Source organism: Opisthocomus hoazin, chromosome 15 (assembly GCF_030867145.1).
Source record: "Opisthocomus hoazin isolate bOpiHoa1 chromosome 15, bOpiHoa1.hap1, whole genome shotgun sequence".
NCBI lineage: Eukaryota > Metazoa > Chordata > Aves > Opisthocomiformes > Opisthocomidae > Opisthocomus > Opisthocomus hoazin.
In genome coordinates, this window is record NC_134428.1 from 14,357,791 (window position 1) to 14,920,875 (window position 563,085).

Genomic DNA, 563,085 nt, shown 5'->3' on the forward strand with positions numbered 1-563,085 from the left:
GGATGAACAGAGGAGGACGTTAGGGCTTGCCTGTAACCCACCCAGAGAGGATGGGGATAATACCCCCAAAATGCTAAAGGAGGCTCAGAGGCTGTGAGAGCAAGAAACCACTGCCTGGGGAGACTTCAAGCAGGGAAGTGTCACAGCAAAGCCATCCTAAATGGCTGCATCTGCAGCCCCCAGCTAGAGAACCACAAGAAGAGGCATCCCCTGAGCCATAAGCTGTTATAGTCAAAGGTGAAAAACCTCTGAAGCCTTACCTATCCTACCCAGAAGGAACTACATGAAGTAAAGAAACTGGTTTGAAGAAGTGAAAATCAAATACAGAGGAAAATATGTGCAAACAGCAGGGAGATACCATCTAGCTGGTGTGGATGTGTCCTCATGCAATACCATGGTGAACTTGCAGGAGGATGGTTTAGCAGCAAAGAAAGCTAGTCAAAATACAAATATGTAGTAAAATGAAAATGAATAAAATGAAATAAAAACTCTTCAAAACCTGGTATTTCCTTTTTCAAACCAGGAGAACAGAAAGATGCAAAACGCCTAGCAAGCTAAAAACCACACGCACACAGATGAAAATATATTTTGAGTGTAGTTTGCTTATCACATAAAAATTAACCCCGCTGTATTTTGCAAACCCATAGGAAGCAGGAAGTCTGCTGGAAACCTGCTGTGGCTGGTGAGGGACTGGGCTGGCGCAGGCTCAGGGCACGGCGCACACCCGCAGTGGGACGCAGGCAGCAGGTCCCCGACCTCCCCAGCGCCGGAGAGGGAGGTGGCAAACGCCAGGCTAGTTTTGAGGAAGGGCTCCACAGGGATCTAGGAAACACTAGGATCTTAAACCTGGCTTTGGTACCAGGCAAATTTGCTGAAAGATGGAAGAAAAAATGGCATTAGAACATGTATGAATAAACATGCAATGCTGAGGTAACATTGGGCACGGTTTGGAGGAGGGAAGTCTTGCTAGAATTACACAGAAGATGTAAATAATGGTCAATCAGACAAAGATTTTTGGAAAACTTTGACAAAATCTCACTACGAAAGCTCTTCCAGACATTAAGATGGACTAGCAGTGAGGTTTCCTTGTACACTAGCTGCTTAAAAGTTAGAAGACAAGGGCAGGAATAAACAGACAGGATCTGTGCCAGACTGTGCTAGTCAATACAAGCGTAAAAGAGAGCAGATCTTGCTGATGCTACACAGTGTTTCAGTGGTCAAATAAAAAGCTGACTGTGAAGAGATGCAAAGGGATCGCACGATGTCAAGCGGCTCAGCAGACAGACATCAAATGCAATTCAGTATAATTAAATTCAGGGCAATGTACAAGTCACCCTATGTGTACAGCGTGATGGGCTCTAAATGAGCTTTGTCGTTCAGGAAAGAGATGCTGGAGTCTTTGCGGGTGCTTCGCCTGCACGTTGGTAATCAAGGGAAAAGGGCATTAGGAAGGAATCGGTGGGATTGCTGCGATGTGGGAGCATGGCTAGGGCAGCTCGCAGAGGACAGGGCAGCGAGGAGGGGAAGCAGCCGAGCAGGGAGATGGAGCAGCACCCACAGGGGAGAGACTCAGCACACGCCACAGCCTGGCAGGGCCACAGCAAAGGGACCTGGTAAGGTGTCACTAAGAGGGGAAAAAAGGAAAGAGTATTTTTGTTTCCCACAGCAGAGCAGCAAGGAACACCACAGGGCTGGGTCTGGTTTAAAACAATGGGAAGCACTTTCCAAACTGTGCGTTACCATGTTGTAGGAGATTGCCTCTGCTGCGGAGATCCAGCGTGCAAATGGATTCAAATGGGAACAGGAGAGCGTGCAGAGGGTTGGTTTGCTGGGGCTGAGGCAAGTGCAAGATGCTCCCGGGCCACTCGTGGCTGAAGAGGACACGGACAAGATCCCTGTTGCTTGCTCTGACTCAGCCTTGGAATGGTCCCAGGTCTCCCCACCCTGGTCTTACCCCGCTGTGGGGTGCACACCAGCCCGGTAGCCCTTCCCCAGTGTCCAGAGCCTGGTACCTGCCCCAGGACCAGCTCCAGGCACTCCCCAATTCCTTGCCCGGCTCCTGTGTGCCCCAATAGCCCTTTGGGACACCAGCAGCACCCGAGCAGCTCTGGGCCGGGGGCTCCCGTGCTCACTCGTGGGGGCTTGAGAGTCTAAATGTTCAAACCAGCAAAGCTCGACCTTGGGATCTGCTCCGTCCTGCTCTCCAGAGGCTCTCCAGGAGCCGGTCCCTCTCCGCAGCCCAAAATCCAGGCTGGTTTTCAACGCCCAAGGCAGGAAAGAGGGAGAAAATTCCTGCTGAGCTGAGACCAGGCAGAAGGTGCAATGCTCACGGACACAATCCCCTGCAGCGTAACTGCAGGCACCCAGCTCACCCTGCCACGCTGCTGATGCAAATTACCAGTTATGAAGTGGAGAAAATTGCTATCTATTTCCTCTTTCATCCATTCATTATGGCTTTCTTTTTTATTGCTAATTATTACTTTCCATACACCAGTGAAATAGGGTGGGGGCTTCCCTTCCATGATACCAGCTTGGTGGCTTTTGGAAATAAACCTTAAAGAATTATCCTTTTCCGCCATTTTTTATCCGCCTTTCCCCATCACAGTTTTTTCTCGGAGTTTTTATTGTCTTTATGGGCTTTGACTTTTTAAAGCACCATGTATTTTTGTTTACTGAATGGATTACTCTTTGCCTCAAACTGGGTGTAATCAGGTCGTGATCGTTGTTCCCTAGGCAACCACCAACGAAATTATAGAGCTATGATCATGAATTAACGCTGTTTTAAAAAGTTTTACAAAAATGAAACGGTAACTGCAAGGCTTAATGAATCATTGCTGAAACAAGGCAGTCACAGCTGTGCCACCAGTCGCCATGGAGGGCTTCAGTACAATGATCGATGATCTCAGTTCAAGAACTAGGGGAAGACAAAATACCACACACCAGCTTGTAAAGGTAAATTCAAAACCAGTTTGATGAAGAATGACCAATTCTTTTCTTGTCAAAATTCTGAGGGGGTGCTTCGGTTAACAAAATAATTGTCATCTGCACCTGTACGGGGTGCAGGAATAACTGGAACTGAACAGAAGGTCGTGCGGTGGGGGTGACAAGTGAAGGTAAGCCAATTCAGTGCACCCCTGCTGCCGCCTACAATGCCAGGGAAAAATGAAAAAGAGCGACTGTAGAGTGCGGCGTCCTGACGAACGTGGTAGGGAGGAAGATGAGAATGCGGCCAACCTGCCCTGTCGCTCCCAACAGTGTCCACATGCTTCCAAGAAAAATCCCAGCAACAGGCTTCAAAACCCAATCTGAACACCTGTCAATGCTCCCAGAGCCATTCGGCAGAGTTTTGGTGCTGCTGGGACTCTTCCGTGTGCCTAGTGCAGGTTAGGAACATGCGCTTGGAGGCACTGTGAAGGGGCGACCAGCCTGCAGCAGGATGCGGTCTGTGCGAACACCTTGTCTGGAGACGCCTCCTCCAAGCCCCAGAGCCCTTTGGTGGACTCAGACACGGGGCTGATACCCCACGTGTCATTTTATTCCACGTTCCACCGCTGCTCTCCTCATCAGCCATACACCAAGCTCATTCCTTGTTCCCCACTAAGCTCTTGTGGGAGCAGCTGGTGCTGCTCACCCTTCCCTGTATGGGCTGTCGCCTCCCAGTCCCCCTTTACGCCTGTCCGCGCCCCACGGCTGTGGCGTTCGGGCGTCTCACTGGGACAGGCATCGAAAAGCAAAGCCACTACACCGAGACGCTCTCTGGGGCCAGGAACCCCGCACGCCCGCTGCCCACGCCTCGCCCTGCGGGTCTGGGCCCCTGCCCCGGGCAAACCTCGGGCTCGTCCCTCCCGAAGGGAACGGTCTCAGCCCACCCGCGCCTCTTCCGTGGCAACGCACAGGTGCCTGCTCGAGGCTCACGGGCCTACAGCGTCCGGCGGGGATGGTGCACACACGCACAATGCACACGCGGTCATCCCCCCCGGCCCTGCGCCACTCCCGCGCTCGCTGGGCTGTCAGCAGCTGTCCCACAGTCCCGAGGCCGTTTTTAAGCAGCTCCCTGATGGCGTTTCCTAGGAGCCCAGCGGGAGGCCCCGGGGACACCGCCTGTTCCTGCCTGAGGGGAGCCCTGAGGGGAGCCCCAAAGAGACCCCCGCGGCGGCCGCCGGCCTCCCCCGGGGCGGCTGGCTCCCTGGCCCCGGCCCAGGCTCGCCGATCCCCGCGCCGCCCGCGCCGCTCTCCCCGCCCGCCGGTCCCCGCCGCGCCTCAGCAGCCGCCATGACAGCCGCCACCCCCCCCCCCGCACACCGCGCATGCGTGCGAGCCCGGGGGCGGTGGGTGGTGCGGCGCATGCGCGGTGTGCGCGGCGGCGGGGCGATGTCGCGCCGCGGGCGGCGGGGGCTGCGGCCGGGTCAGCCGGGGCCTGAGGCGGCTGTCGCCTCACCGAGGTGGGCTGGGGGAGCGGGAGCGGGAGTGGGGCGGCCCGGCCCGGCCCGGCCCGGCCCGGCCCGGCCCGGCGCTGACGGCTGTCCCCGCTGTGCCCGCAGGGTGACCCGGTTCTGCCCGCAGTGCGGCGGGGGCGTGGAGCCCGCCTTCCGCTTCTGCCCGGCCTGCGGGGGGAGGCTGCCGCCGCCGCCGCTGCAGAAGGAGGAGACGGAGCGGGCGGCGCCGGCCCCGCCGCGGCAGCAGCCCCGCAGCCCCGCCGCCTCCCCGGCCCGGCCCTCCGTCGCGGCGAGGCCCAGCTCCCGCTCGCCCCGCAAGGCGCGGCCCAGCCCGGCGGTGCCGCTCCCGGTCGAGACGGTGCTGACGGACAGGGGCGGGCGGCGGTGGCGGCTGGTCCGGCTGCTGGAGGAGGGCGGCTGCGGGCTGGTGTACGAAGGTACGGCCGGGCGCTGCCGGCACCGCGGCGGGCTCGGTGTCGGCTGGGTGCGGGCTCGGGGTGCTCAGCCTGGAGCGGGGGCCGGGGGGAGGCCCGGGCTGGGGACTGCCGGGCGCTGTCAGCCTGGCTGCAGGCTGCCAAGCCGCAGGTTCCCATCGTACTCCCTGCTCTTAACTTGGAAATTCTCATCAGGAAGGATTTTCTCCCTTAGTAAGCTTTGCCTGGTGTGTGGCTGTAGTTTCTTTTTAGTAATAATAACAAAGTGTGGGCACCCACCTCTGTCTTTAGAAAGAGGCGATGTTAGAGGGTGCTGTCATAGAAACACCTGTTGGGTGCTGAGCGGCAGATACCCTGTGCGTAGCGCTCGGTGTAAAAGCAGGAGAGGAACTACCCCAAGGCCACGTAATGGGTGCAAATCTCCTCGGAGGAAGGCCACATATAACCCATAACATCGTGCAGAGCAGAAGGGACTTTGGCATCTCTTGCAGACTGGACCAGCCACGAAGTGAGCTGGAGGGAATGCTCAGCAAATGCATTTGGGGGTGCTTTTGGGATTCTACTAATGATTTGTTCCTTACGTACCACCTTCAAAGCACCCCACTACTGTAGCCATGCCTAGATGCTTCTGTGACTTACGCAGAACTGCACTCGAAGCATGTCAGGGGTGCTGTGCTTCAGGAGCAAGGTAAGAATTATTTTGTAGTAATCTGGGAAGATGCTGTCACAGAGGATGCTTTTGCAAAGCCCAAGTGAAAGAAGTAGAGGATAAGTAACAGCCAGCTGCGCAGGCTGTGTTTAACAGCGCGGCTGACACTGCAAGTACCTCTTTACATGCTCTTGTAACCACATCTGTTCCATCCTTCCACAGCACAGGCAGCATCTGGAACCTGTCCTCAGAAGCAAAGACACTCCCTCAAACTTGTGAGTTTTGATCCGTTTGGGTAGGGAATGGTGCGTAGTGTACTGCATCCAGGGCCTGACCCATTTGGCCTGTGTGGCTAAGAGTGTCCCAGGGGTTCAGAGAAAAGAGTCACCGAAGCCCCTTCTAGCCTAGGGTATGGATATAACTTCCTGAGTGTTCACCTTGGATTTCAGTAGCAGTTGGCTTTTCCACTAAAGATGTGAAAAAAAAACCAAACAACCCAACAGATATGAGGGTTAAAAAAAGGAAAAGCCTTCATTCCAGAAAGTTGCCTCTACAATCCACCAAGCTCAGTAATCTCCAAAACTGAATTTAGTGGTGTAAGGTAGAGATCTTGATTCATTAATCAAGATCTCTTTTTTTCCCCGTATGGCAAGTGTGCGCGTACCCTGCTGAAGTCTGGGGAAACTGGAGAGGTTAGAACTCTGTGGCTGTGCTGAAGTAGTGTGATGAACCAGCACTGAGAATCTCTGTCAGGCCAGAGCACATCTCTAAATCAAACGGTAATTAAATTGGAGTTCTGAGCCAGCTTTCACTTGCCAGTAACTTGGGTTCTCTAGAAACTTGCTGTTTCCAGTAGTAGCTGTTCAGCAGTGGAAATTCAGTTCATTGATTTTTAGTAACTCACAAACCAGAGCAGACTTCACAAACCAGAGCACACTGTTTTCTGCGCTGCTGTGGCTCTTGGGGGTCGCTTGTCTGTGGGAAGACCAGTGGTGACTCATGGCTCTGGGGGGGACCTGGTAGTGCCCACTCGTGCAGGTGCTTGAGAACTCACTCTCCCTTTTGTCAGAAGAGACATTTAAGAGGATGGAGAAAGAATCTGATGTTAATGAGAAAAGACAGCTAAATGCCACAAAACTAGAAGGAGTAGGTGGGAAACTGTAATCACTTCTGCATGTGGCACTCCCCCAGCTCCTCTCTTTTGCACTTTTGGCATCTTTTGGCATTTTGCTCGGGAGTCTTCTGACAGTGCAGCCCAGCCCTTGGGATCGCAGAGGACTGTGGAGTATCATGTGGCACACAAGAGCGTTTTGGCTCCCGGGTTTGATGGCTCAGATTGGCTCACTAGGCAAGGTGCAGAATAAAATGTCCTCTGGAACATGGTTGTTCGTGTTGTCTGGAGCCTGCTGATCCCCAGCTACCTTGGCCAGCTGTGGGTCGGGCCTTTGGTATCAAACCTGCCAGGATATAAAACTGCTGCCTCCTCACATGCATGACAGCATGTGTCCTAAGTTAGCTTGCAGTATGCTGAGTATGTATATACATGTGCGTAGGCAGATGCATACATACTGACTGTAAACTACATGCATTTCAGGTCACTTGATAACAGCAGTAGTAAAAGGGCACTTACTGGTTTAAAACGATGGATTCTAAGATTTTAGCACATTACCCAGACACTTGAATGTCACAAATACAGACTTTCTTGTCTCACTTTCTGACAACTAGAATAAAATGTTTCAGCTCTTTGTTGGAACTTGCCTGTTTGCAGAAATAACCTCATCCGTGCTGTGGATGAGAAGGTCACCTCTGGCTCCTTTTAAAATAACAGCCTGGGGACTAGAGCTCGTTCTAGGTTGCCAGATGGTCTGCATTGTCTGTGTGCTTTTAACCCACACACAGCTGTCAGTGGTAGTGCTTGAAATGTCCAACGTGAGACAGCCGCTCCTGTGTTCTGTGCTGATGCCTAGGGTTTATGTGGTTGTTAGGTGCAGCGTTAAATAGTGAACCAAAAGACCTGAGCTCTGTTCTCGGCTCTGCTGCTGATCTGGTATTTGATTGGGGGGGGGGGGGTGTTGCTTTCTTTAAAATGAATAGTGAAGGTCTTGTAGCTATCGTGCCCAAATTTCCCTTTCTAGCAGTGGGTGTGTGGCTTCAGTAATGCTTCTCCTTCCTGTTCCCTTTAGGATGTCAAAGATGGCAAGATCTACAATGAACAGAATTTCTTCCAGCGAGCTGCAAAGGCAGGCACAGGTTGGTGCTGCTGGGAAGGGCAAGGACTAGGCTGCTTGTTAGGAAAACTGACATCCTCCTCTCATCAGTTACGTGAGTCTCTCGGAAGGCCACGCTAGAATAAACTAATGCACTGCTTGGTTAGTGCCAAAGTGCTGAGAAGTTTGGTCAAGAGCCTGCTCTCCCAGGAGTCTCTGTGTATCTTAGGACACCCCAGTATTGGCATTTTGGAGCTTTCCTGCTCTGGCCATGCTTTGTCTTGATCTCACTGGTAGCTGTTCAGCCCTGCAGCCTGACCTGCCTTGGCTTCCTCTCTCTTCTGTGCCCCTTCCATGGGTGTTTCTGTCAGCTGCTGTCTGGTATTTCCTCCATTGACCCAAAAAAATGAGGAAGAGCAACGCTGACCAGTGAACGTGGGCAGGGGTGATGGAGGAATTTGTCAAACCTGCCCTTCTGGGAGGACCATAAAAATACACTTCTCCATCCCTCCCTCTCTCCCTGTTTCTTGTTTTACCTAGCCCTTTGGCAACCACACGCCTTAGCCTGCTCTGCTATTCCCCGCATCCGTTCTGTCTTACTCTTGCTCTGCAGTGCTGTGTGCGTTGACGTGCCAATACCCCAGTGCATTAGGCTGGCATTCTGGGACAGAATCGGTATGAGAGAGGCTTCCCGCTGTCAGCTGCCCAGGGCAGAGCAGGCCTTCGGAGAAGGGGCACCCCTGACTGAGCTCCTTAGCAGCATCTGCCGCACTCTGTCCTCTTCTCTCCCCTTCTAGTGGAGAAGTGGAAGAAGTGGCACTCTGTGCCGTTGCTGGGAATGCCCAACTGCGTTGGCTTTGGATTGCATGCAGATAGCTACAGGTGAGGTGACTCTGCAAAGGGCACGGCCAAGCTCTCTTGTCCACAACTGCCATCTTCCTGGGCTTTCCCACTTCTCTCCTTGCTGTCTACTATTCTTTTTCACATTGTCCCGTGGGCTCCTAACCTTATGCGCTGCTTCTTTCTCATTTATTAACAAACGGTTTGCCTCTCATTATCGTGTTTCCTTCAGTCCTTGGGTTGCTGGTGAAGTCATCGCTGTCACTGCTTCTGCTCCTCGAGCCAGGGGACACCTTATTGCTGACTTAAGCTTAACACAAAGGGGGGACTCGGGCCGTATATCTGCAACACGCAATCAGCGTGTCTCTCCTTTTCAACAAGCTTTCTGTTACCAAAGTTGAAGAAATGTTTGCCCAGGTCAACTTAGAGTTGAAGGGGGGTCTGATCCAGGTGGATCGCTTGACAAGTATCTCTTGCAGATTTCAAATCAGGCCAGTACTGCTACATGCTAAGCCGTTGTCTCTTGTAGGTTTTTGGTGTTCTCTGACTTAGGACGAACTCTTCAGTCTGTCCTCAATGATGGCTTACACGTACTGAGGGAGAAGGCAGCTTTTCAGATTGTAGTCCGGCTGGTATGTAGAGAACCAATACTTTCTAAGAGACATTTTCAAAAAAGACCTATAACTTTCTTCCAGATCTTTCAAAGGTGTTTTAAAGCTGCTCCAGGGGGTTGTCTGGGGTCTCTAAGTAGCGCCTCTCAAACCTGTTGTAAGCTTGAGTGGCATCTTTTGAGTAATGTGTCACCTTCAAGGAATTTGGGGTAAGGAGAATGACAGCAACCTGACTCTTGAAAACTAGAGGCTGTGAGAAGTGGTGCTTTTTGTGCTTCTGCACACTGCTGTGGGGAGCTGGGCAGGGTCCAGCTCAGTGATAGCCAGAATGCTGAAGGAATCTGCATAGTTCTGATTGATAGGCTTGCTTCTTCTGTTTACTCCTAGCTAGACTGCCTGGAGTACATTCATGAAAATGAGTATGTGCATGGGGACATCACAGCTGAGAACATCTATTTGAACCCAGCAGACCTCACACAGGTAGGGAGCAGGAGCAATGCTGTGAGGAAGTGGCAGTGAAGGTGGGCTTGTGAAATGGGGTAGAGCAATGCCAAGGCTCCTGCTGCTGGGCAGGGGAGCAGCGCAGCCTGTGCAGTGCTCGAGAAGGTGCTGTGGTGCAGGGTTGCTGCTACACTGTAGGCAGAACTCGCACCACACACACGCTCAGACATGTGCTCCTTGATGTCTTCTAGGTGACCCTAGCAGGCTATTGCTATGCGTTCCGTTACTGCCCAGGAGGGAAGCACGTGGCTCAGCGCGAAGGCAGCAGGACCCCTCATGAAGGCACGACAGAGTTTATCAGTCTGGACAGCCACAAGGGAGCAGGTGAGTCTCTGTTTCTGACGCAAGCCAGCAAAGCTCAGCTAGAGCTGGTACTGTGGCTGTGCTCTCTGGAGCTAGGGCTCCCTGCTGGCATAGCTGTCACTGCTGCTTTCCAGGCATTCACATGCACCTGGAACCAAGTTCCTATCTGGGCTGTTTGCGCTTGCATATCTCTGGGCTGCTGTGTTGAGACTTGCCAGGTCACTCGATGACTGCAGCAAGAGGTGCAGGGACGTTCCTGCTCCATCTGGAGCCCTGGCGACTGCAGGCGTGCGAGCAATAGAAAACGGGGCCGCTTTGTGCTGGCTTAGCAGGGATCTGTTTCAAGCCAGACTGGATCCTTGCCCAAAACAGATTTGCAGCAGGCTCTGCTCTGACCTTGAAGCAGTGAGAGCTGGAAAGACATTTAAATTAGCCAGTTCCTCTCCTGTTTGGGATGTGATGACTGTTCTCTCTCAGTGTTCAGATTGGGAAGATCTTCCTTCAGAGGCTGGGAGGCAATTCCTCAACTGTGTGGGTTAGCAGGCTTCCGGAAGTGTTGATATCCTAGAGCACATCTTAATGAAGCTCTTGCATTTGCTTACTTCTGCTCTTTAGACTTGTGCCCCTTCATGAGCCTGCCTGTTACACAGAAGGGGCACCTCAGACAGAGACTTCCAAGGTTGTGCAGTGAGTACTGGAGACTGTGGAGGAGAGGTGCTAGCCTGGGCCTCTTCTGGGATGGCTTCCAAACTCTGTTGTTTGTTTGTTTTTTCTCCACACATGAATCTCTCTTCCTTCCCATCAGGACCATCTCGCCGGAGTGACTTGGAATCTCTGGGCTACTGTCTTCTGAAATGGCTCTGTGGCTTCTTGCCTTGGTCTGATGAGCTGGACAAAGTAGAAACTGTGGCGGAGAAGAAGGAAAAGTAGGAGAAATATCTACTCTCTTGGGAAATGCTCAGCAGAAGGCAGTGAGGGAGGTTTTGCAACTGAAATCACTCAGTCATAGTACACTATTGGGATGTGGGTAAATCCCACTGTAAAGGCTGAGCCTGGCCAAAGGGTGTTTGATGAACCCTGGTTTCTGCTTTGTTCAGAATGTGGCCATCTGAATTTAGCCTTTTTTATTTTTGTCTCCGTTGCCAAAGACAGCCTGTTCAGGTGCACGCTCCATTGCTTCTCACCTGACAGCACTCTGATTATTCCAGGTACAAAGGGGATGTGATATGCCTTCTCCAACTGTGCTTCAGGCAGAGATCCATTCCAGGTATGGGCATGCTCTCTGTGACAGTGGGACTTGGGGAAGGAGGACTGACTGCACCTGAAGCTACAACCTTCTATGTGCTGGAGTGCTAGTCCAGAATGGCTTGCGCTGGCAACGGTGACCAAGCATTGCATGGACTGGTTGACAGGCTCCTCCTGTGAACCTTTTCTTCACAGCAAAACAAGGAGGGCTCCTACCCATTATCTGTATTCATGAGCCTTGCTGAAGAGGCAAGGGCTCTGGTGGCTTTAAAAATGCAATGTTTGGGGCTAGATGTCATTTCCCTATCCTGTCTTTGAGTTTCCTGTTAGTGTTTGGTTTTGTTTTCCCTCTCTGCAGCTGGCCAAGGTGGATGGGTAAACTGTCTGTCATAGAATCATGGAATGGTTTGGGCTGGATGTTTAAAGGCCATCTAATCCAAACCCCCTGCAATGAGCAGGGACACCTTCAACCAGATCAGGTTGCTCAGAGCCCCATCCAACCTGGCCTTGAATGTTTCCAGGGATGGAGCATTGACGACCTCTCTGGGCAACCTGTGCCAGTGTTTCACCACCCTCACAGTAAAGACTTTCTTCCTTATATCCAGTCTAAATCTCCCCTCTTTTAGATTAAATCCATTACCCCTTGTCTTTCTTGCAACAGGCCCTGCTAAAAAGTCTGTCCTCACCTTTCTTATAAGCCCTCTCCAAGTACTGAAAGGCTGCAGTAAGGTCTCTCCGGAGCCTTCTCCTCTCCAGGCTGAACAGCCCCAAGTCTCCCAGCCTTTCCTCACAGCAGAGGTTCTCCAGCCCTTGGATCATTGCTGTGGCCTCCTCTGGCCCCGCTACAACAGATCCAGGTCTGTCCTGTGCTGAGGGCTCCAGAGCTGGATGCAGGACTCCCGGTGGGGTCTCAGCAGAGCAGAGGCACAGAATCCCCTCCCTCGCCCTGCTGCCCATGCTGCTGGGGATGCAGCCCAGGGTATGGTTGGTTTGCTGGACTGCAAGCGCACATTGCCGGCTCATGTCCAGCTTTTCATCCCCCAGCACCCCCAAGTCCTTCTTGGCAGGGCTGCTCTCCATCCCTTCATCCCCCAGCCTATATTGATACTGGGGGTTGCCCCGACCCATGTGCAGGACCCTGCACCTGGCCTTGCTGAACCTCATGAGGTTCACATGGACCCATTTGTTGAGCTTGTCCAGGTCCCTCTGGATGCCATCCTGTCCCTCAGGCCACAGGGAGAGCAGTCTGAGAAGGCCATTTGGCAGCTTTATGAAGACAACTGGTGTTGCTGTGCAGCTCCATGCAGTGATGTTCCTTGCTTTGTAGATGCCCTACAGAGCTACCTGCAGCAAGTAATGGCACTAGAGTACGAGGAGAAGCCTGACTATGAGGCCCTGCGGCAGCTCTTCAAGAAGCCACTGGAAAAGATGAAAGCTTCAGCTTATGACTCTGTGGACATCAAAATGGTGCCCTAGGTAAGTGCCAGCAGTTTAATTACAGCAGCACAAAGCACTTATCCCCCTGTACTGCTCTGGGATCACAGGAGCAGCACAGTGCTGCTGACTGGTGCCCTGGGGTGCTGCAAGCAGCAGTCAGGAGCTGAGGACAGAGCAGGCTGGCCTGTGAAATCTCTCCTGGTGAGACAGGGGCTCCTCCTGACATGAGAGAACACTGGCCCTTCAGCATTCCCTACTGAGACCAGTCCAGTGCTACGCAAAGCTAGGCTTAGCCTGTGTTACAGTGTATGTTTCCTCATTTTTTTCTGGAAATACTTGTCCTTGGAGGAATACAATAAGGGTTAATAAAGCAAAGTTTGAACAGTCTGCAGGGGTGTGGAGGTGCTGACAAAATGCAGACTGATGCAATCTGGTCTTTTTAAAAAGGTGAAAAAAGAACAGAGGCTCTGGGCTGTATCTATTGCTTTTCCATTTCAGATAGCAGCTTGTAGTTCTTACTGCCTTGGACCTATGGCAGTAAGTAGTGGCTCCCTAGGCCCAGGTACTCTGTTTTATCCATGAGGCACCTCCAAGACTGGGGCTTGATACAGAGACAGATCTGGTTTTAATCCAGTGGCCTTGGCTGATGCAGCCCTGGATAAAGCAGCAAGCCCCAGGAATGTGGTGCTAGCTCCTCATCACCTTATTTACTCTTCCTGGGAAGGAACTGAATTGATTAATGTTCCCATTTTGTGCCTTTTCTTTCAGATCAAGAAAATTTGCACAGGAAGAGTTCAAAGCTTTCTGCAGTGTGAGGCCTTTCCTGCAGATATTTAACTTTTACCTACCTGTTTTAGAACTGAGAGAGGTTTTTATAAGTGTTTTCTTCCAATTTTAATGTGACCCAATCCTGAATGTTGAGCCACTGTTGTAACAAGTTAATGTGAAGACACTCCTGCATGGCAAGGCAATTGTAAGCAGCAGCTGGAGAACTGCAGTGTTGCCATGAGGAGAAGGGTGAAGCCTGGCACAGAAAAACTAAATTAGGGTTTGTTTGGGTTTTTTTTATCTACAGCAGCAATACATAGTTTTATAGTAAACTTTATGCACAAGCACCCAAGGCTGCTCTGTTGGTTATTTGGCATGTTCAAGGCTTTCTGTAGGCTCTCTCTGGGGCTGCCATAGGGTTTGCTGTGCAGGGTGTTCTCCACACTGCTCATGATATTAATGCAAATAGCCTACAGACCATCCCATCTATCATAAGAACTTGGCTCAGACCTAAACTCTGACTTTGTCCCCAAACATCCCATCAGTTTTCCAAGGCCCAGGTCCGTGACATAGGTGAGTAAGATACCAGCCATTGAAATAAGACAGGGAGCCATCTCAATTAAAAGAAGTTTTACAAAAAAAATTCACTACATTGTATCTGAACTGTTGCCATCTGCCACAGTAACTTCTAAACAAAGGAAGAGTCATGGAGTCCGGTTCCAGTGTTAAATTCAGTGCTGTCTCCTGGAAGTCTTGTACCTTGGTATTTCCATGCTCACTACTGTTTGTGAAGAGAAGACTAGTTTCCTAATGTTCACAGGCTGAAGGAGCTTTAACCCAGGCTTGCTAGGCTGAGGGCAGTGGAGGTGGTTTCTTCAAATGGTTACTGAAGCAGCACAAATTTCATTTTGGTAAGAAAAGGATACACTGCCCTTGCAGATTAGGAGACAGTAGAAAGGCTTAAATGAGGGCTTTCAGCAAGACGAACTGTCTGCCCTTACAGCATTGGTGCCTGTTTCTAGTGTTCAAGTGATTTGTGCTTTCCTTGAGGACACATTAGTGGAAATAGCAAGGAAGACTGCGAGACAGGAAATGAAATCAAGCCATGGGCTGGAGGTGGCAGTTCAGCCACTGTTCCAGCAGAGACAAGCAGTTCACAGATCACATTACTGTAGTACTGGGCAGTGAAGCATTAAGGCACAGAAGGATTTTTTTTTCAGGCAAGGAAAACACAGCAACTAGAGCCAGAGGCAAATGGGGTTTAAAACAATCTGAGAGGGAGGTAAAGAATCTCAGACTTCCAAGTGAGCCTTCATTTACCTCCTGATTGTATCCTTAAAAACCTGGTGTCAGTACAGCAAATGGTATATACATAGAAGAGGGAGGCACCAGTTGAGTGAGACAGTACCTGGCTGGAAGGAAAAGGCAGCATAACCTCAAAAAGGTCTTTCAAGTGGAAAAATTCAAGCATAGTGTTACATCCAGTAACTTGAGAACCAAAGTCAATTTCTTTCTTTTATAGTGCCAGGTCTCACAACGAAGCAAGGGACATGACAAGTTCTTTCCTATCACCAAGGAATAACTGGTGAGGTATGACAAAAATGAGCTATAAAGTTTCATATGTGGAGAAGAATCTTAAGTTGCAGAGAATCGGATAATAAGGAATACTTTAAAAAGACAGCTATCAAGGAAAGAAATGGCCCAAGAGTGAGCTACAGAATTACAAGATAAGACATAGGCAAAGTTGAGGGGAAGGGCTCTTTTTGGAGGTATTGACAATTATTCACTATCATCCCTGTATAACTACAACAGAAATACTGCTTCCAGGAAGCCTAGAAAAGTAAAGAGCATAAAGAAGTCAGAGGCTTAAGGAGCCTAAGTTCAGCCTTTCTTCACTGTGTTCTGCCACATTTTTTCGCTTGACTTGCCTTCTGTCACACTTGCCCTGACTAGGCCTAGCATGGACTGACTGTAAACATGATTCCAGGTAATGAGGCAGGCATGGCTCCTTGTTCGTGGCACTGCCACGAGGCAGTGCTGAGGTAGGTTTGAGAGGTACTCCAAAGCTGCCTTTTACAGAAGATGTAGGACTGGCATTGTTGACAGAAGAGTAGCCTGAGCTCCCTTCCAGCTTTGGATTTCTTGAGGTGAGACATGCTGAAAGGCTGCGAGTGTCATCTGGCAGCTTAGCCTCCCGCACTGGTGCCATGTGCCCAGCCCACTCTACAGCTAGGCTGTCTTCATCGCTGGAGTCTTGACAGCAGTGCTCTGCAGGATCCATGTAGACCACAGTCACGTCCAAGATCCCACTGGGACCTGTCACTGCAGGATGATAAAAAACTTAGTTTTGATTTGGGCAACACCAAGCAGGCATTCAGCACAGAACAAAAGCAGAGAAAACCAAGCAAGAGTGTAAACCTCATGTCTGCTTACACATGGAGGGAAGGGTAGAGCACTAAGTTCACCCTCCTTTAAAACAGTAACTTTTCACCCCTCAGACTGTCTGGATATGTACCAAGAGCTGTTTATAAAAGGAACAGCCAGTCCCAGAGTCAGCAAAACAAAAAGATAATCTAGCATTTCTAATAGTGGGCCATGCATCACATTTGGTCCACTGTCAGTGGTATCCGAAAACAGTCTCACTTTGAAATGCTAAGCTGCTACAAAACACTTCTTCATGTTCTGAAGCAGTAGAGAGAAAGCAGATATATACCTCTAGAATAGTTTAAGAATTCTAACCACTGGGGAAGGGATTTTTCCAACTGGTCTTCAGCTGGAAGTTCAGGCTTCTGTTGCCTGAGAAACAGCTTTAAGCAAAGATGAAAAGACAGTTTTAACTCTCTTGTCTGCTTTTTATAAGGAGAAAAAAACCCCTTACCATCTCCATCTCTCTCGCCTTCGCTTTCCTGATCACCTTCATAACCAGAGCCGGAATCTAAACTCCAGTCTAGGAAGTTATCTAGAAGACTTTCTTCCTGGGTGGATAGCTCTGCTGTGGGTGTAGTCACAAAGCTGCCTCTGTCATCCTGAATGCTGTCTTCCCTCCTCCTGTAGAAAGAAAATCCAGAAGTCACACATTAAAAGTTAAGTCGTCTTTCTCCCAGCTCTTTAAATAGCCATGTCAAGGTAATTACAGAAAAATTGATCATATTTAAGAATGAAACCTCAGGACACCATAGAGGAGAAAAAGCTCATGCTAATCTTCAGAGACATCTAAAGTGATGAGTTATACTAGCCTTTTAGTTCTTTGTCCAGAGGGAGAGCTAAGGAAAGTGTGAATTTCCACCACATTTGTGTGCAACAGACTGGGCTCTGGGTCCTCCTGTTTCACACCCAGCAATGAACAGAGTTGGCTGTAACTCATCATCTACCAAAAAAAAAAAAAAAAAAAATCAAAGAATCAGTAATAATTAGACCGTGAGATTTCCAGAAGTAATAAACAGTCAGAAGGCTATTTATTTTCTAGGAGAAATCTACCCCAGTAATTCTTCCCACATGTACTATAACAGACCAGTTATACTCCCCACAGATCAAGTTTAAAACTGCCACTTTATTTAGATATTATCTCTTCCAAAAGTCTAAAGTTAGAACCCACTTCCCATTATTTGAAGTTTACTACATCCTGCCGTATGGTAGCTTTGCTGTGGGTATCAGACATCAGCAAATGAAGACAAAGACCTCACCCACCTTTTCTTTGCCTATTTCTTCATAACGCTTATCTTCAAATCGTTGTTTCACTGCAGTTAAGGACACCTGCCTATAATCCTTTGGGACATTGTCATGGAAACTGGAAAGAAAGATTAAAGCCCCAATCTTAGAACAGTTTATATGAAATTACGTTAATAAAATCTGTTAATTTAAGTACTTCCCCTCTGCTCGTCTTGGCTCTGTGCTAAGGAAGTTGGTATTTCAGAGCTGCTTGTCAACTAGCCAGGACACTTGGTTTCTAAGCATAAGAGCATCTAATTCCTTTTCTATTCTTTGAGGGAAACAAGATATTTGCCTTGCACTCTTGAAAAAAATGAGCTACTTTTGCTACTGGAACTCCTTCTGAAGCTCATCGGCAAGCCACTTGCAGTCTTCTGAATATAGTGCCATTTGGCAAGCTGAAACCTGTTAGACCTTGAGGTCTGTCAGGATTTCTGTAACCCAGGGCCACTACCAGTTGGGAGAAATCAAATAGCTCTTCCTGAACTGGCCCCTAGGCCTTAGTGGTTTGGGGAGCAAGGCAGTTTCCCAAAGCCACCTCTATCAGGAAGGGTTGACTATAGATGCAGCATGTCTGCAAGAGCTGGAATAGAAGTACTGCTGTGCCCTCCCAAAAGAGTTCAAAAGTATTACCACTTTTGGTGGAGGCTTAGCACACAGGGCAACAGATCTTCAAGAGAGAAACCGGTGCACTCAGCCAGCTGGCTGGTCCAAGGGTGTGCTGGAAAAGAGAATACATATTACCATTTCGTGAAGCTTAGTAGTTCTGTGATAAGTTTTTTTTTTTTAATGGGACAAAGATCATGACCTTTACAAGCTTATGCCTGTACATAGTCTATTTGAGTTCACAGTTAGCTTCAAGGATAGGTTTACATGCCAAACCAATGTTATACTTAACTATAGAAGACTTCAGTCTCATTTAAACACAAAGCTTGCATAGTCTGATGCTAATACTCTTGTTCGTCATAGCTATTAACAGGTCAATTAAACAGACTGAACTCAACTCCTCATTCTGAAGCCGTATACCTGTCCCCCTCTTCTCTACCCCCTCCTCCGGCCAAGTGATTGGGACGTCTTGCCTAAAGACAAAACACCACCAAAAACCCTCAAAAGCTCCCTAAAAAGACAAGGTAGACTGACATACCATGCTGCAGCTGCACTTAAGGTTAGATTCCTTACCTTGCCTGTGTAGTATCTTAGCCAGCAGCAGTGCTGCAGCAGCCAGCCGAGCTGGGGAATACACACAAAGGCTTGTGTTTAAGAGCGACAGTTCACAAATGAAGCTGTAAAGGTGAAGAGTTCTTCTCTCCAATGAGACTAAGTTTGACAACACTTCTTTGTAGTCCACAATGGCAGGTATCTAGCGCAGAACAAAGAACAGAGGTTGGAAATACAAGATGAGCACCAAGTATTTAGAACAGTTGTTTCCAGAGAGATGCTGTGTTCATTACATTAGGGGTTTTGTTTGTTTGTTTTTAACTACTACGCTGCCATTGAAACATTCTCCAGTGAATGAATAAATGGCCTTTTAAAACTTAAGTTTTAATCTCTATGGAAAGGCAGAGGGTTTTGTATCTGCATCCTCTGTGATATGCACGGTGTACACAACTGATTGAGAACTCGCACAAAACCCCAACATCTTCGATAAGGAGAAGTGCCAATTACAACAGCCTGACTTCAATAGCAGTCCAAGGGGTGAAATACTCCATCCACTTTCCAAACTCACCCTTATCTTTCCTTCTAGGGCAGAAATGATCTCACCCATCATTCTCACCAAGTCTTCATATTTGTATGTGTTGTCTGTTAGCCACACAGCTTCCCGTATTGTCAAGATCTCTTTGCTGATGAAACTGCAATATTAAATAATACTAACAGTTAGCCCCAGAACAAAGGGAATTTGTGCACTTGTGCGCAGATAAATGCACCCGAGATGACCAAACAGTCAAACAACTTTATAAGGTACTTAACTTTATAAGGTACTTTCCCAGGTACAGACCAGGAAAGAAAGAACAGTAGCTCTTCATTTATTTAACCTTTAAGCTGCAACCACCTACTAGAACATTCCTAATTCCTCATTTATGAAACCTCTCCTAGGTTAAGATGCAAGATATTAAGGAAGCTAACACAGAATAATAATTTTCCACCACACCATGCAGTTCATCTGAGCCTAACAGACAACACTGCTGCAGTTGCACCACTACATACCAACACCGCTGCAGTTGCTCCTTATGGGGTTGCTCATGGTAACACATCATGAAAGACTTCAGTTGCTGATGGAATGCATTTAGACTAATCCATCACTACAGAGTGTTCTCATATTCAAAAACATGTTCAAGGAATTACGTTTTGTGTCTCATTTGCAGAGTCTGCTTCTATAGGTACACAGTTCAAGGAACAGTCAATGTAGAAGGAAGCCAAAGATTCTTTCCAGTATTATTATTAGCAAGAGGGCAAAAACACCTTGAGCTGCAGTAGTGAATTTGAATGATCACAATAACCACCTCTGTTTGCCAGTCAGAACGCCTACCGTGTGCAAATGACCATGCAGGTTATTCCCAAAAGTTGCAGTTGAGCCCGAGGTACAGGTCTCAGCTTCAAATAACGATCCACACATCCCACTGTCATGTGAAGGCATAAGCTAGAAAAGTCTTTCATGGTAGCCACTTCTACCAGCCAATCAACCAGGATGTACCTAGAGAGGAAAGAGAGAGACATAGTATGTGCAGTTAGAAGCCATTGAAACCTGTGTTGAACACCCTTCCCCACGCCTAATTACCGAGTCCCTTCTCCACTCTAAAGTTCCAAGCCAAGAAATTTCACCAAAAGACTTTTCAGAAAAACGACATGCTGCACGGAGATAAGGACTTTCAACCAGAGGCCTGTTATTCTGAAGGGTCAACAGTCTTCAGTTGTCTTTGAAATGGAATTAGAAACTATTTTGTAATAGGCACTTGCACAAGGAAAGGGTAGGGCATATATCAATTAGGAGGCTAAAGTCCACCTAAGATAACTAGAGTAACTATAGCTCCAACAAGTCAAACAGTGCCTCCAGTTCTTGAAGAACTTGTTAGTCTTGACAAATGCAAGAACTTACAGTACAGAAAAATCCTCACACACCTCATTTCAGTTCTTCAGGGCTTGAAATAAGGGCTCTGACACTTCCTCTGTGAAGTGTCACGTGTTTCTCTGATTGTACATAATGCATCACAGAAGAGTAAAGCAAAAAATGCCATCTTCCAACAGACCTCCTTCTAGATTTGTAGAGGGAAATAGGCAATGGTTTCTGCTGCGTGGCCTGACTCCTGGGTCTGAGTTTTTACCTCATTGTTTCATTCATTCCTTTCTGCACAGTGAAGATGCTTTGCTTGTTGATAGGGAGGGAAGCTTGAAAGATTTTAGACACCATTTCACTGGAAGATTTTGCTTCTAATCCCCGTCGGTTTCCATTCCCACAAGCTTTGGCTAAAGCTATCTGTAGTGGAGAGAATGCAAAAGAAAGGATTTTTTTTTTTTTTTTTACCAAACTAAGCAGCACAGGATGGTCCTGTAATTTTCCTACTGAAAACAGAGAGCAGACATGACAAACTACTTGAATCAGTAGTTTTTAGTTTGGCTTAAGTGTTGAACATACACATTATTTGGGGACAGGCTTTTAAGTCCATCAAAAGATGCATCTTTACTCAGATTGTACCACAGATGTGCAGTATTTTCCAAAAGAGGGGGACCTGCACAGTAAATACACACATGCATATATAGATACTATTCAGCAATTTTGACCTGGCTTCTAAAGGGAAGAGTCTAAACCTACAATGGCAGCATAGAAAAGACTGAATAAAGACTGTTCTCCTGGGAAAAGTCAGTCTTACCTGCGCTTCCCAGCAGCCCTTTGCTGCATAGTCTCGTAGCTTCCTGAGACTTTGGAGGTATCTGCCAGGATCTGACATCTACAGAGATGAAAGTAAACAGATTTCAAAAATTATTACCTTTACACAATGAACAGAAGGATCATAATACTAATATCCAGAGAAAAAAACACTGCCTGTGGGTACATCCATTATTTCAGCAACCAGTCTGCTTCTCATCATGCTGACATCATTGTTTTTAAGAAACACTCTTCAGCTCTTGCCCAAGGTCTCACAGGAAACGAGACAGGTCACTTGGGATTCCAACAGGAGAGCTTTGGCAGATTTGTTCACAACAGTGAAGGCAGTCTCCCCACTCCTGTTCCCAAGTGAGCCATATGATCGCTACCCAGCGGTGCCTATGCCCGTAGCAGAGTTAGCATAAAGCAACTGCTGCTTGCATCTCAGCTACACCTGCTCGTAGACTCACTCACTTTAAACACCACGGCAGATACAAAAGCTCACTTCAGAGAGTTCTTAGCTCTCTTCTTGTTTACAAAGGTAAGCTCTGAGGAACAGCAGTTTCTTTCTATGTATGTTCATTGCACATAACAGAGGTCCAGAAGTTACAATAAAAAAGTTGTTCTGAGACCCAAAAAAAAAATCCTACTTACAGCAGCCTCTCTGTTACTTTCCCACAGGAGGTAGGAGCTGTTTAAACAACCCTGCTTTGAAGATTCTTCAAACATTTCAAGGGATTCTTTTCTTTTTTCTTCATCCTAAGAACAAAAGGCATGATGGTATTTTTGCTGTCCAGCCAACTGAATGCTGGATCTCAGTACTTCAGAAGCTACAAAACAGCTCTGTGCCGAAAGGTACAGAGCAGAATCAACCAATTGCGAGTCCCCTTCAGACTATGAGGGGTGCTCCCACATCCACTCAGTGCTACCATTTGAAGATCCAGGCTCAGGAAGCAGTTAGTGGTTTTCCTCAGCTAGACAAAAGCTTTTTGGCTTGCTTGCCACTGAAGGATGTTTTCCTTTTTTTTTTTTTTTTTTTTTTGATATGCATTATGACCAGAAGGCTTCCTTTGAGACTGGAACACACCACAAGCCCACAATAAAGCCAAAATTAATTTCACTGTTTGTAAAATTCAGTAAACTAAGTTGATAATGTTCTTTTAAACAACCAGTAAATTAAACTAATGAGAACAAAACTTCCTAGGCCACTTGAGGAATAAGAGCATTTGGCCAATATTTTTTTTTTTTTTTTATTTTTTAAATCAAGGCAAACAGCATTAGCATCACCAAAACAAGTACCCAAACACAAAATCTGAAACACTCACCTCAAAGAGACTCAAGACTTTAGCCAAGCAGTGGAGAATAGATCCTTTTTGAGCCTGAAGAAAGCATTAAGATAAAGCATTATTAAACAAAGAATAGCAGCAATTTTTGCTACAATCTTTTTTTCCTTTCAATCATTTCTCCCCCTTGCTTTTCTCAGTGTTTTGTTATCTTTGAGACAGTACTGAATCTCTCAGAAGAGCCAGTACAGGCCTCCGGCACTCATGATATACCAGGTGTAGTTTGGCAATAAATTTGTTAAAATCATTGATCCACAGTCATTTAGGCAACCAGAGCACAGGAGCTCCCTGGGGAAAAAAAAGTATTTTTTCCAAAATAACTAGATGCAGCTACTAGCCTATGTTAAACTCATGGCCAGGAGGAAATCTTACTTTCTGCAACTGACACTCTGCTTTGAGACTCTCGTAGACCACAGCTTTACAACAGCTTCCACTGAAAGACCAGGGAGGACGGATAAAAAGCCAGATAAACGGGGCTGCACACACATTCAGATGCTCTGCCAGACTGAAGAAATAAGACGCCTTTAATCCATTCACTTCCGCACGACCCTCGTCGTAGATGGACACTGAACAAAAGAAAAGCCAGAAATCATTTAGATTTTATTCACAATGCGTGCTCGCCATTTAGTCAGGTCAAGACAGACAACAGGATACAATCTGGAAAAGATAGAACAGTGTCTTCCCTTTAGAGACTTAAAAATAATGGAAATGGTAAAAGAAGAAAAATCCTACTACAATCAGTCTTGAGGAACATGTAACCCTAAGGAGTGGGGGGCACATCCTGCAAATGCCAACTGAAAGCCATGTTAACTCCTGTCAGTGTACAAACAAATCATGTATCGGTATACAAGTCACCCGCCTTGCCAGTACCCTCTGCAAGGAGGCTCCTCCTGTCAGTTGTCAGGCCCTTTTGTTCCATTTATCACACTTAGGTAAGCAGCCAAGTTTGGTCAGAAGTTTACAAAGGGTAACTTCTAAACATGAATTCATAAGCTATCCATTGGCTTCTTTTCTAAAAAAGCTGTGCTCTATACTGTTGTTTAACACCTAGCAATTTAGTGGCCAGTGCTTAAGCTGCACTGAAAGGTAAAACTGAAGAGGCATGACAGTAAATGAGACCTAACCACCTGCTGAGGACAGCAAACTGGCTCTGTGCATCGCTGCTCTAGAACCTGTGTGCAAAAGCATCAGTGTTTGAGATAGAGGAGAAATAGCTCTGTAAGCAGCCAGTAAAAGTGCCAACTTTATGATAAGATAATTAGTCAGATCTGTATCTATAAATAAGCCTTTAGCTCATCTACATTTTATTCTGTCATGGCATCTTCCCCAGAGACCGGAATACAAGCTGCCACACTTACAGCCTTCGTTGTACAGGTACGCTATCCCCAGCTTCATAGCAGCTTCAAAGTTACCCCTTTCAGCAGCCCTGAATGGGAAACAAAGAAGATACTTGAGGTTGAAATCACTAGGTGCTTCCCGGCCCACACCCTCAGCCAAGTTCTTCAGTGGAGGCCAGGCTGTGAATTTGGTGATCACCAACCATGAGCATATGTGCTTTCACTACAGAAGTTAAACGTTAAGTTATGCTGAGGCTTTTCTTGCTGCAACCCTTTTGTATGCCAACATCATGTTTGACAATTCATAGGAGCTGTTTCCTATTCCCATCCAACATCCCCAGCACCAGAATGCATTAACATGTTTTGGCACTTGTACCCTCAAGGACATGCCTCAAGCCCTTGTGCTCCTCCCTTCCAAACTGATGTGCACATAGCAGTCTTCTACATGCATCAAAGAAGCAACAGTCAGAAGCAAACCAATTATCACAACATTTAAACTGATGGCTACCCTTCACATCAGATAGATAAAAAGATGTTCTCCATCCTTCTTAAACAGATTTATCATTACCCTTTCAAACTTGGCTTGTTTTAGTACTGAAATTTACCTATTTTTCCAATACACTTGTTTGCCCAAGAAGTGACCAAGCCAGCTCAGATTTAGAGATACGGTTATGCTCTCGAGCCTCTGATCCCACTTGCGTATTCATATGGAAGCACCAGTAGCTGATTTTAGTTAATGTGCTGTGTTCCAATATGGAATATTAATGCCCTTAAAGAGAAACAACTTTGGTATATGCAATGGGCCCTGCCCCAATTAGAGAGACAGCAGTTATAAGCTGCAGCTTAGACATGAAATCCACAATTCATCACCCTAAGACTTCTACAAAAAGGGAAAGTCAGGTCCCGCACTTACAGGGAGGACTGATTAGAACTGTATATCTGCCTTCAAACATCCTCTTCTACAACGTCAGACAAATTTGATTCTTGAAGCTTACCTTTCAAACATCTTCAGATTGTTTGGAGAAGGCCATATTTCTTGGAAATTTGCACATGCCCAAACACTAGCATGGTTATCCACAAGGTATTTAAGATGCGAGTGCACCTGCAAGGGGGAGTGTAAAATAGTAATTAATTAAACAAAGGGACCAGCAAAAAAATAGCTCTTTGCAATTTCATTTTTGATAGGTAACTAATTAATCAAAAGTTAATCATAACTCGTTACCTGCCTAATCACCATTAAGGCAAGAGATGCCAAACCAAACTAATTTGTTCAGCCACAGTGATCTAGCAGGACAATTCCCACAGAAAATTTACAGAGAGCACTCAAATACTGCTGCTAATCTTCTTAAGCTTGTGTATTGAGAAATGAAACTGCTTCTGGGAGAGCAAAAATCTAATTACTGCATCTGTTCATTGGTTTTCTTCAGGCCTGCTCTGGCATGAGAAGCCAGCCTTTTTCGTGTGCAATCCTGGCTCCTAAAGGCAGAGATACGCCATGGTGCCTGACAGAGGGGAAGCAGTAGCAGACTCACAGCTCTGAGAGAAAGGATGTCCTCAGCTGGAAGGCCTTTCAGAACATGAAAAAGAACATCCTCTGGCAGACTTAACAGTGTCAGGACTCGAGGCCGTTTTCTTATCCTTCGCTTTGACGGGAAAGAAAAACACCTGGAACATCTACAGTGAATCACTGGAAAACAAAAACGTGGGACACCTCAGTTAGTAATGGAACAGCACAAGGAAACAGGCACTACAGAGTATACACATACATAAACACGTTTACTTGAGTACCTATTTACTGCAGCATGGGACACTTCTTCAAACGTATTAATCAGAGAAATTTAGCATGTGTCGCATAACGCCGTAAGACTAAGCCACAAAGCAGTGACTCGTTCAATTTAGTTAATTAAGCTAAGAGGCTCAGAGGATATGGCTCATGCTCAAGTCCTGTTCATTGAGGAGAGTCACTCTGTGCCCTAACTCCATCATTTGACTGTGTTCAGTTAAACTGTCACTGCTACAACTTCATTTACCTCCCCCACGCCCAACTTTTCCTTCTCAATTGATTGCAGTCCTCGGGCCAGAGAGATTAGGAAGTTAAGACCCAGCAAACCAGCTCAAGCCAAAAGTCCAAATTTCAAAGCAGCCAGTGGCTGCCATGGGTGCTCACAAAAGATCCCTAGGACCAGGAAGCCCTATTTTGAAGTTTCAGCACCTTGTAGAATTCATAGACTAAGGCATCGCCTACACCTTCTGCTCCTCATGAAGACAGAGTTTACCCTCACTTCATTTGCCAAGAGAGGAAACCGATCTAACAGACAGAGCAAAACCAAGACGAGCACGCGAGTACTGCTTGCTGGTAGAGACTCATACTCCATGGTAGAAAGCCCAATCCCTGTTCCATCTCTTGGGGACGGTGCAGCATTTGGGCTGCCACCGAAAGCCTGGCCCCTGCCTGCACCCCAGAGCCCCAACACCCATGGCAGTCTGACCAACGAACGGCAGAAACTCCCATTGGTGAAAGGTGCTAGGAGGAAAAAAAGCACATTCCCCACCTCCAGCCCACAAGCTGCAGCGAAGGATCACCCTCGCAGAGCAGCGCTGGGGGAGGAGGCCCCGAATCAACTCCGGTTCACTCTGTACCTGTCAAAGCCCTGCCACGCAGCAGCGGAGACGCCGAGACTGCGCACTTCCATGCCAGCCTCTTGCAGTTCCCGGGAGCAGTCCATACAAGCAACAGAGGCCCACTTCTGAGCGAGAAAAAGGCTCAGCGTTTTATTTGCAGACACAAGGGCTCAGGAAAATAAATTCTGAAGTGAAAGCTCAAGTCCCACAAATTAAAGGACCATGTAAGGGCTTCTGTCTTTATTACAGAAGATTTCTTGGTTGTAGTTTTCAAATCTGGTTTAAGTCTCATATAAAGAGATTGTACTTGGGAAATTTACTGACTTTTTTCTAAAAAAGTTTAATAAAAGATGCAGGCTCCACTAGAGCGCCCCATACTGTGCACTATGCATGTGCTAGCATTACTTACCCTATTTTCACTAGTTCATTATTAGCGGGAATATTTTTTGAAGTAAATGAAAACAGTAGAGTAATAGTCATAGTATAATACATATACCAAACCACCTCATATTATCTATGAAGTAAACCAGGTCAGAGCTATGTAGTCTCACTAGATTCTAGGGTCAAAGGCATAAGCTGAGAGAATAATGCAGCTTCCAAACTCTCTTTTTACAATGAGAGCAGAAGGTGGCTGAAAAGTCAAGGTGAAGACAGAGAATTTTAACGAGGCAAATATTCTTCTCCATTAATATTTTTTCCCCTTCGGCCTGCTCTTCTACTTTAGGTGTTTAGTACGTCCTAACACATGGAAAGCCTTCTGATCTCATACTAGCCTCCAGTCCTTCATGCAGAACTTCAGAGAGAGACAGAGAAGCAACATGTTGCATTTCTCTTGGAGAAGATCAGAGCAACAGCTCCCACCAGCTGCAGATGCAGCGAGTGGAAAAGCATATGGGCTGGCCAGTTACACCCTCACCACTCTCCGAGTCCGCCAGCCCACAGAACCGAGAGGTGTCCAGACTCACAGACTGCACAGCCAATGCGAAGTTTACAGACAACTTGTTCAAAGCAGAGGGCTACGAGGATGATGAGGGGACTGGAGCATCTCTCCTACAAGGAGAGGCTGAGGGAGCTGGGCTTGTTCAGCCTGGAGAAGAGAAGGCTGCGAGGGGACCTAATATATACTTATAAATATCTGAAGGGTGGGTGTCAGGAGGACGGGGCCAGACTCTTTTCAGTGGTGCCCAGCGACAGGACAAGGGGCAATGGGCACAAACTGAGGCACAGGAAGTTCCGTCTGAACATGAGGAAGAACTTCTTCGCTCTGAGGGTGATGGAGCACTGGAACAGGCTGCCCAGGGAGACTGTGGAATCTCCTTCTCTGGAGATATTCAAGACCTGCCTGGACAAGGTCCTGTGCAGCCTGCTGTAGGTGACCCTGCTTCGGCAGGGGGGTTGGACTAGATGACCCACAGAGGTCCCTTCCAACCCCAACCAGTCTGTGATTCTGTGCATCAGACTCAATTACTTCATACAGGTTTTCCAGTTTGCAAAGGGAAGGTTACCTGGGTTTTCAGCAGGATCCTGCAGAGGAGCCTGCAGATTCCTAAGGGGTCCATAAGATGTGGCTACCACTGTGCTCAGGTTTTTCTGTTCATATAGGCTATGAATGTCCTTAGTATTTCAGGTTTAATGAAACAAACCACTGGCCTGATATGAAATAGCATCCCATGCCTCACTAGGAGCATGTACCTTACCTGTCTTTGATTAAAAAATCTATTCCCACGAAAATAAAAACTTTTTGACATGCACAGGGCAGAATATTGCTATCCTCCTCATCCCCTTCCCTTCTCCGGAGAAGCCTTCAGCAGTATTACTGCCACGAAAAAGAAAAGGACTTCCGCACCGGTATGCCGGTTCAGCCCGTAGGAACATCTCAATGACGGCAATTCGGGAAGAGAAAATTCAATTTCAAAAGCCAGGCAGCCGCACGAGGAAACTCTCCGTTTGCTGCTGCCCGAAACCAGAGCGGTTCAGGGGGGAAGAGAGCTCTGGAGGCGGCCCAGCCGGGCGGGCTCCGCCGCCGCAGCCTGCGCAGGGCCGCGTCTCGCCGGGGACGGAGACCCCACACCCGCCCCGGGCAGCCGCTGCCGCCCCCCGCTCTCGGCGCCCGCAGACCGGTTCGCGCCCAACAAACCGCGAGCGGCCCGGTGCGTTACCCGGCGCGCAGCCACCGCTCCTCGGAGCCCGCCCGCCCCCGCCGCGGCCCCGTCAGCGGAGCAGCGGGACGGGGCGGCCCCGGGAGGGCCCCGCCGGGCGGGGGGCGGCGGGCAGCGCTCCGCGGGCCGCTCCCCCCGCCGGCCGTGCCCACCCCACCTCGGAAACCCGAGTTTGAATTCCGCCCCCGTTTGAATTCCGGCGCGCGGCCGTTGTCGTCCGCGGCGGCCCCTCAGGCGCCGGCGCTGCCCGAGCGGGACCCGGCCCTCCCGCCCCCTGAGCCCCCTCACTCGGGGCGCGGCGCGGGGAGAGGCCGCCGCGGAGCCCCCTCGGAGCTGGGGTGCAGGGAAGCGGCACCCCCGGAGCCCGCGGCCGGGTCCGCACTCACCGCCCGCCTTCATCACGGCGCTTCTCTGGGAGCGAGCGCACAGCACCGGCCTCCGCGACCAGACCGGCCCCGAGTGAGGGGAGCCGCGACGGGGCGGGGCCGAGCTGCCCGGCAGCGAGGCGGAGCTTCCCGCGGGAGAATCCGCCCTAGACATCGGCCGCACCCCCTCGGCGCTGAGCTAGGGTCAGGGAAGGCGCAGCCGGCGAGCTCCTCCCGGGCCGCGGCTGCCGAGGCGTCTCCCCGTGCCGGCTGCAGCTCCGCCCAGCCACCAGCCCGCCCGCGATAGGCTCAGCTCTCCCGAGCAACGCCTACCGGCCGCGCGCACTTTTTTTTTAAACACAGCAGACTCCGTGATTGGCCAAGAGAGCCGAGGGGAGGCGGTGTCCGCCCCGCCCCGCGGGCTGCGATTGGACGTCGAGGATGCGAATTCGAATTGGGGCAGTTGGCGGTTTGAGCGTCTCGCGGGCAGGGCGGCTGCGGCGCGTGCGTGCGGGACAAGAACCGCCCCCCGCCCCGCGCGGGGCTGTCACCATGGCAGCTGGCACCGGCTGCGCGCGCGCTCCCGTCAGGGCCGGGCCTGCGTTCCCGCCGGCTCTGTCGCCCAGGGGCCCGGTACCGGAGGTGGGAGCTTCCGGCCGGGGCGCGGCCGACGCCCGGGTACCTCCTGGGCCGTGATTCCCTCCTCCAGACGAGGCCCCAGCCGGCGGCAGCCTTCCCTGCCGCTGCTGTGACACCGGCTCCGGCGCCGAGGCCTCCCCGGCCAAAGGAACTGCGCCAGACAACTGCTGAGGGAACGCTTGGGTCCTATTTCCACCCACTTTATGTCCACCCTGAGCGTCCGGGGCCGAAGGGCGTCAGTGCTGGAACGAGAGCAGCAGGGAGGACGTGGCTGCTGGAGGAGGGAGCAGGGCTGCCCGGGCAGAGTCCGTTTCTGCTGCCCTGAACTGTGGCATCACCTCGTACCTCCACGGCACAGAGCCCTGCTCCTGCCCCTTCGCGGCCCTGGATGTGGGTGAGGGGGAGCTGGGAAGACAAACTGGGAGTCAAAGTCCAAACCTGAGCCAAGGATTCAAAGCAAAGCCCGGGTCATCACAAGGCAAAGAGCTGAAAGAGATAAAGAGGTGCATTGAAAAGGCTGGCAGACAAACAAAGTGATGAAGGGCAAATCAGTTATTGCTTTAGCTCACCTGAAGCCTTTTCTGACCCTTTCAGAAAAGAGCAGCAAGAAGAGGAGCTGTCATTTTGTGGGGCATAAAATGGCCGTGCCACAATTTGTGGTGGCTGGAAACTTTCCCAACAAGTACCTTGAATAAACATCGTCGATCCCAGCGCGGCTCAGGTTTCTTTCCAGTAGCACGTGTATGAGTTTTATCTAATGACAACTCTAGATTTCACAAGCATTTTTCATCAGTGGAACATGAAACTGGCTGCTTCTTTGCGCAGAGTTTGGGATAGCTTTGGAATCTCACCAGTGATCTTGTTTTATGAGCTCGGGCGGCTGGATGGCCCCAGTCCTGTGCAGTCACCATGGGGATGAGCTGCTGTGCACAGGTGTTCTCCCATGCCGATCCACCTCCTCCTCCATCTGTAAAACTGTTCAATATTCCTGGGGAGCACAGCAGCTGCTGGCGTGGAAAAGTGGTACCAGGAACACAGGGAATATTCAGCTGCTTTTAATTGAGAAGTGTTTTGAGTTAAAAAGTTAATCATGCTGTTGGCTTTTGTTCCTTGTTTCTTCTCCCCCTCACAGCTGTTTCTGTCAACTAAAAATAAGTTGAACCAGCAAACAAAACGTGAATAGTCAGCTCCCCACAGAGAGCTGAAATGCCAGCAGGAGATGCTCCTTGAGTCATAGGCGATCCACTGTGCAGAGTCCCCTCAGGTAGATCACATTCTTTCCAGACATTGCAGCAGCAGAGGAAGGCAGGGCATGGGGAAGGTGATATTTCAGGGACAGATTATAGCTGAAAACTGGGTGGGCACAGGGAGATGGGAGTTGAGACTTCCAGAAGCAGTAAACTTTGGCCTGTTTTGTCCTCTCCGGAATGAGATGGCAAAACATCCAGATGGTTTTATCACTGACAGACAGACCAGACCAGCGTGCGGTGGGTTTCATGTCACCCAAACACAGCCATCTGGCAAGATCTTCCAAAGCCTGTGGTGCCTGCAGGCCCTGCCCAGAGCCGGCAGACGGGACGGGAGTGGGACCTGCGCCCTCTCCAAAGGGCAGCTGGACACTGGGTTGGATGTACCGTCCTTCGCGCTTCTGCATCTCCTCCGAAAGGCATTACACAGTTAAGAGTCAGTCCCAACAGAGGAAAAAGGAATATTAGTGCATGTTTTAATCACCGTTGCCAGTTTCTGAGCTGGGTTTCCCTTATGTGTCATGCATTTTTCTCCACTGAAGAGCAGGCAGAAGTTTGTGTTTCTCCTAAATCAGAATGCCTCTTTGCCCCCTTCACATCTGTTGTCTGTGGAATTGAGGGTAAATAAAACAAAGGACTTTTGTTTGCCTCGATTGCTACAATTTAAACAAAACTCAACAAAGGTGTAACACTTACTTACCATGCTGCCCAACCTGTCATTTTTCTGGGGACAAGAGGTGTTGCTACACTAGCTCAAGTTTCAGTCAGGGTGGTGATCTCTTGTATGAAGAAATTCAAGGGTCAGACCATGGCATCTAAGCAATACATCCACAGCCAACAGCAACATTCCCCTGGCAAAACTGGAAATTGCTCAAAATACCTTTTAATCAGGCAAATATCAGCTTGCAGTTTTTCAAGTCCATTTGTGAGAGGAAGAGGATTGGTTGCTACACAGATTATCACTCACTGGTGTCCTGTTTCTCAGCAACTTCAGCCTTTGCAGATGTGCATTTTTGAAAGTCTTTTTAGAGCTAATCTATTTTTGCACCCTAATTTGTACACGGATTGCGATCATATTCAAATGTGCAGATTTTAAGGAAAGAGCAAAGATGAAGAATTTCAGTCAAATAGGACTGGACAGAAAGTGATATAAACAAATATGCATGCAGCTTCCCATCTGATGTCTTCAGCTAGTGAACGGGTTAACAAGCAGCTTAATTTAGACATTCAGAGTGTGTTCAGTCTGGTGAAGAAGCTGCAGACCTAAACACTAAAGGTTGCATTACATGCCATTGCAAAAGTAATTCCATTTAGATTTACAGTAAAATGACATATGTCTACATTGCACGGTGGAGCTGTGTGGTTTTCAGAGGCTCCTTCCCCCCAGACTAGTGCTGTCCAAGATAGTTCCAGAATTGAAAAAGAAATTACTGTGATATTATAGGGCTACGTGGAAGTTAATTAGCTAAGCTGAAACCCAAGAGTAATTAGCTCAGCTGCAGCAAAATCACAGCTGCACTGCCTTCAGGACCTAGCATTTCTGCAGGGTCTGATGCAATGCCATTTCAAATACGGGGATGCCTGAGGCTAGGAAAAAAGCATGCGACAGGGAGTCATTTTGCTACAATTTTTACATAGTCTGTGATTATTCAATCAATAAAGCTGATATAGTTTTATATTGTAAGGTCTGAAGAATGTGTTCAGTCAGTTGTGAAATGGTATCTTTTCCACAGTTCAAAGGGCAAACACAAGCGATATAAGCCATTTACTGGATGAAAGGCTGAAATGCTCTGTGAATTTTCCTGGCAAATCGTTCTCTGCTGTCATAAGGCTAAATTACTGAGAGGGTAGAAGAGCCAATTTTCACTTGAAAGAGCCAATCCTCAATTTGAATAGTGGTACCAGTCTTTGTAACTTCTCCTGTCCCGCTTTTGACAGGGTGAGGTAATGCAGCTCTTTATTACACTCTTCGCACAATGTAAGAACTGCTGGGCTGGAGAAGGAAGCTACTCACCAAGGGAGGAAAGAGCTTCTCCAGATCTGCAAATCTGGCTGCAAATTGGGTGGAAGTGTTTGTCTGAGGTCCTGAGATGATGAGGCAGCTATGGCTAAAGTTGTATGTCAGGACATCTCAACATATTCTCTAATGGCCACGTCCCTGTCCTGTAGGCATTTCCGCGTAACGTTACTGAGTGTAATTTGCAATCCCTGCATTTCAAGTCCTTCCTAAGGTTTATTAACAATGCTGTCTGGAAGCTGCGCTGCAAAGCAGCAGTGAAGGGCAAGGGCAGAGCAGGGCGTCTGTGCTATCTTCATCCTTTCTCCAAACTGTATTTCTGTTTCATAAGGAGCACGTCTGGGAAACAACATCCCAAAAGAGTGAAAACCTTCCCTTGCAACTCAGGACATGAAACTACCACGAGGTGGCATTAAACCCGTATGATGGGGTGTCAAACCTTCGGCTGGCGGGGGCTTTTTTCCAGTTCTGAGGACTTCTCAGTGCAGAAGTCCTGACCCGAGTAGGAGTGCACCGATCTTTTAGAAGCAGAAGCTCTTCGTTGTACAAATCTTCGTCACCGTTAGTACTGCTGTGTGTGATTTCACTGCCTTCCATGAGTGGTAACTACTCCACGGTAGTAAATGAACGTGAATCAGGCTATTTGCATGAAGAAGTCTAGTGCAGTGCTTTCCAAAATCCAGGTCTGTCCCCACCAAGGCAGAGGAAGAGTGAACACAGCTTTTAGCAATAAATTACTTGGCAAAAGAAGCCTGTGATGGATTTTGTTTTCCTGAAAAGTGGGCTGTGATTTCTGCTGGTGCTACCCACCCTCTGCCTCTGAAGTCTCAGTGCACAGGGTGAAACAAGCATCTGACGCACTGGATCAGCTAACAGATGTGTGCCCATGTGTCGGCTCATGGGAGGTCCTCCTTCTGACCAGACGGGTTGTGTGACAGGGTAAAGCCCATGGCACCGTGTGGATGGATGACCTAGGCGGGCTTCTGCAAGCGCTGCAGAAGCCAGGGACCACACTCTGCACAGCACAGAGCCTCTCGGCAGCGATGAGCAGCACGGCGGGGCTCAGCGTGGGAGAGGTGCAGTGATGCTGCAGGAAACCCATGGAAAAGGGAGCAGGAGGAGTGGTGCTTATGTGTCACAGGACCTGACAGCTTTGTGTCCCGTGGTGGTGTGTGTGAAATGAGTGCACTGGCTTAGCCAAGGTCCAGTAACAACCCACCTCCCGTGACGGTCGGACCAGCGCCAGCAGCCCCAGGAAAGGCTGTGGAGCAGTGACGGAGACTCTCATCTCAGGGGGTCCTGGGGGCAGGCTCGCTGTCACCCTGTGCCTTTCCCAACTTCTTCACTCTGGGGGCTTTCAGTGGGGCATCGTCTACTCCCACACCATGCAGATGGAAACTTATCACCTGCCCAGCACAGAACAGGGAACTCGGCCAACCTCTTCCAAGCAATAGCTGATTCCCTTTAAACTCTTGCTAAAAGAGGTGCATTTTAAATACTTGAGGAGTATCACATCTTAAAAACCCACACTTGTGTGGGAGGGAGGTACCTGGAGTGGAGCCAGTGAGCCGGAATTGGGAGAAAAAATTGCACAACGCAGGCCGACAGAGTAGTGCTTTATCTGCCAGACAAGCGCTGGCTGTTTTAGCACAGAGCCAAAGGCTCTTACTGTGGCCAGACTTTCTCCTCCAGAGGCTCTTGCTATGAGACATTCAATTTATAACTTTTTATTTTAAAAAACCCCATGTTTTCAAGATAGTTTATGCAGATCCTCAGCACCCTAGAGGCTGAGGTGCCAGGAAGGGACCGTTGCACTGGGCCCATGATAGCTGAAGCCACCAGCTTCACTGGGCAAGGTGAGCAGTGAGCTGGCTTTTGTCTGTGTGAGCACTTCATTCCCTACAAGTCCCTAAATGACACTGAAGAGGCCTGGACCTTACCACTGCAAGGGCAAATCTTCAGAGTCAAAAGCTCCTGGATACCTCTGTAGCTTCTTTTACACTCTATACTCCTCTCAGAACAAAGTGATTGCTAGCTGGGTCTTCCTTATCTTGCAAGACTAAAAACACAGATCCCCTTCTGTGCGTGAATCCATCCCTGGAAGATTTCTCCCTCCCTTCCTTCCTTGGGAGGCCCTCATTCTCATCCCTCCACCACAGGAGTTAGAGCTACCCCATCTTCCTATTTCCTCTCATCCTCCAAAGGCTAGAGAAAGCTGCCCTCTTTCCCTTCTGTGCATCAGGGAAGGACAATCCAGGCTTCTTCTGGGAGGGCATGGGAACATGGGATGAGGCGGGATGCCTGAATGGCCAAGCTCAGCTCCGCCATGTGTACAGCACCCGTACATGTGGGTTTGCTTCAGGAGAGACGTGAGACCTTTTTCTTCACATCCTGTGGCACTATGGGCCATGAAACAGTCCTCAGTACTCTACTGCATGTTTTACAAGTACAGTCAGAAAAAGAAAAAGAAGAAAGGAAAACACAAGTACCTAACCAGTTGCCAGCCTGGTTCTTGTGGGCCAGACCGCAGCTCAGTGCTTCCCAGCAGCTCTGGGTCCCTGGAAGCCCTGGCCCACCTTCCATGTGAACTCTTGAAATAAAATCATGAATAGCTTCATTATAGCTGAAGCACAATTTGCCATGACTAGCTATGCATATTTCTATCTGTCATGTACTTTGCTGCTCCACACAAATGAATGAAGAAACCACATGGCTCCAGCTGGGCTCCAGATTGCTCGTCAAGCTTGGCTATACACGCTGCTAATCTACGTATAGCCATGCACTAATTCATCGCAGAAGGTGGTGAGTTTCAGAACATGTGAGGGAATCCTGCCCTAGTCCCGTGTGGTTCCTCGCTGATTACACAGGCTCCGCCACTTAATACTGGGTGTAGGGTTGTTTTTATTTCCTGTAAAGAACAGAGTGTTTGGCAAAAGAGGAGAGTGAGAATGACAACTGTGTACACATTTCACATATTTCTAGTATTATTTCTCCTCCGGAGAAGAACAGAGCTGTTATTAATAATCACCTCGCCAAGTTTCTGAATTGATATTTTGAAATGAGCTGGGTGTATAATTTAGGAACCACAGGCGAGGGAGAAAATGTGCTTTCAATTGAATTTGAAATGTGTGGAGAGTTGATGATGCAGAGAGATAAATGAAGGCGATTCTGGAGGCCTAGAGCTGTAGTGAAGAAAGCTATAAAACAGACATTTTCCAGACTTTGTGAAGCCAGAGGCATCGTACGGCTTTGAGAGGCGAAAGGAGGTACAAGAGGGGGAGACACAGGCTGAGTCCCTGCCGGTACAGTCTTCAGCCTGTGACTGAAAAGGCGTTCAGCCAGAGCCGAGCATCACGACATCGTGTCTCTCCGCACAAGCCAGGCGAGGGGTGCTGCAGCCCGGGAGGTCTCGGCTGGCTCAGGGGAAGGAGCCTGCAATAGCAGGGTGAGGAGGGAAGCAGTCCCTAGCAAGACAGAGGCTGGAGCGGAGGTTACACACTGCTGCGGGCGTGTGTGTTGTCTGGCATTCGCTCTCCTCTCTGAGGAGCGCTAACCTGTGCCCAGGCAGCGTTATCCCTTACCCTACCAGATGCATAGGGAAGACACAGATACAGACACTTGGCAAACGTATTGTTATCTGCGTAGCATCAGAGTATGCAAGGCGTTCTGTGGAAGGAGTAAGCCTTTGAGAAACGTGCATTTGGCATGTGAGGGATACAAGGTAAACTGTAGGACTGTAGAAGTACTTGGCAACATTGTCAGTGCTTCCTCTTTTGTAATCTATGATCTCCTACAGAAACTAAGCTGCTATTTGAAGACAGAGGAAAGGAATTAACAGTTTAGCCATTGTAACTGCAGAGTCTAAGGACTGTGGCTCAGTGCCGTGATGTCTGCGTAAGCCTCCCTCCAGTCAACCTGAAACAAGGACTCCAAAAGAGAAATTGTGCGGGATTACTGGTTGCTCTCTGTAACCCCAGCAAAATCTTCTTCCTGCAACAAACAAAATCCTTGCCCACGGCTAATGTTACAGCGGAGGTTTCTCTTCTTGCCTGCATTCCAGTGCAGGCCGGCTCAGCCAACAGGACAAGCATCTGTCCTCTCACAGCAAACCCCTCTCTGCCAGCCTTAAACCCATTAGTGCAAATATTCTTGGTGCGCTTCCTGGCACTGCCTGACAGCTGTCCACAGGCATTGCTCATCAGAGGACAGGCAACAAATGGGTGGCAGAAACACCCTTTCCAGACTGCAACCACTGGCCAGCTGCAGTCACAGGAAAGTTTTCTTATCATAGACCAACCATTTAACAAATGCCCAGACATTTACAAATGTATCATTCACAGCTCAGCAGCCCCCCAGCGCCGAGGGACCCCCGGCCCCCTCAGTGACCGCCTGCAGCCCTGCTGGCCTGAGCTGACCCGTGCCCATAACGCTGGAGCAGCCCCGTGGTGCCTCCCCACCAGGCCTGTGCCCACGGCTTTGCAGAACACACAGGTCGTTTCCCAGCACGCGAATCTCCAAACCCAGCCCTTTGCAGGGCCGGGGAGGCTGGTGGCAGGGCCCTCAGCACAGCCACCTCCCTTCACTGGGGCTCGGCTGCCTGTGGCTGAGGTCAGCTGTGGTACGGGTGTACATGGTACATGTCCCAGACCTGGGAGCAGGGTGCTGTGCAGGACAGAGCAGTGAGAAGCCTTGTGGGGGTCTCCAGAGCTGCCTTTAAGCTCAGGCTCCTGCCCTTGGGGCCACTGCATGATCTATATGCAGCTATGGCCATGCCGGAACATGTCCCTCTCTGGTTCGCACTCTGACCTGCTGACTTGACTTCTTGGCTTGACCTCAGACCAAGACCTATGACATTAAGAGATATTGTGCCCTTCCTTCTCAAACAGGCAACGTTTCCTCTGCGGTAGCATACGTCAATATATAGTTTGGATGGTGATTAGAAGGCTGGAACACAATTTTCTGTGACTTGACTTGGATTAAACACAGCCCAGCCAGTGTGAGCCTTGTAAACACGGCAGCTTCCAAGGAGCTAACAGTGGTGCATCTGCACCTCTTGTGAAATATAAACCTCAAAACCCTGGAAACACAAGGCATAAAAACGTCAGTCACTTTTCAGGCTCAACTTCAGCAAAGAACAAATTTATGCACAGCCACAATGGAAATTAATTTCCCTGAGTTTTCTGGTGCCAGGATTTCATAGTATCTCCCATTACACTTCAGAGGCAATTTTAAAAGGTAGATCTTTAGAGACCTGGATTTTTAATACAAAAAAGAAGTGGAATAAGAAATGCTGAAGAATATCTTTTTAGCTCTCCGCAGATGGAAACTGCTTTCCCTCATGTCTTTTGTCTCCTGCAAATAGATAATGACATGTGTTAAATGCAGGTCCAGATCCCCAAATGTATTTTGCTAACTAACGGCCATCGATTTTCTTTATGGACCTAAGACTTGTTTCTCCATACTGTGCTGGCATTGCCCCCCTTCACAGCAAACTTTGCAGAAGTGTAGGAACGAGTCTGACTGCTGCATCTAATTGCAAGGAGAATGAATCATTAGCACATTTCTAAACAGTTTAACTAGAACAGAAAACAGAATCAAGCTGTAAGACCACCATCTTATTAAGTAGAAGGGCAAGGGTAAGAATTAGGCTGGCAAAAATCTCCCATGTGAATTGTTTTGCAATGGAAAGTTAGCAGTTGTGAAGCAAAATAAAATTGAGCAATTTATGACAAAATTATTTCTCATTGTTCGTTGGCTATTTTTTTTCAATTTGGGACACACAATTTGGTTTGTTCTTTTTTTACATAATAATTTTCAGGCACACCTGGAGAGACCGGGGGAGAAATTGCAGCTCCTCTTGGAGTCCACAAGGCAGGAGGGAGTCTGTGTCACCGCAGGACACAGTCACTTTCTTTGCTTTTAGTTAATTGCAACGTAAAAAGTGACTCCGTTTCTCTTGCCATCCCAATTGCCTTTGTTTCAGTCTGTTTCCCAGAAATTGCCTCTCTGAGTAAGTACGAGCAAAATGTCTGCCTCCTGCAGCGAGAGGCAGCAGCTGCAGGCGCAGCCAGCTCTGTGCAGGTGCAGCCGTGTCTGAAATCTAGTTTAGAAAAAAAGAATTGGTTCCTTACTCAGTTGATATTTCTTAGTCTTCTGATGCAGTGGGTCAGTTTGGGGGCTTCCCACATGGTATATCCAAAACACAACCAATTATGCCCACCTGGGCAAGCTAATAAACGTTTCTCCAGCCTTTGGTAGGGATGGTGATTTCCATGAGGTGAGGAGATGGCTGCAGGGTGATGATTTGTCTGTCTACCACCATCCTCTTCTGGCTTCTGCACCTCCCTAGTAGCCTTTTAGGCTTTTTAGCATTTAAACAGCTGACATGTGTGCTGGAATGACATCTCTTACATTCCACCTGTTTGGTGCCTGCACAGTTGCAGAAGAAGCTCTGGATTTGTCCTGCCTGAATCAACACAGCAGAGCAAACCATGACCAGAAGCAGAGAGCGTGGCACAGTCACCAGCCCCTGTCTGAAACATGCATGATCCCTGTGCAGACAGTGGTTGTGTTGGTGACTTGTACACTTTGCGTGAGCTCCAGCTTCCAGCCATGGTCCCCAGAGAGCTGGGCATCTTCACTGCCCGGTGCAGTGGGATGGGATGGACTGGCAGAGCTCCAAGGGGGAAAGACTTCTTAGCAATCTTTTCCACAACAGCTGTGATCTTTAGGAGCAGATAAACACTCACTGCAAAGGAAAACGCAGCTAGAGGTTCTGGTTGATGCTGTTCAGTCATCGGAGCCAGCTTTGGGTTTTCCAGCCTGTTCACAGGAGTAGCTCACCTGAGGAGCTCAGCTGTGCATGTTGGTATGCAGCTGACGTCACTCACAAACCTGACAAAAGCCCTGAAGCTCCCTGGTCATTTGAAAACTAACCTTGCAAAAGTGTGTTTTCGCTGCACAGCCACACGAAGCTGGTACTGGGAAAGGGGCAGAGCTATGCAGCTGGGATCAGAGTAAGCGAGAAGATGGGCTGTGCAGGGATTGCATGGGCTTGAGCCCCACAGGAGACTTCTTTTGGATAAGGAGCTTCCACTGGAAGTAGTTGTGAATTTCTAAGCAACGAAACTGTCATCTTCCTTGTCTGTACAGGGCTCAGGAAACCAGGCTTTCTGTGTGTTTTCTGTCAAGGTGTCCCATCAGACTGAGGAACATGCCTGATTGAGCCTCACTTTGTCCCACTAGCAGAGCCAGCTATGCCAAGCACCACGTATTAAGATGCCACACCGGCTAGACAAGATATTGGTTTTCACCTCCCACATCCCACTGGGGTAGGAAAATAAAATTTTCACCTTGTTCTGTGATGATCATGATGAAGATGAAGAACTAATACTCATTCAGCCTAAGTTCAGACATTAATCAAATTACCTAACCTAGGTCCTGGTGGCCACTGGTCCTGCTGGAGCCGGCAGCAAAGGGCAGGCATCTCTCGCACGCAAATCAGACGCCATGCAGGTGGTATCACCCTGCAGAGCTCTCCAAGAGATAGACTCCAGTCAATTGGCTCCAGATGCATGAAGTGGGGTAAATTCAGGCATAGGGGACATCCTTGATAATGGAAATTAAATCTGCAGCATACAAGCCACAGGCTAATATATCAGATACTGAACTAGTTTTCCTCTCACTCTGTTGTACGTTAAATTAAAAGACTCTTCATGCAAAATTACATGCATTCTTAATTACTGTTGTTGGCATTACAATACCACTAAGTAGTCCTAGCTGCAGATGAGGACCCTACTGTTTTAGGCTCTGCACAAGCACTGCAGACTGGTTGCTGCCAGAAGTGTGAGCTTACTTGGCACTGCATGGCAATGTGATAAAGCTTTGGTCGAAATCAGAAAAATCGTGTCCTACCCAGGAATGCCAGGTAGTCATACACACCACATTTGGAGGTCACGTTTTCCATTTCTGCTGTAAATTGAGATTTTTTAAACATCCTATGAAATAAAACATATGCAAGGGAGTCCTGGCTTGAGAAAAGGAAGCTGCTGATGTGCTTGCAATTACATTTCTGGCTTTAGGAATTACAAAATTAGAAGAGATTTCTGCAAGTGGGCTGAGGGTGTAACAGAAGAAGCTTGGACAAGCAGAACCAGAGACAAGCATGGGAATGCATTCAAAGAGCCGCCTTAGGCTCAGCCTGCGTAATGTGTTACCGACAGTGGGCCAAGAATACACCAAGCACCCTGCAAGGTCCAGGCCCTGTCCAAGGAATCTGCAACCCAACACCGGCAGACTTGAAGCCAGGACATCATTGGGGGTGGAAGGGCAGTGTGTCTGCAACAGGAAGGAAGAGAAGAGCAATAAACACGGTTACGGAAGCGAAAAGGTTGATGGAGGACTTTGGAAGACAGGGAGTGACTGGCCAAGAGGGGACAGGATGGAGAAGGGGCAGCCTGAAGGACAGCAGAAGAAAGAGGAGACAGGAACAGACTATGGGTGGGAAGGGAGAGAGAAAATAGGTTCAAACTAGATTTTTAATATTACTCATTGTGGACAAAAAAATGGGTTTAAGTGCTTGCTGTAAAAGTCCTGTTGTTGTCCTGCTGCTGTGACACTGCATGCTCATGTGGCCACTCTGCTGAATCCTACAGCCTCATCACCCCACTCTGTGTTTGTGGCACACAACAGCCCCTCTGATCCCGCCTGGGAGAGCCGGGAAAGGCAGAGCGCTCTGCACTGCCTCCAGCCAGCAGTGCCGGAGCAGCACCTCTGTGCGGTCCTGAGCACTTCCAAGCAACGACCCAGACTTCTTCCTGGACCCTGATGGCACCAGGAGGGTGAAGAGTCAGGCCAAAACCTTTGAGTGTGCCTTCCGTGGCATCGCCCCAGTGCTACCAGCAACCCCATGGTTAAACAGTATTACCTTCTTCTGATAGCTGTCTTCAGTAATTACAAAATTTCATTTTCTTTGTGGTGATGCTGTAACTTAGTGAGCTGGAAACATTCCCAGAGAGGAAAGAAAACTGTACTCTGAAGACATTTACGTTAATTGTTTTGTGAGGTACCCATAGAAAATGACACTAAGTTATCTCTAAAGAAGTAACATTAAAGCACAGGAGCTTCTCCTCCAAAGAGGCACCTCATGCTGAATCTCTGACAGGTCCACTTTGCCTCTAATGTGCTTCTTCATGCTGCTCTGTGCTCTTTGCAGCTGATTGATAGGTTTATTTTCTGCCCTGCATCTAAGATGACTGTTAGCTTGGCTTGGACTTCCCCAAACTGAGATAAGAGCAAAGTTGCCAGGAATCCAAGTGATCTCAGCGAAGGGCGCTAAAAGGCCTGGCTCTCCTTGTCACTTGTAGCGATTTAACCTCGGAGAGCTGCTGTCGGGACCATAGGGTGACAAGGGGCGACTGCTCAGAGAGACCCCAATGCCTGCCAGATGTGTGGAGCAACCCACGGCCTGTCTCTGGGTGGCTTTGCACTGTGCCCGGGGAGACAGCTGCCGGCCCGGCACCGTAAACTGGGGCTCAGCCGCTGAGTCCTTGGGTTGTGCCAAAGGTCTTCAGGAGGTAAAGCTTTCTTGATGGGGTTTCAAGATATCAACCTGAAGCTATTTCCAAGATGGAAACTGAAGTGAGAAAAAAGAGCCAGTGGCAGAATAAAAAGTTAAGGTGAAGACAGAAAGGCTTCAAACGCTCTGGAGTGAGCACTTCACTCACATGAGGCTGTGGCAGTAGGTCTCCGAAGCTGTAATTGCAAATGAAATACGATCTTTCAGGGCAGCCTTGGGTTCACGCTAGGTGGAGAAACCAAAGAATAAATTCCAGGGAAGCTGGGTTTGCCAGTGGACGAGCCGGGTGAAGCAGCTGTGGCCTCCTGCAGTGCTCTGGGCTGTGCTGGGGAGCCACAAGCAACTCCATCCCAGGCTGCGAGAGGACAAAACAATCAGCAACGCCACACGAGCCTTCGCTTGTGCATGACACAGCCGCACCCAAGCAACTTCGCTGCAGTAAAGCCGGACCTCGTGTGAAATGCTTCAAAGACTTGTTTTGATACACACAGGGAGCAGTAACTTTATTAACCAGCTTTACCTCACTGAACAGTCTCTCCATAATCACAACCGATACAAATTGCATTCAAAAGAGCGTGTTAAAGTGATTAGCTGAAGATTGGGTGAGGAAGTTATCCATTCCCTAGTGATTATCCAGCAATTTCCTATCCATCAAGGCCCAGCACCGTACTCTATTAGACTTTATGAAACATGCAAGGTGTGTGTATGAAGAGAACACGATAATTGCTTTAATTAAAATTCTTTTGATTAATAATTTTTATTCACCATCAAGAAGGTTGCCTGCTCCGGCATTTGTGGAGAAGAGTTTTCATCCCCTCCTTCCCAGGAACATATTTCACATGAGCAATGGCTCCTCGGATCCCTACCACTCTTCCCTGCAGAAGACCACAAGGTGTTTGTGCGTGTGTGTTTGTAAGATGAGAGCTGTCATGTTTTGGTCCTTTCCAAGCTGCCTGCAATAGTCTGCATCTTCAGAGCCACAGCACAGCTTAATTTTCAGAAGCCAGCAGGCAGACTATTTTTCTCCTGTCTCATCTGTTCTCAGACAGGCTCATTAATGTTGCTGCTGTCTTGCACTTCAGTGCTTTCTGTAATCAGATCATACCTGTCCCAGAGGATATCTGTTTCAATTGCTGGAGCAAACTATTACATTTCCAGAGCTCACATCTGATAGGAAGGATCATCGATGCCATTGAATTAGGGCAGAGGTTGGGACAATGCCGTGTAGCGTGTTAGAAGGGTGCAGGACCTGTGTGGAAGGAGAGTGGCAAAGCCATGGATGGCACTGGGGTGAAGGGGACAGATTTACCTTCCAGGGTTTATTGCCAGATGCTCAGTAAATAATTTGACTTAGGAATGTCCTGGAATGTAGGTTGTAGCACAAGAAGAGCCTAACCAGAGAGGCTGGGGCGAGGTGGCAGTCCCAGTCATGACATGGCATGTGGGAGTCAGGGACCCCAGCAGCTCGCTGTCCCAGGAATGACTGAACAGAGGGAGTTTCTCTTTTCTGAAATCCAACTTTGGTTTCCTCACCTCAAGTCCTCCTTGTTGGCAGGTGTTCCCCAGGATGTCACACCTTGTGTGAGCAAAACTTCGGCACGGGACCTCAGAACCAAGCACAATGGGGGACAGTGGCAAACCTGGACAACCACACTGGAAAGAGAAGAGTGGGGGTGGGTGAGGGGTATGGTGTCTCACTCGCTGCCCTGCCAGCTCTCTGACCAAGACACGTGGGTGTGGAGGGACACTGTGTGGGGACGTGCTTCTGTATGTCTCATGCACATATAGAAAGATCTATCTCAGTCCTTTGGTCACTCAGCTGAGGCACGGGGCCACCAGCATCCTTTGGGTGACCACCTGTGCATGCACCACCACATGGTTAATGGTTCGCAATTTGTCCTCACTGAAAGTTACCCAGTGACATTTTGCTGATGCAAAGATGGAAGGCACTGTGTCTTAATCAAGTGCTCCAGGGGTACAGAAAGAGCAGGATATTAAAAACCTGTGACGTGCCCCAAAGTGGTGATCTGAGAACCCAAGTACCACACTGGGCCATGGTTGGTTGTGCACAGATATTGGTGGATTCGTATCATGTGCAAACACTTGGAATAACTCAGAGTCTTGCCTGTATATCTGTTAGCTGCATCATGAGGCTAGAAAACCCAGGACTTTGGAAAGACTTTATCTCTAGACAAATAAAGGCAAGCTCTTTGTATACATCTTACCTCCAGAGAAGTGTGTCTTACGGGCAGAGAGACACCACACATGACTAAATGATTAGTAGCCATGTAACAAAGTAGATATTGGATTCATATCTAAAAATGTTTCTACTGTAAGATGTGAGAAAAGCTACACAAACAGGGTGTCGGTTCTCTCCCAAGCAGGGAGAGTGCGGTGGCTGTGAAACCCCACACCATGCAGCCAAACCACGGGCTGGTGCGAGAGGACAAGAAGATGAACGTGCTCCCAGCTGCTGGACGGAGAGGGGCTGTCAGACACAGCTTTACCAGTGCACGCCAGTTTCACTTACAGTTCAAGCCAGGGAGCGTAAAGTTGAGGAAAACTCATTCATGAAAAAAGAAAAAGCATTTAATGCAGGTACTAGAGAGAGACAAAAAATTATGTTATTGTAGGAACAAACCAGAGCATTGCCAGGGCTGGACACTGCAGATGCCTGGGGACAGAGCATATGTGACTGCCCAGGCAGAAGGCATCTATGACACTCTCCATTTACAAAACGCATGTAAAATATGGAAAAAGGATGGGAACCCCTGCTGCAGCCAAATAACACTACTGGAACAACCTGCATAGGCAGAGTGTTCACACATTGATTGAAATCAAGCCAGGTCAATGGGATTAACAGCGTCCTCTTGGGAATGTACCAAGGGAACCCCACATGACTGCAAGCAGGCTGAACCTCCTCCATTTTCAGTTTCATCAGCAGAAAGATGGTCTAGCTGGCAGCACAGCGTCCTCCGGCAGAGCCACAGTCATCCCGAGCCGGACTCAAGGTGGAGAGCAGTGCTAGTGGAGCTCTCTGCACTGCCTTTGTCCCCTCAGGCAGTGTCTCATCTAATCTTAGGCCAACATTTGTGCCCTGTTTCAGTATGAGATCTGGAGAGGCAGCCCTCAATTCAGGCAAGTGTGGGGCTCCTGCTACAAGCATTCCAGCTGTTCCAGCTGGAAACCCCAGGATCCAGCACGAACAACTGGCCATCTGTGACCTGAGCACAGGCAGGACCTCAGGCACTCCCAGGAGAACTCGATATATTTTGCATTTTACGTGGGACTGCTATATGCATGCCCTGCTGCCTGGCAAGCCTGAGTTTACTACCACCATAGCACAAAGCAGTTTTTGTTAGGAAACATCTGGCACAAGACTGCAGCTCGTGCCACTGCTGTTGGGGTTGTGCTCTCATCCCTGCTAGGCAGTGGGTGGCAACACTCTCCAGCCCAGCTTTTCAGGGACATTAAAGTGATGGCACAATAAACATTCTCAAGGCTGCATTAAATATCAGCTTGACACCTTTTTCTCAAGCAAGAGTAAAAAACAAGGAAAGAATAGTGACGCTGAGGGTGTCAAAGTGAGATAAATAGAGTTCTGCAGCTCCTGTGATGGCTGGTGGGCTTAGCTTTTCCTCAACAAGGTTCAAGCGCCATTCGAGAGAGTAACACAAAGTCATTCACAGCTCGCCCACCTCTCCTGCTGCACTTTGATCCTCAGAGGCTTAGGTAAACAGATGGGCACTTCAGTCGATCACTCATCCCAGCATCAACACTGGCTCCGCTTAGCCAGGCGCTGTTCGGCACATCAGATGTGCAGTCCAGAGACAGGCGCTGATGGATCTATTTACACTCCACTCCAGATTCAGAGATTTTTGTCTCCGCAACCTGAAGAACTGGAGATTAAGGGTTTTAATTTGGATGTAAACTTGGAGTTTAACAGAGCAAGGTAGCCTCCAGAACAAGAAGTACAGGGCTGAGCTGCTGCTAGTCGACCCTGAAATGAATCACGTGTGCAGTCCCATCCCTTCGCTCTCCCAGAGGAAGGTGTCTCTGACTCCATCAAGCAGACTTCAGATAAAGGCAGGACCCATGGATCCAGTGTCTCCTGATACTGAACTTCTCTGAGGTCTGGGACATCCAGCAAGACACACTCAGGAAAGAAACACTCACAGCTGACCTGTCCTTATTCCATGTGAGGAGCACAATAGGGAAGAGTGATAAAGGAGCAATGGAAAGCTTTTAGAGAGCTGTTTTTAGCCTTTCCCAGCCAATTGAAAAACTTTACAAATTGCAAGTGAGGGTTGTGCCACAAAAGCTTGCTCTGTGTCACACAGGAGAGCATGGGCTGGGAAAGGCAGGAGAGGATGCGTTTCAAAGGACAGCACAGACACTGTGCCAGCTACCAGGCAGAGATGGCTTCCATTTATGATGAATCATCACACTACCTTATCACAGCACTCGAAGGCTATGCTTCAAATCATCATCTTCTGACGCAAGGCACTGCAGTCCCTGCCCTAGAGCTCAGAGTTTCAGCAGGGATCTCAGGATGGAAAGCAATGGCTTTGGACAAGTCACACATGGGATCTAGAGCAAAAATGGGAGCTGGTTCCAGATGTCCAGTTCTGAAGGCAAACATTTGTCTTAAAGCCATCTTTTGCCTCCAACAGAAAAGTTTCATACATTGACTTACGATCATGGAGAAATTGTACCCTTCACAAGCTGGCAGGGAACAGCAGCCTAGTTTCTTAGAGAGAAAAACTTCCAGGTCCTCAGATCTCTCTCTCTTAGCCAAAGGCAGTTTTTCATCTGTTTTTTTCTTGAATATTGCACAAAGCTTAAGCAAGAGGGTGGGAAGATTCCTGTTCTCAGAGAGAAACCAGTGAAAAATCAAGAGGAACATCACTGCAAGTCTAGTATTGAATGTAAATATGCATGAAACCCCAAGGCTGGGTCGTTTCGTCTGAGAAGACGTTAATAAAAATTTACCCTTCAGCTCACAAGCCTGCAAACCAATGAATAATAGCCACATCCTGGTAAACTCTGAAACATTTCATAATAGAAACAGAGGAACCTTCTGGGCACTGGATGCTTTCATTAAAACATGAAGGAAAAAAAATGTTTTTTACTAAGACTAGGAACGTCCTCCTTCTGAGGTATGTCTGTACTGCTCGTGGTCTGCAGAGGAGTGGCAGCCTGGGAGAGCTGCTTCCTCTTGAACCCAGGCCAGGTAGGCTCAACTGCAAAAGGCAATTTCTTCAGCCACAGCACAAAAGTCTGAGGGCACTGGCTGCCTCCCAGGTGTTACCCTGTGTGAGAGAACATGTGCCTGGTGGCAGTTCAGGTCTGGTCACAGCTGAGATTTATGCCTGCGGTTACCGGCAGAAGGAAAGAGCCTTCCTCTACTTGCAGAGGAATGGAAGAAAATTACAGAACAGTGTAACAGGGTCTGAACTGTGGACTGTGATCCCCTCCTGTCCATCAGCAACTTTCTGGTTACAGCTTTGCCCACATTGTAGGCACTGATCTCACTCCTGGAGATGGATGTGCTCCATGTGAGACATGTAATTGGAGGAGAGAGTAAACAAACTTGACGTTGGAGCCAGGGGATGTTCCTTCTTCATCAGCTATCTGACACGCGTAAGGTGGCCTACAGCTTGCAGGGAGCCTCCTGGGCTCCCACACAGCTCTCATAAGAAGTTTTACAGCAGGTCTCAAGGCCCTCACCTAGGCTCCAAGTACAGTGGCACTTCTGGACTTGCATTCCCATGCTGGAGAAAATTTTCAGCAGTCACCTGGTGGTGTCCTTCTTGGAAGCACCTGCAGGGACAGGGACATGAGGATCAGCCCTTGGGAGTCTTGGGTGACTGACCGCAGGAAACCTTCACCAGACTCTGATGTGTGGTCCCTGCAGGACCCCAGAGTTCTGTTTCATATCCAGTGGGACAAACAGCCCTCTTCTCTTCCGGCTTCATGGAAGGTACCTGCTCTCTGCTCCCTGGTAACATGTCGGTGCTCAAGCACCCTGGTGATGACATGGTGTCTGGGTGGATGAAACCAGGCTGCATATGTTAACCAAACACTGCTGGGAGAGAAAATTACCTAGATCCAGTGGTCCTTCAATAGGCTGCAAGGTCCTGCAGTGGACTTGGCAAGACTTTTTCTTGCCATGCGCGAACAAGCTTCAGCCATCTGGTTTTGACAAACACTCGCCAATGTTTTTATTCAGCAGACCCATTTCCAATGCATCACAGCACATACCACCAGTGCCCCAGGAGAGGAGTAAATGGAGCTGCCCTCACGGTTTTACAGCTCCTTGGATTCCCAAGCTTCAAACCGCAGCAGATCCTTTTTCTCACCTGAGCATGTGTCCCCGAAAGCGGGTCTGGGCCGTGCTCAGAGCACAGCTGCCAACAGGAACCCGCCACAGGTGGGTATGTAGCTCCAGTGTACCCACTTTTAAATAACATTTTGATATTTTTCTTGATCTTTTAGTAAGAAGTGAACAGTTTCATGAGTCTTTTGCTTCTTTGCTGATGCTTACAAGAGCCTCTCAGCTAACGAGGTTTTGACATTGACCCCGACTGGCTCAACGCCCACTCTGATGAGTGGTCCCACTGACAGCTGCGTGAATTCCTCCTGTGCCAAAGGCACAAAGGAAGCAAACTGAATAACAGCCACTGCATAGACAGTTGCTTTTACCAAATCCTTACAGCTAATGTTTATAGAGACACTATTTGACAGGGCAGGAATGATTCTGCCCCCAGCCCAGCTCATCCCCACAGTGGGCTGGACCTGGATCCAAAGAGGCTTGTGGAGCTGATGACTCCACAGGCGTGAGCATGGCCCAGGAAGAAGTGGTGAAGAGGTGGAGTGAGACTTGCAGGACGCATTTGCTAATCCCCGTGTCTCTCGGTGCGTGGCGTGACCATGGGCGAATCACATCTTCTCCAGGCCCCACTCTGCCCGCTTGCAGGACAGACTCGACAGTTCTGTTGGGATGCTGGGAAGACGGTGTGCTGATGATGGGAGCTGCTGGGAGCTGCGTGTGTGTGTGTGACCAGGGAATAACAAGAGTTGGTGCTTTCCTTCTCCTGAGAAACCATGTGGCCTCATTTGCTGTGTGCCAAATCTGACTTCACTTGTGCTTGTTTTCATATATTGCGGCACAGCTAGAAGACCCTAAGCTCTTTGGCACAGGGACAACATCTGTCTCATCCAAAACAAAATTACACCTTAGGTGCTATTTTAATAAAAAATAAGACTGATTATTTCTATGCATTTACAGTATATAACTGAAAACTCTTCAACGCTTGAAGCTGCAGGCCAGCACACCAACTGATTTCAAATTTTTCATGGCAGAATTCACACCAGCATTTTGTTTTTACTAAATTATCCTGGGTTCCTTTGTGGGGTTTAGTTGTTAACACATTCTCCCTCCTGCAGAAATTGAACATTAGCTTTTCTCCATCCCAGCGAACTTCAGAGAAACAAAAAGACATAAAACACAGACGCCTCCACGTATGTTAAGGTACTTGAAGAAGAATGAAATTCAAGAGTGCTGGGAGAGGGCAGGGGTTTGTGAGTAGTCCCTGGTGTCAGAAATCCTGTTAAATCCTGTTTACCCAGCAAATACACTAAAGCATCACATCTGACCCGGAGCTCGACTGTGCTGAAAACAAGGCTTGCTCTTGAGTATGCAGAGGAGAGCAGCCTTGCTCTACAGCGATGAGTGCTGGAGAACTGCTTAGAAATATACCTGGTCCATGTCTAAGGGGCAAGCTCAAGCAGCTTGATGTGAGATTGGAGGAAAAAACCTCTTTCCCATTATTTCCGTTGTCACAGTTAAGGCATCTGGTAGCACTTCAGACTGGGGCCTGCTTCTCGAACGTTTGGGGCTTGTCTGAAGCCCCTCTCTGCTTAGCCGATGCCCTGAGGGGAAATAACTGAGCGGAGGTAATAAATCAGAGAGAAACGAGAAGTAAATAAGCGAGTGAAGGTACTTCCCTGAACCTACCCGGGGGTCTGGAAGGGAGACAGGTTAACAAACATCCCTGAGACTCAGCCCGCTTCCTTCGCTGCCTGTTTCCTGCAGGCAGCAGGTCCCTGCGCAGGCAGCGCTGCCTGTGCCTGGTGGCAGGCGCGGCTGGGGCGAGGGCTGTGGTGGGTGCGCAGGCGGGACAGCGAGTCACGGCGAGTCGGAAAGCACGAGGCAGCCCTGGCCAACCTGCGTCAGGAGGAAGTGGAAAACTACAGAACAATCTGAAGAGCTTTCTACAGCCCAAAGGAGGCCGACTAGGCAATCTTTAAAGCCATGTTACTATAGCAGCCCTGACAGTAATTTACCAGTACATCTCCTTTTCTCTTCTTCACGCCCCTTTCACAACAAAAAAATGAGATTAGCCTCATCTTTGCCAATTACCTTGCCATGTTCCCTCGCAGCCTTCGGCTAACAGCTTTCCAGAGAAGCCCCACCACATCGCTGCCACAGTCGAGGGCCCCCTGTTTCTCTCCACCGGCGCAGGGAGGAAAACAGCCTGTGCCAGGAGCACCCTATGGGGACGAGGATGGTGTCGCAGGAGAAGACACGTGGCACTAGCATGACAGGCTCCCACGGCGCAGTGCCTCTGCTGCACTAGCCACAGTTTTGGAAGGAGCTTTTTGCATGAGCGGGAGAGAAGTTTTGCGGGAGGTGTGGGCAGAAAACCCTCATCTGCCTCAAACCCCAGCAATGTGTGGGGATTAGGACTAAAGCTGTAGAGCAGTGACAGATTTCCACTCTCTGGTTTTGCTAGTGATGATCAATGTTAACTTAACTGATTATACTTTCTTCCCTGGAGAGAAAAGTAAGGTTTGAGGTCTGATCCCACCTGGGAGGCTTGGGGAAAGCACAGGATGGGTTTCGGGGTCTGCTCCCACCTGGGGAGGCTCAGAGAATATTTAGTGCTTGTCAGAAAGCCGGTGCTGAGCCCCCCATTCCCCCCGTGGCTGCTGGCACTGCAGGACACTCCACGCTGGCATCCCGCCTGCCTGGTGCCACGCAGGGCAGGGCAGCATGACGGGCAGCCCGGCGCAGGGGTGCCCAGGGCTGGGGGACAGGGAGGGGGTCAATGTCCCAGCAAGGGCAGCAATGCTGCAGCCCCCTTGTCCACCCACTCATGCCAGGAGTGGGGCTTTTCCTCTTGGCACACCTTCATAACTTTTGCAACTGGATTTTTTTCTGTGCTGATGGAGCTATGAGCTATGATCAAAAGCCCTGAGTAAACCATGCAGGAGATCTGGTGCAGGCCAGCCTGCCCCGGGCTAGTCCCACCACTGCACCATCCTGCTCCCACACCTATGCTCCTAGTGTGGACCCAGAGGCTGCCCAAAGCCAGCCCTTTACTTTACGCTTCTCTCCAGTCCCTTCCTATGTTGCAGAGGGCTCCAGAGCCTGCCAGAGATCTCCCCAGCAGAAGCGGTATTCAACAGGCTCTTTCTTCCTCTATACTTTTCCTTAATCCTGCACCGGAGGGGAGACGAGAGTTGTCCCTTCTTTGTCGGTGGTGCCTAAAGAGGGACGACTGCTCCCACTGTGCTTCCTGCACAAATCAACCTAATTCTCTGTTCCAGTGGCAGCTAATGAGCTTAAAGCTTTCATGGCCAGCACCTCCTTCACTCCCTTCAGCCCAGACTGTCCTTAGCTGAGAAGCTTTGACAATGGTGGAGGAACAGGAGGAAAAATATTTGGGGAACAGAGGATCATTGTCAGTGTTGCTGAGGGTGCTGGTGTTAGTCCTGGGCAGGGCTCTCCGTGTGTGCTCAAAGCCCTGCCGTGTCAGCGAGGCTGGATGCTGATGGAAGGGGATTCGGGGTCTCACTGCTGCAGGTGCCTCCTTGCTCCCAGCCCTCCCAGGTGTCCTGCAGCACCGCATGCACATGCAGACCCCTTCCCAGGCTCAGTATCACAGGCGCTTTCCCCATGCTGCATGACATGGTTCGCAGCATGTTTGGGTTGCTGTACAGGGCTGCTGGTAGGTAAAATCCCCATGACGGAGGAAGACACCAGCAGACGCTGCTCATGATGACATCTCTAGGGGTGTGGGGGTCTGGCTGCTTGCTCATGCTGGCTGTCCCTAGACTCACTCTCCTAAGGAAGGACGGCCCATTCCCATCAGCAAACTGCTCCTGGCGCTTGTCCCGCCCATGCCACCTGTGCCCTGAGTCACCCCAGCATGAGCCAGGAACTGAGCTGAGGTCCCTGTCATCTGCAGTGTTATCGCTGATCACCAGCGCAGTCCGTTGCAAGGCTCCTGCAAGGGTTGCACCTGCTATTGTGCTCCCCTTTCAGTACAGCATCTCACCTACTCAGCAAGAATAAATTAACTTACTAGCCCAAGAAGCAAAAGTGTCCACCTCACAGGGCTTTGGCAGGCACTGCTCTTCAGATGCCAGCCAGGACTTCTTGGACTACGCTGCACTTGTCGCAAAGTTTGACATCTTTGCTTTATCGCACCAGCCGTGAAGCCACTTCAGTGCTGCGGCACATATCCATCAGCCAGTGATCACCCGGTGTAAGCGTGACGCTTGCACTGGTGCGAGCAGGTTTCTGGGTTGCTAGGAGCGACTCACACGTGTGCACGGACCATGTCTGTGGAGAGGCACTAATCCGATTTTCTCAAACTATGATTGGTTTCCCAATTTCTAAAAAGCCGTCTGGCAGGCTGGGCCCTCTTCCAAGGTTTCCTGGAAACATGAAGATGTTAAGAAGGTGCTGTTGTCAGAGGCATTGAGTCAAGATGAAGCCCGTCACTCAGTCCAGCGTTGGCTGTGCTGCGAGGCCAGGACTGTGACTTCCTAAAATGAAATCAAACTGATGGCACCAGATCACTCGCACACATGGGGCTGAGGACCTTGTGGCTGAATTCCAGCTTGGCTGGTTTGTCCTACACACCCCAGCCTATTTTCAATCCAACACCAAGTTTACCCTTTGCTTCTGGTCCTGAGCTGTTGTGTAATGTTAATTATTGCATGCTGCCATACTCCTTCCATGTTCACAGATGTATTTTGGGACCGAGCGAGGTGATTTCTGCACACAGAAGAATGGGAAGTGCTTGGACACTTTTGATTTAAGAGATGCCATGTCACTGAAGGACATGGGCAGGAGATAGGGTAACGCTCACAGAAGGTGAGTTAGGGGAGAAGAAGGACGCAAAGAGTTTAAGCGATAGCTTCATGCCATGTCTGTCCCCTGGCTACCTGGCAGATTATTCATTGCCTTTATTAACTCTGTGATAAATCACCCTTCTTTTCCTTTAATTTTTCAAGAGGTTTATTGTTTCATTTTGTCTGGTTTATCTTTAAAAGGGCTTCTTGTAAAAGAAAAGCTTTCAGGAGACGCTAGCGCGACACCCTGCAGAAAGAAAGCATCCATTTATTCCCAGCACAGGCACTGGGCAGTTCTAGAGGAAGAGGTCCCCATTAAACCCAAACACCGAGTCTGGGCGGCCTGGCTGCCCTCTGTGGCTGGCAGACAGCTCTCTGCCTTCGCCGCTGAGCTCCCTGGCAGGGCAGCCAGCACTGCCCAGTTCAGCTGTGAACACTTCCCATTAGGAAATGGCCCAAGATCATCAAATCGGCTCCAGGCTGGCCAGCCAGCAGCCACCTGCCAGGAGATCCCGAAGCTCTTCCCTGCCCGACCATCATCCCCGTGGGAGACTTCACATGATGGCCTGTCCCCTGTGCGGCTGGCTCCGGCCGCCCAGCCGCCTCTGCCCTTCATTTTGTCCATTTCCATTAGGTCTCAATGCACATTTGTGAAGCGCCGGCTGGGCTATCCGGGATGCTCAGCAGGGCAGGGCAAGTGCTCGGGGGGTGCTCTCCCAGCCAGGCCACCCCGAAGCAGCGTCAGCTGCCTGGCAGGGCCTATGGTCAGTGGACATGGATGTATTTGCTCAGTGCACGCTCTTGTATTTGGTGCTGTTGCAGCTTCACGGCTGCGTCAGGCTGACCTGAGTGCAGGCTCCTTCCACGGCAGGGAAGGGTGCTGGCTGCACTGCTCGCCCTGCTTGCACTGCTTGTGCTGCAGCAGCAGCACATGGCCAGTTGGGCACCTAATGCAAGTGAAAGCACATTTTTCTCCTGAGCTCGATTTCAGTGATTAAAAATCAAAAAACTGAAATATGAATCAGAAATGTGAAGGGCTACCCCAGCTAGACCCTCTCCTTACAGACACGCTGGCCTCAATGCACTCTGCCTTGACCAGCTCAGCCAGTGGAAATCAATCTTTTAACAAGTTGTCAGGCCAAAAAATTTCCATTTGTTCTATGGTGAGATGCTGGCTCAGAAGCTGAGGGACCCCCGGGGCCACATGCCCTCATAGCCTCTTCTGGTCGGCTGGGGAGGAGATGCAAATTGCCGCTGGGGCGATGAACCAAGGAAGAGAAAGGGTCCCTCATGCAGGTGAAATCTCTGGCCTTTGAGGTTTTAGAGGAGAACAGATGCCAGTTTACATTTCTGCATGGATTTAGAATCATGGAATCATGGAATGCTTTGGGTTGGAAGGGACCTTTAAAGGTCATCTGGTCCAACCCCCTGCAGTGAGCAGGGACATCTTCAACCAGATCAGAGTGTCTTGCTCAGAGCCCTGTCCAACCTGACCTTGAATGTTCCCAGGGATGGAGCATTGACCACCTCTCTGGGCAACTTGTGCCAGTGTTTCACCACCCTCACAGTAAAGACTTTCTTCCTTATATCCAGTCTAAATCTCCCCTCTTTTAGATTAAATCCATTACCCCTTGTCTTTCTTGCAACAGGCCCTGCTAAAAAGTCTGTCCTCACCTTTCTTATAAGCCTCCTCCAAGTACTGAAAGGCTGCAGTAAGGTCTCCCTGGAGCCTTCTCTTCTCCAGGCTGTACAGACCCAAGTCTCCGAGCCTTTCCTCACAGCAGAGGGGTTCCAGCCCTCAGATCATTGCTGTGGCCTCCTCTGGCCCCGCTCCAACAGGTCCAGGTCTGTCCTGTGCTGAGGGCTCCAGAGCTGGACTCAGGACTCCTGGTGAGGTCTCAGCAGAGCAGAGGGGCAGAATCCTGCTCAGCCTGGTGGCAGAGCTGAAGGAGGAAGTGGAGAGGCTGAGGAGCATCCGGGAGTGTGAGAGGGAGATCGACTGGTGGGGCAGCACCCTGCCCTCCCTGAGGCAGAGGCAGCAGGAGGCGGCTCCACAGAAAGCAGAGAACCCCCTACCCTCTTGCCACCGAGCAGAAAGAGGGGGCCTAAGAGATGGGGGGGAATGGAAACGGATCCCTGCTCAGGGGAGCAAGAGAATCTCCCCCAGGCCTCACTCACCTGCCCAGTTGCCCTTAAGCAACAGATATGGGGCTCTGGAATGTGAGGGACCGGCCACAGAGGATGTGGGTGAAGGTGAGGCTCCATCCAGGGGGTTGCCTAGAACGAGTCAGACAGCCCCACGTATTACAACTGCCTCAACTAAGAAAAAAAGGAGGGTCATTGTCATAGGTGATTCCCTTCTGAGGGGAACAGAGGGCCCGATCTACCGACCAGACCCATCCCACAGGGAAGTCTGCTGCCTCCCTGGGGCCTGGGTTAGGGATGTTGCGAAGAAACTCCCTGGTCTGGTGCGGCCTTCTGATTACTACCCCCTCTTGGTAATGCAGGTTGGCGGGGACGAGATAGCAGAGAGAAGTCCCAAGGCCATCAAAAGGGACTTCAGGGCACTGGGGCGACTGGTTGAGGGATCAGGGGCGCAGGTGGTGTTTTCCTCCATCCCATCAGTGGCAGGGAACAGCACTGAAAGGGGCAGGAAAACTCACCTGGTTAACAGGTGGCTCAGGGACTGGTGCCATCGGTCAAATTTTGGCTTCTTTGATCATGGGGAGGTGTACACAGCACCGGGCCTGCTGGCGACAGGTGGAACTCAGCTGTCTCAAAGGGGAAAAAGGATTCTTGGCCACAAGCTGGCAGGGCTCATTGAGAGGGCTTTAAACTAGGTTCGAAGGGGGAAGGGGATATTGCCCAGCTCACTAGGGATGAGCCTAGGCTTGTCGTGCCAAGGCCAGGGGTGAGATTGACAGCCCAGCTCAAGTGTGTTTACACCAATGCACGTAGTATGGGCAATAAACAGGAGGAGCTGGAAGCCATTATACAGCAGGACAGCTACGACTTGGTCGCCATCACAGAAACGTGGTGGGACAACTCGCATGACTGGCATGCTGTCATAGATGGCTACAGACTCTTTAGGAAAGACAGACCAACAAGGAGAGGTGGGGGAGTTGCTCTATATGTGAGGGAGCAAGTAGAATGCATTGAGCTTGGCCTGGGGGCAAATGAGGAACAAGTTGAAAGCTTGTGGGTTAGAATTAAGGGACAGGCTCATAAGGGTGACAGTACGGTAGGTGTGTACTACAGGCCACCTGACCAGGAGGAGGAGGTTGATTAGGCCTTCTACAGGCAGCTGCAAGCAGCCTCACAGTCACAGGCCCTGGTTCTCATGGGGGACTTCAACCACCCTGACATCAGCTGGGAAGACCATACAGCTAGGCAGGCGCAATCCAGGAGGTTCCTACAGAGCATCGATGATAACTTTCTGATGCAAGTGGTGGAGGAACCAACAAGGAAAGGCGCGCTGCTGGACCTCGTGTTAACAAAAAAGGAGGGACTGGTGGAGGATGTGAAGGTCGGAGGTAGACTCGGCTGCAGTGACCATGAAATGGTTGAGTTCAGGATCCTGCGTGGAGGAAGCAGGGCGATAAGCAGGATCAAAACCCTGGACCTCAGGAGGGCTGACTTTGCCCTCTTCAAGGAGCTACTGGGACGAATCCCGTGGGCCAGGGCTCTCGGAGGCAGGGGGGTCCATGAGTGCTGGTCGCTCTTTAAACAACACTTCTTTCATGCACAGGAGCAATGCATCCCCCTGAGAAAGAAATTGAGCAAAGGAGGCAGGAGACCTGCATGGTTAAACAAGGAGCTTCTAGCAGAGATCAGGCAGAAGAGAAAGGTCCATGGAATGTAGAAAGAGGGGCAGGCCACTTGGGAAGAGTACAGGAACGTGGTGAGAGCGTGCAGGGATGCGACGAGGAAGGCCAGGGCCCACCTGGAATTGAAGCTGGCAAGGGATGTCAGAAACAACAAGAAGGGCTTCTTCAACTACATCAGCAGCAAAAGAAAGGCTAGGGACAATGTGGGGCCGCTGCTGAACGAGACGGGTGTCCTGGTGACGGAGGATGCGGAGAAGGCAGAGCTACTGAATGCCTTCTTTGCTTCAGTCTTCAGTGCTAAGACTGGCCCTCAGGAATCCCAGGCCCTGGAGGTAAGAGAAGAAGCCTACAAAGAGGATGACTTTCCCTTGGTCGAGGAGGACTGTGTGAGGGATCGCTTAAGGGATCTGGACGTCCACAAATCCATGGGCCCCGATGGAATGCACACACGAGTGCTGCGGGAGCTGGCGGATGTCGTTGCTGAGCCACTCTCCATCATCTTTGAGAGGTCCTGGAGGACAGGAGAGGTGCCCGAGGACTGGAGAAAGGCCAATGTCACTCCAATCTTCAAAAAGGGCAAGAAGGAGGACCCAGGGAACTACAGGCCGGTCAGCCTCACCTCCATGCCGGGAAAGGTGATGGAGCAGCTTATCCTGGAGGCCATCAACAAGCAAGTGGAAGAAAAGAAGGTTATCAGGAGTAGTCAGCATGGATTCACCAAGGGGAAATCATGCCTGACCAATCTAATAGCTTTCTACGATGACATGACTGGCTGGGTAGATGAAGGGAGAGCCGTGGATGTTGTCTACCTGGACTTCAGCAAGGCTTTCGACACAGTCTCCCATGATATCCTCCTAGGGAAGTTGAGGAAGTGTGGGCTGGATGAGTGGTCAGTGAAGTGGATAGAGAACTGGCTGAATGGCAGTACTCAGAGGGTTGTCATAGCGGCTCTGAGTCTAGTTGGAGGCTGGTAACAAGTGGTGTCCCCCAGTGGTCAGTACTGGGCCCAGTCTTGTTTAACTTCTTCATCAACGACCTGGATGAAGAGTTAGAGTGTACCCTCAGCAAGTTTGCTGATGACACCAAACTGGGAGGTGTGGTAGACACACCGGAAGGCTGTGCTGCCATTCAGTGTGACCTGGATAGGCTGGAAAGCTGGGCAGAGAGGAACCTGATGAGGTTCAACAAAGGCAAATGCAGGGTCCTGCACCTGGGGAGGAACAACCCCATGCACCAGTACAGGCTTGGGACGGACCTGCTGGAGTGCAGCTCTGCGGAGAGGGACCTGGGTGTCCTGGTGGACGACAGGTTAACCATGAGCCAGCAGTGTGCCCTGGCTGCCAAGAAAGCCAATGGAATCCTGGGGTGCATCAAGAAGAGTGTGGCCAGCAGGACGAGGGAGGTTCTCCTTCCCCTCTACACTGCCCTGGTGAGGCCTCATCTGGAGTACTGTGTCCAGTTCTGGGCTCCCCAGTTCAAGAAAGATGAAGAGCTACTGGAGAGAGTCCAGCGGAGGGCTACAAGGATGATGAGGGGACTGGAACATCTCCCCTACGAGGAGAGGCTGAGGGAGCTGGGCTTGTTCAGCCTGAAGAAGAGAAGGCTGCGAGGGGACCTAATAAATGCTTATAAATATCGGAAGGGTGGGTGCCAGGAGGATGGGGCCAAGCTCTTTTCAGTGGTGCCCAGTGACAGGACAAGGGGCAATGGGCACAAACTGAGGCACAGGAAGTTCCGTCTGAACATGAGGAAGAACTTCTTCGCTCTGAGGGTGACGGAGCCCTGGAACAGGCTGCCCAGGGAGGCTGTGGAGTCTCCTTCTCTGGAGATATTCAAGACCCTCCTGGGCAAGGTCCTATGCAGCCTGCTGTAGGTGACCCTGCTTCAGCAGGAGGGTTGGACTAGATGACCCACAGTGGTCCCTTCCAACCCCTACCATTCTGTGATTCTGTGATTCTGTAATCCCCTCCCTCGACCTGTTGGCCACAGTTAGTTCAGCCTTGAGTCTCTGACACTTTCACAGATCCCTAATTCCTCTCCTTGTCGCACCACAGATACACAGCCACGTGCTGGTTTTCTGTGTGCCAAAATCTTTGAAGGCATCTGGCTCTGCAGTCCTGTCTTCATACCTGCCCACGATCTGCCTCCGCCTGTGCTCCCCCTGCCAACACCGTGCCTGGGTGCCCCATCGTGAAGCGGGGAAGTCTCCAGCACTCTCCTCCGGCCGCAGGTACAGCGAAGCCTCCACAGCTCCTGCAAAGGACACCTGGATCCAGAGGGACCAGCATCGCCCGGCGCCCTTGGAGCAGGGCTGCTGCGTGCAGGTGGCATGGGCAGCCCCCTCTGCCAGAGCGAGGATCTGCCCAGCATCTCCTCGGCGAGGGGGCAGAAGCTGTGAGCCAGAGCGGGCTGCAAAGACGGGCGCTGAAGCCTGGCAGCTGAGCGGCTGGAGCTGTGAGGGCATCTGCTAAAGTCAGCGAAGGAGCATCGGCGCTGCCGGGGAGCGCCGGCCTGGGCGCTGGGCAGCCGGGCACCGGATTTATTGATGAGCCGGGTTATGCTGGTGACTCACAGTCACTGTCTGTACCTGGCAGTGACTCAGCTCTCGCTTCTCTGATGTGACACAAGCTGTAATAAAATCCTGGCTTGTTTGTCGAGAGGTTTTTTTTACCCTGCTTCCCACCCCCACTGCAGGGTTAAGGACATAATTTACCAGTATGACAGCCATCACAACAACAAGGCTACGTACACAATTAAAAGCTTATTGGGAGCTTCCTGTCTGCTGGCCAAGGATCTGGAGGCAAAAAGGCCAAAGATTAGAGTGAGGCATGGTTAAAATGCCTTTAAATGAGAACAAGTCCAGACCCCACTGAGCCTGGGAAAGCCCTGTTCCTCCCTCCGCAGCTCAAATCTGCAGCCGGGTCTGGCTGAAGAATAAGTAATGGGTGCTTGGCCAGAGACAAACCTCTGGATTATCCCTGAGGTTTTGCAGTGGAGAGCATGCTACCTCCTTCACTGAGCACCATCAGCCCCTGAAAAGGGCTCATGTGGTCTCTTCCAGCGGTTTTCCAGGGGATCCTGACTCTAAAAGTTGATATTTCTGCCTTGGGCTTTGGCTTACGCTGTCCCTCTCCCCAGCGCTCTCTGTCATCCCCTGAGCCACTCTTCAGCCTCTCAAGGACACACTCCTCTGGGCTGATGGGCATACTGAGCTTTCCTGCTCTCCCTCCCAGACAGAGCTCCCACCTCTTCGAGGAGGAAATCCATCTTCTCCCACCACTTTCTCCTTCACAGCTCTCCTCTTCCTCACGTCATAACAAGTTTCCACCTTTTCTACCTTGCCTCAGTTTCTCTGACCATGGATGCTGTGTTCTCTGGATGGGATGCTCACAACCATCTTTGACCCAAGGTCCACCCTGGAGCAGAAGATGTTGTCTTGGAGATACTAACTTTGGATACAAAACAAACCAGTGGTTTTTACTGTGTGCTCACAAAACGCTGCTGTGCTGCTCCTGAACAGTGCCTGTGGCTGAAAGCAAGTCATACTTAGAGGATGCAAAGTGTTAATATCCCAGAGAAACTCCTCCAGGGTGTTTGTACCCAACAGAGCAACTCTGAGAAAATCCCACTGTGGAGTACTGAAGGAGAATGGGATTTTTGGCACTGCACAGCCTCTTCCTGCTAATATTCCCATAGGAGAGGGTGTAGATTGTTGTACTTCAAAAATAAATGCTACTGATGTATCCCCTAGGAGCTGTAGGAGTGGGCCCAAGGCATGCTGCACAGCACGCGATACAGCCGTGGAACAGGATGATGGTCCCATCCCAAGGGCTTCCCATCGAAATCCACCACCAGGTACAGCCAATGGACAGAGGGAGTAAAACCAGCAAGGATGCGGTCCTGGTCTGCTCTTGCAGCTTGGCAGCAGCCATCTCCATCTGTGCGCCTCGTAGGTGATACAAGAAAGGCAAATGTTGAGAAAAGAACAATGGGACAGGTTTGTGGATACGTACAGGGACGTTCTTCAGAGAAAGGGGAATACAAAGTCCTGTAATTGTTTCCATCAGTGTACATGTCCCTCACTAGAGCTCCTTGAATGAGCCTCTCTATCCAGAAGCAGTCTGGATACAGAAATGAGAGATCCTGTCACCATGCGCAGTGACAAAAGCTCAGAAATCCCTGAGCCAAGGGGCACCGTGCAGCAGCCCCAGCTCCTCCACCCGACCCAGCTCTTCTGCCCTCACAGGAGTGCCTCTCGGCACGGCCCTCTGTTTAGCACTTGCTATGTCTCCTCCAGAAGGTCAGCCCAAGGCTTTTTTGGACGTGATGTTTTGAAAATAGCCCTCAGATTGATGACATCTCTTTGCCCTATTTTTATCTCCTTTTTATAGGGCCAAGGCTGTTCATTGCTTCATCCTTCTCTGTCCCTCTTCTACACACTTCCTCTTTTGGTGCTTTATTACTCCATTTATAATTAATTTAGCCCATATATTTTGCTCACAAGGGTGGTTGGAGAGTCCAGTCCCTTCTTAACCTTTTCAGTGCTGTTTCCTCTGTAGTTAAGCCCCTGTCGCTTAATATTAAGATTAATGCATCCTTCGAGGATGAGCAGACAACTGTGTGTAACGACGTTAGCACATCTTAAGGTCCTACCCCTCAGTCAAGCAAGGCATTGGAAATGCAGAGAGAAACAGGTTAGCTTTAACTCTGGTGCTGTTTTGCTCCCTGCCAAGCTGCCTGACGTTAATGTTCCTCGGCTGGCTCCCGCGGCGGAGGGCAGCGTGTCCACAGTCAGCAGTGCCTTCATTGCGAGGTACCAGCTTCTTAACGCAGGTTAACTTGATTGGTTGCAATCACCTTTCTGTAGCTTTGGTGAGCTGGTTTTGGTGAAGTGCCTCTCCTTGTCTTGCAGTCACAGGCTCCTCACAAGGTCCCTCTTTAGTTCAGATTGCAAAATTTCCTTTGGTCCTGCTGTGGGGATGCTCTACCCATGCACAGTGGACATGTCTGGGTTTTCCAAATGTCCCACCAGAGCTACCCTGCCAACATTCTCTGGATGCCCAGAAACCCCAGACAAGTGCCACAATGGACCCGATGCCAACAAATTCCCAACTTGAAATAGAGCAGATGCCTGGGCACCTCTGGCTGTGCAACAGCCCAGTGTAAGGGGATGAATTTGGCATGCAGGTATGCTTTTCAGTGGTCGTAGGCTGTGTCTCACAGCAAAATGGATCTGTTGTCATTCTAGATCAAATTTGGAAGAAAAGCAGTTATTCCAGGCTGGCCTTCAAATATGAGGTTCTCCTCCGGAAAAAACATACAGGCTTCATGCTTGTGTATATTCTTTTCTTATCCTTCCCCGGTGAGTCACTCTTTCCAGGTTTCTTGCTGGTGTCTCTTGCCGTGGATGCCAGCCACTTTGGATGGCAAATGCAAGTTGCTGCCTGCACGTAGGTTCAGTCTTCAGTTTGGGGACTCCTTCAGATCCTTTCTGTGCATGACATTACTAGCTTTTTCCTATTCTTCTTGCATTAAATATGAAAAATCCCTTTCACTGTAGCGGCACTATGAAGTTTGGGCTAAACTGATTGGATTTAAGTCTGTGTGATGACCCAGCACTAAGAGGTTTTCACTGGTCAGCTCTAAAAACACTTTAAGAAAAGGCATTCAACTTCTGTATATTCTGCCACTGAAGGCATGTTCCTGCTGCTGTAAAGGTCTGCAAAAAAGGGAGACAACAGAAAGCTGTAGACAACAGAATTGTTGTGAAGAAGATTGCTGTGCTCTGTTGTCTCCTAATGAATGAACAGAAGGGAGATCAGTGAAGCTGGAAGGCACGAAATCTAAAACTGATGAAACCAGTCTCATGACATCCAGCCACGCTCACTCCATTCCCTGCCACGCATTACTGCAGGAGGTAGCATTCAGCAGCAGCGTCCCAAAAAATAAGGCTGAACTTAACATGGAAGAGGTGCAGTGGTGCTGCAGCACTTCCACAGCCAACAGCAAGTTTTAAAACTTCTTCATTTCTTCTTGAGTGCAAAATGCCTCGGAAGAACTCGGGTTATCACAAGAAGAGGGGGAGGCCACTGGGTGGGGAGACACAGGAGAGCAAGCGGCACGGGGGTGAACCACCCGAGTATGCCTCCAGATCTGAGCTTTACTCAGTGGCTGAAACTTTTAAATGCATCTCGAAGTATCAGAAATCGCTGGCAGACATCCTCAGAGGCTGTATTTTAGCTCCTGTGCTTGGTGCCCGTGTCTCGTGGCTGGTTTAATTTGAGAACTTCTCTGTGCTGGCTCGGGAGCACTTGCTGTGAGAGCCATGAACACAATCCACAGCTAAACAGGAACATGTAAACACAGACCGAGCTGGCCGGTCTAGACGGCTGTGACCCTGCCTACACACCGCACCTAACGAGCTTGAGCAGGTTCTGTGCACTAACGAGGAGCAAGTTGGCACCCACGGCACGTCCCAGCATGGAGCCCAAGGCAGAAAGCCAGGAAGCACATCGTGCACTGGGGAGCTGCCACCGCTTCGGTGGCTCTCTGGTCACATCCCCTGATACCGCCACAAGTCTTACACATCTCCTGGGGAGAGGAGCCCCACGAGACCATGCCAACTGGTCTGCAATATCCCTCCCGCTCCTGCTCAGCCCCTCCAGGTTTCCCATCACCTCAGGAGACATCAGGGAGATGGCATAAGCCAGCCCAGTTCAGAGCAGCCCTGCAGCTGCTCTGCGCTGAACCTGCTGCAAGCATGGTGGGGTTTGGTCATGATGGTGAGGCTCATGACTCCTCCTCATGAACCTGCTCCACCTCGATATGGTCTGGTCCAAAAATTAAGTGCCTATTTTTAATAGCTTTAATAAACCTTCAATCACAAGAAAGGCAGCCATGAGTGGACTCAGACAGATCCTTGCTAAAAAATGCCATCCATCAGCAGGTCTCCTGTGCTGTACTGGAGTTGTCTTCATATTGTACAAGGCTGGACATCCATTTTAAGAAATGGTACTGTGCCATTGCTCTCAGCTCCTGCTTTAAGGACACCCACACCTCAGAAAACTTTGAATACCAAACTCACAAAACCAATTTTCACGTTTAATTTCTAACTCTGGAAGTGCCTATGTTCAGAAAAGCCAGACCAAATTTCATGAAGGCAATACAGTGAGGGGTTGTGCTGCTTTGTAGCATTTGGTTATTTTTCTCACAGGTCAGCCAAGTGAGTTGAAAACCCGCCCACAGGAGCAGTGACCGGACTGACAGTGTTCTCCCTGCAGGTCCCCTTGGGTTTGGCGACGAGCACACGGCAGACCTGGCTTGGTGCATCCTACCCGCAGGAGGAGGAGAAGCTGCTTGCCAGAGTAGCTCTGTGTGTTGGTTGTCCTCTGGTCTCAGCTCCCACCGTGGCCTCCTCATGACTTAAATACCCAACTATCACAAGCCAAATTACATAAAAATGCAGCAATGTTGATTTAGAAATGCCAGCTGGGTCCTTTTAGGTTTATGCCATGTGTGCTTCATCTCCCGTCTCCTCTCCAGTCGCTGCGTCCCAGTGGGACCCCATGTGCCATGATGTACCGTAGCTTGTGCGGAGCGTTGGGGCAGATGCAGTCCCACCAGACAGCCCAGGTCTCCGGGAGACGACGGACACGTGACCAGCAGTGATGTGATGTGCTAGTGCTGTGGAATTTCCAATTATTTGTGTTTGTTCACCTACTATACCCCAAAAATTTTGCTCAAACTGAAAATCTCAATGCAAACATTTGGTAAGCTGGAGTATTTTTTAAATGCTGAAAAGTCAGCCCTTTGAGGGAAGAAGAATAGACTTTGCAAGATCTCTTGTCCCCTTTATCACAGCCGGATCCCTGCTCCTAGGTGGGGTAGGCTGTGAACCAACCCAGTTTGGGCTTGGTTGAGGGAATGGCTTAAGAATGTGTAAAACTCTCAACAGCTTCAGATCCATTCTTAGCTCTGGCAAAACATTTCAGCATACGGTCTTGAACACGTGCTTAAAATAAATCCCACAGAAGTGCTTTACCAAGATGGGGAACTATCATGAGCCACTGCCTACAATCTGCAAGGTACGCAAATTCAGCATTCCCTGGGCACTTTTTAAAGTCCCACAGAAGTAGATATTGCAAACAGGCTACTCCAGAGAAAAACCAGGGAGCAAAAGCTGACCCACGTGGCACAAGCTGGAGCCACAGTACCATTAACTGAGATGAGTTTTGCTGGGATCTGGTGTGGCTTATGCTCTTCTTCCTCAGAAGTGCCTCCTGGGTGCCCTGTGAAGAGTAACCATAACAGCTCTGCGTAATGAAAAACCAGAGCAAACATCTCAACCAGTGAGTGCCCCGTGCGCAACCTAATTGCTGAGCCAGCCCCGCAGGATTTCTGCTGGGCAGCTCTGCAAGAAAACGTCCTCAGGACAGAGGGTCCTGAAAAAAACAGTGATTTTGCTGTGAACAGAACAAGGAAAGGATAATGTCCTGAAAATGTCCTCGCTGAGAGACCCACCGCAAAAAGCTGCGGTGGTTTTGCTTTGCAGGGGTGCTGGGTGTAAGCGGTGAGGACAACGTGGCTCTGTGGGGCTGGAAGGGGGACCATGGAGCATCACTGGCCTGCGCTGGGACAGCAGCCACCAAGGGATGCCTCTGAAAGCCTCCGTGACATCTCAGCGGCAAAGGGCAAACTCACTTACAGGTGTCACATTATTTTCTTTTCTAAGTGGAATGCTGCTAAATGGAGATTTAAAATAAAAAAAAAAAACATATCGTAAGAAGTACTTTTAAATATGTACTTGTAAAAAATTTTCTTTAAAGAAGTGTCGCTGCCTTGATCTTCTTCAGTTAGAGGAAATTCACTCTGTGAGAAAGGTGGGAGAGCTCTACAACCCTGGCTATGTTAGCAAATGCCACTTCAGTTTAAACAACACCTCACTGCTCACCTCTTTTTTTCAGCAATCATTATTTTTCCTGACTCCCGCTTATTATCTCCTCTCAGAAGCCTGAAAACAACCTGTGTTTCTCCCCGCTGCCTCCTGCTCAACCAGCTTTCACCGTCCTTCCTCCTGCTGCTCTGCCAGAGGAGCCCACGTGTTCCGTCACCGTCCTACCGAGCGGCAGCCTTCCCAGAGGGATGCCTGCAGCAGCAAGCCCTAGGAAAACCTGTTACTTGCTAACAGGTGCTACAAACCTTCCCGACAGCCCCGTTACCTACAAATCCCACGATTTTAACTGTCTCTGAGCTGGCTACCATTGAATACCTGATTTTTAACATACTTCAGAGCATGCTTGATACTGTGCTATGACTTAGCAGAGATAGGTCAAATTTTTGACCTCATGTACTAGTTCTTTTAAATATGAAAGTGAGATTTTACTCAGTATTTGTAGCTCAGAGTGCGAGAAGATCTCTCTGTAAGTGCGATGGGATGGAGAGACACCGCAGCCGCTTGTACCTCTAATGGAAAACGATTTTAGTCCAGCAGAAAGCCATAACGATGTAATGGTCTCTGGCGTTTTACCTTGATAATGTCATGGTATTTATAGTCTTTTAAATACATTGCATGACATAATGCTCTTTTGTACCTGGTTTTCGCAAGTTCAATAAGAGACAATGATAACTTTTCATCATTTTCTTCCACCTCCACAACTTGTACCTGCACAGATTCAGGAAAAATGCATGTTGCATCTTGCCGGGTGGGAAGCACAGCCTGAGCGCAGCGCAGGGCAGTCATCGTCATCGCAAGGAGCAGAGGGCAGTGGGGAACAGGCAGGTGACCTTTCCTGCTGCATCTCAGCCGTCCTATGTTGGAGCATCTTCTTCCTCCCACCACGCACGAGCACCTCCTCCTCAGCACTGCCCGCTGGGCACCAGCGTCTTTTCATTTTGAGTAAAAAGACAGCAGAACTACATCTTAAAATTAGAAGACAGCATCCCATGGATGATTTAGCTGCATCCTGGATGTCCGAAGCACTGTGCCTTTCAGTCCCCCTCGGTGACTCAACCTGTCTGTCTGTATTTATTAGATGGGCTTTAATGTAATTGCTAATTGTCAGGATTTGCAGCCGTGGGTAGCTTCTCCTGGTCTCAAAGGGCTGTCAGGGCACAGTGGGTGACTGACACACAGCCAGCAAAATGGAAAAAAAAAAGGGAACAGGGGCAGGAAGATCATGGGCAGGAAGATCATGCGAGAGTTTAGAAAAGCTGAAGGAGCCCATGGGTCTCACACTTGGAATGAAAACAGGGTTTTTTTACAACAGGTAGAGTGCTCTGTGGGGCAGCCCATGTCTCACCTGCGGGTCGTGCATCCCACTGGCTCCCCTCGCAGCCGCGAGTCAGCCCGTGCGCAGCGAGGAGGCCTTCTCAGCGATGCCCTGTCCTCCTCCGGGGAGGCCTTTGCAGCATCCCCCTCCTCCTCGGCAGCCAGTCGGGTATAAACCCAAACCAGGCTCAGGCAAGCAGTAGCGAGGGGAGCTGAACCAGCCCTTGGGGGTGAGTGGTGGCCTCACCCCTTGCTCCACCCATCAGTCCCCACTCACAGCCCCATACCTCCCACAGCGGTGACAGGGACCTTGCCAGGGCCGTGGAGACCTTCCTTGGGCTGCTGGAGCACCGCCAAGCACCGAAGCTCTGTTTGCAGCGGGGACCCCAAATTTAAGATGTGGCCTTATTTGAGTCACGGCACTGCGACTCGCTCAGGGTTCCCAGCAGAAGCCATGGCTGGCTGGGACCTCCCTGCAGCACGGAAACGGGGCTGCTGTGGAATGTTCCATGACACTACATCCTCCAAGCACACAGACTTCAGCAGAAACCGCATTTATTTGGAAAAAACCTTCCTGTAAGAGCAAAATGCTCTGTAATTGTCCATTTGAGGCTTCCTAAACCAAAGTTAGAGCAACGCCCCGAGGAGGGGGATGCTGGGTTAGGTGGTCTATTGGTAATTTTCATGTTTCCAAAAGTCTGCTCCCAGTGTCGACTCAGTGCCTGGCATTCAGTCCCTTGTCCTTGCCCTTGTCCTAGGAAGACACACTTTTCCATGCACAGCTAGGGAAAAAGCTGTTAAAATTTCCATTCATGTCCCTGCAAAAAAAAAATAACTGTAAGAAGACTAAATAAATTAGTTTATTAGCCATGAATTCAGCCCAGCTGTCAAGGAGTTACTCATTATTTCGCTGGCTGCTTTGGACTGGAGCCAAGCAGCCGTGCTTGGCCGTCCCCGCGCCTCCCTGCGCACGTGGACTTGTTTTTAAAGTGCAGGGAACGGTGCTGGGCAGCACTCCACTGCATGGTTTTTGGTAGGGATGAACGCCTCAGGCTGTGCGGGTTTCTCTGCTCCTGGCTGGGATAACGAGAGCCTCGCTAGCGCATCAGGCCGGGCTGTGCACTGTGCAGGACCACGACTCTCCCGGACCTCTGCTTCCGAGTGGGAAAGCAGCTTCGCTTCTCGTATGGGCGTTATCTCTGCACCCACCCCAATACCCAAACGTCACGTGAAGGCAGGGCATGTCCCCTTCGCAGGGAAACCTGCGGGCACCTGGCCTCTGCGCTCACTCTGCCACCAGCCGCCTCGCTGGCAAGGCGATGTCTTTAGGGCTTCGTCCCTCCATCAGACGTGCTGGGGTCCTGCAACCGCGGGGAAAAATGGTCTCTCTCCGACTGTCCCTCTGTCACCATGCCTTGGAAGGGCTTGAGACTTCAATCTCCAAAAATGGACTGGGACACAGGAGTTCCCACCATCCCGATGAGGACTGGAGACTGGGTACCCTGGGGCGATCAGCTCAGAGCCCGGGGAGCTTCACCGCCAGCTTGTGCAGCTAAACCCAGGCAGCAGGAGCAGACACATGTCAGCTAAGATAAGAAACTAATGTCAGATTTATTTTAAGGATGCATAGTTTTATTTTTAAGTTTCCCCTTTGTAACTGTTCCCAATCTGGTAGCAATGATTTTTAACCCCTCACTTTGATGCAACAAAATCTGTGCTTTTCCTTTTAAGCCTATTTAGCATTGCAAGGGGGTTTGGGTAGATCTGACAGAAGCAGGGCACATCGCTGTCACAAGCGCTGCATACATTAAAGGGGATGAATTCTTACAGAGAAAGCCTCGGGGAGGCTGTCACTACAGGCAAGTTTAGGGTCCTCAGGGTAACAGAATGTTCCATTACCCTGGAAGAGCAGCCTCTGACAGGGGGTGTTGGCGCAATGCAAGGGGCCGGTCACAGAGGCACGAGTTTGGGAAGCAGGTGCCTCGGCACAGCCTTTGAACCATCCTTCCTCCTCGAATAACGCCTGCCAGGGGAGTGGGCGTCTCTGGCAGGGTGCGAGTCCCCAGCAAGCAGCGCTGTGTGGGAGCAGCATGGCAGGGCCAGGCTGCGGCTCCCGGCGGGCACGGTGCCTGCAAGGGTTGGAAGCAAAGCAGACGAAGACTGCTGTTCGAGTGAGCTTGACAGGTTTATTAATTCTTGGTTCTGTTCACCTAGAAAAGGTAGAGTGTCTCTTAGCCCCAGGTTGCGATAAGACAGCCATGGCCCTGCCTTCCCAGGGCGTTCCCTGCTCCCGGATCCAGCTGCTGAGCCGCAGCTGCGCACCGCAAGCTCCCGCACCGATGCCTCAGCCGCCGGGTTTGGGCAACAAGGCACTCGAGTGAGGCACCATCCCCCTGCCAGCGGCGCTCGGCCTGCACAAGGGCTGGGGCACCCAGAAGAGAGGGTGGCTGCCAGGCACTCACCCCACGAAACGGCTTTGTGGGGTGCAGTGGGGTGCCTGGGAGGGAGGTATGGGTGGGATGCCCGGCTGGGATACGAGAGTTGGATGCCTGGGTGGGATACAAGAGTGGGATGCCTGGGTGGGATATGAGAGCGGGATGCCTGGGTGGGATACGAGAGTGGGATGCCTGTGTGGGATGCCCCCTGGAGCCTTCCCAGTTTGCAAAGGGAGGGGAACAGCTATGGCCAGGAAGCTCCCACGCAGGAGGACGAGGACGAGGGTGTGGTGGCCATGTCGGCTGCCAGCAAACAGCGAGCCATCGGCTCTGTCCTGCCTCTGCCCGAGGAAGAGCAACACGGGGTGGTGCCAGCAGGGTGGCAAATCCTGGATCCCCAGGCGCTCTGCGAGTGAGGACTGACCCTGTGGGTCCTTTTATCTTCTTCCTTTCAGTTTCTTCGCTGAACAGGGCGTAACTTTCCTGGCCATCTATTCCTGCAGCCAAAAAACCCACTCGGTGCTCTTTCAGGAGACGAGTTTCTCTAGGACTTGCCCTTCAGCCAGCGCCTGCAGCAGCCACAGCCCCGCAGGGGAACTCGCTGAAGTTCGTCTGTGGAACTAAAACCCTTGCAGACAGCAGGAGGGATTTTGTGTGTGTGCGTGTCTTACTACAGAAATCAAATCCAGCAAAGCTTTTAACAGAAAATATCAACCCACACAGGACTTTCTAGCCCAGGACTGGGCTGGGTCAGCACTCCAGCTCATCCAGGCTCTCTCCGGGATGGGCTTCCCCTCGCGGGGTAAGGGCTGCCCTGCGAGAGCCGCCCCGAGCAAGCTCTTTGGGAGTGGGAGGACAGAGGCAATGCAGCTCTGGGGAACCAGATTTCAAGATCAAAAAAGGGTGTGACGCAACAGGGCCCAGCGCCAGCGATTTCGGGCTGGCTGCAAGGCTTTCCTCGGGTGCACCCAGACAACCCGCCCCTGCATCCTACTCAAACAGGGCTTTCGTTGCAGTGAGGGGAGAGAAGGGCCGAGCACTTTAAAAGCGAACTAAATTTGGGCAGAATTAGGAGCGGCTTCAGGCCGTGGGGATGAGCAAGGTGAGAGCAGAGGAATTTGCAGGCAGCCGCAAACCTGTTTGCTGCAACACTTCTAGCAAGAAAAAGGAAATAAAAAATAAGACCTGATAATAATAATAAAACTGAGCCAGCCTCTCAAACTTTCAGTAGCTGAGCGCTTTGCTGAGCATCCCCCATGACACACGCCCCTGAGCCCCTGGGGTTGGAACCCCCTGCTTTGCTTACCCTGAGGCAGGCTGAAACCGCGAACTTCAGACACACAAACACCCTGAAGCAACGATCAGGCTTCCGAAGAACAGCCCAGGCTCGATGCCTGCTAAACTCATCACCCGCTGCAGACCTGGGTTGGCCTCGGTAACACCGCCCCGTCGCCGAATTGCTTGTGGAAGTAAAGATTCGGTCAGAGCTGGGGCTGAAAGTGTCTCCAAATCCCCCAAACTCCACGGATATCTGGCAGAACTGCTGGGGCAGAGCTGCTGGGAGGGAGAGTGGCACGGGGCATGGCATGCTCAGAGGGCGCCAGGTCCCAGCTCCCCGTGTGCTCAGTGTGAGCTCAGCTTTGCTCCTGCGTGCCCCCGCTTGCAGCTTTTGGCCTCATTCACTCTCTTCTGCTGCTCGTGGCAAGCCTCCAGCAGCTGAGCAGCCGGGAGCGTGGCTGCTCGCTGTAGCTCTTGGCCCGGCCGCCGATCGCGCAGGAGCCCAGAGGAGGGCTGGTTTCGGGGGGCCCCTCTGGGCGCGGGGCCGGCCCAGTGCCGGGGAGCAGCCGGCTCTGCCACAGCCTGCACGGCTCGGCATGGAGCAGGGCTGCTGCGGTGAAAGCCTCTGGAGACGGACACCAGCACCCACGTCTTGTGCTTATTCTTTGGGGTAAAGAGCTAAAAGCTAAATTCAAAGAATGGGAGCAGGCACTTTGTTTCCAAAAAAGTGGTAAAAACTTATTTGCTCCTTTTTAATGCAACTCCAGCTCCTTCTCAGCAATAGAATTGCTTTCAGACCCACACAGCTGGTGGATGCTGCCGCGAGCTCACAGCATGAGCCCCTTCTCCCCGGGGCACCCCGAGCGGATGGACCCCCCCCAGAGGGGACCAGTCCCCAGGGTGCCATCGGGCTGGCTCACCTGCATGGTGACAGAAAGAGCCCAATTTCCTCATCCGCTTGCCACACCATGCTGCACGACACCACGAACGGCAAACACCCAACAGCTGCAGCGCGGGGGCCACCCAGCCCGAGCCCCTCCACTCCCCGCATCCCCCCAGCCAGCGCTGAGGCCCGCTGCCCCCTGCTCCCGACCTCCCCTTGTCACCCGTGCTGTCCCCGGGGCTCGCGTGCTGGTGACCAGTGCCTCTGGCCAGCCCTCTCCTGCCTGTGCCCCGCGCCGAGCTGGCCCCACATCCCTCTGCACCGAGCGAGTTTCTCTCAACACTCCTTTTGTCCTGAGCCGCAAGGGTCCTCACAACAGGGGAAAACCACGAGAGGACAGAAGTCATGCCGGTTCCGTCGGATGCCGAGCAGGGGCTGCCAAGCGGTCTGGAGCTGCTGCATCCCCTGGCACCGAGCAGTGCCGCGGGCTCGCTGTGGCTGCCAGCTGCGGGGCCGTGCACGCTGGGGCCGGGCAGCAGGGCTGGGCTCTTGGTTCTTGGGCCACTCTCTGGGCTCCTTCCATGCCGGGGCCGGGCAGGCGGGTGAGACAGAGCCTCGCATGTGGCCGGGGGCTGCCCCGACGCCGTGGTGGGAGCAGGGATGGCCGGGTGCTGGCGGTGGCGTGGCTCGGCGGGGCGGAGAATGACGGCAAGCTGACCTCTGGCAGGGTCCGGACCTCCTCAGGTGCGACAAAGCCGGTGCTGTCACCCCCGTACCGTGGGGCGCTGGGCGGAGGGGGGTCTGTAAGCAGGGGCCTCCGGGTGGAGCCGAGCCTCTGCCCCCAGCCCGGGTCATAGGGCTCCCTGCTCTACGGAGACAGGCTCCTGGTGCTGCCGCTTCCGCTGCCTGTCCCGCTTGGCCCGCCAGCACACGTAGGCGGCCACCAGCAGGCCCACCCCGAAGATCAAGGTGGCCACCGAGACCACCTTAGCGATGTCCATTTGTGGGCCATTGATGGTGAAGGTGATGCACGTCGCCGCGATGCCGATGACCACGGAGACGATGCCAAAGGGGAAGATGCAGCGGTACCAGGATTTCTCAGTCCCGCCCGTGGCCAGGGCCAGCTTGTTGAGGGTAGCAGTGGAGTCAGTGGCTGTGGCCAGCGGCAGCCCTGGTTTTCCTCCCTGCAAGCAAGTCAGCGAGTTGGACTTGCAGCTCATCATGTTGGCAAGAAAACCCAGGAATGACCAGCACAAAGCACGGGTGGGCTGGACGCAGGTCACTGTCCCACCTCCGTGCCCGTGATGGAGAGAAGAGTCCGGATCCTACATGGTTGGCTTTGCCCGGCGGTGCAGGGTGCCTCGGCACAGACGGGCTGGGGTCTCGGCGCTGCTCTGCTCTCAGCTTTGGCTCCCGGCTCTTTTGCTGCCAGACCGAGCGAGGATTGGCGGTGGCAGCGGTGATCTCATGTCGGTGGGAGGACCAGCTCGGCCTCGCTGCCTGTTAACTGTTTCAGGCTCTCGGCAGGCAGCTGCCTGCAGCCCAGCTGGGATCGCTCCCGGGTCCCCGGCCAGGCAGCGCTGAGGCAGGGGGGCTGGCCCGGCTGCCCACCACCCCCAGCTTCCCCCAGCCCACGCTGCTGGAAATCCTTCAGGCAGCCCCAAAGGCAGCGAACCCCGAAAGAACGGGCAGCAGGACTTCCAGCCACTGCACAGAGCCCCTTCGCCACCTCCTCGCCCAGCGCTGCAATCGCCTCCTTCCAAGTTGCTCTTTCTCCGTGTGTCACCCCCTACCAGCTTTGTCCCCTGGCACAGGGCCTGGGGGACCCTCCCTGGGAGCCCACGGACTGGCAGTGCTGGTTGGACTGGAGAAGACTCGAGGCTGAGACTCACCAGGGTGGTGGGACACTGACAGGGGTGGCACTGGGGGGGATGCAGGGTGACCAGTCAGGGGATCTGGAAGAGGCTGGAGCTGAGGTGAAGGAGGACTTGGGGCTTGAGATGCTCACTGTTCAGGCAAGGCAGCGGGCAGGGTAAGAGCCAGCAGGGCAGGACTCTGAAAGGCAGCTTGGGGCAGGAGGGGACCAGCAAGAGCCCAGGAAGGAGAACCTGTGTACACTGGCAAGGCTTTGGGAACTGGCACCATACCTGCCAGGGCCCCTCAGGTACAGTGCTCTCTGCTTCCTTTCCCTGCAGCGCCCAAATCTTGAATATCAAGATTAATTCTTTTTTTACACAGCAGTAGCAGGTCACGTCGGCTCTGCAGCCTGCTTCGGTGCAGCATCACACTTGCAACAGCAGCCGCAGTGCGTGGCAAAGCGCAGCAGGGCCCAGCAGTGCCACTCTGGACTCCTGGGCAGGGAGGAGGAGGAAGGGATGGAGACACAAATAACCTGGAGATGGTTGAGCACAAAAGCCTCCTCTCCAGCTCTGACCGCCAGCAGAGACTCATTTTTGTGGGCAAAACCATTTGGTGCCACCTTTCCCATGCGTGGTTCAGGAAGACACTGAGACCGGACCCAGCACAAACAGTTCCTATCTCCACTCACCTCTCCTGTGCTGGTTTTTTTTTAATTGGTTTTCCTGAAGGAGAGGAATGAGCTATTGCAGCAAATGTAAAAGACCTGGAGCCTTTCCCAGGTCAGAGCTTCCTCCCCAGGCTGATGGGGCCCAGCTGCACTTCTGCATCAACTGAGACGAAGCCAAAAATAAGGGAGGAAATCCACATTAGCAGAAAACAGAGCTGTGCAGCAAGAGGGTAGCTCTGCGGGAAGGTGAGAAGATGGAGAAGCAGAGGAGCTGATAGGACCGACTCAGGAAAGCGGAGGTTTGGGCAGGAGTCCTGGACACGGGATGTGTTGTTCTGCCCTTTTTTTGTGGGTACTGCTCTTGCCTACACCATCTTCAGCAAAATCATCCCACCCTGGGGAAGGGGGAGAACAAAGCTGGTTTGAATCAGCCTTTGCCCCTCTCTAGGCTCAGTCTGCAAAGCTGTGTGAGACCTCTCAGCATGAACAGGGAGGTGGCTGGGTCTGCAAGAGCCCTGGGATCTCTCCTTGCCTCCGGTTTCTTAAATAACATCCATAAATAACAGAAGTGGAGGTTCCAGGTATCAGACGAATGCCCAGAGCTCAGGGAGGCTTTGTGCTCCTGCGGTGGTGCCCGATGCAGCCAGCTGCAGGGCCCCAGGAGCACCGAGGCTCTGGCTATGCAGATAAACAGCACTAGGAAAACAACTACAGGTAAGTCAGGTGGGCAGCACACAGTGCTCTGTGAACTCAGAAGTCGTCTTATTTTTTCCTCCTGATTGCTTGTTAGAGGGAAAGAAGAGCAGCACAACCCCACCAGCCACTGCCCTTTGAGCAGTGAGGGCCGAACCCTGCCTTCTTAAGGCCAACACTTCCCCTTACAAGCTCTGTCTGGAGTTTCACAAAACTTTGTCAAACTTGAAACTGCCCAGGCTTAAAATCTTCCTTGCCGAGTATTTACCTTAAGCTGAATCCTTCAAGAAAAGGTCAGTTCAGCTGCTGCCGAGAGCCAGGCCTGCAAGAAAATATCCTGGCGACAAGCGTGGCAACTGGCCACTTTCCAAACCACTTCAAAAAACCGGTGATGCAATGACACCTCTAAATACAGCTCTAGCCCCCTGAGAGGATGTTGCTGCCAACTCAGCCTGCCCTAGCTGGTCCTATCCCCCACAGCATCCCCACGCCTCCACTCCTGGGGTTGGGAAGGACTCTTGGCTTCCACGGAAGCACAACAGTGTTTAGTGGACTGACAGCTGTACAGGTTTTAAGTGGTGCTGAAGAGCAGTGACTGGCCTTGAAAAAGCAGAAGGTGACAAAAACAAGCTCAAACTGGTTAGAAAAAAAATGATGTTTTAACATGTCTCAAGTTCTGATCCATGGTGAAATTGAGTATTTGACTCAACACCACTGATGTGATGCCACTAGAGCAACCCTGTCCATCTCCTGCACTGGTACAAACCATTGCACCTGCTACTGTGTTACTGCTGTATGATTTTAAGCAGCTGCTAAAACGTGTATATATGTACATATACATATGCATTTGCACATGCATATACCAAACTCCTCCATATGCACACCAAGACACAGCTCACCAGCTTCCAAGGAAGCAGCGGGCAGTGCTGCCTGTATGTCTGACTGAGGACCCTCTAATACTCCAGAGACATTTAAAAGAAATTTGTACTTTACATGCTGAAACAGGAGACAGCAGAGGTGCACATCACCAAGCCATGCTGGCTTTGCCTCTGGTTTGAAAGGAAAAGCAAAAAGCCTCAGCAGGACCAGGACAGCCCTGCACAGGTTCTCCTCTGGGAAACTTCTCGCACTCACATGTAGAAAGCAGCTGGACGAACCTGGCCTTCTCCATTCCAAGAGGGCAAATTCAGGCAAATCTTTCTCTGATTTTTGCAACAGGTTTTTATAGAAGTCACAAATGTGCTAAGGGAGAGAGGAAGAGCCTTCAGGTTGGCCTGCACAGTGTGAACCCACTTTTTTGAGGCATTGAACTTCCCCACCTCGGTGGGGCTGACAGGCTCCTCTGCCTGGGCCCTCAGCTCCTTCCCTCCACACTCCTCCTCCTGCGACTAACGTGAAGGGTGTAATTTTCACAGCAGAAATAGAGCCTTGTGTGCGTCCTCCTCCCTCTTCCCACAGGAGGAGAGAAAAGCGCAGCTGGGACTGGATGAGTCACATCACAGGAGCCAAGACGGATGACACCCCCCCACCCCACACTCCCCCCACCCCCCCAGAAGGTGCTGACCTGCCCGGGTGACTGATGGAGCAGCGGGAGCATTCCCAGCAGTGGGGATGCTGCCCAGAGCTTGGCTGCAATGCCCTCAGATGGGGGAAAGGTGCCGGAGCCCGGCTCTCACGACTGCAGCAAAGAGCTGCGGGATGGAAAGACAAACAATCTGGAAACAGAAACTCCTGTTTAAAAGGAACAGAAAAAGAGCAGAGAGGGTTAACAGCTTTGGAGGGCAATAGAAAGCTTGTGTTTTCAGCAAGAAATCCAGATTCCTAGGAGAGAAACAGAGTTTAAGTGAGAAAGGATGAGGCACCCAGGATCCCTCTAAAACAGATTAATTACTCTGTTTTTGAAGTAAGAAAGCCCAGAATCAAATATGATCCTGACCACCACCAGAGAAGCCCAGGAGGAGCAAGGTGCGGGAGGCAATCCACCTCCCCTGGCACTCAGTGCCCAGGCAGGAGGAAGGGGGGTCCATAATTACATAGGTATCCAGAGACCCAAAATAATTTGGAGACCACATGGAAGTGCTAAAATAAAGAACACAGGGCCAGGATGCAGAAATGCCCACACTCTGCTTGCCCTGTGTATGGCTTCACCCGCACAGCCCATCACCTGTGCACACGCCAGCTGCTCAGCACGGGTCCTACTGCACTCAGGATGCCCTACGCCTACGTCCTGGAGCTAATGTGACTGCGTAGAAGAAAGGGTTTGTAGATGAAGGAATTATGCCTTATTTTTTCCAGAAACCAGAAGATAATAGGCCTGGAAACAAGAACAGAAAACAATATATCTCGGAGAAAATAACACCTCTGGGCAAAGATAATCAAAGATAATTTCTGTTATACAATTTATGTATATTCCTGCACTAGTCAAGGAAATAATACTCACACGTGCCCACCTCGTTTCTCATTTTTGGGACACACAGCTCAGTATCCTAGGGTCCAAGCTGTAGAAATCCAGCAAAGGCAGCCCTGAAGTCTGAGAGAAGTATGCTCTGAACAAGCAACCCTTACTTGTTCAAAAACTAAATACCAACAGACTGCACACATTGACTTATCGCACAGAGGAATCATAAAAAAATAAAACCCACAGTAGTTTGTAAGAACTAAGACATTCCCACAAGGTTCTTTTTTTTCCTGTGGTTCTGTGAGGAAATTAATAATCCTGCCTTTAGGTGGCTGGTACAGCACAGTTCATGCAAGAGCCACACACTAGATTAAGACTAGGGCAAGAAATACCGAATAACTATTTATTGCATAACTATTCCCCATGATAAACAAGCTTTGACTGCAATAAAGTGTTGCAGTGAAAAAAAAGCAGGTGAATACAGCAACCAATACCATGTAGCCCATCGCCACAGATGGTCCAAATCGCAGCTGCAAGCTGGGACTGCGGCTTTTTCTGAGCTCACGACCACAACTTTAACAGTTTTAATACAGCCATTGAATATATCCATTCCATGGACGGACAAAAGCTACCTAAATGTAGAAGGGCAACTCCTAAGTGCTAAAAGGTGGCAAAATTGGAGAGAGGGGGGAATTACACAGGGAGTAAATGGTGACATCTAGATTTTCCGGAGGCGGCAGCGGCAGTACCGGGGACGCAGCCGCCTCCCGGCATCGGCCAGGCACATGCTCCGAGCCGAGCCGCAGTGCCTGCACAGTGGCTCAGCGCTTGTCATGATGCCATGGCTGCACCTGGCAGCGGAAACAACCCCGGCAAGTTTTGAGTGGCTCCATTAATTTTAAGATAAAGAGCAGAGAAGAAACTCCTTACGCAGCAGGAAACCTTCATTATGGAAGTGCAGGTGGCCTCTCATAGTCCATTTTAAGTTGCTGCGTGCTCTGTAAAACTGAAAAATAGGCAGCAAAATACATCAGGAGGCACAATCTCAGGTTCTAGTGACCTAAGTAGTATTTTCCAGGTTTATGATTCAGCAAAAGGCAAAAAAAAAAAAAAAATACAGCAGGGGAATAAAGCAGCAATAGCCATCAGGAAGCATGGGTCTGAAAATAGCAGCAAAGCGTCACCTCGATCCACTCCAACAAAGACTTCTGCCACAGTTGACAAGCTGCTAGGTGACATCGCCCTGCTATTTTGGGTCCGTGTCACTGCACCGCGTGGTGAGCCCCACTGGAGCATCTCCCAGCGCCAGCCTGCCAAAGGAACTTCCGAAACAGGGACGGCTTTTGAAATTAGAGATTGACACATCTTACAAGAAGGATGCTTTCCTGTTGATTCAAATATAGCTAGGAGCAGATGGAAAAGAATTCTTGTATCATCCGCCCAGCGGTAGCTACATTCCTCCGCAGCGCTGTGCAACGTTGGTGCAGGCTGAGCACATGCAGACGTCCCTTCGTGCCTTCTGCTGCTCCTCTCCTGTCACCCACCAGCTGACTGCCCCACACTAGACCACAGCAGATACTCAACACAAACAATACTGAGAACCAGGTATGACGCAGAAACAGGAAAAAACCTGCTAACTAGGAGAAGAGCTGATCCGCAGCAACTTTGTTGATGTCCTCTGCCCCTGAAGAAGATGCTCTGGACACTGATGCATGGCCAGCCTTGGGCAGCAGCTGCCCAGAGAGCTGGGCAAGGCACCAGCAGAGCTTAGGCTGACTCACAGGGCATGCACACTAATTTTAAGGCTCATAGACAATAAATACACCCAGCAAATTAGGACAAACTATTTTACTGTAGTGCTTTAAAAAAAGGCCACACACAAAATAATGCCATTTTCATTGTCATAAGCAAAACTCTGAATTACTCTCTGTAAGCGGAGACCATGGCACTTGTGCTGCTAAGAGGAAGGGAGATGTAGTCACGTATGATTCAAATCATTAATGGTTTGTTCATTCAAACAACTCCACTAGATCTGGTGGATTTGCTATTGCAAGGACAACATAATTCCTGCCAAGAGCTTTGTCACCCTCAAGGAGAAGGCTCCAGAACAGTCTAGTGATGTGTCCTGACAGCCACCACCCTTTATTTGGAGACAAAACCAGGTAGTTAAGATTGATAATAGTTGCAAGGATTTTGCCAAACACCTAAAATTTCCTAATGACGCTAAATGTGAGCCTTCCAGGCTCACAGAAACACATGGTTATATTTAAACTTATATGGAGCCAAAACTTGTTAAAATATAAAAAAAATACTACGCCTTGATCATCCCTGCATCCAGTAATTTGAATTCTGTCTCATTACGCAGCCAGCACACAATCGTAATTAAAGCACTGTAGACTATTTATGGTTTCATTAATTTTTTTAAAGGTAGCTTAAAAGTTTTAAAGGTATTTTTTGGGGGTGCTTTTTTTTTAATTATCATTCTTGTGCTCTCTCCTTCTGTGTGTCTGGTTGGTATCAAACGCCCAGTTCCTCCTGAGGGCAGTGAGAACTGCAGATGCCCATCATCTTGCATGACAGCACCAAGCTGCCCAACAATTTCAAATGCAAGATTTACTGCTAACACATCCTGTAAGAGACTTCATCTCAAAAGAGAGAAGCATTGTATATGCCGAAATTTAGAACCCAAAGCGAGGGGGGGGGGGGCCGGGGAAGGCGTGACGTCCTTGGATAACACACTTTTCCAAATTCCAAAGCTGTGCCAGCTGCATCAAGAGATGTAGTGCAATAGTTTTAACAGAGAATAAAGGATGAGGAGGTGCTACAGAGGTGCAGTGCAATAATTTACAACACAACCTTATTTGTGGTGCATAAGGCAATCCTGCTTTGAAGACTCACTGACCTGAACATGCGCATTAAGTCTCCCTTGTTCTCTTCTTCTTAAGCTGGAGATAAAATGAGACTAATAATTTTTTTTTCCCCACTATAATATGCGAGGGCTGAAAAAAAGCCTAACTGGCAGGTGTTAGCACAACTGTGAGTTTGTGTTCTCAGAATCCAGGAGGGAAGATTTCAGACAGGCTTTTCTCTGGGGTCAGTCTCCTCCACCGACTCAGACCTTGCTTCTGTTTGCTTTTTCCTATCCGAACTCCAGATCCACTATTATCTTTCTTGTTCTCTCTAAAAATAAGTCAAACATCTCCGTTTGCTAAATAGCCCACTGCTGTAATTTGTCACCTTCTGAAATTACAGTTCAAAACTCACTTTTAATTTTTTTTCCCTCCCATCATCAGCTCTTTACACCCTGGCATACGTAGCACACTGCTTCCTGCCATCTTCTTTCTAACTAGGCTCAGATTAATTAACAAGAAATAGATTTTTCTGTATTACAATGCTAAAGCCCTTCTTTCTTCACAAATTAAAAACAAGATGATAGATCTCTTCATCTGGATGGTGGTTTTGATATTACAAAAATAGTATTCAATCTGCATGGTGGATAATAGAAATTTTAATAACTATTTAATGAATTGTTTTCACGTCGGACTGAGTCATGATTATGGTTTTTGTTTCATGACGTTATTTTTAATGGACGTGAAGGAGGACTAGGAAGCTTCCACTGAAACCAGATGTCAACTGCGCCAGTCCCAGTGAATATGCTTAAAACCAAAAAAACAATAAGAGGCCTTGCTCCAGAGGGTATAGATGTGGCAAAATCAAGCTAATGAGCAAGTGAAATATCAACTTCCATTTGATAGACAAAAAGTGAAAAGCCCCTGGTGTCAGATCTGTCATCTGCTACAGCCTCTCAGTGACCCCACCTGGTCATAAGACTCAGGACTGGAAATGTGCAGCCATTGACTGCCGCCAAAAATTCACGTTGGCCCCTTCTGCTGGCTTTCACAAGGCTATTAAAGCATTTCCAACTCATAGCTTACAGTATACCAAGAAATAAATGCCCTGGGACAGTCTGGAGGAGCGCAACACATCCTGCGTTACCCACGTTCAGCATCCTCACCGCTGTTTGCACTCACATGTAACGCAACAATATCACTTTCAGATTTGTCAGAAGCAAACAAAATCTCTCAGCAAAGCTTCAGTTGGAAGTCCCAAGCTCATGCTGAATTCTGTAACTTGGAGAGATTGAGTTAAAAAAAAAAAAAGGGGGGGAAATGTGTGAAGAACATATAGCCCCCCCTCAGTACTCTACTACAAATAAGTGTTCTGTCTCAGCATTTTACCACACTGTTGCTCTTTCTAGAAACCGTTGACTGGCACAACAGTGCACACTGCCCAGCAAGTTGCTGATTTAGATTTGACTACATCCAATGTTTTAGTTAAGTAACCTGCTCTCTGGAGCTCACAGAAAGCTCATTTGGAGAATAATGCTGGCAGCAAATCTGTCATCTACAGAGACAGCTGGGGATTTTCCCCCCCTAGTTCAACACTTACCATCTTAAACTGCTCGTTGATGCAATTCCCTTATCCCTCACACAGTTCATATGGTTGTGCCTCTCTAAATCATAACCCTTACTCCTGGCCCGGGCAGCTGGGAGTCCCTCCTGTCCTTGCCCCAGGGGTGAGATCCTGCAGTTTGTGCTGTACATGCAGTCACTTCAGCAGGTCACAGGTTGTCACGCTCCATCATTACTCACACACTGCTAGACCCCCTCAAAAAGGCTGAAAGAGGCAGGACATTCCTCCACACCACTCTTAGCGACATTTGCCTTCTTTCTTACCAAGACTCAAATTCTTTCTGTTTTAGACGGGGAGTATCCCTAAAGCCACACTGCTTAGTCTCTACATGCTGTATCTCCCAAGGAGGGAGGTGCAGCAAGTGCTCGGTGGCATAGCTGAGAACATCTGCAGGATAAAACCCTGGAAGGTCTGAACAGCATGAACATCCAGAACTAACCAACGACAACTAGTGTATGTAAAAATCCTACAACAGGGTCTACTGATCGCAATGTGCACTGACAGCGGCACTGCCTCTTCTCTTTCCACTGGTCAAACATGTTTGCAAAAAACAGCAAGTGAAGAAGGAAGGTGGTGTAAAAGACAACCCATAGCATTTGGAAGTCCTTAAAGTCACAGATTCTGGAAAGAAAAGAAGAAAACCTGCCTCCTCCCAGAGACCCAGCTTCACATTCTTCAGTAGGGAAAAAAAAAATCAAAAAACTTTAAGACTCTACTGTAGGGGACAAAGAAGGAATAAGAGCTGCTAATCCTCCCTGACCCTCACTGTGCTTTGTCTTGGCTCACGTCTGCACACCAATGGTATCATCTATCACTTTCCAAAAACACTGCTCGCTTCCTCTATTTTTGTAATACTATCCCCTGGCATGACAAATACTACCTCTTGTCTTTCTTTTCTCCTCATCTCAATTTGACATACCAGTATAATTTCTTTCTATAACAATGGCACATTTTGTAACAAAAAAGATCCCCCAACCGCTGAGTTAAGTTACTGTTGAATCTTCAGTTCTGCTATAGCACAAGACTCATTTGAAGTGAGTCATTCAAATGATCTAAAGTCTTACACATTTATGAAAATTATAAAATGTCTCTCACATGGTGTAGGAAGAGTAATAAGACCACACTGCACCCAGAGGCACAAAACCACCCAGCTACCTGCCTGTCGTCATACTAGGAGCTGTGCTCCCCTTCTATACCCCTCCTATGGTGTCAGCTTGCCTTTTGAGCTTGTAACAACCCCTGTGAACCCATGTGTGTGGGCTCAGTCTTTTTCACAGTCCTCTCACACCTATGCAGTCCTGGCTGCGGCAGTGAAGTTACTGCCAATTTACACTGGACTGATCTGCACCAAGAAGCAGATGCTCCATGACTCATGCAGTACTTACAAACACAAGTTATGGATAACAGCACGATAATTAACAATACCAAATGTCACCTCAAATTCAAATATGCAGATGTTAATGCCCATGGCATACGACCATGTTAATTTAGGAGGCAGTGTTTGCTCCTGCAAGCAGCCCTTTAGTCAATACCTCACAATCCTCCAGTGCCGTTGACCACAGCATGGTTTCCCTTGTAGACCATGCAGATGTAAACCATGCAGGACTCCTCTGCACGCTGCAGTGGGGAAGAAGGCAACAAACTCCTGCCCTGCAGACTCCATGGGAAATCAAATACCATCTACAAAGAACTGCAGGCAATAAAGAAAAAAAATAAAGTGAAAGTAAAAGCAGCTGATTTTCATCTATCACATGAATAATTTTTAGCTAATTCTCAGTGTCAGAAAGGGCCAAACATTCAGAAGAGAGGAACAACTACCTCCGGCCTTGAAAAAAACAAACAAGAAAAGACAACTGTCAGCACTGCTAAGAGCTAAATCCCCCCAAGCAAACAGTCCTAGTCCAGCTAAGAGACAGAGAGCAAGTCAAACTGTAATCAGCAGTGGTACACAGTGGCCCTTCCTTGAACAGACTTCCAAGTGCTCACAGTCCAAGGTATTCCACATGACTAACACACCGCTTTAACTGTCACATAGAAATGCCAGGGGACTTGGGGATTACAAGCAAAGACCTAAGATGCATGAGGAACCGAAGCTGGAATTTTCCCATAGTGACAAGGTCAGAATTGCCACAGAATGTGTGTTTTCCCTAGCCAGGCGGGATGTCGCATTAGTCCCTGCGGAAGACAGCTCCTGCAGCATCTCCCAGCCAGGCTGGGCAGTAACACCAAGAGCCCAGTGCCATCTACTGGGCTGCTCACCCGCTCCCTCCGCCTGCAGCCAGACTCCCTGACACCGCTCTCAAGTGTGGATACCCCAACCCTTTTTAGACCGCTGCCGCAGCAGTCACCAGATAAAACGATCCAGTAAAAGTACTTCAGTTGTAGGCTAGGTCTAAGTCCTTACAAAAGAGCCTGGCCGGTCGTGAAGCTGCCTGGAGGGGCCCTGAACTGAGCCCAATGAGAAGACACTACTCCAGCTGCACTCTGGTCCATGCACCAGTCCAGCTCAGAGCAGGTACCCGCAAACCAGAGTAGTTCCACAAGAGGCACTACTGCACGTGGCCTGGGCCGCTGTGGGCAAAGATATCAAAACCACTGTTAGTGCATATTAGACAGCGATCACTATAATGCTGGTTATATGCCAGTTGGTGATGAGTAACTGGGAAGCAGTAGCTCAGGTTCTCTGGATTTTCAGATGCTGGAGGTCTGTGCCCCACCCTCCTGTGGCTATCTGATCAATATAAATCATGTTTCATTGCCTGCTACACAATCCACATTCAGGAGCCCAGTGTCACGACTGAGGCAGTCACGAATCTAGAGCTAGCCAGAGACAGACCTTGAAAGAAAAACAAAAACCAGTGTCCATGCAGCCCTGAATGGGCTTCACAAAGCTTTGGAGTTCGCAGGTCATAAGAGTGATATGAAAGACAAAAAAAAAAAAAAAGAAAAAAGACACCTGAAATTTAGTTGGACAAATGGGCAGAGTAAAAATGTTAATAGAAAATATTTATTGCTTAAAACTGTCTCTGGTTACGTGAATGGCAAGTAGGAGGTCCCCACCGGATCAGTCTGCCAGCTCGTCCCTCACCAGCACAGGGAATCGCTTGCCTCCTTCACAGAGCTGCGTGTAAATCGCCCGATACAGCTGAGCCGCAGGGGCCTCCGGGTAGAGCCTGGACTCCAGGACAGGCAGGAGTTCTGCCATCATGACCTGGCCAGGAGCAAAGGAGACATGTCACCAGAGCCAGTGTGCACTTTTAGGATTCCATGAAGTGCAGTGGCTGCATAACAAGTCTAATCTAACCTCAGCAGCATGACTAATAACATGCTAATGGATAGACAGATGCTTTCTTTTGTCATATTTAACAAAGGCAGAGTTGTTCATTCTCTGCTCATGAAGTACACCAGCAGGCACCCAGCGTTTCTAGAGCAGCAAGATAAATGGTAGTGCTTTTCCACTGCTGCAGAGATGGGCCAAAACTGGGACAAGATCAGAATTGCGCAAGAAGCTGAAGCTGATGTTGATTCAGGAGCGGGGTAACCACACAGAGAAGTGCTTACTCACCCAGCAGTAAATTCAGCCCTTCACTTATGACTGTTCCTGTCACATCTCAGTTGGGTCACATTAATCCAAGACAGACGGGCAAGTGACTAACTCCATCCAGCCCAAACAGAACAGTGCTGCATGCCTCCTCGGCAGCACAGGATGTCCAACATTCCCCAACCTGGCCTCCTGTTTATTAAGTCCTCTGGTTTTTTAAGTCTAGCTCATGGTATCAGTCCATGCTCTCAAACAACCCACTGGCCTGTCACAGGATAATTAACAGCACAAAACTCCGGGATTATGACTGTGGTTGACAACTCCAGCACAGATGAACTTCCAATCAAAGGACAAAAGTTAGCCTTTAGTGCCCCACTCTTGAAATAATGCTCAGAAATTTTGCCTAGGATTTTTTTTTTCCTCAGCTGGCATCAGCTAATGAAGTCTGAGCAGTCTGTACATTGAAAACCCACACAGCCCACTGTACACACTGCCTTCCCAGAAGAAAAGTGGACAATCAACTGCATGTGTGAGTCACCTCCCTCAAAGCATTTTTCAGCAGTGGAAATAAAGGAAGATCCAAACAGAACAGAGTACAGGGCACCTGCAGGGGGTTCCCTTTCTTGTTCTCCATGTGTCTCTGCACAGGGACAGGGAAACAGGTCACAGCTGCTAGTCTCGGGGAAGATTTAAGAGCTGCAGACATGAAAGCTACCTAAGGGGAAAGTTGGCACATGAAGGAATGCTACACTGCTCCACTTCCTAAGAGAGAATCCCTTCTCTTTTCCATCTGTCTGGTCTGCTCCTGATCCATAAGAATAGAGCAAATAGGCCTTCACCACCAGACAGGCTAAGAGCTACCAGGACTTTCTACAATTCTTGGCATTTGTCCGTGGAAAGGCAATAGACAGGCTTGGCCCAGAAATATGTATGTCCCTTCCCAGAGTACTTATTTTGTACCAAGTCCATTCACTTCACCTATCCCAAGATTTTCACCTATGTTGCACACTGCACAGAGCTGCTTCAGATACTCCGAGCTCACCCAGCACAAAGCACCTATTTAGATACAGGTGCAGAGGAAATCGAGTCAGTCAATGAAGCATCAGGTGGCAGGCTTGGGTCACTACTTCATTTTGGGCAGATAAAAATCAAACCCCTCGGAACCCATAATTCAGAATTATAGTGCTAAAGTCCCATTTGAAGACAGGTAGAAATCTATCTTCAGCCAGAGGGTGAAGTGTGGCCAGTTATGACTAACTCTTCCCTGACTTACAAAAAAAATGCCTTTTCCTAAGTCTCTATCATTCAGATCAACAACAAAGGCTAGGTCAAAGGAGTACACGTGATTTCACAGATGATCTCTGCCCATTGCTGCTGTTGGTTGAGAAGAACAAATGATCACTGTGCAGCAAGTACTCTGCTCAGGCCGGTGGAGAGACTGACATCCTACCATGTTCTTAATGGGCAGTCTCAGAATGGTAAAGTCAAGATCATCAGCAGAGTGGTTTGAGATTTAAAAGGAAAGGAGCAGACAGCAGAGGAGCTCACTAGCTGAAGGTCACACAGGACTGACAGAATGGGTGCCCTAATGGGACTGTAAGAGGCTACCAGGAGTCTTCAGGCATTACCAACAACATCCTCCACTGTCAAACTCTGAAAGAGTAGCTAAAGACCCAAAATCTTATCAGGAGAGGGCCTGACATATAAAGGCCTCTGCTCTGGCCTTAACAAAAAAAAGTAAGTCCACTCATCTACAAAGTAAGCAAGGCACTGATGGGACCTGGACACGAGACAAACATAGAAACACCACTGGAGAGCTTGCTGTGCTGCTGCTCGCTAGCAAGGCCCTGTATGCCAGCTGTTGCCCCCCAGTTGCCCCTTTCTTGCCCTACTCCAGGAGCACTAACACTTTTAAAGACTCACCTTTTGTAAGGCAATTTCTTGGTGCAGAATTGACACTTTGAGCTTCAAGGCAAACAGGTCGCTCAGCTCCTGGAAACTGGAGTAACAAAGGAGAGGCACAGCCAGCATGCCTGCACTGTCACACGTCTGTCCCCTGGGAGGAACACAGGCTGGAGAGCAGCTTCCTATGTCCCCAGTGCAGTCTGGGCGCAGCCTCACCTGGGACTCCACAGCTGCCAGAGTGGAAGAATTGGCAGGAGGCAGAAATACACAAGTTAAATCTGTACTTGCAGAATAGAATCATGAAATGGTTTGGGTTGGATGGGACCTTTAGAGGTCAGCTAGCCCAAAACCCCCTGCAATGAGCAGGGCCATCTTCAACCAGATCAGGTTCCTCAGAGCCCCAACGAACCTGGCCTTGAACGTTTCCAGGAACTGGGCCTCCACTACCTCTCCGGGCAACCCATTCCAGTGTTTCACCGCCCTAACATACATGATCTACTTACTGTTTTTAGAAATGAATGACTAAAGACATTGTACTAGTCAGGGTAAACTCCTCACACACAGAACAATCAGGCCACCTTAAGCTATGGTATGCATTCTCCCATATGTCTCAATAGCTCCATCACCAGCCCTCCTGAATTGCAGCAGCTAAAAGTCCCAAGCCTCTCTGGAACACAGGTTGGTGGCAAACAGATACCATGGCTTTGCTTGCCACCAAAGAATTTTACATGCCAGATCATAGATAAAGATAACCAGAAGAAAAATTATGTTGGCCCACAGTGTTCTGCACACAGATAGCAAGCTGCTGTTCAAGCATAGCTGGCCACATTCACACCTGACTACAAAATCAGGTACAGGCTCACCTGCTCGCAGAAGCTGCAGCTTATTCAGGCACTGGGAAACCTTGGTTTGCAAACCCTCCAAGGTTAGAAGGCTTTCATACTCTCTTTGTAGAGTGGGATGGTCTAGAAGAGAAGCAGAAGAAACCAGCAGGTATGAGCATACTGAAACCTTCCCCCCACAAACAACAGTTTCTAGAAAGGCCTTGGGTTCACCAGCCCTCATTTTAGGTAGAGAAGGCTCCTGTCCCTCATGTCCAGCACATGCTAAGAGCACAAGACACATGGAACCGGAGCCCACTGAAATCATCCTTACTCCACCTGCTGCCCTCTCCAGTCCCCCTTTTTGTTTTTCCCCCTCCTTACCTGCAGGCTCAGCTTCCACATACTGGCTCAGAAGAGAGGGGACATCCTGCAGGACTTTTAATTCCTCCTCTATCTCTGCAGGACTGAAGGCCGGCATTGGTGAACAAAACTCAAAGAGCAGCAGCTTAAGGAAGGTTTCGCATCACCAGCTCTGTGCCCTACCCTGAGCCCTGGGCCGGGCTAGTCGGGATCAGTGGCACAGGGCAAGCAGCTCGTGAAGCAGCGTTGCCGATGGAAGGCAAGGACAGTACTGCTGTGTATGGCATGCTTGGCTTGTGGCCTTGTCTGTCTGGATCAAAAGTTTTATGACTGCTCAAGAGCTGCACTATGAGAAAAACACTTCCTAGACACCCAGCTTGAACTCCTGTTATTGGAAGCATAACTCTCTCCAGATAGGAGCACGCTGCAGCCTGATTGCACCCGGAGCCTGCCGTACTGCACCACGTGCTCGTGGAAGGGGGTAGTGAGCTGAGAAAGGATACGGTTGACTGGATCCTCTCTATAAAATGGCTCCTTGCAGCTGCTGCATCTGCACTCGTTTGGCAGAGACGACATCTCTCCCATGTCCTGAAAATTCAAAACGGGCAGGAGGTGGAGTTCTGCTCCATTGTAGCAGACAGTGCTCACACCTAGCTGCGACACACCAATATGACATATCAGCACTTAAATACAAACATCTTCCTCACCCCTCTTTCACAAGTTATTTACTAGCCATTCCTCCCACCATTTTTGACAGCTGGTATTAGATCAACAAGGATACCCCGCAGAAAGCATTAGACACTGCAAAACACCTATGTTAATTCTCTTAACTTGTTTTGCGGGGAAGGACTTACAGCCATGATAAGAGAGACAACAGATTTCTATAAGCAGAATGTGAACCTGCAGAACATCATTAATTCTGTCTTATCACCCTACCTATGCGATTCCTTCATATGCCAAGGCTCCTCAGGACTTTTCTTTAATACTGTTTTTTTTTTTTTTTTTGACACCGTGGTATGTTTGGCAAGAAGCATGACAGCAGTGCATCAGTGTCAGGGACACAAAGCACAGAGGTTTAGGACAGTATCATAACTAAGATGGCCAGGACCTTGTATCAGAGTCCAGCCTTCAAAAGAAAGTGTTACAGAAATAGTAATGCTACCAGAGAGGTGCATTTCACTTGTAGAGTTCAACATCCCCACTGAAGCACAGTCCCCATAATAACTTTTAAGTAAAGGATTGCTTTAAAGAGCCAGTGCATCCCAGCCAGTCTCCCAAAACCTGCCGGAATAAGTAACAGCTATCACGAGGAAGCTTAAAATAGTTATGCAGTGCATGACTGTAACCCCAGTATGCATGTTTCTTCTCTCCATCCAAATGGATCGTTTAAATCATGATAGAAACTGCAATTTTCAAAAACACATTATGCAAAGAAATAGCAAGGTTAATGGACCAGAAAAGAACAGAAGTTACCAGGCAAGATGCATTCCCTCTGTAATGGATCTTTAGAGCGAAGGTTATTTTCAGTCTGTCACCGAGTTGAAAGTAATAGTGAGGAGTGTAAAATTACACCAGAGTGATTAGGAGGCTGAAAGGCTCAATTTACAAGTGAATATTAAGGGAATAAAGTGTTTACCACCCGCTGACGGGCAACTAACAAATTAGTGTCTGATAAATGACAGTTCCCAAGAGGAAGAGGAATTATTGAGGGTAGCACAAGCAGCTATAGCTAGATTTAAAATAGGGTTTAAACTTAACATCTGGACAAACCGCATAATGAGAAGTCTGCTGAATTACAGCAAGATTTCTCAAAGGAAATGGTGGGCAACCCTTCCAGAGTACTGGAGAACAGACTAGAGCACCAAGTTCACCAGAAACCCAACCACCTGCACCATCAGTGCAGTAATACTGTAACTGGCTCTATTTAAGAGAGTTCATCAGCAGGAATCAGATTCGTACGCACACAGCCACAGTACCTCCAGGCTAGAGAGGTGCCCCAGCAGTGCAGTTCAGGTCAGCAACCAGTTGGGAAAATCCTTCGTTGTACAGAGTATACAGGCACACCCCCCCACAGGGTTTCCTGTCTTCAACTACTAGTATACAGTATCAGCAGAGACTTCTGCAGCACTGTTAACCCCATGACTAAAGCATTCCAGTACCTATACAACTTGGGGATGAACAGGGATTAGCACTCTGAAAATAAGTGTAACACTAGTGGCTAGAATAACATGAAAACACACATCCTCAGAAACAGCCTTCCAGAGACACTGTATCGAACCACTCCTCCTGCTCGGAGTTCAGGCCCCACACACTGTGGGGTCTGTGTCCCACAAACCAGCCAGGTCTCCCCCACGTGACCCCTCCTCACAGCCCTTAAGCAGAGGGTAGTTGTGGATGGGACAGATCAGGCTGGTCTTACCTGGAGTTCCTGGAATAGGCTTTCCTGTAGGGAAGGGGTAGCTTCAGACGGCACCTACAAAACAAGGGAACCATCAGTCTTGACTTCCAGAGAGTAGCAGATCCTTTTCTTCAGAGAAAACGACGTTTTGTCTAAATTTGAAATTAATTTAGCTGTAACGGAAGGTGTCAGCAACCCTGAAAATTGAATCCACCATTGCCTTCAGCCTGTCCTCAAGGAAGGAGGATCAGTCTGCTTGTTCATTTCCACAAGCATCACTGATCCGACTTGGGAGAGCTCCCGCATCCTGCCACCAGCTGTCAGAGGTTCGTCCAAGGTGAGAAGCTGGGGGCAGAGCCCTGACAAGGCAGACTACAGACATGGAAACAACACGTTTAGGAAAGCTGATCGCTACAGACCTAAGCACAAGCAGATCTCCCTGACTCTGCTGCCATACCCGAGCACGATGAGGCAGCTTTGCTTAGCTGCTTAGCACCACATTGCACTCAAGGAAACAGGAAAGGGACATTTCAGCTTCCATCGGGAATATACATCTTAACTCTGAAGCAGAATAACTCCTAACTTGTTATTGCAAAAACATGTGGGTTGGCAGTTACAGCTAGAGTCACATGCAGACATGAGAACAGAGTTTGGATTTTAAGTAAACAAACATTTGAATCCAGATTCCTGTTCCCCCAGCAACTGTTTGTCAGCATCCTGTGTCTCTTCCAACACCACAAGACCAGTGATAATCTCCTCCCCGCACAAACACAAGTTGGGTTGTGGCAGTTGAGAATGATTTCTTAACGTTTTCCAGGCACAGGCATGCATCAGATCTGAACTTCATAATTTCTTTAAAGCAAAAAGCACATAGAATATAGAATTTTTTTTAAACAAGACAGATTGGCCTGAATGCAAATCCAATCTTCTTTTTCCACAGAGAATCTCAGCAACATTCACTTCATAATTCTTCCTACACCAAACACTTGAAACTACTGCATTCTAGTCAATACTGATTTGTGTAATTACACAGGCAGTATCTTACAGGTTAAAGGGTCTATTGTTAAACCCAGATGCCATCTCTCTAAACAGCATTGGGCATATGCTTTTCTGAGAGAGAGAGAATTCATGCATTACATATTAGCATTATGTAAGGAAGAAAAAAAAAAAAATCAATAAGATGTAATACATAGCGCACTCAGAGGAAAACTAAGATTCAGGAAGGGTCTACAGAGACAACTTTCCAAAACACTCACAAGGGGCTATGAAATATCAAGTGTCTATTTATTAAAACACTTTCAAAGTTCCAGCCATCCAAGAGAAAGCCCTTAAAATGAAAACACTTACTCAATCACAACAAAGGCTTTTAAACTGCAAAGAATCCTTCCTCTTGAGAAGGATCTGAGCAGCGGTGAAACCCAGCTGGGCCCTACAGAGCAATCAAAGAGCAGGCTTCGCAGATGTGCTAGTCTAAATGTCAAGCAGAACAAGACAGAGGTGCCCATCTCTCAGCACTTACCCCTTTTCCTGCAGGGTCACTGTCCGAGGCGAGGTGGTTCTTCTCAACACACCTTCAGTTGTGGTGTCCTGCCTTCTGCTGGGCTCTCCCAGAGAACTACAGCTTTTCTTCTCTGCATCAAGTAGGTGCCTACCAGCAGCTAGAGAGCTCTTTCCCCCAGCTGAATCCCCTATGGAAAAGCTTTGCTGCTCATTCAGGGCAGATCTGGACAAGCCAGGTATCTTTTGGGATTCAGATGCAGCACAGGTCTCTCTGTCACTGGAGCTGATTGCTGTCTTATGACATCCTCCTTGTTTGCAAGCCACCCCTTTTGAGAAGCTCTTCCCAGCTGTCCTTGGACCTTGAGAAGCACATCTGGCTGGGGCTTTTCTTTGCAGTTTTTTCACCTCTGGGTCAGTCCTGTAAGGGGCTCTTAACTGGTATGGAGAGGGTTTCTTCAAAGAGGCAGGCTTTTTGCTCAAAGCTCTCACCTTTGTGCTCTCAGGAACACCCTCAACAGGTGCAGGCACTTGTTGCTCTTCAGCATTCTTGGGAGCAGGTCCCTCACCTGCAGATGTCTCTCTTATAGCTCCCTGGGCCTCTAATGGAGTTTTCAAGATGCTTTTCCTGACTCTCAGTGCCTTCTCTAAGGCCCTGTTCAGCAGTTCCAGCTCCTCCAGCTCCCTGGGTGAAGGCCTGTTCTCTGCAAGAGGAGAAGACATAACAGAAGATCCAAACCTGGATCTTCCCCATTTGCTGCGATACTAACTCACTCTTCCAGGTGTTACAGAAGGAAACCAAACCCACTGAGTGGTGCAGCGGGTTTGGCCACACTCCCACATCGACTATCTGGAGAATGCAAGCAGGCTTTCCACCAGCCCTGAACACCCCAGGACAGACAGGAGACACAGGAGAGGACAGTTCTCCAGAGCTAGCCTCCCGTTTGCCACAAGGGACAGCCACCGCGCTTCAGTCGGGCCCGCGGACACTTCATCGCTGGCCTCGGTTACCGTGGCTAGCAGCAAGGAGGACAGCACGAGGAAAGAGGTAGAGGAGGGTTTTCAAGTCGACGCAGAGCACCAGAAGGCCTTCTGCCACCGGAGCTGGCCCAACCCCGGTGAGGCTGAGGGCCCTGGGGCGCGGGGAGGCACCAGCCCCAGAAGGAAGCGCTCACCATGCCCGCTGCTGGAGCCGGCCTCTGGCTGCGGCCGCTCGTCCTCCTCGCTGTCCCTGGGGGGGGAGAAACACAGCGCCATGGGCCCGCCCTGCCGTGCGCCGACGGGTTCCGCTTCCTCGCGGGACCCCCGACACGGCCGCAGGGACACCAGCGCCCGCCCTGCCGCCGCCGGGGACCGCCCGCAGCGGCAGCCCGGGCTCCGCCGCCTCCCCCCCAGCGCAGGTCCGGGCTGGGGCCGACCGGGGGAGCCCGCGGGCCGGGAATCGGGCCGGGCCCGGCGCCGCACTCACCAGCGCCGCAGGAGGGCCCGGCTCCGCGCCGCCCGCCGCTCCAGCTCCCGCCGCCGCTCCGCGCCTTCGCCGAGCGCCCCCGCCAGCGCCGCCGCCGACCTGCAAGGCCCAGCGCCGTTAGGGGCCCGCCGGGACCGACCCGCCCACCCCCTGCGCCGCCCGCGCGCTCTCACCGCTGGCCGCAGCCCGCAGGCAGCATGGGTCGCGTCGGGTCGGGCCGAGCCGCTCCCCTCCGTCCCGGCTCGGTCCTGCCCGCTGCAGGGGCCCGGTCTGCGCGCCGCTGCGGCGAAACCCGCCAGACGTGGCGCCGGCACTGACGCTCCTTATCGGCCTGCTAGGACCTGCGGGGCGGGGCGGGGCCCGGCGCGCGGCCGGGCGGGCTCTGAGGGGAAGGGCGGGGGGCTCTGAGGAGAAGGGCGGGCAGCGCGGCCAGGGGAGCGACGGGGCTAGGGCTCTGCGGGTCCCTGTGCCCGCCCAGGGGCGGGCGGCCGAGTGCCGGGGATCCCCGGGTCTCAGCAGGGCCGTGTTTTCCTCAGATGGGTTCAGCGCTTCCTGCTCCTCCGTGGCAGCGCCCGGCTGAGGGGAGCCAGCCGGCCGACCTCGGGGCGGGGGGGGGGGAGGGGGCTAAACAAGGGCTGGCAGAGCAGCCCCGTCCCAGCAGCTCCCCGTGCCCGCTCCCTCCCGAGGGGCAGAGCCTAGGTGAGATTTTATTTCCCTCGGCCGCTGAGGGGGAGCCGCCTGAGAAGACGCAGCGCGCAGCCCACCCGTGCCTGCTGCGCCAGGCCCCCGGAGGTCGCAGACGGAAGTTCGGCCCTCGCAGGGCCCGTGCTTCGGTCCGCGCCGTGTCCCGCCCGCGGAGGGGGGTCCTCGTGGGCATCCCCGGGCCCGCTGGGGCAGCGCAGGGGGAGCGAAAGGGCCGCCAGGCCAGCACCCCAGCAGAGACACCGCACTCTGCAAGCTCCTGCCTTTGGCCTGCGTCAGCAAAGAGACAGATTCGTGGGTTCTTGATGGAGAGAGGAATTTGCCTTGTTCTGCGCCTGTGGAAGTTGCCTAGCTGGTAACGCGATCTCTGTCGACAGCTGAGTGCTGCTGGGATGCTGTCAGGAGCACGGCTGCTGCTGCGGAGGGGCACGCGGTGGAGAGCAGCCCTCCAAAGGCACCTGGAGCGGGCACTCAGCGGTGCCGGTTGCAGGCAGCAGAGGAGCAGGAATCCAGTACTCCACCTTGCCCAGCAGGGTGAAAAATAACTAAAATTTAGAAAGTAGGAAACGGTTCTTTGCCTTTGAGGGCTGAATCGTGAGGTTGAGATGTTTGTGATTCCTCTGAGAAGACAGACATCTAGAGTGAAAAAGATGCGAATTTTGTGTGACTTGGGGAGACAGAACTTTAAAACCCCTTATAAAACGTTACAAACATGTCAATAAAATCATGGAATCGATCACACGGCGTATTGTGGGCTTCCACAGCCAGCATCACAACATACTTCCAGGTGTAAATTGCACATTTGGCATGTGCGAAGAATGATTTTTCTTTCTACAGACTTTGCAACAGAATCTGAAAATTAGGCTGGCTCCTTCCTGCCACGTATCTTGCAAATAAGTGTGAATTCACTGTCAAAACACTGCTAACAATTCTGCCTTTGAGGTGTGAGTCAAGACAGAGTCCAGCCTGCTCTTCCGTGGCTAAGTGTGCTCAGCAGGGCTAACAGGAGTATCAAACACTCAGAAAATAGTTTAATCAGCAGAGCCAACAGCTGTAATGCTGTGACCCCCCCTGGGGAGCGCAGCAGTAGGACAAGAAGAGCTCACTTTCAGACAGCTGCTTCGCTAAATCGGCTGCCTTTGGCTTCTGCAAGATTCCCACTGGATTTGCTTTGTTGGAAAAGTAGGGGCTTGACTCAGAATATCCAGGTTTGCTATAATTTGTGCTTTGGAGCAAAAAAAGGGTTTTTGGCTGAATAGATTGCTTCGTCTCGACTCCAAGTGCATGAAGCTTGTTGAGTTTACCTCCTTTTGGCAGAACGATCACTGTAGTTTTCCCCTGACAAGGTCTTAAAGCCCATTTTGGCCAGGGGGTCCAGGAGGGCACAACCTGATGCCGCAGGGTGACTCTGCACGGGGTGGGTTGCTGCCGGCGGGCGATGGCTGCGGAGATGCAGTTGTACTGTACCTCAGCGGAGGGCCGAGTGCTGCCGTGGCTGCCAGCATCTCCCACTGCTCTGGAGGAGCTCAACATGGGCGAGGAGAGAGTCACCAATCTCATTAGGCGCCTGGGTGCTGTTGACATTTAAGTGATTAAAAACAACCAAAAAGTGGATCAGACTGCTGGAATCCAGGAAAGTCACCTGAGGCCTGAAGGCTGCTGGTATAGCACTACTGACACCGCTAGCTTTTGCATCAAGTCTCTGTGGTTTAGAAGTGCTGAAAAACGAAGACCTCCGAAACCCACGAAACATTTTGTATTTGAGATGAACCAGGCATGTGACCCCTCCTGCACCTCTCACTTTGTGCAGGCAGTAACATTCCTACTAATGGACAAGAAAGCTTTAATGCAGGCCCTTTGTCGTTAGCCTGCACTTCGCTGGGAAGAAGAAGGACAGAGGACCCTTTGCACATTGCCACTGAGTCAAGATCAAGGCTAGGAGAGTGCTGCTGCCACTACATAATTAGGAGGGGCAGCACGCCAGGAGGTGGAGAGGGCAAGACTGTAACTGCCCTTTCCAACTGCAGCAAGCACTGTGCTGGTTAAGCTGTGGAGTGAAACCATGGTGCAAGAGGTGGGTGAGGTAGTAATTAGCAGGTGGATAGCAGAAACTTTCTGACCGAAATAAAACCGCCCTGCTGCTGGTGCTTGGGGCTCAAAGCACACCTACATTTGACATAACAGCCCGTAACAGCCTAGCTGCTGCAAGGGCTCCCGCCCTGCAGTGGATAGCCCCTCCACTCCCATGCACACCCCTGCTATGGGCTCCTGCTGCCTCGCCTTCTGTTGGGTCTTGCAACAGGGCAGCTGCTGGGTAAGTCCGTTCATGCCGTCTCTTGAGTGGCTGGCTTTGCAGTGGATCACCTGGCAAACCGAGCTGAGGAAAAGTTCCAAGATATTTGTATCTGATTCTTTTCACTGACAGCAGCTTGTGCTAGAAGGGGTAAATGCAGCAAGGAGCCATATTCTGTACAGGCAGCAATGAGCGCTGACCCAGTACAGACCTGAGCTAGCACAGTTGGCACAGGAGACATTTATGCCAGGGACTGGATTTTAAATTAACAGAGTCTGAACTATGATTCTACTCCATGACATTTCTTGCTGGGAAAATGCTGGGTTCCAGGACATGGCACACATGCTAAGTAACATTTAAACTGGTGCAAATTACTACTTAAAGACTTATTTATAAAAGATATGTAGGTTAAAATACCTGTGCAATGTACAAGTGGCAGCTGCTGGTAGTCACAGCTCTGCCACCAGTTTCTTCCGGTATCTGCAGTGATGAGGCATTTTTCATAGCTGAGATACAAGGGGAAGTTACAGTGTCAGCACTCATTGCTTAGGCTGACAGGTGCCAGGTGATATTCTGCAATCCATATTTCTTCTTCACTGAGACCCCAACTGTCAAATACCTGTAGGGTAATGAAAATAGCTGGCACTATGGCAGGCACTCGGATCTCCTGCTGGGTGTCTAAAGCTCTTTGAGAGCCCTGCCCATAGTCCACCATGGTAGGACTCCCTAGGGTAAAATTCAGGTAAGCATTATACTTCAATGAACACCAAGAAGAAAAAAGAGAAGCAAGAGATAAATTTCATCACTCATAAACTTGCCCACACTTTATTATATTACTGTCCTGGTTTCAGCACAGGTAGATTATTCTCATACTAAATCCAAAACACAGCAGCTATTGGGAAGAAAATTAACTCTATCCCAGCCAAAACCAGGACAATTACATAAGCTATGCTCCTCCTGTGTGCTACCTGTGGAGATCAGTACTGTCTGCTGAGCTGATGTAGGGGAATCTTCTGTGTATATACCAACGTGATGTCCTATACAAACTCTTCAGGTTCTGGGAAGATACCTTAAAGACCAAGGAACTGATTCACACTCTCCTCTGGGTCCCAAACCATACTTGTTTGAGCCAAGGAAGAGGAAAACCTCCCAATATTTCCAGTGTAAGCCTGGGGATGTTGCTATGCTGCTGAAAAAAAGCATAAATTTTATGCATTTTCATGGTTTAGCAGGCATGGTGGTGTTGGGTTGATGGTTGGACTTGGTGATCTTAGAGGTCTTTTCCAACCCTAATAATTCTATGATTCTATGACAAATATCCAGTTCTTGTTGTAATTTCTTTGGAGCAAAGACTTCAGGAAATGAATCTGTGGGAAATACAGGTTATAAATAGATTTGCAGACCCTGTATCTTGCTGCAGCCAAAATCCCTGCAGAATTCACATGGCTATTGGCAAGATGGGGTGGGAAGGGGATGTGACATGTGCTGGAGAGAAGATGTCTGGTGGGACCTTGCAGCTGGAAGTGAAGGGTGCCAGCATGCAGCAGGCAAATTGACCTTTCTGGGGCACCCAGTGGGTGCTGTGTCCAGACAGCCAGTGGGCAGATTCCCAGGCTGCAGGTCACAAGCTACGTGAGTTTATAAAACCAGGACAAGCATCAGCTTTGTAAAACTGGCTGGGTGAAGAATGCTGACAGCAGGGACACTCTTACAGAGAAACACTCTACTCTCTGTCCTCACCCTCTTCCTGAACTGGAGGTTACATTTTATCAGCCCTCATTAAAAAAAAACAGGGAGGATGAAAGTCTTGTATATGTGAAATCATGAAACAGATGGGATGGGAGAAGAGTACAGCTGAGGTGAGAAGATCCAGAAAGAAAAGGGAAGGTCTTTCCAAACGTGGTCTCCTGAGGCATGGGTGTCCATACACCAGCTTGGAGGTTAGGGGAGAACGCAGCGTGGGAAACCCAGGGCTCTGGCAGCTGGATTTCTCTGCCTTGCGTTACGTCGGGCTCCAGCAGCGCTGGCACTGGTTGCGGCCGTGAAGCGGGCTGCAGCTCCCTCACTGGGACCACACTCACACGAGCTGGTGGGATAAGCCTTGCTCCAGAGGCTCTGACTTCAGCGCTGGAGCACAGATCTGGCAGTGGGCAGGGAGGGGAGGATCTGCTGTCCCACGAGACTTCCCGCCAACAGCAGAGGTCGAAGCTCTGGCCCGTGGAGCCGGTGATCTCTGCCCAGTCTGTGCAGATCTGGTGCGGCTCATGAGATCCTGTTTGGCTGTGTGGGTGGAAGGAAGTGAGGTACTGTGGTTTGGGTGGGAAAACAGTGTTTCAGCAAGGAGAACTGTGCTGTGGAGTGAGACTTGGGGACAGGGAAAGCTATGAATCTGGAGATTTGGCCAGGGTGTTTGGAAAACATCTGCAGCAATTCATCACACAGCCCCTGTGAACACCATGTGCCGGAGTGTCCTGCCGCTGGCTGCTGTGTTAGTCTGCCAGTGGTTTTTTTGAGGTGCTGCAGTAGCAACAGGGTCGTTCCTCACACGTCCCTGTAGAAAATGATGCATTTAACACATGCAGGTCCCCATAAAACCAAGCCAGTAGTTTGTATGCCACATGGGAAGCAGCAGATTAATCCCCTGCCTGGGGAGTGAATGTGTTAAGGATCATCACATTAGCACATCTTCAAAATCCTGAACCCAAGCTGAGGTCTTGGTTCACACCAAATGAAAGCAATGTCTCTTGAAGCTGTCAGATAACTAAAGGATCTTGTCACATTGTTTGTAGAGAGTCCCCATATTGCTAAGATATTTATGGTGCTGTTTTGCCCTTGAGGCTTCTCACCAGCTGATTTACAGTCTGGGAAAATGCAGCCAAATGGAAACCTGAGGGGTCCTTCTTTTGTTTCCCAAGCTTCTCACAGCATGGGTTCTTGTGAAAAGGAGGAGATGGGGTTCCTGCCTGACAAAGAGCACCCACCCACAGACCAGGGCTTCTCCTGCTGCAGGCTCATGCATTGGGGCTCAGGATAGTGTTGGGCAGACTTCTGAAACACCTGCAGTAATTCATCAGAGTTCTCACAAATGCCATGCTCATCCACACCTCCCTGCATGTCATTGCCTCTGGGCTGCTTCATTTCTGATGGCAGGAGAGAGTCCCTCCTGCATGAGCACTGCCGCTTGCAAAGCAGACATTTGCTTCTTTACTCAGTGCGTGCTTCTGTGCTGGAAAGCCTTAAACAGTCCCACTAGAGAGGACTGCCGTGAGATTTGCACAGCCACTTGATGCTCTGAGTGTTTGCACACTGGTAGTTAATTCCCTCGAAAGTGTGGCTCCTGGGGATGGCGGGTGAACTCTGGGCCCATCACCACTGGAGGCTGTGGATGCCAAAGGCTGCATGGGTTGAAAGGAAAACCAAGAAGCTATTAGCAAATCTCATGAGAAAAAACATCAATAGGAACTAAATGCAAAGATGTGAGCTCTGGGGAAAGAGGTCTCTCATCCACCATTTGGCAAGGAAATAACACTGTATGTTGTCTGGTTGCATATTGTGTCCTGTGCTTCTGTTTGCTGCAGGTAGAAACAGGGTACTGGGCTTGGTGTAATCCCTAAGGCTAGCGACCCTGAACTCCCTGTCCGTCATGGAGTAGGCAGCGAGCAGCCTCCAGCCCGTGGTGTTGGTCATACGTTTATGAAGCTTGAATAGGGACAAGAAGGCTATGGGTGGTGGGTACATTGGCTGCACTGGCGACTGTGTTTGGATGTGACCCCGAGCCTCTGATGCTGGCGAGCTCAGGCTCTGGCTGATGCTGAGTTTGAGTCTGAGCCCCATGGAGGATGGAAAGGAGCAAGAGCCAAGGACAAATCCTTTCGTATTTCTCTCAGAGTTGATGGTAAATTGTACAACAAATTTATTTTCTCCTCTTCCATTATAATACTCATGGATAAAGGCTAAAATGCTGCTGACTCTTTGCTTATTAGAGGAAGTTCAAACATGGGGCATATGTACTTCGGAGAGACAAGGCTTCCCAGTCAAACACACTTAGGTTTATTCCCAAATATCTTCCGTCCAGTTGAAGAAAGGAACACCAAACCGTTAACTTTGACAGGGCCTATCTTCTCTCATCTCAAGATGTTTTTGGCCAGGACAGTGAGGCTTGTTTTGCCATAATTGTTTGGGAAGTGTCTGTGCAGTGGGATGGAAGAGAGCACAGCTGGGCTCAGCCCAGCCACCCTACTGCCCCACTGTCTCTGCCAGCTCTGAGGGCATTGGGCTATGGAGCACATAAGGAAAGAGCTTACCATGGCTCCATGCCCCCTCTCTGCCCAGAGCCAGCAACTTGTCAAACTGGGTGATACTGCTGTTTGTGGCTACTGCACAGGCGCCAGGCTGACTGCTGCACGAGGCAATGCCTGCTGTGTGGTGAGCAGGGCCTGGTTTAACTGTGCATGCTCTTGGTTGGGGTGGTCCATGCTCCTGTAGTACAGAAGATTAAAACTGGTGAAAGTCCAAAGGTTTGGAAATCAGTGTGATGCCAGGTACAAAAGAGAAGAGACCTGCCATAAGTGTACAAATAAATCTGCTTCAGCGCTTACTGAAATCAAACATGTACTGAGGAAGAACAGCCTCCAGACACTCCTATATCCATATAAACAGGGGTCCATAGAGCCAGAGTCCACTGGGTTGTTCTGGTAGCAAAGAAAGGACAATAAGCCATGGCTTTATGAATTGCTTTTCCTAATTGCTCTTTTATTATTTCCCCTCTTTAGTTAATAATTAGGAGTTACAGGAGAAGGGAAATGCCATTTCGAAGTCTGTGGTGTGGTGACTGATGCTAGAAGGGGTTGCAGTAATATATTTAGATTTTAATAGAGCATTTGATACTGTGTCTTACGTGCAAAACTGAGTAAGACAGGCTATATGTGAAAGCTAATGATAGCAAAGACTGCATCAGGTGGAGGAAGGTATCTAAGTTCCTACAAACGTCACTGTCAGATGAAGATCTGTTCAGACTAACATCAGATTAACATTATCTTCATCTTTGTTGCCAGTCTCAGACAAGATCTTTCATCTCCAGGCCATCACATCATCTATTGCATAGGTAAGAGCACTTGATGAGCTCCATCCCATTCGCAGAAATCACGCTCAGAATCGAGCTTGTTGATTTCCTTTATTCAGTGTCATCTCCCTCTTCTAGAATTCAAAAATTACTGCAAGTCTTCATGCACTGGAAATCTCCTTTTCATTACTCCTAAGCTTGATTTAAGACATCAGACAGAGTTCTTCAAGACACTTTCAGGTAGAAAGACTTCCAAATTCAGCTGTCCATTTTTCATCTTTCTGAGTGCATTCAGCTGAAACTGAGTAAGAATATTTCATATCAAGTGTTTTTGAAATGCTCCAGACATGCAGACACATGCATGTCATCTCTGGAAGGACTTCTGATTTCTATACATATGTCATATTTAGTTTCTTGCTCACATATCTGCTAGGACCGCATCCTTGCGTTCACTGGTGATATCTGTGCTAGAATAACCTTCCACTTCTCATCCTTGTCAGCAAGGTCGGCATGATCAGACAGCTCCAGCTCTCAGATTTATTCACAAAAGTTCCCATCTGCTGTTTTTTGGATGTCAAAGGAATGTAAATTCTGGTCTTGTATCACCATTTTAATGCCTCATCTCTGGAAAAAATATTAGTGGTGGGCACCTGGAACATCTTGGAAGGGTCGTTGTTTCCATACCATGTCATCTGCCCAAAGCAGTAATTCTCCATGTCTTGGACAGCTTCACACTCCTTTAGTATCTCCACTGAGCGCACTGAGAGACAGAAACTCTGGTCATCATTAGAGGTAGTTATTAGTTCTTAGCAGGGAGTCATACCAGTCTGCAGATGGAAAAGTTGCTTCAGTTCTCCTTTGTACTTTGAAGCAAGTACCGATTAAGAGCCATCAGAGGTGCTGTCTTGCAATCAGTGGCTATAGCTTTTACAAGTAAGTTTTTTGAAGATGGGTCAGCCATAGAGACCCTCTCTTTTAGCATTCTAATTTCCCCAGGCAGTTTGATCATGTTCAACACTCTGGAAGACTGTAGCAACTCTGAACAGTTTTTGTACTGATCATATTAAATCAGATACATCATTCCAGTTAGCATCAATGCATGTGTATTGCACCTGGCTGCAAAAACACAAGGTGAATTTCCTGTGAGTTTGGTATTTATCTTTATTAGGGCTGAACCCAGCCTTGACCTGAATCAGGAAGGGTCTGGTCCAGCTCCTGTGAGGGGAGCGCTGGCATCAGTGCAGAGCCGCTAATGGTGTGGCTGAGGAGGTCTCCAAGGCCCTGCTGCCCCCAGTAGATCAGCCTGTACTTCATCACCTCTGTTTTCATTTTTTTTCTCTAGGTTGAGCTGACAAAGTGCTGGCCTTACAGCAGGGAGTCGTTGAATGGCCATGGCCTCCATTCAAATTCAAAAGCCTCAGATAAGGGGCTAATTCTGACTGTGGCGATGTGGTTTGTCTGGGAAGATGTTTCCCTGACAATTAAATCACCTGGGAAAAGACTGTGCTCTCCTGAAAGCTGGGACAGAGTGTGTAAGGACTGGATGAGAGGTATTACAAACTGGAAACCCTCTTTTTGTTTTCTCTATGATGTCAGGTGTAGTCAGCATTAGCAGGAGCTGAAGGCAAAAGGGAATGGGCCCAAAACCGTGGCTCTTCTCCCAAGGCAGGATGACAGATGTGTGGAGTATTGCATTCAGGTACCTGTTATTTTCTCCAGAAGCTGCCCTCTCTCTATCAGTGGTGTGTTCAGAAACTCTTTCCATGGCCTGGGGCCAGGGTCCATTTGTTCACATGGGGTCTGCTTGCTCATTCTAGTCCTCACACGGCTGGAGAGCTGTTAGTCTGAAGAGTACAGCAGGAGGGCTGTGAAGTGGGACTCCAGAAAGGGGGGGATTAAGCATCTGGGTGTTAGGGGGGGGGGTCATAAGTGAACGGGGAGGGGGGGAAGCAACTTGAACATAACCTGAGAGTCTGCGGCCTGGTAGGAAATTCAGAGTATCAGGACCAAACAACTGCCTGGACTCTGTTGTATTCAAGACTTCCAGGGGATTCAGCAGCTCTTATTCCTCTCATTCCTCCTTCCTCTGAGGCAGAAACCCCCCAAACCATTATCACATTATCAGGACTGCCCCCTTTCTTGGAGCGGTCTGGACTTTCCACCTGGCTGCTGTTGATACAAGACCCCTCCATCCCCACCAGCCGAGTGCCAGACCTCTCCTGGAGCAGGGCCAAGGCTGGGCAGTGTCTGTCAGCATGAGAACCTTCAGTACCCACTGCAGTGAACCAGCTCCATGGAGGGATGGTCCCATAGCCCTGCGAGCCCTCCTGGGGCAGCGCCATGGCCCTGCAAGCCCACGTGCCAGGCTCAGTCAGGCAGCAGGCTGCTGGGAAATAAAGAAAAGTACTTCTGCTTGGGCAGGAGGGACACTGTGTTGGGTTTATGCTGTGTCTGTGCTGCAGATCACGAGATAGCTTAACACTCGTGAGCTGTCACACCTGGCATTTTTCATCAACTTGAACTTGATTTTTTAGAAATTATTGTTAATTATGCTCTCCAACCAGAAAGCATGGCTCTTTGATGAGGGCTTCATAAAGCAAGTACCATCCACTCCTGCATCTTGTGTCAGCTCGTTAGGAGTTACCTTAATTACAAACTGTGCTCATCAGCTGTGCCTGAAGTCCTGGACCTGGACGCCTTTGCAGAAGGAGGGGTAAGACAAGGTTTTTATAGCTAGTCTTCAAACCATAGACAGCCAGTTCATATGAAGGAGGCCTTGTAATGAAGGTGCAATCACTGATGAGCAGAAGATAAGGCCCAGTAGCTGTCCCAGAAGTGAAGCAGGTGTATCAAATGGGATCATTTTTTTTTTGTAATCGTCTCATCTGCAACCCCAGGCAGGGGCTGATGGTTTGAAGCATGATAAACAGGAGTGCACATGCACCAGGTTTCTTGGAGCTCTACTGCCAGGGCAGGATTTGGCCTTGTAGGTGCAAAATGTCAGTGTTGAAGTTAGTGTTGTTAGCCTTGTTCACACGCTGTCCGGTGATTTAAAGCATAGCTGGCGTCCTGACCCTGAAAGGGCAGCATACTCCGGAAGACTGTTGTCCATGAAGCTGCCCTGCTATTACAGAATCGTCGCTCTTCATAACCAATATAGAGAACTGGAAAGATAGTCTTTCAGCATTAGTTATAGCTCATTTTTCTGGTAGATCAGTGTTTCACAGCTGATTTAGAGCTGTGTGAAGAGAGGTTAAGAGCCCGTTTGTCTGACTGTGCGTAGAAGCCATCAAAAGCAGGAATAGTGCTATGGGGGAGAAGGATGCTAGTGACACCATGATGTGCCTTTGCAGCAGCCTCTGCTTCCTGCTAAGGCAGAGTGGCCACTGGCAACATTTGATGCAAGAGTCATCACTACTAGAACTCAGTTAAGCCAAAAAGCCCGTTGGCATTTCCTTCTGCTTGTCCTGAGAGCTCTGCATCCGTTGGCTTTCAGGACACCGTGGTTCTGGACCTCCAGACAGGGCAGCTGTGCACTGCTGCCACTCACCTCACGGCCTCCTCCTCGCAGCAACCCCACAGCTGCAGAGAAGCCCGGGGAAGGCTGTTGCCAGAGTCAGTGCAGAAAGGAACGGCGCCTTCTTTACATGCTGTAAGTATTAACTGCGCAAGTGCGGTGTGGCTCAGGACCTGTGCTCCGTGCTGCGTTTGCAGGCTTGGGCTCAGCCTCTCGCAGCACAGCTGCTCAGCCCGAGTCCTCGTGAGGAGCCGCTTTACCCCACAAGCCCTCTCTTGGCTCTGAGGCTTTGCATCAAGGGTGCTCTTGACGGAGAAGGGAAAGCGTTTTTCCTTCCTTATTCAGAGCATGCCTCAAGCATTTTGGCTTGGGAGCTCAGCTCATACCACAGTTCCTCTGCCAGATGTGGGCCTATCATGAGTTTTTTTCTGTTTAATCATACAAAACAAAATGCATTTGCCTTTCTCAGGAGGTATTTTCACTTCAGTATCTCCTTCTTAGTCCTAGAGTATGCTTTTTCCCCTACTGAATTACATAGTTTACTTTGTGTGCTTGTGTTTTGCCAAATGCCAGGTGTGAGGCTGATGCTGTTTTGGAGATGGACTGATGAGGCACTGCTGTTTCCAGCCCAAAGGTTAATGCTGATGCAGCGTTTTGTGGGACACTCCTTGTGTGGTACAGAAGCACCTTTATCTCTGAGTGCTTCTGGGCAGCTTGGCTGGTGAATTACAGAAGTCTTAGTCTCCAAATCACCAGGCAAAGCCTGATGTTAGGGGCATTGCTAATGAAAGGCAGTCACATAAACCTCTGCTGGCAGCAGAGGCTGATTATACAAATCTTCACTGTTTGAGCGTTCTTAGAATTTTTTAACTTGAATTAAATGTTCTGTGGCCCTGCAGCATGGCAGGTGGTTGTACACAAAATACCAATGGGAAGAACACAGGAGATTCAGGCAGTTCCTTGCCTGAATTTAACAGAGATGTATATAGTACGTTCTGGATTTAACACCCATTCGTTTTGTCAAGGAAGGCACTGTGTGTGCACCCACCCTCCCGTGGTTCCCGCCCCACCCTGTGCAGTGCCCGTGCAGCTGGCCCCCATGCTGAGATAGCCCCGTCTGCAGCAGCCGAGGCTCTGCAGGGCACGGAGGGCAACGACTGGGCAGAGCCAGGTGTTGGGCTGACTGGTGAGGCTGCATGGAGAGCGCCTGACCCTGCTTCCACTTGCATCACCGCAGATCGGTCTGGGGTAGCACAGCAGCAGGTGAAAGCCAGCTGCAGCTTGCCATCATGCAGCAACGTGGCACTGCATCCCTGAGCTGCCGGGAAGCGGTGGTGACCAGGGTCTGTCAGCGAGGCGGGCAGCAAAGCTGCTGCACGTGGCGCTGGTGCACGAGGGCTGTGCAGCCCCTCAGCAAGCAGCGCTGCATGAAGCACCCCCAAACCTGCCAGAGCTGTCTGCCCCTCGGGTCCCCCGTGCCTCGGTGCATGCGGTGCCCCCCCGCAGCGCGGCAGGCTGGCTGTGGGTGCCTGCGGGCAGCTGGCAGAGGGGTGCAGAGGCTGGTGGCTGCAGGCTGCAGCTGGGGAGCGTTATCATCAGCTCCAGCTGCATCGCCAGAGAAAAGCAGGGCAAGTAGGGAGGGGAGGGATGATCAGCAGGGACTGAGGGAACATGGGGAAGAGCATCAGCCCTCAAAAAGGAGTTTGCAATGTTGGAGAGGTACTGTGGCTCTGATTCTCTGGCTTCTCTTGGGGTAGCAGGATTCCCCAAGCCATCAGAACTGTGGGGCTGGCATGCTGCCTCGATGCACGTGAGACCTCACACCCAAGCCTGCAGAGCAGCGTGTGCCCTGCCTGCAGTCCACAGCGTCCCGTGTCCGTGTGTTTCTCAGCACAGTGGGTTCCCGTGGTTAGAAAGAAGCATCCAGCTTAGGACAGTGCTTCACTTTTTCCAGCCATCCTGCTCTAGCAGACGGCCCCTGACTTCGAGGTTACAGGCGCAACCACTCCAGAACTAAAAAATGCGGCGGGGAGATTCCTGCCCGGCAGCCTGCCCCGCGGGTGGGGAGTGTGGGGAGCGGGCAGCGCGGGTGGGGGCCACTGGCCCTGCCTGCGGGGGCACCTGCCCGGCTGCGGGGCCCCACAGCCGCTGGCACGCAGGCCGGCAGGCTCCCCTGGCCTCGGAGCGCCGGTGCAGCGCTGTGAGGAGCCGTTTCAGACCGGTTTGGTTAAACCGAGGGGATGAATTGCAACGGAGCAGCGAGTTCCCGACTCAGCTGAGTCACGGTAAGCGCCGCTGCACAGACCCCCCCCCTCCCGGGCGGGCTCGGGGGGCTTCGCCAGGAGCGGGCACCGGCTCTCCCGCCGCTCTCCGCGCCGTCCCCGCGGCGGGCGGGGCTGGCCGGCCGGGTCCCCCCCCGGGCCCTCCCGGCGGCCGAGCATCCCGGGGCGGGGCGGGGCGGGCCGGGGTGGCTCCCGGTGCCGCCGCTCCGCCCGCTTCCTCCGCCGCCTCCCCCGGGCCGCGGCCGCAACCCGCTGCCCTCCGCCGCCGGCGGGAGCGGGGCCGCGCCGGGGCTTCCCGGCTGCATCCCGCGGCGTCTGGGCCGGCTGCGCCGCGGGAAGGGCCCGAGGGACGGCGGAGCAAGTGAGCGGGCTGCGGTGGGGAGCCCCCCCCCTTCTCTCTTTCTCCCCCCTTCTCTCTGTCTCCCCCCTTCCCCGGGGGTTCCCTGCACCTCGCCCGTGGCCGGTGGGAGCGCAGGGCTGTGCTGCAGGAGCCCGGGAGTTACAAAACATCTCTTGGCTTTGCAGCACGCCTTTTTTTTTTTTTCTTTTTTTTTTTTTTTCTTTTCTTTTCCCTCCTTCGCGTTTTCCCCTTACACTTGGAGTAGCTAATTGGATAGGAAAACACTAACTGCAGGGGTGGGATTACTTCATGCTCTTGCAATGCTGTTTTGCTGTTCGATTTCAGTGCTTTGGGCTGGGAAGAGCGGGCCGGGCGGTGCTGCCCAGGGAGCGCGGTGAGGGGCGGGCGCCGGCGCCTTCTTTTCTCACCGGGTCTTCACTTCTGCAGGTGATACCTTTCTCTCGGTGGCTGCCTTGGTTTTGGAGGAGACTTGCTCTTTTGAATGCTGCGTTCAGCGGGTCCTGCAGTAATCCCGGCGCATTGCTGTGAGCCCTGAGGCTTCCTCGTCTGACAGGTTAACTCTATCGCTAGGGCTTTTTTTTCTTATATTTTTGTGGGTGTTTCAGTAGAAAATATGAGATCCAGTGAGGCCACGATGGTAGCAGCACGCTGTTTTCTTCCCAGCCTGCCAGCTGGTGTCCTGGGGAGGGAGTCCTGGCTCCTGCAGCCGTGGGTCATCACAGTGTGGAGCAGCTCTGAGCTCTGCTTTGTCCCCCTGCAGATGATTTTCCTCTTCTGGTTCTGAAAGTTGGATTTCCTCAGGTTTATCTGAGGATGGGGGAACAAGAAAAGGTCTCATACAGGTGGCATTGAAATTCAGCCAGCCAAACCAGCAGAAATAGCTCTCCGAAGAATACAGTATGTCTAGATGTGCTTCTTAAAAAGCTTGTTCTTGAATAAGAGCGAGAAGTTATATGTCTTTTTAAAGAAAACGGGCAGAGGTGGTGAGTGCTGGACATTGATTCCTTTAGGCCAGGAGTGAGCATGATGCTTAAACGTGGGGATGAGTAACCTGGGGCTGGCTGGCCCTTGGGCTGGCTGGATGCATGCTTGCCTTGCTGAGAAGCGTGCAAGTGAAGGACCGGTTTGTGTCCATCTCATGCTCAGCTTTCCTCTCTGTTCCCCTTCAAAAGGGAATGCAGAGTGTGGTGCTTGGAGCAGCTCGCCTATCCTCACTATCTTTTCCCCACGGGTACTTTTTCTTGCTCTCAACTGATAATTATAGCAGTAAAATAGGGAGGGAGCTATTTGTCTTCCTTTATTGTAAATATTTTACCTGTCAAACAGTAACCCTAGAAATAATTAAATCCAAGGAAAGTTGCTTTGTTCATCTGAAACCTGGGCTTCCCCTGATGGTGTCATCCTCTAGAGTGCAGCTGTTTTGCTTTACTTACCTGAATTAATTTTATTGCGGTACTGAGAACTCCCACATAGTCCCTGGAAGTTGTCCTGCATTTTGAGGAGTTTGGAACTTGCCGAGTAGCTGTTTTTCTTCCCTAAAAGGTAGTGCTGTTAGGTGGGAAATTTCTTATCCCCGCCTGTCCCTGGGACCTGAAAGTTGACCTTTGTAGCTTTCACCCCACCAAAGATGGTCTTTGTTGATATATTTTTTTTAAAGTTACTTTTCTTATCTGAAGTTATGAGAACTTGATATTTCTCAGAATAGTTGCATGAATTAGCTTATGTCTTTCCTTCTCCCCTTCTGCTAATCAAAAATCCACACCTATTTTGATGGTAATGACAATTGTTCCCAGTGCTTCCCAGACCCAGAGCACCTACAGTCTGTTTGTGTTTGCACACTGGAGCCATGTCTAGTCTCGGATGGTCTCCAGTGCAGGGACAGGGGGCTGGAGGTGTAGGGGATCCAAATGCTTTTGGTGAGGTTGCTCCACGCTGCAGAAGGGCTAGAGCTTCTGCAAGGAAAGGTGTGTAATCTTGTTGTCTTCCAGGAGAACAGCTTCTTTTGGGCTGCAGCATCTCCTGCCCTGTACAGTGTGAGGAGCTATCATAAATTTCTCAAGTGACATCTGCCGTGATGTTTTTGATTTTGGGGGACTGTTCAGCCTGGAGAAGAGAAGGCTCCGGAAAGACCTTATTGCAGCCTTCTAGTACTTAAAGGGGACTTACAAGAAAGCTGGAGAGGGACTTTTTACAAGGATATGTAGTGATAGGACAAGGGGTAGTGGTTTTAAACTGAAAGAAGGTAGATTTAGAGTAGATACAAGAAAGAAATTCTTCACTATGAGGGTGGTGAGGCATAGGTTGCTCGGAGAAGCTCTGGCTGCTCCATCCCTGGTAGTGTTCAAGGCCGGGTTGGACGGGGCTTTGAGCACACTGGGCTGGTGGAAGGTGTTCTTGTCCATGGCAGGGGGGTTGGAACTGGGTCATCTATAAGGTCCCTTCCAGCCCAAACCATTCTATGATTCTGTGTTAGTGGGGAGCAAGTTGCATTTTGATGTTCATTTAGATGAGAATTCGGTGACGATGTTTTGTGTGTTCCTACAGGATAATTAAATCAGTGGTCAGAAAAGGGCAAGATGTTATGCTCAGTGTGGCAGTCAGTATGGCAATGGGTCTTTTAATTATCAGCCCTTTACCTCAGTTAATTATAAGTTGAGAGCAAACACTCTTTTTGTTAGCTTTATGGATTTAGTTTTTATAAGAGGGCAAACGATTGTCATTTGCACAGAGCTCAACCACAGTGATTCACTTACTGCCCTCCACTTCGCAGCATCGTGATGTTGGGTGTTGCAGGGGGAGCAGTGTGGGGCAGAGGTAGGGGCTGGCAGCCCGCACTGCTCCGCTACCCTCCGAGCGGTGGACGGACTCTGTCTGGAGCCGGTAGCAGCGTGGCGTGGCTGGGGAGACCCGGGCAGCGCTTGGAAATACAACTGCAGGGGATGTCGCTTGTGGCAGGGAGCTGAGCCAAAGCATAACCAAGAGCCCCGTCCACCCTGGCTCCCGGCAGCAGGAGCTGGCGAGGGCACAGGATGCCCTTTGGTGCACCGCTGGCAGTGCCTGGCTGCTTGCTGGCTGCCGCAGTGCTGGGGGCACAGCTGCAGCTGCTGCTTGTGGGGGCTTGTGTCTCTCCCAGAAGCAGAAATGGTGTGTTGGCTGCTTCACCAGCCCTGGGCCAAACTCAGTGTCTGCGGTTGCGAGGGCCAGGGCTGTGCTTGGCTTGGGGTGGAGTTTCTCCTCCTTACAGCCTGCATCCCCTCCAGGCTGTTCTTACCCTTCCCTTCTGACCTGTTTCAAGACTCTCCTTGCTTTTATGTTGAGATGTGAAACGACATCTTTGTGGTCAACTGTGGCAAGTGAGTGATGCTGTATTCTGCTGAGGCTGTGTAAGATGCTACACCCTGTTTGCTGGGGGCTATAGGCCCTAGAGCAGGAAGGGACGAGTGTCAGCCCCTGTGGCTCCTGGCCCTGGGCAGCCCCACGACCCTGCTGCCCTGGGACTGCTGCTTTCCTGCATCCCCATGTCTGTCTGCTCAGCAAATGCTGCTGGACCCTCTCACTATTTTTATGTGGTTGTCTCAAAACCACAGTTATATGTGTCTCGGATCAGAATGAGAGCACATGGGCCAAATCGTGGCCTCCCTCTGAGAGCCAGGGCCCTGCTTGTTTTTCTGGGGATGCAAGAAAGGCCATGTAGCTGGAGGATGAGCACAGAGCTGGGGGACAGCATTGTCTGGGGCAGAGTGACAGGCTGGGCTGGATGCTGTTGATCAGGTGGAACCAGTTACTGTGATCTCTGCTCCTCTTTGGCTCCTGGGTGGCATGGGAGAGGGGCGTCTGTGGCTGGGGCTGTCTGACTTGCTTGCTGCTCCTCTCCCTCCCTGAAGGTAGGGTTGGCAGTGCATGCTGGTGCTCGGATGCCATTCAGGCTGTGCTTTGCTCAGCTACCTGGTGTCACTGAGGGCAGGGGACAGGATGTGATCGGCTGGGATCACCCCGTGGGTGACCTTGCTCCGGGATGGTGCCTGTAGGAAAGACAGAGCAAGAGCACAGGCACCCCCTCTCTGGGGAGTGAGCGTCTGCTCTGCCAAGATCCCCGGCACAGGCAGGGGGGATTGTACCACCCATGGTCTTGTGGTTGGGTCCCCTCTGAAGCGATGGCTGACATTCGGTGGTACCAGACATGGCAGCAGCCGAGTCAGGCTGCAGTGGTGATGCTGAGAGTCGCTCGCAGTCCTGGGTGAATGGGTCTGGCACAGCTTGCTCTAGGTGGAGTGTTCGCACTAGACAGCCCAAGCTTTCAAAAACTTTAATAGGAAGTTACTTTTTGTGATAAATTGATGGCTTCATTTTTTTGACCTTTGAAAGCTTTTTATGCATTAGCTACATGTAGGAAATGTAGTTTTCCGTGCTGAGAAGCAGTGAGTTCTAGCTCTGGAGCAGAATGACTGACATGATCTTTTTTTTTGGATGTCTGGCAGAGCTTATTTAGTGTGGAATAAGGCTTGGGTCCTGGGCTGAGATCCTCTGCTTCAGAGAGTCTGCATCTGCATGAGAGTGGAGTTGAAAAGGGGAACTGGGAGAATTTAGTAGGATTGTTTTATATTGATGGCTGTGAAGCTCATGAAGAGACACCAAGGCACAAGGGCCTTCAGACTTAAAGAAGCATTTTGGTAGTCACCGAGAAGTAGCTTCAGAAGAAAAATGGAATGCTAAAATGATGGAGGCTGGGGTCTGCTTGGTCCTGAGCCCCTTGGTCCCTGGGCTCCTCTGATCTTCCACTGGCAGTGGCGACTGGCTGCTGGGGTCTGGTCCTGCTGTGCTGAACAGCGTGCTGGCAGATGCAGCATTGCTCTTTGTGCATTGATGTAGCTGTCACTGAGCTGTCATCTCTTCCCTTACTGTTCCTTTAGCTTCCTGGGGTTGTAGTGTCTGTGCTGTCCCTGTTCTGGGTGCTTTGGGGTTAGCATTTGTAAGTCCTCTCCCAAATGAGAGGCAGGAACCTGCCTGTCATCCTAAGGACTTGTCCCATTCCTCCTGCAGCTGCTGTGGGTTACAGGGCACCCAGGTGAACACCCTGTGCAAGCAAGTCATTGTGGTGCCAGTATCCAGGCTGATTTTGTGGATGTGTGATGTAATGTACGCAGTGTAAAACCCAGTTTTTGCTCTTTTTTTTTTTTTTTACAGGAGGTATCTGGGGAGAGCATCATCTCCAGTTGCTTAGTGTTTGTGCAGTGCTGCGGACTCAGCTGGGGTAGAGGATGACTCTGCCTCTCAGAGCATCCAAAGTGATGCCAGGAGAGCTGCCCACAAGTGTGACCCTGCAAGTGGTAAGAGTCCGACACGGCAGCTGCCTGTCTTGCATTTAGTGTTTTGTAGAATGCTAAGAATGTACACATATGGACAAGAGACCCCAGAAGTCCCTCAGATGTTAGTTCTGCTGCTTTCCCTTGCAAGTTCCCCTCTACCGTATATTGGTGTTCCATTAAAATGGGAAGAGGGCTGTTGCCCTCTGGCTGTGCTCGAGCTTCTTAGATCGGACCTCTTCTTTTCTCTGCAATTTTACTGCAAACACATCCCTTTCTAACAGTGAAGTACAGAGGGGAAACTGGATTATTAGCTTCCTTAAATGCATTTTTTTGAGTATATCAGTGCTGCTCATTAACCTGTGTGTCAGACTTTGATGGGGACTGCAAGGCTCAGGCACACGAAAAATCCCCTTTGGAGCAGATGCAGGCATGCAGTCTGCCCTACTAGATGCAACCCTGCAATGCCATGTGTGTTTGCAGGTGGCCAGCGATCTGCCTGGAGTCACTGAGCTCCAGACATGCCTGTAGCCTTTGGGGACCACAAACAGTCGTCTCCTTTTGTGCTGGTTTTTCCTCATCTATGAGATGGGGAGAACTGTTTTTCCCAGGTCCCCAGGAGCAGAGCTGTAAGACATTGTTAGTTAGTGATTAGCAAGTGCTGGGAGGCTTTTGGCTGCCGGGCAGAGGGAAAGGTGGTGGATGGTGTGTGTGTGTGTGTTACGTGGCAGCGGTATCTTGAGGTCTTTTTGTCCCTACTGCTGAAAGTGCAGAGGAAAACCTCTACTTGGCCTTGAAGTGCGAGCTGTGTTGTGACTGTGGCATAGGTGGTGGTGTGCGTCCCCGTGAACAGATGACTTGGTGATGCCGGGTGGGTTAAATCAGACACTGGCTGCAGATGATGCTGAGCGAGGAGTGTTTAAACCCCCCCTGTGCCGCAGCCTGCTTCCCAGTCTGCCTGCTGCTACCCACTGGGGTCTCAACCCCTCTCCCCGCTGAGCAGCAGGATTCATGTCCCAACCCTTAGGGTGTCATTCAGCAGAGTCTTCCCTCTGCTTCGTCTTCAATACCTGACAGACTGTATCTTCTCCTTCCCAGGCGTGAGAAGACGTCCTTGCTGGAGTGGCTTGTTCCTCAGGCTCTGAAGCTGGTATGTGCTGAGTGAACGTGGGTGTACCCCTGTTTGGGACTCCTGGCAGTGTCTGCGCATTACGCTGTAGCAGAGGTGAGATTACCATGTTAAATGTGCTAATCCTCCCAAAGAGGAAAACATAATCTGGGGAGGTGGCTCTTCATGGAAGTAATTAGGAAGGATCCTTGCCAGTGTGCCGCTCCCTCATGTAAGAGCGGACTGACTCAAGGGCAGCTGGTAGGTTTACTTTGTGGCTGATGACGCTTAAAAGAGGGGAAGTGTGCGAGAGCTCCAGCAACCTGCTGGTCGCCTCCATGGAGTGTTTCTTGGGGTTAATAACCATGATGTGAAATTTCATAGAATGGCAAAATCTAACTGCTGTGAGGCTTTACAGTGAGTCTGGATGTCCAAAGTTGCTCTCTTCATTCAGAAAGAAGAGATGAGACTTGGAATTGTGACTTAAGGAGGAGGAAACATGCTCTGCAGGTCTGGCAGGGAACTGCCTTGGCTGAGGCGTACCTGTTTGTCCTGGTGCCTGCTTTGAAGAGGCATGGGGGGAGGCTGCTCCACACACCGGCACCTGGGGCTATTGTTTCTGGCCGGGCTGGGTGGTGTTTTTCCATGCTTGCTTACAGCATCGGATGCAGATTGCTTGTCGGGCAAAAGTGCTCTTGGATATGCGGCTGCTGGCTTGAGTTTCCTGCTATGCAAAATGGGTTCACAGGAATGTACTGAGCTCCTTTATAAAACAGCTTGAGATCTAATGAAAAACATCACTGTGTAAGAGAAAAATATTGTTACTGAGTTACATTGTTAACGAGGTCAGATCATTGCCTTGTAATAAAATTAGTTTGTTTTGCTCTAATCAGTTTTAGTAGCTAGCGTGCTCAATAATTACTCATGTCCTTATGAAAGAGATGGGACAGCGTGAATATAGCTGCTGGCAGACTTCTCCAACTCTGAAATGAATTGTGCAGATTATTTTGGGAAGGCATCTTTCCAGATGCGCAGTGCACCTGGAGTGAAGCTGGCGGAACCCAGCTTCAACCAGGAATGATCATGGTCCATAGCATGGCTATTCTGTAAAGAACTGTCCTTAGGAGTGTTCAGAGAAGCATTAGCAGCAGGAACATCTTTGGACTCTGATGCTGTTCTCACTTTTGCGATCCCATTTGACGTGCAGCATGCTAGGTGTCTCTCCGAACTCTTCCGTTTTTAATCTATGTAAATTGTCAAGACCCCAGGGGCTGTCAAATACATCTGCTCTCTAAAACAGAAAATGTCCTCCTAGGTATTTGAGCCTCTAGTATCTTTTCTTTGTGTGTTTGTTCCCTGCCCCCCGGCCCCGATGTCAGCAGTGTGTTCCTGAAAAGGCAGCCTGTGGTGGCCAGGGTGGATGGGCAGGGCTGAGTACAGCGTGAGAGGACTGGGTGCTGAGCGCTGCTGCTGTGGTGCTGACCTGGCTCAGGAGAAATGATTGTCAGCAGGCCGTGCTTTTTCTTACAGGTGTGATGGTGGTGCATGTGCCTTCTGCATATTCAGCTGCTGCACAGCAAGGGAAGAGCTGTGGTGAGGGGCAGCAGCAGGCACCTTTTCCTGTGCCTTGCTCAGGGGAACACGGGGTGGGCTGTGAGACCACAGGACCTACCATGCCCTCAGTCTCCCTCAGTAGATTCATACCTGTAAACAGAGTTGGAGTGTAGCTTCTGATCAAAATTCAGGCCGAAGTTGACTATCCCACATGTATGTGCCGGAGGTGAGTGGTTCTTCTCCAGCATCCGCCTGGCAGCTCCTCTGGAGCAGGGTAGAGGAAGAGCAGAACTGCAGCACCACAGAGTCGGTGTGGGGAATGGCTCTTGCTGGCCCTGTGGTCTCCAGTTCTTTGTGCTCTCCCTTCTACTTGATGAGTCCTCACAAGAACCTGGGTCAGGCTCTTTGAGTGCACGCAGCTCAGCAGCTTGCACTGAAGTTGTCCTTCTCTGTGAGACTTTCTGCTAAACAATGAGTTCGTGCTGGAGCCCCCAGCTTTCCCTCCCCTTAGTCCACTTGCTGACTTCAGCTAAAATATTGTTAATTCTTGCTATACTTTCCATTTCCTTCCTAGTATTTCCTTCTGGCTCTGTTCAGATGTATTTTTTTCCCCTGAAATGGAGGGAATTGATATTGACTAGTGTCTCTCTCTTGGAGAGGTGCCAGGTGTGTTGGAACTGAGGCACTTTGAGGGCTGCAATCAGGTTTGCCTGTCTAACTGGTCATGAACAGTGAAGTATCATTTGTCCAGAGTACACAGGGGGCTTGCTGGGTCTACTGCTCCACCAGTACTCCCCCCCCCACCTGCGTGGGGTGTTGGAGGTGACAATCTAATGGAATTCTCCCTAAATAAGAACCGGTGGGAGGAAATACTTGATTACAAGTTTGTGTAGCTGATGCCATGTCTGTAGGTTGCAAATCTGGCTCTGGAGGTTTGACTGCTGCATGGACCTGCTCCTCTGCTGCTGCTTGGCTGTGTTGGGAAAGCTCCAGACCAACAGACTGAGGCTGTGATTGCTGATCTGTGGTAACCCTCCTGCTTCTTCCCATACCTTTGTTCTGGCTCTCCTCTGGTGAATCAATTCAAGATGCAGAACAGAGAAAAAGCTGCATACTGGTGATGTAAGGTGGTGGTATTGGTGGTCTAGTCCCTGGGCTCAGAAGCACTGGTGTGGGTGCAGGGAAGCGGCAGCTGCAGGACTTGATATTTCTCCTTGATGGGCTTTATGAGATTCCTGCTGGCCCACTTCACCAGCCTGTCAAGAGTCTTCTGAATGGCAGCACAACCCTCTGGGACAGACTGAATGCCTTGCTGTTCCTCCTGGGTCACATGCCCTTGCTCCTGCCCTTTGTGTACTTCTTTTTAATGTCTGAGATAAGTGAGGAGCTCCTTGCTCATCTGTGCAGGCCCCCTGCCACGACTGCTTGATTTCCAGGAAATGGAGATGGATTGTTCTTGAGCTTGGAGAGCATGATCCATGACAATCAGCTGGGTATCCTGGACTGCTGTTCTCTACAGGATTGTGTTCCAGGGGGTTCCTCCACGCAGGTCCCTGAACAGGCCAGTGTCTGCTCTCCTGGAGTCCTGGCTGTGGTCTGCAGGCTTGTTGTCCTATTCATTCTTCTTGGAATCCTGAACTCTACCATCTCATGGCCATTGCAGCCAAGGCTGCTTATGATCTTCACATCCCTAACTAGTTCTTCCTTGTTTGTGCGTACTGGAGTGTCTCTTTTCACTGGCCCCTTGTCTCCTGTGTCAGGAAGCTGCCATCAGTGCTCTCCAGAAATCACCTGGCTTGCTTCAGCCCTGCTGTGGTGTTCCTCCAGCAGATATTGGGGTTGCTCGAGTCTGCTATGAGGGCTGGGATCTGGGAGGCTTCTTCCAGTTGTCTGAAGGTCTCATCTGCTTTGTCCTGATCAGGTGGTCTCTTGCAGACACCCACAACAATGTCACCTGTGTTGATCTGTCCCCCAACCCTGAGACTTAAGCTCTCAACTGGCTCATCAGCTGTCCTAAGGCACAACCCCAGGCACTCCAAGCAACTCCTCCTCCTCACTGTCCCACAGAGCTCATGTCCATCCGTTGCAGCACTTGGTCATCTCAGCTGTTGTGCCACATCCTGTGGTCCTGGTGAGGCTGTAGCCTCAGCCGTGCCCTGGACCTGCCTCCGGGCAGTGGGGGAAGGCCACATCCCCCCACAGCATCCTGGACCATGGGGATTCGAGCCGCCCTCCAGCTGCACCATAGGCCTCCGCTTTAATTGGTTTTGAATTTCCCACGTTTTAATTCAATTGAATGCCCTTAATTCCTGTGTCATAGAACAAGGAGAGCTCTGTACAGAAAAGCTCTGTTAGAGACGTGTATTTTAGCAATTCTAAAAATACACCTCGCTGGCTGAGGCTTGTGCGGGGTAACCATAGCAACGTGGCTCCACGAGCAGGGTTAAAAACAATTGCACCAATTAAGGGAAAATAGAGCTGTTATAGCTTACAAAACCTAACAATGAAAAAAAACAACAAAACAACAAACACTGTGCCTGATGCTGTGGTCTGTGGGCCATCTTGTATTGGGTTGATTGAAACTGTCCCCCTTCCACTCTTAAGGAGCATCCCGAGTGCGTGCCCATTGCCTCGCTGTTGCTGCCGAGCGTCCGGCTCTCGGCGCGCTCAGCCCTGCCTATCTGTCTGTGCCATGCAGCCGTCTGTGCGTACGGCTCCCAAACCAACAGCGGCAAAGCAAGATTCAGCAGCGGGGAGATGTGGGAATGCATCTTCTTGAGTGAAATGTGCCGGCTCAAAGAGCAGCCTGGCTGAAACTTGGGGGACATTTTGAGGATAAAAGCTCTGTCTGAAGAAGAATTTTGGCCTGCAGTGCTGGCCTGTGCGAGGGGGCAGATGTGTGTTAAAATTCATGGACTGAGCCAAAGCCCCTCAAAATCGGTGGTGATGCTTTCATGATGGATTAGCTCTGGGCTGGGAAAGCAGGCCTGGTGAAAGCTACCAGATGAGCCTAAGGGCTAATTTTGTTCAAAATATATTTGCTTTAGTTGTACTTGCTGGGCCCTGGCCAGGGTCAGAGGAAGCCTCAGGAAAGTGCTACCAGCCTGCTTGCTGAGGAATGTGTCTTTTACTAGAAGCTTCTACTGGAGAAAGCTGGGCAATCTGGTCCTTCAAAAAGCTTGAAATAAAATTATTTCAAGCACCTTTTTGCTATGCCTCACTGAAAATTATAATAGAAGCTTTCAGAGTATCTGTTTCCAAAATATTCCAGGGTTTTTGTAGATGTTGCAGGTGTTTTCCTTCCCTAGCTGGCTGTGTGTTGCCACCCCAGCGTGCTGATTCTGTCCCATGTTTGTTGTGTGCTGTGGACAAGGGGGGCTTGGGTGCAAATGTGCCTCTGCCTGATGCGCTGGGAAGTTCCTGATCCTGGAGCAGAGAGTGGTGATGCTGCTGCTGCCCGTCCCTGGGCTTGAGCCTGGGCTGGTGCTGGTGCCTGCCCTGCCTGTTCTTTTTGCTCAGTCCCACCGACGCTGAAGAGCCGCTGGAAACTTCTTGCTGCGTGTGGAAGCACTGGAGAGGAGGACCGCAGGGAGGTGTACTGGTTGCTTACTGGTTTTGTTTGTTCCGAAGCGTGCAGGCATCGCTGTGGAGCCAATATTAGTGGGGGAGAGTTTGAGGTTAAAACTGCCCCAGGCTTGAAGTGGTGGATGCAAACCAGAGGACTGTGGAGAGGAAGGAAGCGGGGGCCGTGCAGCTGGGCTTGGAGGATGCTGCGCCCGCTGGAAAGCAGCAGTAGGGTCTCCCGAGACAATTTAGGTGAAGGAAGCTGTGATGAAGTCACCAGTTTACTTGCTTGGCGGTGGCAGGACGTGCTGTTAGTGGTGCCAGTGGGGATGGGGCAAGTTCAGATTAAAGGTAGTAAGAAGGCAAATGAACATGTCGAGGTTGTGTGTAGGGCACTGACCCTGGGCTTGCAGCCTGCTGTGTGATGGCTGAGCTGTCCTGCGCACGAGATGGTCGGTGTTTAGCAGAGCCATCAGCAGAGAGGGATCTCCATGTCGCTGAGAACCAGTCCTTCCCCTGCACTGGGTGTGAGCGTAACTTCAGCTGTGCCCTGTGAATGCAGGCTGAGCTGGTGGTTTGGGCGTGATTTTGGGTGGGGGCAGCAGGGCCCCTGGTTAGTCCCGGGAAAGGCAGGTGTGGGTGCCCCTGCGGCTCCTGGGGACGCATGCTTTGCTGGACCGGGGGTGACACAGTCCGGGGCAGTGGAAGTGCAGCCCCCTGTGACCCTGCAGCAAAGCCTTCTGCTTGGAGAGGAGCTCTGGGCAGGACGGGGATTGGAGTCTTTAAACTGGCTTAGGGTAATTTAAAAAAAATGTAGGGTGGATGTCTTTAACTTGCTTTGAATTATGGTTTGCATCAATTTGGGTTAATGGAGCTGGAGGCTGCCCTGTAGCATGTTTTTTTGCATAGGTTAAAGCAAAAGTGTGTGTGAGACTGTTTTGGAAACCGGGCCAGGCTGAGGAAGAGGCAGAGCTGATGGCAGGACGTGAGGGAAGGCTCGAGCATGCCTGGTGGCAAAGCTGGTGGTGCACGAAGGCGCCAGGATCCTTCCCAGGCTCCGACTCGGGTCCTTGGCTCCTGGCCGGGGCTGGTTTGGTGGATGAGGACTTAGCGGCAAAGCTGGCTTGGCGGGGATTTAATAGGGACCAGGCAGCCATGTGCTCTGGTAGCGTCAAGCTGCTGAAAGGGTGAATGGCTGATCTGGAAGGATGTGTGTGTAAACAGCTGAGGAGTCACGCTGCGACCGGACCTGGCTGCCCTCGGAGCCACAGGAGCTCCAGTGGATGCAGGTTTGGCTCGAGGCCTCCTCGGGTGGGAGGGAGGAGGGCAGCGAGGCTTCTCCCTGCTCCGCAGGCTGCTGGGGAAAGGCTGTCCCAAGCCTGGTCCTTTCCACATTGTGTCCTCTCTAGCTCGCATCTTGCACACGTGGTGCAACTCCAGCATGGTTCAGCACTAGTTTTCCTGCAGTACTTTGCAGGCAAACCGGGGCACAATGTGCATCTGGTCCGTCAGCTCTCTGCAGCCCTTTCTCCGGCAGCTCTGGCGTCTGGGTTTGCCTCTTGCCCTGAGCAGGAATGCTGCAGCAGTGAAGTCGTGTGCTGCTTCTTTCTGTTGCCACTGTTTCCTCGGCGGCTGTGGTCCCCTGTGAAACGCCTCTGCTCTTCCAGCTGAGGCTGTGAGAGGGGCTGCAGGGAGAGGATGCGTGTGTAGGGAAAGGGGAAGAGGCAGCATAAAGAGCTACTGTTCCCTCCCTGTGAGGTATAATGTCAAGAGGATTTCTTATAAAGTGTGCTTGCCTTATTCCTGCAAAATTAAAATTAGTTCTAATTAAGTGGAGGTTAACCTCCACTGTGCATGCTGCAAATTAATGGAACGTGCGATTAACTTATCTTGCAGCACTAGAGGTTCTTGGAAATTACTTGGAAAGAAATGTAGCCATATAAGTGGTTTGAATTTTTAATTTATGTTAATAGTTCAGGTTTGAATTAATTAATTTTAAATAACAGACCTTTGATCTTTTCTTTTTTAACAACTCTTCCTTCTGCAGCTTAAGTATATCTTTCCAACTCTTCTCCCTTTTTAGTGAAATGAATTGGACAAAAATACATAATATGATAAAAACATGCTAAATGCACCTTGAACCACAACTGTGGTAAAGATCATTTTGTCTCCATGGTGCGGGTGTGCGCTGTGGGGCCGTCTCTGCCGCTGCTGATGCCCCCTGCAAGCGGGGTGCTGTAGCAGGATCCAGAGGCTTAAGAGAATATGGTACATTATCTCATCTTGGCATAAGTTTTGGGGGTAAAACCCATCCTGTGGCTTTTTGCTTTCTTTTGGAAGTGGTAACTTTGGTTTGCAGTCGTGTGTTTTGAACATAGCTTTATCTTTTCTGGACAGTCATCTTTTGCTGTGTGACTTTCCCTGTTGCAATACCCAGGTGAGCACCAGCAGGTCGTGCTCCTGTTTGGTTTACCAAGCCAGAGAGGACTGAAACTCCAATGTGGCCTTTGCACGAAAATGCGCGTTCCCACGTGCAGCAAGTTCCTGCTGTTTGTGTGCCAAAGTCAGGGGAGTGAGGGCCTGGTTTGGGACTTATTTGGGGTGCAGCATGCTAACCTGCCCTTCTGCAGGGGATAGTGTTGGACAAGCCGTTTGAGCCATTCCAGCAACATTTTAAAATTAAAATAGCAGACATAATCTCAGAAGTTTCCCAGTCCCTGCCAGAGCATTGACCTTGCGAGGCTGGCTTCAGCTGAAGCCAAATCTTCCAAGAATGGCTGTTTTCTTCCTCCCAGCTTCCTTTTCTTCCATGCTCCCAAGCCATGGGGACCCACGGGTGTCTCTGGATGCAGATCCAAGCCAGCCCTCCTGGGTCTGTGTCGATGGCCCCCCTGCTCTGCTGCTGGTGGGAAGCTTTGGACACGCTGTTCCCAGCTCCATATCTTGCAGCGCGGGGACTGGCTGGGGCTTCACCGCAGTCGACATCCAGCAGACCAGCGTTTCTGGAGAAGCAGGGGTGAGGTCTGGCTTTTCCCTTCCCTGCTCGAGCCCCTCTGTGTGCTGGCTCTGGTTTGCAGCTCCTCAGGGCTGGTCCTTGAATGCTGGCTGTGGCATCTCCAGCTCGGGGAGGAAATCGCTTGTCCCAAAACAGACTTTCGACTTTGAAGATGAGTGCTGTGCTATTTTGCTTGCGGCTGCCGTTTGCTTTGGCTTGAGGTTGCTCTGTTTTCTGCACCTGTCTGGCAGTTGGGTTGCTTTGGGGTGGTGGGTTTCTATCTGGGAGGAACAAGTTTGTTGGGGGAGAAGAGCAGGCCTGAAGGGTGAGCTTGTTGTTTTCTCAAACCAAGCGACTGGGATTTGGAGGAGGAAGCAAAAGGGTGGGCAGCAGTTCCTAGCAGTGGTCTTGCTCTTTATTTTGTTGCAGTTAATGTCTCTGAGTTAGCAGTCATGGCTGCTGCCTGTGTGGCAGGGGGAGAGCACAGGGGACATCTTGCAGGAGCAGGGAAGAGATGTTGAACTGGGCTGCCATAGCATCTCTTCTTTGGCAGAGTGCCCTAGGTGAGTTGGGCATGTTACCCAGTCCTGGTGCTGGTGTGACGCTGTTGGGCAGTTTTGGGGGCCCCAGTGTGTCCAGGAGAACAGAGAATGCAGTTTGAAACTCTGTAATGGTGATGCTTTGGAGCAGTGGCCATCTCCCAGTGCGGGCTACCCCGTGGAGTGGTGTCACACAGTTTCTGGCCATGGTTTAGCTGGCATTGGCCTTGCCTGCCTGTTTTGGGGCTGGGGCAGGAGGGCGAGGTGGCTGGGTCTGGAGAAAGCACTCTGCTATGCCGAGCCCGCTCCAGCAAGCCAGAGGGGCTTTCCTTTACCCTTGCAGGGTGGGGGACTACCTGAGCTTTAGTGCACACTTGTTTCTGCATTGCTTGCCCTTTTAAAACAGTGGCTGAAAACAGGCTGTAGGGTAGAGGGAGCCAGAGCTAACTGGGATCAGTCATGAGCATTTCTTGGAGAAAAAGAGCATGTAGACGCAGTAGATTTTGCTGTTGGTGATGGATTGCCTGTCTGTGTGGAGATACAGGACTGGCTCTGGGGTGCTGCTGTATAAACTTAACATAAGGGTCACAGCCTGTTGTGTTGCCATTCAGTACAAAGAGCTCAGAAGTGCCCCATGGTCTGGCATCTGGGGAGGCTTTGGAGGAAGCTCTGGAGGTACTTGCTCCAAACCTCACCTCCCAAAAGTGCTAGCACTCACCTCTGGCAGTTGCCTTGCCCGTGCTGGCTCAGTCCTGTGGGGTGGCTTCTGCTGGGCTGCGAGGACAGTCGTCGTTGACGTGGACAAACTGGTGCACATGATCTGAGCATCCATCTCTGGGGCTGGCAAGGGGATGGCAACCAAATGGGCACAGGAGCCTGCTGTGGCACCGAATGTCTGGGTCCCTGTGTGCCTGCTGGTGCTGTGTTTTTCCAATGTGGCAACAGTGCCTCAGTGGTGGTATAGCTGAAGTCGTATGAAATCTCTATATCTTCAGTGTACGTGACCTATTCATCTGTCTTTAGACATTGGGCAAATATGGAGGCATATTGGATAAAACACTACAAATATTTGCAGTTCCCTTAGAGGAGAGGTCTGTGAAACTTGAGGCTTCGTGCTGCTTGTTGTCCTTTCTTGCTCTGCTTTTCAGGTTCAGATTTTGAAGTGCTTGGCAGAGACACAAGGCTGGCCTTTCACAGCCAGGGAATTGAAGGGCTTTGTCGCCTCTGCCAGTCCTGTGCCTCATGCTTGTGGCTGTCTTGCAGTCTGCACGATGCTGGTATCTGCCCGTGGTGCAGGCAGACGCATGCGACTGTCTCTGAACCGCTTGTCCAGGGGCTGATACTGCAGCCACGTGTGGAGTCTAGTAAAATCCCAGCAGCTCGGCCAAGTGCTTTGGGACCTAGTGCAGGGATTTCTGTCCATCTGAACCATCCCTTGGGACAGGACACCTGTAGAACACGGGTTCTGTATACACTGGTAAGAGTGTATACAGAAGTGGTATGTAGAAATACTGAGGAGTTAAGCATGCTTTCGATGTAAAGAGGTGGAGTGACGAGGTGGAGGAGTATGTCTTTCTCAAGGGTAGGGGTGGTGTGAGATATTTGGAAGACAGATTTTCTTCTTGGTCATGGAAAGCATTAGAGAAAGCCCTATGCCTGACGGCAGTCTGTTGGCTGGAGGGGAGGGTGAGGTGCTGGTATGTGGTGGGTGCAAGGGTGCTGCTTCCACTCCCCTTGGAGCACCTTCCTTCTCAGGGGGAGGACGACTCATATTCTTCCCCTGCTCCAGTGTGGGGTTCCTCCTATGGGAGACAGTTCTCCATGAACTGCTTCAGCGTGGATCCTTCCCATAGGCTGCAGTGCTCCATGAACTGCCCCAGGGTGGGTCCTTCCCACCGGGTGCCATCCTTCAGGAACAGGGTCCTCCAGCGTGGGTCCCCTACGGGGCCACAAGCCCTGCCAGCAAACCTGCTCCAGCGTGGGCTCGTCTCTCCACGGGGCCACAAGTCCTGGCAGGAGCCTGCTCCAGTGCAAGCTCCCCATGGGGTCACAGCCTCCTTTGGACATCCCCCTGCTCTGGCGTGGGGTCCTCCCTGGGCTGTGGGTAGAGATCTGCTCCACCGTGGGCCTCCATGGGCTGCAGGGGACAGCCTGCCTCACCATGGTCTGCTCCACGGGCTGCAGGGCAACCTCTGCTCTGGCACCTGGAGCATCTCCTCCCCTCCTGCTGCACTGACCTTGGGGTCTGCAGAGTTGTTTCTGTCATGTATTCTCACTCCTTCCTCCAGCTGCAAATGTCGTTATTGCAGGTCTTTTTTCCTTCTTAAATACGTTATCCCAGAGGCACTACCACTGTTGCTGGTGGGCTCAGCCTTGGCCAGTGGTGGGTCCGTCTGGGAGCCGGCCGGCAGTGGCCCTGTCAGACATGGGGGAAGCTTCCAGCAGCTTCATACAGAAGTCACCGTGTAGGCCCCCCGCCACCAAAACCTTGCTGTGCAAACCCAGTATGTTACACCAAGCAGATGGGGCAAGATGGGACATTTCCAACAGCTGAGGCAAGCTGTGAGGGTTGCTGAGGGATGGCAGCGTGGTGTGCAGTCGTGTGCTGCATCGTTTACAAAATCCAGACATTTAAAAGCAGGAATATGTACAGTTTAAGGACATTGTAAATCTTACCTCCACTCATATTGCAAACATGAAGCATAGCCTTCATACCCAGTACAGGGAAGATTACAGCTTTAAAGGATCATAAAGTTTCCTTTTTGCTGAGACATTAAAATTAAAGCACAACTAGAAATCCTCCTGCAGAAGTGACAACTGTAACAGATCTGGTCCTGGGAAAAGGGCTTACGTGAATAACTTGGCTTGGCATAATCAGAGGGATTACTTGGGGCCAAATCCAGTGACAGCAAAGTTAGGGGGTGGAGGGGATGTCTTGCCAAAGACTTCAGTGGGTTTTGCGAGTAGAGTGGGAGTACGTGCCATGTGTGTACATAGACGAGCTCAGGATGTGCAAAACCAGTAGTCTGTGATCAGCTGAGTGTATCTGAGGACTTGCCTGCTTTCCCTTCCCTTCTGCTGTTCGAGTTGCCTATTCTCAGCTCTCAGCTGAGCCCTGAGCTGTCACTTGTTCCAAGTTCACTGTAAATGATGTGAGATGGATTTGTCGTAACCTCTGAGATGGAGCCCAAGTGTAACAAGGTTTTCCAGCCAAGCTATGCTTACAGAAATGTTCCCAAGAAATGTTTTCTGGGAGGGCTTGGAAATTCACTTGTAAACAGAAATACGTAATTATATTTTTCCTCTGTTTCCCTTGAAATGATGACAGCATTTCCAAGTGACAAAGCACTGCAGCCCTAAGCAAAGCTGGGGGCTGGGTGCAATCCTTGCAGGGTGGCCTTAGTGGCCACCTTCAGAGTGGTGGCTGTGGCCCTGCCTCATGAGGCTTTGCTGAGGTTGTGGGTCTGGCACCATCTAGGGATGCCCTGAGCAGGGTTATGTCAACATCTGCTGATGGATTTGGGAAGAAAACAGATCCTCTGTGTGCATCTTCAATGATCCTGCTCGTCCTGTTGGTTAGAGCCATCCCTACCCATTGGGCTCATGCTGGGGCTCCTCTGTGCTGCTTCAGTGGGCTCTGGGATCATGCAAGTAATGAGTGTTTTCAGCTTTGTTTAGGACAATTTCAAATGTCAGCACTGAAGGCAGCGTTTATGAAACTTCCTGAAACAGGGTTCAGGTAGAAGTTTATACTTGTGCTTCCTCAGTAAGTTTTCAGACATGTCCCTTGACAGGCATGTGTTAAGCTAGGGCCTTTGGCCCTTGTAGCAGCATCTATGCTATGTTTACATCCTCACCCTCGCATGCTTCTCCCTCCTCCTCACTGGAGGTTGCTGATCATTGCGCTGAGATGGATACAAGACTGCCGTTTCGGCAGTTGCTCTTGTCTGGGTTTAAAAAGCAATATGTGCTTTGAGTGGGACCTTCATAAAACTGCAAGGTCTCGCTAGCTCTCAACAATTATCTTTGAAAAATGTCAATATTTTTTTTTTTTTCTTTTTGCTTTGGGTTTCTTCCAAGCTGAGTGCTTTGGGGTTTTGCAAATGTCGAGAAGCAAAGACATAGCTTACTCTGGGATCACAGAGTGTTTAAGCAAAGCCTTCTGGTGAAGCCGCTGCCGTAGTGATACTCCAGCACAATCTGTGGCAAAGTGTTTGTTTTTGTTTGCCACGTGGATCTCGTGTTCGGATGGGTAATGGCAGTTTGCCCGAACTGCGGTTGTGCTGTCTGTCACAGCAGCAGAAGTGTGAGCTGGGACCTTTGCACTGAAGGATGCTGTGCTCTTTGGACAGAAGAATCGAGAGCCTCCGATCTGGCCAGCAGCTGGACACACAGGAGGTACACATGTGTGCATCCCTCCCTCGAGCTCCACCAGCCAGCTTTCTCGTGGAGTGTGGTGTGCGCTGATGGGTCTGGGTGCTGGCTGGGTGGTGGGATCCATCTGGAGAGATGCTCACATTGGCTGGTGGTGCAACACTCTTGAGGGAGCAGCACCCTCAGTCCTGTGTGCTTGGTGCCCCTATCTTAGAATCAGTGCTTTGGGTCAGAAGCGACCTTTAGAGGTCATCTAGCCCAAACCCCTGCAGTGAGCAGAGACATCTTCAACTACACTAGGTTGTTCAAAGCCCTGTCCAACCTGACCTTGAATGTTGAATGAACCTCTGTGTGGTTCAGCTTGACAGTTTCTTATTGATGGTGCTCAGGGACTGGAAGAAGGGTCTTCTAGATATTGGAAAGGAGGTTGCGTGATGGAAGGCAAACGGTAGGCTGCATGGTCACATTTGGATTGTTAAGCATGGAGAAGTCAGTGGTGGGGCCACCTATGGGCTGGTTTGGGGGCTCCATCAGTGATCTGAAAACAGAAATGAACAGTGATCTGATCTAGGCTTACAAAATCATGAAGGTGGTGGGTCAGATGGAGGTGCAACTGTTGCTCACCACGTCTCAATACTAAACCTAGAAGATGGCAGTGAAACTAGCGGGTAGTAAATTGAAAGAAGATGAAAGAAGGCGCCGCTTCACTGAGCAGGTAGCAAATGCCTGGAGCTTGGTGCTGCAGTAGGTTGTGGAGGCAGATGGCTTGTTTGAAAGGCACTGGGCAGATTCTTGGCCAGCAGGTCTATAGATGGATCCAGAAAGGACTTGTCAGGATACACCCACTGACATACCTTGTCCTGTAGTTGTGGATGCTGGGAGAGTCCAAGGAAACGGACCATGGGGTGCCCAGATTCTTGTGTTCTCCCTAAACAGCCTCTTTGGAGAGGGTCGGGGCAGAACAGCAGAAAAGCCAGGTGTGGTCTGCATAGGGTGCAGAAGTCTGCTAGGGGATACCCCAGAGGTCAGGACAAATGTGCTCAGAGCAGGAACTCTCACAGTCTTCCTTGAACTCTGCCCAACTGTAAGATGTGTCTGGGCAGTGCCAGGCTAAGCTTTCTCTACTCAGACTAGGTTTTGCCTCATGTAAGGACTCTTGGTTGTAGGCTGTAGATTGGCTGTCTCTGGTTATTAATGTGCTGGGCTGCAGCAGGTTTCACTCAAGGTGTGCAAAGGTGCTTTGAGAGCCCAAACCCTCCAGAGTGTGACTTCTCTTCCCAAAGCCATGGGGGCTGCTGGTGGTCCTCAGCATGTAGGTCTTTACCTCATGCCAGGACCAGAGTTGGCGAAGCACTGAAGTGCAGCAGAGGGAGGAGGTCAGGGCTACAGAAGGAGATTTTCCGGCCTAGGAGGAATGATGCTGTTTACACTGGTTTTGTTTCAAGCCAATGATTTGTTGCCAGCTTTAATGGTAGCAAAGCATATTTACTCAGCTTGTTTGGATAGATAACAACTGCTGGATAAGAAACTGTCAGATGGGAATCAATTAGAGGCTTCAGCTCTTGAGTGAAAGATGTTATTTGACATCTGATGCCCTGTGAAACCGAGTGAGGACAATGCTGCTATTTATGTGGTTCTCTTCTGGTTCCTTCCCTCTTCCCCGTCATCCTCTCTGCTCTAATATTGGAGCTTTGACCCTCTGTGTGTTTCTCCAAAAGCAAGCACTGACACCAACCCTTTCACATGGTTCCTGTGACGAGATCTTTGTGTTTGCGAGGGGGTGTGGGTGGGATGGCGGTGCTGGCGGAGCCTGATGTCTCTTGTCCCTTCTCTCGGGGACGAGGCAGCAATTGCAGAAGGCTGAATTTCTGCCAGGAAGAGCCCAGTGCAGGTACTAGTGTGTGCCCTGGAAGTAGATGGGCTTTGGGTGGTAGCTGGAGCCAGGGCAGCTGTGCAGCAGGGTCAGAGGGGTGGTGCCTGGGGGCTGGATGCTGTTTCAGCTCTGGGTTTGCTCCTTTGGGTGGCATTGCAGCATTTTGCTCCTCCCCACTTGCTTCCTTGGTATGTTGAATGGTCACCCGCTTCTGCTGGGAGCCATTTTTGTCACAAAGCATCTGAAGTCATCTTCCTGTGTGATGATGGCGTGAGGAGGTGGGAGAGGGTGCAGAAGAGCAGAGGGGGGTGACGGATGTTACAAAAAGCCCCTGCTGTCCTGGAGATCCTGCAGGACTCCTGTGTTAGTGAAGAGTCATTGTGAGGCTGTGTCACCATGACATCTCCTTGCCTACGACTCAGCCAACTGCTGCCCAAGTTGCCAGTGAATGAGTCAGCAGGCAGTGACTCAGTAAGGTCACCGGACCGTGTTTACCCTCCAGGCAGAGTGATTCCTGGATGCATTTATAATAAACTTGCTTAAAAGACTCTTCCCTAAGCAGTGACGCTTACACTCTTGCCCGGGGCCTCTGGGCTTGGGTGCTGGCAGGCTGCTGCTGGGGAGCCCGTGTTCCACAGGGTCCCAGGGACTGCCGCTCTCAAAGAAAAACGTGTGTGAACCTGCTTTCTGTCCTGGAGAAACTCTCCATCTTAAATTATGAGCAACCATGCAGAAACATGATGCCATGGAGGAAAGGTTTGTGATGGGCTTGCCTTTTTGTCTTTTTTTTTTTCTTCCAACCTCCCCCAGTACTACACTAACTGCATTGAAGACCATTTCCCTTGAATGTACCCAGTCCTGAACACAAACGCTCATGTCATGAGTAAAGGAAAAGCTTTTTAGTGAGGTAAAATAATTAATTTGCTCTTCTTACCTCGGGACTTAATTTTGAGGCTGGCTTGAGGCTCACAGAACATGCTCTTGGTGTTATCTTGGCTTCTTTATCTCCTTTTCCTTCCTTTAATGATCCGAAAAAGGTTTTCAACTTCTTTTGACTGTTGGCTTTCTAGGTATGCTTCAGTGGTGGTGTGAAATCTAGTAGGAACTCCTTAGATAGGTGGGTTGTTCTGAAATGTGTTTGGAGCTGTGGTGTTGTGCCTTGTACATCCCTTCGAAACAGCTTTTAGATTTGAAGGGTAAAGACCCTGCAAGCTGAAACCTCTTCTTCTATCAGGGATGTGCTGTTAAGTTTGCAGAACTGGGGATGTCAAAGCCAGCCCTGCCCGCTCCATGCCTGCAAGCTGGCTCTGCATCCCCTGAGTGCCAGTGAGGTCTGTGATCCTGGAGCTGTCTGCCCTGCTGCTGGCACGTCGTTGGGCAGCGTGTCCTCCCTGCTGAGCTGGGCATCAGCCTCGGTGCCCAGCATGGCACTTGTGCAGCTTGGCTCTGCAACACACTGATGTGGGCTTCAAAGAGAAGAGGAGCAGGTGAGTGCCCTTCAGAAAAGGTGAAGGCTGTGCTGGGAGAAATGAGCTGTTGTTGGCAAAGAAAGCCTGGAAGCACTAGGGCTCAAAACCAGCAGACTGGTCTGGCCTCTCCACAGTATGGCTGGAGCTGGTGACCCTCTATGGATAGGGCATCTGAGAGAGGCAGGATGCCCTTGCTTGACTGGGCAGATCATGTCACCCCTCTGTGCCCTGCTTCCCCTCAGGGCAGGAGACCTGCCCTGCCCTTGGTGGGGCTGGGATGAGCTGGGTCTGCTGGGCATGCTGCTTGTGGGTCAGCAAGTATAAAAGTGCTTGTACCACTTTTGCCTCCTTCCCTGAATTTGAACAAGGCTATCCCTGTACAGAAATGTAGATAGCTAGCTGGGTAATAATTAACTGGGACAGGTATCCTAGTAATTACCCCTCCTGGGTGCTATTACACTGCCTACATGTAGCTTAATGTGTGTGCAGGAGGGGCGAGGGCTGGGTTTTACCCTCCCCTCCATTTTCCAGGGAACGCGGAGCGTGTCCTGGCAGTGCAGGGTGGGTGTGCACTGCCTTTGTGTACGGTGGTTCGGGAGGCAGCTGCTCTGCTCACCTTCGCGGTCTGTGGAGAGCAGCCAGTGCTCTTGGAAGGGATGTCTGCTGTGGGGTGATGGGCATCCCATGGGAGTGCTGGCTGTTCTTGCTCCCTTGGCTCATCGTGGTGAGCTGGGCGAGGAGCAGAGGGGTAGAAGGCAGCTAAGGGGGAACATGGCCTCATTCCATGGTGTGGTTGTGAAGCTTTCCTGCTCCAGATGTACGTGTGCACCCTGAAGTGGAGCAGTACCTGGGGGCTTTTGGAGGTTGTACCTTCCTAGGGAGAAGCTGCAGCATTGGAGGGTGATGGAGGCTGCGAGTGGGTGGGATGCGACTGCCTTGGCAGCACTGCCAGCACCCGGCCCTGCCCCGGGGTGCTCCCCCTGCCTCCCACGGCTTCTGGCAGCTGCTGGGAGCCGTGGTGGTGCTGATAGCTTTGGCAAGTTTACACTGTTGATTTTTGCCTCTAATGCCAACATCAGGAAGCATGCTGAAATAAAGTAAGACGACAACTGGAGGAAAGCCAAAGCCTTTCCATGGCTCCTGCTGGAGCTGCTCCCACCAGAGTGCTTGAACTGTGAAGTGTCCCTCTGTGCCTCGGTCGGCTCTGGGCTGCAAGTCGGACTGAGACGGGCACTAACAAGCATCCCTGGGTTCCCAGGGGATATGCCTTCATTAAATCAATCCATACACCTGTAAAATTGTAATTGCACAACTTAATAATGCATTGCAACTTATCCTGGTACAACTGTGAGATAAGATTGTTGTAAAAGTTTACAGCTGTAATAAATGGGTCCTCCTGTAAGGACAATGTTTTTCTCTCACACTGTTGCTGGTCAGTTTTTAACTGGCATGTTAAAAATCGTAGGTTTGCTTTAGCAAAGATCAGTTTGCTGTAAAGCTTCTGGTTAACAGCATCTCTGCTCCTGCCAGCTCTTAGCCTGGCTCTGGCTGCCAGCGTGTCCCGTCCTGGCTGGCAGTGCTCCCAGAAGCACAGGCATGGCCAGGTCACGTCCTTGTGTAGGTCCCCCTGTGCCACAGCTGCTGTTCGGTCTGGCCCCGGCTCTGCTTCTCAGACTCCGGGATTTCTGTAGTGAGCTGTGTGCAGGGCTGGGGATGAGCAGAGGTGAAAGTTGGCTGTCTGGGTGCCTCTGGGCTTGTGGCTTGCCTGGATTTCACCCTCTGCTCAGCCCTGGACGGGTCCTGTAGCTTGCCTTGCTGCAGGGCAGGATGCTGGATGCTCGTTAGTGAAACAGCATTCTGTCTGTTTTGCCTGCAAATTTTATTGGTGTGGCTTGGCTTTCTGGCTTATAGGTGAACTAATGAGCAGCAAAGCTATTTTCTGTCTTTTCTGGGTGTGTGTAGAATTGCTTCATGGATTTGATTGTGGTGTGAAATAGTGATAGGTCACCAGTGCTGATACACAGCCTCTGAGAGCCACTGAAAGAGGAGGTGGTTGGATGGCTGAGGAAAATGAGCCATCCTGCATTAGACCCAGCTGTTAGGGTAAAGAAACGCTGAAAGAGACTGGGGGAAGGCTGCACAGTGCTACATCCTCCCTCCGTAATGAAGAGCGTGTTGTCTGAAGCAGCAGGTGACAGAGAGCCCGGCTGCAGCCCCCAGGCAGGGAGAGCGAGGAGGATGGTGCTAGCCTGGGCTGGGGCAGTCAGTGGCTTGCTCCCCGTGGAGCCCCCAGGGTCACCACCTGGCGCATGCACGCACGTGATGTGTTTGATGACTATTGTTTCATACTCCAGTACTCATAAATTGTTACATCTGTGGTTGTGGAGTCCTGCTGGGCTTTTGGGGGGCTGAGATGTGTTTGGAGAAGGGAAACCCCCCCTTTGCCCAACTGTGCTGAGCCATAGGAGCATCGTGCAGTGCCCTGGTTGCTCTGAAGACTGCATCCAGTCTCAGGTCACTGTCATTGCTCTGGGGGGAAATAAATACCCCAAGCGAACGCATTATGTGTGACTTGGTAGCCAGGGAGTGAATGCTTTGGGGGTTAATGGCATTTTTATCAGCAGGCTTTGCTGTGTGAATTCGCATGCTGGCTTATTGCAGAGCTGTGTTGATTTGCTCATCCACAACTGGTTATTGCACTTCATTACTATCCGGGGGTGATCAGGCCTTGGGGAGGATGTTCGCAATGACAAACCCTTTCCCTTTGCTTTCTGCTTTTTTTTTTTTTTTTCTTGGAGATGCTGTGGTGGAACTGGGGCTCTGTCAAACCCGTTACCTTTCAATGCATCCATCTCCAGGCAGGGTGGAGGGTAGGGTCCTGTCCCGTGCACCGGCAGGCAGCGGAGCACGTAGCTGGGGACTCTGTCACCGAGGGAGGCTGGCAGCTGTAGCTTCCTGTGTGTTGTCCCCTCCTGGCCCCCCCAAGCTGCCCCTTGCCCTTGGGGTGGAGAGCTCCTGTCTCCCCGGAGCCCAGCTGCTCACTGCATGTGCTCCTCCCTAGGGGCGAGGTGGCCTCAGCAGCCTGGTGAAATGTCCCGTGCTGCTTTCCTCGGACAGTCAGTTAGAGCCAGTTAGAGCACTCAGATGGGGAAACCAAATGTGTCCTTCCCCCCCCCCCCCCCCCCCCAATCTATTTTTTGGAGCTGGCAGATTAAAGAAACGATGCTGATGAGGGTATAGAGGAAGAGCTTTGCTCTGGGTAGTGGGGCTGGTCCCTGCAGGGCTTTGCTTAGATAAGCAACTTGATAGGGAGGACACCTGAAGCTTTGGGCTGTTAATGCTGGATTTACTCCTAATGTAGGTCAAAAAGAAGATAATTGTGTTTGTGTCTCATTACCCAGCAGTTTTGTCCAGTGGCTCCATAGTAAAGGAAGAGCCTGAACAAACAAGTGGCAAAGCAGTGAAATGCTTAGATTGTGGCGGCTGCCTGGTGAGGAAGTGTGTGCTTGCTTTTAATCAGTGATGTTGGCTGTGTGGGGCTGTTCGGGGCTCAAGCCTGGCCTTGTCAGCCAGCTAATGCTGCCTGCTGCTGGGCTGGTCAGGAAGCAAGATTTGGAAGCAAAAAAGTGAGAGATACATATGCATATCTCAATCTTTTTTAATAGGTATTTTATGTGTTAAAAAGGCCACTGCCCTGGCTTTCCTCATGCTCTGGCACTTCGTTAAGGGGAGTGATGTGGCTTAGACCGAGGCTTCCTGGGCTTTGGGTGATGCCCCTCTTCTCTGACCTTTAGCAGACGGGAAAGGACATTAGCCTGGCGTGGGTGGGAACCCAGGGCAGGTAATCATCACTGTTGGCATCACCACCAGCTGCGGGGTGGAGGGAAGAGAGGGCATCCCTCCTTGCCTGCTGGTCCCCAGGACACCCACTGCTTCTTCGGGACTGCTCTGGTCTCGGGGGAAGCTCCCACAGGTTTGGGAAGAGGTCCCACAACTTGTTCCTACCACAGAAATCTCTCTGACCCAGCAGAAATAAAAACAAAGAACTCTTCTTTACTGTTTACTTTTATTTTTAGAAGACAATAAGCAAGCGGATTGAGCTGCAGGCGGAAATGGTGTCTCTGAAGTCCAGGCTCACCCTCCACCCTCATCAGGAAGTGCATGCTGCACGTGTGGCCGGCTGGGATGTTTGTAGACAAAGAGTTTCTTGATGCTTTTTTTCTCTCCCCCCTACAGTTCCCTTGCCCATAGGCAAAGAGGATTTGCTTGCTGACATGCTGGAGTCTTGCAGAGCTGGGCTCTGTGTGCTGGGGGAGCCCAGCTGTGCCAAGCTGCTTCTATTAGCAGCCATTTGCCTTTGGGGGAGGAAGCTCCCTGATTTTTCTTTTTTCTTGGATCGGGGACTTAAATCATCGCTGACGTGCTGGTGGTGGTGGTGAGAACGGGGGGCTGAGGTGGCTCACCGGTCCCTCCATCGGGCTGTCCTTCCTCTGTGCGACTGACTTGGACGGAGCTTGTGCTTCCCGGCTCTGCTGCAGCCTGGCTCGACAGCCCGCGGGTCCCCCGGTGCAGGATGAGTACGTAGCTCTGTTTCTTTTGCTCCTTTGCTGTGTGCCCCTTGGCGTGCTGGGATGTCCCCGTGAGCTGCAGGGCTGTGCCACAGTGTGTCGTGGCGGTGGGCGTTGGTGTGTGGCTCATTTGTACCTGCTCTGGCCAGAAATCACTGCCTGCTGCTACCCCTTTTCTGCTTTCACCAGAAAGGAATCCTGTAACACACCAAGATGAAAACCAAGGCGTTTTCTTCTCCTGGTTGAGCCAGCAAAAGGGACTGTGGTTGGACGTGGGTTTGTGCTTGTCGCCAGGCAAAGAGCCCAGCCGGCTCTGCCAGGACCATGTGCTCCGTTGGTGAGCTGTGCTCTGCCCTGGGACAGGGCTTCCTGGGTGCCTTGTTCAGGGCTGTGAGTTACCGTGCTTGCTTTCCTTGGAGGTTGTAGTTTTCTCTGTCTGGGGTGTCTCTTCTGTTTCTTTGGCAAAGGAACCCAATTAGAAGCAAACCCCAGGCTGTGGGCAGGTTTGCGATGCCAGATGCCCCTTGCAGCAGCTGTGACCGAGCACAGGGGCCGTGTCCTGACGTGGTGCTGGGGACAGGGCTGTTGCCAGGGCCATGGCCAGGAAGTGGACAGAGAGAATTCCTGTTTGTGCACAAAACAGCATGCAAAGGCTCTTTCATACAGTCCGTGACTGTCGTAGTGTGGCACGGTCCCTGCTCTTCCATGCTCCAGTCCCCCTGCAGACTGCTGGAGCCGGCAGTCGAAAGGAAAGGGCTGTCTGCCTTTGTGAGGGGCAGGTGGGCATCACTGCCAGCTGGGAACAAAATGGAATTGCTGCTGCTGTTTTGGGGAGGCGGTGATGCAGCCCAGCCTGCCTGCATCTGCCCGGGGTGCAACCGACAGCACAGCTCCCCATCCCAACAGGATGCTGGATGCTCGGGATGGCCCGCTCCTTCCCTGCCCTGTGTGGGGAGCAACTGTATCTTGCTTTTAATGAGTTTCCTCCTGTCTCCTCGAGTTGGCAAGGAAGGGAGTAGCTTGTCCCTGAGCGCTTGCCAATCCTAATAGAGTGTTTTGCATGGACTTTGTGGCAATCCCAGCTCCTGCTGGGTGACAGCGTGGAGGGGAGACTGGAGAAGAGCAGGGCTGTGTCCTCCCTGTCATGGCAGGGCTGGAGGGTGCCAGGAAGCCTTTGCCTGCTGCAGACCCTGACTACCAGCTCCTGCCTCTGAGCTCCCCAAAATGCCTTTGCCTGTGACGAAAGTGGGGTTAATTCCTCTTCTTGTTCTGTGGTCCCGTGAATAGTTGTCTGTGTCCCTCCCTACGGACAAGTGCATCTCTGCTTCCTCTCTGGGCTGGGGGAGACTACATAACTGGCAGCAGTCCTCATCTGCCAGGTCCTTACCTTGAGCTGGCCTGTGGCTGTGGTTAGAGTTTATAGCATTGCTCTTAATCCATGTGACGTGCTCGTCCAAAAGTTTCTCCTTACTTTGCTTTCATCCTTGTCTTTCCCAGCTGCCTGCTATTGGAAAGGGTAAGGGGATGTGGCAGTTTGGGCAGCCCCTTCAAGGGCTGCAGGGCTGTGCAGTGCATGGGACATCAGCGCTGTCCCGGCCCGGGGACATGGGAGCACCCCTGGCTCTGTAGCATGGGGGACAGGCTTTTCCCTCGTGCCTGTTGTGGTGTGAACCTTTCCCTGCTTACGTGGCATCCATGCACCAGCAAAGGGGCGGCTGGGGGGTGGGCGGGGAGAACTTGGCCAGTGTGCTGCTGGGGATGGAAAGTCCTGCCCTGTGCCAGCTCCTGCCAGCTGGTCCAGGGCAGGCTGGCTGCAGAGCTTGGCATGGCTGTTTCTTCCTTTGAGAGTCGGCATGCAACTGCCGTAGCAGTGAATGCATAGCTCCCGCTTCCTCCTCATTAAGGTGCCAGGTTCGTGGCAAATTCAATAGTTAAGAGCACAAAACTCTTTCAGTGACTATGAATTAAAAGCAAGAGCAGACAAACAAAACCAAGCCAAGCTCCCAGGAATTCCTGAATGGTCTGTGTTTGTCCTTGGCAAAAGGGGATTTTCCTTCCTTTTCTTTGAAGGAACCTCCTGAAGCTGTTTATTTCCGCACTCTTCTTGACTGTGACCACTTTCTGTAAAGAAGTCAAAATCATTAGTGTAAAAATTGGCGGTTGCCAGGTCAATGATCCTCACTCTGCAAATATCGCACAAGATTTGACTAAAAATGTGTTGACTTGGATCTCTCTGAGCTAAACTCTATTTTGAGAAAAGTGTGACTGTTTCTGTAAGGGGTTGTGTGTGGGCTGCTGGGTGGGTTTGTGTCCCTGGTCATTGGTGCTAACATCCTGGTGTAGGAAATAAATTCCCTTCTGAGAAGCAGCTGCTGCAAGACCACCAGACCAAACCTGCAGTGAGCGTCGTTTTGCTCCTGTGTGTGCCTGGAATGTTTTACCTTGTCTGATCAAACGATTTCCCAGCTCCTGTGACAGCATTGGGAAAGTGGAAAGGGTAATCCAGATTTTGTTGTACTGGAGTTTCACGGCTGTTTGGCTCTTTCCCACAGTGGCAGTGGACTGGCAGCAAAAGGGAGCATTTCCCAAGGTCAGTTTGTGCTCAAGCACCCTCTATGTGGAGGGGAGAAGCCAGCTGGCTCTCGGGAGTCGGAAGTGTGAGGGCTCATAATTCCTGGGATGCACACTTCATGCTTGTGGAGGAAGAGAAGGGTTGTCTCTTGGCCTCAGGGACCACAGCTGCTCACCGGGCTGTGCCTGAAGGAGCTCCTGAGAGCAAACCCACAGCCAGAGGTGCTGAAGCACACTCTTAGCAGAATGAGAAGCAGCATCCCACCATGAGCTCCTTCTGGGTCTGGCCATAAAGGGGAAATGAGCTTTTTCTTTCCGTTCAGTGAGAATTTCAATTGCATTGTCCTGGCAGTGGAGGAGATGTGTTGCCGTGATAAAACCTGGCTTTGCATGGGCTGGGGAGGAGGGCCGGGAACCTCTCCTTCCAGCCCCTGGGCGATGTGTGCTACAGTTCCCTATCCACAGCCATACGTTGGTTTTGAAGCATTCAGCGCCCACAGAAGCCTGGTACGTAGGTGTGGTGTCAGCTCCTCGCGCTGTGGCAGTGAGCTGTGTTGGCATGTGTGGGGCAATAAGAAGGGTTTTATCCTCGGACACATGCTTCTTGGAGTGCCCAGGGACAGAACAGTGGTAATGGGCGCAAATTAAAACACAGGGAATTGCACTTAAACAGCAGAAAAGCTCTTCTACTGTGAGGATGTTTGAACACTGGACTAGACTGCCCAGAGAGGTGATGGAGATTCCAGCCTTGGAGGTAGTCAGAACTCCAGTAGACACCATCCTGGGCAGCCTGCTGTTTCTGGCCCTGCTTGAGCAGGGAATTGGACTGGGTGATCTCCAGAGGTCCCTGTCACCCTCAGCTGTACAGTGATCTTCATTCCTGAAACACTAGATGGATGCTGGTTTCTTTGGCTGCTGCTGTTTAAGGAACGTCTCCAGCTGCATCTGCTCTTCTTTGCCTTTTGCTCTTCATTCATTGCCAAAGGTGGGAAGGAGATGAAGTGAGGCTGTAATGGCTCAGCAGCCAAGGTCCTGCATGTCTGCTGTAGTTGGTGCATGGGGCAGAGGCGGTGATGTGGTGGGAAACCTTCCTCTGTTGTGAGCTGGTGGCTAGACAAAGCACTGCCTGGAGGAGCCCGGAAATGGAAGGGACTCTCATGGGGTGGCCAGTTCCCCTTCAGTGTTGCCCTCTGCCTGCAGCAAACCTCCCTCCCTGGCTGTAAGAGCAGCACAGATGGAAGAGCGGAGCAGCTAGGAGAGTAGTAATGAATAATCTCTTTGGTTGTCCTCAGGATGCCTTTAACAGCACTGGGAGTTACATGAGTACTCTCATCCTATTTGCTGCACTCTTTGCCTACATTTTCCCTTTTAGATTCTCTTTGCAATTTGCTTGGCTTCAGTACACAGAAGCTTTCTTCCAGACCTCCTCCTTTGTCAAAAAATTGCTGCTTCTCCTCTACCTCTCAAGCCTGAGGATGTCCCAGCTTTGCTTTAGCTTTCCAGGCAAACCAGGGAAGAGTATACCTTGGCTGAGAGGTGTTAGTTTAGAAAGCGAGGAGGAGAAAAACAGTTTTGTAATTAAATGCCTAACACAGTCCTGCATTCTGCAGGTTAATCATAGTGCTGCTGTATTGTGAGGATGACCGGGAGGGGCACGTGTAACATTTTCTTCCTTTAGTAGGTCATTTTAAGGTAAATCAAAGAGCTACTCTGCAGGCTTGACTTTCCAGTACCTAATTTGTCCAAGTGAATCTTAACGTTGGGTAATGAGCTGGAAGATTTGTCCAGTGCTTAAGGGCAAACCCCATTAGCTGTGTCATAAGTAAAATTTCCCTGGCATCTTTCTCCATGTCAGACACAGTGATTAGAGCCTTAACTGCTTGGCTGAGGTTGCAGTCTCCAATTTACAAGCAGAAAAATATTTCTAGCTGGAACTGGGATTTCCAGGCTTCCACCTGACAATTGTTGTGGATTTTGCAAGATTTTCTGAGGGTAAATAACTTTTGGCCAAATGCTTTCTGCTGCTTTAGCAGCCACAGCTGGAACAGGAGCAAGGGAAAGCAGTTCCCTTGGTTGTGTGCCTTAATGCAAATTCAGAGGCGCAGTCCTGGCTCAGTGAGAGCAGGTTTCCTGATTAGGAGGTGTGACTGAGGATGTGGTTCAAGTGTTTCTTTTGCATCCATGTCCAGCTCTAGTGAAGCAAAATAATGATTTGCAAATAATGTTTTGTTGTGGTTTTTTCCCCCCAACAAATTTGCCTTGAATATAAATGCTGAAGCAGGCAGCAGTTACACAGTGGAGACTGAATCCAGGCAGATATTTGTCTGAATTTCAGTAATGCTGAAGACTGGCAGCCGCCTTTTTCTGTCTGTCACAGGGTAAATCTGCAACAGGCAGCTTGGTGATATGTGCATTAGGGTTTGGAGGCTAAAAGCAAAGGCGCTCTGAGCTGAAACAGATGAAAATGAAGCAGTGTTGTGATACGGCAGAAAAAGCACCGAGATGCCTCTTTTTAGTGAGGGAGTTTTTCCTCTATTATTGCTAGTGGAGGAAGACTTCATGCTGAAGCTTTTTTTCCTGATAGCTTTTTGCACATCCCTGTCCTCCCTGTTTCGCTATCAGTATGGCTGTGGACAGCAGCAGTGAGTGTCCTCCCAGGCCTGGTGGGTGCTGGGCTTGTAGCCTGCGTCGTGCCATGAGAGAGGCTGAGGGCTGTGCTGCGGGAGGGGGTCGTGGCTCGTGTGTGCCGTGGGTCCCCTTGGACAGCAAAGGCTTCACCCAACAATGGTGACTGCTGATGGTCTTACTCCATTTTCCTTCCCATCTCCATGTTCTTCTCTGTAGTGGCAGGTTAGCCCAGAGCCAGGAGAGCCTATATGTGTGGTGGTGGGTTTTTACCCCACAGAGTGACTGATCCACACCAGTTCACTGCTCCGGGTGGAGGGTTTCTCTTTCCCACTTCTGCTCTGGCTTCTGAATGGGGCATCTCATCTCTCTTACCATACTCAGCTGCAGGCTAATGAGAATGTGTCCATGTAGTAATAAATGAATGTCAGTGTGGCAGTGGGTGAATGCATTGTGCGTTCTTGCCAAGCGATGCATATTTACCAAGGTCAGTAGAAAGCACTGATATATTTTGGCTGCTAGTGCCAAATAGAGGGGAAGGAAGGATATATGAAAGTAAAAGCCTGTAGTTCTTGCTCACCCATCTACATTTTACTACTGAATAAGAAATTTATGTAATCCATTAGCTGATGTAATCCATTATCAATCTAGCAACAGATAATCATCTAGAAAGAGGACAGCACATCCCAGTTTAATGTCAGAGGTACCAAGCAAATGGACGGTTTGCATCCTCACAGAGAGTGTGCTCTTACACCAGTGTGCCCAGGCTCATGGCTGTGGGGATCCCTTAAACTGAGCTCATTTCTCGGGCCTGAGGGCTGGGATGAGCCAAAGCCACTGGCTGGGACTGTGCTGGACCAGATCCCTTGTCGGTTCTTGGCTACATTTGGGTGGGAAGCGTGTCCCCTCTGGGCGTGTGGTTGTCCTCCTCTGCAGGGCTCAAGGCCTCGCTTAGTCTCGATTATGTGCTGACGATGTGCTGGGCCCCATCTGCCTCACTAACGGGCAGGGTCTCCATCTCTCTCTCCCTTCCAGCAGCACAGGGTGGCTAGCGATGGTGGAGCACAGAGGTCTGCACTGTGGCGCACAATCTCTCGGCCACCGGGAGCTCGGGAGGAGCTGCTGTGGACCCTGAGGCGAGGGGCGGGATGGACCTTGTCAAAGGGTGAGTCGGGGCTGTGCCATGCTCCGTGTCTTTCACTCGCTGATCGTTTGTAGAGGAAGAGGCGTGCTGGTGTTAGTGGAAGCCGAGCCGATGCCTGGCCCTCCAACGTAAGCGTTCAGCATGCATAATGCCTTTGTTTCATTTTCATATTGCAAAGCAAGCCTCTGCCCACAAGGGAGAGGTTGTGTCTTGCCACATGGATGAGCAGTAAATGCCACAACTGAGGGCTTGCAGCATTTTTCCACCTTTCACCATTTTCATACAGCCTGACAAATACCGACCGGTACCACAGCCGGGCACACCACTCGCGTGTGGCGGTGGCAGCTGTGGGCAGTGCTGGGCAAGTGTTTTATTTTTGAACTGGGGTAATGCAACATGAACTAGCTGTGACTGAGGAAGGTGTGAATGACAGGCTTTGTACCAGCAGTGAAAACCTGGTATGTACTGTCAAACCTGGTGGTTTCACTGCAGCAGTGTTTAAATACATATATTTAATCTCAGTCCATTATGTTGGCTTTCCAGAGTGAATGCTGTGTAAAGAAAAAAATTCTTCCTGATTCCATTTGTATCTGGTCTTGTTTTTCTGATTAAGTTGTGGGGAGGATTTGCCTTTTCAGGGAGGTTCCCCTGGGAAGAGTGTGCTGGGCTGGGCTGTCCTGGCTGTCCAGAAGCGGTTAGTGGCCACTGTTAAATGCTTCCCACCTGAGAGTGATTGCGCGGCTATGGAGTTAAGCACAGCGCACGTGCTGGTCTGTGCTGCAGGCAGGAGTGAGGATAGGCGGGCGCTGGCTCGCTGCAGGCAGAAGGGCTGCTCTCGTCCTGGACCTGGGGAAGGGAGGAAATGGAAGAAAACCTGTTGTCCCTGGGGGTTTGTTTTTCTGCATATGGAAATCATTGCTGGCATGGACATGAAGTTCAAGCACTGGGAAGGGACAGGATGGGCCAGGTCCGAGGGCGGAAGTGCAGACCCTGCTTGGCTTACCCCTGGGAGGGAATGCTTTTGAGCCCCCAGCGCTCTGCTGGTCAGGAGGCAAAAGGAGAACGCGGGTGATAAATGGATTTAAGCTGGGACGGGTCAAACCCCTCTTGGCTCAGTCTTCCTGTTGCTTCAAGTGTGTTTGTTGACTGGTGCTGTGCGCTGAAGGTCCTTGCACGAGGGAGGATCTGTGGTGGGACCACCAGCTCATCTCGTGAGTGGGACAGACAAGAGAAAGGGAGTGCAGGAGACTTCTGCCGTCATCTGCACGTGGATTAGAAACCTCCAAGTGAAAAGCAGCCAAAGCACAGACTCCAGTCATTGAGCTATCTAGTCATTTCCCCAAAGCTAACTTTGCCGTCACAGATACAAAGGCCAGTTTGTCTCCCCCGCCTTGGCAGGGCTCGCCACTGGCTAATGTTGTCTTTGTCCGCCACAGGCTCCCGGAGCCGCAGATGGGCTTGGGTGAGCGGCTTCTCAATGCTGGGATTGTTCGCGGCCGCCCCCTCCTCTCTCTGGGGGACAGGCAGGGTGTGCTTGCCATGTACTGTCCTGTCCCCCCCCGCCTTGCTGCTGCCTCGGGCTGCGCTGGGTCCCCAGCATCCCCATGAGCCGAGCAATGCTACAGAGCTGTTGTGCCGAGTCCTCCAGTCCTGCTGCCCGTCTGTCCCCAGTGGTCCCCTTGCTCCCACAGGAGGCGGTCTCCTGAGTGTCCACCTTCTCAGAGCAGGGAGGAGGATTCATCCAAAGGGCACGTGGTCCTGGTTGGATGGAGATGGACTAGCTTCAGTCTTTGCCATGTGAGTGAGAGAAAGGGGTGCTGGATATCCCCACCCCAGGAAGGCCTTGGTGCTCTTGCCATGGGACAGAGGGATGGAGCCCCTCGGGGGATGTGTAGTCCACCAGGTGGAGGGACCAACCCTGCGCACTGCTGCTCCCTAACTCCCTGGCCTTCTGTGGGCTCCATTTGTCTATGTCTGTCTTAAAGCGCAGAAGAAGTAGTTGGGAAAAACAACCTGTGAGGAGTGAAGGAATGAGCTGGAGGTGCCAAAGCTGGGATGGGAGCTCAGTGGTGGACGTTATAACTGTGTACATTCTGTCCTCCGAGTGCAAGTATGGGCTGCAGGGTGCCTAGCAGGTTAAACCGAAGGGAGAAAGAAGGTATGATGTTAGGAAGAGCTGCTGAGCAGGCTGCCTGTGGAGCATGTGGTCTTGTTACTGGTGCAAGAAGAGTTCGCACAAAGCAGTGGAGTAGGAGGTGGGTGCAGCATGAGCTGTTTTCCCTGTCAGGTTCCTGCAACCCTCCCTCTCTGGTCTGCTTGTGAACACCTCCCTGGGGCTGGACCTGTTGCCCAGAGGTTGCAGTAATGGTGGTCAGGGTTGTTTTAACATGTGTGAGCAAAGGGGAGGACAGGATTCTGTGGGGTCCCTCCACCCCAGGCTCTTGGTAGGAGTCTGGTCCCTCTATGTTTCCCTCCTGAGCATCCCAGCTGCATGGGGATGGCTGAAGGCAGTCTGGTAGCCATCACTAGAGTCATCTGCCCCCTCTCCCATGCTCCCACAATGGAATTTCTGGCTGAACCTTTTCAATGAGAGGTGGGAAACTGCAAGCGCTGACCCTGTCTCTGATCCCACACACGGCCTCCCTTGCTTCCCAGGTGGGGAGGAAAGGAGGGCGATGTGGTGGGGAATAGCCGGAGCGGGAGGCTGGGGCTGTTGCCAGGGTGGGTCCCTGCAGGACTGTGGGTAGAGTCAGGTGGGCGCAGGAGGACCATGTTTGAGAGGGCAGCCCAGCACCGCATGGCTCCGTCACCTGCAGGAGTGGGGTGCGCAGCCGGACCCCCCACCTGTGCCGCTCGACCTTCCCACCCTGTCCTTGCACCCCAGCTCTGTGTGCTCTTCACACAGTCCAAGATCTTTTTGGGTGGCCAAATACCTACATTAATCTTGGGGAAGATCAATCTTAAGCAAATGATTACATACTCATTTTCACAAGGGTTGTCTGCCTGGGAGGACAGACCTAGTGCTTTTTGAGCATCGGATGCAGCTGTCGCCCGGCGCCTTGCGGTTGCTGCTGCTGCCTCTTGGCAGGGCACCGCAGCTGGAAACCTGCCTGCCCCTGGTGCTGTCGGCACAGCCGTGGGTGGTACCGCATGAGGGGGCTGAGAGGGGCTTCATGGGGGGCTGCTCTTGCTCACTGGTGCTGTGAAATATGATGCTCCTGGGGCTTCTGCACACTTCACCCCTGGCTTACAGCTTTGGGAAGAGGGGAAAAAAACCCTCTGCAGAAGATGGTGGTTAAGACATCAAAGGCATTAAAGTGGGAGGGAGACAGCAAATATAACTGTCATAAGATGCTTTCCTTTCTGCTTTGGAAAATAAACTATGTGAGATGGAGAGAGATGCCTTGCACAAAAATTTGCTCCTTGGCGATGTCAGAAGGCAGCTGTGGTGTCAGCCCTCGTCAGGATGACAAGGTGTGATTCTCATCGGAGCTCTTGCTTCGGAGGTGCTGGCCCTGGCTGGGCAAGGCAGAGCAGGGTGCTAATCCCTTGGAAGTGAGCAGGAGACAGAGCCCTAAGGCTCTTTTTTCTTTCATTGTTCCCCTCGACACCCTCCTCTTAGTTCTGACCTAGAAATTCCTCACTCCATTTGCTGAGCTGGCGTAGTTAAAGACTTGACTAATTTCTGGAGGATTAATTATTCAGCGAGTGCAGGGAGGGAGGGTAATGCCTGCTTCTGACTCTGCAGGCAAGCTGGGTGCTGGCCCTTCCCCAGGGACACCCTGCCGCAGTGCTTACCCTGGGCTGGGCACGTCTGCTGCGCAGGTACGTATCAGGCAGCACGTTGTGGTGTTTCTGTGTGTCCTTTTCTTGTTTTCACTCTGTTAAAGCAGGAAATAAAATTCTGGCCTTGTGGTCTTCAGTGACACTTTTTCAGCCCGTGCTACTGTTCTTCCTCCCTGGAAGTCCCTGTGACTGATGTCCCCGAGGCCCTGCATCCGCCGCACCGTTGCTCAGCCTCCCTGCTCAGGGTGTGTACCTCCCCCTCGGCCAGGGCTTGCACAGAGGGCCTTGGCCACAGGGGTCTTCGGGGTCCCCCGGAGCAGGGCTGTCAGCAGCAGAGCTGCAGAGATCTGGTGATAGTGCTGGGGCTTGGGGGATCCTCGGCCTCTGTCCATGTGGGGCTGATGCTGCTGGCCCTCCCTGCAGCCGTGCCTGCATCTCGCTCACTGGCCTGTCTGGGGCCATTTCAGAGGGAGCGTGCAACAAGCTGCAGTTTGGGTAGTACTTGTTCCTTTAAAGACATGCTGTGGTGCTCAGGATAGTTCCTCAGATGTGCAGTGACAGCAACTATTTTTCAGGTTGCAAATAGCTATGTGCCCTGGGGAGTGTATAAGGGAATGTATTTCCTTGATCTCCACAGGCTCTTGATGTACTGATGAAAGCGGATTCCTTGTTTAACAGCAAAGTAAGGGCAGGTTGGCAGTTTCTTTCCTTCATGTGCTCCTCTGCTTTCCTTATGATGTTTTGGGAGGAAACACGCTTAAGAGGCTGTCAGCAGCAGCAGTGCGTGTGTGTGAGACAGTGCGGTTGGTGTTTTGGAGCCAAACTGCATCGCAGTGGGTGTTTACTTGGATGCTTGGCCCATCGTTGCATTCGTGGGAAGGTGGGGGTGCAACTCCCAACCTTACTGGGTCGGCTGCAGCTCTACCATAAAGCACCTGGAGTGAATGTGTTTTCCTCGGGAGAGGGCTTATGCGGAGTGGTTTTGCTGCTGTATGTTCCTCTGCATGAGGGTTTTTGGCAGGAGGCAGCATTTGTCCTGGACACCTTCGTACCTGTGACAGGCACAGCTGTGCCAGGAGGAGTTTGGGCTGCCGACAGGGTCCTGTAAACCCGATTTTTAGAAGGCAAGACCTGAAACTTTTGTTTTCCTGACCTGTTGTGAACTGGCAGGTTTGCTGGTAGTGACTGTAATGCTTTTTGCTAGTGTTTTGGCAGAATCATTGCAATAAACAGTAAATTACTTCATTAATAACCTGTAAATAGCTGCTCACCAGCTGAGCCGTGGGATCTGTCTGTGCGCTCGCTCCTAGACTGAAGCGAGCTGCCAAAAAGCTCCAATGTTGAAATACCGTGGGCAGAACAGAAGCGTGCAGCTGCTGGCGCTGGCTTGCTGGGCTTCAGTGACCCGGCTGCTGAAACTCACCCCCAATATCATCTGTTTTCGTGGGGCGTGTGGGCAGAATGTTGCACCGTGGGGCAAGCACCATGGCTTTGGAGAGGGAGTTTCTCTGCTGGAACCGTGGCTGGTGCTCGTAGCAGAAAAAACACGAGAGCTAAGGAGTGCTTTGCCTGCAGCAGCCCCCTGTGAACTTTGCAGGAGCTGGGTGGGGAAACCATGGGATGTTGGTAAGCCACTGCTGTCACCCTGCTCCTGAAAAGGTCCAGCTCAAGTGCGGTGCCACGCGGTCTGCCCGTGTCTCCTGCACGGACTGCAAGAGTTGGCGTTTCACACAATCGTAGAATGGTAGGGGTTGGAAGGGACCTCTGGGGATCTTCTAGTCCAACCCCCCTGCCAAAACAGGGTCACCCAGAGTAGGCTGCACAGGACCTTGTCCAGGTGGCTCTTGAATATCTCCAGAGAAGGAGACTCCACAACCTCCCTGGGCAGCCTGTTCTAGTGTTCTGCCACCCTCAAAGTGAAGAAGTTCTTCATGTTCAGATGGAACTTTCTGTGCTTCAGTTTGTGCCCATTGCCCCTTGTCGTGTTGCTGGGCAGCACTGGAAAGAGTCTGGCCCCATCCTCTTGACACCCACCCTTAAGATCTTTATAGGCATTTCTAAGGTCCCCTCTCAGCCTTCTCTTCTCCAGGCTAAACAAGCCCAGCTCCGTCAGCCTTTCCTCATGGGAGAGATGCTCCAGTCCCCCAGTCATCTTTGTAGCCCTCCACTGGACTCTCTCCAGTAGTTCCTTGCCTTTCTTGAGCTGGGGAGCCCAGAACTGGACACAGTACTGCAGATGGGGCCTCACTAGGGCAGAGTAGAGGGGGAGGAGAACCTCCCTCGACCTGCTGGCCACACTCCTCTTAATACATCCCAGGATCCCATTGGCCTTCTTGGCAACCAGGGCCTGCTGCTGGTTCGTGGTCAACTTGTTGTCCACCCGGACTCCCAGGTGCTCTTCCACAGAGCTGCTTTCCAGCAGGTCAATCCTGAGCATGTGCTGGTTATGGGCTGCATGGGGTCATTCCTTCCCAAGTGCAGGACCCTGCACTTGCCATTGTTGAACTTCATCAGGCTTCAAACCAAGATGTCTTCTCAGGTGATCCACAGGCATATCTGTTTTCCAATTCGTCTAGCTTTTCTCACCATTGGAGTTTGGAAATCTGTAGGCATCCTTGCTTTGATCAGAGCAACTATGAATTTTAGCTTTTGTTTCCTTCTGTAAGTCCACCTTCAGCTGGGCTCTGCAGGAGCTTCTATACAAGGTCCTGAGCAGTGAGGGGCTTAAAGGCGATGAGGAAGGGTTGGGAGAGCGTGTGTGGGGCTCAGCTTTACCCTGCAATGGGATGCTGGGAAGACCTGGAGCAGGACAGCGGGGGGAAAATGAGTGAAGGACAGTCTATGGAGCAGGGTCGTATTGGTGCAACCCCTCTGTTCTAGGTCAGCACACAGAACTGTCATGGAGACTTTTCTGATTTAATGCACAGTTGTGTCTAATTTATAATGCATGTGCCAGGCTGCTGGGCTGTGTTCATGGAATTGAGCCCAGCCCCATGGCAGACAACGGGGACTGGCACTGCAGAGTTGCGCTTGGCTACATGGGATGTTCCCAGAGCCAGGCTGATGCTGTTGAATGACCTCTCCAGAGAGCGAGGCACCATGGCGGTGAAGGTGCTGGGGACAGTTGCTTCAAGGAGCTTTCTTTGGGATGCAGGCATGGCAAGCAAACTCCACCAAAGAGGTGTTATCCCATGTGTGTCCGTGCTTGCTGGGAGGAGGGTGGGGGAGCCCTGCAGAGACATGCCGGTCGCCTGTCCTGTGTTTGTGAAGGCGCCTGGATCTCTGCGGCGTGGAGCCTGGCACAGCATCCAAACCAACGGGTTCCCTCAGAAAGGCAGCGGTGAGTCTGGAGAGCAGCGCAGCAGTGCCAGGCGTGCAGGTGGCTGCCCTTTCATGGCTAACGCTGTGGGTTATGCTCAGGACCTGGGAACTCTCCGTGCATCTGTGGTCCATGCTGAACGAGTTCCAGGGTCTCAGCTCAGGTTCCCTGGGAATATTATCTCCAGGTGCATCTTGCTGCGTGGATGGTTTTGCTATACAAAAGGGCTTTGTGCATGCTAATGCGAGTTCTTTCCCTGTGTCTGTTTCCTTTGGTCAAGTCTAATGTTTTACTGACCAGGCTTTGCTGTGGTGAAGCTGCTGAACTTTCTGAGGGGATGTCGGAGCTGAATTTAGTGTACCCAGTGCTGCTGTCTGCAGCACAACACTGCTGCTTAGAAGGAAGGCGCTTGCTGTACACTCAATAATGCTATATTGAACTGCGGCTATCCCCAAAAGTAGTAAGATGCTTTAGCATATGGTGTTCCTGTTGGTGTGGCAGCCAGTGCTCCTCCAGTCCCGTTGGCCCTGGGTGAGGGAGCCAGGGTTTATTCCTGCTTGTGTACTAGGAGAAGTACTAGCTAATACTTTGGATTCCCAAAGTGCCAAGGTGCTGCCACCTCGAGGGGGACTGACATGTCCCTTGCTCTCTTCTGGAAAGCCCATGAGGTGTCAAAAGGTCTCCTGCTTCTCCCAGCCCTGGGCTGTTTGCCCTGCTCCAGCAGCCTTGCGAGCCCCTGGATGCTGGTGGGAAATGGTGAGTGATTGCTGCTGAGTGTTGTTTTACTTCTTCCCTTGGAAGCAGGGACCGTCTTGCTCTCTGCAGGCACGGTATGGTTGTGTCTGCACGTTTGCTTTACTGCTAATAGAGCTGCTGCTTTACCCATTGGTTCCTCTATCCAGAAGGGGCTTACGAGAGCAACTGCAGCTTTCCCTTTGCTCTACAGAGCCTATTTAGTTTGCACGTATTGCTGCAATGATTGCTGGATTTCATCAGATGAGAGGCGCATCTTTCTTAATAGCCTGTGTAATTTCTTCCAGAGGGACACATTGCATTAAATCTTTAATCCAGCAAGCTGCTAAGGGAGCACGCTCAGGCTCTGTGCGTTTGCTATTGATCTCTTACACAGCCCTAATGCTACCCCGGAGGCTTTACCCTTCGGAGTGGCTGGAGCTGGCGCAGTCAAAGCCTTTGGAGGGGAGCCGGGGTGGCAAAGGGCTACGTTCCTCCTCTGCTTCCTCCCTGTCCTTTGCTGTAATGTCACATCTGTTGTGTGCCAGGGAAGGCAGGATCTTCTCCGTGCTGTGTGTGTTCGGGTCACATCAGCTGGGGTCTGTGCAGCGTGAAATAAACTGTGTAGGCATTGAAAAGTGGTGTTTCAGGATTGCTGTGAACAGCCCTGTTCTGGCAGGTCACTTCTGCCTTCGATTTCTTTTCTTCCCATCCTCAAAATCCCTGCTTGCCCCATTTTTTTGAGAGTTTCAGGGTAGCTGACTGTCTTTTTGGATAGCTTTTTTTAATAAAAGGCCTTTTGAAAACCAGCTGGTGCGTTGTTGAGCCTGATGCTGCCTGCACTGCTCCCTGGGCAGAGCCTAGCCGTGCTGGGGCAGGGGAGGGAGAGGGCTGCACCAGTCCAGCTCACACTGCCCCATCCTACTTTTGCTGAATTGACTTTTGTGTTGCTTTCTGCTGCATGCCATTGCTTGCTCTGACTTTTTCTTCCTTCTCCTCCCCTGCTTTCTGTCCTCACAGCCCTCTCTGCAAGGCAAGAGTAATTTGGGAGGAAAGCCTCGTTCATTTTTCATGCTCAACCACCGGTGCAGCTGTTGACTGTGCTGACAATTTGCCTTTGATACACAATTTACAGAGACAGTGACCTGTAAAAGAGTAAATCAAAGACTTGAAGCTAGTGCCTGGGGTGTACCTTAATATGGTATAATGTCCCCTTCTATTCCTCTGCAGACAGCAGGCAGATAACAAAGACACATCTGTAGATCGGGCAGAGTTCAGCCACGGAATGCAGCTTACCTGGCAAGAGCTGGCTGAGGATGGCTGGGACATCTGCGGACTTGGGAGGCTGGAAGAAGATATGTTAAGCCTGGACTAGCACAGCTTAGCTCCTGTAGTTCTCTATGAGGCCTATCTGTTGATGGAGAAGATGGTTTGCATCTTTGTTTTATATAGTTGGGTTTTTTTGTTTCAATTTTTGTTACCTACCTTTGTTTACATCTTAGTGCCTTGAAAAGGTCTTAGATCTCAGCATCTCTGTGTGTTTTTGTGGCTGGGCTCTTGGAATGCCAGGACCTAGTCTGAGGCCAGAAGGCCCCTGTCCCTTGTCCCGCTCCAGGGCTGAACTCGCTGCGCACTTCTCAAGGTGATTCAGAGAGATCTGGGCCATGACCATATCTCACAAACAGTGGTACCCAGTGCAGCAGATCCGCCCCATCGGTGATACTTGGTGTAGACGTTGACACTCCAGCCCTCTGAGCTGATGAAGTGACTGTAACGTGAAAGCTGCTCAAATTGCTGGAGCTGCCCTATTATCAGTTAATCTTATTCCTGAGCCCTGTGGGGCTTATTGTGCTGTTCCAAGTGCATTCATCCATGAGGCTTTCACAGGTCTGGCTGCTCTGATCGCAGCTCACATCTCCTGTATCTTGGCCAATATTGGCCTGCCAGCGGATGTGTGCGGTGAAAATGTGGCCTATTTGATGTCCTCTGGTGTTTACCACCTTCACTGCTTGTTTCAGACTTTTCCTGCTCCATGTACTAGATTCAGCATGATGTTTTAAAATGTGTTTTCCTGGATGTATGTAAGGATCTTGCCTGATTTTTTTTTTTTCCTTCCTAAAAGCATATGTGGAGTGCCTGCTCTGTATCCCTAGGGGTGGCAGGAGAGATGCCAAGCCATTTGCAGCGTGCTGGGGAGGGCATGGGTCACACAGACTTGGTGATTCTCCCTCCTGCAGGGCGAGAGGATCCTTCCCTGGTGCATCATTCCTGCTTTAACCTGTTGGCGTGAGGACCAGGAGGATGGCCCCACTCAGCAGAATTGCTGCCTGGTCACCCCATGGGCTGTATGCAGCATCACCAAAACCTGCCCAGGCAGGCAGGGAGATCTTTCGCAGCAGCTGCTGCAAGAACCAAGCAAAAAATCAGCCCTTGACCTCTTCTGCCCCATCCCACTCTGTCTGTGACCAAATCTCTCTGCCAGCAAGGAGGCCCAGGGCATGGCTTGCCACACACCACCGCCTGGTCCTGCCGTGGCCCCTGTAGCAGAGGGAAGCATGTATTTCACTGCAGATGGAGGAAAAACTTCGCTATGTTTGGAAAATGAATGGCTGCAAAGACACAGCTTAGTTCAATACATCACCCAGCTTGGGCAGAGCCTGGGGGTATTAGAGTGAAATAGTAGCAGTTTGTTTCTTGCAGCTTGAATGCTACGGAGCAACACGGTGTGGCCTGTGGCCACTGTGGGTGCTGGTCACCCGTGCTGCATGGCCCTCCTCTGCTTATGCTCTGCAGCAGCTGATGGAAAGAAACCCCATGGGTTTGCTGAGCATCCCGAAACTGCTGTGTCAGGCGTCCCATGGGGATGCTGCCCGGACCTGAGCAGAGCTGTTGTGGGACCAGTGGAGATGAGCCACGTCAGGCCATGCTGCGCTAGGGAAACTCAGCAACGTTTGCTTTTAAACTGTTCTACCCAAGTCCAATTTTTGCTTTTTATGTGTTGGCAAAGGGCTGCCATGGTTAGACTCCAGGTGCTTTAGGAAGACTCTGAAGAAAATGATGAGGGCTCCTGGTTTTGGTGGAGTCATGATTTCTTTTTCCAGAAAAAGACTTTCTTTTTCTTTTGGGGGATTTTGGGAGTGAGGTGTTTTGCCTGCGTGCCCCAGGCACCAGCTGACATGTTTGTGGACAGCAGGCTGGGGGCTCACAGAGGTGCTTGCTCCTTCCACCGGAAGTGGAGGCTGAGGTGGGTTTGAGGGTCTGACAGCAGATGTGACGGTGCTGTGACAAAAGGATTGGTTCAGAGGCCAGAGAGCTGCTGCCAGTGAGCTGGGAAACAAAGCAGAGACATCCAGCACAGGGACGGCATGGAAAAGGATACAATCTTCCTTTCTTTTTCTTGTTTTCCTTCTTTTCTCGATGAGGTGTCACAGCTGGGGAAACCTCTCCTGTGCCCCCAAAGCAGGGACAGCCTGCCATGCAGGTGGGGAGCAGCCCTTTGTGAGGGGAGCTCCTGGGGCCTAGCTTAACCGTGCAGAAGAGAAATAGCCTAAAAGACCTTCTTAATCCCCTTCTGGGAGGGAGAGCAGCACCCTGAGTTCTGCCTCCAGGCCTATGGGAGGGGGTGTATCCCACTTTTAATCGTTTGGGGATTGCACAATGGTGAGCTGCACCACTGAGCTCTGCCTGCCTCCCGCTGCCCGGCAGTGATGACGTCTGAGGCAATTCCCTAGGGCCGAGGGACTGGTCTCTGCCCCAGGTAGTTCATCTGCAGTTCTGTGCCGTCTGAGGCTGGGGGACATTCACCTGAGAAGGAAACATGGAGCTTGGGTCTGCCGTTGTGCTATCGCGATGCTTGCTGTGACTCCCACCTATTGCTTTCACAAACGTCGGGCGATGAGAGACCCTGTGGCCGTGCTCAGGGTGAAGCAGACACGTCAGCTGGGGTCGTCAGTGTTTGGGAGGCCATGACGGGGCTCGCCGACCTGCTGGAGGTACCAGCAGAGGCTTCCTGGCTGCTGCCAGTTGCTGCATGGGATGGTGAAGCTGTCCAGCCCTGCAGGTAACGTGCTGCTGTGTCCTGCCCTCTGCGCTGAGAGACGTGGCTGAGGTGTGACGGTGCTGGTGGCATCTCTGCTTGTGCGGAGGTGCACATCATGGCTGGGATAAGGTTCACAGAAATGTGATGAACAGACCTCTGTGTGGTGTGTTTCAAACTTTTTTGCTCTCTTTGGGGTGCGAAGGGATGTGCTGCTCTGAGTGCTGCTTGGTGTTTTAGTTTATGACAACCTGTGTCTGTGCGTGTGTAGATGCGCAGCAGTACTACATGTAGGTGTACTAAGTAGCCTGTTCTGTCGGACACCTTTATGATGCTGGCTTTAGGTATTTGACATGAAGAACCATTGACTTCAGTGCCTTGTGCCCCACCATCTCCTCTCCCATGGTGACAGGTAACTGGTGAAGAAGTTTCGATTTCCAAATTGCTTTATCTTTTAAGTGAAAGGTCTATTTCCTACCTGCTGGTTGTTTCCCAGCAGGGGCTGTGCGGAGCAATTGCTGTGAGTTATTTTTCTTACCATGTTGGTGTCATGGGGCTTTGCTGCTGCGAAGCATGGCTGCGGTGCTGGACCTTCTGCCTCCACGCCGCAAGCAGCCTGCTCTGCTCACCAGCTTCCCCGTGTGCTACCTCTGTGGTGAAACACAGCTGGACAGACCCCGGTGGGGTGTTCATAAAAAGGTGTTGCTTTACAGTCTCTATGGGGAGGATGTTCAATTATGGCAGAAATCCAGTGGATCCCTGACCCTGACTGTTTGGCAGAAACACCCTTGGCTGAACCTTGAGGCCAATTAGCCCTTAAATGTGTGGGTTTTTTTGACATGCTTCGTTATCCAGCCATCCTGGATACACAGTAGTTATGCTGCCTTTCCTCTTGGGGTCCAGGCTCTGGCAGGATCCTAGGACGCTTTGCAGGGGCTGGCGTGGTGTCCCCCCACAGCTTGTCAGGGCACAGCTTCACACTGCACGTCATCTCCCTCGGACCCCCGTGCCCCCGGGCCGAGCCACCTCCCTCCGCCGCCCTTGTGTTGGGCCCAGCAGCAGTGTGGCCCTGGGATGAGTCAGCTCACTCCAGCACTGAGTGCCCAGGTAGTGTGGGTGGACTGGGCTGTTTTTTGGTTTGTGCCAGACCAGCTCAACTGACTCATCCCAGGGCCACATGGCACCTTTCTGCTGATCGTGTTTGGAGTGTTCTGCTCCAAAGGTTACAATTCCTGTTCCCAGGTGAGTGACTGTCCAGACACCTTCCCAGGGCTTCGTTTACCTCTGCCAGCAGCATGGCAGCAGCAGCAAGGTGAAGGTAGGAACAGGGCGTCAGCTGGGAAGAGCTGATGTGGGCAGAGCATGTGGGATGCCAGCAGGGTCTCCCTCCCTCTTTTCCTCGTTTTTACGCAGCATTAGAAATCTTGGTCACACCATGCAAGGCTGCAGTGTTGGATTTGGACTATGTATTCACAGAATGAGCATAACTTGTGTGAAAGAGAGGTCTGGAAGCAGTGAGGTTCCTCAGGGCTCGTGCAGGCTGACCTGCAGTGCAGTGGCTTGTGCTGCAAGACCAGGGGACTTCCTGGGAGCCTGGTGTGCAGCTGCCCCATGAGGCCACAGCTAATCCCACCAACTTCCAGGGACTGCAGGTACTATCGAGGTCCCAGGGCTTGAAGAGCTGATGTGTGTTCCCTAAGCAGCCCTTTGATTTGGAGGGCTTTCATGACTAACTATATGCTGAGGATCTGAGCAGGGGAAGCAAGGACTTGGAGCTGTCTGGCAGTGGAGATCATCTCAGGTGAGGAGTCTCGGTATGCAACTTCTCATTTTGGTGGCGTTGACCATCTGTGTAATTGTCTTTGTTCTGCCCGATGGGGGCTTTAAATATTTTTTCTTATATTGTGAAGGGTACGGTGTGATCTGGTTTGGCAGTCTTTTTATTTTACTGAAATAAGTTGAAGTATTTGTTTTCCCTTGGGTGTTATTTGGGTCTGTACTCTGTTTGGCAGTCCTAGAGGTTTTAATTTTACAACTAGCATTTTGGAAGTTTTAGAGGTTTGTTTTTACTTTGTTTTAATTAAATTGCTATAACCTGGGGGAAATCTTTCGACTTAATTTAAACGGAAAGCCTTATGCTGAGTAAATCCAACATCCCTGTCTGTCTGATGATTGTGCTGTTCAGAGTTTTGACATGAAAAGTTAAAATTTGACTCCAGGCTTGAAAGTTTGCAACTGACTGCAACAGGCATGGCCAGCTCTGTGTCGTAAGAGGATTACGTTAATCTATTGTTGGGGAAAGAAGCTGAGATTTTAATAGACTCTGTTTTGACGCAGAAATGAGATGATTACTGGGTGAGAGGAGAGAAGAAAAAGGTTGGCAACAGCAATGTCCTTCCCTGGTGCATGTGGGTGTCTGTCATTGGACCCTCGGGCTGTGCTGCTCAGGATGACTGTGCCCCCCAGGGGCAAGCACCTGGCCTCGGTGGCCCCATGCTCCCCTGAGGGTGCAGCATTTATCTGGGGAGTAGAGAGGGTGCAAATTCCGCTGGGACCTGAGCCCTGGGTCCTCCTGGGCAGCGCTGGGGCTGGGCAGCTTCTCCACCACGCAGACCCCCGCGTGCCAGGCTGGGTCTGCTGCTGGTTCCCAAGGGTCCAGGCCCGTTTGGGTCATGAAGACCTGAGAAGGCAAGCTGCTTGGGACCGTGCTGCCGTGTCTCTAGGATCAGCGGAAGGACTTCATACAAGTCGGAGGGAAGCTTGAGGTCATGGATGAGTAATTTCCCAAAGGCGTTGTTGCATTTATCCGTAATTCACTTCAAAGCAGGCCACGCAGAGTGCTTGAAGGGAGCAGGTTGGAGGCTCATCTGGCTTATTCTAGTGTGTATGAAGGTGACCTCCCTTGCTTGGCAGTTAATTGCATTTTGGCCAGCTCCCTCTCCAGCCCATGGCTGCTGCGTGCTACCTGCTCACCTCAGCGAGCCCCGGGAGGGCTCACCCTGCAGCCTGGCTTTGACTCGGGCAGTATCCATCAGTCACAGACATTTTAGGAAGCTGCAAGCAGGGTGGCCGGGGTGAAGGAAGCAGCAGCGGTATGCTGAGCAGCCACCCTGGTGTATACGGGGTCAGGAGTGGGGAGAGTACGACACGAAGTGAAAGCCGCGCAGCCGGGCTGTCTTTGCACCATGGGCTGGCAGCTGGGCACAACCTTTCCACCCCTTTTCTGCCTCTTCTGGGCTCTCTTACTCTGACCAGACCACTGCAAGTCCTCGTACCTTTTGGGAAGGGAAAAGGAGATGGGGTGCCTTGGGGGTTGCGTGCTCGCTAAGGAAACACTTGTAACAACACCCGTAAGTCTGACGGCGGGGAGAGTGACTGCTTGTGGGGAGTCGGGCATGGGAGGGGGCTGCTCTGTATCAGAGATGCAGATAGGCACAAATAGCTGTTTATGAAAGCCGGCAGCAGTATTGATTGTAGTCCTGTGACTCTCCCAGCCTGGAGACTGCTTGCTCCATATTGATTATTATGTTTTCTAAAGGCCGACGAAGTTTGCTGGGTTGTAATTGCAAGAATTATTCTCCTTTTCATATTCTGAAGCTCTTGATCATGTTAATGCATTTTCCAGTTTTTGCTTAGGGTTTTGCTGGTGCTGGTTTTTAGGGGAGGAAAAGAACAACTGATGCGTGCTGAGCTGTGTCTGTTCACAGGCTGGCTGAGGATGTGGGGATGGGGACGGCACATGCCCTGTTTGTCCCACTTGGGAGACAAAAGTCTGGGGTTTTGCCTGAAAGAATCGAGCGAGTTTTGGGTGGATCTGCAGCAGCGGTGGGGACAGAGCCAAGGTGCCCGTGCATGGGCATGGTATGGCAGAGGCAGCACCCCTTGCCCGTGAGATAGCCCCACCAGCTCCAAATGTCCTCGGATTATTCTGCCTTTTGTTTCTCCTTTTGCTGTGTTTCCTCCTGTCATGTCACTGTTGATATTTCATACTTTCTTCAGTCCTTTTGAACTCAATGAACTATTTTTTTAGGAGGGACTAACCAATTTTCTCTCTCTATTTTTTTTCCTCTTAGCAAACCCTCTGACACCTTCAGCTGGCTGTGCTTTTTCCTGCCCTTATCTTTCCCTGCAAGCATGAGCCAGGTTTTTATGCTGCCATGAAGAAGCAGGCACTGGGGATGCCCCTGCTTTGGGAGGTGATAGTCCCTGTGTGTGCTGTGATTTAACTGCACAGTGTTGCATGCAGGGAGAACCTTTTGAAGTGGGATGAAATAACTTGGCAATTCCCATCAATCTGGGGAGTTAAAAAGGGAACTGGAGTTCAGGAGCGCGCAGGTCCCATGCTGCTTGAAGAAGGGACAGATGCTGATGAGCCGCTGCAGGCAGGTGACTGGATCAGCCTCAGCGGCTCTGTGGTGTGGGCTGCGGCTACCTCCGCGCTGCTGAACCGACGGGCTTTTGGTGGTGGTTACATCTCTGCTTCCCGGGTGCTTCTCTGTGAAGGCGAATTTTGAGCCAAACTCACATAAATACTGACTTGCACCAGAGTGCTTTGAACCCTACGTGCCCCACCCTGTGGTGCCAGAAGTTGGGTGCTGATATCCCTGCTTTTTCAGGACAGAGGGAGGGATTTTGGCAGGCTGGAAGCAGGGTGCCACCAGCCAGGCTCCAGCACCCAGGGCTTTATTTAGATGTTCGATACTAGTGTGCAACTTAACTCTTTAATGTGGGTAATGCCTGCCCTTCTCTGTGTTTGTGCACAGGAGAGTGTCCCAGATTACAAAAAGAATGTGCCTTTGAAGTCTCTCTCTAAGTAATTCAATGCTGTTGCCAAGAATGAGGATATTTCAACTGTAACTTGGGCAGCACATCTGGATTTGCTGCTGGAATTAGAGTAATTGTGCTAAATGAGTTCTAATGCAGCGATACGCCAGGCAAATTGGTAAAATGATGTGACTGGTTTATGCTAGGTATCAGCACTGAAATTTCTGTGTAATGCAATATAACTGGTAATTCAAGCAAAGTGCCTAGTTGGACTGAAATTATAGAGCCTCTCCTGTACTCTTCTTTTTGTTACGGCTGTATTAAAATGTCGCACTTCCATGGGGTCTCACAGCTCTGCCAGTGAGTGGGTGTTAGTCCCAGGGCCGCACTGTTTCAAGGAGCTGGCCTCCAGAAGTCAGGCTGTGTTTCTCCAGGGCTGCGGGCAACAGCAAGGACCTGCCGTTTGCTGTGCCACTGCGGGCTCGCCCTTGCACATAGCACAGGTATATTCGTTTGACTCGTGCTTCAGGGGTGGTGCAAAAGCAAATCAGTCTGACATTTGCAAGTATTAGTCATCTTGAAAAGTTCTCTGCCCCAAAACTGGTTTTAGCAGAGATATGTGTGTGTGTGTGTGTGTCTTCTGTTTGACGCTCTTCTCTTCCCTCCATTCCCTGAGGCTCTTTGGTGTGGCTGTGCACACTGAGATTGGCTGTGAGGATGCTCTGGGTGGCTGAGCTCCGGGGAAGCTGAGGAGGGACTCGTAGCGTGCCCTGGCCAGGGTCCCTGCAGGCAGAGCAGGGATGGGCTTGCCAGCTCTCGTGCTGCATCCCGTTATTTAGCTGGGATAGGTTTGAGGCTTCGCCAGCACCCAAGAAGCCAAGTGCAAGTGCTGTGCAACCAACGTGTAGCACGAGGAGGGGAGCACAGTGCCACGCACCTGAGCGTGGGCCACCTGAGCTGTCACTGCACTTGTGTCAAGGGCTGCCAGTGCCCGGGAGGGACCGTAGCACCCGGGTGTGCTGCTGCCGTGGCTGCTTCCAGGAGGGGGGCTGCCTCCGCACCGTGCAGCTTCACCAGAATGCATACAGTAGTGCTGGGCAAGCTTCCCGAGAGGTGACTCCAGGCTCAAGTTTGTTTTTCAGTAAGTACAGCAGCTCTGCGGCTGCATCTCTGCGTGACCCCCTTAGCCCAAGGGCTGCAGGTGCAGGGTGCTGCAGCGGGGCTGGGAGTGGAGGAGAGGGGCTGAGCTGGGGGAGCATCTCTGGAGGGGACGGAGGGAGCAGCTGGAGTGGGGGAAGCATCCTGCCCGTGCTTAGCCTGTACCCGGGCGCTGCGGTGGCTGCATTGGGCTGGATCCGAGGCAGAGGTGGCCTGACACCCCTTGCTCCCACTGCACGTTTCTTAAATGGAAGCTTTTGGGTAGGGAGTGCCTTGCACAGCGGTGTGCTGGTTTCTGTGCCTTTGTCCCTTGAAAAAGGGGTCACTGATGGGGTTTTATATTTTCATTTTACGTGATCTCTGCTTGATGCCCAATGTCGCACTGATACTGTCTGCTGGTCCAGCTACATATAGGATGCTTGCAGAATTATTTGAACCTCCTAATGACTTGGGACCTTGTAACTCTTGTATAACTTTGCAATGCAATGTTTTAATAGGGGGGGTGCGTGTGCCTTTTTTTGGCCTTTTGGGACATTGAAAAGTTGCTGGTATTCTCTTGTGCATCTGTTTCTTAAATCAGTTCATACTTGCATTTAACATGTTTCTTTGTGTGCACATGGTGATAATTGGCTTTGCTCATCCTGTGAAATAATGTATTCCAATTTTATTTTTATAACTATCCTGCAATATTTGATGGCACTCTGGTACACTGGGTTATCTGATTGTGAAAAATGGGGGCTCAGTCAGGTGTATTTAAAAACAGACTGGAAGAATTTTGTTTGCTAAACCTCAAGAGCTAATGCTCGGAATTTACCTTGCCCTCCAAAAAAATGGTGATTATCAAAATTCTTCGTTATTGGCTCCGTGCATTCATGTGAGGCCTGATAGGGAGCTGATGTCTGATGTCAGTGACCAATTTTCAGCAGTTTGGAAAATTCTTGCCAAAAAAATCCTTTGAAGTTCCCATGGTGCTTTCAGCTGACTTCCCATGTAACTTGGAGAAGCGGGTTCCTCCCCAGCTGGCACTAAAAGAAGGCTCATGAGAAATCGTCTCCAACCTGACCTGAAAGCACAGCTGTTTCCTGGGGGATTAGGAAGCTTCCCCTCACTCAGTTTTTGGGATCTCAGCAGATGTTTTTTCCCCTCTGTGGGAGGGGAGCTCTGACCACAACAGATGGGAACTGAGGTACCTGGACCCACACAGTCTTCCCCCCGGCCCCGAGCAGTGGCTTTAGGAAAGCTTGCCCTTTGACCACGGGACATCTTGGGATGAGCAGGCAGAGGTGCCTCCTGCTCCAGGCTCTGTCCCTGATCAGCTGCTCAGGCTTTGGCTCTACCTTTGGCTTTTCTAGACTGTTCTGCAGTTGTCACTGCTTTAACTTCAAACCTGCTGTTTGGGGGTCCACTTATGCATCCTGCTGGACTCCATCCTCCACGTTGCTTGAGGACCTCAAAAGAAGCAGCAGTTGCTGCTCTCCAGGTATCAGCCAGACTGGGAAAGAGCCACATGGAAAAGGAGCCTTCAAACAGCCAAGGTTTTGTCATTTTTGTAGAAAGGGGGTGGCTACTCCCAATATGGCTTAAGTCTGTCTTACCTGCTTCCCCTGGACACTGGGAGGTCAGGTGCTTGTGAGCATCACCTGTGCTGTCCTGGGGGGAGGGATGAGCTGCTAAAAGCAATGCTGAAGGAAGAGCAGCACTAGGCTCTGCATCAGCTGATGAGTGGCTCCTAGGGATGCAGCTCCCTAGAGGAGCCAGGGGCTGGGAGAGTGGCTGTGTTTAACTTGCATTGAGTGGTCTTGGCGTGGAGGAGTGAAACTGAAACCCTGGAGAAACAGGGCTGGAGTCCTCCGGCACTGTAGGAATGGACAGAGAAGCTGTCAGCTCTGAAGACCACCATTTTCCTCCTTCCCTGCTTCTGTCTAGCCACACTTGAGAAGTGTAATCAGAATAAAAGCTGCCTGGGAAAGTCACAAAGATGCAACACAATACAGTGTGCTCACCCAGGGCTCAGGAGAGGTGGCTGGAGCTGCGAGGAGTCTCCCAGGGATGGTGCAAGGGCCACTTTCCAGTGCTGTCCAGCTTGTCTCGACATGCTGGCTGGGCAGGGGACCTGGCAGAGAAGCTTTCCAGTCTGCTACTCTTGGGTAGCCCTAGGACTTATGGTGTTTGAGGTTACTGTGAGGTAGCTGTTATGATTTCTGCCTGAAAAAGTGTTGTGGGTGGTTGTGAACTCAGACTAGTGCTGGTTCCCATGGCTGCGATGGCTTCACTGTATTTGGAGAGTTTTGAAATGGGAAATGCTGGTCTCTATGGCCCAAACAAGCATACATACAGGAATGTGTGAGATGGACCTAGACAGCCACATAGTTGTGTTTATGGCTTGGGTTTTTGCCTCCAAAATGTCTGCAGACAAAGGTGTGAGATGCTTGTACAAATGTCTTGGTGATGGTTGCGCAGGGGTGGCGATGTGTGTGACAGTGCTCTGCGTTACCCCAACACAGAAAGTCCCAGTGCTGTGTGAATTTTGATTTCTTTACCAGTCTCCTCCACAGCTCCGCTTAAACATCAGTTTGTCTCTTGCAAATTAAACTATCGTTTCACTTGTAAAGTGTTTTGTTCTACTATGAAGTGAATGTAGGAAGCTGACTTTCGCATCACTGAGTCCATGGCTGCAAACCCCAGCACAGCAGATTGTTAATGTGAAATTAGAGATATTTCAGCAATATCTCAACAGATTGCTGCTTAATGAACTCTTCTGGGAGAGAGACTCCTGTGACAGTCTGATCTTGAAGGGCTGACCACATCATTCCTTAAGCAAGGGAGGGCCTGAGGGCTGTTCCTTTGCCTTGGAGGAAAGGAGACAACCTTTCCCTTGCTCCACGTCACCAGAGGACAACCAGAGACTACAATACAGAGGAGAAACATGGGAGCTTGTGTTGCTTCTGCCCCAGCACTGGTTGTGCTTCCAGCCAGATGGGTGCCTGGTGAGCCTGGTCCAGGGGACTGGGATGCACTGGGAAGGCTGTGGGGCAGCAGTCTTCTCTGGAATATCACTTTTTGATCACAGATGGAGGTGTTTATAGAATTGTCTGAGCTTTTGGGCATTGCACCTGGAATCCCACTGTCACTAGCTACCCAGACATGGGGTTTCATAGAGGCACAGGCTCCTCCCGCTTGTTTTCCCGGCGCCGACACTGTTGGGCTCACAGAGTAGGCTTTGCAGCCTTGCAGGAGGCCTGACTCTCCCGCAACGAGCTGTGGCTCCTGCCTAACTGCCTAGAAGGGGATTCCTGGCCATAGCAGTGTTCCCCCGGAGTGGGGGGTGCTGGGGAAGGCTGGCTTGCTCCGTGGAGTGTGTCCATCAGTCTGTCTAATCCTCCGGCTGCTTTGTCTGCAGTCTTCCAAATTGCCCTGTTGTCCCCAGACAATGCTGCTTTGCAAATGCCAAAGGAGGACCCTGGGGCAGCACTGCTGTTCCTCTGCCCTCCCGTCAGGTGGTTTGGAGGAGAAGAGAGGGATTCAAATTAACCCTGCTCGTCCTCTCCACTCCTGCTGCCCAGCTGCTCTCCTGTTGCCTTTATGTAGCCCGGGAGCAGATAACATCGTCTCTGCCAGGTAACCGCTGCTGTCCTCCTCTGAAGGCATGTGGGTGCCTTCACCCAGCTGCCTCTGAAGGAGCCGGCGTTACACCTGTCCTCTGCAGCGGGGAACCAAGAGTTGTCTCCTCCTGCCTCCCGCTTGCCTGGTATCCCCCTCGGCTGCTTTTCTGGTGCCTCCCGGCACCCCCTCCGCTCTGCTCCGGCTCCCTGACCTCCTTTGCCGCGTTGCGTTTCACCGCTGCTGGTTAACGTGGAGCCGATAGCGATAAGAGGGGTGACAGTGTTACCTGCTCACGCTGCGCCCAACAGCCAGCGAGCGGGCACGCTGCCTCCGCCCGCTGCCCGCAAACCAGCCCGTCTTGGGAAGCGCCCCGGACCCCTCCCCGGCAGCGTTGGAGCCCATCGGAGGGAGAAGGTGGGAGACAGAGCGGGCAGCGGTGCGGAGCAGCGGGTAGACAGCTTTATTTTTTCCTTGGCTTAGGAGGGAAGCGAGCTCCAGCTCTCCCCTCCCCATGTATGAACAGGAGGGAGAAGCTGCTTGGAGGACTGTGTACCTGCCCGGCAGAGGGGCTGGCAGGGTCCCCCATGGCCACTGCCCCCCCCCCCCCCCTCGTGCATCACCAGCCCCCCCGCTTTGTGCGCAGGTTTGCGCCGTTCTGCTGGGATGAATGTCAGCGCCCGGAGCGAGGGGCAGGGAGCGGGGATGGCTCGAGCGAATTAAAATCCTCCCAAAGAACGGCAGGCAGGGACGGGGACGGTCACGCTGGGAGTCACGAGCAGCTGGCGGGAGTGAGCCCGGGTGACTGTGGGCTGTGGGGCTTGTGCTCCGTGGGGTGTACCTGGCTGCTTCGGGCGTTTGATTCGGAGCGGAACGCCGAACCAGAGCCTGCAGGAGAAGGAGGAAAATCGGGGAGGAGGCAAGAGGGGCTCGGCAAGGCACACAGCAGGTTTTCTGCGGCGGATGGTCGTCCCTTGTTGCGAGCAGGCTGCTTGCAGTGGATGGTTCTAAGCAGGGAAATAGGAACGAATAGGTTTTTGTTTATTTTTTAACATGGCATCCACAACGGAGGGATCAAAAGGACGTGAAACTAGCTTGCTGGTCTGCCAGTTGAGTTAACGCTGTTTTTCTTTGCTGTTTCCTCGAGGGTCTTTTGGCACGGCTGTGAGTTGCTGTCAGACACCCTTTCCCCTGGAAATGCTTCGCTGACTTAATCTGGCTTTGCTCCACGGGGCTGTAGCGAGTTTTTTTTTTGAAGCCCTTGTTTATCCTCCGCCCAGCTGGTGTCAGGCACTGAGGATGCGGAGACAAGCGTTCCTGGGTAGGGGAGGTTTGGCGATAGGATTTCCCTCCAGGTTAGCAGCATGCCTTTTTCTGCTGCCTGCTGTCGAGAGGCTTTGTGCTGGAGCTTGGAGAGCAGAGCCTGCAGGTGACCTCTGACTGGATCAAGCTTGCTTGCTTTAAATGTCCGTCCCTCTCCTTGCGCTCAGGTGTTCGGTGACAGACTGGAAGATCATGTTAGGTAGGTGCTGCTGGAGGCTAAGGGGTGCCTTCTCCTTTGGAAAACAGAGAGGGAGGAAAACTGGTGAACTCTGAACAGCCGCAAGAAGAGCAAGCGGGGATGCTCTCCACCTACTGTGCTGGTCTCCGTGTGCTGTAAGAACAGACCCTTTGGAATTACATCTGAAGAGCCAATTCCTTGGTGTTTCTCATCACTTTCTGATCCGGACGGCATCCCCTCGCCTGGCTGAGGGCCACCACAGCTGCCCTGAGCCACCTGCCCAGATGCCTGCCGAGCGGCTGCTCGCCGTGGAGGCTTGCAGACGTGTGCCATCGTTACTGAGGGATCATTTCCAGCAGGCATTATTATTTTTTCCACCCTCCTCCTTAATTCAGCTCTGCAGCATCGCAATAAATGAGCGTGCAGACACCAGCCGCTCTCGTGCAGCCCGGCGCCTGCGGTTGGTTTGGGGAGGCAGGGCTTCCTACCCTTGAAATCTGAGGGATCGCCGTGGAGCGCACTGTGGACTGTCCAACAAGTAATTCCCGGCTAAACTCCTCCTGTCTCGTGCTGCCTGTCTCTCTCTGACTCGCAGCGCTCCCTTCCCGGTCCCGTGGGCTGATGGAGCGCGCGAGGTGGTGAGTGCCACCGGGCTGTAGCATGCCTGAGCGTGTGGTGGGACCGGCGCCCAGGGACACAGGCGGGCATACGCTCGGACGCTGCGGGGGCCATGGCTTCGTTCGGGAAGCTGACGGAGTACTTCAGCCTGAGGAAGTCGAGGACAGAGCTGCGCTCTGGGCGGCGGGGCCGGCGGAGCGGGAGCTATTGCTGTAGTGTCACCGAGTGCAGGTATGGGGTAGCAGTGGCCCTTCTGTTCTGGTGCCTCCGTGTGTGCCTGAGGGGCTGCAGGGTGGGAGATGCAGTCCTTGGTGTTTTGCTTGCCCTTTCCATCTCCTGGGTCTGGGGAGGGAGCTGGGAGCCAGCCAAGAGCTCTGGAAGCATCACCTCAGTCCTCTCTGGGGCTCCTGGTCAGCTCGTTGCCACGGGATGTCTCTGGCAGGCTCCGTGCCCCGGCATCTGTATCCCGTCCCAGGTGTCGGCGGTGCGTCTCGGGTGTCTGCTGGGTGTCTGTGTGCACGTGTACCTGCTTGCCTCTGCCTTTTGCTTTGTGTTGTGCCGCTGCACCGTCTCCTCGTTGCGATGGTGAGGTGGTTGTATCGCGACTGCCCTTCCCTGCCTCTGCCCCTCGCCCTGCTGCCTGCAGAATTCCCCGACTGCACAGGCAGCAAGAAGTGGCTTTGCAGGGGGAGTTGGAAGCGCGGGTGAACACGGTGCTGATGGAGCTTCCGGCACGCAGTAGCTGGGGAGGGGTGGGGGCCTCTCGGCTGTGCTCTGGGACAGGGTGTGGTGGCGAGGGGGCTGCTCTGGGCGGACAGACGCACGGTTCATCGTCAGCTTGTTTGAGGTGCGGATTGGTGAGAACGCGCTGGGGACAGGGAGAGGTGGCATTGGGCAGACTGGAAATCGCCTGGGAGCATGCTGCCGTCGGGGTGCGCAGGGTCACGGTGGGAGGCAGCAAGGCCAGCCGCAGCTGTAGGGTGCAACGTCCTTATTTTGCGTGTAAATACAGTGATTGCAAGTATGGAAATTATTCTGTGTCTGGGTGGCTTATCTCTCCCTGGATATTACGAGCAGCTTGTAGGACGTGGCTAGCACTTGATGCTGGTCTGGGCTTTTCCCCGGTGTGAGAGCTCATGGCAGGGCAGAGGGTTACCAGCCTGAGCAGTGCATGTCCCCAAATCCTCCTGCTGACCTGCACATGGTGCCTCCCCACTTCTGGAGGGGTATGGGTCCATGTGGGGACAGATGGGGGGGAAAAATAGCACCAAGATATCCAGTCACCTTCTTCCCTGCGTGTTGAGCATCTCCTACACTGTAAAGGTTATTAAAGTATCTGTGCAGATCAAAAAGAAGTTGGAGGTCTGTTGCTTGGGCCCCTCCTGCTGCTTTCCATGTTGCTGCTGAGACATGACGTGCTGTTGCTGTCTCCCCTCTTCACCCAGCCGTTACAAGAGACAGTTGCTTCTTCCCCACTTGCTCAAAGCACGATGTGGTTTCTCCAGAAACGCAGAAACATTCATGGCTGAGCCAAGAGCTTTATTCTGCTCTTTCTCGGTATTGTGGGCAGAAAGGTTTCTGCCCTCAGGTTTTTGCTGTGCTGGCGCAGAGCTGGGTATGAGGAAGGTCAGTTCTTCGGGTGCTGCCAAGCATGGCGCGTCCCTGAGGGTTGCTGGTGTGCAGCCGAGCCCCACGTGGAGAGCGAGTGTGTGCCACGTCTTGGCCTCTCCCTGGCACAGGGGAGGTGAGGAGATGCTCCTGCGGCTCTGCACCTTATTGATACCCCATGCGCAGGGTGCTACAGTCCCGGACCTTGTGTTTTGAGGGGTGATGGGTGGTTTCCCATGTGAAGCTGTCATGGTGCCTTCCCAACTCTGTGGCTTTAGCTGCGAAAGTGATGTTGCTGCTGTGTAGCTCATGTACCAGATTTTTTTGGGGGATGCTGGGTATGGACATGTTTGAGTGCTTCCCTCACTCAGGAGTGTGGCTCGCCATGTGTCAGTCACAGCCATTGGGGCTGCTGCCGGTTGAAGCTCTGCTCTGTGTGGGGCTGTGGGATGTGGTTCCCCCAAGCAGAAGTTTCTCCACACACCTGGATGGTACCAGCACGGCCGAGCTCAAGATGCTGGGAGCCGTGCTCTCCCAGCTCCTTCACATGTCTCGCATCTGTAGGGCAGCTTCTCTGGGCGGGCTCCGAGCATGTCGGCGGTGTTCCTGGTGCCCCCGACTGCCCCAGCGACTTGAGTGCGTCTGTAGATGCCAAGCCCGTTCCCTTGATTGCACGCGGTTGATTATGGAAGTAAAAATAAGCGTTGATTGAAGCATGGGATGCTTTTGAAATCAGGGTCACTTTTCACCCAAGCTACTTGAGATTTCGGCTGTTTCCTCCTGCAATGTCTGCACATTGAGAAGCCCCATTTGAGACCCCTGACCCAAGCTGAACTGGCTGCTGGCATCCAGAAGGCCAAACACTTCATGGCTGGTTTTATTTCATTTCTTCATGCTAATGTGGGCAAATTAAACAAGGAAATAAGATGCTCAGACCCCACATTTCCATGTGCGTGGAGGTACCGGAGACCCTGCATCCCAGGTTCTGTGGTGTGATGTCTAACAGACCCCACTGGAGCCCTGCCCTGGCCTTTGCGTGGCTCCGGGCAGCTGGGCTGCCACTGCACTTGCCGAAGCTGTGTAGTCCCCTGGGACCACGGAAAACAAACGTAGGCAGGCCTGCAGTAAAGAGGGTGCACTAGCTGGAATTATTAAATTCTAAATACAGCAGTCCCACGCATTCTCATAGGACCTAACAGATATTAGCAGGGTTGTAGTTATGGTCTTAAGTAATATGCCTGCATTTTTAAACTACGCCTCCAGATAAAGCAATGTGTATGCGGTGGGTTGAGTAAGTCTGCTGGATTTGGGAATCTCTGAGCTCAGACTTGTGCGCAGAAGAGGAGCCCAGCCATAGCATCATCTCTCCCTGTGTTCAGGTGCTGTTGAGCAAATGTGCTGCTTACAGGAGCTCTTCAGACTCCTGCGCGACCTGTGGCGCAGAGCTGTGTCATGATTTACACCTTCGCTGTTACGTCACCTGGAGGTTTTTCCAACCTGAGACCGGCTGGTTGTGCTCAGCAGGACGATGCATGCTATGCTGCGGTGCTGTGGCATAGTTGCCCCATGTTATTAAATCAGTGGGACAGTCAGATCTCCAGGGACTGAGAGGCTCCAGGTCTGACAAGCTGGGGATTAGTGTGTCCCCAGCATGCATCTTGTACTGGTGTAACAACTGAGCATAAACACACCAGCCAGAGCCGATTGCAGGAAGGTGTGTGATTTATTTGCAGTAACTTTTTTCAATTTGCAGTAACTTTTTTCAATCTAGCAGAAGCATTGATGGATGAACCAAATGCTCAACTTGACTGGTTTTGGAGCTGTACCGCTTTGTGCAGGATGAAGGCCTGGATCATCGCAGGGGCTGATTTCTCTGCAGCTCAGAGGCTGCAACACTGGATGCAGGTGCCTGTGGGCAAAAGACAGGAGGGGCTGGGGACGCTTGCTGAGGTTTGGGGATTTTGTTCATCGTGTTATCTTATGGTGCCAGCCTCGAGGTGCTCGTGCCCAGCTCTTTGTGTGTTGGCAGGATGGGCAGAGAGGATCTGGTTCTGGCATGGAGGAGCAACGAAAGGAAAAGACAGGTTATACAAAGTAGCTCATCTATTTAGTTAGCTATTTTTAAGCTGAAAGGGATGGACCACTAATTTTGGGTTCCTGCAGCTTTTGAAAATGCATCAGAAAACAGAGAGGTCTATTGTCTTGTAACCGGGCTGAGAAAATGGCCTTGCTCCATGGTGTGTGCCGAGGGAAGGCATGGCGGGCAGGCTCCAGGGCAAGCTGAAGTTTTTGGAAGCAGGCTGGCACCTTTCCAGGCTGCTGGTTGCAGTCAAGGCTGCTTAGCAGCACACTAGCCTGGCAGAGCCCTGGGCTGAGATCCTGGGCGCTTGCAGCAGTTCTGGGAGGATGAGGATCCGGCATCATCTGATGGAGTTAACTGCTTTTTGGAGAATTTTTCAAGGAGACTTTTGGAGTTGATCTTGGCCTGAATGCAATGCTGGCAAGCAGACATTCCCCCCCCCCCCCAAGAGTGCCAGTCCTTCTGTAAGAACTGTGACTTGCAGCAGTATCAAATGTCACTGTTAAAAATCCCCAATACTGTCCAGGGGAGGTGTTTGGGAGGCATTTCATCCCCTAGGCACAAACTTGGAGGCTGTTTGATTTAGTGGCTGCCTCTCTTGGCCCGGTACTCTTTTTGGCTAGATCTGCTCACTTGGGTTCAGGAGGCTGACGACATGTTCCCACTTTGACAGCTGTCACCTCTCCCCTGCTCCATGGTCTCCTGAGCCTCATACGGTCCCCACAGAGGGGCTTTGACATACTGACCTGGAGATCACTCACCTGGTTGTGGAAAAGGAGATCTTCATGATGGGGGAAGAGGGAGGGGAGAGTTGTGCCTTGTTTTAGATCTGGCATCCCCTTCTGGGGAGACCTGTGGCCTTGGAGGCAGCAGAACTGAAGACCTCTGAAAACTTAAGGGCTGAAGAGCCTGTGTCCTTGGTGGGGTCCAGCAGAGGAACTTTATCCTGGCTTGAGGGGGGCAGTGGTGTGACCTGTGGTGAAAACCAGGGAAGCTGAGCTTGGGAAATGGGGAAGAGAAGTGCTTGACTTGTGCTGAGCCAGGGAGAGGGCAGGCAGGGTGTTTGCTTTCAGATTTCAGTGCATTTTTTTCTTGGTACCTGAATTGGTGATTGGAAGTTGGTGTTAATTAACAATGAATTAAATTATGTAAGAATTAAATTACATAAAAATTACAGCTTGTCCAGCCTGTTTTGCACATGTAATTAGAAAATCTCCAGCTGAAGAAACGGTGCTCCTGGTGATGCTCCAGCTTTGCACTCACAAGGGGAGCAGAGGTGGGTCTGGCTGTCCCTGCTGCTCTGTTGGAGTTGGAGGCCATCCTGGGCCTTATGGGAGGCTGGACTGAGGAACTGCTCAGGGAGCTGTTACCTCTCCTCCTTTGGGGGGATTTTCCACACTGATATCCTGGTCCATGTTCCTTGCTTTGTAGCTTGATGGGCTTTGAGGTGGGTGAGTGGGGAGGGGTAGTGGGCAATGTTTTGCTAGCAGGATTGTGCTTAGTTGCTTTTGGATGTTTAAAAATATCTCTTCAGCTCTGGCAGCCTGTCTATGTTCAAGCAAGCGGTCGTGATGGGAAAGAGGAGGAACTGGCAAGTCTTGGGGCTGGAAAACTGCACTGAAGCAACAAATCCTCTGTTAGCTGCACACAGCGTGAGAGGGATAAAAATGGCGGCGGGTCTTCCAGCTCTGGCTTACAGTGCAGCCTTGCAAGAGTCCCCAGCACTGTAGCATGACTGCCTTGTGCATCGTCCTGGGGTGTATTGCAGTGGCACCGTGTTAGAATCATGGAATGGTTTGGGTCGGAAGGGACCTTTAAAGATCATCTGGTCCAACCCCCCTGCAGTGACCAGGGACATCTTCCACTAGATCGGATTGCCCAGAGCCCCGTCCAACCTGACCTTGAATGTTTCCAGGCATGGGGTATCTGCCACCTTTCTGGGCAACCTGTGCCAGTGTTTTAGCACCCTCAGTGTAAAAAATGTTTTATCATAGAATGCTTTGGGTCTTAAAGGCCTTAAAGGCCATCTAGCCCAAACCCCTTGCAGTGAGTAGGGACATCTTCAAGTACACCAGGTCGCTAAGAGCCCTGTCCAACTTGGCCTTGAATGTTTCCAGGGATTGGGCATCGACCACTCCTCTGGGCAACCTGTGCCAGTGTTTCGCCACCTTTATTGTAAAAAATTTCTTCCTTATATCCAGTCTAAATCTACTCTCCCTAAGTTTAAAACCATTACTCCTTGTCCTGTCACAACAGGCCTTGTTAAAATGATTTTCCCCATCTTTCCTATAGGCCCTCTTTAAGTACTGAAAGGCTGTAACAAGGTCTCCCCACAGCCTTCTCTTCTCCAGGCTGAACACCCTGAACAGCTCTTCCTTATATTTAGCCTGAATCTACCCTGTTTTGGTTTAAAACCATTACCCCTGCTAAAAAGGCTGTCCCCATCTTTCTTAAAAACTCCCTTTAAGTACTGAAAGGCCACAGTAAGGTCTCCCTGGAGCCTTCTCTTCTTCATGCTGAACAGCCCCAACTCTCTCAGCCTTTCCTCACAGCAGAGGGGTTCCAGCCCTCTGACCATCTTCATGGCCTCCTCTGGCCTCGCTCCAACAGGTCCAGGTCTGTCCTGTGCTGAGGGCTCCAGAGCTAGATGCAGGACTCCTCGTGGTGTCTCAGCAGAGTGGAGCAGAGGGGCAGATTTCCCTCCCCGCTGCCCACACTGCTGGGGATGCAGCCCAGGACATGGTTGGTTTTCTGGGCTGCACGTGCACATTCATGTCCAGCTTTTCATCCCCCAGCACCCCCAAGTCCTTCTCGGCAGGGCTGCTCTCTGTCCCTGTATGCCCCAGCCTGTATTGATACTGGGGATTGCCCCAACCCATGTGCAGGACCCTGCACTTGCCCTTGATGAACCTCATGAGGTTCACATGGGCCCACTTGTTGAGCTTGTCCAGGTTCCTCTAGATGGCGTCTTGTCCCTCGGGCGTGTCGACTGCACCACTCGGCTTGGTGTCATCTGCAGACTTGTGGAAAGTGCAATTGATCCTGCTGTCCGTGTCATTGATGAAGATATTAAACAGTACTGGTCCCAGTATGGACCCCTGGGGGACACCACTTGTCACTGATCTCCATCTGGACATTGAACTGTTGACTGCTACTCTCTGGATGCAAACATCCAAGCAATTTCTCATCCACTGAACAGTCCACCCATCAAATTCATATATCTCAGTTTAGAGAGGAGGATGTTGTGGGGAACCATGTCCAAGGCCTTATGGAAGTCCAGATGGACGACATCCATAGCTCTTCCCTTGTCCACTGATGCAGTCACTCCATCATAGAAGGTCAGGATGTGCAGAGCAGTGGGGCAGTGCCCAGAACTCCAGGGGAACCTCCAGCTCCATCAGCCTCGATGGATTCTTGGGCATGTGTTGTGCACCCACCTGCAGCATCTAGTGTTTGAAACGTGCGTGGACCATTTTTCTCAAGTACTGTATCCTGCAGCTTGAGCTGGGTAAGAGGATTTTAACACATGGTAAAACTTTCCCCCAAAGAGGCATCTCTAAGGGGCACTGAGGATCTCTCATGCATGGCTGATAGTTGAACTGACTTTTGCCCCTTTTGTTTTTGACATATTTTGAACAAAACTTTTCTGCTTCCAAATGACATGTCAATATGGAAAGATACCTGCATTTCAAAAGAGAAAGCAGGTAAGGATCTTGGAAGTGTTTCAGGTTAAGTGAGAAGTTTCTACCTGAAATTAGTCAATAATGTGTTGGTAACACTTGTATTTCAAACTTCCCAGCTCTGACACCTTCCTTGTCTGCTGGGAGGCCAGCATGAAAATGTGTGTGGGTGCTTGGGTTTGTATTTTTGCTGTAACAGATCATTGTAACCTATTTAAAAAAAAAAATTAAAAAATTGATGTCCATAGCTACTCTGTGGAAGTGCTTTGTGCTGGTGCCTAACCAGGCTGAGCTGGAAATAGTCTTAAATCCAGTGTTGGTGACTCAGACCGTGGCCTGCTTTGCAGAAGTGCTGAGTGCCCATTAATCCTGTTAACTGTAACAAGCAGCAGACGCTCAGCATCTTTACAACTTAGCTGGTATCGTTTGTGGGGCTGTGCAAGAAATGTAAGAAGGAGCTCTAGGAGTTGGAGCTGAAAACTTCAGCCTCTTTCAGATGGAGAGATGCTTGGTCAGGGAGCTCGGTGCTGGGTCACAGGGTGCTCTCGGGTGGCACAGCTGGATGGATCCGCTGCCCTCAAGTGCAGCTTTGTGTGATTTTGGGTGAGTCTTGTTTGATATCGTGAGTGCTGCCACTGCTTTTTCCCCACCTGGTCTGGCAGCGCAGCATGCTTGCGGCTGTTGGGGTGACTGCAGCCCTTCAGCTCTTGCATTTCGCAGCTGCCTCCGTCGCCCTCTGTGCTGGTGGCACGCGGTGAGGTGAAGGAACAAGTCTTCCTCCCCTCTCCTCTGCGTCAGCTTTTCCCCAGGCTGTGTGAGTGCTGCATCCCTGGTGTCTCACGACGATGACAAGCCGACAGACGTAAACGGTTCTGTTTTGTGAGCAGAGTGGCAGTACCACAGGAGGAAAAGACATTTAGCTTTTGTTGCTTGATTGAGCTGCCTGGGCTTTGCATATTAAACCTAAAGAGGCTTTTTAGCTTAGCTCTCCCCTGTTGTTTGCATCACTGTGGCTGTGGTCTAGCAGGAAGGGACTTGGGGAGTAGCACGAACAAGAAATATCTCTGCCCATCAAACCTGTCCTTGCAAGGGGCCTTTCCACCAGAACCTGACATATCCTGCTTCTCCATGGAGGTTTCTGTGCACTGGGGGACACCTGGGTGCCTTTCCAGTTCCAGCACCCGGTAACCTGGCTACAGCTCTGCAGTGCTCCTGGTCTCGGAGACGCTGGCTCCCTCCTCTCCCGCACTGTTGTGGTCCTGGGCACCAGCGTGTTAACAGAGGGAAGCGGTGTGGACAGAGCCAGGCATGCATTGCTTCTCTGGTCTGCTCTGCCTCTTGATGCTCCTCAAAAACCTGCTCTTGTGGCTGTAGGTAGAGGTGTGTTTAAGATCTTTCCCACGAAAGCACAAGTGGGCCTGGGAGCTGGCTGGGAAATTCAAGCTTTCTGGATCTGACAGGCTGGAAAAGCATGCCTGAGCCCTTGGTGTCATCTTTTGGGTCTGGGGGCCATGTGTCTAAAGCCAAGTGATGTGGTTTGCACCTGGTGTTCTTCCTTTATGCCTAGCTTCTGGCCTCCTTTGAAAGTCAATCTTTGGGACAGGAGATGAGGTTGGGAGCTGACTTTTCTGCGCAAGCTGAAGCTAATCTTTGCCTGGATTAGAAAAAAGTGGATAGTCATCCTTTATTTTGGAATGGTAGTTGGATGGGGTAGTGGGAGGAAGGGGAAGTTATACTGGTATTAAGGGGAATTACATGTGTAGCATGACTACAGAAAGCCTTGGCCTGTGAGTCATGGTTGCTAGAAAGACTGTTTGATTCCTAATTCACCCACTGTTTTGGCACTGAGTCACAACTGGGTGGGTGTGCAGGTAGGAAACAGAAGCACCAGCAATACACACCGGGACTTGCGCACGGAGAAGGAAGTGATTTCAGCCAGTGGATGTGAATTTTAACAGCTTCTGATAAAAGTGGTGGCTGGCAAGGGGAAGATTTCTGAATGGAGGTTGTCCCCGTTTGCCCTTCCCAGCCTGCTCCTGCCTGTGCAGGGCAGCCCCTGGGGTGTGTGTGGACGGCGCTGCCAGATAGCCCAGATCCTGGCTTGTGTGGCACGGGGGGTTTTCTCATTCCACTCGTGGAGCAAATGCCGCTCTCCAGCTGGGAGGGGGTTTTGAGGGGGGCCCTGCCGGGTGCAGGGGGGCTGTTGGGGTGTTGGCTGCACTGCCAACAGCTGGCATGATATCTAGCTGCATTGGCACTGCTTGCCTTTGGAGGTGAAGGGAAGGGGCTCTGTGCGCTTGCGTACCCCAAGGAGACGTTGAGCTGAATGGCATGCGGGAAGCCTGTGAGGATGGTGGTGTCGGAGCCCCTGGGGGCAGTGGGCAGAGCCTTGAGGGGCTGGGGGAAATGCCGTTGTGATTTAGAGGGGTCTGAGCACTATCATCCATCCATTGCCCCTGGTGCAGGAGGCTGAGCAGGGGAGGACCTGTCCTGCGAACAGCTGCCTGTCTTTGGATGTTGAGGGGTCTCTTAAGTGACCAGCCCTGACCTGGCCCCCACATGGGGGTAGAAATCAGAGACAGAGCAGCAACATGCCCAGCACGGCACCCTCCTGCGGGGAAGTTTGCTGAGGGCCTTATCTCCTTCAGACCCCTTGCTGGGGGAACAGCCACCCCAGGACGAGAGGGCTGCTCCAGAGAGAGCATCCAGCTGATGCTCTCCTGCAGGAGGTGGGCTGGGACACAGTGCTCCTGATGAGTTGGAGAGCAAGGGGATTGGGGGGTTGGGTTGACAAAGGAGACTTTTTCTGGAGCCAGTAAGAAACATTTCAAAGAGGAAAGAAAAAAAGGAGACTTCTGTTTAGGATATTTCAGATGGGAAGACTGGAATACTTTCTTTAATAATTAAAAAGTTGTTTGGTTTTTTTTTCCAAAATTCTATGTTTTCTCCTGTAGGAATAGTTGGCAATTATACAAATTTATGCAAAGTATTTTTAGTTTGCATTTTTTAATGGTAAAGAACACAGTTGGGAATAAGCAGCTCCTTCTGATTAGCTGGCTATGGCAGCCAATTTGGCGTGGGGTGGGGCAGAGCACAGCTCCAACCCTTGCCCCCTGCCCGAGGCAGCCCCCTGAGTGTGGGCACTGTGGTCCCGAGCACCCCTGTGCTTTGTGGGTGTTTGGTGCCCAGAAGGCACTGGAGCTGGTGCTTGTGCCAAGTGGCTGCTGCTGCCTGCCTTTTGCGCAGAATTCAGGTGACCACCTCTGTTACACCTTCTTTTGGCTGCAAATCTGTGTTTGTGAAAAACTGGAAAGCATTTTTCTATTGCTTTAAAGACAAATAGCTAAAAAGTAGATAACTGGACTCTGTCCTGGTACATGTTACAGAAGTCTCCAGAGGTACTCCCGCAGCTGGCACCCCCGAGGCTGCAAGGGGTTGCCACCTGGAGCAATAGAAATTCATGGGTTATTTATTCCTACCACCCTGATGACCTTCCAAAGGCATAAGAACTATATCACATTTATATTCATGAGGAACAGAGGCCATTTTTGTTTTGGGAAGGTTTGCTGCTGAGGAAGTTCCCAGTCTGCTGTTGGTTGGGCTGGACTGGGGTTGCTGGGGTTTCATCCTCCCGCGGTCTCCAGTACAGATAGCTGCAGCCTGCTCCTGCACAAACCACCCAGCAGACGGTAGGAGAATATTATTGGGCAACGCGTGGAGAAAACCCGTCCTGTGACCGAAGCATAAAAGCGGTTCTCACTAATGGTGCTATTAACCACTTATGGTGCTGTTGGATTAGGTACAAGTGGCTGTGTGCAGGGGCGGAGAGCGGAGCCGCGGCGCTGGGCTGCCGAGAGCGCAGAGATCGCTGCAGAGAGCCGGGGCACCAGAGAAGTGGGCTTCAGCAGATGTGTGTTGATTCATCCCCCTGGCATGTGTGCGTTGGGAGGGTCTGAAGCAAGCAGCTGCACTGGCTTTTAGTGTTTGTCTTTTTTAGAAAGGTGGGAAGAACGAGAGCTTATTCGAACTTGTGGTTTTAGGGGCTGTTTTTCTTCCCGAGGGGCAGCAGCAGGTATGTACCTCCCCTGGCAGAACCCGTCTCCGCCTTCCTCTGCGGATGCTGACCTGAAATTGCTCACAGCCAACCTGGCAGCTAAAGCTGTGCCCAGGCTCTTGCTTAGAAACGGGATGCTCTCAGGCTTTGCTACCCTTGCATCCCGTGGGCTGAACCTGCAGCCCAGCCCTGTGAGTCAGTTTCTTGCTCTCGGTGCTGGTGGCACTGTGCAGCGAGGCCCTGGGGCTGGCCGGGATCAAGACCTGAGCCCGCCCTGAGGGAAACCTGGACCTGAGTGCTCCTGCCTGGCCCCCGCGCTCCCACAGCTGCTCTGCTGAGCCTGGCAGCTGATCAGCTCCCTGCTGCGAAGACCAGGGGGTGGGCTTCCTTTCTGCTGTTTTGGGGCTGTTTTCTCCTCGCTCTTTCCCTTGCCAAACAGATAAAACCCATTAGCCCCCAGCCCAGGAGGGCAGAGGTGAGTGCCCGCCGTGAGCAGCTGTTGCCGGGGGCCCTGCCCTTGCCAAAAGCTCTGCTCCCAGCTCCTCGCAGCATCCGTTACTCCCTCATTGAAAGCCATTTTTTTTAGGGTTGTTACTGTGACACGTTGGAAGCAGAAAATCTGTCTTGCTGAACAGGCTTGTTGTCTGTCTGATCATGGTGGTGACCTGCCTCTCGTGCTTCTGATGCTTCAGAGGAAAATAAAAACCAGCCTAAGGCTCTGGGTGAAAGGTGATGCCCAGGAGGGTTTAGAACAACATTATGCTATCCAAGCCTAAGATTATAAATGTATTTCTGACCAAATCATATGAAATAATTATTTTTGCCAGGTGTTAGTAGTCAGAGATAGGCTAGCTTTGTCATTGTTAGCCTCAAGTGCTGGAAAACTTTGCCATGCTGCAGAAATTATAGGATTTAAAACAAACTGAGCATCCCTGACAGATCTCGAGTGTCTTTATTCTGTTGTGCTGGAGCACATAGAGTTCATGCCTGAAGCGTCTCCCCCGTGGTTGCCAGGAGCAAGCAGTGTCCTTTCCAAGATGATCTCAGCGGCTTTTTGTCTCCTCCGTTGTGTGACTTGGATTTTGAAGCAACAGGGGAGACCAGCCCTGTGTCATGAGACTGGGAACGGGACCAGGAGTTTGGCTGTGCAGCTGGTGGGCATCCCTGGCAGGGGCTGTGCTGTGCTGGGGGGCAGCAGTGAATGAGCATCACGGCTCCGGTACGGCCTCGGTGATTTTGTGCTGGCGCAGGGTCAGTCAGAGGAGCTGGTGGATGCCGGAGTTGGCTGCGGTGCTGGGCATCATGCTGGACACCCTTTGCGTCCTCCCTGAAAGGTGTTTATAAATATAAAGGAGGCAGTTGTGTATTTATCTTGCACATTAACCAACCTTTTAAAATTTGAGCCAGGATGCTTGTCTTCCATGCTGCTTGCGCTTCATTAGCTTTTGTCTCTGAAATTTTTCAAGGGCAAATAGGAGACGAGTAATCATTGCAAAAGAAAAGCCAGGAGCCACGGCACAGCGTCTGTGGTGCAGTTTCTTGTGACCCTGGGAAGTGGGAGGTTTTTGCTCTGTCCCATCTCTGCTTTCCCCCATCTTTGAACGTCAGTATATGGTTAATAATGGTGTGGCACTGAAAGCTTTGTCATTTAAAGCAAGGAATTGTATTAATGTCTGCATTGCTCTTCTCTGGGCCAGTTTCTGTCCCCTAACTTAATGTGGCTGTTGCGCGGTGGCTGTGTGCCAAACACACTTTGCTGTCCCTCGCCTGCCTCGGGGCTGGCCATGTTTCTGAGTCACTGCTGCATCCCTGGGGGTTGCATCCTGCTTGTGAGCTGACTTTCTGTGCAGGACCTTTGGTGAACTTTGTAATTCATCTAAAATACCCTTCTTAAGGTGCGGAGTGCAGCCTCAGCCCTCTCTTCTGAAGAGCAGTCCATGAGCCTTCTATGTTCCCTGCAGAGCATCCCAGATGCCTTCGACTATCCTGTCTGCTTTGCAGGTGCCTGGGCGGCAGAGCCTGGCTACAGGCACGGAAACCCTGGGGCGCTCGTGACGCTGGTCCCTGAGGATGCAGATCACACGCTCGAGCTGCCGGGAGGGAGGATGCTCGCCTGCTCTGCCGTTGTGCTGGGATTCATGCTTTCACCTTCATCTGCCCTCTCTCCCCATTTATCAGAGAGAACTCCGTGAGCAGGATAAATGTTCAGACTCCATAAGTGTTTCTGCTTCTGTCGCTGGCCTTGGGGACTTTCTGTCTTTGGATTTTGTTTTTGTTGAGGAGGAGCAACTCCAGCATGTCTGGGCATCTCTGCCAGAGCCCTCCTGAGAGCCCGGTGCCTGCTTTGCCTCTGTTAGTGGTGTGCTGGTCAGCGTAGCAGGTGGGCAAGATGGGTGTGCAGGGATGCTCTCCGCTGCAGGGCGTGGAGGGGGTGGTCTGGTGGCATCGCAGGGACAGAGCATTGCTGTGCGCTGGATTCTGGTCAGGCAGGGTGACCGCTGGTGAGGGCCACCAGAGCTGCACCTGAGCTGGGGAAAGCCCTGGGGGGACTGGAGAGAGCTCCCTGCTGGCTGGGGGTTTGGCTCGCTGGCTGCAGTGGAGCCAGAAAAAAGGTTCTTTTAGCAAAGAAACTGACTTACCTTGAATGAATGAACGGCAGTGTCTGGCCCCAAAGTATTTCCTTTTGCCTTTTTTAACAGTTACATTTAAGTAGAAATTGAAATGGAAGCATTGCTATAAAACACAGCCACGGTGCTTAGGTTCAGAACTACTGGTGTGAAATGTTTGGTAATTTTTTTACCTTGTTTCCCTGCAGCAGTGTGTGAGGCTGGCCGGGGTTGGCTTTGCCTTTGGCCAGCTTGGACTGGCGGGATGGTGTCGGTGTGCTGGGGGCTGACTGCCAGCAGAGTGGCAGTGGGTCTTTAGCACCGAGTAGATGCCTGGTGGGCGAGGGGCTGTTGGTAGCGTCGGCAGTCGCTGGGTATGATGCCGGCTGTCACACACCGGAGCGCTCGGGGCTCGCCAGGCAGCTGTCACAGAAAGGACTTTTGGCCTTTTTCTGGGCAGTTTGGTAATTGGTCCCTAGCCCAGCAGGATGGGTGCTGGGCATAGGGCTGGGTCTGGGGCACGGCTGGACTCGCAGGGGGGCCATGGGTGCTGAATGCTTCTCCTCCTCTAAGCAGCTCTTCTGCAACGTTTCCCTGAGGCTGTCTCTGTGCTTGCTGGCACATGGGGTGTGCGACCTCCTCTCCTGCACCTGCCAGCAGCCTCGGAAGCCTGTCTCTCCGCTCCGGACTGAAACGCGGTTTTGCAGGGCCGGGAGCAATTATTCCCCTGATGGCGGGTGGTGTTTTGTTCAGTGCTTGGGCGGTGGCCCCTGCTGCAGAGATGCACTTCAAGCCGGAGAGATGGCAGGAGAGGAAGCTTTTGCAAACCAGCTGGTGGAAATCATGGTATTTACCAGCTCACAGCTGAGCTTGGGAAGGTATTTTTATAGCTTCACATGGTGGTTTTTTTTTTTTTTCATTTTCTGAACTTGCACACTGAATGCTGTTTTGGTTTTTGTTTTGCTTTGAAACTGTTTCACAGCCAGATAAAAGATGCTCTGTTTTCAGCTATCAACCTCTGCTCTTCAGCCCCTGTTACCTTTTATCAGCATGAACACAGTTTTGTAGAAGCTTGGCTTGAATTTGAACGAGAAAGATCGTGTGGCTGAACCTGTCCTGCACAGAGACACCAGCTGTGCTCTGCGCAGGCAGCAGAAGGGTTTGCTGCTGCCTCCTCTCTGGTCCCAAACGGTTAAAAGAAGTAACTGAGCATGGCTGTGCAGTCCCCAGTGCAGCACTAGCACTGTCTGAACTTCTTGTGCTCCAGGGATGTTCTGGGGAACAGGGGGAGGACGTGGCAGCAGCACCTTACAGGTGATGGAGAGGAGCCGTCCGCCAGCTGTGCAGCATGGGGACAGGACTGCGCAGGGCTCGGCTGGCCCGTACAGTGACGCTCATGCTTCTCTGTTAGAATGGTTGCCTCCCTCAGCGGAGTCAGCTGCTTCTCCCTCCTGGTAAAAACATGGCTCTGCCTGGTGGGGGTCCTGCTGCAAGGAACGGTGGATTGTCGCTGCTTGCTGCCCATGACATGAGAACCTGTGCGGGTCTGCTGCTTCTGTGTTGGCTGCTGCATAGTTAGCTCAGATACATATACTGGGCAGTGAGGAAATAAGATTTTCTGTTTGGGTGCTTTTTGAATGCAAAGGGAAGATTTCTCAGTGATTTTTCTCTGGCTTTGCAATTCACAGGGTCACTGGAAAAGTACCAGTGACTCATGGGTTTGCTAACCGTTTGATGTTTTCAGAGCAAACTATGGTGATTCGAACGCAGGTGGATGCCCTGTAAAGGCTACGCTCTTCCTAAATCCTTGGGCTCTGCTTTTCGAGGCCATCCTGTATTTTACTCAGTTGCATTGCTTCCTCTGGGACTCCTCCTCTAGGCTTCCCCGCTGCTGTGTGATCCCCCTAAACTTCACTTCCTGCTCTCCATGGGGCCCTGCCACTGCTTTGAGCTTTGCGCCACGCAGACCTGTGTCCCGAAGCTGCTGCTGCTGTCGCCTTGTGCTTCTGTCCAGAAACGGCTTCTCAGGCGCTTGCAGCCTCCTCTGCTCCACCTCTCCTCCTGCTGCTTGCTTTTCCTGCGAAGCCCCTCTGCAGAAACCAGCTGCAGGTAGATGTTTTCATGTCATCTCCTGCCGTCTGGATGGGGTTGGAGGAGAGCATTGCACAAGCTGCTGCTCATCTCCTCTCTCCCGTGACACACAGCCTCCCCGCAGCTGGTGAGGGCTGTGCCCAGCTGTGCCCGGCTTTGGGCTCTGGGCTGGTGGGGTGTCCAAGGTCCTGCTCTGCTCCTGGCTACTTCCCGCAGGAGGGGCCCAGACAGAAAGTGGGGTGAGGCACCACGGGGATGGCCGTAAAAGATGAACCCTGCCCCGTGGAGCTGAGCACCGCTGGGAACCTCCTTCTGCCCTGGCTTCTCCCACCCTCCCCCCCCCCCCCCCCCCTTTTTTTTTTTTGAATCCTTGTTTGCCTTTTGGGCCGTGAGCTCTTCAGCAGATGTGTTGTCCCCCGTGCCCCCTTACACTAAGCTGGGTCTCTGAAAGCTGTTTCAGGGAATGGATGTGGGTGTCTTGTTTATTTTTTTCAGATTTGCAGCCATTGCTTGTGGTAAGAGGCTGTGCGGTTCGGGCTGTGGAGGAGGTGCACGCTGCCTTCGCCCTCCTCCCTGAGTAGAGGCACATCTGCTCATGACCCCGTACTAAAAGAGGGTTGTGGTGGGTAATTGCTCCTCCTGGCTAGTAGCATCTCATTTTCCTGAATCCAGCTGAAACCTTTGCCGAGTTTTTTAAGGTCAGGTTGCTAAGTTACTCCTCCTTGGAGGAGCAGGCTGAGCAGCGGTACAGGCAGGAGCAGCCACTGGCTGGGAAGATCAGGGAGCAGTGTCTCTTTGCAATAACTGGGCTCTCCTGGCCCCGCTCCCTGCCGTCCTCCGTCAGTCTAGGGCTGATCTCAGTACCTCATTTAACTGATCTTCCCCAAACCTTCAGCTTTATAAGCTTCCTTTGCTTGGCAGATTTATTACCTGTGAAATGCTGTGTGGTCCTGCAGGAGGATGAGCAGCCATTTGGCTTCTCCTTTTTTTTATTTACAACCTTATTTGCCTTTTGGAGCTTGAACAACACGTATTGTCCCCCTTGGAGCTTGGAATTGGTCTCACATGTTGGGGCGTATGGCTGTCGCCAAGCCATAGGGCTGGAGCAGGCAGGCAAAGTCCAGAGCAGCTGGTGCCCTGTTCCTCTGCCTCTCTCCCTCTTTAGCCTTGCCAACTTCTCTCCTTCCCATTTTCCGCGAGCAGCCTGGCGCTGGGAAGACTGGAGTGAGCGGGGTTAGCACAGTGCGTGCTTGGGTTTGTCTGAGAGCTGCTGGGGCTGGGCGCTGTGGCAGGGTGAGGGCTTCGCCCTTGCCAGGAACAGGGCATCTCTGGAGAGTCACTGTCCTCAGGCATTTCGGTGACGTGAGTGGGAGGTTTTCTCACTCACTTTCCTGGGAAATTGTGTAAATCAGCGAAGCTTATCGGGGTCCTTTTTGGATTGTGTGGGTAGTGGATTTAGGGTTACTGTTCCCTCCTGCTTGCTATCTCTGTTGTGTCGCTGGCTTTCTGCTGTGGCTGGCGTGGTGACTCCTCCATCCTTCCTCTCAGTAAGGTGGATGCTCGCTCCTCGCTCTTTCGAAATGAGATGAAAACGAGCCTTCAGGCTGGGCTGGGAAGTGTGCTCTGGAGAGCAACTTCTCCCGTGTGGAAGTAACGGGGAGGGCAGTCTGGGGGATGCATGCAGTTGCTTGCAGGAGTGATGCAGGATCTGGCATTCCCTGGGTTAACTTGCATTAACCTTTTCTCTATCCTTCCTTTCCCCTTATCTCTGCTCAGCCCTGCCCCTCTCCTTCCCTGGGGTGATGGAGAAGCCATCCAGTAAGGGCATCACCACAGGGAAGGCGCTGGACAAAGTGTGTCCTTTGAGATGTGCTCTGCTTCTTTTTATTTTTTTTTGCCTTTCTTTTGTCACAGTGGGGTTTTTTTTGTTAGTCTGTCTGCTTTCAATAAAAGCCTGGGGAAGCAGCATCCGTGTACCCCGGGTGTACCCCGGGTGTCGCAGGCTGTGGCTTGGGTGGGGGTTGCTGGAGCAGTCTGCTGTGCTTGCACCCTGCCTGGCGCAACCGGCTTGTGCCCTGCGGCTGTCCCCAGGGCTGGTGGCAGGGGACCCGGCACTGCAACTGTCCGCACATTTCCCCATCTGGTTGCGGACTGGGAGTGATGGAGCCGTAACTGGGCTGCTGCCTGAGCTCTCGCACGCAGCCAGAAGGATTTTTCCACCCTTGTCAAGACTTGATTATGTGCTCTCCTTTCTACTAAAATGCCAAATAGCAGTTAAATATAGGCTGCAACAGTGTTGATTATGGCTTTTCTAATTGAGCTTTACATTCCATCGGGGATCTTCACTAATGGGATGTGGCATCCTTGATCACGTCTAGCCGTGGAGCCTGCTTGGGAAGCATACGTAGATGCAGTGTGACTTCCAGGTGGCAGGCATCGAGTCATGGCTGACAGTTGCTGCTGAGGCCTCTGGAGTTGTACACGAGATGGTAGAGCCACAGAGCCAAAGTTTGCTTGGGAATTCAAGTTCAGATTTCAGTTAGAAACAGGTTTCTAGCTGCTTTGCTCTTTCTGATATAAATCATTGTCTGCAGCTACACAACTTAAGAATTGCTCCTCTAAGGGTGTGAATTCTTCCCTTTTACCCCTGTGTGAGTTGTGTTAGGGGCACTGTAGGTGTAGGCACAAAGGGATGTTAGCACTGAAAATGCTAATGCTGTTCTGCAGGTGCTGGAGCTATACGCAGGTGCATTTAAAAGCACTGAGACTTCCATGCAAGAAAAAAGGAATGTTTTGAACTCTGGCAGAGCCTGGGACTCATTTATGCAGCACAGCGATGTGTTAAGTTACATCCATGGTGTCTTGTGACAGTGAAATGGGTTACAACGAGAGGTACATACATTTTACTGAAATAGAAACAACTCAGGATGCTAATTCTGGCTTTGTATCTCCTGGCATAGCTTGTTTTCACATCGGTGCAAGTGAAGCGTGGGGCTTGGAGTGGGCAGGATGGTGCTGTGCTCCTGGTGCGGCTGCGGCAGTGCCTTGCCGGGGCAGTGCTATCCCTGCAGCCATCCCTGTCCCCAGAGTGCTCAGCGGCAGCTCTGGAGCAGAGCAGCATCACCTGGGAATCAAAGGTGAACGCAATTAATGCAGAGATTAATAAATTTCTGAACGTAGATGTCAAAATGTGCTCCCCATCCCTGCTCCAACGGACGCATCCTGTAGAGTGTGGGTAGATGCTCCAGCAGCAAGTGCAGGGGCTGCCTGGCTCCCGGTGGCTGCAGCTCCTGCCCTCTACACAGCGCTGCCCGTCTCCGTGGCTGGGTGCCGGCTGCGTTCCTGTCCCACGGGACGTAGCTGCATGGCGCTGTCACTCTGCCCCGGCTCCCCTGTTGCTGCTCGCCCATGAATTACATCAGATGCTGACACCACTTGGGAGCTGCTGTCAGATTCGTAAAGGGAGTGAAAAATGATCATAATAAACGTAGCGGTGACAGGCAGCCACCGAGGGTCAGGAGCTTTTGCATGATAGACTCTCCCTGCATGACCTTGGAGACCGGCTTAGTGGAAATAAGATAAAATTTAGTGCTGTTACGTGTGGGGAGGCAGAGTGTTTGCCCTGCCGTCTGCTCCGGGAGCTCAGCTCTGTGTGATGCTCTGGGATGGGTGGAGGATGCCAGGTCCGAGCTGGAGGGATCACAAGCGAGGGGTGTGGGAACAACCATGGGGAATGAAAGCTCATTTTGTGAGAGAAGGCTGAAAGAACTTGGCTTAATCAGCCTAGAAAAATGCAGGCTGAAAGGAGCTGTGACTGTGGTGTAGTGGAAATTAATCATGGGAGCAAACACCGGAGAAGGGGAATAATTGTTTAAGCTAAGGGTTAATATTGGCACAAGAACAAATGAGCATAAACCAGCTAAGAATTGAATTTTGGATGGAACTTTGAAGGTTAGGTACTGTTCTGTATGAGATTTGGGAAAAGCCTTGTGAGGAGGGGCCCTTTGCTAAGTCCCCTCAAGAGTGTGCTCGGAAGCTCGGTCAGGCTCGTGTGGGCTCTGTGACAGCAGGGTACAGGGGATAGTCTTGGAGTGACCCCAGCCTGCAGCCCTCAGCACAGGGTGATCCCCCCATGTCTCCTCACACCATGAGGGTGCCGGGCATCCGTTCCTTTTTATCACATTTCTGGGATCTTTGAAACATGGCCTTGGGCCAGTGTTGTCCTCTGAGGGCATCACCTAAGGACCATCCCTTGAGGGAGGCTACAGGGTGAAGCAGGAGAAGAGAGGCCTGCTCCCATGCCCCACTGTGAGGCTTGGTGTACTCTGGGATTCTGGAGGAGGAGGAGGCTTATGGTAGCACTGCTAGCACGTTGCTGTGCATCTTGGTCACCCTGGCAGCTTTTGAGCCCCGTCATCAGGCTCGGTTGGGTTTTGACCCCATAGAGACCTGGAAATTCTGTTTCTACATGTTGCATGACAGCTTCATGACCTCTGTAGTGCCTGCTGTGTGAGTCTGTCTTGATATAGTCTGGACCTTCCCTATAGTGCATGTCCCTGGGACCCCTGAGTGACCTGGTTTCCACCACAAAAAGCATTCTGCTGTCTCAGACGATGCTCAGTGCTAAGTGGGGTTTTTAACTCTCTCGAAGGGAATTTGTATCATTTCAGTCTTGAACCCTGTAGTTTGTTTGTTTGCTTAATTCTGATTATCTGTGAGTTTTGAGGTGGGGGCGGATGCTAGAATGCTTGATGTGCTGTTTATGCTGATTGTGGCTTGCAGCTCCTGATGCAAATCCTGATTAAAATACACTGGCGAAGGGAGAAGGCTTTACTGAAATAGCAGCAGCTTTGCAAGCGAAGGGTGCACTTTGGTGTTGGGAAGGACTGTATGTTCTTAGTCCAGTGGCAGCATTGTGTGTTACAGAAGGGTCCCGCCTTGAAAAAGCCATCCCACCTACTCAACAGAGTATGCCCCCCTGTGTTTTCTCCCCTCAAGGTCTCTGGACAGAAAGCTGCAGCGACCGCTCCTGGGGAAGTCCCGGACGCTGCCCAGCATCCCACAGTCCCCGGTCCTGAGCAGGCTTCCCCTCCTCGACTCCACGGCGTACAGGGAGGAGATGCCGGAGCAGAAGCCCTACAAGAAGCACTCTGCCTCCGACCACCAGAAAGGCTGCACGGTCCCTTCTGCCGGTGAGTGCTGCAGGGCTGGGTGAGCTTCCACCTCTTTCTGCCAGGGGGCCTGCAAAATCCAAGCAAATCCTTCCTGATTCTCCAGGGGCACAAATAACAATATAAATCCAACCCCAGTCTGTGTAGGGTTTATCCTGCTTCAAAACTAGTCCTTCTTGATGAGGTTGGTTTTTTTCCACCCCTCTCTGAGCCCTGCTTTGAGCCTGTTACTCAAACCTCCCCATCTTTCGTACTATGCTGATGAAAATATGCCGTCAGCTCGTGAAAGCCACCCGATATGGGGAGGTTGTGCTCAGAGCCTTCTGCCTCTATTTGAGCTGCTCTCCAGCCATGCTGGGGCGAGCTGCTGACTCAGTAGCTCTCTGGCCTTCGCAACAGGCCAAAGTGTCTCTTTTCTATGGCGCAAAGTGGCTTCAGGGCACTCGTGGCTGGTCTCTGTTGGGAGCAGCGGCAGAAAGCGGCACCACTGTGCTCTTCCCACGCTCCTGGCCTGGGATGGGAATTTGCTTAGAAAATGCTCCCCAACCTGGTAGTGTCTGTTGGCCTTCAGGTCAGCTGAGAGTTTTTTATCGTGGTGTTCTACTCTTGTGCTGATCCTAATGAAATACTAATACGGCTGGGCCAGCTGCTCGGAATGAGTTTATTGGCAAAACTGTTGATGGCCAAAGTGTTTCAGTGCTTTGGGTGCCAGCAGAATTGTGCCAGGGCCATAAAAATGATGCAGAAAGGGATTATTAGCACTGAAACAAAGATAAGACCTGCAAGCCAGGGCTGACAATCCAGCACTAAGTAAAATCCTAATAAAACAGCTCCCTTCAAACAGCATCCTTGGATGTTTTTATTTTTATGTTTTTAAATCTAACCCACTCAGTCACATCACTGTGAGCTACCCATCGCAGCAGCTGTCCAAACCCTGGATTAATTTTGATGCTCTGCAGGCTGCATTTCATTTCCTGGTGCTACTAATTCTCCCAAAAGTCGTGCACAGAGAGGATCTTGGCACATCGCTGAGCCTGTCCTGCTGCGTTTGTTGCAGCGGTGCTCCTAGCACTGCTGCAGCACCCAAGTGACTGCTCTCCGCTGTGTGTGGGACTCGTGGTCTTCCTTTCAGCCCGTCAAATTGTTAGAGCAGGTCTCGGTGTGGGGGAAGCTTGTGTAGCTGACTCCTCGGGACGTGGGGTATTGGGACACTTGTGAGTAGGTAGGTAATTGCAGGCAACTCCATTGCTTGGAATCGAAGATGGTTTGTGGAGTTCTGTGAGCTCTCAGGATTTCCTGGGTCATGGTTTGCAAGGACAGATCTGAGTATGTGGTGGAGGTCTGCCTCTTGGTAGAGGGCAAAACAAAGTGCTTTGCAGGACTTGTGCCTGAGAGAGCACCCACCGTGAAGGACTCGGCATCCAGAACACCCTTCGACACCCGGCAGGTCCCTGGTTGGTGTGCTGGTCCTTCCAGAGGCTATGCTGGAGGTGGAGGGAGTGAGTGGGTGGCTGGTGTGAGACTGTGGGATGAAGTCCCAGTGTGAGTCAGACCCACTGCAAACCTCATCACCTGCTGCAAACTCCTCCTCGCGTGTCAGTGCGGACGTGCTTGTGCACTGTGGAACAACCACCCTGGAGCAAACCCCGCACAGTGCGAGGGAGAGCCCTGGTTGTGTGTGGCATGTGCTTGGGCTGTTCCTTTATTCGTGTCTGGGAGGTGCCGAGGATGCCAAGAAGAGGAGGAGTACGAACACCCTCGCAGGTTGGAAGGCTCCCTTCACAGCCAGAGCCTCGGAGGAATGAACGAGATGTTGTTTTCTGTCCAGATCCTCCCAGGTTTTTTTCCTTGCTCCTTGGTACTCAGTTCAGAACTGTTAATTAGCTACTCATTAAGGCTATCAACCTGCTATTGGGGAAGGGGGAGCTTTTCTCAGTGTTGCCTGGTTATTGTAGCAGTCTCTCGCAGCCCGGGTCACGCGTTTGGCAGTGTTTACCAGTAATACACGGCACTAAATTTGTCTGAGCCCTGGGCCAACAAGCAGTGGCCCCTGTCAGTGCAGAAGGTCTGGCCTCGCTTGCAGGGACGCAGCAGTCCTTGAGCTGCTGGGATGGCACATCTGGACAGCAGGACAGGAGCAGAGCAGCGTGTGGCACGGGAGGTTAACGAGCCCTGGTGTGCTGACAAGGAAAGCGGGATTCCCACAAGTAGTGATGAATGAGAGCTGGGATGCAGGGTTTCGGGAGGGTGAGAAGATCCTTTCCTTAAAAAACTTGTGAATTTGCTTTGCGCAGGTGCCACCGCTCCTTGTTCGATGGGGGGATGACGCACAAGGCCAAAGCCACCTTGGGATGAAGCTTGCTGGCAGGGGTGCAAGGCTTTGGCAGGAGCAGGGCTGTTTGTGGGAAAGGTGCGAAGCTCCTCTTCAGGGAGAGGTCACCACTCTGTGGGGAGTAAACCGGGCTCTGGGTCACTGCTGTCCATGGGGCAGCAAGCAGAGGAGTCACCAAGCAAGGCGGGAGAAGCGATCTTCTCCTGCGTGGATGAGATGTGACATCCTCATGTGACCCCCAGGACGTGTTCCCCAGCCTTTATGCTTTGTATCCCTCGGTTCCCGTGTGACAGCACTGGAGGAGCGGAGTGTTCTGTCACTCTGTGGGAGGTCACAGGAGATTGTCCTGCTGTGGCACCATGGCTTCTGCATAGGTCCTTGTGTGCCCGATGGTGCTCTGGGGGCCTGAGGATGGCCAGAAGAGCTGAGCTTGTGGCTGATGATCCTGCCAAACTTCTCAAAACCAACCATCCTTCTCATTTAGCGAGCCGGGTAGCTGGCTGGGCTGGTGAACAGGTCTGGGTTTCCTGTTGGTCTGGTTTTGTTGTTCCCCTTCAGGTTACCTGCAATAAGTGGTGGTGTGGTCAGCTGGGACAGGCTCCAAGCTCTCCATCCTTCACCCCCGTGCCTGAAGCAGTGCTCCTGGATTAATGCAAAACTCCTGGATTAATGCAAAACTCCTGATGGCCGTGAGGCCAGGACGTAGCGAGAGGGAGGCAAGAGCAAGTGGGACTTGGTCAAACAGGGGCAATGTGTGCATCATCTGTTTGGTGTCACGTTTTGCAGTGTGCTAAGAGATTTCATGCTTGCTGGCAGCACAAAGAAACGAGCTGCCTGACGCTTGTCCTTCCTTCTGTGCCCCTGTGAAGTTTTAGGGGTGGCACCGAGAAACACTTTTCGTTGTTCTCTCTCCTCCTCCCTCTGCAGGCAGAGGCTTCTTACCAGCCCTTGGCTGTGTGCAGCTCTTCCCTGCCAGCCCACACAGGGAGGTCGCTGCCTGTGTTTTGCAGGCCTGACCCCTTGCAGTTCCCTCTGCCTCCCACCTGGAAGGAGCAGACCATGCTCTAGCTCTTCACCTCCCGCCTGTCTCCCTTGTCTGTCGTGCAACATTCTGAGCCCTTCAGAAACTGGCTCCGTGCCCCAGTGTGAGGCTGGGGAGAAGCGAACTGGTAGCACAGTTGGTGTGAGCTTGTTAGGAATTGTGCCCGTGGGAGGAAAAGTAAGAAGCTGAAAGGAGGTGGTTCTATTTGACCTAGACCAGGACTCTGGAATTAATTTGCCTAATACTCAGGGGGATGTTTTGCATGGCCTTCAACAGTGTCTGGATGAGCGTCAGTCTTGCATCTCTGTTGAGCTTAGCATGGATGTACGGCCCCCTCCTGAAACAGCTTTGCTTGCACAGATGCCCATCCTGTGCTTTCAGCTGGGTGGTGGTGCTGGTTCCTGTCCTCTTCTCCCTGGTGCCGTGCTGTTTAATGAGAGGAAGACTCCTGGCTCTGAGGCTTCAACCTGGTACCTGGGCCATGTCCCCCCCCCCCCCCCCCCCGCCCAGAGGAACAGAAGAGCCTTTTTACACCAGCCGGTGCACTGGTGCTGAGGAAAACCTTCTGTGTTGCTCGCAGCACCTGAGGGATCAGCCTGTCTGTGCTGGGAGAGGAATTATTGGAGAGGCACCAGGTCTCTGTCCTTGCTGCTCCCTCCATCCTTTGGTGCATGTCCTCAACCATTCAAATACGGAAAGAAGAAAGGCTTTGCTGCAATTGTTATTGCTAAGCCCAAGAAGATGGTTAATCTCCTAGAGCTGCCAATGTTGCTGGGCATAGCTCTGGGTGGCAGAGAGGTCAGCAGCTTCAAGGCAGAAGAGCGTAAGGATTGTTGATCTCTAGCTTGTGGGCTTTCCTCTCCAGGGACTTCGTGATCTTCCCCTTCTGACCATTCTGGGCTTGATCGTTGATTTACTTGTTTGGTAGAGATAAGGAACAAGCTCCTTCAGCATGTGGAAAAATTTTTTGGGGTAGACAAGGTCCTGGCTCCCTCTGCAGTCACTCCCCATGCCCAGAGAAGAGGGTCCATAGTCCTTCTGCCCAAGCAGGGGAGAGATTTGGAGGGGATCACCTCTCGGGCAGGCCATGGAACAGCTCTGCTGCTGGTCCTGCTCCAGGACTGCACTGGAGGATGCAGCTGCCTGTAGCTCCTTGGAGAGAGATGAGACCAGGAATGGCAAAATCCATGGGAAACTGAGATCAGTGAGATCAGATGTGACTCAGTTGGTCTGTGGGGCTTGAAACCCAGCTCCTCATCCTTGGGAGAGGTGTCCTGCATGGATGGATGGGTACGGCAGGTGGCTGTGCCTTGGTAACTGGGCTACGTGCAGCACGCAGCCTTGGCTCTCCCTCACCCAGGGCAGCAGAGCAGTGGTGGCTGCGTCTGGGCACGCCGTGGGGCTGGGGAGGGACAGCCTTGGGGACAGAGGGGTGCAGGTGGTGGCTGAGCCGCTGCAGATGAGCAGGGGGCACTGGGGCCGGTTCCTCCTTCCGTGTGCTGTTTTCCTGTGCGTTGGGTGGGTCTGCTCCCGGGCTCGGTGCCTGTGCCGCGGCGTTTCCTGCTGCGTCCCCGGGGCAATGCTATCTCACAGCGCAGTCTGAAGCTGGGCTCCGATTGACGTGTTTGCACGTTGAATAATCACAGCTTTCAAACAGCAGTTCCTGTGTTGTGTGAGTTGACATTTGGAGAGGAGCAGCAGCAGCTTATTAAATTGAAAGTAGGGGAGGGGAAAAAAAAAAAAAAGATGCGATGCTCTGTAGTGCTCTGCTTCAGGTTGCCTCTTTGTTCACATTTTTAAGCTCTCTGGCTTACTCTTCTCTCTTGTCCTCTCGGTTCTGCTGGTTTCAATTCGGTGCCTTCAGATTCGCTGGCAAGCGATGAACTGTCTTCGCACCTTGAAAAGCTTGGGGAGCTTTGGGAAGAGATGTATTTGTTTGAGATGCAGAAGAGGGAGCGGCCGGTCGCTGCTCTGAGGCCACAGTGGCTTGTGCTCCAGGCTGACTCGCAGCATCTTCCCTGTAAAACCTGCAGCCTTGCTGGGTAAACTATGGACTTTGCTCACTCACTTGTGGCTGGTTTGTACCTTAGGGCCTGTATCTGCTTTAAACTCTGGAATATTTTGCTCCTCAGCCCTGGGTAGCAGGGCTATGGTCATTTGTGCCTGAAGATACTGGGTTTTTCAGAAACCAGAGGCAAGTCATCTTGCATTGGGAAGAAGCTGCAGGAGGAGAGTCTCTGAAGACAATCATGTGAGGTGCCCCTTTGGACTGCGATGGCTAATAATTGATCATTTTTACCAGAATTGAGCCAGGGGGTTTTATTGCTCATTTGTTATGGCTGTTGAGAAGTGGTTTTGGCTGGGGGCTGGGAGGCAGGGCACACTCCAGATGTAAAGACGAGATTGGCAACAGAAAGCATGCGGCATCCAAGCTGCTCGGAAAAGAGCAGAGCGGTGATATTATGGAGACATTTCCTATTGTGTTTTGTTATTCTTCCCTTTTGTTGCAATGAAATATGGTCAGTCCTACCCCGGGAGCAACAGCTCTGTGTGATGCCAACTGTCCTCTTCCACTGCCGCTTTCTCGGCGTCAGTGAGGTTTTGTCTCTGGACGCTCCAGCCCTGCAGCGCTGCGTCGGATGCTGCTGCTGGCGATGGGCTGCGTAGAGCTCGAGGAGACCAGAGGTCTGGTTTCTGTCCTTGGTTTGGCTGTTGATTTGCTCTTGGCCGTGCCATAAAGAGTTTTCTGGAGAAGGACGTGGCAGTAAATCCTCTTGTAATTTGCAGCATTTGTGGTGCCTCAGTTTTCCCGTTCACAAAACAAGATTTATTATTGTTACCAAGTGCAGAGCATGTGGATACCTGCAGGAGCAAGGTCTGAAACAGATGCATAGTTTTAATGCCAGCAGCAAGAACTCTGTGTGGTTTGGATTGTAAGATTTTTATGCCTTTAAAAAAAAACAACAACCCAAAACATTTTCTTTTAATGTGGAATGTTTTATTGGACTTGGGATGATGAAGAATAAGTGAATTTTTTTATTTCTTTATAAATGACCCTTTTAAATGGGATAACCCTATTAGAGTTAAATAGCAGGAAGTTTTCAAGTATTAGGATTTTAGTCTGCTGCTTATTCTGAGTAATAATATTTGTATTGCAGTAGTGCCTGGGGACCCTGACTCTGGCCAAGTCTTTGTTGTACTCAACTGTGTTAGTCTGATTCTTGCCGGGAAGATGCTGTGGGTGCATGAGGCTGGACAGGGTGGGAGCAGGGGCTGTTGCCTGGGGCAGGTGGGGGCCAAGGGGCATACAGGGGGTTGTGACAGGGATGTGCTCTCTGACCCTCTCCAGGGAGTGAGTTCTGCAGGAGCCGTACCCCATGGCGTGCTGGTAGGTGTGCAATGGGGAGAAGGGGTCTGGGATGTCCACTGGCCATCCCCGCTGGTGGGCTGGAGGGACAGGATGTGGCTCTGATGGGTGGCATATCCTTCTGCTCCCCAGGAGAGGCATGGCGACTGGAGGATGACTGCGCAGACCCCCCCAGGGACCCCCAGCTTGGCACGGCGGTGGAGGACGCCCCATTCAGCTACTTCCGCACCCGCTCCTTCTACATGAGGAAGAGCCTGTCGGTCGACAACCACCTGGGCTCCCTCGGCTATGCCGTCCACCCGGCAGAGACGAAGGCCGAGCGCGTCAAGACCAAGCTGCGGCGGCAATTTGTGAGTATCAGGGCGTCTGCCCGCCCTGCGTTCACACACGCATGGCTTCCCAAAAACACCGATATGCCTGAGAGCTATTTTTATGCGCAGCATTACCAAAACAACAGAAAAACAGGCCGCTCCAGCCTGGCGGAGCAGATGGCAGCAGCAGCTCGAGTTTGCCCACATCACGGCAGAGCCCCTGCTTGCCTCTCCTGGCAGGGTTTCTGGCTCCCTGCTTCCCCCCGGGCAGTCACTGGCTCGGAGGTGGCTGTGGCTCAGCCAGACAGCGCGGGGCGAGCACCGTGTCTCCGGGCGCTGCAGTCCAAAGTATGAAATAAGGCTGGAAGTAGGAAATGAGTTTTCCTGTCCTCTGCCTCACGCGCATGGGCAGCTGCGTCTTTTCGAGGGTTTCCAGACAGGTGCAGCGAGGTGCTGGGGTGAGCAATGAGCCAGCGCTGAGACCCTGGGCACAGCTCAGCCCTTTCTGGCCCTGCAGAGCATCCTGGTGGCAGCATGGCCTGGACACGTCAGGGCTGCGCCGCAACTGCGGGAGACCGTGATCAATGTTTAATGGGCTTTGCCTCCTCTCTTTCCCAGAGACACCCGATACAGGGATTCGTATGGCCTTTCTCCTGCCTTGTTATTGGCCTCAGGGTTGTAATGAGGGCTCGGGTGTCCCCATGCTGAAAAGCACTCGGTGTTGGTTGGAAATGGGTGAGAGCATCAGCACAATGGGATCGGAGCGGGGAGTGGGTGCCTGTGCACCCCAAAGTGCTGCCGAGAGCTGCCGGCTGAGGCAGCGGTGCTCACCCTGCCAGAGGCTTCAGACAGATCCATCGTTTGAAGACCCCCTGTCCCTGAAGTCGCTGACTTTCCTCTAGTCCAGAGGAGGGGCTGATCCCCGTGCTGGGTCGCACAGACTGGTGCTGCCTCTGGTGTCCTCTGGGCTGCATCACTGCTGTACAGTGTGGCTTTGGGGGCTCGTGATCTCTGCTTGTGCTCATACCCTCGAATGTAGCTGCCCCATCTCCCCAGGAGGACAGTTCCGACCTCGGCAACGTGTTGACGATTTTCTGTGTGCAGCAGCAGCAGATGCCTTGGGGGTGAGTCTGGGGGAGCTGGTCACGACCCTGAAACTGCCAGTGACACCCGTGAACTGTCTCTGTGGGAGCTGCTGCCTAGGGCTCGGGAAGCAGGGGAAAGCCTCAGGGATGGAGACAAGCAGAAGCAGGATAGTGTGTCCGGTGAGCAGCTGAAAGACATTGGAGGTGTTCAGATGAGGCGGTCCTGCTGTGGGGTAAGGCATGGACGGCCACTTCTTCTGTCTTTCAGCCTGGATCTGCAGCCCCAAGCTGCACCCAGGAGAGCGGGAGGGAGAGGAGGTCGCTGGGATGTTGGGGACTGTTCCTCTTTCGGAGATGGTGTTTCAGTACCTCTGGGGGACCTGTCACCCACAGCATCCCTTCTGCAGCGGAGGTGGGTGCAAAAGGCGTGGAAGGACTTGAGCTCTCAGCACAGCCAGCGTCCTGGTGCCTGCAGAGAGGTGGGTTCTGCGCTTCCCCATGGGGCAGCCCTCTGCCCCAGCCCGTGGGCAGCCCAGTGCCGTGCTGGCAGCTTGCTGTGCTGTCTGCAGCTGGTTTGCTTTGGCCTTTGACTTTATGAAGTTTTGGGGACTTTTAGCTTTCCATGGTGTGCCCACGGAACTGATTTGTGTCCCTCAAGGAACGGGGCATGATTTTTGTGCGGGGGATTTCTCACCCCTCCCCCCCCCCCCCCCCGCCTATGTCTCTTCTGGTTTTTTTTAACAGCTAAAAGATGTTGTTGCTGTAGGCTCAGCCATGGGCTGTGACATTGTGAGACCTGCTGAGAAAAGCAGACTCATCCTACCTGGAAAGGGCATCAGCAGAGCCCTTGAACGGAGGCTCGGGGCAGTGAGTGTGCAGGAAGCTGAGCTGGCAGCTCGTTAGCTGAGGCTTGGGCTGGTATGGGACCAGTATTCCCCATGCAGCTAGAGAGCCTCATTTTTAACTTCAAAGTAAAGGTCCTGCCAACCTGGGGAAGCTATTTCCAAGAACAGGTAGCTACTGCTGGGCTATATGTCCTCCCAAGGTTGGGTAATTACTTTCCATCTCTGTGCTGGAGGCATTGCCGTTTCCCCTGGGTTTGTGTTGTGCCCTGGCCTGCTGCGTGATGCCTACTTTGCCTGGCCCCGGCTCTCTGAGCATGGCTGGTGGAGGAATTGGTGCCAGGTGAGAGCTGCTCTCCTTGTGCGCGGCAGAGCATTCACAGGAGAGAATATGATTTGCCTCTTCTGCAGTGGTTCATCTGGGACCTTTTAGGAAAGTCCATATTTAAAGCTTGATTCATTTTTCCGGGCTGTTGCACTTATCCAGCTCATAACGTTTGATTTCTGGCTTTGCTCTTTCTGTGCTGACAGTCTGAGCTGCCTTTGTCTTGCGACGCAGCTGCTTGGCTTTCTATTTTGGGAATTGCTGAGTCAGGGGAGAGGCTTCTGATGGGGGACGGGGGTGGCCAGGACCCCAACCTGGCAGGATGGATGAAGATGGGGCAGAGCTATTGCCCGTGTGCATCCTGTGCCGTGCAGCTGTCTTGCATCCATTTGATTAGACTGCCTAACGAAGGCTTTGTGTTGGTCATGGGCATCTAAGCTTCTCCAAGGGAGACTTTGTTGTAGCTCGTCTGGAAACATGTGAGGCTTGCCTCCCTGCGCCCCTGGGGTGCGGCATGCTGGAGTGCTGCCGGTGTTGCTGAGGCATCTTTCCGCTTCCCTGCCAGTGCGGAGGGAGCACCGGCAGATCCTGCTCCGGCCCCGGTCCCCAGGAGCGGCCGCCCTTCCCGTGTCTGCTGGAGGTAAGCACGCCTGCCTTTCCAAGCGTGGTGGAGTGCGGATTTCCCTCAGCCACATAGCTGGTGACATGTGTCTGCGGCCCCACTGCTGGCGTGTGATGGATCTGCACGTACAGATTACTTGAATTTGCATAATTTGAATTTTAAATGAATTCCAATTTTTGTGATTGTCAGAACGAGTTTTCTTTCTAATAAGCCTTTCCTTTTAACTCCTCTAAGGCTTGTAATGTTGGCGACATTTCCGCCTTTGAGAAAGAGGAGCATTTGATTGCTTTTGACGTCTGTCTCTCTCCCACGGCTCCCCTGCCTTGCCCCAGTGGGTGAAGCGCATCCATGCTGTGACAATGGCAGCAGCCATGGCCAGGGCTGGGGCTGTGCTCTGCGACCTTGCGTGTGTTGTTGTGGGTCACTCCGTGATGGGCAAGGGACTGTTTTGGGTTTCATGCCCAGCTAGATCTGCGCTGCCTCTGAGACGGTCAGCGAGGAGCAGGGATGGGACCTTCTGCTGTGTCCCTTGCTTGGGGGGAGGGGGAGAGCGACCCAGCCCACTGCTGCGTTCAGGCTGTGGTGAAACATCTTCCTGTATTCACAGGAGCCCTGGTCATTAAAGGCAGAACTAACCCTGTTAAACTCAGTATTAGCCTTATGGAGCATGAAGGGAGGTCACCCACGACTGAGTCACTGTCTGTGATGACTGCTAGGACAGTGCGGATTACAGCAGGGCTCTGAGTGAATTTGTACTTTTTCCCCTTGGGATTTTGAAGTACTCTGTATCTAGGCCAGTCGTTCTGGTGTTGCCCATTGATGTTGTGATGCTATAAGGAAACTTATTAAACTGACAGCACAGATCCCGCTGCTCCCTGAAGAGGAAGAGCTGGCAGTACCCAGCATGATGGCCGACGGGTCATTAGCTTGGTTTGCAGCAGGTCTCTATCCTGACTCTCCGGCTTCTCTGACATGAAACGCTGTGCTTTGTGCATCATGGAAGAGTTAGCCGGTTTGTGCAGGTGAGATGGAGGAGAGCGGCGGATGGCATTGCCGTGCCACAGCCGTTGGTCCAGCTTGGCCGTCCCTGGTGCTGCCCCAGCTGGCCTGATGCTTCTGCTTGCTCTAGTTCGTGCGTGTTTCAAGTAGGTGAGACTCAGGGCAGTTTTGCTTACCTGGCTGTCTTCTCATGCATGAATTTATTTTATTTTTTAATTATTGTTATTTTTTTATAAGGTATTTTTTGCAGGCAGTCATTCTGTTATGAAATGTCTGTGCCCTCCAGGAAAGACTGAGAGCCCTGTTTGTCTTGGGAGCTCTACAGATGAGTTGAGCAGAGGTAATCCTTGCCTTACAAAACCTGTAATGAAGGAGAAGAGGCAAAAGGGAAGGGGAGGCAGTGAGGAGACAAACTTACTTTGTGGCAGAAACCTGATGAAATCTGGTGCTCGCTGAGGTTACTGACAGTGCCTGGGCTGCAGAGGAGGCAGGCATGTACGCATCCAGGTTTTCCTGTTCCCATGGATGCTGGATATCAGTCCAGAAACTCCTCATGTTCCTGATGGATGCTGCAGTGATGCTGGGGAACTGGAACTCACTGGTCTGTGCAGAAGCCACCTCACCCCAGGGCAGTACCAGTCCATTTAATATGAATATCCTGGCCTGGGCTGTTGGTGTGCTGGGCAGAGCCCGGAACAGAGCGGTTTCTGCTTAGTGGGACTATTCCTGTGTTGTCCTGATGGTTTGGTCTTGTTCCTAAGTGCGCGGGGTCTCACCTATGTTGCCGGTGCTGCAGGTTCTGGTGCGATGCTTACAGTGACAGCAAAGCCAAGCTCAGCCCTGCTGTAATCCCACCGATGCCAGTGAAATCCCACTGGTGGTAACGCTCTCCTGCTTGCTTTATTTTATTTGTTTGTGTTCTGATGCTGCTACAAAACTGCTTGCTCTCTCACCTGATTTCAGAAAATGTTAGGAAACAGCCAGTCAACGCTTGTTTGTGACCTGTAGTTCAGTGTAACAAAAAAACAAAAACCAAAAAAAAAAAAAGAAATAAAATCAGAGCCTGGAGCTATACAAGAGGCAGGTCAACTGTGTTTCAGGAAGAGGTGGAGTAGAGTGACGAGTGACTGCATTTACGCACAATCTGCCCTCAGTTTCTCAAAGCACAATTGCAGTGCCTGTCTTAAGCAGGCAAAGGCAGATGAAGGATGCACACTGTGTATCATCTAATTGTGCCCAACCCCACCTTGGCAAATTGCTCACTTACTGACTCTTGTTCATTGATGAGTGTTTAAAAAAAATACAAACCTGATAAATAATGTGAGACTTGAGCCGGATAGCAGCTTATTCACTGGAGAGCAGGCAGCAGAGCAGTCCCTGGGAGAGGCCACCTGTGAATCACTCAGCTTCACAAATTAGTGCGGGAGTGAGCCGACACAGTAATACTTGAAACCTGAATGCATGCAACTTATTGCTTTGGTGAGCGTGTTTTTGCTTGCAGTAGTAGCTTGTAGGTGCCTGTAGTAAAAGCAGAGACAGCTTGGGAAGAGGAGAGCGTGCTGTGGGTCCGCTCTAGGCATCCCCACACAAAGGGAAACGTCTCCTGTGGGGAGGAATGAGAGGGGCAGCTTTGTGGGGACCACTCAAAGCTGGGCTGGTACAGAGGGGGTTCCTGGTGGTGTGTGTCGACAGTGTGATACTTTTTTAAAAAGTATCCAATTTTTTTAAAGCCGAACCAGGAACAGGTATCTGTGATAAACAGTGTAAACCGAGCGAGCTGGGGCAGATACGCCCGCGGCTGCTCTTTGGGATCGAGGACGTGCAGTGCATGCTTTGCACTCACGATACAGTGAAGTGGCCCTGAGATGCTGAGCAGGTTCAGTGCTGGCAGAAGTGATCTCATGTGCTGTTCGCTGTAGGGAGATGCTGCTGCTTTGCTTAATGGGTGTGGAGGGTCTTGTCAGGTGCGAGAGCATCTTCTGAGGAGTCGTCTTGCTCAGCTAAGTTTGAGTTTTCGCCAGCCCTGCCGGCTGCCCTCCGTGCTGGAGAAGGTCTCTAGCACCCATCTCCCATCCTGGGGTCGGCAGGTCTCGGAGCTGCGAGGCATGAGCAGGGCAGCGGAATCCTGGAGCAGCAGTGGTTATTTTTCTCAGACTCTGGGTTAGACTGGAGTGTTATACCCCTCCTGTTCACCTCCACCATGGGCTGTTTCGCGCTCAGCTGTGTCTCTGCCATTAGGATGGGGGAGAATCCCCCAGCGCCGTCTAGGAATTTATTCTGCAACTTGGGCATTTAATATCAAATTTTGATTACTCTGATTCTTATGAATGCAAATACCTTGGAGAGCTTGGCTGAGACAGGCACAAGATGGGCAAATAATTATCTTTTATTCCTGCCTCTGCTGCTTCTGCAGAGCGTGCTGGCTCTCCGTGCAGTGAAACCTCCTCCCAGGGCTTTCTGTGCATGTTGGGCAACCTCAGCCAAATCTAGGCAAGGGTTGGGCATCTTGGAAGTGTTGCTACAGCGCACCGGGAGGATGGCTGTGTGGTGAAGGGATGGAGAGATGCAGCCTCCATCAGTGTTCACCCCAAACCTCCCTCCTGGCACCGCACTCTGTGTTCAAAAATGGATCTGGGCACGTTGCCGTGGTTTAGTGTATGTCAGACATCTCTGGAGATGCGGCGCTGAGTGCAGAGGTGCCCTGCAGTGCCAAAGGGCTTCGGAGCCCCTGCTCCCATACGGATGACTCTGATGGCTGAGGGGTTGGCTTCATGTCAGCCAGCGGGCCGTGCTGGTTGTCTGCTTGTGAGGGAATCTGGAGGTGGGTTTTGATGCGGTGTGTGCAGGTGTATTTTGTCTATTGTAAATGTCCTCAATGCAGGTCATTCGAAGTCTTGTTTTTCTGGAGTGAGGTCTGTCTGTGTGAACATCAGAGTAATGTTGCAAATATTCCCAAACCGTGCCCAGCTGCTGCTTTGTGCTGACCTTTCTAACCTCCTTGTCCTTTCTGCCATCAGTGGGGAACTTGTCTGTGAGAATAAGAAAAAGAAAATTAAATCCAAACACCACATAAAGCCAGATGGCCAGAAGCGCTGAAAACCTGTTAGGACAGCGCTGGGCTGTGGTGCTTGCAGAATTGATTCCCCAGAGCTCTCCGAACTTGTGTAGCTCCTGACCCTGCCCCAGCTTTGCGTGGTTTCCTCTGTTTCCCTTTGGGGACTGTATGTTTGTGGCTGCATTTCCCAGCACGCTGCCACTGCTGAGTGTGTACCCACAGTGGGTAGCTGGGATGGGGCTGCGGTGTTTGCCCGGCTCAGCTCTGCCCTGCCTTCAGCTCCATGTGAGGGTGGGTCTGTGTGGCTCAGTTGCCCACCTGCCTCTGCAATGGGGATGGGAAGAGGTTCACAGGCTTACAGGGTGAGGAAGGCACTAGGGACTGGACACCCAGCATGCTGGGGCGCTTTACAGCCCCGTGGGAGAGCGCTGCGAGCCAGTGTGATGTTTCACAGCAAGCTGCGAGCAGGTGAGAGACAATATTTCTTTTTCCTTTCCGAAAATACTGGCTCAGCCAGAAGTTCTTCTGCCATTGCAGAGGTTGGGTGAGCAGGGCACAGCCTGGGAGCTGCCTGTGCCATGTTTCAGCTGTCGGGGCAGGGCGTCTCTGTGGTGCTCTCAGCTGTCCTGGTGGTGCCTGTGCTGGCCTGCTGGGTGGGACAGCTGAAGAAGCCTGTGTGTGCAGTCAGGGTGTGTTTGCGGCTGAAGCCAGGGTGTTGGTGCGGAAAGGTTACGAGCTCCAACAACAGCGCTGGCAATAGCAAAGAAGATCCCAGGTGAGAGCAGCAGGTAACTGTGCAGCGCTCCATCAGTGGAGGTTTAATGGCTTTGCAAAGGGGCAGCTGGTAGCACCTGAATAGCTTGCCTCCATCGTGCGTGGTGTTTTGTCAGTGCTGACAAGTGACATGCAGCAGGTTCCTGAAAGCTTGCAAGCGCTTGGTCTCCGGCCCCACAGCAGCCTTCCTCTGCCTGCAGCTAAAAAGCTGGGTGTATCCCTGGGGATGGCAACCAGCTGTATAAATCATTCACAGCCCGGTGGGGTACACCAGCCCCCACCAGCAAATCTCTTCTGGTCCTGAGGACCTGCGGGCAGAACCAGAGCATGTGCTCACTTTTGCTCAGGTGGAAGGAGCAGGAATTCTGGTGTTAGATTTTCCAGTGCTCTGAAAGGAAATTACTCAGCAATTTCATAGAATCGTAGAATCATTAAAGTTGGAAAAGACCTCTAAGATCATCAAGTCCAACCATCAACCCAGTGCCACCATGCCTGCTAAACCATGTCCTGAAGTGCAATATCTACACATTTTTTGAACACCTCCAGGGATCGTGACTCCACCACTTCCCTGGGCAGCCTGTTCCAATGCTTGACCTCTCTTTCAGTAAAGAAGTTTTTCCTAATATCCAATCTAAACCTCCCCCTGTCTATAAAACCTATTCATTGATATGTATTTAATGTTTAATAGAGGGCAAATCACATTGCATTTGTGAATCACCTGTCGGAAGCCTCTCCTGTTTGTTGTAAGCAATTAGAGCCCTGCTAATGGGTAGTCTTGCAGGGGCTTGAGCATACAGTTCTGACAGGGCTTTAAAATAGACAGTAGATGTGTGCCCCTGTGCTTGAATCTGGAAGGTGTTTATTGCCAAGGGACAGACTTTGGTTTTGGTTTGAGTACTGCCATTTTGCAGGCTGGATATTAGTGCAACCTCTATATCCTTTTCCAAGGGCTCTTACAGGAGAGGATGCAGGTTGACTTTGCTCCTGCCTTGAGCCTGTCCAAATAACTTAAGCAAACTACTAGGAAATAGCCTCTAGATTCAAAATATAGTAATCACAATTAAAACCAACCGTGATTTCCCCGCAAGCCCGCAGTGTTTGCTCCCTCTGCTGGCTTTGCTTTGGGAAGGAGCAGCCTGGGTGATGCTGATGGAGGGCAGGGCTGGCTGGGAGGTGGTGGAGGGACCATCCGATGCATTGGCAGAGAGAAAAGCAGCAACCTTCCAGCTTCTGATGTGTTAGTATTTTGCTTCTGGGCAAGAAGCATCAAATGCACTGAAAGCTGCGGGGCTGAGGAGGAGGAAGGCAGAGTCCTTCGCCAACTTCTAATTTTATTCTGCTTCTCCAGGCTAGACTTTCTAAAAATGTGCACTGTGTCCTTTAGTATTTAAAGTTTGTATGAAAGAAGAAAACAACTACAGTGCTTTGAAAGAAGCAAGACGTCATTTCGTGAGCTGGAGTATTCCTCCTCTGCGGCAGTACTGGTGCCTCACAATGTGAAACTTAAACGAGTTTTCTGGTTGGTGCTGCAGCTTGGGCTGGGGTCTCAGTGATGTGGGATGTGCTGGGGATGCTTTGGGCTGCAGCCAGCACTAGTCCAGCTGTGTGCAAAAGAAAACACTTTTGGATGGTTCGATCTTGCTGGGCATACGAAGGCTTGTGCTGGCAGGGCCCAGAGCAGTTTCTGGTCGGGGTGAGGAGCTGCATCTCTGTGGCACAGCTTCTCACCCTGCCTTTGGCTGGCTGTCCCCTCCCAACAGCTGGGTGTGATGGTGACTGGCCACAAGTCTGCTGCTCAGCTCCTTCCTGGCCTCTGCATCCAGCCAGAGAGGTCCTGGCTGCCAGTGTTATACCTGTTAGTCCCAAAGCACGCAGTCTGGTGGGTTTTGTCATCCTGATTTCTTTTTCTTCTCACTTCTGGGCTCTGTGGTTTGCCAGCAAGAATGGCTTCATGATTGTAGGTTTGTGCATCCCAGCCTGGTCGCTGCTCAGACCAGGCGTAGTAGATCACATCCTCTGCTGATTGCAGGGATGGTCTCTTTGTCCACCTGTGGACCTTTTTTTGTGTTTCACTTGGTAGATCTGCTCCTCTGATCTTCCTCTTGAGCTCTGTTGCTGTTGCTTTCCAGATAGCAGACAGCAAATCTGGTTGCTGTAGTCTGTCCTCTTACGACTCAGGAGTTCACAGTCTGCAGGTCGTTGGGTGGTCTTGATCTGAGGAAGGCAGGTGCCCCAGGCTCATGAGCAGATGGTGCAGCTCTTTGCAGGTGAAATGCTTGCCATTAGCTATTGAAGAGTGCCAGTGAAGAAAGTATTTGGCAGTCTGAGATTGAAATGCTTAAGACTACTTTCCCTGCCTGAAAATTCATGCAAGGGAGGTGCTTTTGCCTGAATTAAGACCCTTTTGGATGTCATTGTGGCTTCATATAGACTTAAGGATCTGGTAAGTGGATTCAGCTGCAGAACTGGGAGCAATTTAGCATTGTGGCTGTCTGTAGGTGGCACTTCCGCTGTGCTGGATGCCATCAACTGGATGCTGCGAAGCCTCCCTAGGTGCAACCTGCCTGGGGATTCACAGGAGAAATCACCAGTGTGCTGCAAAGCGGCTCTTCTGTTAGAAACCGTGCGGGTCCGAGAGATGCTCCTTGGTATTAGAGCATGGGTGCAGTAGCAGTTGTGTGCTGCAAGAGGTCTCTGCAGCACTGTGCTTCAACGCACTGGTACCCACCGCAGAGCAGCAGCTCTTTGGGCTGCTGGGACATCTCTTCCCCCATCTCTGGAAGAAGCGCTTCGTTCTACCTCTCCCTTCCCTCACTGGAGATGTCTGAGCTCGCCTCAGCCTCCGAATCCTCACGGTCTCCCGACTCCTTGCACCTGGGAGCCTGGGGAAAACTGCCAGAGCTCCCCAAAGCTTTGGGTGGGTTGCCATGTCCCAGCATGGCTGTCATGCCTGACCGTTCATCGTTAATGAGCGCTGTCGGGGCTCTGCGCTCTCCCCTGCAGCTGCACCTGGAGCTGAGGCTTGGCTCTGTGCTGCTGTCTGCTTCCCAGCGTGAGCCGTGCTGGTGGGGAGAGTGCCGGGACGTGGCCCTGGTGCTACCCAGGGCGTTCTCGACCCACTGCAGGCACTCAGGGTCCCAGCTCCTGGTGTAGGGTTTGCTGCCTGCTTACCTTTGCTGAACCTCAACTAAGGTGAACCTAAGAGTAAGTGTCTTCGGCGGACATTGTTACAGACTGGAAACTGTATTGGAGTAGAGCTTTTTCTCGCACAAAGTCTGCCTCACCTGCCCCTCTTTCATCTGCAGCTTCTGTGGGGGCTCAGCAGTGGCAGAGCCGATCTTCAGCCCCGCACTTCCCTGTGGGAGCAGCTTCCCCGGCAGTGCCATGTGGCAGGATGGCCGTCACCCTGCTTCACCAGACACTGGCATATCTGGGGAAGAGGTGATGTGTCTAACTTGTGTTGCGGTGTGTCTCCTTTCCCTCCCTGTGCACATGCACCGGTGCCCACCCCAGCACGTGGGAACACACTGGGCACCATGAGGTCTCTCTGGGCATTGACTGGGGCTGGTTAGCTCTTTGGGCACAGGTGAGAGTGAAAGGCAGAAGGTCTGGTGGGGATGGGTCTCCAGCCTGCTGTGGAGGGGCTGGGGCTGGGGAGAGCTCTCTGCCATCACCAGAGTCCTTGGCAGGCTCTCTGCGGGCTCTCTCACTTGCTGAGAGGCTTGTGGTGACGTCTGAAACCTCCCAAGGAGCACAGTGAAGCGAAGGTTCGGAAAAGGAGCTGGCAATGACCTCAAAGGGGACGTCGGAGGATGAAGATTAAGCGGAGCGTTTCCGGTGGGAAATAAGATGATGTCTGGGGTCGGGTGTCACCTCACTTTGACGGCAACAGCAGCCTGACCGCTGTTGGGAAGGATGGAAAAAGAAAGGATCCTGAAACCTAAGAGCTGTTTTGCTATTTACTTTGGTTCTGTTTTTACTCCAAGAATAGAAACAAAAGACGATGGATTTGCATCACCAGGAGCAACTTGAGGAGGGAGGAGGAAGCGGTGGGGCCTCATTAGTGGCAGGAATGTGCTGGCAAGAGGAGGGCCCCGGTGACGGGGGAGGCGGTTTGACCTGGGGGTTCCTGTTAGCATTTTGTTCATCTCACTTCTCCCCCCTTGTGTTTTATGTTTTTAATGACTAGTTTGCAAGCTTCAGAAAGCTGAGCCTTATCTCTTGCAAGAGAGCGTTTGTAGAGGCAGAAATAGCCCAGGCTTCAATGGAGAGTAAGGTGCCTTTGGAGGCTGCCCCACTTGCATAGTTGGATCTTGATCTCCTGCAAAGAAAAAGAGATGGATCTCTTTCTGCCCTGACTATTTAGAGGTCTTTGCCTGTCACATGTAGAAAGCTGTTTTTCCTCCCTGCGGCTGTTGCAGTCACATCTCCAGTCAGAGCCTGATCACACCAGAGGACTAAGAATAGCTGCAGAAGGGGTGACGATGGGGTGGCTGTATGGCCCACAGCTGTGAGACCTTCAGCCTTGCCCTGGAGGAGGAGGGCTGGGTTGAAGAGCGGTGGGATGGGTGCTTTGGCTGTGGAGCTCTTGATGCCTCGTTCCATGGCAAGGGGTGTGCTTGCTGCCAGCCTGCTGAAACTGTCCTTGCTGAAGCTTTCAAGCAGCCCAGCAGAAGGTTGAACTGGGACCCAGGGCTGACTGATGGTGGAGTAGAAAGGCAGAGTTATGCTTCTGCAGGTGTGAGATCTTCCTTCTGTTTTCTTTGGCTATCACAGAAGTGGCTTTCTGAGGTAGAGAGAATAGCTTTGCGAGATGTCCAGTTACCGGCATGGCAACATTAAACTTCTGGATCTCCCTGACAGCAGAAATGCCCTGCCTTGTGAAAAGTTTCAGCACTTCTGGAGGCTTTGAGGAAAGCAGTATGAAACTGGTGTCCTGGAATGACCCTGTGTGCGCCCAGTTTCCCTGTGGGGTCTTGTCACTCTTGCCTGTGCCCCTATTATCTCCTGGGGATGAGGGGGAGGAAAGTGATTGCTGGAGGAAGCAAGGTATGGCCCTTCACATAAGGAAACTCCTAGGAACATTGGTAGGTCAATGCTGGATCTGGGTCCTTGTTCAACTCCTCCTGCATTCAACTATGGTGATAACTCCATTGTATGGTGAGGAGACAACACGTGCATGATCTACGGTACGCTAGACAGGGCCTGGAGGGGAGCAAATGCCGAGTCTGGTTTTGGTGCATACTGCTTCCTCTCTGACTGGGATCTTTCCTTTTCAGTAGCTGGCCTCTGCATTTTTATGGGTGGGTTCCTCTTTCAGGCTTGAAAGTCAACATCAAATCCAGCCCATAGCTCAGCTGTTTCATCCAGGTGTTGTTCAAATGATCATTCACTGTTCCTTGTGGCCATTTAAGGGACCTCTGGCAAGCATCTGTGGCGTTGACTCTGGAGCAATAGGGCGTGCAGTGGCTGCTTGGGTGGTAGGACAGGGCACTGGCTACCCAAAAAGTAGGGAAAATAGAGTCCTAGTGCCTGATGCTGGCTTGAGAGGGGATTTGTTTTGGCTTGCAGACCTTTGCTTGGGGTGAAAAGGCACCAGCTTCTCTGCACTGGAATTAAGCCTTGTGATGCTCCTGGAGGAACACACAAACCATACAGCTTCCCCAGGACACTTTCTGTTCCTGACCCGCTTTTGTCCATGGGGAGGATGTAAAGCAGGAAGCAGGAGGTGTGCTGGAGACTTCTGGCAGGGCTTCAGGTGAATCCAGCCTTTCCCCTAGACCTCTGGCTGGCCGTCTGTGGGGGATATTTGGTTCTGGTGTGCTGGTACCTCAGGGTGACAATATTGGTAGTCTGATACAATGTTCCCAACCTATCTGCATCAAGCCTGTGAGGAGACATCTTCTCGGGTAGGTGCAGACCTTTCTATCATCCTTCCGTCTTCTTCCTGAGGGATGGCATTGGCACCAAAGAGCCATTTGATGTGATTATGCATTGCCTGGTAAACCAGCAAGCTGCTTTGTCATCTGAGAAGCCAAGTGAGACACTGCAAGTCTTCAACTTGAGTGTTGCTGATGAGTGGATTAAATAATTGGAGCATCTTTGGACATTGCTTGCTTCAAGTCCACCTCACGCCTGTTTGATAGAACATAATACAGCTTGAAGCTGGCTGCAGCTAAGCACTACGCTGATGGGATCTTTGTTAGTCAGGCGTGTTCTCCTGAGGCTTATACACTCATTTAACACCTGCAGGGTAAAACAAACTGTTTTTAGTTCCTGACACGTACAGCAGATCAAAATGTTTTTCTTTCCTACACGTGGCCATAGGCATCCGCAGATGGTATAACTGAGCTTAACAGTCAGCGGTGCCTGACCTGCCTCCGTGGAGATGCCTGTCCAGCCGTGCATATGTGCCAGGGTCCCTCTTTTGGGTACCCTGTTATTGCTTATATGTGGTGACTGGGAATGCTGAGCTCTGGCCATCTGTCTGTTTGGGCTAGATTTTCATGGGAATCCTTCGAAACTGTGAAGTGGTGAAATAGATACGCCCCAGCACATATGCCCACGGGGTATTGACAGACCCGTTCCTTTTCGGTGGCTGCTTTCAGTTTTACAAGGGCAAGCCTGCTCTTTTCAGGCCCACGGTGATAGACGTGGCTTGGTCTGGTGTTGGGCTGTGTCCCGCGCCCTGGGAGCGGCCCTGGGCTCCGCCGGTGAGCGGTGCACGTCGGGGTGGGCAGCGTCTGGCCTGTGCAGAGCCCCTCCGGTGCCGCTCCTCCCGCAGGTGCGATTGCAGTTGGGTTCGGTTCGTGCTCTTTGTTTTCTGTGGGTGCTGTCACAGGGCTTGTGTGTCTGAGGAGGACAAAAGCACAGCAGCCTCCCTTGTAAGAGCCTGGGGAAGTTGCAAGGGCAAGTGGGAACTTAAGCGTGCTGCAAACACGTTATTGGAGACATTAATGACCATGCTAAGAAAAGGCAGATTTTTCATCCTGGGAAGGAAATAAATGAGTAAGTTACTGTCGCAGAGTGGTGGGCAGACCTCAGTAAAGGGGCCCGGGAGTTTCCCAAGGCAGAAGGAAGCCCAGGAGAGAGGAGAGGATGGGATCCAGCTCTTTTCATTGCATGGGAGACCCAGCCTGTGGAGCCATAAGCTGGGACGTGCCTCCTTCCTCCCCAGCTGGTGCGGGAATGAAGTCAACCCCTCCCTGTCCATCCTCCCGGCCACCCCACCTGTAAGCCCGGGCTGGCAGTGATGGAGAGCCTGGCAGAGAGTGGAGGAGTTGAAGCTCCAGTTTATTTTAAAACATGGGCGGTCAAGGTCCTTGGCTGCTGCGAGTCAGCATGGGGCCGTGGGAGGCCGTAAGGATGGTGAGGCTCAAAGCCTGGACTAAATATTTTTAATTACTTTGCATTTGGAGACCTTTTGTAAACAAACCAGCGACAAGCCACCTCTTTTTCTGTTGCCAAGGCCTGTGCAGAAAATATTTAGATGAGCAGCAAAGGCAAATAATCTTGGTCTAGGGACGTGAGGGGTTTTATTTTGCAGGTTCTTTTTTGCGTAGGCTAGATCTTTATGTATTCTTGGTTTTTTGTTTAGCAGTTCCTGTCATACATAAACTCAGACCCTGTTAAGGCACAGACGTGTCTCCTTTCTCCAGGACCATCCAACACCCCCACGAGCATCGCTCCCCCTTCCGAAAAAGTTATTGTTCCTAGAAAGCAGAGCAGCGCCACTGGAATGTTAATTGGGGGAAGTGAATAACCACTGCTACCCTCTGCCTAACCTTCCCCAGCCCCCTCTTAATGAGCAAATTGAATTTATTTAGGCATTGAAGGTCCTGTCTCTCCCTCCCCTGGGCAGACTGAAGTGTCCATTGTGCAGCTCCGCGTTGGGATTTGCTGCCATTTGTTCAAGGATTTTTTTTTTTTTAAAGGCAATTTCTGAGGGGGGGGTACCCTTTCTTTCTTGCTGTAAGGAAAGGAGATGAGTTGTGGCGTGCAGAGGCGGGCAGGGGAGTGGGTTTGTCACCGTTGCCATTCCCAGAGTGACTTGGGCTCTGCACATGGGAGGGGATGCGTGTATTTTCCTGTTTCTTCTTGTCAAGCCCATGGAGGAGACGTGGAACGCGAAGTCCAGCCTGTGTCTGTAGCAGGAAGTAAAGCCCACTGCATGTCTCAGTGGGCACGCAAGGTGCTGCTCCCTGCCAGCTCAGCGCCTGTCCTGGGGCCTCATGTCCCCATCCCACCTCCTGCGCAGCCCAGCGGGTGCAGCACCAGGCTGGGGTGGGGCCGTGTCCCATCCCGTGCCGGTGGGAAGAGGTTTTGCTGGTGAGGGAAGGGCTTTGAGGCTGTCTGGGAAAACCTGCTAATGCTGCCGCAGCTGGCACGAGGGGACTGCGGTTTTGCATCTGCATTTCTGAGTTGCGAGTACTTCATGGAGCACTGCTCTGATGCCCTGTCCCAGCCCCAAGCTGCGGTTTTATGGCCGAGATTATGGTTCCCACAGATGTGCCCAGCTGGCTGGGAAGCCCTAGCCCTGCTTGCACGGCTGGGCTCTGGGCTGGGGTGGGGGGCAGCCCCCCTCATCGGAGCCTGGACAGCCCCATGGTGTAAAGGCTGCAGGTTTGAAAGGTTCAGGTTTGCCTGCACGCTTGAAGGAAGGTGGGTTTGTCCATGCAAACATTGATATTTTTGTTTTCCTGGTCACCATTCTTTGGATTTACCAGTTGAACCACTGGATGGGTTTTGTTGGTGACTGTGGAGATGTGGGCGTCCTGGGAGCTCCGAGTGTCCCAGGCATCAGAGCCAGCTGAGCTTGGGCTTCTCGCCCTTCGCTGTGTCAGACTACTGGCAGTGCAAACGCTTTGCTTGGATTAAAACCCAGAAGTTTAGGTAGAAAAGAGATTGGCTTATAGAGTATCTCTGGTGCCATTTATTTTGATGTTGAATTTGTTGTACAAGGTCTTCACACTGTTAGTTCCTGTCTCTCAGCAGGCTGCTATTGCTTGCCTGGCTGGTCATCAGCTGCAGGTATGGGGCTCGCTGGGGAGGGTTGCATGGCCAAGAGGGATGGCCTGCCATTTCCATAAGGTGCTTCTGCCTAGAGGACCGGGCCTGATGCGCTTGTAAAATCGTGGAGGCTTCAGAGCTGGTGGTAGTGGAGGGGAGAGGTTATGCCTGTCTGCTTCCTTGGGGAACTGGATGTTTTTCTTATGTACGCTGATTTTTATTGTCACTGTTCTGCATTTGGTCTTGTTTGGTCTTCCCAGGATTGACCTGGGAGGTGACCTAGTGTTTGTAGGGAGCCTTGTCTGATGGTCTTGGGTTGGAGGTGGAGGCAAGGTGATGGGGTATCAGTGGTGGGCTGGACCTGGGGTGTGAGTGCTGCTTCCCAGGGCTGGGCTCAAGTGTGTCACTCTGTTGGGTCTTGATAATCTCAAAGCTCAAATATCTGCCATGGTCCCTCCTCTTCATGGCATGTTTTACGAGGGAGTCTGCGGAAAGGAAGGAGGGTGATGCAGAAAGTTTGCAAGTTTGAGGGCTCAGCTGAACCCGCTAAAACACCTCTCTTCCTCCACGTGCAAGCCTGTTTGGGGACAGAAAGGCTGTGGACAGCTGGCAGGGCCACCTTGCCTGTGTGCCGACTCCTTCCCTGGTGCAAGGAGCTCTCTCCCCTCCTCATCCCTGTATTTTTCTCTCCGTATCTGCTTTGTCAGGACAGCCGGGGAAACCTCACTCCTCTCAGTGGGGAGGACTGCAGGGGAAGGTTTATTTTCATTACTCCACAACCCAGGTGTCTTTTTCCAAGCAAAGTATTGAACTGACTCACCTTGTGCAAGAGGAGAGGACGGATCCCTTCACAGCATGGGGCAGCTGGAGCACTGGGACACTTCCTTCTGGAGCAGGAGGGATGTAGATGCTGTGTTTGGGTGCCAGGGACTGCACTTCAGCAAGGGGAAAGGGCAAGGAAATGGGATGCAACTCTCCCTCTGCGTGAGGATGGTTTTGGCTTCAAAGCCTGATGGGAAGAAGCAGTTTCTTTAGCACAGGAAGGTGTCACTGGGTATGACTGCTGGAGCCATGGCTTGCACAGAAATTAGTCTCCAGGCTGCTAGGGTCCATCCTCCTGCTGCATGCCACCGCAAGGGCCCACCCGCAGCCCTGGGTGCAGCGTGGCACCTCAGCGGAGAGGCTGCTCCCACCCCAGGGGTGACTTCAGGAGGCACAAAACCCACTTTTGTTCTCATCTGGTTTGATTTTTTTTCTAAAGCTTGCGTTTCAGAAGCACATTGTCTCCGTCTCCTATCACTTCCAGACAAACAATAACACAGATCCAATTGCGTTTAATGAATCTGCAGTGGTTAGAGTAAAAGAAGATATTTCTGCAGAGATAGCATTGGGGTGAGATGGGAGGGCTTGGTCTTTGGCCATCGCTGGGTGGTCAGCTGTCTGCTGTGATGTTCTGCAGGGTCTCAGGCCCATGGAAAGCAAATTCCTGTTGTGTTGTGTGCTGAGTTGAGGCAAGCAGGCCTGGAAGGTGAGGAGTGGTGCAGCAGCTCCTGGCAGCAAGAGGGAGGTGGTTTGCGACTGGGCTGATGCTCAGCCCTGCCTCGCGCCCAGTTCCTGCCCTTTTCATAGGAGAAATGAAATAATCTGTTCTGCAAAGCAGTCCTCTGGCAAGCTCTGGGTAGCTCCTGCTTCCTCTCCCAACTCTCTCTTCCAAGTGACTTGCAGTGCTTTGCATGGATGGGTATCGGCTGCTGCCTGCCCCATCTTCTGTTGCACACCAGCTTTGTAGTGCCTCAATGTGCGTGTTCATGACAGGGCAGAAAACACTCAAGACGCAGCAGAAGGCAGGTGCTGGATGTCTGGGAAGGGGCCTCCGGCCTCCTTGGCAGCAGCAGCCTCTGTAGGACCTCCCCATGGTTGGTGTGGTGTTTGATGTTAAGTGTATCGGTATTAGTGCCTGCTTCCTTCACTTGGTGTGCGAGGTATTCACGGGGGAAACCCTTCTGTGAACCCCTGGCTACCGGTGTTACCCCTGTGCTTTGCCCTGGCCAAGGCTCAGACAGAAGTGAGCAATTTCCCATCACTTGGTGCATTTGTTTTGCATATATTAAAACCTTTGTGCTTCCTTCCTGGCTACCTACTCGAGTTGTCTGTGCTGCTCCATCTGCTCTCAGTCCCCAGCCTCTCATTTCCACTGGCCCTTGCCTCTGCCCTCCCTCCCTCTCTTCTCCACTTTGCTGTCCTCTGTGCAGCTGGTGCCTCCCGCTCGGTGGTGGGGAGGCTTTGCCGGAGGAAGGAGAGGTACAGGCTGGTGTTCCCATCTCTGGGAGTAAACGGAAGAAGCACTGCTGGGCTGCCTGGATGCCTGGTGGCAGGAGGGGGTGGCAAGTCCTGGCTTTACCCATCCTGTCCTTCATTTCAGTGCAAAGGAGGGAGAGCGGCAGCCAAACCAGCCTGAATTCTGGGTCTCCCCATGTTGTGTTTGGAGACTCTTTTTGTTGTTCATTTGTTGCTGATTTGTATATTCATGATTAAACCCGCAGCTGTCCAGTGCCTGGAGGATTTGGCATGAATTAGAATGACGAGAGACATGGTCTTTACAAATAAAGTAATCATTTTTCCCTGCACTTAGCATTCATCCTCTTTCAGAGGTTCTCTGTGTGACGCAGATTTGCTGCACTTTCATGCCGGGACTGCGGGGAGGTGTCTGCATCTTGCAGTCCTCTTTATTTCTGTGGCAGACGTGGATGTGATGACATGGGAGGAAGGGGCAGTGTGTTAAATGCTCTGATAGTTTTTAATGGTGTCAAAGTCTGCCATTTAAATTGGGACTTTTATGCTAGAGAAGAATTGAAAGGGGAAGATGGGCGTGAAAATCGATGCTGTGGGCCTCCATTCCTCTGCCGCGTCCCTGTCGCAGCACTTGTTGATCAACCTCCCTCCCCCGGTCCTGCTTTCCCTCCTGCTGGAGCTTAATCCTCTGCTGATGGCATCCCTGCGTTGCCATGGAAATTGCTGTCCGGCTGGTCGGGCACTTCACCTCTGCCTGGCATGGAGAGCTGGATCTGGATCTGCTGGTGGTGAGCCTGGCTGGGGAAGTGGCACCGTTCCTGCTGAGTCGGTGTCGACACTGTGGTGGCCAGGGTCTGGGACGTGGGTGGCATCAGCAGTCTCCCTGCATAGCATGTTACAGTTGTGGCTTTGACTTTTTATTGTGTGTCTGAAGTATCGGCTGTTGGAAGTCGTGGCCTGTGCTGCAGATGGGAGCGTGGGCAGTCAGTGACCCTGAAGGTCTCTCCCTGGCTGCTGGGGGCCTGGCTTCCACAACCAAGCCATCCTTGCAGCTTGTGTTCCTGGGCGTTGTACCCTGCATCCATGCTACTGTTGCCCTAGTGTGCGTTTCTTTTGGTAAATGATCCCACAACTCATCATTAGGCTTCCTGAAGTGACTGCAACTTTTGCTTCTCACATTCGTGGATTCCGAGAGACCAGTGTGAGATATTTGCCTGTCAGACTCCTTGGGTGCTGTGCTGGTACCTTGCTGAGGATATCGATGAGAATGGCTGCTCGGCTCTCCTGGCATGGCAAGAAGGGCATTGGTGGGAGTTGCGTCAGAGGATAGGCGTAACTCAGGATGGGCCATGGCCCGAGGCTGTCTGAGAACCATGTCCCCAAGGCTGTGGGACATGCCTGGCTAAGGAGTGATGGAAGAGGGAAGGAGAGGAGTGGGGCTGAGGTGGGCTCACGCTTAACAGAAGGGGCAATGAGCAAAGCCATAAGTATTTAAACTGGGCATTCCCTTGAGCTGAGGCTTATGTGAGTGACGGCTGTCCTCTGGTCCAGAAAACAGGCATGGACTAATTGGAGATCAGGCCGTGGCAAGGACCATGGTGAGCAGCAGCTGTGTGCCCTCAGGAAGGTTGGAGGGGTGTCTGGGCAGAGAGGAGGAGGAGCTGTCTGTACCAGCTGCAAGCGTTAGTCCTCATGACATGGCTGAGGGTAGGCAAGCTGCTGTTGGATCCTCAGAAGGTTGGTGGGTTGCTATGACCCCCTTGGATGTTTTTTGTAAGTTCCACCAAGGAGCTTTGAACTGCCACATAACTCCGTTGTGAGAGGAAGACTTGATGGGTGGTGGTGGGGGTTTCTGTGGGTCCTGCTTTTTAGGGATCGCAGTGTCCTGGGAGCTCTTCAGGATGACACCTAACCCTCCAGTGCTGCGCAGTGGTGGCAGGGAGTTCTTGGGCACATCTTGCGGGAGATTGGTGCTGAAGCCCAGAGGTCACGTTTCTGGGTGAGGACAGCTCCTCTGTAAATGACACTTACAAAGGACACTGTTACGGCACTGGCAGGTGACAGGTGCATGGTGCAGCCGTGTCCTCGGGGGTTCAGGGCTGGGTGGAAGGAGATCCAGTGAATCATGGTCCTGCTAGAGGAGCTGCTCGGTGGCACGCAGGGCACCAAAGCTGCTCGTGCAGCACTGGGGAGACACCAAAGGCAGGGCAGAAAAATCGGTCACAATTGAAAATACTGCGTGGGAGAGTCCTCACTGGAACGTGAGAGAAGTGCTTATTCCTCAGACACTTGTTTAATCATGTTGTTCAAAACCCCCTTTCATTACGTGAATCATTACATATTTGAAGGTGGCTGCTCAGCTCTGGGTGAAAGCTGAGGGTGCCACACCACCAGCCAGCTGTGCATCAGATGGCATTTTCTATTAAATTCAATATTTGGGTATACCGATTGGAGGCTTCAAACCATGCTGATAAGTCTTAAATGTCTTCTGATACTTGATACGTCTCAAAAAAACTCTCTGACTGGTCAGACCTTGGTCTAGGACACAGTGGCAGCAGGCTGTTGGGTGGGATGTACGCTGATGCCACATTGTGTCGCTGGCCTCAGCTTTACCCGTTGGCTTTCTGGGCCTGACTCTGCTCGCACCGGCCTTGTGTGCGGTGGGATGGGAGGCAGCCGCGTCATAAGTAATGCTGCGTCTCGAGAAACAGGTCGGTGGCTTCCATGATTCATTTCCTATAGGAAAATCCCCTCCGTTTGCCTGATTTGATTATAAAGCAAAAATGGGCTGTGCTGTATGGAGAAGCTGGAAGTTGCGTAGTAGGTAGGACAACCTGGGAAGTGGGTTTATTTATGTGTCTTGTAATTGAAAAGCCAAACAGATGATGGTTTTGCATTCATCCACCTGATTTAAATGAAGCCATAAAACATCAACATTTGCCAATAAAAAACTGTTGACAAAGTAGCTGCTAAGCTCCCAGAAGTAAAAATACTCTTTGAATTAAATACAGTGCATGCATTTTGGCAAACGCAGGCTCAGTAAGCCTCCAAGCTAATATTTTTTTTTTCCCTCCCCTTTAAATAGCATGTTTGGAAGATAAAGAAGCAGAAGAAATGTTCTTTGATAGTAGGTCTGTTTCTGGCAGGGGAAACACATGGAGGGCGCGTGGTTGTTTGCTGTGCCTGGGGTGTTGTGTACGTGTCGGAGAGACGCGTGGCTGGGAGGGCTGACGCGTTGGTGTGGGCTGGGCGGTGGTGAGTCTCTCCATTCCCTTTTTTAGGAAGCACGTGCATTGTCGTTGGAGGCTGGCTGGGTAAGCTGCAAACAGAGCAAAGTTTTGCTTAATTGCCAATCCAGATGAGATAAAATCGTGTTATGGAGATTTATGGGGATAATAATCTGTTCGGGGAAACATGACATGTCTAGCTGCAATCAGTGAACCTTTAAAAGTTTTATTGGCCAAGGATATTGTCTGTCACGGACAAGTCCTGTGTGGTGTTGGGTCAGTTGGACTTCTTGTGCTGTTGGCTTACAGTATTTTGGCTTAAGCCATTTATTTGCTAGCTGATGCCTCTTCGCAGGGGCTCCACATAAATGAACCCTAAGACTGCACACTGTGCACAGGGAGAGGAACGGTGGTCAGTCACCTCCTAACTTCCGTCCAAACAAGAGGGAGAAGAAGCTGAGGGAGATCAGCTGCAGGAACCCACTGCAGAGCACCATGTGCAGTACAAGGCTGGGATGTCTTCTGGTGTTTGTGAGCTTAAAATTGGGATGAACTGAATTTATGTGCCCAAGCCATTGACTTCAGGGTTTCTGATTGTCCAGATGTGTGCATGTCTTCCTGCCAGCAACTGAACAATACCATAAATAAAATCCTGCCTGTCCTGGGAAAAAAGGAAAGGGGTGCAAAATTTGGAGGTTGTCTGAGGAAAGGTGAGCATCATTATGGGACAGACCCTGAAGTGAGTGTTGTCATCTGTGTCCAGGGAGGGCAGATGTAATGGGCAAGCTTGGATTCTCTGTGTAGGGACCTGGACCCGCATTGCACAATTTGTAAGAGACCTGAGAATGAAAGATGGAATATCATTTACTTTAACAAATAGATGACTAATGTGCTTGTCTGTGGGAGAAATCTGAAGTCCCCTATTACTTTTGGAAAAGTGTCACCTAGATATGAAGACTTTGCATAGACTTAGTCTAATAAATGGTCTCGGAAATCTTAAGGCAAAAGCAGGCTGCTCTGGGGTTTTAGGCAGGTTGTGGGTAGAAGAAACTGCTTTACAGTTAAGTTAAATGACCACAGAAAATACTGAAACCTCATGTTTGTAAACAGCATCGCTACTTCACTAACTCTAAAGTGTGTTTTTCCTTGTAGGTAGCCTCTTCCAAAGACTTAAAAATGCAAGCTAATACTTTTTTTTTTTTTTTTTTTTTTTTTTTTTATAATATCCATATGGTGTGTCCAGTTATGGCCAGAAAGCCCAGGAAGCGTGTGAGGAGAAGGACAGAGCTGCCTGGGCTTTCAGCAGGAAGCCAAGTGATGTGGAACACCACGTGTTCTGTCCAGCCCCCCGTGTCCCCTGGGTGTGGGTCCCATGAGCTCCTGGGAAAGCAGTGCGGGAGCCCGAGGGTGCCTCTGTTGCTGCGGGGACAGATCCTGCACCCACTCGCTCATTGTGCTGCCCTGGGCTGGGGGCAGCACGGGGAGCAGCCGGGTGGTGCGGGATGCACAGGGCACTGGGACGGGCAGTGCTGCCCATCCTCGCTACACCCTCAGCCCTTTGCAGTGTTGGTTGAAAAGCCAAGTAAATAACTTGTCTCCTTTGCCCTCGTTAGCTGTGGTCAGGGGCAACCATGCAAATAGGAAAGGCAGTTCCTTCTTCCCCAGCCATAGCTAAGTTTTACCCTCCGTCACCCCAAGCAGTGTTCAGGGTGGCTGGGTTGTCTGGAGCGGTGGCTGTGGGATCGCTTCTGCGCCCAGAGGTTGTCCCAGCTCACTGCTGGTGCTCCACCAGTGCAGTCCAGGTGGGACCTGTGGGCTCTGCTGGAGCCTGGCCGTGTAAACTTTCGCCTTCCTTGTCAATGTTTCATACCTCAGCGAGCATTAAGTGTAATTGCATTGGTCTGCAGCTGGAGAAGTTTACAGGGAGTTGTGTTCCTTCCCATCTTTTGCTGTTGAGCTGTGTGGAGCAGAAGAGATGTGAAAAGAGGGGAGGCCAGCGTGGGAGCTATGCTGTTTCCCTAGTCGTTGAGCTCAGCATTTGGGTAGTTACCCAAATGCAGAGTGGGTCCATAAGTCATGGAGATGGGCTTAATTTCCAGTTCTGTTCACAGTCCTCTAACGCACGTGTGTGCTCTCCAGGTCTCTCTACACCGTTTCAGCTAACTTTTCTTTACATACGTGCTTAGTGTCTCAGGAAACCTTTTTCTTTCTCTCCTGGACTTTTCAAGCAACTGAAAGCAAGGGAAAGCTGGAGCTTCATACCCTGATGTCCCCAAATTGGGGCAGTAATTTTACATGATGTTGTCATTTCTGCTAGGGGGGATTTGTGTGGATGGGTCTGTCCCTCTTGCATCTGCTGCCCACCTAGGGCTTAGCTCGCCGCCCGGCAGCAATAGCCTGCTTAATGTTGGCTTCCCACCGCCTCTTGCTTGGAGTCTGCTCTGCTCTGACACCGTGCTGCTGTTTGCTTGCACATTTGTAGCTGTGCAAAATCCCTGGTACCTGCTCCAGAATGGATGACTATTTTTGCTTTTCAAAGTGAATAAGATATCTTTAGTCTTCTTCTCTACCAGGCAAGCACAAAATCGATTTACATGAGAAATTTTCTCCTGTAGCTTTGTGAGCCTGATCTCGATTGGTGGTCTGAAAACTGCCTGGAGGTGGAAGCGACGCTCGTACGAAGGCAGTTTGGCAGTGCAGGGCGCTGCGATGGAGCCGTATCCTCCGTGGCAGGCAGGGCTGGGACAGGATGCTCTGCTCCAGAGGACGGTCCAGTGTGCCACTGGGACTCGGGCACCAGGCAAGGGAGGTGCGGGAGCTGAAGGAGCTGACTGGAAAGATGCTGGGGCCAGCAAGTCTGATTCTGACTTTGGTTTTTGGTGTTTTTTTTCAGTTGTGTGTGGTGTTTTTTTTTTTTTTTTTTTTAGTGAACTTGGCTTGTTAAGAGGATTTTCTCTCTTTGCAATAAACAAGGATTGTATTAAATGCCTCATATCTGGTGGTCTCTGCAGAGGGTTCAGTGTGTGCCTCGTAAGGAAATGTGGTGGTGGTTTGCTTTTCTTGTGTTGTCACGTCTTTCTTCAATTATGGGATAAATATTAATACCACAACCACCCACTAAACAGGCGCTGCCTGCCATGTCTTATCGTCTCGTCCCTGGGCTGTTGGAACAACTTTACAACACCCTTAAGTTTAAAACAAACACACGCAAAAACCAGTCCCTCTGGATATATTAGAGCTGACCAGCAAATGTGCATTTCATTACCTAAAATATGCTGGTAGACCCAGAAGTGTGAGTGAGCTGAGGGGAAGTGGACCTGCAAAAGGATTTGGTACTAGATAAAATAGGAAAAGTATCTTTTTTCCACCCCTCCCCTTTCTCCTCTTGATTTCTCCTGCTATGAATTCCTGGGTAAAGACTTGCATATCTGAGGGAAACCCGGGCGCCAAGCTGGAATATGCATTGTGCAGCGCAGGCACATAAATATGGGCAGGAGTGAACCGGCTCAGTTAGAAGAACGTCATGTGTTTTATTTGTATTTATTTTTTTTCTTAAAGGCATCACTGCTTGCATCTGAGCATCTGGAGTGGATAGCTGCTTGGTGTCATCCCTCTACATGGTTCAGAGCCCGGTCAAGGTGCTGCACTGGGAGCAGAGCATTTCCTAGGGGATGTGGACAAGGTGTTCCTTCTCCAGGTCCCGACATGAGCAGCTGGTGAGGAGGAGGAGGAGGGCTAACGGCACCATAGCTCCTGGAAAAATGGGAAAGCACCTGGTGGTGGGGTGGGGTGGGGCAGTCCGTGCAGAAGGGCAGGGCTGGGGGGGTTGTGTGGACCCTGCACAGATGGGGACCTTGGAGCTTGGCACTGCCTGGGTCCAGCTCATCTGCATCCAGGAATCCACTGTTGCCACCTCCATATGCACGTGATTGGCAGAAACAGCTTCAAGGTCAGCCCCGTCCATGCAGACGTATCTCAGATGAGGGCTGGTAACACCCAACACTTGGTTTATACTGCTCAGTACACATTACAGACGTCAGGGCTCCGCTTTCATCCCTTCTTGGTGGGCTTGGCAGGAGAAGTGCTTGCCTTTTCCAGTGGGATTTTGAAGGTGTCCGTTAGTTTGCAGTGTTGATGATACCTTCTGGTGCTTGGAAGGATTTTGTCATCCAAGGCCAAGCTGTGCAGTACAAGGTTTCTATGCTGGCCCTGATGTGAAGGGGAGGCTGGGGCAGAGCTGATTTCCACGGGCTTCGAAGAGCTGCACAGCTGAGAGGTGTGTAAAGAGTTATCTCTTCTATTTGAGAAATGTTTTGCTGTTGGATGACTGGCTCGTTGTTAATGTGGAGCAATGATTTTTATTCAGCAGTGTCCACACATACCACTGCTTCACCTCCAAGAAAAACACAGTGAGCTGTCTCACCGGTTCCACCAGACTGGTCTCACAGAGCAAAACCCGTCTGGTGGCTCCATGCAGGGAGTGTTATTGCATGTGAGAAGATGAGTCACCATTGGTTGCTTGGTCAATAGCAACTGTGTGCATTTTCTCTGTTTTTGGACAGTTTAAAAGAGGCACATCGACTCTACCCCCTCTTTTAGATGAAAAAATTGGTGAGGAACCCATACTTGGTCAAATTAAAGAAAATTCCGCCATTCCAGGTAATAGTAAAGAATGGTAGCTGCTGCTCTTGTAGGCTCCAAAGTCAGTTCTTCATCAATCACTCGATGGACATCTCTCTGCCCTCTGTCTTCAGTTCCTGGGGTTCTCTGTTGTCAGCACTGCAGTGTCCACATCAGATACTTCACGCTTCGTATTAAGATACCCTTGTAGAATTTTATCTCCCAGGCTAAAAAGGAGTAGTGTAAGCTGGATGTTAGCCTTAAAGAAAAATGTTTTTGCTCGGTTTCTAGCCGTGGTGAAGTGCTTGTACCACAGGCTGGGGAAGCAGCAGCTCCCTCGCTTCATCCCCCCCTTCACCGGGATTTGCAGTGATGTCAGCAGCCTGAAGTGAAGTTGATGGTTGGGTTTTCATCTTCTTTTACCAAAGGGCAAACTCTTTGCAGGGGCAAAGAACCTGCTGAGCTGAGTAGCCGGGTCCCTGCAGACAGGATGTTCTCTGTGTAGCAGGGAAAGGTGTGTTTTGGTCGTGATTAGGGAAAAACTGCAGATGAGAGTGGTGATGGGGGAAGCACCTTGCGAGGGCTTCAGGAGAGGCAAAGCAAAAGCCCTCGCCCCCCCATCCCTTCTCTGTGCTACCTGCTGCATGGTGATGGCCATGGAGAGGACCTCCTGTCCCCCGTGCTTGTGGCCAGGGCTTTCTGTATGCACTGGGGCTTCATGTTTTAAGGTAAGGGTATCTGGGGCTTTGTCCACGGTGATTAATGCTTCTCACGGTGACTATCTGGATTAATTTGTGCCTGGCTTTCCTGGGACCAGGGAGAACATGGGCTTGTCCCAGCCACCCTCCGTGAGCTCGCAGGGCTGCCTTAGCTCCCTGCTGCTTTGCTGGCCAAGTGGTTCCCCTCGTTAGGGTGTGGGGTGAGCTGGGGGGGGCTCACTCTGCCCCCGAGGCCCTCGTTGCTGTGGAGCCAGGCTGCTGGGCTGCCTGGACAGTTAATGTGATGGGGGGTGGCATCTCTATATTGTCATGTCCTAAAGTCTATGAGGTGATCTGCTTGATGACTGGAGAAACGCAGAAATTGGGCTGATGGGTCGATTCCTGTTCAAGGCAAAAATGTTTGACAGCTCCAATTAGTCCTCATTCTTCCTCTCTTGCAACTGGCTGATGCTGTGACACTGTAGCCAGGCCACGCACAGGTACTCTGTGTGTATTGGCCCCCCACCAGGGCATGGCCGTGGGATTCTGGGGCCAGGGAGGGCCGCAGGGATGGAGGTCACGCATCCCTTCTTCCCCCTTTTTCTCTTAATTTCCCTGTGGCCTTTTCCAGCGCCATCGGGTCACTGCCAGGCTCAGCTGGGTGTGATGCTGGGGGTCTCAAGATGTGCTCGGGGTCTGAACTTTGCTCCCCTCTCTCAACTGCCAGTGCCTGGTCTGTGAAAGGCTGGTGGCCATGCAGTCCTGATTAGCAGGAGATGGTGAGTCTTTGTCTGGGGTAGAACAGCAGTCTAGTCCCAACTCAGGGGCCCTGGAAAAATAGCTAATGTCAGTCTCCAAACTGCTGATGGAGCAGCCCAATTCTCAGCCCTTTCTTGGTGTGGAGAGATGGCATCGCAGCATCCTTGCATGGCCTTTGCAGTCAGTGACAAATTAGTGGTGCTGGCTCTGAAGCACGTGTGTTGCTTTCACTGCCCGTGAGGTGGGGATCCTGGTGCCTTTCCATTGTTAGGATCTCCAGGAAATTTAGGGATGCAACCCAAGACAAAATGTTTTGCCACACTGTTCGCTGCAGGCTGAATAAGGTGAAGGGAGGAGCAGGTTTCAGAGGGGGAGTGGGTAGCAGACTTCTTAAGTAGCAGAAGCCAAGATAAAACTTTCCCCTGGGCAGGTTATCCTGTAAATGCTACTTCAGGGCTGCTCGGACCATATGTGTGAAACAGCCAGTGCTTTTGGCCACCACGTGGAGACGTTGAACTGGGTGGGTGGGCATCCTGTGTCATTCTGTCCTGGGGATTTTGGATTTCTCCCTTTCTGGGGAGGCATTTGCTTTTGCTTTGAAAATCTGGTAGGATAAATTGCATCCCCACTGCTCCATCCACATATGAAGTGTGTGTGCCCTTGCTGCTGATCACCATGAGAACAGGCATCGGCGTGTGCCCCTTTTGCTGGCCACTGAGACCCTGTTGCTTGGGACAGCTAAGGGACAGGCACATGGGGAGGTCCAACAGTCTTGGGTTTTTTGCCTTTGCAGGGGGTATTTCTCCTCCCTGCATCATCTTGGTGTCTGGCAGCCAGCAGTGCAAGGAACAGGAGAAGGGGCTATGCTCCGTCTTAATGTGTTGCCCCAAGCTCACTGTGCACTCCAAGGTCACTGATGTGCCTGGTCACACCCCAGCTGGTGCTTCCATCACCATTCTCCCGTGCTTTTGCACTCGGGGCATGGCCAAAGCTCCCCCAGGTCACAGTGATAAGAACTGGGATTTTTTTGGCTTTCCCCTTTGCTCTGGGGGTGAAGGAGATGCTGAGCAGCACCAAGGCACAACAGCCCATCCCTGTTATGAGAGTAAGCCTGGTTTTCTTACAGAGGATGATGAATCTTTGGAGAGAGACCGGCCAGTTGAAGCTATGAGCTTCCCTTGCTGTGGAGTTGGCATAGAGCACAAACAGCATGGGCAATGATCTACATCAGCATCTGCGGGATGCCTGGTGGTGTGGGCTTGTGGGAGAAGACTTGCTGAGCAGAGGACTTGCTGGATCTTTTCTTGAGGTCCTGCATGGCTGCTGCAAGTGGTCCAACCTGAACACCAATAGCTGTGTGTGAAAAACATGCCAGTATGTTTTCAGTTGTGTGAGTGGGATGCATTTAATTTGCACTATTTTTATTTGTCAGGGTTTGGGCAAGCACAGTGCTTATCTGTGCTGAAGCTGCCTGGCGCAGCTGCGCTGGCTGAGAACCGGACCACTGTTGTGGGGCACATATAAACCTGTGTATCAGCAATAAATTGTTGTTTCACAGCAGGCTGCAAAGGGTCTTTGTGTTGTTAAAATGAATGAGTCTAATCCAGGACGCAAAATTCTTGACAAACCGCTTTTTCATGTTTGCCTGCAGGATGCGATACGGTGGTGATCTGCACATGTTAGCAGTTTTCTTTATTCAAAATGAATGAATTTGACTGATAATACATGTCTCAGAACGTACCTCAATGTAAAACCTCCAGACTTCCTAATTTAGTGATGTGTAAATAGGTGCAAGTATCAATGCTGACCGAGCTGTTGGTTGTGGGTGGCCCCACATGCGTCTTGCTGTGGCTCGCTCTGGCTTGGCTGGTTGCAGAGCCTCACCGGGGCTTTGCCGGTGTCAGCAGGAGGTGCTGTGCTCTTTCTTTTGCTTTTAGAATTTTAAGATTTCAAGTGTGGGGGTGTTCAGAAGCAGAATTTATGGTTATTTTTTTGCTGTCTGTGGAGTAGTGGAGTAGTTGTGCCAAAATGTATTGGATAGAAGTGGGAGGAAAATGGAGACTGGGTTACTTCCCTGAGTTAACACCTGGGTGGACGGCAGAGCCTGGGGATGGAGGATGCCCTGTGCCCTCCTCTGTAGTGGAGCAAAGGAGCTTTGAATAGAAGCTGAGAAGGGACTGAGAAAGAGAAGTCATCAAATGGCCTGTGGGGCTCAGCGAGGGTCCCCAGCCAGTGCTCGGGGCTGCGGGCACTGGTGCCTGGCTCTAGGACCAGCTACCGCATCGATGCTGTTGCCAGAGGTTTTTGGAATGTCTTGTGCTGCAGTGATGGGAAGAGATTCTGCTAGCCCCAGCTTGCCAGTGGAAGCCCTTACAATGACATGGGATACATCATACCTGTTTTTTCCCTTGCCGTCTTCACTCCAGTTGTGCTGGGATCAACCTGCACTGCATTGATCCTCAGGTGTGCTCTCATCAGCTGGATTTTCTATGGCCTTTTACTCTCTTCTTGCATGCACTGATAGAAAGGGGAAGGTTTAACCCACTAAACCAGCCCGTGCAACAAATGGTCCTTCTTTCTTCTTGTTCTCTCTTTTCGTATCCTTCAGCTGCCCAGAAGTACTTTATGTCTACCAGCCCAATTCAGGATGCTGGGCTGGTCCCTGTGCTGGGAGGAAGACTCCTGTGTTGAAGGAACAATGCTGTTTTCTGTTCTGCAGTCCTGCCGCAGCTGGTCTGATTAGTGCAAGGCACCACAAGTTGGTGTAGATCGACTGGGCTAACATTGGGCTTGGGCTGGTAATCTGGCCACTCGTGTCAGCATCCCCCAGATGCTGCTCTTTGTGCTGGAAAGGTGTTTTAAAAGGAGCACAGACTGCCCCTGCGCTGGTGCACTGACCTCATCTTTCCCAAAGGGATGGAATAGCAAAGGCTTAGACCGTGCTGGGGCCAAAGGCCCTCTCCTGCTTGAGCCAGTGGTCTCAGCAGCGCAGCTGTGGGGCTCGTGTGCCGCCTTGTCTTACCCTGCCTAGCAGCAGGGCTGTGACGTGTCGCTTAGTGCGTTTTACCCGAGGACCTCGTGATAATTGTGTCTCATGGTGTCCAAGCCAGGTAGGTCACTGCTAATATTATTCATTAGATGAAATCCAGAAAGATGAACTTTTCTTATTTTGTACCCAGATAGTGACAGATAGGGTGCAAAATAATAAAAGTTCAGCAGTTTTTTAATGCTGTGACTCTCGGAACAACTGTTTTCATTCACTGCCTGTCCACACCCAGAAAGCAGCCTAGCCCCTGGGCTTGGGGAGGGCTCCTGCAGCCCAGGAGACACAGTAGAAGTGATACTGAAATATGTGTGTGCACTTAAACCCAATCCCAAAGCTGGTACCAAGAGGCTTTTTGGAGAAGAGGGTTGGGCAGGGGATCAGGCTCAGGACACCAGTCCCATGGACCCTGCGTGGCTGTAGCCCTGGTCTGCACCATACCCTGCAGGTGTGTTCTGCCTGCAGCCTCCCCGTTGTCTTCTCCCCAATCCCACCAAATTTTAGCTATTTCCTATAAGGAATAAAATGCCCTACTTTAGAGCCTTCTCAAATATTTTCTGTGGGCTGAACCACAAAATCTGTCCCTGTGCAATGTGATGTCTCAGCAATCCCTCCCTGGGTCTCTCTTCCCAAACGCCACCCCTTCTAGTGTTTTAATGCTTTTGCTTCCCATCTGCATCTCCTGCTATCTGCTCCTCTTTGCTCTGAGGGGAGAAGATGAACCTGTAGGTGCTACCACAACAAGGAAAGGTGGAGGTCCTGTGGTCTGGCCTGTTGTTTGGGGCTTTCCCCAAGCAAATACACAGCATGCCCTGCTGCAGTTGCACAAGCTGGGGCAGAACAGAGAAGGGTTTTCTTCAAGGGATAGCTGTGGCAAAGACCAGTCTGGAGCCGCCGTCCCCTGGGCTGTGCTGCCCAGATGTTGTCATCCCTCATGAGCTCAGTATCTTGCCTGAGACCAAGTGTACAGAGAGACCAGACTCGAAGTCTCCAGGTGCTCCAGATCCAAGTTTGACTCACCAGTCTGTGCTGCCTGGGGATAGTTCCCTCTGCGGATGTATAGTGGTTTTAATCATCCTCCTGTAGAACCGTGTGTGTAGCTGCTTGTGTTAGCAAGCCAAGCATGTGAGCAGGGTAGCTGTGTCTCTGTGGGTGTGTTATCCTACATAAATATCTTTCTATAAATAAATAAACAGATAAAGGGATTGCTGCTGCGGGATGTCCCTGCAAATGAGCTCTCGATATGTCTGCAAGCCCTCTCATATAAATAGCCCTGTATTTGTTGAATGACGTTAAGTGGCCCATCTGGGGATGAGTGTGCTGTGCCTTTGAAAGGAGGCTGGGGATGGTGAAGGCAGGCGGGTTCCTCCGGCGCCTGCAGTCGGGCGTTGAGCCTCTCTCCTCACCCTGGGCACACTGGCACAGATGGAGGGTTTATCTGTGGCTGCGTTGGGCTCCAGTGGTGGCCCTGCCTCTGGTGGCACGATGGCTCAGGCGGATCAGAGCAGGCGTGTGACAGCACGGAGTAGGGAGAAAGGGCTTCTGGTGTTCTGCTTTGCTGGAGAAGGAGCTGGTTTGTTGGGTTTGCTGCTCCTGCTCTCAAAGGATGCAGCAGCGGCTGTGACTCAGGGCTGCCAGCAAGTTCCCAGCTGAGGTCTGGATGGGGAGCCCAGTGCCGGGGCTGCCTGGGGGCACTCGGGTGGCTCTGCTCCTGACTGCGATCGTGGCTGGTGGATCAGGAGAGAGCCAGCTTGCAGTCCCCAAAGGGAAATCCGGTGTGGCTTTGAGAAGCAGAGCTGAGTTTGAAGAGATGACAGTATGGGGTTGCTTCAGGAAGGTGTGAGGATACCTGCTTCTGGAGACAGCCAGGCTGCTTCTGCGTTTCCTCCTGCAGGTGTTTCTGTTACTGCAAGAAGGAAATGACACCCGAGGCAGAGCCTGGACACTGGTGTGGGACAGCTGCTTCCCAGCCCTGAGCCCGGAGGGCTGTCATCTCCTGGTGGCACCAAATGAGCTGGGAGAGGTCAGGCAGACCCTGAAAACACTCCTGAAGGGGCTGAAGATCGCCAAGTGGAAGCCAACCAGCTTATTTAACAACAAAAAAGGCTATGTAGGACAGGGCCTGCCATGGATGGGTCTCGGCTTCACGGGGGAAAGCTGGAATATGCTGGTGATGGAGTCAGGGAGAGGATTCGCATGAGGAAAGGTGGAAAGAGAACCGGGAAAAGGAGGAAGTGGTGTGAGAGAGCAGAGTCCTGGTGCAGAATCCCAGGGCAGGAGCAGAGAGAGGCTGAGGGCGAGCAGGAGGACCTTCCTATGTGGACTCACATCACTTCTCTGGTGTTGGGAGCTTGCAGCTCCGAACTGCTCCATCCCCTCCCAGCCTGATTTGGTCTCTGCTCAGTGAGAGGGGCTGCTGCAGCAGCCCGGCCGCTCTTCCATTCACAGGGGCACAGCTGGGACCTCTCGCAGCTTGAAGCTCCCTGCAGAGTCGTTTACACCTCTGCTGTACGTGCGCTGGGGAGCACTCTTGCCTCTCCACACACATCCCATGGCAGAGGCTTGGAGCATGTGTGCTGTGCAGCACGCCTGGGAGTCATGGCGAGACCTTCCCATCAGTGGTCCAGCTTTCCTCCTGCTATTCACCGACTCGGTTAGAAGCCATTTTGTGGTCAAGCTGCGATTTCAGTTTGTAACCATGATTTATCAATGGCACCGCAGGCCGGAGATGCTCCATCAAATGCTTTCCCTGGCTGAGTGTTTTTGTTTTGAGGCAGAGGGAAGAGCTGACATTAAGGTAGGATGTGAGCTGTGCAGCTAGATGCTTGTAGGATGTTTTGAAGATATCTTACCCAGAGCAACTGTTTCATTTCAAGACTCCATGTGCTCAGTGTCAGCAGATGAAGAGTTGCTTTGACTCCACTGCTTGTTGTGGGTGAAGCTTTCAGCAACAAAAATGCCCCTTTTTCTTTCTCCCCCCTCAAGAGGGAGAGGAAGGAAGGAAGGAGGGTTGAGATGACCACTGGTGTGCTCAAGTGGTTGTGGAGCAAAAGCACCCCTTTGGAAGAGTTTGTGGATTTGTTCTCATTGCTGGAGCTGCAGAGCTTCCCTGTGAGCCTGACAGCACTCGGGTGCCTCGACACAGCAATGCTGTCGCTTGTTTTAACACCTGCCCCTTCCTGAGCTGCCTCCCAGGGCCCTGTATCAGAGGTGGCTGTCTTCACCCTGTGGCAAGTCTGGATGTGTGGCAGGTTTTGGCTGGCATGGACCACCCTGGCGTTTGCCCTGGCTGGCAAAAGGAAGGCGCTGGGCTGCTTCTGGCCAAGGAGGATGCTCAGGACTTGTTTTTCTTCCGTAAGTGTACTTTTCAGTCTGAAAAAAGAGGCAGTGAAGGTAGACATGTGAAGTTAAAACTGCCCATGGTCTGTGGCTGATTGGTTTGACTTTGCCTAGGCTTAGCAGAGGAGTGCTACTCGAGCCGGGTGTGGGTGGGTCCAGGGGACAGTGACCACGGGCATTGCCACCTCTGCTGTGCCTGAGTGGGCCTCTGGCAGCTGGCTCTACCCCAGTTAGAATAAAGGCATGGGATTAAAAGGGTTCTGACCTGCTGGTTGGTGAGCTAGGATGAAAGCAGTGGTCTCGAGCCAACAGCGGAGATTATGGTTATCACCGACCGAAAAATGTTTCCTTGGAGCTCTGGGAGAGCAAGCGGGGAGGGTCAACTTGCTCTTTTTAGTATGTTTCTAAGCACACGCAGGGGATGCCAGCTTGTGCACTCTTCAGGCAGTGGGGAGAAGGAAGTAGGATGTTTTTTCTTCTGCCAGTGCCATTTGTGGCAGGAAGGATGAGCTTCTGAGCCCATCCGCTAGTGCTGGTGATGTGGAGCAGCCAAGTGGTTTGTGCTGTCCTGAGCTGGGTGCGGGAGTCTAGGAACCTGGTGCTCTCCATTCCTGCAGTTTTCGGAATGCCGTTCAGCTTTCGTTTGTTACGCTGGGTACTTTTTGAAGAAGGTCAGCAAACAGAGCATGTGTGGCCATGTCTAAAACTAATACACAGAACGTGGTCTCTGGTGCAGCAGCACGGTAGAGCCCGTGCATAGCAGCAAGTACGAAAGTAGGTTGGTTGCGGCTGAGGAGATGAGAATCCTCCCTGGTATCGGCACGTCTGCTTGGGTGCTCGCAGAGGAGCAGTGATGGGCTGGGAGAGGGCTTCTCGGGAGAGGGCTTGGATCTCCTGTGCCTCCTGAGATCTTGCAGCCCTTTCTCTTACCACAGCATTCACTAATTGCTTCATTTGATACTTGTTATTATTCAGGCCTCACATTTTGGGGAAAATTCAATGACAGAGGTCCTTGGTGGTACCAGAGGCTGAGGGCAGGCGGCAATCCGAGGGTCTCGGTGAAATGCTGAGCATGGATGTATGGGGCACAAAGCTTGCTGGAAGCCCTGGAGAGCTCTCACTGCAGTATTTGGAGCTGTCATAAGCTAATTAAAACCAGATTATATCTGCATTCATCAGATATCTTAATGGGCCCTTCTCACTTCTTGGGACGTTATTACAAGGCTGTGACTGCCACATCCTTGTCTGATCCAGAAGGAGGTAGCTCTGAGCCAAGAGGAGTAAGAAGTGGGAGTGAACGGCCGTGGGGAAAAGCGCTGGTGGTCCCGTTCAGCGCTGCTGCTCAGAGGTGTTTCCAGCGGCCCGAGGGAGCGGCGCGGTGTTAAATATCATTTTAATGTGGACAGCGTCCCCCTAAATGAAGCAGAACGCAATATGAGATGAATCAAAACTGTGCTAATGGTGGAAAATGTACATGGCTTTTAAAAACTAATATTACTGTGGGACTCAGTCTGTGTGTCACAGGAGACCTTGAAAGGTTGGCCCTTTGCTCAGCTGAAGAAGACAGAGAAAAATTCCCGGCTGCTGAAATGTCCCCTGGTGAACTTACGGTGGTGGAGTAGAAGAGGGGGGCAGAAGGAGAGGGTTGCCTAAGGGGTACTCAACCCATGCTACCCTCTGATCGGCAGCGATGGAGGAAAAGGAAGGGGGGGAGAGAGGAGGGAGAAATCTTTTATTGCCATCGTTGTGTGGGATAAAGGGAAAGTCAGACTTTCCCCCTCCTTTAGAGTACCCCCATCCCATGGATTTAAACACTGGCTTTAAAAGGAGAATAAAAAATAACGAGGACGTGGATAGATGGTTTCTTTTTATCTCCACAGCTGAAGAGATAAATGTGACATTAATTATGTGACACAGCTTTGGAAATCATTATATATCTCTTTTTTTTTTTTTTTAGAGATGGTTTCAGATTTCTGTCTGGGATTAATAAAGAGGGACAATTTTTAAAAAAACTTTAAAGATGATCTGCAGGGAAAGAGTTTGCTGTCTTAATTTTCTCTTCTGTAGTTGAAGCTTGTTCAGCTCTCCTGTCTCTTGCATAGAGTGAGTGTGTGTGTGTTTGAAAGAGATGCTGAGAGGGGGAAAACCCGGGCGGCTTGTGAAGTTTAATAGGAGAATATGGGCTTTCAGATGGGTGGGGAGTGAGATAAGGCTGCGGGAGGGGGAAGCATTGAACTCTGCACCCCTCTGTCCCAAGGAGAGAGGAAATTAGAATGGTTAGCATCACTGAGTAAGCAGTTTGCATGTTTTTCTCGAGGTCTGCAGGCGTCTGCCTCCTGAGCTTGGTTGCGGTAGAGCGGGCAGAGCGTCAGGACGGGTGAGGTTGGTGACGGCGGCTGAAGCGGCGCATGAATTGCCATCCCCATTCCGTCTGCAGGCTGGGTGCCTCTACCGACCCTGCTGACCAGAGGAGACAGAGGTTTTGCTTTGTGCGAAGCCTCGGTGTGCAGGTCGGTGGGGGCCAGTTTCTCCTCGAGAGTAGGCAGTCCTGTGTGAGTGCAGTGGTGGTCGGTGGGTTGAAGGGGACACAAATTCGTGCTGCCCAAAGTCACAAGCTGCTCATAGCAGTCTGTTGGTGAGTATAAAATGATGTGGCACTAGGACAGCTGGGGGAGTTCACTTGGGATAGAGGGAAGAGGTTAAAAATCGTGATATCGATCCATATCTATGGTCAGTTCCTTGTCCCAGAGCCAAACTGGGGCCAGGGCTGTGCGGGGAGAGCAGGCAGTGGTAGGGTCTTGGGCACCCTCTGGAAAGAAATCATGATCCACAGACAAAGAAACTGGTTCTAAACAAATGTTTAAATAAAATTGGACTCCTTCAATGGGGATTTCCGGCAGATCACTTGGAAGATACCATGGCATGGTGTTGGTGACTTTTGGTGTTACGTAAAGTTGCAGTCCTGCAAGTGAGAGAGGAGCAACACCTGTATGTTCGCTCTCGTTTGCAGAAATGCAGCAGTTCTCCTGCTTCTTGGGTATTTGGGGTGCTAACCCAGGCAGGGTGTATACAGCAGGGTTTTCAAAGAAGTAATATGTTTCTTTTGTACCAAGAATTGATTGGAAATCCATGAGCGTTAGGCTTCAAGCTGCTGTTAGTGCTGCGAGGAAGCCCAGGCAGCCTGGTGCTTTCCTGGCCTCTGCCTCGGTGTTTGGCAGCTGGCTCAGGGGTCTTTTGGCAGCGGCCACAGGCGAGGGGCTGCCTGCAGCAGAGACGAGCTCCAGGGTTGTAAACACGACCCGCTTGAAAGCGGAAAACCATGCAATTTGCCAATGCCTGAGTCACTGGCGCAGCAGTCGTAACCTCAGTTTGCGGTGTGGCAGACGGTAGCGGTGCTAAGTAACATTTCATTAGTGAGAACAAAACTGTATGGCCAGATGAAAGCTGTGGTGGCTGGAGCTTTCGTAGTCAATTTGGGCTTTAGATGCATCTCTGTTTATCCTGCGTGTTTCTCTGGAGTGGCTTTGTGGAAGGTTGCAGCAGTGGCTAGTTAGTTGTAGGAAATAGCAGGTCCGTGTAGCTCCACTGCGAATTGGTGCCTGTGTCTCGGGAGGGCTCCAGCCTTGCCGTCTGCGCTGGATCTGCGTGGTGCTGGGGATGCATGCTCTGGGACTTGGCTCACTTCGTGTGCTGGAGGCCGGGATCTGTAAGCTGCGTATCTGCAGGGCTCAAGCTTGCATGGCATGATGCTGCTTAAAAATGAGCTTGCTGCACGGTACCCCAAAACTTTATTGGGGTTGAGCTTGATTCCTGCTCTGTGTTCTGCCCCCACCACCTGAACAGCAGCCGGCAGAGAGGGAATTGCCATTTTGAAGGGCAAAGCTTTCCAAAGTTTGTTACCAGCTTGGTCTCTCGCTTGCTGCTGCTGTTTTGGTGAGGAACCTGCTGCTCTGTGCTTTGCGTGCGGGGCTGTGGCCGGGGGAGCCATGGGGCACCGCAAGTCCTGCTCCGCTGCTGGGGCTGGCAGGGTCTGGGGGAGTTCTGACTTTCTCCCACCCAGGGACCTGCCAGGCATCCATGGCTGTGCACGGCGACTCATCTGCGCAGGCGGAGTGGCTTTCCTGCTTGGTGTGAGCTCTGCCTTGAACGTGTCGCCTGGCAAGAGCTCCCTTTCCTCTTTCTCAGTCTCTCCATCCAGTGGGCATTTCTCCCAGGCAATGGATGCCTGGGGTGTGGGGCAGAAGAGGCTCTCGGGTCACTGCTGCTGTGCCCGTGAAAGCCCATGGGCTGTCTCGGCTGGTGGCATAAGGGATATCACGCTTTGCAGTCACCATCAGGCATGGGCAGGGAGAGATGGGGAGCACAGAGCTGTGGCGATGAGGAGGACGGCACGGCAGTGATGGCCAGTACATGGAAAGGCAATAGGGAAACATCCTCATGAGGAAGTGGGGAGGAGGGATGTTCCTGCTGGTATCAGTGCCCTCCCCCTCCCTCCGGCACAAAATAAATTTTGGGAAGACATCCAGAGAAACGCACTGCTGAGTATGGGTTGGTTGGGTGTCTAGAGTACATGGTGGCTTTGTGATTTTTATAATGTTCATCTGCACACTTGCTGATGAAAGGCTAATAACTCCCGTATGGGATCTCTCGAAGGGATTGCATCTTGCTACCAGAGACGGGCTGCAGGGAAAAGCCAGGCGGCTCAGACCCCTTCTGCGGCGGCGATTTTTCTCCTGCCTCATGCAGGATGACCGGGAGTCTGATGCAGCCCTTGCCAGCCAGAGCCTGTTGCATCTTGGTGTCTTCCCAAGGCAAGATGATGCCATGGTCATCCTCCTCCTCCTCCTCCACCCTGAAGGAGGGTGGCCGGGCAGGCTGACGGACCTGCTGGTGGCAAAGCAGGATTAGGTCACCCTCTGCGGTGGCGCCCGCTGTGTGGTGGCTGCGTTTGGCAGCGGTGGCCCTGTGGAACCTCTACCGCAGGTCCTGCTAATATTTGCTTTATGACATATCTTTGATAAAGTTTCGTGTGTGCTTAGCGAGGCTCTATAACTCAGCAGTGCTGTTCCAGCCAGCATAATTTTAGACCAACAATAACAAAAATAAATCACTCCACACTTTCTGCTGAGTATATATTTAGACATTACTGTACATGAACCACCAAGAGAAAAAGATGTGTTTATTGGGGGCAGCCTTGCACCTCCCAGCGCATGCCCCCATGCTGCTGCTGCCTGCATCCACCGATGCTCGGTCACACTGGGATGCAGACCCCAGGGTCAGCCCTCCGGGTGCCTGTCAGCATCTCAGTAAATCGTGGAGATCCCCGTGCCCTCGCCCAGCGTGGGCTTGAACCCCCGTGAACACAGGGGCTCAGTTGAAACCAGCAGAGCCCACCCAGAAGGTTTAGGTGAGGGGAAGGGGGGAGGCACAGAGATGGCCCCTGCCCGGGGCTCCCCCTTCCCGGCAGCGCGGCTGAACACAGGCTCTCATTTACAGTCGAGAGCGGCGTCCCTTCTCCTGCCGCTGCCTCCCTGGCCTCCTCCCAGCTGTTATTTTAAACACACCAGCCTCAGCGACCACCTTTAAGCTCCAAAGTTTTCTGAGAAAATATAAGTGTGTGAGCCTTACAGGGTCATTCTTCCCTGCTGCTCTCGGGGAGGCTGTGGGCTGCCCTTCGCTGCTGCTTCCAGCTCGTGGAGCTTGCGGCAGTACCTGCTGTTGAGCTTACTAACCTCAGACGCGGCCCTTGTCGGCTGCTCTTGCGGCGGGAGGATCCAGGGAGTGGCTCCTGCCACAAAGGGAGATGCTGTCTGGTTTGCAGCATCGTAGGCAGGCCGTGTGTAAATGAACGTGGAAACGGGTACGCTCACCGCTCTTCAGTGTGGCCAACCTGGCTTTTTTTTAAAGGATCTGGTTGTGGGTTTTTTTTTCTGTAGTAGACCTGGGCATGTGTGGGAGGTGATGGGACCCCTTGAAGTATGGAAACACGGGTGCCCAATATCTTCTGTTGCTTTGGGACACATGGATGGGGGAGTCTGGGGGAGGAGGTAAGGCATGGCCATCCTCACCGGCAGCAGCTCCGCAGGGAAAGGCTCTTGGCTCTCCTAGGGCAGAGTGCTTGTCTGTGGTAGTGCTTGGGGCTGCAGGGATGGAACCTTTCCAAATAGTACCCTTCTTTTGTGATTGTTGTTCCTCCATGTGTCAGGATACAGACAAAGCTGTCGTTTAGTCTCTCTCACATGCATGGGTCTAGTCCCAGTGCTGATACCATGTCTCTCCTACCTCCAGCCCTCTGCCTTTGGGTTCATGGTGCCTAAAGTGTTTATTATGGAATAGTCTCTAGGTGGTTGCAACCCCCTGGCACGCGTGGCTGTGCTCTCCATGGCACACCATGCTGCACCCCCTTCCTGCGTGGTCAGAGGCTGAAGCATTAATTCCAGACTGAGCTCTGCTTCTCCGACTCCTGTGAGCTGCCGTGAGCCTGGGGGGACGCAACAGGCCTTTTTGGTCTCCATCTCCCCCCTGCCTTCCCTGCTGGGCCGAGGAGGGGGAAGCCCCAGCCCTGATAGTGCTCTCAAGCGACCGTTGTTGCTCAGTGATGCCTGAAGACAGGACGTGTCCGTTTGTCATTTCCAGCTGTTTATGGATTAACCCCTGCATATCTGGAGGGAATTCCCACCGGCTTCCAGCCCAGCAGCAGCAAGGGTGAGTGGGGAGAGCCAGGCCTCGGGCTCCTTTCTTGACGCTGTTCCTTGCGGCAGGCTGCGGCACAGCTGAGCAGGGCACAGCCACACACAGCTCCGTGTGCATGCTCCTCCCTGAGCCCCTTTGCACGTTGCTGGTGCTTGCAGGGTCAGCCAGGGTTTGGCTGGGGTCTGCTTCACCCTGCTGCCATCCTCCAAGCATCTTGGGGTTGCCCTCCCACCCTGTAAAAGCATGGGGGGCTGAGAACACCCTGGGAGGGAATGGTGACAGCGTCTGGAGTGTTGTAGTCTAAACTTCTGCCTCCAACAGCAGCACAGTCCTGGGGTGCGTGCGTGCATGGAGGAGGCAGCAGGCCGGTGCTCTGGAGGAGACGTGGTCTTGGCTCAGCCCAGCTTTGCTGGTGGCCTTGGGCAGCTGCTTGGCTTGTGTTCTGGAGAGCCCTGTCTCCGTGCTCAGATGCCAAGCTCATGCGAACTGCCTGGCTTTCCTCATGTATGCATCCAGCTCTAGAGCTGCTCTGCGCTTTGCTTGGGTGGAGCAGTGCTGGAGCATGAATAATAATCCAAACCAAACTAGAGCTTGGCTCTTCTGCCTGCAGCCAGTCTTTGACCTGATCTTGCTTTGCCCTGTGCAAAGTCTCTTTTCTACCAGGACACCCACCAGAAGAGAACACAGGAGCAGTTCTCACCGTTTTTAAGCCCAGTATGGTGTTAGAACTGGGATTAGATATTGCAAAACTCTTGAGGATGCTTTCCCCTCCCCACAGTGCCTTGAACTACCCCGGCAGCCCTGCTGCTTTTGTACCACGTGAGGATGCAGTGGTGATAAGAGCTGCCAAAGCTGCAGATCTTTTGAGTCAGAGTTGTTGTCCTGCTGCATTGCTTCTTTGTGGTGGGGGTTGTCACCTGCCGTTGTTGGCCCCAATGGGACCTCGTTTTAAAATCTCCTGGGGGTCCATCGCAACAGAGAATGGGGATGGAGAGGGCAGGATGCGCCTGGGGCAGCGGGAGGGTGGTGGCTTGCTTGTGGGCAGCTGCCACGAGGCAGCCTGAGTGCTGCCTGGACGTCAGACCTCCCTGGGCGAGCATCCTTGTGCTGAGTGACCAGCACAAGGAGGAGAACAAATGTACGCAAAGGAGGATTTGCCTGTGGGAGCATCTTGCTCTGAGGTCAGGGCAGAGGTTGCTGCAGGAGCTCAGTGGCAGAGGAAGTGGCTGTGGCCTCCAGAGCACTCGAGAGCCATGTGTGGGGTTGCTTTTGAAAGCGGCTGACTCTTGTTTCCATTGGGTGCTGGCTGGGACACCCCCAGACGTCGTCTGGAGCTAGGCGGCATGTCTGGTCCTGCAGGATTCACCCAGAAGTAAGACTACATATGTGATGGGTTTTTCAGGTATCTCCCCTTCTAGACAGCTCAGTCTGGAAGCATGCTGAGGGCTGGCCTTGCCCTGCTAGTTGTAGGGATCATCCGTCTTTGCTTCAAGGCCTTGACAAGGTGGGCAGAGGTTTTTCACAGTAGCCCATGAAAGCCAATGTCAAGGTTTCTTTTGGCATCAGTGGATTTCAGATAAGAACTGTAATTGCTGCTCAGCGCTGTAAACCTTTGTAATCTCTTTGCTCCTGAGCCTGAACTTGGCTGTCTTGGACTATAAATGATGCACAGCAGTAAAGCACATGCGCGTCGTGTTTGCTTCAGGGCTGTTCCTGGGCATTTGCAATCAAATATCATTAATTCAGCACAGTTCATCACCTACCATCAGTGAAGCTGGTCAGGTTTGGAAGTAGACTGTGCTGTGGGATCCGGCTGTGCAACTTCCTATATTCAGTAAATGCTGCACTGAGCGAGTCTTTTCACCTCAGCATCCCTAGCTGGATAGAGCTGATGCCTAGCAGCAGGAGTCTGGGTTGCACACGTGGCCTCAGCCACATAGGAGCGTTGTGCTGGAGAAGTGTTGGCCATGCAGGAATGGCAGCACTCAGCAGAAGACCTGTGGTCTCTGCATCTGGCAGGAAAAGTAGCCCCTGCCATGGTGTAGAGTTATCCTGAGATGTCCACTGGTCTCAGAGATGTCCGTGGAGGCAACCCATGCTGCTGCCTTGTTGGCTGGGGGCATGGATGATGCTGCATGGATCTGTGTGGCACCACTGTAGGAGAGCTGGTGTCTGCCCTGCCCAGCCATGGAGCCTCTGTCTCCATCTCCAGATCATGGGCTGATTCCCAGAGTGCCCCTAGCCTCATCTCTGTGGACCTGCCCAGTGAGCACCGGGCCTGATCCTGACCCTGATTGTGGATTGACATCCCAGTGCGACCTCAGACCTGCCTCATCATGACCAGCTTGCTGGTGATCTGGACTCTTGGTTCAACTTGGCCGTGTTCTCCAGGTCTGCCTTGCTCCTCTCTGGGTACCGTGGAATGGTTCTGCCCTGCTGGCCATGGGGTCAGTCCAGCTTCTGGCCCTCACCGCACCCCAGCAGTTCCCACCGAGACTTGGGAGCAAGTTGCAAATGTTGCTTGGGGCTGGCAGCAGCCTCCCCAGCATCTGCTACGACAGGAAAGCTGTGTAATCACAGGGCTTTGCAGAGATCACCTTCAAAACACTTCCAGATGCCTCCAGTGTCATGAGAGAGGAGATTCTCATGCTGGGTCATGGCAAAGTCTTCCCATCCAGAGGATGATGTTGCAGGTTTGCTGCAGTTCTTTTCACCCCGCATGGAGCTGTGCTGGTCCCAGAGCCGGGTCCTGCTGTGATGGAGCTTGGTCACAGCTGCCCAGAGGGCAGCGCGGAGAAGCAGCTGGAGCAGGGTGTTCTCCACGCCAGCAGCAGTCCCACCACCTCGAGGTGCAAGAAGGTGCCAGGCTACCTGCGGAAATGCGTGAGGACCTAAAGGCCGCGTGGAGCAGGCTGGCCCCCGGGTACCTGCTGCCTGCTGGATCCTGCTGGTCTCCTCGGAGAAGAGCTACCCTTGAAAGAGGTGCCCATGCTGGAGCAGGACTGCTACTGGAGAGGCAGGGGCTTGTGCTGCTGGATACAGACCTTGAGTCTTCTGGCTGCTCAAGGTTTTGCAGCTGACAGAGCATCCCGTCCGAGCGCAGCCAAGCTATCGGCAGGAGTTGCCATCTGCAGACCCAAGCTGAGCTCTCACAGCTGCTCGCCTTTGGCCGAGAGCTTGGGAGCAAGAAGCGAAGAGCTGGGGGTCCAAAGAGAAGCAAACGCTACTGAACAGGCAGTGCTGTGGTGGCTTTATGGAAAGGAGTGTGCCCTTGGCGGGGGGCACAGGGGCAGGCAGGGTGCTACGCTGCCCAGTGCCCAGGGCATGGCAGCCCCATAGCCAGGTAGTTGCCCTTGGGAAGGAGCCAGCACTGGTGCTGCAGTACAGAGGTCTCTCTTTGGGTGTTTGGGGCACGTGGAGAGGAAGAGTTTGTTCCCCACTGTGACGAAGGACCACACCTTCCAGCTCCCTTCCCACCTGCCAAGCCCAGGGCAGAGGGAGCTGGTCAATCCTCCATGGCCAGCACCTCTTGTAAGAGCCAACACTGAGTGTGCAAACCCAGGGCAGCCTGGTGTCTGGTCTGTTTTATAAATAACCCTTGTTGAGCTCTGTTCCCATATGCTTTCTGGGAGAAGAGTTTATTACTGATGTGCCTGTAAAATTAGTTGAGCGCTTTTTCTTCCCCCCCTTATTAGTATGCATGTGGCAATGACAAGCGGGAAGGTTTGCCTCCCTTGGGAGGAGAGATCTCACAGGCATCCTCAGCGAGTCTTTCAGATGGTATGAGTGCTGATCAAGGAGCAGGGGAGAAATAAATTGCTGTAATTCTGCCGCTGTAGGAGGAACTAAATGAATTTCTGCTTCTGACATGACAACGTAAACCTCAAACCTCCAGAGACACCCTTGTGCTGCTGCCCCTCCACATGCACCGCAGCAGAGGGCTGCGTTTTAGTAGAAGTAGATCATGAAGCTGGGTGCAGAGGGTGGCAGTACATGTGTGTTGGTGCATGTATATGTGCATGCACTCACTTTTTACCTTAGAAGCATGAATTTTTGTCTTTTCTAGCAGGATTCTCCTCAATGACTGAGAAAGAGCCAGAGGATTCTTTTATTTTTTCAATTCTACGTTTAAAGAATGTAAATTCTTAATTTTTGAAAGTCTCTTTCTTCCTAAGACTGCCTTCTTTGAGCCTTTAAGCAAAGTAAAACCAAAGGATCAGGCTTTCCCTCCTGTTCAGCAGTTCATTCCTTTTGGGATATCACATCTGTTGGTTCTTAGGAATCTTTGTGTTTTCTAAAGCATAGATGGTGCTTGAATTTCTGCTGTAGGAGGACAAGCAAGTGGAAGATGAAGAGTTTGGAAGTGAAAAAACCCCTCATGTGTGTTATGCCTTAGAATGTGCTCTATTGCCCTAGATTAAGCCAAGAGATAAGGTAGTGGTGAAGAGAAACAGCTCGTCTGTGGGGAGTTTCCACGGGTGGGTTGTCTTTCAGCCAGGCAGTGACTGTCACATTCACCTGTATTTCCTGCTCCCGGGCTTTCACCGGAGACCTGGAAAGCTGTGGGGTTTGGTTGCCAAAGCCACAGAAGACAGGCTTCCCCCTCGAGCCGCCTCCGTTGGGGCAGGACGCAGCAAGCCCGTGGTCGGCAGTGCACGCCAGTGCTCCCGCGTTCCTGGAGCATACGGGCACAGCCTGGGGCTGACCCCAGCGCGTTTACCTTTGCTGTCATTCTGCTTTCCACGGCCTGCTTAGCAAGATGTGCACCGGGTTTGGGTTTGTGGGGTATTTTGAGGCCCGGAGGCTGTTACCTGAGGAGAGGTGGCCTTTCAAGCCTTCTTTGCTCGTTCAAAGATTGCTAGGGGCAGCAGGCAGAGGTATCCTCCCTTGGACGGAGGAGAAGTGTCTTGCCTGACTGTTGTATTGACCAACCCAAAGATGGGCTGATCTGTTCATCCCAGGGACGCGCAGCCCGGGTCTCTCTGGTACAGGTTTTCTGTGGCTGTTCTCGGGCACTGCAGCCCTTCTGCAGAGTGCCGGTGTGCTGCTGGCTGGGACGGACCGTCGCTCCCGTCTGCCTGTGCTGCCTGGTCTGTGCGCAAGTCCTGTCTGCTGGGTTCATGTCTGTATTTATGTCTTTGGCAGCTGCTCAGCCCTGTAGTTATTCTGGCATTTTCATGCTGGGCTTTGTGGCCTTTAGCTGCTCTGTTGGAGGAAGCTCCTATTATCTTTTCTCAGCACAGCACAGATGCTTGCTGCCTCCTCCCTTCCAGCTAAGAGGCATCACCAGACGGCTTTTGCCAGGAAAAGATGCCTCTCTCTCAACCCTGGTGGACTTTCATACCCTTATTTCATTCTCAGGTGCGTGTCGCTGCAAACAGGGTCTGTTTTGCCCAGCTGGCTCCATGCCTGACAAGCATGGGGCGGTTACTCCTGTGCCCTCCTGCCCCGCATGCTCGCAGGTCAGTAGCTGCCTGTGTGGGCTGGGCTGTGGCTCCTTGTGCCTGCTGGTTGCATGCTGGAGCTGCAAACCTAAAGGATCTTTCTGCTTTCGTACCCTTTTGAACCTCGAATTTGAGTCTGCATTGTATGACGTATGTCGTATACCTAGAACTCGAAATTGGAAGCTATTCCTCTGTATATTTCTAGCAGAAGGAAGAGGGCTACTTTAAAGGAAAAGCATGACAGAAAATAAGGTGGTTCTTCCCTGCATTTCTGCCCTGGAAGAGCTCTGTATCATCAACATGCTGATGTAGAGCTGAGAGGGGAGAGAGCTTAGAGATGTTTTTTTCGTTTACTGTTTTAAATTTCAAGTCGAAAAAAGTGTTTAGAAGGCATTTTCCTATGTAACGCTTGCATTTTGGAACTGCATTTTGGGAATGAAACCGTGTGCTGCAGGCTCTGTGCTTGAGACGGCTCTTTCCTGGTGGGCCATGAGGTCTGCTCAGGGTGCGGCTGCTCCGTAGCATCCTTTCTGCATCCTGGGGGTTTTTTGCGTTGGTTTTGGAGTTGTCAAGGCGCATGGGGCATTCTGGCTGTTAACCAGAGTTAACTGTGTTGGGCAGGAGCGGTGTGTTGGCAGGAGTGGGTGGCCAACCTGAAGATGCCTTGAGAAAGGAAGTGTAGTCCTATGGCTGAGATAAGGTAGCTCAGGCAAGCTGGGACTGACACTTCTGTATGTCTCTTTAGCATTCAGCCTAGTGAGACCCAGATTTAAATTTAGAGCATTTCACCTGGACATCCTCACTGTGTTGAGCCCTGCAGAAAAGGAGGGCAGTCAATTCACCCCTCTCTACTCAGGGGTAACAACTCTTGGTGCGTTGTGTCCTTGTTAGTCATGCAGAAGATTTGTACTGCAATTTTTTTATGTTGCAGTAGCTCTTGTTCTTAATTACAGGGGAAACTTGTAATCAAAGCAGAAAGTGTCATAAGCTTTGTAGTTGCTGTTCTTGTCTACAAAGAGCAGCAATGACAGCAAGTCAGCTTCTGTTTCCACTTTCCTTTGCTGGTCAATGAAAAGTGCAGGGAAGTCCCTTGTCCTCTAGGCTGGCTTGGATCTGGGTCATTGGGACCAGCTGGTAACCAGCCACACACGCTTCCTGGAGTGCTCCTACCTACTGCATTGGCAGGAGCCTACACATCACCGAGGTGAGAAGAAACCAGCATTTCATTGTTAAAAGGAGCTGCAGGACATGCAGCTGACTGGAGATGATACACATCCTGCTGGCACATCCTGCAGCACTTGAAGATTTGGGGTTAGAGTGATTGATGAATTTAATTCAGTCTGGTGTTCCTATCCGGATCTCAGCTGCTGGATTGCTCCATGCTAACCACGATGAGAACTGGTACCCAAAAATGTCTTGCTGTGAAGACGGAGAACCAAATTTCTCCAGACAAAGTCATGCCTGTGAAAGCAATGTGTGCTTTGCTGTGCTCTTCTTGCTGACCGTGGGCAAGCAACCTGCTTTTCCTTTTCCTATGCCTCTGATACGATGGGCGAATGAGAATGAAAATAATTGTTTAGTTATTATTTTTGCACAAACAAAACTTGACTACTGGGTAGCTGCAAGATAATTAGCAAAATTTGGTGGTGGTAGAATGTGCAAACACCTTGCTCTCCTAGATAATGATCCAGAGAGCACCTCCCTGCCTTAGACACTGTTATCTATTCAGGTCAGCTTACGAGGTACAAGACTTATGTTACTTTTCAAACTGATAAGGATGAGTTTCTTAAATCCCTCTGACTTCAAATACATTCATAGTTTGTAGCACTGTAATGCCTTTCATCTGAGGAGCTCCAAGCAGTCAGCAAGAAATGAGGCAGCTGGACTCCCTGCCCTCGCTGGGACAGGAGGCACCTCAGCAGCAGGGCTGGGAGCAGAGGCAGGAGCATGTCTGAAGGGGTTCAGCGGATACAGACAGGGCAGGGGCAGGATGTCTCTCCTCTTTTCCAGTGTATGGTTTAACTATTCAACAGCTCTAACAGGAGGGAGGTGGAGTCAGCAAATAGAGCAGATAATTCCAGATTTGAGTAGAAAGTACGAATGCTGTGCTCTGGGTGTAGGCTTATCCTTGCTGCCCAGAGGTGAAGATGATTGGAAAAAGGCTCTTGAAGATGCTCTGCTTTCTCCCCAGGTGGATTGAGGCTTGGTGGCTGTCACTGGCTGTGGGAAGGCTTGAAGGCAGTCGTTTGTACCTGCTTAAGCTGGCTGCCTCCCTGCTGGGGATGCTGCCTTTGGGTAATTGCATGGAGGTGGATCAGAGGCAGCCCAGCATGGTCTCCCTGCTGCAGTCAATGGATGTTTGGCTCGGAGCAGTTAGTGGTGACTGTTGGGAGACACCCTCATGCTTTCTGCTGCTCTGTGGGTGCCAGCAGAGGCTTCCTCTGCAAAACATCTTCCCATCAGAAACTCGCCCATAGGTTTTTAGAATGACCTCATGCACTAGTCAGAAGTAGGGTTGAGTTTTACATTTGTTTTTCATCTTCACTGAGCGTCTGCTCGGATTCTTCTCCAGGGTTATCAGACTATAACAGCTGCATTCTGCAAAACAGGACCACATCCCTGTCTCGAATGCTGCAGAAAGACTGGTGGTTCCAGCCTGTTCCATCTCAGGCAGCAGCTGCTGGGAGCCCTAAAGTGAAGGAGGACAGGATGACAGAGGACTGGTAATAGAGATGGAGCTCTCCTCCCGTAAATAAGTGCCTTGAAACCTGTTCTGGGTGACCAGGAAATTAGTGATTTCTATTCATTAGCAGTGGTCTTTACAAAAGCAGGTGACGGTTTTGCTCGCTCTGCATGGGATGCCCTTGGCTCTCCCAGCAGCAGCCGTGACAACTAGGTGGCTGGGATGTCCCCACAGCACTGAGATTGGAGCTGTGCAGTGTCTTGCCCCTGCCGTGTCACAGCCTGCCATGGCTATCGCTGTGTGAAGGGTGTTCGCTGGCCGGTGCCCCGTGCTGTGCTGCAAGGGTCTGGCCGGAGTGCAGGGCTCAGGGCTGGGTGGCCGGGCAGCTGCCACCACAGAGGTGCTGTTGGATGTCCGGGGGTGATGGGGCAGGGCAGCCGGCTGCTTCAGCAGTAAAGGCAGGGAAATGAACTGCTCCCCACCAGGCACCCGCCCCTCCTGCCCCAAATACTCCCTGCCCAACTGTGCTGCAAGCTCAGAGCCGTCTGAAAGTGAGCTGGTCCTCAGGGATCAGGGCTGGGATGGAGCAATGCTGCAGGATCCAGACAGGAGCCTGGAGAATTTCAGGCTTATTTTGCATTTCCCAGATACTTTTCAGCCGAGGTTCCCAAAGCATGTTTCAAATAATAGGCAATTTGTCCTTTTACTGCCACTTTCAGGCTTGAAAATGCTGTTTTCGTTTTCCACAGAAGCAAGCCCGTGTGCAGAGAAACTGCTTGGCCTCTGTGGACACGCATCGTGCAGCCAAGGCTGGGAGAGGATTTAAGAGTCGCGGTCCCGAGTTCTCCTTCCTATGCTGTATCTGCTGTGTTAGAGTGTGTGGCTCTCCATGAACAATAGTAAAGGCAAAATAACTGTGGAAATAAATGCTACATGGAAGCACACTGGGTGATGAGTCCCAGCCAAGCTTCAGATCTGCTCCTCCTGGTGTCAGGGTTTATGAATTGCTGTTATTTTGAGAGGTTGCTTTGTACACTTAATAGGTGTGTGATTGATCCTAGTGCCCAGGAGATCGGCTGTTTTCATCAGGTCATTTTTTATTTATAACCTAAAGCAGCTGGAAGTTTCCTTCTGGAGGGAATGGAGGTCCCTGGAGTCGTGCTGGGCCGATGGCAGGGACGGGTCCTTCTGCTGTCTCCAGCCGGCTGCAAGTCAGCATTGGGGTGAGTCCCAAGAGCCGTGGCAGCTTGAGCGGAGGGCTCCCTCATCCCAGCATGGGGACGAAGTGGAGGACAGCCCGGTGCCAGGACCTCTCAGCCTTGTTTGGTTTCTGCAGGAGCAGCTCTGGAGCAGGACCTCCAGCTCCTCCCAGCCCTTGGCTCCTCTTGCAAGGAGGAGAGAGCCAGCACTTGGGATGGAGCCTGCTGTCCCAAAGGGACTCCCCTCCCTCACTCGTCCAGCGCCTTCCCCACCCATCCATCGGTTTAAAAATAGCTCATGGGGGTCTTTTTTTATCTGGAAAGCCTCAGGCTAATGGTAAGGCTTGCTGGGAGAGGGAGGGAGCGGTGTGCCTGAGTGTGCATGCAATTCAATTAACCAGCACAGTGCAAAACACCACCAGGCTCCCTGTCCCCCTCGCCCAGACTCAATCAGCTATCCCTTTAATGAGAGCCTGACTCGTGCCTCGGTCAGCTAATTAAAGAGACCATGCCAGTAAGCCGTGGCACCAGGTTGACGGTGGGGAGCTTTTCTGAGCAGGATGTGAAGGGAAGAGGGATCACGCTGGCAGCAGCTGCTTGGCTGGGGGCCCTGTGAGATCAGCTCACCCCCGCCGAGCTACTGGAAATGGAATATCAGGTTTTAAAAGCCGGTTATAAATAAGAGCACAGGAGCTGATGCAACGCCGGCAGACGAAAGCGAGGTGTTTAGAAATGGGAAACTGCTGGCGGGGAAGACAGAGCTGCCCCGCTCTCCCAGCCCCGAAACCTGAGGCAGGGGGGCTCCCTGCCACCTTCCTGCACTGAGAAGGGACAGCTCTGGGCTTCAATGAGTTAATTAGCCCGTGTAATTAGCAGGCTAGATTCACTCTTCGTTATCCCTTCCTCTAATAAGCGTGGGACTTTCCCGTGTCAGCATTATATTTATATATATGTATACTAATGTGTCTGTGAGCCGTTGTCTAAGCAGCTGGGTGCCTGCTCAGCATGGGTGATGCTTATGGATCGATTTTGTTGGGTCCTGCTTGTTCAGTCCCCAAATGTGCTTGACAGGATCAGCGCTGCCCAGCTCTGCTGCAGGACCAGAGACCAGCTCTGGAAAGGCAATACTTCTCCCAGTAAGGCACAAAACCTGCTGCTCTCCCTCCCCCTGACAAGATGCGAATATTTCCCTTGCTGGAGAACATTTGTTAAGATTTTCCCTGCTTGGAAATGATGGTTTTCAAGGCTGTTGCTGCTCTGCCCATGGGAAAGCACCATTGTTTTTGAGTCTTAGGAAAAACCTGGGGGCATCCAGATTGCCTGTCCTGTGGTGGTCTCCTCTCCTCCTGCAGCAGTTGGGCAGCAGTTTCTGAGGCACTTGGAGCATGTTGGTTCCCTCCTCTGAAAGCTGATCTGCGCCAAGGTGGGGCAGAGAGGGGCTGGATGGAGAGGAGAGAGTTTTGGGGCAGCATGCTGTGTCCCGGCAGCACCCATGGGTGTTTTCTGGCTGAGGGCTAGCGTGAGAGTCCTGTCTGTGGTCAGCTCATTACCTGCAGTGGCTTGGGGTGGAAGTACCCAGACCAGAGCACCTCTGCCCCTGGAGCACACGGCTGCTCCAAAAATCCCGTTACCTTGAATAGAAATAATGTCCTGGTCTGACTGGGGAAAATTGGGGTCTTGGTGGATTTAGATGGGGTGAGGCCCTCACAGTGTAACCTCTCTCAGTTTGTTCAAAGAAATTCCTATAACTTGTTAGGAAGAGATCTTTGTTTGGAATTTAGTTAAAGTTATTTGCACCTGCCAAGGAGTATTTCAGGCTGGTGTAGAAGAAACACAGAAAAGACTCTTGAGAATAATGAACTCCATAGGTTTCAAAGTAATTTGTTGAGCAGCCCATTAGTTTGATACCTGTGAAGTTCCTTGCAGGGCTTTCCCACGCGGCATTTAACAGTGGGCGGAGAAGCACCGGGAAGCAATGCGTTCGATAAGGGAAGAAACAGAAGTGCTCGGGCATGGGGGCTGCTGGCTCTTCGCTCTGTGCCAGAAGCCGGTGTGCACTGCACCTTTCCATCTCACCTATTTTCCTCTTCAGCGTATAGTTCTGTTCCTTTACAGCAGGTACGCCCTGAAACGAGAGCGCGGGACCAGCCCACCAGTCTGTATAAAATAAAATGCAGACCCTGCTGTGGCTCCTGCAGCACAAATGCTGCTCCTTGTGCTTGGCGTGCGTTTGTCTTGCAAAGCGTCTTGTGGCTTTGTCCCTGAACATCTGCTTTGGGATGTTTGGGCCAGGTTTGGTTGTGTCTGTGAAGGGCAGAGCTGCTGTTTTGGGGAGGGCAAAGAGCTGACGAGGAGATGTTGCCAGCCCCTAAACCACGTCTGCTTTGGGGACGTTGTGGTTGCCAGAGCCGCTGTTCTGGGGGCAGCGTCCCTGCATCCCCTGCCCTGTCCACAGGCGCTGCCTGTTCTGGTAGCACTGGCGGCTCGCTGGGCCAGAAAAGGTGTGCTGATGTAGGTGAGGTATGCGCAATCACTCTGGTATTTTAAGCTCAGCATCACCTAAATCTCCTCTGAGTCTGGGTAGGAGCCACAGTGCTTAAACTGCCTGTGCGTGTGTCTGGCACTGGTGCCTACAGCCGGAGGGATCAAGCGGGAGCTGGGATGCGACAGCAAAATCCTCCTCGTGCATCCATGTGCAGAGTCCTTTAGGTGTCGCGCTGGAGCGGAGAGTCCGCCTGTGAGCCCTCGGCCTCCTCCTCCTCCTCACCTCCTGCCTGGCTCTTGGGACTCCAGTAACTCTGTCTCCTGGCGTTGGCTCAGAGCGAGTCACGAGAAGCCACGACTGCCGCATCGCCTGGCTCGCTGCGAGGCCGCCGCCAGCAGCACGTTAGGAAGAGGCTGGGGTGGTTTTAGTCTGTGGGTTGGAAAGAGTTTTGGGATCTGCTGAGCTCACAGGGTCTCCTGGGGTGCTGCTCCCCTACCCCACGGGGTGCTCACGCTGCTCCCCACTCTCCTGGGAAAGGTATAAATCACTTTCCCTTCATTAGCCAGCCGGGTGTCTGGTTACCCTGAGCTCCAAAACATCCTCCTCACGGGGCTGTGTGCCGTCTCTCATGCCGACAGCTTGCTCAGGGCTCTTGGCCGGCTTTGGGGAAAATCTAAGTTTACTGACGGTGACGCGTTGTGGGTAACATTTTTGGGGCAGAGGGCTGGGAACTCCCTGGGGAGAAGAAAGCATCTCCTTTTTCTCGGTGTCCCACACACTGGTGGTCAAGCAGAAACTCAGCTCTGGAGTGGGAAGGATGGCTTGGAAGGGGTCGAAACTAGGGGTTACCCCTACTCTGCATCTGCTCCTAACCCTCTCCCGTGGGATGGACTGCTTGTGTCTTCTGCTGGCTCTGTCCCACCCTTGGTTTTTTGTCCCACTGTTGCTTTACCTTTCAGCTTTCCATTTTCTTGGCTTTATTTTTCATTTTCTTGTTCCTTTTGTGGTTTGAGCTCTGGTCCTTTCTCTTCCCACTGCCAGCTCTTTGTCTGCCCCTGGGTCCCCAGCTGGCCCCCAGGTCATGCTGCCCCACGGGAGGGGAGAGCGCTGGGCTGGAGGAGGAGCCGGGAGATCTCCTTGCAGTGCTCGTGGCGGGGTTTCCGTCAGACCCACAGTCCAATGTGTCGTGCGTTTCAAGCAGAGCTGTCCAGGTGTAAAGCGAACTGTTGCATCTCCAGTCTGCCTTTGGAGCCTGTCCAGCCGGAGCGGGACACATTATGGACCCTGCCTGCACCTTTGTCAAGGCTAAGCTATTTTCGGGCTGGCTCATTTTGTTCCTGCCCTGGCATTTCCAGGGTGAGGACATCAGAGGCTCCGGAGCTGAGCCACTGGAGTGGAGGGATTCACTTGCGGAAAGATTGGATCATTCAGTTCAAAGGTAGAAGATCCCTCTTCTCTGGAGGCAGTTCAAAAAGCCCAGAATTCCTTCCAAAACTTGGATATCTGACCTTGATCATAAATGCTCTGCCCTTCCGCAAGCTCACCCCAGCAGGACCCAGCTGAGTGCCCAGGGCCTGGCCAGGGTGCTGTTGGGCTGAGCTTGGTCCCGAAGCCTTGTCCTCCTAACCTGATGGTGGCCCTTGGAGCTACCTGGTTTGGAGCAGTCCCAATGCCTCCTCCACCCGTGGCTGGTCCAGGTCCTGCTCCTGTGTGGCAGCCCCTGCAGCATGTGTGTTCTGTCATGCAGCTGAGGAGCGTGAGCAACGCGTGTGCAGGTGGATGAGAGCGAGGGGAGGCAGAAGCTGCCTCACCTCCTGGGATGAATTCAGGATATCTCTCCATGAATCCCACCACAGCCATGTCAGCAGGGCATGTGATGGCTGGAGGAGGAAGGCACAGCAGGTCTGGCCCCATCACCCTGAGTCAAGCGCTGTGGCACAGCCATCCCCCTTTGCTGCAGTGAACCAAGTAGGCATACCTGTTGCTTGCAACCTGCCTGCCTTCTGCTGTCCCCCCTCTCCCCGGTGGACACAGGATTTGCTGACCCCTCTCAGAACCAGCAGCCCCATGCCCCCAGTATCTGCAGCTGGAATTCTGGCCTTGCAGGTCTGAGGTCTCCCTCTGGTTGTGGTGGCTTTGCTTCCCTTGGGTCACACCAGAAGATGGATGCAGGACAGCTGCTCAGAAGCACATTCGACTTTCCCTTGTTGGTCTTAGCCGGTCTCTGGAAGAGCCACCATCGGCAGGGGGTGACAAATGTGTCATCTGTGAGCCAGGCTTGCTTCGTGGACCACCTGGATGTCTGCCGTGCAGAGCACAGCTAATCCCCTGACTGTAGGTCGAGTCTCACTCCTGCTCCGTGGGATTTTTACCATCCGCTTCAGCAGATAGCGTGGCCTAGGGCTGATCCGGTTAGGAGAGGGAACAACAGAAGAAGTGAACAATATTTGTGGCTCCTCTGTTGGTCATGGGCTGCTTGGGAGAGCAAAGCTGTTGTGTTGGCGAGCAGGACGGTTCTCAGGGAGAGGGGACCCCTGTGGAGTTCAGCCTCTGTCTGTGAGGCAGACTACAGTGAGAGGGGAAAGCAAAGGGGTGGGGAGAAGCCGCATGGATGCAGTGCTGCGAGGAGTGGTACGACACCTGATGCTGTCTAGCGTGCTCCCAGGGCTGAAGCACGGTCCCTCCCAGTCCCTCCGTGCGCTGCGCTGGGTGCACAAGGCACCACCAGCAGTCGGGACACGGGTGAAACCGAGAAGATGTTCCCGTTCCCAGCAGGCTGGAGGAACACAGAGGAGCAGGTTCGGTGCTAGGGATGTGGGAGTCGGATGCCTCTCCCCTCCTTTCTTTTCCTCCCAATTTTATAGTGTTTTACAGGGTCAAGCAGGTTCCCCAACACCTCTCTGCGACCCTGCAAAGGGAGGCTGCCAGCTTTCCTGCCCCTTGGGACAGGGGGAGGCCGAGTGTGGCTCACTGGGCTTTTGGGACCCGTGCACCCTCCCAGGGTGCAATGCGTGATCCGTGGGAAATGCAGGATGCTGGCGGGTGGGAAGGGGGACGGAGCAGGAGGAGAAGGGTGTCCCCTCCCGCCCCCCTCCCCGGCCTGCCGAGCGTGCGGCAAATTCCTGCCGGCTGGGCTCATGTGAGGGTATTATCCCCGGGATGAGCTCATGTGCGAAGCGCGCGGGGTATTCGTGCGATTCCGGGTGCTGGGGGCACCGGTGGCGGATTCCCCGGAGTTATGCACAGATGCCATTTCCACGCATTCCTGGGTTAACAGCCGATCGGGTTTCGCTGTTCACAGCCCCATTGAGCGCTCAGAGCGATGGCTCCCGACACTGGTGAAGTGGAGCGAAATCCCTCGGCTGTCTGGCTTTTGCTTTCCCAGACCTTGCCTTCCCTCTGCGTCTTCCTTGATCTCCTCTGGACTCTCCCTCCTCTCTCCCGTGGAGTTGAACACGTTGCAGGTTCTCTTGCCCTGCCTTGTTCCTAGTTGAGCTTTAATTTGTGATGCGAGTAGAAATTTGGTTGACGTCATCGCTGCGTTGTGGTGCTCGGAGAAGAGCTCCTGTGCCCTTGTTGGTGTGAGGACCGGGCTGGTGAGGAGCCACTGCACCCGTCAGTGCCCTTGCTCTGCTCTGGTGCAGTGTCCTGCTCGGCACGAGGCAGAAAAGCAGGGGCTGGGACAGGGTGGTTCATCACTGCCCCTTTGTCTTTGTTTTCTCCACTCATGGGAGGACCTCAGGGAAGGTGGACAGCTGAGGAAGGAGACTTGGGTGTGACCTCTCTGTTTATATTTTAGTTTCTAATAGGTCAGTGATGAGACCAGCCCTGTTAGGGTGTCTATGACTAAGTTGGAGGATCAGGTAATCTCAACCACTGCCCTCTCCCAGGCCATGAGAGGGTCTGCCAGTATCTGGGGCATCTGCACGTGGCTGCTATGCCACCCATAGCGAAGGATGCTCTTCAGACCTGGGTTTGCTCAGCTCTTAGCTCTTTTCCCAGTGAGGAAGGGACAGGGGAACCAGCAGGGCCATAACTTGCAGAAAATGAGCTCTTCTGGGGCTGGCGGGTGCCCGTGTGCTGGAGAGGCTCTTGGCTGGCACCAGGCTGGGCTGTGTCCCAGCACACGGCTCCTCTTGCCAGCCAGAGTGATGGCCCCTCTGCCTACACCCAGCTGGACGGCTCCATGGGAGCACTTGGGGACAGCTCGGGTGCATCCCCAAAGGAGTGAAGCCAACGCACGTAGATTGGCATGTGGCTGATTTAGTAGCAAAGTGGCTGGAGTCTGTTCAGTCGCTTTGCAAGGTCATCTTGGTTTTGAGAGGGAGCATCTGCATGGAAACTCTTGGCTACACTGGCATCTGCCCTGCGACTTCAGGGGGTGAATTTTCTGCCAACTCCTAGCACGGGTGACCCTCTGGAGCAGTGGCTTGCTCTGCCAGCTTTGAAGTGACCTTCAAAGCTAATGCTAAGCAGGGGGACCATGGAGGTGTGATGGTGCGGAGATACCACTGCTTATATTTCCCTGATTCCAAGTCAGGGAGTGAGGTGAGTGAGGAAGAAGCCTGATGACCCAAAAGGGGTTTCCACCCTGAATCCAGGGCTCTCCGAGACCTGCAGAGAAAAATCAGCTCATCCCTTGGGGCTGTGCAGGGGAGCGCTTGGAAGGAGAACCATTGGAAGGTTTGACTAGCATGGAGTTTATGTGAATTTCCTGGTCTCCAGAGTATTGAAGGTGTTGGGTGAGCCTCAGGGGGGGTTGGTGGGCAGGTGCTCTGCAAGTGGCAGTGCTGGTGCTGGCTCTCACACATCCAGCCCGGAGCTGCGAGTGCATCCCCTCTCTCCTGCTCACCTCTGCAGGGATGGGAACCCCATCCCAGTACAACGAGGAAGCATTGCTGGTCTGAGTCTGCTTTGGATGCTCGAAGAGCCTTTTTAAAGAAAAATAATGCATGCAAATCATGTTTCTGTGTTGCTGGTGTGTTAGGACGTGAACAAGAGGTGTTTATAACAGCAGCCTTGGAAGGAGTTTGCTGAAATCGTATATGTTGAATGGGGCAGAGGACTAAACTCAGAGACTGATTTTGTTGTTTCTTTATCTTCTCTGCCTTAAAAAGCAAAAGATGGAGCGATGCAAGTAGATAGAAAATGTGATAATGGCACTTCAGAAACATCTCATGGTGAAAAGTGGAAGAACACGCCTGTAACCACGGCAGACGCGTGCGTGCTGCCTTCTGCCTGCGCTGCCGGCAGCTAAACCCTGACTGTTTAGATACAGGTGCTAGCGTGCTGTCCCGCTCTGCTGGCGAGGGGATCACCTGACGCGGTGTTTTATGTATACTAGCTCTGCATTACAGCTGTGTTAACGTTGTTACATGAACCTTTTTAATTTCCTGCCATTCATTTTTTTTCTGTGCAGTGCTGCGAGTGAAGTTTCCTTTGTGCATGTAGGTGTGTGGAGAAAAAGAGGGGGAGGAACGCGGCCGGTAGGCAAGGAGATACTCGGCAAAACTCCCTGGTCATGGAGGGAGACCGGAGGAGACGGGGGTAAGCTGGGCTCCAACACCCGTCCAGAGCGATGGAGGGGAGGAAGGTGGAAAGAAAGCACAGCCTAGGATCAAACACACGAGTGTGTGCTGAGCAGTGCCAGTTCAAAACTTCTCCTTGTTTAGCAGGAGAGAGGTGAAGGGTGTTGACATGTTAAGTGGTCGCAATTAGGCCTGGGAGTTAACACCTTATTAAGCGGGACTCGGGGCAGTTGGCACCTCCACGCCTCTGTGTCTGCAGGCTTGGCCAAGAGAACAGCGCGGAGAGGCTTGTTCCCAGGCTTTGGGGCTGCGCCACTCATTTTTGACATCAATAAAACTCTGCTGGCTGCTCGGCAAGGCAGCAAACCCTGCTGGTGGTGAGCCGTGAGTCCTGCAGCAGTCAGGGGAGGCAAGGGCTGCAGCCCAGCACTGCCTTTGGTGACACCAGGCATCTTCCCCAGCGCTTCCCTCCCTCCGGCCGGCTTTGCCATGGCACAACGACAGCTCCTGGGTTGGGCACTGCCTTTGCGCAGGTTTTCCGTCAGGGTTGCCAGCACCGTTCTCAGCTTCAGACAGAGGGTTTGATCCTGTGCCCACTGAAATCTAGGGCAAAGCTCCTGGGGGCTGGGACACAGGGACCTGGGCAGCGCGACCTTTCCTCACCCTGCGTGACTCCAGCTGGTAACGGAGTGTGCCGGTGCCTTTGCTTGTCCACCCTCAGGTATGATGATGTTGATGTAGAAGCATTGGGCATCAGAAAGCGTATATGGTGTGGGGCTCTTTTTCTCTTCTTGTGCCATGTTTTCTATTTGCAATCAAAGGCCTAGAAAATATGGTTAAAATTAACGTTTTTTAAAAAATGTGAGATGGTCATGGCATAAGAGGGGTGCTGGACCCTGAGCTTTAAGGGGAACTCCAAATAGCGTAAGGCCCACGGCACAACTGTGCGTGCTGGTCAGGCTGCCCGGACTCACTCTGCTCTTTATTTTGTGCATTATTAGTTTGTGTAGGGTTAAACATGTTGTGAGCTGAGCGCACGACGAGTGGAACCGCTTTGAGATGCCCGTGCCTCCACCCCACTGCAGCTGCTGCTCAGCCCGAGCAGAGGAACCGGCTGGGTCTGAGGCTTTTTTTGCACGTTGGATCGTTTCCTATAAAACTTGCTGGGAGGCTGCAACCACCCAGGAGCTGGTCTGCAGCTGGTCAGCCGACCCTGGGCTTGCCGTGGGGGTGACAGCCTGGGGGAAGGGTTCACCCCTGGGTGACTGCACAGGGGAGAGGCCCATGAACATGACTGTTACGTTGCGCTCTTTATTGTGATTATTAGGATGCACGCGTCTCTGTGAGCCTTTCCCAAGACTCAGCCCCTGTTCAAGTGGCTTTAAGTGACCTCGTTTGTCCTGGTCCCTGATTCAGCCCGTTTGGGTTTGAGCTTTGCTGTGAGAAATTCCCAGCATGCTGCTGGACTTCCTTGGGTTGTTGCCCTGTTTGGAGGGTGAAACCCTGGCTGGTCAGAGGGACGGGGATGAGGATTCACCAGTGCAGACCCTTGGTGTGGAGCAGGACGTTGGCCCGTAGGGCTGGGGATATTGCGGAGCTGGACTCTCTTCTGCAGCCCGGCCGCGTGTCTGTCAAAGGGGTGGAGAGGGACGCTGGGGAAGGGTGGGGGTGCTGCAGGGCACCGAGCTGATGCTGCCTTTGTGGCACTGCAGGCTCTGGCCGCACCGCGGGCGGCGAAGGCGGTGGGACGGGGTCTGCAGACCCAGAGGGCTTGGGGGGGCGAGGAGAGGGATGGCAGGGTGAGAATCCTGCCCCATGTCGCATGGGGACTTTTCAGCTTGGACCTGCACCTGGTGGGTCCCTGTGCAGTGCCATGGGCCCACTGCCCGGCCTCTGTCCTGGCTTCCCCCAGTCCCTGCCGTGCCATGGAGGGGACATGGCGGAGCGAGGGCAGCGTGCCCGTGAGCTCCCTGCAGCGAGGAGGTGTGTGATTCTCCCGTGGTGACACAGATCGCAGTCGGTGGAGCCGTGAGGGATGCTGGAGTGTTCCACCTCCAGCCGGTCACGGCCACTTCCATCCTCTGCCCTTTTCCCTGCTTTTGCCCCCGCTTCCCTTGCTTGGAAAAGGGGTAGATTTGCTGGTCTCCATGTGAGGCTGTGACCTCACTGCTGTCACTGTGACAAAACGTGATGTCACAGCGCTGCAAATTCGGAGGAGAAGGAGGAGCCTTCTGACAGGCGTGAACAAGCAGGAGGGGTGGGCTGCAAGGGGGGAACCATTTAACTGAATCAGGACGGAGCAACGTCAAAAACTGAGGCGGCATTGAAGATAAACTGCTGTAAATGTAATGGTTTTCAATGTTTGCTTTTATGTGACAGCTGCTTTTGAAAGCTGGCGGCTCGCCAGGCAGCGAGAGCCGTGGGTTAGCAGAGTGGCTGGTCCTCCGGCAGCGCGGCGTGCCCTTCAGAGAGAGAGGCTCTGCAGTGCGGAGAAGACGCATTTTTGTGGTTCTTGTGGTTCCCTGTGATTTTTGGGAGAAGGGAAAAGGCGACTGGAGCACAGATCTGCGGCTCAAGCGTGCTCCGGGGCAGGCGACCAGCAATGGGAGGGTTTGCGCTGCCCGTCCTGGCAGGGTGCCAGTGGCCTGCCCGATGCGGGTGCTGCTGCCGGGGTCCCTGGGGCAGCCGTGCCCCCTCTCGCCAGCACTGCTGTGGCTGCTGGCTGAGACGAAGGCATGCGCTCCTTAATGTGATGTCGCTCGGCTCCTGCGTTCTCTTGGCTGGCTACCCCATGAAGGATGGGGCAGGAGCGATGGCCCCTTCCCCTGCTCGCTGGGCCGAGGTGCGGAGCCCTGGGCCTGGGGTAGCCCGGGACATCGGGATTTTGCTGTAGCCTGAGGTTTTCATGTCTTCTGCTCTGGCATGGGGCTGCGTGAAGGCATCTTTTACCCTGACAGCAAACCCATGGTGACAGCTACCACGAGGGCTAAGATTAAAACCAGATGCACCCCCCTTTCTCGAATGCCGGCTGAGCCAGAAACAGCCCTCTGGGGATGGATCGTCTGGGAAGGGCTTTGACGCGCTCCTTCGCCCGTGCTCGGGCTCTGAGCACGAAGGCAGAGCTGAGCCCTGCGCGAGGCGATGCCCCGCCAAGCGCTGCCTGCCGCCGGGCAGGAGCAGACAGGGGCGGGCGGCCCGCGGGGCCCTTGCCCGGCAGGCAGCGTCGCCTGGAGCTCGCACGCGGCCCTGGCTAACGAGAAAAGACATCTTTAATTAGAAAAAGGCAGCGCGTAGTATGTGTGGCGCCTGCTTTTAAAGGGCTTTGCGTGTTGTCTTCATTATGGGTGTGAGAATGCAGCTCACTCTCTTTTTCTTTCAGAACAAATTAAGGACACATTTCACGCATCAGGCGATGAAATAAAATACGAGTGGGGAGTGAGCGTGCCTGGCGAGCTCCCTCACCGAGCCCAGCCTCGTCCCCTGTGTCTCCTCCGCCCTGCCTGCGCGGACCCCATGGTGGGCAGGTGCTGCCAGGCTCCCACCTCCCCTGCCCGCCCTCGCAAGGGCCCCGCCACTTTTCCAGTTCTCCGGGGCTGCTTCTGCACAGGGGCTGCACCGGCCAGCCGCGGGCGGGCAGTGGGACACGCTGCAGTTCGGGGCTCCCAGAGGGTTGGCCTGGGTGGACATGTCCATGGCTGGAGCAGCTGGAGGAGCCTGAAGCTGGGAGGCAAGCGCTTCGTGGCAGAGCAAGGTCTGTAACATGGTGGGATTCCCCTCCCTGTCACTGGCTGTAGGGATGAGACCCCTTCATGGACGCCTGCTTTACCACCTGTTTTTCTTTTTTTTTTTAATTTTCCTGCTGCTGGGTTTGAACTCCTCAGAGAAGCACCATCCTAGGGCCCTGAGTGAGGTGTGGGTCAGAGGAAGGGATAGGGAATCAACCTGTTCCTGTGAAGAGTTTCGATGCTGGAGCTCTGTAGCGAGTGGTTGTGCTGTGGCGCAGACAGCTGCCATCCTCGGCTCCGTGAGAACCAGGGCAGTCGGAGCCGGGAGAGGTGTGTTCGTTGGCAGTGCCGGGCTGTGCCATGCCGCTGGGGCTGAGCATGAGAGCAGGGCTGGAGAGAGCCGGCAGGGCGGGCGCTGCGGGGGTCTGGCTGTGGGAGCCCTGACTGGGGGCACAGCCCTGGCAAAGCATCCTCAGGGCAGCCGTGAAGGGGCTCCAGCCCCCGGCACCGCCATCGCGGTCCTCATTTCGACTGCAGAGCATCAGAATTGTTGAAGCCTGAGAAAAAAACCTGGGTGCAGCCATCCCTCCCCCTTCAGTAATCCTTTCTGTGAGCTGGATTTAGGGATTCACTGTGGCATTAAATACGAATAACAAACGAGTTGTTTTTTCACCAACTGGGGGAGGAAAGCAAGTCTGGGAAAGGAGTTTCTGTGCTGTAACGTAACCGTAGCTCGGAGGGGCCCATGTCTCTGCGGTGTGTGTCTCTCTCCGCGTGCCTCTATTTTCCTCTTAATACTCGTGGACTGCTGGCTTGTAATGTGACGACTTTTCAACGTCAATAATGTATTGAATAACAGTGTAAGGAACTGGGGGAGGCATTAACTCTTTCCCTAGTCCGCAGCTTGCTGCGGTAAGCCTTTGGGAGAGAGCTGTGATCCTGTGGTGAGAGCTGGGGATGGTAAAAACCCAGCCCTGGGGGGTCCCTTGCCCTAAGCTTGCTCCCCACGCCCCAGCCGCAGAGGCAAGAACGACGGGCACCTTGTCCCTCCCTGTCTGCTGCTGGGCTGGCTGAGGAGTACGGGGTAGTGCATGGTTTTATCACACAGCGGTTGAATTAGCCAGGAGTTTATCAGTGCAGTCACACTAAATGACAAGGCATTGCTTGCTGTTGAATTTTGGCACATCTCTGTTATTTTTTCCTGTCCTGATGATTGAGGAGCAGCTTTTAGCACTTCCAGAATGGATGTTCCCCACCTGGGAAGTGCCTCTGCCTCTTCTCTGTACCTGCCCAGCTGGGACCACTTTCCGGGTCAGACTGGTGCGTGCTCCTGCCCTGTTCTTGTCGACACCTCCTGCTCACCAGGACAGCGGTTCCTTTTTTGCAGTTCCTTCATGTTGAGTGTAATCTTCTCCCCATCACGGAGACTTCCAGCTGTGGAGCCAGCTCTCTGGCAGTGCTGAGGAATGGCCGATACCAACAAGCAGCAGTTGTGTTTTGTCATTTAGTAAGCACTAACATTGAGGAAAGGGCCATTATAATTGCTAAATCTGTGCTCCTCTAATTCAGGCAGAGAATTTCAGGTCTAGCCTTTGCAGCAGATACGCAGGCTGGAGAGCAGCTCTGCATGGAGCGGTGCCCGGCACCCCGTTTGCACTTGGCTGAAGAACAGCAGTGCCAGGGTTTCCCCTGGGGTGATGAAAGTCGAGTTTCACAGCACTGCCCACTGCGCGTGGATCTGATAGAGACCTGCCGTGGTGGGAGCGCAGTGCCGAGGCCCCAGGCTCACCTTCCTGCTCCTACCGTCCCAAGAGCCCCTCGGCACGATGGGATCGACATGTCTGCCAACCGCATTGCTCGGTGCTTGCTCTGCATGGGAGAACTCAGCTCAGCACCATCCCCTTCACCCTGCCCAAGCTGGTGCTTTGAAACAGTGGCTTATGAAACGGGCTTATGGGTTTTTAGGTCTACTTTGGCAAACCACGCATCTTCCCAAGCCAGCTTTTATTTGTTTGAGATTTGCAAAGCGCGGCCCTGGCGCTGGGGCTGCTGTTGAGGAGGGGGAGCAAGAGGGCAGCTTGGTGGGCATCGGGCAGCCAGACAAGGTCAACAACATCCATGCCCGGTGGCTGGAGCTCCTGGCTGCTCCCTGCCACCTCACCCTGCTTGGGGACAGGGCTGAGCAAGTCCACTTGACCCAGTGTTTTGAAGAGTGAACCTCCTTTCCAGTTCCTCCTGCCCAGCTGCGTTTCAGTGTGCCCCGTAGCATAGCAGGATGGCATGGGATGACGGATTCAGATGTTTGGCGAGAGCAGAGAAGCTGTGCCCCCCTCCTGGCATGCCGTCCCATGGCTACCTGCCCTGCTGTGGGATGGTATCAGTAGCAGGAGCCTTTCTATAAATGCTGTGAAGATGTTGGTAGGTGGTGGATGGGGATGCCAGCAGCAGCGCCCATCTTGGTGACGTGAGCGGGACTCGCTCTGCAGCCTGGGGGTGCGATTTCCTCCTCTATTTTGGACCCCGTTCGCTGTGCTCATGAACACTGTGCTGGGGACGGCTTCTGGTTCATTTTCTGCGTTACTTGGAAAGCCTCACATGTACTCGTGTGCCCGCTGGGTGACGGAACACGACTATGTTATCGCTGGAGTGCCGTTGTCTCTCCTCTCGCTTGCTGTTCTTGGGGAAGTTTCTAAAGCCTAATGAAGACGGAGGCCCCAGCTCCCCACCGATGTAAATCAGTGGTGCTTCTCTGGCTCCGCTCAGAGCGGCATCGCTTGATGTGAGCCAGGAGCAGACAGCTTGTTCTTGTTACGTGCCCTGGCCCCATGGCATCGCCCCACACACCCTGCTTGCCTGGGTGCTGCTGCGGGGAGAAGGCTGCAGGGGACGCAGCTGGGAACGGTGTCAGGAACCAGCTGAGATTAGCTGATTTCCAGCCAGCATGACTTCGACGAAGTACTGTGAGGGACCCCCTCCTCCTGTTTGGCCTCAAGAAGAAGAGGGAATTAAAAAAAAAAAAAAAGGAAAATGCTGGTTTTGTTTTGGCTGGGGAGCTGGAGCCACAAGGAATGTTGGGTAAACCACAGCTCGGGTTACCCTCTTCCAGCGCACGGCGTGACGCTCCGGCTGGGTGGCAGAAGGGGCTTCTCTCTCCTCGCCTCTCTACTACAGAGCACAAAGTAAAGCCCAGCCCTGGCCCGCAGGAGCTCTGTGGAAAGAGGGATTTCTGCTGGGAAGTGGCGGCACACGGGCAGGGGGGAGGCTGCTTGCGCCAGGTGTCAAACGGGGCACACTGGGAGCGGAAACCAGTACAGGTGGCACTGGGAGACCAGCACTCTCCCCACTGTCTGCTGCAACCCACTCCCTAAAATTGCCAGGGCTCAGTTTTGACCCTCAATTTTGAGGGATCTGCTTGTAGGCGAAACCTCCCAAGGAAACCGGAGCTATCGGGGGGAGTGCTCAGGCAGGAGGGACATGTTCTCCAATGGACAGGAATGGGATCTGAACCTCCTGAAGAACAACCCTGGAGTCAGTGGTTCCTGGAGTGAGCTGATGGGTGCGCTTGTGGGGCACCCTGGGCTGGGCAGCCTGTCTGTTGCCAGAGCTTGTACTGGTTGGGACCGCAGGTGGGCACTGGTATCACAGGGGATGGGGGCTTCACCTTTCGATGTTATCCCCCATGGTGCTAGGGACCTCACCAGACCAAATGGGGCCACAAAAATGATCCGAGGGCTGGAGCACCTCTGCTAAGAGGACAGGCTGAAGAGAGGTGGGGTTGTTCAGCCTGGAGAAGAGAAGGCTGTGGGGAGACCTGATTGTGGCCTTTCAGTGTGTATAGGGGGCCTGCAGGAAAGATGGGGAAAATCTTTTTATCAAGACCTGTTGTGACAGGACAAGGAGTAATGGTTTTAATCTCTAAGGGAGGGTAGATTTAGACTGGATATAAGGAAGAAATTTTTTACAATGGGGGTGATGAAACACTGGCACCGGTTGCCCAGAGACGTGGTGTAGGCCCCAGCCCTGGAATTGTTCAAGGTCAGGTTGGACGGGGTTCTGGGCAACCTGATGTGGCTGAAGATGTCCCTGCTCATTGCAGGGGGGTTGGGCTAGATGGCCTTTAAACGTCCCTTCCAACCCGAACCATTCCACGATTCTATGGTTCTATGAAATGCTCAGAGAGCAGCTCCATGTAGGATCGGTGATAACTCATGCAGAGGCTCAGATATCCCACTGAATCTTTTCTGTTGAAGAACCAGTATTTTGGCACAGGACACAAAAAGAAACCTCTTTTCTAGAGCGTGTACTAAATACAAAGATGATGGGGACAGGGGGAGCAGCAGTTTCCCTTGGTGAGAAGCCCTGCGTGTTTGCAGTGCGCAGCATTCAGCTGAGAGGCCGTTTCAGTGCCAGAAGGGTAGAGGAGGATTTTATAATAAATGCTATAGACTTTTTTCATCATGATGACCTTTATTCAGTGTAGGTCATCTATGGCACATCCCTGGGATAGGCAAGGTTATAAGGCCACCGGTGCTGTGCCACCCAGTGCAGGAGAAGCACTAAATCCTTCTCCTGACGTACAGGCACAGTGCGTGTCTGTCCAGGTAGCTGCAGTGTGGAGGGGGATCTCGTGTTGCAGGTACAGCCTGTCTCATACACGATACTTGTCTCTCCATGGTGTGACATGTTGGGTGACAGCAGGGACACGCTGTGGGACAGCTCTGCTACCGTGCAACGCGCTGCTAGAGGGGAATAGGATCTTGTAGAGGGGAGCAGGACCTCATCTGCTGCTGCCCGGTTGAGGGTGAGCAGGCAGGGGGGAAGCAGAAGCATAAGCAGGGTCCGAGGAAGGTCTCCTGATGTGGCAGCTGCCCTGCGGATGCTCGTCCCCCCGTGCCCCTTGGGTGCCACTGGGAGCTCTCGGAGAATGATGGCAGGGACCTGAAAGCCCATTTTCAGCAAATTGTGTTATTCTTTGGTCTCTGAAAGCACTGGTTTCAGAGGGGAAAGCTCAAGAGGAAGGAAGGAAGACTTGAAACCAGAGCAGGAAGTTCCTGAAACGCGAGAGCAGCCTTCATCCCGATGTGCTGAGCCTCTCCTCTCCTCTCCTAACGCTTCTGGCTGAGCACTAAGTGGTGTTAAATCTTAACTGCAAACTCTTTTGAAGTTCAGATCCTCCTTCCTGGTAATAACTTCAGCTGTGGCAGTTCCTGAGCTCCTGATGTGGATCTTCTGAGTTTGCTGTATCCTCCCATATTTGGTTTTGTTCGGCCTCTTCTGATTCTTATTAGTGCAGGGACCCCACGGATCTGCTGGTGAAGGGCACGTCCCCCTGCGGAGGTGGCTGAAGGTGCAGAGCAGGTTAAAAGCACAGAAGCTATGAGCTCCTGGGGGTAGCAGAGGACCCGGGGTGCAGGTCCTGCAGGTTTTGTTGGCTCCTTAGGTGCTGTGGCTGAGCCTGTCCGCATGGCGGGACAGGGGACACAGGCTCCCGCAGCGCCGACCGTCAGCGTGCCAGACACGGGGCGGCAGCTGGAGGCGGCCAGGGAGACAGCGAGGCGGCAGGGCTTAGCGCCGGGAGCCGGGGCTCGCTGCGGCCGGGGCTCAACCTCTGCCGAGCGCTGGGAGGGGAGCGACGTGACTGGGGGCCGCAGGATCTGCCTTGGGATTTCCCCTATGGAGAGAGGGGAGGTCTGGACAAAACCATTCAGCGCAACAGCGGTGAATTGAATTTTCTGGGTGGAGAGGGCAGTGATGAGATGTGCAGTGCCCAGGCCGGAGGACAGGGCTCTGCGGTCATCGCGATGCGGTGTGGTGGGCTGACGGTGCAGGCAGCTCCTGGTCTGCCAGCATCGCTTTATGCCGGCACCGGCAGGGAGGTGGCGTGAGCCGGCTTGCGGCTCCGGAGCTGGCTGGTGCTGTGCAGTGCTTCTTCCAGTTCAAGGGCAGGCAGGTGGGGATGACTTGACGGGGCTGGAGGTTTTGATAAAGATAGCATGTTTTCCAGCCTGATGGATTAGGCTGGGGCTGGACATGCTCAGTGTAAGCGCTCCCAAGCATGCGCCTTTCCCAGTATTTCCCATGGCCGGAGCTACTGTTGAGTGACTGTGGAATTAAAGTATCATTTGCAATTTTCTACATTCCAGAGCGGTGTCAGGTTTTGGTGGAGGGCAGGCTCCATGGGTGTCTGTGTGCTGCGCCTGGCCTTCAAGCCCCTGAATATCTTGGAGGCCACGCACATCACTGTTGTCCTTGCAAACTCCTGCTCGACTGAACTGACAGGGAAGCGTAGAAGAGCCAAACTGAGGGCAGGAGGGAGCCCAGCCTCCTGGCTGGTTGGCATCCAGTTGCCCCCAGTCTAACACTTATTTCCGAAACAAAAATTTCACCCCAGCAATGTATATTCGTTTTCCCAGGATTTTGAATGATGGTAAGATTGGAATCCAAACAAACCCAACTGTCCGTGGTTTTGGACATCTCGCACTCTCCCAGCATCAGGCGGGTGGTTGTCTCCAGAAAGGCTGGCCACAAAACATAACCGAAATCCCAGTCTAAACCCCAGTTAACTCCAGCAAAAAGAAAGAAGGAAGTTGTTTCGCAGCAGCCGATCCATCTGCTACCCTTTGTGGGGCCAGGGCCGGCTACAAGAAGCCAGCGGTGCTGTGGCTTTGGGTGCCTGCCTCCATCTGTGTGGCAGGGTTAAACAAATATCAGCACTGGATTTGTACAGCAGTGGAGGATCTCAAAGCGGTTTGCAGGCTGTAGTGAATTAAGCCTCACTATGTTGCTTTGGTTGGGTTGGGATGGCATCCACAGTCTGTTTTTCTTTTGCAGTGGAGGAAACTGAGGCATGGAAACATGAGGGGTGGGATTTGTCTGTACAAATAGAGACACAGTGGTGTAGATGTACGTATCTGGGCTGGATGTTTGGACTCCCTTCATTAGATGATGGAGAGAAATGGGCATCACCAGAGTGTCACTGGCTTGTGTGAATGGGTGTGCAAAGCAGAGGAGAGGAATAGTGTCTTTGGAGATAGCCCCGTCTTACCATTGACTGGAGCGGATGCCTCCGTTGCAGTCAGGGAAAGGAAGATGTCAAGGCTGTGCCTGGTGATATTTCTCAAGTGACGTAAGGAATCTCCAGCAGAAATGGAAGTGGAATTTGGCTCTGTCGGGATGCCTGTGTATATTTCAGTTGTCTTCTGCAGAAGAGTTGGCTGGCATCACTTCAACTTTGGGCCAAAGAGTGTACTTGCTGTTAGGGAAGTAAACTTGCAAAGGGATCTTCGTGGAGGCTGCTTCAGCCCATCTCTGTTTCCTTATGCCATGTGTCCATGATGCCTGCCTGGGCCCTTTTCCCGTGTTCAGCTATGCAGCTTTCTCCTGGCAACACTTGAACTCAACAGCACATGGCCTGGATCCTCAGCTGAAGATGTGCAAGGGACAGTGTTTCTGTTGGTGGAAAAGGTGGTCCTAACTCATCTTTCATGGGAACCATGGGGTTGCAAGGATGCAGAGAAGAGATCTGAAGCAGACAAACCCTTTTGCTTGTGCTAGAGCAGCTCCTGAGGCCTCCAATACCCCGTAGGAGTCCTTTGTGGATACTAAAATATAGTATTAGGTTGTAGGGCTCTTGTATCCTTATGAAGAGTCAATTGAAAGTGAGATTAACTTGCTTTAAGATGAGCAAAGGTTTCTGTCTGAACAAGGGGAAAGAGGAAAGTCCAGCACTGTCTGGAAGAGATGAGTGCGTAGGGAGCAGGTGTCTCTCTCTTCTCCACCAGACTAGGTTGGCATCTCTAGAGACCTGCTCCTGATTCTTCACATCCACTGACTTCTGAATGAGACAGGACACCTCAGGCATTGAGCTCCTTCCATGGCATTGTGGGGCAGTAGTCAATATTCCAGCAAGGTCTTTAAGGCTCATTTTGAGATCGAGACATCCTTAATCACCATATTCCTCAGACAAACACCTCTGCTATTTACTTAATCGGCTGCATGGCTTTGAAGCAACTCAGATGGTATCTGCTATGGACTGTTTACCATTGTGGTGTGGCTAGTTCATGCAAGGGATGTTGCGAAGACTAAGTAGGTAGTTTGTGTATTTGTATGTATACATATACATACTCAGTAGTGCTTGAAAGAGGAAATAAAAACCAACTGGACTTTCTTCCTGGTGCTCATATTTGGGAGGTGAGAGAGGTTCTTTGGTGACATGGTTACTCCACTAGCGTCTTCCCAAGAGATCCTTCTCATTCATGTCCTCTCCTTGGAGCATCTGTGGAGGCAGCCTCTAACTAGCCTGATCACAAGGCAGAGAGGCAACCGCCCAGGTCTTCTTTGAAACACTTCCCTCTGGTTAAGGTGCTTGGACTCCCAGGGTCTCTTTTGTTTTCAGAAACACTGAAAAATGTAGAGGTTTACCTCCGAAGATGCCTGCCCACTGTGGATGTTTGGAAACCCAGATCATGCATAGTACGGTGCCTTGTCAGACGCTGGGAATGTTTCCGTATCCCTTTGGTATGTCATTCATGGCAGGATGATGATTCACTCTTAGAACATGACTTTGGGGTAGAGCTTTGGTTATCTCCGACCCCATCCAGCTGCCCAGCAGCTCCGTTGTGACGCTTCCTCAGTGTATCTCATTAGACCACCGCAAAACCGAGGCATGATGTGCCAAGGTTCCTCTGAGCGAAGCGATGAGCTCATAACATGGTTGCCACTGGGTTTACCCAGTGCTGAGCGCACGTTCCAAACTCTTGACTCATTTCCCAGTATCGGAGTGTGCAGACCACTGTCTAATCCCGATTTCACCAGCGTGCCTGAGGTTAGGAGGGGAACAATAGAAGGAAAGGACCCTCTGGATTTCCTCTGTTGATATTTTTCTCTGCATTCATATTCATTCTTGCTGTTTCTATTTTTATTTTGTTTTCTTGTGCAGTCTGTGTGGGTATGTGCTGCTATATTTAATACTTTGCTAGTATCAGATTTTGCTTTCAAGGGCTTTCAAAACAAAAACAATCAAAATCAAATCCTCTTGCAGGAGGTCACTGAGGTGGAATGGCTTTTTCTTAATTGCTGACATGGTTTGGACTTCCCCCTGCTCCCTGTTCAAGCTTATTTCTCCCCTGCCAAGAGGCCCTTTTCTCCTGTCAGCCATCCCCATGCCTGGCGATGAAGACGATGTGTGGTGCTCTGGGCACTTGGCTGTGGGTTTCTAGTGCTGGGCAGCTGGGCGACTTCCATTTTGCCTGTCATAGAGGACATGGAGGGTGCTTGCGTGGAGCAGTGCCAGAAGCATCCATCCTTAGTCTGCTGCTCTTGCAGGACTTGTGCTTGTGGGCTATGTGACTTTAGGAACTGATTGGTCCCTTAACCTGAAAATTTCTCCTGGTTTTTAGCTTCAAGGGTTTGGACCATCACAGCAAATCCATCTCCAGCTTCTTCCAGACACTGTTGGTTTCTACTGGAAAAGCTACTAGGTGTGATGAACCACTGAACCGCACCAGTTGGCCGACCCAAGCAGACAGGCAGCCGTTTGCAATCCCCCGGCCCACCACTCCAGAGCTTCTGCATTGAAGCTGGTACAGAGCTGACCTGGAGAGGTCCTGCTGATGTCCTGGCCTGCAGGAACACTCCCTTGGTGCCCAGATCTCTGAGCACAGGAGGACAGTGGTCCCAGCCCCTCTGCGCAGCCATGCAAGTTGCCAGGCAATATCCGGCAGGCATTGTGGAAGCGGCTGTCCTGTATTCTGATTTTTCCAAAGTCGGGTTACGTAGGAACTGAGGCTCCCACTGCTCTGTTTTATTTTTATTAGCCAAACTATTTAACCAGCAGAATTGTTTGCAGAAGCAAAGCACTTTGGTCCCCAAATCGTTGAGCTTCCAGTTTCCATCCGCTCTCAGTAGGACAGCAATCATGTGCTAAATCCCAATTAATCATTAGGAAGATATTTGAGGTTTAGCAGCTGTGTTATAAGATACAGTTTTTACTGGTTTCGACCTCAGTTAAATATGTTTTTAATAGTGGATGGTATTTAATTAAACATAAAATAACAGAGGCTTATTAAATTTAGAGAGACCTTTCTTAGTGATGGATATTGAATGTTAAGTAAATACCAGTTGGTCATTAGAAGCATATTCAGTGTGGTTTCACAGCTATGTAATAGGCAGGTATCTTATTACCCATCTACCCAGTTTCAATGAATGCGCTCTTAATAATCAATTGCCGTTCATTTAATATGTAATAATAACTGTCCTATTAGAGTTGAATTAGATTCTTGTAGGAGAAAATAGGGGTAACCTGGTGCTCGCTGTTTTTTTGAGCGTTTTTTGTTTTGTTTTGAGTTGATGGTTCGTTGAGATTAGCTTTTTCTAGGGTCATTGAAGATTGGATGACACTGGGTTGGATGACGGACAAGTAGGCTTCACATCCTGTTCGTGTTGGGACCTGCCCAGAGCCACCACCGCCAGAGTGGTCAGCCAGGAGCGGGGCGTGGGGTGACAGAGGGGGCTGCCGGCAGCACTCGGGTCTGAGCAGGGGGGGCTGCGATCATCCGTCCGGGGTGCAGGAGGCTGGCACGGCTGCACTGGAGTCTTGGTGCGGTGGGGTGGATGGTTGTGGGGTGACGCTGTGAGTCATGGAGTGTCCTTTGAGTGTTTCTTGGTCTTTCAGGCAGAAATACATGACACTGGGCTGCAAGGAAGGAGATGAAGCACTGCCATGGGGAAATGCTTTTTTATACAGGAGGCATTAACTTGCAGAACTTGCTGCCATGCAGTATCTTCAAAGCCAATTCATTAGCTGGTGTCAAAGGAGGATGAGACTCGTTTGTGGGTGATATGATCAGAAAGAGCCGCTTAGGGCACAGCAGACGTATCTAATTCATGTTCATGTTAAGGACAGACCAGCAGCTGACCCTGTTTCCCAAGCTGTTTCTCATCTCTCTGCTTTGTGAAGTTGGGTTCTAGTCCTCTGTTTCTCAGAGTTTTTACAGCCTTGTCTTGCGTATCAGATAAGTACTTTGCAGTTTGCAAAGCGTGTAGATTGTCAATGAACAAGGGCCCTAAGAGGACTGGAGACACTCCATCCCAACCTTAAAAAGCGGATTGTTGCAGCTGTTTGAGTGCAGGAGTCTTTTGTTTTATTTTGAAGTGAAGTATGATTTATTTTGCAAGGCCCAGCAAGTAGTTGCTGTTCACATTGGTGAGGCATTACTGCATAGCAGGAGCGGGTTTGGGGTGGGAAATGGGGGCTGGCATGCTTGGGAAGAGCAAGCAGGGCTTTCTCCTTACCAGGCAGCTTGGCAGCTGGAGAGGAGCTGCAGGGTTTGGCCCTTGAGAAGGGAGATGGTCCCCTGCCCTGAGACAGAGCTTGCCCCAGGAGTTACTGTTTTCCTCCTCCTCAGCCTTCAAAATCCCATTTGGACTTTTGGAGGAAGCAATAGACCAGGGCTGTGAATTCGGGGGCAGCGGGGAAGGCATGGGCTTGTGTATGTGCAGCATGTGTGGCCCAGTCAGGGTGGGAAATACAACTAGACCACGTCTCATCCAGTAAAGGTTGTACGTTTGAAATGATAAATGCAGAGGTGGCAGCTTTTAAACAGAAAGGAAACTGATGCTGCGAAGCGTGTTGCCCATGCTGCAAGCAGTGACCCTGCCTGTGATGGAGCTTTGAGGGTTTGATTTCTGGTGGGGAGCACATCTGTGGAAAGCTGGAGCACAGGCCGTTGCTTTTCTGGGACTCTGTGGGTAGTCCTATTAGCTTTCTTACAGTAGCACTTTTTTTTAATTTCTCAGTGCTGCTGCATTTCGTAGGCCATAACTTTCATTTCTCCCCTTGTTAACCTGCACAGCGGTACTGACTCAGTGCTGGAACAATACATGAGACAGTCAGGAGAAGCAGTGATTCATGCTGCCTGGTGGATGGGATGAGCCCATCTTCTCTGCTCGCTTATTAATTTCTTCTAGTGCGTGAGTCAGGCTCTCCTCGCCCCCGGGCAGGAAAGCAGCCGTGATGAGTTTTAAATGGGGAGCTGGGAAGGGGGCTGCAGGGAGGCTGGCACGTAGGGGCTTCTGCTGGTGGCTGCCCCGCTCCGCGGGTGCTGCCAGCTCAGAGTCATCCAGCGTGTGCAGAGGGGACGGCACTGTGCTGGCACCTATTGCATCTCCTGCTGGGTCCTGCATAGCAGCGGTCCAAGCGATCCCCTGTCTTGTCAGCTCAGGGGTCTCACTGCCTTCTCAAGGATTCCTCTGGGCACGGGGGTGAAGTTTGCCAGCCCGGCTCGTGGCCAAGCCAGCTGTATGCAATGCGTGCTCTCCTGCTGCTCGGTCACAGGTTTGGAGGCAGAGAGGTGATTCAGCCAGCTTGCCCTGCACATCTCTCGTGGCATGTGGTGTGAAGCTGGGAGCCCTTTTCCCCACCCCAGACCTGTCTGCCAGCCTGCAGACATGTCCTCATGCCGATCCTCCTCTTGGCCAGTGTGTTCAGCAGTGTTACCTGCATGCTTCATCACCTGGCGGAAGCTACGGGAGCAGTAGGCCAGGACTGAGACCGAGCAGGTTCATCACATATGCAGCAGTGGTTACAGAGTGGGCAGCCTTGTGTCCCAGCAGGATCCTGGCCTGGATTGCTGCAGGGTACCTTGTGACCCCCAGGATCAGCCCCAGCACCGGGACTGCCCCAATTACAGCTTTGCTAATTAATGACGGTGTTGGGCCCGTGAAAGCTGTGAGAGCAAAGGTGGGGGAGCACTCACGCTGCTGCCTTTGGCTCGGCTTTGACCAGACAGGCAGCGAAGAAGCTGCGTGGCTGCCTGCAGCCTGTGGCAGGTTGCCCAGTGAGTCACAAGAAACATATCTGGGATCAGGGCAACAGGAAAAGCCAAAGCTTCCCCAAACTTGCCGTCATAAGAGTGGTAAGAGGAATGGTGGGACCGCAGTTTGTGAAGTCCTGGTTAGCTCTGATCTTGGAGGATGCATCTTGAGAATAACCCCATGGCACCTGCATTGTGCCGGAAGCCACTGCTCCAGGCATCCCGGCTGCCTCCGGGGCATCAGAAGGATGGGGAAGTTGTGGGTGCTGCCGGAGTGGCTGTGGCAGGAGGGTTGAGGTCGACCAGCTCCCAGTCTCAGCTGGACTGTGGTGGTGCAGGTGGGCACCTTGCCTGGGCCAGCCTCACTGGAGGCCATGGGGCGTTTGAACTGTGGCTCCTGAGGAGCATTAATAATGCCAGTCCTGGGGGTTTGCCGTCTTCCTGAGCTGTGGCAGCATTGCAAGGGGAGATGCAAGTGAAGGCATTAAGATGGGTTTCTCCCATCTATCTGACACTGTTCTGGCAGAGAAATCTCTTTTTAAAGGACTTCCTCGAAGTTGTGCTGCTTGTCCTCGATGTTGGGGTCCTGTGCAGACCCCTGGAGGATGCAGAGGTCTGTGCTGGATTGTCCCTCCTGAAACGAGGGCAAATCGATTCCCTTCCGCAGGCAAGGAGCCGCTTGGTCACCAGCTTGTCCATGCAGCCAAGAAATTTTCTTGTTTGGAGTCACTCTGGCTGTTGAGTTGCCCTCCCTCATCCAGAAGCTGGGTGCCGGGGCTGCCGTAGTCCTACTGCTGGGGTAGGTTGGGGGCATGCCAGGCAGCTTCACAGTGCAAGCCCTGGGTGAGGGGCATCACGGCCTGACCCCACGGGCGTCTGCTTGGTCTTCCTCTCGTTTTGTTCTCTACCCTTCGCAAACGGCCCTGAGTCTCCACAGCCGCCTTGGCAGGCGTCCCCGTGCATCCTCCACCCCCGGCCAGCCCAGCCAGAAAACCCTCTAATCCAAACAGGCTGGGGCAGAGCAACACCGCTGCCATCAGGACAACTCTGTGTGTGGTTTGCATTTATTGCAGATTTATTTCCTCTGGGTCGCCGTCTCTGTAGTTGCTCACTCCTTGGCTCTGCTTCTTGGGAGCATCCAGCTTTTACCTTCTTGCAGACGGGGGCTTTGGGGGACTGTAACTGCATTGTACATGTCAATTAGGAAAACACCCTCAGGAATTTCCTTTCTGATGCTGCCTGGCTCTACAATAACCTCTGTCTCCATGTCTGCTGGCTCCCCAGAGCCCGTCCCACCACTGCAAACCAAAAGCCAGCCGGGAGCAGGCTCAGCTCCGCAGACTGGTCGAGCTTCTGTGCTAGCTCCCTCCGAGCGCAGAGACCTGTCTCATTTCCACTTCTCCTGTGCTTCTCGCTCGCTCTCCGGGCGCTGGAGTTTGGAGTTGTTTTGGAAACCGCTGCAACTCTGGCATGACGTCACCGCGATTTTGTAGTATCTCTGTCTCCATCCTAGTTAGGCGCTTCCTGCTCTCTGGCTGTCGCTCTGGCTCGTCTGGCGTGTCTGTGCTCTTTCTTCTCCTCCACAATTCCCCAGGGATTTCTTTTAAACTTTTTTTTTTTTTCTTCCTGAATCTCTTACACAGCAGCGTTTTCTTCCCTATTTCTTTTTTTCTTGAATTTCCTCTTCTCCTCCCCTGTCCAGAATGGGCCCTTTTACCCCAAAACTGGCTTTCCCAATTCATTTCCTTCGCAGGCGGCCGAGCCCACTCTGCTGTGGCCGGGAACCCACGGTGCTGGGATGCTGCCGGCCAGCTGGTTTCCAAGGGCGGGGGAGCAGGGGTGCAGGTGACCCCCAGCCGCAGCAGTGCCACCGTGGCCGTCCGCGCGGGTGCGAGGCGGTGGCAGTCGAGCAGAGTCCGGTCTGCAGAGGATGTTTTCTGCTGCCCCGCTCTGTGCCGGCAGTGGGGCTCAGGCTCCACCTTCCCTCTCTTCCACCAGCTCATCTTAGCCCAGCTTTTTTGTTGCACAGCAAAACTTTTGCTTCACCCTGTCAAGCCCTCTGTCCCCACATCCCCAGCCAAGCCTTGTGCTCTGACGTCCCTGTGTTCACCCCTCCTGCCCTGGCAGCGCCTGTCCCGCTCCTCCCATGAGCACCCACATCCCTGTGCCAGCCCACGGCTCCCGTGTCATCCTGGGACCAGCCTGTGATAACCAGCACCACTGTCTCCTGCCCAGGCTTGGGGAAGAGCATATGCAAGGTTTAATCATGACTCTCTAGCGAGTGCTTACTGAGCATGAACAAAATATGATTTATTTCTTTAATTTCTTCCCTCGCAACAGCTAAATGCTGCCTGATTGCAGGCAGACCTCCCCGGGGCCTGCTGAAGGCATGGCTTGCCTTCCTCCTGCTGCCTGTGCATCCCGACCCCAGCCAAGGCAGCAAGGTGCTGTGCTTCTCGTGGGAGCAGTCCTAGAAACTGTGCTTTTAAACAAAACAAAACAAAACATACAAACTTATATATATATGTATGTAGATATATGTCTATGTGCGTGTATATATACATGTGACCTCATGCTGGGTATTGCCATACCTGCCTGTAACGAGTGGGTAAACTGAGGCACATGGTATGAGTGTGTGATCGCACCACTGTTGCGAGACACACTATTAGTTTTCCATCCTTAGCAGTGCCTGTGGCTTGCCAGATAACTTAATCCTTGGAGTATCTTTTCAATGTTATTTGGATTAAAATTGGTTTGGGACAGTGACTGTCTCTTACACGTGAATATGCAGTGTTCCAGTAACGAAGCCCCGGCAAAGATCAGAGGCTTGAATACAAACTCCTTTTAAGGTTTTGGCTGTTGCTGGGATGAAATGGGGTCTGAATGCAGGAGCCTCTTTATCTCAGTTCGGTCGGTTCTTCCTCTGGCTTTCATCTCATCACCCAGCATGGAGATGTATGCATAGATTTATTTCGAAGCGACACTCTCCATCGGAGGATGGTTCTGGGCAGACACCTGTGCTCAGTGATATTTGGGTACTTCTTACTTGCCACAAGCTTGTGCTAGACCAGAGGCTCCTGCATCCTTCCCGAGGTGCCTGGTGTCCATCTGCCTCGTGTCCCTAAAATAAACGGGCAGGACAGCAGCGAGTGACCAGGGTAACTCCTTGCAGGGGTGCTGCTGCTGCCTGCGAGCGGCTGGGCAGCGACTGGGCAGGCCTGGGGTTACTGGCGGCCCCACTCCAGCGGGTGGTTTGTGAGGGCTTTTATGGGACCAACTGTGGGAGCTGGGAAACACGGGACCCTGTTTAGGGCACAAACCCTTCCTCGGGTCAGAGGCTGCCATCTTCAGAGCAGAGGCTAGTCATGGTGAGTTTACACCGAGCATTAATCCGGCAGGGCTGGTGCTGCTGGGCAGGGCTGGGAGTCACAGCGGAGTTAAGGCAAGGCAAGGGATGGTGAGTTCGTTAGCTCCTGTGGGATAGGGAGAACAAGATAAAAAGGTCATTTATTGCTTGTGGAGTATGGAGAAGTTTGTGGGGAGTGGAGCTGTAATCTTGTGATACTCTATAAAAGCAGTTTCTGTCACGAGTGTGATTTTGGTTGTCTGCTGGAGCTATGAATTCCCATCTTTGCCCTTTGAATGGGTTTCTGGGCTTTTGTGGTGATCAAGCCCATGAGGTCAGAGGTGGGGCGAGTGCTTTGTGAGAACCGCGGTGCTGGTGTCCCTGCTGGCATCAAACATGTCCCCCACTGCCAGCAGCCCCTTTGGGTATGGCCGTACCCCAAGCTTAGGTGTACGAGGCTTCTCCTGCAGTCGCTAGCCAGGGCCGTTCCCTGCACTGCCCACCCCAGTGCCCCAGCACCCACATCTTGCCAGGGCCGGACAGCACGGGTGTGCTTGCCAAATATTGTCCTGTGGGTTAGGAGAACCCACCAGCAGCCACTTGGATGTAGCAGTAAAAGTTCACTTCATCTTCGCAAATGCAGGGCTCGTGCAAGCCCTGGGCTGTTTCCAGCCATTACCTTGTTTTTGGGGTGGCTGCCCTGGTCCCATAGACCTGCCCTTGCTGGGAAGGAGCTGGTGGGGCTGGGGACCGGGACCGCTGTGGGTGATTCAGTGTCCTGGGGGAATACCCGTACCCTTGTTTTTGAGGGACAGGTTGAGGTCAGTTTGCTGCCGTGCACTTCAAGCAGTGCAGCGACGCTCTCCGCCTGGTTGTCTCCGGTCGCCGTGCTGCCAGTGTGTGCGGGATGCTCTTCCCCAGGCAGGCGAAAACAGGCGCAGAGGAACCTGTGTCTGAACTGAGACATTTCCATGGAAGTTGCCTCGAGGTTTGTCATTGCCGCTTACCCTGGGACAGCAGCGGAGGCCTGTAATTGCAGGGAGAGGCCGCGGGCAGCTCTATGGGAATCTTGGGACAGGCTGCTGCCCTCCCAGTGGGGAGAGCCTGGCCGCCCCAGGAGGGAGGGCAGGAGGAAGAGGAGGACAAGGAGAAGGAAGAGAAGGAGTAGGATAAGGAAGAAGCGAGGGCCCCAGTGCAGCTCTGAGCATTACGGAGATGGTGAGTGATTGAATACCAGAACTAGGAGGGCACCAAAAAATTTGCTGGGAAAAGGCTAAAATGAATCTAAAAGGCAGCTTTTTTTTTTTTCCATATGGTTCATGAAGACTCTGTGGATCTGGCTGTGATGAAGGCCAGGAGGGTGAATGGGCTCAGTGAGCAGCTTGGGGGGCTGCTGGCTGTGCAGTGCGGAGGCGGCTGGTGCCCAGACCCCTGCGTGTGGGGGGATGCACCGGAGGAGGGACTGTGTTGGAGCAGGGACCGCTCTGGCAGGCATGGTGGCAGCTGGCCCCGAGCCATCGTGGCTTCCCAGTCCGAGCAGCTGCTGCTAGGTGGGCCGTTGGTCTGGCCCAATAAGTTACCCTAGTTTTGAAGGCTTCCCCATGCCCCCTGGTCCGGAGATGGACAGGAGCCGGCAGGATGGGGTGAGCAAGGGCACACGGGCAGGAGCTGCAGGGTGGGGATGAGGGAGTAGGTGCGACAGGGCAGGACCGTGGGTGGTGGAAGGAGGAGCGGCAGAGCGCTGCCCAGCCCTAAAAGCCCCAGCAGCTTTGAGAGATGTTCATTTTGCATGCAGCATGTGTCACCTGCCACCCGAGCGGCTGCTGTGTTTTGGCACAGTCCTTCCAATGTGCATCACCCGCCACGGGAGGATGCCCTGCATGAATGTAAGAGTTGCTTTTTCGTGTGTGTGTCGCCTTGCGCGTGGATGCTGGGCTTGGCTGCCCTCCTGTGTGGCAGCCCAGCTTGGCTGAAGTTGGCGGGAGTTTTACTGGAGACAAAGTGGACTCGGCACATCGCCTTTCTCCCTGGTCTCCATGTCTGTGGGGACATGAGGACTGTCACCACGCTGTCCCTCAAGTGACAGTGTGCTGCCATGAAGGGCCTTACCGGGGCTGGGGCCTCCCTGGGCACTTCCATCACCCCACCCTAAAATTAAGGGATTTCTTAAGCGTGTTTGATTATTCATTAAAACTGCTCCACAGGTCCTGAGTGACGGAGGAGAGGGCGCAGGGTGGGTTTCAAAAGGGGCCAGGCAACAGCGAGGTGTACTGGGTCTTGTGCTGGGTGGCGGAGGGGAGTTTGATTTTGAGCTCTGTGGCGTGGCACCCCAGGGTAGCTTATTTTGAAGATCTGCAAGAGGGGGATGCTGGAGCTGAGAGGCTGTGCAGCGCCCGAGGTTTGACCTACTGCGAGAAAGCACTGTATTTTTGTAAAATACGATGTGGGTATGACATTGTGTTTTTGCAAGGGTTTGCCGAGGCTGTATCCTGTCAGAGACGTGTTTTGCTCTTAGTTTCCCGAAGCTGGTGTTTCAGATGCAAGTCAGATGCGATCTCTGTGGCAGTACGTCTGTTTACAGCTCTGCCGTGCAGCATTTTCCAGGTTGACAGGGTGAAATCTCCTCTGCCTGCGGGCAGCAGATGTGTGGCAGCAGTGTGGGGCACCCCGGGGACCTTGCAGTGCCCTGGGCTCTGCAGCCTCAGCCCTGGGGCTGAGGGGCTGTGGCACCGCGGGGGCTGGGGGTGCCTGCCCCTGCCGTTGCTGTGCACGGCTGCCACCCTCTTGGGGTTTCATGGCACCTTATGTGGTGTGGTACTTGAGTCCTGCCTGGCTCTGAGTCTGGCCCTTGAAAATGCCATTTTCTGGACACCCGAAAAGGAGAAAATAAAAAGTCTGTCACCAGTGACAGCTGCTGGTGCTGTCCCCCACCCTCTGTTTGGGTGTGGGAATTGTTGGGCTCTGCAGCAAGGTGTCGGGCTGCTGCCCCATCGCCTGGGCGTGCTGGGCCTTGCACCTGGGCATGGAGATGCTGCCGTGTCCCTGCTGCGCTTGGGGACTGTGCAGGAGTCACAGGTATTTGAGCAGTGTATTACATTTCAAAGAAATTTGGAAGAGCTTCCAAGCACTGGAGGATTCATCTGTTTTTGTTTCTTGGTCTCACATCTCTGGGTAAAGCTCACGCGTGCCATCACATTGAATCCAGAAAGGGGTGGAAGGTGGATGCTCCCTCATGCACGCTCTTCTGTTCTCTGTGCTGACAGCAGTAATGCCAATAAAATTTTTGTTTTCTGCGTTCATTTGATCTTCTGCAATAACAGAATGTGGAGCTCGTACAGCCCTCCACCTCCCTGGAGCGCTGCGTGAACATGACGTGCGTCTTGTAACCAGTAAATAACATTTGGGGAGTGAAAAGACAAACAGAAAGGTTAGCTTGTTATGCTTTGTGGTGTGTGAAAGAGCTGTCAGCTCCATCCTGAAATCATGAATCCTCGGGTATTCCTGGGACAGGGCAAAGGAATGCATCCTGCAGTATTTTTTCACTTGGAACAACCATTTGGCTCTTATGGGTCTGAAAAGTTTTACTTCGACTGAGTAACAAATTAATGCTGTCTCTTAGTCACTGTCTGGCTTGGATGGAAACACTTAGCTGACCTGGTTTATCTGTGTATCCATCCCGATGGCTTGGACAGGTCTCTGGCTGCTGGCTGCCTTCCAGGCACTCGCTTGCGGGCAGCTTGCCTGCTGCAGTGCCGGCGATGTGCGCGGTGCCGATGGGCGCAGGGGAAGGTCAGACGTGGTGCTGCTGGTACCTGTCGCGGTCTCAGCATAGGAACAGAGGCGGTTTCTTCAGGAGCGATTTTTTTTTTTCTTTTGTGTTAGACTGGTAGAACTGGAGGAAATAAGCAATTTCTTCTTCAGCCTCCTGCTTCAGACCGGTGGCAAGGGGGCTCTGTGCCCCAGCACTTGGCTAGTTTGAAAGCTGCAGGTTTTCTGATAAAAGTTGAGCTCTTGCCCTTGTCCCCATCTCCTCACTGCCGTTGGCAGGGGGGGTCCACGGGACTGGCAGGAGCCAAGTGGAGGTGCGGAACTTTATGTATTGTTTTTTGGTTTAGGCGAGGAATGAGCTCCTTGTGTGATGTCAAATGTGACAGCACGTTCAGCATGCTCGGGAGCGGGCGCTCAGACCACGGGGTCGCATCCTCCTTCCGCGCATGCCACATCGCCTGCGCCTCGCCACAGTGCCTCATCCCACGCCAGCCTCGCGCGCTCTGAGGGCACGGACGGCTGGAGTGGGCTAACAGAATCCGTGTCTCTGATGATGTGTTGCACCCATGAGTGCTGAGGGAGCTGGCGGATGTCGTTGCTGAGCCATTCTCCATCATATTTGAAAGGTCCTGGAGGACAGGAGAGGTGCCCAAGGACTGGAGAAAAGCCGATGTCACTCCAGTCTTCGAAAAGGGCAAGAAGGAGGATCCAGGGAACTACAGGCCGGTCAGCCTCACCTCCATCCCAGGAAAGATGATGGAGCAGCTCATTCTAGAGGTCATCATCAAGCACGTGGAGGAAAAGAAGGTTATCGGGAGTAGTCAGCATGGATTCACCAAGGGGAAATCATGCTTGACCAATCTGATAGCTTTCTACGGTGGCATGACTGGCTGGGTAGATGAAGGGAGAGCCGTGGATGTTGTCTACCTGGACTTCAGCAAGGCTTTCGACACAGTCTCCCATGATATCCTCCTAGGGAAGTTGAGGAAGTGTGGGCTGGATGAGTGGTCAGTGAAGTGGATAGAGAACTGGCTGAATGGCAGTACTCAGAGGGTTGTCATAGCGGCTCTGAGTCTAGTTGGAGGCTGGTAACATGTGGTGTCCCCCAGGGGTCAGTACTGGGCCCAGCCTTGTTCAACTTCTTCATCAATGACCTGGATGAAGAGTTAGAGCATACGCTCAGCAAGTTTGCTGATGACACCAAACTGGGAGGAGTGGTGGATACACCAGAAGGCTGTGCTGCCATTCAGCGAGACCTGGACAGGCTGGAGAGTTGGGCAGAGAGGAACCTGATGAAGTTCAACAAGGGCAAGTGCAGGGTCCTGCACCTGGGGAGGAACAACCCCATGCACCAGTACAGGCTTGGGGCGGACCTGCTGGAGAGCAACTCTGTGGAGAGGGACCTGGGTGTCCTGGTGGATGACAGGTTAACCATGAGCCAGCAGTGTGCCCTGGTTGCCAAGAAAGCCAATGGGATCCTGGGGTGCATCAAGAGGAGTGTGGCCAGCAGGTCGAGGGAAGTTCTCCTTCCCCTCTACGCTGCCCTAGGGAGGCCCCATCTGGAGTACTGTGTCCAGTTCTGGGCTCCCCACTTCAAGAAAGATGAAGAGCTACTGGAGAGTGTCCAGCAGAGGTCTATGAGGATGATGAGGGAACGGGAGCATCTCTCCTATGAGGAAAGGCTGAGAGAGCTGGGCTTGTTTAGCCTGGAGAAGAGAAGGCTGAGAGGGGACCTTATAAATGCTTATAAATATCTGAAGGGTGGGTGTCAGGAGGATGGGGCCAAGCTCTTTTCAGTGGTGCCCAGTGACAGGACAAGGGGCAATGGGCACAAACTGAAGCAGAGGAAGTTCCGTCTGAACATGAGGAAGAACTTCTTCCCTCTGAGGGTGACGGAGCACTGGAACAGGTTGCCCAGGGAGGCTGTGGAGTCTCCTCTGGAGATACTGAAGACCCACCTGGACAAGGTCCTCTACAACCTACTGTAGGTGACCCTGCTTCGGCAGGGGGGTTGGACTGGGTGATCCCCAGAGGTCCCTTCCAGTCCCGAACATTCTCTGATTCTGTGATTCTGTGATCTGCAGAAATCTGTGAAAAGGGAGGATTTTATCCACCTCCGGGTATAATGCAGGGGAAGGGGGAGCTCGGGGCCACCTGTGCATGGGAAGCTGGCACCTGCGTGGTGCAGCACCCGCATCCCCCCTAGTCTGGCACTGGGGCATCCCCCCATGCTTCAGGCTGGGAGCACCCTGCCTGGCTTCAGCCCTTGCACCCCTGAACTATCCCCACTTCTCTGCTGCTCAGGACAGTCCAAGCGAGATGGGCTGGAAAGCCGATCACAAGCAAAGCTGATTTAAAAAACCCCAACGAAGAGCTGTTTTTCTAGCTCTGGCCAAGAAATGTGACACTGAATGAATAGTAGGAAATAAAACAAAAAGTAAAATTCACATTGGGTCTAGAAATGGCCTTTTTAATTTGCAGAATCTATGAAGTCTGCGTGCAGAAATCTTAATTTCAGATCCGGTCCTTCAATGCAAATGTCACTTTAAATAGATATTCCTGTGTGCGCATTCTGGTGCCTTTTGCCATGTCGTTAGTGGATTGCTCGTTCTGTGAGTACATTCTTGTTTCATTTTGTATCCCCATACATTAAATTGATAGTTTGGGGGATTATTGCTCGTTCCAAGATTACATGGGTGGAGTTCCCTTTATATGGCCGTGCTGGTATGTAGTGAATTTGAATTGGCGCAGCAGAAAACTTGAAAATTTGGAACAGATAACTGTCTCCTATCTTTATATGGGAACATCAGAGTTTCTAGCTTTATTCTGGGGTTCTTGCCATTCCAAATATGATTTATTCTTTTATATAACTGTTTTCATATGATACACTCTGAAGAGTGGCTAATGGTTTGCGGAGGAATATAATAATTTTTTTCCCCTCCAAGGCTGTCTTCCCAATTAATGAGATTGAGAACACATTCCAAAAATCTATTTTTCCCCTCCAGGCTTTTTCTGATGTACTCAATTTATTCTGTAGTGTGTCTTGCGCTTCCTTTATGGAGTTTGATGCCTAAATATTTAGTGGTGGTTGGCTGGCTGGAGCCCGTGTAAATACTTTGCGTACTGATGCTGTCTCTTGGCACGCCTGAGCAGCGAGGGCAGGTCTGGCCGTCCCAGTCCCTTTCCATCCAGGCAGGTGGGCTCAGGGACACGGCAGAGTCCCCACCACCACTGCTTGTGCCGACCTGAACCTTGTTGCTGGCTGGGGTTGGCTTTTGGGGGGATGGAGGGGTATCCTTGCCCCCCTTCTCCTTTTCCTTGTCCTGTCTGGCTGAGAAGCGGGTGGCCTGGTGTGAACCGGCACCTCCTTCCCTCAACTTCAGGGTGGCAAGGAAAGGATATTCCTAGAGAAGCATGCAGAGCGCAAGGGGCTTTTTCTACTTAAAGCCTCACCTGTAACATACACAGATAATGTCTTTGTACGTTTTCCTCTGCTTCAACTTTTTTTGGGGGTATATATATTTCTTACAAACCCAGCTAAGTAAGTAGCCCCAGGCTTTCTGCCCTGCTCTGCCCTCCATGGCAGTTGGCGTTGCTTTCCGAAGATGCTTGTTTTCCAGATTTCTCTGGCGGTGCCAGAGGATACAAATCCAGCCTAAAACCCCTGACTGTGCTGAGTGGTTCCAGCATGGGCTTCAGTGCCCTGGGGTTGTTCTCCTGTGGGCTCTCGGGGCACCTGGGCTATCTCAGGGCAGTCTTTGCTCCCTCTTCCTTCCCGTAGCTCTCCTAAACCCGTTTTTGTGCTCCAATGAGAGGGGCCATCTGGCAGAGCTGCCAGCCACCTCAGGGGTGCAGGAGAGGAGGATGAGGCTGAAGAGCAGGGCTGGTGTCCCTAGGGTCTGCAGAGGGATAAGAGCTGCCTGGCAGCAAGGACTGGAGGAGCACGGACGTTAGGGTCTGCTCCCAAAAGCCTTGTGGCATATTCATTTCAAAGAGCCTTGCAGCTCCAAAATGGGCCGGCTGATACGCTTCAAGCCCTGTTTTTAAAAGAACTGCTTTTGGTTTGAGACTAAACATGAATTTTTAGGCCTGAAGGAGTTCTCTTGACTCGGTGACAGTGGGAAAGTGGAGCTCAGCATACCTTTAACTGTTACCTCAGGCACTGAAGTCATGCCCGCTTGCTTTAAGCAGCAGTTTTGCTCCGTACAGTGTCTGTATAAACACAACCTTCTCACTCAGTGTCTCTGCTCCTCCCGAATCACATCTGCTCCCTTTCCTGACTGAAACTGAAGAGCGCATTTTAGCCTCCTGTGCCCCCCAGCCCACCCCGAGCCATCAGGTCCCTGGGGACGAGTGGTGCAGGAGCAGGTTTCCTGGTGCGATGGGCTTGCTGCTGGGGAGGAGTAGGAGGAGGAGGATGAAGAGGCTAGCTGCGAGGAGCATCTTTATTTTGCAGTGGGCATGTTGTTCTGCAAGCGGCTCCGCTCTTCCTCCGAGGTCTCAATTAAGTTAAGAGTGTATTGTGGTCGTGTTTGCATCACACCATGGTTGATGGGCACAGAGCTGGCTGCCGGCAGCAAGGTTCCTAGGAGTGAGGATTCATATTTACGTAGTTTGACTCAGACATTGTATAACCTTGGGGAGCCACGTTCTGGGCCGAAACAACAAGAGACCTGCTCTCCGATGGTGTTCTGCGCTCTGGTTGGATGATGTCTCGTGCAAGGGCTGGGTTTTATGTGGTCCCCTGCTGACAACCCGGTTCATGTTCCGGCAGGTCTTGCATGCACGGGGATTATTAATAGCTCATCGGTGGGTGGGGGACGGGCCAGGCTGGCTGTATCCCTGCTCTGGCCGGCTCCCTTTTCCAGCCGTGTTACCAAAGGAGTGATCTGATGGCAGAGGGCTCTTCCCGAGGGTGCTGCGCTCCAGTGGCCCTGGTTGTGTTCGCTGGGGCAAAGGCATTGCTGCCTGCGCGCTGCCTGGGCAGGGGTCTGCGGTGCCCGGGCTCCCCTGTGCGACAGCAAACCTCAGGCAGCTGTGGCAGGGGACCCCGGTGTGGGGACCCTCGTGCTGTGATCCACTTGCATCTGGTGGCTTGTCCCTACCGAGGGGACGAGGCTGCTGGAGGAGAGGGGGATATACCCACACATTTGAATTTTTCAGAGTGGAGGGGTACACCCCAGACCGAGTACTGGGGGGGCAGGTGAAGGCAGAGGGAGAACGCAAGGGAGGTGCAGAGGTCTGTCCAAGGAGAGGTGGACCCACTGGTCGGAAGGCAGCCGGGCTTCAGATGGGTCTGGCCACACTCGGCTCCTGGGGGGGTCAGGGCCCTTGGACACCACCTGAAGTTCTCTCCTGGAGACCTTCATCCTTGAGGTGCCCCCCAGGTCCCCTGGATGCCTCGGGGGAATGGTCTTTCCCAGCCCAAGCTGCAGTCCCGGGTCCTCCACGTCCCAGGAGACTGCAGCTGACTGAGCGGAGCATGCGACGGGGAGCCCGCCCGTTCGTTTGCTCCCCGCACTATAATTAGCCGGGTTGGCGGGCAGACCTGCTGTCAGGCTGCTGCCACCCAGCCAGGCTGCGGGGCTGGCAATGCAGCGTGCAAAGTACATGCTGGAGGACAGGGTGTAATTAACTGCAGGCCCTTGGAGCTGAGAGCTGACTACTCGGCTCCCAGCCTTTTTTCTTGCCCTTTTTTTTTATTTTCAGTGATGAAATGTATAACTGCACCTACAAACCAGTATAAACATGTATGAGCTGGTATGCCCAAAGATTAAAAAAAATCCAAAATGTTTGAAAATACCAGGCAGTGCATGAATGCAACATCAAGATCAGGCAGCTGACACCCCCTTAAACAAGGCAAAATAAACCCCCCCAGGTTCTAGCGGCAGCACTAACTCAGCTGCGCTGCATCCCCTGCGCGTGCCATGCTCAGGGCTTCACGCTATAAATAGCAGCGTGTTCAGCTACACGTGTCGGCCCTGATTCTGCAAACACTTAAGCCCAAGCACAGCTCTTTCTCGATGTGCTCAAAGTTGCAGTAATAGTTTGCAGGCTGTAATCAAAAAAGAGAAGAAAAAAGAAGGTAGAAAATAGCGCATGCGCAGCATGGTGTTTCTATCAATGAATATACAGCCTGGGTGTCTGCTTCTCCTCCCTTGCAGCTCCTGTGCCCTTACCTACCTAATTAAGGATTTGATTAATGAAAACACGGAAAGAAGGTGCCCACGCCTGTGCGTGCGTGTCACCCTGGATGTTGTTGTTGAGCTGGCGGAGTTTACGAGCTCCGGTGGTTTTGCCAGCGATTTGACAAATTCTTTCATCCGGAGAAGCTCCGACGAGCAGCAAGTGCAGAGCTCGGTCTGTGCCAGCCCTCAGCACGGCTCAGGGAGGTCCTTCCAGAAGGAGAAACTTTTTTAAGAAAGAGGCTGTGCGTGCATGCATGTGTATATATGCATAAATTAATTTTTACAGGCATGCAGCAGTACAATGGAAGTTGAGAAAACAAAGTTTCCTGGATGAGCTCTGGGTAAAGAAATGCTTTGAAGTTTGGGTCTGCCTGAGTGTGGTGTGAGCTGCAAGGGGTCTGTGGGTGAGCAGCCCCCGTTGGTAGGGGGAGTGTGGCCAGGGAAGAGGCTTGGCTGGGGAAAGCAGGGGCGGGAGAAGCTGGGGGAGATGCTGAGAGGGGATGGGGAGGCAAGGGAAGGCACGGAGACAGGGGAATGATGGACTGAGTGCAAATGGACTTGTTTGTTGGGGGGTGCTGGCTCATTAGCAGACTTGCTTTTCCTCCCTGTAGGAAGACAGGCTCAGGGAAGGAGCCTGTCCTCGTTACCCTGGCTGATGAAGAACCCAACCCAGTTGTGTGCATTTAACTGCTGAGTGGAAGGAGACCAATGGAGGAGGGGTGTCACTGGTCACTGCTGGGTGTTGGGGCTGTGCTGGCGTGGCTCGTGGCACTGAGGCTTGGCTCCGTTCCTCCTTGGTCCGATGCGCATGCATGCGCAGAGCTCTGCTGCTCTGTGCTTCGAGGAGGAGGAAGCAGAATTTAATGATGCTGGGGAGTTTGGCACTGCTCTGGCTTGACCTGGCCCTCATGAATACAACCTGTCGGTAGGGCCAGGGTGAGCTGCTGAGATGTGCTCTGGAGCCAGGGGCTAATAACGGGGCTGCTCTTCAGGAGAACCCATCTCATTGCTTTCCTGGGAGTCAGGTATAGGTTGGGTGAAAGATGAAGCCTGTTTTCCAAAGAACCAGGTTTATGTTTGCATTTCGGCCCCTAGGAAAACACCAAGGTCTCCCCTCCTCGGTCCCAGATGGTGGGGGTGGATGAACAACCAGAGAAGAGCATTCAGCCTCTGGTAAGATGAGCCGGTGGAGCGTGGGTGTCCGCCTGCTCGCAGGAGGCTGTCCTGGCGTGGCGAGGTGGTGGGTTCATGCTGGTGTTTCAGCACAAATGCGGTGTCATGATGTGTGGCCAGGGGAGCTGGAGAAACATGGGACTCCTCCTGGTGGGTCTGTGGTGCCTGCAGTGCGGAGAGCTGCTGGGAGGACACCATGAGCTCCTTGGGCTCCTGGGTGTGGGTTGAGCTGCTCTACTGAGGGGTGGCTGCAGGGCTTCGTTTCTGTTCCCTGGATTGCCTCGGAGTACGTCGTGCATACAGCCACATTTCCCTTCTCCTTCCCCCCAGATGGTCCAAAGGCACTTTTCTCTGCTTTCTGGCACATTTTGCACCTTCTGTTGGACTCAAAGCCCAACGTGGATGTGCGTCAGTGCCCTGTGTGCATGCACAGGGTCAGCACTGTTTGCAGGCGAGCGTGACGGCTGGTTCAGGCTCCCACTCCAGAGCTGGCCCGGGATGAGCTTGCCACTGAAGAATGAACACGTTGGAGCTATTGGCGTCCTCCCCTGGCTGGGTTGGGTCTGCGAGGAATTGCCTGGGCCCTCCTCAGAGCCTTTGTAGTTGAGGAGGAGGAGGCAGGGTCGCGACGGCAAGAGGCTGGGGCTGGCACAGGCAGAAACGCTGGCGGCTCACATGCTACCCAGGGTCCACCAGTGCTTCGGCTCCGCCAAAATGCCATCCTCTGAGAGACCAAGGCCATTTTCTGATTCCCAGCAGCATGTGTCTTCCGCCCTCCCTCGAGCCAGCCCCTTCCTTCTCTCCATCTGGGCAGGCAGTGCTGCCGCCTCGGCCTGACAACCAGATTTTGTTCTGCCTTGTGACCCACCTTTTATTAATCACCCCTGTTCTCCGTTCCTTAACCACCCCTGTGCTCTGGCGTGCAGGTGAGGGTCTGCGTTCCAGCAAGGCTTGCCTTTGGAGGTGCAAAGCTGCACCCAGCTGGGTAGCCCGGAGCTCCCTCCTGGGCACGAGCTGCTTTGCAGCACTGCCACATCGAAGGCTGGAGTTATCACTGTGCTTTTCGGCTGAGTGATCTGGTTCATCCAGCCTGAATCTGAGATTTTAGGACTGAGGGTTCATCTGGCTTCAAATCCAGGTTTTGGGGAGGCTCGGGGCTGTATTAGCCCAGTGCCCAGGCAGTGCCGAGGCAGGCCTGCTTCGGGGGGTGCAGTGCTGGGGGCAGGTCGCAGTGGCGGGTGGGATGGGTGCCGGAGCCCACGAAGGGGAGCCGCTGTCTGCAGGGGAGAAGCAGCACTCCCACAGCCCTTTGGTTTCTTGGCCAAGCCCACGGCAGAGGCCGGGGGCTGGAGGGACATGGGGGTGCGTAGTGGGCCAAGCCCCGCGATGCTCCCGGTGGGTCAGCCCTTGCTCAGAGGGATGCTGCTAGCTGGGGTGGGGGGGTGATGCCTCCTTCCTCCTCCTTCCAAACAACTCTCTCATATCCCAGGCTCTGAATTTTATTCCCCTTCCAACAGTCAGGCATCAACTCCGATTACTCATAAATGCAGCATGTTGCAGAGACGCGGTGCTTGACGAACGGCTGTGCCTGGAAGCAGAAGCGCCCAGATCCACGGGTGAGAAGCCGGGATGGCGGGGTATGGGCTCTGCAGCCTCAGTCCGCCCAGCCTGGCTTGGGGACCCGGCTGAGGGACGCTGCGGCTGCTGGGGCAGGAGCGGAGGTCCCCACAGGTGACCAGGCGTGGATTGCAGGTTTGCAGCCTAGATCGCTACTGGCGTTGGCCCACAAGTTTGTTTTGCAGAATCCTCTTGTAGCATGGAAAAATAACTCATCCCTCGGTTTTTATCCCTTTTGTTTCTGTGGGCATTGATTACGCTGGGAGTTACTGAGCCAGATTTTATTGGAATGACTTAGAAAGCTGCCACCTGCAAGCAGCCACTTGTCTTTGGGGATTATTTTGGTATAGTTTGTAAATAATTGCATGAGGCTTCTTCAGCCTTGCTAATAACTTTGTTCTCGAAGGGACACTGCCCAGAAAAAGATGAGCTGAGATTACTCTTGGCAGCATTTAGGAGAGGAAAAAGTACAACAGGATTGATGTGTGTTGGCGTGAATAAATAAATAATACCTCTGCTAGACCCCTCCGTGCGCATCCTTGTTTCCAACCCCGTGTCTGTTAGCTCCCCAGCTTGGCTGCATTTCGGAATTCAGAGCAGTCCTTTAAATCGATCTCATCTTTCTGTCTGCAGCACGTTGTGCTAATTCTTATCGGGAACCAGCAAGGCTGGCTCTGGAGATGAGCTGTCCTAGAGAAGCTTATATACGTTGTGTAACTTGAGCTTGTTAAATATATGATTTAAATAACTTGCAAAATAGTGTAATTAGTGCCTGAAATGCAAAATTAAGAGAATAATCTTATGTTGGCCTGGATTCTCATAGGTTTGCAAAGGCTTTGCGAAAATTGTGGGTCGTATTTTGAATAAAGAGATAAGCCCACAAATGTCTTTGACGTTTTGTAGAAAATCCAATATTTAAAAGGAGCTTGTTTTGCAGTGCCGAAGGGAGCCAGGCCGTTGTGTGTGTGGCCGTGTGATTGGCCTGCCCTGGCGAGGAGGGTTGGGAAGGGCAGCGCTGGGAATGCTGCTGGGAAGGTGAGAGGAGCAGGGTGCCTGGGCTGCACTCTGGTCTGCTGGGTTTGGTGCCACCAGGCAAGCCTTAGCCATGGCCTGGCTGCAGCTGGGTGTTGCTCTGCTACTTTGGGAGGCTGCATTTTTACACTCCTGCAAAGGTTCTTTTAAAGAACCTGGGCATGGGTCCTTATGGCGATTCCTTTATGGCAAATAAACCCACTCTGGCCGCTCAGTTTGTCTTGTTTTAGTGTAAAAGCACCAGGAAAGCTGGTGTCCTGCTGCCTTCTCTTTTCCCTCATAGCATTTCTAAGGTATTTCCTGTGATGTTGCACTTTCAGCGCTGATGTTGCAGAAGAGCTCCGAGCATCACATGGAGATGTCCTCGAATCAAAACTAGGGCAGTGCAAGCCTAGCTCAGGTATGCTTGTACGGGGAGGGGAAGAGAATCGCGGTGGTAGTGACCCCGAGACAACATTTTCTTAATCATATTGGCAGGCTGCATCCTGGCACCCAGGAGCTGTGGGCTCAGCGTCAGCGTCCCCTTCTGCTGCTGCCTCTGCTCCGGTGGTTGTTTGCTCTGCAGAGGGAGGAGGTTGCTAAGGCGGTGCCTGGCTGCATCCCAAAGGACAGGCGCCCGGGGGGAGCAAGGCGCTGGGGACACTGCCAGGCTCTGAGGGACGTCATCGGGGACAGCATCCTGGTGTCCCACCGTCCTCTCCCGGCCTTGCCAGCAGCAGGAGCCTGAACGCTGGAAGGATGGAGCTTGTAGCCTGCTAGCTCTTCAGTAGCTGCCTGACCCAGTGCCGTGTGCTGGGGTGGCAGGGGCTGCTCCTGCCCCTCCAGTGCCCACGTGCTGCCCATCCCTGTGGTTGCTCACCTCCGTGTCCTGGGAGGAAAGGGTGGAGATGAGCACAAGCCTCACTTAAGCATTTGTTTTAAAAATACACACCGATAAAAAGGACTCTCTCCATTATTTCATTAAGGGATTTAAAACGTGCTTCCTAAGCCCTGAGTCACCAATGAAGTGAGCAAGCGAGAAGCAGCACAGCGGGTCCTGCTGGAGGGTGACTCACGCTGCGGGGGGGCTTGGGGCTTGCAGGGGACTCTCTGAAGTGGAGGATGCTCCAGTTCCTTGCTCCCTCCCAGGAAGGCCAGGGTCTCCCCAGCATCCTGAGCAGCAGGAGGAGGTCTCTGGGAGCCTCTGGGGCTCCTGGATATATTTTGGGAGCTGAGCCATTGCGCTGCAGCTGTGACTCTCTGGAGATCCCAGCGATGCCTTGATGCACAGGAGCCACCAGCAGACAACTCTGCTGGAAGCCTGTAGATCAACAGTGCCTGCATGCAGGCTGGCATTTGATTTTTTTCTTTTTTTTTTGTATACCTGCATAGATAAAAGCCTCCAAATCCCATATCAGTTCAGGAGGAATTGATCTTTTCTCCCAGAAGTCAGGGGAAAATACCAGGTCACCCTTTGATCATTTTTGGGAGCTCTCTGCCTCTTTCAGTCACCAGGCACAGACAGAAGAAAAGCTGGTCCCAGCTCCTTATAAGGCCAGAACTGTCCCCTCTGCACGAGTCTCAATGGTTTATCTAGTCAGGTTTTTCAAAGTCTATAGAAGTGCCGCTCTGTTCAAGCTTAGTGCCAGGACGTTTTTCCTAACATGCAGACTGTGTTCCCTTTACCCTGCTCTGCTTCCTTATGTCCTGTCCTTCCCTTGGCCACTTCTCCATCCTCTCCTGCAGACATCGGCTGAGATCATGGTACCCGGTGTGGCGGCACAGGCATGGTGGCTGGTGGCACTGTTGCAGCCCACACTGCTGCCCCTTCATGCACCGCACGACCGCAGGCAGCACCCACGCTCCGTGCTGCCCGCAGCCTCCCGTTGCAGATTCCCTAAGTGCTTTCTAATTAATACCTGTAAGCCATCAGTGAAGGCCAGCTCCCCGGCTTGAGGGCATCTTCCAAGTTTTGTCCTGAGCTCTCTAAGAGCTCCCAGCCAGTTGTGCCAGGATGGTGTCGTGCCCCTGCACTTGGCAAATGCCTTGGGCATTGTTTTCTTAATACAGCTACCTCTTACAGTCAACTGCTGCACAACGTCAGGCCAGGCCCAAGGTGCCCTATGGCCTCTTAGGGCATCACTGCCTTCTCGCCTCCTTCCTTCTGCTGATATCTCTGTGCTGCTTTACTTACAGTTTTCAGAGTGTCGCTTGGTTTATACTCTACCTGGTTTATTAACCTCCTCAGTGGAAGGTCCCTGTCCATGGCTCCTGTTGTGACACCATGTGTGCCTGTGCTCACTTCTTCCACTTTTTCATGAGGATCTCGCTTAGAGGCAGATGAAGGCATGTCCTTGCCTTGGGTCTTGCTGCTGGCCCTGAGCACCTTCTGCCCAGGCATCACCTCCACCGGCCTCCAGCAAGGTCTCCTCCATTTGTTAGTGATTCCTGTGGCCGAGTGTTTTCCAGCTGCTCTCCAGGAGCCCTCTGGATCCACGGCCACCTTAGTTTTGTGTGTGCTTGGGAGAATGAAATGCAGCATGGTGGGACTGACCTGTGTAACTTCAGCTGACTGTTGGCCATGGTCCATGTCTGTTCTGGGAAGAGAGTAAGGAGGCAAAGGGCTGTGTAGGGGCAACGTGGGGAGGTGGAGGCATGAAGAGGGAGGAAAGGGCTCAAGGCCAGAGCTTGGGGTGGTGGTAGAGCCAGGAGCTGATCTGTGGCTCCTGGCCTTGCTCCAGGCCTGGTTCCTTGGACACGTTGCTGGCATTCTGCTTTTCCTCCTTCTTTGCTATTCTCTTAATAAGGTTTAAAATCAACTATTTTAGCTAGTCATTGCTGCAATTGCTCCCTATTTTATTGTTTTGTTTTTCCTCTTCACAAAGTTGGTGCCTCATTGTTTTATTCCAGACATCTAAAACGTTCTCAGCTTTCCATGACTCTTAAAAAATAATTGCTTAATAAGCTCAAGGTAGCCCCTTCTCTTAGCGGGCTTGTGTAGCTCATCCTGCCAGCAGCTTGCAGACTGCACAGGCTTGTGAGCCGTGGGGCATGCAGAGGGGTGGGCAGGCTGCCATGCCCGGTGCCGCTCACCTGCAGCCGTCGCACAGCGCAGGCACAGGGCACACGGCTTCGCTACAGCTTCTCCACCTCCCTTTCTGCAAGAGCCGATCCTTTTTTCCTTCCAAGTTTCCACGTGGTTTTCCCTTGATAAAGATTGATTTCGGAGACCTGCGCCTCCATCCTAGCAAGAGATGAGGGGAGATTAATGCTGATGATACCTGTGACTGTGTGAAGGGGCTACTGCAGATTTTGCCATCTCCTGCACTGCAACAGTAGTAGTCCCCCCAGCATTTCAGAAAGGTAAAAGAGCGTTAGTGTCGGTTCCCTGCTGTTACCAGTTATCAGAAAGGTCAGCGACTGTCTGGACCTGGCTACACAGTTAATGGGAGGTTTTTCCCCTGGACCTCAGCTGCAGCTGGTGGGGGTTTCTGACTGCATGGGGTGCAGGTTTTCCATGCGTCATTTCAAAGCTGTTTGCAAGTCGTTTCTCCTTAAATATCAACAGTTCTCCATGATCCCTGCTAGCACAGATACCAGAAGGAACTGAATTTGTTGTAGCTTGTGACCCTCGTTGCAACTGATCGATAGTTCAGGAACTGGCATCCTGGGTTTTAGGTGTCAATTCAAAATAAGTAAGGAAATATCTCATGGGAATGCTGTGCCCGAGGGAGTGGAGGTGTTTCTGGGTGTGCTTGGAGGACAGGTCCCATCGCTTAGGGCATTCGCTCTGTGCGGTACTGCTGTGCTCATTTCTCTGCTGCTTCAGGGAGGCATGGAGTGGTTGAGGACATCACCCAGTCTAACCCCCTGCTCAAGGCATAGTCACCTACACCTAGTTGTCCTGGATGCCCAGGACTGTGTTCAGTTGGGTTTTGGATGTCTCCAAGGCTGGAGACTCCGCCACATCTCTGGGCAGCCTGTGCAAGCATTTGACCACCCCATTCTGGTGTCTGGCCATCGATCCCATGGGACTTTGCTGTAGCTTCTGTTATGCCAGAGAAGGGGAAGCAGCAGGGAGAGCCAAGAGGTGCTGCTGTCTCTGCCCGGTGGGGATTGCTCAGAGCCCATCAAGCCTTTGCACGCTGACATGGCATTCAGCATGCAGGCAGATGAGATCTCCCCACCCCAAATGGCTGCTCCTTGTGCACTCCAAGCTCTGCCGCAAGTTAGAGCTCAAGTGCGTCCCCAGGCCCCATGAGCACGAGACATGCAAGAGGGTGGCACGCATCCGGCTCCGTGTACCCAGCGCTGCGGGTTTGACTGCAGCCTCCCTGCACTGGTGTCCAGCCAACACCTCTGTGCTGGGGAGAGGGTCAGTCCGTCTGACGGGCTTGGCTGGAGCGCCGTTTTGAGGGGATGTGTTGGTGACAGTGGGTCCCTGCCTGCTTAAAAGCTGGGGCCCTCCTCTCCACTCTTGCTTTTCAGTCCCAGGGTGGGAGCACTCGACAGCTTTGGCCGGCGAGAGGAGTGGCGGGAGAGCTCCTGCACCCCTGATTAGCATTCGGCCCCGCTGCTCCCGCTGCTCCCGCTGCTTTGGCGTTTGCGCTCGCCATTGCCTGGCAACCACGGAGCAAAACTACAACAGCAGCCCCGGAGCCCGAGCGTGCTTCCCGCGAGCGTGCACGCACACCGGCACACGGCTGCTGCCTGCGTGGGGACGGGGACAGGGTGGGTGGCGGGGCCACCCTGCACTGCTGCCCGCTGTCTCCCATCCCGGCAAGTCACAAGGGTGAGGACCATCCCCAAGAGGAGGAGGAGGAGGAGAGGGCTCCGACAGTACGACGGCTTTGCTGGCACCCAGGTTTGGTGGGTCTGTCTGTCTGTCTGCCCCGGCACTGCCCACCAGGAGTGTCCCGCTGTGTCCAGCACAGCCGACCCCTGTGTGTCCCGCGGGTGGTGGGGGCTCTGCCGCGCTCAGCGAGCATGTGCCATGGACTGGGGCCTCCAAGCAGGGCGTGGGGCCAGCCTCTGCCGCAGGTGCCTCTGGGACCAGGCGTGTTCGGGGAGAGACTTGGGCGTATGTGGGTATATAAGGCCCCGTCGGATGGCGGGGCAAGTCACAGCAGTGTGTGCGCGCTCTCTGTGTGTGTCACACGTGCACCCTGACTTGCACCCAAAGCGGGGTCCATGGGGTGCCTGTTGCCCCTGGGCTCCCCACAGGGAGGGTCAGCCTGGCTGGGGTCTCCCAGGGGACCCTGGTGCTCCAGCAGCCTGGGTTGGGATGCTGACAGAATTTTACTAGACCGTGCTGTCGGTGGAGTTGGCAGCGCTTGGGAAAATGCTGGCTCATGGGAACCTGAGTGTGCATCAGGCTGGCTCTGCTTCCCAGGCTGGCACGTGCTTGGGGTCTGATGTCATTTTTCTCAGCAGAACAATTTTGTGCTCCTGTCCTTGGGGAGTGGCTGTGGGCCTCGGGCTCAGTCCCCTGCCTTGCCTGAGGCTTGCTGCAGATGATGATGGCTCAGTCTCGCTGCCAACCCTGCACCGCATCCTCTTTGCAGCTGGGTGGACTCAAGAGGACATGAATCCCCCCCTCCCCCCGCCCTGGAGGCTGGACTAGATGACCCACAGAGGTCCCCAACCCTGAACATTCTGTGATTCTGCCACGCTTCTGCAAGTGAGGGGAGACACAGATGTGCCTGAATACATTGGGTTGGGTTCAGACCTCGTGCATCCCCACACCTCTGCTTGAACTCTTTATTTTTACATCCTTGGCTGCTGTGGGCTCTGCCTATGGTGCGTATGGTGGCTGAGGTCCTGAGCTGCCTGCCCTGTCCAGCCAGCCCACACATACCGCACCAGGCAGCAGAAAGCACAGGCGCATGCCTTTTCCTGCTCACCACGTATCTTCATCAATGATACTTGCTTGGCAAAGGGTTAAAGAAATGCATCTGCCTTTTGTGTCTTGCAGAGCCTGGGGTCAGCGGACAAGAAGGACTTTTACCAGCCAAAGTAAGTGCCAGGAGCTGCGGTGAGTAATTGCGTGGAAATTCCTTGTGGGTCCGTAACACCGAGCAGCTCTGTGGCTTGCTAAGATTAGACATTTGAATGTACAAGAATAGCTGCTGCAATTACACAAGTGAGGATAACAGTGGAAGGGCTGTCAATCATTTTGGCTTCAGGGCATATGCAAATCATTAAATCAGGTCAGAAGGAATGATGACAGCTGGACTGAGCCTGGGGGACAGAGCCGGGACCTGGTGGCCGGGAGCGGGAGGTGCAGGGGTGACCTTTCCCACCTCTGGCTCCCTCTGCTCCGGGTTTGCACAGCTGAGCTGCTTTGGAGAGTTGAAGGGTTTAGTTCTGTGTCACAACAGGCTGATCTTGAAGCACGTCTTCTGCAGCCTGTGCTTTGACGTTGATGTCTGTTGTCTTCCATCCGTTGTGTTTTGTAAAGCACAGTGAGCCGCAGGGGTAAGAGGAAAGGAGGAGGCTCTCTGGAGCCACCATATTCATGTACATGAACAAAGGATCTGCAGATCCCCCCATGATCAGAAGTAGTTGGTTACTTAGTGCGTGGCTTGGCCGTGGCTCTGAGCTGGCTGTCGCAGTCCATAAGCGAGTGAGCGAGAGCGAAGCACTTACAGCTGTCAGCCTCTGAGACCCATATTAAGAGGCAAGCAGGGCTTGCACTCACAGGCCAATTCTGTTGTTGCACCCAGCATTCGCAGAGCCTCGCCACAGCACGGCATCTTCAAGACAAGAAGGTTGTCTCTCTACTGGAAAGATGTGTCTGATACTGTGATTGTTTGGATAAGGGCAAACTGTTAAAAGCCATGCGGAGAGGTTTGGTTCTGGCCCTGACCACTAAGCAGCTGTGCATCATGCTGCTGAGCGTGTTGCATGTGGGACCTTGTGTTGCTCCTGCTCTGTTTGAGGAAGTCAACATCTTTATGTTATCGCCTCTTTTTCTTCTGAAACAAATGCCATAGGGGGTCTTGAAGTTGTGGAACAGTGCTCTGACATGCAGGATTGTCAGAGGAGCGTGGTTTTGGAAGATTCAGAGGGAACTGCGTTGAGGAAGTTTCTCCTCCAAAACTCACTGTCCTTCTGCACTTGCTCTTTCTTTGCTGCTTTCAAAAACATTCCTGCAGAGCTGATTCCCAGCAGTGCCTGAGCACGCTGTGGCACCTTAGTCCAAGTTAACTTAGCATCAGAGGAGGCACCTCCAAGGTGCACTGGGGATGGCACGCTGTGTCACAGAGCGCTTTATGGAGCTGCCTGCTCGCAGTCTGTGATGGGGAGCACAAGCGTCGGGTCTATGTGTGTTCTTCAGTTATCTGCTAGCTCCTCTTTCTTTATGCCACTAAAAGTTTTTAGAACTCTGCACTAGTCCCTTAGGTCCATACTGAAAAGTGGGATTTCAGGGAGCTCCTCTGTCCGCTCACCTCAAGGTAGTGCTCATCATCAGCCTTCCAAGACCACTGGCAGCTAAAGACTTCTGAAAGTACAGCCAGAGCCATTTCCCAGGCTGTTTAATCCCACATGGCTTTGTGGGAGATCAGAGGGATATCCCAGGAGGTTATGGAGTCGTCACAGACTCAACAACAAAATGAACACACATTTGGCAAAGGGCTTATGACTGTGCTTTTGTGACTTCTACCAACAGTTGTACAAAATTTTAGTGCTTCTTATTGTAGCACTGCTGTGTGCTTGTGTAGTGTGTGTTTTGACAAGCAGGCTTAAAAAAGATCGAAGCATCTCTGGTGTCCCTATTCCAGCTGAAGCTTTTGTGAGGCTTTAAGTAAGCAATTTGGAGGAAACAGGTAACGAGCTCTTACTCTTTGGTTTTCCTGCGGGGTGGTTTTGGCGGTAGGTAGCCATAATTATAGTGCTGCTTTAATAGCTCGTTTCATCAGAGAAACGAGAGATGTTTTTCTACCTTAAGAGGGGGAATATGGACTTCCCATCTCACTGAAGCTGAAGAGCTATTGGGTCAGTGGTGGGTGCTGGTGCAAAAGATCTCACGCATACAGGGTGTCTTGTCAGCACTGCCTGGTTCCCCTGTACCACGAGGCTACAGGACCACCATGGTTTGGCCAAGCCTCTTGTGATAACAGCTGTGACATGACTAATCGCAATATTATGACTTTGACTTATACCCATCCTATTTACATTCCTCAGTGGCTGTTTTGGGGTTGCGACTGGTAGGGTTTGTGGCTGTGATGTTGCCTGGTACTACTGCCCCTGTCTGATTTGGCTTTTTCATCCACCGACTGCTGCTGGCACCATTGCTGTTGCGGGCAGACCTGCTCTCGCTGTCACAGCCAGTATGCAAGGCTGGGCCAGGCACCTTATGGAGGCCTTCAGCCTCTGGCACGGCTGGAGCTGGTCTTCCTCAGCAGAGGAAGATGCCTGGCAGCTGCTGGAGGTCTGGTGGACCTGCCGAGGGCTCAGGAGAGCTCAGCACTTCTGCAGCAGCTCTGCGGACACACTCCCCGGGCTCTGGGCAAGATGGCAGGGAGCAGCCAGAGCATGGGAAGCAGCTGGTTCCCGGAGCTGCGCCGAACCCTGGTGGTTTGTGAACACATCTGTGCGGCAAGGCTGGTGATATGAGAGAAGTCTGGCAGCAGATGGGTGGCTCTCCAGCCCCCACGTGACAGAGCAAACTTGACTGTGCCTCTGCTTTTCCTTTTCTGCACTTCAGAGGCAGCATTCACCCTGCTGACCAAACCCTCTGCACTGCAGGAGCGGAGTCAGAGCATCCCGGCTCTCAGGTCAGTGGTATGGGGCTCTTACAGCAGATGTAGGTTGTAGAAAAAGAAAAAGGAAAGATACATATGCTAGAAATCTAGGCAGTGGGTTTTATCACTGCTTGTACCAGGAGCAGATCTTGCTCTGTTCCTGGTATGTTCAGAAGCTTTCCCTGATCAGATGTCTTCCTCCTTTCCGTGCTTTGTTGCCTCTTCCCTTCAGAAATGGAAATGCTGTCATTATGGTCCCTCACCCCATAGTTGCCATTGGTCTATCTCAGCCAGCATTAGGGTGTTTCCTAGGCGCCTGGAATAGTCCAGTGTCATCAAGGGTATGGGGATGTGTCTACATTCACCCACCAGCCTTTGATAGCCTTTACACTAGGCTCTTCCCCTCTGCCCATTCCATCCAAAGGGTTTTATGGTACAGATCTCTTGCTGGGTTGCCCCAAATGTAGTGTGGCAATCACACAGGAAGGTGTAGTGAAGGTGGGCCTCCACTGCAGGAAGTCAGAGGTGCCCAGGATGAAGCCACCAGAGCCGCAATGATGTTGTTGCCCGCTCTGGGAAAGGCACTTTTGCTTCCGAGGGTTTCAGTGAGGGTGCTAATGGCTGTTCCTGCAAGAGTTGGCCCGTGTCAGGAGTTGTGACTCCTGGCTTTTAGCGTGTCTGGGAAGTAATGTTCCCTCTTTCCACATTAAATGGAAGGATATGGCCTGAGTCAAGAAGACTCAAGCATTACTCTTAAAAAAAGCTTGAGAACTGAATGGGCAAGAGACTAGCTTAGGAATAACAGGCACACAAAGAACTCCCATAGCTGGAATACCTGAGAGAGTCCAGCAGTGAGCCAACATCTGCACAGGTTTCCCAGCCTACACCGGCTGCTCCAGCCATCCCGTGCGAAGAGGTACAGATGCCTTCCTGTGTTTCCAAAGCAGGTTGTTCAGATGTCAGAATGATACATCCCAACCTAACAGTTCTCATCTGATGCAGTTTGGGCACGTACCTCCCCCATCGCAACCCTGCCTGCAGCCCTGCTTCGTCTGGGATCTGACCAGTGTTTGTAGGGACCAGGGAGGAAACACCTCATGCGCTGAATCCAGCCCCTGAGTTGCTTGCCCCTGTGTCAGCCCAGTTTTGGAAGCTGCTAATACAGCTGTAGTGTTGTTAGAATATCCAGGCTTCCAGAGGTCCTTCCAAATTTCTGACAGAGGGCCCTTGACTGCTTTGTCAAGGCAGTTTCATGAGCAAGGACCTGCTGGCTTAAGACCCAGGGATGCCATGCTCAGAGACAGGAATAGGCTCTCCTGGGACGGATGCTTTTGCTTAATAACTCTCCTGGCAGGGCTGGTTGGAAGTGTCTTGACAGAAAGCGAGAAAGGCTGGTGTGTTTGCTAATTCCTGGTGGCATATATTTGCTCTTCAGTGTCAGGCACCAACTGGAACTCAGTTTCTTCGAACCCAGAAGGAGATTTCGGTAGCAATGACAATCATAAAATCTCGAGCAAATGTAGACTGAAATACCTGGGTTTAATTAAAGTGTCACTGATTTGCTGCAGGAACTGCTTGCGCTCCCTCCCCGTGCTGTCTCCTCTGCTGAGAGCAATGCTCATCTGTCAAGAGACTTGTCACTTGGGAGCAGTTAATATTTGCCAGGCACTTTGAGGTGTCAAGAGAGACACTGCTGTAACGACACAAAATGCTCTCCATTGATCCGCCCATTCAGTCCCTTGGGATGATGTGGCCATGCTGAAAAGACCTGATGTCTCAGAGCTCATGTCTTGCTCCAGCAGAATCCCACAGCGCTTTTATACAGGCACCTCATGACTCTGTCTCCATTTCAGATTAAAGATTGCCACCCGCCTTCTGTGCTTAAGCCTCAGACGTGTAAACACCAGGAACCTTTGAAACCACCTTACATAAAGCAACAGCTCATGTTTGTTTAGCCTTGCAGTCTTCGTTACGCCAAGATGTCTCTGCATCTAATTCGTTGTCACCCTGCTCTTAAGGCAGAACATTTCATCTGTTAGACTAAAACCTTTCCGTGCCAGCACTTAGATGAAAGTGAGTGTTTCGTTGCTGAATCATTATCTTGTAAAACAGTGGTATTTTTAAGGATCTAGAAATCAGTATTTACATCTTGGAAGCATTAAGGGCCATCATAATAAGCTAGATGTGTTCCTGAGCTGGGTGTTCATTTCATTGCCTCCTTAACTCAGAGATTATTGTTATAGTAATGATAATAATAATGCACATAGGTGCTACATTTGACTTTTTTTTGCAGTGGTTGAAGGCTGTTCAGTTGGGATGCTCTTCAGGTAGCTCAGGTTCACCTGCAAAGTGCCAAGCTGTGGGAACAGGACACATAGGAAAAGGGGAGAGTGAGAGGCGGTGCAGATGATGCAAGGGGAGCGATGGGGTAGGAGAAGCAATGCCAAGGCCACCTTTCTGTACCAAAGCCATGGAATACACAACGCTACAAGAAACTGCCCCAAAACCACTTTCACAGGGTTGGAGAATGCTTCTCCCAGCTTCAGTCGTAGAAGAGGATGAAGTGCCATCACCAGCATCTCTGGTGGCAGCGGGATGGCAGAGCGGGAGTTGGAAGAGAAGTGTTGGAGTCTGTAGGGTGGGTGCCCCTCAGACGGGTGCAGGTTGGCAGCTGAAGGGGAGCAGAGCCCTCCGGAATGGACCATGAGCATGAGCTCCTAGCTTTCAACCCCAAATCCTGGCTATGCCAGTTTTGTTAAGAGTTGGGGAGTCAACTCCTCGACACACAACATAATTAAGTAAAGGAGATTCTGATGCTGGTCAGGGTATCCTAGGAGCTGGGTCTGAGCCACTAAAACTTTGTAGCAAGCTTAAAAAGTACTTCCCCTGGGGTTTGGCCAGTGGATTCGGAGCCTGAGTTCCAGGAAGGTGGAGGGGCTTTAAACCTCTCTGACTGCTGGGAAAGGAAGGGAATCCTGGAAAGGTACTTTGGAGAAATGTCGTGGTTCAACAAATGCCAGTCTGGGGATGGAGAGCAGCGCTGGAGAAGCTGGGGAGATGAGGGTTAGCAGAAACAGTGAGCAGTGGAGGTAGCTCACGGTGTGACAGAGAGTTGCCTTGGACGTTTGCAGCGGCTACAGGAGACTGTTTGGTACTGCAGCATCTGAGCAGTTCTGCAGCCATTCTTCTGGCCGTCAGAAGGTCTCTCTCACCCTGTGGTGTGCTTATCTTTTAAGCTAAGGTGGACCAGCCTCTCCCAGTAATGCCCTGAGCCCAGAAAGCCTTCTGAGGAGGGGGGATTCTGCCCTGGCGGGGCTGGTGCTGCTCCTTGCCCCGATGCTGTTTGGAGGGTGATGGGTGCTGTGGTGTGCCAGACTGGGGCTGTGCAGGCCCTCCAGCCCTGGCAGCTCCCCGAGGGGTGAAAGTGTGCCATGTCAGGGCCTTGCGATGGGGTGGGAGGGTAGTCTACATCTCCAGCCTCTTGGGAATGGTTTTGTCCCCTGAAGACCATTTGCTGTGCTGCTGGGAGTGCCAGCTCCAGCTCCGCTTAGCTCTGTGGCTGCAGAGGGAACGGGACACAGCCTTGATGGGAAGCGGTGCTGGGAGATGTTGGTTGGAAGCTCAGAGATCGAGCAGACAGTCGCCTGGATGATTCGCCCTGTGGCGTCTGGGCTGTCTGCCCTAGCTAATATTGGTATTTGCTTTTGAAGCTGGGAAAGCTTGTGCCAGTCTGTGCCCAGTGAAGTGAGCGGGACCGCATGCTGACGGTCCAGCTGTCCTGCTGCTGCCCCCCTGTCCAGGCAGCCTGGGAGAGCAGCACCGGGTTATGGCCCTGATAGGTCCTGCTGAAGACCACTGTTTTTGTAAAGTATGAATGAATACAACCCTCATTCATTTGCTTTTTTATTGCTTGTTGTGGGACAGTGCTCACCCTGGGTCCCTATGCCTGCTGAGGCTGGAGGACCATGGTGAGGTGCTCTACACCCGGATTTATGAGGATCGAGATGCCCTAGGTGGCACCAGGACCTGCGGTACCCAGAGTTAAACATCTTGGCCCGAGGGGCATCAGGACAAGGAACCACTTGGTTTCCACGGTGCCTTGAGCCCAGGGGACAGGAGGAGGAGTTGCTGGGGCTGGTTGAACCCATGCTGCTCTGGGTGCCCAAGCCAGGCGACCACTGGACGACCTCTTTGCAGCATGCTTGCTTTCTGGCTAGGAACAGCCCTCCTGGAGCTAGTAGCAGAGCAAAGTTTAGTTTTTTGTTGTTTCTGTGCAGCTTTTAATGTGTTAAATGAGGTTGCAGTGTAGGCTCTTGCTGTGCCAGTTGTCATAGAAACTTGAAGGGCTTTTTTCTCTTATCCCCCCAGCCCCTTTCTTTAAACCAAAGCAGGGTTGGGTTCCCCCCCTCCTTGTAATTTCAGTTTCATTCCAATTAAAAACCTGCCTGGCCCTGATTCCCCATCTCCAGCACTGCCACACAAGGACTTGGTGTCTTTATGCTGTGCTTCCTTTTGTCCTAACCAAAGGGGTCAGTTCCCGTGAACTGGGCACTTTCCCGATAGCGCTGGGTGGGCTTCGGTCCCTATGGAGCTCCCACTAGGGTTGGGGCTGGTCCTCAGCCCATGTCACTCTGCGGTGCCTCTGGGTAGGAGCCCACCATGGGGTGCTGCTTCTTCTGAAACTAGGGAGCCCTGCGGACATGGCTGCTTGGCACCCAGTTGCTGGAGGTCCCCAGTCCGTTGGTAGAGGCACGGACATGGCTGTTCCGAACCCGGGGCTGCCTTCCCCTCTCGTGGGATCGGAGGATGCTGCCAGCTCAGAGCTGAGACCAGCACAGAAGCCACCTATGCACCAGCTGCAGCCCTTCTGCATTTGCTATGCTCTGCATTAATCATGAAAAGGGAATCGAGCGTAGGAAGATGGGCATTTTTTAACAAAATAATCAAGGCTGCGTTCTCCCCTAAGCAAGAGAGCGAAGGGTTTGCTGCAGTGAGTCAACACAGAGATGCGTTTGCCATGGGAGGTAACGCTCCCACCCACAGCAACCATTGGTCCCACAGCTGGGTACCAAGAGGGAGAAGTGGGTCAAGATGTTTCCCAAGCTGCTTGGCCAGCACTCTCTGCTGGTGTTTCTCCAAGAGCTGCGAGAGGTCCCTTCCTGCATGCTTTACTCCTGGCACGAGACTTGACAGGGACTCCTCACAGCTAGCAGAACTTGTAGCTCCGAACTCGCCTTTGAGGAGCTAGCACCCGTCTTTGCTGCTCAGTGCCTCCCCAGCTCCCCATTGCTCCAAGGCCTGTGCTGTCTCCTGAGTCATCCATCTTCACCATGGTGTGTGGCAGGGGTTATTCTCGGAGCTCCAGTTTTGCACTGGGATTCCCTTGTGTGGGATTTGGGTATGAAGAGTCTATTAGATCATGCTGTTCGGCCTCCCGTGTGCTGTAGGGATGTAAATTCTGCCCACACACTCTTCTCCATGAGCTGAAGAGGTTGTGATTGCCCTCTGAGAAGTATCTAATCCTCCAAGCATCTCTGAGAGGTATCTAATCCTGACCTGAAACTTGTTTGAACTTGTTGGGCTTCAGTTCCCAGTCCCTGTCTCTGCATATCTCGCTGGATAAGAGCAGTTGGCACTGCTCTCGGGGGGTGGGTTGGCAGAATTTTTGTCGATAAACTCAATATAGCTCATATCTTTTGCAGCAGGATATTTTCTCCAGCCCTCAGATCAATTTTATGACTCATCACTCCAGCCTCTCTGCTTTTTTAGTGTCCCCTTTTAAACGTGGGCATCTTAATTGCGGGAGTGTTTCTGTGTCAGTCTCAGCAGTGCGATGCGTGTAACTCTCCTCTCCCCCAAGAACTGCATCAGCTCTTTTCATCACAGCACCACATTAGAGCCTTGTGTTGGGCTGGTCACCCGTGGTGACCCTTGAGCCTTTCTGGAGGCTCTCTCTTGTCTGGGATACAGTCCCTGTTCATAAATACGGCCTGAATCCTTCTCCGTAGGTGTGTCATTCTACGCTGGCCTGTGTTAACATATACAGTGTTTGAATGGGCTCAGCATTACCAAGCAACCCACATTTCACTCTCTCCACATCAATATTTACCGTTACATCAATCTTCCTGTCATCTGCTAATTTTTTTGAGCAAGGATTTTGTATTTTCTTCTTGATCATCGAAGAAAATATCGACTAGCATGATTCCCGTGGAGCCTCGCTAACGATTCCCCATTGATGACTTCTGCTTGAGACCTGTCAGCTGGCTCTTAATCTATTTAATGTGTTTTATTGATACTGTATAGTACTATCTTCTAAAATCAGAATGTCAAGAAGCACTTAGCACTCTGTCTGCACAGTCGTATCGTACAAGGTACCTTTTTCAGCTCAGCCTGTATTCTCTAAAGAGTGACATCGGGCTCATTTGACAAGATCTCTTATCTACAAAGACACGCCGACTGACTTTAGTTATAACTTACATCCTTTAATTATTTCTTAATTTAATTCCAGATGAGCCCTGGCTTCAGGGTCTTATATCAGGCTGACCATTTAGTAGTTAAGTAGGTCATCTTCACTGCTGGGTGTGAATGTTGCTGTGAAGGAGCCATTTGCCATCCGGACATGCAGCCCAAAGTTTGCTCAAAACAAGCAGCAGAGCCCAGAAAACTCTCCCCAGCTTTGGGTACACGTTACCTGTGCTGGCTGTTTCGTGCTATTTGGCCGCCTTATATATAGGTGAGGATACTAACAGTTCGGGAAAGCATCATCTCTCCTAGGATGTACTTTACTCTTCTTTTTTTCCCAAACACAGAATGTGTATTTATTGACTATATTTGCTTTTTCTGCAACATTCTGAGCAGTCCTCCAGTCTTTGCTTACAAATGGACCTATTGCTAGGATTTGTTTGGCTCCCAGTAGTAGATTTTGCATGTCCAGCCATGCATTTTCTCCTGCTTTCCCCTTCTTTAGTTTCCCTTCTCAGTCTCCTACACATTGTATCTTTTCATTTGTATTGACGTACCCTTTATTCTATATCCCATTTCCACTCTGAGCCTTCATTTAGCAAATGGGTTTTTGAAGTGAGTTGCTCATTTTCCAAACTATGGGACTTTACAGACATTCAGTGAACTCCCTTTAAAGAACTCTTTATTTTTTCTCTCTACTTTTTCAAAGTCTTTCTTGCAGTCAGTTTTACCCCATCTCCCAGGGTGTGAAAATGGCCATTGTGCAGTACTGGGTGTGTGCAGTGCTGCCTGCCCCCGTCTTCTCGTTGGTCTGTGGGGTTTGCTGCCAGCCTGGGCTGCCTCTCCGGGCACCCACCGCCTGCCCCACCTTGTGTCACCTGCTGTGCTTTAGCTTCTGCATTGTAAAGCTGTCAACTACAGTGTTTAGAAATGCACAAAGTATTTTACTGCTGGCTCTGTGAGTCTTCTGGCGTGTTACTCACAAACCTAAATCCTTCATAATCCATTATTTCTTTCTACACATTGAGAACATATATTTAAGGTTGAGCTCCTCGAGTCCTGTGCTGGCTCAGGTATGATGTGCCATGCCTCTTCCCAGTCCCTAGTAAGAAGGTAAATCTGTATTTCTTCAAGCACTGGCTGCTGAAAGATCTGTATTTCTAAAGAAAAAAGTACAATGGCATGTATTGTAAGCATATAGTGCCCTCCTTTTCCTTCCCTGCCACCCCTCCTACGCAGGGACTTCTGATCACGTAAATTATCGTAGCAGGTTTCAGTAGTGTCAAGTGCATTTGATTTCTGCTTGTGAGTGAAAATTTCCCGTTCCTCATGCTCCTTTCCCAACCTCACTGCCTTGCATCATCTCTAGAGCTTGCTGCTTTGCCCATTTGCACAGCACGAGTAGGATCTCTGATCTTCTTTCCTGGAACAACCACAATTTAGTCTGACTTTTTATTCAAATACACAGTCCTGGTGTTTTCTCTCCATGCTTTCACCTGCGATGCCAGATAGACAGCTGGGCCCAGAACCATCAGCAGCTACATCAGCCTGCACTCCTGTCAGAAGCTTGTCCTCACCTAAGACCACCCACACCATGGCCAACCTGGCTAGTGTCCGAGCACTTTGCTGTGTGCCAGCACTGGAGGGTGCCTGGTGCTCACCTGCCAGAGATGCTGTTCTGCAGAAGAGCATTTTGTTGTTTCGAGCCTGCTGGCAGGCCGCATCTCCTGGGAAAGACTGGTGGTTTGCAATGTCCTTCCAAAACGATCCATGCTCTTCCCAACTTCCCGTTGTCTCCTGCCATGCTCCGACAGGGACCATGTCCAAAGCACAGTGTGCGCTACAGGTGGTGGCTCTGCAGCCCTTCTCTGAGCCGCCTGAGCTCCCAAGAGCAAAAATTGCTGCTGGTGGTGGAAATGACAGTATTAGCCTTGAGAGCAATCAGCCAGGTCTCTGTGAGCTGCGGCGTTGGTGTTTCTCCTCTGGCTCTTTGCTCTGGGAGGGATAATCAGGCTGAATACGCTGATGTACTTGGGCTGTGCTGAGCAGACTGTGGGGAGACATGTAGATAGCACTAATTTGCTCAGGGAACAGCGTGTCTAAGGACATTAAAGGAGGAAAATACATTGTCTTTACTGCGTCCTGACAAAGCGGTGTGCACAGAGGTGAGATCTAAGGCTTTGAGCTTTCCTGTAGATTTCTGGCATTAACAAAGATAGGATTCAGAGTAGCACGGTGACTCCCAGGAGATGTGTGGCAGGAAGAGTGTGGGTGCTTGGTTGTCTCTCAGGCTTGGGACATCATGTAAAAGAGCACCACCCCCAACATCACCATCTAATTTATGGGGAAATTAATTCCTCGTCCAGAAGTGCCTCATCTCCCCGTGGACTGCATAGGGAGCCTGGGCAGCTAGCTCGGATCTCTGCCATCAGTCTTGCCACTGATGGCTTTCAACACATCCAGAAGGTGCAGCTGAAGGTAGGATGAGCCTATAATAATTACTGAAGAAACACTGGATAATGGTATTTATACCTAATTAGAGACTTGACTGAATTAAGCTGTGGACAGCATGGGCAGGTTGACTTCGAGGAGAAGTGGGGGCATTTTACTGAGGGGTTGTGGGAGACCTGCTGAACCCCCAGCCACAAGAAGACACCTTCATGTCCCACAGTAAATGGAAATGTGTGCAGTGCACTGCATTGAGGAAATGGGCTGGAGAAGGAGGAAAAAGGAACCCTAGGGCCCACAAAGTCTCATTTTTACATTTAAAAATAGGTAAGTCAAGCCTTCCCAAAAGCTTGAATGCCTCAATAAAACCTCTGGAGCTGACAGTGCTCAAGCAGGGGCTGTTAGAGGTTTTTCTTTGTGATATGAGGTAGGAAGGAAAAAGCACCCAGGGAGGGAGGGCTCAGCTGCATTCATTCTCCCCCTCGGATGTCAGAGAGGCTTTGTTTTCCAGTATTGCTTATTATTCATACAGCTATCTCATTAAACAGCTGAAATACAGCTCCAGCTTGGGGCTCATCATGGCCTGGGCCCTACCGTGGAGCTGTGCAGTGTCACGGCTTTCCACCCCAGGGAAAGTCCCACCGGAGCCGGCAGGATGGTCCTTGGTGCTTGCCTTCGGGCACCAGTGCTGGTGGTAGTTTGGTCGTCTTTTCCCCACTGCGTTCCTCTTTTCTCCCTCTCTCAGTCAAAGGTTCTGTCCTGGATCCCAGGCCGCCATCTAGCAGATGTGTGGCTTAGCATTGCTTGTCCTGAGGGTGCTTCAGCTCTTGGCAGTGGTATTCCCAAAGAAGGTACAGCACAAGAGCTACTATCTCCGGATGTTTCCCTTGTTCCCAGATATTTCCAGTAAGTCCCTCTGCCTGCACACAGTGTCTTGACCGCCTGCGTCAGGGCCAGGTTGCCAAGCGCAGTTGTGCCGGATCTCTGTTCTGCAATGTGGCCGCTCGGCTTTGCCATTTCCAGAACAACTGGACAGCTCTGAGGATGAGGAGGACTCTGCTTCTGGGCTTTTATTGAGCTTCTGTGTCCCCCTACCTTCCTCCAGCAGGTGAGTGTTGCTGGAGGCTCTGGTTTGAACCAGAAACCAGTCTCAGACTTCTGACCAGTTTCTAATCATCTCAGACTGGTTTCTGTCTTGATTTTGCTGCCACAAATTACTGACTTCATGAACGATGAAGCCAATCTCTGAAAGCAGGGGAGGAGGCAGTGTGGCTGCCACTGAAGACGTTGGTTCTGCTTCATTGAGAGTGTCCTGTGGAATCCCTTTCCTTTGGGATCTTGTTGGCTGGCCAGAGCCGGCAGTGCTGTCACCAGCAGGGACCACGTGCATGCCAGCACACTTTGCTGCGGTTGGCAGTGAGCCCAGCATGATGGATCGCACCTCCTCCCACCAGTGCGGAGCGTGGTCCTGGGGGATCTCCTAGCCACGAGACCCTGCTCACCGGAGCAGTGGGGACGCTGGAGGGGGTGTCAGCCACAGTGCATGTGAAACCCTAAATATTTGTACACAAAGGCCACACTGAAATCCCCATCCTGGTCCAGACACCAGAGGTGTCATTTTTGATTTCCCAAACACAGAGAGAGCCCTTTCAGTCCTGGCCTGCTCAGACACTGCAGCTTTAATGTCCAAGCACCCAGCGTGTTTCCACTCCCCTCAAATGCATCAATCAGGTCTCGGTGAGGCTCTGAAAGAGCCAGTTTGTTAAACAAACACACTTAGTGTAAAAAGTTTATTCCAGTTAATTAGGACTTCATTGCAATGGAAACAAATTACCCAGCTGTCATCTGCCAAGGCAAACAGCAGTGGGGGAGAGGTGGTCCTGGCCAGGCGGGAGACAAACAACCATCTCAGACAACCTTATTTATGGCCTTTTTATGTATTTCTGTATTTATTTGGACATTCCTGAGCTGGAGAGCTGGGTTATTGCCGAGCTGCATGCCCCAGCACTTGCACGGTGTAGGCTGTCACTGGCGGCAGGTTATCTGCCCACAGGGCTGCAGGGCAAAGGGCCAGCACCAGCCCGGCGGGTGCTGCCCGTGGGCAACTGGGGACTGGTGTCTGTGTCCCTGGGCTCATCCCTTCGGGCTTGGCCGGGGCTCTTGCTTCAGAGGCAGAGGTGAGGTGCTGGATGCGCAAGCGATGGGCAGGTCAGGGTGAGCTGCTGGTCTCTGCTCGCGGATGGAGGTGGGGGATGTGGGGGTCCCCGCACGGAGCAGTGGGGTAGGGAGGCACTCGGGAAGGCTGGGGGCTGGTGGTCACTGGGAGCTTTGCCCAAGCCAGAGGCTCCCACACTGCTGTGGTTCCCTGCCCTTGCAGCGGGATGCTCTTTGTCTGCGTTGACTCTGGGCATGAGTCCCCAGCCCTGCTGTAGCCTTATTCTCTCCTCCCAGCCCAGGCAATTAACTCTTAGGCAGGAGAGGCGTAAGCAGTGCCTGATGAGGCTCCCACTCATTTCCAGCTCATTTTATTTGAAAAAACACCCAGTCGACACCCTTTTTTCCTCCCTGAACTTTTATTGAAAAAGAGGGAGAAAGGAGGAGCTGGGCTGAGGGAGAGGGAAGCTGGGCAGTACACGGGAGCAGAGCTCGGTGGGAGCTGGAGGCCGTGCGATTCCGGTGGGAATGCTTGGGGAGCTGGGCAGGATGGTGCTGGCTCCCGCAGCCGCCGCGGAAGCGACGGATAAACCCGCGGGATTAGCAGCGTGTATCGTTGCAGGAGAGCAGCATCCCCTTCCTGGAGCATTAGTCACCCGAGCCTGACGCCGGGGCGGGGGAGGCAAGTGCAAGTCATCACATTACCTCCTCCCGCCCGCTCCCCAGTGGCCTGTTCTTGCTTGGTGTCCCTCCAGCTCTGCCCTTCGTAGCCAGAAGGTGGGCTGTGCCAGGGTGGCCATGGCTTGGGTGGGGACAGGCGGAGGATGTTGGCCCCCGGGTTGGATGGGTGCAATCAGCACATCTCTGCTTGCCCGCAGAGGTTGTCCCCCCTGTCATAGCCAGCAGCGGGGTGGGTTGGGGTGGCACAAGCATGGGTGCTTCTCCCGATCACCCTTGGGGATGCGTTCTCCGCTGCAGGCCTTGGGGATGTGGAGGACAAGAGCAGGTTTCTGCTCTTGCACTGGGACCTTCCAGTGGGCTTGGATTTCTCTTACATGCCTGGTGGATAAACCCAGGGGTCTTCCACACTTCTCTTCTACCGCAGTCGTGTCCAGGCCAGATTTTTCTGGTCCTGTGAAATCCTGAAATTTGCATTTGAATTTCACATTGCGAGTGAGTTGCCATCCAGACCCTTTTATACACTTTCCAAGAATGTTTCTGTTGCCTTATAGCCATGAGATCACCATGGCCTATGCTCTGAGGTTTCTGTCTGTGATGGCACACGTTCAGCAGGGTAGAAAGCCTGGATCAGGGCATGCAACCTTGGAGGGGCCTGAAAGGGGGCAAAGAGCAGAGCCGAGCACTGATAGCTACAGAGATGATTCCTGAAACCGGACTGATCTCATCTGAGGGATGTAGGAAAGATGGTGACCAGCACTGGAAAGGACAGATTTGGCTTCGTTTCTGGACTTGGAAAGGAGCAGAGGAGGGACTGGGGAGTTTGGTGCCAGCAGCTTGGTTCCTCAGAGTCAGCTGGGCCATCTTGAGAGGTAATTTGAAATCACAAAGATAAAAAGCAGCAAGGATCCTCAGTGCCACCTTTCCCTGCCCGAGCGCTGGGCTCTGTTGGAGGCAGCCCGCCATTGCTTCAGAGGCAGCGGTGCCCCCTCGGCCTTGCAACGATGGGCATGGGGGTCCCTGTGCTCCCACTCTCCGTGGGAGCCTCAATGGGCAGAGCCGGAGCACGGAGTGCCGGGCATCTCCCTCCTCTGGCTGGCAACCCTCTATTCTTAGGGATTTTAGCTTTCTGTTTCTAGATTGACTTGTTGTCAGTGTTTATTTTTAGTTCCTCCAGTGCCTTGCAGATTCCTCGAGGGATTCTTGCTTTCCCTCTCCCTCCTACAGGTTTGTTTGTAATGTAGTCGCGTTGGTTTGACCATGAGCAGGAGCGTTCAACGCCGGTGGGGGCTGCACTGGTGCTTGCGGAGCAAATTATCTTTGTGGGTTTATCATGGGTTGATGGGTCCATGGGGTGTGGGCACCCTGGGGTAGCCACCCCTGGAGAGACCAGGGTGCTGGGAGGGAGCATCGCTCCCGCCTACAGCCACGGGTGCGGGTGCCTTCTGGTCATCGCTTAAAATCCCTGTTGAAGCATGCAGGGTGGCTGTTGCCCCCCTTGCTCTTCTCAGCACTGCCCTCCCCAAGGTTTCTCTCTGTTCGCTACTCAGGGGGAAAAAAATTCAGATCAGCATCGCTGTACTGGCTGCGAGGAAACAAAACCCAAGGTCCTCCTGCAGCTCCACAGCCAGGTTGGATGGAAATTTTTAAGTGTTTTTTTAAAGCCCTGCATAAAGTAATTGAAAACAAGTTGTGAGTATATTTTGGACTCCGGCAGAGCTGTCGTCGCCTTGCTTTGCCCACTGCCTGTCCCAGACAAGGGCTCACTTTGAGTGTACCCTTCTGCTGAGCAGGGGGGGAATGTTTTCATTTCTAATTTAGAGCATCCGTCCCGCCGGGGTCCAGCCCCCCATCTCCCACCGAGCCCAGCCCAGCGCTGGGAGCCCAAGGACTCCCTGCAGCGAGTTTACCTGTCACCACCAGCTCCAGGAAGCGTGCTAATGTGTTCGTTAGAAAATGTGACTCTCTTTGGACTTAGCCTCCTTCTTCACGCACTGGGTTGACGCTTGGTGGGGGATGTGTGAAGGTACAGTTTGTGCTGTTTTTTCCAGGATTTCTGTTATTTTGTAGAGGAGGGTAAGTCTGCTTATTTTTAAACATCTAAAATTTAGGTTGATATTCAGTGTAGGCTTGCTATTTTTCCTGGGGAGAGACAGCACTGGGAGGTCCCGTTCAGGTATGGCTTTGGTGGTGATAGCTCCATCGCTGTGGCCCTGATCCAGGAAAGTGTGTTTTTCTGAAGCATTGATCTCCACGGGCCACTCTTAACCCTGGAAGATGAATACACGCTGAAGTGTTTTGTTGGACTTCGTCCTATAAAAGCAGTGTACCTTCAGCAGCTGAGGGAACCAAAGCCAACGATTCAAACCAACCTGAAAGCCACTTGCAAGGCCACGAGAGTTTGATCCCCTTGCAGCAGCAAGGCATGAGCATCATGGTGTGGCAGCTCCTCTTCCTCTCCATGAATTAACCAGCTGCAAGGAAGAGCAAGGAGAGCAGGCACTGCGGTCACACATCCCCAGGGAGTGGGTGGTGGGACGTGGTGAAGGAGAAAACAGAGACTGGTGCCTGTAGTGGTGCTCTTGGTGGCTCCTGTTTCGCAAAGCCATCGATCAGCCATCACCTAACGGTGCTCTGTATTGCGATCAGGTTATGGCTGGCTGAAGTCATGCCCAGGATTAGCAGAGGGTCTCGAGGTACCTCTGCAATGATCCTAATGTCAGACTTCGCTGAAGTCAAGTGACCTGGTGCTGGAGGTGAGAGGTTTTGAACATGGTGCCGGGTGCTGCAAGGTGCTGGGGCCATAGTGGACTTTCCCCTCCCTTCTCTCAGCTGTTTTGCTTTGGGGTCTGACTGCAGCTTTTCGAGGGTTGAAGTTGTCATTGAGGCTTTTCTAATCTTGATTATGTTCATTAGCACAGTTCCTATCAAAGAACAGCACGTTCCCTCCCTGTCCTGGTTTTCTCCCTGGTTAATAACCCTTTGCTGCTTTGGCTCATTTGGAAAAAGAGACAGTAGCTTTGGGAACAACTCCTGATATAATAGACAGACGTCAGCATTTTCAGTCGGATCTGAAAAGCGACGTTAATTCAAAGAGAGGGCTCAGTGAAATGACTGCAGAAGGCCCACGTGAACATGTCTGGGGAGGACTGAGCCAACCTGTATCAAAACACGGCACTGTGTGTGTGTGTTCCAAGCTGCTGAGAGATGCTCTGAACCCAGATGGTTGCTTTTCCTTTCAGCAATGGCCTGTAACAGCAGCCTCCTGCTTCTCCCTTCCCTCCCTGAGGCTCTACTTTGGAGGTACCCATTGCCGAGACTCACGGTGCAATGAAAACACTTATAACAGGGTTGAGTGGTGCAGGAGAAGACGTAAGGTGCAAGAGATTGTACAGCAGAGGCTGAGCTGTTGCATTTGCTGCGCGTCTTGGAGGCATGTGCTGGGGAGCCATGTTTTGTCTAGGGTTGAATGGGAGGTGGTTATGGTTTCTGAGCATCTGCTCTGCTTCTGAAGCCCCCACCATCTTCCTCAGCTGGGTTTTATTGGTGCTGAGGAACAGACCAAGGACACCAGACTGAGGTTTAAAGTGAGCAGGGACAATTATCGCAAGACCATGCCCCAAACTTTCTACCTTAAGGAAGGTGGAGCAAGTGCTGCCATTGCATCCGAGATGCTGAACCCATGGCCATTAGCAGCACAGCCCCGTGCCAAGGACCTGTGGGTATTTACTGTAGGGACCCTGCTGCTGGTTTGGGGGGAGTCAGGAGACCACCTGCCTCGTAGGACCGTTGCCTGTGGAGACAAGGTACGTACCAAGCAGGGCTAAGTCAGTTCAGTGCAGGGAAAAGACTGTGTCCATTGTGTGGTTTCAGTAAATCTGAGATTTAGTTCCAGGGGAGATCAGCATCTCTGTGTGAGTTTGGCACTCAAGGAAGCAAGAGGCACCCATGTGATGCTCTAAATCTTGGAGACAAGGTCTCCCATCTTACCTGTTGTGGCCTTGACCATTTCAGGATACCTTTTTCACTGTCTGTGAAAAGCATAGCTGGCCAAGAAACATCTCCAGCCGCTGTTCTCCTCCAGAGCAGAGGGCCCAGCTCTGCCAAAAAGAGGCATCTTTCCACGGAGCCTCCAGAAACTCAACTCTCAGCTGCAGCACCCTGTGGACCTGCTGGCTGGTCGCATCAAATGGCGATTTGCTCCAAGAAGTTGGAAAGCACTCGCTCTGTGACAGCCTGGATGGAGTTGCAGCGAGGTGTGAAGGGTGCTGTGTCCTGGAGGACCTGCCTCCCATGGTGTCCCCACCCCCCAGGCAGCATTTGCCATGTGCCGAGATGTGTTTTCAGCAATGACCTGCGATGTGGGCTGTGCTGGAGAATGGAGGGGGAAGATGAGACACCTGGAAGGCATCCATGCTGCTATTACCAGTGTAAATAATCTACCTCTTGTTGATTCTTCAGGACTACAGGTCTTCTCCAAGGACAAACCATCCAGTGGTTTATTTTTCACTGCTGGCTGTTTGCTTGTCTGAAACCACTTTTGAGGACTTTGGGCTCCCAGCAGCCAGCACCACAGAACACACCGCACTGGGGTTTTAAGTCAGCTAGTGCAAAGTCTTACGTCATGGCTTTGTCGTTGCATTTCTGTATCATGCTTATGTGGGTGGTCAGATGTTGTTCAGTGGCAGAGAGGGCCTTGCACAACCACAGAGTGGTCTCGTGGTCTGACGTGTGAAACCCAAGCCCATGATGAAAGGCAGATAGTGAGAAGGTCACCCACCATGGTTCACGTCTCTAGCATTGGCTTTGCATAGTGGTTGTGGTCTTTGCTTCAGGATTTCTTGGTTGGAAATGAAACTGTCTCGGCTCCTGCATCACTCCATGCTCAGTCCAGGATGAGCTGCGTCCCTCTCACATCTCTGTCCTCCCACCACTGCCCTCAGTGTGGTCATGTATGAAGGACATTTTAGGTGCGGTGCGGGAGCTTTGCTGATAGGCAGTGCCTCATGTGGAGGCCATCAAGTGCCACTGGTTCTCCTGCTGGGAGATGACTCTCTTGCATGAAGAGGCTCCTGTGTTGGAACAGAACACCTTTCACCAGCCTGGATGGCACAGCTGTCCATCATGGGGTCTGAGGAAATGGGCCTGATGGTGATTTAATTATGCTGAGCATGGTGTGGTGTAGACAGCTAGCTTCTGAGGAGCTCAGATCCTTGTGCTCAAACAGCCAGTCCTTGCAGCCCTTGGGGACAGGTGGATAGTAAGACTTAATAGGGAAAATGAGGCACAGAGATTTTAGCTCATCAATGAGGCCATGCAGACCAGACTGGTGTCCTTTGATTTGCATAGTACCAGATGAAAGCCATTGAGCTGGGTTCTCTCACAGGCTGGCCTGGGAGAGGACCCCATCCCCATGCTCAACCCCTTGCTGTGGTCCCTGACCCGGCCAGTCCTCAGCCGGATGCTGCCTGGAGACGTACCCCCCACAGGGACCACATCTCTAACAGATCACAGCGAGGTTCCCGGCACTGGAAATGGCTTTGGCCCATCCTGCTTGGCTCTTGCTGCAGCGCATCGCTCCTCCCAATCCTTGACTCCTGGCTTTTGGGTTGCTCGCATCAGAGCCGAGGCGGTTTGCTCTTCCCTGAGGGCAGCAATTGCCTCTCGCTCTCCCTTGCCTCGTTGCTGGAGTCCCTTGTGCCCCAGGCGCCGAGGAGCTCTTCTCTCACTTGGCTGCAGAAATGGGCTCAGCATCCCAGAAATTCAGGCTTTCATGTGGGAGCCAATAGTCACACAACCTCCGTCCAGAAACCATCATTATCGGCTGCTTGCTTTTTCTTGGTTTCTTTGAACTACAGCTCCCAGGATGCCTGAAGATATGCAGACATCCCGAAGACAGTGGTTTCCCATAAACTTTTGGGGTTTCATGCTTTGCAGGCAGGAATGTTTTTATTGCATCTCAAATCCCTTCAAGTCCCTCAAACCTCCATGGCGCTTTCCCGCTGTGGGGCAGACGCAGTGGCTGGAGACGGCTGCGAGGGAGGCATGCCAAGGGCTTTTCTCGCATGCATTTTTCCCCTTCGTGCAAGAGGGACCTTTGTAAATCCTCATTATGCCTTTTCAAGGGGACTTTTGGACGGGGAGGAAGTTTGGACAAGCTACGGTTTGCCTGAAGGGATGAGTTTCTCCGCTCTCCTTCTCGCCATTAAATAATGGCTGTTAAGCAGCATCCTGCTCCTGTGTGCGTTGCTGGGCAAAGCATGGAGATGCTAGTGGGCGAGTGCCTCAGGCAGGGTGGTAAGGGGTTTTCACTGGGCTGGGAAGAGCTGGGGATGCAGGGAAGCGAAGAAGATGCGGATTCGTGCACCAATGCAAGAGCCTAGCGCGCTGGGTTTTAAATCCTGACATGCTAACAAGAGCTAAGGAAGAAACAGAGGGGGAAATTTTCCTTTAGCATGGAAAGATGGGGTTGTAAGTGTGACCTGGTGCATCCCCATCTCCCAGCCCCCAGCACAGATCCACCCCTGGGCCAGGTGAAACATCAGGGGACACGGTATGTGCTGTCCCACCGGTGTCCCCACACCTCCGCATCTTCATGCTGCCCATGCTGGGACCAGGGGGAGGGTGCTGGGAGCAGAGCGGGGTCCGTGGCATGGACCCGGCTCACCTAATAACCACTTACTTTCTGTAGGAGAGGAAACGCAGAGGGCAGAATAGGGCTGTGTGTAACTCAGTGGCGTTTTATGACATTGTTCTTCTGACCATAAGAATACTTTGATGAGTTTTTCCCATTTGGTGCTGGTGAACACCAGTGTTATAGTCAGACTCGTAGTATTTTGCCTTCCTCCTATTTGCCTTTGGTTGGTTAAAAAAAAAGCCCAGGATCCTCCATGGCTTGGATTTTAATACGTATTTCTTCTATAGGTGCTACTTTACCAGCTTGAGGACCTTTGTGAATGAAACATGGAGGTGCTGGGTGCCCTTTGGGGGCTATCAGCAGCACCAACCACCCGGCTCTTGCAGGAGGCCCACAGGCATGGGTTGGGCTCGGTGTGTCCCCATGGGACATGTCCTGGCCCTGCTCTGCACTGTCCCAGAGCAGCGAGGCCAGCGGGGTGCTGCCGGGGGTCCACTCCTGGGCGAGTGTCCTGGTGCCTGGTGCTCTGGGCTCATTCCCTGCCACCTCTCTCCCGTCCTTCCCTGCAGCCCCCTGCGCAAGCACACCTGCACGCCCAAGCACAGCCGTGTGCCCAAGCACATCTGCGTGCACAAGCACGCCCGCATGCACGCATGGCTGCTGGCACCTGCCCGCCCGTCCCAGCAGCGAGCGATGGTGACAGGCGGTGTGGTCCGCTGGAGAAGGCGGGTGCCAGCCCAGAAAGGAAAACCGTCGAGGCTCTGCGGCTGGCTCGTGTTAACCACATCACTCCTCTCCTGCACTTGGAAAAGCCTGGCCGACTGGCAGCCCAGAATAACAAGCTTTTCCATTCCTGCGCGCAGCGTCGGACGCGGGGCCATTTAAAACAAGAGCCGGCTCCAGCTAGAGTGCAGTGCTCAGACTAAACAACGACGCATCCCCTGCGGCGTGGCTCGTCCCCTGCAAAGGGGGATCGGGCTGAAGTCACAGCTGCCGGGGCAGATCGGTACGGCACGGCGGGGATGCCAGGGTGGCATGGTGGTGCCTCACCATGTGTGGGCTCAGCCTGAGCCGCAGCCGGAGCGGAAATGATAGAGTCCTTAAAAATAAGCAAAGTGATGGAGATTTTACCCAAGGAAAGGAATTTTTGCTCATTTTATTTTGTAGATTTTATTTAGTTGTTGTCTGTAGATGGTTGAACTTTTGTTTTTAAAGTAGATTAAAGTAGATTTTAAAGTAGATTAAAGCCAGTTTTGAGGGCAAAGCATATTGGTGCATGCCATTCATTAAATGGTTCTCATCAATAATACAGTTTATGGTAGGGAGTCAGAAAAAGATCTTTGTTTCCATCTTCTTTTAAGCTGTTTTACAGCACCAAATGGAGATAACAGGATCTTAATGAGACAAAGTGGCAGGCATGGAGATCCTAGCCTAAGTATTGCTTAGAGTCTGCAGAGAAAGGAAACTTCCAGATCATCTCACGTTGTCTTCAGGATCCCACATCTTCTGAAATCCTGCAGCTCCATTCTTGGACCACATTCGTGTCACTGGGTGCGGGGTCTCTCAGCAGCATGTCCCACTGCCTCCTTGCTATACTCACCCATGGGATCCTTCCTGGCTCGGACGCATGTGAGGATGAGTTCACGACAGGATTGTGTGTGCCCATGGATGATGACAATGCCCAGGGAGGGAGATGATCGCAGTGTCACAGAATCACAGAATGGTCGGGGTTGGAGGGGACCTCTGTGGGTCATCTAGTCCAACCCCCCTGCCAAAGCAGGGTCACCCAGAGCAGTCTACACAGGACCACATCCAGGCGGGTCTTGAATATCTCCAGAGAAGGAGACTCCACAGCCCCTCTGGGCAACCTGTTCCGGTGCTCTGTCACCCTCAAAGTGAAGAAGTTCTTCCTCGTGTTCAGCTGGAACTTTCTGTGCTTCAGTTTGTGCCCATTGCGCCTTGTCCTGTTGCTGGGCACCACTGAAAAGAGTCTGGCCCTGTCCTCTTGACCTTAAGATATTTATAAACATTTCTAAGGTCCCCCCTCAGCCTTCTCCAGGCTAAACAAGCCCAGCTCCCTCAGCCTTTCCTCATAGAAGAGATGCTCCAGTCCCCCAGTCATCTTTGTAGCCCTCCGCTGGACTCTCTCCAGTAGCTCCTCATCTTTCTTGAACTGGGGGGCCCAGAATGGGATGCAACTGATCCCATGGCACGGGCATGCCGGGGGGCTGCAGGGCACAGCATGACTCATCAGGCTGTGGGCACGCGTGCCCAGCATCTCTGTTCCTGCGCGGACAGCTGTTGGTCAGAGGGGGGACAGTTGTTATTGTCAAAATGCAAATGAATAAAATCATTGTTTTGGCAGCGAATTTTTAGGGGAAGGACATGCAAATTTACCTTCCGTTCAGAGTGTACATTGGTATTAAAATACAATGTTTGAAAGCCAAAACAAAGGAACATTTTAATTTGGGACTCATCAGATGGTTCCTTCTGCTTGGATTAGCATCAAATTCTTTGCAGCAAATGCTGTAAGTTTGATAAAACTCTGGTTTTCAAAGAAAACAAGAACAAAGTTCTAAAAATGCCATCCATTTCCAGGGGTTGTTGCTGCTTTCATTTGCCTCCGCTGTCGTGAAGCAACTGGCTTGGTACAGAATACTGGACAGGCTGACAGGGGCAGGCTTTGGGAAATGCAAGTAGGACGTGAGGTTGGGCTTCTTCCTGGGTGTTGCTTTAATCTTGCTCTAAATAGCTCAGAAAAGTCAGCCCCAGGGTTCGGCTCAGGGATGCAGGACCCGGGAGGTCTGGTGGGACCTCGGAGCACACCTGAAGGGAGCTGGCAGACCTCGCTGTCAGGGTGAGAGTGAGTGGGCAGCAGGGTCAGGAGCCTGCCCAGATTGCTGACGGAGGCTGCGCTGAAGGGATGTCTTGTGTTTCTTTCCTTGGCCTTCTTTCTAAACACCCTCCAAATCAAACCTGCTTTTCCGCAGTGCTTGGAAACAGCTGTGCTGCTTATTTAAATGCACTCATGAGGTATCTCCGTCCTTCTCCCCCTGCTTCCCTTCTCCTTTCATCCTTGGCTGTACCTACCCACCTTGTGTTGCAGATCAGAAATAGCGACTAGCCACCGACTCGCTAATTGTAATGCAGCCTGATAATGCCAGCTATAATTAGCTGTACATATCAAAGCGGTTTGCTGGCAGAAGTTTTTTTGACCTCGTTGTCATACTTTAAATAGAGGATCCCGTCTGCTCTGCCTGGCTCCTTGCTGCAGAGCCTGGTTCTGCAGAGCCCAGCTTGGTCCTTCACAGGGAAGCCAGCCCAGCGTCAGGCTAGGTGCCTGCATTTGCCAGGCTTGTGAAGAGCCAGGCCTGGCAAAGCAGTGCTGACTGGCAATCTTTAAGCACTGCTTATGCCCCTGACTATGTGGCAAATGTCAGCAACCACTGAGAGATTTTCTGCCACAAAGTCCCTGACCTGAGGCCCTGGCCGCTGCGGCTGGCCAGGTGTGCTGTGCCAGCGACACAGGGCTGTCCTGGGTTGTGGTTATCAGGTTGTGCAGCTCTGACCCATCTCTCCCTTAATGGCTTTAGGGCGCTCATCAACCAAGAGGCATCTGGTGTTGATGTGTGCTGTGGCGCAGGGAGGAACAGTTCAGGGTCTCCAAATACAGCATCTTGTCTTGAGCTGTAGCATCAAGTCCCAGGGCTGTCTCTTTATTCCCTCTTGTCAAGATCTCTAGCTTCTTTCTTTGCCATCTCCTGCAACTCCTGCCACTCTTTCACCGTCTGTAGCATCCCCACTGTCCCTCTCTCTGGCCTCGGGAAGTCTCAGTGCACTGGCCAGCAGTCCTACCCCTGCAGCAATTCCTCGTTGGGTCAAAATGAGCATCACAAGCTTTGCTCAGTCCCAGCAGACTGGCTGGCGTAGCTTGTGAAGACCCATCCCTGGCAGGTGGGTGAGCCAGTGTGCTCACAGAGCTTGTACCCTTAGCAGTGCAAAAGCCTTTGGCTTCTTTGCAGCGTCACCCAGCCTCAGCACATCGCGCAGCTCACAAGCCCGGTCTGATAACGCATGGAGAAGTTTGACTGGGTGGATACGCTCGAATTCATCACCGTGGCTGCCCGCAGCTGCTCTGCTGTGCTGTCTAATCTGTCCTGAGCTCTTCAAGGAGGTAGACGAGCGCCTGTTCCACTGATGTGCTGTTCAGCACTGTAGTGCTCAGCGGGGGAGAGATTTCCTAGTGTAATAGCCTGCAGGCAGACCTTGGGCTGTAATGGCATCAAATCTCACAAACTAATCATGGTTGAGTCAGCAGGAGAAGTGGGACGCTCAAGTCATGAAGGAAACCCAGGGACTTGAAAAACTGTTGATGAGGTCCTTTCCCTGCCCAGAGCTGATGACCTGCCCTTTTGATGACGGACCAAACCTCCTGAGATGCTCTCTGCTGCCCTACCGCACCTCGCTGGTGTTTGGGTTGAATCACAGAATCACAGAATGGTAGGGGTTGGAAGGGACCTCTGTGGGTCATCCAGTCCAACCCCCGTGCCGAAGCAGGGTCACCCAGAGCAGGCTGCACAGGACCTTGTCCAGGCGGGTCTTGAATATCTCCAGAGAAGGAGAATCCACAGCCTCCCTGGGCAGCCTGTGCCAGTGCTCCGTCACCCTCAGAGGGAAGAAGTTCTTCCTCATATTCAGGCGGAACTTCCTGTGCTTCAATTTGTGCTCAGTGCCCCTTGTCCTGTCGCTGGGCACCACTGAAAAGAGTTTGGCCCCATCCTCCTGACACCCACCCTTCAGATATTTGTACGCATTTCTAAGGTCCCCTCTCAGCCTTCTCTTCTCCAGGCTGAACAAGCCCAGCCCCCTCAGCCTCTCCTCATAGGAGAGATGTTCCAGTCCCCTCACCATCCTTGTAGCCCTACTGTTGTGTTCTGGCAGGAGATCACCTGAGCTTCCCATTTCCATCCCCAGGCCGCATCTGGGGAGTGGGGCATGAGCCCCCAGAGGTGTGACAGAAGGGCAGTGTCCTGTACAGATGTGGGGGGTCATCAGCAGAAGCCCTGGGAGGGCAACCTTGGCAGGCAGCGATGGCGATGTGTAGTCAGTGTCTGTCCTCGAGCTAAAGGAACACACTGAGGGCAGGCTCCACTCAAGGGGTCCCCAGCACTTCCCAGCCACCACTCGCCTGGAGCTGAAGTGTGCAGCATCCATCTGGGCTTGGGAAGTCCCTGTGGGCAGTGTCCTGCGCCTGTCACCCAATGACCCAAACCAGTGGTGCAAGAGCTCAGTCCATGGCTTGTGTGTCCTGACCCCAGACATTGCTTATGGATTTAGGAGGTTGAGGAGGAGGAACATGAGGAGAATGGAGTACGTGGCTGTCTGCACCTCACCAGATTCCCTGCGTTGTCACCCATGAACCCATGGAAATTGGAGGCCAGTAGTCAAAACCATTTTCCTCAGTGGTGAGGGCAGGGGCAGGACAGCCTGGCAGCGTCAGTGGGCTCTTGGGGCTTCCTCCTCTGAAGCCCGCCTGGGGGCCTCAGCAGTTGTGATGGGAGTCAGGGCCATTTTCACCTCTGCTTTCTCTCCTTCTGAATAGGAACAGATATCAAAGCAGGGCTGTGCAGGGTGGCAGGGGCTTGCAGCATCCTCTGGGGATGCCGGTGGGGTTTGGTGGCATGTTGTTGTATCAGTGGTACCACAGAAAGCCCAAAGCCAGCAGAGGTGAGCCCAAGGCATTGCTTCCTTCTGCCTGGTGGTCCCTCCGCAGCTGAGCCTGGTCCCTCCTCATCTGAGCACAGTCCCCCCATCTGAGCTTGGTCCCCCCAGCCAAGTCCGGTGCCCCTGGGCAAGCCCAGTCCCCCCAGCCGAGCCCGTGCAGACTCCTGGTTATGTAAAGCCCCGACGAGTGCAACCAGGAGATTCTTCAGTGTCGGAATCTGAGTCACATGGGGCTGTTTTATTTCCCCCTCTGCTAATCTCGTTTCTATAGAAACAAGATTGGGAGGAAAAAAAAAAAAAAGGAAAAGGAAAAAAAGAGCCAAGCACAGAGCGAGCGAGAAACCTGAGGTGATGGGTGAGGGAAGCGGAGGTGGTGGATGAGGAGGTCGGGCGTCGTGGGTGGGAGCAGGGGATCCCGGCCGGGATGGGAGCGTGCTTGTGGTTGCGTGCGTCAGGGGCACGGGGACTCTCCCAAAGACCCGCTCTCGGATGAGCTGCTCCTGCGACGGCGAGCGATCGGCAGAACCCAGAGGGAAAGGAGCAGAGGCTGTGCAGGTGAGTGAGCATCGCTCGCGCTGCTCCCAGACATCTTTCCCCGGCATGGTGTGGCACGGCACAGCATGGCACACCGCAGCTGTGTCTGGCTCCCCGGGGGTCCTGTCCCCAGCTGCTGCTCGGGGGACACGCTTGCGGCTGGAGCCGCGGTCAGTGGGCAGGTGAGTGGGGTTTGCCGGAGCAGCGTTCGTGGTTGACGCTTGCCTGGAGGCTGGCTGTGTGTGCGTGGCCATGTGGCCGTGCATGTTCCCTTTCCGAATCCTGTCTCTCCCGAAAGGCTGCTGCCTGCTCGGGAAGCACTTTTCTAGCTTTGATTATTTTCCCTCTGTTTTATTCTAACTGCACCTGTGCAAGTAAAATGCTCAGAGGAGCCAAACGCCACGGCTGCAGAGAGCGCAGAGAGCTGTGCTGACTCTGAGCCCTACTCACCCCGAGGCAGTGTCCGGCTTCCCAAGGCTGGGCTGCAACTGGGATGCCCGTGGGGAGAAGCCCAGCTCGAAAGCTGGTTTTGCAATGATTGTCCCAAAGGGGCAACCAGCTGAAAATGCTGCTTGTTTGCCTGCTGCCAAGTGTCTGGGCTGTCCACAGCCACCGCATTTCTTGTACCAGGACTGTTGCTTGGCTGTGCTAATTCAAGCGGCTGACGGGTGCCTGTCAGGAGCTGGGTTAGTTCAAAACGATGTACAAGCACGTGCTGGCTCCCGAGTCTCAGGCTAGGGAGTGCAACAAGTGGGAGTTATTCCTGCCTGGGCGAAGTTATCTCCATCTCTGTGGGACGGATGGCTTGTGCATGTGCGGTGGTGAGTGCTTTGGCTGGGCGTGCTGGTGGAGCGTGAGCGTTGCTGGTGCTGCCGGTCCCATGCCGGTGCCTGTGCTGGCGTTGCCTCCTGACCTGGGTCACCTCGCGCCCATGGCACGGTGCAGCTGTGCCCGCACAGACCACGGTCTGCCCTGCAGCTCCAGCTGTGGCATGGCCGGGTCTGGCAGTGCCAGTGGCTGGGTGAGACGCCGCAGGGGCACCCAGGCTTCTGCGGGCACACGCTCACGCTGATGGCTGCAAACTGCTGAAATGCACTGCTTTTTGCAGAGGCAGCCCACGACGTCCCTCCAGGGGCCACCGCAGGGGAGAGGGAGGGCTGAGAGGATGGGGATTTTTCTTGTCTTCGCTTCCCAGTTATGGTGTGGCGTGGGGCACGCGGCGGTGAGGCTTTGCAAACCCCCGGCCGGATTCGTGCCTGTGCACGGCTGTGAAGCCGGAGGGATGAATCGAGTCCCTGTGTGTTTCTCTACTAAGTCAGCTTTGGGAAATGTCATTGCTCATCCACCTGCCCGGCCAGCGAGGGGGTGGAGGGCGGTGCTTCGGACCCTTGTCCTCATCCAAAAGGGCAGCTGAGCGGATTTTTGGGCTGGGATGCTGCACCCTGTGATGGGTCAGCGAGCTGGCTGAGCCACAGGCAGGACTGGGCTGGGCTGCCAGCCCACCGTGTCTCTGCTCTGCCTGCGTTCCCACTGCCTCAGCAAGCTGGGGGCTTCGGCAGTCACCCGTGCTGGGGTCAGACCCCCAGAAAACATGCCTGCTGAAGGGATGGGCATCAGGCTGGTGTTCCATGGCACTTTTGGGCAGCACAGCTGGTGTAGGAGCCATTCCCTGCCCTCAGCCAGTGTCTTCCCCTTTGGCTGGGCTGGGCTGTGCCAGCAGCGAGGGTCCGAGTGCTGCTCTGGGCACCCTCTGCTCATCCTGGTTGAACATCCTGGGGGGCCACCAGCACACACCAGGCTGGGGACAGCTCGGTCTCCATCTCCTTTCAGCAGCAGCATCTCCCTGTGGCTGCCTCTGCCTGCTCAGTGCGTGTGGCGAGGGCTGGGTGCTGCGGCTGATGCCGGGGGGGTGTTTGCCGCACCAGGTCCTGCTGCCACCTGCCCACGAAGTGGTGGTCTGATGGGGAGGGTGCTGCATGCAGGCTTTGCATCCACACACCCCACCGGCAGCAGTGTTCCTGCCTCCCTGGCACTGGCAGATCTGCTCTGCTGGGAGGCTTGGAGGGAAGGGCTGAGGATGGGTATTGCTGCAAGAGTCTCCAGGGCCGATAATTATTTCTGGGGAAAAGATGCTGTGTTCTGACTTAAATGCTGACATGGGACTTCGAACATGTGTAATCTGGCTGACAGATGGCAAGTCATAGAGGTGTGATTTATGATAGAGCACAGTAGCTGAACAACCTTCTCTGGCTGTCAGGAGACAATTCTTCCCAGTGCTGCGGTTGATGTTTCAATTGCTGGTTTTCCCCGCGTGTCCCCTTGGCTCCTCAGCAGCGTGCGGGGACTGCCGAGGAGCCTTGGCAGGTGCCGGTGTGCCAGGCTGGGTCCGCCAAGCCCTGGCAGCGCCGATGCGGAGCTGCTGCAGAGATGCTGCTGCTTATGGTGGGGTGCACAGGTCACCCCAAATCCTGCCCGGGCTGGACCATGCACACTCTTGTACAGCGGGCACGGCTGGGGGAGCGGTGTCCTCTTCCCATGGCTGGGATGAAGCTGGCTCAAGGTGGCAGTGGCTCTCTGGGACTGCCTATTCCCCAGACGCCACTTGTGGCATGGCCTCTCTTTGCCTCAGTTTCCTTGCTTCTACCTTAAGATCCCTAATGCTGATCTTTCTCAAGGGACAGAAGCATCTATTAGTGTTTGGAAAACACTTGGGAAGTAAAAGTGTGGTCCCAGCAGCATCCCCCTCTCCGTGTTACAGGCTCACTGCTGTGGAAGCATCCTGACCCTGGGAGCATCCCGACCCCGGGGGACTGGAGCAGCCCCAGCACGAGGAGCTCAGGAAAGCTGACTCACAAGCAGGGCCTCGGTAGGGCGAGGGGAGTGGGGCAGAGCAGGCTGCCGGCGTCGGGCTGCGTTTGCCTACGTGCAGCCATGGCAGAGCAGGTATGATTCATTCTCTCTTCTGCAGTACAGTTTATGTAAAGCAGCACTGTATAAATAGCCAGATGATACTGTAATGTGCTACTGGCTTTCTAATTAGTGATGCTTCTGCTGGAGTTCTCAGGTCCGGCGGAGGTGAAAGGAGGCCGGTTTGTACCAGGTTGAGAGAAGCTGGGTGAGTTGCTGACAGTTCTTGAGGAGGAGTTGCTGGCACATCAGAGAGGTTGCAGCCACCTCCCTTAACCTGGCTGTGAGCAGCTGGAGGTGGTGGGTGAACTCCTCCACGGCTGAGCAGCTGCTAGGCTGGAAGGTCAGTCTAGAGGGTGAAACCAGCACCCAGCACCTCAAGATTCTTGATTGCCTTCAGGTTTGTGCAATGCGGTGCTAGGGGGGGAGTGACGGCAAGGCCACATGCCCCCGAGGACCAGGTGGCTTCTCCAGCCCCTCTGACACACCTTGTATGGGCCATCTCTCACCCCAGGGACTTATAAGAGTCCTTCACGTCGAGCCCTGTCAGCACATCTGCCTGTTTTCCCTTGCAGCTCTTCTTGGCAGATGCTGTTGGCTCTAGCCAGTGGCTGCTCCTTCCCTGCTTGGGGCGAGTGAGTGCGTCTGGGTAGACCTCCTGGGTGTGTAATTGTCTCGGTGGTGTTGATTGCAACAGGCACGTACCAGCATGGCAGAGGCACTTGTTTGTCGCAGGGCTGGCTGCATCCATGTAGGTGGTTTGGGATTTGCCAACCCCCCCATACCTGCTGGGGACCAGTATGGGATGGGTGGCTGTAATGGTGCAGAGAGCATGGTGAGGATAGGGTGAACATAGCAAACAGGACAGTGTTCTCCAGGCAGTCCCCACATCTGAGGAGACCAACATCCCCAGTGTCCTGGCAGCTGGGGATGGAGCCCTCAGCCCTGGAGGGTAGCAGGAGCCCGTCCTGGGGAGGTGGAAAGCTGGGCAGCTTTAGGACTGTTGCAGTGAGAGCAGCCCAGTGCCGCCGAGGAGGTGATATAGGAAGCCATCAGGACCTCTCCCCGCCACCCAGACCCACCCCTGGGCCAGCACCGAGCCCTGCTTGCCCCGGGGTCCACACTGCGTGGGGGGCTGCTGCAGAACATCAGCGGTCAGTGCCCACACCTCACTAGACTGGGATCTTCTTCCTTGCATCCGAGCTTTGGCACCAGATCAGAGAGGCGAGGTGGCGGGGATGGCGTTATAGTGCGGGGCTCTGGTCGATGGGCGCCTGGGTGGCTCCTCTTCGAACGTCTCTTCCTCCAGCTGCGAGTAGGGGAAAGCTGGGGTTTGAGTTTCTTGTTGCCTTTCTTTCAAGGCAAACCTCATCCTTTACATCAAAGTAGTATTTCTTCTCAAGAATGTAAAGAATGACCCTGGAAGGTCTGAGTGACTCTTTCCCGGCGGCGATCGGAGAGACGAGAGCCTTCTCCAGAAAGCTGTCTCCACCCCGTCCCCAGCAACAGCAATTCATAAGCTGAAAAATAAATCAATAACCAGAGTTAATGAATTGAAGATGTCTGTGTTTAAAATGTATCAGGAAAAAAACTGTTAGCTGGTCGTGGTTGGCTTAATTATTGTGAGGAAAGGCGGGGAGCTCTCGCTTCTGAGAAATACCTCCTTTTTTTCTTTTTTTTTATTGAGGTAATTTGTTTGGTTGAAGCTGGTCAGGACTCGAGAGGAGAGGAGGAATGGCTTTAGCAATGTGTGTACGTTCAAAGTTTGCCCCCAGGTCTGTCCCTCATCCCCTGGGACTTCTGCCAAATTGCTCCTGTCCCCTTCCCTGCCCAGCCCAGCGCCGTCTGAGGTGGGAGCAGACTGTGCCAGCACAGGACCAAAGGAGCAGGAGAGGCAGCGGCTGTGCTGGCATTCATGGCAGGGCTGGCAGACGGCACCAGTGCCACCAGCCTGGTCGTGTGCCCAAGTCGGAGTGTTCCAGCTCCGCAGGCTGCTCCTCCCTGGCTCCCACCTCTGCTCCCGGTGAACTGGCAGCAGGGACAGTTGTGGTACCCTCGGCACAGCAGGCACTGGGGTCACTGCATGCTATGCACTCGGAGATGATGCGGTTGTGCCTCGGGGCAACGGTTCTGTTCTACAGAGAGCCGGCGTGGAGGGGGGTGTGCAGCGTGGCCCCAGAGCCTGGGGATGCTCTTCTCCCTGGTGCCAGGCACTGGGACTGACGCTGGAGCACCCTGCCCAGCGGGAAGGGGCTTTGTCAGTGCAGATGGGTCTTGCAGCTGAACCCGTCTGCTCACACACATTTCTGTTTCCTCCTCCGAAACATCTCCAACGCGGGCTGATTTCCATGTCAACCCTCAACAGGAAAGCCACTCCGATGTTCGAGAGCCCTGGCTGGGAGGCCACGGGAGCTCTGGGGTTTCTCTGGAGGAGCATGCAGCTGTGGCAGAGGTCTGCTTTGCTTCTCTCCGCCAATGCTTCCCTGGCTGCCTGACCGCTCTCAGGCAGGCACTGCAACAAGCAGAAGCAGCCAACGTTTCTCCAGTGCTGACCATCACTGGTTGGCATTTGGGCAGAAGAATACAATGTAGGGAGGTGATTTTGCTGCAGCGGGCAGCAGGACCTGGTGTTAACTCCGCCTGCCAGGCTTGCAGCTTCAGTTTTGCTAACAGCACGCCATGGACCCGTGCTGGTCTTTGCTTGCTGAAGCGATGCTTAATCTGCTGCTGCTTTGTTTCTTCCCTCCAAGGCTGGTGCCGCCCCATCCCGGTGCCGCTGACCTCCGGGAGCTCCCTCCTTTCAGCTCTGAGCATCACCTGGCTTTGTGCCGCGGACCTGCTGCTGGGAGTCGGGGTGCTTCAGTGACATTAACGCCTTTCCTCTCCCCTTCCCCAGGTCGGAAAGCAGCCTCTCTAGGTTTGCCCACCGCTTGTCAGTTAAGCAGAAGCAGGAGAAGAGAAGGAAAGCTGAGTATGCCTCGGCTGAGCTGTCTGCCTTCCGGCCCAGGTCTCTGAGCATTGAATGGTAAGAGCTGCAGAACAGAGCTGGAGGAAAGGATCTCCTGCCTCTCCAGTCGCCCTCCCGTCCCCACTGCTGCCACTCTCTGTCCCTGTCCAAGCAATGTCCCATGGGGCAACACCCCTTCAAACCCCTCCATCTATGCAGAAGGTCCCCCAGGGTGTCAAGCCAAAACATCCCCTGTCGTCCCAGTTCAGGGAGCAGCGGGGAGCCCTGGGCATCTCCTTCCTTGGGGGGCTGAGGGAGATCCCACGAACTGAGCCGTGGGGGTCTTCCGGGGCTCATGTGGGACACAGACGTGAGTGTCTGCTGGGCCAGCGCACGTGAGCGCACAGCTGCGCCTCCCCTCTCCCCTTCCCTTCCCAGCCTGCGCTCCTCATAGGAGCTGCCCAAGGGTGCACCCCGCAGCCTCTCACTGCCCAGTGCACCTCCGTTGGATAGACCAAAGCCAAGTGCCGCGGTGGGACGGCCGCAGCCGAAGCACCGATGCGGGGGCACCGGGAGCCGCAGGGGCTCCCTGCTGATGCTGTGCCCAGCGTGAGTGGTGTGGGGGGACAGGGCTGCCCCAGCACGAGCTGCCCTCCGGGGCAGCCCTGTTTGCCCACCCCGGAGGGATGCAGTGCTCCCTCCTTCCCCGCTGCTGCTGCTGCTGCTGCAGTGCCCGCGGGGCCCCTTGTGCCGAGCACAGGTCTCAAACTGCAGTCCCTGCTCGAGCAGGGAGTAATTTATCCTGGGAGTCTAAGCTCTGATGCAACAGCCTTGGAAGCAGATCACAGTCAACCCTCCCAGCGTTAGAGGTGATCTGCTAAGGATATTTAAAAGAACTGGGAATTGCATTGCATTCTGCTTCCTTAGATGGAGAAGGGAGGGTAAAACTTTTTTTTAAAAAAAAAAAAAAAAAGAAAGAAAGAAATGCTTAGAAACTGCAAGAATGTCGAGTTTGGTTTTCGTTTTCCCTGCTTTTTTTGGAGATCTTTCTGGCATTTATTGTATGTTCTGACACTTCAGTGTGAGGTTGTGGAGTCCTCCTCAAAGGCTTCCTCTATCTGTGAGGTTAGTTAGGCATCAAAGCTAACTAGGTATTAATGAGGCCAGACAAAGAATTTAAGCTATTTGGTGACAGATTGCTTTCTTCTTCAGTTGCACAACTTTCTTCCCTTCGCTGAAACGATGTCATCGGGAAAGATGTTCTGCAATTACTATGAATCTTCCAAATAGACAAACATGTGAATTTGTAATACACTAAACAGGAAAAAAAAAGCAAAGAACTCATTAAAAACAAACAGTTTATCTTTATTCATAATAAACAAGCAAGAGAAGTCAGTAAATCTCTTTTCCCCCTTTAAATGTCTCTTTGAAGCCCCCAGATCCCAATTTAGGCCTGCAGTGTCAAGCTATATTTGTGGTACATTTTCACTCACTCCGTAGCATTTTCCTGGGGGAAGCCATCTGTCTTGTATTAGTTTGCAAAGCACCTTGTGCAGCAGCAACACTGCAGCGGTGGTAGATGATGCTGTTTTGTGGGGTTTTTGCAAGCCAGCTTGGAAACGAGCTCTCGGTGAGGAGGAATAGCCTTTGCCTTTGGTTTGCCACGTGCCATCGCGCTGGAGATCAAGGCTGGAAAGTGTGAGGCCTGAAAGAGGTGACCTGATGTCACCGCTTCCATGGGGACAGAGGCACAGCTGGTCTGGCTCGGGGAGGACAACTGCCCTGCGGCCGTGGGTTGTATCTGTGGCCGGAGACATCTTGAGCCAGGTCAGACATCTGACCTGGCAGCCAGGCTCGGGTGGGCTGCGGTGCTGGGACTTGGATGCTGGGGCTTCGCTGGCACTCAGCACAGGGACACAGCAGAGGGGTGACCCAGGGGGGTCACAGTGATGAGGAGCTGAGTGGGCAGCAGCGGGGTGAGGACGCTGCCCACTGCCTGCTCCCTGACCGTCTCAGTGTGCTTGTTAATGCCCTCCCTGTTGCCGTGGTTGAGCAGACAACCCCGGAGCTGTGCTAGCTGTGCTGCTGCAGTGCAGGAATTCAGTTGGCTTTTAGGTGCGCACAGCCCAGTTTCCAAAGAGCGGCTGGGGGCACCTGCACGCACAGCATGGCGTGCTGCCTCCCCGGCACGATGGGCATGCTGCAGGCAGGTTTTCACCCGTGCCAGCGGTGCAGTGCCTGGTCCACAGTACACACTTGCACTCAGGGAGGCACTTGGAGCCTTTTCCTGTGCAAGCACCAGCATCCTCCTACAGCCACATCCTGCAAAGGTGGCACGTGGCCTTTTCCTTGATGTAAAACATTTCTCTGCAATCCCCTGTGCGTCTTCAGGGATCCGTGATCATTCTAGCAGAATCAGCATCCTCATTTGGTTGCTCCAAACCGTCGTGCCGCACACAGGGGAAGGGCCTTTGGAGCCGCAGGTGTCACTGTCCCTACTCGCCCTGTGCCTTGCACAGGAGCTCCAGGGTTGCAGGCAAGGCTGCCGGGTGCCACAGCTGATGGAAAGCATGGCTTGTGCCCTTGCAAATCTACAGATGCCTATTTTGGCTTCCAGAGCAAATATCTACAAATCTGTATTTATAAGCTTAACCCAAGGTCACCACTGCATTGTTTTACCTGCCTCTGTGCAGGGGGTGAACATCCATGCTGTGTATGATGTGGGGTTCAGCTCCTCCCGTGCAGGTAGGAGGGGGATGGCAAAGCAGTGGACTGTGTTTTCCCAAATCAGCAGCTTCGGAGAATCCTGCCCATCTTAATCCAAAGGCTTGAAGGCGAGGAAGGGCTCCTGGACCTGTTGTTACCTATTGCAAAGGAAGAGGTAGAGATTATAAGCACAAAATCATCAGTGCTCATTGCTTTGAAAAGCTGGGTGACAGTCTAGTGGAGGCATTAATGTTTTCTGCCTAAAATTCCTACCAAAACACCATCAGTCCAAGCCATCATGTCTCTGCCATAGCGGAAAGCATCCTTACTTCTCATCCCCACGCAGGGCAAGCTGAGCCAGTTTTCCAGCATTCCCAGTTGTTCAGGTGCTCAGGTAGGGCTGGATGGAACCAAGGCAAAAGAGAAGGAGCTGTACAGTGTCACAGTGTCTGCCTGACACCATGTCCCCTGTGCTGAGTGCTGCCAGGTAGGAAGGGGACAATAGATCCCTTCATCTCCCCTTGGCCCTTCTGCCTGTCCCTGGGGACACCCCGAAGCCCTGTGGGGAGGGCTGCTGGGTGCTGGCATTTCTCTGGGCCGGGAGCTGCAGTTATTTGCTGCCACAATAAACAGGGTGCTGAATGTCCCACGCTGCCCACCCAAAAGCGCAGGGATCCTCCCATCCGTCGCAGAACATCTCCCCTGCTCGCTGGTGGAGTAGTGCTCGTGGGTCACCTTTCTCCCTGGGCACAAGGCAGGCTTTATTCACATGGCACGTGTTTATGTGCTGCACCGGGCGAGCGGAGCGCGGTCCTGCTCCCGAGCACGCCGTCAGTGAGTGAAGCCTCGTTAGTTCCACTTATTAAAAAAAAATTGCTGGGGGGGAGGGAGAGAAGGCAGGGAAAACGTGAAGTATTGAGAAAAGACTTCTTTCATTCATATGTTGTTTACTGAAATAAATACTTCATTATTAGGCTTTTTTTAGGCTATTTTTTTTTAAAGCCAGCACCACAAAGTCTCCAGTGTTGGGGCCCATGAATGTGCTGTATCACCTCAGCCCATTGCTCCTGCGAGCTGGTGTCTTGCTGCCGGGAGGTGCCTGGAGAGAAGCACCATGGGGAGCAGGGTAGTGCGCGGCTTTCCCAAGCTTGGGGGAGAAATCTGGGAACTGTTCGTGTCCAGTTTTATTTAGGTTTACTGATTCCTTTCTCATCCTCTTTGCTGGACTGCGGCTCACAGGGCACCGAGGAACCTTGAGCTCCAAATGAGGCAAAAACTGGCAGTTGAAGCAAGGAAGGATTCTGGGTCCAATTCATTAAAACTGCTTTCTGCTGGTCTGGTTTAGCTCCGAAGCCTAAATAGGACGAAGGTGTGTGAGGCAAAAGCACTCTTGGTTTGAAGCTCGCCACTTTCTGCTGTTGAAGAAGGCGAAAGCTGGCAGCTCCTGTGGAGCCTTCCCGCTGTCCCTACAGCAACCCCGAAATGCCAGCAATCCCCTTTCTCCCCACTTCGGGTGAACTGAGGCAAAGAGAGCCTCCTCTGCTCTGTGTGTGACACCTGAGAAATGACCCATGTTTATCTTTCCTCTTAAGCAAGTCTTAATCCAATAAAAGAGCTCCGATCTGCTGGTTTACTCTTGCGTGTGCAGAGCCTGGGAGCCTCTGTCCCACTCTCGCATCGTTCCAGCTCTGGTGCTCGTCAGGAGTTCCAGCCCCAGCAGGTTTGTCCTCCTGGCATCCATTTGTTTCTTCCTTTTCCTTGCCTACCTCTCGGTCTGGTTTTCCTTCTTCCTCTGCTTGGCTTCCTGCAACACTCCTTTTCCCATACTCACCACTTGTTCACTCTGATTTTCCTCTGTTTTCTTCTTCTTGATTGTTTACTTCTCCTTGCTGCCTTTTCTATTTGGGCTCCTCAAGTTTTTTATGTCGGACAGCCTCCCTGCAATCCGTGGTCAGAATAGCCTATTCCCGTGGTAGCTCAGGAAAAATGCAGCGCATTCCTCACTTCCCCCATCCCCTTATCTTGGTTGGGCTCGTTGGCTGCCCACCACGAGCTGTTGAAGCAACGCTGGCAGGAGCGTGTCGTCTGGTGGTTAGACACATGAGGAGGCAGACAGCCAGCTCGGGTTCAGTCCTGCCTGTGTCTTGTTTTGCTGCCTGACCCCTGGCACGCTGCTGAAGCTCAGCTTCTCTCTTCCCTCTGCCGAAGAGCGGGATGCGCAGAGACTTTCCTGCCCAACAGCTCCGAGTGCAGACTATGCCTGCCTGGATGGGAAAGTGTGCGGTGGTTTTCCCGTGATATCCCAGCACCGGGACTGCGTGTAACGGCTGGTGGGCATCGCTCTGCGGTGGGACCACGGTGCCATGAGGGCAGGAGCTGCAGCTGCCGGGCTTGGGAACCGTGCTGGCACCATTGGGCTGGCTGAGGCGGCACACGCAACTCTGCTGCCGTGCTCTGCCCCATGTTTCAGCTTTGATTGTAAATCAAAAGGCTTTGAATGGAAGTTTTTTCATTAAAGTTAGTTAAGATTTTATACTGTAGTAGTATTTCCCCTTTGCATTTAAGTGGTCTCCTGTGGTGTGGAAATTCTCCCGAAATTGCGGTGCTGGGGCATGAAATGCGTGCCGTGGAAGTGCCTGGCACTGCTCAGCCTCCCTCCATTGCTGCTGTCAGCTGACATGGGCACGCGGTGTGGACAACCTGTCTCCATCGGCAGGCTTCTGGCACCCGAGTCCCGCGGTCCCATGGGAGGTGCTGAGCTGCCGGCTGATCCGTCTGACTGTTCGCGAGCCAGTGCACTGGAGGGCTGCTACTGCAGAGCTCAACGAGAGCCTTGCGCTGTTGCCATCGCCGCAGGCTACAGCCCTACAGGACTTTCCGCAGGACTCGTTGCTTGACAGTCGTCCGTTTGCCAGGAGGAGCCAGCACAAAGTGAATTGTCAGCAACTTTCTGGCAGGCGGGGAGGAGCCGCACCATGAAGACAGAGGGCTCAGAGCTCCTCCGGGTTTCACAGCCCTACTCGAGCTGGCTTACTCCTAATTTAATCCGCATGTCCAAGAGGAGACTTGGAGCCCCTTCTCTTCCCAGCCAAGGAAGCTCTTAGCCTGAGTGAGGGAAATTAAGCAGGAAAACCAGGCCCTGAGCCTTTGGGTGGAAGTGGAAGAGTGCCAGAACCTGGGGTGTGTGCAGGCACCTGGGAGCAAAGAGATGCTCTGGGCAGGCTGAGCCATGGGCCCCACGTCTGCACCGGCTGTGGTGTGGGGCAGGCAGCCCTGCCGAGAGCTTCGCCTCTCACCTCCCACTGGTCCTGGCCATCGATCCAGGGTGAAACACAGCCGCCCCCAGCTTGGTTGTGCTGAGCGCAGGTCCTGGACAGGCTGGCGCGGTGTTGAAACGAAACGCGAGGCGCTTTGTCTCGACTGGGAGCGTTTTAAGCCCTCGCTCGGGAACAATGGCCAAGCTATGGGGTCATTTGTTCTGGTATTTCAGCAGCTCCTCATGATTTATGGGATGTTTTGTTCTGCTGCTTGTCTTAGCTTCCCCCTCTCCACCCTCCCCGTCTCCATCCCTTCTCCATTTCAGCTCCTCCTCCCCCCGCTCCCAATTCCCCTAATAGCTGTGGAGCCTCTCTGCCTTATGAAGTCGTGGTATCTGTGACTTATTGAATTAGCCGTATGGGAGCTGGATGCCCACACCATGCTGTGGTCTGCTGGGGCATCCCGGCAGCCCAGGGAGCCAGCCGGCAGCAGGGCCCCTAGCCCAAGGGCTCTGGGCAGCCTGAGCTTCCCCCCAGCGTGGCAGATGGACGTTGCCATCAGCAGGCCGCTAGAAAGGCGATTTACGGGCAATAAATGCGGTCGAGAGGAGCTGCAGCCCCAGCGAACAAGGACAGCTCTGTCTGCAGAGACTCTCCTGTAGTGGGGCAGGACAGGGGCTTGGCTGCCTGCTCTGAGTGCTGCCATCCCCCCACCTGCCCAGGACACCCCTCCACGGGCGAGGTGAGCAGCAGTTAGGGGGCCCCGGAGCTTTCGGTGTTGAAGTAGGCGTGGGACGATGTGGTTTAAGAGCTTGGCTTTATCCCTGGCACCCTGAGGATGGCCACGGTCGGTGCTCCTGGGTGTACAGAGGGAGCAGGAGTTCACCCCCCCCACACCCCGAGCTGGTGGGACAATGATTCACCAGTGACTGTGAGGGACTAGCTGATGGGGCTGGGGAGGAGCAAGCCCTCAAAATGTGTCCCTGAAAGTTGTATTTGCCTTTAGGAAAGCATGCCATCCCATGGCAGGGGGGGTGGAACTTGATGATCTTTAAGGTCCCTTCCAACCTGAACCATTGTATGACTGTATGAAAATGAAGAATTTATTTGTGGAAAATCTCCTTTTATCTTTGTTGCCTACGAGCCATCTGCAGACAGCTAGAGGCTCAAGGGTAACTGCTGTTCACAGTGATACTGATGCTCCTGCTGCAGCCAGCGCTTAGCCTCATGGATGTCTGAATCTTAGTGTGAGTCAAGCCCTTCCTGATGGCCCCATGGATCCTCCATGCCAGCTGGTATTGCCATAGTGTCAGTGCACTGGATTTGGAGGGCTTTGCAATGACAGAGATGTCACGGCCCATGCAGGTGCCACCCCATGCTGCCGGCAGGGAGCTGGGAGCACCCTGGCTGAGTGGGGGGGTGGGGGGGGAAGGAGGGCAGCATGCGGGGAGTTCAGTGCCATCCAGATCTGCAGGGTCTGTGTGACGCTTGTGCCTCCCCTCCTGATGCCACAGGCCTCTGTCAGCCCGGGTTTCCTCCGCTCTGTGGAGAGGCAGCTCAGCTTGTGATTACGATGAGGCTGGAGAGGCTGGGAGAAGACCAAGGGCCAAATCCTCTCTCTGTGCAGCATTGTGACCTGCTGCTGCGGGCACTGTCTCCAGCAGGTTCAGTGGTCCTGTCTGCGTTTGTTTCTCCTGTCACTTCAGCGGGAAAAATTGAGCCCTCTGGGAAAGTGACAGAAGGAAAATGTTCAGAGAAGACTGATTCTCAGGTTCTCCCTGTCTGGGACTGGAGCCCTCAGCCAGATGCCTTCCTCACTGCAAGCACAGGAAGCAAATATCATTTATTTAAAAGGCAAATTTAAAATATTGTGTTGGTGTGTTGTTCTGGACGCTTCATTCTGCTAGTAGCTGATACCTCCAAGGCCCGCTAAGATTATTTCTCAGTGCAGCATATCCAATATACTCAGCACGCTTTGATTTCTCTCAAATAGCCCATTTGCCTGATTTTTTCTGTTTTATTCTCATCATCTGTCTGCCATTTCCCATGGCCTGGATCTGCAAAGCAGGATGAATGCCTTGGTCCCTGCTGAGGAGTGTGGAAGATGCTCTTCATCCTGTAGGATCTCCACCAGTTTTTCTCCATGAATATGTCCATGCCCAGAAAGTGCCAGTTGCCTGGATTTGTACAGCAGGCAGCCCAAACCCCATGGTTATGCTGCGGGAAAAGTGCAGAGATGCTGCAGCCCTTGATATGAAGGAGAATCCTCATGGATGTCTGAATCTTAGTGTGAGTCAAGCCCTTCCTGATGGCCCCATGGATCCTCCATGCCAGCTGGTATTGCCATAGTGTAAGTGCACTGGATTTGGAGGGTGTTAGCTCTCCCAGTCCTGTTAGCCAGTACACAAAAAAAGTCTCAATGTATTTCTTTTAGTGGGAATAGCAATAATAGTCCTGATTTCCTATTAGTAGTTGGATCTTCAGACCTGCTGGCTTTGAACCTGGCTTCTCTGTGAGCTGATTTGCACCCACAGAAGGGCAATGCAGATGAGTCATGTGTATGGAGCAGCCCCAGCAAGACAGGCAGTCTGCCCCAGCCCCTGGGGACAGCTTTGCCCTGGGAGCAGAATGGATCACTGGTCTTGCTGGTGCCAGGGGCACTGGGGTGGGGAGGTGCAGAAGTATCAGCACCTGGTGTTTCCAGGTAGTCCTGAGAGCTGCACTTTCGAAGTATTTGAGTACTTTTAGCTATCCCTTGTCCCTTAAACAGCGGTAGTCCCTGTTGTGCAGGGTTTTGCTGCTCTTAGATAGTTTCCTACTGTCTGAGAGACTTCTGCCTGCCAGAGTTTCAAGAAGCTCCTGTTTATCTTCCTGGAGAGCGTCTCTCAGTGCCAGGTCAATATTGGACCTACTGGCTTGGACGCTGGCAGGATGGGCAGCACTCAGCGTGGAGGCCAAACTGGAGGTAGGAGTCAGCCCAAGACACTTGAGACACCAAGGACCAGCTCTTTGGGTGCTTGGGATCTGTCTCCACGTTTGCTTGAGTCTTTCCTGCTGCTTGCACACTCACTCTTTATACCCGTCCCTCTTACCCACCTTTCTTCTCCTACTTGCTTGCTTTTTGGAGATTTGTGAGCCCATGTGAACTCCACATCTGCTGAGCCTCATGCCTGGTGGAGGTCAGGGAGAAGCATTTACGTTCCCCTCTGTTCCTCACTTCCAGATATCCTCTCATTCTCCCCAGCGTTGATATATTTGTCTGTCTACCCCGGTGCATCCTGCAGTAGCTCACTCCCCAGGGAAGTTCCTCTTCCCGTTCCAATTTGCCTCTGTTGCCTTTATTTGTACTGCCAACGGGGAGGATGGGACGGGGTGAAGATCTTCTGTCACGAAGAGCTGTTGGGCAGTGTGGAGGAGGTTCGTGGTTTGCTCTGTCCAAAGCAGAATTGGATGCCTGGCAGCAGCTGCCGGTGTCATCATGAGAAACTGCACATGGTCCTCACTCTGCCCATGGTGCGGGAGTTCGCCTGAGCCCCCTCCAGGTCTGTTCAGACAGAGTCTGGCTTCCACCCAAGAAGTGTCCCAACAGAGCCTGTGAGGACTCACCAGTTAGTAGCTGGGAGGCAAATCTCTCTTGCCTGATGCCAGGGCGGGCTCCTTACTCATGGTCTGCTGTGCAAAGCTGTTGTTTCTGAGCTTGGAAAAGTTAACACATGACATTATATGGTAGCATTTGTTAAGCATGGCCACCAGAGCAGCTGCTGAGCTGAGCAGAACTCCAAGAAACATCTCTTCTTGTATTGACTCTGGCCCACTGCTCCAAGAGGACCCATCATCTCATTCAGTGGGATGCTGTGGCTTGTTGAGTTGATGTTCTCCATGCAAACTCTGTGGGTTTTGAGTGCATGCTTGTTGCAGCCTCTGAGATGGCAGGGACTGCAGGTAGATCTGGCAGTGTGGTTACTTGACTCTTCCCGCAGTCTCTTGTTTCTCCTCTCCACCTCCAGGCTCCCAGTTTAAATGCTAAAGTGGCCAGGACGCAGACTGACCCATCAAAGTTTCTGAGCTTCAGCCATCACAGAGAAAAGTGGCCTGGGCTGAGGGCCAGGGACAAACCACTGGCCTGGGCACAGGCGACCTGGCTTCTCCTGGCCCAATGAGTGGCTGAGGGCAAGATCTGCCCCTCTTTGTGCCTCAGTTTCTCACTCTGAAAGGAGCACAGCAATGCTGACCTCTTTTCTCAGGCACTTTGAGATCTACTGATGAAGCAGTTGGCTGTGGCACCAGGACACTTGGTAACTGGGGTCTTCTGCTGGCAAACCCATTCCCCTAGCCCTAGGGACAACATGTGGGCTGGCTCCGAGCTCAGAGCTTGCAGGTCAAGCTTTACTGTTAGGCTTTGCAAGTTTAGGATTGCAAAGAGGGGGAAGAGGAGGCAGTCATTCTGGCCAGAGGCAGTGGAGGTGGGCAGATGACTTTCCAGGTCTGGGAAGATCTGGGCAGGTATAATCTTAAAGCAAATTCTTTTAAATGTCACTGTGCACCAGGCTCTGGAGTCAGAGGGTGCTCACTCCTGCTCCGTGATGGAGCCTTCAGCCCTTCTGCAAGGCTGGCCTACATCAGAAGACGCAAGCCTTGAAAGAGAGACTCATCAGGGGGTCAGTCCCTGCCACCTTATGCCAGGGAACAGCCTCGAGGGCAGAGACAGCCCGGTGAGACTTGGCTGGGTTTCTGGTGCTGGGAGGGACTTCTCTGTCTCTGGACCTTGTCAGAAAGTGAAGTTGGGTGAAGGCATGGGTTTGCTGGTATGCAAGCAGGTTGTCTGAGGTCTAACATGTACCAAGGCACTGCCAGGGTGCCCTGTCGCTGCCCCCTGTGCTTCGGGGGGCAGCTTGGATCCGAGTCCTGCCATGGCCCATGCCAGGTGGGTGTTTGCGGTTGCGAGAGCTGTGTCAAGTTTCCCTGTGTGCTGAAATCCTGTGAAGCAGCAGGCCACATCCTGGGAAGCAAGAAGGCTGCTTCTGGACACAGATAAGCCGGCATGACGTTTAGCGCATGCTCCTGCTGTCTGAGGGAACCTCAGCTGTGAGTGTGTTCTTGGAGCTCCTTGAGCAAGGAGGTGGATAAGCTGATGGAGCACTTGCTTTCTGTGCACATGGGAGCCTGACACTGCCAGAGGACCCCATCCTTCAAGTCTTCTCCTGGCCCTGCTCTCTGCCCCAGTCACAAGCTCTGAAAGGCTCGTGGCAAGCAGAAAAGCGGTTTTGCTCGTGGAGCAGAGCTCCACTTGGGTGAACTTCACGTGAACTCATGAAGTTTCTTTGGCTGTTTTCTTCCCTGATGATGCAGGCAGGTCAGGAGGAGGATGCTGTGTTGCAAGGGGACCCAAAGTGGCCTTCCTCGTGCACTGGCATGCTCGCCTCATCCTCCTGCTGTGCCATGGACGAGGTATCTGCTGCCTGAGCAGCTGCTCTTCACCCCAGGTAGAAACGCCAGCAGACAGATAGAGCGATCCCTGAGCTACACTGGGACTGTGCTGCCATAATTACTGCTCTCCCTGGTCTTACGGGGGATGGTAGGCACCCCATTGCAGCACCAGGGCTTTAGTGACCTGCTCAAGGTCACCCAAGTGGTCTGTGACAGAGGTGAGAGTTAAATCCCCCACCTTGTCCTGCTCCTACATTTTACCTGGACATCACGCTTGCTAGCTTCCACATCTGTGTTCATACCACATTGTTTGGTCTGTCACCAGAAAAATCAGGGGTAACGGAGGAAGAGAAACCCTCTGGGCTGAGGGCTTGTTGGCACAGTAAATCAGAAGGTGTGATTGTGACCTGAGCCAGCCCGTGTCAATGCAGCGGACAAGGTGTGGCATCCCAGGCCAGCATGCAGCAGGATGCAGTGGGTACCCAGAGGGGCCTTCCAGGTCCATGAGCATCTTGGTCCCAAGGAAGCGATCTCACAGCACACAGCCAGAAGCAGCATGAGGAGCTTGGTGGGATGAGCAGTGCGTCTTAGGAGCATAAGCGTGTCTCCACTGCCCCTCTCTCTGTCCAGGGGATGGACAGCAGCACACACTGTTTGTTGAGGCCACCAGCTCTGTGAGATGTTTCCCACACTCTTGGTGATGGAGGAGCCCAAGCGGTTTAGGTCTGGCTCAAAGCTCCTGCTCAGTGTAACCATGCGAACAGGGATCTCCCAAGCACTTTGAGAGATCTCTGGGGTGCTGTGGTCAGAGTGGTCTCCTTTCACCCCATGCTGTCCCTTCCCATCTCTAGGGCCACCTGTGGCCGTTGGCCCCTGCCACCCTTGTGCTTCTGTGCTGCGATGAAGTCATCCTCATGTGCTGCCATAGAGGGGCGAGGAGGCCATCTCTCGCCCAACATGTTGGTTGTGTACGGAGCCAGCAGACGCCTGTTGGTAAGGCCGTAGAACACTTTCCAGTGGAAGTCTGTTTGCTGATACTTTTGCCAGACTTTAACTGTTTGGGCTGAATTTTTCCGTGCTCACTCTGCCTCAGGCTGAACTTTATCATTTTTTTTTTCTTTTATTTTCACGTTTCAGCAGAAGGTTGGGGAAAAATGGTAGCTTTGCCAATTTTTTTTCTCCCGTCTCTTTGTTTGAGGACTTCTGGTGCCTACACAGTTTGGAAAAGAGATGTGAAATTTGGCAGAGTTCGTGCGTTCCTGATGGAAATCAACACAGATTTGGTCAAATGGTTAGCCTCTGGAAAGCGTGGTTGTGCATGCTTGGAAGAGCTCTTCAGAGGCTAGCTGCTAAAGTCCCCATCTGCAAAGAGACTCTGGCCACTGCACCTGCTGCTCTCCAGCTGCACCGAGCTCCTCCCGTTCCCTTCTCTAGAGGCACCCCCTTGCCCACATGAGTCCAGGTCAGGCGTGGTAACGGCAAGGAGCCCGAGCGGTTGTTTGGTGCTCCTCATTAGTCAAAGCACTTTACAAAAGATGACATTGTCTTTACCTCCATTTCCCATGCGTGGAAACTGAGGCACTGGCTGTGGGCATCACCTGCCTCTTGCCCTCAGTGGTGGAGCAGGGAACAGAGCTCAGGTCAACTTGGGCAGTGTCTTGTCTCTAGGCCAGGAGAAGCTGAGGCAACTCTCAATGAGGAGAGAGCGTTTCCCAGTGCTTCCACATCCTGCGAGGGCTTGGGAAAGGGCGTTTGCACCCCTGCCTCTCCCATGGGTGTGCTTAGCAGCACTGGTCACATCGATGCATGGGTGGGTGAGCGTGTCCTGATGGTCAGAGGTTTGACCTGGTGATTACTGTGGTTTTTAATGTTGCTCTTTTATATTATGGTGGAAATCTTTTCTACTTGCTGTCCTGCGGGCTCTGACAATTCCTCCACAGGCTCTGTTATCCTCACCTTGAGCTTCTCCATCTGATGGTATCTCAAAGCTTTCTGCAGCTAGAAGGAGAATAAAGTGACATATGAGGCGGGAAAGCTCTGCTCTGATGGAGGCAGCAGGCAAACCTCAGCTGGAAGGAGGCCTGGCTGGTGGTGAGGTCTCCCCAGCTAGTGCCAATAAAAGAGCGCTTGAGCACTTGTGGGGTGTTTTCTAGCAAAGTGGCAGAAAAAAGTTGGCTTCTCCTCTTGGACAGTAGCCTTTGGACCCTGACTCCACTGAAGATGCATGGAGGGAAGGTCGGCTCTGGCATACATCAGTGCTTTTGGAGTTGGATGGTAGTGAACAAGCTCCTCTGGCATTGCACTAGGTGGTGCTGGGATGAGGCGGGCACCAGTGCTACACAGTGGGGTTGGTGCCTCCCGGCCATGAGCAGATGCTGGTGTGAAGCTGTGCCGAATGGGGAGCCAGCCTGGGACATGCCACCGGCAATCCAAGGAGATCCCCAACGGGGAGGGTGTCTGTTCTTGGTAGTGGTGCCAGGGACACCCTGTGGGTAGTGGCCAGCATGCCCAGCACTGCTGACTGGGTCCTGCTGGTTGCCTTCCAGCAGGAAAGGGGTTTTCTGACTCCAGTAACATTTACCAGCTGGGCAGCAGCTCTGGAGCCGGGTGTGTGCATTTGTCTGTTCTTCCATTGTGTCTTGGCTGTTGTCTCCTCCTCCCTGCCGAGATCAATGTCTGTGGCCTGCCTTTATAACCCCTTTGGGTGCAACTCTGGAAGTCTTCTTCCAGCAGTGCTGGTTTCCATCGTCCAGCTTCAGCATGCTTGAGCAGCTTGGTCCCCATCTAGCTGGATGGCTTGGGTAGGACGATGGACTGGAGGTGGGTTTCCACCAGAAGAGACATCCCAGCGAAGGGCTGGGGAGGTCCCTGGTAGGGCTGCGAAACGCTGGTGGGATGTAGTTGGCTGGGGATGGAGACCAGCCACAGATATGGGGGAGTGAGCTCAGATGACCTCCAGAAGTCCTTCTTGGGCCAGTTCTCTACAATTTCATGGTTCTGGAGAAGAGGTGGTTTCTGATGAAAGCCGGACCTCACTAGCGTATTCTTCCTGGTGGCACCAGGTGGCGCAGGAGGGTAAAGGATTTGCTGGTCATCCCCACGGGTCTGGGTTCAAATGGATCGCCTCTCACTGCTGTGATGAGTCTGTAGGTCTCAGCCTCCACAACATGGGGCTGTGCCCCCGTGCCGGGGCAAGCTGCAGCCCCAGGGCCAGGCAGAAGGGATGCAGCTCCCGGGAGCCCTGTTTCCAGCAGGGCGAGGAGCGGAGTTTGAACCGTAGCGGGGGGCCTGGGTGCATGGGGGCTGCGGAGCCCCCCCCATCCCAGGAGTGGGGCATGGCGGTGCAGAGGAGCCAGTGTCAGTGGGGAGAGCACTGGTGGGTCTCGGCGACGTGAGGAGGAGGCAGAGTGGGATGCTACCCTGGTGTGCTGGGATGTAGAGCATTTCTTCTGCACACGCGTGAGCCATCATGGGGGAAGACAAGTTAGTGCTTCTTCCTGGCTTCTGGAGGGTCCTGGGCATTTTGCTGGGGTGCAGTACATGGCGGCAGCCCTCAGAGGAGCTGGGGTGATGCTATCCTGGCCCCTGTGGCCCCTTCTCCCATCAGGACACTGCTGAGACACAGCTGCTGGCCTTGCACAAGCTGGGGTTGCCACAGCAGCTTCTCCAGCAGCCTGCCCCGCTCCCTTCACAGAAGTGGGTGTCAGGGCCTGAGCGAGGGGATGGGACCAAGCTTGGATGAGCACGGGCTTGCATCCCGTCTCACTCCTCCCAGCATGGCAGCCAGGCCCCGGCCACACGGCTGAGCATCCCCACACTGAGCATGCACCATCTGCTCTGGCTGGGTCCAAGCTGGCGCCCTGTGACTCCACAGAGATATTCTTTTTTCCCTTCCTTGGACCTTCAGTGATCTTTGAGACCAGGCGTCGTATGACTCAGCTTCTGCATTTGATACCCCCGAGAAGAGTTTGCACACACGCATTTGCGGCACAGAGCAGTGCTCGTTCCTGGCAGGCCAAGCTGGGATAGGATTTCTTCCTGAAAGAGGGGCGGTGAGTCCCCGCTGTTCATCCGCTTTTAATATGCGGAAGTCTGATTTAGCCGGGATGGTGCCAGCGGGTCCAGAGTGTCTTCCAGAGCACTGTTGACCTGCTCCAGCATCCGGGCTTGCGAGACCCTGGAAGGACGGGAGGAAGCATGATTGCAATGCAGAGCAGGTGCTCAGCTGGTCCCTCTGTGCTTTGGAAATCTCTCTGTCCTCCCGTCTCTACCTGCAAAGGTCCAGCTGGTTGCATGTGCCAGAAGCATCGGGCACATTTTGGGTGCTGGGGCTGAACTGCTAGTGCTGGCAGTAAGCGCTGGGCATGGTCAGCAGAAGTTGACACCGAGGTAGATCCTGTGAAGAGCAGTTTGGGTGCTGACCTTTAGGTCCTGTCTGTTTCTGCTGCCTGGTCCCTGCGAGCAGCTCGGGTCTGGAGGCAGCTCCCGACTCGAGCAAGGAGCACCCAGCCAGCCCCCAGGGCCGAGAAGCCCAGGCAGAAGTGCTGAGACCCCTCTCTGGCGTGTTGGGCAAGCACAAAGTCACAGACACTGCAGTGCAGCAGTTTGCAGGGCACGGGGGTTTGCAGGGCACGGGGGTTTGCAGGGCGGGGGGGTTTGCAGCGTGCAGGGGTTTGCAGGGTGGCTGCGAGCCCCAACCAAGCTGGGCCCCAGGGCTGTGTGCTTGGCTCTCGGCACCGAGGACTGGCTCCGTCTGCCTCCTGCCCGGCAGCGGCAGGGATTTCGGGTGGTCACAAGGCTATGGTCACAGCCAGTGCTGGCTGTTGCTGCATGGGTACCTGGCGCCAGAGCAACCGTGCAGGGCTTTCCCATGAGCTTTGGTCACGGCTCGGGGCAGCCCGTCCTGCTCAGTCTCATCTCCATCAGGTTCCAGTTAAAACCAAATGCGTTCTCCAGCCTAAGCTGCACTCCGTTTAAGCCCTTCCAAAAATGAAACAAATACCCACGGACTGCAATTCGAATTGCAGCTCAATTAGAGCTCGTTCCCAGTGCGATCATAAAACCTCCAGTACGAAAACAAACAACCCAACCAAACCACATCCAAGCCTGACAGCATCCTCTGGAATGCCTTTAAAATAACAAGGGGGGCAGAGGAAGATGAAAGCAGCATGGCGGTTGGGAAGAGGGCTCTTGGGCCCCGAGGGGCAGCCTGGAGGTGGGCTGAGCAGGTGGGGGGCAGGGAGCTTCGGGATGGGTACTGGGGTGGAAGTGATGGGTATGATGGCGACGCGATGGGATGGGGACCACTGTGGAGGTGATGGGCATGATGGAGACAGGGCAGCTTGGGGACCATGGAGTAAAGGGTTAGGCTGGGTTCCCTGCAGGATTTAGTGGGGTGAGGAAGAGTAGGATGCATAGGTATCTTGGAGCGTGGTGGTTGTGCTCTGAGCTGCTCTGACGGCGGGCGTTTGAGCAGGATGGGGCTGGGGGGGGGCACGGGGCCAGAACAGGACCACGGCTGCTGGAATGCATGTCCCGCATAACCCTGGCTTGCACTGAGTCCAGCCAGTCTGGTGCCGCAGTTCGGGTTTCACAGCGGACTTTAAACCCGGCCATATTTAGCGTGCGCTTCGCTGGGCTGTCAGGGAGGGGAAGCCACAGCACAACTAATAAAAAAAGCCAAACAAAAACAATGTAATTAAAGAGACTCAGCACTGTGTGTTCCCACAGCAAGAACATTTACCCCAGACTTCCCTGCTCGGATACTTCATGTTAAGCAGCAATTAAAGGCTGGCATTGTGGGGAGCGCAGTGAGGAGGGTTTACCCTGGCTGGGAGGTGGGAGCCCAGGGCTGAGCACGGCTCCCAGCGGCAGATCTGCCATTCCCAGTGTCCATCGTGGTGGGGAGGCATCGGGGGCTTTTGGCACTGGGAGGTGCCCCAGGGACAAGCGGTGCTGGTGAGAAGGATGCTGCACACCAAGCAGCGGCTCCTGAACCCCTCCAGGCAGGGCCACCCTTGATCTGTAATGCACAAACCCGCTTAGCTCGATCCCCACAGAAATTTGGTAGCGCAAAAGCAGAAAAGCAGATTTTCTAGGTGTGAGCCTCCAGGCAGGGCAGGCCAGGAGCTCTGCTGGGGTAAACCCTCGTGAAAACAGTGAAGCCATCAGAGCTGAGCTGGAGTGCAGAGCCGAGGGCCTGACATGAACATTGCTTCTCCCCTCCAGCATCTCCTTCCTGACCCAGGTCCATGGATTGAGCCCGTGCAAGCCTCTGGCATTTTATGTTTCCCCTCCCTCAAGGGATGACTCGGGGTGCCCAGAGCCAGGCAGTACTAGCCAGTGCCTCCTTCAGAGCAGCTGTAGGGCTCTAGAGCCAGCCACTGTGTGTCGTCCCTTAGCACGGTCACCAAGAAGTGTCCTGGTGTCCTGGCAATGCTGCATGTGCAGGCGGGGCAGGAGCTGCCCAGGAGGGACGCGTGTGTGTGGGCATGGCCAGGATGGTGCCACTTTGTGACTATGGCATGCACACGACAGCAGTCCTGACCATGATGGCAGACTGTCATAGGAGACCAAGGAACTGAAAGTCTGATTTCGGTCATATTTTAATGGGGGTTGAGCCACAGGCTCCTTCTGGGCTCATTTAAAACCGTGATCAGGATGCTTAATTAAAAAAAAAAGAATTAAAGAAGCACCAGCATTATTGTGTTGCAGCAGAATTTGCTCAAGCGTCTCTGCTCCCTCTCTCCCCCAAACGCACTACTTGGCCTGCAGAAACGAGGTGTTTTATGCGCGGCCTCTGCAGACTGTCAGCAAGTGATCTACTTGGTTGGCTCCGAAGCTCTCTTGGAGTCCTGAAGTCTCCTCCTCTCCTGGATTCAGAGCCTGTGATTTAGGAGGGAGGTGCGGTGGGGGCGAGCCTTGCAGGCAGGCTCTTCCCTGTTGTGTTGCATCGGAGGACAACACTGGGTCACCAGCTGGCCCCGTGATGTGGGACATCGCGTGTCCAGCCCGTATGCTTCCCTGCTGCCACGGCCCCGCCGGCAGCCCAGCGAGCGCTGGTGCCAGGGGGTCCTCACCGCACGCTGCAGCTGCTGCGCTCCCAGCGCAAGCGTTCCCCAAGGGGTGCAAAAGCCTGCTGATTCGGGGAGCAGCCTGGACGGCGAGGCGTGACACTGGCTCCCGCGGGGGAATCCTCTGCTTCTTCACTGCAGAAGTGCAGGGCACTGAACACTGGTGGGATGTTGCCCAGGATGCGCCCTTCTCCATTCAGATGCCGAGCTGCTGGGAGTCGGCTTTCAAATCCAGGGCCGTGCCATGATGCGGTGGGCTGCATGGCCATGGGTTCCGCTCTCAGCTGCCTTGGGTCGCAAGCTCCTCAAGAAGCACCTACACGCACTGTGTTGCACCCAGTACGGAGACAGCGGAGACACAGAGCAGCTATACCAGCATTGCCAAACCCGTGCCTGATGCTTGGGAGACTCTGCACTGACCTGGGTGCTGTGCCGCATCTCCTGGCCTTGCGGTCATGCTGAGCCAGCGAGTGTTCCTCCAAGCACTGGGCTAATAGCATTGGGCTTCTGGAGCTCAAACAAAAATGTACTGGCAGAAGCAGGATCGATATAAGTTAGTTGTCACTGCTAAACAAAAGAGGCATGCTCATTTCGGCTCCATTCAAAACAAAACCCAGTGGATTTGCCAAGTGGGGATAAAAGAGAAAACTGAAGGAAACAAACAGACAAAGCCTTGGATCTGGTTTGGTGCCTTTCCCTGGACCCAGGTTTCAATAAGCAAGTGCATTTTCCAGACACACAGATGTTTCCATGGAGCAGGAATGTTCAGCTCTGTCTTTGCATGGCCAGGTCACTGCACGATACTTAAACACCTTTGAGATCCATACACCTCAGAATGGGTAACTGCTGTGCAGGCTGCTCCTGTGAGGCCTGCTGCCTTGCAGGGATGGTAAGGACAGTGTTTCGTCCTAGCTTTGAGTGTGCCTGATGGTGGGTTATGAAATCCCACTCTTTTGGAAGGGCTCCCCTACTCATGCTCCATTTTGGATCCCATCTTTATTTCCCCAGTCCTGAAAAATTGCTTACACCCAGGCAGAACGAGTGGAAAATGCGAGTGCCTCAGCAGCTCCTCTTCGTGCTGGACGCTGTGCTTCTGGTTCATGTCCCCAGAGTGGTCTCTGCAGTGGAGTATTTGGTCTCCCAAGTGTTGGTGGGCATAGCATGTGATTCCCTGCATGCACAAGGGCGAGCGTGGCCAAGCATGCTCAAGCGAGGAAAGACCCCTCACGCTCAGATTTCTTTGGAAACAACCCGTATGTTGATCTTGCCAGCTGATCCCTTGATGCAAGCCCCCAGTTTGGGCTGAGGTTGGCTGGGTTGGGTTGGATCTCCCTGATAACTGGTTTTTGGGCTTCTCCTGTCCTCTGCCTGTTCCTTCGTTGTTCCTTCACATGGACTGAACTGGACTGCGGTTGATGAAAGCATCCCTGACAGCCTGTGCTAATGTACCACTGACATCCACAGCGCCACAAGGCTACGACGAGCTCTGCAAGGACCCAGTCCTTCTCCTCCTCCATGCCCCAAGCCTGCTCATCCTTTCACAGCATTAACACCTTTCATCCTCTGTCCTTTGGGCGCCTGTTTTCTCGTGCATGGAGCCCAGTGGCTGCTCTCTCCACTGCATCAGGCTGCAGACGCCAGGGAGCAGCTTCCCGAAGTGACAGCTGCCCACGCCGACACCGAGGTTGGGACCGTGGCCCTGAGCTCATGTCTGCAGCTGCGGGCTGGGGTCTGCCAGCAGGCACCGAGAGCTAATCCCTTTCACGGCCAGCGTGGGGGTGGCAGGGACCTGGCAGCCTCTGGTTTTTGCTGGAAGGCCGTTGCCACCAGTGGCAGCATCACTTTCACATGAATCTTTTCACAGCCTGGACTCCCACTGGTGGGAGGTGGTGTGAGATGGCCACCATGGTCCCCAGCAGCCACATCTCGTGACATGCAGGCAGGGCAGTCTCCTCCTGCCTGTCCCTCCATCCCCTGTCCCCGTGATGATAGCGTGTTGTGGCAAGGAGGTCCCCCTGGGGTTTGCACGTCTGGTGCTGCAGATGCCTGGCATGGGCCATCTCCGTGGGTGCTCAGAGAAGGACGGCTGAGTCCCGCTGGGCTCAGGGCAGGCAGGGCTCCCTCCTGCCAGCCTGGGTCTGGGCTCTGCCGGTGGGACAGGGCGGCCCTGTCTGACATGGACTGGTTCTCTGCGGGATGCTCAGAGAGGCTACACCCTTGAACAAAATGAACTTCAAATCATAAAATTACAACAATTATTAACACTGTTTACTAGGCCAAGATCTGCAGCATTAGAAAGATTAAAATGCAGAATATGCAGAAACTACAGTGTTACAAACTGCCCAGTGGATTTGCTTGTGTTCACTGCAGAAGGAGGGATAAAATGAAGTTGTCTTACTCACATCCATCCTCATGTGCTTTTAAAAAAATTCCTCATTACATTGGTTTTGTGACATGAGTCTGGCCAGCCCTAATGAATCCTTTAGCAGAACCTCAGCCCTTTCCATGGAGTTTGCTGGTTCATAGATTTCTGGCATTGCAGACCTGATGTCCATACCACCTCCTTGACAGTGGCAAACACATCCCACAGCCAGAAAACTGAACTGCTGGGGCAGACAAAGCACCTGTCCCCTGCTGTGGTGTTTGCAGTAGGTAGGTAAATAATTAGCAACAAGAATTGATTGTGGTAGAGGTAAATTTAGTTCAGCTGCACTGAGACTATAAAGGCAGAGGAGGTGGGACTGACCTCCTTCCACTACCTCTGTGCAGGATGGGGCTTTGTCATGGGGGTGAGCTGGTGTTGGCTGGTTGTAACTTGAGGGCACGACATCTGTGGGTGTTGTTTTCAGCTATCAGTTGCTCCACCACAAAGTTTAGCTCTAGATAAATCAAGACTATTTCACTGAGTCCAGATGACTCATAACCACAGGGCAGGAAGCCCTTTTATCTTTGGGGCAGCCGGTTTAATATAGATAGATGTTCACTCCTGAGCTCTGAATAATTTCCATCTCTTTACTTCTCATTAAAACCAAATCAGATGAGGGAAAATTGTGAGAAATTTCTGTGTTGCCTCTGTTTCTACCATCTCTGAGGGAACTTCCTCCAAATTGTGCAGTCTGCCTGCACTGGGTCATTTGCCATATATTTTAATTGGCAGAAAAAAGTGCTTTTGCTCCAAAGCACCACTCTTTTTTTAAACCTTGATTCTGCAGGCATGGATGGAGCTGGGATTGGTTACAACAGGGTCTAACCCAGCTTCCAGAGAGGTACTTTTGGGGTCTTCATTCCTTTCCTGATGTAGGAGAGCATTATTACCTACTTGGATGAAGAGGAATGGCAGAGGAATTGGGCACCTTGCCAACAAACCTGCTAAAAGAGCTGTCTTCACCTCTGAGCAGCAGCTGAGGGTGGAAAGAGAAGAACTTGGGCAGCAGAGTGCTCTTAAACATGAGAGAAAAGGCAAGGTTTTGCTTGAGAGTCTTTCAAGTTGGTTGTTTCTCTTTCCTAAGTATGTCAGATAGCACCTTGCTTCTTGGGCTTGGTCTGTGCGTCAGGACCTGCCTTCCTGGTTGCCTCTTCCTGCCTGCACAGGCACGGGTGGCTTTTCTCTCTTAATTTCTGTCCACCAGTGACAGCAGAACTCTGTGATGCTTTTCTGCTCCTTTGATATCAGGGGTCTTGTATTTGTCATCTGTAGAGGCTTGTATGTGCCCTGTGCAGAGCCCCTTGGCATGAGGAGACTTCAGCAGTGGCCATGCCAGGAGCTGCTCCATGTCCGTGGTGAAACATGATGTGCTCAGGCTGGCACAGCCGTAAGCTGAGGACTCTGTGTCCAGAGCCAGGTAGGTCCCAGTGAGCCCAGGGCTGGTTCTCCAGCACTTCCCTGTGTTTTGCAGGTCTCTCCCCCCATGGTGATGCCCTCCCGGTGCAGCTCCACTTACTCCCCACCAGAGTCAGCGGGATCCTGCTGCGTGGATCTCAGTGACCTCCACGTCATTGCTTAGGGGTGTCTTGCCACCTGAAACTCACGTGGTTGGTGTTCACTATCTGTCAGGTCCATAAAGCCCTACATTCAGATAACACCCACCCCTGGAGGAATCCGGTGCAGCAACTCGACACTGCCGCTTGGGCCACACTCAAGACCTCTAAATCTGTAGGCTGAAGCCAATGAGATGAGTGATTGGCAGGAGCCAACCTCCCCATCATTTTACGCTTTTAAATATCACAGTAATAAAAGCTAAAATCATTAAAGGACTTCTGCAGCCCACTCTGTCTAATCTGAAATGAGGATGAGGAAGAGCACGCAGCGAGGTTGTTATTAATATCATGCATCCTGATGATGGCTTTATAAACATCATCATCACAGGCATGGCTTCGCAGTAGCATTTTGGCAGGACCTTCTAGACAACTGTCATGTTTTCTATCAGGCTTACCCCTTGCTTGATATTTAACCAATCAAGTGATGCAGGGAAGACCTTGCCCCTAAATATCTGATCTTATACAAAAGGATGTGAGGTCAAAACTGAGAGAAACTGTGTTAAGCGTAGTTGTGCTAAAAGCTCTTTAGGCCTGATGCTCCTTGTTTGGGAACTATGCCATGGGCCACGACAAGAACGGGATCAAGTGTTTGACACCAGTGAAAACCCTCAGTGCTGTAAGGGATGACTCATGGGCAAAAGCCCTGTGCAGCGGTGAGGCCACACTTGCACTGAAGCTGGGGTCTTTCCCTGGTGGGGATTAGGTCTTGATGGGGATGTGAGGGTCATGGCTGCAGGGAGAGGGGTAGCTCCCCCTCTGGGAAACCAAGAAAAGATGCCTTTCCTAGTGACTTGTACATATTTACTGTGGTTATTTAAAGTAGATATCAAAATCAGAGTGGAGAAAAGATTTTGTAGCTTAATCAGTGTGGATGGAGAAGGTGAAGAGCAGCTATAGAGCCTGGGTCTGCTTGTGGGCAGGAGACTGGGGGTCGCTGGTCCCCATCAGGACCTGGTGTTGTCTCGGTGCCATTGGAAATGGCCTTTTGGCCATTCCCTGCTCTTGCTTCACTTTCAGAGGTGCCCTTTGCTGGAGTAAAGACCCTGAGGAAAGCCATGTACCAGAGAGGGCTAGGGGATGGCAGTAAGCGCAGAAGATGGGTTCCTGCTAGAAGGATGGATGTGGAGAGGGTGCGCCAGGCAGTCCCAAGCCAACTGCATGGTGGGCAGCACTCATCCAGCACGGGGCTCAGGGGCTGCCAGTCCCTGCAGCCCCCACTGCTGGGGGAGTCTGGATGGCCCCAGATGGGGCAGGCCATGTCTGTGGGAGCTGGATGGTAGAGACTGGGAGTGAGGAGAGGTTTCCTTGGTGTGATGGATGGGAACCGGTTGTGGAGCTGAGCATCCCAGCTCAAGGGCAGTGTGCGGCCAGACCAGCCCTTGGGTCTGGAAGGAAACGTCTCACCTGCAGAGTTCATACAAGCCCCTTGGGACCCCTGCAGGGCCAGCAGCAGGGATGGGGGGGAGGAACGGACTGGCCTCAGGTGATAGCAGATGGAGGAGGGCATTTCTGGCACCAGCATCCGCCTTGCAGCTGCTCGCATCGGTGCTGCCCTGGCACTGCTCTGGCTCTTCTGGGTCATGCCTCAGTTCTGATGCTGCAGATGTGCCTCTGCCTTTCTGGCACATCCTCCATGCCTTGTTTTCCCACACCTCTTTGCCCTTTCCCAGGTCATCCTCCCCTAAAATGACACAGCAGATGCGGGACCTGCAGCTGGCGCAGGCCAGGAAGCCGCCAGGCCCTTCCTCACCGAACGCAGCCAAGAGGCTCTACCGAAACTTGTCGGGGAAATTCCGTGTCAACTACACATCCTTCGATGAGAGCAGCCTGGCGGGACGGGGCGAGAAGGAGAAGCTCCGCAAGTCCTACCTGGTCAGTGCCCGCTGGCTCCATCCAGCGCTGCTGTGGCCGGGAAGACGGGGATGGAGGGTCTGTGTGTGGGTGATACTGTCACCTGGGTGGAAGCCTAAGAATGCGCTGAGTGAAGCTGCCCTGGAGCAAGTTCAGCTGGAGCTGGTCCGGGTGTTTGCTCAGCATCATCCAGTTGTGTCTGCAAAGAGCTGATGCTCCCAAACACCTGGGACCAGGGTAGCCCACCCTTTTTGGGCTTGTGGCATGCTGGTGAGGGGCTAGGGTGTTTGGTGGGGTGGAGGGGGGTGCCCCATGCTCAGCCAACCTGCGTTTCTCCATCCACCCAGTTTCAGAGCAATGCTGCCCTCTTCGAGGCCGTGGAGCTGCAGGACCTAGACAGGGTCCAGGAGCTGCTGAAGCAGTACAGTCCTGAGGAGCTGGACCTCAACACCCCTAACAGTGAGGGACTGCTGCCCCTGGACATCGCCATCATGACCAACAACGCCCCCATCGCTAGGGCCCTGCTGCAGGCAGGAGCCAAGGAGAGCCCACACTGTGAGTAGGTGTGGGGGAGCCATGCCCATCACCTGGGTCTCCAACGTGGTGGAGTGGAGCACCCCAGGTGGCAGTGTCAAGGTGGGGAGGTGGTCACTGGGCTCTGGGAAACTGATGCAGGCTGTAGCAGGGGTTCAAGTGGAGCCATGCACTCGAGTGGAGCCCAAGAGCAGGACATGGAGGGGAGGATGGAGGTCTTACGGTGGGAATTTGATGTCAGCAGAGCCTGGGCTTGCCCTAACCGCCTTCTCTTCCCTCTTCCTGGCTCCCCTCTTGGGACCCATGGCCGTGCCCACCAACCCCACAGTCATGAGCCTGGAGAGCCGCTCACTGCACCTCTCCACGCTGGTGCGGGAAGCGGAGCAGCGTGTCAACGAGCTGACGGCGCAGGTGGTGAACGAGGCGCCCAACACCGACTGCTCTGAGAAAGAGAAGCAGCTCAAGGCCTGGGAGTGGCGATACCGGCTTTACAAGCGCATGAAGGCAGGGTTTGAGCATGCCCGTGAGTGCCCTCAGGAGGGCTTGTCTGGGGGGCAGCCACTGCACTGGGGGAAGGAACAGGACTGTGTGTGGTCCAGGCATGGGGGAGGATCCCTACGCCCTGTAGCCAGGGCTTGCTGTATGGGTGCATGGGGGGTGAGCACTCTGGGAGCATGTCCCTGGGCATGGGGTGAGGCCCAGCAGGGACACTGAGGGGTTCAGAGTGACCGTCCTTGCTGTAGTGGTCACTGTGCTCTCTGTCCCCAGGAGTGCCAGACGCCCCCACCAACGTCCACCTCTCCGTGGCCAGCAGCTCCTCGGTGCAGGTGACCTTTTGGGAGCCTCTAAGCGTCAATTCGGCTGTCGTCACCAAGTACAAAGGTAAGGACCAGGGTCCCCACAGCAGTGCAGCGGACATGCAGCCATGGCAGGTGCCAGCGGCGCGTGTTGGGGTGCTTAGCCCAGGCACACCACGCAGCATTGCTGGGAGTGTGGGCAGTGCTGCCAAGCCCCTGTCAAGCCACCTTTGTGCTCCAGCACAGGAGGAGCCAGGGCTGAATGCTGCTGGACAGCCCAGCCACCACCCAAATGGTCTGAACTGGACCGAACCACTACCCTGCACTGAGGCAGAACTCGGGTTGCCACTTGTTTGCCACCCCCTCAACCTGCACACTAGAGGGGCTTTGCTGTCCTGCTGCTCTTATGCCCCTCACCCACTGAAACCAGATATCTTTGGCTTCTGGGAGAATTTCCCCCATCCTCAACTCCTGACCCCTTGTTTGAGGGTGCTGACCCTGTCTGATGTGGCTTGGTGAGAAGGACTGCAGCTCTACGTGCCATCCCCCCCGTTGTGGCTTCTCCTCTCCCCTGCCTTTGCTCAGCTGCCTCCAGCTCCGGCGCTGCCCGCGGTCCCTCTGCGGCTGCTGGCCCCGACACGCTGCAGCCAGCCCTGGTAGCCTGTCCCGGCTCCGGGGCCACCTTGGGGTCTCTCTCCTTTCAGTGGAGTGGAGCTGCTCCCCAACCTTCTCGCCACCTCTGGGAGAGGCTGTGATCGACAAGCTGAAGAACCTGCACTTCACCATCCACGGGCTGGTGTCGGTGAGCTCTCGGGGTGCCCCACGGGGTTAGAGCCCACAGCCAGGAAAAGCTGCTGGCCATAGTGCAGCCCGTGGGGTCGTTCCCTGCAGCCGACGTGGGAAGGGGATGGAGCATCATTTCAAGCAGGAAGAATAGGATTGTGCCACGGTGCATGGCATGTTCAGCACAGCCTGTGGGCAGAGCGAAGAGTGTGGGGCCGGGAGAGGCGTCTGTCTCTGCACAGCCGCAGCCGCGGTGGCGATGGGGAAACCCCCTGCACAGGGTGCCTGCGGACTCTCGAGTGAAAGGCAGAATGGGCCCATTCACCGACTGCCTGATTTATCCTCTGTCCCCCACTCCGCTCCCATCTCCACCCATGCTCCTCCTGGGCAATAAATCAGTAGCTCGTTCCTCTGCCACCTGCACAGATCGACCCCTGGCACCAGCCCCGTTGCTCATTGGAGAGGGGGGACTAGCCCTGTCTCCATCTCTGGGAGCTTGGCAAGGTCACGGGCTGGTTGGGGCTGGGGCTCCCTGCTGTTTTATCTCCCTGAGAACTGCAGGGGCCATGCTGCCTGTCAGCTGTCCCCTCCCTGGCGGCTGCCATCCTGTCCCCGACATGCATTGGACTGGTGGGAGGGAGATGGGGCTGGATGGGGACTGCAGTGGGATGGAGCTTGGGATGGGAACACGGGCAGATGCTGGGATGAAGGGGGCTGCCCTTACCAGGGAGGTGCAGTGCCAAAGCTCTGGGGCAGGCAGGCAGGCAAGGACCACCAACTCGAGGAGGGGGAAAGCCAAGGCAGCGGTGTTGGAGCCCCAGGGCCACTGTCAGGGGGGAGAGCTGCCCTGGTGCACGGCAGGACAGGGCTCGAGCAGAGCCTGGAGCAGTGCTGCTGCAAGGAGCTGATCTGAGCCCATCAATCATGCTTTCAGAGCTGTTTCGCAGGCTTCTGTCTGCCTTCATGAGCGTCTGGAGGCCTTGCAACATCTGGCAACTTGACTGGGCTTTAATCAGAGGCCTTTAATCACTGTCGCTGTGCCACAAGCCCTCAACAATGTTGGGCCAGCTCCCTGTTTCCAGGGGCTGGATCCTTGCACATCCCAGTGGGAACGCAGCACCCCTGTGGAAGCCCCATGTCTTCAGGGCCAGAGCATCTCCTGACAAGGGGCATTTGCAATGTCCCATCCTTCTCCTGCCTCCTGCCGAAACCACTCACCTGGGCCTTGGGGATTCTCTAGTGTCTGATAACAAGGGCTTTGTACAGCTGGGGGAGGTCAGAGCCAGTGAACCGGGGTGCAAGCTCCCAGTTTAGTACTCCTCGTGGTGGAGTCCTTCCCTCACATGCCAAGCTGGGAGAGGTGCTGGTGTGCTGAGTGTGGCTTCCCCCCTTGCAGGGCACAGCTTACTACGTCCAGGTGTCTGCCTACAACATGAAGGGCTGGGGTCCCCCGCAAGCCTCCGTGCCCCCTTTCGCCATCCCTTCCAGTAAGTACCACTGGGAAGACCTGTGGGAACCAGCAGCGGCTGCTGGGTGGATGGGGGAAGGCAGCAGCTCCTGTGCCATCCGGCGTCCCGCTCACAGCTGGGATGGGGTCTGGTGGACCTGGGAGCAGAGGCAGCATTCGGGGTCTCAGCCCAGGCAGGGAGGCTGTGCCCGCAGGTCCAGGATGCTGCCTCCAGCCAGCAGGAACTTTGCCAAATACTAATTTTTCAACCTGAAATTCTCCTGGCTGCCTGGTAGAGGCCGAGCTGTTTTAGGCTGCCTGTATCAGCTCATCCTAAGGAGAAAGCTAGGAGAGAGGATGTTTTGATTTCTCAGTTAAAAGGAAAGCAATGCAGCCATCTCCTCTGTAGGAAGGAAAGTGGGTTTTTTAGCAGAGAATTGTAATTTAGCACAGGGCAGCTTTTGGGAGGGCTTGATCATTACTGCCTCAATGGCATCTGCCCCAGAGTGGCCAAGCTTGTGCAAACCCACTGTTGGCACATGCTGAGTGGTGATGTGGTGGGATGCCCCAGCTCAGGCCCCGGACGTGCCCCCGGGGCTCACAGTCGTCCTGGTCCTGGGTGGCAGTGGGCCTGGAGCCCTTCAGGTGCCACCGCACGCTCTCCCCCATCCAGCCCAGCCCCAGGGACTGAGCTGCGATGGGGTCACAAGCCCCACCAAAGACCAGCTCTGGGCTGTCAGCACTCACCTCCCCACGCTGGCACCAGGACAGGGAGGGTGGGAAAAACCACCCAGTGTCACACAAGGCACCCCAGGGTGCTGGGGGAGACAGGCCAGGAGGACTGAACTGGAAGGAACAGCCCCAAAGGGTGAAGTTCAGGGCTGAGCAGGCTCCGAGGTGGCCTCTGGTCCCAAGACAGGTCTCCGCTGCATGGCAATCCTGCCAGCTCAGCACTGCTGGATGTGTAAGGAGCGGCCCCATGTGCACCTGGGGAGGCTGAGCCCATGCCAATGAGCAGGGAGCGGGGCGGTGGGCACGCAGCCCCTGCCACCATGCTCGCAGGCAGCAAGGGGACCAGGCACGCTGCTGCCCACGGAGCACGCTGCCTGCACGCAGCAAACACACCGCGTGCAGGTCGAGGTGCAGGTCGCAGGGTGCATGAGCAGCGGTGGGGCCAGAGATGTGCGGGCACCATGCACAGCTCTAGCTGCAGACACCCAAGTGCTGTAGCACCGGTATGGAAAGATGCAAAAATACATTTGCATGTATATGAATGCATATAGCGAGCCTACCCATGCACTGCATTGCCCTGGCTTTACCCTGTCCTGGCATTGGACGTCGGTCGTGTTTGCAGCCACTTCAAAGCTCCTTTGCCATCCTACATGGGTTACATTCCCCGTGCCCGAGATCCACACAGCATTGATACAGAGAGTGGCTGAAGTGAATCAGACATGAGTGGGTTTTATTATTTTTATCTCTATTAATGTTTCTCCCTTTGGTAAAGATCCCTCCCTGGCCCAGCAGAATATAGTCAGGCACCTCCCCGGGTGTTTTTAAAGCTCCTAAAAATAGTGGCAAGGCCCAGCCAAAGTTAACAGAGCTGAACTTTCCATGGAAAACAGCAGCAGGCAGGACACAGAGGGTGTTTAAAGCAATTAATGTAAAGCTAATGTAGAAGCGCCGGCAGGTCCCCAGCCCCGCTCCCGGTCCTGCTGCTGTCTCGCATCGGGTGGAGCTGGCAGGAGAGCTTATTTATGAGTTTGCCCAGCTCTCAGCACTTGCCTGGAGAAAGCTGAAGCTCCGGGGAAGACCTGGAGGAAGACACTGGAAAGAATTTTATTTTTGAAGGCCGGTGAAGTGTGGCAGCAACAGACAGGACCTTGTTCTTTCCCTCTGCTGTGTCCCCGCTGTGCTGTGGGGTGGCCAGTGGCCATGGGGTGCTGTGGAGAGCTGAGATGCTCCTGGGAAGACAGGGACAAAACGGGGGATCTCCCAAAGCCCAGCCCACCCAGAGTTGCCCAGCACCCATGACTGCTGCCGTGCCATGCTGTGCCATTCTGTGCTTGTGGGACACATAGGTGGGGTGCCAGGAGGTGACATGCCATGGGGAGGAGGGGTCAGGAAGACCTTTCTCCCAGGTTGAGGGGTAGATGCTGGGGGCAATGGGCCAGGTGCTGGGGGTGATGCTGGTCGGTCCTCCACAGACTGGCGGGAGTACGACGGCCGGGCTCCACGGCGAAGAGGGCAAGCTGAAGCTCTGGACCATCTGCTGGGCCAGGTGAAGACCGTCCACCAGCACTGTGTTTGCCATGGTGAGTGCACGGTACGGTGCTGTGGGAAGGCTGGGGTTGGGCATCCAGCCAGGCTGGGGTAGCACCAGACGTAGGTCTGTCTTGTGGATGAGCATAGCAGGGAGACAGCTTAGGCAGTGGAGACCTCGGCAGAGCCTTCCCACCGGGTTGGCATGCCATGCCGCAGGCTCCCGGTGCAGCTCTTCATCTCCTGCTGCAGCATCCTCTGCTCTCTGCTCCTCAGAGCCCTGCAAGAACCAGCCCCAGAGCAGGAAGCACTCGGTCTCCAAGAGCCTCAAGCACCTCTTCCATGCTGGCAGCAAGTTTCTCAAGACCCTGAAGCGGTGAGAGGCTGGTGCGCGGGGTGCTGGAGAGCCCCTCTCCCAGTGGGGCACTGGGCATGGCCAGGAGCTGTGCGTGCAATCTGAGAGCTGGGGGTGCTCAGAGCTGAATCCTTGCCTGGAATGAGCTGGTGGTGTCAGTAGAGATGAGTCCCACTGGTCAAAATCAAGCGTTTCTCCTTGGTGTTTCTATTTGGACTGACCAAGCTGTGCCTATGCCCTGATCTCTGCACCATCTCTGAGTATCACCCAACACCCACCCTCCTCTAGACCCACCACCCTCCCACTGCCCTCCTTCATGCTTGGCCTCCAGGCAGCCCTTGCATGGCCTCACCACCCTCCCTTGTGCTGGCCGGGGCACCAGCCATGACATCGACCAGACTCACCTTGCTGGCAGCATTGGGTTCCTGCTCCTGCACACTGGCTGTGTGCCTCTTCTGCCACGGGCTGTTGGAGAGGAGCTGAGACCTGGGGCAGGGCATCTTCTCTGACCTCGGGAGAGAGACTCTGGGAAACGAAGCTGGCAGCTGGGAGTGACACTGAAGTCTGTCTTCTCTCCCGTGCAGGGGCCTCTACCTGACAGCCATCTTCTACAAGGATGACAACATCCTGGTGACCCATGAAGACCAGATCCCCGTGGTGGAGATTGATGACACCTACTCCTGCCTGCTCATGCAAGATTTTCTCTGGTTCACCAAGGTGGGTGGCCTGGGTTCCTGTGCCGTGCACTGGAGCACGGCAGCAGTGTGTTTCCCTGCTGGGCCTTGGCAGCGCAGGCAGCCCACAGCCATGCTGCTCGCCGGGGTTCACTGTGGACTGAGAAACCATCAGGGAACAGCATTTCCACTCAGCCCCTGAATCCCGAGGTTGGGTGATGGACTGGCACCACGCTGGGCAGACTGTGTGCCGTGATGGGTGGGCGCTGCCTCTCCACAGGGATGCCAGTATCTTCTCAGCTGTTTGACTGCTTCACCGCAGCATCCTGCCATGGCAGCTCTGACTGTTGTACGGAGCAGGACTTGCAGGGTGCTGATGCCTGGTCCTCCGCTGTCAGTAGGCTTAGTGAAAGGCTAGGTGGGCAACTCAGGGCCAAAATCTTTTGCTGGAGGGTGCTTATCTACTGAGGGAGAAGCCTGTCTTCTCCCTCTTTCTCTTGGCTACCTGCTACTTAAACTTAAGGTCTCAGTCCTAGATGAAGACAGATATCTGAGTGGACGTGGCATGGTGCTTCCCTCGGGTACAGGCTCTGGTGACATCTCAGGGTGTCTGTGGCATAGGAAATCGCACCCCTACTGAAAGGTGGTTTGTGCAGGTGCACGTTCCTAACCCAGCTCAAACAGAAAGGCAAATGGATTTCCCCAAAGCACGTCGGTGTGACCCTGCTGCAGGCAGCGGTGGCCGGTGGTGACAGCCCTTTGGTGTGCTGCAGGTGTCATGCATGTGGGACGAGATCCTGTGGCTGCGGCAGTGTGTCACCGTATCCCAGTCGTCCTGTTCCTGCATCCTGCAGACACGCTTCAAGATGCTGCTGGCCATCTCGCAAATGCAGGTGAGGGTGGGCCTGGGGTGGGAGCAAATGCTTTTTGGGGGCACTGTGAGCCAGGCTGCTTTGGGAGCAGGATGCAGTTGTGCCACAGCCAGCAAAACCCCAGGCTCTGCCAGTTCTGCCCGCAGCTCGGTGAGCAGCGGGACGAGGTGCCCCTGCTTCATCCACCCTGACAGGACCCCAGTTGTAGGGCAGTGGGGGTCAGGCTTCATGGCAATCTCCTGCAGAGGGGCTGGGGGATATCACTGGGTGTTTTGCCAGGCAGGCTGGTTTCCAGCTCGCAGAGGGGAGACCCCCAGTCATGTCACAGCTACCCAGGCCCACAGAGCACTGTGCTTCAAGGATGTCCCCTGACCCATTGCTTTCTCCTGCCCTTCCATCCTATTACACAGGGGTTGCTTGGCATCCAGGACCTGGGGCAGGTCTTCTTTGAGCCCGTCAAAGACAAACAGGGCAACATCCTCATCGTCACCCTGAAGGAGGTGAAGACCAACCAGACCTTTGAGAGCGTCCGCTGGGTTCCCATCTGCAAGCTGCAGACCACCCGCAAGTCTGTGTCCTCCCCAGAGGAGCCCACCGCTCTGGACACACTGCTGATCTCCGTCCAGGTGCTGCACCGGTGCCATCGCGGCAGGGGATTGCAGTGGGCACCACTGCGGGACCACCACCACTCCCTGCTCCCCCTTGGGCTGGAAAGGCCACAGCAGAGCCTGGACCACCAGGGTTCGGTCCTGGCTGTGGGCGGAGGGGGAACAGAACCCAACCAACCTGAAAATATCCTGTTGCTTCGAGGGGAGGCATCAGGCTGGTGCCGGATTGTACTTACTCTGCCACTTCCCTTCTGCGGGCTGCACTGGCTGAGCTGTGGCACCTGACACGAGGGCAGGAGAGAGCCCCGCTGTGAGGGTTTGCTCAGTCCAGCAGTGCCTTTCTCCTCAGGACAAGCTGGCTTACCACCAGCGGAGCAGCCATGCCCTCTCCTCGGGCCTCTACCTGGGCTACTTGAAGCTCTGCAGCGCCGTGGATCAGATCCGAGTGCTGGTGCCGGAGCAGCTCCCCAACATCCTGTGCCACGTCAAGATTCGCTCCAACCCCAACATCTCCAGGTGGGTCTTGCAGGGCAGCTCACCCGGGGCAGCCATGCTCCTCTGCCTCGTGCAGCCTGAGAGCACCCATCACTTCCCGCTCCGCTCTCGGGCTCCTGGCAGCAGCGTAATATTCCCTCTCAGCCCCGCTGCCTGCCATGCAGGGCAGCCTGGAACTGGAGCAAACGAAAGTTCCCCTCTGCCTCCACACCTCTCACATCTCTCAAGTGCTGCACTGTCTGCGGAGGAACAGCCAAGCAAACACAGCTCTCACAGTGACTGTGCTTTAGGTCCACGCCGAGCTGCTCCCTCCTGCACATGTCTGTCTCTTCCTTCTCCAGGGAGGAGTGGGAATGGCTGCAGAAGATGGCCAGTGTGGAGGAGCCCATTCCTGTGGAGCCAGAGGCTGACACCCCCCGGAACCACTTGTTTCAGGAGCTCCAAGTGGCCATCAAGGAGCTGATGACTCTGGTCAACATCCCGTTGCAAGAGGTACGGACAGGTGCTGATGTCTGGGGAGGGGGAAAGGGAAGAAGCAGTGCAGTACCGTTCTGGTCACCGTAGCATGCAGGGTACCGCAGCCCCTGGCCCCTCTTTGGGGGCTTGAAGCATTGATCACATTTTAGTCCTGTGCAAATAGAAGGCAAGTGATAATCAACCAGCATCTGCAGCATCTGCCTGCCCAGGGACAGTGTCCACAGGAGCTGCTTGTCACTTACCTCTACCTCCAGAGCAAGGATAGTGAATCTGGGTTTGCATTATTGCCTACCGTGTGGTTTGGTCCTGGGTTCAGCCCTTGCAGCTTGAGACCAGCCCAACTCTGCCCCACCACAGCCGGATGATCCCTGGCCATTGGCTGCAGCCCCCTGGGCCAGACTGCATGGAGAGAAATCCCTCCTCCACCATGCCAAATATTTGCTGGGAAGGTTCCCACCAGCCCCGGTGCCAGGCATGTGCTTCTGACCGGGTGGCTGTGAGGGCACCTCTCAGAGCAGGGCTGAGACCATTGCTGGTGGCACTTCTCCTCTGAGACCCTGATGTTGTGACGTTGACTAGCAGTTTAGAGACTTTTAGGAGGCATAAAAGCGAAAGGGAGGTGGGCAGATTATGCCAGAAGCAAGGAGCCTTTAGCTGTGTGCTGAAACAGCACTGTCCCCTGGCTGTAGGTGATCCCTGAGGACTCCTCCGCCGTCATGAGTAGACATGCTTGAAGCCACTTCCCCCAGACACAGCAAAGTTCATGTTGATGTTTGCAGCCATTACCTGCTGTGTCTTCTTACAGGCCAAAGATTTCCGTCTGTACAGTCAAGAGGTGCTGGACTTTGGAGGCCAGGTCTCCTTCCTGCTGCTGCTGCCTCCATCAGATGATGTCTGCACTGCTCCGGGCCAGAACAACCCCTACACCCCTCGCTCTGGCTTCCTCACGCTGCCACTGCAGATCTTTGAGCTTGGTGAGAAGCGGGGATGCCAAAACCCATCTCTGCCAGTCTCCTTGCCCTCTGAGACGTCCCAAGAGCTGGGATGGGCAGTGAGGTGGGCTGGATCTCCCTCATCTTCCTCAGAAGAGGAGGGATGGAGAGGGATGCTGAGGGCTCTCTAGGTGGGCTAGGGGAGAGTGTTGCTTCCTCCCTGCATTGGGTGAGTGCAGAGGAGCCCGTAGGGCATCCACAGCAAGGGACCTGATAATTTTCGTTCCCTTCCCAGTCCACTTCTTCACATATGACCGGGAATTCATCACCCAGTACTGCCAGGTGTCCGCCCTCCTGGAGCTGGAGTCGCTCCTCTCTCAGCAGAGCCTCAGGGAGGCCTTCTCTGATGCTGAGCTCTCCACCGCCAAGCAGAGGCACCAGCAGGTCCAGGACTACATCCAGGTACACGGAGCTGGGAGGGAGCCAGGCTCAACGGTGCCCACAGGAAGTGGCCAGGACAGTCATGCCCTGGACAATCTACAGGAGCATCCCCAGCAGGGCTGTCCTCTCATGTTCCCAGCTGTGACCCCACAGGATTTCCCTGATGTGGCAGACAGGCAGCAGCAGTCTAGCAACTGCTTACTGCAATGATCACATTAAAAGTCCTGATTAGAGAGCTGGAGATTCCTGCTCTGCCAGTCCCCACCTGGCTAGAGAAGGGCCTGGACACGCGAAAGAGCACCCAATGCTACCCCCTTTCCCAGCACCGTTGCCTGCAGCAGGCAGGTCCTGCTGAACCGGCAGCTGCGGGTGGTTGAAGCAGCATCTCCCCCACCTGAGAGGACTTTCTTGGGATTTCCTGACTCAGGGATTCCTGGAAGCTTTTGCCTTTTGGGAAAGGTGTGTGAGGGGAGCCTGTGGGGCTTTTTTGTTGCTGCTGTTTGCTTTTTGAAAGGAATCCTTCGTTTCCTATTTTGGCAGCAAATGGAGGAGATCTGGCGTGAGATGCGCTGGATCATGGATGCCCTGCAACACGCCCGGTACAAGCAGCCCTCCTGCGGCGTGTCTCTCAGCGGCTTCCTCAGCGAGGCTGGCGGTGCAATGAAGGAGAAAACCCAATCCACCTCATCCCACCTCGACTACCTTCCGTCCCCAGCGCCCTCGCCAGAGACCAGCCGTAAGCTTAACTCCGGTAAGGGCCCCGCTTTGCAAAGCTCCTGCCGGGTGGGCTCAGGGTGCAGCCCATGCTCCGGGGGCCCAGGACTGCTGCTCTGGCTGGCTGCACTATGGGGGTGCAGGCAGGGGCCACCATCAGGAGTACAGGCAGGGCAGTTGATCTCGGGCAAGACCTGCTCTACCTGTTCCTTGGTGAGCGCAGCACGGGTGTATGGCAAGGGGGTAAACGCTCAGGGGCTTCCTTGGACTCCGTCTGGTGCGAACCCTCAGCTGGGGTTGCTGATAGCAAGGCTGAGCCCCTCTCTGCTTCTCTTATGTGCCTCTCAGACTTGCATGGGCTGTCGGATGAAGAGGGCTCCTCAGAGGTGTTCCTGGCCACCGACAGCGACTACGACTCCAGCAGGGCCCAGAGCCCAAAGGAGCTTGACCTGGTGTACTCCTCCACGGGGCCCGAGTGCTGCAGCCGGAGAGTCGCCCGCACCCTGCGGGACAGTGCCCCGGATGTCCTGCAGACCCACGAGCTCAAGACCCCACCACTGCCGCCACCACCACCGGAGGAGCCCCGGCCACCCCCCGAGCTCTACGACAGCGACTTCGTCCTGCCCAGCCGACAGATTGAGCTGCTGCGCATCACGGAGAAGCGGCAGGCATACTGTGTTCGAACCAGCAGCCTGGACTTCCCCAAACCGCTCTGCCAGGCGGCCAGAAAGTCCTGCCCCGGCTCCGTCAACAGCTCCCCGACGGAGAGCAGGACCGTGGGCCACTGCAGCCAGCTCAGGCTGGGGACTGGCTCAACGCCCAGCCCCGAGCACGGCTGTGGTGGGCAGGGATCTGAGCCCGTCTTCCGAACACACTCAGCCGAGTGGACTCAGAGCTTCCAGGAGCAGCCGGACCAGCCTGGGAGCTTGGCCGACCGAGGGAAGAAGCCGGGCTCTGTCACCTTGCGGGTCTGCCCTCAGTACGAAACCGGACTCTCCAAAGAGACCAGTGTCAAGGTACTGGAGCCTGCAAAGGGCAGTGCTGCGGCTCTGCTGTGCCTCGACAGAAAGGGCTGGCAGGATGGGGAGGCAGGCAGTGGAGGCTCGTGTGCCCCCCGCCTGGCACTGCCCTTCCCATCCTCCACTGTCCCAGGGCTGAGGTCCCCTGGGGACCTGCAGTGCTCCTGCCCTGCATCCTTTCATCCCTGCAGTAGTGGTGAGGCTCCAGCAGTGCAGGATGGGGCACGTGGCTCTGCAGGAGCGATAGCTGCTCCCAAGGAGGGGGCAAGCCGGGGCCAAGGCTAGGGTGTTTTTGGAGGACGAAGCAGTGCAGCCATGGTTCAGCTCTTGGTCTGTGGTTCAGCAGCTGACAGTAGGTTAGTGCCAGCCAGGGCGAGCAGGGAGTGAGCAAAGGTCACACTGATGGGTTTCCCTCGCCACATCCTGGTGTTCAAACACATCAGCCCCCCAGCTGAAATCCAGCTGTCACCCTGCCGCCCTGTCCCCAATGCTGTTGCACTTCGGGACATGGTTTAGCAGGTATGGTGGTGGTGGGTTGATGGTTGGACTTGATGATCTTAGAGGTCTTTTCCAACCTTAATGATTCTATGATTCTCCCACAGCCTCCCCTCCCCAGGGTCTGCGCTCCCCTGCTTCCAGCCCTGTGTGCCTTTGGGGAAGGGAGAGCAGTAGCCTCTTGTCTCCAGCCCATGAAGGGGAGCAAGCAAAGCTGCCTCCTTGCTAGAAGCATTGGGGTCCACTGGAGCCGCTGTGTGACCTGGTTCCTCTCTGCGAGGGCTTTGCTGCTGAGAGCTGACCCCCGAGCTCTGATCACCCTCACCTACTCCAGGTGGGATCCCCTGTGAAGGAAGTCCCCCAGGGCACATGTCTTGGGCAGGGCCACCTTCTTTGCTCCCAGCCAGGAAGCTCCTTCCCCTGTTGAAATTTCCCCTCCGGCACTGCCGGTGCCCAGAGCCCAGGCTGACGGAGCAGCCTGAGTACAGCCTGCCTATAAAATGGCAGAGGAAGGACAGAGCCAAGGGGCTGCCAGGTTTTACTGCTGGGGAGTTTTGATAGCTGGTTTCTCCTCACCCGGTGGGGACGTTAGAAGCAGAGGGGAATCTGACTTGCAGTATTTATTTTCCATTTGAGAAATTACCATAGATTTCTATGCAACTCAAGCGCAGCCCTCGGGTTCCTGGCGTGCTGCCCACGTGGCTTTTGAAGTTGCAAAGCTCTGGACACGCCTGCTTGAAAGCGTTTTACGATGTTCTTCTCGAAGAAAGCCGAGTTCAAAGGAAAGGCTCCTCGGCTGGCGTAAATCAGCTGAGCCCTGCGATGATTGTTCAGAGCTGGCAGGGTTCACGTGGGCCGAGGGCTTGGACCACCCTGCCGGGACACGGCTTGCGGCGCTCCGCAAGCCCTTACGGATGTGCCAAGGGAAACCGTCGCCTTGCCCAGGCAAGGATGGATGTCCCGCTTTAGGGCCTTTGAAGTCAAGTAGTGGGCTCCTGACAGTCGTTAGCAGCCAGAGCCCAGATGAGCTCGTTTTCTCGGCTGTATTCGAGATTCAGAGGGCAGTCCCCAGAAAGTGGAGAGGGAGAGCGAGGGTAGCTGTTGGTGGGAGAGCCCCGAGCTTGTGAATGGGACCAAACTGAGTGCTGCTTCCCAAAGAGGCTTCAGCTCAACACCACCAGTTTGGCAGAGCCGTTGTGGTTCAGTTGGTCGGATGGTCTGGATCCTGCTTGCAAGAGGGACTTTGCGCAGATACCTTAGTGGTGCCAGAAGCAGGGCTGGGACTAGCCCTGTCCAGCTGCAGGTAATGGGATGGTGGGGCACCCTGAGTGGAGCGGGCGAGCCGTAGGTGACACATGCAAGAGTTGAGCTGTAAGGACACAGATTGTTCAGTGGAGGCAAGGAAGCGGTGCATGAGCTGGGGCCCCAGCCCGTGTGGGCGTTCCTGGGCACAGCGTGCCTGTGGCTCCACGCCAGGCTGCTGCCACTCGCTCGCGGGGCACCATTGGGCCAGCTGTTCCTCCATCCTAATGGTCACCGCTGTAGGACAGGCCGTGTGCTGCCTCTGGCCCTGGTTCCTTCTCATTCCTCCCCCTTACCATCCATCTCTCCCACCTTTCTCTTTCCACAGCTGCATATCACCAGCCAGACGTCTGCCGGGGAGGTGGTGAAGCTGGTGGTGCTGGAGATGAACGATGTCTCCCGTGGCATGCTGGGCGGCTCGGCTGCCTTCTGCTATGGTGAGGAGCAGCTGGAGCACTTCGGACTGGTGTTTGCCTCCGAAGAGAGCGAGCGGTGGCTTCCCGATGACTTCTTGCCTCTGTCCCTCCAAACTACCTGGCCCGAGGGCCGGTTCTACATCCGGATCAAGGAGACATCCCCTCTGGTGCTCCAGTACGGGCCAGCCACCACCGTATGAGAGGAGGAGAGCCGGCAGGGCGGCGTGGGGACCTCAGCTTCCAGAGAGCAGACAGCTCGTCTCTGATGCTTCCTTCTTCCACAGACACCCTCTCATCAGGCGTCCGCGGGGTGGAATGGGATCATACTGGGCTGTGTGTTATTTGTTTGTGTTTTGTTTTTTTTTTTAACCAAAGAGACATCGAGACTCAGTTTTTCTGACTGCAGAAGAGGAGGGTGGAGTGCAGAGACCTCAGAGCTCGGGAGGAATCTCTGCAGGAATGGAATTTTTGAAAGTAAACATTTTTAAGGGGAAAGGGGGGGGGAGAGAGAGGAAAACTATTACAAGAAGAAGCAGCAATACCTTTTTTATTTTCCTTTTTTTCTGAAAAGCCTTGTTTGGGATTCACTGAAGGCAAAGGCACAGAGGATTGCTGGGGAGGGTTGTGGTGTCAATGAGGAGAGGGCACGAGTCACAAGGACAGCACTGAGAAGGGTGTTTTCCTATCATCTGCCCTCCTTTCACTGTACCTGGAGAAACAATTCTTGCACATAGTTCATGGAACAAAATGATATTATTATTTTTTTCATGGAAAAAAATTAATAATAATTGTGCTAGAGACACTGGAGTTGTGTAAGAGGTGAAGACCCTTTGACTTGTTTTAAAGGCAAAAGGAGCCCACACAGCCAGCCCCCCGCACACACAGGTGTGCACACAGCTGTGTGGATACCACCGCTAGAGGTTTGCTATAGGGCAGCCACTGCAACACCCTGTCCACCACCCTAGGATTTCCCTTCCTCCTCGGTTGCCGTTTTGTTCTGGTGATTGTGCTTGGCCTCTCTTGTATGTCCTGTAGCATGACATTTTGTTAGCCAGTAGGTCTCTTGTTAACAAGGTTATTTTTCTGATCTCCTGTGGTCCATAGTAAAGATGACTGCTGCTGACTGCGTATCACTCTTTTCCTTCTTGCGGCTTGATGGGTTGGGCTCATCTTTCATGGGATGCTTTCCACCCAGTGGAGGTTTACGTTAACACGCAAATCGCATGTGTGGGAGTGCAGTGCAAGTTAAGAATGTTTTTCTGGGCTTCGTTGCTCTGTAAGGCAGTTTAAGCTTTGGCATGCAAAGGCAGTCACCTCCACATGGTACTGGAAACCCAATGGTTGTAGGGCCTGAGCATCTGCAGCTGAATGCGTTAATCAGGTCCTGCAGCCTGCAGTGAGGGAAGAACACCCGGAGAAGAGCGTGGAAGGCAGGGAGCGCTCACAGCTGCATTGCAGCTGCTGCACTTGCAAGCTAGCGGCAGCAAGCAAGGTGTGAGGCTGGCAGTCCGTCACAAGGTGAGGCTCCTGTTGCTGATGCCCCCTTCGCAGCTGCCTTGCTCCCCTCCTCTCTGCATGGAGGGGTTTGGCCTGGGCAGCAGACCTCGTCCCTGGGTGCTGGGGTGAAGGCAGGGGCTCTGGGCAGCCGCGCGGGGTCTGCCTGCCGGCTGCCGTTGCTCCTCAGAGGTTTTGTTGTTCCTCGCCTTGCTGTGGAGAGCCAGCAGCATGCTGTGCGGTGCGGGCAGGAATATATCCCAGCACGAGCCCTTCGCCACCCCACGTCAAAGCCACTCTGGAGGGGAGGATTGTGTGCCAGCCCCTCAGCTGGTGCAAATCAACGGCACCGCATTGACGTCAGCACAGCCACCGCCATGGGATGTGGAGGCGAGCGGCAAAGGAACGTTTAAAAAAGCATTTCTCCCATCGTCTTTCCCCTTTGCTCATGTCCCGCCTAGAGTTAAAACCAATCCCGCTTTCCCAGGTCAAGGAAGAAGCAGGTCGGTGAGTATAGAGGTTCCCATGGAGTTTGTCCTTGTTGGGCATCCGTGGGCGTCGACATCCCGAAGAGACGGGACCTGCAGGATAGCCCTTCCCTAGCAAGAGCCTGTTCACATGCGTCACCTACTGATGGTCAGAGCCCGGGGCAGAGGAGAGGGAAGGCACAATTGATGGAAAACTATTAAGTGGCTTTCTGGAAGTCACAGGGTGAATTCAGTATGAGAGCAGGGCTACGTACAGAAAGCTACATCTGTGCTCCTGATGCTCCTGAGCACGGAGGCATGTAACTCTTGCTGCCCTTGTATTTGACCCAAGAGGGGAAAAAGGCCTCCCCTTTTCTGAAGTAGTTGTTCTCCCTTCCTTGAAGCCCTGCTGCATTGAGAGATGGAGCTGTGACCCAAAGCCAGGCACGGACTCCATGACTATGGTGGACATGGGGCAAGCTCTGCAGCCGGACCTGGCTGGGGTCTGGTTACCCCCATTTCTCAGTGCAGAGCCCCTGCCTATGGGAGGATCTCACTGGCTGTGCGGTGCTTTTCTGCAGGAGTTTCTCTGGCGGCATGGCAGGATGTATCACTTGGCTGCAGGGAACAAAAGCCGTACATGGTTTCATGGGAGCTCCTCCCTGTGCCTGGAAGAGGAAGAGGGAAGAGGGAAAGAGCAAGGGCCTGGGTAGCAGCAGAGTTGGATGCAATCAGAGTGGGAAGGGTGCGAGTTGCATAGCAGTGGTGTAGGAACCCCACCTGCCAGGGACACTGGGACACGTGATGTCCTGATAGAGGCTTTACTCCTCCCCAAGCACATCTTCAACCCCATGAGATGGACTTTACAGACACCTCTTCCCTGCACTGGTAAATGATGCATAATATGGTGGGACTACCATGAAAAGCAGAGCAAAGAGGTCCTGGGTGTAGCAGGTGAGATTCTGGGGCAGGGTCTGCTGCACAATGTTTCTTGAAGAATGGCACTTGCAAGGTAGTTGCATCTTTTCATGTTCTCCTTCTCTCCCTAGGTGGCTTCATGGGCACATACCAATGTTTTCTTTCCAAACAGGTCTTGAAGCCTTCAGATGCTCTCCTGCCCTTCCCCACGGCCAAGGAGTAGGAGCAGAAAATGTGTAGGCCCCGTACACGGCAGTCTGTAAGGCTGTAATCTCAGTGCTAAGGGCTGTGGGGAGCCAGTGTGGCTACTTGAACCAGCCTGGAGCCATGAGCTCTTTACATGAAGGTTGGTTTTTAATATTTGAAGGCTATGTCACACGCACTCTGAAGCAGGATGGTGTTACAGTTAAGACTGGGGCTTAGTGGCTCAAGGGTCTAAAGGGTATCAAGGCTCTGGGTTAGTTGGCTCAAGCTTTTCTCTCTCACTTCTTCACCCCACTATGCCTCAGTTGCTCTCTGTTCCCTTCTTTCTCCAACTCCAGGCCATGCCCCCAGCAGCAAGTGGCCTGAGCAAGGCTAGTACGGGGCTGACAACCTCCCACCAGCTTCAGCATCGCTCTCTGGGCAGCCGGCATGGCATGATGAGGTGTCCTGTCAGACGAGGAGGAGCCAGGGCAGTCATTCCCAGCAGCACAAGGACTGACAGCATTTGCCCGGAAGGTCTGCTTGCACTGGCGGCAGAGGTTTGCTGAAGGGGCTTTCTCAGTGAGGACCAGCATGGCATTTGCTCCAGCACCATGGCACAGGCAATGGAGGAAGATTCCCAGAGTGCCTGGCCTCAGCCCTGCTCTCTCCTGGCACAGGGAAGCAGTGGAGGTGGAGTTGAAAGAGGCATAATTTTGCTTGTAGTAATCCCTTTTCTCCAGTATTTTAATGAGCAAAGCAGGCTACAGTGCAGGAGGGGCCCGGGGTGGGGGGAGACTCTGCCTGCGCCGACCTGCATCACCGGGCACAGACATCACCATCCCTACGGTACCCATGTCCCTAGCACTGCCAGCCACAGACACTGCCAATCCCCAGCCCAGACACAGCTGTGCCCGTACGTGCACGCACCCACCCGCGTGCCAAACACCTCCCTGAGCCTAGGCGAGCACCTCCTGTGCGCACTGACCCCTCCGCACCGGCGTGCCACGCAGATGCCCTGCACACACACCCCGTCCCTGCCTGGCTGCTGTACACCTACCTACCCCGGGCAACCCCGCATCCTGGTGAGCGGGGCATCCTGAAAAATCTCTTCTGGGTTAGGGCAGATACGAGCAACGCTTGTATGGGAGGTGGGGCAGAAGCAAAGGTCTGGGAGAATTAGGGAGCAGCCCTTTGTCCACAGACCTGAGCTCGACAGGAAAGTTCAGAATGCCAGCACTGCTCATCTCCTGCTGACCTTCAGCCAGCAGTGAACCAAATGGCTCTGGGGTTTCGCTTCCAGCTGGCAGCATGCAGGGTCTAAGGCCAGAAGTGGGCATTACATGGTATGCATTTCCTACCTTGCCTGGGAGGCGAGGGCCGGTCCCCTCAGCTGTGACACGTGGCCTCCTCTCCCAGGTGCCATGGAGCACCAAAAGATGACGTTGCAGAACAATTTGTACTGCGTGAGGGTTTTTGTTCATCTCTTTGTGAACATCACTTCCATCACTAACATTTAAATGCACATCAGTGTATTAGTTTTTGCTGTTGGCCACAGTCGAAGACAAACATTGACTCACCCAGTCCAGCAACCAGGTCTTCTGCTCCCTCCACTTGGAGGTAGACCCAGGTCCAGAAGCTCAGCAGGAGAACACTGGCACACTGCCATGAAGGTTAATGGGAGTGTGTTAATCTACATCACCAGAAGAGCCATCCCTGCATGGTATTTTGCTCACATTGTATGGATTCATAGAAATAAAGCTGAATTGTGACACTCTGAATTTCCTTCCCAAAATCAGGAGCTCGTTGGCATCAGTTCTAAAGCATCTGCATTTCTTTTCTCCCGTCCAAAGAGAACTGCTTAGTTTATCAGACATGAATCCAGCTTTGTGTTTCCCGAGGTTTGGCACTCTGAGTCTGAGATGGTGGGGGTGGTGTTGGGGATTTTTTGCCTTTTTTTTGCCTTTTTTTTGCCTTTTTCTGCCTTTTCTCCTCCCCTCCCCTCTGTTTTTTCCCCCCCTGGGGTGCTCCTTTCTCATGTTCCTGCTCTGGAATTTCTTTCTTTAGTTCTGGTTATTGGGGAAGGCTGAGGAGCTACCCTTTCTATAAAGCAGCTGCAATGTCCACAGAGGAGAGTTGCTCTGAGCCTGATCTGTTGAAGTCAGTGGAAGCCTTGCCCATCAAACAGGAGGCAAGAGAGTCAGCAAGAGCCATGCCAGCCATCAAAAACACAGTGGAAGTTCCAGGGCTTTTCCGGCACATGCAATTACTAAGTTAATTATTGCGCTATCATCTGTAGGAACTCTGTGCGATTACTGTGCAGTTACATGGACTGTTTACCCACGTAGCTTATAAATAGAGTTGCTGTATAATTGAAATGTGGTGTGATCAGGTTTATGCTGGGTGAACTATGGGGTTGCTGAGCGCCCACACTTTCCATCCCCAGCACAGATACCCACTGAGGATGCAGCTTGGCTGAGCAGCCACTGAGCAGGACGCTGTTGGCCTGAAGCTCGCTGTAAGTAGCCTTTACTCAGACGGCCCAGGTTTCTCTGAGAAACCACACACTGGTCTACTCTGTATGCTGTGGGCAAAGCCACTTCCCATGTGGTACTGGGCTGGACAACGCAGAGTTTAGACCGAGATTGCAATTTCCCAGCCACAAAGACGCTTGGATTGGAGGAGATGAGAATCCTGGTAATGACAGCACCATTGGAAAGCTCCGGCTGACTTAGGTGTGTCTAGGATTTTTTGGTCTGAGGTTCTCCAAACTCACCTATAGACCAGACCAGCTCTTTCCACCCTATGAAAATTCCTGGGACACAGGAAAATCTTCTGTTCCCAAAGCGACCTGAAAAATAAAACATCATGAAAACAGGAACTGAAAATACAAAGGTAAAAATTCATAGAATCATAGAATCACAGAATGTTTTGGGCTGGAAGGAACCTTAAAGCTCATCTAGTTCCAACCCCCATGCCATGGGCAGGGACAGCTTCCCCTAAACAAGGTTGCTCAAAGCCCCATGCAACCTGGCCTTGAACACTGACAGGGATGGAGCAGCCACAGCTTCTCCGGGCAACCTATGCCTCACCACCCTCGTAGTGAAGAATTTCTTCCTTATATCTAATCTAAATCTTCCCTCTTTCAGTTTAAAGCCATTACTCCTTGTCTTATCCCTACAAGGCCTTGTAAAATGTCCCTCTCCAGCTTTCTTGTAGGTCCCCTTCAAGTACTGAAAGGCTGCAATAAGGTGTCCCTGGAGCCTTCTCTTCTCCAGGCTGAACAGCCCCAACTCTCTCAGCCTTTCCTCACAGCAGAGGTTCTCCAGCCCTTGGATCATTGCTGTGGCCTCCTCTGGCCCTGCTCCAGTAGGTCCATGTCTGTCCTGTGCTGAGGGCTCCACAGCTGGATGCAGGACTCCCAGTGGGGTCTCAGCAGAGCAGAGCGGAGCAGAAACCCCTCCCTCACCCTGCTGCCCACGCTGCTGGGGATGCAGCCCAGGGTACAGTTGTCTTTCCGGGCTGTGAGCGCACATTGTCAGGTCATGTGGAGCTTCTCATCAACCAGCACGCCCAAGTCCTTCTCGACAGGGCTGCTCTCCATCCCTTCATCCCCCAACCTGTATTTGTGCTTGGGATTGCCCCGACCCATGTGCGAGACCTTGCACTTGCCCTTGTTTGAACTTCATGAGGTTTGCATGGGCCTAGCTCCCAATTAATGTGGAAGCAATTGTGATTCATTTTATTTTATTTTATTTCATTTTATTTTATTTTATTTTATTTTATTTTAATTTTATTTTATTTTATTTTCCACTTAAAAAAATAAAATTATTTAACCAAACTAATTTTCACTTGAGAAACCAAAACATGGAAACAGGTCAGTGACTATCTACAAGTTTTTCCTAACTCAAGAATTTTGGAGGATGGCATTTGTTAAAACCAACAATCCTTTATACATTTATATTAAGGCTGAAATTGCATTTTTGGTGGGAAGAAAAAAGAAAAACCGAACAGATGATGTGTTAAAACAAAGTTTTTATACGGTTATTCACTCAAGCCCCAGGTTAATCCAATAGATCATAAACCACATGCTTAAAGCTGAGCATGCACTTTGCTGACTCGGGCTTCAAAGAATCTTTAGAGATGCAAACGTGTTTGTCCTGAAGTACTATAATTTGATCTCTAAATTACAAGAACAACAAAAGTATGATTTTGCTTTCCTTCCCTTGACCATTTTTGAGCTGCTGGACCATGTTCCTAGACTTGCCATGCCACTGCCTGAAATGAAGTGGCAGGCAGCAGGAGCTGCAGCCAGTGGCTAAGAGCAGAGCAGTGTTGTGCACAGCCTGCAGCTCCTTGCTGGGGAGTAGCTGGCTGGTACCCACTTTTATCCTGACTCAGCCCCTGGGAAATCCCAGACTGGAGCTGGCTGCCCAGCTTGCAGGAGATCACGGCAGCTTCACCATCAAGGTGCAGTTTGCTGTGGCAGAAAAAACTGCAAGAGCTACTCCTGAGCCAGCCACATTCCTCTCTTCCCCCAAAGCCCCGTGTGGTGCCGGCCACAGCTAAACCACAACAGAGCACTCTGTGGAGATGAATGCCACAGCTGCTTGCAGGGCTCATCACCATAATAGTATCAGCTGACCCGATTCCCAGCATTTTCCCTTAAGACAGTTAACAATGCCTCAAAACTGGAAAGCAAATGCTCTAGGGGCTTCCATCAAGGCCATGGAAACCTGTCCCACCAAACTCCCAACTGAGCTGCCTGGAGAAGGAGTCAGAGAGGGGCGAAGTGTCCCAGAAAGGGTTAGCAGCGTGTGCTGTGGTTGACGGGTGAGTGTTGTGGTGGGGGAGTGTACTGGGAGATGTGATTTCCCCAAGTGTTGTGCTGTTCCCAGACCCAGCGCTGCTCTTCCTGCTCCTTCACGAGCAACACGCTCAGTTAATTGATCTGCATTAAGAACAAACCCAGCCAGTCCCCCACGACGCAGTTCATCAACGCAAAGCTCAGCATGTCGTGGGGTGGAGACTTTCATACAACAGCATGGTGTAGATGAGGGCAGCACTTTTGTGCATGCTGGATTTTTCACTCTGCCCACAGTTTACCCTGTAATGACTCCAGTAAGCTGAAACCAGGCACTAAAGTCTACTAAATTTATTTTAAATGATGCAGGAAATGACCAACTAATTATAGATCCATATATCTTTAAAAAACTTCCCTTGGGTGGCATTTGCTAGAGCAGCCACAAATACCATGTGTGTTTGGGCACAGAAGCAAAGGGAGGGAGAATACAGCAGGGTCCCACTGTTGCACCATGCAGTCAGCGTTGGTAAAACACAAGTGTGGATCACACCACAAGGTTGGAGGGCAAGCCCTGGTCATGCCCGGCTGAAGCCTCTCGCGGGGGCTGCCTGGTCCTGCCACCCTGCCCGTCGTAAGCACTGAGTGAGAAACTATGGTGAGGTGGTGGCACCCAGCACGCTCAAACCAGGAAGGAGGGTGGGAAGAGAAAGGTGGACAGCCTGCCTGCATGGTGGGACGTGGTGCTGTCAGGTCTCACCGAGGGGTTCGGCTTGCTTGGTGTCTAATGAAGGGCCCTGCAAGGGGAAGACCCTGTGATATGGTCTGCAGTTGCTCCGCTCTAGGCTGAGCACCGAGCATGGATTAACAGAGCACCCAAGCTTCCACAGGGGTTTAAATCCCAGGTTTTGTTGTTCTGACTGTGAGTGAAAATGTACCTTTTTGCACCAGGCTAAAGCACAAATATTTGTACAAAGTCTAGGATGTGGGATTGACCAGCCCAGGGCCAGCTGGTGTGACAGGCTCCTGTGGCAAGCAGAGATGGAGCCACGCTAGCAGAAGGCTGTGGCCCCTTGCTCTTCAGGCCTGATCACACAAGGATCTGCACGGTGGTGCAGACAGGAAGCTGGGACGCTGCCAGGGGTTGGGGTTCCTGGATGCCCACAGCTTAAGTAAAATAGAGATAGAAGATATATTGGAGAGTTTCTAGGAAACACCCATCTGGACAATTTTGTGGTGGTGTTTCCTTCCAGATGACTTTCCCAGCCCTCATGCTTTGCTAGGTTAACTCAAGGTCAAGTCTCAATGAAGTCAACTGGAGACTTGCCCTTGGCACCGATGAGACCAGAAATTTGGCCTGGGAGCAGGCTGCTGGGCAAGGGCTGGTGATCTGATGCCACAGGGAGTGCCTCTCCCAGCAAGTGCACATGCAGCAGGTCCCTCATCCCTCACCATGGCTTTGGATCTTGTCTTCTGGTCGAGGCTGTGACAGGGAGCTGAGAAAGGACACTTGCTCCCTCCATTGGCAGTTATCTCCTGTTTCCGTGTTTCTGGCACAGGACAAACCAAGCCCTTTTTGATTTGTCACCAATTGCTGGTGACTTCACGAAGCTGAGCTCTGTTGTGTTGTCATGCTCTGGCTGGAAGCGGCTTTGATCTGGGTGTTTAATGAAGACGTTAATTGATAGCACGTGGGGAGGAATTTGAGCTGCTCTGCACTGTCTCCAAGCCCCTCAGATCACAAAGCCATCATCCCCTTCAAAACTGAACAGAAGAAGAGTTATTACAAAACAAATCATGTTTGTATAGGCGCTTAAAAAAAAGAAAGTCCTCTCCAGCTCTGTTAAGCTCATATTACTGGCAGGGCTGAGCTAGAGAAACCATGTGCACCATTGAACGCCCTCAGCAAATTAAACCAGCATCAACGAGAGGACAAACAAGGCACTGCTGTCCAGATCCTGTCCAGACTGAAGCAAGACGAGACGTGACGTGGGGCGGCCGTGGGTCCTGCTCAGCTTGGCCAGGCACCCGCAGCGTGGCTCTGCTCCTGGAAACACCCGTCCCCAGCAGAAGGGAGACTTCTGCCCGCTGGTATCCCACGCCTTCCAGCCAAGGATCCCTCAGCCCCAGCGCTTCGGGGAGCTGGAGGCTTTTCAGCGCTCATCTTCACACATTCTGGCAGCCATGGCTTGTTGCTGACTCTATCCTCGTCTGCCCAGACATGCGCTAACTGCAGGCAGCGCCAGGCCCTGCGTAGCTGGAGCTCACATCCTTCCGGACATGCATGTTTCTCCTAGCTGATGGTGCACATCCATCTCTGGCCACTGCTGGCAAAGTCCTCTTCCCAATGGGGCTGCAGGTTACCTACTGGCAACCAACTGTGACCTTGTTGCTCTTCTCCGTGACTTTGTGTAGAAGATGCTTCTGTTCCTCGCCTGGTCCAAGTTACCTGAGCTTCAGCTAGCCATCCAGCATACTGCCGGGAGACTTGGGAGGACGCAATATTTTAAGACCTCTCCCCCTCTGTCAGACTGGATTGGAATTGGCTGGTGGACTGAGAAGTTATTAGGAACAGACACCCCCAGACAATGTGATTGCACAAGCTTCATTTCCTTAGAAAACCAGGCCAACAGAGCAGGAGTCTGTCAGTAAACATGTTCATTCCAGGGTCTCTTCTGTGCTGCTTGGAGGAAGGAGTGCACATCGCTGGCACCCTGCCCGCACTACCAAACGCTGCCTTTGACTTAGGGACGTCTGGACGCAGCTCATCTCTCGGAGGATAAGCAGCCTTCAAGCAGAGGATTGCGTTGCCCACGGCTCTTGGCGATTGCCAACAGCCAAAAGTTCTCCCAAGGCAGGCAGGGTGGATGATATGGGGTGAGCCGCTGATTGCTCCCATCGTGCACAGGGTGCAGGGTGGGTGGGCACCGGTGGGCTTGGACTCAGTCCTGCCTGGCAGATGTGTTAGACTCCATGGCTGCCCAGAGGTGGGCTGAGAGCAGGACATCATGATGCTCGTATCCAGAGCCGTCCATCCTCCATACTCAGAAAGGTGCAGAAGGATGAGATCTCCCTGTGGTGTATGGTGCCAGCAGCCCAGCCTCTCTGCTTTCCAGCTTGCCTTCCAACTGGGACTCAGAGCCAGGAATCGTGGGGCATTTTCTCCCTGTCCTTCACCCAGACATTTATCCCTGCACTTTCCAGCCCCTGGAGTTACAGCTTCTCCACGGCCAGGCTGGAGGAAGATCTCTTGCAACACTGGAATGCTCTGCAGTCATTACCTCCCTCCCTAGAGATTTCTGGGGTCAGAGGACATAAGTCTCAGTAATCTTCCAACAACGTCAATGGAGCTCCGTTGATTTACACCAGCTGAGGATCAAACCCCTCCCTTTCCTCTCCCATATTAAGATATTTTCCAGGCTTCAGACGTATACAGAGGAGGGAGCTGATGGCTCCTGGGTTGTTGAAGAGATTCCAGCTTTGGTCCTGGCCTGGAGTACCACGAATATGGTGGCTACACTTGCTCTCCCTCTATGGGCAAAAGCCGCGCTCCTGCGGTTTGCTGGCCGTCGAGCTGGCGGACTGACTGCTACCAGCATTAGCAAGCCCACACACATGCTGAAGGTCTCTTCAGTCTGAGATGTGGCTCCATTACCATTTCCCTCATGGCCAGCAGAAGAACAACCCTGGATATGCCATTGCTGTTCCATAGCATGCTATGGATCCTGCTGCCTTGGTTCTTCATTTTTCCAGTCACAACAAAATCCAAAACCTTGCATGGTCCACCTGAGGGCTCACCATGTCCCTCCTCAAGCCTTTGCCAAGCAGGATGTCACTGCCACACGGCCATTGGAATAGGAGCAGCACTGGCTGAGATTGGCATGCACCCATGGGGGACCAGAAAACCCAGCCACTTAGACCATGGACCTGTCTATCTGCAAGAAAAAAGACACTCATGAGCCTTGAGACAACATTGGTTTCAATACATAACAGTGAAAGTTTATTGTAAGCCCAGTGTTTTGGTCTGGGCTGCTGGGCGAGTCTTGAGGGGAAACGCAGTTAATATTGCTGATAGCTGGATCCAATTTATAAGGCGCTCAGCAGAGACAATCATCAGGGAAGGAGACAAATAATCTTCAGGCAATTAAATTTAATTGTTCCATCTGAAGATTATTTATCTCCTTGCCTGATGAATGTCTCCTCGAAGCGTCTAATAAATTGGATCCAGCTATCACTGATAGTGGCTGCTTTCCCCTGGCAGCGGGGAAGGGTGTGGAGAGCAGAGCAGCGCTCAGCTCTGTGTGTTGCTTAAGATCTATCACCTCGAAACATCTTTTTAGCAGACTTGAAAGCATCCACAGGCTTTATCAACACACTGCTCTTATACAGAGAGCTTGGCAGTCCTGGGCTAGATCATGCAAAAGCTCCCAGACCAAGGTGCGGGGTGGAACGAGATCCCACGTATTAGGTTATAATGTCAGGCACCAGTGAAGATTTGGAAATATCTCTGTCTGTCTGTCTCCACTTCATTAGCTTTTGGCCTGGCAATTTGTGAAAAGGGCCGAGGAGGAGGAAGCCTTGCAGCCTGGAGTTGGCTGAGAGCTGATCTGCCGCAGTACAGGAGTTTGGAGAAGGGTTTCCCGTGGGACTGTGGAGCACGGCACCGCTCCTGGGAACTCCCCCAGGGCTCTCCATCCCTGCCAGTGAACATCTTGAGCCCCAAGTGGGTCAGTTCAGAGCTGGGGCAAGACCCATCTGCTTTAGCACACTTCTCCTCTCATTGCAAATCCTGGGCTGGTCTTTCCAGTTAGCCCTTTTTCATGTGTTTGCTTGTTTGTAGCCTGCGTGGAAATGGGTCTGCACTGGCTGGAGGGCCCAACACATACTCCCAACAGGCAAAGTAGGATTGTACCAGGTGAATTAAAGTGAAGAAAGTCTTGGAAAGCAGCACAGTCAGGAAATCATCCCAGGAAGGGAGAAGAGGCATCAATGAGGAGTTTGTGGAGCTCTTCTGTCAAGAGAAAAAGAGTAATTGAGGAGAAAGTTATGCTCTGGATGGTCTAATTTCCAGGAGACGGGATGTGTAATCTTCGTTTGAGATCATTTAACCACCTGGACAGTGGATTACAGCCATGCTGATGTTCCCAGAGCTCCTGACAGACAGGCCACTTGACCCATGAATACCCTGTCCTGCCTGTCCACAGCCTGTTATCAGAGCTGATTGCAGGCTTGGGACAGCAGTAAAGGCCTTGGGAGTCTGTGGGTGTTCTGACAGACTGTGTGGCTTTCTAAAATTGGGTCTTTATTCACCATCCAACCATTGAATAGTTCAGTAGTATTTAATGAGCATACAATAACTGTCCCATTGAATTTGATGGAATACATAGTTTTGGAATGCTACAGTGCTAGTTTTCTTACAGAAATCCATGTGCCAGAGCTTTATCCATTATTATAGTCTTTAAAATAGGCAGATGTGCCTTTCATGGCCAAATGCATGTTTTATTAATGGGCTAGAACTATCAGATGTATTGTATATCACAGCACATACCCACCAGTCTGGAGCTTCTCTCCTCCAAAGTCCCAAGGCAAGTAAGCTGAGTTGCCTGAACGGCTTGTAACGAAGCATGGGACACATGCTCACTTCCCTGCTGTAAGAGCAGGTTCTCCCAGCCACTGGTAGTCCTCTCTGCCCTGTCACCGCTGCCTCTTCTCCTGACCACATCTGCTCCCCTTTGTCTGCTCTGGAAGGCATGCAAACCTCCAGTTGGCACACAGATACCTTCCCATTTATACACAGATAATAAAATTATCATGGGCTGCTCTGCTCCCCTGACTCCCTCTTTTCCCTCCTGTGGTTCATCTTTCACCTGCCCCTCTCCTCTCCACCCTCTGCCCTCCAAAGTCAAGGGCAGGAGCAGGAGACTTGGGGTGGCTCCAGGTCGCTTCTTCATTCAAGCCCTCACACTTTGCACATGTTGCACACAACTGGGTCCTGTCTCACTCGAGTCAACAGAGCAGCATCTTGCTTCATTTGAATATTCACTAACAACTTAAATGAGCTCTTATGGCGGGATTGAAAATACTGCATGGATGATCACACCATTGGAAATAACCAGGAAGGGCATGGGAGGGACACACCAAAAGTGAAAGCGGACATCAGGCTGAAGATTTTGTTAAAAAGCATTTGGCAAAGACATGCTGCCTGCAGTCAGAGCCCACCCAGCAAGCTCCAAGCATGTGACAGGGCTAGTAAGGGCCATCTGGGACTGCTAGCCTCCATGCAAGCGCCAGGACTGTTCCGAAGGACATCCCAGCCAGAGGGTCAGTTCAGCATTGCTGTCTTCCCAGCAGGACCAAATTTTGGCAGGAGCCTCCTTCCCTCCCTCACGCTCGCCCCAGCACAGGAGCTCCCTTGGGATGCTCCCAGCAGCCGTTCCCCAGCGAGCGGCTCTGCTGCTCTGCACCAGCCAGCATGCTGTGGAAGCACCGGCGGAGTGCCCAGACCCTCTGCTGCAGACAAGCCTGGCAGGTTTTATGCCTGGCTGATGACAGAAATACCCTGTGGCTGCTGACAGGGAGCATAGCCAGTGACCAGGCTCACTAAAGAGGGGTTAGAGCATTTTTGGAGCACATCTGTAGCAAGCACAGGTTAGGTGCAGCACTACACAATAGTGCTTGGGATGATGATGTCTGCAGTGACATCTTATCTGGATGAAGAATGAGTCTGCAGTCTCTGTGGGCTGCTCCTGAAAGGAGACCCCCTGATGCAAAGGGAGGTGTTCTCCATGGCTGGCTTTGTAGAGGCGTGAAGGACCAGCCTTTGGTGCAGGCAGTGGCATGCTCCTGTCTGAAGCAGCATCAATGCACAGGAACAGGGATGGGGGAAAGCCAGAAGGAGACTGTCATGGTTGGAAAGCACTCCAAGATCTGGGAATAGCAGGAGCAGCCGATGGGCAAAGGGAGCCATGGCAGACTGCAGTCAAGGAAGAGAGCAAGGAGGAGGGAGTGCAGGGTTGTACATGACCATCTCCGCTCTGTCCATCTGTAATGATAGCACTGGATGTGAGCGCAATACTAAAATCCTAGATCTGTGCGTAATACTCCACTGGGGACAGATGTCCTCTCTTGTTTTGTACACTGTAAATGCAATATCGGTCCCAAACCCAAATGATTCCCCCCATCCAACACTGTCCCCCCTCCCATCAGCTGCAAATGGCACAGATGGCTGGAAAAAAAGAATAGCTATTTTTAAAAAACAAAAAAAACACCCAACCCTGTTATTTCTGCATTTTTTCTGCGTGAGGACACTTCCTTCCTTCCAGGAGAAATCAATCCAGTACCAAAGTGTTAACCGCTTCCCAGCCGTCTCCTCCATACAAGGTGAAGTTGTGCTGGCCCCTGGCAAACACCTCGCCTCGCTGTGCTCCCCGGCTGCCCCTCGTGGCCCTGTGGCTCGTGAATCATCCCTTGTTCCCTGGGGAGAGGGATGGAGGAGGCTGGCGGCACAGACAAAGTCATGATGAGCCTTCAGGAGCGCCTTGCGGGTTGCTGGAGATGCTGGACAGAGAAGGCTCCAGTCGCAAAGCAGAGCACGAGAGGGTGAAGGAGCTCAGCCCGGCTGTCTGCACTGTTGGCTTCCTGGCGGATCAGGAGCAGGATGAGTCCTTGGCAAGCACAGTCAGCTAGCAGCTCAGAGGGGCTGGACGGTCTTGCCCGCAGACCGCGTCCTCGTGGGACTGCAGTGCGCTGGCAGGACATACCTCCTAGCAGTGCCAGGGACAAGCTGAGCATTACCTGCTCCTGCACGAGGGCTCCTCACATGTCCTTCTCACCCAGCTCAGCAGATGCTGTCGGAGGCTTTGAAGTGCCCCGCTGGAGGTGTTTAGGAGCCTCGGAAGGGAAATGGGGTACAGAGATGCTTTGGATGCTTTGGAGTGCTTGCTGGTGCAAGTCTGCTAGCAAAAGCTGTGTTTCTCACGGTGAGCAAGTTCCTAGCAGAACATGGAGTCCCTGCGTTCATGCCCCAAGCCATTTCCACTCTCTGATAGAGGTTGAATCTACCACCTGGAGAGGAGCCACCAACAAGGAGCTGCCTTCCCCTCGCCTCCAGTGCGTCCAAGCATGGAGGGGAGCCCAGTGGTCCAGACCTGCACTGGATCTTCTGCAGAATCCATCCCGAGGCAGGGAGAGCCACCCAGACACTGTGCAGGAGGTAGAAGCAGAGGCGATGCCAAGAGCAGAAGCAAGACCAAGAGGCAGCCAGGGGTACTTGGCCATTCTGGTGGCTGGGGGAAGAGGGATGCAGAGCAATGTGTGGGCAAGGGCTGGCAGCGCTGTGCTGAGGGGTCTTCTGCACCCACTCAGGAAGGAGCGGGAGGCACCAGTAAAGGTGCGTCAAAACACAAACCAAAGTGTCACATTAAAACTCCTCCATTCACAGAGCAGCCATGAAAAACAAATGCTCCACCAGGCTTTGAGACCTGTCTCGCAATTTAGTGAAGGAAGAGGGGGAATCCCCCTGTGATCTGAGCACTGCAGGTAAGTGGAGAGAGGCTCTCAGGCCCTGAGTCCCCCTTGGACTGCCTATGGCGGGGATGGTGTCCCTCGGCACATGAATGACAAGCGGTTTGTTTCCACAGGACTCTCGAAGTGGACATAAGCTCTGTTTGCTCTCTACAGCAAGGGAGTGGTTTGCGACCCCCCAGCCTGAGCGTTGCCCCCTCCCCCGTGCCCCGAAGCATGCAGTGGTGAGAAACCCGTGTGCGAGAGCAGGGCTGGCCCCACTTGACAGCGATCATGCTCCTCTCACGCATCCTCCAGGCACCCTGTCACAAGAAACTCCAGGAAAAGCCCAAAATACTTGTAATTTGCTGGTGGAAGAACAGTTGGCAGAGGGCTGCTGCCTGCAGAGCTCCTTGGGCCCCTGCCTGCAGGAGGTTGTGCACAGGGACCCCATGATGGCACAGACCGGGGTGGGATGAAACCCTCCTGAGGGTCTGCTAATGCCCGGGGGGAGTCAAGGGATGCTGAGCCGCACACGGAAGGAATAGGGCAGAGGGGGTGGGAGTGAGGAGTGCTGCAGGACCCTCCAGCATGGCTGTTCCGTTTGGGCCATGTGCAGCTCCTCTGTCAAGATCCTCATGCAAGGGGAGCTACCTTACTGAGATCCTCCATCCAAGGAGAACTCTCGGTGGATCCTGCATCCAAAGAGGGCTACCTTACTGGGATCTACCACTGAAGGAGAGGTCCCTTGACAGGACCCTGTCCTGTCACTCCTCAGGATCCAGCTGCCCTTGGAACAATGCCTTGGTGGAAAGGATGCTACTTCTGCCTGGCTGCCCCCATCTTGGGAGGGTGTAGGAGATGGGAGACAACAGGGAGCTTGGGAGGAGCAGCATGGGGGAGGGGACTGATAGGGATCAGGATGGATCAAGCCAGGCTGAGTGGATCACAGAGGTCCCTTCCAACCCCTACTATTCTGTGATTCTGTGATCAGGAGGAGTGGGGTGGAGAGGAGGGGGGGACTGTGTGATTCGGGCCGAGCTGGGGTTCTGGGCCATGGGACAGAGCTGAGGGTGTCAGGAGCTGGACCTGCCAGTGGGATGCATGGGAGCTGGAGGGGACAGACCGAGGTGCGCTCAGGGGCTTTGTGTGCACAGCCCGCACAACAGCTGCCGGCAGTATGGTTGGCTCCAAAACTGGTGTTGACAGTCCTTCACTTTTATGGGAACTAAATTTACCCAGACACACGCAAAATCAAAAAAAAAAGTGCAGGCGGGGGAGAAAAAGATGGGGGGTTGGAATTAAAATAAATTGCAGCAGCACCAGCATCTGCTCCTTTGTGGTGCAGTCTGGGTTACGGAGAGGGGAGGAGAAGTCCCCAAAAGGGAGTAGCACTGGTGTTTGCTGCAGCCCCAAAACATCCCCCGTTTGTGAGCTGAGTGTGTTTTCACCGTGTTGCCTCAGGAATGCTTGACATCCAAGATGCCAAAGAAATGTACCCACTCGGTGGAAAATGAAAGCCCAACCATTTTCCATGGGTTGGTCAGCAGGCATGTTTGATAGCGGATAGGGGCAATAAGGCACTGTGTTGTTAAGCGAGAGAAGATCTGCTGGGAGCAAAGAGGCTCTGGCAGGAGGACATGACACTTGAAGCTTTTACCCCCTTCCTTTTAAGATGCCCTAGAACTTTTGCTTAAAAGCTTGGTTAATTTTTTATTTCTTTTCTCTTCCTTCCCATCCCCCAAGCCAGAGGCAAGAACTGTGGTTACAGTGTTTGCCTTTGGTTGGTTGGTTTCTTGTATTTGGACGCCTTGTCTTCTCCAAGTGTAAGGCAGCAGACCCGAAGCACAGGCACACCCCAGGCATGGCACGCTCATGGCTCCATCAGCAAGCATCACAGCCCTGCCTGAGGGGCTTTAAGTGCCTCTCTGCAACAACACAGCCCAGGCCCAGACTTCCATTCATAAGATTAAAAAATGTCCTTATTTTTAAATATCGCCACCACTTTCATGGACATTTAACACTGTAAACAAACTTTGCAGCCACGGTTTACAGAGAGCCTACTTGTCAGGAGGGTTTGTCTGCTGGCCCCCCCAGCAGCTGGAGATGCTTGCTGTTCCCCGAGCTGTTTGATTAAACTGGTGCCCAAACAGAGGAGCAGAGGAAAAGGTTTTGATGATTTTGTGTGCGCCTAGAGCAGAAGAAAACCAGCACGAGTGGGCACAGTTTTCAGAAGTTCAAGAGATCTCTATTTTTAGCTGCCTGCCATCTGATTTTTCCAGATGACAAGTGTGTCGCTCTTTCTAAAAACTGAATTCTTCTCGGGTGTTTTTGGTTTGATCCCTAATTTTTTAACTAAAAGGAAGATGCTGAAAACAATTAGTCACTTTTAAAAAATTGTAGCAAACAGTTTCTTTTGCTTCATTCAGCTTTGATGTGACTGGGGCCAGAAGTTATGCTCAAGGCGGAGATGGGAAACCAGGGTGGCTGGCACTGATTTGGCATAAATGAGTGAAAATTATACCAATCTGGGAGTTATTCTCCGAATAGTAAGTGCAGGGAAATGCTCCCCTTCCCACCAGGGCCGGACTGGGCTGGGGATGCAGCTTGTGATGCTGCAGCCTCTGCCAAAGTATGTGCATGTTTGAAGCGCGAGGATGGGAGCTCTTCCAGTCCGGCGGTTACTGTTCCTGCTCCGTGCACTCATCTTGCACGCACAAGTGGCTGCTCACGGCTCTTCTGCCCAGCTTTATCAGGCAACACAGCTCACGTCACTGGTTTGTGGCATTGAGAGGTTTGGCCCGGGCTGTCCCACGGGGGTTGCCTGTGTTGTACTTCTTGCAGTATGCAGCTGGAAGAAGCCTGGTGACTCCAGTAATGCCACCAGTGCAGCAACGCTGGCTGAAGCAAGAGCAAGGTGGACGTGGTACAGGGTGATGGGTGCTTCATGCTCCTTCTTTTGTGGATGGTAACTGTTGCTGTGCCCAGCAAAGGAGAAAATCTGATGGCAAATCCAGTCACTAATACGTATAGTCCATAGCATTTAGATAAGCCCGTATCTTTTCTGCTTTATGAGTTGCTGAAGGCTGGTCACACACTGGGCTCGGTTGTGGCAGTGGTGTTGCCAGCATGTGTGGTGTTCATGCTGGTGCTTTCCTATCAAAGGTCCAGCTCCTGGAGTCATGCAATGTGGCAAGGGTTTCCATTTTTGCTGGATAATCTCCCAGGCCTCCCAGTTGTGGAGAAAACTGGTCCGTCAGGAAAGAAATGCAAAGAACCCAAATGTGTTTAATTACCACCTGTAATCGGAGCTCCAGTTCTGGGTGGCTGAGCAAATCCCTGTCACCACTGGTAGCACTGCTGGCTGCAAACCCGGAGCAACTCCTTGAAACCCAGTATGGCCATTGCAGTTAACGTGAGGCTCTGTGAACATCTCTCTGGCCACAGAGAGGCCAGTTTGCTTTCACAGCCCCTGGGAAGGCTGTTACGTTGCCTGAGCAATGAGGGGAGAGCTCACGTGTGAACCGGGCTTCGGCAGGTGTAGGGAACCAAAACTTCCATCCGCTTCCCATCCTGAGACTGCAGCGGATGCTCACGGGCTCCAGCCCTCCCATCCGGCCAGCGCGGGCACCCACCCACCCCTCCGTGCCTGTTCACACACACCCATGGCCCGAGCGCTGGGAGGTACGGGTAGACCAGAGGCAGCAGGCACGCTCCTTCGCGGGACTTCAAAGCGGGCTCCTTTGTGTGCGTGCGTGTCTGTTCCCCTCCCCTCAGTACGTCTGCTCTGATCGATGTGACATCACCTAGAGACAACGCAGGGGGACCAGACCCCGCCATTGTCCCCAGGCTGGGAGGCGATGTCCGTCTCCTAGGAGGTGGGAGCTGGGGCTTGCAGGCATGCTTTCATCTCCCTGACCTGCCCTGCTGGTGAGAAGGCTCTTCCCAAGGCTCCGGCCTGTGGAGAGGCGTCCCCGCTGCACAGCAGAAGGGACACGAGTGAGAGACAGACACGCTCACAATGTTTAAAGACATCATTAAACGCCCCCACCCTGGAAGCCTGCACTTGTCAGCTATACCCATCTGTTGCTTCTCATTAAAGAGACCCTGCTCCTTTCGGAGGTGTGCATGTGTGTGTGTGTGTGTGTGTGTGTGTGTGTGTGTGCTCAGCCCCTCCTCATCACCCCCCCGTCTCTGCAGCCAAGGTGAAGGAGGGTGGGAGGCACCCTGTAGCATCCTGCTTACTGGGAGCTGCTGGGTTGGGGCTGGGAGCCATCCCAGGCACACGAGGACAGCAACGTGGGAGCCCCCGAGTTATCCAAGGGTGGCAGGGAGGAGGCAGCTGTCCTGCAGAAAGCAGACTGGCATCTTCCCAGACTGGGAGAGAGAAGGTGTCCTGAGGCTGGCTGGCAGGAGAGAAAGACTCCGCCTAGGCAGGGGATGGAGGAAGGTGGAGGAACTCCTTTCTGCAAGGGCCAAAGATCTGTAGCAGGTCTTCTTCTAGCTTTACAGGGGCAGGGGACCTGTGGCACACCTTAGGCAGTGGTCAGGGACCTCTGGACTTTCTTGTGCTGTAGCAGGAGTGGAGAGGGCATTGAGGGGCAGTTCGCCACGTAGCCTGGACCCCCTTCCTGCCAACTATGGAGGAAATCCCCCAAATTAGCGGATCAGAGGGGGGTTCCCCTCACCTTCCACCTTCAGAGAGACAGGTGGAGGGGTAGGACTGGGGAGAGAAGAGGGCTTTCTCTTTCAGAAGCTGGCTGGAAGGGGGGAGCAAGCAGCTGCCTGCCCCACAGGCAGGAGGAGAGGATACAGATGTGGTGCTCCTCCCATCTGGGGGGAGCATATGTGGGCAAGCTGGGCAGGACAGCCGGTCTGACCCAGCATCTCCCAGCTGAAAGGAGAGAGTGCCTGGCTTCCCCCAGCATGTACTGGGGCAGGGTCCATCCTCCTCTGGAGGGCAGGGCTCCCAGTGGTAGTAACTAGTCCCAGTTTTGGGTGAAGTGGGTGAGGAGGTGATGGAGCTGGGTTCCCTGGTGCCCTCACAGGCTCCCATCTGGGTCTGGGCTGTGTGCAGCTAGCAGCAGGCTCCCTGCAAAGGTCAAACGCGGCTGAACAGAGGCAGGCAGGCTTGGCCTATCCGCCAGCAGCAGCCAAGAAGGCAGGGATCCCAGTCCATTGTCACAGCCCTTCGCCTCTTCTTCTGTGCTCCAGCTCCAGGGCCACCAGCCCAGCAAGAGGGAATACACTGTCAGGGAAACCAGGGATCCCCCTCTATGCTGGACCCTGGGGCTCTGCACAGCACTTCCCTGGCCCTATAGCGGGAGACACCCCTGTGCCCACACCCTGTCTGATACAATTTTGGAAGGTGTCTCAGGGAAGCCACTTGTCACCTAGGCTGGAGCAGGCACAAGTGACTTGTGCTGTCTGCATCCAGGTGATGCCGGGTGGTGAAGAGTCCCCACTGACAAGGCAGACTGGCAGAGCTGAATGCCCTGCTTGTGCCCACCAAGGCACTGCTAGCTTTGGGGCTACACTGTGGAGGGGAGCATCCCCTAGAAGGAGGCATCCACGCATAGCAGGGTCAGAGGGCTTGGCCCTTGCAGTGCCAGCAGGACAAAGTCCCCATCCACCCAAGGCAAGGAACAGGAGAGGTGGGTTGGGGTCAGGTCTGGGGGAAGTGCCCAGTATACTGTTGATAGGATGGGTGCACGAGAGGGGGTAGATGGAAAGGTGGAGAGGACAGTGGTTTTAAATCTCATTTGTAAAGGGATTCCTGTTCCTGCCATGGTTATCTGGGACCATCCTTAAAGACCTGCTGCCACCGCTGGTACCCTTCCCTGTTACTCCCACCAAGAGCACCACTGACTTGCCACAGAATCTTAACTGCAGGTGGGAAGATGGGGTCTGGGCTTTGACGGTCTGTAAGTCAAAGATACTAGCCATAAACACGTGATGCTCTTAATATAATGACAGGCTTAATGATAATGACTGAGGCCATTTCCTCTGAGCATAAAGGCCTGAGCTGAGGAGACCACTTCACTCTTCCACCCCATGGTCTCTCTCAGAAACCCACACCAAGGACTAGCAGCTGCTGAAAGCAGATGGGTGCATGGCATGGCAGGACTGCTCACGCTCACACCAGAAGTGGGAAGCCCTTCACCATCAGCATGCTCTACCATGTGGGTAGCCTCCTCACGAGGGCTTCCTAAAGCTGCCCCATTTTGCAGTGACTTGGAGGAGTGTGGGTTTGGCCTCACTTGTTGAAGCTGTTTACCTTCAAAGCCATGCAGGGAGAAGGGCTGGGGGCAGGGGAGGTGGACTCTAGCCAAGTGCCTACATCCTCTGCACTCCCTGCATCATGCAGCCCTGCAGCCAGAGTATCTCAGTGCCATACTCTGCCTGATGTGTGATGGTGGAAAGATTGGTGAGATGCCCATACTGAGCAGTAACAGGGCTCTTCCAGGCAGAGTCTGGACATCTGCACCTTGCACAGTGCTGGGGAAGACCTCAGAGTCTGCCGTTCACCACCTCTTGGAGACACAGGGCATCGCTGTCTCACAGCAGGAAGAACATTGGAAAGACAAATTGCTCAGGGACTGGGCTCGCGTCACTCTTCAGGTCTGCAGATGGTATCCAGAACTGGTGTCACTGGGAGGTTCTAGGAGGGGAAGAGTCTCTGGCATGATCCAGGGGAGGAAGGTCTGGAGAGCTAGAGCGAGGTCTCCAACTGTGACAGCTCAGCTCTGGGATGAGGTCAACCTGCAGGGAGGGCTTTTGTCGAGATCTGTAATCGGCAATCCAACACTAGTGTGTTGCACTGCCTGGGACATACCTGGCTGGCAAACAAGCACAAAAATGCCTGTCACTTGCCTCTTGTGCCTTCACAGCATAGCAGTGCTCAGTGCTACATGTGCAGAAGCAGCAGGGCAGCATGGCAGGATCTGGATTGCTCCTCCGGCCAGTCTCTCCCCGTCGATGCATGCTGCCCTAGCAAGCTCAAGGCTGCCCCTTGGAGAGTGGGACACAGTTCGGGGACTCTCTGATCTTCCTTACTGCACCCAGGATCTGCCTTCCTGGACCACCATGATGCACTCGCACTTCACACCCACACGGCGAGCTGGGGCTGTCCCCACACCTACCAGCTTGTGAGGGGTCGCCAGACCCCCAGGGGAGCTTGCGTCTCACCGAGGCATTTTGCACCTTCTCCCCACCCAGCCGGCCCCCGGGGTGCAGTGGGGACTCGTCCACGCTGGAAAGCAGAGAGCTTTTGGGACAGAGCTGTCATGGCCAGCCCTGCATTTACAGACCAAGATAAAGTCAATCTACATTATTTGCTGTTGGGATTAACTGGTAGGGGAAGCTCTTCTTGGAAAGGACTCAACTTAATTATCAGCACATCGTTAGCTAGCAAGCTATCTTCTAAGCTGGGAAGCTCTGAGCTGATGCCATCAGTCACTTCTAAGGAGGTGGGCTGTAGTTTACCTGGAAGATTCACAGTTTCTGATGGGCAGTGCAATTCTCCATGGCATGAAAGAATTGAGCAATTGCTGCTATGTAATGTCATCTGCAGCTGGCAAGAAAGAGAGAGTCAGTGCCTGAACATGGCACTGAAGAGTCTGCTGCACATGCAAAGTGGAGAAGAAGGTGATCTGGGCATAATGTGCATGCTATATAGCCAGAGCACGCTTAGATGAACATCTCACGTCCAGCCTAGTGCTCAAAAGAGTGCGGTGCATGAACATTGTTTTACACTGGTGGCCTCAGCCTGCATGCTGCAGATGTCAGCTGGGGCAGCGCAGACCAGCAATGAGCCCATGTGTGTAGTCATCTTCTGAAAGCATGGCAGGAGTGTCTCAGAAGCTTTGAACCATTGCCCTGGGGTCTGCTGCTGCGCTTCTGTCTGCCTTCCCCAGCTCCGCTCCATCCTGACACGCATGGGATGAGGTCTGCTCCCAGGTACAAGTGCGTGGGACTCAGCCAAACCACTCCCATGCATGCTGGACAACAAAGTTCAGTGCTGGGCTCACTGAGAACAAGGATTTCTCATGAGTCACTTGGAAGAAGGAAGTGTTGTGATATGAAATGTTGTGTGTCCATCCCAGAAGGAAACATTTGGTTATGAAGGTTTAGGAAGCCATGCTTCAGTGATACAAACATGGGAGGAGGGCTGAGTGAGATGGCCTAGGGTTGGACTCTGCTGGTACAGGCATAGGGGAAAGCTGACAGCCTGATTTCCCATAGCAGCAGCAAGCAGCAGACTCTGAAGATCCAGTCTGGAGGGGGCCAGACATGAGCCTAGCAGGCCTGGACAAGCTTGCCTGAGTCAGCATGAGCAGGGCCAGTGTTTTGTAGCTCATCGGACTCCAGAGCAGCAGGTGAGGCAAAATGATACTGTGGGACCATGGGCTCTTCCCTCCTGACCAGCCAAGCAGGGGTCAAACCAGATCTCCCATGATTTACCACCAGACCTGCGCAACTGGCATGGCTATTTCACGTTGCAAAGATGCCAGAATAATGAGCTTTATCCTTATGAGTTTGTCTAGAGCAATTGGTGCTTCTGAGACAGCTGCTGTGACAAAATTACAGTGAATGGCTGATTTGCGGGGATTTTCTTTTCTTGTTTTAAAGCAAGAGAACCTAAGAGAGACTCCGGCTCTGGAGAGCACCTCAGCACCCCGGGACTTGACACCCCAGACACCCAAGCCAGCAGGGTTCTGCAGCATTCACTGCCACTGGGACGTGCTGGGATCTGTCATCCCCCTCTTTGTGTGCAGCGGGAGGACGTTAGCAGGCAGGGATTGGGAAAGGACCCATGTTTTCCTTGGCCTGAAGGAGGAACCCTTGTGGTGAGGGAAATAGGGGCAGTAAAAACAACTGTTTGGGTAGAGAGGGAGGCAGACAGGCCAAAGAGCTGATGTCAAGGCACTGGGGGCCGTTGGAGTCTTCCCCCAGCTTGGCTGGGCTTTGATGGAGGAGGAGACGGGCAGCCGGTGGCCCTGGCAGAGCCCAGGAGACTGCGCTGGCAGCGCTCGAGCTGCTGCCCTTGGAGGCGATGATGGCTCTGGGTTGCGATTCCCAGCAGGATCCGGAGCCCTAGCCCTGGCTGCAGCAGCACGCTCCTCCCCTCCCCTCCCCTCCCCTCCCCTCCCCTCCCCTCCCCTCCCCTCCCCTCCTCTCCTCTCCATCTGGTCTCTCCTGAGCTTCTGTTCTGGACCCTTCTGCGGTTCCGTTCCTCCCCCTGCCCCGCGCTCTGCCCTCCCGGGGCTGGAGCTGCGGGGCAGGCAGCATGCAGGGAGATGGGGGTTAACTGCGGCGCAGCCCTAATGCAATCCAGCGCCGCTATCTAGAGCTCCGGTATTGCTGGCTGCCCTTACCCTGCTAAACTGTATCTGCGCTTCAGGAAAAGAGGGGGGGAAAAAAATATCCCATGCTGTCTCTAGAACTGGCTTTAGAAAGGATTACACATCAATACCCAGGCACCCTGCTCACCCCCACCCTCCACCACCATTGTTCTTTCTAAGGCGCTCCTCTCACTTTGATGATGATCACTGGCAGAGTTTCAAAACGATGTATTATAAAATCTTCAAAAAAAAAAAAAAATCCAGTTGCCGTAACGTAATGCAGATTTTTGTCACCGCTCCATGGCTTCTGCTTTCAATTTCCAGTGAGGGGGAGAGACTTGGTCGCAGTCAGATGGAGACCAGCTCGCATCCCCACTCCGTGGGCCCCCAGGCAAAATCACTGGAATTTGTTCCTTACTGTTTGAAGGCAAAGCTGAGGGAGGAGAGTGCAGAGGGGAGAGAGGGGGGAGAAAAGGAGGTGCCAGCGCAGATGGGCACAAACCCAGGCTGTGGCCCAGATGGAAGTGGCCATGCGTTTCTGGACCTCACCCCGGGCTCAGCACACCTGAGCAGGGATGAGAAAACTCACAGGGGAGCAGTTTTTCATGGAGGGATTGGGGTTATCATCCTGCAAGGTTCTGAGCAGTGATGCAGGGTCTCAGTCTGACTTTAGGCTTTTGATGTAGCCTGTCCATCTGTCTGCTCTGCCTCGAAACAAGCATCCGACCAAAGGGCTGCGGTTTGCTCCCACTGAGCACCTGCCGCTGGGAGCAGCCAAGCATCACCCGGCTGCAGCCCTCCGGGTCGGGGCCTGGGACATCTCCGAAGGCTGGGAAGGCTGCAGCCAGGACAAGATGGGGGGACCCAGTGGAATGTTTTGCCAGGTATCTCATGGGCTGTTATCCTGCTCAGAGCTGCTGTCACAAGGCAAGCAGTCTACGGCTAGGATTAACGCGAAGAGCAATCCAGGTACTCCAGTGTATGGCACTGTGACATTAATTGCCCAGTTCACTCTCTGTCTGCTGTCTCAGAAGAAGGTTTTGCAGCAGCAGAGGTTTGGGAGGGTGCTGGGATAATATTCCTAAGTGTAAAAAGACCTGGGACATTTCTAAAAAAGCAGTGTCACAGGGGCTATAACCCACCCACTGCGATCTCCCTCTAGCAGCTTGAAAATCAGGTGGGCTTTTCCCAGGCTTGCAGCCCAAGTACGAGGTTGCCACATGCTGTCACTGCCATGGTGGGAGGGACGGTATGCAGCTCTCCAAGTGAGGCATGCCTCAAATTTTTGGAGAAAAGGAGCTGTTTCTGAATAGTTGAGCAGTTTCCAGGATTCATATCACAGTACTATGAGAGCAGGGCTTGCTCTGAATCAGGCAGTCAGGGTCAGCCCTTGCCACAGAGCAAAGGGACCTAGTGGCGTCCATGGCTCAGATGCACCCTCTGCCATAGCCAGGGTGGATTTGGAGCCAGTCCATCAGGAGCTTCCTGGGCTACAAAGATTTCCTTGGCATCAAAAGCAATGTCCCACTTCTGGGACTTTTCTTTCCCTGGTGGCACCGTCCACCTGAATGGACTGCACCTGGTAAACAGGAAAATCCCTGAAGTTCAAGGGTGTCCTGAGGGACCCTCACTCCTCCTGCCTCCAGAACAGACCTCAATGGACTTGCAGCTTCCCAAGTGGTAACTGCATCCAGTAACTAGAAAACTCGAGCAGACTGGGGAGAATGGGGGAACATTTTGGCTTCACTCTTTGAGAACACTCATGGGATTTTGCAGAGGCTTTTGTTTTGGAAGGGTTAACCATCTTCCACTGAGAAATGGTGACCCAGCCAGCCTGTAGCACGCGAATGCAGATACAAGTCATCTCCAAGCCCAAAATCTTCATATGTGGAAGCCTTCGACAGGTTTCACTGGGGAAAACAGCACTGCTGTGTCTCAGTGCTCATGAACAGCTTCGGTGCAGGAGACTTGGTCACCCCATGACTGATTAAGCTATGGATAGTTGGTAGGCAGCTGAACACATTTAAAAACATAAAATAGTGCCCTCCATCCATTGCAAGTGTCAAGCAAGTCCTGACTGGAGCTGTCACTGCTCCTCTTGGTCCAGGAGCATCCCTAACTTGTCCTCTATGGCTGGTGGCTGAAATCTCCGCATGGTAGTTATCTGGAAGGTCAGTCTGCACTCTTGTTTCCTGGGTCTCCACCAGGGACCACAGAAAACCATCCAGCCTGGCCATAGCTGCTCTTCTCCCCACACTGGTGCACCTCCATCCCTCAGCGCCTGTGTGTCCTCTAGCTTGCCCTCTCCTCCAGTACTGATCTTGTGTGTGGGTGCAAAGAATATGGCTGGGAGATGACTTGGTGGAAAGCATTGGCATCACAGCGCTAGCTCTTAGAGCCATCCCTACTGTCTGATCCTAAAAGGGAGAGTTTTTTGGAGAGTTATGAGTCTGTGCAAACAGGACTTTATAAGGCAGCATCACTAATATGGAGTGTAACCTTCCTACCCACAAACACCCCGATACCCTTTCTGGTGTGAGTTTGGCTTTGTAAGCCAAGCCAATCAGGAAAATCCTGGGGAAAAACAAACAAGGAGCCCCAGGAGGAGGCTGGAAGTCGCTTTCCAGAGTCAGAGCAGATGTTGTTTAGTAGACAATAATGCCACAGATATGCCTGGGCCGAGTGATCTGTAAGAACACTGCAGCAGCCTGGCCACGGGGCAAAGGGGGCTTTGTCCCCGCGCTCCCAGCTGCCCCAGCCCCACTTCATCCCCTCTTCCCTCAGCAGCCACAGGGACAGGCTTCAGGAGCACCAAGGCGATGGGGAAGCCCTCCATCTCGCCCTAGGTCACCCCTCCTTCCCTATCCCAGGCCATAAGATGGCATTTCAGGGTCAGCTGCTTTTGTCCTGCTGCTGGTGCCAAAGGTTGTAGAAAAGCCTTTTTCCCGGCTCGGCAATGCCCCGCTCCTCCCAGCCACAACGTCTGCAGCTCCACGCAGGGGGGAGAGGCCAAAGCCCCAGGGAAGGGACTCCTTTTTTAAAAATTTTATTTCCCTTCCACTTCTCAGCACTGCCGCAGCCGTGTCCGTCCTGTCCCGTCCTCACCCCCCCCCCCGATAATGAGCTGTTGTCTTGTGCAGCATTGAGAGCTAAGTAAGCATGAAAAATTGGAACAATAAAGAAGTAGTTCTGGGACAGCAAAGCCCCTTGTTTGACAAGGCTAATTCCACACCCCCCAGCCTCATTTTCTTTCAGCCACCTTCCCCCTCCTCGCTCCTCCTTTATTAAATGAACTGGCTTTTATTGGGGTGGAAGCTGGGTTTCCTTTTCCCCTCTTGCATCCCCCTCTGTTCACATGTAATTTGGAGAGTTAATCTCCTCAGGCAGGAAATGTTGTTTCTTTCACTCTTTCTCTCCGGCCAGTTCCATTTGGCTCTTTTAATTGGGGCCCAGACCAAGGAAATGGCCACACCACGGAGCCCGAGCAGGAAGAGGGCTGTTTCTGTTGAGGGGCCCTGAGCATCCCTTCCCATTGCCCCATCTCGCGTGCTCCCTTTCGGCAGATGCACCCTTCAACCAGGGATGGGGGTACCCATCTCCCCTTGGCTGGCTGGACACCCCAGCTGACCTGGGGAAGGTTGGGCTGGAGATGTTGGTTGGCATTTCTGCTTCTTTTCTGAATTCCTCTTCTTGCTTCAGGTTAAGTTACCTGAAGGTTTCAAGAGGTAACATCGCTCAGGACAATCTCCCCCAGCTCTCCAGCAGTATGAAGGCACTTGGCCATTAATATTTTCTGTGGAATCTCTGAAAGACATGACGTCGTAAAACCTCATGGAAGTTCTCCAGATTTTTCTTTATGCTTTCCCCACAGTTTCTTTTAAAGAAAATAATTCAATTTTAATGAAAAATAGAGAGCTGGGTTTCTACCCCCACCCTCTATCTGTCTTGTGTGTTTAGGCTGAAGGAGATTTACAGTGGACCCTGCTGCTGGCTGTGAGTATGTGGGGCACGTGGCCCAGTGTGGATGTTAACTTAGGTGGTGCTGGTGAATACAACTCGTAGTACAAGAAACTATGATAGTACTAGGAGGTCTGATTGCTCAACACTCACTAGATGAGGGCTTCCTTCAGAAAGGACATGTAAATTTGCAGTCGTCACTTCACTTAAAGGCAGGGCAAGACCATGTTGAGCTTTTTTTATTTAATAGAGTACTCCAGGAAGCTACTGGAAACTCATGGGAGAAACACATCCTAGAGCAGAGCAAAGCTGGGCAGGAACAGGCACTCAGAGCCTGTTGCCTACAGCAGCCTCTGAAGATGCTGGCCTGGAGCGCACCAGCATTTACAGGGAAGCGTGAGGAGGCTTGAAAGGCTTGTGATGGGAACAGCCACTGGAGCCCGGTCTGCTGCTCAGAGCAGAGTCCTGCTGCCACCGTGCCCTTCAGATGGCGAGGTGCGCTGGGGACAAGGCTTCAGGCCACCCTCCGTGCCTCCTGCACCAGCCCTTGGCTGCTCACAGCTCCTCTGGGGGCCGGGCCGGGGGATGAAGTGCTGCTGCTCCCGGGCAGGGCTGGGAGAGGCTGGTCAACTGCCAGTGGGCTGGGAAGCTCTGGAGACTCCAGTCTCCTCCTAACCACAGTTTGGCCTGAACGTTCCCGGCTCTCTGGCAGCCAAAATCTTTTGGATCACTCTTTGGCACAGTTCATCACTCCCAACAGGGCAGTGATTCATGCCGGGAGGCTAATTATCCTTGAATTCACTCTTCCCTCTGTAGATAACCTCTGGAGGAGGGGATAGGCTGGGGCTGCACTTTCATCACCTGCCATCACCCATGGGACTCGATGCCAGTGCAGAGGGCACCAGAGTCCTGCCTCAGCGGGGACACAGAGGACCCTGTCTGCACTCTCTGGCTTCAGGCGCTGCCTGGGAAGGAGCGGCTCGGCGGGCAGCACGCAGTCCTGCTGCAAGGAGACGCATCACCCTGCTGCAGCCTGCACCATGCACGGGTTGATGGCCACCGGGTGCCCTGCTTAAGTACTTGCTGAGAAGAATGGGCTGCTGAGTGTACTGCGCACGACAGAGGAGTCTGGGCTCTGAGAAAAGGAACTGGATTTTTGGACTAGATAACCAGATCCTTAGTGTGAATTGGCGCTGTTCTGGAGAGAGCAAAGTTTTGCTGGTCTTTACTGAGTGAGTGTCCAGCTTCTGGAGTGGGAGGCGAGGTGGCTGAGGACAGAGATACCTGGAATGGGGATATCCTCACTCGGACATGAACCCAGACACGTCCAGCAGGAGCTGGAGGGACGGAAGAGAGATGTCACTGCAGGCAGAAGTAGCTGTGATCCACAGGCTATCTGCCATCTCCTCTGTCACCTATTTGGGAACAGTCTTAGTCCAGCGAGGACATCCGCCTCCAGGAAGCTCAGCTCCCACTGAGCACACAAACCACCAGGAAAGACTTTTCTGGAAGACCTTTTTAGGCAGTGTGGGAAATCCTGCTCTTCCCCACACTCTGTGCCTCTGCATGGGGACTTGAGAGGGGTCCCCAGGCTTTGCCTGATGCTGGCTGCAGAGCATGCATGGGCTGTGCATGGCTCACGGCTCATTGACCCGGCCTCAGAGCTGCACGGGAGCTGGCTTTGCAGAGACAGGTTGATCTGTGCATGTAGAAAATGAAAAGCCATATCCTGCCTACAGCAACACTCGTGTAATTGCTCGCACAGGTGCTGAGGAGTGCTACACCTCTCTTTGGGCACCTGAATATCATCTGGGTGAATGTGGTTCCCTTTATTTAAAGCAAAGCAAATTAAATGCCAGCAGCATCCCCTTAGGCTTGTGAAAATTCCTGGCTCTGTTTCCTGTGCAGCCTTGCCCTCCAGCAGCCTCAGCCCTTTGCCTCCACTTCCCTAAAGCTTGACAACTTCGAGCCAGGTAAGAGTGCCTGTGCCAGGCTTGGGCTGTGCTGCAGAAAGCAAGGAAAGGCAACATGCCCTACCTGGGGCCTCCTGTGCTGGACAGGGCAAGCAGGAGCCTCCCCGGGGAAGGGGCAGGCCTGGACTGGATGTGCAGCTGTGCTCCATCCATGGTATTGCAGCATCACATGGGGCTGGACGCTGGGCTGTAGGATCCAGGCACAAGTAGGAAGCTGAGCTATTCAGGCCATCCCCAGCTGTCTCTGGAGGCTGCTCATGGCTCCAGGCTCAGACTAGGAACAGGCAGCAGTGGGCTCACAGACACACCACAGGGACAGAGGAGACACAAGCTGCTCCTCACAGAACCTGGCTGAGATGGAGCCAGCCCTGGGTTGAGGCAGTGCTGCTCAGCAGGAGCCGCAGCACGCAGGGCTGAGCATCACTGCTGTGGGGGTACCCCAGGGCCTTGCCCTGGTGTGTGGGGGACATGGGATGGTGTGTATCACCCAGCTTGCCCTCCCCTGGAGGGCAGGGAGGAGAGGGTTAACCTGCTCCCCCAGGTCCTCAGCTCTCACAAAAGATGATGCCAGCTCTCCAGCTCACCGCCTGTTGCATTCCCCCTCCCTCCCTGCTGCCCGTCAGAGCTTTGAATAGGGAATTAGTTTTGCCTGCGTTTGGACCTCTTAATTAGCTATTCTTTTTGCTAGGCTGGGGAAGAGGAGGGGCGCGAGGAGACCCTCACGCACCCCCAGCTGCGCCCTGGCCCTGCTCCTGGAGCAGCACAAAGGAGCCCAGCAGGCAGAGCCATTGGAGGGCGCTGGGGACGCCAGGATCTGTCAAAGCTTGTTTCCCACCTTCCAGAGCCAACCCTTTCTGTCCCAGCCAGGAGACAGCCTCCCTTAATTGGGCTGAAAATCTAATCATTTGTACCTCCGGGCCTGGGAAGGGGGCAGGGGCGGGTGTGCAGAGCCCGGAGCAGGGCAGGGCGGCTGGGCGAGGGCTGGAAGGATGCAGGAGGTGAGACAGGAGCAAGGACGGTGTGGAAGCCTGTAATGGGGAAAAGCAGGATGGGGATGAGGCAGGAGAGGGGTGAGCAGAGTCCCAGGAAGTGCATAGGCTTGCGGAGGAGCTGAAATGACAGAAGTTTTTTTTTAAGAAGTAAATTAAATGTCATTCCTTTGAAAAGAAAAATAAAACACAAGCAAAAGTGAGCAACTGAAGGGTGGAAGAGAGCAGCAAAATGTTAGCCACTTTCCGTGATATCCATCTGCTCTGATAACTCGAACAAGGCTGCCCTTGTAGTCTTCATGTGTCCCACTGACACCCAGAGCCTGAGATGCTCCTGCACCACAGGCATCGCATCTGCAAGGCCCCGCTCCCATCTCCAGGTCTTCTTCCTTATTACAGCTTTGGCACTGCTCTCCTGCCCCTTGGGTGCTGGAGACTTACCTCATCCACCTCAAAAATAACATGTGCAAGCCTTGCCCAAAAGAGAATAGCAGGGAAAACTATTCTCACGAACGGCCACGTGGCTTCTGCCATTGCTCGTGTTCGTGGGACAACCACTGCTCCAGCAGCTGTGCTCCCACTTTATTTCAGCTAAAGGTTTTCCAAAGCCCAAGCTGCCCATGTTGCCTGTGATACTGGGGTAGGGTGGGGAGGTGACTGCCAGCATGTTAAGCTGTATTCAGCTCAGTCCCCACAGCATTGCTACCTACCTGGCATGTGCAAGTCAGGTTTGCAGAGTGAGGACCAGCCCCAGGTCCCTTGCATCTCGCCAGTGCTGCTCCTCTGCTGACACCACTTACACCCTTCCTGCTTTCAACAGCCTCACACAGTGGCTGGAGGCCTCCCCGTATTCAGGCTGAGTGTTTTCAGGTGGTGTCATAGGGGCAGCAGCGGAGGACAAGCCTGCGAGCAGTGCAAGCACATGCAGGCCATCCAATTTCTCTTGTCTTTTAGGATGGTTTCTTCAGTACTGGATATTTTCACCAGTACTGTTGAACTACCCTTCTTTAACTGCCCTCTGTTTAATGTAAGATCACTTGGTGTCTCCAAAATGATGTACACAAACTAGAGTTCTTCGTGTGCATGGTCCCTCTCCTGAGTAAAGAAACAGTATTTTCTGCATAGTTGCTTCATCAGCTCCTCCAAGGTTTGGGCCTTATTCTTCCAGACAGTGTCTTATTAATTTCTCTTTTTTTTTTTTCTGGTGATCTAGCAAAAAATTAAAACAATCCCCAAAGTCAAAGTCTTTGTCAGAACTTATTCCTTCTCCTTCCAAATGAGATCAAGACCTTTATGTTCATGCAAGGCAGGGGGAGGAAACTCCCCAGTGATGAGGCTGCACGCCATGGCTATGCCCCATCCTGTGCACCACGTGCTCTGCCCAGCCTGCCCATACGCACGGCACCATGGCCAACCCAGCAGCAGGATGGCAGCTGAGTGAACTGGTTTGAGTTGCAAGCACCAGTCCCCTGCAATCTCAAGCAGCAAAGCCCAGTCTGCCCAGTGCCTGATTCCACGCTCCCTGCCCAGCATCCTACACCAGACCAAAGGCAGAATAACAAGTGCCGGACTAGAGGGTGCAACTAGATAAGCAAGAGAGATGGAGGCATTTGAGTAGCTCTGGACCATGGAGCGATGGGTATGCTGACAAGGCATTATTGTCATGGAACTAAATTGCAGACTCCTTGCCAGGGGATGCTGTAGAGACACAGAGTAATAGGGGCCAAGCGCAGAGACTCCAGCCAAAGGAACCCAGGGCAGAGAGAGACTCCTGAAACTGAGCTCACCGTGGTCCAGTGGATAAGAAAAGCCTGCGGGGTGTAGGAAACACAACAGAGTGCTGGGGAAAAAGAGGGATGAGAAAGCCCCAGGGTGAGCAGGGACTGAGCCCTGTGGGGATGGAGGCAAGTAGCAATGTGACCCAGGGCACATGGTGCAGTGTGACGTGGCTGCCTGGTGCTATGACCTCAGCCCCACCATTAGCTCCATGGCACAGCTGGGCTAGCTGCCCTGGGAGCCTGCCAAGCTGGGCAATGGTCTCAGCCCAGGCACTGACAGAGCACCAGGCAGCAGTTCTGCACCAGGAGCACCTTGGAGCTGCTGCTAAGACACCTGCAGAGCTGGAGATTGTATTGCTGAGAATCAGGAAGAGCAGATGCTCAGCAGTACCACCCCTGGCTGGGCAGGCAGAGGCGTCAAGCCGGGGATTTGGCTTGGTGCTCATCTCTGCCAGGACGTCCTCAGTGTGCGAGGAAAGGACAAGCTCAAAGGGTTCATAGGTTTGTGAACAGATACAGGCACAGAGGTCCAGAAACTGCTAACCTTGCATCAGCAGCATCTCTGAGTGGTCAAATGCAGTGAGGAGGGTTTTGAGCCCTGGTTTCAGAGGGCTGGTTTGGGAGAGGCTGCTTGGAGGGCGAGGTGATGCAGGAGAGCACACGGCTGGGAGGGGGCAGGGTGCCAGGGTCCCCAAAACTCCCACTGCTCTGCAGGATGCCATCCCTTGCACAAGGCATCTGTGAACGCAGCTGCACAGAGCAGCAGAGCAAGCTGCAGCGGGTCCGAGGTCAGCTGAGGTAGCGCTGTCCCAGCCAGTAATGACGAGAAATTGCAGGCAGATAGAGGCAGGCGATCTGCCCTTGTGATACCCTTCCATTTTGTAGCAATTCATGCCTTAGTGACTTCCTGAGCCAGGAGTGGTATGCATGCCATCCCATGTAATAGCCACCGCGGAGTCTGCCCTCGGTGAATTTGTCTAATCTCTTTTCAAAGCCGTGTGCATTTTTGGCTTGCGTGGCATCCTGTGGCAATGAAGTCCACAATTTAATTACACGTCGCGTAGGATAGTAATGCCTTTGGTCTGTGTGGAACCCAGGGCCGACTTGTTTCATTCATAACTTCTCCCTGTAACCTCAGCTTCCTGATTCCAGTGGAAATTAGTCAGTGAAACGCTGGGACTCCCATGGCTGGTGTCCTTTTAGCTGGAGGAGTCTTTGGAGGCACGCAGCCAGGGCTGACCTTGGTGGACAGCACAAGGACTTTAAGGCGAGCAGGATGCCCATGGCTGGGTGGAGTGATGTGCCTTGCCAGCCTGCTGCAGCGGGGAGAGGATCTGGGAGACCTGTACGGGGCCAAGGAGAGTGACCTCAAGGGATTCATGGGCACTGGGGTTCCTTGGGCAACTCATGTCCATGGCTGGAGGCATGAAGCTTGGGGCAAGGAGCTGGTGGGTGTGTGACATTGGAGTGAGGTCACGAAGCAAAGCAGGGTCACAAGAAGAGAAGCAGAAGGGCTGCAGCGGTGCTGGAGCCTGCACCAGAGCTGAGCAGAGCTGTAGCGGGAGAAACCTAGAGCATCTAGTATATCTCGTATAACTAATTTTAATCTCTTGTGAGTAAAGGGGGCATGCCAACACAGGAAAAGCACTGCTTGAATAACCAATGTCCAAACCTTTCCAGCCAAGCTCAAGAGTTACATGTCAGACAAGGTGATGAGCTACAGGATAAAATACTTGATTTCAGTAGATTATCCCAGTCAGCATGTCCACAAAGCCTGGCTCCAGTGAGGCTCCAGCACAGCCAGTATCCAGCCAGGTCCCAGTCAGTGTTACTTACCTCCTGGCACAGGTGCAAGAGTCAGGTTTGTGTTGTCTCTTACTTGTGCTACTATTGCTTCTGGCTTTGTGCAGAAGTCAAGAGTGCAAGAACACAGCAGGAGCCCTGGTGGTGACCACAAGGTGATGGGAGAAGGAATGTGGATGTCTGAAGGCACTGAGAAGCACGACTGTAAGTTGACTTGTTGACTTGGATAATTCAAGTTGACTTGAATAATGAAGAACGTCCTTTGGCACAGAAGGTCAATAAATCACTTGCTCACTGGGCAAAAACTGCCAACCCCCTGCTGCAACCTGGAGCAGCTTCAAGTCTGGGCTTCACATCAGTATGGAGGAAAGGGAAGGATGCTCTCACGCAGCAAGTGCTGCCTTCCTCACTCTTCTCCAGCAAGGAGCTCAGGCCCTCTCTGTTCGCACCACCTTGCCTGCAGATGCCTGCCCTGCCAGTGCAAGTCCCAAGATGCAGCGTGTTGTAAGTTATCACCTCTTCGTACCCCTTCCTCACCTCTGCTCTCCAAAACACGCATCTTTCGCACGCAGCTGTGTGCTGGAGCAGGAAGATCTGGGTGGAGCTGAATGAAATTTTTTAGATGCACAGATTATTGCTTTATTTGTTAAATGAAGATTCAGAGCAATCAAGACTTTTCCTTAATTTAGATCAAATTAAGCCAACAGTTTCCTCTGGAGAAAAGGAAAAGTGTGGAAAAGACTCATTCAGAGATCAAAAAATGAAATAATGCCTATGGATGTTTCTGCCCAGCTGCAAAGCAGAGCTGGGCACGTGCAGATGCCGAGGGAAAGCCCAGCTATGAGGGTATAGGGACAGTTGTCCCTTCCCGGTGCACTCCCAGCCTCTTGCAACTGGTGCTTGTGTCCCCTCTCCTGTGGTGTGTGTCCTGGCCCCCACGCCATCGTGCAGCAGCCGGTTCCATGGGCAGGGGCTGCACAAGAGTCACCTCCGCTGCTCACTGAAACACGGGGTGCAGAGCAAGCCCTGCCTGCTGAGGAATGCTGGCAGGAACTGGCAGGGTGCTGGGGCTTCCTCCCCTCCTCTGGCCGCTGCACAGGCAGACGCTGCCCTCCCTGCCTGCTGGCTTCTGTCCCCAAATGACACCCCCAGTTTGGAGGGCTCTGAGGGTGATGATCCAAAGCTTTTGGTTTCTTTAGCAGTGTTTGATGAAGAAATCGCTGCTTCTTCTGATGGAGCCGACAGCCCATGGAAGGCCCAGTCTGGATGGCATTAACAGGAGGGATTTCTCACCTGGGAGAAAAGGCGCTGAAGAGCCTATGGTCGCATTGGAGCGAACATTTAACGGCTTTTCCTGGCTTGATGTTATTTCTTCCCTCTGTTTCTTCTTTGCTGCTACCCCTTGAAATGTCTGTCAGGACAAAGGCCATGTCAAAGTGTCAGCTGTACCAAGAACGTTTCTCTCGCTCCCTTTGTGGTCCCCTCCAGGGCTGATAAAAGGCCCACAAGCTGCTGGATGCGAATCCTAGTTGTGTGGTATCTTTTGCAAGCATTTGCATGGGACGAGCAGGAGCGAAACGCCCCAGGTCAGCGCAGCAGCTCCTTGCACCCACGAAGGGCTGCAGGGGACAGGAGGGCGAGAGGGAGCCAGGCTCAGCTCCGCCGCTCATGAGTTGGAAATTCTTTGCTGCTAACTTTCCAGCCAGAGGGAATGACTGACAGAGACTGATGGTGTCTCTGCCTGTGTGTAATCTTAGAGCCGGCTGGATTTGGGAAATCTCTTTCATTGCTTTAAAAAAATAAGCAAGCGACTAGACTGAAGGGTCCTGATTAACTGGGAAAATCTGGGCAAAATGCAAATGCCTTCTCAGGTTCTCGCCCCGGCAAACCGTGCTCTGCATCCCAGGAGCGGGCAGTGAAGCCCAGCTCAGGCTGCAGCACAGGAGGCACAGCCCGAGCCCCAGGGAGGGACGGATCCTGACCGCGCCACAGCCATGTGAACAGGTCCTGAACACAGAGCCGGATCTGCACTCCAAGCTGTCCAGGTCTGGAGAGGTCTTTGGATGAGGGGTGCTTCGTCAGCACTGGGATGTGCTGCTGGCCCTGCACGCCCTCCCCTGCCTGCTCCTCCCTGCCCTCAGTGGGCCTTGGTCCGGGATGCTCGTGCCCCTCCACTCAGCAACGGCTGCCTTCCTCCCTGGATTCACACTCCTTGCACTCTGAAGGGGGAGATACAACTGTTCAGAGATGACGTTATTACATTGAGTTGTTATTCACAGATGGGCTTTTTCAAACAGGAATTTGGGGAGGATTTGGCGCCTACCCACTGGCTCTGCCTGCTCTCTTCCCACGGGGTCCCTGAGTCACCCGGCCCCGTGTTTATCTTCCTACAGCATCTTGGGGACAAGTAAAGCTGGAACTGAATCAAGAGAAAACAAACACACTGGCAGAAGACAGCTGTGAGGGAAAGCTGCATGGGTGCAATATTAACTCCCCCAGGGGGTCGACCAAAGCCTACGGAAAGCTGTAAAGCTGTAGCTCCTGAAGGTTTTGAACCAGGTAGCAGGCTTTCCAGCCTGCGCCCAGCTGAAGCTGGGATACTGCTGTGCAGCTTGTGTTAGGAAGACCTTTGTCAGACATAGAACTTTGTCGTCCGTGGCTGAAATAAATTGAATTTGCAGACGAATGTGAAGTGCCAGGTGGAGCATCTGCAGCAGCAAATTTCCCGGCTGCCCAGTAATAAGGCTATGGAAGCAAACAGCAGGCAACCGGCTGCACACACTTGGTTGGGAAGCTGCAGCTCAGAGCCAGTGCGACCTCCAGCACTGAGCCACAGAGGATGCTCCGAGCTGGCACCACCCTCCCCCTTAGACTGTGCGTGAAGGGTGCCAGAGTGAAAAGAAATCTATTCCACGAGGAGGATCACCTGGGCACCGGCACCCCTGCTCTGTCCCTCCTGGCTTTGCGACGGGCTGCCTCACAGCGTGAGTGCTGACCACTCCCGGGGCTGAGCTCAGCCCAGGCGCTGGGCTCCCTGGGATTTAGAGGCAAAAGGAACTTGTCCCTCCCGCAGCCGGTGTGGAGCTGACAGTGCTCGTGTGTTGTGGGGCAGGAGGTACAGATCGGAGGGAGAGGTGGGTGGGAGAGCTCCACAGCAAAAGTGTCTTTCTGAGGGTAAGCATGGGGCTATATGCTGACATAGGATCCCATCTGCCGTCCTGTGACAGCCCATGCCTCCTGCTGCCGCCTTCCATTAGCTTCTCTTGGGCAGGGACCTACGTCACTGCAGTGAGAAATGTCCCTCCTGGAGCTACGTGAAACAGGAGGAAGCAAACCCATGGACCTTCTCCCTGACTGACCCTTGCCCTTTGTTGTATGGAAGTATCAGGCTTTGGCAGTACTAAACCTTGCACACACGCTCCTAGAATCGCTCTGGCCTTCACGGACCTCGGCTTGGTGGGCGACGGGCTCCTCAAAGACACTGAGGTTCCTTAACTCCTGCTGACTTAAGTTGAGTGTCTGACCCTCCTTACCGGCTCTCATCTGACACCCATGGCCTGCTAGGGGTGGGCAGTGCTAGCAGGAAGAGATGCCTCTTCTTGGGGGACTCTGTGATATAGCTCTCCAAAGCTGGTGAGCAGATTGGAGTGCCTCTCTAAGAAAGACCCAGCAAAGGCTGTGCAGGTGGGTGAGTTTCGAGCAAGGTGCTCCAAGACCCCACAGTGTGCTGGAGAGAGGGGCACGAGCCACCCACTGTGTCAGCCGGCAAGAGAGAACCTCAGGCAAGGCACCATCACACCATGGCTATGGGAGCAAGTCTCTGCGTCCTGAGGCCACCCGCTGGGGCAACCCTTGCAGATGAAAAAAACAAGATGAAAAAATTTGTCCATGCACGTTGCCTTCAGTGCAACTCCCAAGACACAGCCTCCTTACCAGGGGAGGATGGTGCATGCTGCGGAGAAGAGCTGGGCTTCAGGTGTAGTGTGGCAGGTCACCCAGGTCCCTTGGAACCTCAGCACAGAGGTGTCCCAGGGTAGCAGTGCGTTAGCTGGTGCAGCAGAAATTCAGCCTCTGTGGAGCTGAGCACAGGTGACCGAACCGTCCGAGCACTCCCTGTGTACCCTGGGGGGGTCAGCAGCCAGCACTGAGCCCTGTCCTGGCTGCCACCAAGCTGGAGCTCCCATGGGTATTTGTCCTTTGCACAGCAGTTAGAGCCACAACTTGGTGTCCCTGGGAACGTCATTGCTGTAGAGCTCCCTTTGGCCTCAGGCTCACCGTGGTGGGACATGGGCTTTCACCCAGGCTAGAGCCTGCAGCACTCTGGCTTGGGGAGGGGGCCCAAGGGCAGGCAGGGACTGCTGGGACCTGACCTGCCAGGGCCATACGGGAAGGAGAGCTTGAGCCAGTGCTTGGGGCAGGCTAGAAGAGGCAGCACAAGGAAACTGCTGTGTCCTCCAGCAGCATTTGCTGGGGAGTGGATGTTTGTGAGAAGGGACACATGGGGAGTGGGCTGGGGAAGGGCTGTAGCTGGATCTTTGGTCTGGCCGCATTTGGAGGAGATTCCTCACAACTGCTTTGGACAACGGCTGGGTGCATAGTGCAGAGCCACAGCTTGTCCTGTTCATCCACATGGCAAGAGTTCCCATCACCGGCTGCCAGGTCTCCCTCCATTTCTGAGTGGCACAGGGCAAAAGGCAGGGCTTCTCAGAGTGGAGTGGAAGGAGTGGCAACTTCAGCAGAGTCTTGTGTCACTAGGTTGTCCTGGGGCTGGTCATTTGGGTTTGGTTTACACTGGCAGCAATGCATTCTTCCTGTAGAGTGGCTCGGGAGTCCCTGAGATGGAGCTGCTCCCCGGCATGGCCAGTCTTAGTGGTGGGCCATGTCCCCAAGGCATGCTCTAGTCCTTTTATTTGGGACATTTTCAAAAAATAGCTGCCCTGAGCAGTTCTCTCTGCCTTGGACTAGTGTTGACAGCGACTGCCACATACAACATGACGTGGCAGCATTGCTCTGTGTCAACACATGTGGTGACAGATGTATGCCAAGAGGGTAGAAATCACAGAGCTTGGTGGTGGTGTTGTTTTTGAAATTGGTGACTGTCCAGGGATCATTCCTGGTCTCTTTGCTGAGGAATGTTCCTCTAGGTCCCCTGAGAGCTTGCCCTGGTGAGTTTTCGAGGACTCCATCCTGATATCCCAACTTCTGCCAAGCCCCCAGGCTGTGCAGTGGATGCTTTGGGATGGAGAGGGGGTCAGGAAGATCAAACTGCTCCACCGGGGACTTTACTTCTGGAAACTCCCTTGCCTGAGGATGAGATCTCCTGCCCATGAACGCTGGGCCACAATGACTGATACATGTGCATATTTACAGGGTGAATTACAACAAAACTGCTGATGGCTGCCGTGAAACAACCCTCTTTCTTCCTTCCTGCAATGGCAACACCTGCCCAGAAGGAGCTGTGCAGAGGCCACCAGCCTAGTCGCTACAGTCCATCAGGTGGCAAGTGTTACAGTCACTATGAATGGATTGAGACCAACCAAACCTTTTGCTCAGTGTAGCCTCTCCACCACGCTGAGTATCACCTGTCCCATTTGCTAGGCTTTCGGCCACAGCAAATTGGACATAACCAACCCCAGGCTGTGAGGGAAGACAGAGGAAACCACTCCCCTGGACTTCTTCACGTGTAATGGTGATAGGGTAGGTTTTTCTGAAGCATTTTTAGGACACCTGGCACCACAGGAAATGCGCCAGAATTTGGGCAGACTGTTAACTGGAAGCGGTAGCGCAATTCCTGAGCTCTGAGGGACAGCAGGGAAATGGGGACCTGGAGTGAGTGGTGTCAGGTATGGGAGACCAAGGTGCTGCAGCCAGCACACAGCTTAGGCATCCACAGTGCAAACGTCGAAGGACGCACTCCAGGCAGCTGATGGGGACTGTGAGGTAGAGCTACAGAGAAAACAGGGGGATACAGGGCCAGGCGTACAGCAGGAAATCAGTTTGGATCATAAATGGGGGAGGCAGCAAGGGATGGGGCACAACACCATGATGCCAAGAGGAAGAAAGTCGTGAGGAGCTTGAAAAGCAGAGAAATGCCTCACAGTAATGACAAAAAAGGATGCCAGGAAGCTCAGAATAGCAAAAACACCCTACTTGGTATAGAGAAAATGTACTTCTGAGGCACAAATAATCCCCTCCCTTGAGCTTCAGGGGTGTGTTTTGTTTCCCATCAGCTCCTTGGCACATACGAACGTGGTGCAGGGTCAGTGACAGGGCGGTGCTGAGCTCCCAGGAGCACGGCTATGAGGTCTCACCGGGGCACCACTAGCTGGGCTTCTCAGAGCAGACCTTCGCCAACACTCCTCCACAGCCCCGCTGGGGAAGGCAGCACTGGGCAGCCGAGGGGGTTTTGTCGGGGTTGGTGGCCCGTGGCTGTGGAGGAGGGAGCTGGGGCTCAGCAGGGCAGGTACCAGACCTGCACAGATTTAAGCCCCTAAAGCAGAAGGTGGCTGGGGTCACCATTCCATGTGAGCTGGTGAATAACCTGTGAGCTGGTGAAGAACTTTGTTAATGTCAACACTACTGAACCGCTTACAGAAATTAAACTTTAGTAGATCTGTGATGAAAATGAGAAATTTTGTGTGTGTTTGTGTGTCCCCATATACATACAGTGACATTTTTGCCCCAGGGGAATCCAGCTGACCAGAAACACCTGAGCCCTGCCCTGAGCTCCACCGTGCAGAGGTGTGTGCCGAGTCATAGCCAGCTCTGGGCAGCTGTGTGGGCTTCGCTGTCTCCCTTGCCTTCACCAGGTTTTGGGGCGAGCCAGGCCGCCCTCAGCCTCTGGATTCCTTCTGCTCGCAGCAGACGGCAGGGAACTGCGAGCCGGTGAGCTGCTGCGAGAGGCTGCTCCATGGACCCCTGCCAACCACTTGCTATGGCATACTTTGGGAACCGCTCCTTTAGACACACTGACGAGAGCAGGGTAATGTATTTCTACTGGAAAATAAACATATCTCTAATGAAAACCTGGTGCACCATAGTTTAGTCCTTTTATTTTTTATGTTCCTTAAGTGAAAATTAGGGGTTTTGTCTTGTCAGACCCAAGCCTTTCCCCATACTTGCCATGCCAGCCCATCAGCATTATTTCTCAAGCATAAAGAGAGCCTGGAAAACTTAGGCAAACAGAAAGCAACAGAAAAACCCTGAAGAGACAAAGGACATTTGACTGGGAGTTGGGTTTCTCTCCTCTCCTCTCCTCTCCTCTCCTCTCCTCTCCTCTCCTCTCCTCTCCTCTCCTCTCCTCTCCTCTCCTCTCCTCTCCTCTCCTCTCCTCTCCTCTCCTCTCCTCTCTGCCACTTTTAGGTTTCCAAGCATGGGCTTCCTGCTCTCCCACCTTGGACAAGAGGCTTTTTCATGGTTTAAGGTGTGGATTTGAAGCTTTGTGCATACACTTGAAGAAATAGGAATGACTTTGTAACAAAGATAATTTTGTTCTGTATCTTTACCCTGGCTTTGAGTTAAATTAGTGCTGTCTGAAACAAGCTAAAAGATAAAAAACCTTGTCAGTTGAATAACTGTGTTGCTACGACAGCACCACTGATGTTTTGCTGCTACTAGGAATTTACTTACTTGTGGAGCCTTCCAGTGAAAACAGAGTAGGCACCTCCTAAGTTTCAAATGTGATACAGAAATGCCCTTTCTCTTTTGTCACAAATTTTTTCAGGTCTTCTTTGGATGGCAGAAGGATGCCAGATACGGCAAAGACGCAAAAATATGCAGTTTGCAAACTTTTTATCCTTCGGAAGGTGCCTTTAGCATCACGTCTTTCTTCTTACATGGAATTATTTTGATAAGGCTTTTCTGTATGTGATATGTACCCTTTCCAGCTTTAAATCCTTTAATTAAGGGCTAGATTGTGAGCTGGGCTGTGTGCCCGCAGAGAGCAGTAAGAGGGAAGGTATATGAAGGCATGGAGTTGCTCAGCCTCTTAGTCCACGCACACGGCCACAAATAGGATTTTGCCCCAGTGCCTCTGGTCCCAAGGAGACAAGAAGGGGAAGGGGCTGGAGAAGGAGCCTTTGGCCATCGTGGTGGGCCCCGCAGGCAGAATTAAGCCTTACATTTCCTGCCCAGGGCCTTGTCTTTATTCCCCCCATCCCTTGAAAAGTTCAGAAGAATGCCAAATGAAATGCTTCATGCGGCTAGCACAAGAGCAGAGCGGTTAGCCCACCGACGGGCTGCCCACTAGCAAGGCTGGGACCGTCTCCCAAGCCCCCTGCAGACCTCGGTGCCGTCCCGCCGCTGCCCCTGGGACGTGCCAAGCACCGTTTTCTAGGGGTCTTGCCTGCGAAAGGGGAAGCCTTCTCCAGCCCACCCTGGAGAGCCTCTCCTCTCCCACAGGGGACCTGTTGAGGTGACGCGAGTGTGCCCAGAGCAAAGCCATCTTCGCCTGGAGCAGGATGATTAAGCAGCATGTTTATAAAGTCCAGGAGACAGCTGAAGGAATTAAGTTACTGGAGTGCTTTGGGATCCTTCAGGATGAAAAATGCTGTATACATGTCGGGTTTTATTATTACAATTACAGTCAGATGTTAATCCCCTCACCGGGATTTACTACGGCAGCAGTGCCAGCAACAGTACATCTCACAGAGTAATTGCCCCGCTCCTGACTCGTGGGTGTCTCTGCCCTGAGCTGCTTCTCGTTACTGTGTTTGCTTTAATTCTGACACTGCTGAGAGACCCGCGTTTTCCCACCCAGCAGTGAGCGAAGGCAGAGGACACATCTGCCTGCACATTGGGGCTGATCTCGGCTCCAGCATCGCGTGCATACTGGGATCGGTAACGAGAATGTTTTACTGACAACATTCAGCATCGAGCAGTAACAATACTGATCTCCTTTGCAAACTGTCTTGGGATCTCATGATAAAAGAGCTGGGGAACGGTGTTATTTCGCGACTCTGATTGAAGAGTGTGTGTGAGCCAGAGGAGTGCAGGAAGGCTCAGAGTTCAGTAAACCAAGCCGGGATGGTGACAGCACAAATACACAGCAAGGGAAGAAAGGCGGAATACATTTAAACCGTGCGCTTTAATCCTGCTGCCTGCAAACACCCGGGATGCACTGTGACTGGCTCCCGAGATGGCGCACAGCAGCTTGGTCTCCCCGAAGTTCAGGGGATGCTCTGGCTTCATGCAGACTTGGGCCTGGATCTCCGACCTCTCGGTTTTGGGGGGGGTTGTTTTCTTTTGCTACCTGAACCCAACATCTGGCACCTCTGGGATGATGAAGAGACAGAAACCTGGGGGAAACGCTCCGTTGGTTGGTTTGCTCAGTGAAGCCAGCTCCGTGCACGGTTAGCGGGGTGCTGCCGGCTGCCCTGCTGTTGCAGCCCTTCTCTTGGTCTGGTGGGTCACCAACATGTCGCGGTGAGAAACTGGCCCAGCAATCTGCCGTGTTGCCCCCGCGCCCTGCCCTGGCCCCAGTGGGTAGCTGCTTATCTCATGCCCTTGGGAGGGAGTGACTGGCACGGGCAGGAATGTTCTTACACACTGTCAGCCTGGAGGAACCAGCTGTGTGTCCAATTTCTGGACACAGTTCAAGCGTGAGCTCAGTGCTGAGCAATGTGGAGGTAAAGGTGGTTTGGGATTTTGCTCAGTTGACACACACCCGTCTCCCACCCTCTGTGCCTCAGAGGCTGTGGGTCCAGCTCTCCGCCACGAGGTTCAGCCCCGCGCTGAGGAGAAGGGGGTGAAGAACCAGCCGCTGGCCCAACGCGGCGTGCCGTCCCACCACGTCACGCAGGGCCGCTTTCCCTCGAGCCAGAGCGATGCTCCCGGCAGGCTGCGGCCTCGCTGGCGGAGGGTGCCGGGTGCTGACGGCGGGGTGCGTCGAGCGGTGACACCCTGGTGTGCTGCCCCGGGAGGGGCCCCCGGGACGCGGTGCCCTGCTCGCCCCCCGGCTCTGCGTGAAGCTGCAGGAGGGCGGCGGGGCGGCGCGGGCGAGGCGGGGCGGCGGGGGGGGCCGCGGCGGGAGGGGGCGGCGGGCAGGTGGGGCGCGCGGCGCTGGGCGCTCCCGCCGGCGGCGGCAGGACCCGGCGGCGGCGGCGCGAGCGCGGCTGTCACTCAGCGCGCGGCGAAAGTGACAGCGGGGGCGGGGCGGCCGCGCGCCGGGCGCGTATTTAACTTGGGCGGCGAGCGGCGACGCGGCAGTGCGCGGCGGGCGGGCGGCAGCGCGCGGCCGAGCGGGAGTGTGCCTGAACCGAACCGAACCGGGCCGAGCCGAGCCCCGCCGCGCCGAGCCGAACCGAGCCGGCAGCGCCGGGCGCGGAGCGGGCGAGGCGCGGAGCCGCGGCTGGATGCGCTGAGCGCGGCGGGGCCGAGCGGGCCCCCGGAGCGGCGGCAGCATGGGCCGCCGGGGCTGCTGAGCGGCGGCCGAGCCCGCCCCTGCCCGCCCCCCGCCGAGGAGCCGCGCCGAGCGGCGGGCGCCGCCAGGGACCACGCCGGGAGCCGGGGCGCGCCGCCTCGCCGCGCCGGTGCCGGGGACACCCCCCTCCCCCGCCGCTCGCCGAGGATGCCCCGGGGGGCCGCGGGCCGCCCCAGCCGCTCGCCATGAGGAGGAGCCCGGCCGGGCCGCGGGCGCTGCCGCCGCCGCCCGCCACCGCCGCCGCCGCCGCCTGAGCCCCGCGCCCCGGCGGTGCCCGCGCAGGGGCAGCCCGAGCGGGCCGCGGCGCCGTGACCCTGCTCCCCGCCCCCTCGCCCGGCTCGCCCGGCTATAAAGGAGGGTTTTATTCTCGCGTTCCGGTCTCACGCCAAACCCTGTCACACCGTCTAGACGAGCTGTCGTGGGGCTCAGCCCAGCTGTCACCATGGCGATGGAGACGAGTCCGCTGTGAATTTTGGGGGGGAGCGAGCGAGAGCGGAGGAGGAGGAGGAGGAGGAAGGCTCGGCCGCCGCCGTGCCCTGCCCTGCCCCGCCGCCGCCCTCGGGGGAGGCACGGACCCCCCGGCGCTCTCTCGGCCGCCGCTGGAGCCGGCCCGGCGGGGAGCCCCGGGGAGTCAGCGGCCGCGGGCGCGGAGCGAGCCTCAGATGCGTCTGTCACACAACGCCGGCCGAGCTATTTAAAGTAACGGGCCTCGCCGGACTTTTGTCTCTGCCTATTTATGAGTCCCCGGGAGCCGGCAGGCGCCGGCGGGCAGCGCTAGGAGCCGAGCCCGCAGCGCCGAGCCGGGGCCGGCGGGGGCCCGCCCGGAGCATGACGGCGATCCGGGCGCTCCTGCTCTGCTCCTGCCTGGGGCTGCTGCGACCGGGCGGCGGGCAGCCCTTCCTGCGGCTGCGACCCTCGCCCAGCGACAACCTGCCCGTCAAAGACATCGTGGAGCACCCGGACCCCGAGTACGACCCCAAGGAGCAGGACCTGGACGAGAGGACTCTGCGGAAGAAGCTGGGCAGCCATTTCGACCCCGGCTTCATGGCCGTGGCCGTGCCGGGGCCGGCCAACGCCTCGGGCGCCGAGGCGGCGGCGGGGAGGGGGCGGGCGGCGCTGCCGGCCGAGCTGCGGCGGCTGGAGCTGGGCCCGCCCCAGGGACCGCGCCTGAAGCTGGGCAAGAAGGCGCGGCGGAAGGTGCTGCAGTGGCTCTGGGCGCACACCTACTGCCCCGTCCTCTACACCTGGAAGGACCTGGGCGTCCGCTTCTGGCCCCGCTACATCAAGGAGGGCAACTGCTTCGCCGAGAAGTCCTGCTCGCTGCCCGAGGGCATGTTCTGCAAGCCCGTCAAGTCGGTCACCAAGACCTTCCTGCGCTGGCACTGCCAGGGCTGGTCCAGCCAGAAGTACTGCACCTGGATCCCGGTGCAGTACCCGCTCATCTCCGAGTGCAAGTGCTCCTGCTAGCCTCCCGCGGCCCCCGCCGCCTGGCCTTCGGGTGGTTTGGGGGGGGGGGGGCGTCGGAGTCCCCCCCCAGCGCGGGGGGTGGGGGAGGAACCGAGGGCTTTGGGGGTTGTTTGGGGTTTTGTTTTTGGTTTTTTTTTTGGACTTATTTTAATGTTATTTTATTTGAAAGGGGAAAAGCGAACCCAGGAACTGCAGGGCAGGCCAAAGGCACAGTAAAGCACTACAATCAGATGTCTATTTTTATACGTATATAGCCTTCTAACAAAAGGAAAATAAAAAACTAAAAAAGAATAAAAAAAAAAAAAGAAATTACCAGCAGTGTAAATAGAGAGATTTTAAAGGAAAGGGGGAAATCGCAGCTGTTTTTTATTATTATTATAATTATTATTGTTATTATTATTATTTTAAAGACATAGGACCACATTTCAAACCTGTCCCCACAGAACCTGAGCACTTCCCTGCTGAAGGGAAGGGCAGAAATTTCCTGTAAAGATGATTTTAACAAAAGGAGAAGGGGGGGGGGTAAAAAAAAAAGCAAAGAACGGCAGCATCCCCGAAGACGGTTGCTTCTCTGTGCTGTATTTTTTTTTTGTCTTCTTCAGACGTTGTCACTGATGGTTGAACTAATTTGCCGAGCTCTCTAGGTTTTTTTTTTTAAAGTGTATAACGATTAATTAAGGAGGAAATTTTAAAGAAAAGTACAAATCTATGAAAGAGTGGAATCGTTTTGTTGTGTGGGAATACATATAGTCATGTAGAGATGTTAAAGGAAATTTTCTGTGTACAGTTTATTTATTTTTAACGTTTGTGTATAGGAAAAAAAGCTAGAGATTATGCCAGAAACTATTGGAAATGTTTACTTGAATATTCCTTTAAAAACATATCAATGTAAATATGAGCTATCACTGATCAAAACATTTTTAGCAATAAACTCTATCTTTGAAGAAAAACCCCGTGCTGCACCCCGGCTCCCTGGGAGACCAGCAGAGAGACTCGAATTCTTGCTTGAAGCAGGTGATGAGTAAAGGGCTTTGGCTGGACCACGCTGGTGTAAATCGCGAGACGCCCTGAAGGCTGGTAGAGCTCCACCAGTTTATGCCTCTCTGGGATCCAGCTCTGGGTTTTCTTTGCGTGTGTAACCTGCTGGGGAGAAAAAAAAAAAGACGGGAGAGAAATGGCTTGTAATGCGTAAAAGAGCTGCGGTGTCCCAGACAGGAGGTGTCATCTGAAGTCCTTGGGAGATGCCTGCTTCGTGTCACCTGTCCCAGGCTCCTGCATGCTCGGTGGCTCTTGGATTCAGCTCTCCCGCTGGCAGAGGAAGCGGTCGAGGTTACCGCCCCCGCCATCAAAGCGCCTGACACAGCTCGGCAGCCTTGTGTGTGTCAGAACAAATGTTTTCTCTCGGCTGCTGCCACTAGCACAGGAGGGAAGGATGGAGACGAGCCCTGTGCCCAGCCCTGCTGCCGCGACGGAGCCCCGGGGCTGGCATCTCTCCCTGTGGCGCAGCTGGGTGCGTGTTGGGGTCAGGAGGAAGCGCTGGCCCTGCAACGGCTCTGCATGCCCTCAGCTTGCCCCCGTGGTGCGCCGGGGCCGGACGGACCCCCGCTCTGCCGCTGGAGCTCATGGAGCCAGGGTGAGGGGAGAGACGGAATGGCTCCGCACAGGCAGGCTGCCGGCAGCCAGCCGTCTGGGGACTAGCCCAGCACCGGTGCACGGAGGCACTGGCAGTGCAAGCCCACTCCTGATGGCGATCTGTCTGTCTGTCACAGGGCTTGGAGCAGGGCCCTGATGGGCTGCCAGGCTGTCCCCCTGCATGCTCCACGTGAGCTGCCAGTGCTTGAGGGGAAGGTCTGTCCGTTCCCTCGGTGTCTGAAACGCACCCAGCATCCCCGAGGAGCAAACTGCTGCCGAAGGCCCTTGCCAGCGAGGAGCGGTGCTTCGCCAATCCGTCTGCAGAGCGGCGGGGAGACCCCATCCCTCTCCAGTCTGGCACACAGCGGAGGAGAGCGGCACGACACTGAGCCCATGGGAAGGCGCCGGGACCTCCCAAGGGGTCTGGCTCGCATCCCTCCATCTTCCTCCGAGGGGCCCGTGGTCCGGCAAGTCCCCCAGGAGCAGGCCTGCAGAGCTGGAGGTCTTGCACAGATTGAGGCTGAAACAGGGAGAGAGCTTTTCTAATGGACGCAGCGGGGACGAGGCAAGAGGGACGGCAACATCCAGCAGCCAATGTCCCCAGAGAGCCCTGCGGCCATCCGCTCAGCCCCGCGCGAGGGGGCAGGTTGGCCTTTCCATGCGTTCATCAGCAGGGGACCAGGGAAAGGGGGGATGTGGAGGGCAGAGTGGAAAAGAGACCTCGGCGAAGGCAATGTGCAAAACATCAGGGGCATTTGGGAGAGGAAGGGGAAAGCTCATTTTGCAAGAGGAACAACATCTGTGGTGTGGGGGCCGAACATCTGTAGGAGGGAGCATGGGGGGAGGGCATTCTGGGAAAATATTTCTGACATAATCCCAACAGTATCTGGTGTGTTGGGATTTGGTTACAAATGGCCCTCTAACATCTTTGTGCGTTTTGTTCTGCTGGTTCCAGGGGCACACAGAGACCCCTGCTTTGTGCTAACCTGGGAAATAAACCATTCGCTGGGCTCAATGGCTGAGTTCAGTTGCACGGGGAAGGGGGGGTGGGAACAGGGAAGGCGAGATTTGTGTGAACTCCAGCGAAAACCAGCCTAAAAGCCTCCGTGCCATGTGCTGGAGGGAGGAGGGGGGCTGCCTCCGTCTCTGGGGAGAACTCAGTGGTCCCGCTTGAGCTGACGGCTTGTCTGGAGGCGAAAGCATGAGAGCTGAGAGCCGAGGTGCTTGGTGTGGGCAGGGACCAGGGAGCAGAGGGCAGCCCCGCGGGATGCGTGCCGGCTTGCCGGGCCCTGCTTTGCCAACCCGCCACAGCACTGGCGTGCGGTCACCTCGTGCCGACGCGCGGTCACCTCGTGCCACGGAGCCTCCTGCTCAGCTGGCCCGGGAGGCGATGAGTCGGACGTGTGACGGCCGGGCCATGGGCGTGATGGCTCGCCTCGTCTGCTGAGCCTCAAAGGAGCAAAAGACAAAGGGGAACAAGCCGGGTTCTTTGGTGCGGTTATTTCATTGTCTCCCCAAGCTGCTTGTGATTAAGGGACAAGCTAGGGGGGGAAGAAGGGGCAGAACAGGCAGAACCGGCAGAACCCCGAGATGTGGTGGGTGCCAGCTTCTGAAGACATGGGTCTTTCCCCCTGCACTCTGGGCTGGTGGCTGGGGAGATGGGCCCCGAGCACCAAGGGTAGGTGGCATCCTCTAGGTTGGGTCCCACTTGTCATCACATTGGCAAGAGACGTGCACGGCCATGGCCACACACTGACAGGCGTGTGAGCGCCTGCTCCTGGGCACCCAGCCGGTCCCTCCGTTCATCCGGTATTGGCAGGGGGACCGCGTCCATGCCTTGCGAAGCTGCAGTGAGCTGCGTGCTTTGCTGTCTCCCTTCTCTGCACAGAGTCTCAGGGCTTAAGCAGAAGGTGGTTAGCGGGAGGATCAGCACTTTAACCCCTTCTTCCTTTGGGCAGGGCAGAGCACATGTGGTGGAGGAGGCTCCATGGGACCTGATGGCTGCCTGCAGGCACTTGTCCACTGGCATGATGGGGAAGCAAAGGCGGCTTTCCTCTCCACAGCCAGCACTGGCCAGCGCTCGCCTGCTCCAACACTACGTGCTGTGCTGGGGCAGCTCCCTTGGCGTTTCCTTGTAGTCCCTACAAAGCCCAGCTTGGAGCAGAGAGCCCCTCTCTCAGGTCCACAGAGGTCTCCATCTCTTCCTTCTACACGTCAAGGACCTTCTGTTGCCTGGTGAATCTCTCTTCCCTGCACAAACCTCAAATTTAGATGATTTTGCTTGTCTCGGGAGAGAGCGTGAGCTCAGCGTGGCTTCTTATATTTGACTTGGTGGTACGGAGGCACTTCTCCATTTACCTTTCACAAGCCGGTTTGGCTTTGACACCAGCAGCAGGTTAACTCTTCTGTCTCCATTGCCAAAGGGCATTTCATCTCCATTTTCCCATGCCACCTCGGCCCGTTTAGCTCGGGTCCCCTCAGCTAAGGCCATTCTCCAGGAATGCAGTCTCTGTCGGTGCGCCAGCTCTGCCAGGGTGACCCAGATTCACAGGGCCAGAGCTCACAGATGTCTGATGCCAGCTCTTGAGGTATCTGACTCAGGCCCGGGTGATGATCTAAGTCCATCACTCATCATTCCTAGAAAGTCAGACGAATGGTCTGGAGGCAGTAATTGGCCATCTCAAACTTTCAAGCCCAGGCTAAACTGGGACTTTTCTCAACATGCAAAATTGTGCTTGTCTCCTCCTCCAGCATGAGCGCTTGCTGTCCCTCACCTTTGCAGCCCGGCATGGCCACCAGGAGCTGTCGGGGAAAGCCAGTCTCCCTGCGTGCCCTGCTTGGTCCACCAGCAGGTCCCTGGTGAGCCCATCCTGCTGACCGCTGCTGGCTAGGAGCCTCCAGGCACCCCCAGTTCCTTGGTCGCCACCATGATGAAAAACATGCAACACTGCTGAGGTTAACCGTGCCAGTATAGGCCAGGGTGGGCCGTGCTGACTGCAGGCGTGCCCCACGGGTGGGCAGAGGTGGGCCCTTGTCTCACACTTCCCAGGGCTACGGGGTGCGAGGGTGTGGGGGCTGCTTCCTCTGTGCAAGACCCACCTCACACTGCCTTTCCCTCAGCTCTTTTGCAGTTCTCCTTAGCTGCCTGTGTCTCCATGATTTTACACCCAACCACATGCACAGTCGCTGCTCGGTGGAGCTGGGCCCTGATGCCTCGCCAGCATGCGTGTGAGGGGATGCAGGGAGCATCTAGGGCCTTACTGTCGCTCCAGAGGTGTCAGACGAACTGCTGGTTCATCTGCAAAAAATGTGCAAGAGCCTCCCTTCCGCCTCGGTGATTAAACACGAACATTAACAGCAGCACCATCCAGGAGACATGGTTGTTCTTCTGCGTTAGCTGTTTGGTATTCCACTTAAAAATGTCAGACACCCTGTCAAGGAGAAGGGACCACATCATGTGGTGCCTGGGAGCCCAAGCAGAGAGGCAGAGCCACGAAGAGCAGATCACCGCTAGCTGGGAGGCAGCGCTCGCAAGCCGACCATTGGCTAAAATGGCTCTTTCAGGCGGCTGGTGAATGAGTCCATTCACAAAAAAGCAGGGCTAGTTTGCAAACAGCAAAACAGTCTAGATATTTTTTTTTGCCCTGGATGAGTCTGCCAGGGAGACACCCAAGCCCTGAAGAAGATGTGTGGGATGTGGCTGGTGCAGCCGTGCCCAAGCCCAGCGTAGGTGCAGTGAATTTGGGAAGACAGATTCTGCCTCTCTCAGTTTGCAGGCCCCGCCGTTCCTCCCGAGATGGTTCACTGCCCTGCCCAGAGAACCTCAGCCTCCCTGGAGCGGGGCACAGACCGCCGAGGGCCCACAGACCACCAAGGGCCCACGGACCACCCGCACAGAAGCCCACAGTCCCAGAGATAAGACAAAGTGTATAATGGAAAAAGGCTCCTCCTTGGATCTGGAAGCTGGGAGTGAAGGGTATTACTTTGGGTAACTGCCAGATCTGGGGCATGGTTGCTCACAGAGGGCCTGACTAGGTCAGCCTTGTCACGTGCCTTTTCACCTGTGAACATGGTCATTGGAAACCAGTTATCTCCCAGTGCTGGAGAGCAGAGAGCAAGGTGACTAGCCAAGCTCACTGGCTACCCCCATTAGTTAAGATCTAGACCTTTTCCCCCAGGGAAGTCTTACAAGCCACTACAAAAAGCTGGAGCTTTGGAACCAGTGCTGCCAGAGCTGCTGGGGGTCCACAGTGAGCACCCTGGAGCTCCCAGGATGGTGATTCCACCTGCTTAGCAGCAGCATGCCCAGCACACACCATGTCGCATCTCCTCTGTCTCAGCGTTGGCTGCTTGGAGGGCAGCCTTTGGGGAGGTTGCAGGAGGCTGAGCTGAGCAGCAGGAAAGACACTGCATCTGGGGGTACCAGGGCAGAACAGCCTTTGGAGAGCAGGGTCTGATTCTGGGGTGGGAAAAGAGAACAAGGATGCTGGAGAAAGAGAGCTCCTTGTCACGGATACTGGCTCACTCTGAGGGATCATGTACAGGTATTCAAGTCCGTAGGCTTCTTGGAGTGTTGTACAAGAGCTATCAGACCCCTTCTGAGGCTGGCTGTGTCCTCAGGCATTGTCTGGTCTGCTTCCATCCCATTTACTGCCAAAAGACACTTTCTCTCCAGGAGATGGTACTGACAAAGGACTGGGACTCCAGCCTTGGCTCAGTTTATCTACTTCATTGGTACAGGGACCATATTTCATCCTGGAGCCGAGATTAAGCACTGAGCTGGACTTGGTGTTCTGCTCTTTGACCATATTGTAGGAAAGAACCTACTTTTGCCTCCTCCCTCCCCACCAGGAACTGCAGCTAACAATCCCCTCGGGCACTTCCTTGAGCCAGAGAAGGCAGCGTGCAGGCCAAGGCGTAGCCGTGAAGCTGGACTTTGCCGCTAATACTGAAGGACGTTGGTGCAGGTGTGCGCAGCATCGTGGTACCCACCGGGAGCCCTCGCCTGCGCTGCGCCAGGAGGTGCCTTCAGCCCAGGCTGCCCACCAGTTGCTGAACCGGGCTGCCATGTGGTTTCTCCCCAGGAACACGGGGGCCCTGCCCCCTCCCGGACACTGCTCTGGAGGTGGTCCCAGCTTTGGGGGGCAGGTGACCCCGAAGCAGGCGGAGGCCGTGGAGTCCTGCTGGGTCCTGCCCCTGGGGTGAGGCAGGCGGGTGCCCCCTCGCCGGGAAGGCCGAGGGGGCCCTGGGGAGCGGCCGCGGCGTTCGCGTTGAGGCGCCGGCCCTCGGCTCCGTCTGCGCTTCAGCGAGGCCGGGTCCCTCGGGGAGCGGGTGGGTGTCGGCAGCGCGGCGGGGAGCGGGCCTGCGCCGGGGTCCGGGCAGGCTCCCCCCGCCGCGGGGCTCTCGGGGGAGCAGGCCGGGCGTGCGGGCCGGCAGCGCCGGAGAAGCAGAGCCCCGCCGCGGGGCTGCTGCCCGCGTCCTGCCCCAGCGCCAGGCCCCGCGGCCTCCCGCCTCCTCGGCGCCGGGCCGGCAGCGCCTGGCAGGGCCCGCCCGGGGGCCACCGCGGGCGCCGTCACCCGGGGGGAGGGCGCCACCTGGCGGCCGCGCGGGGCCGCGCCGCGCGCCGCCCCGCCCGCCGGGCGCTGCCCGCGAGGTTTGTCCCTCCCTGGCCCTCACACGGCACCTTCCCCCCCCTCCCCGCCGGGCGCCGCCGCCGCCCCGCTGGCTCCCCGGGACGATGCCCCGGGCAGCTCGCTGCCGCCGCGCCGTGGGACGGGACCCGTGTGGCGGTGCGCGGGCTGCCCGTGGGGCCACGGGCGGAGCCGCGGGGCTCGGGGAGCCGCCGGGAGGGCAGCCGGCGGTGGCGGGGGCGCGCCGAGGGCTGTGCCGAGCCGTCCGGCAGCGTCGGAGAGGAGCTCGTCCCCCGAGGGAGCCGCGCCTTCCCGTGCAGCAGCCGGGGGCCCTCAGGGCCGAAGCTTGGGGCCTGGGTTGGGTGACGCGTGTTGGACACAGCGGCTCTCCGGGAATCCAGCATCTCGCCAGCTGTCAGCAGCCCCGGAGGTCCCACTGGGCCACCCCGGCCTTGCTGGGGCTGCCTTTTTCTTTTCCTCTGGCCACTGCAACAGCAGTGGCAGCCACTGGCCAGTGAACAGACCCAAGAAGTCCAAAGCCCTCCACATCTTCCTCTGGGCTGAAGAGAATTTCTGCTTCATGAGGAACTTCAGCATGCCTTGAATATAAAGGCTTCCCACAGGGGCTGACTAAGCAGCCCTCCATCCTCCCGAAGGGAGTGGCGAAAGAAGCACGACCAAAGATACCCTGCATAGAAGAAAGGAGAGATCCTCCATGAGTGCTCTGAGTGAAGTGGGATTGATGTAGGCCCCTCCATCTCTGTTGCCTACGCACCAAGTGTCTGTACACAGTTGTTGTCCTGGTCCAGGTCCAGCCCCGTTGTCCAGCTCAGTTACTTCAGTAAGCCTTCAAATTGCTTAACAAATACCACACAAATGTTTCAATCCTGAGAATTTGTACTCTGGGCTCAAAATGTGATTTATCTTCATCTGTGCCTGCAAGATATATCAGCCCCAATTAAGGGAATGGCTGCGCTCTTTAAAGTGTGGTTCTAGTCAGAAAAACCAACTGGAGTCTCCTCTCAGTGAGTAGGACACATGGCCAAACCAGAAGGGAAAAACTGAGAAACATTTTTCTAAAAAAATCCTTGTGTTTTTCGGTCAAAAATTTTGAAGCATGGCTGAATTTAGAAACATTAGACCAACTCTGTAGCAAGCCAGAAGTCAGGAAAGGAATCATGAAAATTCAGTCAGATTTTTTCCTCTGTTCTTCATCAAAATTTCGTATTTTGGTGCCTTTTTTCATCAAAAAGTGCTGGTAAGTTCTATGCGGCACATCTGCTGCCTAAGAAAGGCCATCTGCAAACTCCCGCCCCTCTGCAATGTGAATGGGAGATGTCTCTGTGGATGCACACACACAAGAGAGTAAGAGCACTTGTTCATGTGCTCTGGGCATGGGATGTCAGGACTTAATCCTGGGCGTAGAGGAGTGCCCTGAGAACCGTTGGAGCAAGGCCAGGGAGTCCTGATGCCGTGGACAGCTTCAGAGAACATGGAGTCCATTCTCCTCTCTTAAAAGCTCTTCAGTTCCATCTCCAGGGTGCAGGCCATGCTCAGAAGGACAAGTCATAGAATCATAGAATGGTTTGGGTTGGAAGTGACCTTAAAGATCATGTAGTTCCAATCCCCCTGCCATGGGCAGGGACACCTTCCACTAGAGCAGGTTGCTCAAGTCCAAAAAAGCCAGCCTCCAGCAGGGTAAAAACTCACACCAGGCAGAGCAGATCTAGAAGTACAAGATGGGCCACTGAATAGGATCTAGAGAGACCAGCTTTGGAGCCAGATGACATTAAGCCAGAGCCATACTGTTAAATGCACCTTGTCTGGAGGTGAGAAGGCGTGGAAGCAGGGTGCGGAGACCCATGCCAGAAAGGAACAGCCCCAGGAACTGGATTTGCTATTGCCAGGAAACTTTTTCAGACCAAGCTTACCTTGAAACCGTATTATTTGTCTAGCTGTGCAAGTTCCTTTCAAATTAACTTGTAGCTACCAAGTCAGGATGAGGCATTCTAGAGGTTTCCTTCAGACAGCATCAGAGCCTTTTGATCCAGTTTGAACCCCCAGACGCTGTACATTCAGATTATGGTGCTGGTATAGTTGCAGTGACAGAAGGCAAAAAAGGCACGAAAAGGTCCTTTCAGGCTGGATGGTGGATGTGATCCTTTGCCAATAAGTGCAAGGAGAATGTTTTATTCCTTACCAGCTTGCCTGGGTCAGGATGTTTTTCCTCCCCAAAGAAAATCCTTTGTAATTAAGCCTTTTCTGTGCGGTATTTCAGGGCACATAACAAAAAGGATTTTCCTGCCTGCAAGTAGTGTGCTGTTAAGATGTTTCTAGATGTCGTTCTCAGGTTGGAGCTACAGAACAAAAATCTGACCTTTTATGCCCACCATCTTTGAAGCTGGGAGGGTCCTGATTTCAACTTCATCCACAAAGGGCACATGTAAGTCGTGATTTGAAAGGTCTGAAATGACTCTCATCATCTCCTCTGGCTGCTTGTCTCATCCAGCCAGTCTCAATTCATCCTGCCTCCCCTGGAGTCAGGCATAGGCAGCTGGATAGCATCCACACCGCTGTCCTGGCCACCCCACGGGTGAGATCATCAGGGCCAACTGTCCTGAGGTGAGAGCTCAAGGGGCGCTATCGCCCTGTTAGCACCCACGTCACATAGCACGGCCGTGCAGCTCTGCGGTCCCCCCAGGCCTGACCCAGCCTGGTTGTCGTCCATCCCAGCCATGCAAGAAGCCATACGGGGGGGAGGGAGGGTGGGGGAGGGGGAGGGGGAAGAAGCCGCAGGGCTGACTCTTTCCCATGGCTGACCCTGATGAGAGGGAAACCCCAGGAGACTCCCTTGTTTTTCCTAGCACTGTCAGCAATACATTCTGCAGCTGATGACCTGAGAGCAACTCCAGCCCAGTCTCTGTGGTCCCCATGTGTCACCAGTGACGCCTGGTACCAATCCTGCCTATACTTGTCCCCTTGGCTACATCACGGAGGATGCTGAGCAGCTGGCATCCTGCTGTCTCTGCCTCGCACACCGTTTGGCACGCAGACAGCAAAGGGCTGAGAAGGTGTGCAGTGACTAGGATGTGGGGGTTACCTTGCCATTGCCTTTCCAAACACTTTTAACTAAGAAGAGATGATAAGCCATGGACTAGCAGGTTGCTGCCAGTGAGCAGAGTCCCTGTGCAGTGCTTCTGGCACTTGGAGTGCAGCAGGCAATATGGCCTCCACCAAAGAGCGTTAGCTGGCAGTGTGTGCAGTTTATCCCCAGATGGAGGGGAAGTGTGGATCACAAGTGCAAAAAGTGCTCCTGATGCTGCCAGGGCCTCTGAGACACCAGGTGAAATAAAAGCAGGGTCGTGGTATCTGTTATCTCAAGATCTCTCCTGGGCATGTGGGCATGTCGGGGCAGATGTGAATGATTTAAATCACACCAACAGATGAGATCTCCTCCTTAGAGAATGCATCAGCTTGGCTACTGCTCAACGTGCTCTGGGAATCACACTTCAGCATCGTAGCCCTGTCGCTTCAGTCAGCAATCAAAGAACTGCAGTCAGGACTCTGGGCACCTCCAAGACTCCCTGGGCTTGTCATAGGGCTGTCCCCAGGGTGACTCTTTGCCCTTGGCTTTGTTTAGTGTCCCCAGGCCTTTCCTATAAGAGGAACTGCTGGAAGTGTGAATTTGCATGCTTCAGGATTGCTCACCAGAGCACGTGCACTTCAAGAACCAGTGGGGAAAAGCACAAGGTCCCATCCCTTGCTGTAGCTACAAAACCTGCATCCTTCCCATTGCAGAGTATCCTACACAGGAATCCGCAGCTCTCCCGTGCCTCCTCGTTAGGAGTAGAGCTGTGGGGCCATGAGGAGCCCTTTGCTTTCACCTGCAGGCACATGGGCAGGTTGTGCTCCTATCTGTGCTAGTTCTGCTTCTGGACAAGCCAGGGGACCATCTGATGAGCTGTTTGGGTGTTTGAGTCCAAAGCCTGGTCCGGGGCGACAACTCTCCCAGGTCTGAGCTGCTTTTGAGACATCTGCTGCCCAGGGCTGTGAAGAGGCTCCCAGGCCTCAGAAGAAAACCATCGCTGCCTGCTTGGCGCCGGAGCTTGGATGGGAATTCTCTTGTTTTTCATGAGCAGTCTGAGCGGTCAGCACATACCATGGGCAACAGTCAGAGGAGCAATAAATAGCCTACCCAGACCAGAAGGAGACCTGTTCAGACTGGACCGCTCATCCCCTGCGCCGGGCAGAATGACTATTGCTCTGCGTCAAGATCCCGTGCGTGCTAGGGAAAGAAAGCCTCTGGTCTGGCCTAGACCGCACTGAGTGAAGCCTCCAAGAGGAGCCACGGTTACTGCTTTGATTGGTACGTCCCAAGGCCATGGGAGGCAGCCATCAGGGTTGTCTTTGCTCGAGCAGGACATTTCCCTCCTGCTCCTGAAGCTGTGCCAAGAGGCAGATGCCATCGCTGCAGGCTGGCTGTGGACTGCTCCTCCAGGGCTGGTTCCCATTTGGGGTCACACCCAACCATACTCCTACATCCCAACGGAAGTCCCAGCTTTGCCTTCTCCAGGAAAAGGCGCACTTTGAAAAAGTTAACGTTCTGTAACTCATCCCAGGAAAGCCCTGCTTTCCCAGATGCTGTTTCTTTGTGGTCTTACACTATCGTAAGGGAACAGGAGACGTCCCAAATAGTCAGCACAATCCCATCACTTCGCATTTCCCCTTCTTCCCTTTAAGGTCTGCAACAGAAGCAGGCATGAAGTGTGTTCCTGCTGCCACAGGCAAACAATTCCTCCTAGTCACCTCGTGCCCAGCATCAAATATGGAATAGCCAGGGGCTGTGAAGTGCTCTGAACCTGAAAAGTGCTAACGAAGAAAATAAAGCACAACATGAGTGTTATTAATGAATGCCAGCCGCTATTATATAACTCCTAATCATGAGCCGCGTCCTTCGGCCCCCATTGTTCCATTGTCAGGCCCCATTATCTGGGAACTCTTACCCATGGACCACAAGAAATAGCCTGGGCTCTGCGGGTTTGCAAACTTTGTTGTTGGAAAGCTTTTCATGCAATTGTTTTTGCTTTGCGCTGTTGTCTTCCTTATTGTACAGATGTGGGTGTGTATCGCAGCCCACACCCTCTGTCTTTTGCCCCAGGATAACTTTGAAAATGAGCTGATCTGTCTCAGCGAGTGTTTTTCCTAAGAATTCTCTCTAAAAACAACAACATTCAAACCAAAAAAACCCTTCATTTTCCTGAAGTGAAGCTTGTGCTGGGGAAAGATCCTGGCCTGCAGTCCCAGCAGAATTAAGACTGCACTTTATCCTCAGAAGAGGCTCCCCACAGGACTGGCAGTGCCTTAGCCCAGGCCTGAAGGGAGAAGGGAGCGTGGGGTAACCGGGTCTCTGGCACTCGTTTGGAGCAGGGCATCTCTGTGGTTGCAGGGCTGAGCTACCAGTCCTCCCTCACCAGCCCACGAGCTTTCAGCAACCCTGCTTCAGTGCTTTGTGTCCTGCTTGCCACAGCCCACTTCAAGGTGGGCAGTGCACAGTGCTTCTACCTAGGAGTCAACATGAAGCTCATCTGGTACCGGCACAAGCTTGTAAGCGAGTCTCAGCTCTCCTTATGAGCTAATCCAGATCTGTGCAAAAGTTTCCACGCCCTGATGAGGAGCGTGTGGATCTTCGTGCCACCTTCGTGCTGGTCAGTGTAAGATACACCAGCGTAGGAAGCTCTGTAGGCTGAGTCATGGCCGTTCAGGTTGGTTGGGTCATGGCTGTTCAGTTTAGAAATGCTATCATTTCCCAGGACTCAGGCTAGAACTGACCACGCTGAAAAATGGCTTTCTGGTCAAAATGAAAAATTTTACTGAAATTTGTGTGGGTTTGGAAGAGAAATTATAAATCAAAACCAGAAAATGCCAGGCAAAAAGCTTTTGGTGTTCAGTTTCTGAGTATTTTGTCTACTAACAACATGTTTTAAAAATCAGTACGTTTTTTTCTTCTTTTTGCTGGAAAACCTGAAATGACACAGGAAGCTAATAATAGTAACAATACCCAACCAAGTCATTGGTGTTTTTCAGTCGTCTCCAATGCAAACTTTGGTGTTGGCTCAGGCGGGATTTGTTATTTTTCTGACCAGGGCCTATATTAGGGTCGTGAATATATCCAACCAAAATGATCTAGGAAAGCCACCAACCCGTTCCTGAATGATGTTCCCTGGAGCTCATCCACTGCCTCGCACCTTCAGGCAGCAACAGCCAGTAAGTGTGGTGATGCTCAGGATGGGGACGGAGGTGAGGAGCACCCACCGCAGTGCTGCAGTGTGACCATAGCGTGGTCCCCAAGCCTGGCACTGTGGCCCTGGTGTTACCCTCCCTCACCCTCAGGAGAGATGGGCTCTGGGGCACTGCTCTCACAGGACCATCCTTGGTGGCTGAATCTCCTCCCCAGATGGGTCTGAGCTCTCCCAGGTGGCTGTCCTCTGGCCCTTCCCGTGTTTTGCAGCAAAGGACGGGTGCAGAACATCCATGGCCACCACTGGGCATCTTCTCGCCTCCTTCTGCCTGGCCGGTCCCAGCGCTTTCCCTTTAAGAAGGAGCGAGACACAAGGCACAGAGATTGTGTGTGCTGTGCAGGGAGCTAGGACAGCCCAGGAGACCACTCTCCTGGGACCTCTGCATGGCACAGAGACATCTACCTAACAATTGAGGGAATATTTTCCACCCAGAGAATCCATCTCATGGTCCCCTCTTCATTTGTGACACAAGGGAAAATGTGAAGCAGCCAAGACGTGTGAATCACTGTCCCAAACAACATATAATGAACTCATAAAATCAAAGGCAGGGTTTGTTTCAACCCGTGCTGCCAGGGCTCCTTGGACATTGTCTGGAATGAATTTAAGTTGTTACAAAACTCTCTGTGTCTCTGTGTGTCTCTCTTCCCCTCAACCCCCCAACCCGTCTTTCTTCTCTTCCCCCTTCACGCTCTGCTTTCCTATGAGCTTCTTCCCCCTCCTTTCCCTCCCACCATTCCTCTCCCTCCCCTGCCTTCCTTCTCTCCCTGTTTGCCCTGGTCCCTCCTTCCCAACCCTTTGCCCCAGCCCTTCCCTTTGGATCCCTGCTCCCCCCAGCCCCCCTTGGGGCTGTCAGCCAGGTACCCCCACCACTTTCCAGCCAGACTCGTTTCCAAATGAGACAAAGACCTTTAGGTGATTCCACAGGGCCCGTGCCACTTGCTTGGTGTGACACAGCCATGCCAAGGGACCCCCCAGGCTCTCCCTCGGTGGGAGCTCAGCCCCAGGACCATCAGCAGAGGTGGGGTGGAGAGGTGGGGAGGTGACCTTCCCAAGCGGTACCTGGGCTGGAGGAGTGTGGCCACAGAGGAGCATGAGCACTGCAGCTGTCTGTAGCCCAAGAAAGTGCCGCGCTGGGGGCTGAGGGAGGCGGGCACTCGGGCCCGGGCAGGGTGCCGCAATGAGGGGCTTTGGCAACACAGTGACAGTCACGCTTGGAAAAGCCGGCACACCGCATTTGCAAACGCTGGCTTCAGGAGAGCGTCGTGCTCCCCCTCGCCGCGGCTGGGAGCAGGGACGTGCTCTGCGGTCTCCGCCAGGTGTGATGACACTGGCAGCAGCGCGGATGGCTGGTCCTGCCGGCACACCAGTTTGACCAGGTGCTCACACTCCTTCTGCTGCCTCCCAGGAACTGCCTTCGTCCCTGCCCACCTGCCAGCTCTCCCAAAGAGAGCAAGGAAGCAGGCACTTAAATCCCACCGCCACTTCAGAACAACAGGGATTTGTTTACATTGCACAAGGTGCTGCTGCTCGCAGCTGAGCGGGCTCTGGGGCCACAGGCTGCGAGCAGCGGCTGCGGAGCACTGCCCGAGGCAACGTGTGAGCAGCAGCAGCCCTGCTGCTTTGGGGGTCTGGGCTGGCATCTCCGTGCTGCGACTTGTGGTCCCACCAGCAGGCTAGGAGCAGACCAAGGGCCCCCCCGTGCCATGCCTGACTGAGTGGCAGAGCCATGGCCCGAGCTGCTGAGGCTTTCTGAAATCCCAGCCCAAAACTACCCAAACACTAAAGGCTGAATTCATTTGGAGCAAACAAGACACACGCCAAACCTTAACCCCAGCCATTCCAGAGCCAGCCTAGCGAGCTGCTCCTGGCTCACAGATGACAGCCTCCATCTACCAAGCAGGTTTGTGGACCTCTTCTCTTGGTGTCTCGCTGGGAACACCCCTGTGGCACCAGGAATGTGCTGTGCTCCGACTGCAACACCAGCAGCCACTTTCTGCAGTGGACGCCTGCTCCTCCAGCGCTGCAGATGAGGTGTTATCCACCAGCCGGCACAGCTCAGATTCCTCCAGTGCACGAGGATGTCACCTCCAGGTCTCTGCAGTAAGCCCGAGGTTGGTGGGCACCTGACATGAGCTGGGAAGTGAGAGCAAATAGGAGCAGGGTCCCTAGCACCTGAAGATGCTCAGGTACCTGATGAGGCTCATTAAAAGAGCTCTTTGTCCTGAAGCCAAGGTTTGCTGCTGACTTCAGGCCGGTCGACAGCATTTGGGCCCCTGAAAAGCAGTGCTCTGAGGTCAATGAGATGTTTTCCACCAGAAACCCTTGCTCTGCATCCACATAACCCCCCTCAGCGCAGACACTGCTTGGCGGGCAGCCGTGCTTCCCCAGGAGACCCCACCATGCATGGAGCGTGCCGGAGGCTCTCGCGATCACACACGCAGGCGTGCCAGACACCGCACCACACATGAGTTGAGCTGTGGGTGCCCCAGGGGATAGGTGAGCCCACCGCACCTAGCCACCCGCTCCCAGCCTGCCGAACCTCCACCCGGCCCAGGCTCCGGGACGCCCGGGACTGCTCCTGAGACCCTGGACCCCCCACCCCCCATCCAGGCCCTGGACCCCCAAGCTCCGGACACCCCTGCCCAGGCCCCGGACATCCTGGGCTGTTCCCAGGCCCCGGCCCCCCCGTCCAGGCCCCGGCCCCAGGGGCTGCTCCGCGGCCGCCGCGGCGGGGAAGCGGCACCCCCTGGCGGCCGCGCGGCGGAAGCGCACGGCGGCGGGGCCGTCCCAGGCCTCAGCCGGTGCTGCCTGCCGGTGTGCGGGACACAGCCCGGGGCTGCTGCCGCCCGGCGTGCGGGACACGCGTGGGCCCTCGCCTGCCGTAGCAGCCGCTGCGGAGCAGGGGTGGCCGCGGACAGGCTCGCAAGGCGGGGTGATGACGTGCCTGAGCGAGCCGCGCGCACAGCCGCGGCGGTGATGGGCAATGGGAACAGGTAAAAGTGAACGGCAGCGTGGCTGGATGGGGACAGGCTCAGGGCTTGCAGCTCGGAAAGCTGCCGAGAGAGGGAAAAAGAGGCGCGAAATCAGTTCCTGACTCTCACTAACACCTGCCTGCTAGGTCTGGGGAGCTGTGGCTAAGCAGGACGTGCTCATCGCATTCAGTATTGGCCAGGGCATGTCTTCACCGAGGCGGTTGGTGTGAGCAGGAACACTCCAGCCCCTCCGTCATGGGGCGAGGGCAGCCACAGGAGCATGGCACAGGGCTGGAGACAGACTGGAAGGGCAGGACCTGACCTGAGGTGCCTGCAGAGCTTGTTAGAATCATAGAATCGTAGAATGCTTTGGGTTGGAAGGGACCTTTAGAGGCCATCTAGCCCAACCCCCCCTGCAGTGAGCAGGGACATCTTCCACTAGACCAGGTTGCTCAGAGCTCTATCCAACCTGCCCTTGAATATTTCCAGAGATGGGTCCTCCATGTTGGGGGCACAGAGGGTATTTGGGGGAGGCACTGGGGGCACAGAGGGAGTGTGGGGAGGTGTTGCTCACCTTTCCTGGCCTCTGTGCCCTGCTCCCACAGCATCCCTCCAGCCCAAGGCTGGGAAGGGCAACGGCTGTGCTACAGCTGGCACAGGAGTGTAGCCTGGGCACAGACTGCCACCAGTTCAGCGTCCCTCTGGCCTCTCCCCAGCTCCATCTTCCTGGGGAAGCTGCAGGGCAGGCTGGCCCTCGGCCTGCCCCCACGGCGCAGTCTTGGGCTGTTAGTTCCAGCTCCGTGCCTGACCTGTGTGGTGCTGACGTACAGCGTCCTCTGAGTGGGGTGGGCGGGGAAAAATGCGTGTAACATCACTCTGCAGTGGTGTTAGATGCTGAACATTGCCGTGATGTTGCACCTTGTTTCTTTTTCTCAGCCGGTGTTCATCACACACCTTTCAACCAACAATCCCTGTCCCCACAGGGGTTTGGCTCTCGTGTCTGCTTGTGCTTGGAAATGGGTATTTATGTCAGTGGTGAAATGGCTCGTGTAGAAATGAGACTCGAGCCCCAGATGCTCAGCTTTCCTCTGGGAGACGGCAGGCAGAAGCAAAGGTGTGCATCTGTCTGTTTCTGCCCATGGCAATGCCATGCTGATCTTACACAGGCTCGTACAGACACACAGGCCTGAAAGCCTCGCCGTGAGCTGCCCCCATCGACCCTCCTGGGTGACAGAGAAGAGTTGTTATGGCACAGAGCAGTGCTACTGGTCCCTGGGAAAGGCGCGTTTAGGCTGCCCCAGTGCCCCCACGGTGCTCAAACCCTGGGCACTGCCTGCACCTGGACCCTAGATTGAGCAGGCAGCCTGGGAGGTCTCTGTTCTCCTGCCGTGTGGAGCAAAAGGGAGGACGTGAACGCACCCAGGAAGGCTGGTGGTCAGCAGGAGGCTCAGGGCTGGAGGGGACAGACCCCCAAGGGCTGGTGACCTGCAGGCGGGTCTTGACCTTGAGCCGCTGGCATGATGGAGCGGTGGCAGGATGCCTTGGGCAAAGCACACCCCATAAGGCAGGGTGTTCTACCTCTCTGCATGCCCTGGGAAGACCACGTTTCATTTCCTGGGGACAGCTGGGGTGACCTGCACTCCAGAAGGAACCAGGTGTGGGGACAGGCTCTGAATGCAGCGTGGGAAGGGATGTGTGTCTGCCGGGAGGCTGGCAGCCTGGCAGAGGAGGCAGGTGAGGTGCAGAGCATCACTTTGAAGAGATAATGGCACAGAAGCAGGGAAACATGAGAGCCATGGAATCGCCCTGCAGACGACCTGGTGGCTAAAACGGGATTCTCTTCTTTTGCTGCGCTGGGGCAGGAGGCTGCGGGACCAGCCGAAGAGAGCGTCCTCCCTCCCGGCAGCAAACTTCTTACTTCTCCAGTGACGAGATTAAAGAAGGGCTCGGGGCAGGCGGGACGTAGGGTCTCTCCGCTGCCTGCCCAGCAAGGCGCAGGACCCGGCCCGGGGCCGTGAACCTCCCCCCCGGAGCCTTTCCTACGCGCCGGGCTGGGGAGCGGCGAGGGGCTGCTGCCGCCTGGTGCCGCCGCCTTCCCCTTCCTCGGGCCGGGCTGCGGGCTGCGGGCTGCGGCCGTCCTGCCGTGGGCCTGGGCTGCGGCACAGCCTGCGGGTGCCCGGCCCTCCCGTCGCCGGTTCCCCCTTTGTCCGTCGTGGGAGCCGTGTCCCGTCCCCCCCCCCCCCCCCCAGCTCCCCCGACGGCGGCCGCCGGGCGCGGGAGCCCAGCAGAGGGCGAGCGCAGGCCGCGCATCGCCCTCCCGGGACGGGCCGGGGCCGGGGCCGGGCCGCGCATCGCCCTCCCGGGACGGGCCGGGGCCGGGGCCGGGCCGCGCATCGCCCTCCCGGGACGGGCCGGGGCCGGGGCCGGGCCGCGCATCGCCCTCCCGGGACGGGCCGAGCTGCCCGCGGCCTGCAGCCCGCTGCGGGGCAGGCGGAGAGGCCGAGCCCCAGGCAGGGCTGGGCCGGCCGCCAGCATGTGCTGCGGAGGGGATGGGAGATCCTGGTGGCAGAGGGTGTGGGAGCTGCGGTTGTTCAGCCTGGGGGGGAGAAGGCTCCGGGGAGACCTTACTGCGGCCTTTCGACGTATAAAGGGGGTGTTACAAGAAAGATGGAATGAGACTTTTTACCAGGGCCTGTGGTGGCAGGACAAGGGGCACTGGTTTTAAGCTGGTAGAGAGTAGGTTCAGATTGGACATAAGGAAGAAATTCTTTGCCATGAGGGTGATGAGACACCACGACGGGCTGCTTGGAGAAGCTGTGGATGCCCCATCACTGGGAGTGTTCCAGGTCAGGCTGGACGGGGCTTTGAGCAATCTGACCTAGTGAAAGATGACCCTGCAGAGGGGTTGGGTTAGACGATCTTTAAAGGTCTCTTCAAGGCAAACCATTCTGCGATTCTGTATCTGCCCCAGCTGACTCAATGCTGAAGACACAGCTTTTGCTCCAGCAGCTCATGGATGTCTGTCCTCCTATCAATCCTTTGTTAAATGAGAAGCCTGCCTGGCACCTGACATCGTGCCTTCACGTGGCACAAAGCAGGGGGCAGAGCTTCCTGCGGACACCAGGGTGACAGAAACCACACAGTGCATTCACCCTCTCCTCCTCCCAGCCCTCACAAATCTGCCCAGGAATGCAGTGAGCATTGGGTACTCTGTTCATGGTCATGTTGGCATGCCAAGGGACACCCATCAGAGTGTCAGCAATCCAGTTCCTACTACAGTGAGCATCCCATCCCTGCTGATATCCTCAGCATCCCCCTGTTTGCCAAACTCCGATTCATATTTTACTCTTGGGCTCTCCATCCTGCAAAGAGGCAATGTGCAGGAAACGGTGGAAATGGGGAACCGGGGAAGAGCCTCTGCCCTTCTTGGCTGGGCTTTTGCTGATGTGATGCCTGTGGGCACCAGTCCCAGGACTTGCCCATATGGTGGCCAGCACCTCTAATGTCATGTTTGGGTCCCAGGACAGGGTGTCTGACACCGTCCTCTGAGTGTGAAAACAGCAGCACTGAGGTTGTGGTGACACAGCCCCTCAGCCCAGCACCACCCTGGAGCAGCCAGGCCAGGCCAGCTCTGCATCACTGCTCATGTTCATGGTAGTCTTTGTGCTTTCTGGTGAGGAAAATGACTTCAGGACCATCCCTGGGACAAGCCCTGCTTTGTGCCACCTCAGGGTCTTGGTTTGGTGCCCCCTTTTGCCCCCTCGCCTTGGTCATGCCAGCCTGTTCCCAGCCCTGTGCACAAAGTCTCACACTGTACTGACAATCGCTGGCCTCGCTCTGCCCCATGGTCCCGTCTGCCCCCATGCAAGGCAAATGCTGGCCCTGCACTTGCTTCCCCTCTGAGATCTGCATCTGGGCTGCTGGGGCCCTGTGGCTTGGCCTCCTGGGTCTCCAAATGCATATGTCCCCGAGAGGGACGCTGGAGCTGCAGGACATCCCTGGCATCGGACTTATAGAGCCTTGAGGTTCCCCTGTCCATGGCCCCGGTCTCCTCTGCCCTGTCACCTGGTGGCTTTGGCCTTGTTTATCCATGTCCCTGCTGCTGGAGTAGGGGGAAAATGTGTTTTGTGCAACAAGGCTGAGAGCAGCAAACAGCATTTCCCCGGGGACTCATGGCCAGCTGGGGTCTCCTCCTTCAGCAAGCATCTGCCAGCCGGCTGGGGAGAGCGCTTCTGCAACCTGCTGCCCTGGAGCAACAGCTCGTGAGCAGCCAGGGGTCCTGCGACGGCGGGTGGGGGCCTTGACTGTAATGGGTGGGCAGCTCCAGCACCGCACTGGCATCTTGCCCTTCTCTCCACCTTCGGTACCCTCCTCAGTCCTCCCATCCATCGCGAGGGCATCTGCAGGAAGGACGTTGCCTGGGCCAAGCTAGAAGGTGTCGGGGGGTGCAGTGCTGAGAACACAGCCCCAGAGAGCAAAGGGATCCAGGTCCAGGTCTTTTGCTCTCCTCTACCGCCTCACACAAATCCTGATTAAATTAGTTTCACCTTTTTCCCCTGCCCCACTGGCAGGTGGCCTGGGGATGGGGGGGAGGACAGACACACACCAGATCCCCCTGGGGAAGCCCGGAGGGCAGCTGTGCCGGGCAGCCTCTCGCCGTGGAAATGCCCCTGTTTCTCCTCTCCCCCCCGACAAAAATCAGAGGCCAAGGCCGGCTCTGGCGCAGCAGCATGTGAAAAGCCCCCGCATCACGGGATGGAGCAGGCACTCCGTCCTCCTCCGTGAGAGGAGGCTGCTCCCCGCCTGGTGAATCCCTCATTTCTTCTGCCTTGGGAGGCGGGGGGGGGTTATCCCGGGGCCGAGCCCCCGACAGCCGCCGCACGCCGGTGAGGGCCCGCTGCGGGCAGGACGCGCTCCCCGGCGGGGCTGGCCGGGCGGCAGGTGGGAGGGGGCCGACGGCCACCGGGACCCCCGCGACGGTGCCCCGACGGGGAGGGCTGGCGGCGGCGGGGCGGCCCCCTCCTCCCTTCCCTCCTCGTCCCGCTCCGCTCCCGGCCCTTCCCGCCCCGGTCCCGGCGGAGGGCGGAGGCAGGGCTGGCAGCGCTGCGCGGGCGGCGCACACGCACACACACGCACACACACCTCCCTGCATGTGATTAAATGGCTCGAAATCTGCTTCTGATTTCCTCGGGGAGGTGACTTTTCCCTTCTTTTCAACCCGGGATTTATTGGAGCCTTTTTACTCCGCTTCCAGGCAGCGGTCGGGGCTCAGTTTCTCCACTTCTTGCTTTTCTTTTTTTTTTTTCTTTTTTTTTTTTTTTTTTTGTTTTCCCTTTCCTCTCCGTTTCTCCCGTCCCTGCCGCCTCCCTCCCGCAGCCGGAGCAGCCGCGGGCGGTGCGGCGGAGCGGGCGGGAGCACGGCCGGCTGCGGGCACGGCGCTGGGGACCCGCCCGCACCGCCGGGAGCAGCACTCCCGCTCTGCACTATTTCGCCTTATTTTGCTTTCTCTCTCTCTCTTTTTTTTTTTTCTCTTCCCTGGCAATTTTCTATATTGGTTTTTTTTCCCCTGCCTTTCTCTCTTTTTTTTTTTTTTTTTTTTTTTTTTTTTTTGTGTGTTGCGATCAGTCAAGGGAAGGGGGAGCTGCCCCCACGCCCCGCCGCCCGCCCTGCTGCCGCGGCTCCTCTCGCCGCCCCGAGCCCGGACCTACCGCCCGGACCGAGCCCGCTACCTGCCCGGCCGCGGTAAGCCGCTCCTCCAACTTCCCGGCGCCGGCGGCCCCGGCCGAGCAGCTCCCCGCTCTGCTCCCCACCGCTCCCTCCCTCGTTGCCTTTTATTCCTCCCTCTTCCCCCCCCTCCACCCTCCCTTTATTTCCCTTTCCATCCTTTCACCGCCGAAAACGGGACCTCCCCGCGACGGGGCCGGAGGTGCCGCCCGCCCGCCCGCTCCCGGCCTCGGGCAGCCCTGGCCGCGCCGCTCCGCGCTTTGTCCCGGCCCCGCTCGCTGCCGCCGCCCCGGGGGGGGGACGTGGGGTGCTCGGCGCTGCACGAAGCCTCGCGGTGCCGTAGCCCCCCCCCCCACCCCCCGCGGAGCTGCCGGGGGAACCGGAGCCCCCGGAGGCGCTGAGCCCCGGGCGCGGTGCGGGAGCCCTGCCAGGCTGCGGCCAGCTCGGCGGGACCAGGCGCGGGGCTCCCTCCGGCCCGCAGCCCCTCCCGGGGGCTTTTACCTGCTGGAACGGTCCCCACCAGCACCCCGCCAGGGTGGCTTCGCCCTTGGCCACCAGCCCGGGTTTGGGGCCATCATCGCTGGTCTCATCCCAGCACAGCCGCCTCGGGAAGACCCCTCTGCTGGGCGGCTCGGGGGTGGGTTCCCTCTGCAAAGAGCTCCTGCGTGACGTGCTCGGCTGCGTTGCGGTCCTGGGGCCAGGCTGGGTGAGGCCTTGGCACCCCAGCACCATGCTCCGAACCGCGGCCGTGGTGAGGGCTGGCAGGTCTGGCCAGGGCATGGGGGAGGGGGTGGTGGCACTGGGAGAAGGGAAGCTGGGCTGCGTTTGGTGGCTTACCTTTTGCTTTTCTGTCTCAGAGCTGCTGAACCCTCGTTACTTCAAAACGCTGTCCCTCCCCCAGCTTCCCCGGGCTGCTGGAGAGTGGGTGGGTGGAAATACCTTTCTTGGGATAAAGAATAACTGGCGTGATGGGGGACGTGGCGCTTGGCAGTCTGCTGCCTTGCTTGGCTCTCACCGAGCAGGGTGGGTGAAGGAAAGCCCCGTGGGCAGGAGGAGCAGGAGCTCCTCCAGCAGGACAACGGTCCTGCTGGATGGCTGCTCAGCTGGGCAGCTCTTGTGCATGGATTCTCCTCTCCGGGGTGAGCTTACCCTGTGAACGTACGGGACGTAAGCTGGGCTGAGCATCTTCACCTCCGGCTGTGCCGTTTGTGTCAGACCTGTGGTCGGGCTGGGACGATACTGAGCACAGACCTGGATGTGCAAACCCTGGACGGCTGTAAATTACACAGATCCTTCTTCCCCGTCTGAGTTTGCTGTTGCCTGCTCTCAAAGCCAGGAGAAGCTGGAGGTCCCTGTAACTGGTGCAGCAAGCATGTGGCTTAAGCCATGCTCCAAAAACGGCCTCCGAGGCGTTTGGATGGATTGAAGGCAACTTTTTTTTTGTGGTGTGTTTGGTTTTTTGTTTTTTTTTTTTTTGTTTTTTTTTCTGCAATATCCCATTTATAAAACAGAGGGAGCTGCTGTGCTTTTCCGACCACCTGGTTGGAGCCGAGCTGGTGAGCGGACAGGAGGTCCTGCAGTCCAAGCGCAGGGTGGGCTGCGGGGGTCCCAACATCTCTTCCTCCTTCGCCTGCATGTGGAAGAAGGAAGGTGAGTTGAGTCCCTGCAGAGAAGAGGGCAGGCGTAGCGCTGGGTTGGGCAGGAGCCGAGGCGAGTCTGCAGCCTGGGGAAGAAAGAAGGCAGGCACAGAAATGCAGCTGATGGCACTGTGGCCTGAAGCAAGGAGCCCACCAGAAATGCAAGCTGCCGGCAGTCTAGGCCGAGGGATGTTGCTGCTCCCTGGGCACCGTAACATGATGTCTTCAGCCTGGGCTGGCTGGAACAGAGGTCCCACTTTGGGTGGCAGCTGGCGGAGCTGCGGATCTGAGCAGGGTTTCCCAGCCCTGAAGGAGGTGAGCATTGACATGGACCTTGGAGCGTGTGCTGAGATGGCATCGTCTTACTTCAGCAGGGAAGCACCCCGCCGTGCCGAGGGTGTTCACGACACCTCTGCCTCCTGTTCCCCCACCCTGTTAGTCAGGCCCTACTCCATAAGGAAGCAATTATTTTGTGCCCCCACGAGCCCCTCCCTGAGCCTGCGCAGGACACTTGCGCTTGGTATGGAAACACGACAGATTTTCCATATTCCGCTTTGCCCCGTGATGTTTAAAAATGTACGTGATGGCCTCTTCCAAATGCTACAGACTTGGCTGGCACTCAAGCAGTAACAGGCTGTGTGACACCAGGGGCATGAAATACCGTACGAATAGCCAGAGAGGGGGGCAAAAAAAAAAAAAAAAAAAAAGATATGTCAAAGTGCAGCATGTTTCCGGCCCTGTTGTCATGAGCCATCCTCTACCCAATGTGAGAGATCTTTCAAAGCTGGCCAAATGTTGTCATCTCTGAATACCATTTTAAATATTCATCCAGACTATTTTCAACATCTGTGCCTGGCATGTTGTGAAAAGGCAACAAGGGACGTTATGGAAACCAGATTACTTTATTCCCATATGGAGTGGAAAGGGGTTGAAGCTATGAGGACTTCTGAGCCGGGACGGCGGGAGTCCCATGCATCCGCTGGGAGCAGCGGAAGGAAAACCCTCTGCACGCTGAGGGATGCTCACAGGAGCACACAACAGAGACGAGCCGCATGGCAGGGGCGTGCGAAGGGGTTCAAGGAGCTGGGGTGGGATTAGAGTTGGGTAAAGCAACAAGTTGAGCGTTAGTAGAGGTTAATAAATAGAGTAGCATCGAGGCGGTCGTGCTTTCCGCTCCTGCAAGGCCAGCGGTTCCAGATGCCTCCTTGAGCTGCCGTTGCTTTGGGAGCACGAGGAGATCTCCAGCTTGTGCTGGCCAGGGGATGCAACAGAGTGTTGCAGCAAAACCAGTTCAGCTCCGTAGCCTGTGGGTGATACCATGCTTAGATCTCCCCTCCCGGCAGCGGGACCACCTCTACCCAGGGCTGCTGGCAAGCAGAACAGACATGGGGGACCCAGCAGGATGCCCATGCTGGACTTCAGTTCCTCCTTCCCTTGGGCAATGTGGCCTAGGAGTTACCGAAACAGGGGAGCGAGGAAGTGTCCAGGCTTTGACAGCTGAGAACACATGGCTGAGTAGCCTGGGGACTGTTTGCTTTGTGGTGGATTTTTTTTCTTTTCTTTTTTTTTGTTGTTGTTGTTGTTTTTGATAACCTAGGAAATCTGGACTGTGTTTCTGCCTTTTGTAACGTCAGGCTGCAACTAATTCAAGCCAGGCCAGATTCTGACCACAGGTATGGCAGTGTAAATTTGAATGGAGTCGCTTACGTCTTGGTTTGGCCCGATCTGAATGGAGTTACTTCTGGCTGATGCCACAGGGGCTGAGGTCAGAATCTGGCCCATCCTTTCCTGCGTGCAGTGTAATTTGTATGTGTCTCCTGGCACCGCTGGGGTATCGTATGGCTTGTGTAATGCTGGCTCTGACCTGCCATAGTGCATTGCAATATGTATCGCTGGGAGTGCCTGCTGCAGGAAGACGCTGCCTTGTAATTGCCCGCGTGAGCTACGCATACTGTGGGGAGCAGGGGCTGGAAGCCCCAGGGGCTGCGCAGAGCAATTGGCTCTGCAGATGTGGGTCTGTACGCGCTTGGAACCTTCTGATATTTAAATATCAGAAGAGAGGAGGGAGCTCGTAAAGAAAAGCGAGGCATCTCCTCAGTGCCATTAGCTGCGTCCCAAGTGGGCACTGGTCGCTCCATTAGTGGCTCGAAGGCGATTATCGCTCCCTGCCGCGCCGCATCCCTCTGGCCTCTCCCTGCTGTGCGCACTCCTTCCTGCTGAAAAGCTGAGCCTGGTCCCAGTGCCTTGGCTGCATGGGGTTTTTCCTTCCATTTTAAATACTTCTCGGTTGTATTTTTTTGTCTCAGCGACACATGGAATGGTTTATCCTTGGCTGGAGCAGTTTGGTCCTGATGCATTCTGCTTGTTGGAAGGGGGGATGAAGCATCCCCCAGCTGGCATCCGTGTGGTGGGTGAGGGACCAGTGCCCATGGAGGAGAAGGAGGCAGTGGGGACCTGGGGACACTGGCAGCTCTCTGAGAGGGGTCTTGTTCCTGGGGGGGGCAGATCTGCGGTGGGTCACTTCCACAGCACGTGTGGCAACGGAGCAGGAATGCCCTCGTTAGAAAGGGCCCGTAACAAGGTAGGAATGTGCAAGGTCTAGTAGTAGGTGCATCCTGGTTAAGGGACGTGCTCTAGTCGTTTGTGCCCGGTTACATCTTCCCTGAGCACATCATTCCTCTTCTGCTTTGGGTTCCCTCCTGTCCGCCCAATGCCCTCCTGCTCAGAGGGCACCTGAGCTGCTGACAGGCTTTACTGGGGGTGGCACAACTCGGGGATGAGCAGTCCTCATGGATCGGCTCTATCCAAGCACTTTGCATGTAGCTGCTGGATCCCGTCAAGTGCTCGGGTCCTTTGGTTCTTGCCTGGGGTTTCTCTGCCCGCTGCTCTGCAGCTGTGCCATGCCATGAGGAGTCTTTTGGTGCCAAAAGCAGGTGGGTGGCTCTGTCCCTGCCCTGTGCTGACACCCAGGACCTTGTTCCTGTGTACACAGTGATGCAGCACCTTGCAGGGACCAGGCAACCCCGTCCTAACTTGTTCCAAGTAAGGCCATGTCCTTTCCTCAGGGGATGCAAGCATCCCACGGACCATGCTGCCCTGGCCCGGAGGAGAAACCCAGCCCACTGCACCATGCCAGTGGCATGGGAGAGGATCGGGGTGGGGGGGAGGGCACAGGTCCCTGCCGGGAGGGGAGCGCCATTTGCCTGCCTTCCCTTGGGGTTTTCCCCTTTCCCTCCCCAGCAGTGTCGGCTGGGTGGCTTTAGCCATCGCCTGCCCTTTCAACCCCTGTTTTTTGATATCAGGGCTGCAGCAGAGCACTGTTCAGGCCACTCGCAGCTTCCCCCTCTGCTTTAATTAGAGAAGGCTGGTCCCGCGCCACAAAGGTCCTGGGATCAAATCTGGCTAATAACCCCTTTCCCTCCCCGCCCTGTGTTGTTCCACTTAATCCTGTAATTACCTCTGCAAAGCTGCCGCTGCCCCGGTCTGCTGGGCGGTGACCCTGGGCCTGCTGTAGGCACCAGCATCTGTATTTGGGGAAGTTTGCTCATTTTGCCCTAGCTCACCTGCTGCACCTGCCTCGTGCATTCAATTTTGGGGATGCAGCACCCATCTGATGGCTCAGCACTGGGAAACCCAGAGCTCTGGGCATGCATCTGCACCAGGCGTCACTCTTGGCAACGCTGGCTCCCGGGAAGGGGAACCCATGGCGGGCTGCAGCATCGCCCCGACAAGCCTCCCGCAAAGCAGGGAAGTGCCACTGGTCGCCTTGGGAAGTGTGTCGCTGGAGGGAGAAGGCATGTGGAGGCATTGGATGCAGTAGCTAATTTTTTTTTTAAAGCACTTCTGAAGCGCTACGGCGGTGTGACTTCCTTCCAAACCGCATGGCTGTTAGCATGCCCCGAGCAGAGGAGTGAGGAAATCGCCCACCTCAAAAATGCAGCCGCTTCTGGGGAGGAGCCGGGACGGTGGCTGCTTCCTTGGGAAGGGTGAGCCTCGCCGCCCCATCCCCCCAGTCCAATGGGTGCTGCTGGTGATGGGGAGCTGGTGGCTACCCGAGAGCCTTGCTGGGGACACCTTTGGGATGCTGTCCCTGGGAGATGCACCCCTTGCTTATGTCCCTCCTCATGCTGGATCCAGGCGCATGCTGGGCTGGATTTGGTGCCAAGGGGCTCATCCCATTGCTCTCTGCTTAGTCAGCAGTGTCTCCATTTGATCTGAACTGAGGGCAGTGAAGATGGGAAGTGGAAAGGGGGGGGCAGATGAGGAGAGAAATACCCATTCCCGGGCCTCTCTGACAGCTTGCGGCAGTCCCGGGGTCACACTAAATATGCATAAAAAGGAGCAGATTGCAGCTTGCCCTCCCCTCCGATATGGAGGTGTGGCCCACGGAGACCACCGGCCCCAGCTCTCTTTCAGCAGGATAATGGGGTGAGCCCAGCGCGGAGCGTGCGTGCCTGTGTGTGGTCTCGTGGATGATAATGATTTCCATTCATGCCCTGCCTCCGCAGCGCCGACGCACTGCTGGGCGAGCCTTGGCTCCCCAGCAGCTGCTCCCCAGCAGGAGCAGAGCCCCCAAAAGTTGGACACTGAATTTCTGGGGCTTGTGCTTGGTGTGGCTGACAGGAGGGACAGTTTCCCATCTGGGCAGGAGATGCTTGTGCCCCGAAAGCAGCAGTAACAGCGGCACGGGTCTAGGCCTGCTGCCCCAGCCCTGCTCATAACACCTTTGCCTCTGGGCTCTCCCCTTGCTGCTGCCTGGTGCTGGCGCTGTCTCTCTCCCCTGGGCAGGGGTTTCCCAACACCTTCGTGTCTTACCAAACAGGGAATTAAAAGGCCTTTGCAGGTGGCACACCTGAGCGTGGCCTTACTTGTGTCCCCTTGCTGCCATGGGGCAGAGAGGAGGTAATGGGTGGAGGAGACTTCTCCTTGGCAGGGTTTAGCCTTGAGTTGCCCTGGGGTGAATGGATGCAGCTGCTGAGACATTCCTGGGGGTTTCTCCTCTTCCTCCCAGTGCAGAGGCCTTGCCATGGGGTTGTCCCATGCTACGTGCTGCCCTGGGGCTGGTAGGATGAGAGGTGGTGGTGGCTGCACCCGGCTAGGTCCTTCTCTGTGGCGTGTGCGGTGGGATGGGGATGATGGGGGAGCTGGCAGCATCACAGGACTGAGGGGGCTGTGCTGGGGGTCCGCAGCTATGTGCGTGGCCAGGTCTTGCTGGGCGTTGCAGGGGGATCTGTCAGCATTTTGCAGTCTGCTGTGCTGGGTGTGAATATGGGAGCAGGCCCTGCCCGTGGGCTGGCAGGACCTCTGGCTCATCGCCTGCTGCTCAGCACCAGGCAAGTGGTCCTGTCAGGATTGCGTTGAGGGGATCTACCAGGTGCTGTCTTCGCTCAGCAGTTCCTGGACAGTCAGATGGTGGGGAGCTTGCAGCAGCCGTGACTTCTCCTCCTGCCCAGAGCCCTGTGGGCTGCCTGCAGTGCAGGATGCTCTTCACAGCCTGGTGCTTGTGGCACGGGGCTTCCTCCGCTGTGGTGACTGCTGTGTCCCTGCTGCTCTCCTCCCTACTCGCGCAGCCCTCGCCTGCATGCCGTGCCCCTCGAGTAGGGGGTTCCCAGCGCTCCAGGGACAGCATGCCTCGCCTTGCTGCCTGCCAGCTGCCTGGCCACCGAGCCACGGGCTGGCTTGTCCCAGAAAGGCTCTGCTGCACTGTCGGATGGCAGGGGAAGCTGCTGGGGTGATGCAGAGACCACCAGGGGAGCTGCTGATTTTTCAGAAACGAGCATCACTTTTTCCGTCAGCAGAGGATTAAGCCGTGAGGAAACGGCACGGAGGTGGCAGGGCCAGGATTTGTCCTGGGTGAGATGTCCAGGGATGGGCTGAGCGCCCTGTCCCTGCTCCCCCCTCAGCGGGTACGGGCTCTGGCTGCTGGGCTGAGCGTGGCTGGGAAGGGAGGAACTTCCCCCTATTAGTGGTTTGGCAGCCCAGAGAGACAGCTTTTTTTTTTTTTTTTTCAGCAGAGGCTCCTTTTTTTTTTTTCCTTTTTTTGCAAAAGGAGATGAAAACAAACGAAAAAAAATGTCCCAGATCATTTAGAAAATGCTGTCCACTGCCAGGCTCCTCCGGCCGGTGTGGGCAGCTGGACAGGCAGGAATGGTGTTGGGGACTGTAGATAGGGAGCGGAGCATCTGCTGTGCTGGGTTGTGCTGCCAGCACAGGGTTTCCTTCCTGCGAGCGAAGTGTAAAACCCAAGTCATCCAGTAAGGATTTACTACTGGGAGAGGGGACGATGGGGGGATCCTCTCTTTCTGCCCTGGCAGTGGCATGGGCTGGTAGAGGCCAGACAACCCAGCGGCTGGGGCAGGCAGCACTCAGCATGGCCCCTCCAGCCGAGTGTGTGGGATGGCAGGGCTGATGCCACCCACCCAGCTGGGCAGCTCCAGGCTCTACCGCCAGCTGCAGCGCTCGGCACTGTTCTCTGGTGGATGTGTGAGCTGTGGCCACTCGCACGGTGCTCAGGAGGCGGTATGGCCGATATGCATCTTGCAGGGTGCTCCTGCTGCAACCAGAGCCGGGAGGAGGGGATGTGACCTCTGGTTCCTCTTCCACACTCCAAGCCAGTGGCATGGGAGATGGGCGGTGTTCCCTGGGAGCCACCCAGCATCCCCTGGCCTTGTGCTCTGGCTACCAGGAGAGAAACCCAGACAAGTCCTTGCCTCCGTTAACAGACAAGCAAGACCTAGACCTGGGTTTCTTGGGGGTGAGGAGAATAACCTCCTTTTACCTGTGGGAGTACTGGGGTAGTGTGGCAGTGGGACTTGGAGGGGATCCAGCCCCCGGCCTGGAGAAGCCCATGGCCAGTGGGATGCTGCTGAGGTTGTGTCATGGCAGGGAAAGTGGTGCCAGCCCTGGCTGTGCCCCAGGGCTTCATCCTGGCATGCTTCTACCTGTTGCAAAACACTCTGCAAGGTAGTTTTGCTGCTGCTCCTTTCTCTTGAGCTGACGGGAGCTGTTTTGGGCTGCGGTTAGGTAACTTGGGGTTTGCAGCTACTGTCACAGCTGACAGGTCTCCTCAGCTCTTCCCCACCGTCTCTCCTTGGCAGCTGTGCAGTGACGGTGTCTCTGAGCTGTGTGTGACAGCCGGGGCCACTAGCAGGCATGAGCTTTCCTGTTGCCCCTGAGACAGTTCATAAGAGGCCAGGGAAGGGCTTGACCCTGATTTCTACATACTCCTTCCAAACCTCAGCTCCTTCTGCCATTTCCCACAGTACTTAGCTCCTGCTGACGAGCAGCAAGGGATTGCTGTGGATAAGGCACCACAAAGTAATTGCCTCCCTGGCCCACTCCCAGGGTGCTGCATCAGTAGATGTGGGGTGGGAAGGCACGCACAGGTCAAGAGCCAGAGGTGGGGGTGTCCCCCATCCCTTACCAGCCTCCCCGTACGAGCAGTGCCGTGGCCGGCAGCATTCACTCTCTTTGCTCTCGCCCCAGGGAGGAGCCGCTTCCCTCTTCCCAGGAGGATGGAGGTCCTGCAGCTCCTGCGTCTGCTCCTCACCACTACCATGCTGGGTCTCTCCCAGACAGTGAACCCCTTCATGGCCCAGCAGACCCCCCCAGACCCTTGCTACGACGAAAGCGGCGCTCCTCGCCGCTGCATCCCTGAATTTGTCAACGCTGCCTTCGGGAAGGAGGTTCAAGCCTCCAGCACGTGCGGGAAGCCCCTGACGCGGCACTGCAATGCCTCAGACCCCCGCCGAGCTCACCCACCTGCCTACCTGACTGACCTCAACACCGCCTCCAACATGACGTGTTGGCGCTCGGAGACCCTCCACCACTCGCCCCAGAATGTCACCCTCACCCTCTCCCTCGGCAAGAAGTTCGAGGTGGTCTACGTCAGCCTCCAGTTCTGCTCACCCCGGCCTGAGTCCACTGCCATCCTCAAATCCATGGACTATGGCAAGACCTGGGTGCCGTACCAGTACTACTCCTCCCAGTGCCGTAAGATCTATGGCAAACCAAGCAAAGCCACTGTCACCAAGCAGAACGAGCAGGAGGCCCTCTGCACTGATGGGCTCACCGACCTCTACCCCCTCACCGGTGGGCTCATTGCCTTCAGCACACTTGATGGGCGACCCTCCGCCCAGGACTTCGACAGCAGCCCTGTGCTCCAGGACTGGGTGACGGCCACCGACATCCGTGTGGTCTTCAGCCGTCCGCACCTGTTCCGCGATCTGGGCGGCCGGGATGCTGGCGAGGAGGAGGGGGGCACCGGCTCGACCCCCTATTACTATGCAGTGGGGGAGCTGCAGGTCGGCGGGCGCTGCAAGTGCAATGGGCACGCGGCGCGCTGCGTGAAGGACAAGGAGCAGAAGCTGGTGTGCGACTGCAAGCACAACACAGAGGGTCCCGAGTGTGACCGCTGCAAGCCCTTCCACTATGACCGGCCCTGGCAGCGGGCCAGCGCCCGTGAGGCCAACGAGTGTCTGGGTATGTGATTTTAAATTTTTTTTTTTTATTTTCCCTGGGGCTGAAACCCTAAAATGGGTCACTGGGGGAGGAAGCGATGGGTGATGGGCCAAAGTGATGGAGCGTGCTTGTCCAGAGATGCTGGGGAGCATCCCCCTTGCTGGAGGGCTGGAAAAGTCTCAAACATCTGCCCTGTCCCTGCTGTGGGTGCCTCCCCAGAGTTGTGGTGGTTTGGCCATGAGCCAAAGCACCAAAACACTGTGAAAAATCGCCGGTGTCTTCCAGCTGCTCAGCGAACCTCGGTGTGGGATGCAGGATACCCAGCTGGGGGTGTTTCCCTTGGGCAGCAAACCAGCTGTCCCTGGGCCGGGAGAAGGAATCATGGTGGTCCCCTGTGAAATGTGCTTTGGGGCAGGCAGCAGGCAGCAAAACCTGGCAGAGGTTAAGGAAATACTTGAGATACCCCAATTCAACATTTTATCGTTCGCATTTGGTCTGGCATGGTGCTTTGTGTGGCAGTTTTAGCTTGTCTGTCCTTGCAAAGGTTTCCATGAGTTAAAAATATTGTCATCAAAATGAAACATTTCCAAAATTTCAAACTGGCGTGGCTTAGCTGTCCTGCTTACGAATCTGTGTAGGATTTTGGTGGAGATTTTTGCTTTTTGTCCTGATTTGGGATGGGCTTGGGGGATGCCAGGGCCCTGTGAAGGTCTGGGAGAAGAAGGAACAGCATCTTGCTCCTCCTGGACCAGAGCCCAGGTCCCAGGGGGTGGCAGGAGGATGGAGACAAGGGAAAGACGTACCATTAATCAGCCTCTGAAAGGCTCAGTGGATGTGCCAGAGGTCAGAGGGACTTGTTAGTATTTGTGATCGATGTCTTGTTGAGATCCCAGCTGTTGGCTTAAATATATATATGTTACAGCGGATTTCTTCTAAGAATGGCTAAAAAGGCAGTGGATTCAAAGCAAGAGCCAGAGCCAATGCTTCAAACCACCCCATGCCCTGGGGGAATGTGCATTTTCCTACTTGTCTCAGAAAGATGAGTTTTGGAGCAAAGCTCAGGAACCACCCCCCCAAGCCTCAACTCCACGCTCTGCCTACGGCTGCTGCCTCCAGCTGCCGGCTGGTCGGGAGAGGGAGGGCTCTGCCTGGTGGGTGAACCCATGGAAGCCCCCTGGGACAAAAGGAGGACCCTGACCCGATGGCTGCCTCCCTTGTGGCACCCCATGCCACATCTGCCTCGCTGCTGAATCCTCCGGTAAAGCTGTGTGATGGCAGCGGTAGCGGCTCTGCCGGCGCAAAAGGGGGTAAACCGGAGGAGGGTCATCTGGGGGGAGCATCTGCAGATCTCCTGTCTGTCTGTCCATCTTGTCCATCGCAGGGTGAGGGTCCCGCTCCACGGGCCATGGTCCTGATCATCACTGCCCCCAGCTGCATTACCGTTTTGGCAGATGGGGCTGAAAAGATAAATGAGGTGGAGCAGAGGAGGCGGAGGCATGGCATGGTCCCTTCAAGCTCCCCCCGACAAGCCCCACGCACAAAGACCCTTCCCCAAGCTGCGTGTGAAAGTAGTTTTTCCTGTTGATTCGCTCCCCTTCTTTCTCCCTTTCCACTCTTGGGCTTTGTGCCGTTTCTGAAGGGACCTGAAAGAGCTTCTCCATCACCCGCCTCCGAAGGGCTTAGTGGCTGAAAGCTGGATTAGCTCCTCAAGCCTTCCCCTCTGTGCCTTTCAACAATGACATCTCCCCAGCCAGCACGAACAGACGCAGCAATTAGCACCAATTAAAAGGAGAGGCCGCCCGGGAAGTTCCCTTTGCTCAGCCTGGGGGCTGTGGGGTTTTGGACTCCAGTCCTGTGGCTGGGCATCGGTGATGGTGGCTCGTGGTGGTGGATGGTCGCATGTGGCCAGCGAGGGGTGAGGAGGAGGAGGAGGAGGAGGGTGGATGGATGCAGGAGCTTGGCAGCCCAGCGCCAGCTGAGGGGCAAGGTCAGTGTGCTGCAGCTCCCCAAAAATGGATCCGGATGGAGCCATGGGGCTGGTTGTGTTGGGATGTCACCTCTTGGCTCTGTGCTCCCCAGTGCCCTGCATGGGGGTTTGTCCCCGTCCAGTGCGTGGGAGTCTCTGCCTGTTCCGGCATGGGGAGAGACTGATGTCTTGCACCATGTCACGGTGCTGGGACATTCATCCACCCAGCTGGAGGTGAGGACAAACTTTACTTATTTCACTAGAATTTCTGCCTCTGGCTGGTGCTGGGAAATGCAGAGGTGAAAAAGCCGAGCGATGCCTGAGGTCTGAGCATCGGCATGGGGCGTGACCCCACCACGGCTGCTGTAGGGTGGCCGTGGTGTTCGTGGGGCCGTCGCCATGCTGCGGTGTTACAGGGATCAGGGTGACTTTGGCAAGCAGGCAGGTTTGAGGATGTTGCAGCGGGATGGCAACACTGGATTTGCCATGCTGCTGGCTTGGCAAGAGGGCATGGTGCCAGCTCCATGCTGCAGGGTGCATGGCCCCTTGCCCGGTAGTTAGAGAGTGGTGCCCACGGGCACAAGGGGCTCTCCTGATACCCCAGAAGAGCTACATGTCCCATGAGCAGCTTGCCCTTCCGATACTGGGATGCTCTGTGAACCCTCTAGTGTGCCCTGCCCGAAATGGGGGAAAGAGAAGGGCAGGGAAGAGAGAGACATGGCCCCATCCGTGTGTGTCCCCAGCTTTTAGCCTGGGTCAGGCTCAGTGAAGGATAATCCCAGTGAAGTGGCCAGCGGGAGCATGATCACCAAAATCCCGAGCCCCAGGTGATGCATCAGCTTTATTCTTGCAGAATCGTGCCTCCTGCTTCCCACTGCTGCTGCCGGTCCCTGCCTGCACACACAGAGCTGCTCAGGGCAGCCCAGTCACCCCCTTGGCGGGCTGTCCCCAAAACACCCGGCCTGGGGAAGGGGGGGAAGCGGATTAGCACAAGGCAGCCACTGGAAGTAATTGATGCACTTGCTGGTGATGCGGGAGCTCTTGTTCCCTTTGTGGCCGCCACGGCGGGAGCGCTCCCCAGAGCACTGGGATAATGCATGGAGCTCACTTTGATCTGGGGAGCTCAGCAGGGAAGGGGCTGCGCTCTCCCGGGAAGACCTCGCTGGCTGCTGCTCCCTCAGCTTCGGGCTGTGGGGCTGTGGTGATGGGTCCGGGCTGCCAGTGCCTGAAAACACCGAACCCTGGAGTGGTGACGGGATTTAGAGGATCCCGGGTGCTTCCCCTGTGTCCTTTACCCCTTCCTGTACATGTTTGCATTCTTTTTCTGTCTCAGTGTTTCCCATGTAAAAATTATCCCAGAAATCCTCTAGTGAGCTGGCCCGGGCCGTTTTGCCCCACGGAGCAGGATATGTGCTGCCGGTGGCCTGGTAACAGCCGCATCTGCAGCCCCTTCCCTTGCTGCATCCCTCACAGTGGGATGCTCCTTGCCCTCTCCCCAGGAAATGTGCGGGAAACCAATGGGTTCCCAGCAGTGCTGGCCACAGTCCTTCACTGGGGAGAGCAGGGAGAAGTAGTTTGTGGTAGGTGATGGCTTTCGGAGGTGGGCAAGTGGGCACCGTCCCCCTGCCAGCCCTGCCTGGGCATCTGCTGTCCATGGGGTGCAGCCTCTGGGCAGATCTGGGGTGCAGGGGGAGGCAGCCACCACGGAGGGGATTAACGCTGCTCTGACCATCCTGAGTCCTGCTCCTCCCAGGATGGGGCTGCGGTGGCCCAGCCTTGTCCCTCGCACCCCTGTTCTCCGCTCGCAGCCCCTCAGGGAGGGCTCTCTGCTGCTGCTTCTCTTGCTTCTTGGCAGTAGATGCAAGCCCCGGCCCCCCTCTCCAAACAGCTTCCCCACGATGGAGGGGCAGTGCGGGTGGGAGGGAAGGGGCTTTTCTGGTCCCGGTTCCCATCCCCTGGCTGGAGGTGCAGCCCCATCCTGCCCCGCCATCCCGGACGGGCTCTCCTCCAGCCAAAGCAGGGGCGTAGCTCAAATCCGCTGTGGGTTGGCAGCAGCGGCCGGTCTAGGGTTTCGCTGAGCCGGCTGCCTGCGCTAATTATTCCCAGGGAACTTGTAGCAGTGGCGAGCCCCCCTCCTGCCCCGCAGGCTCCATCGCCTGCCATGTGTGTGTCCCAGTGCACGGCACTGCCTGGCCCGTGCTGGGATCCTTGCCCCAAACCCCCTCGTGCCGTTGACCTGGGCTCCTCCATCCGGGGCAGCCAGGGCCTGGGCAAGGGTTCAAACACCATCAAAAGGGGGACGGAATGTTGCTCCATTGCAAGGTGTCGAAGTTTAATTAGTCTGTTATTGCAAATTATTAGATCTTGTGATTGTTTAATTGATCATATGATTGTTTAATTGGGCATACTGTACAAGGGCGGAAGTGAGCTACCACGTAATTAGCCCCAAACTGTGCAATTAAATTCTTATTAATACCCCAAACAGCAGGGAACATTCAAGCCTTTAATTAGTGATTAACAGGAGACAGACAGAGCTTGCAACCGAGTCGGTGCTGAGGAACAGTGCAAGTATTTAGCTGGGTAAGAGGGGGGACCCGTCTGCCCTGATTAGTGCTGGATGGTTGTGCCAGTGGGGTGAGGGGACGGTCACGCGTGCTGGAGTGACCCTGTCCCCGAGTAGGGGACAGCCACCCACACCAGCGTGGCTGAGCCCAGTCAGGTCTCCTGTGTCGGCTGGCTGCGATCACACCAAAATCCCACCGTGGCTGCCACTAAGCTGGCGGCAGTTTGCCAGCACCCAGACCAGGCTGGAGGCAGCAGCACAGAGCAGGCAGTGTTGCTGCCTGCAGGCAGAGGGGATGATGGCGGGCAGCAAGAGGAGGTTTCTCCCCAAAAGCCAGCTCCTGGGAGGATTTGTGGCAGGTTCCCAGGGAAAGGTGGCCTCAGGGCTGATGGGGACGTGCCAGCCAGGAGGGTTGGTGATGCCGTGAAAAGGCCCCAGCCAGTTACTCTCTCACCGATTAAACTGGAGGCAGAGAGAGACCCACAGCGAGGGCAGCGAATCATTTACCTGACCTTTCTCCTCCACTGCCCATCGCCCGCTCTCTGGGCTACCATCCCCTCTCCTTCCCCAGGGGCTTGCAGGACCGGCCCTGAGCATTCCCAGCGGGATGGCTAAGGTGCCTTCTGGGGAGACCCAGTTGGCTTCTCAGCAATACAAAGGAATAACAAGGCCCCTCTACCCCCAGGAAACTGTTCCTTTGTCCCAGTTATGTGCGGCTGCCATGGTTCAGGGGCATGAACCACCCTGACTTCTTCCTGTCCTGTTATCTGGTGAGTGCAAGAGCAGCTTGAACCTCGGGGTACTTGACCGCATCTCTCCTGGCCCCGGCAAAGCCTGGCTGAGTGTTGGCATCCCTGGCACAGCAGCATCATAGGCTGCCTGGGACCATGGGCAGAATTTGCTGCTCTCCCTCCAGGCACCACATCCCAGCGCCTTGCCATGTGTTAGAAATTTCCTCAAGTCCCTGTTTTTCACCAGCACCAGGGAGAAAAATGAGCTTAGAAGGCACAAGCTCCCAAAGGCACTTACCGCCACGCTGGGGTGTTATTTTGATGCTTGCCATGTGATTTTTACCCTAATCTCATCACTCAGGGGAGCTGAGGTTTGAGCGCGTGGTGCCAGCAGCACTGAGGCCGGCACCAACCTTTCGCTCAACTCCTTTAAGCCTCCGTAAAGGCTCTTTTTTAGGGCTCCGGCTTTCTTCCTCTGGTGTTTCTGAGGTCGGAGGGACGAGGCGGGCGAGGAAGCGTTTGATCTGCGTGGGCTGAAGCTCCCACCGGCGCTGCCAGCCAGGGGGGAGGCAACTTCACACGCCCGCCAAACCAGGCCTAAGCAGTTAAATCTGGGCTGACACGTTAATGAATTTCACAGTACGCCTGGAAAAACTCTCACCCAACCTCAATTTACCAGCACGGGGAGGGGGCCGGGTCGGGGGGAGGAGGGCGCTGCATTTTGCCGAGGGAAATCTTGTTCCCATTATCTTTTTGCGAGAGTGTTAAGCAGGAACGGGCATTGCTTTGCCTTTTTATCTCGCACAAATGGAACCAGGCGGGGGGGCTGCGCGGTTCCTGTAGCTAATGAAGAAATAGCGTGCGTGTGTGTGTGTTTGCAGGAGTGTCCATGCGTGTGCACGTGTGCGAGCAGCTGTGCGTGCATATTGGTGCATGTGTATGTATGTACAGATGTGAGTATGTGTGTGATTGTGTGTGATGGCATGTGTGAGCATGCACGTTTGTGTGCACATGTAATGGTGTGTGGCTATTCCTGTGTGCATCTGTGTGCATGCGTGTTCACACGTACACGTTTGTGTGCACATGAGCTTGTGTGTGCGCGGTTGTGTGTGCACACATGTGTGCATGTGCACACGTGGGTTGCTGTGTGGGCTTCTTTGCGTGTGTGCACATGCACACAGGGTAGAGCCTTGCAAAGAAGGACTTTCGGGGCTCCACTGCTGAGGCAGCAGGGACAATGCTGTCCCACCCCCCGGCACGAGGGCCGGGTGGTCCTGCTGAATGGCTGGCCAGGCTCTGAGGCTGGAGCTGGCTGCCTGGGAAGGGGCAGGGGGGACAGTGGGTTTGCAGGTGCCCCCTGACACTGCCCGACCCCCTGGCTGCACCCCTCCGTCCCGCACTTGTCTGCCTTCAGTCGAGCAGTGCCCTGTCCCTACACGTGCCCTTTTTCCTCCGCCCTGACCTCATGGCACCAGCACCAGCCCTGTGGGGCAGCAGATGCTGCACATCTGGATGGCATGTTGGAGCCAGCTGTGCGGTTCCCTGCCCATCCCGCTCCACCGGCAGCAGCGGGGGGCACTGGGGCAGCTCTCCAGCCCACCTAGAGGGGCTCCCAGGTTTTGCCTCCAGCCCTCACCCTCTCCTCTTCCCTTGCAGCCTGCAACTGCAACCTGCATGCCCGGCGCTGCCGCTTCAACATGGAGCTGTACAAGCTCTCGGGCAGGAAGAGCGGCGGTGTCTGCCTCAACTGCCGGCACAACACCGCAGGGCGGCACTGCCACTACTGCAAGGAGGGCTTCTACCGGGACCTCAGCAAGTCCATCACTGACCGCAAGGCCTGCAAAGGTAAACTAGGGGGTCTCCATGCGGGCAGCAAGGGTGATATAATCTCTGTTGGTCTCCTGCTCTTCACTCCCATCCTTGGGACATCTCTCTGCTCTTCTCAGAGCCCAGCTGCTCCCTCTGGCAGCTGTAGGTTACCTCCAACCTCTGTCACCCTCGTCACCCCTGCCCCCCAAGGGCACCAGGCAGGGACATCTCTTTGAGCCCAGCATCTCCTTGAGGGACAGGGAGGACAGCAGGCAGGGAGCAGGCTCCTGGGAGCCCTGCCCATCCCGGGAGGGTCCAGGCATGCAGTCCCGGTGTGACCACAGTTCTGGTCTCCGCAGTTGGTGTTTGGAGAGGTGTCGGGCGAGTGCTGAAGAAGTCACACAACTGAATGGGCTGGAAACCTAATTCTGATACTGACATAGTTCAAGTCATAGAGGTGTTTGGAAGCGTTCAAGCTACTTCACAAAATGACCAATGGTGGCTTCCCTGCCTTGGAGGGCTGGGGGTGCTGATGGAGATTTGCATGTCCCTGCTGGGCCGCAGTGCAGGACCCCACGGCAGGCAATTTAGCTATGGGGTGATTCTTGGGACCTGTTTTTGGGGGGATGCTGAGCACCATGGCTCCCAGTGCCTGCAGGCAGGGTGGCTTGTCCCCAGGCTGGCTGCACTGGCTCCAAGCCTTCAAGCCACAGCTTGACTTTGTAAGGTCCCCAGCCTGTGCCAAATGTCATGGGACTTGCACCTCTCCTCTCCCTCTGCTAGTTCCTGGCCAAGCTCATCTGGTTTCTCTCATCTCTCCACGCTCTGCCCCTTCTGTGGAGCCCTTTTTCTCTGTGAAGTCTCAAACCAATAGTTTCACCAAAGAAGTTGAGAGAACAACTTCTTTGCCCATCCTTGCCCATCCTCAAGGACTGGTGGGATCCAGGCTGAAATGCTGGAGTGGGCAGGAGGTTGTCCACGGCTGCTCTGATGCTGGGAATTCATCCCTGATCCCTTTTTTCCAAGCTCAATTTGCAAGTACCTCCCGCAGGGGAGTGCAGCATCCCCCTCCAGTGCACTGGGCAGCCGTGTCGGCACCGAGCACCTCTGCTGCTGCAAGGACATGATGCTAGCATGTTTATGTAGGGCCTACAGAAACGGCTGAAGCTGATTTCGGACCGCTAACACTGTGGTCATAGACCTGAGCTGAAAGCTTTGACTTTTGGGGTTTCCCTTTTGTGTGCATTAGTGTTGCTTGTAGGTATGGCTCTTTTGGGTCTGGGATGTAACAGGTGATAGGGCTGTGCCCATGCTGTGTGAGCCGCCCCTGCCTCTCCCCATCCTTGATCCCATGAGAGCCGTAGAGAGGACGGAGCGAAGAGAGAAACTTCCCACGTTTGACCGATGCCGCAGCAGCAGCGGGAGCGCCGCTGAGCAGGCGCTGGCAGGGGGAGCCCTGCCCACAGCCAGCTCATTAGCAAACAGCGAGCTAATAATTTTTAATAGCCTGAGCAGCTGACTTGGCAGGTCCCACCACAGCAGCCCATGTCCCAGGGGGACCACATGCTGCTTTCCAGCCCCATGGCCTTGGCCAAGCCATGTCACGGCTATGGCTGTGGGCATGGCAGCCCCTGGGCAGCAGCAAGGGTTTCCCATTGATGGGGCTTGTGCCAGGTGGCAGCCAGGTCCCAAAGCCATGCCAGGTGCCAGCATCCTCGGGGCGACACTGGGAGGCACTGGGAGAGAGGAAGAGGATAAGGCAGGACAAGGTGTGTATCCCAAAGGTCTATAGCACAGCATCCTGGGTCATGTCCTGTTCCTGGGAGGGGTCCTGGCTCTGACTGAGGCCAGGGGGGGATGGCAGCGGCCCCCGGCTCCTGCTGCAGCACTGCTGGACTGGGACAGCTCAGCAAAATTCCGTTTGCCGTGAGATTTTCCTCGAGCACTGGGGGCTCATGGGCACCCCCAGCTCACCCTGACTAGCACCAGAGCTTGTGGGGTGCTGGGGTGGCTGTGCCACCTCAACCTCACCTCACATCCTCTGAGGGCAGCACTCAATCTCCCCATCCCTTCGCAGGTGAGGGATTTCTGCTCCCCTTCAGTTCACCAGCTCCTTCTACTTTTGTGACCAAAATTATCTGACAAAATCCCAAGCAAAGTGGAAGCCTTGCAGGCATTTGCCTTCCTGCGGGACCAGGGGTCCTCAGTGCTGCCTCTGAGCTGGGCAGTGAGGTCTCAGTTTCAGCTCCAGCCAGGGAAGAGAGCACTTACCAAAAAAATAACAATAAATAAACCAAGCAGGATTTGGCTAGGTGCTGAAAGCAGGGAGGAGAGTAACTGAATAACGGCCCAGCTCGATGTGTGGGTTGGAGCTGGGTGTGGGTTTGTGGGACCAGGACAGTGTGGGCACAGCGTTTCTTACCTGGGCTGTGGCTCTGGTCCCTCCATTTTCAGGGCTGAGGATGGAGGAAGCAGAGGGGCCCTGGCCGCCTCCTCCTGCTTGCGCCTGCCTGATGCAGACAGCAGCCTGCAGTCTTGTCAGGGCGAGTCCTGCTCCACCATCGTCGCAGGGCAGTAATTGTGGAGCATCAAGGTGTTGCAAAGCATCTCAGGTTCAAGGTGGCTCCTCTGGAGGGGACAGGCTGGGCAGAGCATCCTGGGGGAGCTCAGGAGTTGGGGGGATGGGGCAAGGGCTGATGCTGCTGAGCAGAAGAAATGTCAGCGGGCAATGCCCGGGCTGCAGTGGAGCGGGGAGCTGTGGCAGGTCCCCCCTCACAGACAAACCTCCCTCCCCTGCCCATCCCTGTGCCAGGCTACGGGCAGGGCTCTGCCTGCCCGGTCCAGGGTTCCCGCTTCTGGAGGCCTCATAGGGTTTGCCCATAGTGTGGAAACGCTGTAATGGTTCAGCCCAGCCGGATGAACATGTGCACGAGGGCTGTCCCCCACTACAGTGCAGAGATTGAGGAGGATCTGGCAGTGAAGGCGGTACCCTGCGTCTCGGGAGCCAGTTCCTGGCTCTGCCTCAGGGAACAGAGTTAATAATTAAATCCATGATGCTTCTGCTTCTTTGGTTGCCCGTCCTTCAGTAAAGCAGAGAGCGTTCCCGCCCCTTTCTTGTACTTACCTAGTGGTGGATCCATTGGGATTGGGAGCGCCCTGGAGCAGGACCAGCACCTGGGAGCCTGCCTTCCCAACGCCATGAATGGGAGCTGGTGCTGCCAGAGAAATATATAAATACGTGGAGATGTCATGGGACACTTTGGGCTTGCTTTTTCCAAAGATGTGTCCTGTATCTACATCTCATATACCTACACTTCTGCAAGATAAAAGAAAGAAACGGAAAAGCAAGGCTCGTGACAGCAGATCTTAGAAGTAAGCTGCTGTGAACTGACATATGTGGCTTTGAATGAAGGTCTTTGCACTCTCTGCAGCACTGGTCCAGGGCAGAAGCTGAACGTCCCAGCAAAGGCAGGTGCTAGGAATGAAGCTCGGTTCATATTCAGTGAGGCGAAATACTAGCCCAGAGGCCAGGAACTATTACATTGTATTTGAATAAAGCCCAAAGCAACTGAGCGGAGCCACTGGCTGGCAAGCAGGGAGGCAAGCTCTTCCCTCCAGCCACCGGCCCGCCAGGAGCCAGCGTCACCGCTGGATGCTATGAGACGGAAAAGCTAGGATGGAAAAGGCAGAACAACCTACAGGATTAATTCAATGGTGGTAATTGAAAAGTCAAATAAAGAATGGCTGTGCATTAATCCCCATAATTCAAACAAAGCTGTAAACCGCGAGCTTTCTCCAATGAAAACTGGTGAAGCAGTAGCAGCTAAGCCTTAAGACACAAAAAAACCCTCAATATTAGGTGAAAGACATGCTTTCTGGCAAGCACAGCTCGATGAGTTAATCTCCAAGCTAGTGACTTAATCCACCGTTCAAGCACTGTGGGCCAGATCCTGGCAACTGGCAGGGCTGTGAGCAGCAGGGCTCTTGTGTGTGCACAGTGGGCACTGAGCTGCGCTGTGGCCCCTGCGCCTGCATTCCCTGGTGCCAGGATGGGGTCCCCGAGCCAGCCCCCTTCTGTGAGTCATGTCAGGACGAGGAGGGATGCAGATGCTACAGCCAGAGCAGCGGGATGTGGCCGTGCTGGGATATAGGACCAGTCGGGGTAAGCACTGGGTGCTGACTGGGATGCTCTTCCCATCAGAGTGGGAAGGAGCAATGGATTTTTGTGGGACTGCAGGAAATCCCACCACTGCAGGGTGAGAGGCCAGAGACTGGTCTGGCAGAGACCAAGCTCGTCTCTCAAAGACACCTAGGCATAGCGGATGTAAGATGAGCAAAACTGCCTTAGGTGCTGATCCAGGTAAAACATCAAGAGTCATTGAAAGCCTTCTTCCACCGCATGAAGAGAGATCTGCTTAGATTAATTGGATCCTGATTGTGCTAAGACTTATGTCCATCCTTAAACTTTACACCAGGAATACACCGCTGAGGCCCAAGAGATTTTCCACAATGTGTGAAGCTAAGCGCTTGTATAAATCTTTTTTGGAAGCGTGCCTTTGGCCATAAATTTTTTTAGGGCACGGACGGTCTGTCACTGTGCATGCAGAGTAGGAGCGATGGCTGCAGGGACATCTGAGCTCTCACTCCACGGCTACATCTCAGATGAGTGGGTGTTTGGCAGGAATTGTGCCCAGTCACTCTGGGGTGGGTTGGACTTTGCCAGCTGGAGACGGGTGCTGTGGCCCTGGGAGCACCCAGAGCACCAGTGCTGTGGCAAGAGCCCCTCGTTCAGGGCAGCACCAGGGTGATCCTTGTGGCACTGGGCTGCTCTTTCCAGCATGGGTGGTGATGAGGATGGGTGATGCTTCATGCCCAGCCCCACCAACAGAAACCCAAGTCTTTGCTAGCAGAAAAGAGACAAAGCAGTGGATGGTTTCCAAGAGGTGTACCTGCCAGCTTGTCAAAGGCACCTGCCTCCTCCTAGTGCTACAGGACCTAGCCAAGCCCATGCCAAAAAGCCCTGTGGAGCAGGCATAGAGAAACCATCAAGATGCATCTGAAGCAGCTGAAATGTCCCGGAGCATGGTGGTTCAAGCGAGGGCAGTAAGCCTGATGTTCTCCTCAAGGTGAAGCAGTGGTGCTGTTCCCATAGGTCATCCAGGGCTGGCCAAACACCACATTACCACTACTGGCTTTACTCCTCGCAGTCCAGGGCTGGACCATGCTTTGATCTCAGGACCTTTGACGGTCCCCGCTGATCTGATGGTGAGTGTTTTCAGGGGAGCCAGCAAAGCTGGGCTTGCTGGGGAGAGTCAGCCATCCTGGCAGGAGACGAGCCTGTTGTGGCTGAAGAAAGACCTCATGTTTCCGATGGCCCTGCGTCATGCCAAGACTCCCTCGCTTGCTGCCATTTGTTATCACAGCTGAGCCCCCAAAATATCCTTGTCAGAAAGACGTCCGCTTCCAGCCCCAGCCAAGATCTGATAAGGATGAAGCATCTGGTCCCCATTAGAGTCTGCTCGCTCTGGTTTCTGGCCATGCAGGAGGGGGCCTGAGGAGCAGTGCTGTGGTGCTCCCACCAGTCCCATCTGATGAAAATTAGGGAAATGATAACATCGGGGGGCTGAGGGGGTTGGGGTTGGGGGGGATATTTTTGTTTTGCTTTGGAATCGTGTTCAACTCTTACACTGATGGAAGCCAAGATAACCGCCTCCAACTTGTAGCCAGATCAGCCCCAGGCAGGCAGATGGGAAGGTCCTCTCCCGAGTGAGCGTCTCCTTTCTGCATCTGTCTATGTAGACAGTGTTCAGTGGGTCCATCATCCAGTGTGTTGTGATGGAGAGCCATTTTGGGTCTGTTCTGAGGGTGAAGACCCAACTTTCACCCACCTCAGGTGTGGCTTGTCCCTGGACAAGCTGCGGTAGAAAAGTGTGGGGGCATTCTTTGAGTGGGTTCTCCAGGAGGCAGGACAAGCGTTGAGGCTCATGAGCTTGGGAAGCATTGAAAAGACCCATTTCAGACTGGCCTAAAACCAAGAAAAGGCGTCAAAGTTTGTGTAACAGCTCAGTGTTGATTCAGCTACATGGACTGGAAAGATCAGAGGTGGGGGAAGAGCAGAACCGTGCATGCATCTGTCTGATTTCTGTCCCTGCAGTACCCTCCGTCCCACCCTGGCCATGAGCAAGCGTTTGCATGGCCCCATGTGAATCCTGCTCCTTTTGCTTGCACAGGACAAGGCTGGCAGCAGGTGCAGGGCTGCCCGTGGAAATCCCTCCTCCTGCCTGCACGCATGCCGGGCTGTCCCCAGAGAAGCTGCCTGCAAGGTCTGCAGGAAGAAACTGTTCTCCTGGGGTCCAGACCTTAAATGTGAGCTGGTGGCTGCAGGTGCCTGTGTGAGCTGCGGGGTCTCCAGGGCCTCATCCTGAGCATCCCTGTCAGTGGAGGCTGTACCCTGGCCAAGCCCTTTGCCGCTCGCCCTCTTGCCCATGTTGCTACAGCACATGTGGGGCCACAGTCTGGACCCATGGGTGCTGGCTGTGCAGCCCCAGCGGCTGTTTTCCGCCGGTGCACTGGAAGGACCCACCTCCTTCTCTGCTCTCCAGGGGTGGCACGTTGGGTCCAGTTTGGGATTTGTGCATCACCTCTCATGTAACCTTTTCTCTCTTTCCCACCCAGCTTGCGACTGCCACCCCGTTGGCGCAGCCGGCAAGACCTGCAACCAGACGACAGGGCAGTGCCCATGCAAGGATGGCGTAACCGGCCTCACGTGCAACCGCTGTGCCAAGGGCTACCAGCAGAGCCGCTCGCCGGTGGCCCCCTGCATCAGTGAGTGCCGCTGCACCCTGCCCTGCGCTCGGGGAGCCCCACCGGGTGCTGGGGGATGCTCTCCTTGGGCTGGCTCCAGTGGGTGCCTCCTGGCCCCCCACCTGTGTGTGGGTGACTTGTGGTGGGTGGGAGGCTGAGATGAGGGTGTCCATCCTTATGGATGTTCTCCTGGTAGTGGTCGAGTTAGGACGGCTGGGTCACCTTCTGGGGGCAGCCGTGCTTCACATCCACCAGTGCAGGAGGGTCTGAAGGACTGCTTAGATTAGTGCTTCCAGCTGGCTGAAACAGCTCTGCTGGGACGTGTCTTCAGCTGCGGTAAGGTGCCTTCCTCACCCAGCTGAGCCCTGAGTGTGGTTAGGTCTGGGGCAAGGCCACATCCTGTGGTCACGTAAAACCATGATTATTGTTTCAGTGGGTCTGAATTTGATCCAAGCAGCAGAGGAACAACTTCCCACCCTGCAGCATCTGCTGGCGCTTCTGGAGTGGTGGCAGTGGGGGTGCACTGGCAGGGCTGACTCCTCTCCCTCTGTTCCCCACATTTGGGGCTAGGACAGAATTTCCCCCAGGTTTTGTTGCCAGGAGTCCTGAGAAACTGTTGTCTTTGCCTATGCTTATCCCTGTGCTGTACAGCCTGCAGCACGCTCAGATCAGCTGAGCACCCATTTGTCTGTCCATCCCTGGAGCATGTGTCCTCTGCAGCAGTGACTTGCTGCCCTTGGGGGTTGTAGCATCTCAGCCTGTCCCAATTTACTGAGCTTAGTTTGGGCATTTCTGGGTCTATTTAATGGGCTATGATATTCAGGTCAGACTCATCTCATCCATCTTTCTTAGCAAGTTGCTGAAGGTGACCCACAAAATCCCCTCTGCGCCCCACTTGCAGAGGTCTTTTGTCCAGGTGTCACCCCAGAGCTGGGGACCCCTTTGCTTAAGACATCTCTCGCTTTCTCTTCCAGAGATCCCTGCCATCAACCCCACCTCCCTGGTCACCAGCACAGAGGCACCTGCAGGTAAGTGCTCCGTGTCCTGGGCCAAGCCCACGGCCCCAGCCCTGCCCAGAGATGTCCCATCCCACCTCCCCTCTACCCAGCGCACCAGGGAGAAAGACTAATGGTGAAAAATTTTGGTGAACAATTTTTGTGAAAAAGTGACTGAGATGTGAAATCCTATGTATTTCTGGAAAGGGACTTGATGGAGCTTTCTCATGGAAAGGATTTTTCCACTCTCTCTGAGGACGAAAGCAGGGATGCATCTTGCCAGGGCCTTGCTGCCCCTTGGCAGGTTCTGGCAGGGGCTGTGGTGTGTGGCGCCTATGGCTCAGGGGCTGGCTTCTTTTAGTCTCCTTTTATTGGTGCTGGTGCAAGAGGTTTCTCCTTGGTGCCTCTTACCTCCACAGGGCCTCGAGTCTCTGAGCAGTGCCAGGGCAGTGGGGATCCAGCAGGCAGCCGGCTGCAGGCAGGCTCAGGAGCCCCTGTGCCGGGGCGTGGGCTGCCAGCTCTCCCCTGGGACATGGGTGACACCGGGCTCACCCCATCTGGGTCTGGCGGAGTGAAATGTCTGGGTCTGAGCTTCTTGTCCCAGCTCTGTGGGCTGATGGGACCGTGGGAGGATTGATGTTTTGGGCCCCTCAGTACAAGAAGAACATTGAATTGCTGAAGAGTGTCCAGAGAAGGGCAACGAAGCTGGTGAAGGGTCTGGAGCACAAGTCTTATGAGGAGTGGCTGAGGGAATTGGGGCTGTTTAGTCTGGAGAAGAGGAGGCTGAGGGGGGACCTTATTGCTCTCTACAACTACCTGAAAAAAAATTGTAGTGAGGTGGGTGTTGGTCTCTTCTCCCAAGTAACTAGTGATAGGACGAGAGGAAATGGCCTCAAATTGCATCAGGGAAGGATTAGATTACATATTAGGAAAGATTTCTTTACTGAAAGAGTTGTGAAGCATTGGAACAGGCTGCCCAGGGAAGCGGTGGAGTCACCATCCCTGGAGATGTTCAAAAAATGTGTAGATATGGCACTTCTGGAAATGGTGGTGATGTGTATGTGGTTGGACTTCATGATCTTAGAGGTCTTTTCCAGCCCTAAGGATTCTATGACTCTATGTTTCTATGTCACTGCTGCTGTCACCCAGTGGGAGAAGTGGACAGCTCTGGCAGCAGGCTGCAGGCTTTGCAGGGGTGAGGGAGGCATTTCTGCTGCTGTCCTTAGCGTTCCTTGAAAGTCACCCTGGCTTCCCCAGGCTGGAGCAGCAAGGCTTGTGTCTCCACGCAGGCTGCAAGTTTGCTCGCGCTCTTGCAGAGACTTGGCTGGGGCTGGACACTGGCAGGTACATGGATGCTGCCTGCACTGGTGGGTTAGGGTCCCGCTTCCAGCCTGGCCAGGGCTGCCAGGACCCCACCAAGGTGTCCTCAGCTCTCACCCTGACATGGCACATGCCGATAGCACCACACAGTGCTGCGCCAGCCTCTGGACCCTATGCCACCACCATGCTCAGCCCTCCCCAGAGCTGCAGGATGTGGCCCGGCAGATGCCATGGCAGACAGGTAAAGCAGCTGCTTTGCGTCTCCTCCTCGACCATCACTCTTCTGTCAGACACCTTTCTGCCATCTCCTCCATCTTCTTGGCACCTCTGTGCCCTACGTGGTAGTCACCAGAGGTGGGAGCGGAAGGGCTGTGCCAATGCCAGGCCAGCTCTTCAGAGGCACGCACGGCCATGTGTTGGAGGGGGCCATAGCAGGGCTTTCCTCTCTGCTCCTCTCCGTCCACAGTCCTGTTGGCACTGTAGTGTGTCTGTTCTTAGCCATCATGCTGTCTATCCCTCTGTAGGGATCCCAAGCCGGGTCAAGGGGGAGAAGCTAGGGAAAGAAGCAGCCCTTTTCCTCCTTAGGCCACCCTTCACCTTGCAGTCTCCAAAACCTCGGTCTTCTCCTGCATGCCAGTGTTGGGGAAGAGACATCCTGCACCATCCTCCACTCCATCCCATAGCACATGGTCCTGGGAAGAGAGCAGGGACACCTCCAGCTCCCCATGCTCGTATTTAATGAGGAGTTTTCCCATGCCCTGTTTGGGGTCTGTCCATCCTGGGGGAGCTTGCATGCTCCTTGGAGACCCAGTGCCCTGCGTGCATCCTTCTCCTCAGCTCTCCTTCCCACAGCCACCGGGCCTTAGAGGTAGAAAATGCCAACAGCCCCTTCCCAAGCTGGTGTATGCCTGTGATGTGCTCCTCAGCCTTTTGGGAATCTCTTCCTGCATGGCCCCTGCAGCTACACGCACACACTCAGTGGCTGTAAGAGGGGGACTGGAACAAGTGGTGTGAAGGTACAGAGCTATGGAAGGAGTAAAGCATGCAGGTGGGGACGGAGGGCCAAGACACATGGAAGGAGGCTGGTAGCTTGGCTCCTCATGGAGCGGTGCTGGCTCCCATACGCACGCAGTTCACACGTATTTATGCAGAGGCTGGGAGTACTGCACAGTCCAGCGTCCACCCAGCGCCCACGGGCATGTTTCAGGCCTCCCGACGCTGCTCCGCAGAGGCTTCAGGAAATGGGAGGTGATACTGGGACGTGAGTCGAGCAACCCTCTGTGGATCTGGCAGAGGTTTCACCCCATGTTGTGGCAGGGGAGGAGAGCTGGTCCTCAGTGGAGTGTGCGTCTTGCACGATGGGGTGACCATAAGAGCTGAGCTGTCTGTGACAGTGTCACTGCTGGGGACACTGCACGGGAAAGGGCAGATAGCCACCACCTCTGCTTCTGCCTGCCCTGCCTGCTGCAAGGGAGGGAGCTGGGAACACCAGGCTTTGTGCAAAGTAAAAAAAGGGGAGGGGAAAGGGGGACTTGGACATTTTTATTGCAAGCAGGGAGTGACACATGGAGCAGAGTTAATCAAGGTGACTGCCCTCCAGTGCTTTATAAATAGGAGCTGTCTTAGAGTGATGTCTGATATTTTCAGCTGTGTAAAAATAAATGGCACTTGCTGGAGACCTGGACGTTTACTTTGTTTTAGTGGAGCAGGTCTGCCTTAAACTGCCTCTAGTTTTATCTGTGGGTTTGTTGTTTTAAGATTTCTGGCTTCTAGCTCAAATACCTTTAATGCAAAGTAGCTCGCCTCTGCCCAGAGTCTGCGCCGCAGAAGCAGGGGACCTGGTGGGGACCCTGCTGCCCCGTTTGCTGAGGGGGATCAGCGATGGTGCAAGTGATCCTGCCCTACCCAGCTCTGCGTGGGGTGCCCTGCCTCCACCCTGCCTGCTGCCTGCAACCTGCCCTGTTGCCTGCACCCCTCTCCCCTAGGAACCTCCTAGCTCTTCCACAAGCAGGTCTCTCCCTCAGGGGGCTCTCAGCCCCCCATTGCCCCATGGTCCTCCCACCCCAGGCAGCCTCTGAGCCGCTTCTTCCCCCATTTCCCCACCTCCCTCCCTGCTGCTGGCAGCAGGTGCCAGGCTGCGGGAACAGGGGGACATTGTTCGGGGCCGCCGTGCTCAGGTGCTGGGCTTGCCCCCCTCTCCCCATACTCCTCCCTGCTGGGGTCCTGTTCTCGGGTGCGTCTGAGCCTTTTGCTGATATTGCCATCCTCCACATCGTTCTTCCCACCTTTCTCCTGCCTTTCCAATCCTCTGGAGCCTTTGAGGTCTGGCTTTGATCTCTCTGCCGGAGCAGCCAACTGGCTGGGCAGTGAAACGTCCTGGGTCCACTTCTCATAATTTTTATTATTATTATCTTAAAATATTTTCCACTTAGTGGAAAAAAAAAAGTCCTTGTTCCCCGTTAGCAGAATTAACAAAACTTGTGGAGCGCAAAACAGGGCTTTAGCGGAATTCAAAGTCAGCAGTAAAAGATTTGCAGCCATAACACCTAATTAAGTTACATCTCTCTTAAAACAAAATATTCCTTCTTTTTTTGAAGATGAGGAGAAGTAAACCAGATGTGCAAACTTGCTGCCTCTCAGACATGCTCTCCCCACGGAGTCAGGGGATGCCCACGCTGGGCTCACCAGTTGCCACCCGCCTCCTCCCGCATCTGTGCAGCATCGCCCGGTGCTTGCCCCGCTCTGTCCATCCCTCCCGCGTGCTGGCTCCCTGCCGGCAGCAGCGAAGGTGTTGCCCATGCTGGGGTGCTGCTGTCTGCACCGTGCGCCGGTGCCAGACCAGCACCAGCAGGCAGCGGATTCAGTGGGCAGCAGGAGGGGTGAGCAGGAGGGCGGCTGCAGGCAGAGGCTGAACTTGATCTGCTTCCCACTACCCTGCAGCATGTGTGGAAGTTTATAAGGGGTGGAAGGTGGGGGATGCTCTGGGAGCTGCCAGGGAAGAGGTGCTCCTGAAGTGGCTTCTCCAATGGCCATCTAGCTTCTCCTGATGGTTTTGTGGGGTGGACAGAGCGTGTCCTGCCCAGCCAGGCTGGCAGGGCAGGCAGAGCTGCGGCCAGGCTCCCTGGGGCCTGCCTGTGGGAAGAGCCACCATGTGGCACGCAGCATCCCGGTGGGCGTGGGAGGATGGGGCCGTGGTCCATAGCCGTGTCCCAGTGAGGAGTGGGGGTCTGCGACCCCAAGCAGAGCCCTGCTGCGGGGGGACCCTGTGGGGACAGGATAGGGTGCCCAGGGAGAGATGATTTATGGAGGTGTGGGCAGGACCCAGCTGCCCCATGGGTGGACACCGAGCTGGGCACAGCCCTGGCACCCTCATCTGCCCACATCCCCAGCCACAGCACCCATGCCCGCCCCATGCCTGGTGGTGGAGACCACATGCTCAAAGGCAAGGAAGGGAAATGCTTTGAGTTACTTGATCTTTGTTTTCCTTCCCAAGTTGCTTAAACAAATTGAATAGGAATTGATTTTATATTTGAGGAATGTTCCTAATCACAAAGCCGAGGTTAAAAAAATTCCCTAGCTAATCCCAAATTGTTAATTCCCAACACTATTTTCTGGCTCTTTTGAATCACAGTTTTACGATGTTCATCATGAGCAGGAGACCAGGGTAGTTACTGGTTTTCTTTCTGTTTTTCTTCCTTTGCTTACTTCCCCATCGCCGAGTGAGGGAGGTGGCAGGTTGGCTGAGGCTTCCTTGCAACCCAGTACCACCACCCATCACCCCACCACTCGTGGGCTCAGCAGCGTGTGGCATCCACCCTGGCCATCCTCCTGCCAGACACCCTGATTTGTGCCAGCCTCCTCTGCCATGATACCCAGTGCCCACGGGCAGGCCCATGGCAGAGCTGTGACCAATGCCAGCTGCAGGATCGTTTCTGTGCCCATCGGCCACCTCCGTTTACCACCTGGCCCTGTATAGCATGGTACTGGCAAACTGCTGCAGTGGTGCTGGCAAACTGCTGTGGTGGCACGGCTCCCAGCTCCAGCAGTGGTGGCACCACAAACCCACACAGTTCTGAATCTTCACTGAAGGCTCACACGGGGCTGGGACCTAGGCTGGACCCTGCGGTGGATGTGGAGGGGCATGCCCTGCACCCATCCCCAAAAGGTGCCTGGTAGGCCCTCCATGCCAGAGCAGTTGCTTGGGCACAGGGACAGACTTCTCTGCTCTGCTTGGGAAGGAAAAGGGCACCCATCCTCCTGGGCGCTCCCCAAAATAAGGCAGGAGCTCTCTTTTGGAGTCTGCTTCAGGTATCAAGATGATGGGGCAGTGTCTGGAATGGGGCTGCAGCGTATCTCAGGGATGAAGCGGTGTCTGGGATGAGGCTGTAGCACATCCCAGACATGCAGTGATGTCCGGGATGGGGCTGTAGCACATACCAGGGATGCAGCGGTGTCCGGGATGGGGCTGTAGCACATCCTGGGGATGCAATGGTGTCTGGAATGGGGCTGGAGCACATGCCAGGGATGCAGAGGTGTCTGGGATGGGGCTGGAGCACACACCTGGCATGCTGTGGATGGGGGCACCTTTAGCACCACGGCAGAGCACTTGAGTGCCTCAGCAGCCACCCTGCACAGGGGGAACCTGTACCCCCTCTGCAGCTACCGCTGCTGTCCCATGGCAGTTCTGCCAGCCTGGGCAGAGGGGCAGCACGGGGGGGGGGGCTGAGCTGAAAATCAGGGCTCACTGCCCTCTGCCAAGAATTACCTTCATGCTGTGCCGCTTCTATCGATGACAAATTTGGAACAGGCGGCACAAAGTCAGCAGTAAAAAGGAGCTGGGCAGAAAGGAGAGCAGCAGAGCCCGGGGTGAGTTCGCGCTCCTGGGCTTCTTTCTTCCCTATTTTCTCCTCCTCCCCTTGGCACAGGGCGCTATTATTCTCCCATCTTTCCCCAGACCCTCGCCTCCATCCCCAGTGATCACTGTGGCAACCCGCAAACAAAGACAACTTCAGGGACTGCTGGCTCTGTCCCGGGACATGGGGCCAAGCTGTAGAGAGAACCTGCAAGAGGGAGAGAAAAGAAGAAAGACGGGCTTAGTGAAAACATGCCATCTGGAAAGAGACAAATTGAGATGTTCAAAGGAAGATGGCAGGGAGAAAGAAAGGATGAGAACCGGGCTGCTTCAGGCAATTGTTGGGATCAAAGCCTTTGGGGAGAAGGAAAGAGGCATTGCCTGCCCTGCCTCTGCTTGAGATGCAAATCTGGGGTCTTTAGAAATGCACAGAAAAAAGCCTCCTTGAGGACGTATGTCTCTCGGAGGGCTGGGGGACAGCAGGGAGGGATGCTGCATGGGGTGGAGGACAGCCTGGTGGCCTCCCCAGACATGCTGGAGCAGTCTGAGGAGGGGATGCTCGCGCAGCAGGAGCAACCTGGCAGAGCAGAGCTGCTTCCCTCATCCACCTGCTCCCTTCCGCCTGAGCCCTCTTCCCCACTTTAGGGACAGTGGCGAGGCACAGGTCTCTGGAGGGGCTGCCCCGTGATGATGCTTCCCATCACCCTGGCTCCTGAGAGCTGAGTGGCGACTCAGGTGGTGGCCTGAGGATCACGACCCCGTTGGCCTAGGGTCAGACCTTCCATTGAGTCCCTTCCCGGTGGGGCCAGTGGTGGGGTTGGTGCTGAGCCTTCTCTTCCCCACATCACCCAGGTTTTCAGGGCCACAGCTGTTCTGGTTGACTCTCCTTGGCCATGGCCCCTGCCCTCTCTCCGTGGTGACCACCATCACCTCACCTGCATTTCTCACAGCGATCCCCCTCTGCATCCCAGAGGAGAGTCCCAGGCTCCCTCCACCACCCCTCTGCTGATTCATCCTGCAGGACACCATCACCATTAGCACAGGAGTGACACAGTCTGCTTGATGGGCTCAAAGACACTTGGTTTTTCTTCTCAGCTGATGTGGTGTCAGTGTTCGTGCTGGGACTTGAGCTGCCAGGGGGGCAACTGGACTCTCTGGACCCCCATCCGCAGCAGCAGCCCACTTCCTGGCTCAGGAGCTTTGTGGAGAGTGCTGGGAGGTGGAGTACCCACCACCTCTGCCAGGCTGGCTCTTGTTGCTGTCCCCTACACCTTGTTCCCCCTTCCCTTGCGGTGGGACAGGACCGAACGTGCTTCAGTTCCCTCGGTGCTCAACCCTCTGTTCTTCCTCCACAGACTGTGACTCCTACTGCAAGCCAGCCAAGGGCAACTACAAGATTAACATGAAGAAGTACTGCAAGAAAGACTATGGTAAGGACCTCCTCCCTCCCTGAGCCCCACTGCGCTTTGCTGCAGAGGCAGCCAAGGGCTGACCACAGGCTGGCTGTGGGTGGGAGAGATACAGACGTCCCAGGGGATGGGAAGCACTCGGCAAGCCGAGGGGTCCCAAAATCATCCCTCCCACAGGTATGATGAGGCAGATAGGGCTGCTGGGGACAAGCAGTTCCCATCGCTAAAGCTTCCTTTGGGGAGCAGGGCAAGCATCCCCCATCACTGTGCCTCCCCGTCTTTTCCCTCAGTGGTCCAAGTGAACATCCTGGAAATGGAGACAGTGGCCAGTTGGGCCAAGTTCACCATCAACATCCTCTCTGTCTACAAGTGCCGCGACGAGCGGGTCAAGCGCGGCGACAACTTCTTGTGGATCCACCTGAAAGACCTGTCCTGCAAGTGCCCCAAGATCCAGATCAGCAAGAAGTACTTGGTCATGGGGATCAGCGAAAACTCCACCGACCGGCCAGGACTGATGGCCGACAAGAACAGCCTGGTCATCCAGTGGCGGGACGCCTGGACACGCCGCCTTCGGAAACTGCAGCGGCGGGAGAAGAAGGGAAAGTGTGTGAAGCCCTAAGCGGTTTCTATCCATCCCGTCCCATCCCATGCTCAGCCCCAGCCCGGCTGTGTGCTGCCAGGCTGCGCCCAGAGACTCTGTACATATATATAGTGTGAACGGACTCTTCTGTCTATAGTGTATATTTTGGCAATGATTTCCTTTTGTGTGTGCGTGCGCACGCGTGGGTGTGCGTGTGGGTCTTTTTAAGTGTGTATTAAAAATAACACAGTAATGACAAACCTTTAATGAGGAGCAAAGCAGAGCGAGATCCTGTGTGTGACTGTCACCTGAAGGAGCTTGAAGGGGGCTGGTGTCCTGCTCCAGGTATGCTGTTTTTAGTGCTCATTTTCTAGACTTTTCCCTTTAACAAAATCTTCTGCCTGGTGTTGACATCTGAGTTGACAGCTCTCCTTTCTCCAGTGTCTAGGGCTTGCCTCTTCCTCGCCCTCTGAAAATGTGGTGCTGTCAGACCTCCCTCTGCCCTGCTCCTTGCCCAGTAGGAACAGGAGGTCAGAGTCTTCTGTCCTTCATCCCGATGTGTATACGGGCAGGCTGAGTGGAAACCATCCAATGCTGCAGAGGGACCAGCCCCATGAGCTCCACCAGGAAGAGCAAATGAACTTTTGCAAGACCTGATTCTCTGGTGACCTCGGGTTTACATGGACCAGCGCTGCCGCCTGGGTCAGGACTCATGCAATGCTGCAGTGCCATGGGGAGGAGTAAGGCCCTGGCAGTGGGTTGGTGGCCGTTACCTGGCAGAGCTCTGTCCACCAGGGAGGAACGGACAGATTTCACAACCCCCTGGCCATTACCTATCTTGCTGCAAAGCCCAGGTGACCCAGCGGCAAAGACCTGGAGACCCCATTTTCCCCTCCCATGCCCACCAAGGCTATAGCCTACCCTGCTAGCAGGACCTGGGCTGGAGTGGACAGGCTGACCAGAGCCGTCATGTATCATTGTCCATCCACCTAGGTCTATGTCCCTATATTCTCAGTTAGTACCAACTGCCATAATTCCACCTGTGTCTGTTGAGCTGACACCAAGTGACCATCTGCCTTGGTGTACATCCTTCAGAGCTGGCCTGACTGTGCGCTCTCCTGGAAAGTATTGCTGTGGCCAAGGTTGTCTGAGGAGATGCACAAGGTAGAGGTGGCAGGAAGAGAGAAGAGCTTTCATTGACCCACCTCTAGTCTTTTATTTCTTCTTCACTGTGTATTAGTCTCCAGCTCAAACAGCCATCAGTATCTTCCCATGTTGAGGTTGTAGCAGTCTTGGCATAATAAATATGAGTAGAAATAATAGGTGATCTGACAATAGATATTCCTTTCCCTACAAACTTTCCCTTGCTTACTGAATGGCTCAGAGAGGTATTGTAGCCTACACCGCAGTCTTCCAGTGCTTTAGGATGATGCTTTGTCCTTTTGAGCCCATGGCACCTTGCATGGACTCCCCAACCTGTGGGTAGTCTGGTGCTTCTGGGCTCCAGCATCCCAGGGTCGTTCTGGAGCCTGCGGCTGAAGGGACTGGTGGAGCACTGTCAGGGTTCAGGACAGGGGATTTTTGAGGAGTGAGGACATAGGCACTGCGAGGTACCTGTGCGGACATGTGCAGGTGCCCTAGTTGGGGAGCTTGGTGCATTGGTGAAGCTGCTGGAAAAGCTAGAAGTGGCTTTTCAGAGATGCAGGGGGCCTGCAGTGCATTCTTTTAGGTCCCATGGATGCTGGGGTGCCTACACAGAGCACGGGCAGAGCTGGGGGGGAAGTCAGAAGCTGAGGGGGAAAGTCTATGTGGAACTGCTTGGGCTTGGATGAGTTGTCCTGTGCTACACTCCTGACATAGACCCACTACTTCCCTCCTCCAGCTGAGCTGAGGGGACTCTCCCATCCCTGGTTCCTCTTGTTCTGGTTGTCATAGGTTATCTGCCTCTGCCATGAGGTGGCCCTTGAAGTATACGGGCCATCCAGCCCTCCTCTTGCTTCCATGTCTGCTTGCACCCAGGAGCCCAGGAAGCAGAGCTGCTGCCCTTGCTCTGGGCTCACTCTGACCTCATGCACCCGACAGTGGTGGAACTCATGCAAGAGTCAGTGGTGGAACACCCTTCGGTTGTGAACAGCCAGCGCTCCCATCGGGGTCATCCCCATGGCCCCAGGGGTTGTTTGGCATCACCCCATGGTGAGCGGGGACTTGCTGGCCCCTCTTCTTAGCAGCCAGAGCCCACAAAAGACCAGGGTGGCACCACTGCTCCTGGGGCACAGATACTCATTAGGGCAGGGCTACAGAAGGCACATGCTTTTCTCCAAGCAAGTACATTCTTCAGGAGAGGCGTGATGTGTCTGTGCTCCCCAAAAAGCACTCTGTACAGCCTGCTAGGGCAGGAGGCTCCGGGGTTGCCTTTGGCATCTGATTTCTTCTTCCTTGAAGCAGAGCACCTAAAACTCTTTGAGGACTTTGGTGATCGTGGTTGAATTTCTCAATTTCTCCTCCCAGCCGGCTCTCCCCTCTTATTTCAGCTCTGCCAGCCGGGACTACTGAGGAGGGATGGTTCGCAGCTGGTGTCCCAGTGCACATGGGTGCCCTGCTAGGGCAGATCAGAGGCACTGGGGCAGGACAACCACATACCCCATGGGCTGCTGCTGAGGAGAGGAGCTCTCCCCCTTTAGCTGGCAGAAGGATTGGAGCAGGCCACTCTTCACCTTCACTGAGGCTGCTGCCTAGAAGACATTTTCCTGACTTTCCCTGCTTGTGTCGCCCTGAAGTCCAATGCAAGAATTAATCTTTCTTCTCCCTCTCTCTCTGCCTGGCACAGCCAGCTGGAAACCCCTGCAGGTGGGTTTGGCTGTTCCTGGGACACCGGGGCTGGATGCCCCCGGACCTGGTGCCGGGGTGCCAAGCGTGGTGGTGGAGGCACCGTGGGGTTGCATGGAGATGCTCCTTGTCCCTCTTTGCATCTCAGGGCAGGGCTTGGCACAGACACTACCACAGGCACAGCATGGGGGGTAGCTGCAAAACTAGGGGTTGCTGTGCCATCCCCACGGGGATGCTGCTGACTTGGCTCTTCTGCTCTTCTGGCTGTTCCCTTCCACGACCCGCTTGCTGAGTGAGCAGCTCGCTAGGGAAAAGAGGCCCTTTGCAGGGAGGGCTGGTGGCATCGCATCCAGCCTGTGTGCAAGCTTTGCACGGACCCTGCACGGTGCAGCCTCACACCGCTGTACCTTCCTCTGTCCACATTTAACTGTAACTGAGTACCAAATGCAGCTGGAGGCATCCCCGGGTGCCGGGGGGACAACCCCCGGCTGGGGAACCCAGCCTACCAAGCTGTGCCCAATGCCTGCTGCAGCGGGTTTTTGGGGAGAAGCAATGCTGCACAGGGGATTTAGACACAGGGCTGCTCCCAGATGTGTATTTAAATGCCCACACAGGTCCACATGCCTTTTTACCTTCTTTTTCTCTTTCCTTTATAATTTAAAAGTATGACTGGATGGGGCAGATCCAGGATACTGGTGGGATCCTTTGTGAGTCACCCTGTGAAGATTTGGGGGTGGGCTCTGCTGTGCTGCTTGGGGTGCCCCGGGCCTGGCTGCTGAGATGTGTGTTGTGTAAATACCATCCCGAGGGCACCCATGCAGAGGGACCTGGCCCTGCAATGTGGTGGCACCTGTGAAATATGTAAAAAGAAAAGCCAGCAAATGTTATGGACCATAGTGTAACATATAGAAGATATGTACGTTTGGGGGGGGTGTTCTTATTATTGTATTATTATTTTTATTTTTAATAACATGAGTATAATAAGTACCAACCGCCTAATTGTGCATCTTCTTTGCATGCACACGGGGTTTGTATGTGGGCTGTGAAGCCGAGGGGCTTTGCTGAGCGATTTCTCTGTCCCATCACCCACAGCTCAGTGGGTTAGGGCTGTGCTGACCCACAGGGTTTCATGAGTGCGGCAGGATCTTCCCCACAGCTTTGTATCTGGATGTGAGTGGGCTCTGGGCATGCCATGGGGCCAGCTCTGAGCGTCCCCTGGTGCACCAGGGACACATGGCTCATGGCTCATCACAGTCTCTGGGCTTGGCTCTGTGGTGGCCTGCCCATCTGGGCACAATGGGGACAAGCAGACCTCAGAGAGCTCTTCCACTTCACCAAGACTGAGTCACCAACCTCCAGCCAACTTTCTTCCGCTCACTGGCCTCATCAGGCAAGTGAGGGACTCTCCTCGTGCCCCCACCCATCTCCACTTTGCTGGCAGCTCAAGCATCTCGAGTTACTCAAAACCTGCAGAGGCTTTGCAGCCACGGAGGTTAAATAGCTGGAAGAACACTTCCACCTTCCCATCACAACCTTCCAAGAGCTGTAACTGAAAAAAACAGAAACATTAATAATATTTCTTGCTGTTAATGTTATTTAGTTATTGTTTTATACACTCATTAATGGCTTCTGTAATTATTTCATTGCTGTTCATAACACTAACATTTAAACAAAGCCACATTTAAAAGAAAGAGCAATCAAGCCAAATTTCCAGTAGGCTTAACTGCTTTCAAAGCTAATTTAAGAGGGGAAAAAGAGGGATAATTAACAGTCAAGCAAGGAGTTGCCTTCCCGCCCACGTTGATGCAACAGGAGGCTGGCTGGCACAAGCTCTGGCAGGCTGAAGCTGTGCTGGGGCACTTCCATGTCTGCCCCCACCCAGCCCCAGCCACCTCCTTGGTGGTGGGGACCGCTTGTCACCGCAGGGTGCTGCCAGAGCCCAGGGGTGGCACAGAGCAAGGGGACTTGGGTGGCAGCAGGGGAAGTCCTGCAGTCCTGGTGGCCATGGGCAGCAGCCGTAGGCTTTGCAAGGGCGAGAGATGCTGCAGCGCAAACTCGCCTTGCCACAATGAAACATACATTTTCCAAAAAATCTCTTCAAGGGAAAAAATACTAATTCAGCAAAGGCTCTGAAAAGACCAGCACACTCCAGTGTGCTCCCGTTTCCTAGAGCACAGATCTTGCCCGCCCCGTGTGCTCAGACGTGCATTGAGAAACGCCGTGCCGGGATCGGGTGCTCCAGGTGGCAGATGCCTCGTCCCCGTGCAGGAAGGGCCAAAATGACCACGCACGTTTTGCATCAGTGGTTTAATTTTAACAGTCCTTTTCCCAGTATTCATCTGGGGCAAAATGTTTGAGATTCAAAGGCAGGTGAAAGAGAGGCCAAGTCTGCAAATTCCCCCCTGCTTTGGGACTGAGTTTTGCAGCTGGTTGAAATTTTTCTCATTTCAAAATGCAGATGGACATTCTTCATGGAAACACAGAATTTGGCCAAGGAAATAAGCAAAATGTGAGAATACAACAGAAAACTCGATGCTCTTTTTCCATGTTGTCCATCCAGCTCCACTCACGAGAGGTCACAGGAGCTGGGACAGCAGAACCTTGGTGGACAGATGGACAGTTGGGAGGATGGGCAGACAGATGGATGCACGCACAGATAATTTCCTGTCATTTTGCTCTTGGTAATTGAAGTCCACGTAAATAAAAATAGCTGTGAATCCCACAGGAAAACCCCTTCCTTAGGTGCAGCACAGTCGAGCAAAGAGCATTTTTCTTGGCCAATGGGGCACAGCTCAGTGCTGGGTTCTGGGAACATGCTGCCTGGCGAGGAGCTGTGTCTTTAAGCAGGGGCAAGACCTACTTAGAGAGGCAAGAGCTACTTGCTTGGCCCCTTATCGTGGCCTGATGTGGTCTCCATGCTCTCCTTACTACCTCAATGCTTTTCTGGTACAAGGAGCAACTTCCTTCTGTCCTGCAATGCAGATCCACGTGAGTCTTAGGAGTGGCTCCAGTAGTTGGAGAGCAGTGATGGTGGCCCTGGCAGCCCATCCTTTACATGCTTCTATGGTTAATAACATAGAAAAGTGGTGCTTTGTCTCCTGTGGACATGGTGTACTAGGGAATGGTGGCCTGTTGCCATCCCTCAGGTGTGGTGCCCTGTCTGACCACCCCACTCAGGGTCACATCCTCCCATCATGGCAGCCCTTGGGACAGGCAGGAAAGGCAGCAGTGTCCACAACAGTGGCCAGAGTCCTATGGCCAGGACCTCCTGCTCAGGACAACAGCTCTGCGCTCCCTCAAGGCCCAAAAAATCCCTTTCTCATCTGCCTTCCCCAGTGTGGTGAAAAGATTTCAACTGATTTTCCCTTAGTCCTCCTGTGGTGAGACCAGAAGTCTGCAGGGGCAAAGCCCACAAGGGCTCTGCCCTGCCCTTGGTACTGCAGCACTCTGTCTGCCACCCCTTACCCAAGCATGGTGTTTTACTCAGCGCTTTACAACCCTCACAAGCCTCGTTAACCTCCCAGATTTTGCGTCCTAAGCAAACCTTGGCCTCTACATTTCCCAGCCGTCCTGCCCTCCCAGCCTTGACCAGGGCTCTTCTACCCACCCATGGCCACCCAGGCTCCTGCCAGAGGGGCTGTAGGACCAGGGCAGCATATGCTTTTCCCACTCATGACCATGTCAGCCAAGTGTGCAGGGGTGTTTAGCTGTTCCAGCCACTCTTGTCCTTGCAAAACGGTGAGAAATGTGCTATTCTTCAAAATGCCAAGCGTATTTTTACAAGCCTTGGGGGCATTTATTACATCAGAGTTAATCACCGTGTCATTCATTCGTTTGTTCATTTATTCTTTTATCCAATCTATCTATGTATCTCCCCATTCATCTTTATTAAGGCACCATTCACTGCTTAAACACATGCTCCCCATGTGTGCAGGATACCTGGCACCCATGTGGGGCACCGGGAGGCAGGGGCTCAGTTCAGCAGAGCCCGGGGAGCAGGGAGGCAGCTTCCCACATCAGCCGTGCGGGGGGAACATGAGGAAACCATTAATCGATGGGCTGACCTGAGCCGTGTTTTCCTAAGGAAGAGCTGAAGACGGGGAATGGCTGGGGTCAGCGGGGCACCATCTGGAGAAACCCGTCGACTCCCTCCTGCTGGGATTTTCCCACCTCAGTGGCGATGGAGAGGATGAGGCAAAAGAGAAGAGCAGCCCCACCAGTGCCCTGGGGATGGGGGAACCCTGCTGCACCCTATGACCTGCATCCGCGCTGTGTTGGCCCTAAGGCATCGCTGAAATGTTGCACCACAACGTTTGCCAGTGGCACAAAAAGACCACCCCATCCAGGGATGCTGCTGCCCCGGCAGATCTGTGCTGGTGCCCCTGCGACTTGGGCTCAGCATCGCTGCGCCTCTTTCCAGGCTTTCACCACTCGGCTGCCACCACAACCTCATCCCCTCCGTTTCCCCCTGTGTCATTTGTGTCCCCAGCCTGCGAGGCATAGGACCTGGGTGGGATTGCTCGTTCGAGGGGATGCTACATCTCCATCAAGTTAATGACAGGCTGGGGGCCTCTGCACGGGGCAGGATCAGACCCTCACTGCCAAGCCACCAGCTGGCATCTGTTGAAGTGAGTCTTCCATTTACACAGCCACCGCGAGACTCAAATAAACAGCTGATGTTTTCATCTTGGACAGGACACACTATCCCGAAAGCTTGGAGAACAGGCCTCTCCACTGTCAAAATAAACACCGCCCGCCGCTTCCCCCTCGGCGCACCCACGCAACGGGAAATCATCGGCCTTTGCTTATTGGGAGGGGCAGGGAGAGGTGGCACTTCCAGCAAACGTCTGGTGCTAGGGGAGTTTGAAGGAGCCATTGCCTGTCGGAGAGCCGGCAGCGGCCAGCCTGGGCACATGCAGCCACCAGCTGACCCCTGGGTTTGTCACGGTGGGGACCATGGTCCTGGTCATGGTGCAGGCAGAGAGGGGATGGGGCGACAGGGCAGAGAGGATGCAGCTCAGCACATCTGAGGGGCCCGGAGGTAGCTGGGTCAGATATCTCCCTGGCACGAGCATCCCCATGGAGACCTCTGAAGCAGCAGTGTAAAGCCGGGTGCTGCATCCTGCCTGTCCCCTGCCTGTGCCCTGCTGGACAGATGACAGTGGGAGCAAAGCTTCTCCAACACTTTCAGCTCTGGGGCTGTGCGGTGGGTCACTAACCTGACCTCATGGCCATTTGAGGCTTTTGATATGTGGTGACTCTGAAGTATCCTTTCCCAGTGCTGCTGGCCTCCCACGCCATGATCCCTTTGGCCCCAGGGCCTGGCCGGGATAGGGTCGGTGCTGGTCGGGTCAGTGCCCCAGGGGCCCTCAGTGCTCTCCATGTTGTGACAGCAAGTGTTTCCTCATCCATCAGGAAGCCTAGCAGAGTTCAGCAGGCCCTGGCTCACACCTTGAGCCAGAAACTGAGGTAGCTTTGGCCAATCCACCCATACAGACCATCACACTGTCCTTTTTCCAGTAAAGCTGGACAGTGCTTGGAGCTGGGAGCAAGGCAGGGTGGCTGCAGGCTGTTGGTGGGGTGGCTGAGCAGTGCTGTCACCTCCATGGGCAAGGCCCAGATGTTCCACCCACCCTGCCTGGGTCTGAGCCGTGTGGCAGCAGCCCCAGGGATGCTGGTCCCCGCCTCCACTGCCATCCCTTGCTCCAGTGCTCAGGTCGTTGCCTGCAAGAGCAATCTTTTCAATCAACCTGCCGGCTTGCGTGGGGAAATTCCCCACGAGACGTCCATTATGCAAAATCAGCTCTCAGGGAGTGCCTGGTGAAATCACAGGGCCTTCGTCTGCTCTGGACGCTTTCAGACTGTTCCCTGGCATCCACCGGGAAGGCCATAAATCTCCGCTACTGCCTCCGAGTCGAACATTTCCTCCGAGCCCCATTATTAATTTTCTGAAAGATCCCATAAACCCCCAGATGGAAAAATATGGAGATATTTGCACATGTGCCGTAAAACACATTGCCCATCTATTTCAAATGGATGTGGCAATATATAAAACATACTTAGGGCATGAGCCAGGTTTCACGGTATTTAAACAAGGCAGCATGATGTAATTGGAATTTACAGTATAGGAGCAGATTGAAGCTGGGACTTGGTTGAGTACCATATATCTTCGATCTCCTGAAGATTTGGCCTGCTTTATAATGCCAAGTGCCTTTTGTACTTGTCACCTACATTTTAAGTGGATGAACAGCTCCTTTCGTGAAACATAACTGTTGGAAAATATATATTTTTTCCATCTGAATTGCACAGCGTCTCCAGAGAGGAGAAATCTGCTCTGTCCCCCTGCAAACTGCATGTATTCCTGGGGATGCAGGTATCTCAGAGCTTTGCTACCCTCATCCCCCTGCCTGGATGGCTCCTGTCCCTGGGCAGCACGGTGCCACCACCTCTCCTGTGACACGGCCTCGAGCCCAAGAGGCTCTGCAGTGTGGGGGAGGGTGAGGACCTGCTGCCCACAGCCACCTTTCCCTGGGGAAGAAGATGTTGGTGAGTCCCTGGTGCAGCTGCCTGATGCTGCAAAGAGTAGCCGACACTCCAGGCACTGCTCACAGGAGCGTGGGCAGGAGGTGCTTCGGGCAGAGAGCAGCCCCTGGAAGAGGTGTCACCATCAGCTCCCTAAAAACGTGCTCTGGCAAAGCCTGTCTTGTGTGCCCCCACCTCCCTGCAGCCGCTGGAAGCCAGCATTAGAAGGAGCAGGGGGCGATGGGAGGATGATGGAAAAGCTGGGGATGCTCAGAGGCCACCAACAACAGGGCTGTCCCCAAGGTGTCCCCATCACCCCTCTGTCATCCCTCCCCAGGACTGGGCAGGCAGAGTGGTGTAGCAAAACTGGGGTGGTTTTTTTTTTGGCTTCAGCAGCCAGCTTCCTCCCAGCAAGGTCCTGATTTCTCATCCCCTCCCCGTGCTGCTGAGACCCCCCACACTGCTCGCTGCTGCGGGGAATCTCCAGGGAGGTGAGGGGCCCCAGAGGGGCTGCAGCCAAGCCGGTCCCTACCTGCTGCACCCCCTTCCTGCCTCGCCCATGCCCTTCCCATGGCACCCACCCAGCCAGCACAGAGTGGGGTCATCGTCCCAGTGTGGGATGATGGTGTGGCCCCACAGTGGGGGCAGGGAGATGGCTACGTGCCTTGTCCTGGGGACAGGTGTCCCCCCACAGCCTGGAAATCTCCTGGGGCTCCTCTGGCTGAAGGGAAAGGCCAAAAAGGGAAAGACAAAAGAAATTAAACCGTAAGAATTGAAATTTTGCTCGCAGATGGCCTGGTGGCTCCATCCCAGCCAGTCCCACAGGTGGACTATGGGCACAGGGCTGACAGCACCCCGGTCCCCAGCCCACGAGTGCCAGGGTGCTGTGGGGTCTCTGGGGTGGCTGTGGGCACTCAGGGCAGTTGCTGGGGAGTCCACCTGCAAGCCCCAGGGTGGTGAGAAGGTGCCAGAAGCTGGAGCCCCCCATGCCTGGCAGCTACAGGCAGGGCAGGAGGACCTGATCTGGTGAAACTCACTGGCCTTCTCTCCACGCTCGTCCGAGCATCCAGGGGTTTTGGATAGGGAATTTTTGAAAAACCAATAAATCAAGTAGTTCCCTTCCGGCAGAAGGAAAAGCCCTCCAAAAAATGTCAGTTAGAAATCAATTGATTTGTTTGGAAAACTTTGAAGCACAGGTCCTCCCGAGAGCCAGGATGGCCTCTCAGCCTCACTCTCCAGAGCCAGGAACCAAGAGCCAAGACCTCATCTCCAGGGCAGGAAGCCTAGAAACCGGTCATCTGGCTCAGTTCAGGCAAACTGGCTTTTTCAGATGGTAAAACCAGTTTCATTGTGAGTTTTCTAACTTGCCCTAGCTCTTGACCATCAAGCATGCTGCTGGCCTCAGGCAGACGAGGCATGGAGGCTGGTGTGTGCTAGCTGCTGGTGTGGAAACCAGGTTATTTCTCCTCAGTAGCCCCTGCACACACCTTGCCAGTGGCAGACCATAAGGTGCTGTCCTGCAGGATGTTTTCCGGCTGCACAGCTCCAGACTTCATTCCTGCTCATGAATGAGCATGAATGAGCTGAACTGCTCTGCAGAACTGTGTTAGCAGCCATTTTTCAGCTGGACAGTACTTCTGATTTCTCTAGACCTCAAGAGACTTCCTCTATCATTTTCTGAAGGGCTCTTACTGCCAGATAGAAGGTCTCTGAGGGTTTCTCGTGAGATTCAAGTGTGCGCAGCATAGTGAAAACTCCTCAACAAGGTGGTGTGTGGGTGCAATTCCAGCCCTTGGACCTCTTGGAGTCTCAGCTATCAGAGGATGTTGAGCATCAGCTCTTTGAAAGCCAGGAGCCTTTCCATCATTGCCGCAAGGGAGGCTAAATAGGCAGGCATCTGGAACCACTTGTCATGCTTCAGAGTTTGGCCTTCACCAGGCCAAAGGATCAGCCTCACCTACTGCTGAATTTTTGGCATTCAGCTAACTCTCATGGGATGTGTCCTGCAGAGGTGTTGGCATGAGCAGGTCGGCACCACACGCTGAGCACTGTGTTAGAAGTGCTGGTGGAAGTGCTTGGCTCCTGGGTTTCTCTGGGGCCAGTGGCAGGTTTCTGACACGGGTTAAATGACATAGAGCTGGGTTCTGTCACCCTAACTGCATCTTAATGGCACGTTTCTCTGAGACGAGCTCTTCCAGGCTTGTTGGTAGTCACCCACAGGATGCCATCAGGTTGCTGCTTAAGGCTGAGTACAATTGTCATCCAGTATTTTGGCTCATTAGTTATGAGAGGAAGGGGAAGGCAGCAAAATGAGATTTTCCCATGCTACACCCATGGTGCTATTTGTCAGGGTTACAGTTACAGATGTAAGAAGAGAAGAAGGCAGACGGTTTAAGCTCTGAGGCTTTATCTGAGGAGTCCACAAAACCCCGCAGGGAAGGGGTGAGATTGCTAGAGGCTGGGAGCATTCAAACCCAGGCAAAGCAGCTCTGACAAATGGATGGAGCTGCAGGTGATGGCTCAGGAGGGGAGAGTGTAGATAATGGGAGACAGATACCGCGCTAGTGATTCTCTGCCTGCAGAGACTGCAGATGGAGCAGCTCTAGGACATCAGAGATAGGTGAGGCCTTTGTCTGTATGGCACATGGCAGACATGACGCTGTGGGGCTGACTGGCCCAGCACAAATCTTCAGCAGGAGTCAGGAAACATGACAGAGAAACCACATTTCTGTATCTCTGGATCTTCCTTTCACGTTCTCACCACCCTCCTCCATCTTATTCATCTCTCTCGCCTTTGACCTCTCCCCTCCTCCCGCCAAACTTTCTCTTTTCCCAAGTTTCTTGCTGCTTGGCTGCTTGTTCTCCCATTCCCGTCAGGGATGATAAATCACCTCTTCGGATGAACGTCATCAACATACCAGACTCATCCTTCTTTTGACCTCCTTGGCTCTGAGCCACTTCCAGGAGGTAAGAACTGGACCCAGTTACGGTGGAGTGGAGGTCACCAGTCAATCTGGTGAAACAGGAACTGGCCTGTTCTTCTTTTTTTAATCCAGTCACAAGTCATGTCCTCTCCAGTCCTGTATGTTCAGTGGAGACTGCACATCCCTCTAGCCATCATGCTGTGCATCCAGCTGGAGCACCTCATGCTAAAGAGATGGCCACATACACGTGCCCCTCTCTTTCTCTTGATCTCCCTTACCTTGCTCCCCCCCTTCCCTCCCCCAACACACATCTGCTCACACAGTTTCAGAGAATTCGTTTCATCTCACCATTGAGCCGTTTATTTCTTTCCAGAGAGTTAAAAGCCTGTCTCCCTTGATTTAGTGAGTCAAGAGTGGCTGGGAGGGAGGGGGGAGAAGAAAAGAATGAAAGAAAGAAATAAAATAATGAAAAAAATGTCTTGGGAACATCTGGAGTTGCTCTTAAGCAAGACGCAATATTCTCGGCCAGATGTTGAGTGATTGGCTTCTACTTGGGAAAAGTCAACATGTCAGACGTCGAAATCCCACCCGACACCACCTTCCCTTCCCCTCTTTGCCACCTCCTTGCCCCACTTTGGTTGTCCTGCCCGCAGCATCCCCCTAGGATGGCATCAAGAGGAAGGGACGGTTTGTCTGCGACCTTGCCAAGTGTCACCAGGAGGCATCAATTGATAGAGCTTGTCACTTGGAAATAACTGGTTCACCAAGCAGAGGGATATGGAGAGGCTAGGTGAGCTCGTGGCAGTGCTCCCTGAGATGGATGAGGCAGAGCCAGGCATCTGAGGAGGCATCTGCAAGTGGTTTCAAAGAGCCAGGAGTAGGGCTGCAGCAGGACAGTCTGGGTAGTGAAGCCATCTGAGATCTCTGGCAGCAAAGCTTTCCCAGCAAGGCAAAGACAAGACCTTTCTCAATCCCTGGGTGAACTCAGCTGACGTAGCCGCCAGCAAGGCACGAAGGGCACAGACACGCTAGCGGTCTCAGGGCTGCTTTTCCAGAGAAACAAGCTCTTGGACAGGCCAGTCATACTGAATCATTGTCATCACTGTAAATGGACTGTGAGGATTTATAGCGGCTTCAGAGCTGGCCAGGTGAGCAGGGACACCACGTCAGTAAAAGCTGGCATAGCTGAGGGGGTGCCATCCATCCTGAGCTGGACACGCTCCATGTACTGCGACACCGCAGAGCAGCAATGAGCAGCAGCTGCTGGAGGTGTCTTCCCTCATGGGCTGGACGCGGCACATCTGTCAGTGGCCCTGTCCGGCACTGTGCAGCCCTCTGCTCTTGGGGGTGCCCCTCTGTGGCGCCCTGGAGCGGTCCATTGCCCCCCACCCCGTGGTGCCCATCCGTCACTGGGCTGGCACATCCAGCAGCGCCACCAGGGATGCTCAGGAATGAAATATTCCTTCATACCACCGGTGGTTTACAAATTATGAGCTGTGACGTGAAAAAGCAGAACTGGGAGTTAATCAGAGGAACATCCCAGTCGGCTGCTTGGGAGGAGGGCTGGCACCCCGGGACAAGGGGCAGTGCTGGGTGGTACCCGCTACATCAGGCCAGCTCCTTCCCCATGCTGGATGCCCTGCAGAGGCTGAGATCCATCCATTTGAACCTGACAACCGCTTACTCCAGGGCCAAGCCATGGCCTCCTCTAACCCACTGCTCTTCAGTTTCCTATAACCCAGGGCATGGTCTTGGATGGTCCAAGGGAGTAACTGTGGCCAGGACCACCCACCTGCCTTCCTTCACACCATCCTAGGATCAATAAGGACAAGGACCAGTACTGCTGCCAGTCAAACCCAAGCACTATCTAGGGTCTTAGAGGTGGCTTTCACATCTCATTATGATGTGTGCCAGGAACCCAGTGTTAATGGCCAGCCATATGGGGTTTTCAGGAGCTGGAATCTATCCTCATCCCTCAGCAGTATCCAAATACCAGAACAAGCTCCCCAGGGCTCATTCAGGGCCTCACACATCAGAGATTACTTTGGGTGCACAAAGCACCGCTGCTGTCTTCCCACGTCACTGAACTAGACCAGGTTAAGCAGAGACCTCCCTCCCTCCCCAGCAAGAGTGGGAAATGAAGGGTGGAGAAGAATAGCTGACCAAACCCCCCATGCATGTGGTTACCTCAGCAGGCATTGCGTGGCATCACAGGTCTGCAATGGCAAGGACCTGCCTGCGAGAGGCTCCAAGTCATGCCAGCAGCACCCGTGCCCAGGTGAACCCTCCTGCTTGAAGAGGTGTCCCTCTGGGTGCTGCTCTCCCCTCCTCCCTGCTAGCTGCAGGGTTCCAAAGGCTGCTCACACCTTTTGGTTATTGCCTGAAGAAGCTGAGGAACCACAGCCAGAAGGAACATCTTCTGCCTCTTCAGGGCAGGGGCAAGGACCACCTTAGCTGGCGTGTGGAGGAAAGATGCAGGACCAAGGCAGGTGTCTGTCCCTGCCTGCAGCCTTCCTTGCATGTCTTTCCTTTTCCTGGACCAAAAAATAATACCTGAAAGGCATCTGCCAAGAGCACAGGAACAATCCAACCTCAGGGGCTTTCCAGCTCTCTGTGGTCCAATAGCATCCCCTCCCCCTTCTCAGGCAGTGCTGCAGAAAGACATGCAGTCCTCTAATCTCTGTTGGTCCCAGCCCTGCATGTCCTGTGCTGGACTCCCCAGGACACTAGGACATGAGGAAGTGTCAGCTGTGCTGGACGCTCGGCGGAGTTCTGCAGCGGGAAGGCTTTGTCCCCACCATGACCTAGTATATTGGTCGGGAAGGGCTGGGGACAAGGGACTAACACTGCTTGGAGGTGACCTTCTCTGGGTGCTCAAAGCCTTCATCCCTACATGGCGTCAAATCTCTGTGCTTCCTCCTGCTATGAGGGGGACATTTACAGTCTCTAATGCCGGCAGTGTTACCAGGATATAATCTGTATGGAGACAGAAGCATCTCTGAGCAATGACTCAAGCTCTGGTCTCCTTTCTGGAGGACCATCCCTCCCTGCACAACCCAGGGAAGCCCCTGACCCCTCTACCCCTCCACAGAGATGGGGTTAGGTGGGGGCCAACCCCACATCATGTGGAGGTCCCTCTCTCTTGGAGCAAGCCACCCTCCTGAGTTGGAGGTGGGGTGGAGTGGAGTGATAGTGCCAAGCGTGGGCACTGGATGAACCGGGTCCACCATGAGACCCCCATGGAGCGTCCCCACTCCCACGGCCCCACACCACTGCAGCGGGGCAGGATACCCAGTGGGAGTGGGGGGACAGAGCACGGGCAGCCCGGGGCAGGGGCGGCGGGGCTCAGGTGGTCATGGCGGGAGCACGGGGCCGGGGGGCCGTGGTAATGACAACCAGGTGAGCAGGCGGTGATAAGCCCCCAGGAATGTGACGGCGGCAGCTGCCGGCCCGTGGCTCACTCAGACCTTGGATGGGCCAATTAAGTAAATAGAAAATTTGGAGCACGGGATCAAAGCCGGAGCGCGCGGGCTTTATTTATTTGGAAAAGGTCAGATTATATTGGCAGATGTGTTAAAGGAGAGAGGAGAAAAAAAACTTTCAAAAACATTGGCCCTGATTTGAGGTTTCCTGACGGGTGGGCCGGGTTTTTTTTTCTTTCTTTTCGGGCCATGGGTGGGTAGGAGTGTTGGCAGCGTGCGGGGCGGCGGGCGGGAAGGGCACGTCCAGCAGCCTTGCCCACGCCGGGCTCATTGCCCCTGCCCACCCACTTCCCGGCCCCCTCTGCCAGCAGCACCAGTTGCAGAAGTGGGGGTCCCTCTGGCTCAGAGCCCGTGCCTCATCATGTCACGCTGGCCATGGTCCTCTGCAGCTGGCCCCTGCGCTGCGGTCCTCTGGCCATCTGGGGAGGTGGTCTCCAAGGTGGACATGATGGGCTCTGCCCACCACTTCCCTTCCTGGCTCCTCCAGCAGCTCCATCAGCGCTGGGCTCAGCATCCTGAGTTGATGGTGCCCTGGCTGTCCCTGGCCACCCCAGGTCACTGTCCCACCACTGCTCTGCTGCCTTTTTGGTTTTCCCAGCCTGTAGAGGTGGAAAGCCCACCCGAGCAGTGTACCTCAGCAGGGGCAGGAGGGTCCCCAACGTCACCTCACTCTGCCAGTCCTGTGCACGGGCTCACTCTCCCAGGGGCTGGGGGACCCCAGGATCACCACTCAGCCATGAGGCTGGGGACATCCCCAGTGCCAGCTGTGTTTCCAAGCTGGGGCTGGACTGAGTTCCCCAGCTCCTACTGCAGATCTCCACCTCCCCGTGGACACTCAGCCAGCCCCCCGACACTGTGAAGGGGGAGAGACATCACCTCTTTCAGCCCCCCAAAACCATGGGAGTGTCACACAAACCTCAGCATCCCTCATCCCCAAGCTTTGCTCCACTTCCCAGCTGGGAAAATTGATGGCGGGGGGGGGGGCAGGGGGGAGCAGGAGGGGAGAGGGGGGACACGGCGGAGGGCAGCAGCATCCAGCACCAAGGTGGGAAAGCGGCTGGAGGGACCTGTGATGGGGAAGAAGAGGAATGTGTTCACCCGGGCAGGAAATTGTTGGGCTCGGCAAGCGCAGGACCCGCCTGCTAAGAAAACAAGCGGAGGCCTAAAGGCAGCGGGGGCGCAGGGCCCGGCGGGGGGGCAGGAAGGGGGCTCCGGGGGCAGGAATGCCGGCTATGTCCCCGCTCCAGGCAGGTGTGCCGGACCCATGCTGGCCCCCTGGCTGGCCCGCACCAGAACGGTGGCTGGGCCATGAGAGCCCCGTCTCCTCCCCACAGGCACGCGTGGAGCTGAGCGGCAGCCCAAGGGGTGCAGCCAGCTCCTCGTCTAGTCTGGGCCTGGCCCTGCCTCAGTTTCCCCAATCTTAAAATCACCCTGAGCATCAGCCACATGCGGTGGTGAGCCCCATCCCAGGAGTGCCAGGGCAGGCATGAGCTGTCAGTGCGGCTGAGAGCTGAAAGGCTTTGCTGTGCATGGCCCTAGACCTCACTCAGAGCAATGACCCAGGGACCTTCTGATCTCCCATGCTGTGGAGGAGGCACCCCCTGCATCACCCCTTGTCACCCTGCTAGGTCTTCTCCAGTGGCACACTGGGTGCCACAGGGGTGATGGGGTGCAGAGCAGAGCCTGCAGGGGTGGGAGTGGGTCAGACCAGGAGCAGAGGGAGAAGCCAGGGATGGTCCTGCTGGAAGGGGCTTGTGTGAGGGGAGACAGTCATAGTGGTGGCCAGGGGGTGCCCACTGGGTGCCCCTACAGGGCTGCTGCCTCATGGTCACCCCAACCACTCACCCCGCTTTGTTCACACCAAGGGATGCTCAGTGCAGTCCCAGGACAGGTTTGCAGTCACGGGGACATTTCTGGGTCCTTTCTGTTCCCTTTATGGGACAGCACAGCACAAAATGCTGCCTGGATCATGGTGCTGTTTGGAAACTCCGCTGGTGTGTAATACAATATCTGGCAGGGGCGTCTACAATTTTATCTGCAGCAGATCAGGTTGGAGAAAACCTTCTGAGACAGCATCTGGAAGTGGTTTAACCTTCGCCAAGTTTTGCATGAAATACCAATTTTCCAGCCCTTTCATTTAGTTTATTGAAATTAGGAGGGGAAACTCCCCCTCCTCCCTTCTACCACTCCCCCCGCCCCCGGGTTCTCCTCTGGGGCAGCTCAGCTTCTCACAGCTCTTCTGGAAAAGCTGAAGACGTCATGGAGCTGCGTCTCAGGCCGGGGAGCACCTCCCTGTGCTGTGATGAGCAGCGGGGCCAGGTTGCAGGCAGCAGCAGGAGCAGGATAGCAGGGGGGAGCCCATGGTGGCCAGCACTGAGAGCAGCGGAGCAGGGATCGATGCAGCATCCCGGGGCAATGACCTGGGGGAAAGTCCCACCGTGCTGAGTAGGGACACAATTCATCACATGGGATCAGAGCAGGAGCTGTGTGGAGCAGCCAGCGGCATAACAAGCCGGCTGACACCGAGGTTTCAGAGGAGGGATTTTTTAACCAAACCTGGTATTTCCACCCCAAGCTCCATCGTGCCTAGCTGCAGGCCCTCGCTGCAGAGCATGGAGACGTGAGCAGCTGAGCAAACCATTGCACACACCGGGAAATCCAGCCAAATTCTGTACTCGCCTTCAAACTGCTTAAGCAGCTGCCAGGCTCCACATCCTCTCCCTGAAATTTTCCTTCAGAATTTATCACCTAAGGCAGAGGGACATAAAGGGACAACTTTAGGAAGGGCAGGACCTGCCCTGCTACCGGCTCGGCTTGCTGGGAGCTGCTCCCAGGCTATCCTAAGGGGCCAGTAGGCACGTGTGCCGTGTTTGCAGGATCTGAGCAGGTGTTTTTAGGATGGAGCTGGCACATCAGCTTTTGAGACAGATTTGCATGTGTTTGCCCATGCGAGGCGGGGGCTCATGGCAGGACTGTGTCGTTCCTGGCACAGCACAGCCGCAGTATGTTGTCCCATGGGAGAGCTGGCAAGGTACAGGGAACTGGCTCTCCTCCTGCCACAGGGACGAGGGTCAGAGGACAGGGACATGCTGAGGCCCCTGGCCAGGGGAGATGTGCTGGAAAGCCAGGAGCTACAGTGCCTCAGCAAAAAACTTGTGTATCAAAATAACTCCCATCTTCCAGGTTGGAAAACGCATCCCAGATCTTGCCTGGTGGGACGCAGTGCAGGCAGATGCCAGCAGCCTGCAGCTCCCACTGGCACAGTCCATCACGCCACAGGGACAGTCCTTGCAAGCTCTTCTCTGGAGATTCGAGGAGCACGAGGAGTGTGTCTGGAGGTGGCACTGACCCAAACTGCATTACATAGCCCGGGCATTCCCCTCTGGGGTTATGAGGTTGCTCATCCCCTCACCGGCCCCGGGGACCTGGGCTGTGAGCAACCAACATGGCACAGCTCTGCGAACCAGACCGGAGTGCAGGATTCAGTCCTGCAAAGGCCCGTCCCCACCACAGTCCCAGTCTGCCAAGGCTGGGGCTTTGTGCTGGGCCCCCCTCGCCACGCAGCTCCAGCCTCGGCCGTGCCACAGCTCCCCACTGGGCCAGGACCATATGTCCCTGCGATGCTGCTGCGATGCTGCTGCCAAGCCTGAGCATCGCTTCCCGCCACTCCTGCTCCCGCAGAAGGGGGACGGAGGGAGAAGGGGCTGCGTGTGCACACCCTTAGGGTGGCAGCAGGGTCGGAGGGGGTGTGTCTTTTAGCCCCCCACCACAACCACAGTTGTGCTTCTATCTTGTGCCAGGACCTGTGGCAGTGGGGATGGAGGAGTCCTCTCCTGCCCCATGGAGGGGGGGGCTATAAGGGGTCCCCCTCTCCCACACCGCCCTCCAACTCCTGCTCTTCTGCCCCTCTACCCTGCTGCCCCTCGGGGGGGCTGGAAGGGCATTTATTTTCCTCTGGCATGGGTCCATGCAGAGCCCGGCTGCCAGGTGGGATGGGGAGGCGAGGCTAAGCCAAAATCTGTAGAGGAAGGCTTGTGAATCTCAAGGTTTAGCTGTCCTCATCCATGTCCTTCTCCTCCCACCCCCATCCCCAGAGGACTGTGCCTTTCCCATATGCTGGCAGGGCCAGGCTGGCCGGGAGTGGGGCCAGAGCGGAGCAGAGGGTGCACCCGGCTGCAGCAGCCCTGGGCCTGGGGGGCTGCACTGAAGCCTCTCTGCTGCAAGGAGAAAGGGAGGGGCAGCTGGGGGATCCAGGAGCCTTCCTAAACCCAGGCACTCCCCAAAACATGCTGCTGCCTCAGCATCCACCCTGTGTCACCATCATCCAGCAAGGGATGGGCACAGGCTTGGGCTCGGCCACGGTGCAGGATGTGACCCATGGGTGTGAGCCCCCCCCCAGGAACCTGTCCTGGGCACCGTGCTTGGCACCGTGACTGGCAGGACATGTCCATCGCCACTGCTGGTGTCAGCAGGACGACACCCATCCCCACTGACTACATTCTGGTGGGGTGGGGGGAGCAGAACCTTGAGGGACCCCCCCAGGGAACCCAAGCCCCATTGCGGGGGCTGAGGCAGGTTGTAAGAAGAGCCAGACCCCCTGTCCAACTGGATTTCGGTTCGCCCATTTGCCACTTCCCAATGCTCCTCGGGGGTCCCAGCCTGCACTTCACAGCTGGGGAAACTGAGGCTCAGCAGGTGGGGACACACCCCAGCCTGGCCTCGGCCAGGTGCCACCAGCATCCCCCTGGGATCTGGGGATCCCCTGCCCTCACTGCAGGGTGTCCGTCCCCGCAGCATTCCAATGTGGAGGTGGGGTGTGACAGTCCCCTACACATGGACAACCCCTCTGGGCTTTCTTCCATGCACTCAGTGACAGTTCCATCCCTTTCCCCAGAGCCGGAGTCAGCCAGTGTGACTGCTGCTACCAGCCCTGCTCCTCCAATGGACTCCTCCATCCCCGGGCTCCTCCATCTTGCAGACCCCTGGGGTGTCCCAGTGCCCACAGCCTCCTCCTTGCACAGAGTCACACCTATTTAATTAAAGGTGTGTGTTTTGGTTTCGGCTGCCGCCGGCAACAAAAGCGCCACGCGGCCGCCCCTCCCCCCGCCGGCGTGCGGAGGAGAATGGAAAGAAAGAGGCAGAAACTGGTGGGTCGGGATAAGGGCAGTTTAACAGAACAGCAAACAGAGGGAAAACAGGAACAACAACGATACAAATAAGGAGAAAACACAACCACGAACCGTACAACAGCCGCTCTCCCGAAACCGGACCGGCGCTGCGCCCGCCCAAGCCGCGAGTGCGTTCCCGCCGCGCCGCTCCCCCCCCACCGGAACCCAGCGTGACGTCACATGGTATGGAATACCAGGCTCTGTTTGGCCAGGTGGGGTCAGCCCCCACCCCCCGGCTGTGCCCCTTCCTGGAGTCCGGTGAAAATTAACCCTGTTCTGGCCAAACCCAGGACATTATCCACCCCTTATTCCATACCATCTACGTCATGCCCAGGTCCCCCACTGTCCGGTTGATCACCACCACTTCTCCTGTCTCCAGATATCATTCCTTTAGTCTATGGATCATCACTCTAAAGTGTCCATTGAGTTCATTTAATCCATGACTTCAGGCTCCATCTGTCGCTATGGTCTTCCATGGCGGGAGAGGTGATGTGTGGTGATGGGCGGTCACTTGCCGCATCCGGAGCTCACGGCTGATGTATCTGGTGCAGCCCGTGCCCACAGTCTGCAGGAGATGTTGATCTTGATGAAGTTGCTGGATGCCAGTTGTTGAAAACCAGGTCCAGTTCCATCATCGCTGTGCTCTGCTAGGTTTTCATCGAAAAAGTCCATCCTTCTTTAATCTGGACAATTCTTACTATGCTACTACTGGTACAAAATATAACAATTATAACAGTGATAACAGACAGTGACAGGGTTATTTAACAACTAACTTTATACAATTTATTTATGGACTATTCTCGCCCAAAATTAAATCCCCATGAGGTACACATCGGACTTCCCCATCCTTCCGCATTACCCACCAGGTACACCCAGGTCCTTGAGCAAAAGCAATCCCGCGGACGGGCTTGCCTTTGCCCGAGGCAGGACTGACCCAAACTGTCTTCCCTAACATGTTCCGCATGTGCACTACAGGGACTTTATCCCCTTCTACTGGGCGCTGAGGTTTTGACTGGGCAGGACCAGCCCGGTTGGTGGACCCTCTGGTGTTAACCAACCAGGTGGCCTTTGCTAAATGGGTATCCCAATTTTTGAAAGTCCCACCCCCCATTGCCCTCAAAGTGGTTTTTAGCAGCCCATTGTAACGTTCGATCTTTCCAGAGGCTGGTGCATGGTAGGGGATGTGATACACCCACTCAATACCGTGTTCTTTGGCCCAGGTGTCTATGAGGCTGTTGCGAAAGTGAGTCCCGTTGTCCGACTCGATTCTTTCAGGGGTGCCATGTCGCCACAGGACTTGTTTTTCCAGGCCCAGGATGGTATTCCGGGCGGTGGCATGGGGCACAGGGTAGGTTTCCAGCCATCCGGTGGTGGCCTCCACCATTGTGAGTACATAGCGCTTGCCTTGGCGGGTTTGTGGCAGTGTGATGTAGTCAATCTGCCAAGCCTCCCCATATTTATATTTTAGCCATCGTCCTCCATACCACTGAGGCTTTACCCGCTTGGCTTGCTTGATTGCAGCGCATGTCTCACATTCATGGATAACCTGTGCGATAGTGTCCATGGTCAAGTCCACCCCTCGGTCACGAGCCCATCTGTATGTCGCGTCTCTTCCTTGGTGGCCCGAGGTGTCATGGGCCCACCGAGCTATAAAGAGTTCACCCTTATGTTGCCAGTCCAGATCCACCTGAGCCACTTCAATCTTAGCAGCCTGATCTACCTGGTGGTTGTTTTGATGTTCTTCAGTGGCCCGACTCTTAGGGACGTGGGCATCCACGTGACGGACTTTTACAGCCAACTGCTCTAGCCGGGCAGCAATATCTTGCCACAATGGGGCAGCCCAGATAGGTTTGCCTCTGCGCTGCCAGTTGTTCTTCTTCCATTGCTGCAGCCACCCCCACAAGGCATTGGCCACCATCCAAGAGTCGGTGTAAAGATAGAGCACTGGCCACTTCTCTCGACTGGCAATGTCTAAAGCCAGCTGGATGGCTTTCACCTCTGCAAACTGGCTGGACTCACCTTCTCCCTCGGCAGTTTCCGCGACTTGTCGTGTAGGGCTCCATACAGCAGCCTTCCACCTCCGCTGCTTCCCCACAATGCGACAGGACCCATCCGTGAACAGGGCATACTGTTTCTTATCTTCTGGCAGCTGGTTATACAGTGGGGCCTCTTCAGCACGTGTCACCTCCTCCTCTGGCGATGCTCCAAAATCTTTGCCTTCTGGCCAGTCCATAATGACCTCCAGAATTCCTGGGCGACTGGGGTTTCCCATTCGGGCGCGCTGGGTGATCAGAGCGACCCACTTACTCCACGTAGCATCAGTGGCATGATGCGTAGAGGGGACCCTCTCTTTGAACATCCAGCCCAGGACCGGCAATCGTGGAGCTAGGAGGAGCTGTGCTTCAGTGCCGACCACTTCTGAAGCAGCTCGAACGCCTTCATATGCTGCCAGAATCTCTTTTTCAGTGGGAGTATAGCGGGCCTCGGATCCTTTGTATCCCCGGCTCCAGAACCCCAGGGGTCGACCTCGAGTCTCCCCTGGTGCTTTCTGCCAGAGACTCCAGGTTGGGCCATTCTCCCCGGCTGCGGTGTAGAGCACGTTTTTAACATCTTGCCCTGACCGGACTGGACCAAGGGCTACGGCATGAACTATCTCCCGTTTAATCTGTTCAAATGCCTGTCGTTGCTCAGGGCCCCATTCAAAATCATTCTTCTTCCGGGTCACGTGGTACAGAGGACTTACAATCTGGCTGTAATTTGGGATGTGCATCCTCCAAAAACCCACAACACCCAGGAAGGCCTGTGCTTCCTTTTTGCTGGTTGGTGGAGACATAGCTGCTATTTTGTTGATGACATCCATTGGGATTTGACGGCGCCCATCCTGCCATTTTATTCCCAAAAACTGGATCTCTTGCGCAGGTCCCTTTACTTTACTTCGCTTAATGGCGAAACCGGCTTTCAGAAGGATCTGAACTATTTTCTCCCCTTTCTCAAAAACCTCCTCTGCTGTGTCGCCCCATATAATGATGTCATCGATGTACTGCAGATGTTCTGGGGCTTCACCCTTTTCCAGTGCAGTCTGGATTAGTCCATGGCAAATGGTGGGACTGTGTTTCCACCCCTGGGGCAGTCGATTCCAGGTGTACTGGATGCCCCTCCAGGTGAAAGCAAACTGTGGCCTGCACTCTGCTGCCAAAGGGATGGAGAAGAATGCATTAGCGATGTCAATTGTAGCGTACCACTTGGCTGCCTTTGACTCCAGCTGATATTGAAGTTCTAGCATGTCTGGCACAGCAGCACTCAGCGGTGGTGTGACTTCATTCAGGCCACGGTAGTCTATTGTCAGTCTCCACTCTCCAGTAGATTTTCTCACTGGCCATATGGGACTATTAAAGGGTGAGCGAGTTTTGCTGATCACTCCTTGACTCTCCAGCTGGCGGATCAGCTGATGAATGGGGAGAAGGGAGTCTCGGTTGGTACGATACTGTCGCCGGTGCACCGTTGTGGTCGCGATGGGTACCTGTTGTTCTTCAACCCTCAGCAACCCCACAACGGAAGGATCCTCCGAGAGACCAGGCAAAATGGACAGCTGTTTAATTTCTTCCGTCTCCACAGCAGCTATGCCAAAAGCCCACCGATACCCCTTTGGGTCCTTGAAATAGCCTCTCCTAAGATAGTCTATCCCAAGGATGCACGGAGCCTCGGGGCCAGTTACAATGGGGTGCTTCTGCCAGTCCTGCCCAGTGAGGCTCACTTCAGCCTCCAGTAGACTCAGCTCTTGGGACCCCCCTGTCACTCCAGAAATGCAAATGGGCTCTGACCCTTTGAACTCTGATGGCATTAAAGTACACTGTGCACCAGTGTCCACTAGAGCTTTATACTCTTGTGGATCTGACGTGCCAGGCCACCGAATCCACACCGTCCAATAGACACGGTTGTCCCTTTCCTCCACCTGGCTGGAGGCAGGGCCCCTCTAATCCTCGTCAGAGAAATTGCTGCTCACCTGCTGTAAAAATGACTTGGAGGTCCCCTCCAGAGGATCGGAATCAAGGTCAAACTGTCTACCTGGTCTGGAGAGCTGGCTTTTGGAAACTGGGGCGGCATTTTTCCTAACAGAGTCCCCTTTTGTGATTGTTTTACCTCGCAACTCACGTACTCGTGCCTCTAGACTTGAGGTGGGTTTTCCATCCCACTTCCTCATGTCCTCTCCGTGGTCACGCAGGTAAAACCACAGGGTGCCCCGTGGTGTGTAGCCTCTGTATTCCCTCTCCTGAGCAGGGAAACGCCTGCCCCTAATAGCTGAGACACTGGCCCGTACAGGTGGGGAGTAGGACCTACTCTCTTTCATTTGTCGGACCTCCCGGGCCAGTTTCTCCACAGCTGAGACAAGGGAGGAAGAGAGACTTTCCTCATATTGGCGGAGTCTGACAGCCACCTCGTCCACTGTTGGTACGTCTTTACCTTTCCAGTTTACAACTGCCAGTGAGTTGGCATGCGAGGAGGGTGCACTCCGCACAAACTTCCTCCACATGGATTGTGAGCACTGGAGTTCATCTGGGTCTGTGGGTACCTGCTCATCGTCTGTGTCACAGTAAACCAGCTCCCGCACAGCTAATTCCCTCAAGTACTGAATACCCCTTTCCATATTGGTCCACTTGCCAGGATAGCATACAAAATCGTCACTGAAGGGGTACCTCTCCCTCACGCCCGACAGAAGTCTCCTCCAGAGGCTGAGGACTTGTTCCTTTTTCCCAATGGCCTTGTCAATGCCCCCATCCCTGGCCAGGGATCCCAGCTGCTTGGCTTCCTTGCCCTCTAATTCCAAGCTGCTGGCCCCGTTATCCCAGCACCGCAGCAGCCAGGTGGCAATGTGCTCGCCTGGGTGGCGGCTGAAATCTTTCCGCATGTCTCGCAGCTCGCTCAGGGACAGGGACCGGGTGATGATCTCTGTCTCTATCTCCCGTGATGACCCTGGCTCATCGTCATCCCTCCCGGAGCGATCTGCTCTCTTTGCGTCTTTCTTTAGTTTTACAGGGGCGACTGCTACCTGCACAGGTTGGTCATTGGGCTCAGTCACTGTGCCTGTGGCTGGAGCTGGGGCTGGAGCAGCTGCTGTGCCCGCTGGGGAAACCGAGGCAGACCCTGCAGCTGTGGCTGCAGCAGCGGTGGTGCCAGTCGGGGGGGCTGGGACTGCCTGCTGGGCTGGAGGGGCTGCAGGGCCGGCTGGGGAGGCAGCGCCAGCCGCAGTGCCTGCTGCTTCGTTTCCCCCCCTTTCCCTCTTAAGGCACTGAACAGTGTTGAACAGGGCTCGGTAGGCGTGGGCCAGACCCCAGCACGTTGCGGTGATCTGTGTCTCTCTGGAGTTCCCAGGGTGGCAGCACACTTTTTGCAGATACTTTACTAGTTTGTCCGGATCCTGTACTTCCTCAGGTGTGAGTTTAAAAAACACCGGAGGTGCCCACTGCCCTAGGTACTTGCCCATGCTGTCCCACACACCCAGCCACTCACAGCTATCCAGCCCCGGGGCAGGTCTCTGCACGATGTTCTTAACGACTTGCTTAGCCCTAAACAAAAACCAAAACCCGTTCAGGAGGCATAACAAAAGGAGAGTGCTGCCCTGAGCATCCCAGGGGTACTCGAAATTATCAAAAGCCGTTAGAACTGGCCTGAAGGAGAGAGGGGGGGCGAAAGAGTGGGGGAAGGTATCCCCTTCGGTTTTCCCCACAGATTGGGTTTGATTATTCACAAATTCTAAGACATAGGATCCGAGGTACGGGAATGACCGCAGAGCCGCATGCAAATACAAGACTAATTTCATGCACAGTGATGTTATCATATCATAAGTCGATATCGTACAGTACAGCAAAATCATCATCTTAATCCTTTTTCCAGTGATGATGAACAGCATGGCAATGAACACATAGTGCAAGTACGGATTTACATGGCAGAGCCACTTGATCAAAGTCAGAAACATTTTTTTTTTTCCTTTTTTACCGGCGACTACTTAACACAGAAAAATGCGTATAACAAAATTTAAGCAAATCTAAGAAAACAGTTTTAACAGCCGCTGCTCAGCCCTGCCGTTATCCCTGCCCCACGTTGGGCGCCAATTAAAATGTTTTGGTTTCGGCTGCCGCCGGCAACAAAAGCGCCACGCGGCCGCCCCTCCCCCCGCCGGCGTGCGGAGGAGAATGGAAAGAAAGAGGCAGAAACTGGTGGGTCGGGATAAGGGCAGTTTAACAGAACAGCAAACAGAGGGAAAACAGGAACAACAACGATACAAATAAGGAGAAAACACAACCACGAACCGTACAACAGCCGCTCTCCCGAAACCGGACCGGCGCTGCGCCCGCCCAAGCCGCGAGTGCGTTCCCGCCGCGCCGCTCCCCCCCCACCGGAACCCAGCGTGACGTCACATGGTATGGAATACCAGGCTCTGTTTGGCCAGGTGGGGTCAGCCCCCACCCCCCGGCTGTGCCCCTTCCTGGAGTCCGGTGAAAATTAACCCTGTTCTGGCCAAACCCAGGACAGTGTGAAATGATCTCATTAAATCAGTTCTGGGCTCTGTGTCCATACTGCTCCGACAGCTCATGAATGGCTTGTTTCCACTACGTTTCATCCTTTCTTTTTTTTTTTCTTTCTTTCTTTTTTTGGCTTGGTTTCCAAAGCAAACGAGGTTTCTGCAGTCATGGTATGTGTGGGTATGTCTCTCTGTCCAGGTCTATAACTTTCAAAGCCACCAGCCAATTTCAGATGGAGTCACTGGAGGGATGGAGAGGTCAGAGATGCTCCATCCCCATGTATCCTGTGTGAAGAGCGGGAGATGCTGCATCCTGAGCCCTGCTTTCACTGGGCACCAGAGAAGCCAGATGGGAAAACAGCCTTGAGACACAAATTCCCAAGTCATAGCTGACCCCCACCAGCCCAAAGAATAATCTGCTCTTTACTACTGAAAATTTTGCCTGCATCAATGCTGCTGAGGATAATTCACAGCAGGAGCCATTTTGACCGAAACCCCAATTTTAAAACACTCTTCCCATTTAACAATAACAACTGAGGAAGAGGAAAGGAAAAGCAAGAGCCAAGCAGCAAGAAACTTGGCCAAGGCACTGCAGGGGAGCCATGATGGTGCATATGGCTCACATCAGACTACCCAGCTAAGACGCATCCCTGTGGATTAATATTAAACCCTGCCAGTAAATCAGCCATGGAGGTGCTTGCTAGCCTGGGTCTCTCCCCTGGGACTTGCCAGGCAGAGTGATGCCGTTGCATGGGGATGAAGGTGACCTGACCACAGCCTCTCCCTTGCACCACCATGGTGGGCACAGTGCAGGGACGGCCTGGCACAATCATCTGGCAGGAGCGATGTCCCAGGGTCCCGGAGGTGCTGACTGGTCCCAGGCCTTGCTCTTCTGCCACTGCCCTCCATCGCAGTCCCTTCACCGCCTCCTCACTCCTGCTCCCAGCTCGGTTCCTTGCTCCCCCCTTTCTTGGCTGGGTGTTTGTCGGCACAGGTGCACACCAGTCCCCCCCATCACTGACTTTTTTTTAATTAGCCGATAAAGAAAGCATCCTTTTGAAGTAGGTAGGGGATTCCTCGCATCCCTGGCATTGCTGGGCTGCCTGGCTGTAACCCTATTCCAGTTAAAAGCTTTCTGCACCCATCCACGGCCTGCTGGGCCTCTGGCTGGCCCCACACCTGCAGGCAAGTCCTCACAGGCTGCCCGCTCCACCACTCGTGCAATTACCCAACGTGATGATTAGCTGAGGGAGTGCAGGAGGGACAGGGACTTCGCCCTACCGGCAGTGACTGCCTTTGCCCTTAATGTGGGGCGGCTGGGTCCCCCCATCGCGGGCTGCACAGCACCAAGCACTGCCTCCGGAGCAGTCCTCAAAGCTGGGCCAGGAGGTTGGTGTTGGGGAGACCTAGGTGTCGACATAAATGTCCCCTCCCCAGCATCCCCCTACCCATCTCAGAAACCGGGTCCTGTGGGGCGTAGAACTGCTGCAAAGCCCAATGATTCACTGGTTTCTCCACTCCTCCCAGCCCTCGGGCAATGGGTTTGTGACTTGGAGAGAGAAAACCCTTCGATGGGACTCAGAGTCCTCATCCAGGCAGAGTCTCTGCTCCCTGGCCTCCAGCAGCCTGGAAGCCCCCACTCAGATAGAGAAGAAGCTTGCAAAGCCCAACGCACGTCCTCCTGTCGTCCAGTGCACATCCTCCTACAGCCCGACGCATGACCCCCAGAGCCAGATGCATGCTCTGCTGCAGACCAGTGCATGTCCTCCTGCAGCCCAGTGTGCGTCCACCCAATGCATGTCCTCCTGCAGGCTGATACACAGCCACCCTGCAGCCCAGTGCGTGTCCCCATGATGCCCATCCCCACCGCAGACCAGCACACCCGCCGGCCCCACAGCGTGCCGGCATGCCAAGGCAGCCTGTCAGCGCAGCACGGCTCCTGGCCCCATGCGCTCCCCGTTATATTGCGGAACCAGTAAAAACTATTTCAGCATGTGCCTGTGTGGTCTGCAGCAATGCCTCAGCCTGAGATAACCTAAGCAGAGAAAGCCCCAGGTTGAGCTTTAAATCTTCCTTTGCCAGCAACCCCCAAGTGTCTGACCCCCCAGTCCCACAGCCAACATCTCCTCTCCGTACCAGAGACACAGCTTGGGGACCCCAGCAGCAACCCCGGCGGGGTGAGCCCTGCACACCATGGCAGTGACGGCATTCAGATCCCACTTTAAATCAATTGCTGCGCCCTGGCAGCTCTATTTCCATGGTCCCATGTTATTCTTTCACTCAGTCATGGGGAGAATGACTCTGTTTTCCTTCGGCAGTCTTGGTTCTTTTTCCTCTTTTCTTTCTTTCTTCCCTTCTTTCTCAGGGCGAAGGATGAGGTCGGAGCAAATATTCATTTCCACGGTTCCAGCTCATTGAGAACAATGAGGGCAGTAAACAGAGGGCAGCATTGCTCAGGAATGCGAAGCATTTGCCTGTGGTTTAAAATTACTAATTTTTAAGGGCAGGAATACATATATTTTTAGAGACCTTTAAGGACAGGCCAAATTCTGCTCCCCCACATTGCTCCCCTCTCCAGCAACCCAAAATCTCCCCCCCTCTTCAGGTGTGTTGCGAACTGGCACTAAGCATAAGAGGTGATGGAGGGCTTGGCCAGCCAGGGGGGTCCCAGGGGGAGCCATCTGTGGTCCTGGAGTGGGGAGTGGAGACCCAAACTCAGTGGCTGAAGCTGCAGAAGTTGGACCTGGAGCCTGAAGGTTTTGGGAATGGGCACAAAAAAAAAAGTGCTTCTGCATGTGCAGCAGAAAAGAAAATGAAATGTGTCTGGGGGGTGCGACAGCAGGGTATCAGCGGGGAGGAGATGCTGCCGTGGGCATTGCTGGCAGTGGTGCAGGCTGTGGGGCGGGGGAACCTGCTGGGACACATGTGCCCTTCCCAGGCGGCTGCAGGGGAAGGCCAGGCTGTCCCCACACAGGGGTCATACGCTGCGCTCTGGACGGTTGCTGCCCGTCAGGAGTGAAGACAGGGGACAGGAGGGCCCCGGGCTGCAGGGAGGGAGCAGGGACACCTCCGGGTGCCCCTAGCATGGCCACAATCAGCTGATTCCCCCTGCCTGGCCACCCAGGACCTTCCGTGACTGGTTCCACCGAGGGAGAAGTGCTCAGAGGGACGATTCCCACCTCGGAGCAGAGCAGACACTCAGAGGGACTGTCCCCACCACTGCCGGGCCCCAGCTTGGAGGTGCTGCCCATTGGAACCTGGCACCATCCCACCCTGCATCCACGCCATCTCAGAGCATCCCCTTCGCCCTCTCCGCAGTGCGAGCCCCATCACTGCTTGTCCTGCAACAAGAGCTGGTCTGGGAAGACTGAAGGGATGCAGGAAGGCAGGGAGACCTTAACTTCCCAACCTCAGACGGATGCTGCGAGTCCCTATGTTTATACCTGCTCAGCAGCCCAGCGCCACGGCCAGTGACTGGCACAGTGGGCACAGACGTGGAGTTTGGCCTGGGGGCACTGGCACTGGGTGATGCAACAGCACATGGGCTCCTGCTCAGCTGCACTCTCCAATTGTCTCCACCAATTCCTCCCTCTGGGACGAGGCAGGCAGACCAGGAGAGTCAGCTGAGGACATTTGGGCTCACAGCTTCACTTCCGAACGAAACGGAGGAGGGAAGCGTTGTTTTATTGAGACCAATCGCTTTCATAGCCCTGCCCCAACAGACATGCATGCATCCTGTCTTGGGGCTGATGAGCTCCAGATCTGCACATGCTGGCTGCGTGGGGATGACTGCCTCCCACTCCCTGCTCCCCCAGCCCCCTGGCCCTGGGGCTGCCCCCCGCCAGACTTCCACACCACGTTCCCAAAGACATCCAGTCTCCACTCACAGGGAGCCGCTGCAGTTCCCCCCATCTGGATCCTCTTTGCAGAGCCAGCTCCCAAACATTTTGCCACTCACCCGGAGGCTGAAGAGAAACATTTGGGCCCTTTCTCTTTGCTCGCCTCTTCCTCTTTGTGGCCAGGAAACCCTCCCTGCGCCTTCTGCAGCAGCATGGATGCTGCCCCGGGGCACTGGGGCTCACCTCAAGCCACTGTCCCCTGCAGGACATCAGGTAAAGGCCATTGTAGACCCCAAGCTGGACCCTGAAGCAGGACCAGTCTGGGCTGAGGGACGGATTTGTAGACCAGGCAAGCGCCCAGCTGATCCAGTTTGCTTCCACAGGCCTTTTACAACAGCCGAACAGCTTGAAGAATCACAAACCATGAAAGAATATAGAAAAAACTCAATAAATCAAGTAAAAAGGCATAGACATAAAGCTGGGAAGACATTTGCCTTTTATTGTGTCTTCAGACAGGCTTAGCATTTAAAAGCTTTTATCTCCTTTTTATGGATTTTCGGGTAGGCTCCAAGCCAATAGGTACCTCGTGTCCTTACTCTGGATTGAATTACGTCACGAAGAAAGGAGGCTGGGGAACAGATCACATGGAGGATGCAGCCAATGCATCTGTACCTGCTGCTGGGGAGGACTCCTCTCTGCCAAGGCTGCCCTCCCAGTGACTGCGGGGCAGCTTTCCTGCCCTGAAGACCTCAGCCTTTTCTGGGAGGAGCTGCCCTATGTAGCACTTGGACTATGCTCTGTAACAAGCTGAAGGTACTGCAACCTCTCTGGGTTTTGGTCTGGATCAGAGCCATGCCCACACTAAAAGCCCAGATCCTAGCACTCAGATGATGCAGAGGACTCCCAAAACCTCAAAGGCTTGTGCAAACATTTGGGAAAATCACATCTTCCTCCCTAAAAGACCCTTAGGGCACCCTCCCTGCTCCCACATGCCGACAGAGACCCCAAACCAGCCCTCTTCCACGCAGTGCCCAGTGGCAGCGAGCCAGAAGCTCCCAACTGATGGGACCTCAGGAGACCCAGCCAGCCCCAGGACCCCTGGCCACCAGGTGGGTTCAGGAGGAGGGACGCTGCCTGAGTGGAGGAGTGGCTCTATTGCAGGAAAATCCCAGGGGAAACATTGCCTTGGCTAGATTACCTCCACGAGTCAGGCAGGGGGCAGGAGCTCACAGTGAGCATGTGGTGAGCTCACAGCAGAGGTGAGGGCCGCGATGGGGAGGGTCCACAACCTCCCCAATATAGCAAGCAGAGCCCTCAGCAGAGTGGCTGGACTGGCTGCAGTGACCCACGGTTTCAGGACAGACTGTTCGTGCCACAGAGCTGGGTTTGCTTAATAGCAGGCATTGAATTGAGTGTGCTTTTTGTGCGGTTCCCTGCTGGCACCAGACATCAGCTGCATGATGGAAGACCTCTGCTCCCCCCAGCTCAGCACCCCACAGCTTCCTCCCCAGACCTTCCCCTGGAAAGATTCTTGTTCCCGCACGGAAGCTCCTGGAGGGTATCAGGGCACAGGGAGAGTGAAGGTGGACTCCTATCTCACCCATCCCTGCAAGAGTTCTCCCCAAAATGGGGTCGTGGTCCTCCGGGGATCATGGCACTATGGATGGGGTCATGAGTGGGATGTGTAGCAGGGGGTTACCATGCCAGGAGTGGGGCCATAGGCTGTGTCTCAGCAGCTCCCTGCTCCTGTGTCCCATGGGGCTGGGCTGGGTGCAAGATTGACAGAGACCTCTGCATCTGCAGTTGTCTGCTCCCCAAAGAGCCACCCAACACCTGCATTCCATCACCCTCTGCTCCTCAGCTCTCTATCACCCAGGGTCTCTCCCATCCCAGCCAGAGTCCTGGGGATGGGCTGTCCAGGGAACAAGGCTCTTTACTCAGCAGGACTCCCATCCAGAGTACCAGGGCACACCGAGGGGCCAGCCATCTCCCTGGGACACAGATGACAAAAGTAGGTGGCAAGCATCTCTGCTCCCCACCTGCTCAGCCTCCTTGCCCTGCCCCAGTGTTCAGCAATAACTGGGTTTCCCCCATGGGGCTGAAACCTCTGCTGAAACACAAAGGCTGCTGGGGCTGCAAGACACTCACTTAATTGCCTGAGCAGGCATTTTTCTTCCCATAAGTTGTCTTGTGCTTGTAGCAACAAGTAGCTGTATGGGCAGGGATGGAGGGGTCCAAGCACGACTGCAGGAAGCGGGTCAGCAGAGGGGGTCCCGGCAGGGCTGTGCTCCCAGCAGCCCGGAAACAAGGACCTTGTAGTCAAATGGAAGAACAAGCCTCACCACCCTGTTCAAACCAAGCATCTTCTGGCTGGACAGACAGGTGGGGACTGGCGGGGAGATGCTGCAAGGCAGACACATGGAGAGGAAGCGCGGGGAAGGGACATGGCACGTGAAGAGTTAAAGGTGTCCTTCCCACCCAGCATAAGCTGTGTGCCAATCCTCCCAGCCATGTGTTTGAAATCCTTTCTGCTATCTCCTGAAAATATTTACAGTACATGCAGATAAATTAGCTGTAGCGCTTATTACGTCTCCCTGGAAATATATACAGCAGTTAAAGATGTTTAAAAAAAATAGCCAAAAGCCTTCTCTTTACTATATCTGGAAGATATTTCACAGTGCGGGGAATTTACAGGGCTGGGTGGCGGGGAAATCGCATTTATTTTCACTCGAGTAGAGAAAGTTAAAGGACCCTTCACTGGAGTTTATTTTCATCTCTACTTGTGAGACAAGGAGCCAAGGTTGGCTTGGAGCAAGCTGGCGCACCAAGGCGGGGGCGCAGGGCAGGTTGGGGCAGAGTGGGGATGGAGACCAGGAGCTTGGTGGTACCATGAGCTCCCAGACACACGTGGGTAGGGACCAGCAGTGCAGATGCAGGCCCCTCACACCGCTGCTTCAGAGCATGGTGTCTGATGGACTTCCAGCTGTACCTCCAGGGAAAATGGGTGACGTGGATGTTGGGGACACCATTGCCGAGTACCCATGGAGGTTCAGAGGACAGGAATCCTCTGGTAGTCCAGGGTTTCTGGTCCAGGGTGGAGGGCTCTCCTCCTGCCAGGGGGATCTCGGCTGATCCCCCTCCTCATAGATCTTCTCCCACAAAAGACATGTCTGTCCCCTTGCCCATACCAAGCACACATTTCTGAGGGCACAGAAATTGTCCAGAGCCCATGTGGTGCCATCAGAAAAGCAATGTTCTCCACACACCCATCTCCTCAGCCAAAGCAGCCTAAGATGTTGCTCCCATTCCCGGTGCCAGCTCAAGTCAAAAAGCTCTGCCAGGATGAGGTGATGGGGCATCATGACACTCAACGGCTGTTTTGTCAGTTCTTGTCTGCCAGAGAAAAGCAAAAGCTGGTATCATCTCCTTGCACAACTTTCTTCCAGGTGAAAATAAGGGTGATCTTTAAACCCACAGCAGAGGCAACATTTGTCACAGGCTCTCCCCATCTCCAGGCTTCAAGCCTGACACTCCTCAAATGTGCTTTCCAGAAGTCCCCAGATCTCCATGCTGGGGTGAAAGGGCTGTGGTGGAACACCTCTGCTTCTCGGTCAGTTCCTGTAGCAAACATCATCTTGTCTGGTGAAAGCTCGTTGATTGGCTGAGGTTTCTCATGGTGAAGGCACCTGCCAGCTAGGAGTCAAAGACCAAGGTCCTCAAATGCACTCGTTGGCTCACGGTCACTGACCTAACATTAGATGACAGTGTCTTCTGGGCCACTGGCATCAAGACCTGGAATTGAGCTGCTGGTCTTGACGTAAAAGGCTTTGGGAAGCCATTTGCTAATTCCCCTGAGTCACCCGCTCCCTCTGGCTGTTTTGAAATTCATATCTAATGAGTGGTTTGGGTGAAGGAATTCTGCAAAGATGCAAACAATTCCCTTGCCAAAATAAATGGAGCCAGAGCCGAGCTTATAAACATATAAATCATTTCTAGTTTTTAGTTTGCAAACAAGATACTTGTTTCTTCTTACGGATTTGGGGGATAGCAGGAATCAGGGGGAGGAGCGGGGGGACCAAACTGAAGCTCCCCTCCAAAGGCAGCCTGTGCCTTCCTCAGAGCAGAACATGGGGCACCAGCCATCCTCCTGAAAGTCTCCAGGAGGAAGGAGCATCAGGAAGTCCTCCAGAAAGTCCTCCAAGAAGTCTCCAGGAGTCTCCAGGAGGGAGAAAAGTTGGGCTGTCCACTAGTTTTTTTACTTATTGGCTCCTCAAACAATAATCTGCAGCAAATTAACTCAGTCAATTCTTAATTTTCTCTCCAAGTGAGCAATACCATGTCGTGGGCCAGGCAGGGACAAGAAACATCCTTGGGGCTGAAGGACATTGCACAGAGGACAACTTAACCATGCTGCACGAGGTTGGCTAAATGTGCATGCTTTGCTATGTGTGTGCTTCACACAGGATTGCTATGGGCCAGGAGAAAAGTGGTTTAAATCACCCAAAATAAAGTCAAGCATAGCATGGCGCTGGCACGGCAAGCAGAGGATGGAGGTCACCTGGCTGCAGGCTCCCTTGTGTCGTTCCTCTGACCCTTGTGCCACTGGTGGGGTTCGGCACCCCTGGGACATGGGTGGCCCTTTGCTGCAATGGCCACTCGGGCAGGAGCTGGGAGGTGGTGAACCTGTTCCCTGGGATGGGAGCAGCTCCCATGGAAGAGGTTTGCACTGAGCTTGTGCTAACCACATTTTTTCCCAAACAAAGTGTTCTAGCCTGGTCAAATTTGAGCATATTCCAGTGACACAAGATGAATCTCAGCCTCTCTTCCCTCCTTACTTGCCAAGTTGCTTCAAAGTTATAACAAAATAAGGACAAATTATTTCTTTTCCCTTATCCTCTTTTTTGGAAAGACCCATGCTCTCCAGCTGAAATTTCCCCCCCAAAATTTAACTGGAGGCTGCAACCCACCCTGCAAAAAATTTCCACCCAGCCTGGGATGGTTTGGCAAAGCTGGCAGCTTTTTACACGAGGAGGCACCAAGCATCATTAAAAGCAGAGGGCACCTCCCGCTCTCCACCCCGAGCACATGGAGTCCGTCTGTAGCACGCTGCAGTCACTTTATTTATAGGACGCTGAGGATGTGCCTTGGTCTTCCAGAGGCTCTTTCCCTGTTTTTTTCCCAAGCCTGCGGAAGGCAGCCAGATAACCAAAGCCGTTCCTCACTTTCACAGCAGATAAGCTAATTGTCGGATGTGCCCTTTGAGATAAGCAGAGCCCAGGTTTATGAGGGAACATGTGTTCTTGGGAAATGCTGTCACCCTGCCGCGATGTATGTGATAACCCATGGACATGCAGGCTCCCTCCCTGGGGAACTGGGGTGTCCCTCAGCCACAGGGGCTCAGGGGCAGCTGCCTTGGACTGCAGCGGCACGTTTTCAGGAGGGGGATGCTCCTCCACTTCCCTGCTCTGCTACTGCTGAGCAAGGAAACGCCATGGTGCAGAGCGCTGCCAGGTCCTCCCAGAGACAGAACCCAGCTCTTCGAATGCTTTGCAATTCAGCAAAGGCACAGCATTGCATTTTTATAGCTATTGAAACCCACAAAAATATTGCAATGAGTTTAGGATGGGTCGGGCCAGGCTGGTGGTGATGAGGACGATTCTACAACAGCACCATTGGGTGCTGAGTCCCTGCCTGAAGCATGAATGAACACAGGAGGATGCTTCCCTCCAGCCCCTGCAGACCCGTATGCTTTGTCACTGGTATGGTAATGGTTGAGCTCTGGTCTGTACTGGGAGAAGCCAAGGCACCGGGGGCTGAGGCTCAGTCCAGACAGAGATGAGCAGAGGGAAGCTGTGGGTGACCCTGCAGATAGGTCACTGGTGGGCTCCTCTAGTCCATCACCCATGCACAGCCTCCAGGTCAAGTCTGGGGCCATGTTTCCCAAATTTCACAGAAATGTCAAAGCCAGAGGACCCCTTGGAGGCCATTTCACCTGCCCCAGCCTGCCCTGATGGCAACCAGCCTGTTTGGGAGCGGTGTAGTCCTCAACTCTCTGCTGATGGGGACAGCAGAGACTCCCATGGCATAGCAAGGCTCACCCTGATGTGCAAGCCATGCCTTGATGGCAGAAGCATGTGCTGCCTGAGGGGTTTGCACCAAAATCCCTCCCACGCAGTGTCCTCAGTCTTCCCTGGCACAGGGAGAGGGCAGCCGTGCTTCAGGGCCACGCTCGCGCGCCCGGAGTGAAAGGCAGGCAGAGCCAGGGCATCAGGGCGGTCTGAGCCAGTGTGCCTCTGGCCCCAGCAAGGATGCTCGGAGGGTGCACGGGAGAGGGAGGGAGGAGATCTGCTTCTCTGCCCCGCAGGGAGACCACCTTTGGTGCAGCCTTGACCTCCTGCCTGGCCCCTGCTCAGACACCAGCCCTGCTGTCCTGACCAGGACCTCCTGGCCTAACCTTGGGAAGCCACCCACCTGTCACTGGGGTTTCTCCATCCTGCGTGGCTCCCAGCACTGGGGATGCTCTTTCCAGACAAGGTCCCAGCACTGGGGATGCTCTGTTCAGTCCGGCTCCCAGTGCTGGGGACACTCAGTCTGATCCAGGTCCCAGGACTGGGGAAGCACAATCCAGTCCAGCTCCCAGCACTGGGGATGCTAAGTCCAGTCCAGCTCTGAGCACTGGGGATACTTGGTCCAATATGGATCCCAGCGCTGGGGATGCTCCATCCAGTCCAGCTCCCAGTGCCACCACCGACCGCCACACCTGCAGGAGCTGCACAGCAAAGGCACCCACACCGTGATGCCACCATCCTCATCCCAAGGAGCTCTGTGGGCCATGGCAAGGCCGTGCTCTCTCACCCCCCTGGCAGGCGAGTCACCCTCACTCGGCTGTCCCTTCCCTCCCTCCCCCCGAACAGCCATCACTCACCAGGCTTTGATTACGGCCACAAAGGAGTCTTGGACGAACCATGGGGAAGCTGGAGGGAGGCAGGCAGATGATGAAAGAGCTGTCAGATGGGATTAAACAGTAACCATCTCCCCTACTGCTGGGCAGCAGGAAGGGGGACAGATTGTACTGGATTGTAATGCAGGAGCCCTCCTGCTGCTGGAGCCTGCCAGGCCCGTCCTCCTGAGGGCTGCCAGCCGGCCATGCCCGCCAGCGGAGCAGGACAGCCGGGCAGCGGTACCTGGGAGGGAGGTGGCGGTGGGTGATGCACGGCGGCTCTTCACAAGAGCACACCCATCCCACAGCATCACCCCCAAGCCCCGGGTGAGACCCCTGCATCCTCTCATGGGCTGAGGAAGCTGTGCCCCAAGTCACCAGGCGCTGAGAGCCCCCAGGGGTTTGGAGGGAGGCTCTGGACACCCCCGGTCTGCAGCTGGTGATGTCCCTTGTCCCCATTGGCACCTGCTGCTGCCGGCATGACCCTCGTCTCTCCTGCCAGCCCTTCCCCAAGGGGAGGTGGTCTGGCAGGTGACACCTCATTCACAGCATCCTTTTTGCCAACCCTTGGTTAGAAACTCACATTTTCCTTGCCTGGGTTCCAGACAGATGATCACAGAGATGGGGAAAGGGTAGGCAGGCTTTCTTCTAGTGCAGGAACAACACCAGAGCTGCCCACGGACTTCCTGCAGCTCCCCAGGGACTGGGTGCTGCTCGTCCCACCAGGCTGAGCCCTGGGGGCAGGATGAGTGTTGGGGACTCTGCCTTTCCATGCATCCTCCTGCCAACCCCCGAGCAGCACAGCGAGCGGAGCAAGGGTTGCCACGACCTGTGGAGCCATCCCATGCCAGGCATGGGCATGTTCTGGCGTTTGCAGAGGTGCGTGGCGTCGGGATCTCAGCACGTGGTTGAGGAAACACCTGGGTGCAGCACATCCTCCGGGGATGCTGAACCACGCTGCCGCCGGTGCCCTGGGGCTCCCACTCCTCTGCTCCCTGCTGCTGCTCTGGCTCTACCTTCACCCTTTCGTCCTCTCCCTGGGATGAAGTAGCATGTGTGGGCATGGGGGTGTTGGGAGCCTACTGGGGATGCTGTTGTCCAAGATCCCAACAAACCACTCATACAGGATCTAAAGACCAGCATGGCTGGGGCCACCCCGATATGGGAGTAGCTCAGGGGTCTGGCAAACCCTGGCCAAGGAGCCCTCCATCAAAACTGGGGCTGCCCTGTTGTGGCCAGCCATCTCCTTATTCCTATTCCTTCCACATCTCCCAGTTTTTGGGTGCTCTGACATCCCTGCCCGGGGCTGTTTTTCACCACAATACAGCAAGGTAGACCTTTCCCCACTGCCACACAGAGCCAGAGGCTGGGAGTGCTGGGATGGGCACTGGCAGGGCTGGCTGCCTACAGGCAGGGGCACAGGCAAGGGGACCTGATCCTTGGCTTTCCAAGCACCCACGCAGCAAGGCCCCTGGGGAGCCCACACCACCCTGCCACCCAGCACCGCATGGGAGCCCCCAGCCCGGCGCTTGCAGGCAGAACCCCCCCGGCCCCCCAAGCACCAGGTCCTCACCACCCACTCTGCCAGCAGCAGCTCCAGTTTCTCACAGCACCCTCTTTTCTGAGCCATTCGTCACGGCCCTCGGCACAAAAGCCAGGGAGAGAAAGAAACAAGGAGTAGGAAAAGGAAGGAAGATTTAAAAAAAAGGAATCAGAGAAAGGGAGCAAGAAGGAAAGAAAGAGGGAGGACAAGGCATGAAAAGAGCGAGGTCTGTCACCGAGGGGGGAGGAGGGGAAATTATGAAATAAATGAAGCACCTCGGCAGTTCGGGGGGCACTGGAAGACAGCCCGACCACGGCTGAATTTTAAATGCCTGCTGCACAATTGGTCCCATTTTGCAAAGAGAGGAAGCTGTGTCCAAAGACTGTCATGTTTATTCATGAGGAGCCTCACTGGCCCCTCCCACCCTATTGTCTGGGGGTATTTATTTGGGGGCATCTGTCTGGCCCGATGAATGGCGGAGGGGTAATAAATGGGATGGTGAGGCCAGGGAGGGGAGCCGGCGCAACCAAGCTGGGCGGTGGGCTGCCCTGTCTCCCGACCCCCTTCCCACTCCTCCTCTCCGCCCCAAGCTGCCTGGGGGGTGTTTCTTCCCCCCGCGCTGTCCCCAGCCCCTAAAGGACTGCAGCCAGGGCACCCCACAGACCCATGGCAGCCCAGGGGTGGTGGGGCAAGGGGAGCGGGGACAGGTCTGGAGGGGCAAAGCTGGGTGGTGCTGGGCCTGTGGGCTGCTGGAGGCAAGGGGAGTGAAGGATGGGCATCTCCAGGGTGCCAGCAGCAGCAAAGCCAGGACAGGGCGTGGAGCATGGCATGCCACTGAGCGCAGCCGCGTGGGACGGTGCTCACGGGGGACTTGCCTTGCCTGGCTGGGAGCATCAACCAGCCCCTCCACAGGCAGTGAGCAAGAGCAGCCAGCCCCCAAGGGGGAGGCAGGTGCGGTTCAGGAAAAGGAGGACCTGATTCTTCCACACAGAGGGGCAGAAGACTCACCGGGGACAGGGTGGGCAGCCTGCGGTGGGGAGAGCTGCATGGCGTATCTGCTGGGCCAGGCCACAACTCCCCCACCTCTCATGGTGGAGAGGAGCAGTTTCCTCTGGTGGAAACTCCTCCTCATCCTCCCTCAGTGGGACATGGTCCTCATGGGGACCAAGGGGGAGCTCCACATCAAAAAACAGCCTTGGTCATGTCAAGGGGCTCAGGCACTTCACAGCCCAGAAGCAAGATACTGGGGTGTCCTGGGGACATGGGGACCCATGGGGCACAGCAGATGCCAGCCAACCTGGCTCTGTGGGAAGCACATCATGCTGGAGATACCCAGCAGCTCTTCTGCCAGTGGGGCTGGTAGAGGTGTGGGTGACCTGATGCAGGCAGCTTGGCTTTCTCCATCGCAGCGTTTCCTTCATCTAGTGCTCAATGGAGCTGGTGTCCAGCCTCGCTCTCACCCAAGGAATACCTGCAGGATGCATGAGAGATGCTCGTTTGCAGACGAAGTCATTACAAGATCACCCAGCTTGAAGCTGGAGCTCATCAAAATCGAACTTGAAATAGAAGCTACAGCCTTACAGCTGCCAAGAAGAGGAGAAAAGGAGGTGGCTTTCGATGGCACAGCCACTTCCCCAAGTGCATGCTGTCACCAGGTGCTGGCAGAGGCAACACGATGCAGGGAGGGGACCAGAGCTGCCCAGCAGCCACCTCCACCGTGGTGGCAGAGCACAGACGGATGCTCCTGCCCAGGTACCAGGTGCTTGAGGAGGGTTGGGAGGCGCTGGGCAGGGAGAGCAGCCAGGAAGAGCCAGCCTGGGCCAGCAGCTCGGGGAGCAGATGGTGCAGTCGGCAGGGGAACGAAGACACCTCCCTGCGTGGGCTGGGAGCCAGGGCGATGGCATGGCTCTCCACCAGCACCCACTGGCTCTGCTGGGACCGGGAGGTGGCTGGGTGAGGGGGGTCCCCACACCCAACCTCCCCCCTCAAAAGATGGATGTCCTCGCTCCTGCATGGGAGCGAGCATCGCATCAGCCAGCATCTACGCCCCGAGTGCAGCGGTCGGTAGGAGGATGTCAGAGTCATGGCTCCATCTCAGTCGCTGGTAGAAGCTGGCTCAGCAGTTTACTTGCGAGCTCTATCCAGGAAAGTATTTTTGGAAGGACATTAGGTTATTGGCATAAAAGTCACCTTGTAAGCTCAAGCGCGGTTGCCAGCTGCACTTCCCTGATCTCTCCTGTTCTGAAACCTCGGCAGAAAACCCCTCTGTAGTTTCAGCTGTTGGGTGCCAAGTCCCTTCTCCCTCTGCCCCTGTGTTGGATGGGTCTTGCCTCGCCCCCTCCCCATGTCCCAACCCCTGTGCCAGTCTGTATCCCACCTAAGACGAGGTCTCCAGCAAGTCTTGGGACTGTGCAGGCTCCACACAAGTCTCTCTGGCATGAGTCCCTCCAGGAGATCCGTGCTGGGGAGTAGATCTCCAGGTGAAGGATGTTCCCCAGCCACCAGCCTCTTGGGACAACAGCGTTGAGACAGACCAGCCCAGCGGCACTGCTGAGGATCCTCCTTTCAGTCCACCCCCAGGACTCTGCCACTAGACCTTCACCTTCTCCTGGCCCAGGTGACACCACGTGCCCTTGGAGAAAGGGCAGGAGAAGGTGGTGGGGAAAGTAATTTATGGGAAAAACCAGTCTACACTTTAGCCCAGCAAAATCAAACACCTCCTGAGCAAAAGCGGGAGTGGGGAAGTGATGTGATGAGCTGGCAGCCTCCAAAATCCCATCTCCTCTCTGCTCAGGTGCCACGGGAGAGGGCATGCACGGGGAAGATTACCACAGGCGAGAGAAGACGATGACCAGATAAGCTCCTCACCCTCTTGCATGCCAGCCAGCCCGCATCCTTACGCCGCTGGCAGAGTGTTTTCTGCGCCCTCTGTGTTTTGGAGACCTCACCTCCCACTAATGAGATGCTTCCTAGGTTGTAATTCGGACAAGTTGGCTTCGGTTGAGAGAAAACCAGAAGGAAAATCCTCCCAGTCGTTCTGGCTTCTGTAATTGAATGCAAATTGCTCAGCAAATATCTGCAGCCAAACACCCCTGCGGCCACGGAGCGGAGGAGGGAGTGCTGTGCTCCGGCGAGGATAGTTTCTACCACGGGGTGATTTTTCTGACATGCATGCTTGGCTCTTCATGACAAAGAGAGAGAGCCGGGGGGCACATCCCCAGCCAGCATCAGCTTTCCTTCATGGAGGTGATGACAGGGTGGACAGCACATGTGCGGGGGGCTCTGATCCTCCTGCTGCCCGTAGTTGCCAGCCCTCCCTGCCTGCCGGCCCAGTGCCCCGTGGGGTCCCGGCATCCCTGTGGGGAGGGTGGCATGGGGAGGCAGGGCAATGCTCCAGCCAGGAGGGATGCTATGGATGGGAAACGAGCTGGGTGACGGCAGGGAGGCCAGGAGTGAAGAGACATGGGAAAGGGACCATCATATGAGTGCTGCCTCCATCATGGGCCATTTTGGCAAGGGGGAGCCTGCTGAACCCCAGAGCCGCTTGGGATAAAGGAGCTGTGGCCAGGCTTAGGGCACTGCCCTGCCCAGGGCCACAGCAGCTGCCAGCAGCCCCTCGCAGGGGCACCTCACTGCAAGCGTGTGTGTGTGGGGGGGTGATCTCTGATGTTGCGTCCAAGCCTCAGGAATGCTTTGTCCCCCACTCCATGGCTGCAAGGTACAGGACAGTGTCCTCTCCTTGAGGGGAGGGAATGGCCCCAGAGCAGCACTGGTCCCCACTCTGATGCATAACCCATGGGGAAACCCATCCCGACCTGCACTCTTTCACCCAGCCTTTGGCCTCATGCCGGCCACCCACCCATCCCCCATCACTCAACACATCTCAACGGTGGAAGAAGCATCTTCAACAGCCCAGCATGACCCACTGGCACTGTGCAAATACTGTACGCAGGCAAAGCTGTGAACACCTCTGTGTGCAGACAAAGACACATGCGATAAGATCCACAGCTACACAAACACGCTTCTGGGGAGATATTTAATCAGGCAAGGGGAATGGCCCCAGATGCCCAAACTCGCTAACAGACAGATGCAAACATTGAGCGAGACACCCGGAGCCCACGACATGTGCATACACACAGTCAGACACATCCGTACACAATACCTCATTAAACATGGGCAGTGTACAGTCCCAGATTAGGTCTGGCTGGGCTGTGGGCACCCAGCCAGGCTGGGATCAGGGTTCAACTTCAGCTTTGACAAGTCCTGAAGTCTCACAAGCTGTTCTCGTGGGATTCCCATCGCCCTGGACTGTCAGTGGGCACAGAGGTGCCGCCCTGGACTGGAACAGGGGACAAAATGCTAAAGCTCATCTGGTCCTAAAAGCAGGTTCAGATCCCCTGAACCTGTTGTGGTTGCCCCATCATTAGAAGTGATCAAGGTCAGGTTGGACGGGGCTTTGAGCAACCTTGTCTAGTGAAAGATGTCTAAGGGAGGATGGACTAGATGATCTCTAAAGGTGCCTTCCATCCCAAACCATGCTCTGGTTTGGTGATCTAGGGACGGAGCTGGCTTCAGCCCGAGGGTGCGGGTCGCGGGACCCCCGTGGGGCCGGGAGCCGGGGTGGGGGACGCGCATTCCCTCCGTCCCAGGGCCTTTGCTGCCACCTCTCCGCGCTGCGGGGAAGCACAGCCCGGCCCCGGCCCCGGCTCCCGCAGCCCCGCGGGGGTCTCCCGGGGCCGGTAAGGGCGGCTGCAGGCGGCCGGAGCTCCCTCCCCCTGCGGCAGCCGGGCACCGGGAGGGCACAGCCTCTGCTGCCCGCTCGAGGTATCTCACCGGTTCGTTATAAACGCATCATGTCAAGAAACAGCAGGTTTCCTACTTTGTCCCGCAATGCCCAGGCCAGAGCAGTGATAAAGGGTCTCGGCTTCTCCCGCCCTGCGCTAACTGCCCTGGGAGGCAGGTAGGCAGGCTGCCCGTCAGTAGCTAAGATGCTTTCCAAACCCTCCTGCTTTCACAGGGTGCTCCTCTCCCTCACGTCCAGACTGCTCCCAGTCCATGACGTTGCCTTGTGGGCTCCAGCAAGGTGCCCCACAAAACCTGCGCAGTCCCTCTCCTGTTCCCATTCCCCACGTGTCCCTCTTGCCCCGTGCCAGCAGCACTTTGTTCCACTCCCAGCCCTTGTCCTGCAACATGTCTGAGACCCCTGTACCCGGCCCTTCTTTGCAGTGCAGTGAAGTGTCCCACCTCAAACCGGGAGAACTTCTGCACTGCCCCAAGCCTGGAACCTTGGGCAGGATGCACTTGCTGCGCCATGCTTCCCACCTCCAAAGGGCTGCAGTGAGTGGCAGGTCCCCACAGAGAGCAGGGCAGGGGAGGCCGGGCACGGGCAATGCGTTGCACAGGTGCAGCTGCCTGCAGCAGCTTCTGCCCGTGATGCAGCTCTCCATACGCCTGCGTGGGCCACTGTGGCTGTCTGAGAGCAGTCCAGCCAGCAGCCGGTAGGATGGGGTTTGGGACAGGTCATTAAGTGGTTGTTTGGTGTCTGGAGGCCAACAGGCCCAGCAGGACATTCAAGTATAGGGCATCCTTGTGGACAGAGATAGGCTATCCTCCATGAACATGGGTGACTGTTCCCCCTTTCCTGTTAGGACAGGCAATGGACTTGAGCAAGCAATCCTTAGATGTACTGCAGGCATGGAGCAGTGGTTCCTTCTGCACATCACTTCTGAATGTGACCATCAGCTCTAAGCAATGTCTCTCACTTCAAATGCCAGATGGACTTCAAACCCCATACGGGCATCCTGGAAGGAGAGGACGCCAGAATGTACCCTGAAACTAAACCTCCGGAGCCAGGCCTGGGAAAGAGGAACGCTTCACATCTTCATTGTGTCACCAAGTCCTCAGCAGTACATAGCAACAGGGAAACACAATTATTGAGACAAATGCAGCTACCTCCCACATAAAGGAAAAAGAACTGGTCAAAGCCGGGAAGCCTGGGAGGAGGGAAGGAGAAAATTTTCATAAAATACTCTTTTTTAATGACAGAGGGGCTAAACACACATCGCACACACGCACACACACACACACACAAAACAAACAAACAAAAGCCCTAACACATACTGAGTTCCTGCAGCGATGCCTTGAACTGGTTTGTGGGAGGGCCTCCCTACAATACCACCATCTTGATGGCCACCCCTCTCCTGCGTTGACAAAAGGCAGCGTCACACATGCCTGAAGAAGCCAGTCCCAGAGCCCGTTTGCTGTTGTTTCCATTGTTTCACTTTAATGAGTTGCTAGCAAGGGATGACCTTTCCCTCTCCCTCCTCAACAAAGAAACAAATACATTTCTCAAAATCACGGGGGAAAAGAAAACATGTCAGAAAGCACGATGGCTGCAGATCTACCAAACGTGCCATTGACAAAGACCAAGAGAACTGCAGCAAGCCAGTGCAGCTGAAGAGCCGTGGTGACCAGGGGGGATCAGGAGGGCTTCAGGTGGAGGGGATGCTCCTGTGAGCCCGGGGCTGTAGGCTCAGGCTTTCACCAAGACCTGCACAAAGCAGGTCCCAAAGATTTCCTCCTGGGTGGGACTCCATCTGCCAGCGAGCAAGGGGACTCATGCCCATCCTGAAGAGCTGGTGCCCCAGGAAGGAACAAGACCTGCCCATACTCACACACCACAACCGAATCTCATGGGCTCCGGGTTCATAGAAACCCCTCAGCCCCTGTGTCCACACCACCCCAACACTTCTCTCGGGTACAGCAGCAAAGGGCTTGGACTTCATTGCCCCAAGAAGAGGGAAGCTCCAGCAGCATGGCCAGGTCCCTGGCCATCCCTTTGCAGAGATAAGGCGAAAATCATTAAATGCTGAGGTCAGTGCAGCCCTAAATGTGCACTTCAGCCTGGATTTATCCTGCTTAACTTTAACATATCCACAGTTAATGGAGGAAGGCAGGCAGTCCCTGGCCCGAGACTGACTGCATGGACCTCTGAAGGTGCCTTCTTCACTACAGAAGAGATGTTTCTCCTCATTTTGGCACAGCATGCACCACTACTTCAGCTCTGGGACAACAGCGTTGCAGCACCATCTTCTACCAACCCAGTGAGACAAAAACAGGCCTGTGACCCCTCCCAGCATCAGCTAGCCAGGCCATCACTTCACCTAGCTATTATCTCTATCGCTTAGTTGTCCTAGACCTGCCCAGATGGCTGCTTCTGGGACTCCAACCAAGAGGGCCACAGCAGCAGTCAGAACCAGCAGCGGCTGATCTATTTTTAAGGGCCCCACCACCCCTTTTCCATGGCATCTTTGAGCTTTAGGATGAGAGACAGTCCCAGCCATGCACTCACCCAAGACACCTGTGCCGGGGGGGGGGGGCTTCCTCCATCACCCAGCACCGATAGGCTTTAGGTTTTCCCCGGCACTTCCCACCCTCCAGCATGTTGCAAATCATGTTGTGTACCAGCAGCTCCACCCAAATCCCTGCCAACGTCCAAACATCTGCAACTCCTTAGCATGCGGCATTCCCTTTCTTTATTTCGTTGGTGTTGCTGGAGTTAACCTTCCCGCTCCCCTGCTGCGGCCTCGCATCCACCACCCAGCGTCTTGTCTGGATGTGGTGGCTGCTCACGGGTGGGTGTGCTGCCTCCTGGCTCTGCAAGCGTTAACGCCACCGAGCTGCGGGCACGCAAGCATCGGCTCATGCCCTTTCCTCACACAGTCTTGGTGTTTTTCGTGAGCTGGTTTTCTGTGAATTTTGGAGCTCTTGCAGAATGTTTAAGCTGCTGCCGCTCAGTGTGGAGAAGCACAACCTCTGTCAAAAGCTGGTAGAAAGAGTCAGAGAACCTTCGCTCTATCTTCTGTGCTTCTGGTGACAGCAGTCAGCTCTTCCCCTCCCTACCATCTTGCTGAGGTCCACCCATCCCATGGAGACTGGACATCCCCCTGCAGAAACACAGCTGCTGATCCTGCCACACTCACCACACTCAGCAAGCAACTTTCCTTGGCCCCATGCACCATGCCATGCTATGTCATGCTCATAGCTAACCTCCTACTCTCTCCTCTGTCACCGCTTTTCCTTCATGAAGCAAATCCTCCTTAAAAGTACCTTTTGCCCCGTTTACACCTGTGCTGGCTCAGGGAAGGGCAGAGATGTGCTGCTGCAGGTCACCCAGGCTGCCCCAGCAGGAGCACGGCCAGGCACCAGAGCCTGCCCTCCCCAGCTGCACAGCAAGAGCACAGAGTCGGAAAAAATGACGTGGGAGGTTTTCCGTTGGAGGACACTCCTTCCCTGCTCAGTCTTCGGGGCTGGAAAGCTCTTGGAAAGTGAAAGGGGTTGACACTTTTGCTGGCAGCAGAGTTCAGCAGGGGTCAGGGCTAATCCAAGCAGAGCCGACGGGAAGGGAGGGAGGTGGCAGGGGGAGTCAAGCGTTGACGCGCTGAGAGGTAAAAGCTGTGTCAGACACTCCCAGGAGGGAGGAAACAAATGTATAATCAAAACAAAACCTGCTGGGGTTCGCGTGGTTGATGGCGGGTCTCCGGGGCGCTCGAATTTTATGTTCAGCTGCTGCGAGCGGCATGGAGGGAGACCAGGGTTGGGGGTGCTGCTGTCGGGGGCCATGGTCGACTCACCTTGCAGGCAGCCTCTGCCTGGCCTCAAAAACATCATGATGCCCCATAGTCCTCAAATCAGCCTGCAGATACTCAAGGTTCGTTTTAGGTCCCATCTCCAAGGGATGGTTGGGCAGGAGCTCAGGCTGACAGACACCCTGCTGTGACATGCTAGAAACACTCCTGCTCCCCTGCACTGTGTTTGCACAAAGCTCCAGGCCCTGGAAATTCAGCCACCAGGCAAGCTCACCATCCCAGCAGGAACAGAGACCAGGAGGAACTCAGCAAAACCCAAGCTGCCCCTCTGGGCAGCTCTCACCCTGCCAGCCACTCTATGCTGCTCCCATCTTGGCTGGAGACAGCTCTGGAGCAGTGCTGCTGGAGTCCTGGAGGTCCCAGGGGAACCATACTGCTCTGTGCTCGGGTCGACACAGGATCCAGGGCACTGCACACGTGTGGAGCACCAGCATGCATCTAGAGCAAAGGGGAGATCCTTGCTGCCAGTACATGATTGACTCAACATTGAGTTTTAGGCACAAGTCCAAGCTGTGTGATGATACTAAGCAGTGTCTGATAATAAACTCAGCACCAGACAGCAGAGTCCATTTGTTTCAGATCAAGAGGTTTACGACGATTTTTACATGTTTGCTAACAAACAGTGGGGCATTTGTGTGGAGTTGTCCAGATCAAATCTCTTGTTCATCCAGAAGTCTCCCCACAGCTCTGACACTGGAGGCTGGAGGAGCTGAGCATCTCCTCTTTTCAGGCATGTCTTTTGCTCATCTAAACAGGATCACAGAATCACAGAATCACAGAATAGTAGGGGTTGGAAGGGACCTCTGTGGGTCATCTAGTCCAACCCCCCCGCCGAAGCAGGGTCACCTACAGCAGGCTGCACAGGACCTTGTCCAGGCGGGTCTTGAATATCTCCAGAGAAGGAGACTCCACAACCTCCCTGGGCAGCCTGTTCCAGGGCTCCGTCACCCTCACAGAGAAGAAGTTCCTCCTCATGTTCAGACGGAACTTCCTGTGCCTCAGTTTGTGCCCATTACCCCTTGTCCTGTCACTGGGCACCACTGAAAAGAGCTTGGCCCCATCCTCCTGACACCCACCCTTCAGATATTTGTAGGCATTTATAAGGTCCCCTCGCAGCCTTCTCTTCTTCAGGCTGAACAAGCCCAGTTCCCTCAACCTCTCCTCGTAGTGGAGATGCTCCAGTCCCCTCACCATCCTTGTAGCCCTCCGCTGGACTCTCTCCAGTAGCTCTTCATCCTTCTTGAACTGGGGAGCCCAGAACTGGACACAGTACTCCAGATGAGGCCTCACCAGGGCAGTGTAGAGGGGAAGGAGAACCTCCCTTGTCCTGCTGGCCACACTCTTCTTGATGCACCCCAGGATCCCATTGGCCTTCTTGGCAGCCAGGGCACACTGCTGGCTCATAGTTAACCTGTCGTCCACCAGGACACCCAGGTCCCTCTCCGCAGAGCTGCTCTCCAGCAGGTCCACCCCAAGCCTGTACTGGTGCATGAGGTTGTTCCTCCCCAGGTGCAGGACCCTGCACTTGCCCTTGTTGAACCTCATCAGGTTCCTCTCTGCCCAGCTCTCCAGCCTATCCAGGTCACGCTGAATGGCAGCACAGCCTTCTGGTGTATCTACCACACCTCCCAGTTTGGTGTCGTCAGCAAACTTGCTGAGGGTACATTCTAACTCTTCATCCAGGTCGTTGATGAAGAAGTTAAACAAGACTGGGCCCAGTACTGACCCCTGAGGGACACCACTTGTCACCAGCCTCCAACTAGACTCAGCGCTGCTGATGACAACTCTCTGAGTTCTGCCATTCAGCCAGTTCTCTATCCACTTCACCGACCACTCATCCAGCCCACACTTCCTCAGCTTCCCCAGGAGGATATCATGGGAGACTGTGTCGAAAGCCTTGCTGAAGTCAAGGTAGATAACATCCACAGCTCTCCCTTCGTCTACTCAGCCAGTCATGTCATCGTAGATATAGGACTGAAAAACACATCAAAATCTCTCATCAAAAGTTAGCCAAAATGCATGGTTTTCTAGAGCTTTTGAAAGGTTTTGGGTTGTTTTTTTTTAACTCTGGGAACTGAAATTATGTATTGCCAACAAAAAGAGGAGTGCATAGGCAACATGATGTTAGGGGCAAGCAGGTGCTGAAGGGCACGTGCATGTCCTGCTCCTCCAGCCGGGCAGGTCACAGCCCTGGGCAGTCCCCTGGGACAGGATCTGCATCTGCGGTGTTGAAACTGATGTTCCTCACCAAGCTCCCAGCCCTGACCCATCCATTATGCTGGTCCCCAGTCTCGAGCCAGGACTGGGAACCCCAGGAAGTGAAACCCCAAAGGCAAGCTTTCTTTCAGCAGCACCTGTTCATGAAAAATTAGCAGTCTGTGCAGGGAAAAAACCTGCACAAGCTATCAGTCTGGGGTATTTCTGTTTCTTTTAATGCATCTTAAAGTTTCCACGTCTTCAGGCCATGCTAGTATCACATTTTCAGGTGTTCTCCATGATGGTGGCAGTTCAAGCCTTCCTTTTCCTTGCAAATTCTCCCCAGCCAAGCAAAATGGGAGCCCCCAGAGCACTGCGACTCCAAGAACTTGGCCCTCAGGAGGAACACCCAGGACTTGGGGAGGACAATTTGGCAGAGTTGCAGTGCAAAGTCCAGCTCTCTGATGGATCAATTGGAGGCGACGCAGGATGCACCAAGGGCTAAGTCACATCACTGTGCTTTAAATCACTCCCTCTCCCACTATCCCCAGTATCACTGATAAATGCAGGAGATGCTCTGTTGATGGGTATATTGTCTGGGAGCAGCCCTGAACAGCTGCTTGGGGACGGCTCAATGCCACAGGCTGGTGAAGCTTTATAGTTGCAGTTTCTCCATCCAGATTGCCCTGGTTTTGATTTGCTGCTGACCCTTTCACCACAGCTATCTCCTCCCAGTCCCCACAGGCAGCAGGGGGGTGACTATGTCCATTTTACAGGACTGAAGGCACCAGCAGGTCCTGAGGCCAGCAGGGACCTTAGCCTGCTTGAGGGCAGGATGTGGTGGGACAGTGGGGTGCCTCAGCAGAGCAGGGTCTGTCTGGGGACCAAACGCACGAGCAGCTTCTTCCCCAGAGGGCTCCGAGATGGGGGTAGAGGGGATCTGAAGCAGAGGGCGATGGGATGGGGGGCTGTTCATGCACCAATCTGCCAACAAGCTGCCTCGCCGGAGCTCAACACCCCTCCAGCGACTCTTCCTGCAGGGAGCAGTGCAGCCTCTCCCACTTGCTCCACGGACAGCTGGCGTGGGGTGTGTGGTGTCCCTGTTCCCCCATCGCCAAACTAGCGGAGGGCCCTCCCGGTGCAGCCCTTGGGGAGCCCCCCCAGCCAGCACAAGCCTGTTCCCCCTCAAAAGCATCGCAGAGCCAAGGCTGCCAACCGCACAGCATCTGAGGGGTTAAGAAAACTGAACCTGCCACAAGAGATTTGAGCAGAAACTCCACTAGAGACCTTGAAATCGTGTTAATTGATGCCACACATGTGCTGCATTTAACCTCTGCCCTTTGCTGTAATAGTTTACACAAGTGGCACGAAGGCCGATGTCTCCTGATGCGCAGGGGCGGTCTGCGCAAGCCCGAACTCACTGCGATCGCAGTGGACATCCTCGGAGCAAGAGTCACCTCCTCAGCACAGCACTGAGCTCCTCCGTCCCAAAGGCATTCACGAGTTCTCCACCATGCTCTCGGCTCACAAGCCCTTGCGCAGGAATCAGCTGGTGTTTGCGGGCAAGTCCCAGGCAAAGGAAGAGTTCATGTGTAATTATTTAGTTCTTTGCAACAAAACCCTTGCCACAGTCTCTGGGGTGAGTGCAGTCCTTCCAGCTGGTGCCTGGGCAGGCAGCAGCCCTGTCCTGCTGTGTCTCACCCAGGGGTGGAGAGAGGAGCTACTGTTGCTTGTGGTTAACACCAAGGGTGTGGGACCAGCATCTTCCCAGCCCTGCTGATGTGAGGTTTGTTCTTTTATGCTCAGGAAATAAACTGTGGAGTCAAGGTGGAAAGAAAAGAAAATATCAGAAGAGTTATGGTCATTGTTAACCCCTATCATAGCCAGGCAAAGGACAGAGTAAACAAGTCCTCCCAGATTTATCCATCTCAAAAACACACGAGTAGGCAAAAAATTAAAAAAGAAGAACCTTGTAACTCCTAGCTGATACAGGTCATGCTTCAAATCAGCTTCTCTCCTCAGGTGCCCAGACTTTGGGGTTGGACAGAAGAGAGGTTTGCTCTGGCAGCAGGGCACTAGGAGGAACGAAGGGAAGATCTCCGGGATAAGGCAGGAGACACTAGGACTTGTTGCTGCTGGAGAAGGTCCCGGGGCCACGGGGACTTGCAGAGTTGCCAGTGATGATGCTCTGCATGCTTACTCTTCAGCCTCAGGAGCTGATACCTCACACAGGACGACAGTGCCCAAGCAACACATGAGCCATTGCAGTGGGAGCCAATTCCTAGCTGACACATTGGCAGGTACGTGGTGAATGCACCAGACTCCGCAGGCTGGGTCAGTCAAGATGCAGCACTCTTGGGTCACCAGGTCCATGCCAGCACCAAGAGCTGCCCATCAGCCTTCCAGCTATGAAGTATACTTACCATATTATTACTGCATATAGTTATGAAATAGGTGATCTGCTCTTGGACAACCCAGAGGTGGATTTATACCATGTCTTTTTTCACTGTCACTGTCATTACCATCCTACCTTCACCAATCAAGTGATTCAGGGCCATGACCAAGGTCTTAGATGAAGAAGCACCTGACACTGCTCCATACATTCAAGTGCAATAGCAGTCCTTAACACTGGGTGCTGTAGGGGTAAGAGCTTCTGGGTGCAGGAGAGCGAGTATTATTGTCTGCTCCCATTCATACTTGTCCAACAGCTCCCAGGAAAATCCCATCTGCTAGAGCCATAGGGCAGGGAGAAGCTGCACCCTACGATGAGCATCTGGCTGCCAGGGCTGAGATTCACTCCAACCCATAACTGCTTCTCACTCACAAATGGCTCCATCAAAGACAGCTCCTAAAGGTTCCCCTTCAAATTCGTACCAAAAGCTGCAAATGAATATGTCAGTTCAAAAGCGTTGATTTTATTTCCTCTTGGAGAGATTAAAAAGAGATGTCAGATCTCCTTTCACTGTTTCTGCCTTCCCTCTACAGACCGTGGGGGACTGACACGGAAAACCCAGTGGAGAGATGTTCTCTGCAACACAACCACCCCCTTGACGTTCTTCCAACCAGCTGTAATTTTAAAACCAGTAACGCTGAAAGTCCTATTATATTTCAGGCTATTTGTGATCAGTCAAGCACCTATCAATCAAAACATTTGTGGGGACAGGGAGGAGTGTCCTGGGTGAAGCAGTGGATGTGAGGCAAGGTGTGATAGCACAAGGGGTTTCTCAGAGACGCTTTGGCCAGGCTCTCACCAGCCCATCGCCTCTGACAAAGCCAGATCTCCCAAGGGACCAGCGCCCATCAAATTAAAGGCTGGATCTTCAGCAGCTCCTGCTTGCAAGTGTGTGACCAAAGTTGAGAGCAGCAGAGGTGCCGGGGGCTGCCAGGGTCCTGCGGGCATGGGACCTCTCACTGGTGCCACCTCCGGGTGGGAAACCGTTTGAAGGCAGCTGCCAGCGCTGCTTGCCTTTGACATCACAAGAGGGAAACAAAGCAGAGAACCTCACCCCGCACTCATCAGCCAGGTCCTCGTTTTATCTTCAAATGTTCCTGCACGCAGCCATTAAAACTGCCCAGCCAACATCCCAGAGAAGATTCTCTTTGAACGGCCGCTTTGTCTGGTAACTTTATTTACACTTTTGATGCCAATGTTTATCCACTCTTTAAAAAGCTATTCAGAGTGTCTCCCAAATTAACTTCAGATGTGAGAGCAATGCGAACATTCCCTACATCATATTTCATATACTTTCGTGTTATTTAATTCTTGGAAACTCTTTTTTTTAAATATAAAAATATTTTTTAAAAAATCTCCAAGGTTTTGGAGAGTATAACCTCTCCTTGTGTGGTCTGCAAAATCTGGCTGTAAAGCTCTTTCCTAAAGTTCACAAACTCCATTATAAATCGTCTCCTTATCTTGCTTATTGGGTTTCTGTTTTCACTGACATACATCCTGGATAAGAAAATGCTCCAAGTGGCCTCCACCACCAACCAGCCTGCTTCACTGGCAAGAGGAGCTCTGTCTGCACATGGCTAGCACAGATGCCCAGAGGCGATGGGGATGAGCTGGGGTGGGATGGGGTGGGGTGGGATGGGATAAAATTATCAGATGAAATGAGACCAGACCAGATCAGACGAGAGCACTTGCTTTTCCCCATTTCACCACAAACCTTCCTTCAGATTTCAGTCTTTTTCCTCAAGGTGCCTTAGAAAAAGGAATACTGACTTACTGCACAGGATAAAGAAGCCCAGAGCAGCCTGGTTCTCGCAGAACTCACTGGAGACCCATGGCCAAGTCCCTGGAGGGCTGGGGCAGGCCACAGGGTCTGCTCCACACAGAAGCAGCTGCAGTGGCCCAGCAGATTTGAGCCCCATCCTCCAGATGCCCAGGAGGTGGCTGCACCATCAGTGCCTGGAGCCAACCCCGGTGCCCATGAAGGTTTATGCATTGGCTTTTCACCATTGGAAGCTGGAGCTGAAAGAAGGGATCACCTACAGTCGGTATTAGTCTTTCCTTTTCCCATCCCCACCCTGCTGGTCTGGTACAGATCAGGCCATAGGCAAGCAGGTTCTTGCCCTTGCCAGTGAAGACCCTTCACGGCCATCATTGTATAGACTGCGAGGGTTGCCCAGGAGGCTGCAGCAGAGCTGGCAACACCGCCAGCTCCCAGACAGAAGGCGTCACTGCCTCCGGTCAGGTCGAGCTGTGGCTTTCCAGCTGTGAAAGAAGTTAAAAGGCCTCTTCCCAGGGGGGCAATTTTCAGAAAAATCCAGTAGGCAGCTGGGGATGGCCTCTAAAACCAGCCGGCAGAGCCAGAAATCCTGCCTGAATGAAGGTATTTCAGCAGCAGCCGGCTGACTGTCCTTATGGCAGACGGTCTCCTCCCTGCCCACAGCCCACGACGTCCAGCGGAGGAAGCCAGGCAGCCAAAGGACCTGGAGCAGATCCGGAAAGGCAGACTGCTCCCACTGCTGGGCCAAGCCAGAGCGGTGTCCGATGAAAACCACTGCATCTCCTGGGACACTGCAGCTGTGAACAAACCTCTGGACAGGACTAAGAAGGACCTGATGACAGCAAAGGGCTTGGACAGGGAAGAGGGAATACGAGACGCTGTATTATTTGGACTCATTAGCAAGCAAGACTTCTATGTGGTTAACAGCCGCCCTGCTCCAGCGCCAGGACCCCATGTGCCAGACAAATTCATTCCTGACCTAAAAAAAGGGGGTCTGAGGACATGGAGGGTGGCTTTAGCACCCGCCCTGCAGCCACAGCGGGGGGCAGCCATGCCAGCTCAATGGCAGCAGGCTTCTCTGGGGTCCCCCCAGGAGGCTGCGTGGCACGTGGCAGCATCCTGCCAGCTAGAGACTGGTGCTGCTCATCCCTGAGCACCTCGCCCCAGACACCCCAGCAGGGACAGAGGTGTCCATAGGGGTGGCTGGGGTGGGAGGACAGACGAGAGGGGAGGCTGCAGGGGAGGCTGCCACACTGATCCTGGCATGGTCGGGCTTCCAGGTGAGACCACAGGAAGGGTTTATTGCCTTCCCTGGGTGGCAGGGGCGCGGAAGAGGTGATGCTGCGTCCTCCTGGCAGGCTTGGAGACATCCATTATTTATAGAGCACTTGGGGATGCTCAGAAGCGAGGCGCCACACAAGCACGAAATGTCATTACAAAGCATATGATTTAGGGCTGGGCAGGGCCAGGAGGGGAGGGGGATCCAGTTTGCGTGGAAGACTATACAAAATAAATCCTGTCCAAAAGGGTTCCCGCCTCCGCAGCAGCAAGCGGAGCTGTATCAGCCGGCCTGTCTCTGCCGCACTCTCCTTCTTCCTTTTACAGGCATGAAGAGATTTTTTTTTGCTCATCTTTGCTGCAAGACTTGCTGGGTCCCGCCAGCTGATCCACAGCCAAGGAGAACATCAAGGGAGGGGAGAAAATGACGGCAATCAGCTCTCCTCCAAGGTGGGACCTCCACAGTCACATCCACTCTCATCTGGGTGACCTGCAGGGTCACTGGAGGGATGCAAGCATCAGAGGGACACAGCACAGGCACCACTGGCCACATGCACCAGCCAGCAGAAGGAAAGCTGGTGAGCCTGAAGCCCTGTCTCCAGCGTGCCACCGCTCCGCTCCTCCCAGTGCAGCCAGGCTCCCTCTGCCCAGCCCCAGGTACCCATGGCCATGCATCTCCTCCTGCTGCCGCTCTCAGCCCGGACCTCTGCTCAGAGAGTGATTCCACCAGCTCTCCCCTTCCCGTCTCCAGTGACAACACCCGACTGCATCGCTGGCATTGTCCACATCGCACAGCCAGAACCATAATGGTACATATGTGCCAGCCAACATCGCCACGCTGGGAGAAGAGCTCCAGAGAAGCTGCAGGAAGAGCATTGCCTAAGCCCTCAGCTATCACAGGTGTGCAGACATGGGAAGGAAGAGCCGGGCAGGATCCAGCTGTTGGAGAGTGACCCGTGAGCCACCAGCAGAGGAGAGGCAATGGGGAGACCTGGGCCAGTGCCTCACTCCTCTGCCCCCCACGATGGCTCGGGCAGGCCTTGCTGGTGCAGCTGAGGACATGTCTGGGCACCCAGCCTGCCCCTCTGACAGAAGCTGGGAATCCCAACATGCTGCAGACCGTGTCCGTCCCTCGCCAGGGCTCCATGGTGACCAGGCGGGGGTCCCGGGGTGGCAGCAGGGTGCTTGGGGCTCACTGGCCCATGTCCCAGCCCCACCGCAGGCTGGAGATGCCCTGGGTCAGGGCTTGGCCCCACACTGCCATCAGAGCAAAAGCAAACCAAAGCTGGACTCCAGCCAGTAGGAATCTGTCCCCAAGACTTCTCTCCTGGGCTGGAAATGGCATAAAAGAAAATTGTGGCCAGAAAAGTTTGCCAAAAGTGTTGCTTTTTTGTTTTAAGGGAAATTTCAAAATGAAAATTCCTCATTTTCAGCTTTCCCGTGAATTCTTCCCTCTCCCTCCACCCAGGGCAGGTAAGCAGCCAAGTGCTGTTTCCACGCAAAAGGAAATCTCCTCCTCTCCCCTTTCCCTTGCATTTTCTTGGAAGAAAAAGAAACTCAAGATAAAGCTACAAGAAGGGGAAGTCCATTGAAATAAATTAGCCGGCAGCAAAATCATTGGGAAATGTTAAATGAACAAATCATGGTTTGCTGCTTTTCTTAAATTTCAAACTAACTGAACTGCCTCTACAGAGGACAGGGATCTCTATTCCCCACTGAAGTTCAGGCAGAAGAAGAGGAGATCCTCTTTGGCTTGTCTTGGTGATGTCACTTAAAGCCCTTTGCAGCTCCTTCCCACAGCCACCTGGTCTCCACTTTTCGCCACGGAGAAGGGAAACCCTTTTCCCTGGAGAGCTGCCCCAAGGTCTGGATCATTTCATTTCTCTGCTAGCTCCAAAGGAGGGTGAGGAGATACAGCTCCAAGCCCGGATACCTGTGTGATTTGGCCTAAAGTCAAGCAAGACAAACCCTGGCCTGCAGGCAGCTCTAACAAGGAATTTGTGACCCTAATTAGAAAAATAAGGGCAAATTCATGCAACATATAAATATAAAACATAGGTTGAGTTTGAAGATTCAGGGTCTAGAGAGGAGTGAAACCAAAGAGGCCCCAAAGTTTCCAAGTTCCTATTGGCTTTGGAGAGAGGTCCGTGCTTGGGGAAGTTCAAGCTTCTCCAGATCTCTAGGGTCTGCAAAACCTATGCCGAGACTCTCCAGTGAGCAGGCTTGCTCCCACAGTTTCTGGCCTTTACTAGTGCAGGAAGGTCTGGGAAATGCTGCAAGAACAGCCTTTCGCGAAGTATTTTGGCACCTTTGCTTCCAACAGGGACGAAGAAAGTACAAAGGCTTGCAAAGCCTAAAAAAATTAGGGGGAGGGGGGCTAAATGAAGGTTTTCAAGCAGTAGCAAGTTTGACTTGGGGGTGGTTCAAGTTGGAGGTGAAAGTTTGGGCGAGGTTCTCATTCTCTGTGAATCATAGAATCCGTATTTACCCTAACAATCGCAGGACAGAGCTGCAGGAAGCTGAGGATCAAGAGGTGGCTGTCAAGGGGCGGGGACTCATACCAGAGCCAGCCTCTGGGACCAGGGCTGTGTGCTTTCCCTGGCCAGGGCAGCCTGGGGCTGGGAGCTGAGCTTAGCCCTGCGCAAGACATCGAAGCACAGATGCAGGGTGATAGCCCAGGCAGCACATACCAGACACCCGGATGTGGGCAAGGAGGTCAGGCACCCAGATGGGAGTGCCTCCTCTCTGGTTCAGCAGCTGGAGATGGTCCCAGAATGACATGGAGATGGTCCTTGAATGACCTGGAGAAGGTCCCAGGATGACCTGGTTTTCCCCTGAACCCCTAACGTGCCTCCACCCACCATGAAGCCAGATGTGCCTGCTGAGATGTGGCACCACACGGCTGATGCCCCCACGCAACCCCGCGAGACTGCCTGGCCAAGCCAGTGGAGGCATCTGAGCCCTGAGCACGGTGCTCAGACTCACTAGAGAGCAGGGCAGCAGAGAAGGGTAAAGGATGGAGACCGGGTGTTGCACTCATGGCTGGCACTGCCCCCCTCCAAGCAGCTCCGGGCAGTTTTGAAGTTCTCCAACAACGCAAAATTCCTTCCTCTCCATCAAAAAAAAAACAAACAAAAAAAAACCTGCAAAAAAACCCCAACCAAAAAGCTCGCTTTGGGAAAACAAGCATTTTTGCTCCACTTCTGACTTTCCTTGATTTTGACTTTTCCATTTTGCTTTAGACAATATGATGCAACAGCAAACTAAAACAAAACGTCATTTTTTTCCCAAAGCTGCACTGGAAATGGCCTGTCCTGAATCTGCTGAATGGAGATGTGCTGACACTGCCAGAAAAAAAAAGTGGAAAATAGGTCCCAAACCAAAATCCATACGGCTTCCCAGAGCTCAGCCGCACTGTCCTGCTCAACACCGCATCCTCCCATCAGCATTTTGCTGACCAGCTGCACTTTCAGCATTCTTTTCTGCCGAGACACCACATCAGCATCCCTTATTCTGCTGTTTAGCCAGCATCTGTACACCGACCTCCTCCCCATCCCCTAGCTGGGATGCTGGGTGTCTTATGCTTTGTACTCACAAGGTTTTAAGAAATAGGCTTGCATATGTGTAAGAGATGCTCAACAAAGCTCAGAGCCTGTGTAAAGGCAGAACCAGCATCCTCGTTTTGCAGAGAGCAAGTCAAGTCAAGGATGAAGGCTGCTTGTGGTTGGTGTGGCTGCCCCAGCACCAGCATCACACCTCACTGGAAATTGCTAGAAGCAAGACTGGAGGGTTTCTCAGGTCCCCAGTAGAAGCTGCAGCTGAGCCTGGTAAAGAACATGCCCCCAGGCCCCAATGTGGCCCCAGGACCTCCAGGATGGTCCAGCCTGAAGCCCAGCCTGAAGCCCCCAGCCCATCTTGAAGCCATGCTTTTCACCAAGGCCGAGATGCCGCAGCTGGAGCCTGATGCAAGCAGGTGACACAGGAGCATCCCTATAAAGACCTGTAGACTGGGAAGACCCTCTCCCAGCCCGCTATGCTCAACAAACCCAGTGCCAGTCCCTCCCTGTACAGTAGCACCCATTTCTTCAGAAGACTCTGAATAGGGAAGAAAACAACACATGCAATCCAAATTACAAAAACAAAGCTGAAACAAAGGCTGTAAAATCTAATAATTAACAGAGCAAATAAGCTGAACGCCCATTAGGTTGCACATATTAGGTAATGACAAGTAGTTTGCAATAACCACTTCTGAATGGACTTCACCCAATATGCATTTAATTAGGGTTTAATAAAGCAACAGCATGTTCTTAAAGGCCAATTAGAAACATATTCACTGAGGTTTAGAAGCTATGTAATAGATGCCTGTAGGAACCAGATACGTGCTGATTGCATAGCTATTAATCCTCAATAAAGGGTCTAATAATCATTTTGTGCTTCAGGAGCAGGCAGATGGTTTATTAAATCTTAATGAAACGCATACTTGGGAGCTTTCCTTCAAAGGCAGTCCGCTTTAGGAAGATGGGCTCAGAAGTGGCAGTCTGCTGGAAGAAAAGACCCCCTCCTCGTCACCACCTCTGCCACTGCTGCGGTGGGTTTGAGGCCAGCTCTGTCCCTGGAGCAGCCAGGACGGCAGCGGTTGATTCCTGCTCCAACAGGAGCAAGAGATCTCTGTGTCTGGGAGTGCCACGAGATATTTCACCCTGCACTGAACATTTGCACACACGGGGAAATGTCTTTATGAATCAGAGCATCCAACCAATTCGTGGCTCCATGCCTGGAGCATCCCAGCTCACACCAGCACTCTAGGCAGGAGGGGAGCAAAGCCCTGAGCTTGGCGGCGTGGTGCCACATGCCATGAGGAGCAGCTCAGCCACTTCTCCAGGAATTTACCTCCTGATTCACGGCTGCCCGAAAAGGAGCCAGACTGAAGCAAGCAAGCTCCCACCATCACCAGAAGCTGGTCTAATCCAGGGTCTGGACCAGCCAGTTGGTGGTTTCTTGCCACATAACCTGTAGGATCAGAGGTTGGTCTAAAACCTGCCAAGCCATTATTAAGTCCCTGTGGACACACCCAGACGAGCCATGCCCACACCTTTCCACCACAACTCCGTCAGAAAGCCAGCAAAATGGCGCAGCAGGCTTAAAAACTATCACATTGCAAAAATGTTTAATGAACACCCATCTGTTTCTTCACCTTCTGGTTTTTCCCAGCCCTCTGACTCATAGGTCTGTGTTTTCCATGGTAGCTGGAAACTTCAGCAACTGCAGCTGTGATGCAGTCGCCCTTCACCCCTACACTGCCCTGGAGATGAAGATGTGCCTGCTCCTCACCCAAAAACAGCCAGGAGCAGAGACCACCCCAACACAGCAGCCAGTTGTCAGCTAAGAGTTGCCAGCCCACCCTCCTCCGCCACCCAGGAGGATGAAGGCACGGCAAGCCAGAGCTGGTGCAATGGGGCCAGAGCCAGCAGGCAGCACCCAGGGATGGATACAAGCCCCACAGCCACCACTGGCACCATCTGGCAGCGCAAGGCTCTGCATAGCGCTGCCCACCAGTTCAGACTGGGGCTGGAAGGTGCAGGTCCCAGAGGGGTCCTGTCTAAGGCCAAGTCTGGTTCCTAATTCACATCCCTCGTTAACCCTTCAGGACTTCTGCAGTGGTAGGACTGGCAGCCTGCTGCCTTGCCCTGGAGATGCCCAGGCACAGGTCACCGGCGTGGCCCCATCCATTCACCCAGGCTGCATAACACCAGGTGTGGGTCCGAGCCCAGGCGGTGGGTGGCCGGTGCTGAATTTCGCAGGGGAGCAGCCAAACACCAGGACAAGCCATGGGAAGAGCGGCAGGAACCACAGAGACGAGAGGCAATGGAGATCAGAGAGGGAGGGCTGTGGGGTGGCCCTGCAGCATTGAGCTTCAGCACTCTCCTATGCTCCCCTGGCAGGCGGGAGCAGGTAAAAGGAGGCAAACACCCGGGATACTCACGTGACATCCCAAACATGCTGCCGTTTTGACAGCTCGCTGCGGTGTTGCACTCTAATTAGCCCAGTTAAGCAGAACGTTGCCTCGCAGGGCTGGCTGCTCACTGGCTCCCATGCTGGGCAGGGGGTCTGGCTCGCCCCGGCAGGGCAAAGTGCCTCCAAGTCCACCTCCTGGCCGTGGGGCTCTGTGGCTGGGGGAGCAGCATGGAGGGGCACTGCCCCACCTGCCAGCAGCTGTAGGGGTGAGGAGGGCACCCCAGGGAACCCCCAGGTCTGCAACGGGGCTACCTGCATCTGCCACTCCTGCCCCCGAGCATCACTCACTCCCCCGATCCGCAGAACACCCACCCCAGCTTGCGCACAGCACCCTCCACTCCAGGGAACCTGCATCGCTGCTTCGCCCAGCCCCACGCCACCATCCCAGCCCCACGCAGGCATCACTCATGGTGCCCACCTGCAACCAAAGCAGGCATCCCATGAGGACCAGCACGCAGCATTCTTCACTTTATCACCTGGGTCAGGCATGCACACCCTTGCGAGTGCCTGAACCCCCAGGATCTATGGTCCCCAAAATGGGGAGACCATCCCCTCCCAAGCCAACAGCTTTCCAGGCCAAAAATCTCTGAAAAGGGAGTCATGATGGGCGATAAGCGGGGTGCCAGGGAGTGCCCACGGGCAGCTCCAAGCCAGGGAGTGAGTGGCTCACATTAGATGCTGTCAGGCCTCACCTCGCCACAGATGGACAAAATCACAACAACTCCTGTGTTATCAGTTCACAGAAGATGGAAATTTCTTTCCAGCCTCGCAGAGGAGTTAATCTGCTGCACAAATGGGCCCTACCAACAGCCTGAGATGGGACAGGAGCCTGCAGGGACAGCCCGTCCCGGGGGAAATAAAGGGACAGGACATTTCATTACTATTGTCTCTCCCAGTGAAGAAAAGCTGGGGACCTGGGCAGGGTGCAGATCACTCCCACCTGCCCATCTTTCCCTCTGTGTGCCCTCCCAGCTCCCGCTGCCTTATGGGGATGGAGAGCCTCAGCAGTGGCTCCTGGTGAAACCCCATGCTTAAGATGAAGAGTTTGGGAGCTCCCCTCTTCTTCTCACTGGTATAATACCAACTTAACCACAGACACCCACTTTTAAGCATCTTCTCTGCATCAGAGAACTGGGCTGGAGAAAGGTACTCCATGTGAACATCACAGACTCTGGTTACTTCCATTAGCAGCTTTGGGGTGGTCCTTCCCATCCAACCAAAGGTGACCAAACTCCACCCTGCTCTGCTGATGAGCTCAGAGCAGAGATCCTTTGTCTAAACAGAGGTGCCCACTGCTGGCACAGCCTCTACCCACTTTTGGGACATCCCACTCTCCTTGTTCAGCCAAGCCTCATTTGCCCACAGCATTACTGGTCAGCAGTTTTCTTGTGGAAAACACAGCTTCTGCAAAAGTAATGTTTTCCCCGCAAGAAAGTTCTGGTTTTCTCCCAAAGGCCAAGCCTCAGGCTTGTTTAGGTGAACCAGAATGGTTTGAGGTCAGCTTGACACAAAACCTCCAATGACACATCACAGGTCGCTGTCGTGCACCCAGCATCCCACCATGAGAGCCACCCCCGTGAAGGTCAGTCCAGGGAGAAAAGCAGGGGCTGGCGATGCCCTGCTAGCTCATGAGGGCACGGGCTGGTATGTGGGAGCTGAAAATGAAGTTTGCTGAACTGAGCGTTTCTGCCTGCATTTGTTTTTTTTCTTTTTGGAACTTTCCATCCCACAGAAGATTTTAACAAGTTGATTTTTCCACCCTCTTGAGGACAAAAAAAAATACTGAAATATCACAATTTCCACAAGGGCACAACTCCCAATTTTCAGCCACTTTCTCCCAAGACCTTACCCTAGCAATGCTGCCTGGAGGCCCCAGCCACCCACACAGAAGATACCCACATATATATATATATATATATATATATATATATATATATATTCCTGGTTTGCAACCCCTTCCCCAAGAAGGGCTTTTGGGTGTTCGATAAGGCACGGACCCACAGCATCTCATCAGGGCCATTGCGTGGTCCCCTCTCCCAGCCCAACCACAGCATCAGAGATGAACACTGGTGTCATCCCCACCAGCATTTGCTGAGCCACGGAGGAGGAGGACCCATGGGAATCACAGGGTACACAAGGTAGGGCAAGAAGGATGATCATGCACTTTTGGGGCATTCTGAAAATCGTGACCTCAGAAAAGATATGGAGACAACAGTGCTATATTTAATGATGATGCTCAGGGGAAGGATATTTTCTTACACAGAAAAGCCACCCAAAGCCCTACCTGGAAGTCAAGAATGAGCTTGAGCCCCAGCAGAGGACACAAGGCAGATGTCTTCAGTGAGGATGCTCTTGTACAGGCTCTGCCTTGCCTGATTTCCCTCCCTATGCCCATCTTCTAGTCGGTTGGGTCCTACATTCAGGAAGGAGGGTGCCAAGAAAATGCAAGAAAAAGACTAATTTTATGGGGAGCTCACAGGGATGCATTTAGAGACGCTCCACAAGGTTACACTAAAAGGCCCATCTGACTGAGATTGTGTGTCCTGCACTGGCTGACCATGCATGCTTAGAAGAATTCAAGAGAGAACTTCCCAGGAGCAGTCAGCTACTTTGGAACATCCAAATCCCTGTCTTCAACAGCCACCAACACACCAAAATTCCTCTGAACCCTTTTTGAATCAAATAGGATTGGTAGTGTAAAACAAGCCTGTCTGTTGGCTCACTCGGAACAGAAACTGCAGCTAAGGCATTGCAGATCATCACCAGCCGGTCCCCAACCAGTGGGGGCTGCTTGCAGAGATGAGAAGGGTTTGTCATATGGCAATTAGTTGTAAGGAATCCCCCAAACCCTCCAAAGCTGCTGCTTGCTGCCTCTGGCCCTTGCAATAAACTTACTGCTGCTCTCCATTTCAGATGGCCAGCTGTTCCTTATTTGTGGACCTGTTTCCTTTCTACTTCTAATTAATCAGCTCCAAATGTCTCTGCATGGCCTGCCTGAATGCGAGGCCAGAAACACAATGTTGGACACACTTGCCCAGACCTACACGTGCAGCAGGTGAGTGGCCAGCAGCGCCAGCAGCAGAGCTGGGACAACCCTGCGTGGCCATCCCTGGGGCCATCATGGTGCACCACGTAGCCAGACCCCGCATTGCTCCAGGTCCAGGGTACAGGCAGCGCTACCTGTCTGGCAGAGGATGGTGGATGGAGCGTATGGATGCTGCTCAGCCTGTTATGCTGACTCCCGACTCCAGCGTCCCACAGAGGGAGGCAAGCATCAGCCCCATCACCACATGCGACTGCAATTCACCTCCAGGCAGAGCTGGGGCCAAAGTCTCAGGGGAAAAAAAATGGGTTCACAAGACAAAATAAAAGCAAAGGGTGGATGAAGCACTCTGCAGAGCAGGCCACAACAAGGTCAGCTTGACTTACCCGCATCTGACATATCCTGAGCAGAGCTGCCTGTGCGTGGAGCCAGCCGTGGGAAAACACGAACAGGGACTGGCATCCAGCGCAGCAGAGCCAGCAGACATCCCAGCCTCGAGTGGAGGAGCTGGGACCCAGGCGCTGCCAACACGCCTGGGCTCTGCTGCTTCAGCTCATGGTCAGACTCCCTTCCTCTTGGAAAAGCTGGAAGGAACCAAATTTTTTCTTTTATTATCTTGGCTCTAACTTGCACAGAGAAGGTGCTCCAAGGCCGTCTGTGCCAGGACATTCACGAAGCTTCCCAGCAGAAGAATGAAGCAAAACAAGGGGAAACTCTTTGATCTTTATGGGCCTAACGCTTTAAGCCAAGGAAGCAGAGAGCATGAAGCTGCACTTCCCATCCAGGTTTGTGATCGCTCCTCCTGGCCATGGCCTCAGACGGCAGCACTGAGCCTCTTCCCACCGCTGGAGAGGCCCTGTTACAGCGGGGCTGACCACGGAGGGGTGCTGGGGACCAGAACTCTGGCTTCAACTCTGTCACTCAGCTTGGGCAAGGAGACATGTCTCAGTGCTTTGTTTTCATGGGACAGAAGGGACACCTCCTGCTAAGCCTCCTCCAGGTCTCAGCAAGGAAAGCATGTTTAAGTTTGAGGTTCCCCCACGCATACAGTGCATCCGTAACAGACAGCACAGGCTGCTTCACCACCGTAAAGCTCTGAAGATGGAGGATGCCAGCTGAATAACATGCTTTTAGCCTTTTAGTCCCTTCTGAACCAGAAGGGTCACTTGGGAAATTCAAACTGAAATCTAGATTTTGAACATTTCATAGTGCCAAGGATGACTGTGGTGCTGTGTTCATCCAACTCTGCTTCCACCTCCCTCAATGATCAGTAGTGGCTAACCTCCAAAAAGGAAAAGGTTGCAATACCCAGCCTGATGGCCTGTTCCAGAGGTGGTGAGTCCTTGGTACAAGGCTGTAAAATGTAATGTGCCTTGGGTTTCTGCACGTGAAAGGATCATTGGGGGGGGGGAGCAGGACAGTCACCATGGTAGGAATTTGTGTCCTTCTTTAGGGTCTTAGATTCCCTGTGCAGCTGTCTTCAGTCTGCAGCATTGGCCTGGAAACTGGGTGATAAATAGACTTGCGTGAGGCTTCCAGCACAACTTGCTCCCAGGTATACTGGGGATATGAAGGGTCTTCCCGCAAAAGCAGAGGCAGCAGCAAGCCAGGGCCAAAAAACATCCAGAGAAACACAGTCAGCCTTGAGTTGGTTGGGTTGGCCAAATCACATGGGCTGGGTCTTGGTTTTGTTGAGACAGTGGTGATTCCCATCCCACTTCATATCTGAAGCCACAGGATTGTAGTCTCCTGAGCAAAATGTACCTTCTTACTCAGCTCCCAGAGGTTACATGGTGTAAGGACAGTTTTCCTTGTGCTGCTGAAGAGGAAGCACGTGGAGTGTTCAAATACCATTGTGAAGATCCCATCCATCGCTTGTGCCACTGAAGGGGTTAGATCACCCAAAGCAAGCAAGAGCTCCAGTCTAGCAAGCCAGCAGCTCTTCATGTAGTAGACGTGTCCAAAGAACCTTGGCAGATCATACAACACAGGGCCTGCAAGAGCCCGCTCTCTAGAAACCACCCCATGTGAAGAGTAGGGCTCTGCCAAACAGAGAGGACTCGGCAGTTACAGCACCAGGGCAAATAGCTTGCTGGAGCCATCCAACACTGCCTCTGGCTTCTCCTTCTGCCCATGGCATAGCCCTGCTGAGATCTGTCTCCCTGGCTGTGGGCTGCACCCACCAGCATCAGACCCTCCAGCCTGGAGCGTGCCCTGGCCATGTGCCCCTGGCCACCCCGCATTGCAGCCCTGCTGCCAGCTTTGCTCCAGCACTGGTTGCATGTAGGGTTTCAGGACCTCCTCCTGCACACAGATTTGTTTGTGCCAGCTCAATTGCTCAAATTGCTGCCTGGGCGGCAGACGCCCAGCACACAAACCTCCCTCGAAGGATTGATGCCCTGCGGGCATAGGGCTGGCAGAACGTAGCTGCCAGTCCCACTCCCATGGGGCTGTGCAAACCCTCTACCAGCCACCCAGCCCTTTCTGGCATGTGAAGAGACCTCATCTTCCCCAGGACATGAAAGGACCAATTCAAAGCTGTACCTAACGTGTTCACAAGTTGCTGCCCAGAGAAAGGGCCAAAATGCTGGTGCAGCTGCAGCCCTCAGACTCGTCGCACCAGCGGCGTCTGCAGAGCTGTCTGTGAGATGGATGCAGAGGGCAGGCAGAGCGTGGCCAACAGCAGAGCTCCGAAATCTCGGCTCTCCCCAGCCCTTCCCAGCACACTGGAGTGTGAGCCCTGGCCGGAGGTGAGGGGAAGCTGATGAACGAGGTGGTAACACCTCAGCAGATGGCTCCAAAGCCTATGCCGCATTTGGGTGGCGTAGACAAAACACAGAGGTGAAGCCCAGATGTTTAACTTCAGCATCTGGATATGATTCCTAAACAGAAACGCTCACATCTGACCATTCTGCCTGAAAATAAATGGTTTGTTTGACCTTCCCCATAGCCCGCCCCGATATTTTCTGGGTCTCTCCTAAACACATGGCAGCTACTCCCTCCTTGCCAGACCAGCCACTTGTCAGACGAGAGCTGCAGGCATTGCTGCGGGCATGGCGGCAGCTCTGGGTGCCTGGGACATGGCATCAGGGGATGTGAGGCAGGGCACAGCTCAGAGCAGTGCCTCGAGCCCAGAGGAAAGCCCAGTGGGGTGGCTTCTCCTGCATTCTTCTGCATTGCACCCGCCCTGTTTTGAGCTCCTGCTCAGCACATTTTGGAGCAGGACACCAACCCTGGGTGCCCACACTGTCCAAGAGCCCAGCTCATGGCCTCCACCTGCTCCTGACCAAAAATCCTGTGGGAATGGGAGGTGATGGGACTGTGGAGAGGGACTGGTCTGCAACCGTGTTGTACCTTCAGCCCATGCAAATCCCACCTGAGACCCTCCGGAGCAGCCCGGGTGCCTGAGCACCCCATCAGCTCACTCAGGCACCTTGGGAACCAGCACAACCTGGGTCTCATTTCACCACAGCAGCATCCCATCATGAGCAGCAGGGACCTGCAGTAGGTGGTTTCTAAGCCAAGAAGGGACAAACCTGCTCAACACCTTGGGAGTGCTGGAAGAACATGCTTGGGGAGCCGGGTCCCCAGGACATGCTGAAGCCAGGCAGTCCCTTTCAGAGAAGATATCTGATCTTGGATCAGAGACACCACATGCCAGAGAATCCACCACGCTCCTAATAAGTGGAAATTGTAGGCGTTGGGTGGTGTTGAAGCTGACAATGAAGATAGTGATAAGTGATGACGGGCAGTACCAATTAAGGCTAGTCTGCCTAATGGCCAAATCTAGGGTAGCGTGTGTGACTGATGGTGACAAGTGATGGCAGCTGGAGGACGCCACAGTGACCACAGAGATGTGAGACAATGCTGGTGGCAGACAGAGCAAACAAGTGGTGACACAGTAATCCGTTACTCGTGTTATTTGTAATCCTGCAGACACATCTGGCACTGGGCGTGCCGCCATCCTGTGCTTCTCCTGAAGGATCAAACAGGCAGCACTGGACTGAGACCTATCTCCGCAGCTTCCCATGAGCAGCGTGGGATGCGAAGCAGCAGTGGCACGGTCTAGTGTGGCACATCAACAGCCAATATCTCGATCCGCTCCAGCCCGGCTCCACCAGTGCCCTCCGACTCAGCAAGAGGCGGGGAGAGCCGGCAGGGCCATGCGGGAGGCACTGGACCCCGCAGCAGAGCGGGACAAGGAGCCCGAGGCCCCGCTGAGCCCCGGCTGCCTACTACGGGCCACCCACCCTGGCACAGCCCCTGCACCAGCCGGTCCCATGCGTCGGGAGCAGCACCATGCCAGCAGCACACAGCTCCATGAGCTGCCGGCCGCGGCAGCCAGACAAGAGCGACAAGCCGCCGCAGCCAGGGCACCAGGGCAGCCAGCTCACGGGTATGGGTGCACCAAGTGCTGCATGGCCACGCATAGCCCAGTCCAGACCTGGGCATGCTGCTGGCATCCCTGTCCCCTCCTGTGATGCCTTTAAGCGCCAGGCACCGGCAGGAAGGAGGGACAGGGATGCCCCGGGCAGCAGAAACACCCGTGCATCCCAGTGCCGGGGTGGGCAGCGCGTGAAAGCCAGGCTGGCCCTCGGGGACCGGGGCGATACTTCACACGGGTGAAAAGGGCAAAACATGTCAGCCTGCCACGATAAGAGCAGTCACACAAAGCAGGCGCCATTCACAAGAGCAATATGTTAACTGTCATCGAGCCTGGCGGCATGACAAGGACTAGCACCTCATGCCCATCAGATTTACTCTCTGCCTGAGGTTAAAGCAGGGCTCTGGTCCAAGTGAAGCTGGTGCAGATCAGCCAATTGCCACCCAAGTATGGCCACAGAGTTACTAGCACTGGTAGGGTGCAAGCAAGCTCCAGGACTGCTGCTAAAGGCTGAAGCTCTGCAACCCAAGAACTGCTCACGGAGGCTGCCAGTTTTGGGTTAGAAATACTGGTTTTGTGGCATCTCCCCAGGGTGGGGCCCCTCCCACCAGCAGCACGATGGGACTCTGCTCGCACCAAGCCACACTCTCCAGCACCCAGCACCTTTACTTTGGGGTCCTTCCCAGCAACGCTGGTGAACAAGCTCTGCCCAAATTCCTCTCTAGCAGAGCTGCCCTGCCCGCACTGCAGCAGACCGCGGTGCAACTGCATCCACCAGACACTGTTCTTGGTGTTGCTTCTCCAAGACAACCCAGGGGATGCAGCTGATGTTGCTGGGCAACCTGGTGCTCTCACAAGGACATGGCTGCAGTCCAGGTGATAAGAGCTCACAGGCAGCATGCTGGCAGCCAGGAACTTGGAAAGAATCATAGAATCATAGGTTGGAAAAGACCTCTAAAGTCATTGAGTCAAACCATCCACCCAACACCACCATGCCTACTAAACCATATCCTGAAGTGCCACATCTACACGTTTTTTAAACACCTCCAGGGATGGGGACTCAACCACCTCCCTGGGCAGCCTGTTCCAATGCCTGACCAATATAATCATAGAATCATAGGCTGGAAAAGACCTCTAAGATCATCGAGTAAAGGTTGCTGCTGGTGGTGGTACAAGCCCAGAGACGACCTGGCAGCCCAAGCCACGGTCCTGGCAAGAAGCACCAGTGAAGGATACGGGCACCAGTGGCACCTGCAGCCCTCACAGCACCCTGTCCAGAGGAGCCCTGGGTCCCACTCTCAAGCATCCCCACAGGCTCAGGATGATTTCCACTGGTGATGCTTGGGACAGGCAGCGTGTCATGGCAGCACAGCACTGCTCCCAACTGGAGCAGGCATTTTCAGAAAGATGTGGCCCCCGCATAAGGGCACGGTGGGGCTCTCTCCACTCTCACCCCAAGCGCACTGATATTATCACCAGCCTCAAGACTTGGATGCATTTTTGTCTCGATTTTGGATTTGCTCTGGTTTTAATTTAGGGGGATGATGCCATATCTAGTGCTGCAGACCAGCACACACGCACACACATTGCCAGACTCAATCACACATGTTTGCTCAAGACCTCTCAGAAACCTTTGGATTCAGACCAACTTCTCTTTTCTTACATGCGTTTCTTGTAGTCCGATATTTATCGTTTATTTAAAATAAATGCCTCCTTATGTTTCTCACTTCCTGCTCCCAAGGGGAGGGTCTCATGGGGTTGCTGTCTGTCTTCTTTTTTCTTTCCTCAACATTTCGCTATTTTTTTCCTCTTCCATAAACTTTTTTTGAGTGGATCCTACAATTGCCAGACGCTGCTGAGCCTTGTCCCAGGTTCTTTCAGTGGTTTTGGTGAGCGAGACACTGGTTCAGAGGAAAGCAGACAACACCGTGCACCAGCAGGGCAGCTGTGCCATAGGGCCTTCATGGAGCAAAATGCTGGAGGAGAAGGAGGACGAAGATGAGGAGGAGGAGGCAGGGTGGTCTCTATGACATGGGAGCCAAGTATGGACCCAGGCCATGATGCAGACTCGCTCACTTGCAGCACTGGGATGCGAGGATGCAGCATCCAGACTCGTGGCTGCAGCAGCAGAGGGAAGGGGTGGCAAGAGTCCCTGTGCCCACTCTCGCTTGACCCGCTTGGGTTGTGCGCATGAGACTGCAACTCCTCACTCCAGTGGGGACCCTCTCCCCGGACCAGGGTGCAGTGCCAGGTGGTGGAGCCTCATGAAGGTCTCTGCTCCCACCTAGGCCAGGTCTGAGCGGCCTACTCCCAAGCTGCTCCAGTCAAGGTCATGGTATCTCCAAGCACAGCGATTCCCATCCCTCTTCAGGCCTCTATTCCACTATTTGAGCACCCTCACAGTGGCCTCATGATTTATCCTTGCATTTACAGGGAATTTCCCTCCTGTTGCTGCCTCTCACTGTCTCTCTGTGCACCTTCGAGAAGCCCCGGATGCATATTCCCTGCACCCTCCCATTTGATCTTGGACAACCAAATGCCCCATGCCCTACAGCAAAGGGAGTACGAGTCCTTGACGGAGGATGGAAAACTCCCAGGGACCTCAGCCACTTGGCAAGGGCAGGTCTGGGGTAGCCAGAGAGGGGGACACAGAAGACTCCCTGGGTGCAGAGCAATCCCCAGGCAGCACCCTGTTGCCTTGCAGCGTCTCAGCGCACAAGATGCAGGGATGTTGCTAGAGCATCCCTGCAGACAGTGGGAGGATGGAGGGATTAAACCAATGTTTGCATGGCCTTTCCCACCCAGCAGCATCTTGGCAGCACTCTCCATCGCTGGGGTCAATGAGCCCCATTTGTTTTGGAAGAGCCGCTTGTTCTCTAACCCTCTGCTGTGAAGGGAACGTTTTTGCTGTGAAAGTTACTCTCCCTTCTGGTTTCAGGCCCTGGGGCTCCGTTTGGCCCTGTTACCCCAGGGGCAGCCCCCTTGCGCAACCCACACCCAGCCCATCTTGTAGCATGCAAGCAGGATCCCACTCTCCATTTACACACTGGCCTGCACACTGCAGATCCAGACACATATGTGCAAGCTCAGACGCTGCCACTCACACGCACGCATGCAGGCTCACAAGTGTGCAAGCTCACACCCTGTCCCTTTGCACGCATGTGTGCAAGTTCACACACTGCACCTCTGCAGGCAGCTACCATCGCCGTGGGACGGCAGCGTGGCGACCCTTCTTCTCACCTCTGAAGCACCACCTTGGAGCATGGAGGAGCCCAGGCAAGCTGGAGAAGAGCTGTTCGCATGCCATTTTCCCGCTCAGCCTGCCGGGTGGCCCAAGCATGATGCTGGGCAGGACTGACGCTGCAGTGGCTTTATGGGCAAAGTGGTGCACAGCATCGCTCCAACCACAGGCAGGGCTGCGCGGGCAGCAGTGCTTGAGCATCCCTGGGGAGAGGATGGAGCCCTACCCCAGCCCAGGCACAGAGGGGACGGTACCCACCACCCTCGCTCAAGCAGCAGCACCCCATTGCCTCCTCGGCTCCAGGGAAACACCCTGAGGAAAAAACAGAATCATAGAATCATAGATTCATAGAATGGTTTGGGTTAGAAGAGACCTTTAGAGGTCACCTAGTCCCACCCTCCTGCAATGAGCAGGGACATCATCAACCAGATCAGGTTGCTCAGAGCCCCGTCCAACCTGACCTTGAATGTTTCCAGCAACGGGACATCAACCTCCTCTATGGGCAACCTGTGCCACTGTCTCACCACTCTCACCATAAAAATTTTCTTCCATATATCTAGTCTAAATCTCCCCTCTTTTAGTTTAAAACCATTACCCCTTGTCCTGTCGCTACAGGCTCTACTACTAAGCCTGTCCCCATCTTTCTCATAAGCCCCCTTTCAGTACTGAATGGCCTCAATACAGTCTCCCTGGAGGCTTCTCTTCTCCAGGCTGAACAATCCCAAGTCTCTCAGCCTTTCCGCATAGGAGAGGTCTTCCACTCTCTGATCATTTTTGATCCCAAAGGCTTCATCCAAGAGGAAACCTGGGATGTAAAGGCAGGATTAAAACCTGGCTTTCTCTTCCAGACAGCCCCCCAGGCACGCCATCCCACCAGGAAGTACTCCCAACTGATGGCACCACAGTGGCCTGGGATGTTTCCATAAAGTACTGTGACCTCAGTTGCTTTTATTCCTTTTCTTTTGTCTTTCTTTTCTCTCTTACCTTTCCTTTCCTTCTTTTCTTTTTTTTTATTATTACTTTTTACTTTTATTGGTTTTTTCCTTTTTTTTTATTTTTCCTTTTTTCTTTTTTGTTTCCATTTTCCTTTTCTTTTTCCTCTTCTTTTTCTGTCCTTTCTCTCCCTCCTCTCTGCTGCATCTGCATGCAATACACTCAAAGAACATTTGACTTTCACACACCCGTTAATCATTTGCCAGCTCAGCTTGTGAGCAGGTCCGCAGCACATGAGCCCAGCAACACCACAGGGCTGTGGTGGGGGTTAGGATTGAGGGGGGTGCAGCAGCACAAGCCTGAGCCCAGGGGAGGTGGTGGGGTGGGGGCACCTGTGGCTGGGAAACGCCGGCGGATGTCCCTGCTGTAATGAGCAAAAACCCTCCAGAAAAATGCTCCTGCAGATAGCATTACAATGGGCTGAATTAAACCGCCTCCTCAAAACACTCTCCACTGAGAGCGGGGCCACCAGCAGCCGCTGCCTTGGCAGTGCTGCCTAACCAGCACCCAGCATGCAGCTCTGCCCACCCTGCCTCTGCTCACGGCCAGCTCACCACCCCGGCACGGCCCGGCTCGCTGCTGAAAATCTTCAAACCCCTGTGGACAAAATGTCCTCTGAGAAAAGGGGATTAACCCGGTGAGGGGTGGCCTCAGCTCCAGGGCTGGAAGCTAAATTGGGGTCTTGGGTGCAAAGTGACACAAGGCTGAGGGTCCTCCATGCTCAGCTTATCCCAGAGCAGGCAGGAGGTCCCAGGGATGGACAGCCATCAGAGCATGCAAGAGGAGCAATTTCGTACAGCAAACTCCAACGAAAAGAGGAGTACAGCAAGGGCTGAGCAATATTTTCTAGAGTGTTTCTGGGCAGAGGTCCTGGGGTTCACAACGGAGGAGAGCAGTGTGGCACCTGGACGGCTGTGGAGGGAAAATCCCAAGCCCCATGGCAGACCAGCTTCAGCAGCTGCAAGGTTTAGACCCAGGAGCTCAAACAAGCATTCGAGTCCCTTTCTCCTGGTCTTCCTTGAGCCCCTGGTCTTTGCCCAACCCCAACTCTGCTCCCATTAGCACCCTCGGCTGGAGGCCCTGGGGTGGGAAAATGTCATCAGCCCACCACAAGAAACAGCACCCAGAGAGCCAGAATGTCCTGAACTCCCCAGGCTGCTCACAGCAGGCTGAAGACCACATCTCCTGGGTGTGAGTATGAACTCCTTGGCCATGCTCCATGCCCCTGGAGGCCTTGCATGGCCTGGAGACACGGAGGGGCTTTGCTCCCTCCGGGAAACCAAGACCCAGCATGGGACAGGGTCTGGGACTCCCATGGAAGTGGAGAGCAGGGCCACAGGAGCCAGTTCACAAATGAACTCCCCAGATCTGCGAGCCACCATGACGTGGGAGGGTCCTGTGGGGGCACCAGGGCTGGCCATGCTCTCCCACAGCATGCTGACAGCTCTCCAGCTGCTGGGAGAGCAGCTGACGTCAACTAGAGCAAAGCAACACTCGCAGAGCTGCAGGGTCAACGTAACCTCTGGCTGTCTCAGGCAGCCTCATGGAGGCACTGCCAAGAGTGGTCACAGTCACCCTCGCACCCTGGGGAGTGTTCACATCCATGGACCACGGCATCCCGGTGTGGCCCTAGTGATGGGCATGACGTTCTCCATTCTCCCAGGACCCTGACCCTACCTGACTTTGGCTGCTCCCAGCTCTTTTTCTCCCAGCACAAGGAGTCCTCAGAAAGGGTCCAGGGCATCCAGTTTGGAGGAGAGCTACAGCCAAGCGCCTCGGGCAGGCCACAAGGACGCCGAAGCATTTTGGAGCGCAGGGGCAGGCCAGCGGGACCTGGCAGACGATGAGACGGGAGGACAATACAACAGCCTGTTTGTGCTCCCAGCTCCTGGCCCCCCCAGCCCTGCCCCATGCCACAGTAAGGCTGGTATTCAGGAATTAATTGATGTAATTAAAGTGTGGCATGACTTTGCCACGGCCTCTGAAGGCTGTGGCAGCAGGCCAGGGTCTGTGGGTGGAGGAGGAGCCCCTCACGTGCTATTCTCCCCACAGAAAAAGGGCAGATCTTGGGCATATCCGAGGCATGAAATTGGTATAAAGAGATTGTCAGGGAAGTGTAACGGTGCCAGTCTTGCTGCCACCAGCAGCTGCAGGGTGATAATTCGTCCCGGCAAGCTGCTGCATCCCATCCCACCACAGCAGCACCTCTGGCAGGAGATGCCAGACCCAACACTGAGCGGTGTCCAGGGATGTGCCAAACCGGCTGGGCTCTGTGGTTGCTCCGCTCCAGTTCTGCACCACGGCTCCTGAGCGCAGACAGGGCTGGGACACAGGGCTAGGGGCTGCGCTGGCTTCATCCCGGAGCAGGCACTACAGGACAGGAACGTCTCCAGCCCTCCCCCTTCCTCTGCCCCAGCTCACAGAGGCAGCGCATACAAGCAGTGACAATGACAATATCCCGACACCAAGAGCACACAGGGCGAGCGAACAGAGCCTGGCCCTGGTTTCTGACTGCTTGCCCGGATGGGAATAATTTTCCCGCTGGGGTTCCAGTGTCAGAGGGCTGCCGAACCCAGGGCTAACCGCAGCACGCCAGCTGGAGCCCTCCCAGCTCACTGCCAGCCTGGCAAAGTTGTAAGCAAACCCCTTGGTGCTTTCAGCAGCCGGGGGAGAATGGAGCGGCGCGGCCCGAGGGGAGCAGGATCCCACGAGGGGCTCTGCAGCGAGCTGGTGACAGGGGATGCCTTGTTGTTAATGAGGTGCAGAAGAGGATACAGACATCCACCCCCTCACCTCCACAAGGGTGGTGGCTCCGCAGCCGCCCCAGCAGCTTACTCTGGGTATTGGAGCCATGGCAGGCTGACCTAGTGCTCCTCCACGTCTCCCTATCCGAGCACCAAGCATGTCCATGCCTGCCGGAGGCGATGCAGGGTGCAAGCTGGGGTGTGGGGCTGCAGGCAACCAGTCTGACTCTACTAGCACCAAGGTCTGGTTACTGCACGATGGAGGAGTCCATCGCCGTCCCTACAGCACAGTGACAGCATTAGGCCCAACTCCTGTCCCCTGCCAAGAACCTCACAGCTCTTCACACTGCTCTTCCACCCGCCCTTCTTGCCATGGTCCAGGCAACAGCCTGACCTCCTGGCCAGGAGGAAGGACAAACCAGGAAGCTGGGAGACAAACAGCTCCAGTCTAAGCATCTCCCCAGGGTCTCCAGCCCAGCACCCCCTGCAGCCTCAATCAACGGGCTACACTTTGGTTTCCCCTGCGAAAGGGAGAAACGAGACATACGCCAGCTTATTTCAGATGGCCATTGAGTGGTGATGGTTGTCCCTGTGCCAGAGTGGCATCTCCAGCCAGGCAATCCACTGCATGTGGGCCCTGGGATGGCACAGCAGTATTGCGGAGCAGGCAGGGCATCCACATGGCTGCAGCTGCTGGGCTCGTTGGGATGGGGACAAGCCAAGAGGGCAGCATCTCCAGAGACCCAGGGGCCACTTCTGCGAGCCACTGCCAAAGCCATGCACCAGCTCTTCTGCCTGCAGAAACCACAGCTCCCACGCCTTGCGCACTCTGTCCTCTTGCAGTCGCCCGCCAGATGCTGCGGTTTGGCCCGTGCCCTGCAGACTTGGTGCGAGTGCGCCTGTGGCCCAGGGTAAACAAACAGCCTTTCCTCCGGGGCTGTTGCCTCTTGCCACCGCAGCCGCCCTTGGCTGGCCTGGCTGTGCCGGCAGCACGGCTGAGAGGTTTAGCAAGGTTCACCCCTGTGGTTGCTGTGGGCTCGGCTGCCGGCGCTGCCTGCCACCACGGCTGGCAGAGAGCAGGACTGAAACAACAAACAAACAAGAAACATGCATGGCTTGGCTAGGCCTGCACATTGGGAACAGAGATAAGCTGCTCTGAAAGCCGAACCCCAGGGATGCAGTGGAGTGGGGAAGAGAGTGCAGCAGAGATGCCGCGGGCTGGCCAGGGAGCAGACAGCCCCAGCAGATGCCAGCTCCCACCCCTGGGTGCTGGGGAGGGGAAGCACCCCAAGGCACGAGCAGGAGCTCCCAGCCATGCCGCGGCTGCTGGCTCTGCTGGGCAGTGCCCAGCTCCAGATGCAGGACGGAGGGAGGTCAGGCTGGGCTGGAGAGCACAGTCCTGTCCCCTCGCATGGCAGCCAGCCCCGCCAGAGGCCACGCGGCTGAGTGCACGCGGTGACGGTGGTGAAACGAAGGGCAGTAAATCGTTAACCTGCTGTGGTTGTGCTGTTAAGACCCCATGCTGGAAGTCCCCAGGCACCTCAGCTTGCCTGTGACCGCACGCAGGCTGGAGTCAGGGTCTCTGCACCCAGCTCACCACCCTCTCCATTGTGCAGAGACCCTTGTGCTCTGCCCTGGCAGAAGCAGCAGCCTCGCTCCTTGGGCTCATTACATTTTTCTAAACAACCAATCTTGCAAGTGCAGTTTGGATCAGGGCGTCTGCTGTGAAACTGGGACTGGGTTATTTCCGCAACCCTGATTCTTTGGAAACTGCTGAAGCAGGCGAGAGAATAGTTCACAGTCCCCTCAAACGCACCCGACCTCCCTGGAGGAGCTGGCTGAGTTATTGGTTTGAGCAGGAGAAGACTTGTGCTTTATCCCCAACTCTGCCACCGACTCACTGGGTGGTTCTGAGTGAATCACTTCCCTCCGTGTGTGTTTTCAGCTGGGAAGCGCCGGCCGGGGCAGCTGCTGCTCCCCAGGCACCAGGCAGATGTACCTGGCTCTCTGCAGGACAGGCAGCAAACGCACAACATGGTGGAGAAGGGCAGCTCTCAGCTCTGTCAGGACCAGCCTCTGCCCTGAGGACCAGGTCATCCCCGTTGACAGGCACAAGGTAAAGCAGGCTGACAGCCCGAGCTGCACCCAGTCTGCCTGAAGGACAGCCTGCTGCAGGCAGAGTGGGGACAACACCGCCTGTGCAACCGAGGTGGTTTTCCTCCTCTCTCCGCCATCCCCACATTCTTGGAGCCCATCTTTATCTCGGACAGCCTCACGTGCTCCATTAGTCCAGGGCAGATGGGCCTCCCATGCCCCCTCCCCAGTGCCACGTGCCTGGTCGGAAAGATCCAGGTCAGACCCAGCAGTGGTGTCCCCAGGATTTCAGATGCTTCAGGAAAAAGAAGCTTGTTTCTAGAAACAGAACTTTAAATGTTCTGAACCATCATGATGACTCAGTGATTTTAATGCTGTGCAAGCTCTGCATCTTCTGGGCTTGCACAGATGCACACTAGTCTGGGGGCTGCACTCACAGGCTTGCGAGGTGTTGCTCCCGTGCCCACTGTGGCACTGGGCTGGGCAATTGCAGCCATCAGGCATAGGGCTAGGGATCATCAGGTCCTGGAAGAGCTTCCAGAAGAGTGGCCTCTGGGACATTACGAGAGGATGAAATGAAGGTCAGAGATGCAGAAACTGGTGGGGAATGTGGACGGGTGTCCCAGGCAGTCCCGACCCCTCCGGGGAAGGTCGGTAGGTGCAGTCGGCAGTTTTGCAGTTGTTTGGAGAAGAACAAGGGTCAGTCGGTGCACGCAAAATCCCCTGATGATACTGGCTCACAGCTTCCTTCCACGTGGCGTAACCCATGGACACCATGTTCTCTGCACTTTACCAAAGAGATAATTGTGGCAGCAATGGTGTGAACTCAGAGAGCAAGCTCAGAGCACTCTGCCCAGCACCTCCACCATGCACAGCCTTACCACAAGGGCACTGTTCCCCTCTCCAGGGCTCGTGGGTGCCTGAGGGGTACAGCCAGGCACCTTCCCCTCCATGGAGCAGCAAGAAGAGCCACAGAGAGAGGAAAAATACATGCATTGGAATACAGGCATCTTCCACAGATCATGCAGCTACTGGAGTCCCAGGGGAGAAACGGAGATGACAGGGAGGGACCTGCCAAAGGGAACACGCCGCGGTCCCCAACAGCCAGGCCGTGGAGGTTTGAGATCAGCTCTCCTCCGCCACATGCCGCGGTGTGACCCTGGGCACATCAGTCCCAGTACCCACAAGGGCACTCCGCAGGGATGCTCCAGCAGGCCATGGCAGCTGAGCTGCCTACTGGCGAGGCTGCGGGCAGCTCCTGGCACAGCAAAGACGCAGCAGAGCTGGTGAAGGCTTGAGGGCTTCTCCCGGAGCTCCGAGGGCCTCCCAGTCACCTCCAGCAGATCCACTCCTGAAGCCTGAACAGTTTGGTCCCCTCCATCTCCCAGCTGGCTCCAGGGAAGGCAGGGCTGGTGTGTTTTGGGCAGGCAGCCCTGCCTGCCTGCCTGCCTGCCACAGCTCCGGGCAGGAGAAGAGCACCCTCTGCCGCTGCTCCGTCAGGCGCCGCGGCCAGTCCAGCACCCAGCTCCCAGCCTGGAAAATGAGAGGAACTCTGAGGCCCTGGCTTGCCACCGGTTTAACAGGCACAGCAAAAGGAAGTTTATAAATCCGGTTTGCTTCTCTAAATGGATTTGCATTTGGCATCTCTTTCAACAACGGCAATGAAAACAGACTTTGATATCATATGCTATCATTTTATTAATAAAAACAGACCACAGTTGCCAAATACATCTGAGCATCTCAAAAGTGCTCTTTGAAATAAAGAGACATTGCCAAATTTAAAGTGCATGTTCTTAGTTTACAAACTAGACCGCATCAATTAGACATAAGTATACCAGCAGAGACGAAGGACGCAGACTGAGTACACCCAGTACGTTCCTACACACATCTATATGTGCACACAGCTGTTTGCGTACATACGTGTCTGGCCTCCGCTTTGCCTCTTTGGCGGCAGCATCCCTCGGCGCAGAGCGGACGTCCCGGGCCCGCTCCCTCGCGCACACCTGCCTGGGAGAGCCGGGCTCCCGCAGGAACCGGGAAAGCAGCGCTGCAGGAAGCCGCAGCGGCACAGCAGGCTCCCAGCAGCCAGCGCAGGCTGCAGCTGGCCCTGCACGGAGCAGCACACCTCGCCGGGAGCCAGTGCCTTGCTGCTGCTCTCCCACAGCTCCGTAGCCTTCTGGGCTGCTCCCACCTGCAGAAAAACCTGGTGGGTGAGATCACCTCAGCGATCGGCCGGCCACTGAGATGGGCTCACAGCACAGAGCTGAGAGCCCTCGGGTTTTGATCAGAGGGGTCCTGTGCTCGGGTGGGTGTCAGCAGCTTTCCAGCCCTGCAGCCTCTCCTCCAGCATGGCTGCCTGCAGCAAGACACAAGTCAACGAGAGCAGCCCCCAGGCTGCTCTAGCCTTCACCAGCTGCCTGGTGCGTGGTTCAGCACGCCCACGCGGTAGTTGATCAGAGTATGGCATCCCTGCTTTGGGGGGAGAATGGGGGACCAGCAGCTGGGATGGTTACAAAGCTTGTCCCTGCAGATTTCTGTCTCTGAGTCACTGGCTGATGCTGGCTTACAACACAGGGAGTTATCAAAAAAGCAGTTGTCGAAAAGAGAAAGCCTGATTGTTCTTGTCCCTGTCTGCCTAAACGTGTCTGCATACCTTCACACCACGTTGACATAGTCCCCAAGGACTGGAAAGGCTCCCACTTCTCAAAAGTCAGCAGTTCAGAGGGCCGCTTTGAGGACTCCCAGGCTCCACTCTGCATGCAGCAGGATTCAGGGGGATCAGCTGTCATTTCTGGTGATCACATCCCCTGGGAAGACAGGACCCTCTGTTCCAGCTCCCCTCTGAAGATGTCTAACTCTCTCCATCCTAGGGCTCCCAATCTCAGCTTCTCAGGAAACGGCCTAAAATGGGGAGAGAAGAATCGCCCCCTTCCTTGTCCTAGGGAAATGCTGGTCAGGAATCTTCTGTCACTGTCACTTTCCTAAAGGAAAATCCACTTGTGCCCAGCCATGCTTCTCAGCTCTGTGACCTTTAAGACTGACTGTCTGCTGGGAAAGCAGGAAACAAACAGATTTGTTTGGTTCAGTTTGATCCGACTCGAAATATTTTTGGTTGTGGTCCTGATCCAAAGTGTTTCATCTCAGATCAGTTCCACATTAATCCGTAATTCCCTGGCAGGCTGCGCTGCCAGCAGCATTGTAGCTGGGATGCTGCTCCCTCCTGGGGCCCCACTCCTATGCTGCAGCGGGTCTCTGTGGCTGCTCCAACGCGCCCTGGCCAGGTGTGCCGTGAGGGTTGGACGCAGCTCAGCAGGAGTGTTCCTCAGAGGTTGGAGGCCCCCGACTGCACGGGCGGGTCTGTGACAGCCTCCCTCACCGCTGTCCCCAAGCAGTTCAGTGCCCACATCTGTGTGCTGGCTGAGAGCTTTGCCTACAAAGCATCAGACAGGCCGCTGCAGCTCAGCAGGAGGCTCCTCCGAAGCAGCTCCTCACTGTCTTCTCTGCAACTTTTATTCACTCCTCTCTGCTCTAGGACTATCCCATTTCTTTCCAGCATTTGCCATCACCAGCGATCTTTCTCTTCTTGACCCTGTACCCCTGCCCTGCTCATAATGCCATGTGTGAGCATGGTTTGGACTCAAGCCCTGCATGAACAGACAAAAAACCCTTTGCTGACTCTTGCTGCTGAGCTGGTCTCATCGGTGTAAGTCAGTTAATGTTTCAGGACACAGAGATGTGGGGGCGGAGGCCAGCACTGCCGGTAGCAAAGCGAGGGCATCGCGTCAGGGACGGTGGCGAGCAGTGGCTGCAGACAACCAGTGGCTGTGTGTGCTTGGCCCACACCAGCTCCCCCGGGCAAGCCCAGCTCCAGGCAGATGCACTCCCAGTACAGGAGGTGTTGATGGAGCTGTGGGCCTGCACAGGGGCCTGCTCACAGGTGGTGGTGTCTGAGGCAGAGGAGGGTTGCTGCAACCAGGGGAGTGGTCACATGCAGGCAGAAAGCTCAGCCGAGAAGGTAGGGTCAGGTCCTGATGTAGCATGAACTTGGGGTGCCACATGGCACAAATGTGCTGTCCCTCTGTTTCAGCCCTGGTCTTCCTCAGCCCCAAGCAGAAAGGATCTGCAGATCATAAGGATGCCGTCCTTCCCTTCGGCAGGACACACCTGCAGGGGTGCATATGCAGAGAGCTGGTCTGCAACAGGGTCAGCTCCAAGGATGTTTCTGCCAGACATGAACACAGCTCTCCGTGCTCTGCCCCAAAATCACAAGGGAGGACTCAAGCATCACTCATCTTACTTTGCCACTCGCTGCTGAAGTTTGTCCAGACACCAAAACATCCCAGCCAGCCTCAGTGGCTTTATCTGGAGGGTAGGAAGGAGCATCTCAGTGAACCTCTGTCACATTAGTTACAGTCTCCTTCCTCTACTTCTTACAGAGCAACCGCAGGTGATGTAGGAGGCAGCTAGTGCATGTCCTCAGATGGGAGGGAGCAAAAGGCATGCTCAAGCTGAGGACAAGTCAAGACAGTGGCCTTGGGTGGAGCCACTGAAGAGCAAGGATCCTGATGAGCACTGTGAACCTCTGTGGTCCAGCACAGCCTGGAGCTCACGGCCAGGGCAGTGCTTTCCAAGGAGAACATGTTTCTTCCAGCAATACCTGTGAGTTACCTCAGCATCTCGGTTTCCCACGGTCCTGCAAAATGGTTTTATAAACAGATAGTTCTCAGCCATGGGAGGCGGGTGTACACAAGGCCTCCAAGAAAGATTTTCAGGTTGGTTCTGCAGTAAAATCTTAACAGTGCCTGGTTGTTTCGGCCTGCTCAGCTGAGATAACAGGCACATACTATCATCTCAAGCAGCCAAGGCTCCCAGGAGCAGCATTACAAAGGCAAATGTTTGGATGCTCAAGATGGTGCTCAATGGCCCCTAGGCACATCTTTGCTGTCTTGTTTGTTTCTGTAGCACTCCTGGTCTCCTGGCCAGCTCCTGCACAGGGGCACAAGACACACCGCTACACACTCAAACAATTAATCACTTGAGTACCCAGCTCCCTGAGCTCATTTCCTGGTAAAAGATTCATTTCACTTCTCCTCTCTGACTCTCAGTACTTAAGACTGCCAGCCACACCAGGGGAGTCCCACCTAACAGATACGGGTCCCATGTGCCATTTCACCTCTGTACAGGCACCTCCTCCCCTGCGGAGGGGCGATTCTTACTTCTTAGAATTACAAAATGGTTGAGGCTGGAAGGGACCTCTGGAGATCACCTTGTCCAGCCCCTTCAGGGTGGGCACTTGAGAGGAGGGAGACCCACAGGGAAAAGCACACAGCTCTAGGGCAAGGCTAATCTGACCTGTCCACAGGCAATCACCACAAGCCTATGCTGGCATGCTCACAAGCAACCGCATCACTGCTGCTTTGCACATTACTGCCAGTTGCCATCCACCACCGTGCAGGTGCTGCAAGCCACGGCAAATGCATGGAGAGCTGTGGCCGTAAGTTGGTTCCAGAAACAGCTGCTCAACCACAGTGCAGGGACTTGTGTCAGCAACTGCACAAGGAACCAGACAGCTCACATACAGCACCAGCGTAGCAGGAGCCATCTCCATCCCCAGCAGCATATCTGCTCTCTTGGCATCACAGCACCAGGGAGGCTACAGGAGGAAGGTGAAGGATGGGGCAGAAGGGCAATGGATGGGTACAGAGGGTGGGAGAGGAACTGGGAGACAGGCAGTGTGACCAGCCATGACAGAAAACAAGGAGCCAGAAAAAGTATTCTTGGTAATCTAAAAATAAGATCCTTCAGTTCTTCATCTTTGCCACCTGTGAGGGTTTCAGTGCAGAGGACTGAGACGTCTAAGACAGTCCAGGGAGACAGTAACTGCGCCTAAACTGCAGGACACAGGAACAGCTTTCAGCACAAGTATTTGGTGGGAATCAAGTCATATCACAGCTCCACAGCAGAAGGATAACACAGTCATCCCTCCCACTCTTAACGCCAAAATAAGTTAAGGCAGTAGGAGCTGAGCAGTCAGCACACTGTCCTGGACTCACATACAGCCCTAAACAGCGACACACTCTGCCTTTAGAAAGACCTCAAGGTGCTGGGCAGACATTTGCAGAGCATCAGGAACGTGGAGATGATGTGCTGGAGACCTCTGCCAACCCTCCTCCTTCAGACTCAGTGGAGGTCACAGCCTGTCCAGTTGCTCATGGTTTCTTTATTCTGGCTCCCTTTTAAAATTTTTGCAGTTCTTTGTCTAGAAACACCTTCGCTGCTCTCAGCGGCTGTTGTTCTTCCTAACTCAACTGTAACTTGCTTTGTTTGTTCTGTTTATCTTTCCAAGGACACTCTGTCTGGTTTTGCTTATCGCCTCTGTTCTTCTTAAAGAGCCTTGAATCACACCAGAGCAGCTACTCTACTCACCGTTTTTGTGGTTCATAATATGTTGCTTGTGCTAACCATCACTCACACCAGCTACAGACTGTTTGTTTGACCTGCCCTCTCTCTTGCTGAGTTTTGTGGGAAGGAAAGCTGGACACACAGCCTGGAAAGGAACTGTGACATGCTCTAATCCCACAGATTAGGCATAATTTATTGATGCAGAGTGAAGAACCAAAACATAGTACTGTGCTGCAGGGGTATGTTGGTCTCCAGCTTTACTGCCACAAACAAAAATTCCAGGTAGCCAGGACAGCTGAGCAGAGCAAAAACTACTTGGGTCACCTTTCCCAGCATCTTCATCCTCCTGATGGTTGGAGTCCAGTGGGAAGGACCCACCTCGAGTCAGCCCACCCCACCAGGGCCAGCACACCTCAGGCTGCTCTGCTCTGCTGGCGCTCACTTTGAAAGACTCCAGCACCTGGGAAAATGACTGGTCTCACTTCTGTATCCCCACTTTGTTCGGTGGGGCTTGCTCTCTGTTGGCAGCAGTGCAAGACCAAACTCAAGTGTTTCTTAGCCCAGTTTTCTCCTCTGGCTACCTGTGCATGCCTTAGCAAAGTTCTCTGAAACCTCGGCACAGCAGGGCAAGCAGTTTCAGGCCAGCTGCTGCTGATCAGCATCTGTCAGCTGGTTCCAATGGCACAGAACTAGTTTACACCAACAAAAGATCCTGTCCAGGAACTGAGAAGCATTGTTCTCATTACCTCTGCAATGCTTTTGGTCGCAAGCTATCCCACAGGGAACGGTGGCACTGGCTGTTTCAGCCTGGTTTCCAGTAGAAACCAAACTTAAGCAATCACGCCATTTGTGTTTGTTCATCCATCCCCAACAGCTCGTGAACCCATCGGGAAGTTTAACTCGAATCTGACAGAGGGAGTCAAGAAGGTAATGGTCTGACTCGATTTGCGACATGAGATCCCTCTCTTCTATTAATTGCATGGGAGGAACCCACACAGAAAGCTGCTGGGAGAACTCAACTTCTGTCAGACACAGGAAAACAGTACACAGAGCTTCCCCAAACACCCTCCTCATGCACAAGCTTTAGGCAGGACTTACACTTTCCAGGACACCAGAGGACCCACCAGAGAAGACAGAGCCTTGGGAGAGGAGGTTTCCTTGACCTGGCTGCTCAGACTTGCTGCCTCTGGTTTTGCACTGAGGCTGCCACCACCACAGAATGACCAAGAACGCCAGTACCTGACGGAAGGAAGCAGCTCCCCACCTTGGGAGACCAGCACCCAAAAATGCCAGGCAGCATCAACAATGCCCAGGCCCCAGAACAGCAAGAAGGGCCACAATTTTCAATTTTTCCAGGCAGGTTTTAAAGATAATGGTGTCTTTTCTCCAGGCTTCACCAAACACTCAGAACAAAATCCAGGGGAAACAACTGATGTCAGTGACTGATGTGCCCACTACAGAGCTTGAGCTGTTCATAGGAGGAAGCACAAAAATAATACAAGTTCACTATTTATCTAACACTGGCCAAGGGCAAAGTCAACAAACAGCCTTGGTATCTCCGAGGAGACACAAAGCTGACAGCTCCAGCCTGCCCTAAACGGACACAGGATGCATTAACTTTGGCAGCGCTGACTGCTGCATGCTGTCATGTCAATAAACATCTCCATACAGAGCTCTGAAGGAGGTGAATGGTCGTGGGATGTGGAGAGGAACAGTATTTTCTATAACAAGACAAGGGAGAGAGAAAAATCAGTCTTATAAACAATAACACTTAACTTCATGATAAGCCCATAAATAAGGAGAAGCAGGAGTGCTGATGGGGGAGGCTGTCCCAGACACTGCCTGAAGGCACAGTATTGCTTACACTGCTGTGCAGCTGTGTACCGCTAAGGAGGTGGTGGTGCTGATGACATGCTCCCACCATCCTTGCTGCTGCTTTCCTGTATGTGTCCAGAAACACGTTTACCTCGCCACACGGTGTGGCTCTCTCTGGTCACCCAGATCTCTCCTCTCCTAGAACACGGTCTCCATATGCCAGTCTGCAAGGAGAGGGACGCAGCTCTGTGCCAGGCTGTGGCTGGAGAGCTAACCTGGGGCAGGGTTCCTCTGAGCCCACACCTCCTCTGTGAGTCAGCCCCTTTCCCACCTCATGGCCTGTAGGCAAGTCATCAGCAAAACTACATCAGGCTGTTACAGTAGCTTACATATGGCTCCTCATGATGCGGTTACTGTGGGAAACGCACAAGCACGAAACTATGGGTCACAGTGCAAATTTCACTCACTCAGATGTGATTAGTCTAACACAATCCCTTCAGCTGCTTACTTTGAGAAGGGAAGCTTGTTTCAAACATCGTCAGAGAAAGAGGGCTGCCTGAAGTGGAACCAAGAAGAAACGAGCAGCCCAGGCAGCAGAGAAAAGCCAGGCCATCAGCCCCGAAATGCACATCACAGCATAAAACAGGCAACAGCTCATGAAGGTCTCTCTGAATAGAACTGTGCCCTCCAGTGTACCAACTGTTTGCCCCCAATCTGGTATGGTCCACAAGCTCACTGAGAGTGCGCTCTAAGCCATTAATAAAGACACTAAACGTTATTGGTCCCAGTGTCAAGAAAGCACTGAGTATCTCTGCCTTTTCTATGTCCTGTTTCTAGGTCCTCTGCCCCAGTAAGCAGCAAGCTCACACTTTCCTTAGCCTTCGTTTTGCTGCAGGCACATTCGAAAGAGGCCCTTCTTGGTGTCTTTCACATCTGCTGGCTCCAGCACTGCTGAGCTTTGGCTTTCCTCACTCCATTCCTGAAAGCTCAGGCAATGCTTCGATATCCACCGCTGGTAGCCTGTCCCTGCTTCCACCACCTGTTCAGGAGTCCCCTCCTGGGCTCGTCCCCGAAGCACCGCTCTTACATCAAGGAAGCTGGTCCCTGTCCAAGATGCTGCTATTTCAGTCGATCCAGGATGAAAAGGAAGGCAAATCTGCAGTCCAGTCTATTCAGGGGGGATGAAGCACGAAATTCCACCCTTCCCAAAACATCTAAGCTGCACATACAGTACAGAACCATTTTAAGTGCAACAATGCCCCCTGCCTGTCTCCGTCCCAGCGCTCTCTTCCCATTCCTTTGAATTTTCCAGCTACAAATCAGTAGATTTAGATCTGTGCCGTCTCTCATACCACAGCTAGGACATGAAACTCCACATTTAGGGGAGATAGGACTTTCAGGACTGGATTCTGCTTCAACAGTTAAGGGTGGCTTCACTAACATATCTGCTGTTCAGCCTGAAGCAGGTCTTGGTTGTGGACAAGACAGGTCACTTTCAGAGGCCCACATCCTCAGGAGCACCCAGAAACTCAGCTCCCTCTGTTTTCAGTTTCACAATCCATACTACTAACTTCATCTTGCCTCTCCTTTCAACTCCTTCACCTTTTCCAGACTCCCACTGTGCCAGAGAGAGGATATTGCCCAGATCTTTCCACTGACCTCACTATGGTGCTCTGCATCTTCTCGCTCTCTAAGGGTAGCACCTTGTCTTGACTCACTGCTTTCTCCATGTGAAGAGAACAAGCAAAGATGGAGGAGGGGCAGCTCATGGTGCCAAAGGAGGCCTGCTGGGCTGGAAAGGGACAGGTGTTTGTGGAGTGAGGTGATAAGTTCTGAGCCGTGACCTGGGCCCCCATGGGGAGCTGGTTGCCTGAGTACCCTTGGCTGTGAAGAGGACTAGCAGAGCCTGTACCCAGAGCAGATTGTCATGACTCTACGGAGCAGGACAGAAGAGCTGCCAGAACTACTCTCTGGGGAGACAAGGGGCTGGGGTAGGATCACAGACATCCCTGACGCAGAAGAAAGTGGGTACTGAACGTGGAACAAGGGAGTGAGCAGCACAGCAAGGGAAAAGTTTGGGGCGATGAGTCACAGACTGAACGCAAACACAGACACAGGCTATCACGCGGTAACTAGCTACTGCGTGTCAGCATTACAGTCCATGTGCATTCGCTTAGTCCGTGCAAATAAGGTCATTTCAGCCAGCTTAGTGCGGTTCTGTCACGTTGGCTAACTCAAATTGACTTGCATGTGCCATGGATTAAGGGTGTGCACACAGATGCTCCCCACTGTCAGCTGATGTACAGCAGCATATTCCTCTGTGATAACTTGTCCAGTCTGTCCACACCTCCAGCTTCATAAAAGCTTCATCAGCAGGACAGGGAAGCCTCCAGAAAAAGCACCTGGGGTATGGTAAGGTAGCTAAGGAGGTCACACAAACCAGGCTGCCAGTGGGGTTATGTTCAAACACAATAAGGACCCACCCCATGCCGTTTCTGCCTTCCATCTTGGGCATGCCTTCTCCAGGACCACAGCCTCCCATGTTCCTCTCCTAGGCTAGAGCCTACTGGGCTTGGAGATGGCTGCTTGACAGAACTGCCTCGTTAGGAGGTTTCGCAACAAGCTCCCTGTGACTGTATTAAGAGGCCTGCATCATCTGTTTTGACTTTGCTGGATTTGTCTGTGTTCAATATATTTCTTGCAAGGGTCCCAGTTCAGCCCTCGCTGACGTCAATGGGAGTCGGTCCATTCCCTTCAGTGAGAGCGAGAGCTGTCCCTTGGAGCTTGTATCTCGACTGTCTCATTTCAAGCCCAGCTCCATACACTCTCCTACCTTTCCTATCCCTTCGACATGGCTGGTGGCTCTAGCCTGTACCTTCTGGCTGACCAGTGGATCCTGTCCCAAACTCGGTCCTTGTTCTCTAACATTGTATCACTCTCCTTTGTTGTTTACCACATACCTTGATTTTCTGAGCACCTTCAGCATCGTATTTCCTCAGCTGAACCCTCAGCAACGTTTCCATTTCTTAAACATACACAAAGCAAGTTTTGCTACTTGGCCTCTCCATCTGGGTGATATCCTCCTTCTACAGCACAGTCATCCACTTTGACAGTAAGGAAGGCTTTCGCTCGCTAGTTTTATTTCTGCATTAGTTCTTCAACAGTCAGTTCCCATCCCAACTTAGATCTCTGCGTGGGTGATTATCAAAGAGGAATGCTGGACAGGAGGCTCACCAAGAGTCCGAGCATCTTGTTTCAACACTACACTCTGTTAAGGATTCCCACTGAGATTTTGGATAAGCCATTTAAATTCTTTGCTCCCTCCTGCAAAACCGGGAATCGTGCTCCCCTCTCTCCAGTGGTTTTTAATGGAGAGATGTCCTCACAGGACTTTTGAGACCACTACTAAAGCTCATGCAGAGAACTTTACATCCCCAAGTCTTTCAGAGTTAGCACCATTACTGCTTCTGAAACACTTCAAAAATGGACAAACAAAGATGCAAAATATTAGCTGATCACCCACCAGATAAACATTTCATCACATCCATGGACTGCCAGAGAAGAGGCGGGACAACACATGCCATGCATGCATTGTTTTAAGCCCTTTCCTAGAGCACTTACTCCAGAGATGCTGGGGAGAGCATCCTGCACTAGCCAGCTCCATGGTGTGACCCAGTACAGCCTTGCTTACGTTTGCATGTTCATCCTGGAGCCAAACTGTCTGTCTGATTTATGTTATCCTAAGGAGGATCTTTAGTTAATGACATTAAAGTTCTTCAGAGAAGACCCATCTCATGGAAGAGGGACAAAGACAAGGCAAGAGGGAACAACAGGAACTCTCTTTCTTCCACATCCCAGCTGGGCTCGGCTGGAGCTGGCTCCAATTCTGCTGGTGGAGCCCAGTGCTGCGTGCACTTCTGAGCCTGCCACAGTATCTCCCAGTGCCAGAGACACACTCTTAGGCAAAGCAGGAAGCAGATGGGCTAAACGCGGCACCCCCACCCCCTTGCGGCAGGCACAGTTTGAGAGAAGGGGATCGTTTTTATCAATAACAGATATTCTGCTGGAAGGCGGTAGGCTTCCTGTGAGCTTCAGCAGTGAGGAAAGAATGGCAAAGCACTCAAACAGCAGTCAGCCACGGTTCCAGGGGAACACTTTCAAGATGTGGTCTGTCCCACTGATACGCAATCACAGAGAATTCAGCCTCAGGAGCAACCCTACATACCACCAGATTTAGCGATGAGAAGGAGGAGAGACGATGCTTCAAAGCTGATGGTGTCCAGGATACCTCTGCACATCATCCCCCTGAGGATCTGCTGAGGCCCATTAACTCTGCAGCAGGGAAAGCCGCTTTGACTAAAGCGCTCACACCCATCTCCCATCTTGCAGGCAAACCAGGGGGAATGAACTGTCAAAGACAAGGCCAGCCAGCATTGCGCTCCCTCAGCTCTTCACCTGCACAGCACTGGTACCAGAGACAGGCAGGGGATGGAGACTGCAGTGACACTGCTGCCGGACTAAGCAGGAACCAGGGATGTGAGGAAGGGGAAGAAGGAGAGATGGAAAAGGTGAACATGGGTTGCCAGAGCCTTGGTCAGGTGGGAGCTGGGCAGAAATGGCAGCGAATCCACTATTTATGAGGAGTAAAGTGTTACAGAGCACAGCTGGGCCTGGACTACCTTCACCGACACCACAGCCTGCCAAGCTCCTAATAAAACCCAACACAGATTGACTTGGGTTCTCATGGTGCTCCAGAGCAGCAGCTTCACCCTCCCCACCTGGGGCCCACATGCGCTGCGAAGCAAGTGCTTCCCCAGCATCTCACCACATCCAGGGCCTCCAGGGCTTCCCCACCCACCTCCACAGCCAAGCCAAGCAGCCCAGGAGCGGGTCCATGCCGTCACTGCTTAACCTGCCCTCCGCAGCCCCACCTCTCCACACATGCCTCCCCACTCCGAGCGGGGACGGAGTACGCCCATGGTCTGTTGTTGTTGGTTTTGGCTCAGCAGTAGCAGGCTGCTTCCAGCAAGAGTGGTATGAATAATTGCCCAATTAACTGGAGGAACTTCCAGATGTGTGTTTGCTTTCATATCCATCCAGTCCCCCTCAATCCCACGTGCCTAACGCTGCGGAGAGCCGTGGGGGTGGGAGAGCCAAGGCTCTGCTAGCTCACACAGCAGCATGGGCAGGGCTAGCCTGCTGCCTGGCTCAGCTCCCCTTTCCATCCCCACCTCCCTCCCACTCTTTAAATGGGGAAATGGTCTTTTTTTTAACGACCCAGGGAGAAGGAAATTTGCCCTGCCTGCCAGAGCTTGGTTACGCATGCCAAAAGCAGAGCAAGCAGAGAAGAAAGCTGATCCCATGTTATGATTTTTATCAGGTGCACATACAGTGAACCCTCTTAAGACAGGGGGTTTTTTGCCATTTCCCCCGCCCCTCCATTCCCATTGAATAATCTTGCACTCAGTGGAGGTTTTATTATCAGCCAAACTGCTTTCACTCTGCGGGACGCACTGAAGCATTTCAAGACTGTGGTTATTCTCTGTTATCAGTGGGATCCAGCCCTCGCATTGCCACCCATCCGCTTCACACTGCCTGAGAAAGGGAAGCAGTTTATAGGGTCCAGGTGGAGATTTGACCTGGGCATGGGGTGTCTGGAACGCAGTCAACAGAACATGCCCAAAGCGGCTCAGAGCCCAGAGACAACATAAGCTTCCCACCAGCACTCACTCACACAAAAAGTGCAAGGGTGGCTTTCACCTCCTTTGATTTTAGCACCCATTTCAGCACCTGAATATCTAAGCTCCAGTGAGAAGAAACAGAAGCAGCTCCGGAGCAACCTGCTCCATCAGACAGTGCTTAAGACAAATGAGCTGATTCTCTGATGGCAGGCTTCAGGCCCCATTGAACAGCACAGATGGAGCTTAAAGGGCAAAATTACACCAGATGGCAAACTTCTAGACAGCTACTGTTTGGGGAAATGAATGTCATCCAAAACATGTGCTCTGCCCAACCACAGCATGAGTGAAGCAACCTCAGCTCAAGGCATTCTCCCAGATCAAAACCTCATCCTTGGGACCCTTAGGTCAGGACGTCCAGCAGTAACGGCAGCTAGAGGTGATGACTCTATTTGGAATTGGCATTAGCTTGGCATCGTGGGAATCACACGACTCCTTGTGTCATCCAGCTCCCAAGGTTTTATCTTGCAAACCTTCAGACAGCAACTAGCAGAGAGCACCTGGGACACATACCAACACAACCACAGCCAGAACATCTCCTTCAGCACCAGCACAAGAATGCACATATGGCACTCATAGGACCTGCTTTCCACTCAGCAGCTGGCAAAGACGGAACCCGAAGAAAAGAGGACAAACTGCCATGTGATCCTTCCCCATGGTGTACAGAGAGCAAATGCTCTCTCTAACTACGAAATTTCAGTGAAAGCGTGCTCCTGAAGCTGGCTAAATGGTTTGGACAATGCTTTGCTTCCCCATCCTTTGAATCAGGACAACTGGACAGGGCAGACAGCCAAGCTCCAAATAACTTTAAAAGATGAATGATGATGTTTTCCTGAGACCACAACAGCCAACATTAACTTTTCAATAATCAGCAAATAGCCCAATGTCAAAAACACTTTTCCACACCAAATTTCCATACCACACCTTGCAAGACTGGGGTATTAAGTCCCATTTCTCACAAGTGTCTCTTCAATCACTGGAAAAGTCACTGCTTCCGAGAATGACTTCCCCTGGCCCCCTAGATTACTATTGAAATCCAGCCCACCTACAGCAATGACGATTCATTTGTCCCCTTCTCTCCACAGCATATTTCCAGGTCAAATCCAGACACGGCGAACTAAACGATCAGGTTGTTTGCTTCACAGCATGAACCTGGTTGTTAGAGAGCAACTGACCTGATGTTACGCCTTCCTTGAGGAGGAGTTATTCACGGCTTCTGTGCTTGATCTGCTGCAGGTGGAGCAGCTTAAGCAGGCTGGCATTTGTTCTTCCCCAAGAGGACAGGGTGCTGGAGCCTGGAGAGGAAGGAGAAAGTGCAACACGTATGAGGAACATGAGGAAGGGCCTGAGGGGTGAGACTGTACAGGACCAGGTGCGGTAAAGATGGGGAATTCAATAAATGCTTGAAGGAAGACAAAACTGTGTGTTTCCTAATGACAACAAGGCCATACATCTGTCCTGGGCACTGGTCTGACATTCATGGGGCAGCGGCCCTGAGTCCACCCGCCCACAATGTTGCTGTCAGAAGGCAGAGGAAGCTTTTGGGCTGTGCGGCATTTCGCACGGGTGGAACAACTGGCTTCCCCTCCACAGCCATCGCCCTCCCCACCACCCGGCAGGACTCTAAGTGGGCCATAAATGTTTTCAGCATGGCACTTTACCAAGCACACACCATAAATTACAGTCCTGTGTCGATAATAAGTCAGGTAATAGCGCCACTTTATTGTCCTGCCAACTGCACAAAAGGTGGCAGAGAGGAGGGAAGAAGGCGGGGGTAGACGCCTATTAGCACCAGGCTGGATTTTACACACGATGGAAAGTGTTTGTTCAGCTGGAAGTGAGAACGGTCCTTAACCCAAGAGCACGCGCTAATGAAAACAGAGTGTGCAGAGGGGGTGAGGGGCACCAGCACAGAGTGGCAATTCACACTCCAGCACAGGTGCGAGGGCTGTGAGGACCAGGCCTGGGTCAGAGCGCCCACCGAGCCTGCCTCTGCTCTGGCTTCATTTCACACCTTTTGGAAACACTAATTGCAAGTTTTGCTTTGCCCTAGGGGAGACCACAGACAGGTCTGAGAGCACCCAGTGCCATGGATTTTGGTGCAAAGCCCACTTGACAGGCTGAGCTAGGGACCTGCCCTGGCCGTTCAGCTGGGACAGTGAGGAACCCGCTCCAGCCAGAGGCCCTCTGGGCACCACATCCTCTTCTCATCCATCACCCAGATGGGTTCAGCCTATTCTCGGGTCTCCAGAAAGCAAAGCCATGGGATCGCAGTCTGGTTTTGCACTTGCTTGTCCACCCACCTCTGCTGTGAACTCTGCAGGCTCCTCGCAGTTCCCACTCCATCACACTATGTGGTAAATGCACCCAAGACCCAGAGCCAGCTGCCCAGGCAGAGGCACAACACTAATAAGTGACATCAGTGCCCAAAAAAACAGATCCTGGTTTGCCTGGTGAAAGCC

The 563,085-nt window shown here is 53.6% G+C and overlaps 6 protein-coding genes across 17 annotated transcripts; 4 read left to right on the forward strand and 2 right to left on the reverse strand.

The window, feature by feature from the left end:
• Positions 1-4,360: 4,360 nt before the first annotated feature.
• Positions 4,361-25,224, forward strand: VRK3 (VRK serine/threonine kinase 3). 3 transcript variants are annotated; one of them, XM_075437058.1, is made up of 12 exons: positions 4,361-4,442; positions 4,542-4,873; positions 5,742-5,794; positions 7,703-7,769; positions 8,524-8,608; positions 9,096-9,198; positions 9,565-9,657; positions 9,870-10,002; positions 10,787-10,907; positions 11,190-11,248; positions 12,554-12,702; positions 25,109-25,224. In XM_075437058.1, exons 1-11 carry the CDS (start codon positions 4,372-4,374, stop codon positions 12,700-12,702), a joined length of 1,266 nt encoding a protein of 421 aa, XP_075293173.1. In that variant the 5' UTR covers positions 4,361-4,371; the 3' UTR covers positions 25,109-25,224. The 3 variants fall into 3 exon arrangements, with proteins under 3 accessions (XP_075293173.1, XP_075293172.1, XP_075293171.1); XM_075437057.1 differs by lacking the exon at positions 25,109-25,224 and adding an exon at positions 13,432-13,778; XM_075437056.1 differs by lacking the exon at positions 25,109-25,224 and adding an exon at positions 11,888-12,083 and having other exon boundaries at positions 12,554-12,696.
• CCNF (cyclin F) lies at positions 14,085-28,967 on the reverse strand. Its single transcript, XM_075437055.1, has 17 exons — positions 28,849-28,967; positions 25,214-25,368; positions 24,677-24,783; positions 23,703-23,770; positions 22,717-22,910; positions 22,327-22,380; positions 21,656-21,760; positions 21,006-21,083; positions 20,460-20,611; positions 19,667-19,831; positions 18,866-18,989; positions 18,319-18,499; positions 17,773-17,860; positions 17,119-17,218; positions 16,668-16,798; positions 16,310-16,479; positions 14,085-15,753 (listed from the first exon to the last, which is right to left on the reverse strand). Exons 1-17 carry the CDS (start codon positions 28,859-28,861, stop codon positions 15,290-15,292), a joined length of 2,349 nt encoding a protein of 782 aa, XP_075293170.1. The 5' UTR covers positions 28,862-28,967; the 3' UTR covers positions 14,085-15,289.
• A 54,966-nt stretch (positions 28,968-83,933) lies between these two features.
• TEDC2 (tubulin epsilon and delta complex 2) lies at positions 83,934-94,532 on the reverse strand. The gene is made up of 10 exons (XM_075436156.1): positions 94,403-94,532; positions 94,230-94,328; positions 93,937-93,992; positions 92,784-93,465; positions 91,286-91,339; positions 89,370-89,454; positions 88,888-88,996; positions 88,546-88,647; positions 87,701-87,912; positions 83,934-85,447 (listed from the first exon to the last, which is right to left on the reverse strand). The coding sequence occupies exons 1-10, from the start codon at positions 94,426-94,428 to the stop codon at positions 85,301-85,303; spliced, it is 1,572 nt and encodes a 523-aa protein (XP_075292271.1). The 5' UTR covers positions 94,429-94,532; the 3' UTR covers positions 83,934-85,300.
• A 13,860-nt stretch (positions 94,533-108,392) lies between these two features.
• Positions 108,393-365,683, forward strand: LOC104333678 (ankyrin repeat and fibronectin type-III domain-containing protein 1). 10 transcript variants are annotated; one of them, XM_075436763.1, is made up of 27 exons: positions 108,393-108,446; positions 108,873-108,999; positions 113,631-113,773; positions 114,848-114,974; positions 142,025-142,154; positions 186,765-186,958; positions 193,811-194,028; positions 292,325-292,365; positions 325,538-325,666; positions 349,760-349,961; positions 350,288-350,495; positions 350,803-350,997; positions 351,243-351,356; positions 351,976-352,073; positions 353,451-353,541; positions 355,706-355,813; positions 356,037-356,136; positions 356,700-356,832; positions 357,563-357,682; positions 358,072-358,287; positions 358,619-358,785; positions 359,106-359,256; positions 360,047-360,215; positions 360,469-360,635; positions 361,155-361,365; positions 361,677-362,344; positions 364,473-365,683. In XM_075436763.1, exons 5-27 carry the CDS (start codon positions 142,138-142,140, stop codon positions 364,758-364,760), a joined length of 4,005 nt encoding a protein of 1,334 aa, XP_075292878.1. In that variant the 5' UTR covers positions 108,393-108,446; positions 108,873-108,999; positions 113,631-113,773; positions 114,848-114,974; positions 142,025-142,137; the 3' UTR covers positions 364,761-365,683. The 10 variants fall into 10 exon arrangements, with proteins under 10 accessions (XP_075292878.1, XP_075292879.1, XP_075292876.1 ...); XM_075436764.1 differs by having other exon boundaries at positions 142,028-142,154; XM_075436761.1 differs by lacking the exons at positions 108,393-108,446; positions 108,873-108,999; positions 113,631-113,773; positions 114,848-114,974; positions 142,025-142,154 and adding an exon at positions 164,825-165,878.
• Positions 365,684-411,456: 45,773 nt separating this feature from the next.
• On the forward strand, positions 411,457-415,135 carry LOC142363238 (noggin-2-like). Its single transcript, XM_075436438.1, has one exon. It carries the CDS (start codon positions 412,018-412,020, stop codon positions 412,654-412,656), a length of 639 nt encoding a protein of 212 aa, XP_075292553.1. The 5' UTR covers positions 411,457-412,017; the 3' UTR covers positions 412,657-415,135.
• Positions 415,136-434,839: 19,704 nt separating this feature from the next.
• Positions 434,840-469,173, forward strand: NTN3 (netrin 3). Its single transcript, XM_075436459.1, has 7 exons — positions 434,840-434,931; positions 444,036-445,031; positions 451,927-452,115; positions 458,755-458,904; positions 459,858-459,911; positions 467,406-467,480; positions 467,750-469,173. Exons 2-7 carry the CDS (start codon positions 444,065-444,067, stop codon positions 468,076-468,078), a joined length of 1,764 nt encoding a protein of 587 aa, XP_075292574.1. The 5' UTR covers positions 434,840-434,931; positions 444,036-444,064; the 3' UTR covers positions 468,079-469,173.
• Positions 469,174-563,085: the final 93,912 nt, after the last annotated feature.

Coding starts and splice junctions, on each gene's coding strand:
- LOC104333678 (XM_075436761.1), top strand. CDS start 165,760: ATGGCTTCGTTCGGGAAGCTGACGGAGTACTTCAGCCTGAGGAAGTCG. Junction 194,029..292,324: donor CCAAGCTGCGGCGGCAATTT/GTGAGTATCAGG, acceptor TGTGTCTTGCAG/AGCCTGGGGTCAGCGGACAA. Junction 292,366..325,537: donor AAGGACTTTTACCAGCCAAA/GTAAGTGCCAGG, acceptor CCCCTTCCCCAG/GTCGGAAAGCAGCCTCTCTA.
- NTN3 (XM_075436459.1), top strand. CDS start 444,065: ATGGAGGTCCTGCAGCTCCTGCGTCTGCTCCTCACCACTACCATGCTG. Junction 445,032..451,926: donor TGAGGCCAACGAGTGTCTGG/GTATGTGATTTT, acceptor CTTCCCTTGCAG/CCTGCAACTGCAACCTGCAT. Junction 458,905..459,857: donor GCCGGTGGCCCCCTGCATCA/GTGAGTGCCGCT, acceptor TTTCTCTTCCAG/AGATCCCTGCCATCAACCCC.
- CCNF (XM_075437055.1), bottom strand. Junction 24,784..25,213: donor ACATCCTTTCTCTCAGAGCT/GTGAGTCTGCTA, acceptor TCCCCCTTGCAG/GTGCACTCGCATCTTAAATA. Junction 19,832..20,459: donor GGAATGAATGAAACAATGAG/GTAAAAACTCAG, acceptor TTTCCTCTCTAG/GTACATCCTGGTTGATTGGC.
- VRK3 (XM_075437056.1), top strand. CDS start 4,372: ATGTCGCGCCGCGGGCGGCGGGGGCTGCGGCCGGGTCAGCCGGGGCCT. Junction 4,443..4,541: donor GCGGCTGTCGCCTCACCGAG/GTGGGCTGGGGG, acceptor CTGTGCCCGCAG/GGTGACCCGGTTCTGCCCGC. Junction 10,908..11,189: donor GTGGCGGAGAAGAAGGAAAA/GTAGGAGAAATA, acceptor TGATTATTCCAG/GTACAAAGGGGATGTGATAT.
- LOC142363238 (XM_075436438.1), top strand. CDS start 412,018: ATGACGGCGATCCGGGCGCTCCTGCTCTGCTCCTGCCTGGGGCTGCTG.
- TEDC2 (XM_075436156.1), bottom strand. CDS start 94,428: ATGCTGCCTGCGGGCTGCGGCCAGCG. Junction 94,329..94,402: donor CCTGCGGGCTGCGGCCAGCG/GTGAGAGCGCGC, acceptor TGGGCCTTGCAG/GTCGGCGGCGGCGCTGGCGG. Junction 85,448..87,700: donor AAGAAATTGCCTTACAAAAG/GTGAGTCTTTAA, acceptor GCTCCTGGCCAG/GTCATGATGGCAGAACTCCT.